The 543,616-nt window shown below is 36.6% G+C and overlaps 7 protein-coding genes, 1 long non-coding RNA gene and 1 pseudogene across 39 annotated transcripts in view; 3 read left to right on the top strand and 6 right to left on the bottom strand.

Annotated features, from left to right (window-relative positions):
• LIAS (lipoic acid synthetase) overlaps positions 1-4,470 on the bottom strand; it is a 24,481-nt gene extending 20,011 nt beyond the window's left edge. For 3 of the 7 annotated variants that reach the window (XR_011969556.1, XR_011969555.1, XM_072620527.1), the window contains exons 1-5: positions 4,243-4,469; positions 1,848-2,020; positions 1,352-1,445; positions 555-635; positions 1-89 (exon numbers count right to left, since the gene is read on the bottom strand). The exon at positions 1-89 is cut by the window's left edge and continues 68 nt beyond it. Coding sequence is in view for 5 of the 7 variants with exons in the window: in XM_072620527.1 (XP_072476628.1) it covers positions 1-89; positions 555-635; positions 1,352-1,445; positions 1,848-2,020; positions 4,243-4,287 (482 nt within the window). In the remaining 2 variants the exon portion in view is untranslated. Of the gene's footprint in view, positions 90-554; positions 636-1,351; positions 1,446-1,847; positions 2,021-4,242 lie in introns of all 7 variants that reach the window. The other 4 variants (XM_072620523.1, XM_072620526.1, XM_072620524.1 and 1 more) reach the window with 3 other exon arrangements.
• Positions 4,442-10,173, top strand: RPL9 (ribosomal protein L9). Of its 3 annotated transcripts, none has more exons than XM_072620529.1 (8): positions 4,442-4,631; positions 5,162-5,208; positions 5,500-5,615; positions 6,806-6,901; positions 7,313-7,445; positions 9,313-9,393; positions 9,742-9,858; positions 10,101-10,173. In XM_072620529.1, the coding sequence occupies exons 2-7, from the start codon at positions 5,163-5,165 to the stop codon at positions 9,846-9,848; spliced, it is 579 nt and encodes a 192-aa protein (XP_072476630.1). In that variant the 5' UTR covers positions 4,442-4,631; position 5,162; the 3' UTR covers positions 9,849-9,858; positions 10,101-10,173. The 3 variants fall into 3 exon arrangements, with proteins under 3 accessions (XP_072476630.1, XP_072476631.1, XP_072476632.1); XM_072620530.1 differs by having other exon boundaries at positions 4,615-4,934; XM_072620531.1 differs by lacking the exon at positions 4,442-4,631 and adding an exon at positions 4,639-4,756.
• Positions 10,174-17,080: 6,907 nt separating this feature from the next.
• On the bottom strand, positions 17,081-51,189 carry KLB (klotho beta). The gene is given in 6 exon segments (XM_072620519.1): positions 17,081-18,006; positions 20,902-22,045; positions 28,237-28,505; positions 31,447-31,954; positions 50,351-51,124; positions 51,127-51,189. Coding segments are annotated over 6 exon segments (3,153 nt in total). The 3' UTR covers positions 17,081-17,611.
• An 8,255-nt stretch (positions 51,190-59,444) lies between these two features.
• RFC1 (replication factor C subunit 1) lies at positions 59,445-156,475 on the top strand. Of its 9 annotated transcripts, XM_072620508.1 has the most exons (27): positions 59,911-60,047; positions 76,762-76,950; positions 78,277-78,405; positions 80,109-80,184; positions 80,281-80,381; positions 81,980-82,102; positions 107,174-107,409; positions 108,433-108,510; positions 111,043-111,120; positions 118,793-118,868; positions 120,878-121,179; positions 123,824-123,931; positions 127,821-128,000; positions 129,032-129,136; positions 132,113-132,509; positions 133,798-133,907; positions 135,808-135,922; positions 136,445-136,533; positions 137,055-137,192; positions 137,285-137,380; positions 137,514-137,612; positions 138,030-138,184; positions 138,295-138,412; positions 142,157-142,302; positions 147,227-147,440; positions 153,888-154,079; positions 155,852-156,475. In XM_072620508.1, the coding sequence occupies exons 6-27, from the start codon at positions 82,042-82,044 to the stop codon at positions 155,930-155,932; spliced, it is 3,174 nt and encodes a 1,057-aa protein (XP_072476609.1). In that variant the 5' UTR covers positions 59,911-60,047; positions 76,762-76,950; positions 78,277-78,405; positions 80,109-80,184; positions 80,281-80,381; positions 81,980-82,041; the 3' UTR covers positions 155,933-156,475. The 9 variants fall into 9 exon arrangements, 7 of the variants coding, with proteins under 7 accessions (XP_072476608.1, XP_072476607.1, XP_072476605.1 ...); XM_072620507.1 differs by lacking the exon at positions 80,281-80,381 and having other exon boundaries at positions 59,445-60,047; XR_011969551.1 differs by lacking the exons at positions 76,762-76,950; positions 80,281-80,381 and adding an exon at positions 154,140-154,222 and having other exon boundaries at positions 59,858-60,047; positions 153,888-154,053; positions 155,855-156,475.
• On the bottom strand, positions 63,339-64,294 carry LOC140511439 (G protein pathway suppressor 2 pseudogene; annotated as a pseudogene).
• On the bottom strand, positions 104,171-113,154 carry LOC140511440 (uncharacterized). 2 transcript variants are annotated; one of them, XR_011969554.1, is made up of 2 exons: positions 112,966-113,154; positions 104,171-112,149 (listed from the first exon to the last, which is right to left on the bottom strand). It is a non-coding gene; the product is annotated as an uncharacterized lncRNA (long non-coding RNA). The 2 variants fall into 2 exon arrangements; XR_011969553.1 differs by having other exon boundaries at positions 104,171-109,204.
• Positions 156,476-159,984: 3,509 nt separating the features above from the next.
• LOC140511435 (WD repeat-containing protein 19) lies at positions 159,985-248,522 on the bottom strand. 4 transcript variants are annotated; one of them, XM_072620500.1, is made up of 37 exons: positions 248,370-248,522; positions 246,598-246,689; positions 246,036-246,101; positions 238,884-239,009; positions 236,467-236,582; positions 234,415-234,530; positions 231,400-231,480; positions 229,616-229,728; positions 228,517-228,690; positions 226,030-226,100; positions 225,047-225,219; positions 224,844-224,958; positions 224,007-224,113; positions 222,126-222,248; positions 220,617-220,766; positions 215,337-215,484; positions 214,949-215,153; positions 213,593-213,752; positions 211,171-211,281; positions 209,663-209,772; positions 199,090-199,147; positions 197,902-198,048; positions 197,728-197,810; positions 197,027-197,110; positions 196,064-196,210; positions 194,741-194,865; positions 189,835-189,947; positions 179,935-180,003; positions 178,838-178,915; positions 173,652-173,748; positions 169,325-169,449; positions 165,269-165,350; positions 162,458-162,608; positions 161,878-162,001; positions 161,286-161,362; positions 160,821-160,942; positions 159,985-160,391 (listed from the first exon to the last, which is right to left on the bottom strand). In XM_072620500.1, exons 1-36 carry the CDS (start codon positions 248,373-248,375, stop codon positions 160,831-160,833), a joined length of 4,035 nt encoding a protein of 1,344 aa, XP_072476601.1. In that variant the 5' UTR covers positions 248,376-248,522; the 3' UTR covers positions 159,985-160,391; positions 160,821-160,830. The 4 variants fall into 4 exon arrangements, with proteins under 4 accessions (XP_072476601.1, XP_072476602.1, XP_072476603.1 ...); XM_072620501.1 differs by lacking the exon at positions 211,171-211,281; XM_072620502.1 differs by lacking the exons at positions 236,467-236,582; positions 238,884-239,009; positions 246,036-246,101; positions 246,598-246,689; positions 248,370-248,522 and adding an exon at positions 235,284-235,326.
• Positions 248,523-248,562: 40 nt separating this feature from the next.
• LOC140511434 (WD repeat-containing protein 19-like) lies at positions 248,563-412,612 on the top strand. Of its 7 annotated transcripts, none has more exons than XR_011969549.1 (38): positions 248,563-248,832; positions 256,549-256,640; positions 256,879-256,944; positions 257,986-258,111; positions 265,884-265,999; positions 266,397-266,512; positions 279,561-279,641; positions 281,606-281,718; positions 287,574-287,747; positions 288,527-288,597; positions 290,465-290,637; positions 290,720-290,834; positions 299,625-299,731; positions 301,956-302,078; positions 317,541-317,690; positions 317,800-317,947; positions 320,125-320,329; positions 326,759-326,918; positions 340,195-340,305; positions 340,739-340,848; positions 346,337-346,394; positions 347,847-347,993; positions 348,071-348,153; positions 348,805-348,888; positions 349,574-349,720; positions 353,519-353,643; positions 354,332-354,444; positions 359,557-359,625; positions 365,043-365,120; positions 370,794-370,890; positions 379,330-379,454; positions 384,375-384,456; positions 389,054-389,204; positions 395,236-395,359; positions 399,442-399,518; positions 404,465-404,588; positions 411,393-411,455; positions 412,261-412,612. XR_011969549.1 is itself a non-coding variant. In XM_072620495.1 (37 exons), the coding sequence occupies exons 1-36, from the start codon at positions 248,827-248,829 to the stop codon at positions 404,577-404,579; spliced, it is 4,038 nt and encodes a 1,345-aa protein (XP_072476596.1). In that variant the 5' UTR covers positions 248,563-248,826; the 3' UTR covers positions 404,580-404,588; positions 412,261-412,611. The 7 variants fall into 7 exon arrangements, 4 of the variants coding, with proteins under 4 accessions (XP_072476596.1, XP_072476598.1, XP_072476599.1 ...); XR_011969548.1 differs by lacking the exon at positions 411,393-411,455 and having other exon boundaries at positions 412,261-412,306; positions 412,416-412,611; XM_072620495.1 differs by lacking the exon at positions 411,393-411,455 and having other exon boundaries at positions 412,261-412,611.
• Positions 412,613-413,545: 933 nt separating this feature from the next.
• On the bottom strand, positions 413,546-540,653 carry KLHL5 (kelch like family member 5). Of its 6 annotated transcripts, XM_072620518.1 has the most exons (12): positions 529,959-530,033; positions 528,540-528,675; positions 464,904-465,086; positions 462,399-462,535; positions 460,425-460,621; positions 452,531-452,743; positions 443,450-443,636; positions 438,302-438,526; positions 436,596-436,758; positions 425,885-426,097; positions 420,964-421,135; positions 413,546-414,832 (listed from the first exon to the last, which is right to left on the bottom strand). In XM_072620518.1, exons 3-12 carry the CDS (start codon positions 465,044-465,046, stop codon positions 414,776-414,778), a joined length of 1,707 nt encoding a protein of 568 aa, XP_072476619.1. In that variant the 5' UTR covers positions 465,047-465,086; positions 528,540-528,675; positions 529,959-530,033; the 3' UTR covers positions 413,546-414,775. The 6 variants fall into 6 exon arrangements, with proteins under 6 accessions (XP_072476619.1, XP_072476617.1, XP_072476615.1 ...); XM_072620516.1 differs by lacking the exons at positions 528,540-528,675; positions 529,959-530,033 and adding an exon at positions 540,311-540,653; XM_072620514.1 differs by lacking the exon at positions 528,540-528,675 and having other exon boundaries at positions 529,959-535,445.
• Between the last annotated feature and the right edge of the window lie 2,963 nt (positions 540,654-543,616).

Here is a 543,616-nt window from a genome sequence, read left to right as displayed (position 1 = left end):
TAGGGCTCATTAGTATCCAATGGAGGTGGTTTTCTTGCAGTCTTAACAGAACAAAATCTGCAGCCTCTTGTACAAGTGTCCCCCATCAACTGGAAGTAAAATGTTATAATTTAAATGATCAAGTTAACTCAGTACCAAATTCATAAATATTTACTGAGTGCTTCTTTTTGCATTAGGTACAGTAGGACAAAGACATACAAGACATAGTCCCTATCCTTATGAACTTTAAAATCTACTTGGGGAAAATTAAAAATAAATATGCTAAAAACTAAACAATAAAAAACATAGAAGTTCAAGATAACAACGTAAATCACAAAATAGTATAATTGTAACATGAAAGGATAAACAGTAAATGCTATATAAATTTTACAATGAGAGAGCTTACCCTGAGCTAGATTACAGATAACATTATGAAAATTTTTCCTTAAATTCACCACAAAAATTAAAAACCTAAACAATGGCCACATTATTTTAGTCTGTATGGTTCTGTGGAGATCACAAAATGTGTTTTCCTTCTTAGACAAAAGACTTCAGGAGAACAAGACCGGGCTCACCATGATAGTGGCTGTAGCAGTGGCATATTCTCCCCCTCCCCAGCACTCCCCAATGTTGGGGCACCGTGCTTCTTCACATACCTATAATCAGAACATAACTGAACAGTAAACAATAACCTGAAATTATTAATCAAACATCTAATAACTATGAATTTTGATGTGACAATAATAATTCTACCAATAACCATTTTCCCAAGAGCAGAATAATCATTTCAGGCTCAAATTCCATTTTATTCCACCAAATGTGAAGCAATTATAACTCTAGATATATTCTTAATATTGAGTAGATAACGCTATGCAGGATTTATGGTAAAACATGACAAGACCTGCATAGGATGAGAATTGTGCAAATGATAAATGTGCAAATTGAATCTGTAGATGGGATAGAATAGAAGAAATACCCACATCAATGAAATCATGGATCCACTGAAGGATAGATCTGTTGGGACTCAGTTTTGAAGGGAAAAGGTTTTAAGTTTATTTCCATTCTACACAGTAAGACAAAATTTAAATTCCTAAAACCTAGGAAAAGCTGCTTGGCAAAAAAGATAGAGCACTGGCAGTGGAGTCAAGAAGACCTTAGGGAAAGCAAGCAAGTTTTCCATGGTGGAAAACTTATGGGAGGATATAGACAAGAGCTGCACAGGATAGGCAGGCAGGGGTGAGGTGGGATCTGCATCACTGGAGGAAGCAATAATATCAAGGAAATCACAGAACCAACAGTGTACTGGAATACTAGAGTACTGCTAAGGAAAATACTTCTCTAGGGGAAGCTAACAGTGATATTACATACTTACTGTATGGAGATTTAAGTTCCGTAAAGTATTTTTCAGCTTATTGTAATTTTTTCCAATAGGAATCTCTGTTTTTAGCCATGGTGGCAAGCTTAGCCTAAGTAAAGCCAAATAAAACTATTAGGAAATATAACTCTTAATAGACACCACTGCTATTAAAACTATTTTGCTGTTTTGTATTTCCAAGGTAAGAAAAAATTTCCTTCACCCTAGATCACCCCTTTTACACAGAGTGTTGACTAACCTCTAATAAAAGAAGAAAACCAGATAAGCAGAATCATATCTATTAAAAACTAATGTAGAAATCATATTTAAATAATCTGGCACTATTACCACTTCCAAGCGAGTCAGGCTGTTTCATGAGTTTATAATAAAAAGGGAAGGTTCCTATCTAGACGTAATAAAATTTATTTTTAAAATAAAACATTCAACATTCAAAACTGTTATCAAAGTATTATGGAATGTAAAGGACATTCAGATTGCTTGAAATTATAATTACCTCTCTCCTTTCTGACGTTTCAAATTTCCTTTATATTCAGCCCAAGTATTCTTGTCTGAAAGGTCACCAGATATAAAATCCTGAAGGCCTGGTCCCTTCTGTAAAAGCTCCTTCTTTTTGTCTGGCAAAGAACTTAATGTTTTGTACTGGCTACACAAATAGCTTCCAAGTACCTAGGAAGGGTTAATTGTGTTATTATCACACAAAGCAGCTCACTGAATTTATCTAATGGTAAAAGATCCCAGCAACAGATTACAGAAACTTAGAAAAACAAGAAAGTTATCTCTATTCTCTGGTAGTTTACAAACTAAGACATAAAAGCCCACACTGCCCATAAATAATAACTAAAACAGAGGCAAAATTGGTTATCACTTGGATCTCAACACCAATATTAAAGCATGCTACATGTTATGTTGCTGAACAGACATGTATTTATAAAAGTAAGTTTCAGCTACTTAGGAACATTTTGTTTGTCTCGCTGAAGTTCTTGTATCAATGCATATATTTGAAAGTAAAAAAAAAACTTCCACTTAAAAAAAAAAATTCCACAATCAGAATTTTTTTTGTTCAATCTCATTTGTCTAAATTGGTGAATCTCTATATTGCTTTTTTTTAAATAACTGCTCATTATTTAAGAAAAATCAATAAATTACCGCAAAAACACAAAATTTCAGAATTGGGAAGATCTCATTGGCCACCTTGTTCAACTTTTTCTGAAAAAAGATTCCTTCTCTTAAACAGATGCCTTCTTAAGATTCTGATATGCGTAAAATTGTTCTGAAAGTTATTAAATACTAACCACATCTAAATAAGGTATTTTTCTCCACTTCTATTTAATTACAAATCTGCATTTTATAAAATCAGAAACCTGATACTAAGACAGTTGGATAAGCTACTACACACACACAAGAACATCATTCTTGTATACCAACACATTATTCCGGTCTGCCATGGGATTATGTTTTGAGCATAGTAAATATTCACCAATAATCCTACCTGGGACACTAGCTGTATGAACACAGGCAAGTCATTTCATTCCTTTCACCATCAGCTTCTTTGTCTGCAAAATGCAGATACTTCTACCTACAGCACTCATCTCACAAGATTGTTTTAAGGATTTATCTATTCACACAAGAAGCATTTGTTAAATGACTACCACTTGCTAGACACTGTGCTTGGTATTAAGAATAAAGACAAAGATGAAGTACTCCCTGTTCTCCAAGAATTTACATTCTTTTTTTGGAGAAACAAAATGTATACAGAGAAGTCAACAAACTAAGTAGATCAGGAAAGGCCTCTTGTAGAAAGTAGCTATTGAGCTTTAAAGGAAGCTAGGGATACTGTGAGACACAACATGGAGGTTCTTAACCTGTGGCCCATAAACTTGGCTTTTAAAAAAATATTCTGATAATTATTTTAACATAATTGGTTTCCTTCGAATTTTATGTATTTTAAAATTATTATTCTGAGGAATCCATAGGCTTCACCAAACTGCCTAAGGGGTACATGAAACAAAAAAGACTAAGAACCACTGAAGTCAAGATAAGGATAGTGAATTCTAGACATAAGGGATAATAGGGACACAGGAGAGGGAATGTTACACATAAAGGACATACAGGTGAATTTTAGTGGAATGTACAGTATATGAAATGTGTTAATTAGCCTCACAAGGTACGTAAGAACCAGATTATAAAAAGCTTTAAATGCCAGAAGAGTTTGTATTTTATCCCAGAGACCATAGGAAACTACTGGAATTTCTTGAACAGGGGTGTAATAAGATCAGATTTGTGCTTTCAAATAAGATAATGTGCTTTCTAAAGGTCTTTACAAATCTCAAAGGTCTTTATAAATGTCAATTATTATTTATTGAAAAACACCTGCCCTATCTAACTCACTGGTTTTCCGGGGTCAATAAAAGGCCTTTCCCAATTCTTCTACTGGTTGGACGGATTTCCTTAATCACTGTGCATTAACTTTGTATGTATACTTTGTTTCTCTGTGAACAAGTTGTATCTCTTCCCGACCCCTCCAACCCGAACGCTACTTGCATCTTTTTTAGATTTGAGTCCCCAGGCTCTGGTAGAGTCCCTAGCACCTCGTCCTCAGACTGGATAAATGCAGACTGGTTGAATGAAAAAACGTATAGGGAAGCCCACAAGTGAGCATTTACTATGACTATGTGTGGTGTTTTTTCATCCTTTATAAATCTGTTCTCGTGGTTCCTGCACGTCTCTCACAAGCCCCCAGCTGAAGTCAAGGACGTGGCTTGGGGCTGGGTCGGGTGGACAGCGCAAGCCTGGAGGGTCAGGGTCAGCAGCGGGACGGGGAGGAGCGGGAAAGGTCAGCTTCCGACGGCACCCGCCCGCCCTGGCAGCCTCCGGGGTCCTTCACTCACCCGGGACCCAAGGATGCCGGAGACCCCGCCGCAGCGGAGAGCCATCCCGAGGAAGGAGACTGGCTCACAGGCCTGGCTGGCTCACAGGCCCGGCCGGCCGGCCCCAGGCTCCACTGGGTCTGTCACGCAGAGCAGGAAGTGACGAGGAGCAAGAAGTGTGCAGGCACGGCCAAAGGTCCGGTTGTCTCAGAAGAAATGCGTCATCAGGCACGGAGAGACGAGAAAGGCAGAGAACGCTGCTGGAGAGCTCGCGATATCACAGGACATCAGGGATTGGTTGCTCTATCCCTATCTATGGCGAACAGTTATGACGCAAGACGCAGATAGTCTACGTAGATACAAATACGTGATGACGGAAGACGTTCTCTCTTTGGCCCATTCAGCACCAGGTGAGTTGTTCTTGGTCTTGTGTGAGTTTTCTGCATCCAAGTCCATCGCTTCTGGGGAAACTGTTCTCGGGGTTCCTTGGCCCCATACCTACACCCTACTTCTTCCCCTGTACAGCAGCCATTGTGTGGGTCCGCCTGCCATTCGCTAACCGCTCTCACGTAGTCTTTCTGTCCACCCTCCCCTCCGCTGCCTGGGAGCTGTAGTTTGCCCGGCATTAACTTCCGGTCCGAGTTTCTCGGGGCCTTCGGGGAAAGCGGCTCCGAACTGGCGTCCTGAGCTGAGCGTCCTCCGCGGGGAGACAGGTGCTCGGGGCTGGGGGAGGAGGCCTGGGCCTTCCCGGGGAGAGCCAAGCCTCTGGTTGGGCCTGGCGCTGTCAGACATCCCTCCCTCCCCGAGACTAGCAGAGACCAGCGGCCTCTCCGGGACCTCGCGCGCCCGCTTTTTGCGTTCTCTTTCGGCGTCTTTTGCGGCGGGCTCACCTAGGCGCTGTCGGCATTGTTTTGGTTCATTTTGAATTTTTGTTTTTCAGAATGAAGACCATTCTCAGCAACCAGACCGTCGACATCCCTGAAAATGGTAGCTCTTTTTTAAAATTAATATTACTGTTTTAAGCCATAGTGAGGGTGTAAAGACATTTTAGCATATCTTTATGCGGCAAAAATTCAGGATCCTTTTTGTCATGACTGCATAGTTTGCCAAAGGAATAAGACTATCTGTAACCTGAAAAATTTACTTTCGGAAGTGTTGCACCAGTTGGATTTTTTTCGTGATTCTGTATGGTGTTTAGGAGAGGAACTTGTAGACTTATTGGCTTTTTTTCCTGTGTTCTCATTTTGAAATTGAAATTTGGAATTTTGTCTTTCCTAGTTGACATCTCCCTTAAGGGTCGGACAGTTATTGTGAAGGGGCCCAGAGGAATCCTCCGTAGGGATTTCAACCATATCAATGTTGAGCTCAGCCTCCTTGGAAAGAAGAAGAAAAGGGTAATGTGGTCATTAATATTGTTTCAAAAAAATCACCCGTCCCAGAAGAACATAGGCTGTCATAGAATGGGAACTGTTCTAAGGGTTCCATGTATATGGTACAATGGCTTTCATGTAGTAGTTCCTTGTTTGGTTTAGTTTCCCAAGATAACACTGTTACGTTGTGGTACTGACATTACAGCTTAAACCCCCATTCTCCTTTCTAACAGGTGAAGGCATTGAGGTCTAGAGGCTGGTTACATGGTCAACTGAGTAATCCAACTGTAGCACACCTCTTACCTTCAGAAAGTAGTTCTGAACATCAGGGCTTAAAGCTTCACTTATGCCACTTAGTTATTCCTTAAATATGATCGGTCACTAACCAGTTATTAAGCACATACTGTGTCTTAAGATGCTGCTCTTTCCTGGTCCTCCTGCCTTTCTAGTTGATCCTTCATCCTTTCTCATTTTGGGGTCAGCACCTGTGATGTTGTCACCATCTGCTTAACACCAGAAAAATGAAGCATTTGATTAAGTGCTTACTGTTAGGCCAGGTACAGCAAGTGCCCTCAGACAGTGTATGTTCTAATGAGGGAGACTTAATCTCAATGGGGGCTGGAACTGTTTTGTTTTTATTTGTATCTCCTTTGCGTTCAGTTTTAGTAATTAAGTTCTGAATGGAGGGCAGATTAGTTTATATGAAATAACTTAAATATGCATTAGAAAAGAGCTATAGAAGTTACTCTGTTTTCTCACCAAAATTTATGTATTCTAGTACTCAAGTGAAATAATGAACTTACTCATAGGGATTGTTTAAGCTTCCATATAGATTGTTCAAGGGTTTAATACCATATTTCTGTCTTACACATGTTTATTATTCCATCATAGGTAAAAGTTAATTTCTACCTTTATTCTTACTGCCACTGATAGTTTCCATGAAACTTAAAACCACTTCATTTCCTAGTCCAATTTTTCTTTGACCTCTGGCTTCTTAAAATTGCGGCACCATTGTTGGACCATGTTGTAGGCTTGACTGTAATATGTGCCATTAGGTGGTGAATTTTTTAGCTCCAGCAGTTCTGAAAGATTATCTGTAGTTGTAGAGGGATGGAAATAGAAATTGATGGGGAAAGTTTCCATGTCTTTTGAATTACAAAACCTAGATCATTTATCCCCTGGAAAAGGCCTTCTAAAGTCATTTTCTATTGCAGCTCCGAGTGGACAAGTGGTGGGGAAATCGAAAAGAACTTGCAACCGTGCGCACAATCTGTAGTCATGTACAAAACATGATCAAAGGTGTTACCCTGGTAAGAGAGATAAATAGGATTTTCTGGTTTCTGAGTATCTTTCCTGTACCTCACTGACTGACCAATTGCCTGCCTGTTTGCATTGTTGAGGGAAGGTCTGGCATACAGGTTAATGGTTTTTCCAAGTTTGGAACTCCATTTGTTGGCAAGTTTGTTAAAAAGAATTTCTGAAGGAATGATGCAGTTCCTTCATTGTTCCTTCAAGTCTGCATTCTGTCCTGAGCTATTAACGTTGCCTCCTGATTGATTTCCCTGCCTGCCTCCAGTATATCCCTTCTCCCAATTTATCCTCTACAGCCTCATGTTTCTGTGGTGGCAAAATGTAGTTTTAGCATTTACTGAAAATAAGTTTGAAAAGAACATGTCTATTTTGCCAAATTCAGTAGTTCTCAATTTGTTGATTTAATACAGGGTTTTCGTTACAAGATGAGGTCTGTGTATGCTCACTTCCCCATCAATGTTGTTATTCAAGAGAATGGCTCACTTGTTGAAATCAGAAATTTCTTGGGTGAAAAATATATCCGAAGAGTGCGCATGAGACCAGGTATGTACGTGCTTTCATGTAACCTAGATTCCCAGAAATTTTTGTTTTGACTAACAATTGTGTGTTTATATTTTCAAAGAGTTGTGTTACCATTTCGTCATGTCCCTTGAGGCTAATGAAGTTGGTGTAAGCTTACTAGCCTTTGTGAATGTAGGTTCTCCACTATTGGCATTTGCATTCTCTATTATAAAAACTATGTCCAAACAACTAGCTTCAAAGATACAATTTTTTGGCTGCTCTAAAAACCCATAGAGGTTTGTTACTCCCACCATTTGCTTATTTCTCAAACCCCAACCTCTCTTGACTTTAGCCCTGGTTACTGGGAGTTTTCCTTTATTCCATAAGAGTATTTCGTTGGAGGATTTTTCCATCTGTAGAATGCTGTAAACAACTGGGGTCTTAAGTTAGCCACTTTTAAGGAAATTAGATTATTTGATGCAGTTAGTTTATCACTTATTCAGTACTAATTCTGCAGGGTATAAAAATAACATGACTAGTAGTCAGGTCTGTTTTTCTGAAGTTGTGCTAGTTTGTGTTTTATGCAAATATGTGTCAAGCTATTAAAAGGAAACGGAGGAGTGTGTTTGTGTCGTGTCTCCCAGTGCATTGCACGAGAGTACTTAATAATTGAATGAATGATTGATTGGTCCAAGTCACTTTGTCTTTTGGGTTTTCTGTTTTCCTATCTGAGAGGATAAACTAAATGATATCTGGAATGTCTGGAATCTCCTATATGTTTGTGTTTGCAACCAATCACACTTTTTATGGTATTTTTAAGTATTTAAATGTTAAATAGAACTTTAAAAGGGTATTTTATTATATTGGAATGTTAAAGTGTTGAATTATTTTAGGTTCCAATCATGTAGGCATGGAACACTTTTCATACTGATTTTTGTGAGGTTGTATTTATTATAAATGGAATTTAATCTGTGATAGTCACAGAATGTGACATTTATTAAATACCTCTTATGTGCAGAGCTTGGTGCTGGTCCTTGAGATAAAGTTTCAGTGAGTCACAGTCATTAGTGTCGATAACAAATATTGTTATTGGAAAGAGTGCTAGACTTCGGTTCAAATCCCAGCTCTAACACTCAATAACTATAAGCTGGGACAAGTCATAACATACATAAATAAATCTAGAGTTGGAAAGGACCTTGGAGGCCATTAAATTCAGTTCCTCACTTTTGCAGATGAGAAAACAGGCCTGAAGAGGTTAAAGAATTTCCCAGGATCTCAAGTCACTGAGATCTTTTGAGTCTAGATGCAGATGTCTTTATTTAACCTCTCTTGTTTATAAGTTGAAAAATAATAGTGTTACCTTGTTATGTTATTGTATGAATCATAAAAGAGATTTAATGGACCAATTTAAATCAATTTAAAAGATGTGAAATCAGTGTTTTAGAATTGTGACGATCTAAAATGGGGTGGGGAGCCTGTGGCCTTCTAAATCACTTGGTTGTGGCCTTTTGACTGAGTCAGGTTTTACAGAACAAATCCTTTTAAGTTTGGATTTGATCAAAGAACTGCACCCAGAGGGCCACCGGTGGCTTTGAGGCCATAGGTTCCCCACCCTTGGTCTAACAGTTTTCATTGGGGGAAATCATTACCCAGTGACTATAATCAGGTAATGAGTTTCTCCAGAATTTGGTAAGACAAGTCTTTTCATGAGACTCCTTCATTCTCACATCTTTTCTAGCTTGGTATAGTAACTAACTACCTATGAAGTTTGTGGTTTACTGGTATGACTCCAGAAACCCCTCTGTTCCAGCCAAGTTAGGCAGTAAACATAGAAACAATAGACATGAACTATTATTTGTAATTAAGGATTATATAAACATACTCTTTTTAAAATCTTTTTTCATGTTAGGTGTTGCTTGTGCTGTTTCTCAAGCCCAAAAAGATGAGTTAATTCTTGAAGGAAATGATATTGAACTTGTTTCAAACTCAGGTTAGTATATTTATGGTTCTAAAATATATTTTGAAATTTTGATCTCTATCATGTAGATCATTGTATAAGGAGTACATCATTGATGTTCCATAAAATGCCAAAATAGTCATAATTTTTTAGGTCTCCCATAATTACAGTGAGCCATAGAAGGACAGCATGTCCGTGATGGTTTTATTTGCTATCCTCTGTGTTTCATCCCTTAGAAATTTTAATTGCTAACTCTTATGAAGAAGGGGTGGTTTTTCAGTTTTAGTCCAGGTTGGCTGTGTTGCACAAATGGATATATTGGATGCAATGTTAATTTGGCTAATACTCTTGAATTCTACTTTTTATCTTATGTTCTTAAAGCTGCCCTGATCCAACAAGCTACCACAGTCAAAAATAAAGATATCCGAAAATTTTTGGATGGCATCTATGTTTCTGAGAAAGGCACAGTGCAGCAAGCTGATGAATAAGTTGAGAAAGGTAAACTGTGTGATGGGCTTTCAGTGTGTGGAGATGACTTAGATAATGTATAAAGCATATTGAAAAAACCTTGAAGCACTGTATAAATACTGTTATTTCCATGACTGTATGTTGTATTATAAAGACAAGATTGGGACATTCTTTGTCATGGCTGCCTCAGTTTCCTTTGCTGATCTGCAAATGTTTCCCATGTGTATTGGTTTGTGTCAGTTCTATCTATAAGAATTTTTTTCTTTCTACAGATGCCGAAGGCTGTGTCCTGAGGAGTCAAGACTTATTCATATGTCAAAATAAAAATACTTTTTGTCATTTGGAGACTTTTCTCTTTTTTCCCCCAAATCCTTTGCCACTCCAAGAGATAGGATTTTATTTTAAAATATGTTTAACTGGGCCGGTGATACAAAGAATTAGGCAAGTGACCCTAGGTTCTCGAAGGCCAAGCCCCAGACTTGAAATATTGAGGTTCTTACTAAGACATCTTTGTTCCTGATTAGAGTAGAAAGGTAGTACTCTGATAACAATGATAATGAAAATAGTGTCTCTGAGAGAACACTACAGTATGAGATGGAGTGGAGGAATGTGGTGGGATAATTTGGGAAGAATATTACTCTAGGCAAAGGGATGAGCTAAGCATAAGCAAAGCGGGGTGAGGGGTGAGGACTGGAAGTGATAGGGTTGTCAGAAGATTTGAATGTCTGCCTAAAATGAATGTTTCTCAGTAAATCCATTAAGAGTGGAGACCAGAAATTTATATTCTGTGGCAGCTATGGAGGCATTGGTTGTGACACATGCAAAACTGATTTCTGTAAGGGTTGTTTCCCTACTTGGGGCCAATCATCCATTAACTCATCTCCACAGACAAAATTCTCTGCTGCTTTATAGCTAGATCTCTTAACTTTCCAGTCTTAAATCTTAATACTCTCCTGTGCCCTGCAATCCAGTGCTACAGAATAGTTGATGTTTATTGATGATTTCTTAAGAAAAGGGCATAGTTGGTCTGTTCTGTTATGGATGCCCACCTCTTTTGTAACTCCCAAGAGATGTATTTGTTAACATGCCCAGTGCAAAAGGGGTACCTTTGATCTCCATCAACCTGAACTGATCACATCCCAATTTGAAGATCTGTTCAATTGTTCATCCTTTGTTTTCAAAAGAGGACCAGTAAGATCACAGTGTTATTTTGATTTGCACATGAATTGGATTTAAGTAAGGCAGAGTGGTCAGCCTCACTCTCCCAGAGTCATCAAAGTCCAGTGGCCAAACTAAGTGCTTCTGCTGCCTTCACGGTTGTTGGAGCAAATTTGTTCTCATCTCCCCATTCTGCTGGAGGTCTTCACATGTCTGGGGTAGAAGTCTACTGCCTTAAGTCACCCAGTGGGTCTCTCAGTTACGCTCAATCTAGTTTGGCCCATCTACTGATTCATTTTTATTGGGGTGTAGCTGTTGCTTCTTGGAGCCACGTGAGATTTGGGTGAGGTGGACATCAAAAGCAGAGGAGCAGCCGTGAAGAGGGTTCAGCGAGTCTTCACACCAAAAGTGCTGGTTCTCCCTTAATACCCCAAAAATATAGTAGGTTTTAAGCACTTACTATGTATTGGACGCTGTGCTAAGAACTTTATAAATACTGTCTCGATAGTGGGACTTCTGATGTCTTGAAGAATCTCAGAGTTTTCACAAGGGTAGTAGCCCCTCGTTTAAGCAAAATATATTGTCCAGCTGTTTGGTGAAGTAAAACGTAAAGCTGGAGCCATGGATAAGCTGCTAGAAACAAACCCATGTATAAACCTAAACCGGCAGAACAGACACTCAGAATTTGGTGGGATAATTTGAGAAGAATGTGCTCATGGCCCACTGTACCGCTTTACTCACTGATGAGTAAAGGAGCCTGACTGCTTGGGTGTCAACTTTTGGAAGAAGGATGAACTGGTAAATCTGACCCTTGGAAAGATGTATAAAGTAATAGGCTGTCCCAAAAGTCTTAGTGAATTCTAAACTTCATTTCTGACGTACAAATGCTATAAACTTAGGAAAATATTTGAAAATTAAGTGTATTTTACCCTTATTTGATTTTGTGAATTTTGAATAATGTTTAGTTATGATAATCATAGTAAGGTGACATCCTGTCATGTGTTGTACAGTAATTTTTGATGACACCACCCTTGTTGGATTGGTAGAGAAGGCCCCGTTCCTTGGCCACCTCATTCATATCTATTAGCCTTTTTCTTGTGGGGTCACATCAGAACTCAGGAATGCATCAATGCCTCATTTTTTGATGATCCTAAACCTGGGATTGCACATAGAATCCTTTCAGTCACTGAGCAACAACTTGGAGAGTTTTTACAAAGTTTAAAAACTGGCTAGAGTGATATGTAGCACAAAGTGATGGTTATGTTGGATTTTAAAAACATTAAAAGTTTTTTGTAACATTAATTTTGTGTGGTATTTATGCTTTTGAAGTTATTAAAGCTTCACTACAATTCTTGGAACACCCCATGTAGTAAAAGCTTGAGAAAAACCTTAGGTTTGAGCTAGGTCTGACAACATAAATGGGTATAAAAGTAATATAAGAGTAACAAGGCAATTCTGTGTGCAAATCAAATTATTGTGTGAATAATTTTGTAGGCGAGGAATGTCAAAATGGTTTGAAACAGGATAATTATGTCAGCATTTTGAAAAAATACTGGTTTTCTCAAAATTATGGTATTCTCTACATGATAGGCAGATCTTTCTACAAAACGGGGTTGTAGATTAAATAGTAATTCATGTTCCTATAGTGCAGTAAAGCTTGCAAAGCTTCACAATTGTGTCAGTTAAATAGTACAAGCCCATTTTATAGAGTTGGAAACTGAGACTTTAAAGTTGAAACGACTCTCAGTCTCACACAGTTGAGAGTCAGGATTTATGACTAGGTGTCCTGGTTACAAGTCAACATCCAAAGCACCTACATGTGCTTGGACTGCTGGCCCAGGAAAATAAGCAATAAGGGAGGATCAATCTTTCAAATGCTGCATAAGCCTCATGATTCTGCCCCACACCTTTTACTTTGTGTTCCTCTGTGTGAAAAGGGAAAAAAGATTTTAGAGGTTAAAGAGTGATTGAGTCAAACCTAGTCAATGGACTGGGTATGAATAATGTACACAATTTATTTAGAATAAATTACACCAAAATTAAGCACATTTTATTGACAATGATGAACATGCCTCCCCCACAAGGTTTTTTAAACATTAATACTTTAATCTATACACAACACTTGTTGGTGCAAAATCGATACATGGTCAGTACTTTGCACAAAATGTAAACACAAGTTATTTGACTTCTTCAAAAGGATATGGTGTTGCATGTTTATAGCAAATAAGCATACAAAAATATCTTGGTATAAAGGCCATTTTTTCTCATCTGCAAAACAAGAGACCTGCTTGCGCTGAATGTCCTGAATTCCTTTTTCAGACCTTTAATATGGTCCTATGATGCTTCTCCATTTAATGCCTTCCTTTCAAATGCAGCATGGTGGCTGATCACAATCTTAAAACTTTTAATGGTTTTATCATCAACTGATATATTTTGATGGGTAACATTGATCACGACTTAAGTAGAAAGTTTTGAACCAAAGACTTGCAAGACAGTGACTGAAACTGGCAAGAATAAGTGGCTGAGTAAATATTGGTACCAAACAGAAAACAGGAAATAGATGCCTTGTTTTTCCATTCTCAACATAATAATAAGCTTTAAAATAGAAATTTTGAGAAGCAAAGTATATGTTCAAAAAAGTTATATCATGAACTTAAACAGACCCAAGATACGCTAAAAGCTGTGAAAATCTTTAAAATTACGTTAATTAAAGCTGAAAATATTAATTCTGAATCGTTGTGTTGCTTACTATTTGAATGTTCAGTACAATAGAAGCTCCTGGAGGGCAAGGGCTGTCTCACTTTTGGTATTTGTATCCCTAACCACTAGTATGGTTTACTAGCACAGTGGCACAGAATAGACTCCTAATAAATGCTTGTTGAATGATACTTCCTTTTTCATACCTGGCATGATAGGGCATGTTATTTGACAGCTTGGTATTTCTTATAGAAAATATACTTGAGATCTGGGCAGCTAGATGGTGCAGTGGATAGAGCAGTGCAGGAGTCAGGAGGACTTGAGTTCAAATCTCACCTCAGACACTTGACACTCACTAGCTGTGTGACCTTGGGCTAGTCACTTCACCCCAATTGCCTCATCCTGGGTTATCTCCAGTCATCCTGAAGAATATCTGGTCACTGGATTCAGATGGCTCAGGAGGAGAAGTGAGGCTGCACAGCCCTCCCTCACTCAAAACAAAGTTAAGTTCAAGTCATGTCATCATTTCTGATGGCATGGTCTTCTGTGGCAACAAAGGACGAACACACACATACTTGAGATCTAGGTAGGACTGTGTCTCAGTGGCATAAACCACCAGTTAAAAAGTGAAAACTATGTCAACTTCTGCTTACTTCTATATAGCTCCACAAAAAAAAAGGTACTCAGTAGGTATTTGCTGAGTGAATCTAAGCTCATTTTCATAAAAGTAGGAACTGTCTTATTATGTGTATTCCTCAGAAGGCCTTGCACATAGTTCCTTGGGCAAATATTACTTTCATTCTCTAGGTCTGTTTCCTTTTCTATAACATGAGGGAGTTAAATTAGACCTCTTGGGGTCCTTTTAGGTCTAAATCTAAAATCCTGTGAGATGATCTCTAAGGTCCCTTCCAGTCTTTACATCTTGTAATTTTGCATTAGGTACTCAATGTATATTTATTGAGCGAAAATTGATATCTTGCTGCCTGGAACACTGGATAGTACAGTAGAAAAGACAGGATTTGGAGTCAGAAGACATGAGTTCAAATCCTAATTCTATTACCTACCAATATCTCTGTTCTAAAAACATGGGAGTTAGCCTGGAAGATGTCTAAAGTTTTCTATGGCTTTAAATCTATAATTATGTCACTAATTTAAAAAAAAAAGAAAGAATAATTCTTTTTTTCTTAAACGGAGTTGACCAGTTGTTTTTAGCGCTGTTTAGGGTCTAGAGAGAAAATACAGAAAAGTAATGTATCTTTTATCTACTGAAGAGAAGTTAAGCAAAACATTCTGTATACATGAACGATCCATGACTCACTCTTAAGCAGCAGCTACAGGGAAATGAAACTTTTTAATAAATTTGATCAATCCTCTTTAAAAAGTTCTTTTTCATTCAATCAGCTCCTTGTATGAGTAGGTCAATGATTTTGATTATGTCGATAATACCTTATTTTGCATAATTAATGGGAATTTAAGTAAACATAATTGTATTCCAAAATTAATGTGTTTTTGAGGTCACTGGGAGAATAATTCATACAATTACTTGCCTTTACAAAACGATTTTCTGCCAAGAATTTTTAGACAAGTGAGCTGTCCTGTGCTTCAGTGCAGGGTTGTTGAACTTAGATGGGGAAGAAAATTACATATTTGTTTTCAATAACTTCTAAATGAAATTTAACGTTTTCTTCAATTATGAATGTAGGCAACAGATCACTGCAAAAGTACCTGTAACTTTGTCATTACTATAAATCACAGATATTTTCTTTATCCCATTGCATATGTTGGACATATATTAAAATATTGCTTACCCTCATCATTACTTCAAAATTTCTGGAGTTATTAGACTCTTTTACTTTTAAATGCTTTGTCTTGTTAATAATGCATTCATAAAGGATCACATGTATCACAAATTTATTTTTAATACTTTGATAATATTTCAATATAGTTGGTTTCCTTTGTAGTACTAGGTATTTTATTTCATGCATTAAAAACATTTTGTTTTGTTCACTAATATTATTTTATTTTGGGCATTTAAATTATTCTGAGGAATCCAAAGACTTCTACCTGACTGGTCAGTGACACAGCAAGGTTAAGAACTCCAGATCTAGCAAGTCTGTTAGCTACTGGTAGACAGAGCCAGTCTCTATAGAGAGCTGGTGTTTAATAAATGCTGCCTAAAACTAAGAGCTCACTATTTTTGTGGAAGAAACCATGGGAAGGCATAAAGTCAAGGAAGGTTTCTATTAATTTTGCCTCAGAGATTTAGAGAATATTATAATCTTTTGTCTTGGAGGAGACTTACTTTAGGAAGTTTCTTTTTGTTTTTTGTTTCTTTTCCAACAAAGCTCAAACATAGAACATGCCCAGTTTCAGTTCCTAGGAGGTGAGTTTTGAGGAAAGTCAGGATCTAGGTCAAACAGTGAGGTTTGAATCCAGATAATTTGCTAAACTCAGATTTTGCTTCTGGTGTCTATACATGGAGACAGGCCACATTTGAACATTGTATTAAAAGTAGTGTAAATCAGGGGAAAAGGGTCATTTAATAATTTGGTCTTATTTAGGACTGATCTAGATTTAAAAAAAAACATTTTACATTTGTATGGTATTTTTAATCTATGCTCATCACTCAACTTGAAAAGATTGGGAAGGCAGGGATTTTTATCAGCTTTTGTCAAAGGAAGAAATTAAGGCGCTTGTCTAAAGTTATACAGGAGTGGTGGGACCAGAACCCAGGTCTCCTTATTCCTAATCCCATGATCTCATATGTAACCAAAGATTCCATTACATGTTTTATGTTTTGTAATCAGCAATCACATAAATTTAATAATCAAAGGAGAGATTTTGTAAGATTCAGATAATTGACATTGTTGTCTTATGCTTTTTTTTCCCCCAGTGGGAAGGATGGTGGGAGGGAGTGTTCAGTTTTGGCCAAATTTTGGAAGAACCTCAGTAAACTGGAGTGCATCCAAAGGAAGGCAACTGAAACAGTGAAAGACCTTAAGATCCTACCATTTTAGGAATGGCTGAAGAAAATGAGGATGCTTTACCTAGAGAAGGCTGGGTAGACCAGATAGCTTTCTTGAAGTATTAGAAGGACTTTCAAGTGGAAGAGAATTGAAATTTGTTTTGTTTGTCCCTAGAAAACAGAACTAGAAACATTTCAGCTCAGCTTGATGTAAGGGAAGGCTACCTCACAATTAGAGCTATTCAAAAAGGGACTGGCCAGACGTATTCCTCTTTGCTTAAGGCTTTTCAAACAATGTATAGATAACCAATGGATTTCATTCAAGTAACAGGTTGGACCCCATACTTGAGGCCCCTTCCAATTATGAGAAGCTATGACTGTAAGATTTTAACCTGTAACTAGCTAGAAAACAGCCAGGTTCTGCCCATATTCTTTATTTCTTTTACTTATGTTCCTTTTCTTGTTTAGGAAAGTGTACTCTGACATAAAGAGAAAGTACCTTGTAGAAAATAACATTTATAAACAAATATGTTGCTGCCTTTCTGGTTTAAGGAAGAATGAAAATTCTTTGGTATAGAATTGAACCGAGAAGTCAATTTTGTGTTTTAAAGGTTCTATTTATATTGTAACCACCAACCCACATCGATGTAAGTGAAAATGCAGAGTGACCAAAAGGAACTTGTTAGAATTTACAAGATGCCTAGGTACATGGCAATTCTCACAGCTTAAAGTCTGCTTAAGTGGAAGATTTTATATTCAAATCTCACCACTCTAATTTGTTGACATCAACTCTTAAGGGAAAATTAATGTGGACCATTCTATAAATCCATGGTCATTCCCTTTGTTACAACCAATATCCCAGCATTTCTTCTTTCTAAACACATTTGTTTCCTGTAACCTACTTGGGAAAAGTGGAGTGAGCGTATTCATAGGCTTTTGAAGACTGATGGAAATAATACCAGGTTAGCTGAGGATACCCTTACGACCTCTCTTCAATGGAATCGCAATGTGTTGTTGTAAGTTCTTTGCCTTATAATATTTTTTTCTCTTCCTCTTGTGGAAAATAACTGTTAAAAGTAAGATCAAGGTGGAAAAGAGACAACAACCAAAGAATATCAATGGTTTCTTCTTCTCAAGATATAAGCAGAAAATGCACTGTTTGTCATGGTGACTCTCCTCACATTCAGAACTGGTATGCTCAGAAGGGAAGCCTCTCCTGTTGATCAAGTCGTTGTAAAACTGTATTGAGGACTTTGCTTGTAAATCAGATGTGAAGAATCCAAATCTGGGTTTGAATTTTTCTTCTGTCAATTTAAATGCATAATAGCCTTTTATCTTGATTTTATCAATTAGGTAAGCTGAAAAAGAAAGATTGGAATATGTGTTAGTAAACCATTCTGCTTTTTAAAAAATACATAGAACATGTAAACCTCTTCCATGGAGAATAAAAATTTCCTTGAGGACAGATTCTGTTTTCTGTTTCTATTTGTATCTCCAGCACCTAGCACATAAATGCTTGATGGATGATTAATTTATATGGATAGTAGATGTACTTTCCTTTAAACAAGCTATAGTCATAATCACCAAAGGACTCATCCAGTGTCCCTTTGACATAATAATAAGTGACATTCCTATAGCTCTGAGGTTTATAAAATGCTTTGGGATTTACAGTGCACTAGAAGGAATACTGTTTCTAGAGTTAAAGGACCATGGTGCATAGCCTTCCTCAGTTTCTTATCATCTCTGTGACTTTGGGCAAATCATTTAACCACCCTGGGCTTTTTTTTTTTATTGAAAAGGAGGGGGATTTAGACTAGATAGCTTCTGAGGTGCCTTCCTGCCCTAAATCTATTTATTCTGCTCCATAAAATCACAGAATATCAGGTTTGGGAGAGACCTCAGAGGTTATCTGGTCCAATTTGTACTTGAACAAATATCACTAAAATGTACTCACCTAGGCTCTGCTTAGGGACGTATAGTAATATGGAACTCACTATGTACGCTTTTAGATCATCCAGTCTACTTTTAGTCTGCTATACTGACTTGGACAGTTTTCCTTAATATGGTCTCTAGGCCTCTTGGTACCTTGGTTGCCCACCTCTGGAGGGACTCTAGTATGTCTGTGTCCTCTCTAAAATGTGGTGCTCAGAACCAAACACAAGATTCTAGATTTGGTCTGACAGGGCAGACCCCTTTTGCTGCACACTGTGCTTCCACAAATGTATCCTAGGTCCATTGACTTCTAAGACTATAATGTCACCTGTTGACTTATACAGAGTTTGCAATATACTAAAATTAGTTTTCCAATATAATACTCAGGGTTTAGGTCAAAAAGTTCCAATTTCCAGGTGATGATCATTCTTCACAAAGTGGAATCCCTAAACACCAGACATAGGGAATTGATTTTCCCCACAATTTTTCCTAGAACAATTTTTTCTTTTTTTCTCCTTTGCACTTATTACATTCTACTTTTTGTTAAACATACTCAATACATGTCATACCTGCCCTGTTAGACTATAAACTTCATTTATTAGGCATTTGTTAAATTACTATTGAATGCAAGGCATTGGGCTAGGCCATAGAAACACAAAGACAAAATGAAAAAATTGCCCCTCCTCCTTAAGGAGCTTATATTCTACTGAGGGACAAAGGATGTCACAGAAAAAAAACTTTTTATAACTTGAAGAAGAAAAGAGCACTAAAAACTGGTAGGAATTAGGAAAAGCTTCTTCTAGTATGTGGCACAAGAGCTAAAGGAAAATTGGAATTCTGAGGGTCAGAGTTGAGGGATGCATTCCAAGAACAAGGGAATGGATACCTTGGAGGTGGATGGTGGAATGTCAAAGATCACAGCAAACAGTTGAGGGTCAGGACCATGTTCTTTTCTGTTTTTGCATTCCTAGCACTCTCCTAGATCTCTTCTGCCCTTTATAGCTAAATTCTTGAGTCCTTAATAGATGCCTCCACTTTCTCTCCTCTAATCTCTTACTATCTGGCTTCTCACATCATCATTCCACTGAAACTGGTCTCTCAAGAGTTAACTTATTGTTTAATCGTTTCTTCAATTGTGCCCAACTCTTCATGACCCCTTTTGGGATTTTCTTGGTAAAGATACAGGAGTGGTTTGCCATTTCCTTCTCCAGCTCATTTTAACAGATGAGGAAACTGAGACAAATAAGGTTAAGTGACTTGCTATTACTTGTCTGAGGCCAGATTTGAACTCAGGGTGATGAGTCTTCCTGACTCCAGGCCCAGCACTCTATCCACTATGCCACTAAGCTCTTCTCAAGAGTTACCAGTGATTTCTTATTTGACAAATTCAATGGTCTTTTCTTGGGCAGCTTAGGTGGGGTGAGAGAGAGTGAAGAGTTCTCTCTTTTGTCATTTCCTCCAGTCATCTCCATCTCTCAGCTCCAGGCATCTTCTCTGGCTGTCCTCCATACCTGGAATGCTCTTCCCCATCAATCCCACCTACTGGCTTCTCTGGCTTCCTTTAAGCCCCGATTAAAATCTCATCTTCTCCAGGAAGCCTTTCCCAGTCCCTCTTAATTTCAGTGCCCTCCCTTTACTAATTATTTCCCATTTATCCTATATATAACATGTCTTTATGGATTTGTTGCCTCCACCATTAGACCGTGAGTTTCTTGAGGGCAGGACTATCTTTTGCCTCTTTTTGCACCCCTAGCACTCAGCACAATGCCTGGCACATAGTAGGTGCTTAAGGTTGATTGATTGAACTAAATTGAATTCTAGAATTTGCTTAAAATCCACATAGTTATGCAATATCTGACCTAGAAATTCTAACAGTCTTCAGTTATGGCATCATAGAGATGACTTTGGAGTGAAAAGAATTGGATTCAAGTTGTGGTTCTGCTACTGACTTTTTAATACAGCCTTGGGCCAGTTACTTATCCTCAATTTTCCTTATCTTTAAAATGGTGTAATACCACTTGAACTATTTACTCCATGAGGTTGTTTTGGGGATCAATTTAATGTAAATGACACATTTTATAAACCATGACATGCTCAGTGTAAAGATAAGTTGTTGATCTTTCTTGCTAAGTCATTTCTATTCTGGTGGGCCTAGGATTTCTTACAACTCTTCTGTTCCTCCCTACTCACTCTTTTAGACATTGCTGTCTAAGAATATATTTCTTAGATACTTCACTAAATACATCACTAAACTCAGAGTATTCTAGGCCCCTTGCACCCTTTCTGTCCTCCTCTCCTGGAAGATTACCTTATGGGATTACCTTTTAAAGATTCCTGGATGTATTTTTCTAAGTAGTATTTTCGGAGTTCATCATTTTCTAGGGACTGATCATCGATCCCATTGGATGTGATATAGACATCTGCATCACCATAATTTTTCTGGATCCAGTTGAGAATCTTTCGCTGTCCCCATGGCATCACTGCCTGGCGGGTAGGGGAGCTCAGGCAGGTGATGTCCTGCAGAAACTGGACATCTCGGTCAAAATCGTAGTGACTACCATTCTGCCGCTCATGGATGACAAATCTTGTGGTAAAGTGATTTAGGGCATAGAAGTCAGCTGACCCTTTGATAAGCCTCCTTTCCTCATCTGTGAAGTGTGGCAGCACAGAACTGGAAAGTCCCTCCTTGTTCTTGAAGGCAATGTACTCCTTCATTGTTTCTGGGTAGTCTCCTGTCTTGAAAATGGGTTCTGCAAACCATGAAATTTCAAACTGAAGAAATCGCTCTGCTGCTTTCAAGTGGGAGTCAGCAAAGGGATTGGCAGGTTCAGCCCAATCTGCATGCAGAGACAGAGAGATTGCCCCATTCTGAGAAGGTCTATACTGGCTATCATAGACGTGCCAGACCAGGGCATGGGCAATCAGTAAATTGTGAGCTGCCCTGTATGTATCATTGCTGCTGTTGTTATATATGTCGCTCAATCTGTTGGGTTCGTTGATAGTGATCCAGAGCTTTACCAAATCTCCAAGTTCCTGAAAACATAGATTTGCATAGTCCCGAAAGGCATGAACAGTTGATCGGTTTAGCCATCCTCCATTCTGGAGCAAAGGTGCAGGCAGACCCAAGTAAGCATGAGTAGGATAGTATAAGGTGACCATTGATGAAATGTTGAGTTTCATCACCTCACTGATCACACATCTGTAATATCTAAGAACTTGTCGGTTAACTCCAGACACATCTCCATTGGGCAGAATTAAGGACCAGTCCAGGGCAAACCTGTAGTGGGTAATTTTCATTTTTGCCAACAATTCAAGTTGTTTTTTGATGCTGACAAAATCTGTGCATTGAGCAGCTCTTGTTTTTATTGTCACCCCTTCTATTCGGTGTAGCAATCCATTGCCAGACACATTCCATGAGTATAAGTGAGGATCTTTGAACTGAGGTGACGAAGCTACTGATTCAGCCTGTGAAAGGCAAGAAACACATTCAAATGAGGCAAAGATGATCTTCTACAATCTAGAAGGAAAAGTCCATGACTTTACTTTTGTTTATAACTGAAACCTGAGAAGGAATATATGATGTTTATCTTGACCTATATTTTCAGGCTTTTCATCTCCATGAGATCAGTAGAAATAAATCTGTTTTTGACTTTTAAAAAAAATTTTTTTTCAATTAACAAAAGTCTTCAACCTTCACCCCCTCAACTGAAAAAGAAAAAGGAATAAAACCCTTATAACAAATATTCATAGTCAGAAAAACCAAATTCTTTTCCTGGACATATCCAAAAAAATGTATGTATTGATTTGCACTCTTTCTCTATCATTTCTCTATTAGGAAGTGTGTAGCATGATCCTTGACATTTCCTAGGGAAACCAGAAGATGAGAGCATGGAACCACTTCTGGATCCGATTTGGGAAACAAACTGCTGTTTCCACCAGAAATCAGAGTAGCTGTTCCTAGGCTATTATCTCCTCATTCTCAAATGTCTTTCTCAATTTTCACTTGCCTTATTTAATGTTGCTATGGCCCAGGCTAAGACACAATCAGGCATTTGGTTTCTTGTCCTGATTTAAAAGTTGTTAAAAAAAAATTTTAAAACAAACAACTAACTCTAGGAAGCTACCACAGAGGCCAAGAATTTGAAATTGAGGGGATGCCCATCAACTGGGGAATGACTGAACAAGTTGTGGTATATAAATGTAATGGAATACTGTTGTGCTATAAGAAATGATGAGCAGGCCAAGTTCAGAAAAATCTGGACATATATGAACTGATGCTGAGTGACATGAGCAGAAGCGAGAGAATACTACGTAATAACAGCCACATTGTGCTATGACTAACTTCGATAGACATATCTTCTCAGCAATGCAAGGATCCAAGACAACTCTAAAAGACTCATGATGGAAAATGCTGTCCACATCCAGAGAAAGAACAATGGAGCCTGAATGCAAATTGAAGTGTACTATTTGCTCTCTTTTTCTTTTCTTTTGTTTTCCCTTTCTCGTGGTTTCTCCCATTTATTCTAATTCTTTACAACATGAGTAATATGAAAATATGCTTAATAAGAATGTATATGTAGAGCCTTTATCGAATTGCATCTGTATTGGGGAGGGAGAAGGGAGATGGAGAAAATTTAAAACTCAAAAGCTTATGGAAATGAATGTTGAAAACTAAAATTAAATAATTTAAAGGGAAAAAAAGAAAGCTATTGATTAATCATAAAAGATTGGTGAAATTGGTTAATCATAAAAGATTCAATATTGTAAAGGGTGTGGAAATGCTTCCAGAGGCAAATATGGATACAGTGCTAACTTCAAGTCAGGAAGACCTGAGTTTAAATTCTGCCTCGAAGTCAAAATTCCAAATTCAGTTCAAAACCTGCTATGCTACCCTGAGCAAGTCAATTTAACCTCTTTTGGTTTGAGCTTCTCCATTTGTAAAATAGGGATAAATAATCATGCTTTTACAGGACTGTTGTGGGATCCACAAGAGATATTAATTGTGTAAAATACTTTGTAAACCTTAAAGCACAATAAAAATTTTAACTATTATTATGATTATGTAACACTAAGGGTGCATCTGTTTTATCTGAAAATGGGCTCTATAATGACAATATTGTATGTTAGAGCTGCCCTTCTTCACAGAGGAGCAGGACAATGGAGTTACACAATAACCAGTCAATTAGAAGGATTTCTGAGGCTCAGAGCTGTTTGACATACCAGTGATCCTTTGCAAGTGAGGGAGATGCCCAGAAAACACAGACAAATTACAGGGCAACCTTGAGCAGCAGCTACAGTATCAAGACCTTGCTTGGGACTTCCTAAACATCCTGGCTCATTGTGTCCACAGATGTACCTCTCCCCTTAATCTGGCTCTCCTCTCAAAGCCTTTAGGGGATTTATTATCTCCCCCCTTTTCCACTCTCCTTTGAGCAGCTGAGAATTCTCCCTCTCTGCTCTGCTTACACAGGCCCTTCTCAGACAATAAATGCTTTTATGATCTGGCATCAGACTGTTTCATTTAGGGTCTCTCCTTTTGAGCGTTGGGGTCTTCTTTTAATACTTGTGAAACAGTAAAATCTATATCTATATCTATATATAGTATTATGACAGTGCTTGAGACATCCTTCTCTCACTTAAGTCAGACTTAATTTAATCAGTCCTCCTTGAATAGAAGATTTAACCAGTTTCAGAGAGGAACCAGATTCCCTAAAACTGAAACAATCTTTTTATAGCTTCCACAGTAGTAGAAATGGTGGCTTAATTTGATTAGATAAGTATCTCTTTGTTCATCTTTGACCTGATTGAAAGGGTACTACTATACGGGGTATAATTGGTTGCTGGAATATATTTCTCCAGGTATCAGCATTAACATTACTATTGCTCTGTTTAAGTAAATCAGAACACGCTGAAGTTAAACTACTTACCTTGTTTTTTTTTTTTTACTTTGCTGCAGTCTTGTCTTTTGTTTTAGAGTTACTACAAAACAAGTGGAAATTGCTCGAGAGAGGTAGCATTCCATTTAGCAGGGAAAACTTTGGTGACTGCTCCTCTCTTAAGTAGGAATGTTTCTAGGTATAGGGATAAGAACTGAATTCATGATTTCATTGATCAAGGGAACTCTGAGTCAGCCACTTAAAGTCTTAGATTTGCCTAGGACTTTGAGGGGTCAAGCCACCTATGCCTCAGAGGTGGGACTAGATGGCAGGGCTTCCTGGCTCCAAAACACTTCTCTCTATTCATTAAGCCACTTTGCTTCTAACATTTGTATATTAAAATAAATTTTCTCTGACACATTTTGGCTAAAACACGGCACAGAGTTTTTCTTCCATAGGTAGTTGCCAGAGGTACAGCTCCAGAGATAGTGACAAAAGCCCCTTTTCAGCTCCTCCCCTTAAAGAAAAACAAAACTTCCCTGCCTCTTTATTCTCCCACCACAAATGGAAACGAGAAATTTTAAGTCACAAATCTACAATCAAGACACTGGCAGACCACCCTCATCACCTCTTAGACCTGAGTCATCAGACAAACAGTAAAACTTTTCCAGGTCTCAGTACACCATCAGCCCCTTGCCAGACTGAAAATTTCTTGTGTACAAAAGCTACCGTTTGTGCTCCCAGGTTTAAATCAACTAAAACCAACAGAAGGTGGCTTAGGAAAAACATTTCCCAAACTCAGTGCTAAATTAGGAAAAAATTCCTTATCTGCTGAAAAGCTTTTGCCCCTCTCCCATATGTGGAATTAAATGTACCTGGATTAAATGACAATTAACTTTTCAGTAAATATTTTCCACACACACACTTGACGTGTCATCTTCCATAGTCTAATTACAGAACTGTATGCCTGCCATCTGTCAAATAGTAATCTAGGACATTAAACTCCAAGAACATTGGTTATCCATGTATACATTAGCCTAAATTTGTGTGTACATAACTATTTAAGTAAATTTCTAGCCTGGATGATGGCCAGGTTCAATGCTGTTTGAAAGTTTATGTTATCAATATTGGAAACAGGTCACTAGAGATCATCTTACCCATCCTCCTGTATTCAGGCAGCACCACATTTGAACCATCCTGAAGAAAGAATGTTTACTTGACTTTTAGAAATCTTCAAAGATTATCCCTTGTCCTTTTGAGGAGATAGTAGTTGTACATAATGAAGGGATTTAGCACAAAATTAAAAAAGATGCATACCAATCCCAACTTTATCATCAAACCTGGCAAGGTCTGGATAAATGAGAGACGGATGTAGAAGACAGGCTATATTCATCTTCCTAAAACACTTTTCATTGTGTTTCTAGTTCAAACATCTTTAAGGACTCTTCAATATAAGATTAAGTCTCCTCAGACTATCACTGTGTGGCATACCCCACAACCTGACCCCAAACTACATTACAAGCTCATCTTCTATAACTTTCTTACATGAACCCTCTGTTCTAGTAAGACTGGCCTATTACTGTCTCTCAATCATTTTTGTCTTCATTTGTGCCATGACCTCTCCCTAGAATATTGTTTCCCCTTTAAATTCCCTTTAAACTTAAGATCGTATCTTACAATTTCCATGAAGTCTTCCCTAAGCTTCATGGCTTCCTAAACTTCCCTAACCTTTGAGCCTGAGTTATCTGATTCTCCTCCAATCTCCCCTATTATCCATACTTCTTAACTTCCCTTTTTCATATTGCCCATACAGCTCAGCCTTATTAATGCATTTTCCCTACGGGAACATCTTGTTCCCTTTCCTCAAAATTATAAATAAGTTACTTGAGTTCAGGGACCATGCTTCCTTATGTATCCCATGGAATTTAGGATACAGCCTTGTTTCTAATAACTAAATAGATATGCGACGGTGACATCTATAATGAAAAAACTTTGTTGGAGTAAGAGACACAATTATAAGATTATTGCTTATAGCTCCAGAGCTATAAGGGACGTTAGAGGCCATAATTTTACAGATGAAGTAATAGGTCCGGATAAGTTAAATGAATTGCCCAGGATCACATTGGTGTTAAGCATCAAAGTTTTTAGAGACTTCAAATGAACCAAATCATCTTTGATACTTAAGAAGAGTGGTATCAATTTCAAACAGAAATTGGGGCCAACAATTTGTACTAAAGGGTAGTATTTTGACTTAGTTTTAAAGTGTGCTAATTTCTATCTTATTGCAGTTTTACTTATTTTGTTAAATCTTTCCCAATTACATTTTCATTTGATTCAGTCCCCACTCAGGATCACATGTGATGCAGGGAGTTTAACACCTATGCTTTAGAAAACCCTGTTAGAGATTTAGGGACTGTGAAAGCAGCACTAGGTTTTCCACAGAGTAATTTTAGGCTGCCCACAGGGCAAGCATTCCTGAAGTTTTTCCTGAAAAGACTTCAGGTCAGTTTTCTGGGACAGAGTTGGCTTCTTTGGAAGGCCTGGAAAAGTGACTTCGTTTCCTGTCAATTTTTTAAATGATTCCTTTGCAAAACATGTGGACTATTAATTAGATGAACAAAACTGGCTTTTGGCATCTTCGGCAGCTAGATGGCGCAGTAGATACAGCACTGGGCCCGGAGTGAGGAAGACGTCTCTCTGACATCTCAGAAACATACTACTTGCGTGACCCCGGGCCAGTCATTTAACTTTGTTTGCCCCAGTTCCTCAACTGTAAAATGATCTGGAGAAGGAAATGGCAAACCATATTAGTATCTTTGGCAAGAAGAGTCACAAAGATAACTGGACATGACTTAAAAAAGCAGTTGAACAATAAGCTATAACTTAATTCCTCCAGATCTCTGTCTGCAAGTCTGTCTCTATTTTCCGTGTCTGTCTATCTGTCTCTCTTTTTATTTCTCCTCATCAGTAGGATGAAATCTTAGCTAACTGGCCTGAGATAGAATATAAACTCCCCTCCTCCTTCCACAAAATCAGCGCTGTGCTTTGTATGTGAAGACGGTGCTACTGATCTATGCACACTTGGGCATGTAGTTAGAGCTGTTTTTCCTCCAGAGCGGCTCTTAAACTGATGCAACCGCACACTGTCCCTAAGTCTTGCTTAAGATTTGTATGGGTGTTTTGTGTCTCTTAGCAGCTGTCTGACTACAGCTAAAATTGATGTCCATGAAGTAGGTAGAGCAAACAGGCCTATATGGACTTCTTAACTCATATAGCCCTGAGCCATCTGCTCATAATAAACCACCAAAGTGCCTTACTTGCAGTGGTACAGTTAGTGGCTTCTGTAGACAGCACTGAAGAGTGCTTTAGCCTTATACCTAGTGGCCTCTCCAAATCTGCATTTAAAAAGAGAATGAAGAAAATTATTCAGTCTGCCATCTAACCCCTTCAATTGTACATCAGCTATTGTTGCATATTATTTGTAACCGATATTTATATATCACTTTAATGTTTGCAAAGCACTTGCCATAACCTCATTAGATCCTCACAATTCTGTACCATCATTAAAGCAGATATCATCATCCCTATTTTAGATATGGGGAAGCTGTGTCTCAAAGTAATTATGTGCCATGCAGGAAAGATAAGAATATTTCAAGCCCAGACTCTATCCATTATACTGCACTGCCTAGTGAATTGATGCCTAGTTAATAACATTCTATAACACATCTACTGTTCATTCCACTTTGCAGTTAACCTGTCTCATTATCCATGGCAACTTACCTTTAGAACGGATTCAGTAATGCCCCAGGAAAAGTCACAGGGAAACTGACCCTGCACATCAGGAGTGGACTCTTTTAAGATGAATCCATTCTCTTCTATGATTTGTTTGTAGTAATGTGCAGAGGACTTGGGTTTTCTTTCCTTCTGTTTGCTACTGAAATCCACATAAAATAATCCCCGTCTGGTGGTATAAGCATCTTGCCATTCAAAGCCATCCAGCAGAGACCAAGCTGTGTAACCAAACACTCTTATTTCATCATACTTTATTGCTGTAGGGGAAAAAAGAAATTGGAATTGATGTGAGTGCCCTCAGATCAGTCAATAAACATGTGTTAAGGGACTACCATGTGCCAGGCACTGGGAGTGCAAAGAAAATCCCTCTCCTCCTCAAGGAGTTTACTCTCTAATGTGGGAAGCAATACAAACAACAAAATATATTTAGGATAAATTGGAGATAATCAGCAAGAGGGAAAGCTCAGCTTAAGTTGTCTAAGGTGTGAAAATTCATTAATAATACCCATTACGATGTCTGGGCAGTGCATGCTATGAAATTACCTAATTTTCAGAGCAATAATCACTCCCCCCAAAAAACGGCAATTCTTTTTATCCAAAACAGAAGTCACCAATCAGTGTATATTATCCTTAGAATATGGTTAAGGAAAAAAACCAACCAAACACTTTTGCAACTAAGAGTCTCAATTCCTTCCCTGTTGCTTGCAGCTGGAAACTTTCTCCTTCACCTGATCTTCTAGCCTTTTGTACTGCTCTTATGAGTTAAAAAAACATCATCTTCTTGATGACCCTGGTTTTCTTTGAGAAAGAGGGTCAAACAACAATTTGTGAGTAGTAGTGGCTACCCCACTGGGAACCCAACCAGCCACTTCCAGTTGGGCAGTACTGCCCCTTCCTTCCTTCCTCCCTCCCTCGCTCCCTCCCTTCCTTCCTTCCTTCCTTCCTTCCTTCCTTCCTCGCTTCCTTCCTTCCTTCCTTCCTTCCTTCCTTCCTTCCTTCCTTCCTTCCTTCCTTCCTTCCTTCCTTCCTTCCTTCCTTCCTTCCTCGCTTCCTTCCTTCCTTCCTTCCTCGCTTCCTTCCTTCCTTCCTTCCTTCCTTCCTTCCTTCCTTCCTTCCTTCCTTCCTTCCTTCCTTCCTTCCTTCCTTCCTTCCTTCCTTCCTCACCTTCTGTCCACATGGGGAATCCTACCCTTATGTATGGGTGCTGTGCTCAAAGAAATATAAATTTTGATTGCTGGAATCTTGCAAGAAATCTGGGGGTTTACAGATTAGATTTTTTTTTCTCTTCCCTACTTATTTATTCTATCTTAAAAAAAAAACCTCAAACAATTAACACCTTTGCCCCATGTAGTTTCATTTAAGATTTCTTAAAATATAGCACTGGAAAACCAATTTTAGAAAAAGAATCAAATGGAGCTACCTGACTATGCCTTAAACCCAAATCATTCTGGCTTTCATTGAGTGGCCAATAATGGATCCTAGCCCACACCTCATTGGTCATTGTTTGGATGTTGATGACTCAGAGTGAGTGTAAATAGCAATTGCTTCTGTTGTGGCTAGAAACACTGAAGGTCTTCCTTTCCCAAATGGATTTTTTTTTTCTGAGTAGGTAAAAGAAACCATTTTTTGCCTCATTTCTTACTTAGCCTTAATCACTGAATGAGTTTTCCCTCAGACAAACTGAGACATGGAAAGAATTTAGATTAAAAAGACCAATGCATCTAGGGCCATCTCCAGTTACCCTGATCTATGTCTTGTCACTGGGACCCAGATGGCTCTGGAGGAAAGAATGAGGTTTGTGACTTTGTACAGTCCTGTCTCATTTAAGTCCAATTAACTTGCAAGTCAAGACATTGCTTTTCTGATATCATCAATCCTTTTTTAGAATGAAGGACAAAAGATAAACAACAATGAGTTAAATATGTACTATTCTGTATTATTATATTAATGTATTGTTTTGTGTTATTCTATTATTACTTGCCTGAAAATCTTATTTCCCCTACTAGATTGGAAGCTCCTTGATGGCAGGGAATAGAGTATATTTTTATATTTATATTTTCCACAATTCCTAAGTCAGTGAATTGTTTATAGCAGATATTTAATAAATATTTGTTGAATCAGTGTGTTTTACCTATGAATTTAGGGGGTTTTTTCTTATATCTATATTTTCAAATATTTGCTCTTGACTAAAAATGTCTCCTTAAAAAAGCCAGTGTGATTTTATCAACAAACAGGCCATTATGACAAGGATGAGAAAGAAGGACAGTAGTATGACAGAAAAGTTTTTAACCTGGGTTTTAGTCCAAAAATCTCCTACTTGTAACCATGAGCAAGTCACTTAATTTCTGTGGGCCTCATTTGTAAAAGTAGGTGATTAGACTAGATAAGATCCCTTCCAACGCTAACATGTTATGATTCATCAATATTAATAACATCCAATTAATAATAAATAACAGTAATAATAATATTAATTATTAATAACAAAGAGTAAGAATGAAACATTATCCAGACTTATCATTTAACTGGCTTAAGGAACTCCTTTTACATGTATATACATAACACGTATACACACACATATAAGTAAGTTCTGTAACACTACAGAACAGTCTACTAAACATACTGTAAGTAGAAAATGTTAACTACTATCTTAAATATAACAACTCACATTTATATAGCCTATTAAAGTTTATGAAACTCTTTTCTAACTATTGTTATAGGTAAAGATACAGGTAATTTAGTGCAAGCATTATTATGCCCACTTAGCGGATGAAGAATCTGAGATACAAAGACCAAGTAATTTGCTCAGGAGTCACATAGCCAGTAAGTGATGGCGTTAGGATTCCAACTCAGGTCTTCTGATTTCCAAACGAGAGCTATTTCTACTAAGTCATGATGCCTGTTATTCAAAAATATTTTGTTAATTTGCAATAATGAAACAAAAAGTAGTAACATCTTGCCATCTTGGATGTTTCTGTAGCCTCAAATCAATTCAGCAAATATTTATTAATATTTGCTGCTGTGTAAGTCGTTGTCTAGGTGCTAGAGATATAGAAAGAAACATTTTATTCACAATATCATGAGGAAATTTAAATTTAAATTTTTCATAATATATCAAAATCAACTTCTCAACATCAGTCTTACTGTCAAAGTACCCATGATGTCAACATTTAAAAAATTTTAAGCTAATGTTCAACCAACCTTGAAGAACCTTATTAAGGAAATTCTTCATCATGTAGATTGCTGTTGTATCTTCTGTTTTCACATGATTGTCTGTGAACCAGCCATTCTCAGTTATGAGGATCTCTGGGTTGTTGTATTCCAGTTTAATCCACTTTAGTACTTCTCTTAAATTGAGTGATACATTTTGCCCCATTTTTGCCATGGTGCTTGGAGGTTTGAAATTATTGGGTCCAAAGGAAAATGCAAAGAAATCAGCTGTGCCCTTTACCTCAGTTTTATCAGCTTCAGAGAACTGAGGGAGAAGGGGAATTAAGTCCTTCATTACTTTTGGATAGTCCCCATCCCCATGGATAGGGTTGGCAAACCATCCCATCACAGAAGTCATGGATTGTTGGCACTTAAGGATGTCCAGATTATTTTCTGATTTGTTTGGTACAATCCAGTGGGATCCCAAGGTGATCGATAATAAACCTTTTTGATGTGGCCGAAAGTTTGTGTTGTAGTTATGCCAGACTTTGGCGTGAGCCTGATAAAAAGAAACTATTATTATTAACTCATCGTATCACTATGTTAATAAATTTGTGTATGGAATGTTCCTTTTTGGTTGTATTAGTGATTTGGAAGGGGGAAGGGATTATCATGTGGAATCTCACACAGTCAGGATCTTGCTACGTGGCAACAACCAACTGAAGTCTATTATCCCCTACAACCTCCCTGCCCCCACCTTCCTCAAAGCCAGAAGAGTGACAGTGAATCCTATTTAATGAATGAATTGCACAAGGATATTCTTACTGACTCCACTATCAATCAATAAACCTTTGTTTATTAAGTACCTACTGTGTGCCAACCACTGTGCTAAGCACTCTACATATCTTATATCATCTAATCCTCACAACAATTCTGCAGGTGCTATTATCATCCCCATTTCACTGTGGAGGAAACTGAAGCAGACGTGGTTAAGTGATTCGCCCAGGGTCACAGAGCTAGGAAGCATGTAAGATCAGACTTGACTTTAAGTCTTCCTGACTCCAGACCTGTCCCAGAAAAGTACATGAAAAATATGTATAAAATAAACACATAGTGATTTGGTGGTCAAGTACAAGGCAGTGGTAGGGAGGAGAATGGGAGGGGGCACAGTGGGGGATGTAATGTTAAGGGAATTTGAAGCTCTTCCCTGCCCCCACAGCTCGAGTCACATGAAGCCCACAGTGGGAGGAGCTTGCCAAATGGGTGGAGCTGAGAGAGAGAGAAGCAGAGCAGAGCAGAGCAGCTAGCATGAGTGAGAGAAGGAGGAATTTTGTCTAAGGGAGCTTGTTTGTGGGGAGGACAGGAGGGAAGGCTTGGGTATGGCTGTCCTCCTTGAGTTGATAATGTGTATAGATTTCTTTGTTATGACGATAGATTTGGCTTTTTGGTGTTTGAATAAATGTCTTGGTTTTTGTCTTTAAGGAAGAGAGTTTATATTTTGCAAATTTACCTGGAAATACACTTGCATATCCATAGCTGCCACTGTGGGTAACGCATTGGTACTACAGGGGAGGTGGAACTAACAGCAAGGGGAGATCAGGAAAGGTCTCTTGAAGGTGGCACTGAAGCAGAGCCTTGAAAGAAGATAGGGATTTCAAGGAGCAGGGATGAGGAAGGAGAGCATCTCAGGCACAGAGGGACAGCCAAAGGCACTTGAAGGAGAGATGGAATGAGATATCAAAGGAACAGCAAGAAGGCCACTATTCTCCTTTGTTCTTTGCTGTGCCTCCTTTCAAGGGTGCATCCCTGAGCGCTAAGGTTAGAGTCAGGGCTGGAAGTGGAATGGGAGGTTAGAAGAAAATTCTGGTCAGAAACAATAGAGTTAGGATTGGGATAATAATAGCCCTGTCTCTTATTCGTGAGGATTAAATGAAGAGAGGGAAAAGGGAATAAGCATTTATTAAATGCCTACTATGTGCCAACCATTGTGCTAAGCATTTCATAATTATTATTTTATTTGATCCTCTCAACAGTTTTGGCAGGTAGATACTCTTATTACTCATCTTTTACAGTTGAGGAAACTGAGGCAGATAGTGGTTAAGTGATTTGCCCAAGGTTACATAGCTAGTAAGCTAAGACTGGATTTGAATTCAGATCTTCCTGACTTTAGGCCCAGTGCTCTGTGCACTGTCGAGCCACCTAGCTGCTTCTATGAGGCAATACAATAAAGAGACAATAGTTGTAACATGCTTACTATGTAGTAATAATTAGTAAATTATTATTTCTTTCCTTTAATCATTCAAAGGGTATATTATTAATTGAACCCCTTCTGTAATACTAGCAGGATATAAGACAAAGTGAGTCATTTATAACAAAAATGTCAAACACTCTCAGGGGGGCTGGAACAAGAGGAAAATGTAATTGAGAAATATTTAAGGAGGTAAATAAAAATACAGTAGGACAGATGCAATGTTAATATGTGTTTTTCTAAGTCAATATGCAGGCAACAGAACCCTTAGGTATGATTTAGTGTCTCCTTTTTCTATTCGAGTTTGACCAAATTGATTGATAGCATCCTCTTTTGCCGTTAGGAATTGTAAAATATCGTTGGGAAGACAATATTCAAATTCACTAAAGAAATTAGGAAATAACGAGAGCTTTAACAACTGCAACCTTATTTGGACCTCTCAATTACCCTGTGAGTAGGTACTATTATTATCCTCCTCATTTTATAGTTGAGAAAACTGAGGCTAGGAGAGTTTCATCTATTTAGAGCTAGAAATGGCCTTTGAGGTCATCAGGTCTAACCCCTTGTTTTATAAATGAGGAAACTGAGGCCCAGAGGAGTTAAATGACTTGCCTAGATTTACATAGCGTCTGAGGCCGAATTTTAATACCGGGTTTCCTTAGTGTAGTTATAATACTATCAACTAAATGTTCTGATACAGCCTATAGTAAACCATTAAAATGAAAACAAAACAAAATAAGTATAGGCTAAATGGGCAGATAATGAATGGTGGTTTGGGGAGTGGAGAAGGGGATAGATCATCGCTGACTGAAATTATCATGTAAAGCTTCATGAAGGACACAGCTTACCATGTCATCCTACACAGAATTTGAGAACTTACGTAATACTTTAAAGCAGTTTATACGAAGAAGTATGCTGTTGTTGTTAGTATTATTATTACATGGTCTTGAATGTTAACCTTCCAGTGTGACGTCCTGAGATCGATCTACCTTTCTACCTACACACACACACACACACACACACACACACACACACACACACACACACACCAGAGAGAGACAGAGAGCCAGAAGCTCCTAGTAAGCCTCCTGAAAGCTAGAACTGATACTCTTGATGGAACTTTCCCTTTTCTATGTTTGGAATCACTATTGATGTTTGGGATTTTTAATAAGGATACAAGAAGAGAATGTCTGTCTTTATTTTATAAATCAGTATTTGCCTTCAGCAGACTTAGGTATTCATGACTGGTTTTAGCCATAGTAAAGATAACAATATATAGTGACCCAAACAATGAGATCTACTATCTCCAGGGCTGTGTTCCAAACTACTAAGATTACAAGGCAAGGCAGACAAGAGTTCTCAGACTGAAATCCAAACAGCATCATATTTAAAAATTAAGCTGGGTTATAGAACCTAGTATTGGACATTGCAAGGCTTCAGGTTTATTCCTTGTATAAGAAAGTTAGTTTTCCTCTGTTCCTAGATCATAGGCTCTAACCCTTAGCCCATTATATTAAAAATATTCTGTTACATACAAATGTGAGACAATGCAGATTCGTCCCTCACTCTTACTAGAGAAGGGGTTTAGACATTTATATGAATTCTCTTTTTAGCTAATGATGCTTCCTTCAGTGGGATACATAAAAGTTGATATATTAACAAAAGTTATGGTAAAATCTTGTTTCTATCAGGAACCATATACTGCTGAAAACACAGCAAGCAGTTGCTACTACAGTAGCTTCTCCAAGTCAGCTTTCTATGAAAATAACAGATACTGTATATACTGTTCACTTTGCAGGATGACCTTGATGTACTTTGGAGTTTTTCACCTTCTTTGTTATTTGAAGAGGCTATCACTGTATCTAAGGTCATCTTTACTTTGGATTGGAGAGAGCTTCTCTACTCACATACAAAGAAGGGGGATGGGTTGAAAGCACCATCATAGTTAGAAGTTTATAGTGTTTGTCAGATAACTAGGTGAAAGTATTGCTTAGAGATAGTGAGTTTGACAATTTATTTTAATCAAGCAGTAAAACCTATTTGCTGTTTCTAGTCCGTAGCTCATCAGGTGGTCTACTAGGAAAAGAAAATTGAGGGATATGGGGAAGTATGACTGTTCCATGAGCATTACACAACAGCTTTTTACGATTTTTTCCCCCCAAGGTTACCATTTCCCTTGTACAAGGCCATCTACCTTTGGAATGATTGATTTAAGTTAGCTTCAACCTTTGTTCCTTGGATTCACTAGCTTAAAGGGGAAGTTAGCAGGCTTTTTCTTTTTTTTTAAAGCTGGCCAAGGGAGAGACAGTGAGTTAATTTCTCATCCAGTTCTTTACTTTTCCAACATGGCAGCTCCCTTTGATGTTCACTGTATGCTTCATGACCAGATAAGTCTTATGGGAGATGAGAACAAATCAGTTAGCTAACCTAATTTTAAAATCAGAAGTGGAGAAAGGAGTGGACATCAGGAAGAAATCAGAATAATTGATTGAAAGGGAAGGGCTACACATGGCATGAACTTAACACTAATGAATATGTATAAATCCCACTTGGGCATATTTAATGAGATCCCAGCTCAGGCACCTTACTATCTGTGAGACCTTAGGCAAATCACTTCACCTCCCTAAAACTCAGTTTCCTCCTTTGTAACATGAGAAGGTTGAACTAGATGACTTCTAAGATCCCATGAAACTTTTAATTTATGATCTATGAACTCAAACTTTAAAATGTTTGAAGGTGCTCCCAAATCATTAGTTAAAAGTTGAATCTCTAAATCTGTTATTTTTTCCCATGCAGTATTTTCTTAAAAATAATTGCATTTAAAAGAGCATAATAATTAATATTTAACTTGTTTTGGAGGTTGGGTTAGTTCTGCAATTAAATACCAATTCCTAGAGGATCAGGAGTCTCTTATTTTCCCCATAGCATCTAGCACACTGCAGTGTATGACATAGGGTAGGGATAGGGACAGGACCTGTGATTTCACTGGTATAAGGAACTTCCTGGTAAGGAAACTCACTCTACCAATGCTGATCAGCACCTTCTCTGCAATTCAGTCTTAGATAGTTGCCTGGAGAGTACTAAGAGATTAAGTGACTTTCCCAGATATATCAGAGGACTCACAGGGCTTAATGTGTTGATTAATTGACTGATCGATTTGTTAAGTGAATAAGTGAGTGAACAAATGAATTTATACAGGAGATTCACTTTGATATAGTTTCATTCCTCTGACACTAATAAAGGAGACATAATGCTTAAAAACCAAAGTTGATGCTATAAGAGCAGTTTTGCTCTCTACTGTACTTCTAAACCTTTTTTTAAAATGAACTTAAGCAGTTTTTCAGGGAAAAATAAAGAACTTAATGTACATTAAACTCTAACTATTTACATCATTTCACCTTCTCTTCTGATCTTTGCGTGAATACATTTTTACAAAGCTGTAATAAACATGAGCCTACCATATCCTGCTCTGCCTTTCTTCCTTAACATCATTCTATATGCACATTTCTATGGAACAACATAGTCCAAGTCATTTTCTAATCCATTTTTAAGCCAGTGTCTCAAAACATCTCCAGAGCAGCCAAGTCTGGGTACAGACAGCTGGGTACACAACATTTGACATGTTGGACTCCTAAGATGGGGTGGCTTCCAGCTCCACATTTGGTTTTACACATTCTGCTGATCATTCCTTTTTATTGATTTTTCATGATGCCAGATGCTTTAGTAAATACATGCTAATTCATTCTTGTGAAACACTTTTAATGAATTTCCAGTACAATAAACTATATCTGGAATCAATGGCCAGCAAAATCAGTTACAACGTGATATTAACAGTTATCAAAGAGTAAGCCAAAACAATTTCATTTACTTTTGACATAATGGTGGTAGGGTTAATGTGAGCATGAAAACTTCAGCAATGTTTTGTTTCTTTTTTTCATCTTTGCCTTCACTGAAGTTTGTACATGGACAGGGGTGAGGAACCTGTGGCCTTGAAGCCCTATGTGGCCCTCTAGGTCCTCAAGTACAACCCTCTGACTGAATCCAAACTTCACAGAACAAATCCCCTAAATAATAGCATTTGTTCTTTAAAACCTGGACTCAGTTAAAAGACCAAGGCAGGGAGAAAAATTTGGAACTCAAACTCTTATAAAAGTGAGTGTTGAAAACTATCTTTACATGTAATTGGAAAAAAAATACTATTTGATGGGGCAGAAAAAACAAAAACAATTGTCCTGGCTTGTTATCTGAAAGCGTACTCATTATTACAGAATTCAAATGTCAGTTGTAAGATGACTAAGTTGAAAAAATGACTGAGTCAAAAATTAATTATGACAACAGAAGGAAAAAAATGGAAGAGTAGAAGATTGTTGGTAATTCAGTTAAATTAAGCACCTTTGGATTTCCTCACACATTAAAAAAAATCAGTATTAGTTGATGCTTTTACTGAAGTTCTCCCTTGCCTAAGAGAGAACATTTACATGCCAGATTTTCATGAGGTTTTAAGTTCTCTACCATTATTATGTTAGTGATTGTGACCTTAGTGGTCATTCTTCCATGCAAAATAGTCACAAGACTCTGAGCTTCAATCAGGCCAAATTGACCTAAATAGGTGACTTGAATGAAGTCTTTCATGACAGCAAAAAAATATACAAAAACTGTTAGCCAATTCCATGTTGTTGGAAGAATCATAGAATTTCAGAATTGGAAGGAACTTCAAATATAATCTTGTCTGCTCTTTATTTCCCACCCAAGCATGAATCATATCCCACCCAACATGGATAGCCTGCTGGCACTGTCATACTCCTTATCAGTCCTATATTTTCTCTTGCAGATAGGCATTGTGTTTAATTTATCTTTATATCTCTTTTAGTCCTTTAGTCTTTTAAATTTAAGAGAGTATTTTCTTTCTGTTCCTACTTGGTTTTTGACACAGTACTGAATAACTCAGTCTGTGATTCTGCTACTTTTCAAATAGTTATCTTATTGGCATTACCCACCCACCCATCTGCTTGGTCTCCAGGAGAAAAAGATCTATATCTGTCTGTGTGGCAATCAGAAGCATCTGGAAAGATTCCAGGAGACTCCAATGAAAGTTAGGACTGTTGGCAAAACCAAGTAGACTGGTGGTTAAAATACTGTTTTGGGAACTCTCCAAAACCAGAAATCATCTGAAACCACCAGGGAGTATTGCTGTACCTCACTATCTCTCTGTTGATGATGGTGGTCTAAGTAATCTTACATTATAAGAACAGGATCATTCTTTTGCTCCATACAGAGCTTAGCTCAACTCCAGTACCAATATTAGATAAATGGTTCTTGGTAATGTCTCTGTTATTAACAAGGCAGGATTTTTCATTTTTAATCAATTTTTACACACTTTTAGACCACACTACACTTAGTGTGTCCCACTTAGACACACTACAACTTGAACCACTGACATTTAAGCAATATGGGACCATTCATTCATATCTCTTTATCTTTTTCTTTCTGTCTGTTTCTTCTGTCCTATTCTCTCTTTCTCCCTTCTCTCTGTCTCCTCTCTCTGTCTCTTTCCCTCTGTGTTTCTGTCTCTTGACTTTACCAGGGTTGAATTGCTCATTTGTGGCAAAAATGGCACTAAAGCTTGACTCTTACAAATTCAGTGTACGAACTTTATATAGCTTCACCTGGATTTCACTTTGGCCTCTGTTGACTGAACAAGCAATGAAAAAAGTGCATAATTAATTGAAAGTGCAGAAGATGTAGAAAAGTTAAATAGAATGACAAAGTTGGATTTCAGTTTGGATGACAGCATACTTAGAAAATCACTGAGAGTTATGTTCTTGATTTTAAAATTTGGCATGCAAAGTGGTATTATTCCTTCTCCACCTCCCCCACTCCTTCAAAAGATGCAGTTCATGTTCTGCACTCATTTAAAGGGGGAAATCATCAACAATACTTTCAGTTCTGGGTAGCTATGTGGCACAGTGGAGAACTTGCCAAGCCTGGAGTCAGGAAGACTCATCTTTCTGTGTTCAAATCTGGCTTCAGATACTTCCTAGCTGTGTGACTCTTGGCAAGCCACTCAACCCTGTTTGCCTCCATTTCCTCATCTGTAAAATGAGCTGGAGAAGAAAATGGCAAACTATTCCAGTATTTTTGCCAAGAAAACCCGAAATGGATCACAGTGTCAGACATGACTGAAAATGACTGAACAACAGCTTTCAATTCTGCTGCTTTCTCAAGGAAATATATAGACCAGAATGGATAAAGTGAGGTAATCACTCTATATTTGCCCATTTGTTTCAGTCCCTTGGTATTGTTTGTTCTTCTGTACTCTTAGCCATTTTATTTGGATCATCAAAATTGGAGGTGATTTTTAATTTGTTTTTTTGCATTTTGAATAAACCTTAAAAGACAACCAAAGACCAAGTAAAATGTCTAAGCTTTCTGCCTGTGACCTTAATTGCTTTATTTTCCCATTTTCATCTGTTCTGCCTTCCAAGAATTTCACACATTTCAGAGGCAAGACCAAGGATCAAAGACAAAGTCTTTAGTCTCTATTTTATTCCACAGTCAACCATTTTTTGTCACCTCATAAAAGGCTTCATTGGCATTGCAAATAGAAAACTAAAGTACTTGATAAAATCAGCTCTGCTGGGTATGCTTGCTAAAGTATAGCATCCAATAAAATGAAAAAGAAATAAGCAATATTCTTCTAACCTTTTGTTTAAAGCTGTCATGTAAGGACTCTGATGGCCTGTTCATGACTTCATTGGTATGGGGTGCTTACGGTAAGGGGACTCTTTTACTATTACAAGTCAGCAACTATTTTGTGACTTACAGTGTTTGAGAGGTTCCTGGTGGGCTGAGGGGTTGCAGAACTTGAATCAGTGGTATGGTGGAAGCTGAGACAGGTTTTTGAAAGCCTGCTGTTAAATTTTTACTGTGAGTCTCAGAAATTGCTTCCCTCCTAATCTTGGTTGCTTTGGGTTTGTTTGTGCGAAAACTTTTCAATTTAATGTAATCAAAATTATCTGTTTTGTACTTCATAATGTTCTCTATCTCTTGTTTGGTCATATCTTTCTCCATTCTCTGTAAAGCTGACAAATACACTATTCCTTGCTCCCCTAATTTGTTTATAGTATCAGTTTTTATATCTAGATCATGTATCCATTTGGACTTTATTCTTGTGTACGGTGTCAGGCATTGGTCTATGCCCAATTTCCGCCACACTATTATCCAGTTTTCTCAGCAGTTTTTGTCAGACAGTGAGCTTTTATCCCAGCAGTCCTTGGGTTTATCAAACAGTACATTGCTATATGCATTGACTGCTGTGTCTTGAGTACCTAACTTATTCCACTGGTCTACCCTTCTGTTTCTTAGCCAGTACCAAGTGGTTTTGATGATTGCTGCTTTATAATACAATTTGAGATCTGGTAGGGCTAGGTCACCTTCCCTAGCATTTCTTTTCATCAATTCCCTTGATATTCTCGAACTCTTGTTCTTCCAGATGAATTTTGTTATTATTTTTACTAGCTTAGCCTTGGAAATTGGCAAAGCTACCCAACAGAGCTGATTTATTGTTTTGTTGATTGTCTAGATTTAAGAAAGTGATGGAGAAAATGTAGATTTAATGCAGATTAACTTTGCAAGTGTGTCCTGGATAACAAAACGGTGGCCATTAACATTTTACCAGCATACCCCTGACTTAAACACAGGTCTCCTTGGCTCCAAGGAAAACTTTCTAATAATATGCCATGATGCCTCTCCAAATACATGGATGCATATGAAATACCAAAACAATAGAGTCTACCCAAATATCAAGTGTAGCTTTCACTGAGTTGTGTTTTTCAGTCACTGGCTCAAATAATATTACCAGATTTGATTAATCTCTTTAATTTGGGGAATTCCATAATTAACATTTCTTTATTGAATTCTCCACTTGCAGGAAGTATGGGCCTGTGTGAAAAGTCCTGGATTTGGAGTGAGAGGTCCTAGCTTTAAGCCCTAGCTCTACTAGTTATCACTTGTGTATTGTAGGGTAAGTCATCTAATCTCTCTGGGTCTCAGTTTTTCCATCCATAAAAGGAAGGGGTTGACTGAGATGACCTCTGTGGTCCTCTCCAGCTCGATGAACTCTGTCAGGTCTTAGCATCCCACTGTTTTTCAACCAATGGTCTAAACATGAAGCTTTGTTAATGCTTAATTTTAATTTTATTATTAATTTTATTTATTTATAATTTTTTATTAATTTAATTTAAGAGTTTTAATTATTTTTCTTTGAACATAAATCATTTCCTAAGATTGAGTTTTCTTTTTTTATTGAATGATTAAAAGAATTCTCATACAAATATTAACATACTATTTTTCATCCATTCAAAACTTTACTGTGTAAGTCCCTTTAATAGATAGTACATTTTCCCTTATTTATTCATGACATTTTCTATCCAGTTGAGCCTGATTTTTTATGAACACTTATGAGAGTGTTCATATTGAATCAAGCTGTTTAAATAGGACAGCAATATCATTCACAGCATATTTATAATTACATTTATTTAAACTTTTGTTAATCATTCATCTAACTACAATTTTTTCTACTTAATGGATAGTTGGAAAGAGTAAATTTTGCCTTGCTAAAGGATTTATAACACTTTTTGTAGTCCAACTGTAGCCTATCAATTTCCTGCCTGAAATGTAAATATCTAAATGTAGAATTCTAATGATTGAAGCTATCTTTGGATCCTTTTATCCACACAGCAAAATTTAAGTCCATTTATGCACATTTGGCTAATAAGTCCATGGTTGTTCATTAGTTCATGCATTCAATAAATATTTATTGCTATAATACCAGTTCTTAACCTGTTGGTCATTAATTCCTGGTGATATATCTGTAAAGTCTCTCTTTTCCCTGGAGGCCTTTAAATCTTACGGTGATTGAGAGGCCTTTAAACCAAAAGTGAGGGGTAGGAAGAAAATTATCACATATATCTATGAAGCTCGATACCATACAGAATCATAGGTATACAGAAAAAATAAACATAAAGCACCATTAACATTGTTTATCGTTGCTCAGACAATCAATTTCTGCACAAAAAAAACTCCTGAAATTAAAAAAAAACTGAGAAGATCAATAATTTATGGGAGAGATGCAAGAAAAAAGGGGACAGAATTAGCAGAAATTCCAATCGCAAAAGTTGTATTGAGGCAGATTTCAGATTGATGTAAGGAAAATTTCCTAACAACTACAAAAGTGGCAGATGACTACCTCAGGAAGGTGTGGGTTCCCCTTTATTAGAGTCTAAGGGGAACCACTAGAGTACTACAATGGGGCTATTGCAGGGGACATTTCTGTTCAGAGGCAGGATAGATTAGGTATCCTTATTTAATCCCATTTGACTCTGAGATTCTCTAATTTTCTGATTCTAATAGGAAAAATCACCTAGAAGACAAAATGTTGTCTAGTGAAGTAAACATAATATTGCAAAAACAAACCAAAATAGAGCCAAAACCCCCAAAAAACCAAAAACCAAAGGATTACTAATTAATTTAATACTAGAATCAACTAATTGATACAATACAAAGATATTGCCAAAGCCTTTGGGTCCACATACATAATTTAGTATCCCATTAATGAGAACTTAAAATTGTTAACAAATAATTAAAAGTCATCATTAGGAAATTTTGTATGCTGGGACAAATACCACAAACTCCTCTCAGAGTAAGTGGTATGAATTCCACCCTTACTTCAGAAGGGGTTGGGTGATGGGATACAGCTATTAGTCCCTGCTGGAGGTAATACCACATAGATGATGGGTGTCTCATTCAGGCTCATCACTTAGTAATTATTTATTTTAACTAAGAATTCTTGCTAACTAAGCTGCTAAAGAATTGTAAATGCTCAACATATCCCTTAAATACAGCTCCCTAAGGAAAAATTCTGGTTGCATATGATCAACATCAGTGTAAGAAGACAGTCTTGATGATTAAGAAAGGTCCAGTTGCCAAACCTTTCCTTTTGTTTAATACCATTTTTGAACTATAATAATTGTCTGAATACTTTTAATTTTACATTTGCTGACAGATTTAGCATGATGCATACTTCTCCCTGCACTCCAGTTCATGTGCACTTTTTTGAGGGGGTAGAAAATAAGAAATTACCTTTCTACTCTGCTATTCACTGGTAACTGTCCCACATTGATAGGAAAGAAAGAAGGAAACAAGCATTTATCAGACTCCTACTATGTGTCAGGCACTTGAATATTATCTCACCCTGGGAGGTTGTTATTCCGATTTTACAATTGAGGAAATTGGAGCAATTATTATCTCATTTGATCCTTGCAACAACCCTGGGAGATATTATCTCCACTTTACAGATGAGGAGACTGAGGCAAACAGAATTTAAGTGACTTGATAAAAAGATAAGTAGAGCAGTATAAGTATAGATTTTGTACTTAGGTCTTACTACTTTTTATCTAGCTGCTTATGAGGCACACCCTGAGCCAATTATGTAGCTAACCATTTTTGTATACAATAACCCACAGTACATTAATCCTCCAATAATCCAGTAACATATAGAAAATCCATTGTGGATGAGGCAACTAAGTAACAGTAGATAGAGCTCTGAGCTTGAGGTTAGGAAGACCTGAGTTAAAATCCAGCCTCAGACACTTACTAGCTGCGTAACCCTAGACAAGTCACTTAAATTCTATTTGCCTCAATTCCTCATCTGTAAAGTGGAGATAATATCTTCCAGGGTTGTTGCCAAGGATCAAATAAGTTAATAAGTGTAAAGCGTAGCACAGTGCCAGTCACATAGCAAGCACTATATGAATGTTAGCTATCATCATTATTATTTTCTGACTTCATTTCCTTTGATTCTTTAAAATTAAAAAAAATTAACATGACAATTGTGGAGTTTTTTTCTTTATAACCAAGAGCTAGCTGGAGAATGAGCCTATAAATACTTTCATTTAAATGATCAGTACCTTGTTATGAATGTTAGAAAGCACTATGTAAGTACTCTCTACGTGAGTGTTTTTGTTCCTTTCAGGTTCCCCTGACTCCTAACATTAGGCTTCAATAATTTCTGATGTGTAGATGGTGTTATTTTGTAGCAATAAAACAACTGTTATTATAACACTAATGATATTTGTTCTCCTATTGGCAACATAATGAAATAAGTAGTGTACATGTTACTATGCTCATTTTACAGCAGAAAAAAACTGAGGCTTCATGAGCTTGAGTGATACTCTGATTCTCCTAAAACTATGTGGCTAATAAAGGGATTTGAATTTAAGACCCAAGATGTTTCCACTACATTTCTTGTGAAAGGCTCCTTGCTCCTTCATTGTTTATTGATAACTAACACAACATTCACCTTCAACTTATTTCTAATGACTAGCAGAAGGACCTGGAACATACCATCCTATATATTTTAATGTATTTCTGAAACACTGAAGCTATTACGATGTGGTAGCAAAAGGCAGTTGCAAATAAAGCTTAAATATGAATAATACTTGTAGTAACTTCACAGCTTTTTTTTTTGAGATTCTTACACTAAATTTTTGGTAATCCTACTACACCTTTAGGATGGCCACAGTATGAAAATATTAATTTTAATAATAAAATGATTATAGAAAGTAGTGTCTGTGGTTTGTTTTTTACATTTTGAAAAAAATGAAAAATACTTATACCAAGTTCAGTATATAACCTGTGCTGTGTGTATATACACGATTCAATTCAAGTACTTATTGAGTGCTTGTTTACTAGGCTAGGCCCTGGTCGGAATTCAAAAGAAGTATTGACACAATCCCTCAAAGAACTTACAATCTAATTGGAGGAGAGGCAAGAGGAATAAAGTCCATTCACAGACTAAAGAAAATGTAGACAGACACCTAATCTACTGATCACAAAGCTTTCTAAAAATTAACTGTAATTTACAAAGTGGACTTTATGACTAAACTATTAGTAAATTAGCCAGGCAAGGCCAAAAATGGGAGAAAATTTCCACCTTGAAATAAGTCAGTGCAAAGTATTTTAACCAAAAGGCTCAAGTGTATACAATAGTCTCTCTGACCACTTCCACAGTGTGGGCTTCTTAAACGGAAAAGTTCCTAGTTAAATAAATTAAGATCACAGTAGAAACTCATAGACCCATCAAAAAACTTTTGTAAGATTAGGAGAATTAACAATGATGCAATAAAAAGTAAAGGGGGAAATTGAGATTAGATATTCTGAAAATTCAAGCTTAGAATGCAACTCCTAAACAAGATTTCCATCATTCTAATGTTTTAAGAAGAGCACATGGCAAAATACTCCGAAATTCTCTGATTCTAATGAGAAATTTGCCCAAGGATCTGAAGTTTGGCAAATGAGTCTTCTGAGCTTCAGTTAGGTTATACTGAAACTTTAAAGAAGTTAATTAAAATAGCCAGTGTGGGCTCTACTACCTATTTTATTTAGTAGTCAAGTTATAGCAGTCTGGAATGATAACTCCTAAACTTTCACTATCCCCAGGAGAAAAAATTCTTCACATACAACAAACTATACCCTAACTTTGCTCTGCTTATTCTAAATCTGCCTCAAAATGAGGTGGACTTAATAGAATTTTTGTTAGTGGTATTTTTGATTTTTGAGATGTGACTTCATTATATGGTAACTAGCCCTGGGTAAAGAGTAATGTAGAGAATTCTCTTGAAGGTGTGATGTTGGATTTGAGCCTAATCTCAATGTTTTGGCCTTTAGGTCTGTCTGCTTTGGGGTAGTTCCTAATCAAGTCAATTAGTTACACAACCACTTTAACCTATCCTGTGTCTTTAAGACCAGGACTGGATTAGGGCTGTATTAAGAAATTATCCCAGTTAGGAAAGTGAAGATCACTCGGTGCTGAATTCTAATTCCATCTTTTTGAGATTTTCTTTGTTTCTCTAAATGACCTTGAAGTCATTATACCTTGAACTGTTGGTGGTGGTGGCCCCTCTATATTTGTTGCCTGTAGTGTCTGCCTGATTTCCTGGATTTGGTGAAGAAAAGTCTCTTTACCCTTTGGTTTACTTGAGACAAAGACTGGGTTTTTCATTAAAGGATTTCACCAGCAACCAAGGGGAAAGAAGAAGGAAATAATCATTGAACATTCAGTAACCTTCCTAGGTCACATTCTTAGGCAGTCAATAAGCATCTATTAGTGCTTATTGTGTGCCACAAATGACACTAAGCTCTGAAGTATTTACAAGCAGAAAGACAGTTCCAGACCTCAAGGAGTGTACATTTAAATGGAGGAAAACAACATATAAAAGGAAGCTGAAAAGGGGTTGGGGTGAAGAGGAAAAGATTCATATGCACAAAAATATTTATAGCAGCTTTTTTTTTGTGGTGACAGAGGACTGGAAATTAAGAAAGTACTCATCCACTGAGAAATAGTTGGACAAATTATGGCATCCAGATAATGTCAAGAGATCTAGAAGAAGCCCCCAGCCCATTGGATGGATTCCTGTGGAGAATTTAGAAGCAAGAGTCACATAGGACAAGATGTGGTTGGATTTTAGTTGGCACCGTTGGATGAAACACCCACATTGATTAAATCAACAATCCATCATTATCAAAGTATGGAACTGATGAGCTGACAGAATCTGGAAATCATATCTTAAAATATTCTAGCTATAGATGACTGGTACCAAGGAATAACTAATCCCCATCCCTTTCTGACCAGCATAAAGGCCTTTCCTGAGACACATGTAAAGAGACAGCCCAAGTTAGAACTAGTGGCAGTGAAGGCAGGGTCTATTATTCTAATAGCACAGGATTTTAGGAATATTAGGAAACAGAAATGTAGGATAGTCTGGGGTTTAGTTGTAAGTGCTATTCTCCTTCCATTGAAGCTCACTTCTTTTTTTTTAATCTATGATAGTTAGATCCTAATTAAAGTCCTTGGTTTTAATTAAATTTTCTTGAATTACAAATTCAGGCCACAAAATGGAGCACTAAGGAGGAAATCACCCATTCACCATGTGGAACTAAATTTTAATTTTTTTTCTGTTAAAAATCTAACATCCTACAATAAGTCCTCAGTTAAGGAGGCTGTGGGAAACTGAGACAACCCTGAGGCATTGCTATCATCTCCTTGGCATTTCTGGTTATAAGACCATTAGGCTTTTTCTCCATTTCTTTTAGGTATAGTCTATCACTAAGTAAGGCAACATGTTTCATGATATAATTTTGATTGACTCAGAAATTATAGTTCATAATCTTTAAATTACACTTGATTAAGTTTATTATTTAAAATTTTTAAAGAGATAAAAAGAATAATATAGGAGTCATGGTTGATATTAAAATAAATCCTTGAATTTAAAACTTTTATATAAAAGTTTCAAGGAACATTTCAGTATCTGGGTACTGGGTGGGAGTACACACACACACATGCACACACGCACACATACATAGAGACAGAGTGCACAGAGTGAATTGAAGAGGATGGGATCATATCTTAAAAAAAAAAAATGAAATCAAGCAGTGAGAGAGAAATATTGGGAGGAGAAAGGGAGAAATTGAATGGGGCAAATTATCTCTCATAAAAGAGGCAAGCAAAGACTTATTAGTGGAGGGATAAAGAGGGGAGGCGAGAGAAAATCATGAGGTCTACTCTCATCACATTCCACTAAAGGAAAGAACAAAATGCACACTCATTTTGATAGGAAAATCTATCTCACAATACAGGAGAGTGGGGGACAAGGGTACAAGCAGGGTGGGGGGGAGAATAGAGGGGAGGGCATGGGGAGGAGAATGCAATCCGAGGTCGACACTCATGGGGAGGGAAAGGATCATAACAGAATAGAAGTAATGGGGGACAGGATAGGATGGAGGGAAATATAGTTAGTCCTGTACAACACAACTAGTATGGAAATCATTTGCAAAACTACACAGATTTGGCCTATATTGAATTGCTTGTCCTCCAAAGGGAAGGGGTGGAGAGGGAGGGAGCTAAAGAAGTTGGAACTCAAAGTGTTAGGATCAACTGTAATGTTCTTACCACTAGGAAATAAGAAATACAGGTTAAGGGGTAAAGAAAGCTATCTGGCCCTACAGGACAAAAGAGAAGATGGAGACAAGGGCAGAGAGGGAGGATAGAAGAGAGAGCAGATTGGTCACAGGGGCAATTAGAATGCTTGGGTTTGGGGGGGGAGGGGATAAAAGGGGAAAAATTTGTAACCCAAAACTTTGTGAAAATAAATGTTAAAAGTTAAATTTAAAAAAAAAATAAAAGTTTCAAGGAAACAAATTTTAATATTAAGTTTAGAATATATTCTTTATAACACAAATGTCTATACTTAGCTATGAAAGGGTTAGCTTTTTCTGTTAACTTTATTCCCTTTTAAAATTTAATTTTGTTAAATCATAATATATTTACATGTAATCTGGTATATGAAATATAGAAGTATAAATAATAATCCTGTTTTATACAAAGCTGAGAAGGTGGTTGAAATTGTAACATAATCTACCATCTATATATATGGGTGTTAGTGTGACTAGAAATCAGAGTGTGCATGGATATTTTTATGTAATAATTAAAAAATATACAGAAAATATAATTAGTTACCAGATAGTTGTATATATTGAAAAATTATAAAGTAAATGATATTTTAATGTTCTTAAACATTTTATAACTTATGTAGTAGGCAATTTATAAATGCTTGACTATTATAAGAGAATTTTAATTACATCCATTACTAGATTATGTAATTTTATTTCTAATCCTTTTTTAACCCCAGTATCAAAATATTCCACATTGATGCCCACATAGTAATCTGATACAAAGCTTTAAATCTTTTTTTTCCTAGACATTGGTAATTTAAATGTGAAACTAAATTTTGGGGTTGTTTTTGCCACTGGAAATTTTGGAACCTCTTTTTTATGTCCTTATACAAACTTTTCATGTCTAATTATGTGATTATTCTATGAAAATAATAGCTACATTTCTGTATTTTTTAGCATTTTCTCATTAGTATTGTAATAATTAAAATGTTTTTTAAGATATGCTTTACTTTGCAAGATATTTAAAAACCCTCTCTGGATTTTGATGTTTTCATTGCTTTAAGATAATAATACTCTAATATAATCTTCCCTTATATCCTTCACAATTTTTACCTTTCTGACTTTAATTTGAATGCTTGAGTTAATGGGACTCAATTTTTTCTCCCACGTAACAAAAAGCAAGGCAAATTAGAAATGATATAGTTTCAATATATGCATTTGGAATTTTATACATTGTTGCAGCTAAGCATAACTAATCATAAAATAGAAGCCATAAACTGCAGATTTTTAAGCATTTTTATTCTAACAGAATTCTGAAGTAGTTGTTGGGCCTCTGGCCAGAAAGAATTATTTTCAGGAATAGAGTTTGTATAATCTTTGCAGTGATTCTCTAAATGAAGACAGACATTTAAACTACTATCATGTGTAACTATGTATATAGTTTTTTAAAAAGCATAACTCAAAATGACACATTTTGAACACACAAAATGAACTGTTAGTATTAAGAAATTGATAAACTACTATTGAAAAAGACTGGAAATAGACAATAGGTAATTTTAAAAATAGCAAAGGATGATGGCAGTAAAACAAATTTAAAATGCATCTTCTCCTAGTCTGTGCTCTTTTTTCTCTAGTTCCATTATACAATTACATTTTTAAAAATTCTCAAGCTCTAACATGAAACCAGCTGTACTGTACCTTGATCAGGTTGTGTCCCACAGCATAAACAGCTGCTAAGTTCCCTTTCTGTCCTGGTGCATGCATACCTGTACCATAGCCATGCCAAGCAACTAGATACGGGTTGTGTATTGTAATCCAGTATTTAACACGGTTCCCAAATGTCTGGAAACAGTAAGTTGCATAGTCGTTGAAAATATTTATTATGGTTTTATTTTTCCACCCCCCATATTTTTCTTGTAGTGCTAGAGGCAAGTCCCAGTGGTATAAGGTAACCACAGGCTCAATGTTTCTATGTATAAGAGAGTCAAGGAGAGTATTATAGTACTGGAGTCCTTTCTCATTGGCAGCTGCTATTATCCCATCTGGAAAGAGCCTTGGCCAGGAAATTGAAAACTGATAGAAAGAAACTCCCAAAAACTCTAGCGCAGACAAGTCTTTCCCCAGAAAAACATAACTGTCACTGGAATCATCTGTGTTGTTGACATCTTTAAGGTGGGTGCTGATGAATTGATCCCATATTGACGGTCCCTTACCATCTTTTTTCCAACTTCCTTCCACTTGAAATGCTCCAGTTCCTACACCCCAGAAAAAGTTTTTGGGGAAAGTGTCATATAGAAACATTTGAGTTTCATTCATAGGATTAAAATTACGATCTTTTTTCCATATAGATTGTCCTTCTCCTGGGAATCCAGTAGCAGCTCTTGTGAGGAAAAACGCCCAGAGGATGATAGAGCCTTTCAGTCCTTGGATGAACATTGTTTTCTTATAGTGTGTATTTTTACAGTCAGTTTTCTTTCATCGTTGCTGAAGAAAATCCATTCATTCCCTGGAGATCCTGCTGCACAGTCTGCCTTCATTTGCCACTAAGTGCTGGACTGTCTTATCAAAGCTTCAGCAAAAGCTTGTGATTGTAAAGGTCTGTCAATGATTAGCTTGAACTATGAGACCTAGGATGGGTTACATACAGCAATGTAATTTGAGGGAGGTAGCCTTCTTATAGTAACTAAGAAATCTAGTTATTCTTTTATTATGGGAGAATATTAAAATATGTAAATATAAAAATATCACCATTGATTTTTTGTATGTTTAATTTGAGGTTAGAGAAACAATGTATTGAGAATGCACACACAAAAAAATGTCACAGATATTTCCTGTTCAAGATTTCAAACTGACATGATCAAAATTTTTTTGACCAGTTTTGAAAAAAAGAACATACATTTTCCTATTTTACAGTTTTTTTTAGGTTCAGTGGTTTTATAATTTCATCTTTTAGGAAAATCACATTTTAATAAGAAATACAAATATTAACAAAAGTAATGTTGCACAATTTCTCAATATCTATTTATCAGCCAATATTTCATCACTAAATCATTTCTGTCTTTATATGGAAAAAATAAAGGAAATAGATAATTGTCAAGGAACTGCCAGCACAATAATTTACCTAGATAATAGGTGGATAAAAATGTAAAGTTATTTACTAGTTATGTATTTAGAAACATGATAGATGTGAAATGACTAGAAAGAAAAGAATAATTGCCTTCTAATGAATATGCCTGAAAATTCATCAAAATTGTCATAATTTATGAAAGATAGCTTTATCTAAGACAGTTGGGTAAAGGAAGAGAAGGGCAAAGATAGTATTAACTCTCAGTTCACTTGTTCTTCTCTAAATCAATCAACAAATGTTTATTGAGGACTTCTGTCTACAAGGGCATGTATTAAATAAATATAAGATTCTCTGCTTTTTAGAAGCTTATAGTATAGTCAAGGAGATAAAATGTTGACAAAGAAAAGAAAACTAAAGAATACAAGACAGTATATGAGAAGTGCAACATGAATGGTACCCACAATATTTGTAAGACAGCTGTGCCCAAAGTATTAATAATTATTTCTATAGCCATAGAATCATAGATACAAAACTAGAAGGAAACTTGGAAGTCATTCTAGTTCAAGCTCCCTCATTTTACACATGAGGAAATGGAGGCCCAGAGAGGTGGTGACTTGCCCAGTATCACACAAGTGGTAAGTGGTAGAATTGGGAGTCAAACTTATGTCCTTTGACTTTAGCTGCCATGTTCGTCTATAACACAATTCTGCCCTAGGATCTGTGTGTGTTCATCCTTCAATGCCAAAGAAGACTATGCCATCAGAGAAATGATGACATGACTTGCACTTTGTGTTTTTTTGAGTGAGGGAGGGCTGTGCAGGTCACCAGCCTCACTCCTCCTCCAGAGCCATCTTAATCCAGTGACCAGATATTCATCAGGATGACTGGAGATAACCCAGGATGAAGCAATTGGGGTTAAGTGACTTGTCCAAAGTCACGCAGCTAGTGAGTGTCAAGGCCCTGGGGCAGCTAGGTGGTGCAATGGATAGAGTACCACTGCAGGAGTCAGGAGGACCTGAGTTCAAATCTTGCCCTAGGATCTAAAAAGGTGAGAAATGCTATTATTTAGGTAGCACAGGAGCTAGAGTCAATCTTAGATGAATACTAACTGTGTGACCCTGGGCAAGTCACTTAATGCTCTCTAGAGGTCTCCGTTTCCTCAACTCTAAAATAGGGATAATAGCACCTACCTCTAAGGGCTGTTATTAAGGTTAAATGAAACAATATTTGTAAAGTCCTTAGCACAGTGCTTGGCACATAGTAGGAATGTAATAAATGGTCATTCCCTTCCTTCCATATCTTTTTCATATTCCTCTGCGGTAGAATATAGTGGTATCATTACCATTAAATAAGATAGAAAAACACTGGAGAGAAATTAGGCAAATCGCCAAATTTTATAAATTAAGTCAGTAGCAAAATAGGCAGAATTCAAAATTTCTTTGGCCTCATTCCATTGCTCACTGAATCACATTGTGTTTATAATAATGATCAATTCATCCAGTAATTCTATTAGCATCATTTGAATAAGCTGGACAACATTTTGCTCTACTAGAAATAATAATATTTAAATATTCTTTATATATGAGACCACGCAGGAGACTAAAATTGCTAGTCAGAAAAGTAGTTCTTAAAATTTGATAATAATTAGCTCAATTATTCAAATGAATTCAGTTTTTTGATTCCCTTCTTTCTTAACCTTTCTTGGACATTTTTATTGATTATTAGCACCACAACCGGAGAAAAGCTAAGGAGAAAAGATAAGTGTCAAGAACAGTAGTTCTTTTCAGCTAAGGTTTGTGGAGTCTCGCAAAGTCACATTGTAAAGTGAATGTTTTTTCTTCTAGACTATAATGCTAGAGGTGCCATGGATGGGGTTCTACTCTACTGAATGGTTTCATTTTGTTTTTTACTATGCTTAAAATTTTTTATTTGGGTTTGTGGAACCAAGGACCAAATTTTATAATGCAAGATTAGGAGGATTCACCTATACTGGCTTTGTAGCAAGACTAGCTCACCCTTCACGTGGTTCAACTTGTGGTTTAAATGGAAATAATAATAAATATTTTGCTTATTTTCTGTTTGTGATAATGAGCCCAATACTTTAACTGTACACCTGAAACAATGGCAACAGCAAACATTTATTAAGAGAGTACTGTGTGCAGGTACTGTGCTAAGTGCTTTAAATATTATCCCATTTCATCCTTACAACAACCCTGGGAGGTAGGTGCTATTATTACTTCCATTTTATGGATGAGAAAACTGAGGCAGATATGGGTTAAGTGACTTGCCCATAGTCACATAGCTAGCACATATCTGATGCTGAATTTGAACTGAGGTCTACCTGACCTGGGCTCTATTCACTGTGACACCTACTTAATTTAGATTATTTTGTTATATCTGTTTTAAACTTTGATCTTGTATTCATTAAAAAAACATTTAATTGAAACCTTTTTACATTGCTATTATTTCCTAATATCCCCTGGTTCCAAGAGAACCTTCCCACATGACAACAAAGTACAGTAGCACAGTTCTGTGAAACAAACTCACCTTCACTATGTCTGAGAGTATGACATTCCTCAAGTGTAATTCATTCTTTTTTTACTGAGGTATATTCAACTGTCAGTCCTCCACAATCAAGACCGGTCATTGCATTGCAGATCTGAGTTCTGCAGTGTCTGGCACATAGTAGGCACTTAGTAAATATTTATTGGTGTATTGATTCATTGACATTTTAATGGTTTTTTTTCTTTACATTACTTTGGTAATTCTCTATATTTTTTCTGGGTTCTATTTACTTTGTTTTGCATCAGTTCATACAAGTTTTCCCAAGTTCCTGTAAGTTCTTCATACTCATTATTTATTATGGCACAATACTGTTCCATTACATACATATACCACCATTTATTTAGCCAGTAGGGAGGCAGTAAGACACAATGTTTTGTAGTGACAGGACTCTAAGTCCTGGGTTTGCCAATTATTATTTGTGTGACCGTGGGCAAATCATGTAAGCTCTCTATGCCTCAGTTTCCTCATCTGTAAAGTGAGGGGGTTAGACTAGAGGATGCCAAAGATCTCTATCTCTGAATCTATGATCCTAAACTTTTTCTGAGTTGGGTTACTTCTTAAGCCTCTTTTTCAGTCTTAGGTAGCTAGGGGGCATAGTGAAGATGATGCTGATCCTGGAGTCAGAAAGACCTGACTTTGAATCCTGCCTCTGAGGCTTATGTGTTGTGTAACCTTGGACAAGTCATTTGACCTCTCTGTGCCTCAACTTCTTTACCTGTAAAATGAGGAGGTTGGACATAATGTCCCCTAAGGTCTCTTCTACTTCTATGTCTTGGATTATTTGGACCAGCCCTGTAGAACTCAAATAGAAATGGGGGCCACTAAACTATACATAATGTTCTTTGGAGGCAGCATAGTGGCTTAGAAAACCACATATGGCATTATCTATGTTTTATTGTATTTTTAGTTTATTTTATTAAACATTTTAATCTGGTTCAGGGAGAGGGAACACTCAGTAGTAGTTAACATAGGCTGCATGCATTCATGGATTAGATTATTTCATCTATATATGAACTGCCTTTTATAGATTGTAATAACTTTATTCAAACTTTGTAACTAGACAGAATTCACAGGATTTTTATGGAAACTTAGAATACTGCTTTACCAAATATGATTGAAGTGGAGAGAAAAGTTCTAGGTAGGATTCATTATAGTAACATTTTCAAATAATAGTGCAGTTATTCTTTTTTAAACAATTATTCCCTTTTTTAGCAGTGATTTTATTTTTAATTGATTTTTAAAATTCAGAATTTAACAAACACCAAATCAAATAAACATTTCCATATACAAAGTAGAAGAGGAAAGGAGGACTATAAATGATACCATGAGAATCTGTATAATGTATATACAACTTGCTTTTTTCTTCTATTCAGAATGTCAAAATCACAGAAAGGGAAGGCCCCTCAACAGCTCTATAGCCCAATCCATACACATAAAAAAATCCCAACTATAACATATTCAACAAATAGTCCTTCAGCCTTTGTTTGAAGACTTTCAAAGAAGGGTAACTTCTCTAGGAAGTCCAACTCACTTTAATTGTTGGGAAGTTTTCCCAAATATTGAGACTAAATTCACCTTTGTACTACTTTGACTCATTGTTCCTGGCTTTCCTCTCTACCCTCTGGGCTTTAGTCACTCTTCCACATGACAGCCTTTCAAATACTTCAAGGTAACAGTCATATTCCCTTGGAATCTTCTCTTCTCTTACCTAAACATACTCAGTTTCTTCCACTGAGCCTTGTATAGAATGCATTCAAGATGCTACAACATACTGGTTACCCTTCTCTGGAAATTATCCAGATTATCTTTGCTCTTACATTGTGGTGTCTAGAACTCAACCAGATGAGTTCTGAGAAGAGCAGAATGCGGCGGTACTATCATATCCCTATTCCTGAAAGTCACACCACTGTTGAGTCATATTGACCTTGTAGTACACTAAAATTCCTAGATCTTTTTTAAAGCACAATTTCTCTCCATTCATATACTTTATGAAGTGGATTTTTTATGCCCAAGTCCAAAATTTTACATTCATTCCTATTGGATTTCATCTTCTTAGATTCAATCCAAAGTTCTAGCCTTTCCAGATCCTTTGGGAAGCTGACTCTGTCATATACTGTAGTACCTATCTCTCCCATATTTATCTGAAAATTTGATGAAAATGCAATTTATACCTTTTCAAAAGTCATTGATAAAAATCTTGAAAAGTATAAGGTCAAGAGATGCCAAGGGTACTTCACTGTAGATCCCTTGCCACACTGCCATTTGAACAATTAAGTTATTCTTTGAGTCTGGTCATTCAACCAGTTTTGAAATCATCTGATTGTATTATCATCTAGTCCATATCCCTCTATCTTCTTCACAAGAATAGCACATGATACTTTATCAAAAGCTTTGTTAAAATTTAGCTAAACTATATCTATAGTTTTCGTTTCAGCTAATAATAGAGTAAGCTTATCAAAAAAGAAAATATAACTTCCAAAGCTTTCCTGCTAGTCTGTGTTTCCTTTTGTTCTCTTCTGCGTATTTTTAAAAAAGTGTCAATGACTCTCTTTTCTTTCCTATTTTTGGGGGTCAACCCTACTGCTACTCCTCTTTCCCTTGAAAATCTCTCCTCTTCCATTAAAAAAACCGTAACAAAAACACATATAATTAAGCTAAACATTGATTTTATCTGAAAATGTGTATGTATACAGTAAAAATATAGACAACATGTTTCATTCTTGAGTTCATCACCTTTTTGTTACAAGATCTAGCATGCTTCCTCATCAATCCTCTGGAATCATGTTTAGTCACTGTATTGAACCCAATTCTTAAGTCTTTCAAAATTGTTTTTCTTTTACAATGTTGTATAAACTTCAACAGGGTTATTCAAGTCTTTTCATTTTGTGACTCTCAATGGTATTGGTGACTCTCCAGGTCCTAATATAGTCTCTATAGTGCAGTCCTTTGCAGTAGATTTAAAAAACATGGAGAAAATCTTCTGCCTATGTAGTAGAAAGTTAGGTTACCTTGTTCATGTTCAAATGTTCACTGGAATTATTAAGAATCCATTCTCCACATATCTCCTGAAACTTGACCTGACCTCTAGTTTGAGAAACATTATACATATGTATCAAGACAGTAGAGAGGCAGCATTGTGTGATACAGAGGGGTCTACCTTTGGAGTCATGCAGAGCTGGCTTTGATAGCCCTTTGTTTCTTTACCATTGCAAGGCACTAAATCTTTCTACCCCAAACTGATCCTCCAAAACTGTAAATTAGGGATGAGTTACACATCTTCATTTGGTGGAGGAAGTTTCTGCATGGGGATGTCAATACACTGATGAAATCATGGGTTTGGAACAAAAAAACCCCACAAACCTTAAAAACATAACCAATGGAATATACCATCATTCAAGATTATGTACTTTTGGTTAAATCTTAGTGTTCCACATGTTTTTCATGTTATTAGTTACCTTCCAAGTAAAACCCACAGTTATATCTGGGAAAACTTTCTGTTTTTCATTTGTAAGAAGATGGAATACACATTCTTATGATATAAGAAGTCAACTATCAGGCAAGTTCATACATATCCAGATTACTCACACATAATCACATTAAGAAGATTATTTGGACATCAATTTGAATTAAGATAAATGATATACTTAGTACTTAATTTCCTAAATTACAATGCATGAACTCTAATAGTGATAGATTGTGACCTAATGATTCTTTTTATGCATAAATAGATTATACAGTTGCTGTTTATTGGTTTGGATCTGCAGTCACCACAAACACAGAAAATGACAAGCTGGCTAATCAACTTTTTCTATAAGGAAAATGCTCTAATAAACAGATAACATGCTAATATTCATCCAGAGGACAGGAAGTTACAATTATTGTTGCAGAATGAAAATTCCAAAATGAATACAAATTCTCAGTTGTTTCTGTTTTTTGAATTTTTAAATTCTGTAAATGTGACCTATTCTGAAAGGAAAGAGGACTTCAAGTGGTTGTAGATAAGTTTTATCTTTATTATACTGATACTTTCACTGAGGCAGAGGCATTTACACACAAAGAACTTACACTGCTCATTTCAGTTAATTTGACACTAAAACACTAATTGAACCACTTGTAAAGGGAAATCAGAGTTCAATATTTATCTGTTGTGTTCTAATCATTTGACAGTTATTTCAAAAGGGCAATGCTTTCCCTTTCTCTGCATATTTTATGGAAATAAGGGATTTTATTACTATTTATTGTTTATATTTCCTATTAAAGGCAAGGTTCTGCACCAATATTTTTATTTTCACAGATAAACGCATACTAATTGCACTGAGTTCTGGAACATAAAGTCTCTTCAATAAAATCTTGAATTACATGCATACAAACTGGTTGCAGTATTTAACCCAGGATCTATGTCTTAACATAGCATAAAAGACTCATCTCCATGAGTTCAAATTTTGCCTCCGACACTAGCTGTGGGACTGTGGACAATACACTTAATCCTGTTTGTCTCCGCTTCCTCCTCTGTAAAATGAGCTGGAGAAGGAACTGGAAAACCAGTCCAGTATCCTTGCCAAGAAAACCCCAAATAAGGTCAGAAAGAGCTGGACATGACTGAATGACAACAACATTCAGACTGCAGGTCCAGTGCTCTATCTATTAGGCACTGCTAACATACCCCTTCTATCTTAGGGTACATGCCTAGTAATGGAAACTCTGGGTCCAGGAGTAGGATAGCAATTTTTTTTTTTTTGCTTAATTCCAAATTGCTTTCCAAAATAATTATACCGATTCTAAGCATCATTAACAATGCTAGTGCCAGTTAGCGTCTGGGCATCTTCACCCTTTTCTTGGAACGTCTTTCCCCTCTTCTCCCCCTTTTGGTTTTCCTGGCTTCCTTCAAGTTATAGCTGAAGTTCTCGGGGTGCATCCGCTGGGGGCTTGCCAAGCCCTTTTCAGACACCTCCGCCATCTACCTGGTACTCAGCTCCCACCTGCGGAGGCCACACCCTGATAGAGGAGTCTGGGCAGAGAGGCTAAGCCAGGGGGAGGGGCACCACGCTGGGGAATTAGGGGGCGTCTAGCCCCAGCCTCGGGCACTGGGCGGATGAGCGCACTGGAAGGGGGGGAAGGCTGAGCACTCTGCCTCCCTTAAGTCCAACGAGGCCGCAGTCCAGGCCTCACCCACCCGACAGCGTGCTGGGAGGGGAGGACAGCCCAGGACTGCGGCCTTCCGCAGGCAGACTCCCCCGGCCTTCCGGCTGCTTCCTGCCCCGGGGATCTCCACTTTATTCCCTCCGCCTCTGGTTTGTGGTCCTGGGGCTTGCACGTGGTCTCCGCCTGGACTCCGAGCTCCCTTTCCTTGGTGGCCCCGGAGCTCAGCACGCTACCTGGCACACAGGAAACCCTTCATAAATGTTTGTTGCCAGAGACTCTCCTGGTACACTATACGTAGTTTGTACGTTCATAATTACTCGATTCATATATTTGAACGTAAGATCCCTGAGGGCAGGGCCCAAGACTGCTGCCTAGCCCCCCTCCGCCCCAGTGCGCTTGCGCGGAGTCCCGGGCTAGCCAAGAGTTAGAGGCCAGTCTCGCGAGCTCACCGCGAGCGTACGCAGCGCGCTCCTACGTCATCACGCGGCGCCGCCGTCCCAGCCCCTATTTCGCGGGAGAACTTGTTGGCGCGAATGTAGCCCGAACCTTGTTAAGGGTCTTCCGCCGCCGTTGGCCGCTCTGCCCCAGTGTCCCCCGCCGCCCGCTCTCCGGACAGTTATGGTGAGCAGTGGAGCTTCTGCCACCGCGCCTTCCTTCCCCTCCCCCGGCCGGCGGGCGGACTGGGGGCATTGGTGTGTGGGGCAGCGGGGACGGAGTCGGGGGAGCCCCAGGGCAGGGGGGTGATTCGTGAGGAGGGCAGGACCCCCGACCTTCCCTCCACCCCTGGCCGGGGCCCTTCTCCAGGGCCCCCACCCTTGGGCCGGAGGGGGAGGCGGGGAGCGGAATGGAATTTGGAGGCGCCCCCTCTTTGGGGCACAGGGCTGTTGCTGTTAGGCGGGAGTTTTGCGCCCCCCCCCAGGGTGGGGAGGGGGAGGAGGTTTTTTTTTCTTACGGGGCGGGGAGGAAGGATGGATTTTGTCCTTTGGATCCCAGCTTCTTGGGGGGGGGTCCCCTAAGCCTCCGCGTAGGCAGCTTGTTGCCCGGGGATAACGGGGCAGGCACTGCTCTCCGGCTCGGCTTCCTCCCCTGCAGAACGAGGACGTTCCCAACGTTAGTAGCACCCCCTCCCAGGTTTGTTCCGAGCATCTATTGAAATAACGTGTGCGGAGGGCTTGGCAGAACCCTCAACAGGGCCGCGGAAATGCTGACTCCTGACGCTTGTTGTTTCGTTCGTAGTACGGCCGTCATCGGTAACACGGTAACACCACTGACAAACCCAACAGCAGCTAGCGTTCCTTCCTGCCCTCCCTACTCAGTGCTGAGGACACAGGGAGGAGCCAGGAGACAGCAGGCAGCCCTGGGAGCTCCCTCGTGCCGCTTGGTGTTGGGCTTTTGTGGCTGGGCTGCTCGGGCCATCGTAGGAAAAATCAGTGTTGACATGATGTGTTCTTGGAAAAGTGGGTAGAAACTCAGTAGGTTGTGTTGTGGTTACCAGAAACAAAGTGGACGGCCGCGATCCCATCTCATTATCCAGGTTCGTGGTTGAGAGCTGGTAGCAGCGAAAGAGATGATTTTGACCGCTTTTAGAAAAAAGGGAAACTGAGGAATAGAGAAACTGGTTAGGTGTTTGCCCCAGTGGAGACCTAGTAAGTAGCAGAACTGGCATTGGAACTCAGGTCTTCCGGCTCTGAGTCCGGTTTTCCTTCCACTATACCCTCTTTGAAACTTGACATCATGCTTAAAAAAATTAACTCATAAATCTGTGTATACTATGTAGTGTATATAGTGTATAGATAGTATATAGTATAGATAGTATATTATACCATCTATGAATATACTATCTATACACTATATACTATGAAACTATGTTGTATATACTATACCATCTATGAAACAGTCACACGCTTGGCAAAAGAGGGTTGTCGCATGACTCCACTCAGACAGTAGTAGCTGTTAAAACATTTTAATTTAGAAAGTGAACTTATAAAACTCCCTGAAGTTAAAAAAAAACTATCTGATGCTGCCAGGTATTCCACAGCTCATTTTTCAACATGCCAATTTTTCTGAGGTAAAAGAATAATTTATATATAAACACTTTACTAGAATGAGAAGCTTTGTCCATTCCAATGCTTGGATTTCTTTTTGAAAAAAGAGTAAACTTAACTATTAAATGATCAGCACCACTTTTTTTTAAAAGTAAATTTTATTGCTACTTTTTTTGTATCCCCTATATTTCTTTTTTTTACTCAGTGCTCCTATTTATACAGTGCTCTAAGGTTTATAGACCCTTTTATATATGTTGTCTCATTTCAATAAGCAGTATTTATTAGGTCAATAATTTTGCCTGTTTATCTCTTGAATTCCCTTGTTTCTGCCGAATATCTTTTCATTTGTCTTTAGTGACATTATCTTAAAGTCCTGAAAGTGATAATGTTTCTTTAAGAGTGAAGAAAATCAGGTCCTCAGAAGGAGATACATCACTTTTGTTGTCTGCTGTATCTTTCTCCCCTTCTCCTTTCAAAGAGCGAAACACAGTACAGCAAAGTTAGCAGACATATGGAAAAAAAAGTATGGCATCATCTTCAGTGTTCCATTCTCCATAATCCCAAGCCTCTGGCACAGAGTGGGAAGGCAGGAGTCTTCTCATAACTATGTTTGGAGGTCGCTATTATCCTTTTCACAGATTTCAGTTAGTCAAGGAGCCCCGTGTGCTAGCTAGCTGCTGTGTTAAGTATGAAAATAGAAAGAAAGGCAAAATCACTTCCTGCCCTTGAGGTGGTCACATTTTTTTAAAAAAGTGGTTTTTTTTATCTTTTGCTTTTGCATCTTCTAGATTCTGTTACATTTATGTATCACAATTTGTTAGGTATTCCTCAGTTCATTGGCATCTGTTTTGTTTCCAGTTCTTTACTAAGACAAAGTGTTGCTATAAATTTTGATGTATATGGAATCTTTTTTGTCAGTGAGCAAGGGAGATCATATTCTAAAGTTTGTTATTTTTATTGTGTTTTATTATGTATTGTAAGCATTGTTTATTGCTTTTCTGATTCTATTTACTTCTCTTTGCATTAGTTTCTGCAAGTCTTCCCGTGCTTCTCTGTATTGATCATATTCACTATTTCTTACAGTATACCAATAGTTCATTACAGTCATATAATCATCACTATCTTTTGAAGTATACTTTCCCAAATGATATGCTTTATATTGCATTGTAGAATATATCATGGAAGATAATTTTGAGGGATGTTGTAGAGCCCAATGATGTTAGCAGTCTGATAGAAAAGATTAGCATACTGACATAAATTTGGGTTTAGTTTTCTTATTGAAGCTCTTTTCTTTTGATGCTCGTTTATTTGTTTTCTTATTGTTTGTACCTTTTTAAAAGGGAGATAATAGCAAATTGGTCTATTAAATAAGATTTTCAGTTGCATATGAATTTATCTCCTCTCTTACTCTGGTATTATCGGTGGAGTGATCTGTATTAGCAGTATATTTTTAAAATATATTTTTCATTTAAAAAAACCAGAAAGCTAGAAGAGAAAACCAACCTTAGAAACAGATTGGATTGTCTCCTGTATTTAATGTTTTGACTAAAATATGAATAAATATGAGAAATAGCCACATTTTAAAAATCAGAACATCTATTTTCTAAAATGCGTATGTAGTTGTAATTGTTCCTAGAAATGTGAGTAGTGCACAGTACTGAATTAGTCCAACATGAATCCTCAGAGAGAACTTTTTTAAAGGAATAAAATAGCATAAATTTAAGTGTGATCTCAGCGCATGAAATTATAGCATAATGCGGTCTGTGTAAGTGCAGCGTTGGGCAGCTTTTTATTTGCTGTTTTCATCAGACGTCTTATAACTGATGACAGTTTAACTTTCTTAGTTGGGAGACCAGGAGGACTGGGAGGCAGGACTGAGTAAAGTCACTTGTGATAAAAGCATTGATTCTGGCTGTGCTGAATAAAAGGGAGGCAGGGACCTGGTTAACTGGTGGCTGCTAAGCTTGACTTTCCTGATGGTTGCATCTGTACAGGAAACTGCGGTGTGGCTGAAAGCCCGGGGTTGGGTGCAGAGCCTGGGGGTCCATGGGGCGCAGAGAACACCAATCAGAGAAGCCAGATTGCTGGTTAGCATGCTCCAGCTGCTTTTGAAGGGACAGGGCATTGCCAGGTTGCAGGAACCCTGTTTGTGTGGGCTGGTCGTGGCCATGTACTGCATAGGACTGGGGCTGAGATTGGGACAGGTACTGAACAGCAGGAAGAGCTGAAGGGGCTCTGAGCTGTTGTCTGGGACTGTAGCCTGTCTGGGTAGGTCCATGGTGAGGTGGTGGCTGGGCTGCCCTGGAATTGCCCATGTTCTGAAGTTCCTGGAAAAGCTGTTGACCCCACAAAATGACGGGTTGTGAGCACTTGGGGGGCAAACATCTGCTTGGCTCTATCAGCAGACATAAAGGTTCCTAGTCTGCTGTGTCCTCCAGGACTGCCTTGCATACTAAGAAGATGTGTCCCTATGTGTACAGCCAGACTTTGTTGGTATGCTGCAGATGTGAGTGTTGTCAAATCACTTTGTTCCTTACGATGCCTTTTCTCCTCCTCATATAAAACTTTCTTAAGCTACAGAAAGAGCTGGTGCTTCTCCTCTTGTAGGGCCAGGAGCTTCTCTTGCAGTTTAAGGATCTGTTCTTTGATCTCTTCCATTTCCTTTTTCTTCCTCCTCTCCTGTTTCTCCTTCATTTTCTGTTCTATCATCTTGTATACCTCCTCTTCCTACTGTCCCTTCCTCTCCTGCTCCATCATTATGTGCTGATGCAATGCCCTAGCCATGGCATTAGAGAGCTTGAGGTGTTCCAGAAGGGCTGGCATGGTGTCTCGCAGGGTGCTGTCACACAAACTGGAGTACGGATCTTGAGACTCGATCACTGACGATTCAGTCCCAGAAATGAATCTGGTTACCCAGCAGAAATCTGGTTTGTTGGGGGATAAGCATTATCACAGAGGTGTAGCGGGGATCCCACCAGTGGAAGGGGAAACCTGAGAGCCCTCCCCACCACCCCAAAGAAATGAGGTGGGAAGACCAGGCTCCACTGCGGTCTGACAGCCAGGCAAGGCTGGGGGGGTGGGGGGAGGCTGAACTCCCCGTTGCTGTGAGGGAGCATAGACCCCCACCCCACCCTGGACTCAGACTCCATCTGTCCCAAGAGGGTGGGCTTTATAATTTATAGATCTTTGAAATGACCAGAAGTTACCTTACTGTCATACTTTGTGCAATTGCATAATTTAATACTAATATTTTAGGTACAGTTTTGCAATTTCTTTGGTTTTAAGGTAAAAGTTTATCATTTCGTTGTCTTGCTTGAGCTTTTACTTATTTATCCTTGTTTCTTGATTTTGTTAGCTATTTAAAAAATGAATGAGATATGTGATAGGTGCTTTTAAAAAAGAATCACAAAGTATGGCATGTTAGAAATTACTCCTAAGCTTATTTTGCATGAAAATGTTTTAAGTATAAATGAACATACTAATATAATTTGTTTACACTTCTCTTCCTTTGATAGGCAAGTATAACTTTAAAGTCTGCTTACCAGTAGTGGAGAAAGAACCATCACAGAGCAGCCTTATTGTTTGTAGATCTGTATGGTCAGAGCCCCAATTTATATGTTTGTATATATAAGCTAAAAGTCTTTATCATAAGACTTAGAAAAAAAGACTTTAGAGATCACACAGTTTTGGAGGATTCATTTTATAGTTGAGGAAAGAGACTCAAAGAGGTAGTAGCTTGCTAAAGATCACAAAGGGAATGAAGTGTAGAGCTTGAATTTGAACACATTCTCTTTTTCTGGCGTAATCCTTGTCCTTATACTTAGGGTCTTCAGCGTACAGGAGAAGATATCCAGATGGCAGTCCATGCATGATTAACTCAAGAGAAAAACTGGGCTTGAGATATATATTTAAGTCATCATCTTAAGCATGGCAACTGAATAAAACCTGATGAGAACTTTACATCAGTGTAAGAGTAAAGGTTCCTGTACTGAACCCTAAGGTATTGGAGAGGAGATGAATGATGATTCAGCACAGGAGATAGAGAAAGAGATTGAGACAAGTAGAAGAAGCAGGAGAGAGAACTGTCTTTGAAGTAGAGGTAAGAGAGAATGGAAAAACATATCAAAAGCTTCAAGAAAGGTCAAAAGAGAAAGCTGAGGAAAGGCCATAGGTAGTGGTGAAAGAACAATTTGAGTTGGAGGTAGTATTTAAGGCCAAATTGCCAGGAAATGGGTGATGAGGAAGTGGAGACAGGGAATGTAGAAGATTTTAGGAGTTTGGGAAAGAGAAATGTGGTATGAGCTTGAAGAGATGTAAAATGTGGGCTTTTAAAGGATGGGATAGCTGGGATGTTCGTAGGGAGAAACTAGTAAAAAGCTTCTGAAGGACATGCCAAGGAATGAAATTGAGAATACCAGTTGACTTTAGCAAGAACAGCTCTTTCATCCTCAGAGACAGGTATAAAAAAGAGGATGGGTAAAGAAGGGTTTTGAGGCATGAAATCATAGAGAAAATGAATTTTGAAGATATCCACTTAGAAGGAGATGGAGAAGAGGCCTCTGGGAAGAGATTTTGAATAGCTACTAAGTGGGAGTAGGAAAGACTCTCACAGAAGAATAAAAACCATAAATTGAGAAATAAATTTTACAAAGATGCATCATTGTTTGAACTCTAGCATTAGTGTACTGGCATGATTTGGCACATAATTGCATAAATTGCAATTTAGGCTGTCTAGAAGAGCTTTTTAGACTTTTAAAAAATGTATTGTTATATTACAAGAGGGAAATGGACAAGGATTCTTAAGTATGTTCAGGAGAATCTTAAATTTCAGACTTTCTCCTAGAGAGTGTATTGTTAAGCCTGACTTGTTTTAAATGAAATCGTCTGTCATATTTTTAAAAGTGGTCTGGATAATTTGGAACTATGTCCAAAGGACCATAAAATTGCATACCCTTTGATCCAGCAATATACTATTAGGTTCTGTACCCCAAAGAGGTTAAAAAAAGGGTAAAGGACAGATATATTTATAGCAGCTCTTTTTGTGAAGGCAAAAGAATTGGAAATTGAAGGGATGTCCATCAGTTAGAGAGTGACTGAACAAGTTGGGGTATATGATTGTAATGGAATACTGTTGTGCTACAAAAAATGATGAGCAGGCACAGTTAGGAAAAATCTGGAAAGACTTAGATGAACTGATGCAAAGTAAAGTGAGTAGAACCAGGAGAACATTGTACACAGTAGCAGCAATATTGTAGGATGATCATCTGTGAATGACTTTTCTATTCTGAGTAATACAGTGATTTGAGACAGTGTGAAAGGACTCGAGGGGAAAAATGCTTCTCCACCTTCAGAGAGGGAACTGATGGAGTCTGAGTACAGATCAAAGCATGCTTTTTTCCACTTTGTGGGTGTGTGCTCGCCTTCTCTTTTGCAGCATGACTAACATGTAAATTTGTTTTGCATGATTGCACATGTATAATCTATATCAGATTGCTTACTGTTTCAGTGAGGAAGGAAGGGAAGGAGAGAATTTGAGACTCAAAATTAAAAAAAAAAAGGAATGTTAAAAAATGTCTCCCACGTGTACAAAAATATTTATAGCAGCTGTCTTTGTGGTGGCCAAGAACTGGAAATTGAGGGGATTCCTGTCTTGGGGAATGGCTGAACAAGTTGTGGTATATGAATGTAATGGAATACTATTGTGTTTTAAGAAATGATGAACAGGAAGACTTCAGAGGGGCCTGGAAGGACCTGTATGAACTGATGCTGAGTGAAAGGAGCAAAACCAGGAGAACTTTGTACACAGCATCAACCACAGTGTGTGAGGAATTTTTCTGGTAGACTTAGCCTTTCACAGCAAAGCAGCGACCTAAAAAATTCCGAATGGACTCGAGGCAAAATGCTTCCACATCCAGAGAAAGAACTATGGAATTGGATTGCAGAATGAAGCAGACCATTTTCTCTTGTGTTATGTTTTGTTTTGTTTCTTTTCATGGTTTCTACCATTCATTTTAATTCTTTTATTCAACATGACTAAGGTGAAAACATATTTTAATAAGAATGTATGTGTAGAACCTATGTAAGATTGCATGCCGTTTCAGGGAGGGAGGGGGAAAAATCTAAGATATATGGAAATGATTGTAGAAAACTGAAAACAAATTAATAAAAGAAAAGAAAAAAATGTCTTTACGTGTAATTGGGGAAAAAATAATAAAATATTCCCTCTTCCCCCTTCCCCTCCTCCAAAAATAGTGACTTGAAGTTAGGTAGATAGAACAATGTTGTATAATGAAGCCAAGGTTGCAGTTGTAGTTCCTTTTAGGGGCTAGAGTCACTCAGAAAACTGGGTAGCACAGGAAGAATTTTGCTTTAAAAAAATTATTTGCTTTTACATGCATTTTATATTCTCTTTCTCTCACGACACCTCACCACCCACTTGATCAGCATTTTAAAAAACTCAGCAAAATAAAACCCTCATCCTAAATAGGAATGGTCCAAGTAAAACAAATTTCCACATTGTTCGTGCCCAAAAATGTATGCGTTTCAAGTTCATCCTCTCTGGCAAGGGTTGAGTGATGTGTTTCATCTTTGTTTTCTCAGCCTTGTTGTTTAGCATCGAATTGAGCAGATTTCTAAAGTCTTACAAAGTTGCTTAATCATTATAATGCTGTCATTTTATGATTTTATTCTCATAATTCTATTTACCTCTTTCTACCATCAGATCATGGTGGTTTCCCCAGGTTCCTCTGAAACTATCCATTTTATCATTTTTTTATGGCATTGTGATATTCTATTTCATTCGTATGCCTTAATTCATTTAGATACCCTCTTAGTTTCCAGTTTTTGTCTACCATGAAAAGAGCTGCTGTAAATTTTTTTTGTGTGCTGTATACACTTTTCCTCTTTCTTTGACTTTGGGATGTTGGCTTGGTAGAGCATGTTTGTTAACTTTTTGGTATAGTTCCATATTTCTTTTCAGAATGGCTGAGTCAGTTCACAGCTCTACCAATAATGGATTATTGTGCTTGTTTTCCCACAGCGTGTCCTGTATTTTTCATTTTCCTCTTGTCATCTTTGCCACTGTGATGTACATGAAGTAACACCTCAGAGTTGCTTATTGATAGCTTGGATTTCTTCCTTTGAAAACTACTTGGTTCATGTAAAATTAAACCTTGAATAGAATTTAAATATTGTCTAAAATTGTGGTAAAATTTTTTCCCTAAGATACTAATGTTTGCTGCATATTTCATTTATTTATTTATTTATTTTGAGCATAATTGCTACCTTTTTATTTTTTTATTTTTATTTTTTAATTAATTTATTTAGCTTTTAACATTCATTTTCACACAATTTTGGGTTCCAAATTTTCTCCGCATTTGTCCCCTCCCCCCACCCCAAAACACCGAGTATTCTAATTGCTCCTATTACCAGTCTGCCCTCTCTTTTGTCATCCCTCCCTTCCCTTGTCCCCATCTTTTCTTTTGTCCCGTAGGGCCAGATAACTTTCTATACCCCTTTATCTGTATTTCTTATTTCCTAGTAGCAAGAACAGTACTCGACAGTTGTTCCTAATACTTTGAGTTCCATCTTCTCTTCATCCCTCCCTCCCCACCCATTCCCTTTGGAAGGCAAGCAATTCAATATAGGCTATATCTGTGTAGTTTTGCAAATGACTTCCTTAATAGTTGTGTTGTGTAAGACTAACTATATTTCCCTCCATCCTATCCTGCCCCCCATTGCTTCTATTCTCTCTTTGGATCCTCTCCCTCCCCAAGAGTGTTGACTTCAAATTGCTCCCTCCTCCCATTGCCCTCCCTTCCATCATCCCCCCCACCCTGCTTGTCCCCTTCTCCCCCACTTTCCTGTATTGTAAGATAGGTTTTCATACCAAAATGAGTGTGCATTTTATTCCTTCCTTTAGTGGAATGTGATGAGAGTAAACTTCATGTTTTTCCCTCACCTCCCTTCATTTTCCCTCCACTAAAAAGTCTTTTATTTGCCTCTTTTATGAGAGATAATTTGCCCCATTCCAGTTCTCCCTTTCTCCTCCCAAAATATTTCTCTCTCACCATTTAATTTCATTTTTTTAAGATATGATCCCATCCTATTCAATTCACTCCGTGCTGTGTGTGTGTGTGTGTGTGTGTGTGTGTGTGTAATCCCACCCAGTACCCAGATACTGAAAAGTTTCAAGAGTTACAAATATTGGCTTTCCATGTAGGAATGTGAACAGTTCAACTTAAGTAAGTCCCTTATGACTTCTCTTTGCTGTTCACCTTTTCATGCTTCTCTTCATTCTTGTGTTTGAAAGTCAAATTTTCTTTTCAGCTCTGGTCTTTTCATCAAGAATGCTTGAAAGTCCCTAATTTCATTGAAAGACCATTTTTTCCCCTGAAGTATTATACTCAGTTTTGCTGGGTAGCTGATTCTTGGTTTTAGTCGTAGTTCCTTTGACTTCTGGAATATCCTATTCCATGCCCTTCGATCCCTTAATGTAGAAGCTGCTAGATCTTGTGTTATCCTGATTGTATTTCCACAATACTTGAATTGTTTCTTTCTAGCTGCTTGCAATATTTTCTCCTTGACCTGGGAACTCTGGAATTTGGCCACAATGTTCCTAAGAGTTTCTCTTTTTGGATCTCTTTCAGGCGGTGATCTGTGGATTCCTTGAATACTTATTTTGTCCTCTGGTTCTAGAATCTCAGGGCAGTTTTCCTTGATAATTTCATGAAAGATGATGTCTAGGCTCTTTTTTTGATCATGGCTTTCAGGTAGGCCCATAATTTTTAAATTGTCTCTCCTGGATCTACTTTCCAGGTCAGTTGTTTTTCCAATGAGATATTTCACATTATCTTCCATTTTTTCATTCTTTTGGTTTTGTTTTGTGATTTCTTGGTTTCTCATAAAGTCATTAGCCTCTCTGTGTTCCATTCTAATTTGGAAAGAACTATTTTCTTCAGTGAGCTTTTGAACCTCCTTTTCCATTTGGCTAATTCTGCTTTTGAAAGCATTCTTCTCCTCATTGGCTTTTTGAACCTCTTTTGCCAGTTGAGTTAGCCTATTTTTCAAGGTGTTATTTTCTTCAGCATTTCTTTGGGTCTCCTTTAGCAAGGTGTGGACCTGCTTTTCATGCTTTTCTTTCATCTCTCTCATTTCTCTTCCCAGTTTTTCCTCCACCTCTCTAACTTGATTTTCAAAATCCTTTTTGAGCTCTTCCATGGCCTGAGCCCGTGGTATATTTATTTTGGATGTGTGGGATACAGAAGCCTTGACTTCTGTGTCTTTCACTGATAGTAAGCATTGTTCTTCCTCATCTGAAAGGAAGGGAGGAAATATCTGTTCACCAAGAAAGTAACCTTCTATGGTCTTATTTTTTTTCCCTTTTCTGGGCATTTTCTCAGCCAGTGACTTGACTTCTGAGTTTTCTTTCCAGCCCCACCTGGCCTCCAGATCCGCCCAGCCAGTGCTTAGGGTCTGAGATTCAAATGCAGCTCCCCAGCCTCAGAGCTTTGGTGGGGGCAGGGCTGCTATTCAGTGTGAGATTAAGTTCAGGTGCTCAGGTGGAGGCAGGGCCACCACACAGGGCTCAGTTTCCTCAGGGGATTTATGCGGGAACCTTCAACAATGGATCCGGCTCCTGCCTGCTTTGGGAGCCCTTGTCCCCTGCTCCCCCCACTGCTGCCTCCCGAGGGGGCCTGAGCCACGAGGATACCCCACTCCCCTGTTGGCCACCCAAAAAGACTCTCTCACCGACCCCTCCCCCCCACCTGTGGGTGGAGGGACCCGTGCAGCTGCTGGAGATTCTGTCCCTAAAGCCCGCTGGGCTCTGTTCCGAGTCTGCTGTGCTACAGACATTTTGCATCAGGTTTTCAGGGCTCTCTGGAACAGAAATCTCCTCTGCTCCGTTGTTCTGTGGCTTCTGCTGCTCCAGAATTTGTTGGGAGTTCTTCTTTACAGATATTTTATGGGCTGTGGGTTCGGAGCTAGCATATGTGTGTCTTTCTACTCTGCCATCTTGGCTCCCGCATATTTTATTTATAGACACATAGAGTACTGGAAAAAAGCCAATAAAGAGGAAGAGGGCAAGAGAGGAGTGGGAGAGAATTGGAGTGTGAATATCCTGGCAAAAATAATAATTTAAATATTAAAGTATTTTTAATCCATCTCTGAAATAAATGTTTCTATTCAGAAAGAAAGGAAAAGGAAAGAAACAGAACTATCTGTTCATATCTGATCCTTTATGGAATGGGGAATGACTCTTATTCTTAAATTTGCTTCAGTGTCTTATTGGAAGTGAGACCTTTATTTTTAAATTTTTTTTCCACTTAATAATAGTATTTTATGTTTTCTGATTACATGTAAAGATAGTTTTCTGCATTCACTTTTATAAGATTTTGAGTTCCAAATTTTTTTTCCTCCCTCTCTTACTCCCCTTATCCCTCCCTAAGATGGCAAGCAATCTGATAACAGGCTCTACATATACAATCATATTAGACACATTTCCTCATTAGTCATATTATGAAAGAAGAATCAGAACAAAAGGGAAAAATCATGAGAATGAAAAAAACAAAAAAGAGAAAATAGTGTGCTTTGATCTGCATTCAGACTCCGTAGTTCTTTCCTCTAGCTGTGGATTGCATTTTCTATCTTGAGTCCTTTCAAATTATCTTAGAATCTAAGCTCTTAGATAACTGTATTGCTGAGAACAGCTAAGTCTATCAAAGTTGATCAGTGCACAGTGTTGCTTTACTGTGTACAATGTTCTGATTCTGTCCATTTCATTCAGCATCAGTTTGTGTAAGTTTTCCCAGATTTTTCTGAGATCTGCCTGCTTGTCATTTCTTAAAGCTCCTTCATGTACAACTTGTTCAGCCGTTCACCAGTTGATGGACATTCCCTCAATTTCCAGTTCTTTGCCATCACAAAAAGAGTGACTATAAATATTTTTGTACACATAGATTCTTTTTTACCTTTTTGTTTTTTATCTTGGAATGCTGACCTAGTAATGGTATTGTTTGGTCAAAGTGTATGCATGGTTTTATTGCCCTTTGGGAATAGTTCCAAGTCGATCTCCAGAAAGCCTGAATCAGTATACAACTTCACCAGTAGTACATTAATGTTTTCATTTTCCAACATCTCCTCCAGCATTTATTTTCATTTTCCTTTTCTGCCAGTCAGACAGCTGTGAGGTAGTATTTTAATTTGCGTTTCTCTCATCAGTAGTGATTTAGATAATTTCTTTAATATGACTATAGATAGCTTTGATTACTTTGTCTGAAAACTGCTTGTCATATCCTTTGGCCATTTATCCATTGAGAAATGGCTTTTATTTCTATAAATTTGAGTTGTCTATATATTTGAGGAATGAAGTTTATCAGAGAAATTTACTATAAAAATTTTTTTCACAGTAATGATTACCAGCTATCCTACTTCCTCTCTTTCCCCCTTTTTTTACCCTGTCCGTTCTCAAAAGTGTTTTGCTTCTGACTTTTTAAAAATTAATATATTTTTCAGTTTTCAATAATCACTTCCATAAGTGTTAAGTTGTCTCCCTCTCCCTCCCTACCTCCTTCCCTCCCCAAGACAGCATACAATTTTACATGGGTTCCACACATACATTCTTATTAAACACATTTTCTGACTTTTACCTCCCTGAAACTACACTCCCTTCTAACAGCTCTTCCTCTACTCCTTTCTCTTCTCTTCCTGCTTTCCTGTATGGTAACATAGATTTTTACATCCAACTGAGTATGTATATTATTCCATCTTTGAGTCAATTCTAATGAGAGATCAGGTTCACATGCTTCTGTCTTGTTCCTCTATTTCCCACTCCACTGTAAAATTTCTTTCAGGCCTCTCTTATGTTATATAATTTATCCCATCTTACCTCTTCCTTTCTCCTTCTGCCAGTGGGTTTTTCTTTCTCATCCCTTAATTTTATTTTTTTAGGTAATCATACCATCACATTCAACTCACACCTCTGCTTTCTGTCTATGTATATTCCTTCTAACCGCCTTAATAATGAGAAATTTTTGGGAGTTATAAATATCATTTTCCCATGTAGGGATATAAATGGTTTTAGCCTTATTGAATCCCTTATGATTTTTCTTTCCAGTTTACCTTTTAATGCTTCTTTTGCATCTTATATTTGAAAGTAAAATTTTCTATTCAGCTCTGGTTTAGTCATCCAGAATACTTGAAAGTACTTTATTTCATTGAATGTCCATTTTTTCCCCCAAAAGATTATACTGTTTTGTTGAGTAGGTGATTCTTGGGTGTAATCCTACTTCTTTTACTCCAGAATATCATATTCCAAGCCTTCCAATCCTTTAACGTAGAAGCTGTTAAATCTTATGTTTTCCCTGACACTGGCTCTGTGATATTTGAATCGTTTCTTTTTGGCTACTTGCAGTGTATTCTCCTTGATCTGGAATTTGACCACAATATTCCTGGGGATGTGTGGTTTCATTTTGGGATCTCTTTTAGGAGGTGATTGAGGATTCATTGAATTTCAGTTTTACAGTATGGTTCTAGAATATCAGGACAGTTTTCCTTGATAATTTCTTGAAAGATGATGTCTATGCTCCTTTTTTGATTATGACTTTCATCTTGTCTAATAATTTTTAAATTAACTCTTCTAGATCTGATTTCCAGGTCAGTTGTTTTTCCAATGAGGTATTTCATATTTTCTTTTTCCTTTCTTTTTTTTTTTTGGTTTTGTTTGATTATTTCTTGATGTCTCATAAAGTAATTAGCTTTCACTTGCCCAATTATAACTTTTAAGGAATTATTTTCTTTAGTGAGCTTTTGTACCTCCTTTTCCATTTGGCCAATTCTCCTTTATAAGGAGTTCTTCTCTTCAGTGGATTTTTGTACCTCTTTTGTCATTTGGCCTGTTCTGTTTTTTTAAGGTGTTGTTTTCTTCAGTATTTTTTTTTTATGCCTCCTTTACCAAGCTGTTGATCCTTTTTTTATGGTTTTCTTGCATCGTTCTTATTTCTCTTTCCAATTTTTCCTCTACCTCTAATGCTTGATTTTTAAAATCCTTTTTGAACTCTTTCATGGCCTGAGACCAATTCATGTTTTTCTTGGAGACTTTGAATGGAGGAATTTTGTTGACTTCTGGATGTGTTTTGATCTTCCTTATCATCATAGTAACTTTCTATGCTTAGAATCCTTTTCTGTTGTTTACTCATTTTCCAGCCTATTTCTTGGCTTTTCACTCTATGCTAAAGTAGGTCTTAGCTTCTTAAGTGGATGGGGTACTGTCTCAAGCTTTCAGTCTTTTTTTTTTTTTTTTTGATTTTGTTTTCGGAGTTAATGTTAGGGACCTGTAAGTTTTTGACTCTTCCAAGGTGGTGTGATCTAGGGAGAAGTGTGTTTACTACCCTTCTGTATTGTGCATTGATTTATGAGAGATCACAATCATTCTTTTCAATCCTGGGACTGTGATGAGGGTCCCTGCTACTCTGTTCTCTCAAGCCCTGTTGTGCTAGTGTTCCTTCTTGAATTGGGCTTAAGACCCAGAACTGCAACTCGGATCCAAGTATAGGCAGTGCAGCAGAGTTCTGCTCTTTGTGCCAGCAACAGGACCTCTATAAATATCCTCACCTGCTGTTGGCTCCCATTACTGTCTATGGGCTGAGAGGTCTGGAAACTGGCACTGCTGCTGCTGATTCAGGTGCTCCTGGTTTGCTGTGTCCCAGTCTGGGCTTGCGCTGGTCTGTGCTATACTACATTCCTCTCACCGTGGTGCAACAGACTGCTCACCTTTAAGGTTTTCTTGGCCTGAAAAATTGTTTCACCCTATCTTTTTGTGTGTTCTGCCACACAAAATTCTATAATTCGTTTAGAGTCATTATTGTTTTTTTTTTTTTTATAATTTTTCTTTATTCTTTTTGGTAAATTTTTAAATTTTAAACTTCAATACAAAATGAGAAAAGGAAAAAAAAGCATTGCCATGTACTCAGCAGACCATAAGAAAGGATTAAATATAAAACAAACTTCCATTTCAGAAAATCTATACAATAAATACATTTTTTTGCAAAGTTGCCCGGCTTTTCTTTACATCCTTGTTGGTTTTCTTTTGTTCTCTGCATATACCTTTTACATTAATTTTTTCCCCTTCCTTTCCCCCACCCTGAAGAATGCTGCAATTAAGCATGGATATACACTGACACATATCCATAGATATCTGTAAATATATATATACATATACACTTATACACACATATGTAAGACCATATTATGTTTATTTGGACATATTTTTTGTTTCTCTGAAGGTGGATAGCATCTTTCTTCATAAGATTAAATCTTTCCATATTTTTTGAAGTCAGCCAGCTTCATTTACTATATCACAGCAGTATACCAACCCAGTCACATCGTGTCTAAGAGATTGTATATGAAAGTTTCCCCTGCTCAATTTTCAGCGTTCCTTCTATTTTTGGCTATATAGATTTTATTTATATTTTACAGAAATGCTTATTCAATTAGTATATTTCCCCTCCCCCCAAAAGAGATGTGTTTTTTTATATTCTTAATGATTTCATTACCTACTTATTAAGATTTGTTCCCCTGTATTTTTGTTAAATCACTTTCTTAGGAGCCACATAAATGGAATAGAAATGTTTATTATATAGAGTAAACATACTTGTCTTAGCCTGTAAGTTGACTTTTCTCTCTTAAATGTTTACACCCAGTCAGGCAGTAGCTCTGAACAGGTGTAGGTAGATTCTCTTCCTTTAGAAGGAAAAATTGTGTAGGAAAAATGCAAGATTTTTAATAAATGTTGAGCTCAGTAACTTAATCAGCTTTTACTGTCACTAGCTGAATGAATGTCAGTGTCTTTGGCAGAGCCTTAGGGCTGTGTGGGGGATAAAAGAAAAATTGCAAAGAATAAGAAAAAGCAATAGGAGAGTCAAATAAGGGGAGGAGAGAAAAACAAGGAAGGATAAATAGAAGAGAATAAGTTAGTGATGGGGAGGTCCCAGCATGCCCCCGAGAGGTCTTTTCTTTGAATCAAATTCCACTTTTTTGCTATTATTCTATCTGGGTGTAAAGTTCAAATTATTTGTTTTTCTAAGGTAGATTGAACAATATACTGCTTTAAAAAAAATCCCAAAGGAAAAACCTAAGAGTCATCTACTGAATTTTGACAGTTTTATGACCTTTTATTTTGGTGATTGTTTTGTGGTTTATTACAAACAGCTAGCAGCTTTGCAGAGATAAGTTTCAGTCTTGCATGGTAACTCAAAAGTGAAACTGATATAAAATTCTCATTTCCTTCACAGCCACTGGAGTGAATAGTTGGTCACCTGAAAATCAGTCTTATGCAAAATATAGTCCAGATTGTTGTTCAACTTATCCATCACTCTCACTGTGACTTAAATATCTCAGTCCGACAGCTGAATTACACATGTGGCTGGTCAGCAATGTATTTCAGAGTTAATTAGGTTAACTTTTGGACTTATGTGTCTTGGGTGAGTAAGTACACTATCAGGGAAACTTTTAAATATATATCAGTATATTTTACTTGCCTGCTTCATTCAGTCATCTTTTGTGTCAAAGGATTGTTTTACCTGCTTAGTTTTGCTTCAGAAGTTGTGTTTAGAGCCATTGAGCTTTTGAATTTTGGAACAAATAAGAAAGTAGATTGGAAATTACTTGTAGAAGAAAATGGCTTATGGCACATGTACTAGAGATTTCAGTGAGGAAGCTATACTATAATGTGGAAGTAATAGAGAAATTAGGAAACTAAAATTTCAAAGGATAGAAAAGAAAAGAATTTGTTGGAGAGAAGCATGAGTATATTTATTGTAAATTATAGTACAAATAATTCCCCACAATGGCTTGTTAACTTCTTGAAACTAGTTACTGTTTTATCTGCATTTTGTGTTTCTCAGACACCTGAGGTCCTAGATGTAGAATTCTTTGGAGGAAACCAGGGACATTAAGTGACTTTTCCAAGGTTGTTGCAGAGCCAGTGCTTGAACTAGGTTACTTTGATACAGATTCTTTGAACTGCCTATTTAAACTTCGTACACTCTATGTGCTTTGTTATTTTTGTTGCTGTACAGTTCAGTTCAATGTAGGTCATGGATTTAGGTAGGAACTCAGTTTTAGTTAAGGATTGTGCATTGGCTATGGAATGCTTTAATTGGTAAATGGTAAGGGTGGGTAGCTAAGGTGGCGAAGTGGATAGAGCACTGACCTGGAATCAGGAGGACCTGAGTTCAAATGGGACCTCAGACACTTAACACTTGCTAGCTGTGTGACCCTGGGCAAGTCACTTAACCCCAATTGCCCCGAAAACAAACAAAAGAAATAAAAAAAGGAAATTTTTCTTTCAGGTTTTGGAAGATAGTTTGTAGGAAAAATATTTTCAAGACTTTAGATCACCGGTGTCCTAGATGTTTACTCTTAAGAGTAAACCATGTCCCTCAGCTTAATGTTTTTTGATTGTTTAGTTTTCTCCTCGTAGATGATTTTGCACAAGATATAATTGCTCAACAGATACTTCTTGGGTTAGTTGCATTATAATTGTGCTGTGACTAACAAGCATTTTATTTAGCTGTTTTTGCTAAATCCTGAGGATTAGCATAAATTTTAACTTCTGGGAATGGAATTTGTCTTAAATTTTTTACTGGTCATTTTTGACAAATAGAACCTAGGTAGTTATATAGCAACAGAATAGGCTAATGGGGTAAACACCATTTAAATATGTGTTTTTGTTGTATTTGAAATTGGCATATTGTGCACTTGAAGTCTGAGAGAATTATTTCATAAATGTATATTTAAAATTTCAGGATATCCGGAAATTCTTTGGGGTTGTTCCAAGTGGAAAGAAACTTGTTAATGAAGCAGTAAAAAAGAATGAGAATACAAAGACTGTTGAAGGAACTTCAAAAGTGAAAAAAGGAACAAAGGAGATCAAGGTCAGTTTTCCAAATAATGTTTTAAATTGTTATGTAAACAGAGATGCTAAACTAACTTCCCAAGTTTGGTTGATATTAATACTAGCTAACATTTTGGCACTACATTAAGTGCTTTGCAATTATTATCTCATTTTATCCTCACAGCAATCTTGTGAGGTGCTTTTATTATCTCTATTTTACAGATGAGGAAACTGAGGCAAACAGAACCACACAGCTATTGGTTTGACTGGATTTGAGCTCAGGTCTTCCTGACTACAGGTCCAGTGCTATATCCACTATGCCACCTAGACCACTTATAATATTTACTTAAAGTTCAAGAAGAGGCAGATTATTCTTTAATACTTATAATTAAAGCAGTCTACCATATTTCAAATTGATGTGGGCTTTTTTCAAACAAAAAATAATTAATGAATTTTCCCCAGATAAAACTATTTACCAAAACGAAAACCAAACTAAAAGAATTCAAATCCTCATAGTAGTTGAGTAAAAAATGATTGCAAGTAATTCTTTCTGTAACAAATAAATATGTACTTGAATTTCATCAAGATAGCCTTGATGTCCATATTTATTACGAATTTTGCTATTTATTTTTCTTGTTGAAATCAGTTTTTTTATTCTGTTGCTTCTACTTTAAAAAAAAATCTGTTATTTTGTATGTCTCTTTAAATTTCTTTGTGTTCTTTATGTTTTTCACTCTCTAGCTTGGTATGCTTTTGTTTATGACTTGCTGATGTTTAAGTGTATCACTTTTAGCTGTTAAGAGTATTGGTCACCTCGGCTAGAATTAGTTCTGGGCATTTTCTCCGGTTATTCTGCAATGCCTGGAATATTCTCCCATGCCTGGAATATTCTCCCTTATTATTTTTGCCTCCTGACTTGCTTCATGTCCCATTTAAACTTCCATCTCCTACAAAAAGCTTTTCACAACTCCTCTTAATTATAATTCTTTCCCTTAGTTTCTGTTTTTCCTGTATGTAGTTTATTTGTGCATGTTTGTTTGCTTGTTGTCTCCTCCCATTAGATCAAGAGGCCCTTGATGACTGGAATTGTCTTTTACCTCTTTTTGTATCCCTGTTGCTTAGCACAGAGTCTTAAGTCAAGGTGCTTAAATAGATGCTCATTGACTGACTAGTGCCCCTATTCATGACATAGAACTGTATCTTGATTTTAGGTATGTTCTTCTCTGACCTAGTAAGAGAGAAGATGAGAGGAGAGAGAAATCCCATTTTTATCTTTTTCTTGCTATATAGCTGTTATGTTTTTGTCAGGTTGTTAGGTAAAGTAGTACACTTTTTAGCATTTATGAATTAAAGTGATTGTTGGCTTTCTTTGTCTTTTTCTACACCCAATCAAAATGGTATCTTTTTGAATATTTAAATGCAACTTGAAAAAACTGGAGTAATTTTATAAAGTTATAGATAATCCTATCCTCAATAAATTAATCACATGAGTAAGCATTGCCTCCTGGAGGGCTTATGCTTTCTTACTTGATGCTTCTGCCCTTACTTTTTTTTGGGAGAGGGGGGTGTTTCAAGGAAGTACTTGACTTAGTCTGTAATTACTGCTACTATTGTAAGTTTCCCCTTGGCAATGTTTGGGAAAAAAAATTAAATAGTAATACAGCTATCTCTTTTCTAGCTCTGTCTCATCTCCCATTTAACCTTTTATAGCTACTAGCTTGGTTAATTGTATGTCACTTGTAGGTGAAAACTTCTTCCAAAGAAGATGATGTAAAACGAAAGCATGCAAACAAGAAAAAGAGAATTATCTATGATTCAGGTAATTATTTTGAGGAGCAATCAAGACTTTTAAAGTAGTTTGCATTCCTTGTCACATAAATTTAGTTATAAAAGTAATTTTTTTGCTTCTTTGAAGGATGCAGCATCCTCATCTTGAAATAAAAATAATTTGAGTCATGGTTTGCTAATGGAGGTAATGGAAATCACTGGCATTATCTTAGAAAAGATTTTTTTAAGGTAACACAACTTGGATTTTTGCTTACATATTTTATGTTACAATAACAGCAGAGCTCTTTGGTAGTAGTTTTACCTTTTCCCGCTGTGGGGAAGTGATGAACAATCTAGTGTGAGTAGTTAAAATTCAAGGGAGACCTAAAGATTTTATGGATCTTTAGGACTTTGATAGACATTCAAAAGGCACCATTCAGGCAATTAAGTATTTGTGTGATTTCATTGGGCCTAACATTGGTATGTGCTTTGGGTTTTAAAAGAATATGTAACAAGATATATTGTAATCCAAATGATAATGACAGGAGAAAGAAGAAAGTTCTAATCTAAACTGAACCCAGGAATACATTCACAATTGTGAGGATAAGAACTTGAACTAGTTTTGTAGCAGGGGTAAAGAATTGTGATACAGTAGGGAAAGGATTGGATTTTGAATCAGATTAGCTGAGTTTTTAATTTCATATCTGCTGCTTTTTATTTGTTTAACCTCATGCGTCAGTGTTTTCAATCTGTAAAATTATGGAGCTGGATTAAATGATTTTTAAGTTCCCTTCCATCTTCAAATCCTATAAAATCTATGTATTGACAAGGGTGAGGTATGGATTTGTGAGAGACTGCTAAGGTAAAATAGGTCATTTATTGGGAAATCAAAGGTCATCTTTGACTTTTCAAAGTATTTAGCTTGAATGACTGAGACAATAGTTATGTTAATTAATGTAGAGAAGTTACGAAGGAGAAAATGTGATAGATTTTTTTTTTTTTGGTTCAGTTGAATTTGAGTTTGTGGTGGGCATATAGTTTGAATTATCCAGGCACTAGAAATCTTCATCTGAATGATGAGGATGAAGATAAGATTTGATATCATTCATACAATAACTAGAATTTATATGATGCTCTAAGGTTTGTAAAGTGCTTTAGAAATACTGTTCTTACAGTAACCCTGAGAAGTAGGTGCTATTATTGTCCCCATTTTACAGGTGAAGAAACTGAAGCAGACTGAGGTTATGACTTCCCCAGTCAGGGGCATTCAACCAGTAATTAATTGATGCCAAATTTAAATTTGGGTCTTTCTAACTTAAGATCCAGCATTCTATCCAGATAAAGGTGATAGTTGAAGCAGTGGCAGGTGATAAGGTCCTCAAGGGACAGACTATATATGGCAAAAAGAAGATGGAGGACAGAGCCCTGGTGAAGAGTGGGGGGATGGGGAATTAGATTATCAGAGAAGACAGATGAAACTGAAGTGTCATGAAAGCCAAAGAAGTGAATGATATAAAGAAGTAAGGAATAATAGTGTCTGATGGTATAGAAATAGCAGAGAATAAGGATTGAGAAAAGGGCATGGGATTTGATGATCATTGAAGACTAGCAAACATTTCCATTATAGAAATTTTTTTTTTCAGGAAATGCTTTTAATAAAACTTTTATGCACTAAATACTTAAAAAACCTGTATATTCAATGATTCAAGATAATCCCAAAGGACTTGTGATGAATACAGACTTTTTTTTGAGTTTTCCACAAAATAATTGATATGGAAATATGTTTTAAATGATTTAACATGTTAAAAACTATATATTTAATAAATGTACTTTTATCTCAAATGCAGACTCAGAGCCAGAAGAGACAGTGCAGGTAAAAAATGCTCAAGACCAATCAGAGAAGTTGCCTATGTCTTCTAAGCCTCAGAAAATTCCAAGGCAGGATCCTGTTACATATGTTTCAGAAACAGGTAATGATGTTGACAGTATTTAATGATTCACAATAAATTCATTTGTGTTAGATGTTTGAGCTTCCTCATACTATAGAAATATAACACTTCAAATTTAAGGAGAAAGATTTTTGAAGACATACTTTGAGGCAGTTCATCACTCCCTCTATAGGCAAAGGTGCAGGAACTACCTTGCCAGTTAGCACAGTCTTTTTTCTTTGCCTTGAGATAGTTACCACAATTATAAGCAATGGCCCCTGACTGTTTTCTTTGATTATATAATCAAAGTTGTCCTATTATAGGAAGACTTTTAGTTTAAAAAATTATGTTTTTATATGCATTTTATATTCTATTCCTCCCACTACACCTCATCTTCCACTTGATCAACATTTTAAAAAACCCAACAAAATAAAACCTTCCTCATAAATAGGAATAGTCCAAGTAAAACAAATTTCCACGTTGTCCATGGCCAAAAATGTGTGCGTTTCAAGTTCATCCTCTCTGGCAAGGGTGAGTGATGTGTTTCATCTTTGTTTCCCCAGACTTGTTGTTTAGCATTGAATTGAGCAGATTTCTAAAGTCTTACAAAGTTGCTTAATCATTATAATGCTGTCATTTTATGTTTTTATTCTCATAATTCTGTTTACCTCATTCTGCCATCAGATCATGGTGATTTCCCCAAGTTCCTCTGAAACTATCCTTTTTATCATTTCTTATGTCACTGTGATATTCTATTTCATTCATGTGCCATATTTATTTAGATACCCTCTTAGTTTCCAGTTTTTGTGTACCATGAAAAGAGGTGCTATAAATTTTTTTGTGTGCTGTACACACTTTTCCTCTTTCTTTGACTCTTTGGGATGTTGGCCTGGTAGAGCATGTTTGTTAACTTTTTGGCATAGTTCCATATTTCTTTTCAGAATGACTCAGTCAGTTCTCAGCTCTAACAACAGTGGATTAATGTACTTGTTTTCCCACAGCATGTCCTGTATCTTTCATTTACCTCTTTTGTTATTTTTGCCAGTATGACATACATGAAGTGACACCTCAGAGTTGCTTATTGATAGCTTGGATTTCTTCCTTTGAAAACTACTTAGTTCATGTAAAATTAAATCTTGAATAGAATTTAAATATTGTCTAAAATTGTGGTAAATTTTTTTCCCTGAGATACTGATGTTTGTTGCACATTTTATTTATAGACACATAGAGTACTGGAAAAAAGCCAATAAAGAGGAAGAGGGCAAGAGAGGAGTGGGAGAGAATTGGAGTGTGAATGTCCTGGCAAAAATAATAGCTTAATTGTTAAAATATTTTTAATCCCCCTTAATAGTATTTTATTTTTTCCAATCATGTAAATATAGTTTTCAATATTCACTTTTATAAGATTTTTGAGTTCCAAATTATCTTTACTCCTTTTCTCCCTCCCCTCCTTTATTAGAGAGCTTGATGCAAGTTTTTTTTAAAAATTATTTCCCTTCTCTTCTAATTTTAGCAATATTAGATTTGTGCAAAAACTTTTAAAAATACTAATGTCTGTGAGACAGATGTGCAGTTTTTCCAGAGTTTTTGTAAAAAGCCTGTATTTACTCACTGTAACTGAGATTTTTGGGTTTATCAAACACAATACTACTATTGCTTGCAAGTTGCATGCATAATTGGTTCCACTGATTTACCCCTCTATTTTTGAACTAATACCAAAGTCTTTTAATTACTCTTTTGTATTACAGTTTGAGATTTGGCACTAATAAGACTCTCTTCTCATTTTTTTTTCATCATTATCCTTAAGGTTCCTGATTATTTGTTCCTCCATATAAATTTCATTATTATTTTTTTCTAACTCTAGAAAATATTTCTTAGTTGGGTAATGCACTGAATAGGTACATTAATTTAGGTAGTATTGTTTTTTTGATTGCATTGGCTTGACACACCCGTGACCAATTAATGCTTCTCCAATTATTTAGGTCTTCAAAGAGTGTTTTATAGTTGGATACATATAGTTTTAGGTGCTCTCTCGGTGAGACACTCCCAAATATTTTATAGCTACTATGATTATTTTGAATAGACATTTTTCCTAGGTTTTCCCGCTGGATTTTGTATATACCGATGATTTGTGTGGATTTATTGTACATGTTGCATCTTTGCTGTAACTATTATTTCAATTAATTTTTTAAATCATTCTAGCTTTTTCTCCACCACTATATCTGCAAAAAGTGATTATTTCATTATTGTCAATGCTTATTCACTCAATTTCTTTTCCTTTTCTTATTCTTTAAGACAGTTTTATAAGAGCTAGCATTTCTAGAGTTATGTTAAATAGTAGTAGTGATAATGGGCATCTTGGCTTCAGCTTTGATCTTACCAGAAAGACTCCTAATTCTTTTCTATTACTTACAATGTTTATTCTGGATTTTGTTAGCAATTGTTTATTATATTAAGGAAAAGTCTTTTCATCCTTATAATTTCAAGAATTTTTAGTAGAAATGAGTGTTGGATTTTGTCAAAAGCCTTTTCAGCATATATTCTGTAGTCATATGGTTTTTATTATCCGTATTATTAACTTTATATTTATCACCTTCTGTATGTTGAACCAACCAACCCTGCATTCCTGATATAAACCTGATTGGATCATATGAATGTTCCACAGGACTCTGTCCTGGGCCCTCTTTTTTTCTCCCTTTACGTTATTTAACTTGATCTCATCAATTTCCTTGAATTTAGTTATCAGTTCTATGCTGAGGAGTCTCAAAACTTCTTATCCAGTTCTGACTGCTCTGCTGACCTCCAGTCTCTAATCTCCCAACTGCCTTTTGAATATCTTGAACTGGATGTCCCGTAGACATATTAAATTCAATCTGTTCAAAACTGAGTTCATCTTTTGCCCGAACTTTCCCCATTCTAAACTTCTCTGTTCCTATCAAGGGCTTCACCATCTTCCCAGTCTCCCAGACTTTAAGCCTAGGTATCATCATCAACTCCTCACAATTTCTCATCCTCTATATCCAATCTATTACCAAAGGGTTCTCAATATTACCTTTATAACATCCCTCACGGATCATCCCTTCTTTCCTCTGATATTGCCACCAACGTAATGCAGGCCCTCATTACCACATTCTTGGACTGTTATAGTAGTCTACTGGTTGGTCTGCCTAATTGTAAGTCTTTCTACATTCCAGTTCATACTCTACTTGGCTGTTGTTTCTATTTTTTTTTATTTTATATTATTTTTTTAAATTTATTTATTTAACATTCATTTTAACAAAATTTTGGGTTCCAAATTTTCTCCCCTTTTATCCCCCCCCCCCCCAAACACCAAGCATTCTGATTGCCCCTATCACCAATCTGCCCTCTCTTCTATCATCCCTCTCTGCCCTTGTCTCCATCTTCTCTTTTGTCCTGTAGGGCCAGATAACTTTCTGTACCCCTTTACCTGTATTTCTTTTTTCCTAGTGGCAAGAACATTACTCAACAGTTGTTCCTAACACTTTGAGTTCGAACTTCTTTACCTCCCTCCCTCCCTACCCCTTCCCTTTGGAAGGCAAGCAATTCAATATAGGCCAAATCTGTGTAGTTTTGCAAATGACTTCCATAATAGTTGTGTTGTATAAGACTAACTATATTTCCCTCCATCCTATCCTGTCCCCCATTACTTCTATTCTCTTTTGATCCTGTCCCTCCCCATGAATGTCGACCTCAAATTGCTCCCTCCTTCCCATGCCCTCCTTTCCATCCCCCCCCCACCCTGCTTATCCCCTTATCGCCCACTTTCCTGTATTGTAAGATAGGTTTTGATACCAAAATGAGTGTGCATTTTATTCCTTCCTTTAGTGGAATGTGATGAGAGTAAACTTCATGTTTTTCTCTCACCTCCCCTCTTTATCCCTCCACTAATAAATCTTTTGCTTGCCTCTTTTATGAGAGATAATTTGCCCCATTCCATTTCTCCCTTTCTCCTCCCAATATATTTCTCTCTCACTGCTTGATTTCATTTTTTTAAGATACGATTCCATCCTCTTCAATTCACTCTGTGCACTCTGTCTCTGTGTGTGTGTGTGTGTGTGTGTGTGTGTGTGTGTGTGTGTGTGTGTGCGTGCATGTGTGCGTGTGTAATCCTACCCAGTACCCAGATACTGAAAAGTTTCAAGAGTTACAAATATTGTCTTTCCATGTAGGAATGTAAACAGTTCAACTTTAGTAAGTCCCTTATGACTTCTCTTTGCTGTTCACCTTTTCATGCTTCTCTTCATTCTTGTGTTTGAAAGTCAAATTTTCTTTTCAGCTCTGGTCTTTTCATCAAGAATGCTTGAAAGTCCTCTATTTCATTGAAAGACCAATTTTTCCCCTGAAGTATTATACTCAGTTTTGCTGGGTAGGTGATTCTTGGTTTTAGTCGTAGTTCCTTTGACTTCTGGAATATCCTATTCCATGCCCTTCGATCCCTTAATGTAGAAGCTGCTAGATCTTGTGTTATCCTGATTGTATTTCCACAGTACTTGAATTGTTTCTTTCTAGCTGCTTGCAATATTTTCTCCTTGACCAGGGAACTGTGGAATTTGGCCACAATGTTCCTAGGAGTTTCTCTTTTTGGATCTCTTTCAGGCGGTGTTCTGTGGATTCCTTGAATATTTATTTTGCCATCTGGTTCTAGAATCTCAGTGCTTGATAATTTCATGAAAGATGATGTCTAGGCTCTTTTTTTGATCATGGCTTTCAGGTAGTCCCATAATTTTTAAATTTTTAAATTGTCTCTCCTGGATCTATTTTCCAGGTCAGTTGTTTTTCCAATGAGATATTTCACATGATCTTCCATTTTTTCATTCTTTTGGTTTTGTTTTGTGATTTCTTGGTTTCTCATAAAGTCATTAGCCTCCAGGTGTTCCATTCTAATTTTGAAAGAACTATTTTCTTCAGTGAGCTTTTGAATCTCCTTTTCCATTTGGCTAATTCTGCTTTTGAAAACATTCTTCTCCTCATTGGCTTCTTGAACCTCTTTTGCCAATTGAGTTAGCCTATTTTTCAAGGTGTTATTTTCTTCAGCATTTTTTTGGGTCTCCTTTAGCAGGGAGCTGACCTGCTGTTCATGCTTTGACTGCATGTCTCTCATTTCTCTTCCCAGCTTTTCCTCCACCTCTCTAACTTGATTTTCAAAATTCTTTTTTGAGCTCTTCCATGGCCTGAGCCCATTGGGTGGGCTGGGATACAGAGGCCTTGACTTCTATGTCTTTGCCTGATGGTAAGCATTGTTCTTCCTCATCAGAAAGGAAGGGAGGAAATGCCTGTTCACCACGAAAGTAACCTTCTATAGTCTTATTTCTTTTCCCTTTTCTGGGCATTTTCCCAGCCAGTGACTTGACCTCTGAATATTCTCCTCACACTCACCTCGCCTCCTGATCCTCCCAGCCAGACCTTGGGGTCTGAGATTCAAATGCTGCTTCCCGGCCTCAGGGCTTTGGGTGGGGGCAGGGCTGCTATTCAGTGTGAGATTAAATTCAGATGCTCAGGTGGGGGCAGGGCCGCCTCTTGGGCTCAGTTCCCTCAGCGGGTTTATGCACAGATCTTCAACAATGGATCCAGGCTCCTGCCTGCTTGGGGAGCCACGGTTTGCCCGCTGCCTCCCGAGGGGGCCTGAGTTATGGGGGCACCCCGCTGCCCTCTCGACCTGCCAAAGAGACCCTCTCACCGACCCCTGTCACCTGTTGGTGGAGGGACCCGCAGGGCTGCTGGAGATTCCGTCTCTGAAGCCCGCTCGGATCTCCTCTCGGTGCCGCGGGCGCAGCAGGGCTGTGCTGGGCTCCTCGTCTGCGGTGCCCAGTCCGCAGCGCAAACCTTTGCGAGAGGTTTGCAGGTCCCTCTGGAACAGAAATCTCCTTCGCTCCACTGTTCTATGGCCTCTGTTGCACCAGAATTCGCCATGAGTTCCTTTTTACAGATGTTCTATGGGTTGTGGGTTCGGAGCTATGTGTATGTGCGTCTTTCTACTCCACCATCTTGGCTCCGCCCCCCCTGTTATTTCTTAAAATGCAGATTTGTCCAATTGTGTCACCCTCCTACCCAAATAAATCTGAAGCCTCTTTATCACTGCCAGGATCAAATATGAAATCCTTTGTTTGACTTTCAAAGCCTCCATAACTTGCCTTCACCTTCCTTCCTTTGCAGTCTTCTTACATTTTCCTTCCCCTCCTCAGCCCTTTGTACTCTGTGATCCAGTTATACTCGTTTCCTTGCCATCCTTGAAGAAGCAATTCCATCTCCTGATTCTAGGCATTTTTATTGACTGTCCCACATGCATGGAATGTTCTCCCTCCTCATTTCTACCTCCTGATTTCTCTGGCTTTCTTTAAGTTCCAGCAAAAATTCCACAGGAAATCTTTCCTGATCCTCCTTAATTTGAATGCTTTCTCTGTTTATTATTTCTAGTTTAATTTGTTTATAGCTTCTTTGTACATAGATTTTTTGCGTATTGCCTCCATCAGCTCATGAGCTCCTTGAGAGCAGAGCCTGTTAATTCTCTTTGTATCCTCTGTACTTATCACAACACTGTAATAAGGCACTTTTATTAACCAACTATAATATTTTTAACATGCTGTTGTGCCTCACTTCCTAATTTATATTTTAAAATTTTTGCATCAGTGTACATTGGTGATAGTAGTTTATAGTTTTCTTTCTTTGCTATGTTTCTCCCAGGTTCAGTTATCAAGACCATATTTCTATTTATAGAAAGTGAGTGGAAGGTTGTTTTTTTTTTTCTTTTTTTCCTTTCTGTATCTTTGCAAGCAGTTTATCTAGTACTGTATTTGGATTAATTGCTTCCTGTTCCTAGTCAGTAATTGCCAAAAATCTATCTCCTTTGAGTTTTCTAAAGACCTATTCAGGTCCTTAAATTTCTTGTTTATCTGTTCTTAAATTTGATTACATCTGAAAAGCATAAATTAGTATCTACCTTTATGATTGTATTCTCTATTTCTACACCTACTTGATTTAATTCTTCCTTCAGATATTCAGATGCTGTTGCTGTTTTGGTGTCTATATATTAAGCATTGTTAATGATTCTTGATTGATAGTACCTTTATGTGTAATGTAATGTCCTTGCATCTTTCTTTTTCTTATCTTTCAATTTATGGTAGCCTAATCTGAAATCATGGTGGCTACTCTTGGTTTTTTGAGTTTATCTGAAGCACTTTGCTCTAGCCTCCAACTTTAATTTTATGTGAATCTTTGTGATTCTTGTAAACAGCATTTTATTGGATTCTGTTTTCTAATCCATTCTGCTTTCCTTTTCCATTTTATAGATGAGTTCATCCCATTCACATTTAGGGTTATTATTTCTAAATGCATATTTCTCTCCTTCCTGTTATTTTGTTTTTTTCCCCTCTTTGCTATTTCCTACTCTTCACAAATAAGAAAGTAGTAGCAGAGTATTTGCTAAATGCATTTAATCCGCAAATGACCTATTTCTACCCAGTTGCAACTCTTCTTTTCCACTTGTCCTTTCCTTATCCCAAGTTTTTGCTTTCTTCCTTTTAATTACCTCTTTCTGTTTTTGTTTCCAACATTGTAATTTGTTTTGCTTATGATGCTTTACTTGACCTACCCTTCCTCTGGTCTACCCCAACTCCTCTCCTAAACTCTTTTGAATGTAATTTGTTTTTATGTGTGTGTATATTGTTTTCAGTCTTCTTCTTTCTGGTCCAGATGAAAGTAAGGTTCATGGGATGCCCATTTCTCCCACTTATTTCATAATAATATACTCTTCATTGTATGTACCTCTATTACGCCATAGTGATTTCCCTCTCCTGTCTTTTCCTCAGTGTAGTTACTTGTCTCTCTTACTTTTATCTTTTCTCAAGATCACCAAAACAGGACAAAGTTACCCATAGACTCACTATAATTTTTTGCTTTCTTTGTGACCCATAAAGATACTAGGGTTCTGAGAAGACATTTGTTATCCCCCTACTGACTTGTAGGCAGGTCATCCCCATATATTCCCTTCTGAGTAAACAAATATAGTGTAGCTTTTTGTGTTTTTCTTGCCATCTGTATTTTCATTTCAGAATATCTACTCAGTTCTTCCTTTTCACCAGGAATGATATTCCATTAAAAGTTCACTTTTGCTTCGTAGGATTATGTTTAGTTTTGTTGGATAGCTGCTCTCTTGTTTAAAGCTTTTGCCTTTTGTAATATTTTAAGCTTCACTCACCTTTTAAGTAACAGCTGCTAAGTCTTGTGTGAGCCTTACTGTGACCACCTGGTACTTGAACTCTTTCTTTTTGACTGCTTATAGTATTTTTTTTCCTAGGAGTTTTAATTTTGGAGTTTCAGGAGGTGACCAGTATATTCTTTTGTTTTCACTTTGCCTTCTGGTTCTAAGATTTTAGGGCAATTTTCACTTATAATTTCCTGAAATGTGGTAATTGGGTATTTATTTTTTGGTTCATGATTTTCATATTGTTTGATAATTCTTAGATTATTTCTCTTTGACCTGTTTTCCAGATCAGTTGTTTTAAATACAGTATTTAGTCCATCCCCTCCTCTGCAATATTTTGTTTGAAATAATTTTAATATTTCTTGTCTTTTGAATTATTTCTGATCCATTCTAATGTTCATGGCATTTAGTTCTTGGGAGAAGTTTTCCATCTTCTGCTCTCAGGTACTAATTCCATGTCTTTCTGTCATTTTTTCTTCCCTGGGTATTCCATTTTGTATCTCTTGTTTTTTCTGGGTATATCTGCAGTCTCTGTGTGTCTGGGCCTTTTTTTTTTAATTTCCAAAGCATTCTGGACTAGTGGGGTTGCTATCTTCCTCAGGGTTTACACCAGTTACCTCATGGTAGTTAGAATTTTCTTTGTTTCTTTGTTTTTCTCATCTCATCGGCCTCAGTATTATAGGTCAGAAGGTCTCTGTATCAAACTTCACAACTGAATGTTGTGTATAGGACTTGCCTGGTACAAACATGGTGGGTAAGTCTAGAGCCTTTCTTTCAGAATTCCAGGCTGCTTGGGTGCTAGGTTCTTCCTGGAGACTCTCTTCTTACCATTGGTCTCTGAGAGTACTTGGCTCCTACCATGTCTGGCCTTTTCCTAGGGCTTTTTTTCTTTTCTAGACTTGGACCACTGTTGCTGGACTTTGATGTATCTGAAACTCCTGCTTATGCTGGGTTCTTATAGCCATGGGCTTCATACTCCAGGCTAGTCTTTGCCTAGGGCCTTTCTTCTGCCACCTGGAGTTCTCTGGGCTTGCCCTGGGCTGTGCTTTCTATCTATCCTCACTTGTCTTGTTTCATAGTCTCTGCAAGGTTCCACAGATCTCTGTGGATCTCTGGAGTGAGTAGATCATTCTTATTTCTTCTTCAATTATACATTTCTAAGTCCTACTGGGGTGTGGGGGAAGGAGGTGTTCTGGGCTTCCCTAATATTAACTAGTTACATCTAGTGCTTTATAGTTTGCAAAATGCTTTATTTGTTCTATTTCAATTTATTGAAATCACTGTGATCTCAGTCCAGTGAAATAGGTGCTATTTTTAGCCCCATTCTACAGTAGAACTGAGGCCAGAGAAGTTAATTAATTTGCCAAGGGTCATATAGTGTATGTAGTAAGTAACCTAGCAAGCTGATATCTTCCTTCCTTTCTAGTTTTCATATGCAAGAAGTGAATGTTATGTTATTATTAAAATTGGCTTCTTTTTTTACAACTTTTCTTTTGGATATCATGGCATGATAATATCCAATATTTAAATTTTGCACCAACATAATTGAATTCTTGGCAATCTCTAGTAACATTCAAAATTTCATTATTAGTCATTTAATACTTTTGATTTTTATTAGAATCTATTTTTTTATATAGCCTTTATTTCCAATTATATCTCTCCCATTTTCTTACAAGGAGACCACCCCTTTTAACAACATGAAAATGAAAGAGCATAGAAGAAATAGTCCAACCAAGGAGCAGTACATCAGCAAAGACTGAAAGTGTATGCAGTGTTCCATACCCATACTCCCTACCTCTACAAATCTTATCCTCTGTATTCTTCATAGTCATCATTTCTTTTGATTCTGTGATACTTATTTCATGCATGTACCACATTTTGTTTGGCCAGTTCCATTTGATGGATGTTTACTTTGTTTCTATTTCTTTGCTTCAACAAAAAGTGCTATTAAGAATATTTCAGTGAATATGGAATTTGAAGGTCAAAAGACCTAGGTTTCATTCCTGGCTTTGTTAGTATTTATGTAACTTTATGCTGATTGCTTAATTTCCCAGGAGCTTGATTCCCTAATTTCTAAAATGAAATGGTGGGGTTAGGAAATCTCTAAGGTTCTTTCCTGCCCATGATTCTGTGATTTTTATTCTGTATACATGTAGGCCAAGCTGTTGATTAAAGATGAATTTAAAAATATTGTCTGAAATTTTTTTGGAATTGCCTGTAGATTTAATTTAGCTATGTTCCTTAACATTTACAGGAAAACTAGAAGTTGATTTCATTGTCCTTAGATTTAGTGATATTTAGATGTGTGTTAGTTTTCTTATATAGTGAAGTTTGTTATTTTAACTTGAAGATAAAATAAGCAGAATTGGTCCAGGAAGATGACTTAGCAGAACTAGAAAGACAGATGTGTTTTTTTTCAGGGTAGTATTTGAAAATTAAATGAAATAATTAAAAATTAGCATAGCAAAAGATATGGTAGAGTTGAACTTTAAGAATGATTTTTTATATGAAATTTTTTATTTTACTGTTAACTGGAAGAATATTTTTAGCTGTTTTGTTTCAGTTTCTGCTCAGTCACATTGGATTGGTGTGAGGTAATACAGTTCTAGATTTAGGTACACAAGTGGTATGATTGGTGACTGTTCTTGTAAGTGGGGGAGGAATAGGTCAACACAGTGAAGTGATAGGTATACCTAAAAGTGGTGTGATTGAGGTTTCCAGTGACACCTTAGAAACGTCAGTCAGGGTTACTAGTGAGTAGATAACTCTGGCCCTTAACTACAGTTCAGAGTTAACATTTTCTTTTGATTTTGTACACAGAGAAACCAGACAAATTTAGACTATGGTCACAGAATTTTCTTTAACATGGATCACAGGTTTAAACAAATTGTGGTCTAGAATTAGTATCTATTTCTGGGATGTTCAGTTTTTTCATTTGTTTTTGTTTTTTGCAGTGAATATTAAACTAGAATGTCTATTTTATTCCACAAATGCACATAGGAAGGTAAACATTGACTTTTTTTTTGGTTAGCAATAGTGAAGTATGATGAGGCATTACTTAAAAATTGTATAATGTAGATGTGAATTTTAGGCTTCTCTCTATTCGTTTGGACCGTGTTGATGTGTTTGGAGACCAGAAGACCTCTAGATTTGAAAGATGTAATAGGTAATAAAAATGGAATTCTCTGTTTGAAATTCACTGTAATTTTGATAGAAGTGAAAAAATCAGGTTTTTATGGTAATTTGATATTTTTAGTCAGAGATAAAATCATCAGGCTGTTTTTAAGAACTTCTTGTTTCTGCTTTTTTATTTCTTCTGACTCTTCATGTTAAAACTCACTGAATATCATTTAGCTTTTGCTTAGGTTCTTGCATTTGTCTGTTATTTATGTAACCTTAACTTGAACTTATACAAAGAAGCTATATTTGAGCAACTTATGGTTCTATTGGATATATGTTAAATGAGTGTTCCTTCCAGTGATAAGATCCCAATGCATCTATGGCCGTTCACATCTTTTTGCATCTCGTCCACAAGTGGTGTGTTTGTTCCACATGCTGGAGACCTTCCTCCAGATCTCCTGGTATTATGTGGATAGCAGTGGAGCACTCGGGCTGGCCATCGGTGTGTTCCTCACCGTTGCTACCGGGCTCACTCAAAGGAAACTAGATTTCGGAAATGGTGACCATGTGTTATTTATGCTTCTGTACGTGATATACCTTATAGATTTTGCCCATTAGGATTACTTTTTAACTTGGTAACAAGTATTTTTCATCATTCTCAATGTGATTAAACCATACTTCTATTTTATTAATGGATTTTCAAGTGCTTTAATGGCATTAATTTCCCAAGTTACAAGAACAGGAAAGGGCTGCTTATAAATATCTTTATTGCTAACCATTGACTGGTAAAATGTTCCAGTAGGTTGGTAGAAATCCAAATACTTGTTGTACTGGGTAAATGTATTTACTTTTTGCTGTTCAGTGAAGTGGGAAGAGACCTTGAGTTTTGTTTGGTGAAGATGACCTGTTGTTATACTATTTCGTCAGGGCTTGTGGTTTTAGCCCAACTGGTATGTTTTTTTCTTTCCTCATTGAGAATTTAATTGAGTACATAATTGTGTATGCAAGTTAATGGGCTTGAAGTTTATATTTTTCTCGAGTTCCTAAAATCAGCACTTTTTTAATGAAGGAAGTAGATATAACTCAAAAAAATACCATCATTTTGTTTTGAAGGCTCCTGTAACTTGAGTAACATGTGGGGGAAATGTAGCAAGAGATAGTGAGGGTACAAAGCCCTACTTCCTGCTATATAGAGCCCTTAATTTAAAGAGGTAATACTGTTCTGTATAAATTATATATCCTTGGTTCTTTGTAAGAAGGTGGAGCAAAAAAAACTTCCTAGAAGTGAGAGAAAATAATCTTTTATACAGGCACCTTGAAGGCAAGGACTATTGTCGTATGCTTCATTGTGTCACCCACAGAATGTGACCATGTCTTATACATAAAATCTACATTGAATAATTCAGTAATCAACTTTTGCTTGATTCTTGGTAATCAGGAGATGCTTTTATTTCGCTTCAGAAGTTCTTTTAAAGGAAAATTGTACTGTAAAATAATGTATGTGCATTTTAATTTTATTTTTCTAATTCCAAATTTAAAATAAAAAACATTTCTTTTGGCAGACTAGAACATAAAAGATTTTATGTGCAACTGTGACAAGTATGTTCAGCTTGCTTTTTAAAAAGAAACTTGTAATAAATGCAACATGTTACTTTCAAAGCTGTTTTGCTTTTCTATAACAATATTTATGTGACTTTTTGTAGGGTAGTATTTCTTGAGTTTTTTTTCAGTTTTTTAGAACAAATTGTTGCTTTGAGGTTATTAACCTATTTATTAAATTACATTTTTTAATTCACCAACTGAGATCTTTACGTGAAATTTGTAGCCTGTAAGTCTGTAGGAATTCTCTAGTTATTGGACTACACTAGAGTGCATGGGTAGTATTTGTCCACATTTCAGTGAATTTCTCAATTATCAGAAGGTGAAAAAAGAGATACCTTAAGTAAAGGTTTGTTTTTTTTTGTACTAAAAATTCACTGCTAGTCTAGCCCCCTCTCCTGAATCTATTTTTTTCTCATTAAGAAGCATCTCATTCTTCCTCCTAAAATGCATCTGTCCTTCTCTCTTGTTCTTGTACTACAAAAAATGATTAGAGCCCTAGTTAAGAATAGAGTAGACCCAAAAATCTCAACACCAGCTAAATTTGTTATGGTAAGCGGTGAAGGATAGGCCATGTAATTGATGTCTCACCAGCTGATTGACCTAAAAACGGCTATTTGATCTCCATGTAGGGCATATCAATTTGCAGCTTTTTTTAAATTGTGGGCTATTTTCTGTAGCCATATACACTTTTGTTTGTTTTTTTGGGGGTGACAAACCCCAGAAAAGAGGAGAGCATAGCAGGCAGTGTTCCCCAAGTGGGCTGGTAATGATGCCGATTCATTTCTGAGACCATCCTCAACTTTTATCAGTCACCAGCATCTTTCATCAGCATTTTTCCTTTGATTCTTAAGTGATTATAAAACTTTATGAAAATAAAAAGCCACTTCTTAATATTATTAATGAAGCCTGAACATGAGCTAATTTGATTTTTCTACTAATATTTAATATTTTTATTTTTCTTGAAATGATCTATTGTTAATTTCCCAACCATATGATTTAATGATAAAAATAACATAAAAACCATTATGAAGTTTGTATTACAAAGACTAGTGATTGGTTGGTTTTTCTTTTGATGTCATAATTCTCCTACCAAGAAATGAGAGGGAGGAAAGTGTCAAAGAAATAGAAGGAAACATCTCCTAAATACTCCAATGGGTAGGATTATTACCTTTTTGTAATGGAATAACCCTTAGGTACCTATATACAATGTTCATCTGGCACAGATAAACATAATTTGTGGATATTGTTGGAGGAAAAATGACTTTAATTTTATAAATGTTCAGCTTTTATGTTATTTTTTACAAATAAATTCAGCCATTACAGTGTAATATATCTAGAATCATTTTACGTATCTTCAAACAGTAACCATCCAGCAAGTATCCTTTTCTCTTTATCAGAAAATTTTTTTATATGTTCTTATTTATGTAGGTGTTATACGAAGCAAAATTATTTAAAGAAGTAGTTATTCTTCAGAGAATAGGGTTATATTAAGCTTTGTCTTTCTGATTTGTGGAGAACTAGAAAAGATTTTTGTGGTTCAATATCCTATGGAATAATTATTTTTTTTGGTAATATGTCTTTTAGGGAAGAAGGTGCCTTCCTATTGTCAGAAATTTTGTTACTAGAGGGAGAAATAATATAAGAAACATTATAAGACATCAGAAAAATGGAGTTAATGTTTGAAAATATAGATATCATTGAAACAATACTTTTATTGTTGAGACCAACATATTTTATGTACCCTTTTGTGTGAGAATGATTAGATTACTCTGTTGACCCTCCAGGCCACTTTAAATTCTTTTTTGTCTCCTGCCTGTGGTTTAAAATAGGAAGAAATTTCCAATAATACAGCAGTGGCCAGCTGTACATACCCTGGCATTGGAACGCTTGACCATCTCTCTGTGGTTCCCTTTAGGGAGAATTAATCCTACGGAATTGGAAAAGGGTGGTGCCTATGTGGTCATTTTCTTTTCTCTTTTTTCTCCTCCAGATAAAGCTTGTAATGTAATGTAATACCCAAATGTAATACCCAAATTGACTTTGTTCAGGCATAACAGGAATGTTCCTTAATTCTTTAGTATGGACTACTGCCCAATGACAAATCTCTTAACACATGCGCATGTAAGCATGTGTATATGTGTGTATGTGGGGGGAGGCAGGGAGAGAGGAGCAAGACCGAAAGAGAGAGAGAGAGATGGATAGGAAATAGGACTGATGATTTCATCAATTTATAACATTGTACCTTGTGGAAATTCCATTCCCCTTCTCTAAAGCAAATTGGCAATTTAATTTTAGAGTTGCCTAGGATACTCAGAGGTTAAGTGACTTACCTCAAGTTCACACAGCTAGAAGATGTCAGAGGCAGTACTTAGACTCAGGTTTAAGGCCTGGACTTCCCATCCAGTGTGTCATACTTTACCTGTCTTCTTTGGGTGGGTAAGGGACTAGACTCCCCTTGGGGAAAGTAATGTGTAAATCAGTCAGGAAGGACAGAGAACGATCAGGCTGGAGCCAGATTGTGAAGGGCTTTGAATGTTAGATGAGTGTATTTTAATCCTAGAGGCAGTAGGGAGCCACTAAAACTTCTTGAGGAGAGGAAAATGAAATGGTCAACTGTACTTTAACAGCATTAACCTGGCAGCTGTATGTAATACTGATTGAACAGAAAGAAGACAGACTTGAATCTGGGATGTTTATGGCAGGCTTTTGTAATAGTCTGGGGAGAGTCTGAACTAAGATGATGGCTATTTGATTAGAGAGAAGGGGAAGCGTGAAAAATGTTAAAGAAGTAGAATTGACGAGACATGAATGTGTGTGAGTGAGTGTGCGTTCCTTTGGCCCCAGTAATGGTATTACTAGTCTATATCCCACAGATCAACTTGTAGGAGTAACTTGGAAACAAAGAGAGTGCCTGTCATCTGGGGAATGGCTGGGCAAAGTGTGGTTTGTGACTGTATTGAAATACCGTAGAAGAAATGACGGAGACAATTTCAGGGAAACCTGCGAAGGGGGTCGCATGAACGGAGGGCAGGAGGAAGTGAACAGAATCGGTGAAACTCTGTTACCATAGTGTCAGAGTGATTAATGACACACGTTAGTGAGAGAGAGGAGTTGAGGATAATTTCTTGGATGTAAATAGGAGTGACTGTATGAAAGGGGATAGATACTCGTGATAGAAATAGCTAGAGAGTTTGGAAAAGGAATGAGCTGAAGAAGAGTGAATTTTCAGCTTTGTACATATTGAACCTGAGATGGCTATATGCATAATGGAGTTGAACTTGCTTGCTTTCTCTTCTTACTCATACCCTCTTCTATACGGTCTAGCAGTCAGCAGGTATGTATAAGACTTGGTTCCCATCACTGCTTAACCTCAAAGGCAAAATAAGAGCTAGGTTGAGGCATATAGATGAAGAAGAGGAAGGGTAACTTATGAAAGAAAAGCTTTAACAATCAGATTTTCTGTTGAATTTTTGTCTTGTTCAGAAAAATTACTTTTGTCCTTGTTACCTGATATTTGTAGATTATCAATTAACAATTTGGTTTCTTCATGTCACAGACTGCAGGAAAGGAAATCAGAGGAATATTAATGTGCTCAGAGATCCATTTGGGAAGGCAGAACTCAGCTGTATTCACCCCAGAATTAGATTTTCTCTCTTTGGTTTTGTAAATAGATTTTTATATAGACCTGCACATTATTTTCCTTGACTTTTATTTGTTATCCTTCTGTGACTACTCATAATTCAGAATGACAAAGCAATTTTCCTTTTGAAGCAATTACTCTGCTGTGTTGGATGATTCCAGTCTACTTTTTGTTTGTTGCTACCACATTTAAGGTGGTGTTACATATAAATAAAAATAAATGATTTTTATAAGGAGACAGATACCTGGGGGGAAATTTGGTCCTTTCAGTTGTCCCTGGTTTTCAACTAGGTTTTAGAAATCTGGGAAGACTTATTTATATTATTTTGTTAGAAATATCTTAGGACAGAACAGAGTTTGCCTTTGGCTTCTGACAATTTAGCCTTATTTGAAACAAAGAACAAACAAATACTCAGAATACTCCATCTCTTTATGTCCTTTAGGACATTTGTGTTTAGGACATTTGTGGCAGTATACATGAAGTGTTTATATATAATGTGTCTGTATATAATCTGCAGGGAGCTAGAGTAATGCAATGATTCTTATTTCTTATGCTGTTCTTCCACACTTTATCATAAAAGCAATATGTAACTTGCTTTTATCCCTGATTTGTTTCCAAGCCTTTGTAAGATTTTGTGCTAATGAAGCTCTAAGAAACCAATTCAGAAGGTACAGTAGGAGCTTAGGAGAGTGCCTGTCTAATGTTTTGATAATTTATAAAGGGATATTTACAGGATATTATTAGAATTTTCTAAGGTTCTATAAAATACTACATGTATGTATTATATTCACTTTAAGAAACTCTTAACTTAAGAGTCATTTGTTGTTGAACTCGTTTTGTTCAGGGTTATTTATTTATTGTATTTTATGTTAAAATAGAAAAGAATACCAAAATTAGACAATGAAAAAACCCTACTGATTTGTCTTTTTTTAAATAATAGGTAAAAATAATCAAATAGTTCTAAGAGAGCTAATGATAAGTTTATTTTGTCTTTAACAAAGAGTAAGATATCCTTTTATTAAATGTTTTGACTAATAAACTGAGATTCTGTATGTAGCTCATGAGAACTGAGTCAAATTTATAAGAACACAAGTTGTTCCTCAGTTGATAAATAGTCAAAAGGATAAGAACAGGCAGTTTTCATCGGAAGAAATTAGAGCTGTCTACAATCATATGAAAAAATTCTCTAAGTCATTATTGATTAGAGAAATGCAAATCAAAACAACCCTGAGGTACCGCATCACACCTATCAGATTTACTAACATGACAAAACAGGAAAATCACAAATTTTGAAGAAGATGTGGGAAAATTGGAACACTAATTCAGTGTTGATGGAGTTGTGAACTGATCTAACCATTCTGGAGATCACTTTGGAACTATGCTATAAAAATGTGCATGCCCTTTGACCCATCACTTCTAGGGCTGTGTCCCAAAGAGATCATAAAAATGGGTGAAGGACCCACATGTACAAAAATATTTATAGCAGCTCTTTTTGTGATGGTCAAGAACTGATAATAGAGGGTAATTGGGAAATGACTGAACAAGTTGTGGTGTATCAATGTAATGAAATACTATTGTACCATAAGAAGTGAGGAACAGGCAGACTTCAGAAAAACCTGAAAAGATGTATATGAACTGGTGCTGAGTGAAATGAGCAGAACCAGGAGAACACTGTACACAGTAATAGCCACCGTGTGCAATAACTGAACCCTGTCCCTCACCACTGCCTCTTAATTGGCCTCCCAGACTTCCTTAACCATACCACTGCTTGCTTCTGCCTGCTCTGAGGCAGGCCTCATAGAATACAGTACTACTTTGAACCATCTCTGGGGTGGGTTACCTGTGGCCTTCCAGATCCTTGGTTGTGGCCTTTTGACTGAGTCCAAGTTTTATGGAACTAATCCTTTTATTAAAGGAATTTGTTCTGTGAAGTTTGGTTTCAAAGGGACATAGAGGGCCATGTGGCCTGGAGGTCCCAGGTTCCCCACCCCTGAGCCATCTAATTACCTGTTTTCCTCAGTGGATCTTTTTGCATCCACTAATACCTTGCCTGAACTCATTTCTCAGTGGTTAGCATCCTTCTACTCCCTTGTACTCTTCTTATCCCAGTGGTTAATGAACCTTAGCAACTACTGAACAAACTGTGTTCCTCCTTCCTGTACATCCTAAGCCCCTCTCCCAAAACCTCATCCCGGATTTTCCTGTCCCTTCCATTGTACCTTTACCAACATTGACAGACTTCCTTTCATCCTCAACCTTTTCCTTTCTTGCTGCTTCTATTTTTGGAAACTCATAGGCTTCCTTATGACAGCATTGTTCCCCTGGGTCCCTTTTATGGTATTGACTACATTTCCTGACTCATTATTCACAGTGGAAGAGTTGGAATACTTGTTGCTTTCTATCTTCCAGCACTGCCATCAGTTACTCTGTAACTTTGCCTCTTTTGAGATTTATGCTCTTCAGATTTGTCATCCAGTCCAGATCCTGCTGACTGACTTTAAAAAAAATACAATTTTATTTTAAGTTCTGAATATTCTCCCATTTTGTCCAGCTTCCTCTTTCTCGTCCGTTGAACAAGGGAGAAAAAAAAATCAACCTTTTACAGATTTAGACAAAACATTCCCCTATTAGCTCTATGTCCATGGCTGTTGTCTTGACTGAGTGTCTCCAGGACGCCCTCTTTGCTTATTTGTTGAGTTGAGTGCTTGGTTCAGTTTTTCCTTCATCCCCATCCAACCCCTCATACTAGGTGATTTCAGTATACCCTTTATGTTTCCTCAATTACCCAAACTTCTCTGTTTCTTAATTTTTTTGGTTCCTATGACCTACTTCTCCATTCCTCTCCAGCCTCATCTGGAGATGGTCCTTAATCCTCTGGATCCTAAACTTTTTCTCTGTCTTCACTGTGACCTTGTTCTTTTTCCTCTGGTATTTTTCTTGCCACAACTCTGACCACAGCCCAGCCCTTTCCTGATCTGAACTCTTCGATGAACCAGCTCAACTCTGCACTATCCTCTGCTCACTTTTTGGAAATTTTATTTTCTGTCCTGAACTTACACACCAAATAAAGTAGAATATTTGTATATGTCCTGCAGAGTGGAGACAGAGAATTGCATGTGAAATGACGCTCCATTTCATGGCACTTTACAAAAATATATGTGATAGATCCCATGTTACTTTCAAAAGTACCTTTTGTTCCCTTCTGTTTCCTTCTTTCTCTCTCTCTCTTTTTTTTTTTGGACATCATTATTATTGATTTCCTCTACCTTTTTCCACCCTTCCGCCTTCCAAACTCTTTCTCATTAAAAACAGAAAAAAAAAAAGAAATATATGTCTCTACATCTTGAGTACATTTCCTCTGTTACATGATAGATCCACTCGAAATATGATTGGTCATTGCATTGATCAGAGCTCTAAAAGAATCTTTAAAAGTAGTGTTTGTCTTTACAATGTTCTTATTGTATAAATTAATTCTAACTTCACATTGAATCAATTCATTCAGTCTTCTGAGGTTTTATTGAACCTATCTCTTTTGCTGTTTCTTATAGCACAATAATATCTATAACTTTTATATACCAAAATTTGTTCAGCCATTTCCCAGTTTATGGGCACCTCTTTCATTTAGAGTTCTTTGCCACCAAACATAAAAAATAGCTGCTATACATGCTTTAGTACATATGAACCCCTTTTTCTTTCTTTGATCCGTTTGGGGTATTGGCCAAATAGTGGTATTATAGTCAAAAGATAACACAATTTAGTGACTTTTGAGTTATAATTCTAAATTGCTTTCCAGAATGGCTATACCAGTTTACAACTTTTCCATTAGTTTATTAATGTACCTTTTTTTCTTACATCCTCTCTAACATTTGTTATTTTCCTTTTTTTTTTGTTAATCATGCCAATTTGATTTATATGAGGTGAAACCTCATAGTTGCATTAATTTGAATTTCTCTTTTAATGATCTGGAACATTTTTTTTTTTATATGATAGCTTTTTTCCATATACTAGCTTGAATATCTTCCTTTGAGAACTGTCTGTTCATATCCTTTGGCCATCTGTCATTTGGAGAATGGTTCTATTTTTCTTTTAAATATAAATCTTAGCTTTAATTCATGATTTGTACATTTCCTTAAGATAATTTTTTCCTCCAGTTATTAAGCATTATAATAGTTTTTTAAGGTTTTCCCTTTCAATAACAGACTGTTACAGAAAAAATAACAAGTATTGAAAGAAAGTTTGATTTTGATGAACTGGAAAATGACGATCTCCAGGAACTCCTCGTTTTTGCATTCAAGAATTGACTGATGGTCTTCTTTATTTAGATCAACTATGAGTGTTTGAAGAAGCCAACAACGATGCTGATAAACAAACAGATAATATGCAACTAGAAGAGTTCACTTTCAAAGAATTTCAGCATACCTTTTGAGTACAAAAATTGTGAAGCAAAAGGTTATGGATGCTGATTTTAATGTCAGTCAAATGCTCTAAGATATGGAGTATGAAGATTTAAAGAAAGAGAAGACAGTTCAGTGCATGCTGATAAAGTAAACTTCAATAACAGCATATTTGTTAGATCATCAGTGTAGGCTTAATTTTGGGTATGACTTTCAGTAATTTAAAAAATTTTGCTGTTTTTAACTGCTCCATTATTTTGTAAAAGCCTTGAATCAGAAATATGTTTTCCTTATCTTTTGTTGTTATATTTATGTTAATACATAGATTAGAAACCATGTTTTTAAAAATTTCATTATATGTTTCTGTTGATCTGGAACCAAGTATTGTATTTTACATAACAATTATAACTATGAAGAGTGTGAAATCAAGCAAATTTAAGTAATGTAACTATTTAATGGGATTTATTATTTGCACTAATCAGGACCTAATTACTTTTCTCCCTTCCCCTGGGGGTGATAGGGTGGGAAGAAGAAAAACAATGCTCCCTGGTAGCATATAATTATAGTCAAGAAAAAGAAATGTAACATAACATAGATAGTAACCAATAATTTATTTCTTACTAGTCTGTTACCTCTCTTTCACATGGTTGGTAGCATTCGTCATCATAAATCCTCTGAAATAATGGCTGATCATTGTGTCAGAGTGCTTAAGTCTTTCAGAATTTTTTGTTTTTTCACAATATTGGTTTTAAAGTATAAATTATTCTTCTAGTTCAGCAGGCCCTTTTTCAGTCACAGGAAGGCTCCTGACTATGTATCCTGCTCTAGGCTAAATCCTATCCCTAGTGTCTGTAGACCTTTTTTCTCCCATTGCCAAATCAGGTTGTAAAAGTGACTCACTATGATTTTTTTTCCATGAATTTCCCAGTCAAGACTTAGTCTAATGCATTTTCTAGATCATTGTTCAATGGTTGTGGGGAAGAGTTTGGCTGTTCTGTTTCCTTCTACTCTATTTTATTGGTTGGTCCTGTTATAAATTTTAGAAAGTGACTGGTGATTCTTTCAGTCTTTACTTTTCCCTCTGGATCACTATAGTGTTTATTTATGCTTTCTTGAAATTTAATGTTCAGGTATTTTTCCTTCATTGTTTTTGGAGAGTTCAGTGATTCATCAATTAGCTTTTCTTTGCATGCTTTTCAGGTCAGTTGTTGAAAATGTCCATCATTTTCTTCTATTCCTTCATTCTTTTGATTTTGTTCTAATATTTATTGATGTCTTGTGGAGTCACTTATTTCTTTTTGGTCAAATCTATTTTCAGTTAGTCTGTTACTTGAGTAAGGTTTATCACTTTCTCTTTTCAGCTATTCTTATAGTTCTTTCCTTCGGAACTCATTTCATTTTTTAATCTTTTGCTTTATTTCTTTTGGTTATTAGTGTAATTCTTTGGAAAATCCATCTTTTCCCTTTGAATCTCTGCAGTTGTAACAGTTATTCTTTCCTTTAGGAAGATCTTTAGATCTACAATCATTTTTTATTCTTGTTGACTTTTCCTTTGATTTACTTGTTTCTTCAGTTTTAGTTTATTGATTGATTTCTTACTCATATTCACCACATATCAAATTTGTTTTCAAAATTTTCCATTTCTCCCTTTACAACACTTTTTGTATATGTATTTTTTTTCCTCTACCCACATAGCTGCCTCCATAATGTAGGTCTTTTTTACTTCTTGCCTGTATTATTACAGTTGCCTTCTAATTGTCCGTTCTGCCTCAAATCCCTTCCACATTCTTCTTCACACAGCTTACCAAATTGGCTTTTCTAAAGTATAGATCTTACTATGTTATCCCTCTGTTCAATAAACTCCAGAGGCTCCCTATTACCACCAGGATCAAGTATGAATTCCTCTTGTGAACATTTAAGGCTCTTCATAATCTGACTCCTTTTTTTTTTTTTTTACCAGTCTTAAACTTTACTCTCCTCCATGAACTCTATAATCCTACTACACTGGCTGACTTGTTATTCCTCACATAGGACACTCTTATCTTCTCTCTGTGTTCCTTTGAACTTTGTGTTCCTTCTCTAACTCTTGAAATGATCTCCCTTTTGATCTTTGCCTTTTAGCTTTACTGTTTTCCTTTAGGACTGCTTGTATCCTACCTTCTCCAAGAGGCCTTCCTGGTGCTGTTTAGAGCCTTCTTTGCCTTTAAAGTTGCCTACCTTCTATTCTGTATGTATCTTTTACATATTTTTTTGCAGGCTATCTCCTCTCTTAGAATGTAAGCCCTTTGAGGGTAGAGCCTATTTTTTGCCTATCATTGTAACCATTGTGCTAAGCACAGTTCCTGGCACATAGCGAACACTTAACGAATGCTAGTTGATTGATTGTTTACAGTTATAGGAGAGTCCTAAATCTGTTTTCCTGTTAATGTGATAGAAACAGGCAGTTTCAGAATTTTAATGTACTAATTTAAATGATGTGAAATAGTGTAAGTAAGTTAATTTCTAAGGTGTAACATTAGAGGTCCTATTTCACCAATTTTATTTAGTGGAGCCAAATAAGGCAATGTCCGTTTTTCATTTTGTCTTTGTATTTTTAGCGCTTATCAGAGTACTTTGAACATAGTATATAATAAATGCTTCTTGAATTAATTAAATATAATTGCTATTCTTACAGTCGTAATGAATAGTAAGTCTAGTTTGTGTGGTTATCATTAGAGTTCTGCTGATATTTTCAAAGTTGAGCGTGGATAATTTGTTTGATCAGCAGAGCAATATATAATTTAATTCATCACTATTACTGAGCCTCATTTGCTATTCAGTTGCTATATTTATGAAAAATCAGACCAGGATTTGACACAGTATAGAGTTGCATTTGCCAATTTTTCTTTATTTTGATATCTTTTTACTTAAGGATCATGTGGCTCTTGCTCCTCCTGTTAAAGATACTGAGGAGGGATGCTACTGTTTTTTGGTCTTTACAACAGCAGACCTACTTGTTCTCTAGGCTTTCAGCATTTCAGGTATAACCATCTCCCAGCAGTTGACTATTTCCTTCCTGATTTGCAGCCCACCAACTAGATTCTAATTCTCTAGTTGAAGCAGAGTTGAAGTAGACATTCTGGTTTTCAGGAAAATTATTCTCCCCTTTCATTATCCTTTTACTGTCAACTTTCTCAGGAGATAGTAGAACCATCCTTTCATGATGTTGAGGCTTGACTTCAGTATTATGCTAGGATGGCACTGAATCCTCTTGTTCTTCCAGAGAGTGGGCTTTGATCATGATTATGACTGCAAGAATGTTAAGATTTGATGACTTGAGAGTTAGTGAAAGGCTATGATGGGAGTTCCTAAAATTATAAAAGCAAGTCAACTGGTCCTCAGGAGGATTTGAACCTCTGAGTGTGGTCTCATTTACATTGTGGGTTAATCAGTTTTGCTAATCAGCTAGAGACAAACTGTCCCAGGCACTAGTGAACGTTGGAGAGAAATAAGAAGAGGAGTTAATTAAAGAGAGTAAATAATTATAAAGAATGTTGAACAACTATACACATATAGAGAGCTTATTGCTTTATGCAACTTGAAAGTAGGTTCATAGTGGCATAGCAGCAGAATTGTGTCCTGTTCAGTATTTTTAGCAGTGATTTGAAACCTTTTAGTGATTATACTTTCCTTTTAAATGGTCATGTCCTCACTTTAGTATTGTTTGCTATAATTTTCCAAGAAGAAAGATCGAAACAGTACACGTTTTTCTTTTTCTTTGTTTTAAAATATTTGTTTATTATGAAGTAGAAAATCATCAACAAACATGAGCACTTCTCTTTATACTAAAAAGGATGATTAAATATGCAACCATGAATCTAAATGTTGCATTTTAAAAATGTTATTTATAAAATTTAGCCTGGCATTAAGGAAGCATAACATTGCTACAAGTGGATAAAATTAGTGTTGGTAAGTGTGAGAAGAAGGCTAAATTTTTTGGTAGACTTAAGAAAAGTGAACTGACATAAAAAACTTGTGAATTTTTTGAGAACTTCTTTATACACCTTCTAGAGGCTATATTTTATATAACAAAAATTTATTTAGAATAATAATTGAATATTGAATATTCAAAAATAATTGAATATCTTCCATTTAAGATGAAGAGGATGAATTTACTTGTAAGAAGATATCCCTTAAACCAAAAGAAAATGGAATATCTTCAAGTAGTCATATTGGAGCATCAAATGGGAAGAAAAATATTGGAAAAAAAACTCAGATTAAGAATAAGCCTTTGTCACCAATAAAACTTACACCTACATCAGTGCTTGATTACTTTGGAACTGGAAGTGTTCAAAGATCAGAAAAGAAGCTAGTTGCAAGCAAAAGAAGAGAGGTGAGTATTTGCTGTTGTCTAGGTCAGGAATTTTCAAGATATTTACCTAATGGTTGTTATTAACAAGAGAAATTGGGATATTGTTAAGTGGACAAATTAATTTTTTGTTATATGGTGATTGTTTCTTTGACAATAGATTAAAAAAGATTAAGATAAATTAGTATGCCATAAATTCTTAGGTACAAATAAAAAATTATGAGGAAAAAAATTAAGATAAAATTTACTAGCAATATTTTTTCCAACTGATCTCTTTAGAAATAGGGTCAATTCTTGGTTTTCCATTTTGAGAATAATCTGTGGTAAATGTTCAGTTTCTGCCTGGCTTTCTTTTCAGTGCTGCTGGGCTGCTTCTTACCATCATTCAGTGTGTACTTAGATAATGCAAACTTGCATTCTTATTAGCCTAAGCCACACAAAATTGAAAAGTAAGTTTGCTGGCTAAGGATCATAAATATATGCCTTTTAATGGTTAAGTCATGCAAGCTTGTGGAGTACCACTCGTGCTTACACAATTCTTTTTCCATTTGGGGCTGTGGCCATCTACATTTTCCCATGTCTGAAACACCAGGATATAATCACTGTAGTGACATCAAGTTGTCCATAGTGGTATGTGATGTAAAATGTTAGACCAGTCATTTTGTCGGAATCTCCAGATTTGAAACAGATTTGAGTGACTTACCTGTAGGATACCTTTCTGTTAGGTATCTTAGTGTAGCTCACATTTACGTAGTGCTTTAAGGTTGCAAAGTGCTTTCTTACAAATCACCCCATGAAGTGTGATTTGTCTGATATCCCAAAGTCTAGTCCTGGCAGAGGCATAAGAATGAAAAAGCAGTAGGGACATGCAGTAACCATGTAATAATGATCATAACTTTCAGGTCTACTGTTTTACATAAGATCTCATCAATAATTGCCATGTTATTTCAGCTGTCATATTATAGAATGATTATTTTATGGAACATGTCTGATGAGACAGCCTGAGGACTGGATTAATATTAATGTTTGATTCTCTTTAAAATATAGCCTTCACAAAATACAAATGATTCCAGATTAGCTGATGAAACTATTGCTGAGCAACTGCAAATTGAAGAGAACTCAGAGGTATTGCTATTTTATTAAATTATTGCTATATCTTGATGTAGTTGTATGATAGATAGTAGATATTTAGATAAAGTGAAGTCAGAGCTGGTTTAATAACAATGCTCCACAGTTGTGATTAATGAACCGATGTCTCCTTGGCAGGGATGACTCTCATGTGTGGTCTTTGTCTTTGGCCCTGATACAGTAAACATTTTTACCAGTTAATTAGAGTAAGATCAGAAGAGGAGACTGGCTAGATGCATATGTGAAAAAGACTTGGACATTTTAGTGAACTGCAGGCGTGAAAGAAATCAGCAGATGATAGAGCAGTTAAAAAAAAAGCTGGTGTGATCTTAGGTTAGATAAGTGTTCATTCAACAAATATTTACTAAATGCTTACTGTATGCTAGTTGTGTCAGAGGTTCTTTATGAGCCTCCTGGACCATATTGTACATGATGTTTTCTTGGCAAAGATATTGGAATGGTTTGCCATTTCTTCCTCCAATGGATTAAGACAAACAGAAGTGGGCAGCTAGATGGTGCAGTGGATACAGCACCAGTGCAGGAGTCAGGAGGATCTGAGTTCAAATCTCACCTCAGACACTTGACACTCACTAGCTGTGTGACCTTGGGCAAGTCACTTCACCCCAATTGCCTCATCCTGGGTCATCTCCAGTCATCCTGATGAATATCTGGTTACTGGATTCAGATGGCTCTGGAGGAGAAAGAAGTGAGACTGGTGACCTGCACAGTCCTCCCTCACTCAAAACAAAGTCAAGTGCAAGTCATGTCATTAATTCTCTGAGGGCGTGGTCTTCTTCGGCAACGAAGGACAAATGCACTATATGGAAGGCTCTCTACTGAAGGTTAGTGTTAAAAAAATAATTAACAGTTTCTTTCCTTAAGGCAACAGTAGTAGCAACATGTACACAGATGTTAGGAATAGATGGATTCAAAAATGGTTAAATGATTCTATTCAGAGTGCTGATTAGTCATTCATTTTCAAGTTCTAGTAGCAGAGTAGTGATCTTTTCAGATATAATTTGGAATATTTGCTACTGAGGTCCGACTTTCTAGAGTTTGTGTTGTCTGAAGTCTGTTGTCCAGATAAAAGTGGCAGTAGTCTTGTTAGACCATGACACTTCAGTTAGATTGTAACTAGTATTATATTTACTTAGCATAGTGTTTTAAGAAGGACATTAAAAAGCTGGAGCAATTCCAGAAGTGGTAACCATGGTGGTGGAGAACTTTCAGTCAAAGGAACCAGGAACGTTTTAACTTAGTGAAGACCATTTAGGGACAAACTTGATAGCCATCTCCAAGAATATAAAGGGTTGTCATGGCTAACAGGGATTAACTTTTTTTTTTTAAGCTCCTTAGGGGGAAGTTTGGAGTACTAAGTTAAGGCAGATTTTCGTTTAGTATAAGAAAGCCAAATGAATGACTTCCAACGAAAATTGGTTTTCCATGCATAGAGAGTATAATATATATAGTAAATTTGCAAATGATAATGAGAAGTTTAGAACCAGTGGGTAGGAAGAGATAACCAGTGTCATGAAAACCATGAGAAGATATTGAGTATTCAGAAGGAGGGAGTGATTGCCAATGTGAAATGAAAATTCAGGAAGGATAAGGACCAGTCAGTTTCACCAAAGAAATTACCTTTTAGTGAGTGGTGGAGTTAGAAAATGGATTGCAAAAGCTGAGTGGGAGATGTCAAAATTGAGCCAGTGGATGTAGAGAACTTTTTTTTTTTTTAGGAATTTAGCTGTGAGAGGGAGGATAGATGACTGTCCATTTATCTATCTCTCAGGGTAACTTGAGCCTACGGTTATATCAAGTGAAAATTTTTTTAAGGATGGGGAAAACTGGGCATGTTTGAAGGTATCAGGGAAAGATACAATGTATAAAGAGATTGAAAATGAAGGAGATAGGCTGTAGGAGTGGGGAGCCTGCAGCCTTAAGGCTGCATGTGGCCTTCTAGGTCCTCAAGTGCAGCTTTTTGACTGATTCTCTTTTACAGAATAAATTCTTTTATTAAGGGGATTTTTTCTGTGAAGTTTGGATTCAGTCTGATGTGTTATTTGTAGTTATATCTACTTACAGTATAAATTAAGAAAATTTTTTATTACTAACTTTTTAGACTCACAGATTTATTTCCTTTATACTATTTCTTGTGCATTTTTTTCTGGTTGACATTCCTTGAAGATCTTACTTTAGGGCTTAAGATTTGTAAAAATAAAAACAAAATATTAAATGTTTACTTTAGAATGTTAAGGAAATATTTAATCAGATAATTCTTTCAGAAATATTTCCCATTTTTAATATACTCAATTTATATATCATGGCAAATTAAGAATATGCATTCTGACCTAGTTAATAAAACAGACCTAAGGATTGATGTCTACATTTGGTTAGAAGTGTTTATTTTTATCATTTTTGGGGAGAAAATGTCTTCTAGTTTTCTTAAGGAATAGTTTCTCAAGTATTTATGTAGTGTTTAGACTTTCATTAAAAACATACAATTAGTATTTTTGTTGGTTCTTTTGGTAGCTTGAGAGGCAGCTGCATGAGGATGAAGAGTTTGCCAGAACGTTGGCAATGTTGGATGAAGAACCCAAGAACAAAAAGGTAACTTAGCTTATGGGTTTGCATCTTATACTTCAAATAGAAAATAATTGGAAGAGTAAATGAATATAAGTTGTGGCTTCAAAATGTTTTATTTTATAGAAATGAAAAAGTCTTGTTCCATCACCTCATTGTGGCATAAAGGTGACTAGATTCTTAAAGGCTGTGCCAGTGGAGTGTGAGCTTTGGCCAGTTTTGTCTTTCTGGAAAAGTTTTGAGTAGGTTTTGGCAACAGACAATGACCACTTTCTGAGAGCCAGCCTCTCTAGATGTGAAGAGGCTCATTATCAGTAGGTTGGATTCTTGGTAATGAATTATTTGGTTATGGTTACTTGTGAAACAGGAAAATAAAAACTGGCCTTTAGACCTGTAGGGTCTCCTTCTGTAGAGACCATGGGACAGTGGTGAATAAAGGGACAAAAAACACTAAAGATCACATAGCTTTTAGGTGATGTATAAACATTGACTTAGCTTTTGGAAAATAGTTTAGAATCAAGAACCAGCCTAACTATCAAGAATACTTTCTTCACTGAGAGAGTTGGGAGTCATTGAGCATGACGATGGTCAAATAAGGATAGATAAGCATTGGATTTGTGATTTCACTGGTAAAGGGAACTCTAGGTAAAGACACTCCCGTTAATAATGCAGATCAACCAGTACTTTCTGTGCATTTGTGAAGCATTTCTTCCTGAGCAACATGCTGCACCTGCTGTCTCTTAATTTGGAATTTTGCTAAGGAGACTTGTATTTCAGGACCCAGCACCTCTCTCTGAAAAGAAATATGTGCAGAATGTTGCCTTTATTAGAAAATTTAAACCAAAACCAAACCACACCAATCAAAAACCAAAAATAATAATTAACACAAATGGTATAAACATTGCTCATTTGAAATAACCATGTCAAATGATTTTTTTTTTAAAGGAGAGCAAATAGTATGCTTCCACCTTTATTCAGACTCCCAAGTTCTTTCTCTGGATATGGATAGCATTTTCTGTTATGAGTCTTCTGGAGTTGTCTTAGACCTTTGCATTGCTGAGAAGAGTTAAATATGTCAGTCAGTCATATAGCTGTTACTGCGTATACTGTTCTCCTAATTCTGCTCGTTTCACTCAACATCAGTTCGTATATGTCTTTCCAAATTTTTCTGAAATCTGCCTGCTCATCATTTCTTATAGAACAATAGTATTCCATTCCATTCATATACCACATGTTCAGCCATTCCCCAGCTGACGGACATCACCTCAATTTCTGATTCTTTGCCACCACACAAAGAGCTGCTATGAAATATTTTTGTACATGTGGGTCCTTTTCCCATTTTCAAATGAAATTTTTTTAAGAAGTGTAATTGACTGTATTGATAGAAAATGACTGGTTGAGAGTAATTTCTGAATTGGTAGACTGTAAAAATACAGACTCTGAGTTTGTTAGCACAAAGTTCAAAATCAATACCAGATTAGAAGAAAGAATAAAAATGGGAAAGTTCCAGTTGAAGTAATTCCAACTTAAACTATTTAAATACACTGCTAATTCCAAGAAATTTATAGAAGAACATATAGATAGTTCTTGCTTTATGTAAATTCACATTATGCAGATTTGGTGTTATATAAAAAATTCTGAAAGAAATTGCCATTAAAAGAAAAAACAACACTTGTTAACTTTACTGTTCAGTACTGTGCTCTCTTTCTCTCTACTCTTGAACCTCAGCTTGGTGATCTATGGCTTCCCCCCCAAACCCCTGAAAAAAAAAAGCATTGGAAAAAAAACCCTTCAAGTGAAAGCAACTGTCACTGCCTCTGCCATATTGGAGGCTGGGCTAGAGACCTCCAGTTCAAAGAGAGGAGACCTTACCTCTCTGCTACATGTCTGGTCTTCTTGTGTCTGTCTTCTGTCCTGTCAGTGTTCAGTACCATGTGTCTTTCCCTGGCCTCTGTGTATCTTCTGTCCTCTCCAGTCTGTGACTATGTCCAGCCTCCATGCATCTCTTCCCCCTCCAATGTGTTCTTCCTTTCAAGTCTGATCAGACCCCATGTGACCATATGTTCCTTTTCCTGCCCTCACTTCTCTTTCCCTGGCCCCTTCGTGTCCTTGAACCTTGTGTAAATTTGCATTTCGTAAAAATTGTTTGCTTAGAATGAGAACTGTCTGTACTGACAAACTACCACCATTTACAAAAGAAGAAAGTTTAACCATTTAAAATATGTTGCTACAATGAGCCTATAAAATCTAAAGAACCTATGAATTGTGATGGCCAGTGAACACTTGATCTTCTTTCCCACCTGAGAGATGTCAGCCAAAAGCAATACCAGTTTAGAATATAAATTGATTTGTGTAAATTGTTAGGGAAAAGAATGGTAGATTGAGTAGTATTGCCTCAAAAAACAGTAAGAAGCTGTGGAGGGGAAAACAAATTTGTAGAAAGATTATTAAGAAACCCAACCAAATCAGATTATTCCAGTGATGTTGAAGCATGAAATATTGAATAGATTTGCAAATATTATTATAAGAAACTCTTATCCATTAATGTCAATGGCACTACAGCATTTGGAGTCTTAAATTTACAGTTTCCATTGTGCATGTTGAACATGAAAGTAGAAATTGCACCAAAGCTAAATGAGATGGAAAACGTAGGTGGATTGGACCAGGTATTCACAGAGAAAGTCTTTGTTAGACCATGCATAAATTTAAAGATCAATTCTTAAGATAGCGGAAGGGGACAATATGAAATGCATGGTGAGAGATCATAAATCTGATTATTATCCATAAATAGTGAGTAAGAAAATGTCATTTGATCTGTACTTTCTCACTTTTACCAAGTCTTTTTGAGAATTATTTACACATATATTAGAGTCATCCTTTATAAAAGTTTGAGAATAAAACAGGCATTTACTAACAAGATATCTGTAGCAGGCCACAACTTTATAGTCATGCAGCAGACTGAAAGGCATAAGGAGCAAAAGATCTCACTATATTTATTTTTTGTTCCCTCTAAAAATGTATTTGATTTAGTTAAGCACATACTAGCTTAAAGCCTCACCTCCAACAAGGTGTTTTCAATGCATATGTCATATGTAAGAGAAATAACTTTGTCTACTCACCATCTGATTATTAATATGAAGTGAGACGTAAAGAGGGAGTTGTCTGCTCAAGAAAGGCTTATTGCCCCTATCTTTGAGAACAGGATCCTCAACATAGAATCCAAATCAGCAGATGGTGAGGTCATCCAGGTATTTCTATTCATGGATGACATTTTGCTGCCTTCATTGAGCCCTAGAAAATTATAGTGTCTCTTAAGTCCCTTTTAAAAATTAAAGCCCCTTCCTCTAAAAATTCATTTATTTATTTTTAGATTACGACATTCATTTCCACAAAATTTTGAGTTAACAGTTTTTCTCCCCATCTCTCCTCCCCACCCCATAACACCTTGCATTCTGATTACCCCTTCCCTCAATGTGCCCTCCCTTCTGTCACACCCCACCCTTCCTTTATCCCCATCTTCTTTCTTTTCTTGTAGGACAAGATTGATTTTTATACCCCATTACCTGTAATTCTTATTTCCCAGTTATATGCAATAACAATTCTCAACATTCGTTTCTAATACTTTGAATTCCAACTTCTCTTCCTTCCTCCCTCCCTACCCATCCCCACTGATAAGGCAAGCCATTCAATACAGGCTATATATGTGTCATTTTGCAAAAGACTTCCATAATAATCATGTTGTGTAAGACCAACTATATTTCCCTCCATCCTACCCTGTCTCTCATTTGACCTTGTCCCTTCCCAAAAAAGTTTACTTCTAGTTACTCCCTTCATTTGCCCTCCCTTCTATCATCCCCCTCACCCCACTTGTCCCCTTCTCCCCTACTTTCCTGTAGTGTAAGATAGATTTCCATATCAAATTGAGTGAGCATGTTATTCCCTCCTTAAGCCATATGTGAAGAGGTAAGCTTCACTTTTTTCCTCTCACCTCCTCCCTTTTTTCCTCTATTGAAAAAGATTTTTCTTATCTCTTTCATGAGTGATAATTTGCCCCATTCTATTTCTTCCTTTCTCCTCCCAATATATCCCTCTCGCACCTATTAATTTTATATTTTTATAGATATCATCCCTTCTGATTCAGCTCAACCTGTGCTGTGTGTGTGTGTGTGTGTGTATGTATGTGTGTATAATCCCTCCACCTATTCAAATACTGAGAAAAGTCTCAAGAGTTACAAATATTATCTTTCCATATAGGAATGTAAACAGTTCAGCTTTAGAAAGTCCTTTATGATTTCTCTATCCTGTTTACCTTTTCATGTTTCTCTTGATTCTTGTGTTTGAAAGTCAAATTTTTTTTTTCAGCAAGAATGCTTGAAAGGCCCCTATTTCATTGAATGTCTGTTATTTCCCCTGAAGTATTATACTCAGTTTTTCTGGGTAGGTGATGCTTGGCTTTAATCCCAGTTCCTTTGACTTCTGGAACATCCTATTCCAAGCCCTTCAATCCCTTAATGTAGAAGCTGCCAGATGTTGTGTTTTCCTGATTGTATTTCCACAATACTCAAATTGTTTCTTTCTAGCTGCTTGCAATATTTTCTCCTTGACCTGGGAACTCTGGAATTTGTCCACAATATTCCTTGGAGTTTCTGTTTTGCGGTCTCTTTCAGGAGGTGATTGGTGGATTCTTTCAATATTTATTTTGCTCTCTGGTTCTATAATAACAGGGCAGTTGTCCTTGATAATTTCATGAAAGATAATGTCTAGTGTCTTTTTCTGATCATGGCTTTTAGGTAGTCCCATAATTTTTAATTTGTCTGTCCTTGATCTATTTTCCAGGTCAGTTGTTTTTCCAGTGAGATATTTCACATTATTGTCTATTTTTTATTCTTTTGGTTTTGTTTTGTAACTTCTTGGTTTATCATGTGGTCATTAGCATCCCTGAACTCCACTCTCATTTTGAAAGAACTATTTTCTTCAGTGAGTTTTTGAACCTCCTTTTCCATTTGGCTAATTCTGCTTTGTAAAGCTTTCTCCTTGTTGGCTTTTTGGACCCCTTTTTCCAATTGAGTTAGCCTATTTTTAAAGGTATTATTTTCTTTATCCTTTTTTTGGGTCTCCTTTATCTGTTGAAAAGCAAGCTGTTGACTTGCTTTTCAAGCTCTTCCATGGCCTGAGCCCATTGCATATTCATTTTGGAGGTACTGGATGCAGAAGCCTTGAGTTCCTCTGACAGTATTCATTGTTCTTCCTCATCCTAAAGGATGGAAGGAAATACCTGTTCACCAAGAAAGTAACCTTCTATGGTCTCATTTTTTTACCCTCTTTTGGACTTTTTCCCAGCCAGTTACTTGACTTCTGAATCCTTTGTCAAGAGGAGGGTCCTAGTATTCCTGCTCACCCCAGGACCATGCTAAGGACTGAGATTCAGATCAGCTGCTCAATTTTCCCAGGTGTTTTAAGCTGAGCTGCTCTCACAATGGAAACTGCTCCCCACTGCTGCTGCTGCAGCTGCTCCCTGGGGCCAGTGCTGGGGGAGACCCTGCTCACCTCTCGCCCAGCTGGGAATGCCCTCTCACTGACCTTTGAAACTTTCTTTGGTGCTTGTGGCTTGAGAGGTCTGAGACCCTCCCTGTTGAGGATTCTGCCCCAGAGGCCAGATCCTGTTCCTCCTGGTCCTGCGCCAGGGTTTGGCTCCGCTCTGCTCAGTGTCCCATGGGATAGAGCTTTCCTGTTGGCCTTCCGGGTTTCCTTTGGGTGGAGATCTCTTTCACTCTGTCATTCTGTGGCTTCTGCTGCTCTAGAATTTGTTGCATCATTTTTTTACAGGTATTTTATGGGCTGTGGGGGAAGAGCTAGAGTATATGTGTCTTTCTACTCTGTCATCTTGGCTTCGCCCCTCTCTTAAGTGAAATTCTTAACCACTAAGAATTTTTACCTAGCTATCTACCCACAAAAAAAATAATTGAATGAAGAATGACTATTATCCAGACTCTGATATGCAGTTGAATTTCAACTCATAAAGTGATTTTTTTTCATTGCATGTATCTCAGTCACTAGAAATGCACAGTGAGCTGGGCTCTTAAATAAACAGGAAGTGAGTGAGTTGGATTGCCTTGGGAAATTGAATAGTGTTTCTGAAGATCCTAAGCTTTTCTTTGAAGTAAATGTCCCTCCTTTTGCCATTAATATCCTTCCAGTGATATAGTCTGAGTGTGAGTCATGGGATACCACAGTTTATGTGATAGGTATGTAGTGATAGGTATATAGTGGGTGTGAGTTAGCTACAATAAGAGTTGCATAGAAGGAGCTTTGTAAAGGATATCATCAAAAAAATACTTAATTAGCTAAGGATGTAACCTGGTCATATAGAAAAGTAGTGGTTAGCCCCTGTACTCCACTCTTATCCATTTCATATTAGGAGATTTTGAGGAAGGTCCTCCACTCTTAGTTGAATTCCTTTTTAGAGGATTTATAGAAGAGTGTAGGGAAGCATTGTGCAGGAGGGAAAGATGTGGGTCTGTACAATTGTAGGGTGTGTGTTGAGGACATTGATGTACCAGCTTTATATTGTAAAAACTGAACAGTACATAGAAATATTAGTCATGTATCTTGTCGTATATGTGTTAGGAGTAAGTGTAATGCCTTTGAAAAAATCTCTTTCTACATTAATGCTCTTTCCAGTAAGAAATAGGAATCTTTTCTCAGTGACAACATGCCCCGCCTAGTTTTGATCCTGCCTAGCATTTTCTTGATGGTAGTCCTCATAACTCCTATGGAAAGAAGCTATTATTTTTATTATTACTACTACTGCTACTGTCATTATTAAGTCTTTTGTGGAAGTATTTTAGAAATGTTTTTTGTTTTTAGAAAGTTGATGCAACTAAAGTCAAAGCTCTTCCACATAAAATTTTTGAGAAATCTAATATTTAAAAAATTATATAGTATTTGGGAAATTTCATCAGCATCTACTAAGAGAGATTTCTCAGGTAAAGTTTGGGAACTTTACTCTAAAAATTCTTGCTAAATTTTGCCATGCTAATTAATAACTCAATAATTAATATCTCAGTAGCATGAATGTTCTTTAATATCCTTTCTGAAAGGATATAATAAGAGCTTTATGCACAATACTGTCAGGGAGAACAAATTTCAGTTTTGATTACATTCTAATCATATAATTACAGCAAATTCTTTATTCCCCTAAGGTCTCAAGCCTTAGAATTCTATGTGAGATGCATAAAGTAGTTAATATTCTTTTATCTAAAAGATCAGTCCATTGTGCTATATAAAGCCCAAACTTATTTCTGATGAATCAGGAATTTTATTAGAATAATTTTCAATATTTGATCATTTTAGTTGAGCATCTTTTAAAGGTAACTACCTTGAGAAATCTAGTTTTTTTGTTTTTTGAAAGGGTGGTGCATTTTTTGAAGAAGTGCTTCTGTTTAGATCTTGACTTAGAGTTCAAGGGTGGTGTCTTTATTTAAGTTATTTTTTATTTTGTTTCTGCTTGCATCATAAAATGCCTTGAGATTTTTGATCAAGTAACTGCGAGGGAAATCCGAGACCTGTTGATATACAGAATAAGATAATTTTTCAAAAGTACTTGCAGATTTATTTGGTGGTAATATGTTTTTTAAAGTGCTAAAAATATTAGCTTCTTAGTTTGCATGTGCATTTTACTCTTTGTGCATTTGCTTAGGCCCGAAGAAATTCAGAAGAGAGAGAGACATTTTCATCTGACCGAATTAATTCAAGCAAATCAGAAAAGCATAAAGGTAATAATATTAGGAGAAAAAGGAAACTGACAAACTTGTCTTATGGAAGAAAAAAATAGCATATTGTTTAAAAAATCTCATTAAGAAACTATCTTGTGCTTTTTGTATTGAATCATTTCTTAGATTTATTAGAGTGGTGTGTACTTTGGTGATTGATATCAGAGATGACTTGGAAGCTTCTAGCTTGGTCCATATGTTGTTAGCATATTAGTAATAAGAAAATTCCTGAATACAATAAAGACTTTTAATATATGAAGAGTTTAACATAGAATTTATATATCATTTTAACCCAGAATACTTAGGTTGATATTCTACCATTTAAAACATGTGGCTTTGACTAAATCACTTTTCCATTTTTGGACTGAAGTATGTTCATCTGTAAAATTAGGAGATTAGGCTAGATAAACTTCCAAGATCTTTTCAGAGCCTGTGATTTTATGATCCTTTTAATGTTACCTAAAATTATTTCATAATGTACATAATCTGAAGCAGTCCTGTGAATTGTCCTCAGATTGATTCATAGAAACAGGAATCAGATGCTAGACCATATATTTCATTTAATTCAAATTGTATAATTAATTCTCTTTCCATCTACCTATGCCATTTCATAGAATCAGACATAAGTGTTTGGAAGGGCCCTTAGGGGTGATTGAATCCAACCATATCACCTGAGGCTCACTTACACCAAACCACATCCAAATTAGTGGCCTCTCCAGAATTTCAAAAGTTGTTGGGCATTGAACCCCAGCATTCTTTCTTTTACATCTTATGTCTCTAAGAATTTTGGTTTCTAATATATTTTACCGTCAATTATTTTGATGTGACAAAGTGATTGTGTTGGTAAGATAATCTAAAAAACCATGTATTATCTACTTTGAGGCCTCATTTTTTTACTTTTTCTCCTAATAGAGAATTTCAGATTAGCCTTGCTAGATGACAGTGATGCATGGAATATCTGTTCAAGCTTGGAACCCAGATCTCTAGATAAAAATCTTCTTGAGCTTTTTCCTGTAGTGAGCTGGATTCATTAAAAGTATAGAGTAAAAAGTAGCTTTGGTGTAAATTCAGAGCTGTCAGACTTGAGATTGACAGCACTCCTAAATGGCTCAAACCAGATTCACATGTCATTGGGAAATGTTTAATTAAATAAATAAAACTAGAGTACAATTTAGATAGTGTGAATTTATGGTTTTCTAAGTCAGGATGCCACCTGCAGGAGTTTGTTTTTGAGTTTTCTTCTAAGTGTAGTGATAGGTGGTTGGTCTCAGAATCAGGAAGATTTGAATTCAGGTCTCACTAGTCACTGTGTTACTTTAGGCAAGTCATTTAACCAAAATGTCTCAGGCAGTTCCCTAAGCGTATAAGTTGTGGAATAGGTGCTAATATGCATTGGTAGAGGGAGCTTCCTTGTCAAGGAGTTCTTGTACCAATGAAACCTTAGGTCTGACACCACAGTATCAGCATCCCAGTTTTAAAAATCATGCCATTGGAGAGTCTTCTTTTTTGTTAACAAATACAAGAATGAAAAGTGATGTACTATTAGATAACTGTGTATAACTTTTGGGAAACTATATTTTGGTGCGGTTGAATATTTGTTGGTAAGTATCTGTTATGCCAAAACAAATGTATCAATTTAAATTAAGAAAAGAAATATTGTTGATCTAGTTAAGTAAGGAAAAATGTGAATCTAATATATGTATTATATATAATCGTGTTATTTATTGTTATTTAAATTGTGTATAGAAAAACCTGTACATTTGAAGAGCCTTGTAAATTTTGTGAAGTCCTGGTACAGTGAAATTCATTAGGGTTAGCTAATTAATTAAACACAGCAAAAGATATGAGTCTTTGTTCACGTGGATGTTTGGGATTTGATTTCAGAAGCAGTGGGAGTTGCTCAAAGTAGTAGCTTAACAATGAGAGTTTGAACATGAAGCTATTGAATGTTGGAGACCATTGTCCAGAATAGTTCCTTCAAGTCTGCAATTTTTTTTGCTCTTTTTTTTCAGTAAAAACATCAGATTTTTCACATGAAAGCAAGAATTACAATTTGAACAAGCAAACCAAAAGTGAAGATTCAAGAGGTTCTCTGTCACATTCAAAGTCATCCCCTCATAAAGTACCTGACAAAATAGAAGAAGAGCCCTCTGCGTTGAAAGTGAGCTCTAAGCTGGCACTCCTGAAAAAAAGGGAGGAGAGTAGTTTCCAGAAGAGGAAATCTGCAGAGTCGGGAAAAAAAGAAAATGAAGTTGTAGTAAAAGAAGAGAGAAAATCTCCTAAGAAAAACAAAATCTCTCCATCCAAAACAGAGGTGGGAAGTTTGAAAAAGTTGGCATGATTGTTACGGAGTTTTGAATACTTTGTGTTTTATTCCAAGAGTAGTTTTTAATGAACTTTTCTATCTACAGAGATGGAAGCCTAAATAACAAGCAAATTTCAAATTAATACATCATTCTTAAAATATTTCCCAAATTTGGTGACAGCAATACTACTTTTTATGTACAATATCAAGATACCAAAAATTTCCTAAGGAAAATCTGTTAGAGTTAGTGGAGTATAATGATATGAACACTGGACCCAGGAGTGTAGTTCCATGAGTACCTTTTTGATTTTGGACAGTTGTTATCTAGCTCTCAGTGTTCTTATTGGTCATTGAAGGGACTTCATTATTTAATCTTTAGAGACTTTTTGGACATAAGGAATTCTAAGAATATGTGAGTAATACAACTATCCTGTGAATTTTTATTTTTGTATTTGGGAATCATATAGTATCTTTGAATCTACATTGTCAAACCACCTTATTTTTAGGAAGAAAAAAGAATTCTTCATTCATTCATGCTTCATCATTTGAAATTGAAATAAAAATATTTGCTACTTGAAAATTCTCACCATTATAATTTTTAGTTTAAAAACTGAAATGATATTTTTAAAGTGCTTCTAGTTCTAGCAGTTGCTAAGTATGTTAGAATAAAAATTAACTTTTTTATAAGATTATTTTTCATTTATCTGGTGCAGCCTGGGCTACTTCTCCAGGAAAGCTAAACTACTTGGAGTAGAGGCATGTCTGTTCTTAAGAATGTTGGAGTGTCTATACCATGACCCTTATTTTTCTGAATGTTTTCATAGTTGCATAGCTTTGATTCTTAGAGCTTCAAGACCTAGATACAGAAATAGTGATGTAGTTATTTTATAGTCTTAAAAGTTCAACTCTGTTATAGATTAAATATTTTATTTATGATTTATATCTCACATATTTCCATAAAGGCTTTGGTGATGACTAGAAATAAAAATACAGGAGATCATTTGAGGAGGGAGGGACATGGGATTAAATATAGATCACCTCTGTTATGATTTAAATGTGATTTATGGGCTTGGAAACTGAATGATGATTAGAGCATTTGTTCTAGTGGAATATGTCATTTTGTGGTGAATGGATCACATGGTACCAGGAGCACCTCTCTTCTTTCTTCTGCCACCTTCTTGTTGGCTGTTAATCCTCCTTTTAACCTCAGAGAATATTTATTTTCTAGGGTGAGCTTGCACCTTGTTAGGTCCAGCTTTAAGAATGTGATGTTTCTCTAAGTTAGAGGTTTTTAATGTTCAAGGACCAAATATAAGATGAATATAGATTTATAATTTTGGTTAAATGTAGAGGTCTTTGCTTTTTAAAATGTGCCAGGCCCTTTGAATTCTTAAGGTTTTATATTTTCTTTTAAATTTATTAACTCTGTGTTTAGCAAATAAGTTTCTGTGACCAAGTTCATTCATATCAAGTATAATTTATTAGACACCTATTATATGCAAAGCACTATGCCTAGTGTTGGAGGAGATAATAGTAATAATATTATATCCTTGGTCCATATGTTTATGGATCTTACACTCTGTAGAGGGGTGGGAGTATGATATGTAAACCGATATATAACTGTACATATATATATAATTGTAGCACTTATAATGCAGGATAAAGAAGTTGAAATAGAGGAGTACTATGCAAGGTTTGAGGAAGGAAAGATCCTTCAGAAAGGAGTTGTCCATAGAATCATGACAGGCTGCAGAGAGGTCCAGAAGAGTAAGGACTAAAAAAAGGCCATTGTAATGGGCAGTTAGGAGGTCGTTGGTGATTTTGAGAAAGTGTTTTATTAGAATGTCTGAGACAGAAGTCAGGTTGCAGCAGGTAAGGTACGATAAAAGTGGACTCGTAGTATATAGGCAGGGGTAAAAGCAAAGTACGGATACTTCTGGCAAACTGAACTGCTTAGCATCTCCTGATGATGCCCAGGCTTCCCTGCCTCTGACTTTATTCCCTTGTCCTCTATGCTTAGAAATTTCCACCCCTCCTCCATTTTCCAATCTCTTAAAAGTCTCCTAATTCAGCTCTGAGGGCATTTTCTGAATATATATATTTTTTAGTTTTCAACATTTATCTTTTTATAAGATCTTGATTTCCAAATTTTTCCCCTCCCCTTCCCATCTCCAAGACAGCAAGCAATCTGATATAGATTATACATGTGCAATCATATTAAATGTATTTCTCCACCCTAATTCTTTAATGTATAATTCCAAGTCACTTCTTCCATGAGGCAAGCCTTCTCTGATTCTTTAGTTAGGAGTAAATCTCTCTCTATTTATGCCTGCTATTTTTTTGACTTTCATGGCATCCCACTAACTTTGTCTTTTTACCTTTCTGACTAAACCTTTTCTTTTTCTTTTTTTGACCCCACTTACTTCCAAACCCTTGAGGGCCCCCAAGATTCTGCCCCTCAGCCCTCCTCTCGTTGTTTGCTCTAGGCCTGTCTCATCCACTTTTAAAACTTCAGCCTCTTTACAGGTGACTCCTAGATTTATACCTGTATTTCTGTTCTCTTTTGAGCTTCCATACTGAACAAATTAAAACATGAACATGAGCATTTCCTTCTAATTGGTTTTTCCTTTTTTTTCCTATTGCAATCCCAAAGTCTGTAAGTCCTGATGATACTGAAAAGAAACGCACTAATTACCAGGCTTATAGAAGCTACCTGAATCGAGAGGGTCCCAAAGCTCTAGGCTCAAAGGAGATTCCAAAAGTAAGTAACAGTGTGGTTGTAAATAAAATATGTCCTTTATATCTGTGTACTTGTTCAATTAAATAGAATAAGAATTTATTAGAATTATGTGCAAGGTATATGTATATTACTTGAACATGTATATAACATATACAGTGATTAGTTATAAGTTTAGATTTTTTTCTAATTCCTTTTTCTACTGAAAATGTAATGATTGTTGGATTTTTTTTTTTTTTTACATTAGAAATGTGTCTTAATCTTTAGTAGAGGCTCATCCAGTTACTTTGAATTAATTAAATGAACTTTAAAAAATCTCAGAGCTTTCCATAGTGGAAAGTTTATTAGCGATCATCTTTTCTAGAGGGTTCTTAATTTTGGTTTCGTGAACTTGTTTTTAAAAGATATTTAGGTAACTGTTTCAGTATAATTGTTTTCCTTTGTAATTATGTGTATTTTATGCCTTTAAAAAACATTATTCTGAGAAAGGGTGTGTATAGCGCCAATATGATTTTCACAGTACCTAGGGTCAGCAGTTCTGAATCTTGAAATACAACAGACTCTCCACATGGAAGACAGAACCAAAACATTTATTCAGACACCAGAAAGCTGAATCCATCATAGTAACAAAGACATCTATACACAATAATAATGCAGGGAGCAACACCAGCCCCAAGCCTTTCCTCTGTTAGACTTCCCTCAAACCAGCTACCTTAAACAAATCACAAGCTCTCTCACTTATGCTAGCCGGCTACCTTTCCCAGCTCTGATTGCTCTCTGACTAACTTCCTCTCAGCTCTGCCCTAGCTCTATCCCTTCCTGCTCCATGTGACTTAGACTCATGTGACTCAGGCTTCCATGTGACTTAAGCAGGTCCCATGGACCTATTAATGGGTGGGAAAGATCTTCCCATTAAGAAGCAAAATTACATTAACAATAAACAAAAATACATTGTCAGTACAGTCTATAGGACTTACCAAATTGCAAAAGGGGGCCATGACACAAAAAGGTTAAGAGCCTGTTATTCAGTTGAACGTGTACCTTAGCTGGAATCTCTTCTATAACATCACTGACAAGTGGTCATCCAGTCCCTACTTGAATATCTCTTATGATTGGGAACTCACTATCTCTTGAAACATCCCATTCAGCTTTTGAATATTTGTGCTTTTTAAGAAGTTTTTCCTTACTCTGAACTGGAATATGGCCCTTTGCAACTTTTGTACTATCTCTCTGGAGTCAAAAAGGATAAGTCTGATCTCTTTTCCTTACAGCTGCCCTTATAACACCTATCGTGTTCCCCTATAAGTCTTCTCTGGACTAAATATTCCCAGATCCTTTAGTTGATGCTTGGATAGCATGGTTTCTAGGCTCTTCACCATTCAGGTCATTCTGAACCATTCAGGTTCAAAACTCATTTTATTTTGTTAACATCCATCCTAAAATATTGTACCCAGAATTGATCATGTTATTTCAGTTACTTCATCAGGGCTAGAATATAATAATGTAACCTCCTTCTTTCTGGATATTATTTCTTTGTCAGTGGAGTCTAAATTGCCTTTTATTTTTTTGTCATATTATTGTCTTTGTCATATTGACTTGTGGTGAACTTGCAGCCCATTAAAACTTAAAGATCTTTTTTCCTACCCACATACATACATGTTGTATACATGTATATACATGTTGTATAGTCATACATCTTCCATTCTGCACTTGAGCAGTTTTGAACTTAAATGTAGGACTTAATCCCTGTTAAATTTAATCTCCAGCCAAAATTCTGGCTTATCTAGACTTCTTATGATTTTTGGCTTTCTTTAGATGTATTTGCTAACTCTTTCAGTTTTGGATTAATTGTAAATTTAATGTGTTCTGTCCATGCTTTCATTTAAACCTATTAAGGATGGGCTTACCCCTGTTTATGTTCATTGTTTGGATACAATGAGGTATTTGCAGATCATTGAACAGTTAATAAAAGGTGATTTACTTTGCTATAATACATCAAGGACATACAACAAGCATATGGTGACACTTTGTTTTTCCACATGCACACACTCATATGAAAACATGTCTTTATGATGACTTGTGGTATTAAAAAAATCAACAAAGTTAGAGGGTCCTTGACTCCATGTTTTTATGCTCTTTGATTACCTGGAGCTCTGTGTCAAGTGAGGCAGGGGCCAATCAAATTCCAGGGATGGCTTTGTTATCTTTCAGGAAAAACTTCCCTGTTTTGTCAAATGAGGGAAGCTAGATAAAATGGGTAAAACAGATTCCTGTGTGTATACCATTAGGTTGATTATTAATCCACAACACCCCATTTAGTCTACTAGCATATCATTAAGACAGACTATGAAATTCTTTGGTTTGATTTAAGTATATTAGTCCATAGTATCCCCTTGATCTGACAGGTAACTGTTACAAAGGTAATGAAGTTAGTCTGATGTGACCTGTTCTTGATAAACTATGCTGGGTCTTGGTGATCACTGCTTTTCTTCTTATATCAGTCAGCTGACATTTATTAAGTGCCTGCTGTGTGCCAGGTACAGTGCTAGGGACTAAGTATATTAAGACAAAAATGAAATGGTCCTTGCTCTCAAAGAGCTTACGTTTTTCTAATGGAAATATATTATAAACACATAAATATATTATGCAAAATAATTACTAGATAGTTTTTTTTAGGAGTAGTGGAGGAAGGCACTAGTAGCTGGAAGGAGTGAGGGGAAATTAGGAAAGGCCTCATTTAGAAATTGACCTGATCTTTGAAGCATACTCACTGCAAACCATACCCTTTAATATTACTTTATAGAATTTACTAAATCTTTGAAATTTAAGACATTTTTCCTTCTACCCATTACCATTTTTCCTGTTGTTCATGGTTAAAAATGTTGGTAGCTCTCGGCAATCACAGTTCTGGGATATAACTTGAATACACTGAGACATCCAGATACTCTTAGCCCTCTCTTTATCTTGGAATTCCACTGTTTATTTGAATATCTTTTCTCAGATATCTTTTTTATTCAAATGTCTTTTTCATTTGGATGCTCATTCTCCTTGGATAAAACCAGAATCTTTATAAGAATTGAGTAATTCTATCTTTATTACATTATTGGCTATTGTTTTGCTTACTTTAACAGTCACTGCTTTCCTTTCCTGTTTTTCCTTTTCCTTCTACCATGTGTTTTCTTGAGCCTTCATTGGGAGTCATATCTGATAATTGAGTTTTTATCTCTCCTGATCTAATTTTCATTGGACTGTGTCACTTTTACTTAGTCTTTAGTTACCTACCCTTGATTCTCTTTTCTGCATTTTAAAAAATCTAAATTGGTCCATGAGTTCCCCTTTATCTATTGGAATAGTATGTGTCTCTGCTCTCTAGAGTTTGATTCTTGAGAAACCTTGTCTTGTTTGGGCCAATTTCTCCTATTTATACCATTTTAGGCTTTGAGATGTTTCTTTTCTCTGATACTTGAAATTTGTTCTCCCTAAGTCTAGGATATGTGTTAGACTATACTTTGCCCACTGTATGTTGGCCTTATCTTTTTACTCATATTTATAAGATGAAGTACTTACTCCCTCTCAAAGTTCCCATTATTTCCCTTTCTAAAATTTCCTTTTAAATTTCCTTTTTAAAATTTAAAATTCACCATTTCTTTTTTAATAGGGTGGATATTTGAATTGAAATGCTGAATTTTATACTACTATTAATTTTTTAATGTTACCCAGTATAAAAAATAAGTAGTTTTATGTTTGTTTGAAGCAAATTTCTATCATGCTATCTATGCAGGGCTTCAAATTAACAAAATTAACATCTTGTGATTGATAGTGCCTAAGTATTTCTTTAGAATGCTAACATAAAGTAAAAAAATTTTAAAAAAGAATGCTCACATAGTTCCTTTCTGAACATTTTGTTTTTCAGGGAGCTGAAAATTGCCTGGAAGGCTTAATATTTGTAATTACGGGAGTCCTGGAATCTATTGAAAGAGATGATGCCAAGTCTCTAATTGAACGGTATGGAGGGAAAGTAACTGGAAATGTCAGCAAAAAAACAAGTTACCTTGTTATGGGACGTGATAGTGGGCAATCTAAAAGTGATAAGGTATGTATAGCTCTGTTTCGTGTAAAATGAAGGAGAGCATAGTTGGTAGTTTCTGTGTGCCACAGTTTCTATTAATATCACTTTTTCCCTTATAGAGAACTTATTTGGTCCATCTTTTCCAGCTGACTTCCTACACAATTTTTTTTTAACCTCATCTGGTTAATTCTTATTTACTTGGTGGAGTTAGATTATCTTTTTATTTTGAGAATTGTCATAGATCTTAAAGTTTTCATCTAGCCAGAAGTGTTCCTCTCTGTGGAAATGTGGACTTCCATTTTTATTATTTATTTAAAGTACAACTCTTGTAAATTTTTAAATTATAGCTGATTTACCTGTCTGCATCAGTAGAAGGAATTTTCCCTATGGAAGTGCTGCATGCCAGTGACATCATAGGTACAGACCTATGGCAAACCATTCACCCCTTTGCCTTCCCCAAAAAAGTCCGTAAAAAAGAAGTGACTGGCCACAGAGAGGCAGAGCGCAAGAGAAGTATTTTATCTAGCCTTTAGTTATTTTGCCCTTCTCTTTTGGGGTACAAATGGAAAGTATCCCTTAGAAGGTGGCCCTCTGAGTACTACTGACAATTAGAACTTACATTTGTATAGTGTTTTAGAGTATTCCAAGTGAGTTATATACATGACTTCCTTTGATCCTCAGTGTAGCCCTGTGAGGTAGTAGAAGTGTTGTGCACCCCGCTTTGCAGATGAGGAGACTCAGGCTCAGAGAGATGAAGGCCTTTTCCTAGTACTTACGTAGCGCTTGACTGTTGGAGTCAGGTCTCAAGCCAAATTCAATGCATTCCCAATACCTTGCCCTAAGTCTTCCTTGTAAAGGAAGGGTTCTGTGTTCTGTCTGCTTTATGACTATGTGACTTTTGCATTTGTGTTTTCTCTAGTTATGCTCATCTGAGTATTTGTGTATGTGTGGACTGTGTTATAAACTTTCTATTTTATAATTAGGCTCTAGAATAATATTTACAGAAACCAATGACAAAGATGTAAGTTTTTCTTTTTTGATTTTTAATTCTTTAGGCTTTGGCTTTGGGAACAAAAATTATTGATGAAGATGGCCTGTTGGATCTCATAAGGACCTTGCCTGGCAAGAAGTCCAAATACGAAATAGCATTTGAAGCTGAGGTTAGTATGCAGTGACCTGTTACTCCTTTCAAGTTAATTTTTCCTATTTTCACATACAGGAAGTTCTTGGACTATCACATACTACTTTATAATAATTATAACTGCTGTTTCCACCAAAAAGTAGTCACACCTTATTTCCTGTAAGGTTTCCTTTAGCTTTTGGGTGTGATTTGGCAGGATGTCTGATTATTTTTTCAGCCCTTTTAAGCTACATCTGAGAACAAAGGAGGAAGTTATATCTGGTCACCATTTATTTTTCATTTTCTTGGGTGAACTGTATGCAAAGCTTCTTGAACAGAAGCTTCTTCATACTTAAATCATAGTATCACAGATCTAGAAGGAGCCTTCCAAGTCATCTGATTCAACCCTGTCATTTTACGGAATTGAAAATGGAGGCCCAGACAAGTGAAATGACTTGCCCAGTAAAAACGCTAATCAGCTTGGGAGTCATAAGATCTGAGTTTCTCTTTACAATATCATTTTGCCTCTTAGATTTATCCCTGTTGGACTGTAAGCTTTTTGAAGACCTGGTCTCATTTATATCCCCAGCAGCTAGCACTGTGTGTTTCACATCATAGCCACTTAATAAAAGACAGTTCTTGCTTTACATAAGTTGGCATCAATCAAGTCCCTGTCCTGGGCTCAGGCTCCAGTTTCTGGCTGCAGGCGATGGCAGCAGTGTCTTGCAAGTGCAGTCCCACCAGGGTCCTTGCTACAGTCATTGAAGCTGCTCTGCAGAGCTGTGGAGGAGGAGAGAGCTGCTGAATAGTTCACTTAGGTTAAGGGGGAACAGACTGTATTATGAATGAAGCTATGAAAATTAAATGGTGGATAAAGATTATAGCTCAGCAGTGGTAGGATAATTTGTAGCTCTTTGGTTCTGCCTTAATGCTACCATTCAATTTTCTTTTCTTAAAATGTCCCAATCATCCTGTTCAAAGAGCCTATCCAAACTCCCAAACCACCCACCAGAACCAAATAGACACATTCAAAGCTTCTGGAACTTGAAGAAAGAAAGGAAGAGGGACGTGAAGGCTTTTTGCTCCTACTTCCTTGTTTTTGCTCATGTCATTTCCCTCACCTAGCACTGAGTCATCTTTTTTTTATTATTTGTTTTCACTTTTCAACAATCATTCCATAATTTTAGATTTTCTCTCCCTCCCTCCCTAAGATGGCATGCAGTCTTATATGGGTTCTACACATATATTCTTATTAAATACCTTTTCACCTCAGTCATGTTGTGTAGAAGAATTAAAACGAATGGGAGAAACAATGAGAAAAAACAAAACAGCATAAAAGAAAATTGTCTGCTTCATTCTCTGTTCTAATTCTGTAGTTCTTTCTCTGAATGTGGATGGCATTTTGCCTCTAGAGTCCTTTGAAAATGTTTTAGGTCCTTGCATTACTGTGAAGGGCTAAGTCTACCAGAAACAGTTCTCGCACACTGTGGCTGTTACTGTGTATAATGTTCTCCTAGTTCTGTTCATTTCATTCAGCATTTCAGTTCATATAAGTCTTTCCAGGTTTTTCTGAAGTCTGAATCATCTTTTTAATTTAGCTATTTGTCCCTCTCTCCCTGCTGACACCCCACCCCCCACCCCCCCAATTAAAAACACATGTTTACGTGTTTAAGTATTAAAATTTGAAGCTCAGCTTGTTTTTTTCCATGAGGTTTTGACAAATGATTTCAGGCTATAGTGGTCTCTCATCAAAAATCTTATATGGCACTTGAACATCCCTGTCTCACAACTGGGACCCCTAAAACAGGTATTCCAGGTTTAAGATACTGTGTATCGACTCAAAACTAGCTCATAAGCCTCCACCAATGTATTACATTTCTCGTGTCAGCCAGATGTACTTTAATTCAAAGTGAAGGGATTAGTGGAATAGCATAGTAAAAGAAAAGTTGAAATTGAATGTAAGCCTAAGCCTGGAGTATACTCTCCCTAAAATAAACATACCATCAGTGGTGAACCTAGGCATATGTAAGGATCATGCATGAAGGACACACTCTCAAGGAGTACTTGTGGCCAAGGTCCAGATGAAAGAGCAGCTCAGCCTCTGATGCTCTAGGACTACAAATATATCATGTTTCTCCCACTGAGCACCTCTTAGATGTTGTGTCTTTGCTGGGTGTGATGTTAGGTCCTGCTAGTCTCATGGTCCCTACTGAGCATGTAGTCTAAGGGGATTTCTTTGCTGGTATCAGACCATTTGGGAGGTTAGGTTCTGTTGTAACTTCTGGGTGATACGCTCTTCTGGCCACTGCTCTCTGTTAAAATTTCTGAGATTTATCTTTTCCCGTGCTTCAGTGTAAGCTTGATTGTGCTTGGGTATGGTGTCTAAACCTCCTCCTTATAATGGTGAGTTTACAGCTAACAAAAGATGAGCAGAGTACCCCCATGCTTAGAAAGTCAAGACCTAAGTTATAAAATTATTTTTGTCTAGAATTTAGTTCTTCCCCGATCTTGTTTTTCCATTTACCCTCCTACCCCAAATCTATTTTTTTCCCCAGTACTTAGATTTGTGAGAATTGGCTTATGAGACAGGGATAAGTAGTGGCAAAGTGGTTGGGCCCATGTTTTCTGTTAGTAGTTAGTCATCTTTAAAGCATTAAATATTCTCATCCCACCCAGATCAAATCTCAGAAAAACTGGAAATAGAACACAACACATTTTTCAGAGTGGATATATATATAAGTGTGAGATTCTGCCATCCTTGCTTTTCAAATTTGAGATTACTTAATTTGCTCTAACTTGAAAGAGAATTATGTGTTTTTGCTTTTATATGTACCATTTGTACCATTTAATAAAAGATTTTCTCTAATTTTGAAAATGTTTTCACTAGCAACAAAAATCTTCCTTTAAAGACAGTAATGAATTGAATACTTTACTTTTGCAAGTATAAATTGAAGGATAGGGATTCTGTCTGCTTTGTCATGTTCCTTCTAGAAATTTTATCTTTTCCAATTTTAAGGTAAAGAAGGAAAAATCAAAACTGGAGAAGACACCACAAAAATCTGATCAGGGAAAAAGAAAAACTAGCCCAAATAAGAAGGACTCTGAATCTAAAAAGAACAAATTAAGTCCCAAAAAAGACAGTTCCAGGAAATCAGTCAAAACAGAAATCAGTGAATTTCAAAAAGGCCTGGACTTCAAGCAAGTGGATGGGGAGAAGAAAGATGTCTTAAGCCCAGAGAAATATGCTACTGACCAAAGCAAAGACAAACCTGAGAGTTTGCTTTGGGTGGATAAATATAAGCCCACCTCTCTTAAGACCATAATTGGACAGCAAGGTGACCAGAGTTGTGCTAATAAACTCTTACGATGGCTCCGCAACTGGCACAAGAACACGTCTGAAGATAAGAAACATGGTGATTATAGAGCTTAACTTGATATGTGTGTTGACAGATTTCCTCATGTGTTTGTAGTTAATGTTTCTTCATCAGCACTCTGGGGATCATAGGATTTAGAATTGAAAAGGACTTTAAAGATTATCTCTTTCAACCCCTCTCCCCTCTTTTACAGGTAGGGATACTGAGGCCCAGAGCTCTTCTGTGACTTGCCTAAGGTCATTCAGGTAGTAAAGAGCAGAGCCTGAATTCTGACCCAGGTTCTTGGATGTTCCCTGCGCCCCAGAAAAATCCCACCTTGTCCCCACCCTCTCCTTTCCCTGCTATTTCCCCTGGTGATCTTTGTACTGCACTGCTAAATTACCTTTCTACACTGCAGGAAAAAATGAAATTCCAGGAGAATGTCACAATAGACTTCATTTCACACAGACTTTGAATTGCTGTCAGTGGCCATTATTACAGTTTTTAAAGGGACTCTGAAAATTTACTATGTTTTTTCCCCCTAAGTGCTCTCAAATAAAAGAAAGAAGCCAATGTTTTGGTTGGAGCCAGGTGCTTTACTTTTGAAAATGGAAAGCTGTGTAATTTTAATCAGTAGTATGGTATTGAACTGAGAGTATGGGAATCTTTAGATCATAAATGTCAATATTTTCTTCATCTTTAAGAGTAGAGCGCAGTCTTTCTGGAGAGATTTTTGAATACTCCTTAGTGGGAATGTTGGTACTCACTCTGACGTTGTTCTTCTTTATGTGCAGTAAGAATTATAGTGAATTAGTTCCAAGGATGAAAAATTTCTTTGTGCTATCAGGGTAGTCAAAAGAATTTGAATCAAGGGATGAGATAATCTTTTGTAGTTCAGTAATATATAGTTAGTGTGACACAACATTAGATTTAGATTGTTCCATGTATGTTCTACTTTTTTTCTTATTAATTTAGCTCAAATCCTGTTTTGAAGGTTGGAAAAATTATCATTATAATAATGTTATCTGGAGAAGGCTTAAAAATGTTAAGGCCTTGAAAGAACTAATTGTCAAATTTATTACCTTTCTCTACATAGGGCAACGTTCATCTAAACCCTGAAAACTGCTTTTCATGTATGTTATTAATTATTCATTGCTTTTAGTCTACTTCTATTGTGTGATCATAGGGAAGATAACTTGTTGCCTTGAACATAAAGGGATCTCTGAGTCATTGTTTCACCACTACCATTTATTACCACTCCCTGACTCTGGCCTTATGCACATTTTCTCTTAGCAGCCACATGTGTCTGTTTGGATAACACTATGGTGGTATTTTTTTCCCCTGACAGTTAGAGTTGGTAAATTCGGAGGCAAAGATGATGGCTCCGGTTTTAAAGCAGCGCTGCTCTCAGGCCCTCCAGGGATTGGCAAAACAACCACAGCTTCCCTCGTTTGTGAGGTACGTTACAGTGCGCTTGGAGCGGTTGGGTAAATTTTAGGCTAAACCAGCTATATATGTGGTTTTTTAAAAAAAATCACTAGGCCTCTGGGATTTACTTTGACTGTGTGCTTATTTCCTTGTTGTTACACTTTCTTTCCGTTAGCCATGCCTATCATACCACTAGGGTAAGCAGCATAAGAGTTGCCCTGCTGCAAAAATGTTGAGTTCACACTTATGTACATCTTGCACAACAAACTGACAAAAAACCATTATTCAGAAATAGAAAAGTGAAGAAACTGATCATAGGCCCATTGCCTGATTTTCCATTATGAAACTGGTTTCTTTTTTCCTCCTGAAAACACAGACTAGTATGGAAAACCATTTTTTTCCCCATATTGATTTGACAAAGATAAAACCTTGCACCCCAGAACTGTAAAAACATCATATGTGTCTTTCTGTGCTGATTCTCTTCACCTTTATTTTCACTTCCATAAGATTTTGAGTTCTAAATTGTCTCCTCATCCCCAAGATGATGTGCAGTCTGATACAGGCTATACATATACATTCATATTAGACATTTTTACATTAGTCATGGGAGAAACCACAAGAAAGAAGAAATAAACAAGCAAATGGCATGCTTTGATTTGCGTTCAGATTCCGTAGTTCTCTTTTCTAGATGTGGATAGCGTTTTCTATCATGATACTTTTATTTTCAGTGGCAGCTAGGTGGTGCGGTGACCAGAGCACCAGTGCAGGAGTCAAGAGGACCTGAGTTCAAATCTCACCTCAGACACTTGACACTCACTAGCTGTGTGACCTTGGGCAAGTCACTTAATCCCAATTGCCTCATCCTGGGTCATCTCTGGTCATCCTGATGAATATCTGGTCACTGGATTCAGTTGGCTCTGGAGGAGAAGTGAGGCTGGTGACCTGCACAGCCCTCCCTCACTCAAAACAAAGTCAGGTGCAAGTCATGTCATCATTTCTCTGATGTCATGGTCTTCTTCAGCAACGAAGGATGAACACACACTTTTATTTTTAGTAATTGAATTGTTAAAGCTGATAAAAGCTTTTAAAGAATTTTAGAAGTTGGCAAAGATGTATCAGGGAGATACCATAACTTTACAATTTTTTGAGTGAAGAAAATTTATTTTTTACTTAACTGGGAATAATTTTGTAATTATTGTGCATAGGTAGTTTATTTGATAAAGGCTAGAAATACTTTTCACTTGTGCTATTTTAGATAAAATGATTGTTCTTGTACCTGTGCATAGTGAGGTTAGCATGCTTAATTCTTAGGTGTTTTATGAGCCACATTCAATAAAGCTAGTCAGATGCACTCTTTATGTTTTCACTGTCAAATCTGCTGAAATTTCAGGGTCTTCTACTGTTCTTTTAATTTAAAAACAAAGACTTGAAATACTAAGGTATTATAGTCTTCCTAGGAGGCATGTTTTTAAAAACTTTTTTTTTTTTTTTTTTTTTTTTTTACTATTTGAAAGATTGGTGATTTTACCAGGGTTTTTCACACTCCTTCCATTTAGGCACATTCCAGCCCATCCACAGGCCTCATTAGACATCTTTGCTGAGTTGGCTTTGACCCCATATAATCACTTACTGAGCAGATAACTGGATTTAGGGCAGGCCTGTCTGAGTTTAGGTAGGCTGCTGTTCACATAACATCCAGCGTGTTACTAGGCCTTTCCAGCGCTACTGGAATTGTATTTGAAAACCTACTCCGATGCTAGAGTGAGACATCAGTACACATTTAGTGTGTACTATCATGTGAAGGATAAGTGTTAATTATATGAGGGTAATCTAAAACTAGAAGTTTTAGAAACATAATCTTTTCTATCCTTTGTATGTCACATTTTTTATTTAGTTTTGTGATTATGGTGGTTTCTTGTATTTTTATTAGGAATTGGGGTATAGTTATGTGGAACTGAATGCAAGTGATACACGGAATAAAAGTAGTTTGAAAGAAATTGTTGCTGAGTCACTGAGTAACACCAGCATCAAAGACTTCTGTTCAGGTATGTGCCTCTTGGCCTTGTTTTTAATAGGCATTTAAAGACCGGATGTTAGAAGCTTGGGATGAATAGTGAAAAGGAAATACCAATTCAAGAAAAAAGAAGCAATTGTATGAAACAGTGATCAGTGTTCAGACATAAATAGAACAAAAGATGTGATCTCTGTACACCTGAGACCTTTTTCTTCTTATTTGCTATTCTGATTGAGGTGTGAAAGGTCTGTTTTTTGCAAATGGAAAAATGGAAGTGGTAGGCTGAGAAACCTTCTATGTAGTTGAAAGAGATCTTGGGAATAGTATCACAACAGGAACAAAGAAAAAGAGATATAACAGAAATCATAATACTCAAACTGGGGCTTAAACATACATGGTAAGGATCGTAGAGTTCATTATATTCAGTTGAAACCTTGTAACTTCCACTAGTAATGAGTAATTTGTTAAAAGTTTTTCAGTAACTAGATTTTATTGTCTTTTGTATATTTTGTATATTTCTACAATTTTGTCATTTGTTTTCACTATGGATCAGGTGCAGCTCCTTCAGGAGGCACTAAACATGCTCTGATCATGGATGAAGTAGATGGAATGGCAGGCACTGAAGACAGGGGAGGAATCCAGGTGATAGAGTTCTTACATGTTTTCAGCCTGTTCATTTAAACATATATGTTTAAAGAGCAGGTTGTTGTCTTTTCTCTTCCATTTTTTACGGCTAAGGGCAGCTAGATGGCACAATGGATAGAGTGCCAGGCCTGCAGTCAGGAAGACTCATCTTCCTGAGTTCAAATCTGGCCTCAGGCACTTGCCAGCAGTGTGACCCTGGGCAAGTCATTTAATCATGTTTGCCTCAGTTCCTCATCTTTAAAATGAACTGGAGAAGGAAATGACAAACCATTCCATTCACTTTGCCAAGAAAACCCTAAATCGGGTCACACAGGGTTGCACAGGACTGAAAACAACTGAACAAAATAAAGTTTCTCTGCTCACCTGTGAGTGTTGTAATGATTAAATTTTTTAATTTAAATATAAGAAAATTGTGAATTTGGACTTTTTTTTTTTAGTGTAAAAACATGGCTTTTTTTTTTCTTTTTGCAACTGTGATTCTTCTGTGATGATTTTGATGTTGCATATTTGCTTTTCAGGAACTAATTGGCCTGATCAAACAGACAAAGATACCCATTATTTGTATGTGTAATGATCGAAATCATCCAAAAATACGTTCCTTAGTACATTATTGCTTTGATCTTCGGTTTCAAAGACCTCGGATTGAGCAGATTAAGGTACAGAAAGTTTCTTTTTCAAGTATTTGATTAGTTAACTTTATTTTTGTTGTTACCTTTTTGAGATTTTTTTTTTTATATATTATTTTCAGGGTGCTATGATGTCTGTTGCTTTTAAAGAGGGTTTAAAGATTCCTCCTCCAGCTATGAATGAAATTATTCTGGGAGCAAATCATGATATTCGACAGGTATGTTTTATTTTTATGCTTAAGTATTTGTAATGTAATGCTATTGGTAATTTGCTCAATTGTGGCCTTTTTATTGCTCTTTTAGGGTGTGTTCTCCCTTTTGCCAGTTACTTGCCTTGTTTGTGAATTTTAGGTTTTGCATAATCTTAGCATGTGGTGTGCAGAAAGGAAAGCCCTAACCTATGACCAAGCTAAAGCTGATTCCAGCAGGGCCAAAAAAGACATCAAACTGGTAAGAGAAACTTATATTTCTTAGCTATTCTTTGACTTGGCAGTATTTCTCTCTACTAATTTAATAGTAGAAATAATGGAAGAAGTTTAATGGTCATGTTCATTTGATGGAGGGAAGCTAGGAAAACGGTGACAATATTGATCGTAAAGAAGCTACCAGAGAGTTTCAGAATCATAGTACAATTTTTAAGGACTAAAGATTAAATGTGGTAAATTATTGAGTTGGCATGAATTTTGAAGTATCCTATTCTAGGGTCTTTTTTACATATACTTAGTCTGATACATGATTTGCATGGGGCCCAGAGTGATCTATCATAGGTGATTTAGATTCTTACTATTTTTACAGTTTATTTCACTTCATTATCAGTTAAAATGAATTGGTCTGTGATAAAATTGTAATCGTATTCATGTGTTATAGGGTCCATTTGAGGTTGCCCGGAAAGTATTTGCTGCTGGGGAAGAGACTGCTCATATGTCACTTGTGGACAAATCTGACCTCTTCTTCCACGATTACTCCATAGCACCTCTTTTTGTCCAGGAAAACTACTTACATGTAAAACCTGCTGCTGCAGGGTCAGTATTTCAAAGGAATGGGAAAGGTGGAATCGGTTGCACACAGTGCCTGTGAAGGGCCTCCCTCTCCGGGGTCATCCATAGTAATGAAAGTTTATTCTTCCCTGCAGAGGAGACATGAAAAAGCACTTGGTGCTTCTGAGCAGAGCGGCAGATAGTATGTGTGATGGCGACCTCGTGGACAGGCACATCCGGAGTAAGCAGAGCTGGGGCCTTCTTCCGGTACAGGTAGGGGCTGTATTCAGCAGAGATGTAGGTGCTGCAGGTGCTGAGGGTGTTGGGGAAGCTTTGTGAGTCCTGTAGGGTGTTTTTGTCTAGGACATGGTTTGCCATAAACTAAAGCACTTGGTTTTCACTGGTTCCTTAATAAAAGGATTTGTTCTGTGAAGTTTGGATTCTGTCACAGGGCCAGACTTGAGGATTTAGAGGACCAGATGTGGCTTTGAGGCCGCAGGTTTCCCACCTTTGTACCAGACCATCTTCCAAAAAGGGTTTTGAACCTTTTTATTGTTTGAAACTGTTCTGAGCATAGATGAAAGGAATGGTTCAGAATAGGTTCTGATTACTGAATTGCCTGCCTTCTCAGTGGGGGTGGGTGGAGAGGGAAGAAGGGAGAGAATTTGGAACTCTCAAGTTTTAAAAATGTTAAAAAATTGTTTTTACATGCAACTGAGAAATAATATATATACAGACAGTGGAGTATAGAAATCTGTCTTGTCCTTCAAGAAAGTGAAGGGGGGAAGGAGATGGGGGGATGATAAAGGGGAGAGCAGACTGGTGGAAGGGGTAATCAGAATGCATGCCATCTTGGGGTGGGGGGGAGGGGAAAGATGGGGAGAAAATTTGGAACTAAAATAAATTTAAATCTTAAAAAAAAGAATAGGTTCTGATTGTGACTTAGATATGAATAAAAGGTTTCTTTTAGCCTATTGCCTTGAGAACACATCTGATTAGATTCTCAGCTTCTTGGAATCAAGGAATTAATAAGCCAGATATCTTTTCCTTAACTTTTTCTGATAGTGCCATAGTTGTAAATAGTCTCTTCTTTTAGAATTGTAATACTGTTTTTAAGATAGGTACATAGGAAGATTTTGAGAGGATTCCCACCACCCACTTCTTTTGCCATTTAAAATAACAGGTTTGAAAAAATGATTTTAGTGTATTTTAAGTTGATCTCGTCACTAGACAAGTGGTCATTCAGTGGTGATTTTCTCTTTTTTTTTGGACTCTAGCAACTTATCTTGGGATATAGGGCTCCTCTTCTAGTTTTTCACAGGTCTAATCATTCTCCTGCTGTATTATTTATGAAGTTGTTAATTTTAGTGAGTAAACCCCAGAAAATTAAAATAAACCCAGGCCTAAAAAATGACCATCTCATGAAAATGTATAAAGGCTCAAATCTGTGAATGGAATACCCACATGAGCAATAGTACAGGTTTTTTTTAAAGTGTGAAGTTTAAGTATTCTGGTTCGTTATTTTACTTAAAGCAAGGGGTTACCAACTTTTTTTAGGAATGAAATACTTAGTTTCTGACTTGTGGTAGTTGTGTTATTGAGATCTGGAATAAAAAAACCACACATGATCACATTCAACCAACCATACACACATGACTAATGAGAAATTTCATTTGGGCATAGTTAATAAGCTCCTCTTTCCAAATGAAAGTATTTTTAGAGGGGATTTCAGGGTCATGAGTTTAGATTTTTTTTTTTTTTTTACTGTGGTGAAGCTTTTGCTGTCCATCCATTGGGAAATGGCTGAACAAGTGAGGGTACTTGAATTTGATGGACTAGAAATAACTGATTTAAAAAAAAATATGAAGGGGATGGTTTCACAGAAACCTGGGAATGCTTTTATGATCTGATAGAAAGTATGGTGAGCAGAACAACTTATATAATAAGAAAAAATATTGTTTAAAAAAAAACCAGCCCTCTAACTGACATTTGTGTGTACCAGGAGCCATTGCCAGTAGATGAGTGCTAAAGGGTAGGAGATTTTTCTAAGTCTTGACAACCATAAGTGACATATGCAAACACGTTCCAAAGCATTGATAATAAGAGGAGTCATAGTAAGACAATTTTTTTCATTTCTTGTCATGCTCTCAAAATAGGTGAAAAAGGACGTCCTCAACATTTGATCTTTTAAATTTTGAAATTCACAAACATTAAATGAAATGAGTATTTTATGTATACCATGAAACAGAAACATGAAACAACTTCTAATATATATAGCTTGATTTTCCTTTTGAGTAAAGAATTCAATATGATACTTAAAAAAATAAAGACATTGCATTCTTTTTACAGATAAGGAAACTAAGGTCTAGGTAACTAAATGACTTGTTTTGGGTAGGAGTTGGCAAAGTCAAAATTCTGTATTTCTAATATTAATACTCTTTCCACTCTACTATGTTACCTTTTAGTTCAACCTATTAGTCACATACATCATAAAATGAATCACTTGTATCATTGTGATACCTTCCTCTTAGCTAAAAGGGCTCCATTAAAGAAATAGGAGATTGGGTTGCATTAGGGGAGGGCAGATATGTGTTGGGTATCCCAGTGGGATAGCTTTGGCTAACATTAGGATACTGGGCATTCACGATTATAGGAGGGGACGTAAAGAGATAAGAACATACCAAAAAGAAGCCTTGTACCATTTAGCGTGGCACGGGTAGTGGCCGTTGGCCCAATGCCAGTGGATATGAATGTCCTTATTGTCTTTAGTTATTAATGACAATAATAGCAGTAACTTGACATTTATAAAGCACATAAATCTGTATTAGTACATACATTTTCAGATTTGAGTCTCACAACTCCTTGTCTCCTTTTCGTAGATAAGTGTACTGAGGCTCGGAGAATATAAGTAAATTATTCTTGGTGACATTAAAGACTACTGGAGGTGGCATTTGAACTTTTTTCTCTTGACTCTGAGTTCTCTGAGAGCATAGTGAAGTGGATGGATCACTAGATTTCAAGTTGGGAAGACCGTGATTTGAATTTTGTCTAAGATATTTACCAGCTCTGTACCCTGGGCAAGTCATTTGACCTCTGTAGGGCTCAGTTTCCTCATGTGTTTTTAGAGGATCAGTCTTAATGTTCTTTAAAAGCCCTTCCAGCTCAAAAATCTATGATCTTACAATCTTAACTGAGATTAACCCAGGTTCCATGTTCAAGGAGAAAAACATTATTACATCTTCATTTTATTATAATTGGTTTTCTTTGTAACCTTAAATATTCTTATTTTATGACTTTTGAAACATGATTCTTAGAAGGGCTCTATGGACTTCACTAGACTGACAAAGGGGTCCATAACACAACAGAGGTTAAGAACCTTTGCTATAATCTTTCCTCATTCTGTTGAACAGCTGATGTCTTATCTTTAGGTTTAATGTGGTCTGACTACAGTGTTTTTTCTTAACTAATAAGTAAATGCTAAAGTAATGAAAAAGGCTTTGTAACATAAAAGATAATACCTTGATATTCCTCATCAGAAATGGTTTGTTAAAGGTCTGTTTACATCAGATGTAATACTTATTCTAATAAATATTAATCTATTCTCTATGAATTTATAATCTGTGATAAACTTTTAATTATCTGGTTTGCATTACTCAGTGCAAGTTATGAATAAGACTAATTTTAACAAACCACAATTAAGAAAGTACATTGGCTACCAAAGAAATCCCATCAGACATCTCAAATCCAAACCTCTTGTTTAGATTACCTTTGCCAATACTTTTCTCTGTTAGGGTTCATGATTCAGTAGACTTTGTGTCTCTTCAAATAGTAGAAAGTTAGTTATCTTTTGGGATTGAATTCCAGCGTTTGTTTTTCTGTTTTATATTGTAGATATCAGTTTAGCAAATTAGATTCTGTGAAGGGAAATAAATTCTTATTTTTTCACTATCATACATAAGTATAGCACATTTGGAATTTTGTTTAATCTGAACTAATTTTTTTTGCTTGACTTTCCAGGCCATTTACTCTAGTGTTCTTCCTGGAGAGTTGATGAGAGGTTACATGACTCAGTTTCCTTCTTTTCCAAGTTGGTTGGGTAAATTCTCATCTACAGGCAAACATGATCGCATTGTTCAAGAATTAGCATTACACATGAGTCTTCAGTAAGTATAATCATTCTGCTTTGGAGTTTTATTGCTGTAGAATGTTTGCCCTTTTATTGGACAGCATGGCATGATGTAACAGATACTAACCTAGAATGCAAAAGAACTGAATTTTTAGCCATTAACCTAAAGTATGACTTTGGCAATTCCTCTAACCTTTCTCAGCTTCAGTTAAATTTTTTGTAATATGGAAATGATAGTACCTACCCTTATTACATTTTGGAGTTGTGAGGATGTTGGAGTTGGGGGTTGGATAAAATGAGCATTTAAGGGAGAGTTCAAAGCAGTATGTGAGTCTGAGATACTGTTACGGATACTGTAGTGCTATTTAGCTTAGGCATTTATTCAATAAGTACTGATAAAAGTGATACCAGTAAATACTTATTCTGTGTGAAAGGCACAGTGCTCGGTATTATAAGAGATAGAACATGAATAGAACATTACTATCTTTGCAGGGGAGGTGTAAGATGTTTGTATCTGTACATACATACTCTCTGTTTTGTATGCGTATGCACATCCTATTCAGCTAAGTACCTGAGGCCTGTGCAAGCAAGGCTTCAGAGACATTTAATTTATTAGCAAGAATTAGTAATAATGTCTTAGGTTCCTATGGTACTTTATAAATTTTTTTTTCCTTAGTATAGTTTTTTAAAGTTAATTTATTTTGAGTTTTCAACATGATGTGAATGTTGTTAAGTTTGAAATAAGTTTTAAATTTTGTCCCCCTCCTTCTCCTCCCCCTTCCCCAAGATGGCATGCAATCTGATACAGGGTCTACATATACGTTCCTATTAAACATTTTCACATTAGTCATATTGTATAGAAGAATTAGAACAAATGGGAGGAACCACGAGAATGAAAACCAAAGCTAAAAAATAAAATAGTCTGCTTCACTCTGCATTCAGATTCCATAGTTCTTTCTCTAAATGTGGATGGCATTTTCCATCCTGAGTCCTTTGGAATTGTTTTAGGTCCTAACATTGCTGAAAAGGTCTAAGTCTATCAACATCAGTCGTCAAACGCTGTGACTGTTACTGTGTATGATGTTCTCCTAGCCCTGCTCGCTTCACTCAGCATCAGTTCATATAAGTCTTTCCAGGTTTTTCTGAAGTCCACTTGTTCATCATTTGTTATAGCACAGTAGTATTCTATCACATTTATATGCCACAACTTGTTAAGCCATTCTCCACTTGATGGGCTTCCCCTCAATTTCCAGTTTTTGGCCATCACCAAAAAAGCTGATACAAATATTTTTTGTACATGTGGGTCCTTTTCCCATTTTTATGATCTCTTTGGGATATAGCCCTCGAAGCAGTATTCCTGGGTCAAGGGTTTAATTTTTAACATGCTTGAATTTGTCTTACTGTCTTATAGAAAATTCTTTTAGCTGTTTTTAGGAGGACATTAGCTATAGGATAAGTACTCAAATGACTGGAAATGAGTATTTCAAGAGAATGAGCACAATGAAGGCATTAGTATATATCTTTTCATTAAGAATAAAGGTGTGTGTGTGGGTGTGTGTGGGTGTGTGTCTATGCTTTGAAACCCAGACTTCTTTCTGACTTCTCGTTAAACTTGATTTGAAATTATCACTTCATCAGTATTCACTTTGCCTTGTTACAGGAAATCCAATTTTCCACTTTTTTTTTCCAAGAAGAAACTTTGGCTCTCTAATTTCCCTTACCTTTTTCCATGTCAACTTCTTTCTTTCTTTTTCACATCCTGGATAGTCTGTTCTTCCCTCTGTTTATACTTTTCCTGAGCTCAACTAAAGTGCTTTAGCCCTACACCTTCATTGGATTCACCATCTCAGTTCTATCATCTTGCTACTCAGTATTGGATTTCTCATTTTTGCTCCTTATTTGCATCACTTTTTTGGACTTTTTCATATTTTCCCCCTCCCTCTTTGTCCATACCCTCCTTTATTACTTTCCCTACTTCTCCAAAAAAAAAAAAAATGCTGCATTTAAGAGCTCCTTTTTAACATATATCTTCCTCTTTCCACTTACAAGCTACCACCTTAGCAATGTCCTTTTTAATTGGTCTCCTTGCCTCAAGCCTCTCCCTTCCCAATTCTATCTTCTACTCAGCTGCTAAAATGACTTTCCCAAAGTTCCAGGCTGGTCATGGACCTTTCCAGCCCTCTGCCTGCATTCCTCTCTTCTGCGCATGAACATACTCTCTTCAGGGGCTGCCCACCAAATATGAAAGTCCTGTCACTTAAGACCCTTTGCAGCCTGACCCCTTCTCTACGTGCTCTACAAACAAGGTACATTGACTTTCTCTCTTTTCCTCACATGCAGCACTCCATATCCTAACTCTGTGCTTTTTATTGGTGGTTCCTCAAATCTAAATAAAATACTTTACCTCCTTACTGCCACCTCTTGGCTTCCATGGCTTCCTTCAAGATTCAGTTCAATTTCCAACTTCTTAAGGAGGCCTTTTCTAGTTGGGCTCAAACCTGCCCTCACCTTCACCTAATCCCAGCTTGTGCCTTCCCTCTGAGGTTGCTTTCCTTCATCCCCTACTTGTATTTTTGACACATTGTCTTCTGTATTAGAACATGAAGTTCTTGAGAACAGAGACTCCTTTTTTGCTTTCTTTGTATCTTCAATGCTTTGACACATTGCTTGAGACCTGGTAAGTGCTTAATAAATGCGTGTTGATTGATTTCTCAGTTCTGGTACTTTCTCCCTGTCCCATTTCTCTTTTAGAGAATCCTTCTATGTCCCCATTTCCCCATACCCAACCTAATTCTATTTAGGTTACTGCAACCCTTCCGTTAGTTCACAGTAAACATTGATGTATCATTATCAGTCCTTCTTGGCTTCTGAATAAAAGAACAAAAGCTGTGTGTTCTTGGGCAAGTCATTCAGTTCTCTTGTTCTCAGTTTCTTCATCTGTGAAATAAAAGGGCTAGACAGGATGATAGCTGTGGCTCCAAATTTCCATGATGCTGCCATTCTTTAACAAAAATTGTTTTATTCATGTTTCTGTTTTTTTACATTATTATAGTTTCCCAGCTGTCCCATAGAAAAACAGTGTTTTTGAGATAATAAAAAAATCAGAGGCAAAAAAATCATCATAACTGATTAGTATATCAAAAAAGTCTGAAAGTGCACGCAATGTGCAACGTTTGTGTATCTCCCAGTTGGACAAAGGAATAGGAATACCTTCACCTTTGTCTTCTTTTGGGCCTTTCATGTTCATAATTTTGCAACATTTACTTCATTTTTTTTGTTCTTTCTATTTACATTGTTTTGGTCATTGTGTCCATTGTTTTCTTGGCTCTGTTTATTTCACTCTCCCTCAGTTTATGTAGCTTTTTCCATGTTTCTTTCGTTAGTGATTTGGAGCATTCTTTAAAGAGTAATGTAAATCAGTACAACCCTTAAGTTTCATCTCCCACCTTGGCAAGTTGGCAAAGATGACAAACATATGGGAACTGCCCGTGTTGGAGGGTTGTGGGAAGATAGGCAGTTCTTCCTTTGAACATGATGCAGGGAAGAAAATTTAAAAATTTGGAAGAGAAGAGTGCTTACCTTGGATGAATGCATGGGGATGGAAAATATTAATCTTATAAGTATGTTGTGACTTAATAAAATCAGAATTGCCTTCACATATTAATATGGACAAACCATTAATATGAACAGTATGAAAGATTAAACCAAGAGAGGAAACAGGTGTAAAATAGAGGTTTTGATTAGACATGAAAAAGAGCTGTTTGGCTAACTGTGTAATAAAATTCGCTATCAGAGGCACAGAATCTTCATCTTTACTGGATAATTTATATGTTCACCTACTTTACAGCTGGAGTCCTTGGCTGTCTACTACATTAAGCACCCTTGCAGTTTTATTCTGTGAAACCTCTCCAAATTCAGAATGTTGTATTGTAGTCTGACAAAAAGCTATCTTTGAGATCTTTTTATTATCTCCTAGAATAGAACCCTTCACACAGTAAGTACTTAGTAAAGGTTCGTTGAATTAGGAGGATGGATGGATGAAAAATCATAAAAACATTAATGTCAAACTTATAATTGCGTAATTTGGGCTAGAGCTAGAAGTGGAGAAAATTAATTAGGATGTAAAGACATTTAAAATAATATTCTCTCATTTTCCTATATTCTGGAAGGAAAGGGTTGTTGGAGGAAAGGAGAGAGAGCATGACAAAGACTTGATGAGAAGACTTGATTCCGGTCACATAATGTTTTCAAGGCCATGGTAGCTTTCCAGGTTTTAACAGATAAATGCTAATTTGATTGCTTTCCCTGCTGCTGTCCTCCAGCCAATTCAAGTATTTTGTGTCTGTTCAGAGATATCTTCTGCAGTCCTGCTTCCCAGCCTAAAAATTTTAGAGCTGTAGTCCCATAAGGGCTTTGTATCTGGTGATTCCCCCATTCCACTTATCCCCCACTCAAAGTCAGAAACCAAGAAATGTCAGATATTTATTATAGAAATGGCAGCTGGAAAAGAGAATTATAGGTGATAGCTCTGATTTTTATATTTTTGGGACTTGGAAGGTGAATATTCTTGGCTATAGTAGGTGCTATAAGATACTGAAATATAATCCCCTTTTTGAAATTTAGAAATCTCCTGTTGCTGCCATGTCCTTGAGAGTGGAATAGTGGTAGGAGCCAAAGCTGTTCCTTGAGCTTCTCTCTTTGTTTAAACAAAAAAGCTTTCTGGTCCCATGACTGTTTGTAAACAATCGTTCTCATGACTAGTTGGAGCCAGAAACTTGGAATCTTTTTTGTAACACAAAGCTTCTTTACATAAACACAACCTAAGGTTGATACGAAATAAAAATTTGTTTTGAGTTGAATAAACCACTGGTTAGTCCAGTTGATCATTTAAAACTTATGTTGGTGATTTTATAAAATATGTTTTATGTTTTACTCAATATGTTTTCTTTCTTTTGGTAAAGAACTCACGCTAGCAAAAGGACTGTGAATCTGGATTACGTTTCACACCTGCGGGATGCACTTGTTCTCCCTCTGACATTACACGGGACAGAAGGTGTGCAGAATGTGGTTGGACTCATGGATACGTATCATCTCATGAGAGAAGACTTTGAAAATATCATGGAAATAAGCACTTGGGGAGGCAAACCGAGTTCCTTTTCTAAATTGGATCCCAAGGTAAAATTCACAACTACTCACACTTCTGTTAAATGTATTTTCACTTATCACATAAGTACATAAACAAAATTAAACATTTAGCAATATTTCGGAATATCTCTACCTCCTTCATTATTGATCCCAGCTGCCAAAGGAGGAAATAATGCTGATTAACTGCACTTACGGTCATACTAGCAATGTGGTGTGATGGAAAGAGCATTGAATTAAAAAACAAAAACAGAAAAAACTTGAAAGAAAATTTTATTAATGTGTTGTGTTTTTACTTTACCATTGTTTCTTGATGGAGCTCCCCCTGCCCTATAAAACCCTTCCTTGCACAAAAGCAGAACACTTGAGCAAAACTCAAGGACTTAACTCTTTTTCTAGTTTCTGTCTCATTTGGCAGCTGTCGTTCAGACTCTTGTTCTCTACTCAGAGAGGGGGGAAAGGTGTTTTATCATATGTTCTCTGTAACCAGTACTGGTCATCAGATTTAATAAATGTTCAACTATAGTGATATTTTCATTTCATTATCAATGTAATTGTTCACTTGATTCTGCTTTCTTTACTATGCATTAGTTCATACAGGTTTTTTTATATTTTGTAAAATTCCTAATTTCTTATTTCATTATATTTATATGTTGCAGTTTGTTGAGTTGTTTGCCAATCAGTAACCACCCACTGTTTTCAATTTTTTGATACCACAAATACATTTTGTTAGGAATATCTTGGTATATATGAGACCTTTCTGTCTTTGACTTTTGTGAAATATATAGACCGTAGGGAGATTCTGAAGAGTACTGAATGTGAAGTTAGATTACTAGCTTTTTACAGTGTGTCATCTTAAACAAATTTCTTAACCTCTTTGGTCTTTTATTTCCTTGTCTGTAAAATGCACAAAGTGAATTACATAATCTTTCTAGTCTCTTGTAGATTCCATATTTTTCCTCAGTTATACCCTTGCTGTTGCACAGCATTCTCATTATTCATCTGTAATTAACTTTCTATCATATTTCTCACAGTTCTTCTGAATGTTCCCATTTCTTCTCAGACTCCAACTCTTTCACTCAGTCTCATCTCTCTAAGCACGTGACCTTACTTCCTTTTTTACAAAGAAGATGTAGATTTTTCCTGAGCTCTTCTGAAAAGTATAGCCCTTCCTCTAAGTACCCTTGTTCCCGGTCCTTCCTTCTGTGTTCTCATTCACCTCATTCCATCAGCTTTCTCCTGCCTTTCTCATAATAGTCATTCTTTCCCTCTGAAAGGCCTTATTTTTTTCAACCTGCATACCTGTTTAGATTTACTGTATTCTTAAAACAGACACAAAAATGTCCCAGAAGCCTCCCATTAACCTTGTCAGTTCTTTATATTATAGCTTCATCTTTTTATTTTCTTTTACCACCAGATTTTAAGATAATAGATATGCGTGGAGAAATATAGAATAGTCTATACTTGCTGTTTCTCCTCACCACTGCTGAAGGTACTTTATCCAGTTACTTATGAATTGCAGAATTGATTTTTATTTTCTTCCTTATTGACCACTCTTTTTTCTTTGTCCACTCCTCATCCTCCCATTGCTTACAGATGGATGTCTTCCAGGGTACTGTCTTTAGACTTTCCTTTGTCACTCCCCTTTGGTGAGCCCATCTCATTACTTCAGTTTCCACTTTTATGCAGATTAACCCAGAACATCTATCCTTTGGTCACAGAGGCCCCAGTCTTTCTCCAGGGCTCCAGTTGCAACCTGTCTTTTTTTCTCCACCTAGTGCCTCAAACTCAACATGTCTCAAATTGAATTGAAAAAAACAAAAACAAAACAACAAAAAAACTTGTCCCTGCCACCCCCCTCCTGTGTTTTTCTTGGTGTTACCAGCATTTATCCAGCATTGTACCAGGTACAGTTAAGCTGTTGCGCACTTGTCAGTTATATCATGTAGTATCTCTCAAATCTCTCTTACCATTCCTTCCTCCCCTTTCCCTACTTAGACCATTAGACTGGTCTCCTTGCCTCCTGGAATTCTTCTACCCAAACCATTTTCCAAACTACTGCGCCACTGATATTCCTGATGTACCACGTTCATCACGTCATTCTTGCCTCAGACAAGTCACTTAATGTCTCTGTGCCTCTGTTTCCTTATCTGTAAAATGGGAGTGATAATAACACTTACCTTATAGGATTGTTGTGAGAATTCACTGAGTTAACATGTAGAACATTTTGTATACCTTCAAAGTTCTATATAATTGACAGCTATTATGTTATCATTATATACCTTCCACTCAATCCTTCAGTGGCTTGCCTTTGCCTACCAGTTTCTAGACTTCCATTTTTGCTTCTTCAGCCAGACTGTTTCATCTCCCTATCAGATGTCCTTGGGCATTCCTCTGTCAAGTACTACTGCTCTGAGGCAGGCATTCCAGGACGCTTCACTCCTAACCAAAAGGTTGGATCTTGAAGGAGAGCTGTGAACAAACTAATCACCAGTATCCCTCAGTGAATCTCTGTCCATCCTTTTTTTTTTTTTTAACTATGCCTCAACTTTCTACTCAGTGGTTAGCATACAACCCCCTCTATCCCCAGTCATACTCTTTATACCCCAGTAATTCTTAACCTTTTGCTACTGAAGTGTAAACCCCATCCCCTACTGCCCACTTTCTCCATCTTATTCCCTGTTAGCCCTGCTATCATAACATCACACTCCACATTCTCCCTCACCCTTTTCTGCTGTGCTGCTTGGAATCCTTACTCATTAATTAACTAATTTCCTATCATTCTGAACCTTTCCTTCTATTTCCTGGCACTCAGAGACTTGATACCTTTGATGATTCTGCATCCCTGTCCACCCATTCCAGTACTAGTTATACCACTCCTCACTGGTTGCAGCTAGAACACTCCTTGCTTCCATATCTGCCCTCTCTACCACTATCATTCAGTCATGTGTCCTCCTTTGATGAAAATCCACATTCATCACTCAGTCTGGACGTTGGTGGTAGTTATCTAGTGACCCCAAGACAAGTCTTCATCCTTACTCTGAAGTTCAGTGCTTGGCACTCTTTTTCTCTGTTCCAGTCAGTAACACTTATTAAGTACCTAGTATGTGCCAAGCACTTCGGTAAATTGCTGGGAATAATAAAAGTAATAAACAGTCCCTGTTCAGGGGAGGCAACCCCACCTCCTGCCCTCATGCATATTAGTGCTGTCTCAAATATCAGTTCCTAAATCTACTATTGCCGTGAATTACTCCTTAGCTTCATATCCATTAATACCCCAGAGATAGTCCTAACTTTGATCTGATCATGATCATTCATCAATCTCTGTGACTTCTGACTCCCTAACCTTCCTCTTTGTCTTTACCATGATCTCTGTTCTTTTCACCCTACATTCTTTGTGAGCCACCATCTCTGTACTGACTCTCCTCTCCTCCCTTCCTCTGCTCAGCCCTTTGGTAAACCCTTGTTCCTTTGCCCTGTGGCCAGTCATACCTTGGCTGACTTCAACCCTGGATTACATCCACAGTCCATCTCCTTCCAAGTATTCATGGGCTGGAGAAAATTATGAAACTGCCAGTTTCTGTTACATAGTCTCAGCCAGGCCTACATTGAGGGTATTCCTTCTGTGCCTCCCTAACAGATTCCTTCTTCCACTCGCTACAGTAGCTATTCTAAGCATTTTTAACTCTCCTACTCTGCCCTGTCCTGTAGAGGTCCCACTGAAGACTTCACCTCATATTTGACCAAAAAGTTAAAAGTCATTTGCTTAGATCTCCTTTTTCCTCCTTCCTCCTCATCTCACATCATTCAGACATCTTCCCCACTGTTTCCTCTTTCACTCCTTTCTCTTAAGAAGAGGTCATCCTTGCCAAGGCAAGATCCTCTGCATGGGCGCTTAATCCCATCCCCCTCATCTTGTGTACTGGATTGTTCCCATTCTCATCCCTGCTTGGTAAGCTTCAGTCTCTCCTTATGTGCCAGTTTCTTTCCTTCTGCCTACAAACATGCCTCTGCTTCTCCTGTCCTTAACAGACTTGCTCTGACTCTCCTCTTTGGCAGTTAGCCTGTTTCTTTTGTCTCCTTCACAGCCAAACTACTTGAGAAAGCTGTTGACACGGACTGCCTCCTCTTCCTCTTCTCACTTCTAAGTGCAATCTGGCTTCTGACCTAGTCATTCAACTCAAACTGCTCCCTCCAGTGTTATCAATGATCTCTTAATTGCCAAATCAACTGACTTTCCCAATACTTACTCTTCTTGATCTCTCATAACCTTTGACACCGTCAGTCCTCCTCTTCTGGATACTGTCTCCTCTCTAGGTTTTTAAGACATTACTCTTTTCTGGTTTTCTTCCTCTACCTGTTTGATCTCTCCTCATTTTCTTTTGTTGTATCTTCATCCAAATCATTCATTTTGAGTGGTCCTTCAAGCCTGTCCTCTGTCCTTTTCTCCTTCTGTAACATCTTGCTTGGCGATCTGATCACCTCACACAAGAAAGTTTATCATCTCTATGTGTATGCTTTCCAGATCTGGATATCTTAGTATCTCTCTTATATTCTAGTCCCACATTATTAGCTGCCTTCTGGAACCAGATTTTGCCTAGCATCTCAAACTAAATATGTCTGAAATAGAACTCATATCTTTATCCCTCAAACTCACTCCTCTTCCCAACTTTCCTAGTACTGTGGAGGAGACCATCATCCTCTGAAACTGAGGTTCATAACCTCAGTGTCATCTTCATTTCTTTACTTCATATATTGTCAGATCTTAACATTACTACCTTCAGATCTCTCAACATAGACTTTGATGAAGGTCCTCGTCACCTCTGTCCTTGGTTACTGCGTTATCCTCCTCTTTGGTGTCTGCCTCAGTTCTCTCTCTGTTCCAATCCACTCAGCTTGGAAGGTGGTTTTCCTAAAGAACAGGACTGAGCTCCCCTTCCTTACACAGGAAACTCTAGTGGCTCCCTGTTCCCTTCAGGATCAGGTAGAAAGTCTCTGCTTTTTAAAGCCCTTCGCATACTGACCCCTTTCTGCCTTTCCAGTTTTCTTATACTTTACTTTCCTCTCCTTCTCCCAACATCTATTAGCTGCACTGACTTGCTGTTCCTCACACATGACAGTCTTCTTTTGATTTGATGTCTTTTCTCTGTTTCTCATTCCTGGAATGCTCAACCTCTTTGCCTCTGCCTCCCAACTTCCCTGGCTTCCTGCAAGACTTGGCTCAAATCCTGCCTTCTTTAGGAGATCTTTCCAAGTCCTGTCAACTGCTTATTTCTTTCTTCTGTTACTACCTCACATCTGGGGTGAATAGGGTATTCAGGGAGGATTGGTCCTGTGATGGTTAGGCCCTATAACTTCATTTTGATTTTTCTGAAGAACTCCAGATTATTAATAGCTATATGAAAAAACATGCTCCAAATCACAGAGTAAAGTAAAGCTACCCTGAGATTTCACGGAACTCAGACTCATCAGATTGGCAAAGTTTTGACAAAAACAAGTCAATGACAGATGCTGAATAGGCTGTTAGGTAATGTGATATATTAATGCACCGGTGGTGGTGCTGTGAACTGATCCAGTCATTCTGGAAAGCAATTTGTAACTATCCTGAAAATGTCATTAAACTCTGTGTGCCCTTTGATAAAGTAATACCACTACTAAGTGTATAAAGAACCATAGAAAAAAGGAGTAATAGGACCTATGCGTACAAGATATATGAGCTCTTTTTATAGGGGAAATGGAAACTATAAAGGGACACTTATTAATTGGGGAATGGCAGAACAAGTGATCTATGAATATGGTGGAATAATACTATGGTGCTATAAGAAATGATGAAGGGGATAATTTCAGAGAAGCTAAGGAATTTGTATATGAACTGTTACAGAACAGAGTGAACAAAATCAGGAAAACAATTTCTGTAATGACAATAACATCATAAAGACAACTTTGAAAAATTTCAGAATTGTTATCAATACATTGACCAACACATTTCAGGACAACATATGACAGAGAAGTGATTAAGGGGCAGGTTGAGACATTTTCAACCTGGCCAACATGGGAATTTGCTTTGCTTAACTATGCCTGTTCGTTACAAAGATTTTGTTTTTCTTTTTCAACGAGGGGAGGGCTAGAGAGGTGGGAAGGAGAGAAAGTAGACTTTTTGTTAATTGAAGAAAAAAAACCCAACCCTGTACATTTAAAAACTTATAATAGACCATTCAGTGTATTTATTAAAAATGACTTGCAGGCCAGCTAGGCAGAACAGTGGATAAAGCACTAGCCCAGGACTCAGGAGGATCTGAATTCAAAATGTACTTCAGATACTTACCATGTGGCCCTGGGCAAGTCACTTAACCTCAGTTGTCCTCCCTCTTCCCCCTCAAAAAAGGGACTTAGCGGGCTGCTGTGCCTTGAGGTCACAAAGAAATATTTGAGACTCATGTTTTTTTGTGGTTTTTTTTTCCCCTTTATGCTTCCATATAGGTTAAGGCAGCCTTTACACGAGGCTACAATAAAGAGGTGCATCTCACACCATATTCACTTCAGGTAACAAAGACATCTAAACATAGTGGAGGACCATCACTGAGTTCAGACTACAGTGACGAATTAAATGAAGATGAATCCCAATCTGATGAAAAGGACCAAGATGGTATTGAAACTGATGCTATGATCAAGGTATTTTAATTTTTGATAAAATAATTATATGCTATAGAACTTGTGATTTCTTTGGTGTAGGATGCCCCTGATGAAGAACTTATCTACAGATCTGCAGATCATTATGGCCTGGGGTACTAAGAAGTCCTCTTTATCACACAGAGGTAGGGCATGAACCCAGGTCTTGATTTTTGAGTCAGCCCTCTCTGTAGTCATCACAGAATTCTGCCTCTCAGCCTGTAATATCCAGCCCCCTCTCCCAGTAGGTAGACGGAGCACAGTGTCCTAAGTGCTTGGAGATACAAATAGCTATTAGGCAGAAGAGCAACATTCTCCTCTTGGCAGTTCTTGCTTCTTTTTTCCTGTTAAGTAAAGGAAGATAATTTTTGGATCTTTTGTTCCTTTTTAGTGTGTTTATGAGAGGGACATGTGATAGTGCATGGGGCAAGGGCTCCACTGACCAGGACCTACCTAGGAAGTGGCAACAGGGCCTTACCACTTGACTCGTGGTGGGGGAGGTGCCCTATACTTTGCAAATTTAAGATTTAAAAAATTTTTTGGAAATGTTTTGTAATTTTCATATATACTGCCTCCTTTTCCCCCATTTGAACCTCAACAGAAAAAAAACCCTAGAGGAATAAACCCCCCCCAGCATTAACATGCCTAATCTAGTAAAGCAAATCCCCTATTGACCATGCTCCCAAATAAAGATAATGATTAAAAGACTGGGAAAGCAAGTTGCTCATGTTCATGCAGACAGAGCAAGAGTCTGGAGGTGGGATTTAGGTTCCAAGTCCAGCATACCGTATGTTGGTCAGCCCTTCATTCTCGCTCTGCCTTCAGGATCCCCCATTCTGAAATGACTTGTTAACCATACCCTACCTGCTAGTCTTCATTTCTTTTCTTGTGCCTCATTCTTAAAACACCTTTTTCATCTTCTTGGTCTGTTACCTTGCTCCAGCCTTCCCTTCCTATTCCTGAACTTAGAATGACTTAGCCAGGTCAAGTACAAATGTATTATTCTCTGTTCTTAACTCCCTTTGGTCTTTTATCCTTTCACTGTTATTAACATTTCTAGAATTAATTTAAATAATGGGTATGGGGGGGAGAGGGCATCCTTGACTTCACAGATAGTGATAGCTCTTGACTTTAGATATAGATGCAGGTATATGATGAGGCAGCTAGAGGTGGCACAGTGGAGAGAATGTTAGACTTAAGAGTCAGAAGACCTAAGTTCAAATACAGCTGCAGGCACTTACTGGCTCTGTGACACTGGACAAATCACTTAACTTCCCTCAACCTCACTTTCCTCAATTAGAAAATGAGAATGATTATATTTGCATTTATCTTTCCTACTTGTGAGAATCGTATGATCTCAGAGGTCATGTGCTTTACAGACCTTCAAGCTCTATATAAACGCTAGCTATATGCTTCTGATTATATTCAAGACAGGACCATTCACATCTTTGTTTCTGAGAATTTTTAATGTATATGAATCTTATAGTTTGGTAAAGGCCTTTTTTTGCTTCTGTTAAAATGATCATGTGGATTCTGTTGTTTATAAAATTATGCTAATTGTTTTCTTAATGTTGTACCATCTATGAATCCAACTTGGTCACAGTGAATTATTTTTAGGAGTCTATTTGCATGGCTTTAAAATTTTTACATTTCTGTAACTGCTCAGAAAATTGATTAGATTTGATTTACCCTGATAATAAGCTTGATTTACAAATTAGAAATTGACTCTCTAAGTCTGATGTGGTAATGCTTATGTACATTTTCTTTTTTCTCAGCAGAAAAGGACAAAGTCTTCAAAGCCAGAAAAAGATACAGAGAACAAAAAAACAAAGGGGAAAAATTCAAAGAAAACATAAGTAAATTGAGTTATCCTCACACTGACCACTCTGTAATAACTGGTGATGATTGGAGCTTCTGGACAAAGCCTTGCGTTGATCAGAACTGGGGTGTGACAGTAATGTTACTGTGTGGTGGTCCATCTCATTATTCAGAGAGATGTGGCAAAACTAGAAGGGTCTGACCAGTCGGCTCGAAATGCTCCTCTTGTAGAGGGTAGTTTGACTGCTTGTTCCTCCACTTTTCAGTGGCAATGTCATTACATCATTGTGCTTCAAAGCTACCGTGTAAAATTCTTACGAGATGTAGGCTTTGGGGTAAGATTTTAGTAGTCAAATATTAACATGTCTAGGTTCATCAGTAACATAGTAACTTTGGAATGGAATGTATTCTAATAGCCTTCATAGGGCCAAGATCTTTTTTTTAAAATTAGTTACTATTATGTGGTGAAATTTTGTAAATAGAACATAATGAAAAAACCACTACCCATTATGTGGGTATTTCTTTTGTATATTGTCAAATATGTCATAAAAATCTGCAATAAAATTACTTTTACATGATAATTTAAAAATCCATTTGTTTCTTGGCTTATAGTTATATTAAGATAGCAATGTTTTAGTATATATTTGATATTCTATTTTGTCTGTAACTTGAAAAAAGTTGAAAATAATGTTTAGTGACATTTATTATGTAAGACATAAGTTTTGTTGGAGTCTCTTCCATGAATGGAATTATGATGCTATATGTTATAAGGTTAGTCAGAAAATGCCAACATTTCTTTACTGTCCTTTTATGAAGGTTTTGATCCTGTCTGACCTTGTAAGATTGGAATATGTATTTATCACATACATATTTAATGGTTATAAGTTTTTATGCACATTCATTTTTAGGTCTTGTTTCCTGTTAAGATTGTAATCTTCAGGACAGGAACTTTTTTGTTTTAATATAGAGTTTTGATATGCTGCTTTTCCTCTCTGATCATACTCTAAACATTTAAACTGCCATCCAAATGGTGTGTCTCTTCCTCTGTTCCATATATCTGTATCTCTAGCTAACCACTATGGTGACATTATCTTTTGAGTGAGTCCAAAGAATAGAACTTAATTCTTTTTGGCCCTCTGGTAATGAGCAGCCTTGTCTTTATCCCTCACCCTGTTGAATCAGCATATTATTCTCCCATAGAGAGAATATTCTCTCTACTGACTGATTATACTTTTTCCATGACTTACCAGGTGTTTATTAAGTTGCTCTGGCTGAAATTTCTTTGTTTTGCAGCCAACATGGTGATAGAAGTCTCAGAACTAGGCTGGTACTCAGATGACAGACATCATCAGGCCCTTATTCAGCTTTTCCAGCTTAAGTAGAACTTCCCCGAGCTTGTTGTCCTTTATGACAATTGGTCTAACCTTTGAAAACAGGGTTACCTCCATGCCACAGTGAGCCATTGGAGTGTATGACAACATCACTGCTGCAAATTACATGTTATGAAATGATTCAGCAATATGAGTCATTTATTTATGATTACTGGTGTTTCGTATCAGGGTTAGAAAGGCTATTGAGCCCAATTAGAAGCTGATTATAAACTGAGGACGTGAATGTAAGGCATGGTCATGTTTTGTATACCTTTGGTCTTCTCTTTTCCCCCCGCAGAAAGGAAAAATCTTCAAAGCCTTCAAACTCAGGAAAAAATATGGAGAACAGTCACCTAAATTGAAATGTCCCTTCCTGCTAACTATTCTTTAATCACTGTACTGATGAGTTATACTTCTCAGACCTGATGGTATGCTTCCCCTTAGAGGCTAGAGAATACAAATAAAGATAAATTTCAAATACCTAATCATCAATTTAATTTTAAAGATATAATTTTCAAGATATAAAAATATCAAAATGTAAATGTTTACAGAACCATAATATAGGAGACAGAATTGAGGAAAAAAAACTTACAAAGTACACCAAGGATAATAAAGAAAATGTGAGAACCATAATATAGGAGACAGAATTGAGGAAAAAAAACTTACAAAGTACACCAAGGATAATAAAGAAAATGTGAGAAGGGCCCTTGAGATGTCATCTTCGTTACTGTTTCCAGGAAAGATTGTCCGAAAGCCTCTTGAGAAACATTTCAGTTACCTGGGAACATGATCGAGCTTCTAATATCTGTTACATCTGAATCCTTAAGTTTTCCACCACATAATTGTGGTGGAAAGAAAAAAGAAAGCAAATGCTATATATGATAGGAAATAAAACTAAACACTTAACAGCCATAATATTATATGTCCTTGCTTCCATTTCTTTCATCTCAGTTGGAGAATGACTATGGTACTATTCTGGTCGCTCAGTGCAAACAACCTGAAGCATGATCCATGTGGAATAGACATTCTACTAGCTGAATCTTTTGTATTCAGGAAAGGGCCAGGTAATATAGGTAGGAAGTCAAAAAGGTACAAATAATTGGTAAAAAGATAGTAGTGAGTAGGATAGGGCTGACCATAAAACTTATTTTTATTAAGAAAGCCAAACATTTCTTGGGGTAACTGCTTCTTGAATAAGGAGGCTTCAAAAAAGTATGATTTTATTTTCTTTAAAAAATAAGAAAAACACTAGTCTGACTATCATTCCTAACTTGTGATAATTCAGTTTGGGCTAGATTCAATTCCTCTAAATTACTTAGGAAGAAAGTATTACTAAACAAGTTAATGTAAAAAAGAGTTTGCAGGGGTTGAGGGAGGACAGATGAGCATGAATCTTCCTCTCCCTCACTTGTTGACAAAAAATGGCCAGTCTCAAAAAAAAAAATCTAGCCTCTCTTTGAAGACCTCCAGTCATGAGAAATTAAGAAATGTAGGACCAAGGAAAGTCACACAATTAGGAAAATATGATATGTATATTTTTGTAGTTGAAATTATTCCTATGAGACAAAACAGGCATATTTCTAACTTGATTTAATGCCACCTAATACATGTAGAATGTTGAGTGTTTAGTTCAGGGACTCTTAACCTTTTTTTGTGTCAGACCCCTCTGGCTGACTGGGAAGCCCATGAAACCTTTCTCAGAATGTTTTTAAATTCATAAAATAAAATACATACACTTACAAAAGAAACCAATTTTATGGAAATACAGTTCATAAGTCATAAAAAGGAAAAAAAGTCCATGGTTCCCATGTTAAGAACCTTTGGCTTAGTTTCTACATTACTTGCTGATAGTAGAATTGGGTTGCTCTATATAAATACCAGCTATACATTCTTCAGCAGTTACTGAACCTTTAACAATAGCATCATTTCCAGGAGTTCTTTGAAGCTGCCAGCCCTAAGGAGTGCATGGGTACTTGTACAAGCCATTTAATTCAGTCAAGTTGTATCTTTCAAGGACCTACTATGTGCAAAGCACTGGGAATAGACATAAAAGAAAATGAAAGTCACTACGCTTGATTGCTTACATTCTACAGATGTTTTCATTTTTTAAATAAGCATGCCATAAAACCATCATCTTAAGCACTAAATACTTCAGAGTTGTAAACAGTTTTAAGGTCGCTTTCATTCAGAATATTTTACCACTCTTCAGGGCCAATCTACAAATCACAAAAGTCAATTTCAATTCAATAAACACTGAAGACCCTACTCTGTGGGTACCATGCCGGGCACCTGCAATATCTCAGTCTTTCAGAATACTTTTTTTTCTTCAAGCCTTCATGTGGCCACTACTATTATGATGTGTTCTTTGACTGTCTCAGGGCTCCCTTCTCAAGTTATCTTTGTGTTTCATGTATGCCCTCAAGAGAATATATGCTCCTTGAAGTCTGGAAGCATGTTTTGTCTTCCTGTCCCCCCACTGTTTAGCACAATGCCTTGCACTTAGCAGGGGCTTAATCAGTGCTTACTGAACTGAATTCATGATCATGAGAGGCAGCAGTGCTGAACTTGGAGTCTGGAGAAATGTGGGTTCAAATCCCACTTCTGAGACTTATAGTTACATGGCCATAGGTAAACCTAACCTTTGGGCCTTAGTGCCCTCATTTGTAAAGTGGGAAAATATGTACTGCTTACCTTATCAGGATCAAATGAATATATAAATATTAAGGTGCTACACAAATGTCAGGTTTATTATTTTTTTTATAAATCCAGTGCTTAAGCACAGTGCTTTACATATATAGCAGGGGCTTAATAAACATTTGTTGAATTAAAGTGATAAAATGAAGAGACTGGTTATCTTGGATGGTTCACAAACTGACTAATGGCAATTCAAAATAAAGAATTCCAAAAACATTTTGAATAATGGCATTACTACTAAAGAGGATAGTCTCTCAAGATGACCATTTTGAAGAACAATTCTCACTGCGAAAGCTGTTGAAAAAAATCTATCATTCTATATAGTTATCACACATCTTCCACCTGAATACTCTTCAGACTTTTCCCATAGTAAGTGTTTCTCTGTTATCTTGGGGCTGTGTGTACTTGATGACTAATTCGGCCATTTGAGTACCTGAAAGTAAAAAAACAAACAAACTGTGCTATATTAAATGGATGAACTTTAACTTCTATTTTAAAAAATTACTAGCAAATTTAAAATATAAATTGAATATTGGATAAAAACGAGTATTGGAAAGGAAAAGAGGGGAACCTTTAGTAAGTCAAAATTTTTGTCATAAAATCTTCCAATTGAGTCAATTTAAATAGTTAAAACATGTCTGTCTTATTACCTGGATAACTTTGAGAATGATTTACACCAACACTGAGATTAGGCCTCCTGTTCCACTTTGGATCCATCCACTGCCCATGATACAAAAAGTGTAACATCCACCTTTCATACAGTTCTGGTGAAGTGCATTCTATTAATATAAATATTTGATGTTTGTGCTCTAAATTATGGCCCTGAACTCTTAGAAAGGAGAACCAGTACTGTGGCATTTACCTGGGTGTATTCATTGCTCCACTTCTTCTCTGGGGTATGGGGCAAAATCTGTTATTTTTTGAAGCTGATCACTGGTTAACCTTTCTGAACACATAGGACATGTGTTTTCTGTAGTCAGCATGCTGAATGGAGGGAAATCAGGGTAGATTAGATCTGTATTATTTTTGGATCTTTTACATTGGGGTGAAAATAACTCATTTTGTGGTTTATGTATCTCTTGGCATCCATTGTTTTTCATTATTTACTAAGGAGGTTAAGAAATGGAAATATTATCATGTTTGTTATATTTTATAAACACAGCTCTTCTTTGAAAAATGTTCTCAAAATGCATGGAAGATTGTTTCGGTTTTTGGGGTCTTAAGGAAAGTAAATATAAGCAGTAGCTTCTACCTATCAATTCACACCCCCAGGATTCGTGATTGATTCAGTTAAAAGCAAATTAAGAGCTACATGCTTTTTACTTACCTCTTAAATTCGGAGTATAAAGCAGGAAAGTCACAATGTGGACATACAGTCCAGTCATCTTTTAACATATGCCGACCCTGGATCCAGTACAATTAAGAGAGAAATTAGCATTTTAAAAAATTAAAGTTTTTTTTTCTTAGTATTCACTATTTAGCATTACTAGAAGCAAGACTCTTTATTCACATTATTGCCAAATAAGTAGCACTGAAGGGATTAAGACAAGTTATTTGTATAGTTCAGTGACAGGAGGGTTTTTTTATTCGGTTGTGTTTTTTTTGCAGGTACAAAAATTCTTAACTAAGTTTATCCTCAATTCATAAAATATTTTTATCTTCCTTGAGACAAAACTTATGGTGTTCTTATGATTTAAAAATAATTGGATATTTTAAGCATTTTTAATAGTGAGTCTTAATATAGTTTATTTATTAAAGATAGCAACAGCCAAGGAGCTACAGGTTAAATGGGAATACTACAGAAAATATAGAAAATAATAAAAAGGATTATTTCAGAAGGCAAAGAGAAATTCTTAACATTTAAAAACATTCAAATAGATCATAAATACAAAGAATGTAATATTTTGAATGAAACTTACAGTGGCAATGCAATATGGAATATTATTTTTGCATCCAGGGCAAAGTAGTTCAGACTCAGGGAGCAGGAATTCACAAAATGGACATGGTGTTGAAGCCTCTTCTATTTCTGATGTGTCAGGTCTCCTGTGAGGAAGAATCATACATCATTTACAAAGGCATGCCCCTATTTATTCTGAAATTAGAATAGCAGAACCAAGGCACCAGTATGCATATAACCTCAGCTTTGAGATCATAGATACTGGAGTTGAGAATTACGCACCATTTCTGTTTATTTTTCTCATACAAAACAAATGACATTTTGTAGTTTGGTTTTTCTTTTTAGGACACTGGATAATAGTGGGCTCCTTCTATTAGTAAGAATATATCACATCTGCCTCTGAGGCTACTCCTTTATAAATTATGAGAGGGTCTAGAAATTGCCCATTTGGTGCTCACTGGTGTAACACATTCTTATTCTGAGAGTGGCTCACTAATCAAAGAACAAAGTTTCTGTCATTCATTTCTTTCCATTTATTAATGATCCTGCTATATTTTAAAACTGATTTTTGATATACAAATCCACTAACATACACCACTCACCTCACCATTGCTTCAATTTTCTTTTTATATTTAATATCTATTTTATTGCGATACTCGGGTCTCATCAACATAGCAGCAAAACTGAAAGCAGAGTTTTTCAGGCCTGCTCTGTGACACTCTATCACTGTAGAAGTCAAGATAGGTACAATATCTGTAACACAAATAGCAGAGAAAAATAGTAACATATCACTGACAATGTAAAAACAGGCCAGACTTTCTAAATATAGGGAAAGACTAATCAATAAACATTCTCACAATGGATAATGGTCAAAAGAAATGAATAATTCTTAAAAGACACATAAATTGTTCGTAATCACATGAATCACACAAACCAATGAGTAGCTAGAAGGGGGATCCTATTGATACTCTATTAACCTAAAACCCCTCATTTATATAGAGTCTGAGAGAAGTAAAGTTTGCAGAGGTAGGCCTATCTAAGATAGAACTATCCAAGTCAGGGGTGGGGAACCATGGTGTTGAGACTATGTGGCCTTCTAGGTCCTCAAGGGTGGCCCTTTGACTGACTCCAAACTTTGATTTGGTCTGTGAAGTTTGGAGTCAGTTAAATGGTCACACTTGAAGACCTAGAGGGCCACATGTGGCCTTGAGGCAAGAGGCTCACCTCTGGCTAAATTTACACGGATCATCTAACAACTTATAAAAATCATAGAAATACAAATTAAAATAACTCCAAGGTTACACTTAGAGGAATGCAATTCAGTATTGGCAGGGCTTTATAAAACATACTATCAAGTTATTGGTGGAGCTGTGAATTAGTACAGTATGATATATTGGAGGGCAATCTGCAAAAATCCAATCCGCATTATAAAAGTGATTATACCCTTTGGTTCTATTATTATAAGAATGTTATTAAAAGGGGGAAAAAATCTTCCAAGTCATAACTTTTATTTGTAATAGTAAATTATTTCTTGTAAATCAAAGATGTCAAAGAAGTGCCTGCAAAACTAAGTGCAGTCAAATCAGATTAAAATATAATTTGGAAATATTTAGCAATAAAAATACAATAGAACACAATGTTAAAATATGGTTTTCAAAGTCAATATGTGCATGTCAGGAACCTTATTTTTGGTTTAGTGGCCCTGTTTTTATTTGACACTCTAGAAAAGTTTTAGTTCCTTGTGAATTGTAGATGTATAAATATACACACACATATACATATATATTTATATACACACATGTAAAACACATGTAATATTTACATATACATTTTTAAATCAGAAATGTTTACTATAAAGATTCCCCAATCCTCCCAATCCCTATTTTGGATACTTTTTTTAATTGTGCAAAGTTCCTTTTAATATAATCAAATTCATTATTTTAGTTCCATCAATTTCTTCCCTTTCCCTCCATAGATATAACTTTTCTTCTTCCAACCTGTATAAACATAGAATTTGGCAAATGGCTGAATAAACTGGTGTATTCATATAATGGTATATGATATGTCCTAAAAATGACGAATACAAAGAAATACAGAAAGACATTAGAGATGTAGGATCAAGAATTAGAAATGTATATTCACTGGCTACAGTTATATTCAAAAAGAATGACATAAACCAAATTAAGTACACAAATAGGGAAGAGATCACAAGTGACTTCAGATCAAATGTATTTTGTTGAAGCTTATTTTTAAAACCAAAATGCAAACCATTATGATTTAATTTGCTTATGATTTAATTTGCTTATGATTTAATTTGCAATTTCATTTCTCATTCTATTTGACTGTCAGCATTTCCTGAGATTATCATCTAATAAAAAAGTTATTTTGAAAAATAAACATATCAGCATGATATGATTTCACCTATCAAAACTAATCCAATTTTACAGACTACAACAAGTCAGGGTGAAGTTAAAGGCTTTTTACAAGGGAATGGGGGAGGCTGTCAACCATCCTGTTCTTTAATCATAACATTCCCTTTGAGATCAGGTGAAGTAGGTTTATGTGATGACCAGAGATGAGAAAATGGCACTGAAATGCTAATGACATGCCATCTGTTTCTGTTATCTCTTTTATCCCTGTTCTTTAATTCCTCTGGACTGTACCCTTTCCACTGCTGGGCTCATCCTGGAACTTCCCCCAGAGCTTGGGCCTTCTTGTCCTGGAACAGCCTACTACCACAGCCCACTTATTGTGGGCTAGCCCTCTACAAGGCCCACTCCCCTTCTCCTTTTTGTAGAAGGGCCCAGGCTTGTCTGCTTCCATTTTCCTTCATGCCCAGTTCCTGAATTTTTCTGAACTTCAAAACCAAGCCCCCACTGAGTACCTTTACCTCCTCCATTCCCTAAACCCCTTTCAGCTTCCTTTTGTGTGCTGTCTTCCTTGTTGGAAACATTAAGAAAACTCCTTGAGAGCAGAGACTGTCATTCCTTTTGTTTGTACTTGTATCCTGCTGGACTTCTTATTACAGTGTCAGGCCCAGAGTCAGCACTTAATAACACCCCTTTCCTTTTTTTTCTCCCTCCTTTAATCCCCTCCTTCCTTCCTTCCTATCACATACACAGCTTTAAAAAAAATTGTTTCTAGAAAGATCCGATTTCTGTATTTATTTTTAACTTGAGTATATGTAGTTTTGATCTATTATGCTATTAAAAAAAACCCAAACAAGTTCAAGGGATTTGTTAACTTTTCGCAACTGAAGATGACAGTAAAGTCCTAGTGCCTCTTAGGTACAAGAGCAATGAAAACTGACACTTGAACAGATCTTGTGATGGGGCTGTCAAGTATATCTTGATTAGGTTTATCACAGATTATTTTCATAAGTGAAAAAGGAGGTCTTTGTAGACAGCACTTACGTGATGGGAATTTGCTAATGTTGTTGGCCACACGAATAAGCATTCGTGCTCCTTTCATGTGATCTCCGCTTTTGACATGAACCTGAAAGAAATGATACGATTTACTCTATGGTAGACACCGATATGTGTGTGTGTGTGTGTGTGTGTGTGTGTGTGTGTGTGTGTGTGTATACATCTCTACACCCACACCCCTCTGGATGAGTGGTCATGAGGCAAGCACACCACAATAACTACCAGAACTCCATTACTGATTCCCATTCTCCAGGAGATAACCACTATTACCTGGAAAACACAAAGACGTGATTTCACGAGAGCAGCGACAGTGCCTCACGTGGGCATCACAGCTTTCAGAGTGAGTGCATTCCCACTCTTCTCTGCCGACCCTCACTGTGACCCCGAGTGCTAGGCAGGGTGGGTGTTAGAGGTGAGAACAACGCAAGGAGAGAGGTCTGATGTTACTGCTATCACTAGCACTTGCTGAGGTTTGAGTCAGCTAGACTAAGGTGATAGAAAGGTATGCCTGTTTCAAAGGAATAGGTTTCCTAAAAGGGACACTAGGATAATACTATATATTAAAAAGGGATGCCTTGTGTGAGGAAATCCATGCTGAAATTTCACAGATGGATGAAAAGGAGTGATGCTGCAGCTGGAGTATAATGCAGACCACCCAGCCACACGGAGGAAACAGACTGAGTTCTGGAAGCAGAGGGAGGATGTAGTTATGCTAATGGATTTTACCTATTTAGCCATCTATTGGAACTTTCTACTAAAACGGGAGCAGCGGATAAGGTTCTTTTAGAACTTGCAGATATCATCGTTAAGCCACCGTAAGTGATCTCTGAGAAACCATGTAGAATGGGAAAAGTGCAACAGATAGGAAACAGCTCAGCTTTTGAAAAGGCCAGTGAGGCAGGATTTTCAAACTATAGGGCAGGGAGCTTCAATTCTTGGCAAAATATGAGAACATATTATTAAAAATATGGTTTGTGAACACTTAGAAAGGAAAACTGTGACCACTACAAACCAGCATAAGTTCATTAGGAACTTATTATTCCAGGGACAGAGGCAGGATGAGTGAAAGCAGTAGTCATTCAATCGTTATCTCAGACAGAGCAAAAGCTATCCTAATGAAAAGAGAGAAACAGGGAAACTACATTCTGCCAAAAGGTACCATCAGCAGTGGATTAACATCAATATTAAATCAGCACCAAATGTCATAGCATTTAAATTTTGAAAAGAAAAGATGAATGAGTGAGAAGAAAGAGAGAGCAAAACTATGCTACTGGGAGGACCACAATTTAACCCTCTTAGACTGAGATAAATTAATCAAAAAATAAACAAGAAAGAAGTTAAAGCCCCAAATAGAATTTTAGAAAAGATAGATATAGTAGATCTCTAGACAATAATGAATGGTAATAGAAATAAATATACCTATTTCTCAGCAGTGCATTGTACTTCCATAACTAATTATTATTAGGGCATAAAAACCTCACAAAAATGCAGAAAAACAGAAATATTAAATGCACCTTTTTGCCAACAATAATGTAATAAATATTACATTCAATAAAGGGTCTTTGAAGTAAAGATTAAAAATTAATTGGAAACTAAATAATAATCCTACAGAATGTATGGGTCAAACAAGACCTCATAGAAACAACAAATAATTTCATTAAAGATAATCACAAGAATGAGACCACGTTAAAAAAAAACTGTGGGATAAAGCAGCACTGAGGGGAAAATGTATCTTTAAACTTATAAATAAGAGGGAAAAAGGAAGATCTATTGGATTAATTTAAAAGCTAGAAAACTAAGAAATTAAGAACCACCAATAAAACAGCAAAGCAAAAATCCTGAAAATCAGAGATTAATAAAATTGAAAGTAAAAAACCTGTTGAATTAATAAATAAAACTAGGAGCTGTTTAAAAAAAACAAATAAACTAGATTAGCCATTAGGAAATTTAAATCTTTTTCTTAATTACATGTAAAAACAATTTTTAACATTCATTTTAATAAATTTTGGGTTCAAAACTCTCTCCCTCCTTCCTTCCCTTTTTTGTCCTTGAGAAGGCAACAAATTAATTACTGAATTTGATTTAAAAAAAGAAAGTCAAATTACCAGTAGCTAGGGATGAGAGAAGAATTCAGTCAAATGAGATAGGTTCAAAGGAGGTAAAACGGACAACCTGATTATATAAAATTAAAACGGTTTTACATAAATGCATAATTTTGATTACATAAAATTTAAGTTTTTTCCATAAATAAAACCAATGTGGCAAAAATTAGAAGAAAAGCAGGAAATTGGGTAGAAAATCCTTGCAGCAAGTTTCTCTGATAAAGATTTCATTTCTAAGATTATCATGAAACTGAATCAAATGTAAAGAATAAGAGCTATTCCCTAATTGATAGATTGTCAAAGTACATAAATAGTTTGCAGAGAAAGAAATCCAAGCTATTAATAGCCATATGAAAAAATGCTCTAAATCACTAATATAGAAATGCAAACTAAAACAACTCTTGAAGTGTCACCTGACACCCATGGTATTGGCTAAAACAATTAAAAAAAATAAAATGACAAAAGTTAGAGGGGCTGTGGAAAAACAAATAGACTAATGCACTGTTGACAGAGCTGTGTACTGGTCCAGCCATTCTGGAGAACAATTTGAAATTATGCCCAACAAGCTATTAAATTGGACATACACTTTGATCTAGCAGTACCTAATGGCATTAGGTCTCCACGCTAAAGAGATCAAAGAAAGAAGAGTCAATGAAAGAATGAACATTTACCATGTTTTACGTGCTCAGCTCTGGGGATACAAAAAGAGGCCAAACGCAGTCCCTGCCTTCAAGGAACTGATCATCTAATAGAGGAGACAGCATGGAAACACATATATACAAGGAAAACTAAATACTGGATAATAGGAAGTAATCAACAGGGGGAAGGCATTTGAATTAAGAAGGGTTGGGGAAGGCTCCAGTAAAAAATGGGATTTTATTTGACCCTTAAAAGCAAGCAGGTCAGCAGTTGGAATGTAGGCGGGAGAGCATCCCAGGCATGGAGGACAGCCAAAGAAACTGCCAAGGGCCAAGAGATTTGAGCATCTTGTTTGTGGAACAGTCAAGAGGCCAGTGTCACTGGACTGAAGAGCACGTATGGGGCACGAGATGTAAGAAAGCTAGATAGGCATAAGGAGGCTAGGAGATGAAGAGTTATAAATGTTAGAGCATTTTGTATTTGATCCTGGAGGCAATAGGAAGCCACTGGAGTTTGTTGACTATTAGGAGTGAAATGATAAGGCTGTACTTTAGGAAAATTACTTTAGTGGCTGAATGGAGGATGGATTGGAGTAGAGAGAGACTTGAGGCAGGCAGACCCACCAGCAGGTATGAGATGAGGAGGGCCTGCATTAGAGTGGTGGCAGTATCAGAGGAGAGAAAAGGGGTGTACTCGAGAGATGGGTAGTAAGAAAGCTATAAAAGGACTGGAGGCGACAAGAGGGCATGAGAGCTGTCTCCAAGTATCTGAGGTTGTCCTATAGAAGACAGAGAAGACTCATTCTGCTTGGCATCAGCGCAGTGGGTGGTAGTCTCTGAGGGGCAGATTTAGTTTTGATAAAAGGAAAGACTTCCTAACAAGTAGAGCTATTTTGAAAGTAGAATGGGCTGCTCTGGGAAAGAACAAGTTTCCTATCACTGGAAAACTTGAAGGGGAACTTGAATGACCTCCTGCTAAGAACGTTATAGAAGCAGTATTTGCTCAGGTATGGATTGGACCAGATTCTATATTAATTCAGCAAGGAGATGATCTCTGAGGTGCCTTTAAACTGAGATTTTTATTATCTTATTCTGTGCCATGGATGAGGAAGCTAAATGTCTTAGATGTTAATGGACTTGTCTAAGATCACACAGGTAGTTAGTGAGTCTAGAACCTGGCCATTGTGGCTCTGATCGCAGTGTGCTTTCCACTAAATTATCCTTCATCATTGGTGGGAAACGAGAGTGATTGTGCGCAAATGTGGTCTTAAATATTCGTCTCATTCAATACGTTTATACGGTACCTTCACTAACACATAGCTGTGCAGAATCATAAGATTGGTAGCCATCTCAGAAGGAATTTTGATTTTCTGGGTTTTCAATTCTGCGTACATACTGAAGAGAACGTCGTGTGCATTTCGATAGTTTCCTTGGAAAAAAGTAAAGAATACAAGACAACAAATTTATAAAGAATGGAATCTAAAAATTGGGGGGGAGGGGAACAGGTGTTTTTTCATTTTACAAATGAATTAATTATTTATATGTTCTCATTGTGCTAAACGTTTTAGGTGACGATCAAATAGACATGTTATGGTCTTTCCCTCTATGCATACCCTAAATGAAATAATACCACCAAACAATACAATACAATTAACTGTAAGAGAGTGGAGAGGAGGGAGGAAAGGAGCATTTATGTGGCACCTATAGTATGCTGCAAACTGTGCTAAGTGCTTTAATCTCATTTAACCCTGGGAGGTAGATGCTGCTATTTCCCCATTTTACGGTTAAGGAAACTGAGGCAAACAGAGGTTTTAATTGACTTGTCCAGGGTCACACAGACAGTAAGGGTCTGAGGAAGAATTTGAATTCTATAATACAATTGTCAATAGTAGAACAGACAGTAAGCATTATGAATTTGTTCAAAGGAACTATTCCTTTGGGTTGGGGTACTAAGGAAAGACTTGACAGAAGGGTTTGGAATTGCGTTGAGCCTTGAAGAATGGGTATGAGCTGGGCAGTTAGAGAGGAGGAGGGAGGGCTATCCGGGTACGTGAAATGTTAACTATCAAATAAATGCTCCTAGGAATAATTAAAACATTTTCTATGATGCTAAATTGATTTAATCTTTGAAATCTAGAAAAAAACTTGTAGAATGATAAAGTTGGGAGATGTTGAGCTGGGCAAACTTACAGCAGAAACTGTGGCACATTTTCCCTGGTGGGAACAGGGGAGGGAAGGCTGGTCTGTTTGGAGAAAGCAATCTTTTATCTTTAAAAAGCTCCACTTTTTTTTTTTCGGTAGGGGCAGTTCTGTTTTTAGGGATCTTAGATCATGAATGAGGCATAATCTAATTGGCATTGTTGTTCACTTAGCTGTAGGATGTACAGTAAGACATCTTGTACCTTCAGAGGTAGGAAAAGTAGTATTCACCAATCCTCTTTGGAGGATAAAAAAATGAAGACTAGGTAGTGAGGTTCTTTCTTGTGCTGATTCCGGTGTACAGGGAATTTTGCATCCTAAGAGTTTATCTTATCCGAAACCACAAAAGGGCAAAGGAAAATAAATGGAAATGACTGGCTTCTTTGCAGCTTCCACCCAGTGCTCTGGGTTCTGCCCTTTGGGATCAAGCAGAACAAGCCTAAATCCCCTTATAAGGATAGCCCTTCCAACACTTAAAAATAGACCCTCTGTGTCCCTTCAATGTCTTCTATTCTCCAAGCTGGACATCTCCAGTTCATTTAAGCAATCCATGAATAGTTTCATTATCTTGGCTGTCCTTTCCTAAAATGTGGGGCCTAGAACTGAATACAACATTCTAAAAAAAATTCTGACCTGGGTGGACTCAGCCTGTATTACACAAATGCCCATTTTTTTCCCTCAGGTTCCAAGGAAGGGGCTCCACAATTGAGTCTTAGGTTGTTATTTCTCTAAGAAAGGCAAACTCTTTGTAGAAAACTGTAATTTTCTTACTACATGACCACAGGAAAGTTCTTCTGGCATGCTCAGATCACTTCTACTCTCTCCCCCTTCCAATCAAACTGGTCTTCTTGCTGTTCCTTGCACATGGCTCCATCTACTACCTTTGTGCCTTTTCCTAGGCTCTCCTTCCCTCTCCATGCCTGGAATTTACTGTCTCCTCATCTCTGCCTCTTAGAATCTCTAGCTCTCTTCAAGCATTATCTCCTACATGAGGCCTTTCTGCTATTGCACATGCTAGTACCTTCCTTGCACTCCAACTTTGTATTTGGAATTTGTTTCCTCTGATAGAATATAAGCTGCTGCTTCTTCTTCCTTTTCTTCTTCCTTGTCCCGCCTCCTCAATTTCCTATATGGACGGGTTCAGGCAATCTGCTGGCCCCTGGCTCCCAAGGCCTCACTACGATGATGCTTAACTTAGATTAGTCTAACCCACTGAAGCTCAGAACCCTCACGTTCAAGAGATCCATCAGTCTCAGCCTACCCTTGAGGGCAAGGACTATTTAACTTTTGGTTTTGTATCCTCAGTCCCTAGCACAATGCCTGGCACATAGCACTTCATAAATGCTTGCTTAATTGATTGTTTGCCATCAAATTAGAGTCTGTGATGCTTAGTTTAATTGTATAGCCTCAGCTAAGCTTTTTTATCCCATGTATTACAAACACTCATCTCACATATACAGTCTCCAACCCATACTTCCTGTTTGGACAGGTAGGCAAGGTAATCGGTCACTCGGGAAGATATCCCAGTAAGGCAGGCTACAAGCTCCTTTCTGATAGGCCAAACTTAAATCTTAAGGTTTTCCAGAAATGAATTAAAGTCACCACCAAGATGTGTGCCCTGTCATCTTTGGAGAGACATTTTATATTCTGTTCACCTACCCAGGGAAAGTGTAAGTCAGAATACAGCAAAATTAAGTAAAGAGAGAACAGCTCTAAGACTTGGGCTCAACTACCTTTCTTATTAATTTGGTGATCTCAGAAAAGTCACCTCACCACTCTGTGCTCTGGTTTCTTCTGAAAAACAAGGGAGTTTATCTAAATGACCCTTACATTCCTTTCCACGCCTAAATCTTACGGCCAGAGGACAAAATCACTGTCCATCCAACAGCCATTTCTGGCATCAGTCCAAGAGACTAACTCAGCAGGCTGACCTCCAGCTGTATGTCACAGTCTGCATTTTTCCTCAACTCTAATATGGCTGGTTAGAACAGTCTCTCTCATATTTTTACGGATTTCACAGAAGAGGTTTCCTGCCTTAAGGGTCCCACATTCCGTACAGCCACTGAAGACAAACTGTGAGAGGGGTGAAGTGGGAGAGTATTGAAGGGGGGGTGATGTAGCTGTTGTTGGAGAGAATCCCCAAACTGACTAGTAGAAGTTGCATACAATCCCTCTTCTTATCCTCTGCTTTGCTGATCACTAACACCTAGGATTCAAGCCAAAACCCCTTGGGAGTTTTACTCCAGTGCCCTTTACTTTGGATATCAGTTGAGCTGGACCAGAAATAGGTTCCTAGTTGGTCTCCCCCTGTCTCCCACAGATACCATATCGATATGCCTAAAACAGATTTGACCATTTTCCCTCCCCCATAGACAGACCATCAGCAGTTTTCTATCATCTCTTGGGAAAACACAGTCTCCTCAGCCTGGCATTTAAAGCCTTCCAAATCTACCTCTTGCTTATCTTTCTAGTTTTATTTCATACTACTCCTCTTTACCCACTGATAATTATAAACTTTATATTGTTCGACGCCAAACTATAATGATAAGACTCCCACATGGAGTCACTTCGGCTTAGTGGTCCTAATGCCCATAGAGACACATGAACAAAGCATACTGTCCATTTTTCCACTGTTCACTCTTTATCAGGCAGACAATGTTGCAGTTCTTTGACTGGATACACTTTTGAGCTGTTGCCTTAATTAATGTTAGATCTTCCCACCAGTTTGTGGAACTGATAAAATCTCTCCCTACCTGAACTTTACCCAGGCCTGGCATTGATAAGGAATTCTACCACATCTGGGTCCAATTAGGAATGCCCTCTCCCACATCTGGCACCAACTACCTGTTCTCACCCATGCCCATTCTTAGGGCACAGAATCTTGCCACCTGATTCTCAGCTTTGAGTGTACATGGGTACATTGGCATCCTTCCAAACGTTAAAAGAACCAGGGAAAGATGTTTCATTTGTTAAGGGTTATTTCCTATGGTGGATATATAGAAAGTGAGGGTTAAGAATTTCACAGGATGAGTGTAGCTATAATGTTAAAATTATAAAGCTATCACAATATTAAAGTTGTGAATTAATATAATGCAAAGGAATAAACAAGTATAAGGAGATAATTTCCAAATCCCAGTAATTTCAAATCTTATAAAAATCTAAGTAGGCTACAAATCTTAAATAAATGATTCAAATTCAAACTGAAATGAGTTTTGTGTTATTTGCATGTTACTCCTCAACCTTACCATGTAAACAGAGAGATGACTATGGAGAAAGGGATTGTTCAATAACACATGAAACGAGATTGTCTTGTGCCTGGAAAGAGGCCTACTTTGAACATACTTCTCGCAATCTAATATGCAATTCTTACTGAGGTATAAAATTAAAATGATGTTACATCAGTAAAAACAGTTTGAACCCTGAGGCACTCACCTGCAGATTGTTCTTCTCTGGCAATGATAATAGCCGTCCTAGCAGCTTCTCTGTATTGTTTTAGAGCCATGTATAAGCGGAACAGATACTTGGCATCCTTGATTAGAATCACACAATAGAAGCTATAACTGGAGAAAATGTCACTTCCTTTACAGATAATTAGCTAAAAGCAAAATAGCTAGAGATCAAATGAAAATGTTGCAATTCAGCTGGAATAACATCTATTGACAAATAGCTGAGAATCTGTATTGATTACAGTTAATTTGTCAAATGTTTTAGAAACAATATCCCAGCTAGTATATATCTATGCTTTCAGAAGTGTATCGTTTTATATTATACTTATCTTTGCAAATAGTTTAAAATTAATTGATCCTGTGAAAATTACATTTCACATGTAAAATTTATTATTCATTCTTCATCCATTTATATTTATATCCTTCTAGTATTACATTTATATTCTCTATCCATTATGCTGCATAAGAAATGATGAGCAGGATTATTTCAGAAAAACCTGGGAAGACTTTATTGCCAGAGACTTAGATCAAGGCAATAATCCAAGATAATTCCAAAGCACCCATGATGAAAACTGCTATCTACCTCCAGAGAGAGAGAACTGATGAACTCTGAATGCAGACTGAAGCACACTTTTTTGGATTTTATTTTTTTATTTTGCAACACGGCTAATACGGAAAAATGTTTTGCATGACCTCACATGTATAATTGATATTCAATTGCCTTCTTAAGGAAGGGGTAAGGATGGGAGGGAGAGAATTTGAAACTCAAAATTAAAATTTTTTACATGTAATTGGTAAATATTTAACAAATAAAATGATTACAAACTATATAATAAATTCAACATGTCACTTTCAAAATTGTTGTGCTTCTTCCTGAGCTGCTTTTTTTTCTCTACCTTCTCTTTATGGGGGTCACTCATGCCGGCCTCCCACGCTCCTCACATTCTCCAAACCCAATTAAAATAAGAAAAAAAAAACACCTTTTATTCTTAAAGCAAATAAAATAAAAACACTCATAAATCCAAGGTGTCTTCTGCACCCTGAGTCATTTTACGTCCTCTAGAGACATGACGGGGCAAGCTCCGATCAGAATTCTTGCCTTCCAGAGATCTGTACAAATTGTTCTCTTGCTTCTTCCTTTCACTTTGCATTAGTTCACACAAGATTTCCTAGGATTTTCTGAAAACCTTTCCTTCTTCATTTCTCACATATTTCATTCCAGTCTTTACCACAATTTGCTCAGCCATTCCCCCTTACTTTTCAGCTTTGCTTTTCATTTTGTTCCCTCTCATCCCTTCAGCACCTACCTTCCAAAGGCGGAGTTTATTTGGCTAGAAACTATTCCCTCCCCACTTGGTTGGTAAGTATTAATTCTCCCTCCCCATAACCCTCCATCCTCTCGTTTCCCAATTGTGCTGGATATACCTCGACGCAAAACCGTCTGGGTGTATACGCATATGTTTAACCCTCCTTTTGTCCATGTCAGATAAAAGTGAAGTTATTCTCAGCTTGTGTCACCTGGGTTTCTGCATTGAGCTTCACCTCTGGAATATGTCTATGCTAAGAACTTCGGTACATTTCAGCCACTATACCTCCCACCCCCATCTTTGAAGTTCAGAATGCTGACTCTTCAAGGCCTTCTATGGCCTCAGGACAGAGTGCTACAGTTCTCAGGTGCTAGGGCAGGGTGGAACCTGCAGCCTTGAGGCCACATGTAGTCTTCTAGATCCTTACATGTGGTCTTTTGACTGAATCCAAATTTTACAGAACAAGGCCACAAGTAGCCTCAAGGCTACAGGTTTCCCACCCCCGGCCTAGGGCATCCCAGTCTGAATGATATCATGCCTAGACTGATCACTGCCATTCCTGGTTGCTTACAAAGTACACACTGTGGAATTCTGAACTCGACTTTCTTTTTTTAAAAAATTTTATATATATATATATGTATATATATATATACATATATATATACATGTATGTATATGTATACACACACACACACATATATATAATTTTATTTTTTCCCAATTAGGTTAAAACAATTTTTAACATTTTAAAAAAGTTTTGAGTTCCAAATTCTATCCCTCCCTCCTTTCCTCCCCTCCCTACTCCTTGAGACAGGAAGCAATCAGATGTGCAATCATGTAAAACATTTGCACATTAGTCATTTTGTATAAGAAGACTCGAATAGAAAAAAGAATGAAAGAAAGTGAAAAATAGTATGCTTCAGTCTGTAATTCAGACAATATCAGTTCTTTCTCTGGAGGTGGACAGTATACTTCATCATTTGTTGCTTGGGATTGTCTTGGATCATTGTATTGCTAAGATTAGCTAAGTCATTCCCAGTTCTTTGTGGTACAATATTGCTGGTACTATATGCAATATTCGCTTGGTTTTACTCACTTCACTTTGCATCAGTTCATGTAAGTCTTTCCAGGTTTTTCTGAAATCATCTTGTCAGTTCTTATAGCAGAATAGTATTCCATAAAAATTATAGATCACAACTTGTTTAGCCATTCCCCAATTGATGGACATCCCTTCAGTTTCCAATTCTTAACCACCACAAAAACAGCTGCTATAAATATTTTTGTACAAATAAATCCTTTTACCCTTTTTTTTTTTATGTTTTGGGGATGCAGACCTAGCAGCGGTAAGCACAGTTTTATAGCCCTTTCGGTATAGTTCCAAATTGCTCTCCAACGTGGTTAGATCAGTTCATAACTCAACCATTAGTGCATTAGTGTCCCAATTTTCCCACATCCCTTCCATCCCTTGGACTTTCATGTAGGAGGTTCCCTACTCTTGCTGCTTCCAGATGTAGAATAATTCAGGCTACAGATATTTCTTTTCTTTTTTTTTTTTTGAGTACCAACAGTCAAGCTAAAGTTTATTGACAGTCTAAGAACTGTGGTTCTTAACACCTCTGCCTTCTTTTCCTTTTTCTTTCTCCCTGTCTTCCAACTCCATGCTAGAAGAGGCCAACATCTGACACACATATATGTGAAACTGTAAAATATAAAGTTCCATATATCAGTTCTTTCTCTGGAGGTGGATAACATTTTCTTTCATAGGTCCTTTCGAGCTGATTTGAATATTCGTATGACTTAGAATAGTTTCATCATCCACATTTTCACTTTGAGCAATATTACTGTTCATGTCTACAATGTTCTCTTAGTTCGCTTGTTTCACTATTCATTATTTCATTCAGGTCTTTCTATGTTTTCCTAAAATCAACCTGCTCATCATTTTTTATAGCACAGGCATTTCTGACCCATCTTCAGTCACACTGACACTATTACAGCTCATTCACCTGGCTTTCCTATTCCTCATGGCTTTCCAATTTTTTTTTTTACTGTAGTTTGAAATGAATGAAATCACAATAGCTTTCTCATTGGATTTCTTGACCATTATTTGGTCTAATGCTATTTTAAGATTTTTGCTGAAATAGTGATGTGAGAGCTGGGCTAACTGCCATCTTAACACAAATTTTCAATTTTTTCTGTTTTTATTTTGTTTTTCTTTTCTTAAATTCTGAATTTAAAAAATATCAAATAAAATTAGCATTTTGAAATTCATTGTAAAACAGAAGGAATAACTTTTATATAAAACCAAGAATATCTACTAATTTGGGTTTGACTTTATAAGCATATAAAAATTCAGTATGTAACTTCAAAGTTGTCCTGTTTGTCTGTCTGTGAGACCTTCTGGCCTTCCTTCTGTTCTCTTCTCAGTTTGGAGAGAAGGGGAATCCTAATCCTAGTCCCTCTCTCTTACTGAATTATTTCTTAAAGTCTTCTTTGTTTAGCCAGTTTCTTGTACTTGGGCAGATGGTGGTCCACCAAGGCACTGTAGTTCATGTCCAATGGTTTCGTGATACACTCATGCACCAGCTCTTAAGGCTGTCTATCTTAGCTGGTGTCTGAGTCTGGGCCTCTGCTGTGATCTCTCTCCACCCAGCACAGAAGGAATTATGCCATGGATTGTCTTCATGGCTATAATCTGCTAATGTTTTCAATGGGAGCTACAAAGGTTTGTACCTTTTAGGCCATCCTTAACTTCTCTTCTCCCTCAACCCTCCTATCCAATCATTTGTCAAGTGGTGTTATTCTGACACCTACAACATCTTTCACATCCATCCTTTTCTCTTGATTCAAACAGTCTGTAGCCTAGTTTAGGCACTCATCACTTCTCACCTGGATGACTGAAATAGCTATTTAACAAGTCTTCTTCCCTCTAGTATCTCCCCTCTCCAATCCATCATGCATATGTGCCAGATTGATATTACTCAAACATAGATCTGACCACGTCACCCTTTACACAAAAATTTTCAAAGGCTCCCCTTACTACTTTTATGATAAAATACAAACTCTTTAGTATGACATTCAAATCACTTCAAATTTATTATCCAGTTACCTTTCTATTCTTATTTCCATATTATTCTCCTTCACTCACTCTCTGCTGTAGTCAAACTGGCCTGCTAGTCATTTCCTGCATACAACATTCCATCTTCTGTCTCTGTGCCTTGCTCGTTGTCCCCATGTCTGGAATGCTCATCCTCCTAATTTCTGCCTCCCTAAATCTGTAACTTGGGTGCTGTCTTTTACATGATACCTTCTCTTATCCTCTAAGTAATGGGATTTCTTTTCATAGAAATAACTATTTTTTTTTACATATACTTGGGAATATGTTGTACTCCTTCAATAGAATGTAATTCTTGAGATCAGGTGATTGTTGTTGTACCCAGAACCCTGTACAATAACTTGTAGATAGCGGATACTTCATAAATAAATTTGTTGAATAACTCAGTACTTTTCCTTAATAATATGTGTATTTATACTTTATGCTCTTTCTGGAATGTTTCACTATGAATTCTCAGTGAAGGAACAGAATATATCCTTGCCAGACAGTATTCTGAATTTAAAATAACATATGCTTTTAGCATAATTAGCCTAATATTTTCTGATATTTTTTCAATAGGATTACCCTTTGAGCCAACCATCTCAGTATTATCTAGAAGGAGATTTCAATGTATATCATAAATTACAGTATCTATTCTAAATTACAATTTAACAAAAATTCTTCCAAAAGCTAAAGCACAGAAAGAATAATGAAATAAAATCTCATAATAAGCAAGATTTTTAAAAAGTTCAGTAAAACAAATGATTGTAATACCTTAGGCATACCATCACTCTCACCCAGGAGAAAGTCTATTAACTGATTAGTTAAAACTTCATCCTTAGCGTGCCCAATCTATTAAATAAAATCAAAGAAAAATATAAATCTCTTTTAGTACATTATCATATAAAGTATGCAGAAAAGTATATTAAGATATCTTCATTATTACATATTTCATATCTCCAAGTAGCAGACATAAAGTATTTGAAAAAATCTTATTTAGAATAATTGACTCTATATAGACCATACAGTCCTAGAAGTTATGGAATATTAGGGTTGGAAAGGAAATTAGACATCATCTAGTCCAATTTTCAGTTAAGAAAAATGGTGCTCAGAAGGGTCTAAAGGATTTGCTCATGACCACACAAGGAGTTAGCAAACTTCATGGTAAAGTGTGAACTAGCAGTCAGCTCTTATGACTTCCCGACCAATGTTCTTCCCCACTTCCCCCTACCACACAGCCTCTTCTCCTTGAGGACAGCACCCAGGAGCTCTCCTTCCACACATAACACTCAGCCTATAGTGTGGCATTCTCTCAAACACTCTGCTTGAATACACTGTGATGTATAACAAATGCTAAAATGCAGGTTCAAAACCTTTGAATTTTCCTAGAAATGGATAAAAAGATTAAATGACTAATTATAATATGGCTAATTATATGTTAAATGGTAATTATAATATATAATGCCAAATATTAAAATACCAATAGATTCTATCTTAAAACTGTCTTACTAGGTCAGACCTTGACAGATTTGGGAAAATTTTGACAAACTTTAGATCTCATGTGAAAAAATTTGATATTCTTCATTAACTTGAAGAAGGATTTGAGTGGGGTAGTGGATACAAAGCTGGTCTCAGAGTCCAGAAGACCTTGATTAAAAAGTCCCACCTTTCATACAAACTGGTTGTGTGACCCAAGGCAAGTAACTTCAACTCTCAGTGTCCCAGGCAACTCTCTAAGACTATAGATGGCAGAGTGCTGATAGACATTGGGAGAGAAATTTCCTCACCAAGAATTTCCTACATCAGTGAAATCTGAGGTCTAGTATAGCCCACATGCCCTGAAGAACATTAGCTTGAAAAAAGTTACTTACTGTTTCAATTGCCATTTCTATTGCCATATTATCTTCTGAGTTTGGGCATTTCAAGAAATGTTTAAGCGCCTGAAAGAAAAGGAGATTGACAAGGGTGACCTTCCAAGCCAGTAACTAAATGTTAATATGTAATAGCAATAGCAAAAATACATCTTTAGTTAGTTTTATTATTGTTTAAAGTTAAAGGTATAATCAATTCGTTTTAGAAAATGTGTGGAAATTTCAGCTACAAATTAATAAACTAAATTTTTAAATCTAAAAACAAGATTAATTTTGCTCCTTTACTAGTCAAGTTAAAATCATTAGTATATTATTTAAAACATGAAACAATGATTCTTTTTAATTTAATTTTTTAAATTAATAAACAATTATTTTCTTTCTCCATCTCACTCACACCCCTTTGGGAAAAAAAAGAAAACTAAATACATCTATGCACAAACACACACACACACATAACATGGTTCATTTAATCTCCTTGTCAGAAGGTAAACAACATCATCAGTTTCTTGGAATCATATTTGGCCACTACATTAATCAAAATCTTAAGTCTTTCAATGTTGTTTGTATAAATTGTATTACTAATTTTGTTTACTTTGCATCAATCATATGAGACTTTCCCGATTTTTCTGGTACCATCTCTTTTGTCATTTCTTATGGTACAACATTATTCCATTAAATTCATACACCATATTTTGTCAGCCATTTCCCAATTAATGGGAACCCTCTTAGTTTTCACTTCTTTGCCTATAGATGTACTACTATATTTTAGCATATATGGATCCTTTTCCACTTTCTTGGATCTCATAGGAGTAAAGTAACTTTGGAAGCATAGTTCCAAACTGAGAAGCAATACTTTGAAAAACATTACCAAGGATTTGCAGCTTCATGGCATTTTGTATTTTCCTTCCTTTTAAAAAATACTCTGTACAGACATGCACAAGAAGAAAGGAGGATTTCCATACATATAGCAAAATACAAAAAGAAGATTGTATATGAAACCATGAATCTCCATGTCATGCAGCTTTTAAAAATATGCATATATATATAATAAATTCCACAAATTACTTTCAAAATGTCCTGCTTGTCTTTACTTCCTTCAGTTCTATTTTGTGCATTTAAAAAAATATTTCAATAACTATCTCTCTGCATTATACTACTGATACCCTCTTCCTCCAATTAAAAATGGGGGGGGAAAACCCCTTCTGTCAAATAAGCTTAGCTGAGCAAAATGAACCCTCATTTGGCCATGTTAAAAAAAAAAGTGTCTCTTTCTGAAGTTTGTTTCCATCATCTGTCAGGAGGTGGATAACGTGTTTCATCATGGCTTCTTTGGAGAAATGATTGGTCATTGCTTTGAAAATAGTTGTCATTCAAAGTTATTTTTCTTTACAATATTGTCCTTACATAAATTATTCACATGGTTCTTCTTAGTTCCCTCTGTATCAGTTCATACCACTTAGACTTTTCTGAAATCATCTCTTTTATCATATGTTATAGCCTAATAATATTCCATTATACTTATATAACAGTTGGTTAGTCTAGTTCCCAATGATGGGACATACTGTGGCGCACCCCTGCCCAGTTTACTTTTTTCTCCTTTTGGGACCAAATCTCCAAAGCTGAAATTTATTTTGCTTATAAAAACTCCCTCTCGGTTACTTTCCTCCTTCTTCACCTTGCCCCTTTCCAATTTGAGATACTCTGTTTGTTAAATCTTCCTGTGTCATTTCAAATAAAAGTGAAGTTACTCTAATGCTCATTCTCCCTAGACTTTCTTCCATGTTTGTGTACTCTTTTCACGTACATCAATTATAATAAATAGCAAGTTCCAACTTTTTCTTCCTCTTTGATACACTAGCATATTTCTTTTAACTTCCCTTCTCTTTCTTCTTTTAAAACCCTCAGATGATAACCAATCTACCCTGAAAGGACATCTCTTTTACTTACTTAACTCCATGAGGACCCCTTGAAGTCATTAAGGTTCTTACAGGAAAAATACATATACAATAACAATATTGTAAAGACAAAATACTTTGAAAGATTTAGGAACTCTGATCAACACACAATAACTAACCACAATTCCAGGAGACTCATGAAACATGCTGCCACCTCCAGAGAGAAATGATGGACGCAAAGTACAGACAATGACATGTTCTTTTGTTTGCTTTGATGTTGGAGGAATTGGTTTTGCTTGATTATACAGGTTTATGATGGCTTTTTCCTTTCTCAGTTGGGGGGAGGAGATGAGGGATAAGAAAGTAAAATAAAATTGAATTAAAAAAAGAAGACATTGAAGTTCTGAAATGGGAGTTGTCCTCCCATTAATAGAAAGTTAGTACTCATCATCATCATCATCATAGATAGCCTCTTCCAGTTGTTCAAATAGACTCCTTTCTAGGTTTCTCTTGATTCTTCTGTTATGTTTCATAGTTACTACTCAGCTCTGGGCTTGTTATCAGAAGAGCTTGAAAATTCTCTAATTTCTTAAAGGTCAATTATTTTTCTCCATAGGCTTATACTCAACTTTGCATGGTAAGTATTCTTGGCTGTAAGCTTATTTCTTTGGCCTTCTGGAATATTGTATTCGAAGATTTCCTTTTGTTTATGGTAGAAGGTCTGGGGGTTAGGGCCTCTTTCCACCACCTCCTCTGCCCTGTACTTGTGGTTCCTTAGTACTTGAACTAGCTCTTTCTAGATGCTTTTCTGGATGTATTTTTTTCTTTGATATTGGAGCTCTGGATTTTGGCTATGATATTTCTGGGACTTTACCTTTTGGGGTTTCTTTGTATTTTCACTTTGCCCTCTAGTTCTAATAGATCTGTGCAGTTTTCACTTAATTTCTTGAAGTTGTCCAGGATTTTTTAAAATCTTAATTTTCATGGAGCCCAGTGATTCTTAAATTATCTCTTCTTGGACCGTTTTCTAGGTCAGTTATTTCTGATATTAGGTACGTTATATTTTCCTTTTATTTTTTTCAATATTTTATTTTGTTCTAATAGTTCTTGTCTCATGGAATCACTGAATTCTGTTTGGTCTATGCTAGTTTTTAGGGAGTTTTTTTACTTGAATGAGACTTATCAATTTCTTTTCTAAGCTATTCTTTGCCCTTCTCTTTTCTCTAGATCTTTCATTTTCTTCATCTCCTGCTTCATTCCTTTTAGATATTCATATAGTCCTACAGGAAAATCAAGTTGTTACTATCTCCTTTTGAGAGATCTCTGGATCTACAATAATTTTTTGCACCCATTGGTATGTTTGTTTTACTTCTCAAACTGGAGCTTTGTGTGAGGGCCAGACCCTACCCCTGCCCTTGCCCCAGTCGAGCTTTTAGGTGGGAGTAGTTAGCTCTGCTAGGTATCCCCTTAGTTCTGCTATATTTCTTCTCTGATCTCTGCATCTGGGAGTTAGGTCCCTTCATATCTTGGATATTCAGACCTCTGCATCTTCAGGCACCTCTATAGCATGTTAGGATGGAGTGTGAGGAACCTCAGAGCTTCTGGGTGCCTGGGCTGTAATGGTCTGAGCACCGCTATAGCATACTGGTCCCTTCTACTCCTTGGGGCCTTCAAAGGTTTCAGAACGCCCTGGGGTTTTCTCATGGGAGTTCTTCACACTGCTGTCTTCAGATCCAGAACTCAGGTCATGCAAAGAAGCTACAAGTTTCCTTTTGGGGCTAGTGCTGGTTTTGCTAAGGGCCCCACTTTCTTACTGTCTGAGGGTTTTGGGATGATTTTTTGTTGCTGTTCTGGGGGTGGAAGAAATAATTTACTGAAGCTTCTCATTGGATTTCTTGATCATTCTTGGTCTGGTCTGAATTTCAAGTTTTTGTTGTAGTAGGAGTGTGGGAGCCAGCTGGTGTGCCTCTGTTTAGGAAACCATCTTCACATTTTACATTTTTCTCAGTGAACACACAGAATAAATAGTTTCTAAAAATGTCCCAGTCACAACTGGTGCCTACAACATAATAGATGCTTAATATTTTCCAAGAAGGAAGTAACTTGGAAAATGGAGAATCTAATTAATATGCTGAAGATTTATGTTTCTTCTGACTTTTGATGCTAAAGGATGTTAAAATGTTTCCTCATTTTGAAAGGCATAATCCATAATTGTGTTGTTTCAATTATTCTACAAAACTTACTCAGCAGTTACTTCTAGGCACATGGTACTTAAGAATAATAGGAGATCCAAGGAAGTATCACACTGTTCCTCTTCTCAAGGAGTCTAGAGTCTAACTGAAGAAATGCACTCTTTGACAATAAAGTAATAAAACTATTTTAGAAATCTAGAATGATCATTTCATCACTTTAAAGTTTAAAGTTCCACTTATGAAAAGTTACATTATAGTTTAAAGCAGTATATAACTTCAGCAAATTGTACTTATTTATAACAAATACTATAGCACTTCAGAGAATTAGGTAGAATTTGATTGGTAGGATTTTTAGAGAAAGGAATGAGGAAGGCCTATCAGTTGCAGGGGACAGAATAAGGAAAGAATGAGATGTGGTTATGAGATAGTGAGTTGGAAACTTTGGTAGTAGCAGAGGGTTCACTGTCAGCAAATAGTATAATATTAGATTCTCACTCTTCCAAACCTTTTCCCCCCTCTTTAAGTTGTGAATCCTAGCAGATGACAGATGACCTTAACTGTTGATTTACTAAGATTTGTCATCTGCCATACATTCTCTGAATTCCTTTCTTATGCTTTTATCTTCTCAATGCCCTCACCCATCATTTCCTTCCATCCCAAGAAGCACAGGTACCTTTCCTCCTTGCTCAAGTTAACTAATTTATCTATATTCTCAATCCCATTCCCTTCCATTTTCTTTATGATTATTCTCCATCAATCTTAACTGATCTCCAGCATCTTTAATCTTTTTTTCTCTACTGGGTCCCTCCACTCAATCTACAAACATATTCAAGTCTCCCTTACCCTTAAAAAAAATCCCTTCCCTTGACTCTTACCTTCAAGCTGTCAAGTTTTCTCCCTTTTTCACTACCAAACTACTACAAAGAATATTATTCCCTTACTAGTTACACTTTCTCATCAACCATTCATTCTGCAAATTCCTGCAGTTCATCTTCTGTTCCCAGAACACTACTGAAAGAGTTCTCTTCCAAAGACCTTGTTAACTAAATCTAATCATTTTTTTCTGTCCTTATCTTCCTTGACCTCTCTGAAGCATCTGACACAATAGACCCTTTCTTCTCTTGGCTTCTGTAACATTTTTATGGTTCTCTCCCAACTCTCTGGTCACTCATACTCCCCTGGGTCCCTTAAATAGAAGTGTTTCCTAAAGTTCTGGCCCTGGGTTCTCTTCTATACTCTTTCTACACTCTTATCTCTCAGTAATTTCCCTAATGTTAGGTCAAAGAATTGGGATGTCATTTTGAAGGCAAAAAAACATTACTCAAGTTTCCTGAACAATATCAAAGAAACTCAGCATTAGAAAGGAGCTCAGGGCAACCTGGTCCAATGCATTCCTGAACAAAAATCCCCACTATAACATAACTGAAAAGCCATTGCCTGAAGACTATCAGTGGAGTCTTCACTATCTCTCAAGAAAGCTCATTCTACTTTTGTATAACTCTGATTGTTAGGATGTTTTTTACTTATGCTGAGCCAAGATTTGCTCTTTTCAAATGTCCAGGGGGCAGAGCCAAGATGGTGGAGTAGAAAGACGCACATACTCTAGCTCTTCCCCCACAGCCCATAAAATACCTGTAATAAATGACTCTCAACAAATTCTGAACAGCAGAAGCCACAGAACAACAGAGTGAAGAGGTCTCCAGCCAAAGGTAACCTGGAAGGCCAACAGGAAAGATCTATCCCACAGGATGCTGAGCGGAGCAGAGCCCAGCCCTAGCTGCGCAGCACTGGGAGGAACAGGACCAAGGATTCTGGGGCAGAATCCTCAACAGGGAGGGTCTCAGACCCCTCAAGCCACAAGTGCCAAAGAAAGCTTCAAAGGTCAGTGAGAGGGCTTTCCCAGCTGGGTGTGAGAGGAGCAGGGTTCCCCCTAGCACTGGCCCCAGGTAGTAGTGGCAGGAGTGATGGTGGCAGCTGCAGTGTCCATCTGTGAAGCACTCAGCCTAAAGACCCTGGGAGAATTGAACAGCTGATCTGAATCTCAGCCCTGAGCATGGTCCTGGAGTGAGCAGGAGCACTAGGACCCTCCTCTTGACAAAGGATTCAGAAGGCTGGGAAAATGCCCCAAAAAGGGAAAAAAAAATAAGACCATGAAGGTTACTTTCTTGGTAAACGCTTATTTCCTTTCATCCTTTAGGATGAGGAAGAACAATGCATAACTGTCAGAGGAACTCAAGGCTTCTGCATCCAGTACCTCCAAAATGAATATATAATGGGGCTCAGGCCATGGAACAGCTTGAAAAATGAATCAACAGCTTGCTAAAGGAGCCCCAGTAAAATGCTGAGGAAAATAACACCTTTAAAAATGGCTAACTCAATTGGAAAAAGAGGTCCAAAAAGCCAATGAGGAGAAAAAGGCTTTAGAAAGCAGAATTAGCCTAACGCAAAAGGAGGTTCAAAAGCTCACTGAAGAAAATAGTTCTTTAAAAATGAGAGTGGAGTTCAGGGAAGCTAATGACTGTATGATAAACCAAGTAGTTACAAAACAAAACCAAAGGAATAAAAAAATATAATATAATGTGAAATATCTCATTGGAAAAACAACTGACCTGGAAAATAGATCCAGGAGAGACAATTTAAAAATTATGGGACTACCTGAAAGCCATGATCAAAAAAAGAGCCTAGACATCATCTTTCATGAAATTATCAAGGAAAACTGCCCTGATATTCTAGAACCAGAGAGCAAAATAAATATTGAAAGAATCCATGGATCACCTCCTGAAAGAGACCCCAAAAGAGAAACTCCGAGGAATATTGTGCCCAAATTTCAGAGTTCCCAGGTCAAGGAGAAAATATTGCAAGCAGCTAGAAAGAAACAATTCAAATACTGTGGAAATACAATCAGGATAACACAGGATCTGGCAGCTTCAACATTAGGGGACTGAAGGGTTTGGAACAGGATGTTCCAGAAGTCAAAGGAACTGGGATTAAAACCAAGAATCATCTACCCAGCAAAACTGAGTATAATAATTCAAGGGAATAAATGGTCATTCAGTGATATACAGGGCTTTTAAGCATTCATGATGAAAAGACCAGTACTGAAGAGAAAATCTGACTTTCAAAGACAATCAAAAGAAGCAAGAAAAGGTAAACAGCAAAGAGAAATCATAAAGGACTTTCTAAAGCTGAACTATTTACATTCCTATATGGAAAGAAAACATTTATAACTCTTGAGACTTTTCTCAATATTTGGATAGGTGGAGGGATTACACACACACACACACACACACACACACACACAGAAAGAGAGCACAGGTTGAGTTGAATCAGAAGGGATGATATGTATAAAAAAATAAAATTAAGGGGTGAGAGAAGAATATATTGGGAGGAGAAAGGGAGAAATGGAATGGGGCAAATTATCATTCATGAAAGAGATAAGAAAAATGCTTTTCAATGGAGAAGAAAAGGGAGGAGGTAAGAGGGGAAAAGTGAAGCTTACTCTCTTCACATATGGCTTAAGGAGGGAATAACATGCACACTCAATTTGGTATGAAAAATCTATCTTACACCACAGGAAAATAGGTGACAAGGGGATGAATGAGGTGAGGGGGATGACAGAAAGGGGGAAAATGGGAGAAGGGAATAATTAGAAGTAAAAACTTTTGGGGAGGGACAAGGTCAAATGAGAGAATACAATAAAGGGGGGACAGGGTAGGATGGAGGGAAATATAGTTAGTCTTATACAACATGACTATTATGGAAATCTTTTGCAAAATGACACATATACAGCCTGTATTGAATTGCTTGCCTTCTCAGTGGGGATGAGTGGGGAGGGAGGGAGAGAAGTTGGAATTCAAAGTATTAGAAACGAATGTTGAGAATTGTTATTGCATATAACTGGGAAATAAGAAATACAGGTAATGGGGTATAGAAATCTATCTTGCCCTTCAAGAAAAGAGAGAAGATGGGGATAAGGGAAGGGTGAGGTGTGATAGAAGGAAGGGTACATTGAGGGAAGGGGTAATCAGAATGGTGTTATGGGGTGGGGGGAGGGAAGAGATGGGGAGAAAAATTGGAACTCAAAATTTTGTGGAAATGAATGTTGAAATCTAAAAATAAATAAATAAATTTTAAAAACAACAAAAAAACCCCCAACAAATGTCCATCCTTAGCTTCCATTTCTGCCCTCTGAGGCTAAACAGAACAAATCTAATCTTTCTTCCATGTGACAGCCCTTTCAAATACTTGGGATAACTATTATGTCCTTCCTAGGTCTTTTTCTCCAATATAAATATTTCCAGTTCCTTCAGCTGATCTTTATTTGCTAAGATCTCAAGGCTGTTCAATCTCTGATTTATCAATATTCTTCTTAAAATTGTGGTATCAATTATTTGGATAAAAGATGACTCTCTGGAAGTTCCCCTTCCAGAGGGAAGCAATATTACGAGAAATACAGGCAATGTAAAAACAAAAGATATAAATAAAAATTATTTAAAAACAAAGAAGCAAAAAATGTACTAATTGGGCCCAAATGTGATCTAACAAGGGCAGAATTCAGTAGGACTCTTTCCTGCCTAGTCCTGGAGTCTTTGTCTCTCTTCATGAAACCCAGATGTCTAACAATTTTACCAGGAATCAAAGTTCAGTTCACTTTCAGCTTTTACCAATTTTATTCCAATCCTTTTTTTTCCTAAATTTGGATATATGTCTACAGTACCTCTCCAAGTCTCCAGTTTTTCAAAGATTCCTGACAGTTTTTTTGGGAATTCCATCTGCTATTTCTTGAAGTACTCTAGGATGTATGATTACATGATTTCTCCCCTAAGATAATGAAAGCACCTAAGGGTAGAGACTATTTAATTTCTGTCACTTATTCATGGCACCTAGCACAAAGCTTAGCACACAGTCAGTGTGCTAAGCTTATTGACTTTAGAGGAAGTTACATGTATCAGGCAAGTCAACTTCAACTACCACCTGAAACCTAAACAGAGATAGCCCCCAACCCCATGCTGAAAATCCCAGCAAATAGCAGAAGCCCCCATATCACTGGCTTTGCTTGGAGCTCAGCAAGCCAAGCTATCACCCATTCAGTCAGTCCTTGCAAGGAAATAACCTGGCAACTGCTTCTCTAGGTGCTACAGACCCTGCTTCCTTAGCAGCCACAGCTACTGAGAACCCATAGAAGACAATCCTTGCCACCAATGTCTTTGGCACTACCACATGGATGAACATCGGAAATGGCTATGGCTTTATCAGTGAAAATGGCATCCAAGAAAATGCATTAGCATGTGCTTTGCTGATGTCCCCTATGGGGCATTTCCAAGTTGCCACTTGCCCTGGACACTTTCCCTATATATAGTGTCTTCTCCCCATATCAGAATATGAGGTTCTGGAGATCAGGGGCTGTTGAGCTTTCTTATTTGTATCCTTTGCACCTAGCACTGCTCCTTGTACATAGTTAAATGCTTAACAAATGCTCTTCTGCTCATTCATGAAAATGATGTTTTAGCAAGATTGTTGGCAATGATATACATTCAGTACAGTGAACAGTAAGGAAACTGTGATAAGGTTGTATTCACTGAGACAAGAGGCAATAAGAGTGGCAGAACTATGGAACAGAAAAGGGAATGATCTGACAGACATTAGAAAAAATCTTAATAGTGACTGGACAAAGAATTGATCAAAGAGGACTGAAGTTTTGACTCTGAGTCTGGGACAGTGAAAGTAATATTCATTTTTTCCTTGGAATCCTCAGTTTTTCCCTTTAGCCACTTCTATGAATTCTGGTGGTATTCTCCTTTGCAAATACTAACCCGTGCATATTGGCCACATAAGAAGAAGAATTTTCCTGCTTGAAGATGCTTCTTTTCCCCTTCAAAGTATACTGCAATGCTCTGATAGTCTTCATTAGTAGTGTCTGTAGAACCTATAGCACAAGTTCATCGAGTAAAACATGCTTAAGTTAATATTTAGTAAAGTTTTGATAAATAATTTGCATAGTATTTAAAAATTAAAACATCATACATATATATTACAACTTTTAGTTTTGTAAAGTGGGCCATGTATCAACTTTGCTATCAGTACATTCTCTCTTTCACTTTTCTAGTAATTTCTTTATTCTGTGTAAAGTGATAAACAAGGAGGGGAGGAATTATGAAAATTATGAGAGAATCTGGCTTAATTAACTGCCAGTCTCATTGATTTTTATGAATCTAAAAAAATTATTCTTATTTACAGATTTAAGAGTTTATAGGAATCAGCAAATTCAACAACTGAGACCTAACTTTTCCCTTTCTTTCAGCAGTTCCTTGAGTAATCATAAGAATGGGAAGGAAATGTAGACAACTTGTAAGAGGCAAAATTCCATATATATATATATATATATATGCACAAATGTATGTACGTACATATACATATACTTATATACACACATATATACATGTGCAGATACATATACATATACTTATATACACACATATAATATACTTGCATACACACACATATATACATACATATACATATATGTATATATTTGGTATATATACATACATATACATATATATGTATATATTTGGTATATAATGAGATCCCTGGCTTGATAATCAGGAACTTTGCTACTATGTGAACTTGAGCATCACTTAATTGGGCCTCAGTTTTCTAATTTCTAAAATGAATGTTTGCAGAGCCCTGTTAAGCTGTCCAGTTCTTTTCTTTTCATATTTCAGGCTTGGGTCTTAAGTACCTTTGGACCAGGTAACAAAGGTTCAAGTAGATTCTACAGCTCTAGCTCACAGTCTGAATCTAGAGAGATGTCATAGTTTTGAGCACTCAGGATAAATGAGGGAGATATAGATAGGTGAGAGGGTATTAAGTGAATATTATATAGCTCTTTCCTTTGCCTAGAAGGATTATTTTTTTTTAATTTTCTTTGTCTGATCTGATAACAGCAAAGCACATTTTGCTTAAAGGGATGTTCTGCTGGAAGCAGTGGCTGCTGTTTCAATAAAGCATAAACTATTATGCCTGGCGGAAGAATTAATTTCTTCTCAAAATGTGTGTAAGAAGGAACAAGTTGGGAGTATAAGAATCTTACTTTTTAAAAATTAAAGGACTACAATAACTTATACATTATACTTGATGTACTTTCTATTCAGTTAATAGAATACCCCATAATCTTCTCTAATGGATACTGATGCATGTTTAGAGTACATCTGTGTCCTTAATTGATACAGATTCCCCACACAGAGACACTAAGGAGCCTGCTTTTGGAAGAATCGTGATGACATGAAATGGAAGGGCTTTAGACAGATTATGGATTATGCAGCTACATTCTGTAACTGGATCAATATGCTAACCATGTGGTTAGGTGAATCCATTTTCTCCTAGCTGTATGGACAGAACTTAGGGTGAGGTCAGCTCAGAACATGCCATTCCTTACCTGGCTGCCCCCTTCGGGAATGCACTGAGTTCTTCACTACGCACTAGGAAGCTATTATTGGGAAAACCTCATCTTGGGAGATCTCATCAGTCTCAGCACTCCTCCTCATCACTGCCCTCCCCCTCTCTGACTGGAGGGTAGAGCCATGAACTTCAAAATCCCCAATTAAGGAGGGAGCTCAGCTCTGAATATCTCATTTCTCACCTGGTACTACTTTAGGACTTTGCTTACTCTTTCATGATTCCCAGTCATATACTCTGCCTGCCCACCTCCTACCAACTTGCTTTTCAGCTTCTTTTTGTGTGCTTTCTTCCCTCATTAGATTGTAAGCTCTTTGAATCCTTGAAGACAGGGATTGCTTTTTCCGCCATATTTGTATCCATAAGTGCCTGGCATATAAAAGGAGCTAAATAAATATGCATTGACTGGTTGACTGAATCAGTCTCAGTCTAGTCTCTTTGGCTATTTTCTCTCTGACTATGCTCATATCATAGTTAGACTCCACTCAGTGCATCTGGTGAGAGACAGTGTTATAAAGGGCAAGTGCTTGGGGCCATCTCCATTTAAGTCCACATGGCCCTTAAAATATGGGTTTTGGTCCTTGACCTCTGCATTTTTTCTTTTTTGTTCTAGGTGAAGGGGGTAGCACCTCCAATCTTGTGAGTTTTGAAGGATCAGAAGTATGCTCTGGAATCCTGGCAGTCCAGAGTATGGATCTGCATCCAGTGCAGCACTGATGCTTCAAGGAGCAAGAAGTGATCTTCAGGACCTGGCCCAGCAGTAGCTGAGACAAGGACTCATCCAGCAGTGATACTACCTTTGGAAATGGATTTGGTAGGACAAATGCTATGCAGAAACTGGGTTAGGATTCAATCTACTCACCCCAGAGACTGAGGTGGTGTAGGGGTGAGCATGCCCCCAAGGTACTGGGGAAATGTTATACTTGTTCCTTCTTGCTTTATCTTTGGAAGCAAATATTCCTTTGTAAAACTGAAATGATTTTAAGTGGTCAAATGGAGCTGGGATGTCATACAGTCACTAAATAAGCATTTATTAAGCATCTTCTATATGTAAGGAAACTGTGCTAAGCACTACTAGGTTTACTAAGAAAGGCAAAAGACCCCTTATTCTCAAGGAACTCAGAATTTAATGGAAAAGAAAACAAGCAAACACATATGTACAAATAAGCTACATACAGGATAAATAGGAAATAATTAATGGGGGAAGGCATTAGAATTAAGAGGAACTGGGAAAGACTCCTATAGAAGATAGGATTTTTTTTGGGATGTGAAGGAAGCCAGGGAAGACAGGAGAAAGAGATGGGGAGTAAGGGCATTCAAAGTATAGGGACAGTCAGAGCAAGTGCCTGGAGTCAAGAAATGGAGTGTTTTGTTTGCGGAAAATCAAGGAGGCTGGTGTCATTGAATGGAAAAACATGTCTATGTATGGGGTAGGATAAGGTATAAGAAGCTGCATTAGTCAAGCACGTTAATACACTCTGAGCATTTGCCTATCTTTATTACACTTCATTATTTTTCTGAAAAACAAATTACAAATAGTAAACTTATAGAAGGCAAGGGAATCTGGAATTAAAGTTTTTTTACTCTTATTTTAGTTTTTTTAAAAGAATTACATGTTTTTGATACTCTATAGCTATCTCAATAAGATTAAATCACAATGATACAAAGTTTACTTGATGACTTCTCTTTGTAACCAGAATATGTAGTTTTTTCCCTAACCCCTGCTATTCCTTGCTCCTTTTCCATTTTCTCATCTGTCTCCAACCATACCCCTTTCATTTCCTACCTTATATTTGGTTTCTTCTTTCTGACTTTATCCTCAGTCTTCCTCAGGATTGTACTTTTGTTTTTAACTATTGGGCACCTATCTCTCTGCAATCTAGGCACTTAGGGAAAGATATTAAATTAGATTAATTCAAAATAAAGGAATGTTTTCTGATTTTTTCTTGATTGCCACTTGAATGGTGAGAGGATTAAGAAGATAATTCAGGGTTTTATGACTTTCTCCCTGAACAGGGATCATAATTCATAGATCTAGAGGCCAAGCATTAGTAATTCAACAGTCTAGATACCAATCAAACATTCTGATTCCAGGACTGAAGACTGAAGGTTATAATATGAAAACACTGCATGGAAATAGGAAGTTTTAACAACAGCTCATGAGATAAATAAATGAGTCTTGTCTTATTAAAATATGAAGGTCATAAATTTGTTCACAATTTGTTGGTCATTTCAGTTGTGTCCAACTGTTTGTGACCCCCATTTGGGGTGTTCTTGGCAAAGATACTGGAGTGGTTTGCCATTTCCTTTTCCAGCTCATTTTCCAGATGAGGGAACTGAGGCAAACAGGGTTAAGTGACTTGCCCAGGGTCACATAGCTAGTACGTGTCTGAAGCCACATTTGAACTCAGAAAGATGAGTTTTCCTGACTCCACACTTGGCATGCTATACACTGCACCACCTAGTCATGAAATGACATGAAAGTCATAACAGGTAATTTAATGCACTATTAGATACAGTGCAAGGACATTGTCTAGGTATTAGAGATTTACAGTGTGTTTATGAATACAAAACAAAAACAACACAAAAAACCAACTTCATTACCCCCCAAAAAACCCAAACAAAAATCTGTTTCTATTTTTTTCCCATTTAACCCCATTGCTAGCTACCACAAATATTTTGTCACAAAAAGGCTTCCTGAACATTAATTGATGGCTCATGATGTTAAGATGAAAATTTAAGGATTTCAACAATTTCTAAGTCTACCGAGTAGATAAAGAATTTGCAATTAAGTATTTTGAGAATAAGAAGTCTCTTTTTGATTCTTCCCAAATCATAGTGATATAGCTTGATAACAGACTAATTTCTACTTATATACCAATCATCACCAATATAAGCTACAGATCACCACAATATGACTATTCCATTTGCTGATTTATTAATATTCTTCAAATTTAAAAAAGAAGTGGCACACTAAAAACAACACATTTCCTTCACCACTCAGGAGCTCTACTATGTCACTGTTAAATACCAGTCAGGTAAATCTTGGCCTACATCCAATGGGGCTAAATAACTGAAATAATAGATTGAATTATAAAGTGGCCTCATCTATAAGGTCTTATTGATGAGTATGAAACTAGCATTATAGTATAGCATATAGGAGATCAAATGCACAATTTAAAAAGACCTATTTGATCAATGAAACTTTCAATATCTAGTTTTTATTTTTAAAAAAATTAGAAGTACACCCATGATGCTTACCAATGATATCTGCATAGATCTCCATTTGATTATGCTGCTGGGCTAGGGTAAAAGCCTCATGATTACATTTGGACATAACAAGAAACTGGATAGCAGAACCATAGTCACCCAACTGAAGAAAGAATCTAGAATAAAATAATTTGCTATAAATTAGGTTACAGTATATATTAAAACATAATCTCTGATTTAATTAAAAAAAAAACACAACAAAAATCCTTTTGAGCCCTCAGTGTGATCAACTCTTTACACAAATTATGTAAAACTGTATTAGTATAAGGGAGGGGTGGGTGTAGGCCTAGGGTGATATCACAGAATGCAGTCTGGAGGGTGAAGTTTTTATGAGTTAATAAGGCTTATGCCCCTATGATTATTCCCCTCCCCCCCTTTTTTTTACAGATCCACAACAAGAGAATAACAGAATGGGACAAGCACACCAATTAGCCATGATCCTAGGGGCTTTAAAAATATCTAAGCTCGAGAGAAATTTCATTCTTTAAGAAAGAGTGGAAGAGCCTAATAGCCTAGAGTTGCTTGTGGAGGAGGCCCTTGAGGGGGTTTGTGAAAGGGTCAAGTTTTTTGGTCCCTTGCATTAGAAAAACAATTCTTCTAAAAGCACTAATATCTTAGAAATGTCCCTCCCCTTAGCTCACCTCGAAAAACAAAAAACAAAAACAAAACTAACAAAAACATTTCAACATTTTAATCCAAGAGGAAAACCAACATTCACAGGAAGATGTTTTCTCCAAGTCCTGGAAAACAGAATCAAATAGGTTAAATCTAATTCTTGGAATTACTTGGAATCCCTATCAAAAGGCTTTCTGAAAAGGTTATGATCACGGGATCATGGATTCAAGCTAGAATAGACCTCAGAAGGTACTAAGCCCAATTTTCTCCTTTTACAGATGAGGAAACTAACTTGTCCAAGTTACCTAGGTCCTCTAACTCAAAATTCAGTGCTCTTAAATGACGTGACTTGAGAAGAGATGTTAAAGGACTGAGGCCCATCTGGATGAATGTTTTAATGCTACAAAAGGTTATAAGAGGACAAACAAAATAATATTCTGTGGGGTATCTGGCCAGGAAAATGAATATAAGCTAGGAGAGGGGTGACTCTTGAATAGAAAGAGCTTCCAAAATAGAAGAAATACTGAACTCTATCTAACTGAGAATCAGCTTCAAAGTTAGGATGTTAGGAAAATGACATTAGAGCTAAAAAAAGAAAGCAAAGCCAGGTGAGTGTGGAATTTATTTTTTCTAAGCAAGAATAAGAAGTAATGACCTGACATGAAGAGAAAACCTAGGAGGTTAGCTGAAATAGTTTACCTGGCTACCATTTTGGCTCCATCAAGAGACTGGGTTTCTCTGACAATTCGAACAGCTCTTTCAGGATTATTAAGGTGATCCAAGTAGATACGGATTACGCTGTTCCACTGTTTTGCATTTTCATAAGCAAGAACAGCTTCTTTATATCTGTAAGAAATAAATGACCACTGCATAAGCACTATATAACTTTATAACACTGTAAAACTTTCTTAATTTCAAAAAATCAAATTCTATTGATGCTAAATTCTGTCTTTATGTCATAGTCATTTCAACACCTCATAAAGCAACTGAACTTTCCCTTAAGATAAAGAAACACAATTAAACAAAACATCCAATACAGTGACCACATCTGAAAATAGATAACAGTATTCTGTGCTAGCAGCACTCCTCTCTGTCATGAGGTAGAAGGTGTGTTTCATTATCTGTTATCTGCGATGTTTGCTGGTTTTCAAGGTCTCAGAGTATGATTTCCTTTTAAAGCCCTTTAGTGACCTTTCTGTTCCCTTTTGTTCATACTGTATTTTATTCTTTTGGTTCTAATTATTTTGTTCTGCATCAGTTCATGCAAATCTTGCATTTCTCTGAATTCATGTTAATTACTTGTTAGTGCACAATTATATTCCCTTATATTCATAAACCAGAGTTTGCTTGGCTACTCTTCAGTGATGGGCACCTACTTTGTTTCCAATTCTTGGTGTTTTCAACATTTTTAAAGCATTTTGAGTATGAAGAGTATGATTATGGATATGGCTCTTCTTTTCTGTCTCCCTTTTAGTTCATATATTGACAGTTAACTTTAAAACTAATCTTCAATTTTTTAAAATTAAATTTCTATTTATTTAATATCTTTATTTTTATTTTTAATTTTATAATAAATTTATATATATAATTTATTATTAATAAATAAAAATGCCTATTTAATTAAAATTTAAATTATTTACACAATCTAGAAAGTATGCAAACCTTCCATCTGCTTCTTTAGCTTTGGCATACTGTAGATGGATCTTAGGAGAAGAAACATTAGGTAGAAGCTCACCAACTTTTGCCCTAGAAAAATGGCACAATAAAAATTAATTATTCATTCATTCAAATTAAAAATTAACTTATTACCACCAATTCTTGATATAATTTTTAAAAAATGACCATGATTTTTCAAAATCTCAACTGCTGATCATATCATGGAGTCAATGACTGTTTTTTTCTTTTCTTCATGGTAAGTAGTTGAGAGTAGAAAGAGAAAACAGGCTTTATTAATCTTTTCTGGATATTTACAAACATCTCATTTAGGATTTACCCATACCAACCACCACCTTCAGAGACTCCAATTTTCAACATAAGATACTTCGATTCAGTCAAACTTTATCTAAGGTACAAAATGCAGAGAAAAATGTAAAGGAAAATGGGGCATGAGTAAGGAATTCCTGCATGAGGATAGTAGGAAGACTAGATGCCTGGTTCCATATGGAGATGCTGGTAGAACATCAAGGTTGGCAGAGCAACTTGAAAATCATATGGGTAAAGGCAGAGAAATATATGGTACTTCTACTACATATACTATAGTACTATATACAGTGACTAGTATTATAATAAGTACTGTAGTACTTATTATGGAGCAGAGGTGAGTTAAAAATATATTTCTAAATACTATATTGATAAATCCTTACCAGTTTTTACAGCGAATGTAAACAGATGCTGCTTTGTCATAGTACTGCCCTTTTTCATACAGTTGGGCTGCTTCTGAGAATTGCTGTAATAGGAGAGGATTAACATTTTGACCTTTATGAAGAACAGGACTGATTTATTTTCTTCAAGTGAATATTTATATAAATGAAGAATACCTTCATATTTTCCAGAATAGCTCCACAATCCCTTTTCAGGAGACGACTTGGATGTCTGATGGCTTGGTTAACCCCTCGTCGAATATCCCCCATTCTAATAGACATTTGAGCCACTCCAGCTAGACAGGCCTCATCATGTTCTAGGTGCTAGAATTGAAAAACAAATACTTAAACCACTCCCTTAACAAAAGGTTATTGAAAGAAAAATGATGAAAACTCACCAGTCCCAAGCTGGAGCAATGATATTGCTATTACTAATTGAATCTTTTGAACAATGTTTGGAGAAGATGCTGAAAAGACATTTATTTATTGTTTTGTTTCACATCTGCCAATTATCGGAGTACCAATTATTTTCCTTCTTCAGAAAACTGATTTTTAAAGTTTGTTTTTATAAATTTTTAATTTAGATTTGTCAGTCTTATCTATGATACAGTGTTACATTTTATGTAAAATTCTGGACAAAAAGCACATGGGCCATGAGAAAGTATATTAATAAGAGAATAATGATTTGTCTATTAATGAGATTTCTTTTTCCTTTATAGACACTTATAAATGGCTAAGCCCAACAAGCAGTTACTAAACACTTATTATATATGATATACTCTGATGGGTACTGGGGATACAAAGACAGAATGATAAACAGATATATAATTTGATGAAAAGGAGAAAATAAGGAAAAACTTTCCACAGGGGATAGAATATGAAATGAGTTTTGAGGGAAGTTAAGGATCCTAAGGCAGAAGAACAGGAGATACTTTGTGTGAAGGAAGAGAGATAAGAGAAGGAGGATTGTGTTCTGCAAACATGAAGCAGTTCAGGATGGTTAGAATACTGACTCCAGAATGGAGAGTGATGGTGCAGCAAGCCTGGAAAAGCTGGCTGAAGCCAGATCATGAAGGTCTTCACAGGCTAAGCTGAGGGGTTTGTTATTTTATACTGGAGGTAATATTGAGTCACAGAATTTTCTTGACTGATCAGGGAGGACCTGTTCAGATCTTTGCTTCAGGAAGATCACCTTGGCAGGTGTGTGGAGTACATGGATTGAAGACAGGAGGGGAAAGCAGGGAGGAAACCATGAACAAGCTGCTTCAATAAGTCAGGCAAGAAGGGATGAGGGCCTACATGAGGGTGGTGGCCATGGGAGTGGAGAGAAGAATTTGTAGTTCTCTGGCCTTTATTCAAGGTTACCTTATTATCACCTGTTATTCCTTTCTCATAATGAGCCAAAGCATTTACATAATCACCCCTAAAAGAAAAAAATCATAGTATATTTTAGTAAAGAATATTATGTCCACATATCTTACATTAAATTCTTTATTCCCAGAATCTTCCCAGAATATATATCAACACATCAAGGCTCTTTGATTTTGTCTGTGTGGGAATTCCCTCCAATAATACAGCTCAAAAACAGGTTCAGGAATAACTTCTAAGAAACAAACAAGTAATATTTGTTTGAATATTATTAGTATTAACTAATATTTATTTGCAGAATGAAGTTAAGTTAATGAACACACTCCCTCTCTTAAGAATAAAGTGACTATTTGAGACAGATTAATTTGCTTTCCTTCAACTCAGTGTAGTTGCATTTTAGCACGTGTTTGTTCCCTTTGTACTCAGTACTATAGTGGATACAAATTACTGTTGGGAATACAAAATAAATAGAATACATGGTCAAATCTCAAGCTGCTTAAACTCAGTAAAGATAGAATCAATCAGGGGTGTAGTCAAGATTGTGGAGTAGAAAAAGAAGTCCAGCAAGTTTCTTCCAAAACTCCACCAAAGAGATCTAGACAATGCACCAGATCAAATCCTGATGGGGAAATTCATGAAATTATCACAGTAAGTCACTTTTCCAGCCCAAGTGAGCATAAAGAATCAGAGAGGTCTGTGGACATGTGGGAAGAGATTTGAAGTCACAGGGAGAGGCGGAGTACCAGATCAAGAGGAGATTCCACATTTGTACTGGGGCACTGAGCTGGGAACAGATGCCATCTGGCAATTTTGTTGCCCACTACTCATTTCTGGGTGTGTTCCAGCTTCCTGAAGAGAAGTTCTGGGGTGCACACAGTGATGAGGTAAGATCACAAGGACAGAGCAGGATCTCAGTTCCAGGGTTCTGCTTCATCTGATGCCTGCAGAGGAACAACAGGGGCAGGAATCCTGGACCAAATGAAAGCCTAAAGTTCTGTCCCTTTGAACCAGCAGAGCTTCCCAATTGGCTGATAGGGACTGAGTTTAGCAGTAGTCTACCAATGCTTAGCCACAATCCTAGATCGAGAACTTGCAGAGTTCAGACAAGGGGGCAGCAATCAGTGTTTGCTGTGGATCAGACCACTTTGGGAGCACTGGAAAAGCTTGCAGGTTCCAGTCTGAGCTGTCCCTGAGATACTAGGATAGCACAGCATCCAATATTCCAGCAAGAGGATTAGCCTAGACTTTCTCTCTATTAATGCACAGAGGTGCCTTAATATGAAGTCCAAATTTAGGAAGTAGGTGAGAAGACTGAGCAAACAAACAAGCAAAAAAGAACCCTATCATAAAAAGTTATTATCATTATTACTATTACAGAGACAATCAAGACAAAACCCCAAAACTCTAAAACATCTACAAACAATGCCTCAAAGGAAAACATAGTTGGGGTACAAATTCAATTAGAATTTCTAGAAGAGAAGCAACAAAAGTTTAAAAAATTTATAAATGAGATAAGAAAATAAGAAAAAAATAGGAAAATTGGTAAGAATTATGGAAGGAATAATTGGAAAGGGAATTAACAGGTTGGCACAAGAGATATAAAGTCTTATGCAAGCAACAAACTGACTAAAAATTAGAATGGACCAAACAGAAGCCAATTACTCCATGAGACAATAAGAAATATTTAAAGTTAAGAGAAAGAAAGAAAGAGAAAGAAGAAAACCTAAGGTATTTCATAGCAAAAACAACTGACTTAGAAAACAGAACAAAGGGCGGAGCCAAGATGGCGGAGTAGAAAGACACACAAAGGCAGGCTCTCCCCACACAGCCCATAAAATACCGGTAGAGAGGGACTCTCAACAAATTTTGGAGCAGCAGAAGTGTAGAACAACAGAGTGGAGGAGATTTCTAGCCCAGGGTGATCTGAAAGGCCCACGGGAAATGTCTGTTGCACTGGACACAGAGAGGAGCCCAGCCCAGCATTGGCTGTGTGGCACGACTTGCAAACAGCCCTAGGGGAGGGAGGGGGTGGAATCTCCAGTTGGGGAATCCCCAGTCTCAGCAGCGGGTCCGGGTCCGCAGATCCCTCAACCGACACCAAAGGTCAGTGACGGGTTTTTTTCAGCTGGCCTGAAAGGGAGAAGGGCCTTCCCACAGCTCCGGCCTCAGGCAGTGGCCAGCAGAGGCCACGTTAGGCAGCAGCAGTTCCCATCTCAGCCCCTACAGCAGTCATATCCATTGTTGGATCATAAAACCCCTGGGGGCACTGAGGAGCTGAATATTACCTCAGCCCTGTGTAGAGGCCATGAGGGAGCTGGTCTTTGTCTCTCACTGAATGGTGGCCCTGCCCTCACAGCTTGACTGAATACCAGTCCCCCAGTGCTGGCTTGGTGGAACTGGAGGTCAGGTGGTTGTGGAGAGGTAACTGCTAAGATTCTGGGCACAAAAATCTCTTTATGCTCCCAGACCAGTGTACAGGTTTGATTGTGCCACCTTGGAGGAACTGAGATTTTACAGATTCCCAGAGTATACCCTACTCTTGACAAAGGATCCCAAAGTCAAGAAAACAGAACAAGGAGAAAACAAATTAAGAATCACTGGACTAACTCAATGCCATGACCAAAAAAAGAATCTGGACATCATATGTAAAGAAATCTTAAAAGAAAACTGCAGATCCCTTAGAACCAAGAGGACAAAGTTGAGATAGAAAGAATCTACTGATTACCTCCTGAAAAAGGTAATCAAATGAAAATTGAATGAAAACTCTCAGGAATATGATGGACAAAATCCATAGATTGCAGCTTGGAATACAATATTTCAAAAGGCAGAGGATATAAGCTTACAGTCAAGAAGAATTTTTTCTACAAAACTGAGTAGGATGCTATAGGGGAAAAATGGATTTTAATGAAAGAGAGAAGGGTTCAGTAAACTAAAACATAAAAACCATTTTTAGTTCATGAAGTAAGATAGCAGTAAGAAGAGTAGCGACTTGGCCCATGGGCATTAGTTTGCTGACTTTTTAAAAAAAATTCTTTTAAAAATGTAATTTAATTGAATATTATTCTGAGCTTAATGAATAAAATAAGCATTTCTATTACATAGAAGAATAGAAAAAAATGACTGCACATGAAACTGCAAATCTATCTTGTGCTAAAATAGAGGACTTCTAAGCATGCTTAATGAAAAGGTCAGAGCTGAACAGAAAGTCTGAAGTTCACAAACAGGAATCAGGAGAAACATAATATGGTACATATGAGCAAACGATTATAAGGGATTAAACAAAGATAAACTGTTTACATTCTTACATGGGGAGATGATACATCTATCTCCTTAGAACTCTATCACCAAATAAAGAGTCTAATTAGAAGGGACAGAAGGCTAGGAATAGTTCTGTGATATCTTGATGATCTCAAGAGAAGAATATAAGGAGAGGGGAAGAGGAAAATTCTGGAGTGGAGGTTAGGGAAAATTATCTCACCTAATTAGGGTGCACAAGGAGACATCTATACAAAAAAGGAGAAGGGAGTAGGGGAAGAGGCTAATACCTGAACCTCACCTTCATTTGAACTGGCCTAAGAAGGGAAGAATACACAGATCAGAATACAGAAATACATTTCACTCAACAGGGAAATAGTAGGGAAAGGGGAGAAGAGAGGAGAGAGAGGATTAAGGGAAGGATTAGTCCTAAGCAAAACAAATTCTAAGGATGTATAAAAATATTTATAGCTCTTTTTGAAGTGACAAAGAATGGGAATCTGAAGGGACGCTCATAAACTGCGAAATGGTTGAACAAGTCTAGTTATATGAACATGATGGAATACTACTATGCTGTAAGAAGTGATGGGTTCAGAGAAACCCAGGAAGAATGTACGAACTGATGTAGAGTGAAGTCAGTAGAACAAGAACAACAATAACAACCACATTGCAAGGAAAAACAATTTTGAAAGACTTAAAATCCATGGCCAATGTAATGACCAGTCATGACTTCTGAAGACTAATGATGACATAATGCTGCTGCCTCCTGACAAAAAATGATTGACTTAAGGTGCCAAATGAGACCTAGTTTTTTTTGGTCATTGCCAATGTGTGAAAGTTGTTTTGCTTGACTATACCTATTCGTAATGGGTTTTGTTTTTCTTTTGTTCTCAGCTGGGTGGGTAGGTGAGGGTGGGGGTCGCGTATGAGAGAAGAAGGTAGATTTTTGCTGATGTTTTTCTTGTTCAAGATTCCTATCAATGGTACTTCAAACAGTCTTGCAGTAAGGGCATATCTGAAGGCAAGGAAAGGGGAACTATGCCAATATGGATATTTACTCATCTTAGATATTAGACTAATGGTAAGTTAATAAAAATGGCTTCTGACAGACTTGTGCCTAAAATGAAGAGTATATACAGTATTATGGTTTTTCTTGGACATCCTCCAGTATCCCACTCTAGGTCTACCTGCTCCTTCCACTTCGTTCTCCGTTGTGCTTCCACTGTTCCATGATGAACAAACTTGCTGGTGGGGTCTAGCTGTCTCTTTCATCCCTCATCCAGTTGCCAAAGTGATTTTCATAAAGTGTAGATCTGACCATGTCATCCCCACTACTCAACAAACTTCAGTGTCTCCCTATTACTTCCAGGATCAAACAGAAAATCCTTTTGGCCTTTTACACCTTTCACAAGCTGGCCCCTTCTTACCTTTCCAGTCTTTCCCTCCATGTACTCTACAATCTAGCCATAATACCTTTCTTGTTGTTCCTCACATGTAACATGGCCATCTCTTGACTTCCTTTTTTCCTGCTGTCCCTCATGCCTAAAACATTCCTTCTCACCTGTGCCTGCTGGTTTCACTGGATCCCTTCAAGATTCACTTGAAAATCCACCTTCTCTAAGAGCCCTTTTCCATATTGCCATGCTCCTCCCTCACCTACATGCTCTTTCCCTCTGAAATTCCCTTACATATACAATGTATGTATCATGTATGTACAATTTTTTGAATGCAGTCTTCCCTATGATAATGTGAGATCTTTGATCTGTGTTTTTTACTTTCCTGTATCCTCATCAACTGGTAAAGTGTCTATTGGCAGTGAGTGATGTAAAACTGGGGCTTAGACATTGATTAGGACAATAGGAACCATCTGTATGGAGATGATAATTGAATTTATGGGAGTTTGCAACAGTAATTTAAATGGAAAGATCTTTCTCATTAATTAATAGGCTCATATGATCTGCTTAAATCACCTGGAAGCCTAAGTCACAGGTGGTAGGAGGAGCTTTCTGAAGAGGCGGAATAGGAAGGGTAGAGTGGAACTGGGAAGAAGTGAGTGGGGTCAGGTCTGAGGGGATAGAACACAGGCCAACTGACACAGGCCCAACTGATACATTGTGACAGTTGATAGTGAGAAGGCCCTGGATGAGGAAGGGGAGGTTTGAGACAGACACATTGTGACAGTTGGTAGTGAGAAAGCCCTGGCTGAGGGAGGGGAAATTTGAGAATGGCTTTGCCCCTTGCTGTGACCATGTTTATTAACTTTTTGGTCACCATAACGGATTTTGCTTTCTGGTTCTGGGATTTGGCTTTCTGGTGTTTAAATAAATGTTTTTCTTCTGCCTTCTATATGGAGAGTCTTTTATATTTTGTAACTGAAAACTATGTTGGCATATTCATAGTCACCACCAGTGCTGTGAATATTGGCATGGCAATACATTTGGTGTCACTAACAGGATCGCGCAGTAAAAAAAATCTCTATTTGGCGGCAGAAATGATTTAGAGTAAGACATTAATATCCTAGGATGGGAGAACTTGCTGTATTCCTCACTAGGAAATAAGTGGGCTAAAAACACTGGACCCTGTGAAAACTGGGAAGAGAAGTTACAGGAGGGGGGACCTGGAGATTTGGAAAGGTGTTTGTAAGGAATACCAATAAGACCAGAGAAGGAGTTGGCAGATGTAAGTATGAGAGGCTGGATTTTACTAACGGCAAGAGAGATGAGCTGCTTAAGGAAAAAATTCAGATGAAAAAAGAGTACAAGAACAGTCTAGGGGGAGGACTCAGGCAGAAGGAAAGGCTGTTCATTTAGCTCAGAAGAAGCTGCAGGCCAACAAAAGATATACACATCTGACCTTTGTACAGTTCCAGCCTAGTTGCCACAGTGACAAAGGAAGTGAAATAATTTTAGAGAAAAAAGTTTCTCAATTAGAAGAATGCTCAATAGTGAGGTGGAAACAGAAGAAACAAGGAGGTAACTCAGTGTTTAGGGAAATAATTGAGTATTTTACTCAGCAGGAGGTCACAGAAATTTTGAGTCAGTTCACCCAAAAGATGGGAGAATCATTAATATCTTGAATGATGAGAATCAGAAATGACAGAGCTGGAGGAATAGCTGTTGGTCCCACAGATTGCCTGAAATTTATAGTTATTATTCAGAATCCTTTTGTGCAGCAAACTTTTAGAGATTATAATATGCAAGGAGGTAACAATACAACTAATCTGTTAGCTTTGGCTGCAAAAGGCTGCAATAGGCAGTATCCTACTAACTCAATGTGGCCTAGTGGAGACAGACCTGGTATTCACTTAGGGACTTTCACTAAGAAAGTTAAAGGAGGAAGTAGTGAAGACTGCCATAATGACTAGAAATGCAGATGCATACTATGATACTCCCTTTGCAGTTTACTATAGGAATATAATAGTGAAGATAGCTCCTCCTACTTACAAGCATTTAATTTTGACTCTAATAATTGGGGAAATAGGGCACCCTCTTTCAGAGGCGCTGAACAAGATCTCACAGGTGACTTAGGAGACTGGGGAAAAGACAACATTGCTAGAGAGAGAAGAGTAAATAGCCAGCGGATTCAAAATCAGAATAAATCGACAAGGAGAGAATTGTTTACTGCTCTGTTGAGATCAGGGGTAGACTTTAGAAACATAGATGGTATTCCAATTAATGAACTATACAGAGTGTACTGAGAAAAGGGACTTGTTACTAGACGAAATAGAGAAGTAAGAACTGCCCCTACAGATCCTGCTGAACCTTTGTATCCAAGTTTGTCGCACCTTCAGGGAGAATAGGAAGTTGGCCAAACCCCAGCTCAGATTAGGATTAGCAGCTTGAGGAATACATGCATTAGCTGGAGTGATAGATTCTAGTTATGAAGGAGAAATTATTGTAACATTCCAAAATTTAGGTGATGGACTCATACAGTTTTGTAAAAATGATAGAACAGCTCAGGTGATTCTTATTCCTTATGAAACAAGACCACTTATGAAAACTTACCCTCCTTCTGAAATAACTAACAGAGGAACTAAAGGATTGGGTTCTACTGACAGAAAAAAATCAGGAGCTAAAGCATGGGTAAAACAGAAGCCAGATGACGTTCCAAAGGCTGCGGAAATTATAGCACATGGGAAAGATAATACCGTAACTGTTGTTTATTCAGGAGAGGATGAGTACCAAATTGTACCCTTAACTCATATATTCTACCATAGATGAGGCTGTGATAATGGGTTTATGGGCTCTAGAACCACAGCTGATGGGGGGGCGGAGCCAAGATGGCGGAGTAGAAAGACGCACATACACATAGCTCCGAACCCACAACCCACAGAACGGCTAGAGGGGACCAACTCACGGTGAATTCTGCACCCAGAGGCCACGGAATATTGGAGCGAGGGAGATTTCTGTTCCGGAGAGACCTGCAAACCTCTCGCGGGGGGTCCTTCGCGCTGCGGACTGGGCGCCGGGACTGGGAGCAGAGGGCAGCCCTGCAGCGGCCGCAACACCATGGGGAAAAGATCTGAGCGGGCTATGGGGACAGGATCTCCAGCGGCCACGCAGGTCCCTCCACCCACGGAGGGACCTGCAAACCTCTTGCAAAAGGTCCATCGTGCTGCAGACGCGGAGCCCAGCCCAGACCTGCGGCGGCCGCGGCTCCGAGAGGTACAGATCCGAGCAGGCTTCAGGGACGGGATCTCCAGTGGCGGCACAAGCCCCTCCACCCACAGGTGACGGGGGTCGGTGAGAGAGTCTCTTTGGCGGGTCGAGAGGGGAGTGGGGTGCCCCCATGGCTCGGGCCCCCCGGGAGATAGAAGCTGAGAGGAGACTGCAGACAGGGGCTCCCCAAGCGGGCAGGAGCCTGGATCCATTGTGGAAAGTCTGTACATAAACCCCCTGAGGGAACTGAGCCTGAGAGGTGGCCCTGCCCCGACCTGACCACCTGAACTTAATTCTCACACTGAATAGCAGCCCTGCCCCCGCCAAAAGCCCTAAGGCTGGAAGCAGCATTTGAATCTCAGTCCCCAAATGCTGGCTGGGAGGACCAGGAGGCGAGGTGGGTGTGAGGAGAATATTCAGACGTCAAGTCACTGGCTGGGGAGAATGCCCAGAAAAGGGAAAAGAAATAAAACTATTGAAGGCTACTTTCTTGGAGAGCAGACATTTCCTCCCTTCCTTTCTGATGAGGAAGAACAATGCTTACCATCACGCAAAGACATAGAAATCAAGGATTCTGTGTCCCAGCCCACCCAATGGGCTCAGGCCATGGAAGAGCTCAAAAAGAATTTTGAAAATCAAGTTAGAGAGGTGGAGGGAAAACTGGGAAGAGAAATGAGAGGGATGAAAGAGAAGCATGAAAAGCAGATCAGCTCCCTGCTAAAGGAGAACCAAAAAAATGTTGAAGAAATTAACACCTTGAAAACTAGCCTAACTCAATTGGCAAAAGAGGTTCAAAAAGCCAATGAGGAGAAGAATGCTTTCAAAAGCAGAATTAGCCAAATGGAAAAGGAGATTCAAAAGCTCACTGAAGAAAATAGTTCTTTCAAAACTAGAATGGCACAGATGGACGCTAAGGACTTTGTGAGAAAGACAGATATCACAGAACATAGTGAGAAGATTGGAAAAATGGAAGATAATGTGAAATATCTTATTGGAAAAACAACTGACCTGGAAAATAGATTCAGGAGAGACAATGTAAAAATTCTGGGACTACCTGAAAACCATGATCAAAAGAAGAGCCTAGACATCATCTTCCATGAAATTATCAAGGAAAACTGCCCTGAGATTCTAGAACCAGAGGGCAAAATAGAACCACAGCTGACCCTATATCTATCCTGCTTCTAGTTTTTGTTTCCTTGTTTTTTGGATTTCCATCTGTTAAACTTGTTTGCTAGATTTGTTTCCTACAGGCTTAGTACCCTCCACCTGCAAATGCCTGATCGTTTAAGCTGGATGTCACTTCCTATCCATGACAATGATGTGTCATCTCTGGACCTGAAGTTGACCAAACTCCAGATACCAGCTAAAGAAATGATCTGTTAAATGGGAACTCTTGGGGCAGGGACAGCTCTGTGTCCAATCTCATCACGAAGCACTTGTGGAACAAGAGACCTTTGTCCCTTACCCCAAGATTTTGGGCCCCATTTGTTGAGGGGGCATGATGGGGTACTTGTAATACCAGGTGCCCCACCAACCTATGTAATGAATAAGAAAGATCTTGGAGCCAAATGCAATAGTAATTTAAATGGAAATTTAATTAATAGGCCCATCTGATCTGCTTAAATCACCTGGAAGTCTAAGTCACAGGTGGTAGGAGAAGCTTGCTGAAGAGGCAGAACAGGAAGGGTGGAGCGGAACTGGGAAGAAGTGAGTGTGGTCAGGTCAGACGGAAAAGAACACAGGCCAACTGACAAAGGCCAACTGATACAATGTGACAGTTGATAGTGAGAAGGCCCTGGCTGAGGGAGGGGTGGTTTGAGGATGGCTTTGCCCCCTGCTGTGACCATATTTATTAACTTCTTGGTCACCATGAAGGATTTTGCTTTCTGGTTCTGGGATTTGGCTTTCTGGTGCTTAAATAAATGTTTTTCTTCTGCCTTCTATATGGAGAGTCTTTTATATTTTGCAATTGAGAACTACGTTGGCATATTCATAATCACCACCATTGTTGTAAATATTGCCTTGGCGATACAGAGCTGCTGAAATCAAGTGAGACAGGATAGGGAGGAAGAAGAAGTAAAGATAGAAGGCATAGGAGTAAGAAGAGAAGAAGTGGAGAGAGTGAGTATAGATGGCTTTCTCAAGAAGGTTAGCTGAGAAAGGAAGGAAAGATGTAGGACGATAGCTGGTAGGGAGGGTCATATCAATTGAGGGTTTTTTAGGGATGGAGGAGACAAGGGTATGTTGTAAGGCAGCAGGAAGGGCCTAGTAGATAGGGAAAGTGAGAGAGCAGGAAGGATAGAGGCGGCAATATTTTGGAGAATACAGAGTGATGAGAACAAGGGGTGTATATTCAGGGGTCTGCCTTGGCAAGAAGAAGGGTCATGTCTTCTTGTGAGATATAGGTAAAGGACACGATTTTGCTTGGCTTATCCAATTTGAGATCATACATGGTAATTTTAAATTTTAAATTTTAAATCCAAGGTTGTTTAAAATGGAAGGCAACATACACAATCATTTGTCTATACTTTTTCTGAATGTAGTACATACCTGGCAATAATTATTTAGAAATATTTAAAAATAACCCTTCTTTAGAAAAGAATACTTTCTACTATTACTAGTAATTTTTAAACGGACATATAAAGCAGATAACATACGTGAACTCAAGCTGAATAGCATACTCCTTTGATATGAAGGGGATTTGTTCTGGGGCCAGACGTTTAGCGAGCTGCAGTGCACTATCCCAATGTTGTAAATCTCGTCTCATCTGTGATGAAAAGAAATGCCTTATATTTGACATAAGGAAAATTCACATGCAAAAAGTCAGATCATCATAAATGCTATTTAATACAACAGTATCTACAAAAATGGGCTAAAATCAATATTTAGGTGGGAAAATAACCACAGGAATTTGAAGGTATACACAAATCACAGTAAATCATAGTATTTAAAAAGCATAAAAATAAAATGGATGATATTGGTAGAATTAAAACAGCACTGGTCTTTCTCCTGGCCTTTAAGATCAGTTTCCTGTGTCCTATACTTAATTACAAGAACATAAATGACCACTTATGAAAATGATTTGAGGTCCTGCATCCTATCCAAAATTAAAGGAACACTCATTCTAAATCACTCTTCAGAATTCTGACATAGTCTAGAGGGATCATGGGAGAGTAGAAACAATATGTGATTTGGAGTCAGGGGACATAACAGTGTGAATATGAGGAAGTTTCCTCATCTGTAAAATGAAGGGGTTGGATTTCTAAGGTCCAACCCTATAAATGAATTCTTTTCCCAGATCCAAGAATGCTATTATTGTACACATTTGGGCAGGGAAGAAAGAGGATTACTTCTTTCTCATCACTTATGTGTGCTCCAGAAATTGACCCAGTTGCAAAAGCAGACATATTCCTACATCAGTGAGTCCTAGTTTTAATTGTGAAGTTCTGAGGACATCTTCAATTATGTCAAAGGATGCTGTATAAAAGACCAAAGAATTCCCTGAAGAAAATAAATCTGATCTCAAATTAGTTTGAAATTTCAATGGATTTATGATCTCACTGGTATGGGTACTTCCTCTGTAATACAAAATGCCACATTTTTATACATTATCTTTGAGTTCACACTAATTTTTAAAAAAGTATGTATAATATACATGTTAATATATGTACATTTTTTCAAAATAAAATTAATCTCAAGAAAGGTAAAGTGTATAGGGACAGCACCCTATGTCAGTGAAAGGAATCATCATCATATACATATGTGCATATATATTCATAAAACATATTTTATATCCATGTATATATAGACCACCTAGGAAGGTAAAGGGGGAAATGAAGCTTCAAATAAACTGCATATTGCAATACCAAATATATAGTCAATATTGTTTTACATCTTTTAAGCCTCCTTTCCACACAGATATGTTAAATACATTACTGTGTAGGATTTATGAGGAAAAATGAACAAGAGTTGCATAGGATGCGAAGCAATGGCGGGGTTACATTTGTATCATTGGAGAGTGTGGCCATAGTGATGCCATCAGACTCACCAAAGAAATATCAAAATATTAGCTAAATGTTAACTGTGTCCCAAGATTTTAAAAACATAAAATATTTTAAACAAATAAAAAGAGTCAACACAAGAATTTGGGCAATTAAATGGATACCTCCAGTGCAGCAGAGGGATAGATAGATGACAAATAAAGATCCTGAGCCAGACTGAAATCATTTGTAAACATGGCAAGATGTCCTGCTAAAAGGTTATGGTCTTCTATTCCCTAAAAACAGAAGTATTTTCAAATTACAAATGTTACATGGGTTTAATTTACTAAAAGACTATGCTGAGATGGATGTGATGTTTCCAGGAATTCATATACGTAGAAATTAGGGAAGCCTTGGGCAAAGGGATGAGATTTACATTTCCTTGAAAATATTTTGATATGAAGAATGAATGAGTCAGAGCATAATAGACTTGGTGTGTTAAACTCTTATCTTCATTTGCTGCTAATTTGACCATAAAAGACTGACACTCTCTTGATATTTTGGGAACATACGATCTCCACCTCTGGTGCTAGATCACTTGTTGGCACTAACACAATGCTGTGAAGGTCGAACCATTACTGCATGCTCAATAGTGAGGTAGAAACAGGAGAATCCTAGTGTCATGCCCAGGAAATTAGATTCAGTTTACCTTAGACTAAACCCTTCCATAGCCAAAATCTCTAATGAAACCGAGTGAGCCTCGTATCACACAGCCTTTGGGAAGGAGAGGGAAAGTACTCTTAACTTAGGGGTTATCTGACTGTGATTTGATGAATCATCACACTGCCCTGGCAAGTTCCCATGTTGCACCCTCACTATTACAGCCTCTTTAAAGAAATTCTCTTTCGCTATCAATTCATAGATTCATAAAGGATTATGGATCTATGAGAGTCCTTAAAGTTAACTGAGTATATTTATTTGGCAGGAATGCTTTATATGCCATCCCTAAAGAATGTCTTGGCTTTCAAAGCTTACCAGTGATGGAGAATTCACTACTTCATGACACCAACCACTTCATTTTGGACAGTTCTATTTGTTCGGAAATGCATCCTTTTATTGAGCTAAAATTTCCCTCCTAGTAATTTCCACTCTATTCTCAGTTCTACTACCTAGAGTTACCCAGTCAACTAATAATTCTTGCTTAAGAAATTCAAGTATTTATAGCCAGCTATCACTTCTCCATAGCTTTTCTTCCCCACTTTAAACATTCCTAGTACATGATTGTTCTCAGGACTGTAACAGTAAGCACCCCAACATTCACAGGGGGGCCTGTTAGCACAGGTTCTTAGATCTGCATTCATAAAAGGAAAGGCAACTTTTGAGGGGGTTAACAATCATTTTAATCAAGCACATGTATTATTCCTTTAACCAAACACATATATATCATTCACCTACTTCAGGGGAGTCAGCACTCTGAACTTCAAAGAAAATACAGAGAAATTATAAGTCAACAGATGTGACTTCTTCTGCCTGACCATAATTCAACAGACACGTATAGCTATCTGACCACTGTTACCAGAGAGGGAAGCACTGACATCTGGGTTTTCAAAGCTGGGGGGCTCCTTAGTGGCTTCCCAGAGTGCTCATCTGGCACCCAAACCTACTTACAAAAACTTAGCCCCAAAGTAAAACTTCACCCTTGGAGTATTTATACACTTTTCAGAACTAGAGGGCATGACCCTCTGATCCAGTGCCTTAATAGAAAAAACAAAAGGTACTTGGGACCCTCCTACAAAACAACTCCCTTAAAACTTCCCACAATGGGCAGGCCCATTAATGGATGGAAAAGATCTTTAATCACTTTATTCAATCAGAGGCACTTTTAGTAAAACAAAAACAGCAAAAGATCCTAATTTGATTGCCATCACAAGGACACACCCCAGTTTCTGCATAATTTAAAATATGGTACTTGAGATTGAGTGCAATACACTCCATGTATATAGTCTAATTAGCGCAGAGTAAAGGGGATTATTAGATTCCCTTGTGCTTGATATAATACTTCCATTTATGTGGCTATGATGGCATTTTTAATTGAATTTTTTTCTAAAAAATAACACTACTGAAGTGAGTATGATTACATTAACATTTTGTATAGTCACATCATATGCTTGAGTCATATTGAGTTTGTAGCCAAGTGGATTACTCAGTCTTTCTGACGTGAATTGCTAGTAAATTACATATTTTATTCCTGTTAAAATCCATCTTGTTTGAATTGGGGAAAATCAAACATTGTTAGGAAAGGAACAGACCATATCTAAATATATAGTCAAACTTGTCAATAAAGAGATTTCTGGACTGTTTTTATTGAAGAGCTTAAGAATTTAAAAATTAATCTGGACAAATTAAATAATCCAAATATGAAAAGGTACAATAATATGACCCAAATTGAGAAACTGAAAAAAAAAACCAAACACATCTTTTGAAGGAACAGAATGTTATTTTCCCCTCCAAATACACAGTAATAGAAAAAGGAAACATAAAGATAAACATTAAAATTCTTTGAGCTTAGATCCTGAGCTATCTTCTCTTCATAAAAGTGTATTTCACCTTTACTTGCTCCAGAGACATCACCATTCCAACATTTCCAACTCTTCGGTAAACTCGGACTGCAAACTCCACCTCCATATGATGGAGGCAGGCTCTGGCAAGTTCATTCCAAGTATCTTGATCGTTGAGGATTTTGCACAATTCCCATGCATCAGAAAATCTACAATAAAAAGTCAAACTGACTTAAAATTATGTCATTGATCTAGAGTCCAAGGACATCAAGTGGTTTATGGACAGATTTCAAGGGATCAGTACTTGAATGGGGGGAAAATACATCTTATTTTTATTAATCTTTAACTGAAATTTAGTATTTCCTTAAATTAAGAACGTAGTTAATAAACATTATTTTTAGGAGCCCATAATTTTCACCAGACTATCAAAGGGACACACATGGCACAAAAAAGGTTAAGAACTCCCATCAAATATGATAAAAAATGGCTTCTAAAGTACAGTATCTATGTTTTTCAAGTTCCTTTTTATCTGTGATATTCTTTTTGGAGCTTGCTCTGACAACATAAACCATTTTCTTTTTAAAATAATGTTTCTTTGTAGCTTCTTCAGATATTTCCTTATGATCTTATTTTTCCCCTGAAAAAGATCTAATGCTTTATGAGGTAATCAAATAAAAAATTATATTCACACCATTACAATTAATTTTATTTTTATACTTTTAATAATGCTTCAGAAACAGATAGGAATGGACATTCCTATATCATTCTAAGAAAATGAGCACTATGCCTAATGAATTATGTTGACATCTAATTAGTAAACATATTTAGGAATTTTTGTTTTTCACTTGTTTCAGTTATGTCTGACTCTCTGAGACCCCATTTGAGGTTTTCTTGGTAATGATGCTAGAGTGGTTTGTCATTTTCTTCTCCAGTTTATTTTAAAGATAAGGAAACTGAAGCAAACAAAGTTAAGTGACTTGCCCAGGTCACATAGCCAGCAAGTGTCTAAGGCCAAATTTGAACTCAGGAAGATGAGTCTCCCTGATGCCAGAACTGGCACTCTTTCCTCATTGCTGCCTAGCTGCCCAATATGTAGGAATCTCAATATATCAATGTATATTTTGACAAAAATTAATGGTACTGGTCAAATTTCTTTATAGTGACACTGAAGGACTGTCTGAATTTTTTGTTGGGTTAGAATTTTGCCATATCAGATACAGTTATACCATAAGCTGGTCACTGGATTGGCCATAGATATTTATTTTCTGTAGTCATATTAAAAATTTTAAATTGTTATCCTGGAAATCATAACAACCAGAATGGGATTTGATTTACATCACAGCAAAAGCAAACAAAAAGTTCCAAAAATTTGTGTGCACATACATTTATTTATTTAAAATCCTACCTTTTTAGCATTAACGCCTGTGTCAGCATTTGTTTCAGCTCATTGGGCTCCGGATCTTTTAAATTGCCAAGGAAGTTATGGGTGTTTAGGTAGATGTTGTTGGTTTTTCCACTCTCTGTCTGGCACGTTAATTCTCCATTATATAACAGCAATGGTTTATGAGAAAATGGAACTTTGGTACCACCTGCCAAAATTACCTTGGAACCTGGATTAAAGAAACATTATTTTAAAAAAAGTTATTTTTTCCCTTACTTGTAATATTTTAAGAACACATCCAACAAAGCCAACAGCAAATGTCAGCATAAATAAAATAAAGAAAATATTTTGTTTTTATTTAGCTGCCAAAAGAAATTCTATTAATCAAAAGCACAAAAAGATAATTAAGTACCTTGTATAGTATCCTTATGAAAAACAAATGTGTACACTTTGTCATCATCATAAGCAATAAATACACCTTTATCCAGAGGCCAGTTTTCCCAAAGAACACCTTTAATAGTTGGAGAGAAATTTGGAATTTCATAGGTGATATCATTAACCTACAAAAAAAGAAAAGCTTTATTAAATTAGCTCACATACTTAAATCATTATCGCTAAGCTTGGAAGAAGGGTTTTTACAACTCCATCTCAATAGTGTTCCCCTAAACCCATATTCAGCTTAAAACACCATGGAAATAGAGGAAAAGTTTATTTTCATATGCTTGTTTAACACTTCTGTGTTGGTATATAATACATGAAAGTATTTATCTAGATAAAACCAATAACTAGGTAACTGGGGGGAAAGTACTATGAGATGTACACAAATGAAGCTTCATACTGAAGATAATAACTCTAGGCCAGGAATGACAATTTTGTAACTTAAATGTAAATCTTCTCCTAAGGAAAAAAAAAGAAATGATGTGAATTAACTTGATTTAAATCAATGTTAGTAGCATGTTTATTTCAAAAACTGTTTGATAATGCATTCTAGTATAATATATCTTTTTATGAACATAAGATTAAAAAAGCAAATCAATATTGTCCCTTAGGATAAAGCAGAAAAAAGGACTTTAGACCATCCTGAGTGTGTGTATGCAGAAACAACATCTTCCTCCATCTCATTCTCTTGTGTGCTTTTAAATATAACAAAACTTGTGACAAGGCACACTGGGGGCTACTCTGCTGGCAGAAGAATGAATAAAACAACAGAATGGATGCTCTATCAACTGATATTCCCAACAGTGCAGAGGGGAGATGAATTCTCCCTCATCTAAGGCAATAGAGAAAGCCATCATTAGCTGCTTTCCACCTGCATAATGGGAAGAAGCAGACTGAATAAGTACAAATTGGAAAGAATAAAGGAAAGTAAATGGAATGCCTATACGCAGCAGCAGCCTGAAGAGTTAAAAGTTCTTATTCATGCAAGAGAAACAGTTTCCTTTAAGTAGGCCATATGACAACAAACTGTGAAGACTGAGTGTACATGAATTGTTATTATGTAACAAAACAAAATCTGTGACAAATTTAATGCGACATATTTTATGATATGCAGAATGGTTATATGTGCTCCATGGCAATTAAGCACAAATGGTAAGCATAAGTGACTCTAATTACAACACTTTTATATCAATCAGCTGAGAAAGTAGGTCAATACAGAGCAGAAAGCACTGGACTGGGAGTCAGAAGACCTGGGTATTGATCTAGATTCTTCCATTAATTCCCTGCTTGATCTTGGGCAACTCATTTCACTTTTTAGAATCTGTTTTCCTCATCTGTGAAAAGAGGATGCTTGTCTACATGACCTCTTAGGACCCTTCCAGCTCTTACATTTTATTATTCTCCCTTAAGATTTCTAGGGTCAGCTAGAAGGGGAAAAGGAAAATGAAACTGCCCATTACTCTTATGAAGTCATCTGGCTCTGCAGTGTAGGCAGTTAGACATTCACACTCCTCTAGCTGGGCTGCTTTCCCACAACATACGTTGGGATTCAAGAGAGGTCTGAGGCAAATTGGATCAAGGTGGGGAAGTAGCCTTGAGGAGGCAGTGGGGTACAGAGAAAAAAGTAATGAATATGGAGTAAGAGGACCTGTTCAAATCCTAGCTTACTGCAACTCACTATCTGTATGGCCCTCTTGGCTCATCCTCCACCTCTTGAGTTCAGTATCTTCATTTGTAAAATGAGGACATCAGACCTGGTGACCTTCTATAGGGTCTCTTCCAGGTCTAAATCCATGATAATCCTAGGATGCTCTTCTATGTGGTGGGAATTGTTGTTTTTTTCTTGGGAATGAAGATCAGGCCTCTTGGACTTGAGCCTCTACCCACAAGGTTAGTAGAAGAAGAACACACAGCAGTAGTTGACAACAGAGGGGTTCAGAGTCCCCAAACTCTCTTTGTTTTCCTCTCTCAACATTGGGATTATATAGGGAAAGAGGGCTCAGAGTAACTTCTGGGTCTCCCTAAGCTCCCCAATAGGAAGCCGTGCAGCTTGCTGATTACTTACCCACCATGACATCATCCAATCTGTATAGGACAGATTGGAATGGTGAAAAGCATAAGGCAGGGAAGCCGTGAAGAAGGCTACTCCAATAATCCCATGAGAGGCGATGAGAGACTGAACTAAGTTGATAGCTTTGTGAGTAGAGATAAGAGCTCAAATACAAGAGGTGGTGAAGAAGTAAAAACATCAAGACTAGGCAATAACATGGATATGTGGAGTGAGAGGCTGAGAAGGCCAGGATAATGCTGAGGTTATGAGCTTGGTAGAAAGTTGAGATGGTGATGTTTCTGACAAAGATAGATAAGTTTGGTAGAGGTGAGTATTGCAGAAAAATGAGAGTAAGTTCAGTTTTGGACATGTAGAGTTTAAGATGTCTCCCAGACATAATTTTGAAATGTCTAATAGGCAATTGGTGTAGGACTAAACTTCAGGAAACAGACTAGGGCTGGACAGATAGATCTGCGTCACCTGCACGAAGAGGATAATTCAACCGATGAGAGTTGCTAAGTTTACTGAGAATGTATATGCATGTTTGTCCTTCGTTGCCGAAGAAGACCATGCCATCAGAGAAATGATGACATGACTTGCAGTTGACTTTGTTTTGAGTGAGGGAGGGCTGTGCAGGTCACCAGCCTCATTTCTCCTCCAGAGCCATCTGAATCCAGTGACCAGGTATTCCTCAGGATGACTGGAGATGACCCAGGATGAGGCAGTTGGGGTGAAGTGACTTGTCCAAAGTCACACAGCTACTGCGTGCCAAGTGTCTGAGGTGTCCCTTACTGAGCATGGGGAGAAAGAAGAAGGCCTAGGGCAGAATTTACATTGATGGGGTTTGATATGAATGATGAGTCAGCTAAGGAGAGTAAGTTGTGGTAAGTCAAGGAGAAGAACTAGGAGGAAGTAGTGCCACAAAAACCCAGAGAAGAGAGTATCCAGGAGGAGAGTGTGGTTACCAATGTCAAGTGCAGCAAAGAGGTTGAGAAGGATGAGGGCTGATTTGTCAATTAAGAGAGTAGTTTCAGTTGAGTGATGAGTCAGAAACCAGACTGGAAAAGGACTGAGGAGAGGAGAGATGGAGATAGAGAGTACTGACAGCTTTTTCAAGACCAAGAAAAAAATAGCTCTGCTAACTTATATACTCACTTAAGGAGATGCTAGGGCCTAGTGAAGGTTTTTTTTTTTCTTTTTAGGATGGGGAGATTTTGGCATAATTAAGGCAGTAGGGAAGCTGAAGGAGAGAGACAGAGAGATAGAGAGTGTCAGAAGGAAGAGAGAGAGGTAATGACTGAGAATGCAGTCTTGTTAGAAAAGACAGGAATGGATGGAATCAAGTGCACATGTAGAGGAGCTGGCCTTGGCAAAGAAGAGAGTTACCAGGGGAAATAGAAGAGAGTGAAAAGTTGATGTCAAGAGATTTTGAGATGAATAGAATGAGAGAAGAATGAGCTCATATTGAATGCTTCACTTTTCTCAGAGAGTAAGAGGCAAGGACCTCAGATGAAAGGGGAAGATGGTTGTCAGCTTTTGCATGGAGTGAAACAGAGAAGGAAACCGAGGCTCAGTGGTGCTAACTGACTTGCCCAAATCCCATAGATAGTAAATGACAGGAGGGAGAGATGGTAGGCAAGAGAGCTGCCTCATGTACAGTGTGTGGAGTAGCACAAGGAATTCTTTTAATAAATGTCCATATTTTTAAGGTCAGGAAATTCTGCTCTCAATTAATTAAGTCCCATGTTACAGGGAAGTATCTGATGGACATTAATACATGGGATACAATTGGAAACCACAGAGAAGGACAATTCTCAAACCAGGCTTCAAGGCACAAATACTTGTTTGGGCTCTCACTAGAGCCCAAATGCATTGCAAGTTCACTATGAGTTTTACATGGGGTACTTTGGGAAACCTGATGAAAAGGCAAGCCTGAAAGGGGCACTACAAGTGGTACCTTTGGATAGCTAGAGGGTGGCATGAAAGCACTCAATTCTTGAAGACCAGGAGAATAACCAAAGAAGAGGAGAGCCCCAGGTACAGGATGGGGATTTAGGATCACTCTGCATGATGCAAGCAAGGCTTCCATTTAAATCTTCTTAAGTCTTTTCTCCTCCTCACGCACCACAAAGTCAGTTAGCTTCAATGAGCTCTCTTTCCTGTGAAGCATAATGAAGCCTGGGGCAAGTTTCTCAGGACTGGATCCCAAATAGCTTTGCCCAGCCAACATAAAGTATAGAAAGACTGATTTGTGTCCCATGATCCTTAGCAGGACCCAGAAAAACATATTTAAGTACTTGAACATTCAAAATTAATGAAAAATCATAGGTACTACATATACTGTAATCACATTTACTTCAAAAACTTTAAGGACCGATACTTTTTTTTTTTATCAGGGTAGACATGTCTACAACTCAAGCATATTACAACCCTTCCAAAACAGATGGGAATTAACTATGACTGAACAAATTCACTATTCGTTGGTAAAACTTATGTTGATGAGTGTAATTCACACACTTTAAGTTTCTTTTTAAAAAATAAAAGTTTAAAAGGCATTTAAAAATCTTTAAAATAATACAGGATTTTAAAATCTGGCCAATTTTTAATTATTCAATAAATAAACAGTAATTGACAAATATTTAATGCCTGCTATGTTCAAGGACTGATGCTAGGCAATGAGGGGGATGTAAATGAGACACAGTGTCTACCTTCAAGAAACTTAAAATTTTGTTGGAAAAATGTGACCTAAACATGAAAAAATAACTTAAAAGGACAGGCACCTCAAAAGTCTGGTATGCATAGTAAGCACTTATTTTTCATTAACAATTATTTTGGGGGGGGAGGTAATTGGGGTTAAGTGACTTGCTCAGGGTCACATAGTAAGTGTCCAATGTCTGATGCTGTATTTGAACTCAGGTTCTCCTGACTCCAGGGCCAGTGTTCTGTCCACTGGGCCACCTAGCTGCTCCCTAACAAATGTTTAAAGATCAAAAGCCTATGAAAAATTATAAACAATGTTTTCTGAAATATGAAAATGCCACAAAATATAGAACCATTATTATAGCCCACCTACAAACATAATAGTATTTTAAAATCCTAAAGCTTTTGCATTGTTTTAAAAGACAATTTATACATTCATTTTTTTCTTTATTAAATTTTAAGAACTTAAAGAAAAGCATGATTGAAATTACTTTCTGAACTTACAGGACAGTAGACAAATCCTTCACTTTTTTCATCAATGAAAACCAATTTGGTTCCATTAGGGTCAGGAAAAATTTTTTTCACACTGACAGGATGTCGATATTCATTCACATACTGCCAGTCTTCAATAAAGAAATACCGAATAACGCCAGTCTAAAACAATTACAGTCATGAAAATGTTATGAGATACTTTCTGTTTTTAAAACAAATATTTCATATTTTTAAAGAAATATTTAAATCAAAATTGAAGTTACCCACTTATGGTAAACATAAAAGGTAGATCAAAATTCTGTGTTAACTGTGAACGTATTTGTGATTCAATACTTTGCTAATTATGACATTTTAAATTATATTTTTGGCATTATCACATTTTAAGTCCTCTTAGAGGAAACTTGAATCATTTGACATTTATTTCTATATCAATGATCTTAGGCATGTATCTTAGATCTTAACATTTAACAAGATTTTAAAATATGAAAACAGGCAGAAAAATTTTTGAGATTACAAGAGTTGGTCAACTATGAGATCATCATAAATGTGATTTATTAACAAAGCACAGTCACTATCTTTGTTCTGAAAATTCATAGCACCATCAATTTATGTGATAACTGTATATAAATGGGAGGAACACTAATGGAATTGATGACAATTATGCAGTTAAATAGCAAATGACCTATTTTCTTATAAATATTGTAACTTTCTCTACTTAGACTTCTTCTGAGAATCAAATAGAGATAAAATGTGGAAATGCTTTGAAAAAAATTAAAAGTACTTTAAATAAATAAGGTATCATGACTGTGTGGCTCACACTATTTTTCATATGAAAAAGGTAAGACTGATACCAAAAATAGTCATCATGAAAACATTCTCAACATGCACTAAGAAACTGAAATAAAGGAAAGATACCAATTAGGAGGCAATCTTGTAAGGGGGAAAATGTTCAAAACATTTTTCCTGCCATTTTTCCATAGAAAGGAATTCTTATGACTTAATAATGAACTTAACTTCTCTTGTATTTATGGCATTTTAACATTTTTCCTCATTTTTTTGAATATCATATTTTCTAGTCTTTTCCAAGAATTAAAAAAAAAATGTATTCTGTTAATTGTTTTAATTATATTTAATTTGGTGTCCTGATACATTTGAGAACATTTAATTACTACAGACCTTCTTAAATTATTAGGATCAAGAGAATACGCTTTAAGTACAAAGTGATCCTTTACATTTTATTAATTTTCAATTTGTAAATTCAATATAGTAAAGTCCACATCAGTTTCGGATATGCAAAGATTATGTTTTCACGCCATAAGGAAACTACAAAAAACAAGCAAATATGTTTAAACACATTAAGAATATTATCTCCGTGTATGTAAGTTCATTTAAATTCAATGTCAAAAATAGGCAGGGAGCCATAACCAAGACCAAAAGATAATACAATACTTCAATTAACTAGAATTAGAAATTTTCTACGTGTTATAACCAAAAGAAGTAAAAAGAAACAAAAATACATACATCTGTACCGTAAATCAGGAAATCTCCAGTTAAAGCATGGCATAAAATTCGGCATTTGTCATCTACCTCTGGAAAAAGTCGAGTCTCACGTTCTTCTTCAGCATCCAAAATTTCACTTTCTATCTAAAATGTTAATAACAGCAGTTTATAATCTTATCAGTCGGTGGATTAGACATTTTAATTTTTTTCTTCTGCCTCAACCAAGTCACTTAGCTAGTAGCTCTGTGGTCCAACTAAGTTGTCTAAAGAGATTGATATGGATGAACGAGGAAATTGTTAACTAATTTGGATTCCAAAAAGCCATGAACAGAAGATGGAATCAATACAAAAGCATGGCACAGTCCTGTAAGAAAAGGATCAGAGGCACTAGAGCCGAGAATGAGGAAAGCTAGGTAATACAAAAGTTTTTTTAAAGCCATGATGTGGAGAAAAGGAAGAACAAAGAAGGAACAGAACCACTGCTTTTGATTGGTGAGATGTAGACAACTGAAAACTTGAGAGAAGCAGACATGCTCATTTCTTACTTTGCCTCTATTTCCTTTGCAAAGAGGAAGAACCACAGAACTAGAAAGGACACATCAAAAATGGTTAAGAGGAAACTAAGATCCAAAATAAGTACACTGATAGTGAGAGAGGATCTGGCTGCCCTTTATAAGTTTAAGTCATCTGGCCCAGATCAATCAATCAATCAATCAATCAAATGATAAGTCAGCAAGCCTTGGTTAAGGTTCTATCACGTGCCCAACACTACATTAGACAGTAGGGATAAAAGACTAAAATTGCCCTCAACAAGTGTACAGTGTATTGGGAAGACAATCCAAACACTGTTCTTGTTCATTTCAGTTGGGCCTGATTCTGCATGATCTCATGTGGGGTTTTCTTGGCAAAATTACCAAAGTGGTTTGTCATGTCCTTCTCTGGCTCATTCCACAGATGAGGAAACTGAAGCAAACAGGAGTAAATGACTTGCTCTGGGTCACACAGCTGAGTAAACGTTTGAGGACAGATTTGAACTAAGGAAGATGAGTCAGCCTGATCCCAGGTCCAGCACTCCATACACCACCTAGCTGCCCCACATACATATATTCACATAATAGCTTAAAATTGTACAGACTTCTCTGTGTGTGTGTATACACACATATATGTATACACATATGCACACACACAAACATATACAAAATACAAAGGGTGGGGGACAAAAGGGTGGTATAAGGAGAAGGTAAAGTCTCATGCAGGTAATACCTGAGCTAAACTTTGAAGGAAACAAGGGATTTTAACAGGTAGAGGTGAGAAGGGAATGAGTTCCAGGCTTGGGGATAAAGGTACATACACAAGAGATGGGGTGACCCATGTGAGCTGCAGCAAGAAGACCAGCTTGGCTGGACCAGAGAGTGACTGGGAGTGATGTATAATCACGTTGAAGGCCTTTAAATGTCAAAATGAGAGGAGACTATACTTTTCATGATAGGGCATAGACCATCCCCCTCAACCAAGGTGGGGCAGCTCCTAGTCTTCCAGGTTTGCCTCATGCACTGAGCAGTTAAATCACTCGACTAGAGTTCAAACAGCTGGTATATGTCAGAGGCCAGATCTGAATTTGTCTTCCTGGCTTTAGGGCCAGCCTTGTTCCTTTAGGCTGTGCTGCCTCTTGTATTTTACACTAGCAGTAAAAAGGAGCTGTAGGAGTCTACTGTGTATTATTGGGTGAGACACATCACTTGTTTGGGCCTCAGTTTCCTCTTGTATAAAATCAGAGGGCTGGACCTTTAAGGTCCCTTCTGGCTCTAAAAGGATTCTTTACCATTAGGCCTTAGTCTATTCATCTTCTGCTTCTGTTTATCTCAACTCTGTAGGTCTTTGGTTGTACCAAATAAAACTCACCATATGTAATTGTATTTTGCCTTCAAAAAGTACAGCTGCATAGTCAGAATGCAGGCACATACTAGCTACTGTTCCCAGATACTCAACATCTTTTAATTTTTTCACAACTGTAGAAAATAAGAAAACATTAAAAAACAGGTGATGAATTTCATACAAGTTTTGAAAAAAATTTTCAAACTAATTAATTAATGAATTAAAATTTAAATTAAGACATTATCAACATTTAAAAACTTTTAAAACCTTGAAATTTTCTTCTAGTTTTTTTTTCAGGAAATTTTAGTTGCTACACGAATTTGCAGTGATCATGTCCATGGAAGTTCACACAAGGCACAAACATAAATTTTCATATATAAACACTAGAACAGCTTAGTGAAAACTTAATGCCATTTTCTACTTGAGTAGAATAATACTCTGTCATGCTCTATGACTGACTGATGACATATAATCTCTTGTGGAGAAGAGTGTGAATGAATAGGTTATCATTTTTTTCTGATGTCAAATCCCAATATTTGAAGAAAAAAAGTCAAAAGAGCACTTGAAGCCAAGAACAAAGCTGTTCTAGGAATTATGAAAATTAGATATATGATGTTTAAAATCTTTTAAGCTAAGAAACAGTACACATGACAATTGATGTGTATTGTCATAAAGCTATAAAAGAAAAAAGAAAAAGCTTCATATGCTTATTGATAAACTAAGTGCCCATGAAGCTCAAATCTTTTTCATCTTCGAGCCAACTTTCAACGATCAGTATACAATGCTTTATTAGATAATACCAAAACATTTATCAGAGGTGATAGACATAAAGAGTTAAAATAGCAAAACCAGATTTAGACTTACCATCCTCTCCAAGTGCATAGAACCAAGCTCGATTGTTCATTCCCACAGCCAGATGATAAAGACCTATAGCTAAGAAGTTGGGCTCCACTTCAACAGTAACTGTGATGGGTAGCTCCTATAAGAAAAGCAGTCACTGTAAATAAGCTGCTATAAGTACTCTGAGTTTGTCTATAATTAAAATTAAAATAACATATTGGTCATACTCCTTCAACAGGGTTGGCTACTGTCACTTCAAGGAGAGAGGTGAGATATGCAATCCGTGTGCTGCAGTTGTCCCCAAGAACAGGAAGTTTGGTCAGGAAAACATGGAGTGAGCCTCTTTGAGTAGACACTGCCAGCAACTGGCCATCATCTGTCCAAGATAGACTACCCAACCCTGAAATGATTTTTTTCAAAAGTGAACTATAATTAAATAATGAACAAAAAGTTCTAGAAATTATATTTATTTCAGAGTTTCAGATGGGAAAAGGTAAATTTAAAAACATTTTCTTTAATAATATGAATAAATTTCTTTTTTACTTAGCCTATGATGGTTATTTTCTGCATAGAGATTGTACCAGTTAGTGCAATATATATATATATATATATATATATATATATATATATATATATATATATATATATAATATATAGAATGATTCAATATCCAACCAAAGTGGAAAGCACATTTTTGCATTTGGAAGCACAGAACACAGATCATAGATTTAGAGTTGGAAGGGACCTTTGAGAAGCCATCCAGTTCAAACTCTGCATTTTATGGATGACAAACTGAACCGAAGAGACATTAAATGATTTACTCAGGGTTACGTGGCTAATGTCTGAGGCAAGATTTGAACTAAGGATATGAACAATCTAGCACTTATCCACTATCACCTGGCTGCCAAATGAACTATAAAAAAATCCATTGTAAATATTTTAAACACGCGGACTCCTTCAGTTCAATTTAAGTAGCACTAATTAACTAATACAAATACAAATCAATTCATACAAGTAAAGAAAATTCAAATAATAATAATCAAATTCAAAATAAATACAAGTAATGCAAATTCAGCAACTAGAGAAAGGCATAGGATATTATATCTCAAGCTTCCTGTAATAATAGAAATATTAAAATAATAAATACCATAACATTATCTGGTAAGTAAATGCATTCAGTGTTAATCTGGCTCAGAAATTCATAGAATACCTTTATTTTCATCATCCAGGTTTATTATAGCATACATGTCTTTTAGTTCTGAGAGGTCATGGATTTTAATGCTGAAAAACAAAATAAAAATCATTAGTTTTATCTAATATTTCAAAAATGGAAAATTAACAAATAGAGCTTGATCTCAGGAAACAAAATGAGTCACTAAAATACAAAAAGGATACTACTATCATATTTCCAAACATAGATTCAGTCTAAGTAAATATGGTTAGATTTGGCATGATAAATTAGTATGGACAATGACAAGAAGTGAGATCTTTAAAAGACCAGCCCCATGTTCTATGGGGTTATTTTAGTAAACCACTTCTTTCCAATCTGTCCAGTTAGGTCAAGTTCTTTAAACTCATAATCTCAATGAACTTCAACATTCATTCCTTGAAATGTCTTTGTTACTAATACTATCACTATTACTAAGACCCATAAAATTAAGCTGCATCTCCTAACAAAATATAATTGATTCCCAGTCATTTTGGATGCTAATTTATTTATTATTAAAATACTGGATTTATTCCCTGGGAATAAGTTTCTAACATTTTGAAATGTGTTTCATTTCATGCACTAAATAGGATTCTAGTGTTCCAAAAATTAATATACTTCTAAAAAGTAAATGTAACCAATGTAAAGGTAAATGTACCAATTTTATTCCTTATCCACCCACATAATCATGACCATTGTGTACATCAGCACTTGTTTTAGCAGATTTGATTAGGACATGGCCAGAAGGTCAGAGGCAAGCCACTTTTCCCCTGTTCCACAATTGAAGACTATGCCTCTATGTCCAACCACCAATCTTACAGATCTAGCTAACAATAAGAACCAGAAGCAATTATCATTTTACTGGAAATATAACTTAAGAAATATGTGTCACTGCCAGTTGATAGTAGACACATACTCCATGTACAAATAATACATAAGATTTTAAAGAACTTGAAATACTATGATTCTACAATTTTATGACATCAACATATAACGTACTAGGTACTGTTAATTCATAACAATTCCAAAAGAGACTTTATCACAAGATTTAATGTAAAAACCTAACCAAATGTATTTTAGGTCAATATTCAGCATTTTCATCACTCCATAGTCTTATTAAAAAGGTGTGCTGCTAAACTGCAACTCAAATGTCTATACTCTGGAATTTCTGTTTCAAATGTCCTGATAACCAAAGATAAAAAACAAATCAAAAGGCAAATTCAATGAAGAAATGAAAGTTTCAGGGATCTTCCAATCACAAAATATGTAAAATGTATGGGAAGAGTATCTAAGAAAGTGGTAATAATAACAACTCGCACAATAGTGCTTTGTACAATACCTGGCACATAATAGGTGCATAATAAACGTTTACTGAATTGAAATGAATATTTATGAAACTTTTCTCACACTAACCTTGTGGGATAAGTGACTCCTGAAGAGTGATAGACTTATGGTGCCAAATTAGACATACATTTTTGGACATGACCAATATAGTAATGTTTTGTTTGACTGTGCATATTTGTTATAAAGGTTTTGTTTTTTTCTTTTTTTGTTTTTGATTTAATTTGGGTGGGTGAAGTAAGAGGATGAGGTGGGTAGTGATAGATTTATCAAAAAAAAAATGAAGGTCTGAAGGAAGTATAGACAAGCATGCCAGATTTGAAACTTACATGTTGAATTTAATATGTAGTTGCAAGAAAAGGCAAGATGTATGTAGTATTGTCATGGGTTTCATATATAATCCCCTCTTTCAGTTTTATTTTGCAAAGTGAGATGCTCATTTTATTTGCTGTTTATTAAATTCAGAATTTCAGAATTTTTTAAGAGCAAACTGAAGAGTAATAATTCAAATAAAGCTCTCAACTCTACCACCAGAGTGCCTCTGAACAGTAAAAGCAACCATTCTTGGGTGCTAGGGTTAACATAATCAGATATTCCTTTCACTAATTCAGCCCCTCCTTCTATGTTACATATTTGCTTTGACACTGTTTTTGTCCCAGTTATTCAAGTTTGAGAGTTCAGTTGTTATTTACTCTTCCTTCCTTTAGGCCAGTAAATGGTCAATCTAAATGGAAAGTTTTGGTAATCAACCTAACTGGAACTATTTTTTTGTATCAGGGAAAAAGAGGTAGCAGAGCTATGTAACTTGGAGTTGTATAGGGTAGTGGTGAGGAAGTGGTCTGTAATGTGAAGTCTGGAGAGTGGGTAAATTAGTCTTGGATAAAGTAAATGCCTATTTCTCTCTCACCATATGCCATACCAGTTTCTAGTTTAAGATCAATACCCCAGAATGATTTTCTTGTTCCTTGGATACAGAGCACTGAGGAAGAAAGATGAAGAATCAGGCAGATTTGACTGACTACAAATTCATCTTGTACAATTTCAAACAGAAATTTCAGAATTTTAATCTAGCTTGTTCCTGCTAGATTAAAAAAATTATCTTGCTTATTCCTTTGTTGTGTTTTCTACAGATTTAAATATATAACTTACTGGTTGTCCCCACATGTAGCAGCTTTGTTAAGTGACTGTGAAATCGCAATACTACTTAAGTTATCCTTGTGGTTCCGAGCCTGAAAGATCTCTTGACCAATTTCTCGAATATGAGTCGAAATGACAACGAAAATTCCCCGTGAGAAACCAATCATTATATAGCCGTCTCCGTACCTGTAAGCAACACAAATGGCAATGTAACAAAAAGACAGTGAGTCAATTTGTCAAATTAACGGCAACTGTAGCTAAATTTTTTGACAATATGGGGACTAGCATTATCATTGGTAAACCAGTAAATGCCTTTTAAACAGATAATTATAGAATCAGTCAATCGCAAAGCATAAAACGACCTCCTGTGTGTAAGCACTCTGTATGGTATTAGGGATACAAAGACAAAACGTAACAGTCCCTACCCTCCATCATCTTGCACTTGAGTGAGGGAAGACAACATGTACATCTAAAAAGCATCAACAAAAATTATATAAGGCAGTGTGGGGGGAGCATCTGGGGAAGAATCAAGAAAAGCTTCATGTAGAAGGTTGAGCTTGAGCTTTGAAGGAAACTAGGACTTCTACAAAGGAGAAGTGAAGAAGACTTGCATTCCAGGCACAGCAGACTGTAAGTGCAAAGGAACGGAGATGGAAGGTGGGATATAGCGTGTGAGAAAGAGCAAGAAGGCCAGTGTGGTTGAAGTGTAGAGAATGAGAAGAAGAGTTAAGTATAAGGCTAGGAAGATTCATTTTAGCTAATTTTGTGAAAGCATTAGAAGTCAAACAGATGAGTTTGTATTTGAACCTAAAGGCAATGGGGAGCCACTGGAGTGTGCCACGTAGGAGAATGACATGGTCAGACATATTCTTAAAGAAAATCATTTTAGCAGCTCTATGGAAGATAAATTAGAATCAAGAGAGACTTGAAAGTATTTTTTAAAATGCTGTTTCCTTTACTATTTAAAATATTTTATAATCCTGAAAATATTAATCTTACAGAAGAATATATGTATGAAAATGAATGAAAACATATAAATTAAACTGAAATGCTATCACCAATTTAGAAAAAAACATGAACTTCTCCTTTTCTTTAAAACTTTTGTACTTACCAACTGTAACAAACAATGCTGCCATAGCGCTGCTGAAATTCTAGATCAATTGGGCTATCTGGATCATTCAAATTGAAAAGGAATAAAGTTTTCTTGCCAACCACCACACTTATCTACCAACAAAATACAAAACAGATTGAAATAGAAGGCACAGTGTTTCATGAAAAAGATGAATTCCACTTATATGGTAGAATCTAGTATCCTCCACCAGCATTTTGTTGTAACACCTCTCTGTGGTACAGAGGTGACCTTGACTCCTGAAGGGTACGCCAGAAGAAGAGTAGCTCTGGCAGATCATGCCAGGTTGAAAAGGCACAGAGAGTGGTCCCAGGAATGGATCACTTGGTGCATCAGTTGTCCATGACCCAGTCTAGCTAAGGTCAAGTTGGCTTTACAATGAGTTGTCCATGACCCAGTCTAGCTAAGGTCAAGTTGGCTTTACAATGGTACATTTTTCATTAGCAATTGGCAATTTGCAGACTGTCCAATCAAGTCATTGAGGAGTTGTGATTGACTTTGGAAGCAATACCTACATTGACAAAATTGTATATCTGTGAAGAATGTAAACAGGAAAATAGTTGGTGACTTTGCACAGCCCTCCCTCACTTAAATCTAATTCACTTGCATATCATGCCATCAATTCCCTGATGTCATGGTCCTCTTCAAGAATGAGGGACAAACAAACAATAACAACGACAAAGAGGAATATGATTTCTGTGTACTAAATCCTACAAGTAGTCATGTAAGATATTAAAAGATATTAGTGCAAAATGTATTGCACTAATGTACTTTGGTAATTTGGAAACACTTCGATCATATCTAAGATATTTTATTATACATACCAAAGTCAACCTTCTGGAACGTTTTTTAAGTGAATGATGTCACTAAAGTACTACGATGTAGATAATTATATCTCACCCTTAATGGTTCTCCCATTCTCAGGAACAAGTGGGATTTTTGCTCTTACTACAGCTATCTATAGAAGTAGACCAGGGCAGATATAGCAAGTTTACACTAAGGGGGTAGCTAGGTAGTGCAGTGAATAGAGGATTGGCCCTGGAGTCAGGAGGACCTGAGTTCAAATCTGATTTCAAACACTGACTAGTAGTATGACACTGGCAAGTCACTTTAGCCCTATTGTCTCCTCCCAAGCCCCTCAAAACGAAAATTCATGCTAAAACAGAATGGCTCTAAATGATCTGGCCTGGCTTTCTTAGTAGTTGTTCAGAAGATGTCATCTATTTTCACTACAGGTTAGTAGCAGTTTGTGGTACTACAAAAAATCTCGGCTGGAATTTGTGTAATAGGTACCTCTGGTACTTCCTGAATGCCTGGGATTTGTTTTTGTGGATTTTGTATTCTTTTACTATGCTGAAGCCATTAACTGTTTTAATTAGTTTACGTTCGCTGATTTTCTGGGATTTCATCATATCTATAAATAAGGATAATTTTGTTTCCTCTTTGTTGATGTTATGCCTTTAATTTCCTTTGGTTATTATCACTAGTATTTCAGGAACTATTAAATGATAGAGACAAGATAGGACATCCTTGCCTTATTCTGTATTTATTAGGAAAGTTTTTTTTTAACATTTCTCCATTGCAAATAATACTAGATTTTGATTTTAAATATCTACTTTTTATCATATTGAAGGGCCTTTCCACACCCATCATTTTTAGGGTTTTTTTTTAAGTATTTTTTTTTTTAGCACAAATGGGTGCTGTATTTTTCAACTCTACAGAAGCACCAAGATGACTTGAATATAGACTTGATTCTGAATTCTTACTGTGCTTTCAGAAGCAGAGTTTCTGTCATCAGTCTTCATTGTTGAAAACTGCATATCACTAGGCTCTGATCGAACTGGAGTCTATAAAATAAGAAATAAAAACAATTTATGACTGGCGATCAAATCCAACGTGGATGTATTTCATTTCTGTATATGGACATGGTTATTTATCTCTGCTCTGGTCTGTCTATCTGATTAGTGTTCCCCTCTGCCCCGATCTCAATAATTCTCATCTCCAGGATATTGCATACTTTGTATCCTGTGCTTAGAATACCTTTTTTTTTCATTTCTAACTCCCATTTCTGCCTTCAAGATCAGGCTCAATTTATTTTTTTCAATGACTTGAAGACATACAAGGTCTTAGATATTAGATATAGAAATATAGATAGAAACTAGATATACTTATCTAATTTGTGGCTGATGCAAAACTAGAGGGCTCAAAATCTCAATAGGCAGGAAAAATAGGCTATAATTAATAAGCTATAATTTAATGGAAACAAATATAAAATCCTGCACTTAAATTTTTTAAAAATCACTTGCACCAATTAACACGGAAAAGACTTGGGACTTTTAGAAGACATAAACTCAAAAGTTTGCTACAGCTGCTAAAGAGCTAAAATTATTTAGACTGCATTAAAAGAATGATATTTTCAAATAAAGAAAAGTAACAATTCCTGTGTACTCTGTAAAGGTTAGACTACATTTAGAGCATTATGTTCAGTTCTGGGTGGCACAGTTTAAAAGGAACAGGTATCCAGACAACAGCTAGCAAAATGCTGAGGGGTATAGAATCCTAAAGTTTGGGACCTTGAAGACAGGCCCATTTTTCATTTTTGTCTTGCTCCTCAGTACCTAGCATAGTGCCTTGCATATACATTGTGGGCATTCAATAAATACCTATTGAATTGAGTGAAAGTTTCTCATTAGATTTCATGTACAAGACAGAGACACAGCATAATAAGGTAGAATCATAAGCCCAAAGAATAATACCGATCTCAATCTGCAGGGAGGGCTCTAATGAATGTCACAGAACTTTATTCCTAGCCCTGTTCTGTTAAAAAAAAATATTTATTGAATAACTTGAATGAAAATACAGATATATGGCAGGCTTATTAAATTTGAAAGAAAGATGAGAGACAGCTAACTTTTGGAAGAGTTGGGAAGCCCACCACTAGGAAGGTCCTTCAGGAGGACATAGATCAATTAAACAACACTTTTGTGGTTACAAATCCACCTAATTCCGTTATCATTTAACCCATATTTCTTCATTTTTTTCTACATGGATATCATGACAAACTTTGTCAAATGCCTTGCTATTTCAAGGAATTCCTCTGATCATAATACCAAAAAAGAAAATTTTATGAGTTTGGAAAGACTTGTTCTTAGTGAATTCAAGTTAGTGTCTAGTGATGCCTGATTTGACTTTTATGTGCTGAGAAAACATTCTTTTGATAGTCCATTCTAATAAGTTTCTAGAAATGGATGTTATCCTTACTGCTTTGCAATTTATGGAATTCTTTTTAAAAAAAATTATGATATCTCTCTTAAGTCTAGCATTTGAGTTCCATGATTTGTCAAAGTTTACTAACAATAATTCTACAATCATATCTATGAATGCTTTCAGTACCTTCAGAAGGTACAATTCATCAGGGCCAGGAAAAGTGAACTCAGCTAAAGTAGCTAAGTGTTCTCTTAACATTTCCTTTTGTATTTTGTGTTTTAATCTGACTCTTAACCATGTTTGTTTTACTCTATCTAGTTTGAAGATAATTTTCCTTATAAAGTGTTTGTTGATTTAATGGTTTCATGGAGAAAGAATTAGCTTCAGAGTTCGAAGACCTGGGCATAAATGCTGTTTATGACATATTCTAGCTATACATGACTGTGGGCAAGTCACTTAACCTTTCTCTCTCTCTTAAAAAAATTATTTATTTACTTATTTTAAAATTATTATTATTTTTTTTTACATTTTGAGTTTCAAATTCTCTCCTCCTCAGCTTCTTCCTCACTCATTGACAAGCAAGCAATATATCAATCATGCCTGAGAAGTCATGCAAAACATACTTCCACATTAGTCATGTTGTCAAAAAAGCAAGAAAAATAAAGAAAATGATTAAAGTCTGCTCTAGTATACACTCAGAGTTCATCACTTCTTTCTCTGGAAGTGAAAATATTTTTCATCATGGGTCCTTTGGAATTGTCTTAGATCACTGTATTGAGTAGAATAGCTAAGTCTTTCACAGTTGATTGTCCTTACAGTATTGCTGCCACAATACTGTACAGCGTTGTACAGTGTATCACTGTACAGGGGTACAGTGTTCTCCTGGTTTTGCTCACTTCATTTTGCATCAGTTCATATATCACTTAATCACTCAATGGTCTAGGTAATTCTAAGAAGCAGAAAAGATATGTATCTACATAAATAAAGGGAATTTCTTCATTTGGGAGTTCCCTACATCCACAAAATCATGGGTCCACTTTTTATTGCTCTATCTAAAGTGAATTCTTGATTACTGAATGGTGATTAACTCTTTTAATTCTGAAGGTTTTTTTAGTTTTTGTTTCCCATTACATATTATCATCCATTGAATCTAATCAAATTAATGGATTTTAATGGATGTGAGATATCAGAAAAATGAAATACATCATGGTGCTAAATATGACCTCCCAATATCATGGAATATAAATTATTACGAGAGGTTAGAAAATCTGCATGTACATGTACAAGTTTATCTTAAAATCTAAATCCGTTGTCAGGATATAACAATAAAGAAGGTAATCTTCTTCAAATGTTGCTGAGACAAAGTAAGAGGGGAAGAATATTTGAATTAGTACCCAAAACCCCATTCTAACAAATAAAATATTTTTGATATTTTCAATATGCATTTATCAGCAAATAAATTTAATATTTATATTCTGCCACAGAGTAGAACAACTTTGGTTCACAGGAAGAATGTAAAATTTTATATATTGGTTATATGGACTGTTTTTAATGATGGGAAAAATTTACATTACCTGTCTTATGGTATCACCTTCCTGATTACTAACTGTTATCATTTTATCTTCACTTCCCAGTGCCAGTAGATTTTCTGAACTCCAACAACCACATGTGATCTTCTTAGTATGTTTACCTGAAAAACAAGCAGTCAGCATAGAAACATATTTTTTTCAATGAAACACAACCAAAATTCCTAATGGCAATGAATTCTGAAATCTTAAGCAGAATACTGAAAAGTGGATTAACAGAGAAGAAACTAAGACATTTTTATGAAACTGGTGTGCTGCCATTCTTGTTACGGAACTTAATAGCAACATTTTCAAATAAAGCTTATCATCAACATTTAATACTTTTCAATCACAAGTTACTGAGAAAAGTAACTCTTTCTGAAGTCTGACAATTATATAAGCCAGTGCTAATATTTATTATATGGATATGAAGTCTAACTCTAATATCAAAATAATATTCAATTTTGATCACATTTCCCTAGTATACTGTTATATGAATTTATTTCCAAGAGAAATAAATCCTGTAGCTAAATTCACTACAATGCAGATCCACAGAAGATGTCAATGCAAGTTCCTTGAGAACAAGGAACATACATATTACTACCTCTGTAACTGCTGCTGTTGCCTAGATTGATGCTGTGTATCTTAACGATCAAGCTAGGGATAGAGACTAGTCCTGTGATTTCTTTCATTGGTATAGGAAGCTCCAAGATGAAGAAAAGGCTCTTCCAATGCAGATCTTATAGTCATAGAGATGCCTAATGCACTGAGAGTTTATGGAACTTAGCCTAGGTAAAATAGACAGTATGTGTCAAGCTGATTTTGGATCCAAGTCTTTGTGGTTTTGAGGCCAGCTTTTACTGGTCACTTTTACTTACTTCCTCCAAACTCTTTTTGCTCTGCTGGTCTACTGCTCTTAATGAATACCTGTTCATGTAAAAGAAATACATGATACCTGCATAAATGAACAGCTGCCCTGTGATAAACCAAAAAACAACAAATACTGACAGTCCTTGGTTTATATGCAACCCACAAATATAAAATAACAGTTGTCCCCATCCCTCCTCATTAATCTCTTGGAATTCCAAAATAGATGCCAGTGGTGTGATTAAAAAAAGAAGGAAAAAATCATAACCATTTAAAATATCTCTATAGTTAGAAGTAAAATCAAAAGTTTCCACTGCAGATTCCATTACAGATCAAGAAAAATATGGAAGTTTTTAGACCATAAGCCACACTTAGCTTATATAATTCTAGATCCTGAGAAAACTATCCTTTCTCCATTTTCCAAATGGATTATCCTGGAGCTTAAAGCTCAGGATGGTGATGGTGGGTTAAAATGGGACAGGAAGGGCACAAAATGGAGGTCTGGAACTTTTCCGTTTACTCAGATGGATACCAAATATGGATGAATAACCCAAATGAATAACCCAGGTGACTGGGGTGGAGGGTTAGTGTTTCTTTTGGTTACAGTTGAGATGAAGATAGGATTATGAGACCTGTTTTTGTCTGCAGGTGCTATTTAATTTATCAATAAGCACTTACTAAGCACCTACTATGTGTCAGGTACTGTGCAGAAGATATAAGACAAAAAAACCCCCCCAAAACCCAGTTCTTGCCCCTCAAGCAGTTTCTATGCTAGCAGAGGAGACAAAAGGTACATGTATCAGTAGCTGCAAAGTAAATACAAAGGAATTTGAGGTGGAGGGAATGTAGTTCAGGAGATCAAGAAAGGTTTTATGTAGGTGGTACTTGGGCAGAATTTTAAAGATAACTAGGATTCTTGAGGGTTGATATAAGGGGGGGAGTGTATTCTAGGTATGGGGCACAGCCATCACAAAGGCATGGAATCAGGAGACCTGAGTATTGTATAAAAAATAGCACAAACGCCAGCTGGGCTGGACCACTGAGCACACGCATCCCATGCCTTTTGCTGGCCTCAGGTCTGGAGGGCTACTTTCACTAGTCATACACTGTGCGATACAACTTTTTGGAAAAGTAAAATCTACAATGCCACAGAATGCTCTGCCAAGATTTAATATATTTCCAGTTACAACTTACCAAGGATAGGGATCTTTCTAGAAGTCTGACGATTATATATAAGCAAATTTCCCTTAACAGTTCCAGCAGCTAAGAATGCTCCATATTTTGACCAGAGAAGAAAAGACATTTGATCCCTGCAATATTTAAACATAACTATAAAGGATATTCTTAGTAATAATTTGTAAATAAGTTAAAATTATTTCACGAGGAATTTTAATCATCTGATTCAGAAGGATGATTACCAAATTGTATCTTATTCCTTCAGGATAAGAGAATCATAAATTCGAAAAATATAGTAGAAAAACAGATAATTGACCTGAGGTTCAGTTAGCAATGAAAAAGACTGTACAGGTAAATACACTATTCTGATTATATTGCAAATAATTAGAAGTAGGAAGAGAAAGTACATGATTTATAAAATATATTCATAATTTTAAGCTTTAATTGGAAGCATATACATTATATCCATTTGTATACATGTATTTTCTTTTTCTAAATGGTAGCAAGAGTTTTGATTTAATCTGTCACTTCATTTACAAAAATATCAAATAAATTATTATATTAGTTTAGATGTAGGTTTTATTTTCTTCAAATCTGGCTCATATAAAATATGAATAAAATTTGTAATTAATTAATAAAAGCTGTATTTTTGGTGCATATCTTTAAATCTTTTCTTTTCAAAGAGATTTCATTGTAAGGGTGGGGTCAATTTTGAAGGGGCAGCTGCTATTTAGACCAATATAGTAATAGTTTTAAGAAATATCTGTTCTTGTTGGTTTGAAAGTAATACCAAGATACGACCTATGCTTTGACATGAGTTATGATTAAAGATGTAGTGTAAGTGGAATGACTGAAAAGCAAATGTGTGTTTGGCACAGTCAGTTTTTTTATATAGCATTAATAATCTAGGGGAGATTATCTATGTTCTCAGCCTCTCTTCTTTCTTTTTTCTCTTAATGATCATCCATTTAATTTTTAAAAAATACTTTCATCCAAGAAGAAGAAAGTCAGTTTTCCTTCTCATTTATAGTTCTTTTAAAAGTTTAACTTGTAAAGACAAGATAGAAATAGATTAAATAAGGTAAAAATACATGAACAACATTATGTTTTTGCTATATATATGTGTGTGTGCGTGTGTATATATTTGTGGAGGTGCCTATGTTGAATCCAGTAATTGAAGGGCTGTGTAGAACTCTGAACTTAGAATCAAAAGACCTGAGTTCAAATCTTGGCTTTGTTAATTTCTACTCATGTGACCTTTGTCAAGTCATTTGCCCCCCTTTAAGTCTCAGGGTCCTGATCTGTAAAATGACAAAGCTAGATCAGATGGCCACTGAGGTCCCTTCCAGTTCTAAGTCCCATGATATAACCCCAGAAATGTCCAAGAAGAGACATGAAGGCATGGGAATACACAGACTAGAGAAAAGAAGACTAAGGTGAGACATGAGAGCTATCCTCAGATATCTGAAAGGCTATTATGAAGAACAGTAAATCGACTTGAGGTGGAATAGAAACAAACCCAGACAGAAGTTACAAAGAGGCAGATTTTGGTTCCACATAAGAAACAACTTTTTTTTGATGTAAAGAGATGTACATCAGTGAAGGAGGTACTAATAGGATTTAGTGAGCTTTCCTTTTCTCAAAGTCATAAGATTAGAGATGGAAGATAGCCTGCACATCCAATTCTCACATCTATGGAAGTGAAAGCTGTGACCCAAGAGATGTTAGCTGACTTGTGTAGGTCATACAGACAGCAGACAGCTATCCTGAAATTCAAACACAGGTCCTTTGACTCTAAATCCATGGTTATTTAGATTTTGCTACAATGCTTCCCAGACACTCAAACAAAGTATGTATAGAGCTATCAGAGATGATATACATTGTCCTGTTATGTATTTCCTATACACTAGAAAGGTATTCCTGAATTTATTAGGAAGTTGGATTATATTTCCTCTAAGGTAACTTTCAACTCAGAGTCCAGATTTCAGTTCAATTTCACTTACTAAGTAAATCAGATGTAATACAGTGATTAATACAGAATACTCATATTCTCAAATTCCAAAAAGAATAGAATTGGGAGAACAATTCACTTAATTTTTAAAATGTTATTCAACATTTACTTGTTTTTACAAAATATTAGACTGGGAATACTTTATCTCAATTCTTGTAGAGCTAGTACTATCAGGGTTTCAGTTTTTTATTGGTTTTGCATTGTTTTTATCAACAATGACAAAAGAACAGCATCTGCCAGAAAAATGATCTGATTATAAGAATATATCTTACTTTTTAAAAAGTACATTAAAAAATAAAAAATTAGAGAAAACATAGCCAATTTCCACATATCATGTATTTATAATAATGATATTATCAAAATTAAAACCAGAATAATTATAAACCTTTAAGTAAAGTTCTTAAGTATAAAAAGTTATCCTTACCTCAAGCCACTGTCCAACTGGCTGATTTTATTTGTATTGGCATCCCACAAATAAATGGAACTAGATTTCTCAGAAATCACTGCTAGGGTATCTCCTTCTTTATCCCAATCCATAGCAACACAGTTGCTTTTTAAAAAAGAAAACAAAAGATTAACCATAAACACAACAAGAGAATGATAATAAATTGTCTGTAAAGTTTTGATCCCAAAGCCCATTTGTTTGTGGGTATCCAACCTGGAGAATGAGTTATTTTGCAAGGATAAAACTTTTTTTTAGGAGAAAAAAAGCTGCAATGTAATTATTCCAGTATGAGAGAGTAGAGTTCAATTTTATTTCTAACAAGTTAAATAAACATTTAACAAGTTAAATAAAGATTTTCTTTTAAGTGCTGGGAATACAAAGGCAAAACAAGACAGTTATTGTCCTCAAGGAATTTCCACTCATTGCTTGTATAATCAGAATTTAGCTGTAGAGTTTGCTTCACTTTTATGGTTTGTAATTATTCTATTAATGTTTAACTAATTACAATATCTTTCTATTTCTTATATGATTCTTCAGCTGTCATTTTAAGATTTTCTTTTTTAAAGAATACATTAACATATATGTGTGTATGTGTACATATGTGTGTGTATACATATATTTGTATGTAAGTATTGGTTAACATCTTAAAGGAACCCTGCATATTTAAATTTAAAAAATGCAACTTACTTTACACTGTTAAAATTTGTGTTATGATTATATCCTTAAAATAACCCTCAGGAATTTGGGGAAACCATATACCAAGTCATTGATCTACACTGGATTAATCAACAGGCTTTTAAACACTCTACTATAAGGCAGTGTCCTAAGGGCTGGTAATAAAAAAAAAAAACACTTAATCCTTGTCCTCAAGGAGCTTACATTTTAATTAGTGAGACAATATGTACATAAACAAATACATACAAAATAAAGTTACATATACAAACATACCACATATATTTTGTAAGGAGAGTACCAGAAGTTGGGAGAGGATCAGGAAAGATGAAATAAAAAAGTAAAATTTCAGCAGTTTTAAAGGATACAAAGGATTCTAAGAGTCCTCAATTTTCTCATCTGTAAAATGAAGAGGCTGGACTAGATGACCTCTCAGATATCTTCTACCACTAAAACTAGGATCCTATGACCAACCATTCCTGTTCTGGTTACATTCTCTTCCTTTCTCAAACACAACCTTTTAGGTCACCAGTTTGACTGTATATGATTCTCCGCTCTCTAATATCTTACACCCTTGCCCTACTGCTGCTCAGGCATTGTCAGTTCCAACCCTGGATAACTGTTGTCATCAGTTTCCTCCAATCATCCCCATAGAATGCTGAATAAAACTGGAAGTTGTGTGACTGAGCTGGGTCCACTTCTACATTCATGTTAACTAGCCTCATTCAAGTCAGTCTATCTTTTCATACTTCCCCAACTGATTTTCTCTTCTTCTCTCTACCCCATTAGCTGTCCCACGCCTCTTCTCTCCTTGGGCTACCGCACAGCACCCCTTGGGTAAAGATCACATTTCATAATTCTATTGAAAAATTAGAGGGCATTCCCTTCTTCCCTTCCCATCTCTCAATCCCTTAATATCATCTCTCACTATCTCCTTCTTTGGTCCATACTCTGAAGATGAGGGAACCTATCTCCCTGTCAAGATCAATCCTTTTACTTGTACCCTTGATCCTGTCCCCTCTTATTTTCTCCAGCAGATGGTCTCCATGATCATCATCCTTCCTTTTGTAATCTTCAGTCTCTTGCTGTCTACTGATTCCTTCCATGTTGCCAACAAACATGGTTAAGACTCCCTCACTCTTAAAACCCCTCACTAGACCCTGCCTTGCCCAAGCTTCTGTCCTTTGTCTTTCTCCACCAGACTTCTTAAAAAAGCTATCTAAACTTATCACCTATACTTCCTCTCCTCTTACTCAGGTATAAAACCCTTTCCAATCTGGCTTCTAACCTTGTTCAACTGAAAATGTTGTTCTAAAGTTGCCAAGGATCTGTTCATTGTAAAAGTGAATGGGTTTCTCTCACTCCTGAGCATTGGACATTGCTGAAATACTCTCTCCTAGCGGATGTTTTTTCTTTTCTGAGTTTTTGTGAGTGCTCTCTTAGCTCTGATAGCTGGCCATTCTCCTTTGATGGATCATCATTCATGTCATGCTTCCTAAATGTAGGTATATCCCAAAAGATGTCCTGAGGTCTCTTTTCTCTTGATAAAAAGGAGGCATTTTACTTCCTTACTTGGCAACTTTATCAGCTCTCATGGATTTATTTATCACCTCTCTGCATGACTCCCAGATCTATATATGTTGACACTATATCTTGAGACCTATTCATCCTCTCAAAATCCCCAGCTTCCTTCCAAACTCAGCTCCTGTGTCATCCACTAGAAAGTGTCATCTCCTTCTTGACATGACCAGTGCCTTTTCCCTCAAGTTGCATATATTTTGATTTTACTTATGCATGTACTTTGTTTCCCTCCAATAGTACATTCCTGAATACAGGGACTGCTTCATTTTTGTCTTTATCTTCAGTGCCTAACACACAGGACACCTTGAATTTTTTTTATAGTTTTATTTATTTTTAGATTACGACATTCATTTCCACAAAATTTTGAGTTCCAATTTTTCTCCCCACCTCTCCCCTCCCCCCACCCCACAACACCTTGCATTCTGATTACCCCTTCCCTCAATGTACCCTCCCTTCTATCACACCTCACCCTTACCTTATCCCCATCTTCTCTCTTTTCTTGTAGGGCAAGATAGATTTCTATACCCCATTATCTGTATTTCTTATTTCCCAGGTATATGTAATAACAATTCTCAATATTTGTTTCTGCTACTTTGAATTCCAACTTCTCTCTCTTTCTCCCTCCCTACCCATCCCCACTGAGAAGGCAAGCCATTCAGTACAGGACACAATATATGTGTCCTTTTGCAAAAGACTTCCATAAGAGTTATGTTGTGTAAGACTAACTATATTTCCCTTCATCCTACTGTCCCCCCTTTATTCTATTCTCTCATTTGACCTTGTCCCTTCCCCAAAGTGTTTACTTCTAATTACTCCCTTTTCCCATTTGCCCTCCTTTCTATCATCCCCCTTACCCCACTTTCACCTTCTCTTCTACTTTCCTGTAGTGTAAGATAGATTTTCATACCAAATTGAGTGAGCATGTTATTCCCTCTTAAAGCCACATGTGAAGACAGTAAGCTTCACTTTTCCCCTCTCATCTCCTCCCTTTTCTCCTCCATTGAACAAGATTTTTCTTATCTCTTTCATGAGTGATAATTTGCCCCATTCCATTTCTCCATTTCTCCTCCCAATCCTTAATTTTATTTTTTATAGATATCATCCCTTCTGATTCAACTCAGCCTGTTTTTTCTGTCTATATGTGTTTTCTGTCTATGTGTGTGTGTGTGTGTGTGTATGTGTATGTGTGTATAATCCCTCCACCTACCCAAATACTGAGAAAAGTCTCAAGAGTTACAAATCTTATCTTTCCATGTAGGAATGTAAACAGTTCAGCTTTAGAAAGTCCTTTATGATTTCTCTTTCCTGTTTACCTTTTCATGCTTCTCTTGACTCTTGTGTTGGAAAGTCAAATTTTCTATTCAGCTCTGGTCTTTTCATCAAGAATGCTTAAAAGTCCTCTGTATCATTGAATGTCCATTATTTCCCCTGAAGTATTATACTCAGTTTTGCTGCGTAGGTGATTCTTGGTTTTAATCCCAGTTCCTTTGACTTCTGGAACATCCTATTCCAAGCCCTTCAATCCCTTAATGTAGAAGCTGCCAGGTCCTGTGTTACCCTGATTGCATTTCCACAATACTCCAATTGTTTCTTTCTAGCTGCTTGCAATATTTTCTCCTTGACCTGGGAACTCTGAAATTTGGGCACAATATTCCTAGGAGTTTCTCTTTTTGGGTCTTTTTCAGGAGGTGATCCATGGATTCTTTCAGTATTTATTTTGCCCTCTGGTTCTAGAATAACAGGATAGTTTTCCTTGATAATTTCATGAAAGATAATGTCTAGGCTCTTTTTTGATCATGGTTTTCAGGCAGTCTCATAATTTTTAAATTGTCTCTCCTCGATCTATTTTCTATGTCAGTTGTTTTTCCAACGAGATGTTTCACATTATCTTTTATTTTTTCAATCTTTTGGTTTTGTTTTGTAACTACTTGGTTTATGGTATAGTCATGAGCTTCCCTGACCTCCGCCTCTCATTTTTAAAGAACTATTTTCTTCAGTGAGCTTTTGAACCTCCTTTTACATTTGGCTGATTCTGCTTTTTAAAGGGTTCTTCTCCTCATTGGCTTTTTGGACCTCTTTTTCCAATTGAGTTAGCCTATTTTTAAAGGTGTTATTTTCTTCAGCATTTTTTTGGGTCCCCTTTAGCAAGCTGTTGATTCATTTTTCAAGCTCTTACATGGCCTTAGCCCACTGCATATTCATTTTGGAGGTACTGGATGCAGAAGTCTCGACTTCCTCTGACAGTATACATTGTTCTTCCTCATCCTAAAGGATAAAAGGAAATATCTATTCACCAAGAAAGTAGCCTTCTATGGTCTTATTTTTTTTCCCTTTTTTGGGCATTTTCTGTCAGTTACTTGACTTCTGAATCCTTTGTCAAGAGGAGGGTCCTAGTGCTCCTGCTCACTCCAGGACCATGCTCAGGGCTGAGATTCAGATCCGTTGCTCAATTCCCCCAGGAACTTTGGGGGGGGGGGCAGGGCCGCCACTCAGGTCTGAGGTTCAGATCAGCTGCTCAATTCCCCCAGGGGTTTTAGGCTGAGTGCTTCACAAATGGATGCACCCTGCTGCTGCCACTCCTGCTACTGCAGGGGCTACTGCCATCACCACCTGGGATCAGTGCTAGTGGGGACCGTGGTCCCCTCTCAACCTGTTGGGAAAGCCCTCTTACTGACCTTTGAAGCTTTCTTTGGCACTTGTGGGTTGAGGGTTGACCCTCCCTGCTGGGAATTCTGCCCCAGGGGCCTGTTCAGGTTCTGTTCCTCCCGGTGCCCCTAGGCCAGGGATGGGCTCCATTCCAGTCAGTGTCCTGTGAGATAGACCTTTCTTGTCAGCCTTCCAGGTTACCTTTGACTGGAAATCTCTTTCACTCTGTTGTTCTGTGGCTTCTGCTGCTCTAGAATTTGTTGAGAGTCATTTTTTACAGGTATTTTATGGGCTGTGTGGAAAGGGCTAGCATATGTGCATCTTTCTACTCCGCCATCTTCGACACCTTGAATTCTTGTTGAACAGATGAATTATTACATAGGGAAGTGTGACAATAAAGAAGAGTGGTTGGTGTGTGATTTTTGGAACTGGGCTTATTACTTTATACTCTCATTTATTATTTCTCCATCTTTATGAATACCCACTGAAATGGATCTTTGATCTTATTGATTTCAAAGTTCCCTCCACTGATGCAGATTTCAGCCCATCTCTACCTGCCCATTTTGAATGAGTTGTCTTTGTCCTCCCATAGGGCTGCCATAGTGGGGCTACAATGTGTTAGAGGCCTTCCTTGAGTCTCCTGACCTCTTAAGCACATTAGGGGAGCACCCTGACTGTCCATTTATCATTCTTCACCTTTTCTTCCAATTGTACAATTTCTTGGTGTCATTATTTTACTCCAGTTTTTCTTCTGAGTGCCTCATTGATGGCCTGCTTACATCCACTATCTGCTTCTTTATTGTCCTCTGAGACATATCGATTTTTAGTTCTTTGGAGACTGAAGTATTTTATGTCTTTTTGCCTAATACTCTTCAGTATTAACAGTAACATTGATAGAATCTTGTTATTAAAAAGACAGACTTTCATGGGAAGTTTGGGTTCATTAAAGAAACTTTATAATTGCTCCATGGCAATCCAGCTTGCTCTCTTCCTCAAGTTAGTTGTTTGTATCTACTTATATACACATGTAGTAGGGGAGCCAACTGAAGCAATGGGTCACCTTAAGGGAGAGACAGGAATCAACAAGTACCAGGCAAATCAAACTATCTTTACAACTTTGATCATCATTTCCTCTTGGACCCTGATGGAGACAACTCAGGATCCTGAACCCAAGAGCCTTTGAAATAACAATGCTTTCAGTCCAGTGCCCACAGCCATGATCCTAGGAAGTTACTCCTGTGGAGATGCAGGTTGGTAAGTGCTACAGCCTCATCCACTGAAGATCCAGAAAAGAAAGTTCTTGCACCAAAGTGTTTGGCATAGTCAAATATCTCAATTTAGAAAAATGATAGGATTTTGTCAGTGGAAATGACATTAAAGAAGAGGAATTAAGATCTCCTGTGCTGCTTTACCTTAAGTATTATGAGACCTTACCATGTGACTTGAAGCTGAAACCTTCCATATGTGTGGTCTCCTTCATTAGAATGTGAGCTTCCTGAGACCAGACAGTTTAACTTTTCTATTTATATCCTCAGGACTTCTCACAACGTTTTTGCATGTAGTAAACATTTAATAAACGCTTCATTCGTTCATTCTATAAGTAATATGTACGTCATTTATTCTGTAGGTTGACTATTCAAATGTATGTTTTTATTTGGGCAATAGATGACCTTCATCCATTCAGTCTTTCTGGATGTTTATGTCAAGTTCCTTTAGGCAACCACAGATTTATTCCTGGAGGACTCTCATGTTGCAATAAGCAAAATGGTGTTCACAAACTTCATTATCTGGTGGACCTCACTATTCACAAGGAAGCCCTCTTCAACCTCGACTCTGTGCCAACACATTTGGCAAGTATATATCTCCCTGCCTTATGTCTTGCTTAATGTTTATAATTAGAGGGTTGCTGAACACTTAGTCCTGTTCTATCTTTCAAGGAATTTTAAATAATTTTTATGTATGGATGGGACACACTTTGTTGAAAAATGTTTTTCTCTACTATTTTAAATGCTTTTTCATAATCACACACTCACATACACAACAACTTTACTTAGTCATATTTATAAATTTAATTTTTTATTTACAGTTAATAAATACTTTAATCACTTCTGAAATAATCATGAAATAGCAGGTAAAAGATATAAAATTCTATTTAATTGTAAGAAAACATTCAATAGTAAGTATATTTAAAAAAAGCTAAAAAAAAACTTTTGGATCTCTTTTTGTACTTACCCAGGCAAATTAATTTCACTTCTTTTTTGACCATGACGATCAAAGATTTTTACAGTATGATCAGCTCTAAAATAATATTAAAACACAAAAATATGAGATGTTTAAAAATCGGACAGTTCCTTCCCTCAAGGAGCTCACATTCTATTGTAGGATACAATATATGTGCATTTAAATAAATAAAAAACATATACAAAATAATACTAAAGAATTTCAAGAGGGAAGAGTAGTAGAATAGCCGGAAAGGCCTTGTGTAGTAGGTGGTACTGTGCTTTGAAAGAAAGCAAGGATTCTAGGAGACAAAAATGACAGAGTGCCTTCCAGACATGAGAGATAATTTAGGAAAGGCATGGGAACAGGAGATGAGATATTGTGTACTTAGAAGAGCTGCTAGTCCAGTTTGAATGGAAAAGTGTGAAAGAAGGGGAGTAATATAAAAAACTGGAAAAACAGAAGGGAGTCAGATCACAGAAGGTTTTATATTGCAGACTGAAGAGTTTAATGCATGACATCGTAGAACTGTTTAAATCTTATGGATACAATCAACAATACTATGTTTTCTTACCCTGTCACAGCTAGGTAGTTTCCTAATGTCTTCTGCCAGGTGAACTGTAGTGGAGTACCCAGCCAAGACCTTTCTAATAGAGTAAAAACTTTCTGGAAAAAAATAAAACAACAAAAGTTTAGTTTCAGATGAACAGAGCCCATTTAAAAAAATATTAAATCAATATGATGACAATAGTGGAAAACAAGCACTGTAACCTCAATAATAAAACCACTCACATCAAGAAGAATTTAGTATAAGACAGGCATACTTTAAACTTCCTACAAAGAAGCTTAGGTACTGAAGGATGAAAGAACTTTGTTATAAGGCACTCACTTTAAGTTGGATATATGGTATTTACCTCCCAAATATCAATATAAGCGAGACTTTGTAACATATTGAAATGTATTAAAAAGTTTTGAAATGCTTAAGATTTTGAGGATTTAAATAAATTTAAACTCTTGCTTGACATCCTTAATTTTAACATTATAATGTTTATGTTTTGAATTAAAATTATGTTTAAAATTTCAACTATGAAGTTAACTAAACTTGTGTGATAATTCTTCTAAAAATCCACTTTTCCCCTTTTCTTCAGTTATATTATCTTCATTATATACCAGTCTGCAAATTCTTCATTTGTCCCTTTTGCACTTAACTATTTGTCAAAGGCTCATTTCTTCCTCTTTCACACATTTTGAAACAAAGCAGGAATACAGGAGGTTTGGAGGCACTGCCTTACTAGATGTGTAAGTTTACTTCAGTACCAGGGAGTTATCTCAATGTCTAAGCATAATGGACAAATGCCAACCTTATCATGTGCAAAAGCAGGTATAAAAGCCTCAGCCTAGTAAATATGATTTCACATAGATCTGGCAACATATTGTATTCTTTCAAAGATCACAACTGAACATTATAACCGATGGAGAAAGATGAGGAGGAAATTTGTTGTTACTCTGTTACAACTTGTAACAATTTATCACTGTGCAGCCGGATGATATTCTTTCACAGCTGTGCATTAGTGGTAGAGATGAGGGTGATGGGATTAGCATTACCTTAAATTTACAGGCCGGATACTGAATCCAATTCTTTTGATACCCCATCAGTTTATCCTCACTTCAAGATACTTATTAACGAGTTCTCTTTTTACTCAAGGATACTCTATGATACTCTGACTGGTCTTTAAACATTTCTGGTGTTGGGAGGGTTGAGCTAACGCACAACTCACTAGGCTTTCAGGACAATAATTCACTTGTGTATGCTCATCAATCAAATGAAGGGGACTGGATTCCACGACCTCCAAGGTTCTTTCGCCTAGTGCTGACGTTTCAGCATTTAGGAGCATAGAAAGATAGTAGGAAGCTGGAAGGTGGTTGGAGTGGAAAGGAACTTTAATGAAGTCCTGCCCTCTCGCTGGACAGATAGAGGAAACTGAGGCCCAGTGGAGTAAAGGGACTGGTTCAGAGGCACATAGGCAGTCAGTGGCACAGCCCGGTCTCGAAACCAAGTCCTGGAGGTCCAGGCTCTTCTTTCCCTTTCATTCTTCAGGCCCTGCTTTCAATTTTGGAGAGTACTAGAGACAGAGGCCTGCAATCAGGAACGGGGGAGTACTCCTCTTCCCTTTAGGTCACTTAAGCCCTGCTTGTCACCCTCTGCTCCCCCCTTTCCCGTCCCCCCCGGCGAGGTGCGGTGGAGGACACAGCCTCCTCACCCGAAAGGGCAGCTGGGAGGGGGAAGGGGTGAGGAAAGACGGGACGCCTCGGTCTGCCTCCCCCGGGCATGCTCGAGGTATTTACCTTCATTTCTAGGCTCCTGCCGCCTTCCAAGCGAGCCACTGCGCAGAAGCAGATCTTCTCCTGCGGGGCGGCGGCCGCGTTCCCCGTCACCCAGGAGATTCTTCAGGCTCAGCCAACCCGCGTCGACCAGAGGGGAGGAGGCGGGGCTTCTCGGACGCGAGAGCGGGAGTTTCCGCGAGATTTTGCGCAGTCAAGACGAGGGACGTATGAGGGAGAGGAAAGACTGACGCAGACGCCTTCCTCCCTTGGGGGCGGGGAAATGGGACTTTATGGCACGTGAGTGAAGGAAGCCTCGCTATAGGACGGGCGCGAGCCTGACGAGCCTGACTGGATTCATTGGCTCCTGTCACGCTCCGGAGCGGCGGGTAGCGCGAGCCCGGGGACTGCGCTTGCGCAGTGCTTCGAGTTCACTGAGCAAGTGGGCATCGCTGCCGTCTTCGGAGGCTTCTCTGACAACATGAAGGTGCTGAGTGACCGTTGAACGGAGGCGGGACGGGGCACGCCATTCCCGCGGCCCCTCTCCCGGAGCCCAGCCCTGCGGAGGCAGGCTCCGCTCCTGGCCCGCCCGCCCCTCTTCCCTTGCAGCCCCTGCTCGGGAGGGTCGTCGTTTTTCCCACCTTACGGCCCTCTAAGGGCCCTCCAGAACTTGGGTCTTCTTCCACGTTGATCCCACTGGGCCCATTTCACATTTTCTCCCAGTCACAGTGTTTGATGTTTATCAAAGATAAGTTGGTGAAATACAGCCAGTGCCTACCCCTTCCTCAACACCTCCTCCTTTAGCAACCCTTGGCTAGCTACGGATGGACTACGTAGTGTTGACTCTGCAGGATCTTATTTTGGATTTTTTTTGGCAAAGATGCAGCAGTGGTTTGCCATTGCCTTCTGTGCTCATTTTACAGATGAGGAAACTGAGGCAAACAGGGTTAAGTGACTTGACCAGGGTCACCCGGCTAGTACCTTTCTGAGGCCGGAATTTAACTTAGGAAAATGATTCTTCTGATTCCAAGGCCCTGCTGTATTCACTGCACCACCTACCTGCCTCATAATAGTAAATAACTAATATCAGTAATAGCAGAGAGCCCCCGTACAGCTTTTTGAGGTTTGTAGACATCTCACCTTATCCTCACAACAGCCTTAGGTGGTACGTGCTGTTATTATCCGTCTTTTACAGAAAAGGAGGCTCAGGGTCACGCAGCTGATTTTCTTCATTGCATTTCTACAAGTTTCTGAAGAATAGTTTTCCTTACCTTTCTCTTAGAGTCATCCTGCAAAGAAGAATTTGAATTTTGGTTTTCCTGGCAACAGATAACATCTTTCTATCTTCTGCGGCCCTTGGCTGCCTTGCTAAGACCCTAGTAGGAGGACTAGCCCACACAATTTATTCCTAAGGATGATGTTTCTGTCCAGTAAAATAATTTCACTTCATTTAACAGTCATTTCTTCTGTAAACAGATTAGGCTTTTGGGGGGTTGTGCATGGGAGAGGATAGGAAATGTGTTTTAGATGTTCATGGAGGCAATATGGAATTTGAGAGGCGAGAGTTAGGGGATATTTGGGAGATGTTCATAGAAGAGGTGACTTGAAACTATGGATGAGCCAAAAGTGTAGAGAGAGAACAGTATTTTCTGTGTTGAAAACTAGTCTGTGTGTTCCTCCTTGGTTGCTGAAGACCATGCCATCTCAGAAATAATGACCTTGCACTTGACTTTGTTTGACTAGTCTAGAAAAGTTTAGAGAGGCTTATTTCCCAAATAGTCCCAAAATGGTAAATATTTTGGACAAAGTAAATCCCAAATACCATTTGCCAAATTATAGAGGAGTGGTGAACTTTTCTCAGTGGAATGAGAATGGTTAACTCAATCCTGAATCCACTCTTTCATTTCTCTGTTGTCATGAATTGTCTTTTTTGCTATTTCTCTTCTTTTACTTTCTATCTTTAACTAGCTACAATATACCTATGTATATATGCATAGACTGTTACAATTATTAGAGAGTGTTGTATTATATTATCCAGCAAAATACAGATTTTGAAATATTTGAGATATCCATGCATTTATTGAGGGATGATATTTTGGTGTTGAGTTGATTCCACTTTTGGAATTGTTGAGTTTGAGGTAACTATATTTTGTAAATACTAAGCTCAAGTATGGATCTTTGGGATATATTGCCAAAATTAAAGTTTCAGCTTGTGTTTTGGGAAGGTCAATGTCAGGGGAGAGTACAGTCGAAATTCCTTTTGGCCCTTTTGAAGAACCTGACCCCACCTTCAGAGAAGACTTTTATAGTGTTAGATATTAAAAGGAAACCTAGGACAAGACTCACGAAAATAACTCCATTCTAAGAGCCTATGGGCTAAGGAATTCAGTCTAAGTCCAAATATCAGATTCTGAGGAATATTCTCCTGTCTCCCAGTATTACTTTATATTTGCTATATGTCATACCCTTAGGGCTTGCTCCTTGAAGCCAAAGACTTTAATTTTTTAATCTGTATATCCTCAAGATTTAGCATAATATCTTTTATGTGGTGGATATTTTATCATTGGATCATAGTTTTAGAGCTGAAATGGCCCTTTGAGTTCTTCTGGTTCAACTTCCCTATTTTATAAATGAGGAAACAAATTCAGAGAGTGATATACCCAGGGGTGTATTTTTTTTATAGTGCAGTACCAGTATATCACATGAAATAATTAGCAGTAGTAGGAAGCCTTTTTTCCCCCCAGAGAAATAGCTACTGGATGTCACATAGGAAAAAAAAAGGCACACAAAATAAAAAGCAAATTTTCTTTGTTTTGTAGAGAAATACTACACAATGTTCATTAACTTTACATTATTTAAGTTATTATAACTTAAAACTCTTTAATGATTGTAACAAAGCACACATGTATATTTTGACTAGTTTCGGGCAGAAAGAAATAAAAGAAATAAGGGAAGAGAAACAGAGATATGCACACAGTTCATGACAACAGAGAAAGGGGAATGTTAGAGAGTAAATAGATTCAGAATTTAGTAGACAGTTTAAAAGAAATAAAACCCTTTTCAAAACTGTGGTGAAAGTAGTAAACTTTGCTTTTCCGAAATTACCACCTGGAAAATATACCATAGATAATAAATCTAGTTCTGTATGACGGTTTTAGAAGGTCTATGGTACTGTCTAAGATACTGGGACATTTTTTCTACAGTCCTTTTGTTTTATTGGGACCTTTTGTTTTTATAGCATTTACTTCCTATCTCATTAAATCTTCCTTTGTAACAAAGAAAAAGTTAAATAAAACCATCTGAAGCAGTAACTGTACCTAATAGTGCATGCCATATTCCTTATCTTCATTCCTCAATTCTTTACTAGTAGGAGAAAGGTATGTTTCATCATCTTTTCTCTGAGCTGAAAATTGGTCATTGAAATTAATCAGGCCTTAGTTCTTGAGTTAATCTTGGGACCTTGCTTTTTTAGCCTTGACCTCAGTTATTGATGTAGTAAGCTGATATATGGTATTGTGTTTGAGTGAAGCAAGTTCATATACAGCTGTGGCTGTTTTTAAAAACATAAAATATTAGAGCTTGAAGGGGCCTTAGAAGTCATATAGTCTAACTTTTTGTAGATGAATAGATAGGCCAAGTGATTTGCTTAAAGTCACGTACATAGGGAATAATACAGGCAGGCTAGAAATCATGTTTCCAATACTGTTCCACTATACCATGCATCAGTAGTTCCTTGTACTTCATTAATTATGCTGACTAGCAAGGTTATTGCAAAATGTTCCTTTCAAAACACAAAGCTTCTTTTATAATTGTCTTTCTGTAATCAATTTTGCCCATTTACATTTTATGGAAAACTGTCTTTAACCTTCATTTTTAGCATATATATATATGTATATATATACATATATATACACATACGTACGTGTATATATATGTATTTCTATATTATCTCTTTTCCATTAGCTTATTTTCTGGAGGAGTAATATTCTATATCTTGTTGCTGTGCTTCTCTAAGATATTTATGGCATCTATATTTTCATTTTATCTTTTTTCAACATCACAAGCCACCTCCAAACCAAATATGGCACAAAACAACTGATAAACATTGTAGTGTTACGTGTGTGTATCTGCATATAGAACATATATGTATTTTCCCTTTGGTAAAGGAAAATATAGTACACCTAGCAGTATATTTTAAACTAAGGAAGCTTTAGAATTTAGAATTTTAGAATTTGAACTTGAAGCTTGAATTCTCAAATCATAAACTAGCCAGATTTTAGAAGTCTTCTGAATAATAAACTGCCAAAATTATTATGGTATAAACTTAAGCTTTCAATTAGTGTGACTTTTAAGCATATTTGTAAGAAACAATTTGGAAACTTATAATAAAAATTAATAATAAAATCACCTTAGTAATATATATATTGATATTTTTTTCTTAGGAAGAATAAGATAAACTAACATGAACTTCCATTCTTCTTATCATTTCTCTATAAAAAACAGCTATAAGGGGAACGAAATTGTAATATAAAGTGTGTCTATATGTTTATATATGTAAACTAGATTTTATCATGCAAAATCTTCTGGACACAGTTGACTAATTATTTTCTTCTAACTTGTAAGAAATAATCCTGTTTTACGTTTCTTAGCTACTTGGCAGGCCCCATATCCTAATTTAGAGATTTAGGTATGTTTGTCCTTTGTTGCTGAAGAAGACTATGCCATCAGAGAAATGATGATATGACTTGCATTTGACTTTGTTTTTGAGTGAGTGAGGGCTGTGCACTTCTCCTTCAGAGCCATCTGAATCTAGTGACCAGATGTTCATCAGGATGACTGGAGATGACCCAGCATGAGGCAATTGGGGTTAAGTGACTTGCCCAAGGTCACATAGCTAGTGAGTGTCAAGTGTCTGAGGTGAGATTTGAACTCAGGTCCTCCTGATTTCTGCACCGGTGCTCTATCCTCTGCACCACCTAGCTGCCCAGAGACTTAGTGGCATGATCAAGGTATGATCCAGAAATGGAAAAAAAGACCTAGCATAATTAATGACTTTCAGTTGTGAATTTCCAATATTGCTTCAATACTTGGATTTCCATGGATGAAAATAGATAACCCACTGAATTATGGATTAGTAAAATTTCCTCACGACCTTTTTAGTAAATGTCAAATATTTGCAAGGATATCACACTGATGAGAATTTAGACTTGTTTTACTTGACACCGGAGGGCAGAACTAGGAGCAGCAGGTAGAAGTTGCAAATCTTTAATGATTTAAAGAAATCTGACTTCCTTTAGAGCCACTGTTCCAAATAGGACACACAGACCCCAAAGGAGTCCATTGATAGATTTTAGGGAATCCATGAACTTGTACAGGGAAAAAAAATGCATATATAGTTTCACTTAACTTCTAACTAAAATTTAGCGTTTCTTTCAGTTATGAATGTAGGCAACAAACTACAGTAGTTTTGGTGGTATCTGTGATTTTGTCACCAATAGAAGTCAAATTTTCTCTTTAAAAATATCACTTTTAGCATTCTTTTTTAAAAATTGGGTTTTAAATTCTCTCCCTTTCACCCTCTCTCACCCACTGAGAAGGCAAGCAATATCTATACGTGTGAAATCATATAAAACATTTCGATATTAGCCATATGGCAAAAATGTAAGAAAAATAAAAGTGAGAAAACTGTACTTGAATTTGTACTGAAAATTCAGTTCTTTATCTGGAGGCAAACAGCATTTTCCATTATGAGTCCTTTGGAATTTTCTTGTTTCATTGTATTGATCAGAGTACTTAAGTCTTTCACAGTTGGTCATCATTACAATATTGCTGTTACTGTGTACAATGATCTGGTTCTGCTCACTTCCCTTTGTATCAGTTCATATGGTTATTTTTCTGAAATCATTCCCCTCATCATTTCTTATAGCACAATAATACTCCATTATAATCATATTTTCATTTTACGTTATGATTGCTAAAGATATCTCATATTATTTATATAATATTTATGTTCATCCCTACTTAGAAATTATTGTAGTTGTTACCTGCCTTCTTACCTATATACACTTATTTGACTTTACTGGATTGTCAAAGGGGTACATGATTCTATAGCTAGCTAAGAAAACTGTCTTGGATGGGCTTCCCTTCATAAAAAAAACCTTTGAGTGAAGTTTAGATGATCATTTTTAGCTTGTGTGTGTGGCTAAGATAGATGGCTTCTGAGGCTTGTTCCTATGCTTAGATTCTGTAATGTGTGTAATTATAATTATCATTAGTATTGTTAGTGTAAGTGCTACCAAACAGTTGTTGTCTTTCTGTGCTAAAGTAATAGTATAGTCATAAATAATTTGTCAGATTATAGATAGAAAATAATTGCAATGTAATATCCAATTATAGTATTTATTTTTTCTGGATTGATGTAATACCTATCCTGTATGTTCCCTGATAGATCCCTCAGATTTATTTTTAAAGTAGAATGAACAGAGACACTTGTATACCTAGAAGGTTTCCTGCATTTTGAGTTTGGTCAGTCAGCATTTTGAGATGTTATCAAGTTCCAGCCTCTTCAAATTCTTCTTTTCATACATGAGTCATTAGCAGTAGCAGTACTGCTGTATATAAATGTGTGACTAGATTTCACTCTTCTTTTTCAGTGTAAGAATAATACAATTTATGAAATTTTGCAATCCATAATATATTTGTAATATTGTTGACATTGTACAGGATCCATACCTTTCCTTTTGCCCTGTTATTAAGTAGGTCATTATCATAGTTGGTATTAATACCTAGAGGGTGTTTTACACTATTTAGAATATATACAGAACACTTTAAATTGAAGGTATTGTGACTTGTCATATATTACAATCTATTCGTTATGTGTAAAATGCCACAGCAGCATCTTCTTTTAACATTTTTATGACTTTAAAAAATTTTGTCCTATTTTTCTTTTCATTTTTCTTGGTAGGCTTATGGAACATTTGAGGAAACTTTGTATTTTAATTAATTTACTTTGGGATAATTTGCACAAGGAGAGTTTTGAATAAGGAGAGGTTATTAGCTTATGGGAGATAGGTAGCTGTTTTAAGCATCTGGCATAGCTTGGAAGAACGAAATAAATTTCCAGAGGCAAAAAGAGTCTATGAGTAAGTTAGCTTGACAAAAATGGTTAGTGTGGGTAGGCAGATATGAAGGGTTGTGAAATGATTAGAATTATAATTGAACATTCAATAAGATAAGTAATTTTAATGACAAGGTATTCCTGTCAGAGTTATGAACTGACCAAAGAGGTGTAAAGGCAAGCACTTCATAATCTACACATGAGAGAGTAAAACGGTGAATTGACTGAGCATATACACTTCCTATCTTACAGAGTGTCTAATGCATAACTGCCATCCCTTACATGTATGCTGATTGAGATTTTCTTTCTATTTATTTTGATATTTTGTTTCTATTTGTCAACTAAGAGTTCATAAAAACAAAAAAGGAGATGTGAAAGGGGGAAATGGAGAATTGAATTAATTTTAAATGTTGATATATTGCTTATTCAAAACTTATTTTTGGCACATTCAAATGTTTTAGATGTTTTATTATTGTTGCAGTACAGTTTTTAGTACAGTTCAATTCCATACTTCTTTAGCAATTTGAGACATGTAAGAGTCAATTCTGCCACTTGGCTAGCTGTCTGGCTTTGACAAACCCTTTTACCTTTTCAAAATATCAGTTTCCTCATATAAAATATGCAAAGTAACATCTATCCTAATTATCTTGTAAGGTTGTATAAAATATACATAATAATACCTGTCCTGTTTATCTTGTAAGGCTGTTGTAGAAGTGCCAGTGTAAATTTAGTCATTCATAATTTTGGTTTCAAATTTTCTAGATAATGGAAGGCCAAGGAATGTAATTGGGCTATTTGATAAAAACAAACAAACAAACAAACCTAATATTAGTTTTAACTCTTCTGTATTCTGAATTCCTTTTTATTATCAATATTTATTCTAGGCAGGTATATACAGTATTATTTACAACCAATGAAAAATCTGACAAAAACAAATAAGGTGTCAGGAAATCAGTCTTTTGGTTGGAAGCATGTAGTGCCACATGGCCTACATCTATCTAGTCTGGTGCACTTGTGATCTTTTAATATCACTGAGTTTTTATACTATTAAGAGATAATTTGTAATTTTATTTTTTTCTCCCCCAGCAAGTGTTTATTCTCTTAGAAAAGTCTTTGCTTGGTGCTCCTATACAGTTCAAATGGCAGAAAGCCCAAGGAAATTACATTGCAGTTACAGGGTAAGATAGCGAGCATATTAAAAATTAAAGTCTGTGTCATGTTTTGTTTGATATTTATGTATATATCATCAAGTAATGAATGTAAAAGTAGTTCAAAAGATATTTTACTTTAGTAGTAATTATAAGTGAAGCATAGGTTGACTGGAAACTTTGGAAAGTTCAGTCAGCATGTTACTAACAAAAAAAATTTAAATCATATACCATTTTATATTTTAAAAATCTAATATTGCATTTCTAGAGCTGATCATACAGTAAAAATCTTTGATCGCCATGGTCTAAAGAAAAATGAAATTAGTCTTCAAGGGTAAGTATAAAGATAGAATCAGAATTAATTTTCATAAAATGTATAAATATGGAATACATAAAAAGAAGACACATTATCATTTGGTTTAGCAGGAAGAATTCTGAATTTGAAAATCATAGCCCTGACATTCACTAATTTTGTGACTCATGGTTGTTACTTTATCTCTCTGGGCTTCATTTTGAGAGACTGTATGATGTAACAAGGGTGTTATTTTATATTTCCCTAATATATCAGCCCCCATAGATGCTCTTTCAAACCTTCCTTTCCCTCTTGAAACTTGTCTCTCTTTTTTTCCTGAACTCTCCTACCTTGCTTGCCCAGCTGAGGACCTTAACTTTGTGACTGAGAAAATTGAAGCCATTTTTAAAATCTCAAAACCTTGATACCATCTTATACTGTCTCCTTTCTCCCCTCCCCCCAGTTTCTGAAAGAGGTGGCCCTTCTTATGAAGGCTAGCCCTTCTAAATGTGTCCTTGATCCCACAACACATTGGGTTCTCTAACATTCTCATTCTCTTGAAGTGCTTTGTAAATGTTAGCTGTTATGAGTATGAGAAAATACATTTCAGGTTACAATTCACAAAAATGAGATGTTTATTTTTCCACCGAAAACAATTTTTGCTTTTTTTTTTGTCTGAAAATATGAGAACATACTAATTGAGGCTTCTTATCTTGACCTGATCTCTTAATTGAAATTTTCCATTGGTTTCTACTGAATAAAGTAGAATAGGGGTCATTGTCCAAGTTGTAAAATTGAAGCCAACTTTAAACAAAACCTTGAACCTTTTGGGATAGAAGTACAGGAAACTTGGCTTAACTTCAGCTAAAGTAACAGGTTGCAAGTAGAAGGGAGTAAGAGAGAGAAGAAAAAGGTAATGTAAACTAGATCAGGTTAAAGATTGACTTTCTATGAACTCTTAGTCCCTAGCATACTGGAGTATACTATGATAAATTATAACAAAACAACAATGGCATTTTGTTTTCTAAGTTTCTTGAAAGTTTTAAAAAATTCTAAATATATCCACATCTCTAATTTTTAAAGCCCCTGTGTTGCTATGGATTGGGATGTAGATGGAGACACATTAGCAATAATTGCTGAAAAATCTACTTGCATCTATTTGTGGGATGCCAATACAAATAAAACTAGTCAGTTGGATAGTGGCATGAGGTAAGAAAAATATTCTTTAATTTAAAAAGGGAATGTTTTAAAATTGTATTTGTTCACAGGCATCCTTTATCATGTGGTATTGTTTCAGGAAATTATAAGATCATAGAACTTTGGTGTTGGAAGGTACTTTAGAATCATCTATCTTATACCCTCTACATTTCCAGAATATCAGAGTTGGAAAAGATCTCAGAAACCATATAATTCAACTGATACTGGAACCCAGAGTAGTTAAGTGAACTGCCCAAGGTCCCAGAGCTACTTAATGGCAGAACTGGAACTAGAATCCTGATTTCCAGACTCTTAATCCTGACTCCATTAGATTTATTAGTTATTATTTATGTAAAAGTCTTCATAGTGCAAGGTATTTCTCTTCTTTGACTTAACTATGGTGTCTGTTATACTATTATACTATATCTATACTGTTCTATCTGCCAACAAAGTTGCACTTTGTTACAGTGTATGGTTACAGTGCAACAGTGGTATGGTAAAGTTTTTTTTAGTGAATGAGACCCATAATAGCATACCTTGAGCCTAGGGTACCTTTTCTAAAGACCCCACATACAAGAAAGAGGTACCTCAGATGCTATGTTGGGGCTCACGAACTGTGGTTTTGAGTGGACACAGTTGTTGAGTATGCTGTATAAACCTGGCATTGCTTGCTTGAAGGTATCCATGTGTGACTGGATGTCCCGAGAAGCTACCTATTAAAGTCATTAAGTATGTTAGATACATGTAAATTGACATGAAAGGGGCCAAGATGTCTTTTAAATGCTGAGACATGGATTGAGTAAGTCCAGACGAGAGAGATAGAAAAGAAATAGTAGCTGTGTTCTCATTCTGTTCTTGTTTAAAGGAATGGCACTTAAAGACCTGCTTTGGGTTTCAGCTGTTAATAGTTACATTTTGACAGAAATTGTTTAAGAATCCATTGGTTATGTACTGCTGTCAGTCATAAAATCAACAACACAGAGATAACGGAAAACCTCTGGTTTACTATGCTCAGAGTGTAGGCATCACTGAACAAAAAATCTGAACCCTTTGCCATCATTTTTAAGTTACATTATGTAGGTTTCCATTATATAAACAGGATGGGTTCAGTGGAATTTCAAAGAGTATGTTGAGGAATTTAATGATTTATAAATCAAAGAACAAATTTCAGAAGGGGAAGATCTTTATAAGGTAAATAAGAAACTAGCCAGTTAACTCTAGACCTGTAGTAAATACCTCAAGCTCTATTTTGCAGACTCTAGCTAACTAGAAGACATTCTCATCTATAAGTAAGCGGTGGTAAGAAACTTAAGTCAGAAATTCTCTTCTCACACTGTGATGAGATACCCAGAATTCCCTAGAGTTGTGGCAAGTTTCCTTAGCTACTCTCCATGAATAATTGATAAATACCTTTTCTATTGTATTGGTGAGGTAGTGATTAATTGGCAGCTTAAATGATTGTTCCTTGGGAGACACATGAAGTGGTAGAAATCATTTGGGAATGGACACAAATAATGCCTAGTATGTAACTCCTGTTATTTTATTAAATGTCTTTGCTTTGAATTTGTATTCATCTACTTTGATTTGGTAAAGGGAGCATTGGTAATAGCTTGTGAGTTCTGGATTTATTTAGTTGATTAATCCAGCAGTACTTTGGACCTAAGTGTAGCTGGGAAAGGGGCCACTGGGTACTTTAGATAGTAAGAAGTAGAATAAAAAGTTTTGAAAACTCTTTTTAATCCAGTTTGCCTTTTTTAAAAAAAATTAATATCTGAAATCATTAAAATTCATTGAATGATTAAGAAGGGCAATGGGGGTAAGATGATGGGAATAAGCAATAGTAGAGCATGAGCCATGACCAATCTTGGTTCTAGAAAACGGAAATTTAAAGAAAATTATATCTTATAGGGTATAGATATCTGTAAAGATGTTTATGAAAGAGGTAAAGGAACTGTAGGAGTAGAATGTGCTATAAGCAATTATATGTCATTGTTTTAACAGTTTTACTTAATTTATGTAATTTGTTTTTTATTCAGTGGTCCGTCAGTCAGGAAATAAATAATTATTAAGTGCCTTCTATGTGCCTGACACTGTGCCAAGCACTGGATGGGAAGGAAATAGGTTGGAACATGATTATGCTGAAAAAAAAATACATCAATAAAATTTTTAAAAGAGAAAGGCCTATATTGAGCATTCTGAGGTAGGGAGAATCCACGAGTCATAAAGGGGTATCCTAGGCTGAATGGGTGAATAAGGTATGGAGTTTTAGCTATAATGTGTTATATGGAAGGTGAGTCTGGTTGTATTCAGTGCAATTCAAATCAATAAACATTAAGTATCTGCTAAGTGCAAAACTTTATGCTAGGCTCTGGGGATACAAAGACACAAACAAAGCAGTTTCTGCCTTTTAGCTTATATTTTGTTGGCAGATATAAACAGTATAAACAAGAATAGTACAAGAAAAATTGAGGGGACAGAGGCCATAACTGGGTGGAACCAGGGACATAAAAAGTTTTACCTCTTCTGAGCCTTGAAGGACAAGAAAGATTCTGAAAGGTAGGTGATAGATGATAAGGACGTTAATTTTAGGAGTAGGTCCATACTGGAGGAAACACAATTTTGAGGGAATTAAGGAATAAATTGTCAAGGCATATGAAAGAAAGAAACTAAGGCATATAAAAAAATCTCATCCTTTAATATTACCCCAAAAGGTGACTGAACAAACATCAGTAGCTACTTAGTCACATGATTACTTTTTCATCTATACAAAAATTTTTATGAGTATAATTTATACATATTTTATTTTAAAAAATTTAACATTTTATTTTCTCCCAATTACACTTAAATCAGTTTTTAGCATTTTTCTTTTCATTTAAAAAGAGATTTGTTTTAATTTACACTTCTTTAATTGATGATGATTTAGAGCATTTTTTTTATATTACTATAGATAGCTTTGATTACTTTGTCTGAAACTGCCCACTACTATCCTTTGATCATTTTTTAATTGGGGAGTGGCTCTTATTTTTCTAAATTTGACTCAGTTCTCTCAATTTGAGAAATGAGGTCTTTTATTAAGAGGAACTTGCTGTAAATTTCCCCCCAAAATTATGATTGCTAACTTTATTTCCCTCCATCCTATTTTTCTCCTGTTTATCCTATTGTCTTTCTCCTTTCACCCTGTGCATCTTCAAAAGTGTTTTGCTTCTGTACCATCTCCTCCAAACCCCCCTTCTTTTATACCTTTCCCATCCTACTTTCCTATAGAGTAAGATAGACTTCTATACCCAACTTAGTGCGTAAGTTATTCCCTTTCAGCCAGTTCCAATGAGGGTAAGGTTCATGCCCTTCTCACTGCCTCCCCCATCTTCCCTTCTTTTGTAAAGCTCTTTTGTGCCTCTTTTATGTGAGATAATTTACCCAGTTCTTCCTTTCTCTTGACCCTTCTCCCAGTGCAGTCTTCTTTCTCACCCATTAATTTTATTTTTTAAGATAATAATTTTTAAAAGTAAAACCATTCTTAGTTGGTAATCAGTACAAAAAACAGGCAGGAGGCAGGATTTGACCTATGGATAGTAGATTGCCCACACCTGTCATAGAGTATCTTGAACAGACACAGAAATTGATATAAACTCAGAATTGAATAGAAGAATAGGGGATTACCATAGGAAAATTAGACATTGCTTTTAATGACCTTAAGTTTCTCTTTAAAATAAAACCTCATCTTTTTTTTTTTTTTTAAGGTATAATATACTTCTCTCTTGGCTTCTAGCTATTGAACACTAGTGTTCTAGTAATATAGTCTACAATAAATGGATATTGAGGAATATCTAAAGGACAAGAGTAGTATGTGGTGGGCCTGAGGCTACAATGTATTATAAATAAAATATTTATGTAAGAGAATTAGTATGAAGAAATGTATAATAAAAAAGTCACCTGGTCATCGTGATTAAAGGATTCCTGATGTTTAGCCCATATACTCCATTGGTATTCTTGCAATACCAAGAGAGCATGAGGAAGGTCTTTAGCATGTTGAATGAACTCCTATGACAAATTTGTGGGAGAACATGGATGGGCATCACATAGATGATGGACTATGTTCTACACTGTTGGAAAAAATACCATTGTCAGTGAGATCACAGTATTTTTTAGAGTATTGAGGTAAGGCAACAATTTAACCAAGAAAAATGCAAAGCTAATGTAAGTGAATTGGCCTGGATGAATGAATTGAGGTGCGTTCTGGATACTTTGGAGAAATTATGGAGAATGGAATAGACTCATGGAGATGGGTGAATAGTATAGTTGTGTATATTTGTGTTTTTTAATTAAAATACTTTTAGACCAATGAATTATATGTTAAACTTTGGTAAAATTTAATGTAGGTTATTAAACACAGGATTTGCTAGTCTTAAGTAAAAAAAAAATGTTAACTATTAAGAGCCAGCATAGGTTCACTAAAAGAATGTCATACCAAACTAATGACTTCTGCTTTTTTGACAGTTTTTATTCTTGTTTAGTCATTTTAGTCATGTCTAACTCTTGATAACCCCATTTGGCATTTTCTTGGCAGTTACTGGAGTGGTTTGCTATTTGTCTAGCTTACCTTTACAGATGGTGAAACTGAGGCAAACAGAGTTAAGTGACTTGCTCAGGGCTGCACAGCTAGTAAGTGTCTGAGGCTGGATTTGACCTCAGGTCTTCCTTGCTCCAGACCTAGCACTTTGTCCACTGCACTACCTAGTTGCTGTATGCTTGTAAATTAGGTGATGCATTGCATTTGAATATAAGAATGTATCATAACTGTTAGACATTTCAATTATTCAGTTGATCTTTGATCCTGTTGATGTGTACACTCTCCATAGCTTTGCAAATCTCAGTCCTCCCAATGCCTTCACATTCTGTAAAACTCTTAGCTCTGTGTTTTTCTGTCTTCCTTTAAATCCCCAGTAGGGAGATGGCAAATACACTGAGGATTTTGCTCTAGATGTTTTGATTTTATGCAGTGCTAGCGCAGCATGTAGGCAAATTCATCTGCCATCCCTCAGTTTCACTGTAAGACAGATTCAGTTCAGTTCTACATCTTCTTGATATTTTTGATTAAAATTTTTTTCTTTGCATCATAGATCCAGAAGTAGAAAGCTCATCTAGTCTAAACCTCCCATTTTACAGATGAGTTAGATGAACTTCAGAATGGTGGTGACTTGCTTAAGGTCACGCACATAGTAAGTGATAGATCTGAGATTTGAACCCAGGTCCTCTGACACCAAATTCAACCCCCTTTTGCTTTGCTTTGCCTCCATTTTATTGATTTTTAACACTGCTATGTCCCAAGATCCTTTCTCTTCCAATAGCCCTTTATTCATAACAAGGACAATTAAACAAGATAAACCAATCAATGAATAATTGAAGTCCTCCACAATGATTGCCTTGCTATTATTTATAAGCGTTTCCTTAGTACTTAGGAGTTATGCCGTTTGGTACACATACAGTTAACGTTATTGCTTCGTTATCTGTCGGCTTTTTAAAGCATAATGTAGTTTCCATGTTTGTCTTTCAAAGATTCTGCCCAGCTCACTTTTTCTCAGTAGGAATGATTGGAAGTTATCAATTCTGTTAAGAAATATTTTTCACCTGCTTAGCTTATAGGATGTTAATTTTGAGTACAAGCTATTTTCCTTTGCCTTTTGTTATATTATATTCAAATATTTTTCTTTTCTTATAATGAGACTGTCAGGGATATTTTTTTCAAGATTGAACCGTTTTCTGAGAGAGGTTGAGAGACATGTAAGAATTTACCAGGAGCTAGTCTTTTATGATGCATATAGGGAGAGTCAACCGGATGAATCTTTCTAAGTAAGTTTTACTCAGACTTTTTATTCGCTTACAAAAAGAAAGGAAATGCAAAGAAAGGAGACACTAATATCTGAATGTAGTATCCTGGGATTATGAACTTCCTGCAACTATTTTTTCCCCTCTTCCTTTATTGGCAAGGTCAAGCATAAGAGTACAGTTTGGATAATGGAATTTACATTTGCTAAGGGGATTATTTATTTCCTCATATCTACCTTTAGAGTAACCGAGTTTGCTTATGTTAAAGTTACTCAGTTCCTTAGACTTCTTTATAGCTTACTTCACAATTCTGGTTGGAATTCTTCGTATATGATTTGATCTCTCTCTTCCTGGTGATTGATCCATATTTGTTGCAATGGGGAAATGGACTATGCATGTTAATATGTAATTTTTAAAACAAAAACTATTTAATAACCCCCAGGTAAAGCAGCCCATAAGATACTAGAAAACAATCTACAAAAGATAAAAGCATTATCTAAGGAAATTTCCTGGGGTCTCAGGAACTTTCTGGGAGCATCCTAGAGCTGTCTTTATAGAATCTTTGTCCAGAAGGCCCACAGTTGGGTCATATATCATTCTACCTGAGAGCAAAATTAAATCAAATTACTTAAGGTCTGCTCCATGATATTTTGCTTCAGTATAGCTCCACTAGGTAGTATGGGTAAGGGGATGTGTGTGTGTGTATGTGGGAGGGGTTAATTCATGCTGCAAGTGGGCAAATCCATCTGTCTATTTCCACTAGCAAATGACTCAGTTGTATGACTGTAATTAATCAGTTGTTTATTAAGTGCCTGCTATGTATCAGGCACTGTGCTAAGCACTGGGGATACAAAAAGAAACAAAAGACAGTTCTGCCCCTTAGGAGCTCACAATCTAACAGGTGATTACTAGCTATAGACAGGATAAATAAAAAATAATTAACAGAGGGAAAGTATTGGAATTAAGAAGGATTAAGGAAGCCTTGTGGAAAGTAGTTTAATTGAGATGTGAAGGATATCAGAGAAGCCAGGAGGTAATGGAGGGAGAACATTCCAGGCCTGGGAGATTGCCTGAGAAAAAATGTCTGGAGGCAGAGGTGGAGTATCTATGAACTGTAAGAGGTTTGGAAAAGTAGGAGGGACTAGGTTATAAAGGGCTTTGAATGCCAAATAGAACATTTTGTATTTGATCATGGAGGCAATATGCTAAGATTTGTTCTAGTATATGCTATCATTAGATAAAACATGTTTGTTGCTGTCTCAGATCAATAGTAAGATTGCCCTTGAATCTTGTGTAGAGCAGCTCCTGTTTGGTGGTTACTTGCTAATTGTGGTTCAAAGGCTGCTGAGAAAACTGGCCGTTCTGTTATGTGACAGGCCTAGTATAAATAAAGCTATGCCCAGAAATAAATAAAGCCAAACCTATGTCTAGTTTCAGTAGAAGACACTAAAGTAGAGAAAGGTTGTCAGTGGGGAAAAAGAAGAAAAAGAAAGAAATGAGAAATGGTTGCAAGTTAGTGATCCAGTGGATAAAACGTTGGACCTGGAGTCAGGAAAGCTGGAATTTAAGTCCAGTTTCAGAAATTAACTGTGTGACCCTAGGCAAGCTTTCTGCTTCAGTTTCCTCATCTGTAAAATGGGGATAATAATGTCCTAGGGTTGTTGTGAGGAGAAAATGAAATAAAGTGCTTTGGAAACCATAAAAACGTATTATTAATATTAGCTGATATTAGTATTGTTGTTATTATTGTTACTTAAGACCTTTTAGTTCACAACTCTAGGTAATTTCTTGCTTGAGGGGCTTTGGTACCAATCTACTAATTGCTTATCTAAGGCAGTGAAACAAGACCTACTGAATATAAATCCTTTCCCAGGCTGGAACTGAGCATGTGGTGAGTAGTTGAGGCAAATGGACAATTTGCCAGAGTAGAAAGTTTTCATAAATTTTTTAAATTCCAGGGATCAGATGTCCTTACTGCTCTGGTCCAAAGTTGGAGCCTTACTTGCTATTGGAACAGTTAAAGGAAACTTATTCATATATAACCATCAGACTTCTCGCAAAATTCCTGTACTGGGTATGTAATGTCAGAATATTGATTTTCTTAAATGTAGATTTAATAACAATTTAAAAATTAACCAAAAGCAAAAAAAAAAAAACACACAAAACACTCATCCATGTGTACTCTTCTGTAGTAGCAATATTGTCTGTAGTGTTATGAAGTTTTTTATCTGGTCTTTAATACTTTAATAGATAAATCATCAAATTATAACAATAATTAGATAAATATTTTAATAAATTAATAGTTCTACTTACTGAACATTTAGACCTCACTCTAGTACTCCCCATAAGAAAAAGGAATTTTGAATCCTGTTTAAGGAATAAAAGTGCTAAAATGCAAAAAGACATAAGGTAATCTGTCATAGATCCTAAGGGAAGTACTGTAACATAGTTAATATTAATTTATTTTTCAGGTAAACACACTAAACGAATAACGTGTGGATGTTGGAGTTCTGAAAACTTACTGGCACTAGGCAGTGAAGATAAAATTGTAACATTTAGCAATCAGGAGGGTGATACGTTAAAACAGGTAAAAAGTAGCACCTGCATCAAGTTTTTAGTTTCTATTTTGGTATTCTTAAAGTCATTAACAACCTCATGGTTATTATTATTTTTTATAAAATACCATCCTGCTGTGCACTTGATATTAAACACAGTGGACCTACTCTTCTATTTTTTTTTTTTTTTTTTACTTTTCACTGCTAGATTTCTAGATCAAACAGTCTATACCTACTTTTTTCATTTTCTTGCCATCCTTTCTCCCTTTAACTTAAAGTGATCTGGCTTCCACTTTAGCCTCTCTCTCCCTTTCACTCTATTGGAAGTACATTCTTTAAAGTCACCTAATTGCCAAACCTCACAGACTTTTATTATTTGTCATTTATCTCCTTGATCTTATCTGATACATTCAAATTCAAATATGAAAGAATAGGACTTGGTTCACTGTCATTTGTATACTAAATAAATTTCTTTTCTTCTTCAACTCCTGTGTTCCTTTACCCAGCCAACTAGCATGGGCCATGGAAGTATCCCCCTACATGGTTATCAGTCAAAAGTGTCACCCTGAGACTCAATAGCCACAACCATTCACATCTTTTTTATGTGAAACTCTGGGACCAAAGGCATTCAGATAATTTTTACAAACTACTCCAGGTCCATAGCTACTCAATTCACTCTTAATTAGTGTATGGAAAATAGCTGACCAAAATCAGGGTCAAGGAGTAATTTTATTGCTAGTAACTATTAAAGGGTGTATTCAGATATCCAGGTATATAATTTATTAGAAACCCTTTTGAAATAAAGTCTTCCTGACTTCTAAAGCCCCAAATTTTCTCTATATTTTTCTTCAGAATATCATTCTTGAGACCTAATCTATCTTTTCCTTGTGGAATTTTAGGCTCCAGGAATCTGTCATTTCCCTCAACCTTTTGAAATATGCTGTCCTTATATCCTGGATACTAGTCAGACTGTAACCATTTTTCCTCTTCTTCATCACAAATTTTGAAATGGAATGACCACTTCCTTCCAAGCTTCCTGTCATTTGAATATCAGAAACCAGTCACTTCTTGTTGAAGATAAGATCTGGAAATAGGTGTTTCATTCTTTAATCCTCTATCTTTTAAGATTAAAATCATTGTTGGAGAAAGTAAATTACAAGCTATTCTTAGAGCAGAAAGTTCTAACATGTTTAGAAAAATTGAAATCTTCCATCACATTGACATCAGACCTCTGTACCAGATTTGTAAACTATTTTCCAAACTCTGTATCTACTGTCTCTTTCTACCCAGGTAGCCTATTATAGACTCCAATTACAATGTTAGTTCTGGTACTGACTACTAATATTTTGCTCAAATTCTTTCAACTGTTTTTTCCCCTTTTCCCTGAATATACAGTGCTACTGGGGGTGAGCAAAGATGGCAGAGTAGCAGGAAGAAATACTGTGAACTTCTCTCCCCCAAACAACTTATCTAAAAAGATTTATAAAAGGTACTAAACTGATTCTTTATTGGGAAATTAAAAAAAAATCGTAGTAATTTTTCTAGTCCAGCCTGTGCTCCTGGGCAAGACAAGGTCTCAGGTCAAGGATAGGGGCGTTGAAACTTGTGTTGAGTGCAAGAACAGTCATCTTTGATCCTTCCAGGTCACAGATCCAGAGGTTGACTGAAGAGGGGACCTGCATCTAGGAGTGGAGTTCAGAATTATATGCAGCCAAGAGCCCTGGCCAATATACTAAATGAGTAATGGATTACCACAAAGTCAAAAACAAAAACAAATAATAGCTGTGTGACTCAGACCTCAGAAGCAGAATAGGATCTCAGTTTGAGACTAAAGACTAAAGAAGGCTGAAGAGGAATAATTAGGGCAGGAATCCCAGACCAAAGGGGAGCCTGCTGGCTGATAGAGGCTGAGTCGAGCTGAGTCTAATGAAACTCCAGATGGGGCAGCCCTACAGGCCTGTTGCTCAGACTCAGATGCAGATGAGAAACTTGTAAAGCTCTGACTATGGGGTCAGTGACTAGACTTTGTTCTGAATCAGACTACTTGGGGAGTACTAAAAACCTATAGGTCCCCAGTGTGAGCTCTTCCTGAGATCCTGAAATAATATAACGTTCAGTATCCTAAGAAAGTGTAAGTAGGACCAGCACTTCCAGCAGAACCATTTACTACAGGAGTGCATAGAACTCAGCCCTAACAAAAGAATAATTGTACCATAAAAAATCTATTATGGTGACAGAGGCTTTAAAAGACAAGCTCAGAAGAGAATGACTCTACAAGGAAAGTCTCAATGAAAAACACAGCTTGGGAACAAATTCAACTAGAATTTCTAGAAGAGATGAGATAAGTTTTTAAACGTATTAAACTTTTTTTTTTTATCAGTGGAATAAATGGGCTAGAGGAAAAAACTGGAAAAGAAATGAGAACCATGGAAGAAAAGAATTGGAAAGAGAATTAATAATTGGTACAAGAGATACAAAGCTTTGCTAAAGCAACAAACTCCTTGAAAATTAGAATGGGCCAAGCAGTGTCTTCATGAAAACTAATGACTTCGTGAGACAACTGGAACTATTGAAAAAAAGTCAAAAGACTGAAAAGGATGTAGGGTATCTCATATGACCTGGAAAACATATTAAGGAGAGACAGTTTAAGAATCATTGAGCTACCTGAAAGTTATTGCTAAATACAGAATCTAGACATTATATTTCAAGAGATTATAATGTAATCCCAGTCCCAGAGCCCGATGGTATGGGACTCTCTTCTCATTGGTGGAGATGAATGCCCCACTTTTCATGAGGTGTGGGGTGGGGTTGGTGAGTGAGAGTACTTCTTTATCTTTAGTCTTTTTCAAGTTCTCTTTAAGCTTTGAGTTGCTTCAGGCCCTGCAGTCACTTTAGATGCTTCTGGCTTCCATCTTTGAGAGGGAAAATGGGTGAAGCCAACCTCACTTCGGGTTGCTAAAGGAAAATACTCTGGGAAGACATCAGAGGAGCTGGCAGTCTTCATCAAGTCTGTGTCCTCAGCTTGCTCACTAAAGACTTCAGGGAACGTCCTCTTGAGTGAGAGAGATATGGGACTTGTTTGGTTGAGCTGAATTACCTTGTTCTTGATAGGTGAAACTTCTTTACTCTGTATTGTTTAGTGTATATTTTCCTATGAATACCTTCTCTGATTTGTTTTTCTATTTGGCTAAATAGATTTATTTGCTATTTGATATGTGTCTTAATTGTGGAAATGGTATTTAGTGGAAGAGGGTCAAGCCTTGGATATAAAACTCAAGGTCCTGTTTCACTCCAGTAATGATACAGTGATCAGAAGTTAGATTGAACCTGATCACATCCTCTGGACTAATACCATTTAAAGGAGCAGATAGATATAAATTATAGACTGATAACCCCTTTCTCTGAAGAAAGCAGAGTAGCAGCTTTTGGCTCTGACTTAGTGCTGCTTCTCCTGACAAGAATTGAATTGAACAAGAACTGAACAACAATTGAAGCCTCCATTGGAGAAGGATGAGAGAAGAGGCTAGAGATACCTATTCTACTTTCCTTTGAACCACACAACACCCCCATTCTACACGAGGGGGACAGCCTCACAACTTGTGGATCTCTCTACACATCAAATTGCCAAGATCTCTTAGAACCAGAAGACAAAGTGACAATAGGAAGAAATTACTGATCACCTGAAAAAAAAGAAAACTCCCAGGAGCATTATGGCCAGAATTCAGAGTTTCCAGATCAAAGGAAAAATACTGCAACCAGCCAGAAAGAAAGAATTCATGTAACAAGGAGCCGCAATCAGATCATATATGATTTAGCAGCCACCACTATAAAAGAGAAGAGATATAATATTTCATATAATATTTCAGAAGGCAAAGGATATAGGCTTATAATTAAGAATAACTCGTCCAACAAAACTGAAAACAGTCTTCCGGGTGGGGAAGTGGTATGGGTGTGGAAATGGATCTCTAATGAAATAGAGGAGTTCCAAAAATTTATGATGAAAACACCAGAATTGCATAGGAACTAGGAGCTTTGAAGTATAAACATAGGAATGACGAAAAATATAAAAAGGTAAACATGAATGAGTATTGATCAAGGTCTAAACAAGAATAAACTGCTTATATTCAAATACCAGATGATACATGTATCTCCTGTGAACTCAATTATCAGGGGCCATAGAAGAAGACTACTTAGATAGAAGGTCTGGGAGTAGTTCTATCTCAGTGATCTTGAAGAATAGAAAATTAGGGGAAGAGGTCTACATTATTTGGGGGGGGGGAGAAGAAAAGGGAAGGTTAGGGAAGATCATTTTACATGATTGAGGTGAGCAAGTAGAAGTTGGCAAGGAGGAAGGGATGTGGGGGAAGCAGCTGACGCTTGAACCTCACTCATTTGAACTATTCAAAGGAGCAAAAAATACACAGATGCAGTTTGGTGCAGAAATCTATTTTACTCAACAGGGCAACAGTAGGGGAAGGAGACAAGAGGAAATAAGAAGGGAGAATAGACTATGGGATGGACTACTTTTAAGCAAAACAATCTACTAAGGAGGAGCTTATAAATTGGGTAATGGCTGATCAAATTACAGTATATAATTGTGTTGTAATACTATTGTAACAAATGATGAAAGCAGTGGTTTCAGAGAAACTTGGAAAGACTTATATGAAATGGTAGAGTAAAGTGAAGTGAACAGGAGAGCAATTTATATAATGACAATAAGGTAAAGTGAAAAATCTCTAAAAGACTTAGGAACTCTGATCAACATAATGACTATCCATGATTCTAGAGGAGTAATGATGAAACTGCTCACTTCCTGATAGAAAGGTGAAGGACTAAGTGTGGAAGGAGACTTTAAAAAAAAAATATGACCAGGGTGGAAATAGATTTTGCTTGACTTTACATGTTTGTAACAAGGGTTTTGTTTTTCTTTCTTTCTTACTGGAGAGGGGGTGGTGGTGAGTTGGAGGGAAGCGAGGTAGGTTTCTGGTGATTGAAAAAATAAAATTTAAAAGTAAGTATTGTGACCATTCACCGCTACCTCGTCTTTTAGCTATCTTGTTTGTCTTGCTTATTACATTCATGCATATATGGAACATAGACATCCCACTGTCTCAGTGATATCTATGAGGTAAAATGTCTCCTTACATTAGGAGATCTAGTTGTCCTGGCTTTGCATATATGTATGTATGACATTTGAGGTCATGAATTTTTGTGGCTAGATCATTTCTGGGATTTTGTTTCCTATGAATTTTTGGGTATCTCTACTGTTAATATACTTAAATTGTAGCTATTCTGTTATCTAATTTGGTGGATCGACCCAAGCAGTTTTCTCCTGTACTCTTTTCTGTTTTAAACCTCTTTTCTCCTCAACATAATTAGCATGCAAATGAAATTGATTTGTAAGATTTCTGGCATAGTCAGCAAGTGTTTATTAAGCTCTTCATTGTATAAAGGGATGCAACATTGTAGACATACACTAAAAATATAATACAAAGTAAATATAAGGTAATTTTGGAGGAGAAACAGTAACAGCAAGTCTGGCTGTACTAGTGGGTATATGAAGAGGAGCATTGTGTTTGTCCATTCTCAAAGAGGACCATAATATCTGTGTAATAAACCTGGAAAGAAAGGGTAGAGTCAGCTTTTTAAAGGTACTGCATTTGTGTTTTACTGCAGAGACAATAGGAAGCCACTGAAGTTTTGTGTACAGGAGAATGTTTTGTCAGAGAATTTCCCAAGACTTTTCAAAACAAATGACTATTAACCACTTCTGATGATTCAAATAACAAATGATACTGCTAAAATTAAATCTAGGAAGTATTAGGTAATGCAATAGTAATTGAACTCATTATCTTTTCCCCCAAAACCCTTCCTTCTTCCTAACTTCCCTATTATTATTAAGGATATCACCATCCTAGTCAACCAAACTGGAAGCCTAGGTATCATCTTTGACTTCTCTGATTCTCTCATCTCTCTCCCTCTTGCCCTCCCACCCCACAAAATCTGGTCAGTTGATCCAGTCTTCTTGTTTCTTCATTCATAATGTTTTTCCTATATGCCCCCTTTCTGTCTGACACTGCCACCACTTTGGTGAGGCCCTGGTCACCTCATGCCTGAATTTCTGCTGAGTCTCCCAGCTATAAGTCTCACCTTGTTCCAGACCATACTTCACTCAGATGCTGAAGTGATCTTGCTTTTTAAAGCCCAAGTCTGGCTATGTCAGTTCTCCCACTTGAACTTCACTAGCTCCATATAACCTTCTGATCAAATATAAAATTCTGTTTGGCATTCAAACCCCTTCCCACATTTTCAATTTTCTTACTCCTTTCTTCATACTGGCCTCCTTGCTACTGCTCAGACACAACAATCCATCTCCTGAATAGCATTTTCATTGGCTATTCCCCCATGCCTGGAATACTTTCCCTCATTATCTCTGCTTCTTTGTTTTTCTGCCTTCAAATTTTAGCTAAAATCTCACCTTCTTCAAGGGACTCTTTGTAGTTTTTAATTTTGGTGCCTTCTCTTTGAGATTACTCCTAGTCTGTCCTTATATATCTTGTTTATAACATTGATTTTAAAAAAAAAATTTAAGTTCCAGCCTCTCCCCCACATAGGGAGAAGGCAACCAATATGATAACAATTATACATATGGCACCATGGAAAACATTTCCATTTTAGCTATGTTGAAAAAAGCAAAACAAAAAAAAAAGCACAACCTCCAGTCTTCCAAAAAACAAAACCCAGCCCAAGAAAAATAAAATGAAAAAGTATGCTCTAATCTGTACTGAGAAAACAATTCTCTCTCTCTGGAGATGGAAAGCATTTTTCATCATGAGTCCTTTGGAATTAGATCATTATATTGGAGTACCTAAGCCTTTTATAGTTGTTCATCTTTACAATAATATTGTTACTATGTACAATGTTCTGGTTCTGCTCACTTCACTTTGCATCAGTTCATATGAATCTTAGGTTTTTCTGAAAGCAACCACTTTGTCATTTCTTATAGCAAATAGTATTACATCACAATCATATACTACAGCTTGTTCAGCCTTTCCCCAGTTGATGGTTATCCCCTCAATTTCCATTCTTTGTCATCACAAATAATTTCCATATGTATTTTTGTATACATATATATGTATGTATGTATGTATGTATGTGTCTGCTCTTGTTTTCCTTGTTCTGTTATCTCTTTGGAATACAGACCTAGTAGTGGTATTGTTAGATCAAAGGGTATGCATGGTTTTATATCTCTTTGGGCATAGTTCCAGATTGTTCTCTAGAATGGTTGAATCGGTTAACAATTCTACCAGCAGTGCATTAGTGTCACATTTTACTTCTAGCATTTATCCCTTTCCTTTTTTGTCAAGTTAGCCAATCTGATAAGTGTGAGATGGTATCTCAGACCTGTTTTAATTTGCATTTCTATAATCCATAGTAATTGAGAGCATTTTTTCACATGACTATAGATAGTTTTAATTTCTTCTGAAAACTGCCTGTTCATATGCTTTGACCATTTATCAATCGAGAAATGGCTTCTGCTTTTTTAAAAAAAATTTCATTGGAGGGGGGCGGAGCCAAGATGGCGGAGTAGAAAGATACACATACGCTAGCTCCGAACCCACAGCCCATAGAATATCTGTAAAAAAGAACTCCCAACAAACTCTGGAGCAGCAGAAGCCACAGAACAACAGAGCAGACGATATTTCTGTTCCAGAGGGACCTGAAAACCTCTTGCAAAAGGTCCGTTGCACCCCAGACCCAGAGCTGAGCCCAGCCCTGCCTTGGCTGTGGCACCGAGAGAAGTGGATCTGAGCAGGCTTCAGGGACAGAATCTCCAGTGGCCACGTGGGTCCTTCCACCCATGGGCCCCAAAGGTTGGTGAGAGGGTCTTCTCAGCTTGCTGAGAGGGGAGTGGGGTGTCCTCATAACTCAGGCCCCCTCAGGAGGCAGCAGTGGAGGCGGGAGCAGACCAGGGCTCCCCAAGCAGGCAGGACCCCGGATCCATTGTTGAAGGTCTCTGCATAAACCCCGTGAGGGAACTGAGCCCGTGACGCGGCCCTGCCCCCACCCAAGCAGCTGAACTTAATCTCACACTGAATAGCAGCTCTGCCGCTGCTAAAAGCTCTGAGGCTGGGAAGAAGCATTTGAATCTCAGACCCCAAGTGCTGGCTGGGCAGATCTGGAGGCGAGGTGGGGGTGGAGAGGACACTCAGAAGTCAAGTCACTGGCTGGGAAAATGCCTAGAAAAGGGAAAAAAAATAAGACTATAGAAGGTTACTTTCTTGGTGAACAGGCATTCCCTCCCTTCCTTTCTGATGAGGAAGAACAATGCTTACCATCAGGGAAAGACACAGAAGTCAAGGCTTCTGTATCCCAGCCCACTCAATGGGCTCAGGCCATGGAAGAGCTCAAAAAGGATTTTGAAAATCAAGTTAGAGAGGCGAAGGAAAAACTGGGAAGAGAAATGAGTGACATGCAAGCAAAGAATGAAAAACAAGTAAACACCCTGCTAAAGGAGACCCCCCAAAATGCTGAAGAAAATAACACCTTGAAAAATAGGCTAACTCAATTGGCAAAAGAGGTTCAAAAAGCCAATGAGGAGAAGAATGCTTTCAAAAGCAGAATTAGCCAAATGGAAAAGGAGATTCAAAAGCTCACTGAAGAAAATAGTTCTTTCAAAATTAGAATGGAACAGATGGAGGCTAATGACTTTATGAGAAACCAAGAAATCACAAAAGAATGAAAAAATGGAAGACAATGTGAAATATCTCATTGGAAAAACAACTGACCTGGAGAATAGATCCAAGAGAGACAATTTAAAAATTATGGGCCTACCTGAAAGCCAGGATCAAAAAAAGAGCCTAGACATCATCTTTCATGAAATTATCAAGGAAAACTGCCCTGAGATTCTAGAACCAGAGGGCAAAATAAGTATTCAAGGAATCCATAGATCACCGCCTGAAAGAGATCCAAAAAGAGAAACTCTTAGGAACATTGTGGCCAAATTCCAGAGTTCCCAGGTCAAGGAGAAAATATTGCAAGCAGCTAGAAAGAAACAATTCAAGTATTGTGGAAATACAATCAGGATAACACAAGATCTAGCAGCTTCTACATTAAGGGATCGAAGGGCATGGAATAGGATATTCCAGAAGTCAAAGGAACTAGGACTAAAACCAAGAATCACCAACCCAGCAAAACTGAGTATAATACTTCAGGGGAAAAAATGGTCTTTCAATGAAATTAGGGACTTTCAAGCATTCTTGATGAAAAGACCAGAGCTGAAAAGAAAATTTGACTTTCAAACACAAGAATGAAGAGAAGCATGAAAAAGTAAATAGCAAAGAGAAGTCATAAGGGACTTTACTAAAGTTGAACTGTTTATATTCCTACATGGAAAGACAATATTTGTAACTCTTGAAACTATTCAGTATCTGGGTACTGGGTGGGGTTACACACACACACACATGCACATGCACATGCACACACACATAGAGACAGAGTGCACAGAGTGAATTGAAGAGGATGGGATCATATCTTAAAAAAATGAAATCAAGCAGTGAGAGAGAAATATGTTGGGAGGAGAAAGGGAGAAATCGAATGGGGCAAATCATCTCTCATAAAAGAGGCAAGCAAAAGACTTATTAGTAGAGGGATAAAGAGGGGAAGTGAGAGAAAAACATGAAGTTTACTCTCATCACATTCCACTAAAGGAAGGAATAAAATGCACACTCATTTTGGTATGAAAACCTATTTTACAATACAGGAAAGTGGGGGATAAGGGGATAAGCAGGGTGGGGGGGATGATGGAAGGGAGGGCATGGGGAGGAGGGAGCAATTTGAGGTCAACACTCATAGGGAGGGACAGGATCAAAAGAGAGATCAGAAGTAATGGGGGACAGGATAGGATGGAGGGAAATATAGTTAGTCCTATACAACACAACTAGTATGGAAATCATTTGCAAAACTACACAGATTTGGCCTATATTGAATTGCTTGTCTTCCAAGGGGAAGGGGTGGAGAGGGAGGGAGCTAAAGAAGTTGGAACTCAAAGTGTTAGGATCAAATGTAATGTTCTTACCACTGGGAAATAAGAAATACAGGTTAAGGGGTTAAGAAAGCTATCTGGACCTACAGGACAAAAGAGAAGATGGAGACAAGGGCAGGGAGGGAGGATAGAGGAGAGAGCAGATTGGTCACAGGGGCAACTAGAATGCTTGGGTTTGGGGGGGGGGGATAAAAGGGGAGAAAATTTGTAACCCAAAATTTTGTGAAAATAAATGTTGAAAGTTAAATAAAAAAAAAAAGAAATTAAAAATGCACAGAAGAAAAAAAATAAAAGAGGCAAGCAAAAGACTTATTAGTAGAGGGATAAAGAGGGGAAGTGAGAGAAAAACATGAAGTTTACTCTCATCACATTCCACTAAAGGAAGGAATAAAATGCACACTCATTTTGGTATGAAAACCTATCTTACAATACAGGAAAGTGGGGGATAAGGGGATAAGCAGGGTGGGGGGGATGATGGAAGGGAGGGCATGGGGAGGAGGGAGCAATTTGAGGTCAACACTCATAGGGAGGGACAGGATCAAAAGAGAGATCAGAAGTAATGGGGGACAGGATAGGATGGAGGGAAATATAATTAGTTCTTACACAACACTACTATTATGGAAGTCATTTGCAAAACTACACAGATCTGGCCTATATTGAATTGCTTGCCTTCCAAAGGGAAGGGGTGGGGAGGGAGGTAGGAAGAGAAGTTGGAACTCAAAGTTTTAGGAACAACTGTCGAGTACTGTTCTTGCCACTAGGAAATAAGAAATACAGGTAAAGGGGTATAGGATGGAGACAAGGGTAGAGAGGGATGATAGAAGAGAGGGCAGATTGGCAGACAGGGGCAATTAGAACGCTCGGTGTTTTGGGGTGGGGGGAGGGGATATAAGGGGAGAAAATTTGGAACCCAAAATTTTGTGAATGTGAATGTTAAAAGTTAAATAAATAAAGAAAAAAAATAAAATAAATTTAAAAATAAAATAAAATAAAATTGACCAAAAAAAAAAAAAAAGAATTCTTCACTTACCCACCCACCCTCCACTTATTTTTTAATTGTCAGATGTGTTTACTATGCCTGCTGGTTTGGCTTAAATGCTTTTCTTTGTTACAAGAGAGGATTCAGTGAAGGGAAGGAAGACAAGGGCAAGTGACTGTGGTATAAAATAAAGGTTATCATTAAAAAGAATGAACTTGGCAAGTTAGACTCTTCTGCTGAATCTAACATAAAATTTAATTGGGATAAATTTAAGTCTTTCACTCTAAAACATACTGTCTGTCAGAATTTTTATCATGTCATTTGCCAAATGCCAGGGAACATGAAATAATCAGTTGATCAGTAAATTGGTAAGCCTTTATTCACCCTGGACTTGACCCTGGGTATAGAGGGACAAAAGATGAAACTCTCTGATTTCAAGGAGATTCTAGTAGGGAAGACAACATGTAAAATAGGAAAATAAAAGTGCATGAAATAAACACAAGGTTAACTAAATTCAGGACAATTAGAGAGGAAAGGCACTAGCAGTTAGAAAGATCAGGACTTTATGTAAAAGTGGCACTTGAGGTACATCTTGAAAATGGTGAGGAATTTTGTGTGGCAGAGAAAAGGAAGAAATGTATCTACCATATGGAATCCATACCCAGACCCTGGTCATTTTCATGCTGCCTTTCTTGTGCACTTGAGCCTCTATTTCAAACCCATCTGAGTAGTCTACCTTCTGCACTAGCATACTGGGCTTCTGATTGGTGAACACTGACAATAGGCAGTCAGGATGTAGAACCACCAGGGTATTCCTTCCTTTTCCATCTTCATGCCATAACATCCCATAAGTAATCAATCAAAACAATCCCTTTTGATTACCACTCTCCTATATATGTTGTCTTTCTTTATTAGAATATAAGCTCCTTAAGGAAAGGGACTTGCTTGTATGTGTATCCCTAGTGCTTAGAACAGTACCTGGCATGGAGGATGGCCAGTTATCTGAGGGATTAATACGTGGAGATGAGAGAATGTTGTCTGTTAGGAACAGGAAGTTCAATTTGGCTGGACTATAGAGTGTGGAAAGGGGAGTGATGATAATAAGGTTGAAATGCTTAATAAGGTTGAAATGCTTAATGAGAGTTGTGGCTAGGACTTTAAAAGTCAAACAGTTTTTATTTTATCCTAAGAGCTATAGGGAGCTACTGGAGTTTCTTGAAAGGGGCGTGATATGGTCAGATCCATTAAAGAAAACCACTTTGGCAGCTTTGTGGTGGAGGTATTGAAGTGAGGACAGGTATCAGGGAGAAAGGGACAGATTTATCAGATTCTCCTGGAGAGAGAAACATGATTTGGCAATTGATGAGATATGTGGAAAATGAAGAACTGAGGATAGTTCAGAGGTTGTGATCCTTTGTGACTAAAAGGATTCTAGTACCTTTGACAAAAATGGGAACTTTCTTTAGAACTTCTACATAGCTTTCCCTGCCTTTTCTTCTACATGTTTCTAACCAAATTGATTTACAAACTGTCCCCCCAAGTACAGCCTGTACTTTTCCACTTACATGTTTCTGATATCTATTTTTCCCTGCTCAGAATTCTCTTCTTTTCTGCCTACTAAATCCTACCTACCTTTGAGTATTCAGCTCACGTATTTTTCATTCCATGCAATCTTCCCTGTCCACTCCAAATAACTTTTTGTTGCTTTTCAAGTTCTTTTGAACTTAGTATCTCTGGGTCTGATAAGTAATCTTTTATTTCCTTTTGTATATATCTCTTCAATTTTATTGTATTATTATCTAAATAATAATTTATAATAAATGAATGAATTATCTAAATATTAAATTCTATTGTTATTGTTGACTTTTAATGTGTTTAGGACTCCTCAACTAGATTTAATCTCTTTGATAGGCAAAGGTCTTGTCTCTTCTTATTTCTTGTTATCTTCTATAGGATCTTCAGTATAGTAGTAACAATAAATAATTGGTTTAACTTTAAAGTTTGAAATGTATTATTCAAGACATTTGAAAAGATGATTGTGCATTTTTCCCTCTAGGTTATTTTGAAAACAGATCTTAGTGATATGCAGTTTTCAGTGATAAGGAGTGAAAACAGAGCAATAACTACTGAAAATACTGTAAGAACTCAGTTTGAAACTAAGATTCCCTTATATTGTTGCCTTTGTGTGTGTGGATATTATCAGAACCCTGCCTGAACATGTCTTACCTTCCCTATTGGGTTGTAAACTCCATGAGACCAAGGGCTGCGTGTTAGACATCTTTCTGTCCCTGATAGCACCTGGCATAGTAATTTTCATATAGGGATACTGAGAAGTCAAAGAGAATTTTAAATCTGGAAGGTAACTTAAAAGTAATTCTGTTGAACCTTCATTTGAAAAGTGAGGAAACTGAGTATTGTGGAAATTGATAATTTACCCAAGTTCATACATGAAGTTAGTGGCAAAACTTAGAATAGGGTCCAGGTCCCCTGACTCTCAGGCTCTTTTCCTTATATGATAAAGCCTTCTATATGAGCATTAAATGTAATTTATTTCAGGAAAGAGTATATAGGAGAGGGATGAGGAGATACTTTTATCTATTTTCTGGCCTATTTCTGCCGTTACACACCATATTCATCTTGGTGAAACCTTTTGCAAGGACAGGATAGTTACACATTCTTAGCTTTTATGAACATTGAAGTACTGCTTACATTTTCAAATTATATGTACATAAATGTAATATTTTCAATAATAATTGATAATAATCTTTGAAAATTATGAAAGTAAAAATGCCGCAATAAGAGTTTACACTAATGCCTCATCATAGCATAGAAGAGATCCTAGGTTTTCAAAAGTTATTCCATTGAGGGACAAGCTGGAAAGACCTTGAGTAAGGGACTGATGAAGGACTTTTTATCTGAGAACCAGAGTTATCTGAGTTCATAAAAATTCATTATCAGACAGTTAGCCATTTGTTTTTTGGTTTGCACAACTGCTCCATTTGTTAGATGTTGAGGATCTGTGGAGGAATTATGATCTATGAAGTACTTATACTTAAAAACTCAAAGCTCTTATAAATTATTGAAATATTGACATGTTTTGGCATTAAAAATATCTTGGGCATTGTAGCAGTTCACCTCCTTCTAGGTGCTTTTCTCATAATGACTCTGTGAAAGCCATGCAAACATATTGCCTCAGTTTTACAGATAAAGAAATTGAGGTTAAGAGAGATGAGGTTATCTGCCCAAGAGCCAGGCCTAGGACACAGAGATTGTGATACTAAGTCCGACATGCTTTCTCCTGTATCACACTGGCTTTCCCTAATGTCTCAGTTGGCCAAGTGAATCCTTGATTTCACTATAGTGATTATTACCTCCAACAATGAAGACTACAACCTAGCCGTCCCCTGTATGGCTCCTGTTTACATCCTCCCAAAATGTAACGCCAGGAGTCCTACCAGTGTGCTGGCAATGTGGTGGGGAGATGGAGCCTTCATGTCCCTTGAGGAGACGAGTGAAGCATATTGCTGTCTGTGGGTCATCCTTCACTCTTGCCTTCTTCCTGATTGGGACCCTCTCATTTGCTTGTACTTTTCTTTGAGAATATCCCTTACTGCAGTTCCAGTCTATAATCCTGGCTTACAACATGTTGAAGCCTACTTAAACCTAGCAAGTGCCTCTCCATTATTCTTGAATGTATGGTTAGCAGGCATACAGCAGCACTGGTAGAATATAGGTATTAAAAAGATGAGTTGGTTTAGGGAAGAGTTTAGTCATGAAAAGAACTTTGCTTGCTATTGACAATTAGTAAGATACAGTGAAAGGTAGTGTAATGCAGTGAATAGAGAACCAGTCTCAGAGTCAGGAATCCTTGACTTCTTATGCCCTCTCTCACTTTACTGCATGTGTGTCACCTAATTGCTTAGCACAACGTGCAATTAGCTAAGATTCTTAGTCTTTGCTTGAGCTCCCATAGTGCGTTATTTTTATAGTGGTTTTTTGTCTTATGATTATTGAGCCCCTATTAATTTTGTATACTGCAAGTTATTGTTTAATTTTATTAGGTTTTGTAATTTAGGTTGCTAATTCTTTGTCCATTGACAGTTAAGTGTGGTGGTTGGCAAGAAAAATTTGTTTCTCTTTAATGTGAATTGTCCAGAAAATCCAATTGATCTGGGATTCCAACAGCACTACGGCATCATTGTTTGCTATCGTTGGTAAGTCATTGCCATCTTCATGATAATACTGACTTTTTAAGCATTTTGATTATTTCTTCAGCTGGAATCATAGGTTCTAGTTTTGCCTCTATTTTTTTTTTTGCTAAGTTATAATGTCTTTTATTGATGATGAACTTATTATTCTCTACCAAATTCCCTACTTACATTTTGATCTATCAGTGGCTCTGTGATCTCAGTAGTTCTACAGCTGTATAGATTGCAGTCTTCTCATGTGTGACTATATGCCCATACAAATCCTTCACACAGAGTATTTCTAGATCTCTGATATTTCACAGCTGATTCCTCATTCTCTCTACATAACCAGCTTGCCCCTTCCAGTCATACATCCATCTGATGACATCCTTTATGTCACTTCTCTTGTGCATAACCTCATTCATAATATCTTGTAGACTATTGTCCACAAGTAGTATCTGGTAGATATATGTCCTGGTGAATCAGTTTTATGGACTCTCCATTCAACTACATTTGTAGTCTGGACAATAGACATTTTTTTTTTTCTGTGTGGATAGTTAGACCTAATTCTTTTCAGGGATTATGCAATTAGCATAATCCCCAAACAGAAACATCTGCCTGACCTTATCTTCAATAGGGAATATCTGTTCAATTTAAGATTGTCTTGAACAATCTTATTTACAATGGGAAACACCTTTGCCAAGTATATACCTCAGTGTTTTCTGTCTCACTTAATAGTAATAATTATAGAGTCATCAAACAAAGCTCTCTCAAGGAATCCTTTATTATTTTGGTGTTGATAGCAGACACTTTGTGGGAGGAGGGTCTTGAAGGTAATGTTTTGGATTATGAAATCAGATGTTATTGTCAACAAGCACAGTGTAATCTTTTATACTCTACCCTATTCAATCAACTGTGTGACTAAAGATATGTTCTTTTGGAGAATTTTGCTTACGAAAGCCTGCCTATTCAATTCTCATACCTTTATATCATTGGCACGAGTTAAAAAAAAAAATCAATATTTCAGTTTGCTCTTACCACCAAGGGGTGAAAAGATGCTATTGTTTATTTGGAAATTTTAAGAAAATGACCAAGTCTCCATCTTCTGTAACCATTCATCAACCTTTTATATCTATCCTGAGACCAGAGTCTCAGTTATAGGGGAGAGTAATAAAACAATAGGACTCCCCCTTTATTACCATCAAGATGGCTTCAGCCATGGCTTATTGGAAAATCTGAGAAAATCAGCCATTCTGTGCTAGCAAACTACCTATTTTTCTTCCTCCACCTCTTCTGTGGTTCAGAGCAGTGAGTCATTTAGGTGAAAACTCCTTCTCTTGCCACCACATGCAATTCATCCCCATCTACCTTGGTCCCTGCCCCTTGAGAGAGCCTTTATCTTGCTCTGCTCTTCCCTCTCACAGCCTTTTCTGGAACCTATGTTCTTTCATTAATAAACTTCATTTCATATTAGTTCTCCTCCTTTCACAATTTTATAAGTGAATAAAAAATTATTAAACATAAACTATGTTCCAAATACTGTATCATGTGTTGGGAATTTAGATACAGAAGTGATATAGTCCCTGACCTCAATGAGTTTACATTCTGATATGAAGGGAGTGGTGCCCAGGGAAGGCAGTTTTCATCTGGGGAACTAAAGAAATAGTGACCAGGAGTACTGAATTGATTAGTATTTCATAGCAAGGAATGGAAAGTGGGGGAGGATTGGGTTATGTACATTGGGACAGGACAACTCAAATCAAGTTAACTAGCATTTATTAAGGGCCTACTGCTCTGGGTACTGTGCTAAGCCCTGGGAATAAAATGAAAGGCAAAAACAAAACCAAAAGGTACCAAACCAAACCAAGGAGCTCAGAGTCTAATGGGGGAGGCAACATGCAAACAAGATATATACAGGATAAATTGGGGCTAGTCTCATATGGAAAGCACTAAGATTAAGAAGGGCTGAAAAAGGGTCGATGGTAAGAAACCCAGAATGAATGACTGGATGGAATATGAAGCATAGTCTAGAACTGGCTATGTATAGTGAGATTGACTTTGCATTTACTCACTTCCCATTCAGGACTGCTTAGCTTATCCTTACACTCATGGAAACCTGGCTACCCTCCGTGTGTCCCTGTCTTTTTTCTTCCATACTGGTTGTACATTTACTTATGTCCTCCAACAAATGGCCAAAAGGAAGACTAAACCTACATTCGGTTCCTCATGCCAACTTTCAGATTCACCCTTTGAATTTATTACTCCACAGCTTCTCTGTTGAGATTCATTCCATTCATCTCTATTATCTTACCCGGTTCTCTACTGCCATTGCCTCCTGACTGCTATTGCCTACTAGACATCAGTCCTTTCTCCCCTAAGGAATTAAATGCCTCTGTGTACCAACCCCTGCTCAAGTTCCTGGGGACTTGAATATGTATGTTGATATCCTTTCAGACATTCTGGCTTCCCAGTGCATCAGATTCCTCAGTCCTGTCACCTCCAGCTTCACTCCATTTCAACCACATGTCATACTTTGATTATGAAAGGACATAGAGGTAGGCTATATAATACTGAGTTTAGGAACTAAAATGTAGATCATTCTATCTAGAATCTATTGTATTTTCATAAGCTGTTCCCTATGACTTGGAGTACTCTCATTTTTTTACTGTCTCACACTTAAGTTTCCTAGCTTCTTTCAAGATTCAACTCAGGTGTCTCTCTCCTTTAGAAATTTTTTCTTGATTGTCCCAGTTTTGATTTGCCCCTGAAATTACTTTATATTTTTTTATCTGTGTCCATCAGTAGAGTGCAAGCTTTTGAGAACAAGAACTGTTTTGTTCTTGTCTTTGTATCCCTACAACTCAGTACAGAGTCTTGTACATAGTAGACTCTTAATAGTTAAAGACTTGTTTATTTGTATGAATTTACTTAATTGAAGATATCCTTGATGCTTGCATATTCTCATTTTATGGAAATGCACAATTACCCATGTAAGGTGGTAGTTGAAAATATTACAAAATACCAACCTTTGAGGGTTTTAATAAGATGTCTAAGGTTCTGTTGCCCCCAAACCATTAGTGTCCTGCTCTCAGATGTACAGTAAGGAGAAAGCTCACCCCTTTGTAGTGTTAAAATCATGTAACCTTCCTGCCCCTAATTCCCATGTATCCACTGCGTAGTTCAGCTGTTCTTCCCATGTTTGTTTCCTTATGTAGCCTTTGTGGGCCCTGTGATGTCACATCTAAATGTGGTGACTCCTCTGTCATTTATAGAAAAAAAGATTTTGTTATTTAAAACCTTCCACAATCTGTACCCAGCCCACCTTTCCAGTCTTATTGTACATTATTCCTCTTCTTGCATCTTATAGTCCAACCAAACTAACCTTCTTACTGTCACATGACTTTTCATCTAGTTTACGTGTCTTTGCATAAGGTGTCTCCCATGCCTAGAATGTTCTTGCTTACTTATATTATTTATAAAGATGTCCTAGTTTCCTTCAAAACTCATGTCACCTTCTACATGAGGCCTTTCCTAGTTGCTAATGCCTCATCCTCCCATAAAATCATCTTGTTTCTGTTTTGCCTACATGTTCTATGTACTTATGCATATATTGTCATCCTCAATGTGTGTTAATTCCTTGAGGACAGGGACGATTTAATTTTTGTCTTTGCATCTACAGCAGCCTTCCTAACACAATTCTTGAAACACAGGACGTGCTTAATACATTTTTTGATTTATTATAGAAATCTTTACAATATAAAAAAATATTTGTTGGCCAGTTTTGTCCATAACTGCCCTTACGATGTTTTGACTTAGTTGGGGGTTTTATCAAGCTTTTTATAACCATGTTTGTCTGCTATTTCTGTTGATTACATCAGGCAATATTGCTTAGTCTTCCACTGTCCTTCAATCTTTAAAATGAGTTTTTATTAAACCAGTATTGTTCCTGACTGCCATATCTCTTCATTTGGCAAGGAGATCATGTTTTCTGGCTGAGGCAGTTTCTAGGCTTTGTGGAAGTGATATATATATATATATATATATATATATATATATATATATATATATATATATATATATATATATATAATCTTATGAACATCTTAGTGATTGATTTATATCCTTAGTTAAACATTCTTAGGAAAAGTGACAATCTGTGTCAATGTCAGTTCTTTTAACACTTGCAGTATCAATTTATTTAAATAGGTCAGGTTGGAGTTGACTCAGTTGTATGCCATATCTTCTCATTTATTATTTTCTTCTAGTTTATTAATGATTTTTCTCTTTTTCTAAAAATTGAGTGGTTTGGCTGTATATAGATGGTTGACTCAGAAATCACTTGCTGCCCTTGGAGAAATTCTACATCCCGAGGCCCTACTCTGTCGATTGGTGGACTGAATGACACTATTTCATAAAGGGCCTCAGTTATGACTTTGCTAATGTCTTCTCTTCCTCCTCTCTAATCATTTTGCCCCCAAACTCTTCCATCTCCTGAGTCCAACTCCCCTTTATATGCTGTCTTCCCTTTTAGAATGTAAGTTCCCCAAAGGTAAGGACTGTCTTTCTTGTTTATGTATCCTCAGTGCTTAGAATAGTTCCTAGCACACAGTAGGCATATTAAAGACTAATCATTTCCTGTCAAAATAGAATACATTTCATTTAGGGGGATGATTTTATTTGGGCTTTATCATGTTCTGCATCTCTCAACTCTCTTCTTGAAGAAAATATTTTTGAAATATAAAAGTGAAACTTCTGTATTGGCTATAAACCTCTTTACCTCTGTTGCTTTAGTTATGAAAAATATTTTGTAATATTTGTACATATATGTATGTGTAAACATACATATCTATATTCCATCTTATGCCCAGTTTTGCTTTGAAGTTACAGAATATTAAAATATATTATTTCAATGGTCTTATTAAGTTTTTAAAAGAATTTCTCTGTAGCCCCATCCTCTGTGTCAGCTGTTGATGTGTAAGTGGCAATTATTATTTTTAAAAAAATAAGATTAAAAGATTTTAAAGAATCAGTGGGTAGAGGTTCAGTCTAGGAATCAGGAAGACCTTGGTTCAGATCCTGCCTCTGCCATGTACTGTGATGATGGGCAAGTCACTCAGCCTCTCAGTGCCCCAAGCATTCTCTGTGATTCTTAAGGAGGTAAGATGGTGTAAAAGAACATACACTGGCTCTGGAGCTTAATCTTCGCTCTGACATTGCTACCTGTGTAACCTTAGGTTAAACATTAACTATGCCATCAAATCATCTGCAAATAGAGACATTTAATCCCTTCTTTAGGAAGGTATATTCCTTTAATTTGCTTTTTCCCTTTGTATCAGATAATTTCTTTACCCTAGTCTTGAATGCTTTTATTTATAGTCAAAATCTCTAATTTCAGAATCATTCCTTATTCTTTGCTCATGTCATGTTGATTAAATTCCTAACTCCTGTCAGTTCTTCAGCCATACTTCATCTTTTTCATGCCTTCCTTTTCATTCTTGTAGCCACTAGCCAGGAACCTAACTATTTCATTTAGTATGTACAGCAAAGTGCTACTGAGTCACTTGAGACAACATGGAAATATTGTAACCTTGTCAGGTAGTATGAATTATTTTATACTGTATGTTAAACATCACTTAGGGTTTTACTTGTAATAGAATTAAAAAGAAAATTTAATCTTAGCTTTATCCATAGGCTTTATAGCTAGGGGCCTAATTTTATAAGAAATTTAATGATAACCACTAGAAAAATAATAGAATTGTTGATGCTCTTGTATAGTATTGCTCTTGCATTTTAAAGCTAAGCAAAAAAAAACAAAACCCCGACAAAACCAATCCTTCACATTTGCCTTTGTGTTGCATACTTAATATTCATTTTTACTTCAGGTATGGTGATGGCTATATCATGATTGGTTTTTCATATGGATATATTGTGGTTCTCTCAACACATTTTCAAGAAATTGGTCAAGAGGTCTTTCAAACCCGTGACCATAAAGATAACTTAACCAACATTGCAATATCCCAGGTACTAAATAAAGCTGCAACATGTGGAGACAGCTGGTAGGTAGCAGTCAGATTACTTTAATTATACTAAAATTGTGTATGTTTTTATATTAAATACTATATTTGGACTTACCAAAAGTTCACTGTTAAGTCACTTAAATAATTTTCCTAGTCAAACCAGACTTGTCATAATTATTGCTACACATTCATTTAAGATTTAAAAAAATCTCAGAAAGAGGGATTTACTGTCTCTCCTAACTTTCCCAAGGACCTTGACTATGAAGTTTGAAAAAGACAAAAGTAAATAATCATTCTGGATAATTAAAATAAAAAGAAAAATACTTTCTCTTTTGTTTAATTGCTATTTTGGGAACTTATCTGGATAATTTTACACTAAATCTACCTCATTTTGTCTTTGTTTATGTTATATTTAGAAAGTTTGGCATTTTCTGTGATACTTTAATTCACAGTGAAATATAGCTTTTGCTTTTATATATCTTTTAGAAATCTCATTTTAATAATTTATCAGTTTTTTAGACTGACAACATCACTTGTGATGTTAATATTTAAATCTAAATAATTGATAAAGGACCCTTTTCTTGATTTTTATTTTCCTGTCAGTCTATCTATTTGTCTTCTTCTTATCTTCTTCTATTTAGTTGATCACTTGAAGTGGTAATAATTAAAGTTCCTTTATATTATTAGTATGAAAGATCTGTGATTTGGTGAGTTTTGGTGCAGATCAAAATTCTTGCATGAACTGTGACAAACCAGAAGGTGAACAACCTTCTGGTAAATGGGATTGAGTAAAATTAATATCCATTTATTTTTTTCAGTATTAAAATCCATGATTTATCAGAACTGAAGGAAATGTATGCCATAATAAATCTGGATGATGAAAATAAAGGTATAGTGACAGCTCAAGCTTATTAGTTTTTATAAGTTGAAAAATTGTAGCTCAAAGCACATTGGAAGGAAAACACCTAGGAAAAGAACATTTACTCACCTAAATCAACTTATCTCCATTTTCTTTTGTTTTCCCTAGTAGTTTACATTAGTTCACATTAGGAAGTTATTAGACTAAAGAAAAATACTAGCCTCTCTTCTTTGATTTGAAAATATTCGTAGTATGGCTCCTATTTTTCATCTGATTTTCCATTTCATATAGTACCTTGCTTCACTTTTGGGAAGGAATGGTTTTGGGCCTTTTGGGGCAATTTCCTTTTGAACAAAATTGATTCATAATCACATTATTTAACCACTGATTTTTAACATTATTGCATTTCCAGGTCACATTGCATATGCTTCCTTAAATAATTTTTATAATAAATGCAAAGAACTTTGCAGTAGAGTTATTTTTATTGCATCTTGCAAGGGCTTGAACTTACTTTAAAAAATAGTCTTTATATTTGGCAATTTTTTTCCCGACCTATATTTATTTTAGGATATGAAGTTAATTCTATGAAATGTTAGCTTTATCTTCCTCTTTGTATCAGAATAACTCAGTTTTGGATTGTCTTTAGTGTTCCAACTAAGTTATTCCTGAGTAAAGAGAATAAATGATGAGAATACCAGGGAATTTACTTATGCTTTAATTTCAGATGTTGCTATGGTAGGGAAAAGCCTATCTTTTTCTATTAGAATATTTACCAGATAACAAAAATCATTACTTATGTTCTGGACTCTGACAAACTCCACTGGAAGGAGAACATAATTTTTTGGGGGGCAAGATTGATCATTGTGTTCAAATAGTTGTCATGCAATAGAGATTAAATTTATTTTGTTTAATTCTAAGAGACAGATTAGGATTGGTGCTTCATAATTTACTGAGGGACAAAGAAAAAAATTCCCAACGAAAAGAATGGCTAAAAGTGGATTAAACTGGCATGCAAATGAAGATAATGTTTTCAGGTAGAGCTGGGGATTTTATAAAGGAGAGGTATGAAGTACAAATAGAAACAAGGCCACTAAAGTGTACATAAGGGTCACTGCAGATAGTATATTGACTTAGAAAACCACATTATCTGTGTTACATTATATTTTTGTTTATTTTGTTAAATATTTCTTAATTATATTTTAATCTGGTTCCTGTTCACTGAGACAGTGCACAGAGTGTTTGCAAACTCTGTATTAGAGAACATTCATGTTTTAGATAGGGGATAACTGCTGTATTAAAAGCACCATGTAATCATTAAATTCAGACACATTTTAAGTACCCCCTTTTTTTACCTTATCTTTTTATATTTTTCTAATTATTTGAAAAATATTAAGATGAACTGAATCTTGTATTACTTCTATTTTTTTTGCCATGTTAATTTGAATGAGTGTTGTTTACTGACATTAGGAAATGACTTTTTCATTTTTTATTGCAGGACAAGTAAAAATACACTTTATGAAATGTTCAACCACTGTCTCAAGTCTTATTTATTGAATAAGTATTATTACAGTGAATGTATTATGAATGATGAATGAATGCCTTTTAGATGTTTTGTGCCTGGCTTCCATTTCTTATGTTTTATCATCTAATTCACTTATACATACTGTTAACAGGAATATTAGGACAGAAGTTTTTAAAAGGGAGTCATGGAAATGTTAGAAATCATCTAGTCTAGTTTAACCTTATGATTGTAAAATCAGATGAACAATCTGAGGCTAAATTAAAAATGAACATATATAGTTGCAAAATGATTACTTTTTAGTTATTTTGAATATTTTCTTCTGAAGAAAAATTTATTTTTGTTTTTGTTTTTCGAAAAATTTTTTTGATATCTTAGGTTTAGGTTGTATGGCTTGGACAGATGATGGACAATTGCTGGCAGTGGCTACACAAAGAGGCTCACTCCATGTTTTCCTGACAAAACTTCCAGTGCTTGGAGACACTTTTAGTACCCGAATTGCTTACCTTACCTCTCTCCTTGAAGTAACTGTAGCCAACCCTGTTGAAGGGGTATGAAAACTGTATGCTATTTTAATTTTATTAAAAATGATTCAACAGAAGTTCTAATAAATAAGACTAATTATTTTTATAGGAGCTACCAGTCACTGTTTCTGTTGAAGTGGAACCTACCTTTATTGCAGTAGGTCTTTTTCATTTGGCTGTTGGGATGAACAACAGAGCCTGGTTTTATGCACTCGGAGACATAGGTAAATATAAAGTTGGTTCTGCCTCTTTAATTTGATAACTTTTTGGTCATTTAATAAGAATGATCTTATGACATGTGTGTGACTGTCATCTTTAAGGAGCTAAGGTTAATTTTTTATTTACTGTGTTTTTTATTTGGCAACATTGCTGTAACAAGTAAAATTTTTCTAGCCTTTGATTCATCTAAGATTAGTTAATATTTATGCAGATTTAATTCTGCCAACCTTAGTAACAAAATCAAGTGTTAAATAGGCAACTGAATAGAAAACTCTAGAACATCCTGTGAAGTCAAGAAGTGTGGACATATACTGCCTATGCCATTACTCTTTTTAAGAACTAATGAATGCAATCCATTCCTTTTGAGGCCATGGGAAAGAGAGCTGTGTGCCCAAGGTGCTGCATGTTATGGGCACAGAGGACAGAAGAATCTCTAGAATCACAGAACCTCAGTGTTGGAAGAGAACTTGAGGACGTCTCGTCCAGCCTATATGAGAACAACAATCCTTTTGAAAATTTAACCTTAGCTGATAAATGGTTATTTAACTTTCCCTTGGAAACTCTTAAGTGAAGAGGAAGCTACCAGGTCCTGAGGGAGACTCTTTCACTTTTGGACAAATCTTATTATTAGGCAGTTTTTCTTACATTGGTTTGTAATGACTCTCTTGAAATTCTATTCCCTGCTCCTAGTTCTGCTCTCTGGAGGTAAGCAGAACTTAAGACCTTCGTTTACATGATAACCTTCATAATACATGAAGATGGCTATCATGTACCTGATAAGTCTTCTCAAAAATGAAAGCTTATATTTCCTGTGTGTAGTATTCATATGGTATAACGTCCAGTCCCCTCACCATCCTAGTGACCTTCTTCTGTATATGCTTCAATCTTCATAAAAGGTGGTGGCCAGAACTGAGCATAGTACTCTAGATATAGCCAGACTAGGGAAGAGTATCCCAGGACTGTTACCTCCTTTATTCTGGACCTATGCTTCCCTTAGTAAAGTCTATGATTGGACTAGCTTTTTGGATTGCCATATTTCACTTATTGACTTATTTTGAATTTGCAGTCTACCCCAAGCTCCCAGATATTTTTCATTGCCAGTGTAATAACTGTACTCCAAAATGAAATGATTTGTCTGGCATAACTTATTTTTTTAAAATTAATTTATTTTTAGTTCTCAGCATTCACTTTTATAAGATTTTGAATTCTAAATTTTTCCCCTTTCTGTCTCCCTCCCCAAGACAGCCTGCAGTCTGATATAGGATATACATATGCAATCATATTAAACATATTTCCACATTAGTCATGTTGTAAAGAAGAATCAGAACAAAAGGGGAAATCCACAAGAAAGAAAGAAAAACAAAAAAAGAGAAAATAATAGTATGCTTAGATCTGCATTCAGACTTCATAGTTCTTTCTCTGGATGTGGATCGCATTTTCCATCGTGAGTCTTTTGTAATTGTCTTAGATCATTGCATTGCTAACAAGAGCTAAATCTATCAAAATTGGTCATCATACAATGTTGCTGTTATTATGTACAATTTTTTTTCTGCTTCTGCTCACTTCACTCAGCAGCAGTTCATGTAAGTCTTTAAAGGTTTTTCTGACATCTATCTGGCATAACTTATTCTTAATGAAGCCATGCTAGTTATTAACGATTCCTACTTGCTCAGTTGTTTCAGTCATGTCTCTTTGTGATTCCATTTGGGATTATCTTGGCAAAGTTACTAGGTGCTTTGCCATTTCCTTCTCCAGTTCATTTTATAGAAGAGGAAACTGAGCACACAGGGTTAAATGACTTGCCTAGGGTCACACAGCTAGTAAGTGTCTGAGACTGGATTTTAGCTCAAGTCTTCCTGACTCCAGGCCTGGCACTTTATCCATTATGTTACCTAGCTACTTACTTTTAAGTGCTTGTGAAACATCACTTCTTGGTCATCTGTGTACCATGCTGCCTTCACTTTGACCATCATCCTAATCTCCATCAACCAGAATCTTAGACTGTGCCTTTTAGATGTTGAACTTATTGGGGGAGGGCATTTGCCTATGACCAGACCTCTGTGCCACTTCCTGGCCATTTTGATATCACCTTGCCCATTCCTTTCCCTTTACAGCTCTCCTTTATGTGTTACTTTTCTCCATTAGAATGTTTCTGAAGAGGACCAATGACATGGGTGATGTCTTCACTTGCTCATGAATTGGATTTAATTGAGGCAGAGTTGTCCCCAGTTGTCAGTCTCACTCTCTCTTCCAGAGTCTTCAGAGTCCAGAAACAAGATGAAAGTCAGGATGACTGGCCATGGTCTGAGATACAGTGGATGACCTTGGCATCATTGATGTCTAATCAAGCTTTAAGTACTCTAAGTGCTCCACAGTGCCTGCTTTAGCATGGCCTTTGGAACAAATTGTTCTCATCTGCTGGTACCTTTAGGGGAGGTCTTCACATTCTTGGGATAGATATCTCCTCCTCAGCTCACTAATGAATTTGAGGCCTGTTGGTTACACTTAATCCAATTTAGCCCATCTGCTGAGATGGTTTTACTGGAGTATGGCCACTATGCACGCTACAGCTTCTTGGTGCTGTGGGTGACAGACGGACACCAAAGGTGGATCAGCAGCCCGCAAAAGGGCCTTTGGAAAGCCCTCACACCAGTGGTACTCCCTGAATACTCCATGATCTCTTTAATCACAGGGACTGTCTTGCATGGTTATATACATTGTTAAGTGTATGTTCCTTTCCAATTTTATTTTATATGTTGCCTTTCCTTCTAAAGCTCCTTGAGAGTTGGGACCATCTTATTTTCCTATTTTCAGTCCCCAGTGCTTAGCACAGTGCCTGGCACAAAGTAAATCTTTCGTACATGCTGTAATCTCCCCTAGAGGTCATTAAAACAATTTACTGGTGACCATTTTGGTCTGGAACAGAAACTGAGGAAATTAAATCTTTGAGTTTTTATGGGGAAATACTGTGAAATATTTAACTGAAAGGGATCCTTTTCATTTCCAGGTTTTGGGGATCAGTTAGTCTTGTCAAGTTACTAGGAAAGGTCATATTCTAATACTTTCAGCACTGCCAGAATTATTGCCCAGAGCAGGTCTGTGTTGCATGCCTCCAGATTCTAAGCCAGAACATCCTCTCCAGTATCAGGGTTATGGAGATATTTGTAGTGCAGTTGAGGAACAGAAGTTGTTCCATGTAGGTTTTAAACTTTTGCTGTTAAGTTAGCCTTAGAAGCCAAAATTTCTGGATGGATCTACTATTGACGAGGATAGGAAAGGCACCTCTAGGTGACTTTTCTTTTTCTTTTTTAAAATTTATTTTTAGTTTTAAACATTCATTTCCACAAGATTTTGAGTTCCAAATTTTCTCCCCATCTCTCCCCTCCCCCCACATAAGACACCATGCATTCTGATTACCCCTTCCCCTAATCTGCCCTCTTTTCTATCACATTCCTCCCTTCCCTTATTCCTACCTTCTCTCTTTTCTTGTAGGGCGAGATAGATTTCTATACCCAATTACCTGTATTTCTTATTTTCCAGTTACATGCAAAACAGTTCTCAACATTCGTTCTTAAATCTTTGAGTTCCAACTTATCTCCCTTCCTCCCTCCCCATTCATTCCCACTATGAAGGTAAGCAGTTCAGTATAGGCTATACGTGTGTAGTTATGCAAAAGACTTCCATAACAGATTGTGAAAGACTAACTATATTCCCCTCCATCCTATCCTGTCCCCTATTTATTCTATTCTCTCTTTTGTCTTGATCCCTCCCCAAAAGTGTTTACTTCTAATTACTCCCTTTTCCCATTTGCCCTCCCTTCTATCATCCCCCCCACAGCCCATTTATCTACTTTTCCCCTACTTTCCTGTAGTGTAAGATAGATTTTCATACCACATTGAGTGTGTATGTTATTCCTTCCTTAAGCCAAATGTGATTGAGAGTAAGCTTCACTTTTTGCCTCTCACTTCTTCCCTTTTCATCTCCATTGAAAAAGCTTTTTCTTGCCTCTTTTATGAGACATAATTTGTCCCATTCCGTTCTTCCCTTTCTTCTCCCAATATATTCCTCTTTCACTCCTTAATTTTATTTTTTAGATTTCATCCCTTCCTATTCCACTCATCCTGTGTCTTCTGTCTATATGTATATAATCCCTTCAACTACTCAAATACTGAGAAAAGTCTCAAGAGTTACAAATATGATCTCCATGTAGGAATGTAAACAGTTCAACTTTAGTAAGTCCATTAAGATTTCTCTTTCCTGTTTACCTTTTTATGCTTCTCTTGATTCTGAAAGTCAGATTCTCCTGACTGTATTTCCACAATACACGAATTGTTTCTAGCTGCTTGCAATATTTTCTCCTTGACCAGGAAACTTTGGAATTTGGCTACAATATTCCTAGGAGTTTCTCTTTTTGGGTCTCTTGCAGGAGGTGATTGGTGGATTCTTTCAATATTTATTTTATGCTATGGTTCTAGAATATCAGGGCAGTTTTCCTTGATAATTTCATGAAAGATGATGTCTAAGCTCTTTTTTTGATCATGGCTTTCAGGTAGTCCCATAATTTTTAAATTATCTCTCCTGGATCCATTTTCCAGGTCAGTTGTTTTTCCAATGAGATATTTCACATTATCTTCAATTTTTTCATTCTTTTGGCTTTGTTTTGTAATTTCTTGGTTTCTCATAAAGTTATTAGCTTCCATCTGCTCCATTCTAATTTTTAAAGAACTATTTTGAAATTCCTTTTCCGTTTGGCTATTTCTGCTTTTTAAAGCATTTTCCTCCTCATTAGCTTTTTTTGTACCTCTTTTGCCATTTGGGTTAGTCTATTTTTAAAGGTGTTATTTCCTTCCGCATTTTTTTGGGGTCTCCTTTAGCAAGCTGTTGACTCACTTTTCATGATTGTCTTGCATCGCTCTCATTTTTCTTCCCAATTTTTCCTCTACCTCTCTTACTTGATTTTCAAAATCTCTTTTGAGCTCTTCCATGGCCTGAGACCATTGCAGATTTATTTTGGAGGTTTTGGATGAAGAAGCCTTGACTTTGATATCTTCCTCTAATGGTATATGCTTTGTTCTTCCTGACCTGAAAAGATGGAGAAAAATACTTGTTCACCAAGAAAGTAGTCTTCTATAGTCTTATTTTCTTCCCCTTTTTTGGGCATTTTCCAAGCCAGTTACTTGACTTTTGAGTCCTTTTTCAAGTGAAGGATATACTCTAGGGACCTGTAAGTTTTCAGTTCCTCCAAGGTGGCACAATCAAGGGAGAGGAGTTTACTCCTCTTCCTGGCCTGCACTCTGGTCTGGGAGCAACCACAAACTTTTTCTGCCCAGGATCTGTGAATAGGGTTCCCTCTCCACAACCTCCTCTAGCTCCACCAGCCAGTGCTCCTCCTCACCCTGGGACCACCACTCATGACTGAGATTCAGATCAGCAGCTCAATTCCCCCAGGGTCTTTAGGATGAGGGCTCAAAAAATGGGTGCTGCTGCTGCCTGGAACTGGGGCTAGGTCAGAACCCTGCTGCCTTCTCACCCAAGTGAAAGAGCTTTCCCACTGACCTTTGAAGCTGTCTCTGGCATTTATGGGTTGAAGAATCTGGGAACTGAGGCTAATACCTGGGATTCTGTGCCCTGAAGCCTGCTCTGGTCCTATGCCTGCCTTGCCATGTGGCCAAAGCTGGGCTGTGCTTCATGGGCTGCACTCTGCTCTGAGCCTGGTGCAGTAGACCTTTCCTGTTGGCCTTCCAGTCTGCCTTGGGTTGGAAATCTCTTTCACTCTATCATTTTGTGGCTTCTGTTGCTCTAGAATTTGTTTAGAATCATTTTTGCAGGTATTTTATGGGCTTTGAGGGGAGAGCTACAGCAGGTCTGTCCTACTCTGCCATCTTGGCTCTGATGTAGGAGACTTTTCTAAAGAAAACTGAAGGAGAGCATTTATCTGGTTCTCTCTTTCAACTACTATTTTGTGAAAAAGAAGACTACAGAATTGTGACTTTGAGTAAGAAAGTCTTATCAAACTATTATTTTGTTGTCATTCTTGGTATTATGCTTTCTATGTAGACTTCTCTGCCTTGAAACCCTGGTTTCCATATATTTCAGTCCCTTAAACTGATATTCTTGAGGAATTCTGATTCCTGGCCTTTGGTTTATATTTCACTTGAATCCTGATTTTGACTATACTCCTTTTCCTAGAGTGGGTTTTTCCTCTGGTCCATTAATCGCCTTAATTACTAGCAGAGGTCAGCTTCCTTGAAGAGGTTATAACAAATCAGACAGTATTCCCTGGACATAAGGAATCTGCCTATATCTTGTAAGAGCTAGTAGTTCCAAGGCATAGGTTGCTGGCTTCATTGGTGTTTTTATGCACACTCCTCAGTGCTTTTTTTGTACTATATAGTGTGCCAGTTTGTACTTGCATAGTTCAAGGCTATTCCCACCAGGGCCTCTCTGCTTCTGCCTCAGTCCAGGCACAGCATGTTCCAGGGATCCCTGCGCCTAGCTTCTGTCTCTGGACCATATCGCCCCAACTCTGTGGCATCTCATCCTCCCCCAGCCTTACATGGGGAGGGGTCACTGCAGCCTGGGCTCTGGGCACAACACAGTTCCAGGTCCTCCATCCTTCCAGTACAGTCTAGGGAGGGGCTATTCTGACTTGGGCTCTTTCTAGCAGAGCCTCCTTCATGCTGCTGTGGCTCTAGCCATGACCTTGACTCTGAGAAATTTAAAAGAAACTTCTTTTCTGGCTTGTTTCTTATCTCTATAGGAGTGTTAACTCTTTCACACACTCTGGGGAACTTCTGTTCCCCCTTCTCAAAGGACTGTGCCTCTGAGGCAGTCTCCAGCAATTCTGGGAGATTTAAGAGGGACTTTTCCCATGCACCTTTTCCCTTCACTATAACACATCCAAAGTCTTATTCCAGCTTATCAGATAACTTTGCTTCTTGAGCGGAGGCAATCAGAAACTCCCATAACTGGGCTCCCACTGACAGTAACTTGTCAGTATTTTTTCTCACAATAGTTAACTTTAACCAAACTACAACACAACAAACTGAATCACCCATTTGGGTCCCCCACCTACCAAAGTCAGGTTTTCCTCCCACAGCCACTTTTCCAGCCTTTCTCTTCAGGAGTGCTAGTGGGACAGGGAGAAGGAAAGGGGGGTTATCTCCTCAGGGCTCTGCTCTGGGCATCTGAGAAATTACTCTTGATGCTTCTTGGCTTCTGCTGGTCCTTGTGTGACTCCTTTCATGTTGCTAGTGTCTGTTCTATGGTCACTGCCTCTGCTTTTGTTCCTGGGTCCAGGTCTCTCTGGGCTAGTTGGAGGTCTCTTTGGGCTAGTCCAGGATACTGCTGCATCTGCTAAAAACACTGACTCTCCCACTCCTTTGGGGCTAAGTCAGTGTGGGTCTCCCACAGAATTTCTACAACTCCCCCAGCCTTTCTAGATCCCTTCTTATCAAGGGTACCCATAATTTTCAGCAAAACTTTTTCAAAGCCTCTAGCAGTAAGGGGCACATTCTCCCACTCCTGGGAGTGGGGTCCATACTCCATCCTCCCATCCCTTGGGAGGTCTCCATAGAACCATAGCTACAAAAAATAACACAATAACTGGGAAACATTGGACAACTATCCCAGTCCCACTAAACCCCATACTTTCCTGTTGTCTGTGCAAATCCTGTTCAAGACGCCAGGTGTAAGACAGATAAAGCAGAGCACACTTGAGGGCTGCTAGCACAGGTTCACTCTTGATTTGTTCAGACAGGAAAGACACTAAAAAGGGGTTAGTAATCTTTATTCTAGTTTAGTTTTATCAGAAGAGGTTGCTGATAGTGAGAGTACAAACTCCTACAGCATTCCCTAGTCACCCTTCTCACAAGAGCCGATGAGCAGGGCAGGCAACTACCTCTATGTCTCGATGGGGTCAGTCAAGACAGGCACAACTTGTGCTTCCCCTAAATCCCCAAGTCTCAGTGGGAGTCAGTTGAGGCAAATACTCATTCCCCCCAAGCCTTGACGGGGGCCTATCAAGGTACACATAGCATTCCAGCTTGTGCTTTCAACCCTGAAGTTCCCCCCAAGCCTCAATGGGGGCCAGTTGAGGCACACACAGCATTTGTGCATTCAACCCTAAGGGCTCCCCATTCACTGTCTAGTGACCACCTGTTTTATAGGCCGACAGACAAAGAAGGCATATTGCCAGCGATAGCCTCACAAGTTTACATCACCTCATCCCTTATATCTCACTGCACAGCTGCAGTGGATGTTTATGTTATTTACCACTATATAACTATGCGCAAGCATGGTGGAGATGTTTTGAACCATGACTGTGGGAACTCATATCTAGTACCTGGGAGCCAAAGATTGTTATGGATATGGATCCTGGAAAATAATTACCAAAATTCAATTTATACAAACTAAAATCCACCTTACTTACACTAAAATTCACCTTACATACACAGAGAAACTTGCAAAGATTTTTCCTATTATTTATTTCCCTTCTAATTTTAACTAAATTAGATTGTTTGTGAAAGCTTTTAAATTTTAGGTGATCAGAATTATTCATTGTATCTTCTGTGATTCTCCTGTTGCTCCAGTATTCTTGAACTCTTTCCCTACCCATACATCTTGCCACCCACTTAAACAATAAAATCACCAAGTGGGCAACCAAAAAATGACCTTGCTAGTTATGTGTTACTATACCTGGAAAAATCAATTTCATTATTTTAGAATGTTGAATTATATAATCCTTAGTATATAGATGAGGTAAAACTTAAAATATTAAATTGTTTTTCCTGTAGGTGTAAAAAAACTGAAAGATATGGAATATCTGGGGACTGTTGTCAGTATGAGTCTTAATTCTGACTATGCTGCTGTGCTCTTTGAGGGAAGAGTTCAGTTACATATGGTAAGGATACACTATATTTGTGCTCAGATTATAGATCCTTTGAAATGGCTTGTGCAAATCTTGTGTTTTGCCAATGGAACCTGCTAAACAAGCTGACATTCTATTGTGCTGACCCCTAGTCCCAGCCATTTGGTCTTACTTCCTTAGGTGCAAACAGTTTACCTAAATACTTCCTCCCAAACATTCACTGTCATTCTATTTGAGGCTAACTCTCTTGTCTCTTGTGATACAGTTCACTAATTATAGAGCTCATTCTACTGTTCTCTTTAGACACCTGAATCTATTGTTCCCCAACTTGCTTCCATTCTCAGAATTTTTAACCAATACACTCTTTGCTGTTTTCTGAGGCAATCACATTACATGCAACCACTAAAGAACTGGCCCAGTGCTATTTATTTTCTGGTTTAGCCAAAGCAATTTTTATCACTTGTGACTACAAAAAAAGAACAAGAATACAGATACTTACTAATAACCTGTCATGGGACTTAGCTTGTGCAAACAGGCATGGAGACAGGAAATAGAAGATGATGTATGGGAAACAGTGAGAGAATCAATTTGACTGGAATTTAGAGAAGTAAAGGAAAATAATATGCAATAAACCTGGAGATATAGGCTAGAGTGTATTATGAAGGACTTTAAAGTCTTAATTGAGCAGGTTGTATTTTATCCTGGAGGCAAAAGGGAGTCCGCTGGAGCTTCTTGAATGGGGCAGTGAGAGTGCTTTAGGAATATCAATTTTGGCAGCCATGTGGAAGATGGATTGGAGCGGGGTGAACTTGGAGGCCCAATTAGTTGACTTCTTCAATAGTTCAAAGGATGAAGTGATGAGGACTAGAAAATAGTGTAGTGACCTTATGAGTGGGAAGAGGAAATGGAGTTAAGAGATGTTGTGGAAGTAGAATTGATAAGACTTGGTAATAAACCACTGATCTGAAGGGTGTGAATGAGAAGGAATGGTTGATGATGATTCTGAAGTTGTGAAGCTAGAGGACTGGAAGGATGGTGGTATTCTCACAGAAATAGTGACATTAAAAAAGGGGGTCGTTTTGGAGGAAGATAATGACATCTGTTTTGAACATGTTGCATTAGAGGTGGGTATGGAAGTAGAGCTCAGAATAGCGAAGTAAAGTTGCAAATATAGTTGTGGGGAGTTATAGAGATGCTGGATGAACCCATGGGAACTGATGGGATCACTGAGAAAGAGTTTGTAAGGAAAAGAAAAGGCCTAGGATAGAGCCCTTGTATATATTTGCATATATAACATGAGATGTGGATGATGATTTCACAAAGGAGACTGAGAAGGAGCAGCCAGACAGGTGACAGGAGGAGAAGGGGAAAATACCTTTCTCTACTACTTAATTTCTTTTCCCTTAGCTTCATAAACATCATAATCTTATAACTGTCCTCCTGACTCTATTTGTGATCTTTTTATGTTTCCTTCACTCTTAACATAGTCAATCCTCAAGAGTCTTTCCACACATAGAGCAAGTCCTACTTTTTGCACTGATGATCAAGATAATTTTGAGGAAGAATGTGCAGTAACTTATCTATTGAAACTCTTCTTTTGTCTTTCTGGTATTAAGAGTATGGAATAATGATCAATTTGTTTATTGCTTAAATAATCTTAAACATTATTACTGATGTGCAGTACAGTATGCAGTATCTTAATTTGCACTCTTTTTGACATTATGATCCGTGTCAAAAGAAAAAATCTTATTTTTTGTACTTAATGTTTCACCATCTATAATATTTCTAATTTCATGACTTTTGAGATTATTTGAGTTCCCAGCATCACAAGTGTGGGTCCACATATTAGTTTGAGACCAATTAGTAGAGTAATTGAGAGCAGTCAATAGGAAGGAAAGAATCCTCTTGAGGGGAAAATGAAGGCATGATTAAAGAAAAAAAACACACAAACTTAAATTCCAAGCCTAGATTGAGTCCAAAGGATGGTAGAATACTGAATCCAAAGGGTGAGATGGGAGCCTGAGGTTACATTAAAGGATTAGAAAAATCTGTGGAATGAATTTGTAACATGCCAGAGTGAAAGAATTAAACAGAGTAGTGATAAACCTGAACAAGTTAAGTTTTCATTTAGCGACTTGCTAAATGTTGGCAACATGCTAGTCATATCCTTTCATAGATCTACAACACTGGTATTATTGTGGGACCCTGAGAATTGATTTACTATATCGTTGTATTGGTATTTCATTTCATATTTTAGATAGAAAGTGAAATTTTGGATGCTCAAGAAGAAAGAGAAACCCGTCTTTTCCCAGCAACAGTGGATGAATACAGAATTTTGTGTCACACATTAACTGGTGATTTTCTGATCTATGGTACTGATGTATGTATGTCATTTTCATTTGTTATCCAATTCATTATGTAGGAGTTGCCAATTTTTATTCTTTTTACTTCTTGAAACCTACAAAAAACCCAAGAGAAAAATTTATCATAAGAAATCATCTAATCTTTTGCCCTAGAGATGGTTAAGAATGTTAGCAAAAAACCTAATAAACCCCCAAACCAACCATCTTACTTGGATTATTTGTTTATTTAGTGGTTTATTTTTCCCCAGTTACATGTAAAAACAATTTTAATATTCATTTTTAAAACTTTGAGTTACAAATTTTCTCCCTTCTTCCCTCCCCAAACCCCTCATTGAGAAGGCAAGGAATTCAATGTAGGCTGTACATGTATAGTCATGCAAAACACTTCCATAATAGTCATGTTGTGAAAGCCTAACTCTGTTACCCTCCATTCTATTTCCCTTGCCTCCATTTATTCTCATCTTTCTCTCCTTTCACCCTGTCCCTTCTCAAAAGTATTTTGCTTCTGACTACCCCTCCCCCAATCTGCCCTACCTTCTATCATCCCCCCCATTCCCTTCCCCCTGTTTTCCTGTAGGGTAAGATAGATTTCTCTACCTGGTTGTGTATGTTATTCCTTCTTTGAGTCAATTCCGATAAAAGTAAGGTTCATTCACCTTCCCTCTTTTCCCCTCCACTGTAAAAGCTTTTTCTTGCCTCTTTTATGTGAGATAATTTACCCCTTTCTACCTCTCCCTTTCTCTTTCTTCTAGTACATTCCTCTCTCACCCCTTAATTTTATTTTTTAGATATCGTCCATTCATATTTAATTCCCACCTATGCCCTTTGTCTCTATATGCCTCTAACTATCCTAATAATCAGAAAGGTCTTATGAGTTACAAATATCATCTTTCCATGTAGGAATGTAAACAGTTTAACTTTAATAAGTCCTTTATGATTTCTCTTTCCCGTTTACCTTTTTATACTTCTCTTGAGTCTTGTATTTGAAAATAAAAATTTCTATTTAGCTCTGATCTTTTCTCAAGAATGCTTGAAATTCCCCTATCTCATTGAATGTTCATTTTTGCCCTTATGGATTATATTCAGTTTTGCTGGGTAAGTGATTCTTGGTTGTAATTCTAGTTCCTTGCCCCCTGGAATATCATATTCCAAGCTCTCTGATTCTTTAATGTAGGAACTGCTAAATCTTTTGTTATCCTGATTATGTTTCCCATGATACTTGAATTGTTTCTTTCTGGTTGCTTGCAGTATTTTCTCCTTGACCTATGAACTCTGGAATTTGACTGCAATATTCCTGATAGTTTCATTTTGGATTCTTGTTCAGGAGGTGATCAATGGATTCTTTCAATTCCTGTTTTATCCTCTGGTTCTAGAATATCAGGGCAGTTTTCCCAGATAATTTCTTAAAAGGTGGTGTCTAGGCTCTGTTTTGATCATGGCTTTCAGGTAGTCCAAAAAATTTTAAATGATCTCTTCTGGATCTATTTTCCAGGTCAGTTGTTTTTCCAATGAGATATTTCACATTGTCTTCTATACTTTTCATTATTTTGGTTTTGTTTTATGGTTTCTTGATTTCTCATAAAGTCATTAGCTTCCATTTGCTTCATTCTAATTTTTAAGGAATTATTTTCTTCTGTAAGCTTTTTGACCCCCTTTTCCATTTGGCCAATTCTGCTTTTTAAAACATTCTTCTCTTCACTGGCTTTTGGGACCTTTTTTACCATTTGACCTAGTCTGTTTTTTAAGGTATTATTTTCTTCAGTATTTTTTATGTGTCTTTTACCAAGTTATTGACTCATTTTTCATAATTTTCTTGTATCACTCTCATTTCTCTAACCAATTTTTCCTCTCTTACTTGATTTTCAAAGTCCTTTTGGAGCTCTCCTATGGCCTGAGACCAATTCATATTTTTTTCTTAGAGGCTTTGGATGTAGGAGCTTTGGCTTTGTTGCTTTCTTCTGAGTGTGTTTTTTAATATTCTTTGTCTCCAAGGTAAGCTTCCAAATTCAGAGTATTTTTCCATTGTTTTCTCATTTTCCCAGTCTATTTCTTGACTTTTTATTTCTCTGCTATGTTAGGGCTCCATTTCCATGGTGGAAGGTGTACTATCCCAAGCTTCAAGGGTTTTATGCAGCTATTTTCAGGGATGCTTCTAGGGACTTGTAAATTTTCAGTTCTTTCAAGGTGGTATGATCTGAGAAGAGGTATTTATTTCTCTCCTGGCCTGTGCTCCTGTTTGTGAGCAACCACAAGCATGCTATTCTGCCCTGAAACTGTGACGAGGGTCCCCCCTTCCCTGTGACTACAAGCTGTGCTCTGCTAGTGCTCCTCCTCATCCTGAGATTGCCACCCAGGACTGGGACCTGGATCCTAGTCTGGGCAAAGCAACAGAATCCTGCCTCTATGCTAGTAAAAAGACCCCTGTAATCTCCTTCTGATCAATTGCTTGATCCCTTTACTGTCTGTGGTCTAAGAGATCCAGAAGCAATTGCTACCTCTGCTGATTCAGTCACTCCTATAGCCTGCTCCTGGTTTCCTGGGGCCTGGGTTGTGCTGGCACGGCCTGTGTTTGACAGTGCTCCACTCTTACCCAAGTGTAACCTTCCTTGGCATTTGTGGGCTGAGAGGTCTAGAAACCACCACTGCTATCAGCAGTTCAAATGCCCTGAGGCCTGCTCCTGGTTTGATGGGGCTCTGTCTACCTCAGCATGGGCTGTGCGAGACTGCACTCTTCTCTCACCCTGGTGCAGTAGACTTTTCCTGTCAACCTTCCAGGTTGTCTTATGCTAGAAATTTGTTTAACTCTGCCTTTTTGTGGGTTTTGCTGCTCTAGAATTTGTTTATTGTCATTTTTAAAGGTATTTGGAGGGGCTGGGGGAGAGGTCAGGGGAGTTCCTGCCTTTACTCTGCCATCTTGGCTTCACCCATCTTACTTGGATTATTTATGTGTTCCATGTGAAGAATTAGATTACTTGGTCTCTTGAAATCTCTTTATTTTTAAAGGGCTTTAAAACTTATTTTTCTTACTCAACACTTCCATGTAATCATTTTTTAATTTGAAAGGTACAATTTGTTGGAAATTGGGCTAACTGGGTGTTTCAGATCACTGTTGTACTGTTTGGTATGTTGGAACAGTAACAATGAACCATTGCCATTAATTCTAAGAATATTATTCATCAATTAAACTGTATCAGACCTTTTAAATGGAAGTGGGACATTGTTTACAATGCATATGTCTTCATACTGAAAATAAAGAGGGGAAAACTTTTGAATAAGAATTGAACTAAATCAAATCAAAATTCATTTGAACAAATCTTGATTTGTTCATTGTTTTGTTCAGTTTGTTCATTCATTCATCAGTCAGCAAGCATTGATTCCTGCAATAGCAAAGGTTCAGTTCTAGCTTCTGAGTTGTACAAAGATAAATAACCCACATTTCCTAACACCAATTGTTGAGTTGATTAATTTCCGCGGCTGTGCACAGATGCACAAAGTATAGATAACTAGAATGATTAGTTATCCTAAGTCAAGGAGGAAGATTTTATTGTTCAGTCACTTTTCAGTTGAGTCTGATGCTTCATGCCCCCATTTGGGGTTTTCTTGGCAAAGATACTGGAGTGGTTTGCTATTACCTTGTCCAGCTCACTTTATAGATGAAGAAACTGAGGCAGATTTAAGTGACTTGCCCAGTATCACAAATAAGTGTCTGAGGCTAGACTTGAAATCAGGAAGATGAGTCTTCCTTACCCTAGGCCCAGTACTCTATCCACTGCACTGCCTAACTGCTAGGTAAATTTTAGCTCAGGCATATTTGTCATTAAGAATTGATGGAATGGGACCCATAAATAAAAGGAGTTCAAAAGATACAAGATAGATAAAGGGAGTAATGGTAGAAAATCATTGCGTATTAAGAAGATAAAAACCACACACAAGAGTTGAAGGCTAAAGGAACTGTAAGAGTATTGTCATTGGAGTATACCGCAGACCACCTGGATGTAAAGAAGAAACCGATGAGGAACTGGGAAACATTGCAAACCTAGTACAGCAACATGATATTTAAATGATGGCACTGCAATTATCCATCATCTGTTGGAGCTCTCTCTCTCTCTGTTTCTCTGTCTGTCTCTGTCTCTCTCAAAAGCAGAACAACTAGCATTTTCTTAACTTGCCTCGATAGTTTAATCAGTTAAAAGGTAGAGGAATGAGAAAAATTTTCTCCTTAGATAATCTGATTAGAGTTCAAATGTAGTAGCTCCAGTCTCATTTATGAAAAAAAGATCTTATTATAGAAATTTTTAAATATGTTGTGCTTTTTTTTTTTATGGTTAGTAGTCCTAATAGATTCATCATTAAATACTCTTGAGATGACTTTGCTTTTGTTGGTTCACTCACCATCCTCCCAATAAATCTTCCCACCAACCCTTGCATTACTTTTTTTTAAAATGATGTGATAATGTTTATATTATTTTACCATCCCCCCATGAGGTTTTTAAAAAAGTTTTATGATGCCTTTTTTATATCACAACTATTCTCTGATATACTCTTCTACACTGAATTCTCCCTTGTTAACTTGGAAAAAGTTATATTAACCAGCCAGCGCTGTGGTTTGGTCTGACAGTTTTATACAAAATTCTACATTCATAGCCCTTCACCTCTGTTGAGAAGAAATATCTTTCATTATCTGTTCTCTGGGGCCAATATTGATTATTACAATTAATTGGAATTTACTTGCCTTTCCATAGTGTTTGTACTTATAATTACTATGTTTATTGTCTTCTTGGCACTGCTTACCTGACTGCATCAGTTCATACAGCCCATACTTTTTTTGAGTTCCTCTTTTGCATCATTTCCATGGCACTATGTGATAGATTATTATGATTTATAATACAGTTCAGTCAGATATTCCTTAATAGTGGAGCAAACTTTGCTTGCAATTTTTGATGCTATAAAAATGCTACCATAGATATTTTTGTATACCGGAGGCATTTCTTTCTGTATTTGACTTCTTTGAAATAAATACCTAGTAGTGATATTAGTAGGTCAAGAGTATAAACAGGTTAGTGACTTACCTTTCATCATTGTACTTTTTAAAAACTATTAACTTACTGACTTTCTCACAGCCTCTCCAGTACTGAATATTTTTATCAGTTTGATCATTGTGCAATAAAGGCTCAGTTTTGTTTTAATTTCTCTTATTATTAATTTGAAGGATACTTACATATTTCTATACATATTCTGAACATATTCATATAACATATTTTGGTAGTTTGCAGTTCTTTTGGTCAAGAGATCTTGATTTTGGAATATGTGTTTATGTCTCTGTAAGATTTTACAAATGTATTTATATTCTACAAGTGTTATTCTTGGTTGCCATATAGTTTTCCTTGGCAAGGAGACAAGTGCTCATTGGTTGAGACTACAGACTAGACTCTTTTTTTCTTTTCATTGTATCATTTGATTCATATCAATTAGTAAATGGTGATAATTCAAGCTAATCATGAGAATTTTGAGTAAGGTGAGCCTGCAGTTCTCTGTAATGCAATCTATTTCTTTGACTCTTAAGAAGAAATTGAATCATTTCACCTTTTAAAAATTCTTTTATGCATTTGCCATTTTTTTTGTGGGTGCATCAACAGATTCCTTTGTTTCTGGGTATAAGTGCAAGGATTAGAAAGGCGATCAGGTTCTCCTGTCTCTTCCTCAAGATTTAGCAGAAAATGTATAGTTATGTGATAAGTGCCATTAAAAGGTGAAAACAAAACAACACACAAATCACTTATGTTCCAATAAAATTTATTGAAAGATATGAATTATTGAAGAAAATGAATCTTATAGCTGTCTAGATCTTGTATTAATGGTGATTAAAGGGAGCATGAAAGCTTCTAGACCCATTTAGATATTGTTTGCATTTTGGGACTATTACTCTGTCAACATTCTTTGTTCTAATATTAGCACCAGTATCTATGTGAGGGTTGTTTGATGAGTCTTTGACAGCAATGTAATTTGAGACTGAATTGTTCTTATAAAGAAAAAGCTCTGCTTCTGACTTGCTTCTCAGTGAGACGCTGATTCTCCAGTGTTCTTGAAAATTTAAGAACTCCAATAGACCAGAATACATATGCCTGGCTTTTCCATGCTCATGCTTTGAGATAACTCAGTTATAGTACATATTTAAGATTCTCAGAAACCTCAGATGTAGGAGCTTGTTGCCAGGGGAAAACCTGTAATAGGCTAGTTCTTCAAATTAAACTAAGTATTATATACAGTGAATGTCCTTGGGAGGTAGCAGCCACCTCAGGACAGACAGCTGGTTCATCTTGGATACCAGTAAATATCCTGAGAATGATTGAGACAGAAACTACTTGGGGGGAGAGAGAGAAAGGAGAAAGCCTTTTGAAAAAGTTATACAGGGAAAAAAAGCTTGTGGAATTTTTGGCACACTAATTTATGAGGCTACAAGCAGCTACACTTCAAATAAAATGATTAACTCTTAAATATAAGCAAAAAAATTAAATTAAACTGTGCTTAATACAAAAGTTTATTCTGCTTAGGAAAGGATCTACCAAAATGGGGGTTATATTTATAGTTTCAGCAAATGATAACAATTGCCCCTTCTAAGCGCAATCTTTCATCTATCTATGCCAGGAGCCTACAGGAAGAGTAGTGGCAATGCCATCCAAGGAAATTTACTAGTCTCTTCTCCCCACAAGAGAGACTTTCATTCTTGCCAGGAGGAGAAGCAGAAGGTTGGGGTTGGAGGCCTCTCTGATACCCTCAGAGAGAAGGGGTACTCAACTAGAGTGATATGTATCTATTCCCTTAAATATCATTAGTCCAGGGCATGCGATTTAATCTGCTTTCTGATGTTTGTCATTTTTAAGGAGGGAAGGAGGATCCCACACTGTATATCTAAATACCAATTTCGCAATGAACACACATAAAGATTAGTAAAGAAAGCCCATTTATCTGAATTGGTAGCAAAACAGAAATCAAAGAAGGTAAACATAGGAGGATGTATACACCAGACAATAGAGTGAAAGAACTTTCCCTTTGGAAGGGGAGATAACTCATTTCAGCCAAAAGAGAGAATACTTGATCTCACCCAAAGGGAAATTCCCCAAAGACTCTAGTGTAGCAAGCTGAAGATAGTGACATGATAAAGACTGCCAGCTCCTTTCATATCTTTCTGTAGTCTTTTCCTTCACCAATCTGAAGTAGGGTTGATTTGATCCATCTTCCTCCTCAAAGGTAGAAGCCAGAAGCACCCAAAGCAATTTGAAGCTTGAAGAAGACCTGAAGCTGGGGGTGGAGGGTGGGAGGTGGAGCCAAGATGACAGAGTAGAAGCAGAGACTTGCTAGAGCTCTTTCTGCAAGTCCAACCAAATACCTGTAAAAAATGTCTCTAAACAAATTCTGGAGCTGCAGAACTCATGGAATGACAGTGAAGCAAATCTCCAGCCCAAGACAGCCCGAAAGGTCAACAGAAAGTGTCTATCTCACTGTGCTGAAAGTAGAGCACAGTCCAGTGTGGGCCAGCACAGAGAGAACCAGAGCAGTCCATGGGGGGACTGAATCTCTGGCATCTGTGGCAGTTTCCAGATTACACTACCCCAAAACTCCGAGGACAAATTGGAAGGTCAGTAGAAAAACCTATGGGACCTGTGTGAGAGAGTAAAGTGGTCTGGCCCCAGCCCCAGGGTAGTAGACGAGGCAGAGGAGTGCAGCAGCTGCAGGGGCAGGAGACTGTTTCTGGAGCTCTAGGCCCACAGATTGTGGGGGGATTGAGTGGCTGACAGTACAACCCCCCAAACCCCACTGGAAGCAGAGAACCTTAACAGCTCAGAAGTCAAGTAAATTACTGGAGAAATGAACGAAAACTGGAAAAAGAATTTATAGAATCTTATTTTGGGAATAAGGAAGATCAAAATACACAAATGGAAAAAGACAAAAAAAAAAATCAAAATTCCTATATCCAAAGCCTCCAAGAAAAATATGAATTGATCTCAGGCCATAAAAAAGTTCAAAAAAAGAGAAGTAGAGCAAAAATTGGGAAGAGAAATGAGAGTGATGCAAGAAAATCATGAAAAATGAGTTAACAGCTTGCTAAAGGAGAGCCCCCAAAATTGCTGAAGAACACAATACCTTAAAAATAGACTAACCCAAATGCTAAAGAGATCCAAAAAACCAATGAGTTGAAGAATGTCTTAAAAAACAAAATTGGCCAGGTGGAAAAGGAGATCCAAAAGCTCACTGAAGAAAATAATTCCTTAAAGATTAGAATGGAGCAGATGGAAGGTAATGACTTTATGAAAAATCAAGAAATTATAAAACAAAACCAAAGGAAGAAGACCTGAAGCTAGAGGAATCCCAAAGAAGACTGAAGAAACTGTTGATCTTCCCAATCATCAACTTCACTCTGCCCCACATATAAAATAGGGTATCCATCTCCACTCTTGAGGAAATAGTCCCATACCAATGGATTTTGACGTTATTGCCAGATTGCCAAATGGATCACATCTGTATTGAGTGAGGCACAGAAAGTGTTAATTGAAGAGGAGTGTAAATGACTTATTATTGATTTGATGATTATTGAATAAACTACCCCAAAGTGCTATCATTTTTGTATTGACTTTGTTGACTACTTTTAATGCCAAGCCTTAGCTTCACTTCTACACCTATGGCTTTTAAAAATCTTAATGGAAAGAAACCATTTAAAGCAATCATCACTCATTTAATATCAACATTAATTCACATTTTTGGACATATAAAATTGACCATAATAGATATGGAAGTTACCTGAGCAAAAATTCTTATAATATTAAGGAAATACAGGGCCCATCAACCTAGGGTACTATAGAAAGATTGACATCAAAAAGGAAGAAGGGGATTGACAAACATTCTCAGAGGATATGATAAATAGATTAAAAACTCTTGAAACAAGCAGGTATTACTTCAGCCAGAAACAGTAAAGGCGTACAATAGATAATTGCTATTGGACTCATCAAATGTAACCAAATGTGATTTACCTTCAGATAGAGCCTATGGAATGGCTTAGATACACCAGTAGAATCAAAAGGCCCATCATGGGTGACATAAATATGAAATAAGCCAACAATATATTGTCAAAGAAATATTTTTTAAATGACTGGGTCATGCAAGAGAGTAACTTTCTATTTGTTTATAGAAAGGTGGAGGTAGAGATCTATGATGACTATTTAGTAACAAGATACCTCTATCAAAAATTATAGAAGGATTTTCTATAAGAATATCCTTAAGGTTTAAAGTTGCCTTCTACTTCCCACTCTAGCTCCCTTTTTTCATTTAACTTCCCCTGTTTGAAAGTATGCTTCTTGAGGACTGGAACTGTCCTGCTTGTTTTTGTATTCTTAGCATTTGGCACAGTGCCCAGCACATAGTGAATATTTAATAAATGCTTTGTAATTTAATTTATTTAAGAAACCCACACTTTGTGACTGATACATATTATGCAAGGAAACAGTAGAAACTGTAACACAGCATTGTAGGTTGCAAAAAAATTTTTCTACTCAACATTTAGCAAGATACAACCTGGTAGCTAAAATTATATATAAGAAGCTCAGTATTCTTCAGAAGCTAGGAGACACCAAATTATGTCATGTCACAAATACAGATATCAAAATAGCTCTAAGAATTCAACAAATAAACTGTTAGAACAAAGCCTTCCTTTCTCAGACTATCACCATTAGCTCAGATGATCACACACTAAAAAGAATAACCACAGTAATAGAAAAACACTGAAGGATTTGATTTTTTCCCCCTTAACATTAAATGCAAAAGTGTGCATAGAATTTAAAGAAATCAGCTAAAGGATTTAGGGAAAATGTTTGTAATAAATATAAAACCCAGGTCACATTGAATTTTTCATTTGAAAGTAACTTTATTCCCAATTGCTGATTGTGTAGAAAAAATATACAGTTTGCAATATCTTCTTTGTCCAGCCAATACAATGTAGAACTTTATCCTAAGGAATTACTGTATGTAAAAATGCCTTATGTGGCAATATGCTCTACATTTCCTCAAGCGTTGACCCTGAAAGGAAAAATATATTAGAGATGATCCAGTTCCCCCTCCCCCCCGAGTGTTCTTTCCTATTCTCATACTGAAATGGCCATAAATATACTTCTCTTTCATTTGTAGTGTATCTTGCCTGTTGTCACTGTTGATCTCTGTTTTACATGATATATGGAAAGTTTCAAGATGAGGTTTTGAGGCAATTAAAAAAAGGTTTTCCCCCTTTAGCACAATATTCCTTTGAAAATATGATTTTAATGTGCTAAAGGAAAAGTGAATTCCCTGATTGTTCTGTTTAGAGATTAGGTAATTGATAACAATAGCAAATTAGAAATAAGTTCTTATTTCAGTTTTAAATTTTTATTGTATAAAATATTTAAATAATAAATTATTGTTATTAGAATTCTTAGTATTTTAATTTATAGGAATGTCTTTTTAAATTTTATTTTTAAAATCTGAACTTAACACCAAAAAATTAGTATTTCCATTTAGAAAATACAAAAGAAAAGGAAAACTATATGTGAAAATATGAATCTTGATTACATATAGCTAGAGTTAAAAAATACGTAATAAATTCAACATGCTGCCTTCTTTTAAAAAAAATTTAGTTGATATCTTTTGTTCATACATTGCCAGAATTTGTCCTATTATCTTTCTTATCTTCCCTAGATAGTTTTCCCTTGTGACAAATATCTTTAAAAAATGATGAAGAAAAATGTTAACAAAACTGATCAATACATTGAAAAACACTGAAAATGTACGTAAAGTTCCATATTTATGAACCTCTTCCCATCTCTTTGAAGAAGTGGGGTTGGGGTATTATCTTATATCTCTAACTTGGATCCTTGCTTGTTTTTAATTTTTTGCATTCTTAAATAAAATTCACTTTTAATTGTTTTGTGGTTCTTTCCATTTACATTTTGTAGTTATGTATTCAACATATTACTTTCACAATTGTTTTACTTGTTTGTGTGTTCTTAATTCCAATTATCTTAGCATTTAACAAAATGACTGAATAAGCCTCTTTTCTTCTTTTTTTGCAGCTATACTTTTCCTTGTGCCCCAAATGAAAAAAATAAAAATACAGTTCTTGTACAAATAAATACAGTGAATCAAAACAAATCCACATATTTCCCGTCTCCAAAATATATCTAATTCTGTACCTTGAGTCCTTAACCCTTCTTCCAGGAAGTGAATAGTTTTCCCATCCTATGTCCTCTGGAATTGTGGTCAGTAATTACTTTGATCAGAGTTCTTAGGTGTTTCAGTTACTTTTATTTACAGTGCTATTGTTAACTGTATAAAGTATTTCTTGTTTCTACTCACTTCATTATGCATTGGTTCATGCAAGTCTCAGGTTTCTCAGAAATCAACCCTTTCATTATTTCTTATGATTCAGTAATATTCCATTACATTCACATATCTTTTTAATTTGGCCACTCCTCAAATGATAGACACTCCCTTTCTTTCTAGTTCTTTGCTATCACCACAACAAAAATCTCTTATAAATATTTTAATACATATGAATCCTTTACTCTTTCTTTGATCCCTGTGAAAGTGTAGGCATAATGGTAGTATAGCTGAATTAAAAGTTACAAACAATTTAGTGGCTTTTGGAGTGTGGTTCCAAATTGCTTTCCAAAATGACTAAACCAGTTTACATCTGTGCCTGCCAAGTGACAGCCCCCTAACATTTGTCATTTTCTTTTCTGGCTGTCTTTGCCAATCTGATAGATATGAGGATAGAACCTGAAAATTCTTTTAATTTGCATTAAATTTATAGGAATTTCATTTCATTTGTTCCCAAAGGATGTTTAAAGTAAATTTATGCTGATTTTTACTTCACCTGGGTCATTTTATTCATTCACCTCATATTTATGCCTTATTCAAAAGAATAAAGCATCAACAAGGTTTTCACCCCTTTGCTCCATCAGTCATCCTTTTTCTTTTCTGCAGCCTCAGTCTCTCTCCTGTTTTTTCTATAAACAGGTTCAAATCTATTTTCTCCTGAAGAAAAACCCAAAACTATATTGTCATTGCCTCAAGTAGTCACCCCATCTTTTTTTTCTTGTTTTTGCTGACAAATTTCTTGAGTATACTTTTTCCTCATGCTACTTTCCCATCTACTTTTTTGTTATTTCTGTTTCCATGTCTCAACTGAAACCACTGTGTCAAAGGTCAAAAGTAACTTTTTGTGTCAGATGAAATTTTCCCAGATTTCATCATCCTCAATCTTTCTGTTTTCTGCTGATACTGTTAACCATTTCCTTCTTTTTTTTTTTTTAAAGCCAAAGAAAATAAAGTTTATTAAGGATTCACCCAATTGGGTTGCCTCTTAAGGAGCCTAAGTATTTGTAACGCTTGTATTCACAAGCGGGCCAGACACAATCCCAGCTAGACAGAGTCTGAGCTGGATTGCATCTGAGCACCTTCATGGAGGCAAGGTGGGACTTAAATACAGAAAAGAGTATAGGAGGGATCTGGGGGTGGGGTGGGGGGGGTCTGGTAGTCCAGGGTGACGGGAGGAGGGGTTTAGGAAGGGTCTTGAGAAGAAGTCCAAGGAGGGTCAAAGACTGGAAACACCTGGAGGCTATCAGGAGATAGACAATGGAGGGTTTGGGTGAGAAGCAGGTAGGGCAATCAAGGGATAACAGACAATGATCAAAGATTTGTGTATGAAAGGCCAGATTCTGTGAGGAGATACAGGAAGAGATCAATTTGAGTATGAAAAGTCAGATTCTGTGAGGAGAAGCAAAGAGAGCTCAATTTGAGTATGAAAAGCCAGGTTTAGTGAGGAAATTCCAGGGGAGCTCAAGGAAGTTCCCAGAGTCTGAACCTCATCATTCCCCCCTCAAACAGATTGAACCCAAATTCTTTTGGGGTAAGGGGCGAAGGTCTCAGTTTCTGAAACTTCTTCCTGCTGGCAAGGGGCGTAGAGCTGTCCCTGCCTCGATGGGTCCCGTTCAAGGGGTCAGACTTCAGAATCTGGGTGGTGCCAGGTCCAGTGGGCTGGAGCCATTTCCTTCTTTAAAAAGTTTTTCATATTATCTTTACTCATAAAGTTTGTCACAAAAAGGGATTAAACTTCTTCTCCTTGACCCCTGAATGCAGAATTGGGGGTCATGGGTGGAAGTTGTAGGAAGACAACTTTAGGTTCAATGTAAGGAGAAACTTCCCAACAACTAGAGCTGTTCAGAAGTGGAAAGAGCTGCCCTGGAAGATGTAAAGCTCCCCTTTTTTTTAGGTTTTCAAAGAGATGCTAAATGACCAAGCAGTTATTCAGCAGCAAGAATTTATTAAACAATTACAAAATGCCAGACACTGTGCACTTGGTAGAGATATTGCAAAGGAGATTCCTGTTCAAGTTAGACTTGTCTTCATCTCAGATTCTGCGACTGACTCTTCTGTTGGTTTCTAAGATAATTACATTATTCCAGTCCTTGAAGGAGGAAATGGCAAACCAACTCTGCTATCTTTGCCAAGAACCCCCAAATTGGGTCATGAAGAGTCAGACGTAACTAAAAAATAACCGAGCAACAAATTCATATATCAATCTGATCATTCTTTTTTGTTGGTTCCTCTTTCTTCCTCAAAGCCCCCTAAATCTAAGTTCTGAAGATTTTGTTCTAAGCCCTCATTTCTTTCTATACTTTCTCCCTTGGAAATTCCATTTATTCTCACAACCAGGTAAATGTATCTGAAATTTGTGTGCTAGTCCTGAACTCATACTTAGCTCCAATCTCACATTTCCAACAGACAACTCTATCTTGAATGTCCCACTGAGATCTAAAATTCAGCATATCTGAAAGTGGATTCTATCCTTCTCCCCTCAAACTCCCAGTCTGTCTTTCTGATTTTCCTATACCATTAAGGGTACTGTGATTAATCTGGTCACCCAGGCTTAAATTTTAATAGTCCTCTTTGATTCCTCCTTCTTTCTTATCCTATACATATGTTTTGTTGTCAAGTACTGTAGATTCTATTTCTGAAATGTTTTTCAAATTGATTTCCTTTTTCCTTTTAAAATTATGTTTACTTACATTTTCTTTTTTATTATGAACTTAATGATCATCAGTGAATACATATTTCAATATGTAAAGGACAAACACATTTGTATAAAAAATGTGAACTGTTACATAAATCCATTTTAAGAAATGCAGGGTGTCCCTAAAGTCTTAGTGCACTTTAAAGCTTTGATAACCCATATAATTTAGCAAAGTAATAATAAAACTGCTCTATGTCTTATTTTATAATTCATAAAAATAAATTTGTGTATTTAGAATGTCTATTGATGCTTTTGTGCTTACTAATTTTCAACCCAATTTTTGTGATTTTGTGAAAACTTTATCTTCTTCTGGTTTCCAAGATATAATATCCTGCTTCCTCTATCTCTGTTCTTTCATTTTTTCCTGATTCTAATTAATCCACCACTCCCTCATTTCTACCAAGTAATAGCCCTCACTTATAAAAAAATAAAAAGTCCAACAAAACTTATCAAAATATTAGCTATATGTGATGATGCCTATCTCATTTTCCATCTGTAGTTCATTACCTCTCTGTTAGGAAGTATATGTTTTATCATTAGTTTTTGAATGGTCTTTGATTAGAATTCTGAGGTCTGCCAAAATTGTTTTCTTCTATATTATTGTTATCTTTGGGTAAGTTGTTCTCCGGGTTCTGCTCATTTCATTCCGCACCAGTTAGTTACTTTCATTACCACTGCTACCATCAAAATGTAGGTCCTCAGTGCCTGTTGCCCCAGCTACTTTAACACTTACTAATTAGTCTTCGACTTCAATCTCTCCTCCTTGCATTCTGTCCTTTCACTGCTGCTTTATTAAATCTTACTGAAGAACAGTTCTAAACATATCACCTGGATAAGTCAATTAACCTTTTTGGATGTCAATTTCTTCCATAAAATGAAGGGACTGAATTGGAATACAGCAGAGTATGATGAAAGGAATCCTAGAGTTAAAGGACCTGGGTTTGAATTCCAGTTGTGCTACTCCTGTGCCACCTCTCTGAGGGTCAATTTTTTCATGTCCAAAATACGTAGAGTTGGATTTGATGATTTCTAGGATTCCTTCCAGCTATTAATCTATGTTCAACCAAAGTCATGTAAGCAGCAAGTTGCCAAGCTGGAATTTGAACTCAGATATTATGGTCTCAAATATAGCACTCATTTTATCTTGCTATTGGATTGTAAACTTTTTGAGTGTAAGGACTGTTTCCATCACTGTACTCCCATCACATATAGCATAGTACTTTGTGGATAATAGATATTCAGTAACAATTTATCAAATCAAAGGGGAAAATGTAACCAAAATAAATATATTTGCAGAATGTATGTTGATAAGTGGTAGATATTATTTTTTTGAATTATTGTTTTGTGTTAAAATTAAGAAATGATATGTTTTGTTTTTTATTAGGCTGGTGTAATTCATTATTTTTACATCGAAGACTGGCAACACGTGAATGAATATCGTCATACTGTCAGCATTAGAAAGATTTTTCCAGATCCAAATGGGACCAGGTTGGCATTCATTGATGATAAAAGCGATGGCTTTTTGTATTGCCCTGTAAGTCCTGATAAAAATAAATATGGATACTATTTGGAAGTTGCAAAAGATAATTATACATGAATCCTTTTGTATATAGAATATTTTAAATACATATGTTTCATTCTAGGTAATTGATGCAGTGTATGAAATTCCAAATTTTCCACCAACCATCAAGTGTATTCTTTGGGAAAATTGGTCAATGGATAAAGGTGTATTTGTGGCTTATGATGATGATAAAGTATATACTTATGTCTTTCACAAGGACACTATTCAAGGTATTATAATTTCTTTTTTATTAAAATACTCAATGCCATGTATTCAAACACATTTATTTTTTCTTTCTTAAAAATTAAATTTGTTTTTGTTGCATTTTAAATTCTAACCTGCCTCCCTTCCTCCCCACCCTATACTAGAGAAGGAAGTTTTTCCTTTTAATTATGAATTTAGAATCATAAGCAAGCACAAATATTTCATTACAGAAAGAACAAATATAATTGTGTATGGAACTGTGAACTTCTGTTATGAAGAGTTTATTTTAAATATATATATATACATATATATATATAGTTTAACAAAGTAGTAAAAAAATTAGACTTTTTGACCCTTACTGAGCTTCTTTTTGTTTTATTTATTTTAAAAATATTTTATTAATAGTCTTTCTTATTTTCTTTTCAATTTTTATCACTTCTCAGCTCCCCTTACTCTCTCATAAATAGATGCCTTCCCTTGTAATAAATAAGAGTGGTCAAATAAAGCAAATCTATCCTTCAGCCATATCTTTATGTCTGGTTTTGTTACCTCTGGTTAGTCACCTCTTTGCCAGGAAGCTGAAGGGTATGCTTTATCATCAATCTTCTGAAGTCATGACTGGTTACTATGTTTATCAATTCAAAAACCTTTCATTGCTTTCCTTTATGTTACTGTGGTTTTCATGTAAGTTGTTTTTCCTTTCTGCTTATTTTAATCTGTATTATCAGTTCAAATGAATCTTCCTAGGTCTTTCAGAATTCTTAATATCTGTCATTTCTTACAGTACAATAATAATCCCTTCCATTAGTTTACCAGTTTCTTTAGTTATTCACTATTTGATGGGTACCTACGTTCTTTTCACTTCTTTAGTACAACAAAAATGGTGCTGTGAATATTTATATACATTTGGATCTTTCTGGGTGGGAATCTGACTGGTGTTTCTGGTACAGTTTAGTGATTTTATGGGCATATTTCCAAATTATCAGAATGTTTGAAACAATTTAAGTTATAAAAGACTACATTTATGTGCTTGTCCTTCCTTCCATAACTCTTCCAATATTTGTCACCCTTTGTCATCTTTGTCAATTCAGTGAATGTGAGGTAGAACCTCAGGGTTGTTTTAATTTGCATTTCTCTTTTTATTAGTGATTTGGAGCATCTTTCATATAGTTATGGATGGATTGCATTTCTTTTTTTGGAAAAAAAAAGCCTGTTTATTTCTTTTAACCACTTAACCATTGTGAAATGGCTCCGTTTACACATATTTATGATAAAGCTGGATGTTATTGCTATAAGGTTTTGTCATTGCATTTGTATGTTATAGAACATGATGTTTCAGTGTCAGTTTAGTCTGCATTTTCCTTCTGAAACATTAATCCTCAGGCCCTTGATCACTCACTGAATTTATAGTAAACACTTCCAGTTATATCTAATACTTGGATCAGAATTTCAAATTAAACTTGATAAATTAAAACTTTTATTCATTGTATTGAGCAAGTGTTCACTGAATGACATTCAAATTAAGAAAAAACGACATGTTTATATTAAGGACTGATGAGTAATTTGAGTTAAAGTATAATTTTAAGTAAAATTAAAATCTGAATGACCAAAATTGTTCTTTTATCTTTCTGTCAGAAGATATCAGTCAAATATTTTAATTCACTGGGGGTTCATTATAATTCTATCTACCTGATCAATGATGTGTGCCATCATCATAGATAAGATTTCCTTGTAACAAGGTCCTTTTGATATTTCCATAACTAAACTCATTTGATGACATTTAAGATCAACATATATTTTTACCAAATATTCTTTTGTAGAGAATAGATATTCTTTAGGTATCAATCATTTTTTTCATTACATTTGCTAAATATGAATTTGAATGATGTAAAAGGGAGAAGGTAAAGGCTTATCTAGAGAGAAGTGGCCCAATCAGTGACCTTCCATTTAGTAGGTACCTACTATATTCCTCTTAAATTTTCTTAACTATACATAGAGTTCATCAGGAAATGAACTAAAAATATGTGTAAAGAGGAGGGATGATGGGAGTTAAATTTCTCAGGATTTAAAGATTCGACATTTCCACAGATATTCTCACTGATTATACTGACACATATGCTAGTATATTTTATGTTTTATCAGTCACTGGGGAAGAATTAGATATAATAGCTTCTAAAAATAATTTTCTGATTTTATAATGTAGGGTCCAAGGTAATTTTGGCAGGAGGCACAAAAGTTCCCTTTTCCCATAAGCCATTGCTCTTGTATAATGGAGAATTAACCTGTCAGACACAGAGTGGAAAAATAAACAATATCTGTCTTAGCACCCATAGCTTTCTCAACAATTTTACAGACTCAAAAAGTAATGAGCTGAGACACATACTGCTGCAAACTTTAATGCTAAAAAGGTAAGTCTCGTTTTATATGAGAATAATCATCTAAGTTTGTTGTCTGATATGATATTATTACCTGGTATTATGTATATTATTGATCTATGAATAGACCAGAAAATAATTGTAACAAATTATCCTAAGTCCTTCAAAGTTTGAGGTACTCCTTAAGTTCTAATATCTAACATATGGATGACTAGTCGTTTACTCTTCTTTTCCCCTTGCCTAGCTATCTTGAAGCCACTCCATATGTTCCACAAAATCATAGAATTTGAGAGTTGGAAAGTGCTTTACAGATTATCTGGCCCAACCTGTACTTGAACAAAAATTCTCTTTATAAAATATTCGTGTGCTTATATAGCCTTTACTTGAAGATCTCTAGTGAAGGGAAAATCACTAACTCCCAAGGCTGACCATTTCACTTTTGGATAGTTCCAATGGTTAGTTTTTCTCATTTAAAACTCTTGACAACTGGCCCCCTCCTTCCTTTCCAGTATTTTTATACTTCACTCTCCCAGTAAGACTGACATTCTGGTTTTTCCATCTCCCAAATCTAGGCATTTTCATTGACTGTCCCCATGCCCGGAAATCTCTCCCTCCTTCTCTCTGCCTCCTGCCTTCCTTGGCTTAAAGTCCCCAGTTTAACTCTGAGCTCCTTGGGAGCAGGATCTCTCTTCTTCCTTTCTTTGTATTCCCAGTTCTTAGCATGTTACCTGGCACATAGTAGAATATATATGTTTATTGGCTGATTAACTCTATTTTTTTTTTTAAGAATGCCATCTCTCTCTGGGGGGGACATTCTTGGGTCATTAGATTAGAATTATGATTAGCTCAGAATAACTCAGTCTTCATTCCACTGGGAAACCCTGTTTCTTTCCTGAATGAGGCACATTTCAATGAGTCATCATACAATAATGGTGTCTATCATCCAAGCAAATAGATATGTAATACTTAACTATATATAATGATTTAAAAATATATATGTACATATAGGTAGAATAAATATAAGAATAAAATGAATAGCATATTTGAATCTTATAGTTGCATACCTATAGGTTTTCCCAGGCTCTGGCTGCCCGTAACTCAGAAATTTCAGAAAGATACAGTTCAGGAATCTAGACCTAAATGGGTTAAACCTACAATATATTGCTATCTTCAGTCTAAGCGAGAGTTTTCCCTAAAGCTGCTCTACTGATTGCTTTCCAGGGCACCAATGTCCGGATTTTGTGTAGGATGGAAAATTGGGAGCTGAGGTTGGCTTTCAATGCCTTTTCGTTTTCTAATCATGTTTCTATCTTTGATGTCAACCTCTGTCTCTGATCTCTTATTGTTTCCTGGTTTAATTGCTCATTGACTGGAATTTATAGGACTCTGATCACTTCATTGCCTGTTTCTGGCTAATAGAATAGTGAGGTATAGTCTAGGACAGGAACAGATGTGGAGCAAGACTCTTACCATCCCAATCACTATATTGCTTCTTTTTCCCTCTGGTCCTTTGGTTGACTAGACTGTTTTTGTGTGTTCAGGTTTTCCAGTGATCAGTAATTATGGCATTTCCCTCTTGATCTTCCCTAATCATAGTTGGATTTGGTAACTTCTTTCTTCTTTCCCATCATATTGTCACGACAAGATGAGTGGGGCAGAGTCAGGTTATTATATTTATAAGGTAGATGCCTTACCTGTTAGGGAAACTTTTGAAACCGTTATTGGAACACTTGAATTAGCACTGGGGAAGTCTTACTTCAAAACTTGGTTAACGAGTACATCCAAGCATTTAAGTGTTGACAGATACAAGGATGGACAGTTTTTTGAAAAGGGGAGTTGGGAAGAGAAGAGGGGTAAAGTAGCCCTTCCTGTCCAGCTCTAGGTGTTTGTTTTTGGTGAGAAGTTAGTAGCCTGGTTAACTGGTTCTCTTTGGGGAAATCAAATAAACTTTGTTGTTGTGCTTAAGTGATAGAGATGTATAAATGTATGATGTGATCCTACTTTAGGGAGAAGAGAGGTGCAGCTAGTGATGGTAAAATTGATAGGATGTCCAAGGAAGGTGAAAAAAAAAAACTACTTACCTCTCCACTTAAAGAATAGGGCATCCTCTAGGAGAAACACTGAAGTGACTTGTTCCTGTACCCACTGCAGTTGAGTAACTGCACTATTTCTGAATGGGTTACTTTTTTATCCAGCTATCTGTACAACAAGGGATGGGACTGGAAGAAATTTAAAACAGATATTTCAGTTTCTTGTCTTCTCTGCTACTTGAGGGATTAGAGTGGGAACTAAATGAATGTTGTGGTGTTTATTGCACATGGACAGTTTTCCAATGTTAATATATGTATGTATTCTTATTCCATTAAATGCTTTCTAAAGTTATAAACTTAACAGAAGAGATCTGATGAAGCACAAACAAGAAGATAGGAAGGAAAGAGAGTAACTATTAGGGAGAGTATTAGCCCAGGGATTTCATTGATAGACACAAATAAAATACATATTGATGTCAGAATCCAGAATATGTCTAATATATTAGTGATTGAATCACAATTAGCAGTGCTCCTTTGTGGTAGCTTCAAGTGGAACTAGCTTTAATTTTTCATTCCTGTGTGCTAGTACCATGCTTTTGTACTGAATTGTGAAACTTACAGGAAACTATTTAAATTTGACATTCTTGGTTTGAGAAGTGTAAAATTCTCAAGGCATTCTCTTCCTGTTCAGGACTTTTCCATAAAAGTTAACTTTTATTTTCTTTAGTGATCACATTGGGAAAGACAGGGGCTGCTTAATTTATTGATTTGCAATTAACCACTTAGTTATAAATTGGAGGTGGAGAGGAAATCTGGTGTATTGTGTTCAATTCTGTGTACCACATTTTAGGAAGAACTAAAGTTGTAAGGGAGACCAGGTTGGTGAGGGGGACTGGAGAGACTATATGAGATGAGAATCTGATAAAGTAACCAGATATTTAGATTAAAAATGAAGATTTAGGGAAACATCTGTATAGGAATCTTTATTATTATAGCAGAGGTGTGCTCCCTTTCTTCCATTTTTGCATCACTGTCAAAGGTAGCTTTGCCCTTTCTTCCTCCCTCAGAGATTTTAGGAGAGGTTTGGGGAAGCCTGAGTTATTATTGGCATGTTCTCTTTACATATCACTGAAGGAGGGGAAAAATGCAAAGGGAAAGAGAGCTCCAGTGGCCATTCTGGTGTCCCAAAAACTCTCTTCTAGCTCTGTAATTCTGTTGACTTCTAAAGTGATGTGTAACTTCACCTTGAAACCTGCTTCAGGCTTTCCAAAAGACTCTGCCTTCTTCATCTTTTTCTTATTAAACCTTCCCCCCCCCCCCAATACTGTAATTGAAATTAAGTTTTAAGACTTTCTTATTGTTTTTCTTAATTACTAATATCACAGATGGTGCCATAGTACACAAAGCACTGGACCTCTAGTCAAGATGACAAGAGTTCAAATCCAGATTCAAACACTTACTAGCTGTGTGACATTGGGCAAGTCACTTAACTTCTGTCTGCCTCAGTTTCTTCGCATGCTAAATGGAAATGATAATAATACCTACCTTCCAGGGTTGTTATGAGGATTAAATGAGATAATAGTTGAAAAGTGGTTAGCAGAGTACCTGTCACATAGTACATGCTTCTTAAATGCTTATTCCCTTCTCTTCCTTTTCTCCCTCCCTCTCACTCATTTTCATTGCAAATATACAATATGTAGCTACATTATGGATTTGAAAGGCTTTTGGTGGGTTAGCCAGAGAGCCTAATCATCCATTTATAATATTATCTCAGTGAGGTTAGTCTTAGGTACAAGTAAACTTTTGGAATTTTTGTAAGTTGAGGACTTCCTCTTTATTGTAAACAGATTTCACTATGAATATAGTGAATGAAGTAGTTTTTCTAGGAACTTACATTCTGCCATGAAGACAAGATCATTTTGGTAGGAAAGGCCCTAGCAATGGGGGGAAGGGGAAATGAGGAAAGACTTCATGTATAAGTGGCTATTTGAGCTTAGTTCAAAGGAGACCTCATATCTTAGAAGTGGAGATGAAATGAAAATGCATTCCAGGATGGGGGACAGTGCAAAGACACATATATGAGACAGAGTATATCACATGTGAGGAAGAGTAAGTAGGGTAGTCTGGCTGGCCTAGATAGTTTGGGAAGGGAGTAAAGGCTAGAAAAGTAGGACAGAACCAGGCTGTGAAGAATTTTAGAAGGCAAACAGTCTATATTTGATCCTAAAGGCAATAGGAATTCATTGAAGTTTGTTAAATTGGCAGTGACTTGGTAAGGTCAGAGCTTTAGGAAAATCACTTTAGCAGTGTCATGGAGGATGGATTGGAGTTAGGAGAGACTTTAGTAAGGGAGATCAAATAGCAGGGTATTTTAAATAGCCTACCTAGAGGTGAAGAGGGTCTGAAATAGGGTGGTATTTGTGTGAGTAGAGAGAAAAATAATGTTTGCAAAAGAGATTTTAGAGTTGTAGAAATGACAAGATTTACCAAGTGATTGTATAAGTGGGTTGAATGAGAGTGAAGAGGGGAGAATAACGCCAGAGTTGTGAATTTGGGTGATGGGTGACTAAAAGGATGGTGACTTCTGATTCCCATAACCTAAAGAGAGAAATTTGAAATAGGGGTAGTAGAACTTTGAAGAGACTAGGACTGGATATGTAGTTCTGGGCATCATTAGCATAGAGATGATAATTAAATCCATTGGTGCTGATGAGGTTACCAAATGAGAAAGTGTACAGATAAAGGAGGGCCAAGGATAGAACTTTGGGGATATACCCATAATTCGTTATGGAGTGGTTAGGTAAAGAGAAGCACTAAGAAGAAGCAGTGTCACACAAAGAAATTACAGAGAAGTGAGAGTGCTACAGAGGAGAAGGTGACCAGTGGCATCAGATACTTTAGAAAGATTGAGAAGAATGACGATGGAGAAAAGACTGCTGATGTAATGTTGGGGAGAACTGTTTCAGTTGTGTAATGAAGTCAGAAGGCATTGTTACATAAAATTGGGAAGTGGGTAAGAGAAGTGAAAGAAACAAAGGTCAGAAACTTATTCTAAGAGCTTACTTTTGAAAGGATGGAGAAGCATAAGACTATAGCTTGAGGGAGTGGTAGGGTCCAATGAAGATAATCTCCCCCTCCCAATCAAATGTCTGTTTATTTTTGGTAAATAGTATTTCATTTTTTCCAATTACATGTAAAGATAGTTCTCTCCATTCACTTTTTATAAGATTTTGAGTTTCAAATTATTCTCCCTTCCTGCTTTTCATCCCTACTCCCAGACAATAAGCAATCTGATAGAGGTTATACATGTGCAATCATGTAAACTTATTTCCACATTAGTTATACTGTGAAAGAAGAAACAGAACAAAAAGAAAAAGCCACAAAAAAGAGGAAATAGTCTGCTTCAATCAGCATTCAGACTTCCTAGTTCTTTCTATGGATGTGGATAGCATTTTCCATTGTGAATCTTTTGGAATTGTCTTGGATCATGGTATTGTTGAGAAGAGTTAAGTCAGTCATAGTTGATTATCACATGGTATTGTATTACTGTGTACAATGTTGTCCTGATTTTGCTCTCTTCATTTAGCATCAGTTCATATAAGTCTTTCTAGGTTTTTCTGAAATCTGCCTGCTCATCGTTTCTTACAGCACAGTAGTATTCCATTAAATTTATACACTGCAGCTTGTTCAGCCATTCTCCAGTTGATGGGCATTCCTTCAATTTCCAAAACTTTGTCACCACAAAAAGAATTGCTATAAATATTTTTATACATTTAAGTCCTTTTCCCTTTTTTATAATGTCTTTAGGGTATAGAGCTAGTAGTGGCATTGCTGGATCAAAGGGTATGCACAGTTTGATTGCCATTTGGGCATAGTTCCAAATTGCTCTCCAGAATGGTTGGATCAGTTCACAACTCCATTGCATTAGTGTCCCAATTTTCCCACTCCTTTTCTAACACTTGTAATTTTCCCTTTCTGCAATATCAGCCAATCTTATAGGTGTGACGTAGTCCCTCAGAGTTGTTTTTAATATGCATTTTTCTAATCAATAGTGATTTAGAGTATTTTTCATTTGACTATAGATAGCTTTAATTTTTAAGGTTATTTTTAAAGATAGGGAAGGACTGGATATGTTTGAAGTGGTAGGGGAAGGACTTTTAGAGAGGGAGAGTTAGAAATTAAGGAGAAAATGATGAGTGTAGGCTATGATCTGACAAAGGAATTTCAGAGTTTTTGATTGTGAAAATGGAAAACTTGTGCATTTTGGTGAAATCAAGGGTATGACCATTCCTTTGTGTCACAGTTGGAGTGGAAGAGTAGGGAGCTGAAGAGATTGAAGAATTCAGATATTATTAAGAAATTCAAGGGAATATCAGCATGTATACTGCAGTCCCCTAATGTAACTGGACAAATAAATTTCTTCCTACTATAGGTTCTCTGAAGCATGGGAAGTATGCAAACTTCTGAATGAAACATCTGCTTGGAATGAATTGGGCAGTGCCTGTCTGCATCACATGGAAGTAGAATTTGCCACACGTGTGTATCGTACAATTAGAAATGTTGGGATGGTGATGTCTTTGGAGCAAATAAAAGTAAGTTATTGCAATTTATATATGTTGTGTGAGAATATGGGAAAATGTCGTTTAGTATGATCATATTGTTATTAATTAAACACAGAGACAGCCTTACAAACAGGAAGCATGAGGAACTGCTATGTGATATGATTTGAATGGTCCTGAAAGGATAGCCTGTCCACTTACATTTTCTTAACTGACCTGAAATGTCTGAAATTTCTCTTCTGGGGGTCATTTCTTAAGGGAATTCTTGAAAATGTATAATTTAATTGGGTTAAAATATGTTTTAGTGGAGAGAATATTGGATTAGCTGTTAGAAAACCTTGGGTCCAGCGTGTGACCTTGCAAAAGTCACAGTCACTCTCAATGTGAATACTTGCATCTATAAAATAGTGGGTTTAGATTCGATGATCTTTAAGTTCCAGTTCTAACATTTTATCATCTATGTTATTAGATTATCTCAGAGGGACATATATCAATTAGCCAATATAGTAAAACAGATTAATTTATCTGATTTAAATTCATTACCATTTAACAGAGAAGAGGGCCTGGAGGGATTAACATTGTAGAAAAGGTACATTTTAATTAGGGAAAATGAAAAAGGAAGGGTTGAGAGAATGCCATAAGAAAAGCCTTCACTGAAGTGGGGAACTATGAGTAACTTAGAGAAGGTATGAGGGAATAGAGAATGTCACGGGGAAAGGTGTTACTGGAATGATTTGCCACTTCCTTCTCCAGCCTATTTTACAGATGAGGAAACTGAAGCAAACAGAGTTAAATGACTTGCCCAGCTAGTCGGTCCCAGAGGTCAGATTTTAACTCAGGAAGTTGAGTCTTCCTGAACCTGAGATTGGCACTCTACCTATTGTGCCTCCTAGCTGCCCTTGTGCCTTATGTGCTTGGTGCGTAGTAGAAGCTTAATAAATGCTTTTTAATTGATTTCCAGTGTTTTGGTACTACAAAAGTGCTACTATTAATGTTTTAGCATTGTTAGTGTGGGACGCTTGCTTCATATCCTTGGATAAAATCCTGTAAGACCAAGACTCCTGAGTTATGTTGTTGGCACAATCCTCTAGAACTGTCTGGAAAGGTGACATAGGATTGTAAATGAGAAGACTGGACAAAGCTCATGACTATTGTAATTTAAAAATCTGATGTTTCTTAATTATTTCAATTAAATTATTCATAACTTGCTACTATCCTCTTTTACTTGTGGCTCATATGACTAAAGTTTTGAAGGAAGGATGGCACTGAGGAATCTTGAACTCAGTACAGTTTCTTAACAACAACAAGATTTGGCTGCTGATTAGATATGTGACATGAGTGAGGGTGAGGCTAACACTGAACCTATATAATTGAATATAAAGATGATAAGGAAATTTAGAAGAGGGATACATTTTTGGGGATAGAATTCCAGCTGAGTCATTTAAAATCCTAAAAGATGATGCTGTTAAAGTGCTGCACTCTACATGCCAGCAAATTTGAAAAGCTTAGCAGTGGCCACAGGATTGGAGATCAGTTTACATCCCAATCCTAAAGAAGGGCAATGCTGAGGAATGTTGAAATTACCAAACAGTTCTACTCATTTCCATGCCAGCAAGGTTAAGATTCTGCAAGCTAGGCTTTAGCAATATGTGAACTGAGAATTACTAGAAGAGCAGGCTGGTTTTTGAGGAGGCAGAGGAACTAGAGACCAAATTGTCAAGATTATAGAGAAAGCAAGGAAGTTCCAGAAAAAAAAAACAACCAAAACTACTGATTCATTGACTACACTAAAACCTTTGACTGTGTGAATCACAATAAAATGTGGCAAATCTTTAGAGATGGGAGTACCAGATCATCTTTGTTTGTATTCATCCTTTGTTGCCAAAGAAGACCATGCCGCAAAGAAATGATGACATGACTTGCACTTGATTTTGTTTTGAGTGAGGGAGGTCACCAACCTCACTTCTCCTCCAGAGCCATCTGAATCTAGTGACTAGATATTCATTAGGATGACTGGAGATGACCCAGGATGCACTGGGAGACCTTGGGCCCTTTAGGCTAAGGTATTTGCAGGTACTCACTTAGGGTGAGGCAATGCCCATTCATTGAATAGACGTGTTTCAGAGGTCATGGCCCCTTTAATGAGGTCAAGAAAAAGAAAGATATCAGGCTGGGTGGGAAACAGCAGCAGTTACTATGGATAATCACTCTAAAGCTAGGAGGGTCCAGAGGAGCCCTTAGGCAGGGGCCCATTGGTGTCCCAGTTTCAGAGTGCAGTAGGTTTAAGGTTTTGGGAGAGGACAGGACAGGACAAGGAAAAGAAAAGGAAAGGAAAGGGAAAAGAAAAGGAAAGGAAAGAGAAAGAAAAGGAAAGGAGCCAGTAAATCCCAAGTCAACTGGGCATCTTTTGGCCATCCAAATTTACCTTCCTTTGGAGAGGAGAAGGAAGGTGAGGGGGAGACAGACAGGAGAGGAGGAGTTGAGTCACCCAGCTAGCTGGGTCCCCATTCAGCCAGCTGCATCTACTCACAGGATTGTGTTTTGTCCTTCATTGCCAAAGAAGACCATGCCATCAGAGAAATGATGACATGACTTGTACTTGACTTTGTTTTGAGTGAGCCATCTGAATCCAGTGATCAGATATTCATCAGGATGACTGGAGATGACCCAGGACGCACTGGGAGAGGTTGGGCCCTTTAGGCCAAGGTCTTTGCAGGCACTCACTTAGGGTGAGGCAACACCCATTCACTGAATAGGCCTGTTTAAGAAGTAGCCAGTTTGCCTCCTGAAGAACCTGTATGTGGGCCAACAAGTAACAATTAGAACTGAACATGGAATGATGAGTGGTTTAAGACTGGAAAAGAAATATGAAAAGGCACTTTGTTGTCACTTTATTTATTTGACTTATGTGTTGAGTACAGCATGTGAAATTCCAGGCTGGATGAATCAAAAGCCAGAATTAGGACTGATGGGAGAAATATCAACAATCTTAGATTTGCAGATGATACCACTCTCATGGCAGAAAGTGAAGAGGAATTAAGAAGACTCTTGATGAAGGTGAAAGAGGAAAGTGTAGAAAAACTGATTTGTAGCTGAACGTAAAAAAACCCCCAACAAAACTAGCATCATGACAACTGGTTCCATAACTTCCTGGCAAATGGAGAACAAATGGAAGCAGTGTCAGATTTTATCAGGCTCAAAAATCACTGCTGATGGTTACTGCATCAATGAATTTAAAAGATTCTAACTTCTTGGAAGGAAGGGTAGGGCAGATCTGGAGAGCACACTTAAAAACAGAGATATCACCTTGCCAGTGAAGGTCCGGTCCATATAGTTGAAGCTATAGTTTTTCCAGGAGCAGAGCATGGTTGTGAGAGTTGGAGCGTAAGGAAAGCGAAGCACTGCAGAAGTCACACTTTTAAATTGTGGTGTTGGAGAAGACTTTTGAGAGTCTTTTGGACAGCAAGGATATCAAATCAGTCAATATTTAAAGAAATTAATTCAGGCTATTAACTGGAAGGTCAAACACTGAAGCTGAAACTTAAATACTTTGGTCATATAATGAGAAGACAGGACTCATTGGAAAAGATTCTGATGTTGGGAAAGATTGAAGGTAGAAGGAAAAGGAGATGGATGGGAGAGGATGAGATGGATGGATTGGGTCACAGAAACAATAAATGTGCACTTGGACAGACTGTGAGGAATAGTGGAGGATAGAAGGGACTGGGGTACTGTGGTCATTGGAGTCACAAAGAGTTAGACATGACTGAATGACTGAACACCACCAAGTTTTGGGGAAAAAAATGAGTTTTGTTTTGTACATGTTGTTTGAGGTGCATATGGGATATCCAATTGGAAGTGTCCAACAGGCAGTTCTAATCCCTGTCCTGCTATTAGTGCTTTTCCCCCTTAAATTACATTGCAGTTACTTATCTGTATAAATATATTACTCCCCTAAATTATTTTAAGACTTGGATTGTTTAGTTTTTTCCCCTTTATTCCCAGAGCCTCTCACAGTACTTTGCATTAAATAAATATTTGTTGAATTAAATTGAATTGACTCCATGCTCTTAGTGCAATTAGGCAATTCTCAGGCTTACAATAAAAATGGAATATAACAAATTATGTAATGACATGTCACATGGTACTATATGTTCTACAAATATACATGAAACCACAAAGTCCTACAGTTTTATTATTTATGGGATCATAGGTTAAGAGATCGAAGATAACTTTGAGGTCATCTAGTTCAGATTCCTTATTTTATAGATGAGAAAATAAGAACCAGAGAGCTTATAGAATTTGCCCAAGGCCACACAGTTAGTACATGGCAGAATCAGAATTTGAATGTAGGACCTTTGACTCCATATCCAATACTCTTGTCACCGTACCATGATGTCTCTTAAAGATTGCACACTTTTTACACTAAATCTACTTTCCAAAGTGGAGCCAAGATGATAGAGAAAAAGCAGGGCGTTGCCTGAGCTTTCTACAATTTCCCTCACAACAACTTTAAATCAAGCCTTAAAATGAATTCTGTAGCAACAAAATCCACAAAATGTCAGGGTAAAACAGTTTTCCAGCTCAAAGATAACTTAGAAAGACTATATAGGAAAAGTATGTCTCACTTGGGTAAAAGGGGACTGCTGTCTAGTACAGGTTGTGTCCAGGCAAACCAGCAGGAGGCTCTTAGCCCAGCACAGATCAGCAACCAAAACCCTGTGGTCCCTGCTTAGCAGGCTAGCAACACAGAGGGCCACCTATGAGTCCTGAAGCTCCAGTGCAGCAGGTGAGTCACCAGCCCTGGAGTCCTCCTTCTCCTGGCACAAGAGAACCACTAACCCTCAAGACTCTAGCATAGCAAGCCAGTGACTAGACCCCTGGCCTCTAGTGGACAAGCTTGGACAAGTACTTCCTCTGCTCCAGGAATAAAGTTCAACTTTAAAAGTCATGAAATAGGCTGCAAAATGAGCAAAAAACAAAAAAAGCCTTTACCATAGAAAGCTACTATGTGACAAGGAAGATCAAAACACAAGCTCAGAATAGGACAATAGTGTCAAAATGCCTGCATGTGAAACCTCAAAGAGAAATATTAATTGGTCTCAGGCCCAAAAATCTGCCTGGAAGAGACCAAAAAGGATTTTAAAAATCATATAGGGAAGGCAGAAGAAATATTGAGCAAAGATATGGTAGTTATAAGAGAATCATGAAAAAAACTTACAAACTTGCTAAAGGAAGCCCCCCAAATGGAAAAAGATATGAAAAAATTCACCAAGGAAAACAACTCCTTAAGAAGTGAAATTGACCTAAGGGAAAAGGAGGTAAAAAAACTCACTGAAGAAAATAATTCCTTAAATTGGGCCAGTGGAAGTTAATGATTCTATGAGACATCAAAAATCAATTAAAAAAAAAAATCAAAAGAATGAAAAAATAGAATAGAAAAAATAGAAGAAAATGTAAACTATCTCATTGGAAAAAAAACTGACTTAGAAAATAGATCCAGGAGACATAATTGAAGAATTATTGGACTACTTGAGGGCCATGTTCAAAAAAAAGGCCTAGACAGCATCTTTTAAGAAATTATCAAGGAAAACTTCCCTAATATCCTAATATTTACCTGAGGGTAAAATAGAAATTGAAATAATTCACCAAGCATCTCCTGAAAGAGATCCCAAAGTGAAAACTCCTAGGCATATTATAGCTAAATTCCAGAACTCTCAGGTCAAGGAGAAAATATTGCAAGTTGCTAGAAAGAAACAATTCAAATACTGAGGAGAGACAGCCAGGATTATATAGGACTTAGCATCATCTACATTTTAAAGGATCTGAGGGCTTGTAGATTTCAGAAGGAAAAAGCACTTGGATTATAATCAAGAATAAATTACCTAGTAAAACTGAGCATAATCTTCCAAGGGGAAAAATGAAAATTCAATGAAATAGAGAACTTTCAAATATTCCTGATGAAAAGATCAATGCTGAACAGAAAATTCAGTTTTCAAATACAAGACTCAAAGGAAGCATAAAAAGGTAAACAAGAAAGAAAAAAAAACCATAGAAGTTATTCAGTAAGGTTAAACTGTTTACATCCCTACATGGGAAGATAATACTTGCAACTCTTAAGAATTGTATCTCTAAAAATAAGCAAAAAGGATTGTATCTCTATTAGGGCAGTTAGAAGAAGTACATATAAACAGAGGGTACAGTATTTTTTGACTTTGATAAGATAATAGAAAAATATTAAGTGGTGAGAAAGAGGATTGCACTGGGAGAGGAAGAATAGAGTGAATTATATCATGTGAAGAGGCACAATGACCTATTATACTGGAGGAAAAGAAGGGTGGGGTGTGAGCATTGTTTGAACCTTCCTCTCATCAGATTTGGCTCACAGAGGAAATAACATACATACTCAGTTAGGTCTAGAAATCGATCTTACACTCTGGGGAAGTAGGAGGAGATGGGAGGACAAGAAAACTTGTTGGGTGACTGATAGAAGATAGAACAGATTAAGGGAGGTGATCAGAAACAAAACAATATTGAGGAGGAACAGGGTGAAAGGAGAGAAAAGTATAAATGGGGGAAAAATAAGATGGAAGGAAATACACACTTAATAATCATAACTGTGAATATTAATGGGATGAATTCACCCATAAAATGGAAACACACAGCAGAGTGATTTAGAAAACAGACTCTGATAATACATTGTTTACAAGAAATACGTTTGAGGTAGAGAGACACATTTTGAATAAAAGTAAAAGGCCAAAGCAAAATATGTTATGCTTCAGCTGAAGTGAAAAAACAAGCAAGGGTGGCAATCATGATGTCAGACCAAGTAAAAGTAAAAACAAATCTAATTAAAAGAGACAAGGAAAGATACCACAGTTTGCTAAAAAGTACCATAAACAATGAAGTAATACCAGTGCTAAGCATGTATTCATCCTTTGTTGCCAGAGAAGACCATTCCATCAGAGAAATGATGATATGACTTACACTTGACTTTGTTTTGAGTGAGGGAGGGCTGTGTAGGTCACCAGCCTCACTTCTCCTCCAGAGCCATCTGAATCCAATGGCCAGATATTCATCAGGATGACTGGAGATGACCCAGGATGAGGCAATTGGGGTTAAGTGACTTGCCCAAGGTCCCACAGCTAGTGAGTGTCAAATGTCTGAGGTGAGATTTGAACTCAGGTCCTCCTGACTCCTGCACTGGTGCTCTATCCACTGCACCACCTAGCATATGTGCACCAAATGATATAACACCCCAATTTCTAAAGGAGAAGTTAAATGAGTGACTGGAAAACTGTCTCAGTGGGGGACCTCAGCTTTCCCTTCTCAAAACTAGATAAATAGAACCACAAAATAAACAAGAAAGAAGTTAAGGAGGTGAACAGAATTTTAGAATAGTTGTATATAATAGACCTCAGGAGAAAATTAAATGGGGATAGAAAGGAATATAGCTTTCTGGTCAGTGGTATATGGCACCCACACCATGGGCACCACATACCATGTATTAAGGCATTAAAAAAATCTTACAATCAAATGCAGAAAGGCAGATATATTAAATACATCATTTCCAGATTATGATGCCATAAAAATTACATTTAATAAAAGAGCCTGGAAAAATAGATTAAAATCAATTGGAAACTAAATAATCTAATCCTAATGAACGAGTGGGTCAAAGAACAAATCATAGAAACAATAAATAATTTCATCAAAGAAAATGACAAAATTTATAAGATGCATCCAGAGCACTACTTAGGGTAAATTTATTATCTTTAAATGCTTACATCAGTAAAATAGAGAACAAGAAGATCAGTGTATTAGACATGTAATTAAAATAGTTAGAAAAAGAAACAAATTAAAAATCCCCAGTTAAATACCAAATTCGAAATTCTGAAAACCAAAGGAGAGATTAATAAAATTGAAATTAGGAAAACTATTGAATTAATAAACATAACTAACAGCTGGTTTTATGAAAAAGCAATAAAATAGATAAACTGTTGGTTAATTTGATTTAGAAAAAGAAGAAAACCAAATTACCAGTTTCAAAACTGCAAAGAATGGATTCACCACCAATAAGGAGGAAATTAAAACAATAATTAGGAGCAATTTTGCCCAATTGTATGCCAGTAAATCTGACAATCTAAATGAAATGGATGAATATTTGCAAAAATATAAAATGCCCAGATTAACAAAAGAGGAAACAAAGTACTTAAGTAACCTCATTTTAGAAAAAGAAATTGAAAAAGCCATCAGTGAACTCCCTAAGAAAAGATCCTCAAGGCCAGATGGATTTTAGTGAATTCTACCAAACATTAAAAAAACTTATTAATTGATTAAATTTTTTTTTTTAGTTTTCAGCATTTACTTTTATAAGATTTTGAGTTCCAAATTTTTTTCCCTCCTTCCTCTCCCCTCCCCAAGATGGCATGCAATCTGATGTAGGCTATACATGTACAATTATATTAAGCCTGTTTTCACATTAGTCATATTATAAAAGAAGAATCAGAACAAAAGGGAAAAACCACAGTAAAGAAAAAACAAAATGAAACAAAAAAAGGTTGAAAATAGTATGCTAGATCTGCATTCAGAGTATGTAATTCTTTCTTTGGATGTAGATAGCATTTTCCATCATGAGCCTTTCGGAGTTGTCTTAGAATCTTGCATTGCTGAGAAGAGTCAAGTCTATCAAAGTTAGTCATTGTGCAGTGTGACTGTTACTGTGTATACTGTTTTCCTGGTTTTGCTCCCCTCACTCTGCATCAGGTCATGTAAGTCTCTCCAGGTTTTTCTGAAATCTGCCAGCTCATCATTTCTTTAAAAAACCCCCCACTTATTTTCAATTTTCAACACTCATTCCACAAAATTTCAAATTTCAAATTTTCTCCCCATTTCCTCCCTCCCCTAACCCCAGACCAGCATATATTCTGATTACCCTTTCCTCTAATCTGCCCTCCCTTCTATCACTGCCTCCCATCCCCTTCCCTTCTATTTTTCTGTAGGGCAAGATAGATTTCTATACCCCATTGCCCATATATCTCATTTCCTAGTTGCATATAAAAACAATTTTTAACGTTCAGTTTTAAAGGTTTGAGCTCTTTCTCTTTTCTTATAGCACAATAGTATTCCATTAAGTTCATGTACCGCAACTTGGTCAGCTGTTACCCAGTTGATGGGCATCCCTTCAATTTCTAATTCTTGGCCACCACAAAAAGAGCTGCTATAAATATTTTTGTGCATGTGGATCCCTTTCTCATTTTTATGATCTCTTTGGGATACAATCTAGAAGTGGTATTGCTGGGTCAAAGAGTATGCACAGTTTTATAGCCCTTTGGGCATAGTTCCAAATCACTCTCCAGAATGGTTGGATTAGTTCACCACTCCACCAACAATGCTTTAGTGTTCCAAGGAACAATTACAGTAGAACCTTGGTTTATAAATTAAATTCATTCCAACATTCTGTTTGTCATGTGATTTGTTCGTATCGCAAAGTGAATTTTTCCATAGGAAATAACATAAAGTCAGATGATTGGTACCATCACCAAAAATATTCATATAAAAATAATTATTTATAATTTTAAGTAAATTTTTAGTCCCTAATGTGCCTGAAATACAATAACAATGATTAGTATACAGTATAAACTGAAAATAAAATAGATTAACCTGTACTTTACCTTTGAGAAGAGTTGCAGCTGGTGTGAGGGAGATGAGAGGGAGGAGGAAGAGAAGGAAGGGTTATTGCTTGGAAAGAGAATCTCCTTTTATGAGAACATCAGGGATTTCAACATTGGGAGTGTTCTCTCTTATGCTACTTTCACTAAAAGTAAGACTAACACTACTGCCTTCACTTATTTTTCGTTTTTTAGAATCACTTTAATGTTTTTGACTCACAGATTTTGATTCTTTACATTCCCTTCTGACTAGGAATCTATCTAAAAACACTTGTTTTTGACATTTTTTCAGTGTCACAGAAATGTGACATTGTGTTATCGTTAAAAATATTCATGGCTCTCATTGCTACAGCCTTATTTGGGTGATGTTTTTCAATACAATTTTGCACTTTTCCCCACATCTGATAAACCTCCCTAATCTACCTTGATGTGAGGGATTCCTCCAACCTGTCAACCTCCTCCTCAGATGAGATATCCTCTACAACCTCATGCTGTTGTTCCTCATGCAGATCCATCAGTTCATTCGTCATCAGCTCCTAGTTATGTTCCTCCACCAGCTCTTTGTTTTCATTTATGATATCACCTGCTAACTGCTTCTCCATCCACATGAGAAGCAACTTTTCAATATTTTCTAGAACACGTGGCCGTTACTTTGATATTCTCATGACCCCTGTTGCTGCATCTACTGCCTTTATTTCATCCTTCTTCAAAATGATGCAGATTGTAGATGCAGACCAACTATAAAACCACAAGCACACACACCATGCTCATCCTTCTCGGTGATTTCTTTTTTCATTTCCAATGTAATGGTCTCCTTCTTCTTTGCACCTTCCTTTTTAATTTTCTTCTTCATTGTGGCCATTGTTACAAATATTGTAGATCATAGTTACTACTGTGAATTTTACACAGTACATTCATACTGTGAGTTTTTGTTCATCCTGAAAGACAGATTTTGCGAAATACGTAAACCAAGTTTCTACTGTAATTCTAATATATAAACTATTTGAGAAAATAAGGGAAAAAGGAATCCTACCAAATTCCTTTTATGAAACAGATGTAGATACCTAAACTAGGGAAGGGAGAGCCAAAACAAAGAAAACTATAGACCAATTTCCTTAATAAATTTAGATGCAAAACTTTTGAATAAAATACTGTCAAGGAGATTGCAGAAATATATTACCAGGATCATACACTAAGAGCAGGTGGGATTTGTATCAGAACTGCAGGTTAGTTCAACTCGAAGGATAATTGGCCATATCAATAACAAAACCAACAAAAATAATATGATTATCTCAATAGATGCACAAAGTGTTTTTTGCCAAAATACAGCACCCATTCCTGTTAAAAACACTGGAGACCATAGGCATAAATGGAGCTTTCCTTTAAATGATAAATGGTATCTTATCTCAAACCATCAGCAAGCATTATATGCAATGAGGATAAGCTACACTTATCATTATCATCACTATTATTCAATGTTGTACTAGAAATGCTAGCTTTAGTAATAAGACGAAAAAAATTGAAGAAATTAGGACAGGCAATGAGGGTAAACTTAGAAAATCTTAAAGAATCAACTAAAACACTACTTGAAATAATTAACAACTTTGGCAAAGTTGCAGGTTATAAAACAAACATTCGTGTATCATCAGCATTTGTATTTTTACCAAAAAAGTCCAGCAGGATGAGATAGAGAAATTCCATTTAAAATAACTGCGGACAGTGTAAAATACTTTGGGGGTCTACCTACCCAAACAAACCTAGGGACTATATGAATACAGTAACGAAACACTTTTGACATAAATAAAGTAAAATTTAAGCAATTGGAAAAATATCAGTTGCCTATGGATAGGCCAAACCAATATAATAAAAGTGACAATTCTACCTAAGTTAATTTACCTATTCAGTGCTGTATCAATCAAACTACCAAAGATCATTTTGTAGAGCTAGAAAAAAAAACCAAACAAAATTAATCTGGAAGAACAAAAAGGCAAGAATATCAATGGAACTAATGAAAAATGTGCGAAGGAAAGTGGCCTAGCCAAACCAGATCGAACATTTTGTTATAAAGTGGCTGTCATCAAAATTATCTGGTACTGACTAAGAAATAGAGTGGTAGATCAGTGGAGTAGATTAGGTACATAAAACACAATAATAAGTGACCCATAGTAATTGAATGTTTGATAAATGCAAAGATCCCAGCTTTTGGGATAAGAACTCACTATTTTACAAAAACTGCTGGGAAAACTGGAAAACAGTATCACAGAAACTAGATATATACCAACATCTCACACTGCATATGTTGAAATGGGGACATGATTTAGATTTAAAGGGTGATACTATAAGCAAACTAGGCAAGCCAGGAATAGTTTACCTGTCAGATTTATGGAGAAGAGAAGAATTTATGATCAAATAAGAGAGAGAGAGAGCATTAAGAGATGTAAAATGTATAATTTTGATTGTATAATTTTAAAAAGTTTTTCTGCAGATGAAACCACTGCGACCAAGATTAGAAGGAAAACAGAAAGATAGGAAACAAATTTTTATAGCAAGTGTCTCTGGTGAAGTCCTTATTTCTCAAATACATTGAGAAATGAGCTAAATTTATAAGAATACAAGTGATTCCCCAATTGATAAATGGTCAAAGGATATGAACAGGCAGTTTTCAGATGAACAAATCAAAGCTATCTATCTATAGTCATATGAAAAAATGCTCTAAATCACTATTGATTAGAGAAGTACAAATTAAAACAATTCTGAGGTAGCACCTCACACCTATCAGTTTGGCTGGTATGACAGAAAAGGAAAATAATAAGTGCTGGAGAAAGTGTGGGAAAATTGGGACACACTAATGTACACACTAATGTAGTTGATGGAGTTATGAACTCCATTTGGAGAACAATTTGGAGCTATGCCCGAAGGGTGATCAAACTGTGCATACTCTTTGAACCAACAATATCACTACTAAATCTAGAGATTTAAAAAGTAAAAGGACCTTAATATACAAAAATATGTACAGCGGCTCTTTTTTTGGTGGCCAAGACTTGGAAATTGGGGGGATACCCATCAATTGGAGGATGGCTAAACAAGTTGTGGTATATGTTTGTACTGGAATATTATTGTGCTATAAGAAATAATGAGCAGACTGATTTCAGAAAAATCGGAAAAGACTTACAAGAATTGATGCAAAATAAAATTAGCAGAACCAAGAGAACACTGTACATAGTAATAGCAACATTATTCAATGATAAAGTGTGATTGACTTAGCTTAAGGATCTAAAACAGTTCCATATAACTCATGATAGAAAATGCTATCCACATCCAGAGAAAGAACTGATGGAGTCTGAATGCCGATGGAAGCATACTATTTTCACTTTAAAATTTTTTTCGTGTTTTTTTCTTTTGTTCTGTTTCTTCTTTCACAACATGACTAATATAGAAATGTGTTTTACATGACTGCATGTGTATAACCTATATCAAATTGCTTACAACCTAGGGAGGGAGGAAATATGAAATTCAAAATTTTATAAAAAATTTTATATTAAAAATTGTCTTTACATGTACTTGGAAAAAATAACAATACTATTAAAATTAAAAATGTAAATCTACTTTCCAGTACAACTAACATTTATTTCTATTTACAGGGAATAGAGGATCACAACTTGTTAGCAGGACATCTTGCCATGTTTGCTAGTGATTTCAATTTGGCACAAGATCTGTATCTGGCATCTAGCTGTCCTGCTGCAGCCCTTGAAGTATCTATTTATTCTCTTATTCAGTTATTATTAATTGATAATTAAGGGGATTTCCATGAATTTAAGTATGATGTTAGAAAATAACCTTTTCTTCTTATAAAAATTCATTAATCTTCTAGACTATTTCTTCTATTGTTGTACCTAAAGTTACTCTGTAGATCTATCTAAATGATGGGATGAGAAGTAAATCATCCTAAATTCTGCCAATGTGGCATGTGATATTTTACCAATATGATTCAAGGAAGATTATTTTCCTTAAATTTTACTTCCTTACTTTTTCCCTGTATTTTTTGTTTTGTTTTTCTTTTCTGAGGTATTGTTTTAGAATCTGTATTATTCATGGTATATTTTGCTTGCTTAAAGTTTTCCCTTTGTTATGCTTTTTTGTTTATTGAATTTAAATTTTGATAATAAATATTTCTTTGGATAACAGATGAGGCGAGATTTGCAGCATTGGGACAATGCACTTCAACTAGCCAAATGTTTGGCCCCAGACCAGATTTCATTCATATCAAAGGAGTATGCTATTCAGTTGGAATTTACGTATGTTCTATTTTATTAAAGCAGTAATATAAAAAACATTTAAAAAGTAATATTGTCAGATTTACCTGAATATTGATAGAGAATAATAGTTATATTAATATGCTTACAAGGATACTAATTTTTATATTGAAGAAACATAGAGGAAAATTCCACTATATCCAACTTGAAAACAGGTTTCAAACATTTGTTTTTAAGTTGGTTGCTTGAATTCCATCCCCATAAAAGCAACTTTACTAATTTAAGTTAGTTTCCAAGTCAGCGTAGTAAAGTCTATTTAATTTATTACTTAACTGTCTTACTCCAGGGTTTTACCAAGAAAGGCAGAAACACTGTTCATCCCCCAAGGAATACATATTCTAATGGGGAGAAATAGCATACAAACAACTATGTGCATATAAAACTATAAATAAAGACAATAAAGGAGAGGTAACCTCAGAGGAAAGACAGTAGTACAGGGACCTGGGAAAGGTCTCTTTTAGAATAAGACTTGAGCTGAATCTTTAAAAAAAAATTGTTTTTTTATTTTAAATATTCATTTAAAATTTTTTTATTTCCAAATTCTCTCTCACCCACCCCTCCCCAAATCACTGAAAAGACAGACAAGCAATGTGATATCAGTTATACTTGTGAAATTATTTCCATATTAGCCATGTTGCAAAAGAAAAGCGAGAAAAATAAAAGTGAAAAAATTATGCTTCAATCTGCACTCAGAGTTCATTACTTCTTTCTTGGGAGATGGATAATGTTTTTCATCATGAGTCCTTTGGAATTGTGTGGGACACTGTATTGATCAGTGTAGCCAAGTCTTTCGCAGATGATCATCATTACAATATTGTACTATATATTGTACAATATATTCCTGGTTCTGCTCAGGTTTACTTTGCATCATAAATATTCTCAGGTTTTTCTGAAACTATCCCCCACATCATTTCTTATAGCATAATAGTACTTCAACATAATCATATATTACAACATCCCTATACATTTGAGAAATGAGGCCCTTAACAGAGAAACTGGTTTTCTCTCCAGTTTCCTATTTTCTTTCTAATCTTTGGCAGCATTGGTTTCCTTCTTGCAAAACTCTTAAAATTTAATGTAGTCAAAATTGTCCCATTTTACTTCCCATGATCCTTTCTATCTCTGGTTTGGTCATAACAAAAGTTTATAACTCTTATCCATAGATCTGACAGCATTTTCCATGCTCCCCTAATTTGCTTATACTATCACTCTTTATGTCTAAATCATGTAGCATTTTGACCTTATCTTGGTATATGGTACGAGATATTACTCTATGTCTAGTTTCTGCCAAACTGCTTTCCAAGCAATTTTTGTGAAATAGTGAGTTCTTGCTCAAAAACCTTGGATCTTTGGGTTTATCAAATACTAGATTACTAAGCACATTTATTACTGTGTATTGTGTACCTAATGTATTCCACTGATCTACTACTCTGTTTCTTAGCCAGTACCAGATTGTTTTGATGACTGCTAATTTTAATTTGCTGCTAGACTACCTTCCTTCACATTTTTTCATTGTTTTCTTAGATATTCTTGACCGTTTGTTCTTCTAGATGAATTTTATTATTTTTTTCTAGAAATAAGAAAAATAATTCTTTGGTATTTTAATTTGTAAGTCACTGAATAAGTAAATTAATTTAATTAGAATTGTCATTTTTATTATGTTGGCTCAGACTACTCATGAGCAATTAATATTTCTCCTTTTCTTTAAATCTATTGTTAGATTTGTGAATTTGTATTGTAAAAGGGAATTTGGTAGGACTCCTTCTTTGTCTTTTTCTCATTTAATTTATGTAGTATTGGATTTATTCTTTCAATGTTTGTTAGAATTCATTAAGATCCATCTGGTTCTGGGGATTTTTTCTTAGGTAACTCATTCATAGCTTCAGTTTTTTTTTTCTAAGATAGGATTATTTAAGAATTCCATTTCCTCTTCTGTTAATCCAGACAATTTATATTTTTGTAAATATTCAGTCATTTTACTTAGATTATCAGGTTTGTTGACTTATAATTGGACAAAATAACTCCAAATAACTGAGCAAATTTCCTCTTCATTGGTGACGAATTTGCCTGTTTTATTTTTGGTGCTGGCAATTTGGTTTTCATCTTTATTTTTTTAATCAAATTGATTAATGGTTTATCTATTTTATTGTTTTTTCCATATAACTAGCTCCTAGTTTTATTTGGTTCAATGGTTTTTTTTTTTTACTTTCAGTTTTATTAATCTCTCCTTTAATTTTCAGGATTTTTATTTTTAATTGCCTTTTTGTTTTTACTTCCTGGTTTTTTTTAATTGGTATGACCAATTCATTGGTCTGATCTTTTTCTTTTTTATTGATACTAACCATTTTGAGAAAGAAAATTTCTCCTAAGTGCTACTTTGGCTATATTCCCTCCATTTTGGTATCTTTTCTCTTTGTTCTCATTATATTTAATGAAATTATTGATTGTTCTATCATTTGTTCTTTGATCTCCACATTCTTTAGGATTGGATTATGTAGTTTCCAATTAATTTTTAACCTGTGGTTCTAACGCTCTTTGTTGAGTTTTATTTTTATTGCACTATGTTCTGGAAAGGGTGCATTTCAGATTTCTGCTTTTCTGCATTTGTTTGTGAAGTTTTTGTACCAATTACCTGGTTGGTTTTTCTGAAGGTGCCATGTGTAGATGAGAAAAAGATATACTCTTTTCTGTTTCTATTCCATTTTTCTCCAGAGGTCTATCATATCTAGCTTTTCTAATATTCTATTAATCTTCTTAACTCCTTATTTATTTTATAGTTAGATTTATCTAGTTTTGAGAGGAGTAAATTGAGGTCCCCCACTAGTATTCTTTTGCTATTTCCTTCTATAACTCATTTAACTTTTCCTTTAAGAATCTGGATGCTCTCCCATTTGGTACATATGTGTTTAGTATCGATGTTATTTCATTGCCTATAGTACCTTTCAGCAAAATGTAGTTGTCCTGATTATCTCTTTTAATTATGTTTATTTTTACTTTGGCTTTGTCTGAGATCATGATTGTTCCTGCTGTCCCTTTTACCCCACCTGAAGCACAATAGACTCTATTTGAGGCTCTTATTTTAACTCTGTGTTGTTATATTTAAAGTCTGTTTCTTCTCAATGACATATTTGGATTTTGATTTCTAATCCATTCTGCTATCCACTTCTGTTTTATGGGTGAGTAAACAGCCTATTCTCATTCACAATTATGATTACTAATTGTGTTCCTCTGTCCTATTTTTTTATTATATTTATCCTCTCTCTATCCTGTCTCTCCTTAAGTCTCTTTTTTGCTTCTTACCATTACCTTCCTTAATTTTCCCTCTCTCTTATTGCTGTCTGCCTTCTCTTATGCTCTTCCTTCCTACCTCCCTGTTGGTAGATTTCTATACCCCACTGAGTATGTATGTATATTCTTTCCTCTTGGAATCAATTCTGATGAGAGTGAGGTTCAAGCATTGCCTACCATGATCCTCACATTGTCTCCTCCATTATAGGAGCTCTTCTTTTTATGCCTCTTTTATGTGAGATAATTTTCCTTATTCTTCCTCTCTTTTCCTCCTCTTACTGGTGCTTACCCCTTCATATTTTTGGGATCATCCCATCATAATTGACTCATACCTGTGCATTTTATCGATGTAGACTCCTTCTAATTTCCCTAATAATGACAAACTTCTTGGGAGTTATATATATATTCTCTTCCCATATAGAAATGTAAATAGTTTAACCTTATTAAGTGCTTTTGATTTCTTTTTCAATTTTATCTTTTTATGCTTCTATAGAGTCTTGTGTTTGAATGTCAGATTTTCTTTTCAGCTGTGGTCTTTTCATCAAGAATGCCTGAAATTCCTCTATTTCATTAAAGTTCATCACCCCCAGGATTATTCTTATTTTGCTAGGTAGGTTATCCTTGATTGTAATTTTAACTCCCTTTCCTTTTGGAATATCATATTCCAAGTCCTCTGTTTCTTTAATGTGGAAGCTCATAAATTTTGTGTGATTCTGACTGTGGCATATGAATGGTTTCTTTCTATCTGCTTGCAATATTTTGATCTGGGAGTTCTGGAATTTGGGTATAATATTCCTGGGAGTTTTCATTTTGGGATCTTTTTCAGGAGGTTATAGGTAGATTCTTTCAATTTCTATTTTATCTTTATCAGGGCAATTTTCTTGAATAATTTCTTGAAATATAATATCTAGATTCTTTTTTGATCATGGCCTTCAGGTATTCCAATAATTCTTAAATTATCTCTCCTTAATCTGTTTTCTGGGTCAGTTGTTTTTCCAATGAGATATTTCACATTTTTTCTATTTTTTAAATTATTTTGATTTTGTTTTATTATTTCTTGATGTCTCATGGAGTCATTAGCTTCCATTTATCCAATTCTAACTTTTAAGGAATTATTTTCTTTAGTTAGCTTTTGTACCTCTCTTTCCATTGGCCAATTCTACTTTTGTGTGTCATTTACCATTAAGGCAATTCATTTTTTAACTTATTTTCTTCAATATTTACTTTTGTGCCTCTTTTACCAAGCTGTTCATTCTTTTTTCATAATTTTCTTGCATTACTCTGATTTCCTAATTTTTCTATCTATGCATTCTATAGTTTTGAGTTATTTCTCACCTTAATTGGAAGTAAGAAAGTAGCTTTAGTAACTTCCAAAGGTAACTTCTCTGTTCAGATGGCGGTAGAACAGAAATTAGATAATATTAGGAGGTATTGATCAGAAGTAATATATATTTGCATATGATCTGCATTGTTGTTTAATTTTTAAATTATTGTAACCTTTATATCAGAGAGTTTTGTGATAGGAAGTCCTGCTTACCTTTTGGGGAATTTCTCCCTGTTTTGGCTTATAGTAGGCTTCCACTCCAGGAAGTCTGGAAAAATATATGCTTGATACTTAAAATATTGAAAACAACTTCCTAACTTTAAATCTAGTATTCACAATATTAGAGAAGAAAATATTTTTAGAAGGAGGAAAACAAAACATTCCTTTCCATAAACATCCATTAATCCCAAAGATATACATAAATCCCCAGAGCCTCTTATAAGTCGTAAATATAAGAGCTTCTCTGTCAAATGTTTTTTCCCTAAGTCCTACTAATCGGGAAAGGAAGTTTTTTTCTCTCTTCTTTATCTATCATTACTTATGACTTCCACTTTTGTGAGGATGAGTCTTTAAGGACCTCTTATTTTTCAGTGGCATCTCTCCAGTGGAAAATGAAGTCAAAACCTTCACTGCCCTCTTCTCTACTTCTAGTTCTTCCCTCTTTTTCCTTTTCAGCGAAGCCAGTTATCCTTTTCTACCCATTGCCATGCAATTAATTCAATAAACACTTATTGTTATTGCTAACTTAAGATGCCATTTCCTCTCCCCAGTCACTCAGATGGAAAAAGGAAAGAAGGGGAAAATCTCTCAGTACCTGCTATTAACTTTATATTAGTAAATATATCTAATTTTCTTTAGGGGTGATTATGTAAATGCTTTGGCTCACTATGAGAAGGGAATCACTGGAAACAATAAGGTAAGACTTAAGGTTGATTGTAAGATTCAGTTTAATCTCAGAGGTTTACTGAAATTCATAAAAGCAAGGATTTGCATATATACTATTTGGCAGAACTGACTTTGGATATAAATATGGTTCTACCAATGAAATGGAGTCAGATTAATCATTTTCCAAAGATGATTAAGAGAGAACTTTCAAAAATGACTAAGAGAGACAAAGATGAATATTAGTTTGCTTAGCTCCTGCTTCCAAGGTCTAATTCCTAGTCAAACTCTCACTTGTATGTAAATTTTAATTCCTATTTTACTCAAGGCTCAATTTGATCATTTCATAGTTCCTGCTCCACTACAGCAATCTTTCAGTTGTTCAATGATTATTTCTGAATGATGTCTATGTTTTAACATCTCCTTTGCCATTCCTGGCAAAAGAGACAAAAGAATCTAGCTATCATTTCTAGCCTGTTCAGCCTGCTTTTGAAGTCCTGTTCCCATTCTACAACTGACAAAATCTCATAGAATTATAGAGGAACTTGAAGGGATCTTACAGGTCATTGACTACAAATCCTTTATCTCATAGCTGAGGAAACTTAAACCCACTGAAGTTAAGTGAGACCACACAGTTAGTGGTAAATTTAAGGCTAGAACCTGGGTTTTTGATGCCCCTTTCGGGTTTTTTTTTCCCCTCTCTCAATACTACCTCAAATGCCTACTCAGGCATTTCCATGAACATGCTCAACCCCTTACCTGTGTAAAAATTAGAAGTCTGGTCAGTTTTTACTACTACCATTTCTCCAAACTCACCATCAAAATTGACTTCAGGGAACATTTTTTTTCCTTGATTGTACCTCTCTCTCTCATGTGCCTTTCCTCTCACAGTTTTCCTCTCTCTGATTTCTTTCCCAAAATAAAATACTGCTTCATTTGTTTATTCAATGTATATTTATAGAAATTCTCTATAATATGCAAAGTACATGGACACTTTTATCTATGTATTTGCATGATTTTTTGTATATGTACACAATTGGCAAACCATTAATTTTAGAAACTTGCAGTGGTCCAAACTAAATTGAATTGAGGACTGGATTTGGTTGAGGCTCACTTTGGTTTCCTGCCCATGTAGGTAAAAGTCTAGAGGCTAGTATATTCTGAATAACAAAAGGAATGCTGTGGGAAGGCTTTCAAAACTCACCAGCCACTTTAGAATCAACATATTTTCAAACTATTATGGGAAAATATTTTTAGATTTTTGCTAAATTCTGTGTTCAAATAGGAAAATAAATATAATTCCAGGTGAATTATTCTTGGGAAAAAAGTATTTTTATATAACTAATTAAAAGTTTTATACAAAATTAAAATATTATAAAATTATTTGTCCTCCTTTAAAAATGTTTGTTCCTCTATTTCCATGAACTTTTAAAAATCATTTTTTTGGTAAAAAAAATAAAAGATATTTTTCTCACTGAAATTTAAGTATCAAGAACATGATGAAGCCTGTCAAGCTGGAGTAGCTCAAATGTCCATTCGCATGGGAGATATTCGTCGAGGGGTTAATCAAGCTATTAAACATCCTAGTAGACTGCTGAAAAAGGACTGTGGAGCAATTCTAGAGAGCATGAAGGTATTCTTTGAAAGTTATATAATTAAATGACTTAACTAATGGATTTCTTCATTACAAATAACTTTCTTTTATTACAGCAATTTTCAGAAGCCGCTCAGTTATATGAAAAAGGACAATATTATGATAAAGCAGCATCTGTGTATATCCGGTGTAAAAACTGGTAAGAATTTGATGTGACTATATGTAGTGCAAGATTGTTTATAAAAAAATAATAAAACAATTCAGAGCAAAAGTGTTCTTTCAGTGTGAGGGGGATGGAGTGTGACAAATGATCATAATTAGAAATAAGCACAGAGATGAGAGGTAAGGAAATGAAAATATAATAAAATTATAAAACCATTAAGACTAAACCAAAAGACTAAAAGACTAAAAGTTTTTCCACCACAATGTTCGTATCTCTTTAATTAGCTCAAGTATTTCTTGATATCCCTTCTATTTCTTTATAATATCTTTGGGTTCATGGACTTCAGAACTACTACTGTATTATGAAGGAGAGTCTCCTGTTTTATTTTAGTAAAGGTATTCTGCTGAACTTAGCTGCTGAAGAGGCAAACTCACTAAGCAGTGAAACACAGATAGTATGAAAAATAGCATCAGGGCCAGGTAACAACTTTAACGATATTTCTCCTGGATTCTTAAATCACATAAGTGACAAAAAAAGATTTACAAAATTTTTCTAAGAACTTTATTGCTGTTATATATGTTTTGAAATTTTAGAAAATTACATAATAGTTTGTGGGTGAAGGATATAAAAATATAACAGCAAAATTTATTTCAGGTATATGACAATTTATTGATTCCTGTTTTCTAGGGCAAAAGTTGGTGAGTTACTTCCACATGTGTCTTCTCCAAAGGTTCACCTCCAGTATGCCAAATCTAAGGAAGCAGATGGAAGGTAAGTTTCATTTCAGAAAACAAATATTTTATTTTTACAAAATATCAAGAAAGATATAAAATAAATGTTATTTAAAGAAAATTCAGTTTTCATGGAGATATAAATATCTACCTTTCTGCTAATGAGTTTATTTAAATAGCATCTTAAAAAAGCTTGTGACAACAATTAAAAGTACTATTTAGATTTTACATTATTTGCATGAATAGCTAGCTCTAGGCTTAAGTTATAGGCATTCACTTTGAAAATCCCTTAGTTTAGTTAACACTTTGAATATTCCTTAATATGAGATTTGATTCCTTTTGAACTACATATGTGGATCCCCACTAAAAAGTTCTGAAGTGCCATGCAGTGATTTGGGGATGTCGCTTCCAGTGGCCATGCCTTCTCTTCAGGCAGACAGTGGCAGTGATGTGACTTCTAAAGTCCTGGCCTGCTCACGTCTGTTAAGAGTTTGCCACCAGGAGAACAGGGGAAAGCACAACGAATGAGCGGGGTGAAGACTGGGGAAAGAAGAGGTAAATGGAAAAAGGAGGGTTAAAAACTAAGAAGAATGAAGAAAATGAGAAAATTAGAACAGTAGTGTTGGAAAGAAAAGTAAAAAGATCACATTTGTGATTATAGACCTCTAGTTCTTAAAAAGAATATTCAAAATGTGAAATTTAAGACATGCCATTATTTATTTCAGATATAAGGAAGCTGTTGTGGCTTATAAAAATGCCAAGCAATGGGATAATGTAATACGTATATATTTGGACCACCTTGGTAATCCTGAAAAAGCTGTTAGTGTTGTCAGGGAAACCCAGTCTCTTGAGGGAGCCAAAATGGTAGCCAGGTAATATTATATATTAGTCATATTATATTAGTCATATTATAACTTCTTGGGGTAAGAATATTTGCTACTAAAAGGACCTGACTTGCACAGGAGTAAGATGGGCCATATGTTCATGATCTCATGGTACCATTCTCTCAGTTCAGGTTCATAACTTCAGAGTCATCTTTGACTCTTTTCTTTCTACCCACATACGTTGTTTCAAAGTTGTATCTAGTTCTGTCCAAAATTTTACCAATTAGTCAGGTCTGATTTCAGCCCAGGTCTTATTGACTCCAAGTCTACCCATTCATGCCTATATCTTCAACTTTGTCACTCAGAAACCTTATCTTCTTTCAGGACTCAGCATAAGAACCATTTTTTCCTTCTTGAATCCTTTCCTGATTTCCTTAGTTATCAATACTCTCTTCTTCCTCAAAAATTCCTAGAACTTTCTCACTTTTCCTTTGGCCCTTTAAGTACCCAGAAATACTTGTATTTCAGTAGAATGTGAGCTTCTTAGGGGCTGGGACTGTTTTGTTTTTGCTCTCCTAACTCCAGCACCTAGAATAGTGACTTGCATATGATAAGGTCTTTGAATTGAAGTATATTAAAAAACAATACCTTTAGTACAGCAACATATCTGATGAGATTGCTGTGAGGATAGACTTTAATGAAATAGAGACATTTCAAGCATACTTGATCAAAATACCACAGCTTCAGAAAACTTGACATTCATACACAAGACTCAAGAGAAACATAAAAAGGCAAAATGAAAAAGAAATCAAAGGCCCTTAATAAGTTTAAACTATTTACTTTCCTATGATGGGATGACCTAAAAAAAAAAATAAAGGGATAAGAATCATGGGGAGGAGGAGGAAGAGAGAGGAAGAATGGGGGAAATTATCTCCCATAAAAAAAGGCATACAAGGAAGAGCTCTTATAATGGAGGAAAAAATGGGAGAATCATGGTAGTCGTTGCTTGAAGATAGTGAGGATGTCAGCTATTTGATGTCCATATAGAAAACTATTCTCCATTAAAAATATGATCTCACCAAATAAAGTCAAAGCAAGGTGTTATTATCTCCATAGTACAGATGAGAAGTAGACTGAAGTGATTTTACCAGTTGTAAATTTCCTTGGATACAAACAACTTATGAGAGAATTAGTCATTATTGAAGAAACTGCCTAAAGCACCATAATATTTATGCTATTTGTCAACCTAAAAATAATAAGATTTTATATGATTCGAACCTTTCTTTCATTAGATTTAATTCAGAAATGGAAGAATATACATACATACTCAGCTGGGTATAGAAATCTACCAACAGGGAAGTAGGAGGGAAGAGAATGAGAGAAGGAGGGGAGGTAATGAAAAGGAGGGAAAGTTAAGGGTGTAGTGGTGAGAAGCAAAACAGACTTTTGAGGAGAGACAGAGTAAAGAGAGAGAAGGATAAACAGAAAAAAATGGGAAAGAGGAAAATACATAATTAGTAATCATAATTGTGAATGTGAATGGGATGAACTCACCCATAAAAAAAAGTGGATAGCAGAATGAATTAGAAACCAGAATCCAAGTATGTCATTTAGAAGAAATGGATTTCAAACATAAAGACACAGAGTTAAAATAAGGGGCTAAAACAGAATCTATTGTGTTTCAGGTGAGATAAAAAGGACAGGAGGAGCAATCATGATCTCAGACAAAGAAAGCAAAAATAGACCATAATTAAAAGAGATAATCAGGACAACTGCATTTTGCTGAAAGATATTATAGGCAATAAAATAATATCAATACTAAACACATCTGCACCAAATGGGAGAGCATCCAGATTCTTAAAGGAAAAGTTAAATGAGTTATAGAGAGAAACAGAGAGTGAAAGAATACTAGTGGGGGACCTCAATTTACTCCACTCAAAACTAGACAAAGCTAACTACAAAATAAGGAGTTAAGAAGATTAATAGAATTTTAGAGAAGTTAGATATGATACACCTCTGGAGAAAATGGAATGGAAACAGAAAGGAGTATAGAGTTTAAAAGGGCACTTTCTTTTATCTAATTTCTTCATGACTTTTGTATATTAAAATGTGGCTGATACTGTCTAAGGTTTTATATCTGTAAGATATTAAGTAGAATATAGGGAATATAGTTGTGGATGGCAATGCCTCAGTGGTGAAAACTACTTTTTTACAGAGTGGAAAATGGATACATTGAGTTATATTTAAAGATATTTTCAAGGGAAAGTTTGTATTTGAGTCAAGATAGTATAATTAAATGGAATGTAATACTACTGGATGTCAGTAAGATAGAAATGTCATGCAGTCAGACTGTTTCTTGTCTGTTGCTTTCAGCCATTTTTGCAGATTTTGAAAAGAAGAAGTCTCAGAAAATGGGGAGATAGAGGTAACTTATATAGAAAGATTTAGAAATGCGGAATGAGGTAAGGAAAAGGGAAGAAATAGGAAATGTCTGAGGAAATAACAAAATCAGATTTTTTTCCTGGATCCCTTACTTTTATTTTTTTAAATGTTTGATCATAGTCCTCCTGAACTAGATGTTTTGCTCGTCTCACCTGTCGCACTCTTACTCTTAGATCTTTTCCTCTGTTTTGGAAAATTACACTTCAAAGGAGCCGTGATTTCATCCATATGTGGTCTTGTCCCCACTTGTATAGATCATGAGCTCACCCATAAATTTTCCTGTGTGATTCTTTTCCACAATCTTTCATAATATCTCTATGAAGGATTTATGCACCATGATAGATATCCTTCTTTAGGTCTTTTAAAAAAAAGGTTTGTTAGTACAGCACTAAGGCTATTCTTCTGCTACCAAATGACTGGTCTGCCTCCTTTTTCCTGTCATGCTATGTTCTATACTTCTTGCATCCTGGGATATCTTTTCATTACTTTTTGGATTTTCCACAGTTTTGCTTTTCTGGAGAACAGTCATTTGCAGAATTCATGTCTGCATGATTTGCAGACATATAGGTTTAGCAGTCTAATCCTGGTCTTAAAAACATGGGGTTTTGTATTAGAAAACATCCTGGGATCTTTGAAGACACTGCACAATTTTGCCACTCTCCTATTCAGTTCTGAGCCCACCTCATTTTTCTACCAAAGTGTAGGTACTGAAGGACAAACTCAGTGTGTCACATATCTAGCTACCAGTTTATAATTAAGGAAATAGTCGATTTTCATTTCCTTGGGTTTTCTGGTGTGGGTTACTAAGGTGATCTCTTTTGAGTATTGGGATCACATTTAGTGAAGTCTTGAAAAGTAAGATGAAAAAGTTATTTTGGAAGTTTATTTTCTGAGTTCTTAAGTTTCTTAAATTTGTCACTAGCAAGACATTTTTATCTCCTTAAAGCTATTCTAATGTAACTCCAGAGGCTTCAAGGAATAATCAGTTTACCTTACTTATGATCTTATTCTTTTTCTTTCACATCTTCCATGAAGGAATTGTTTTAACTCCAGGTGTATTCCTTGAATGAAAAAAGATAGGGAATTAAACATTAGCTTGGGGAGACCATCAGATATCATATTATTATAAATGATTTTCATTGTAGCTGTTCTGTAATTGAGTATCTGGATATAATTATCATCTACCATTGAGAGTATTTAATATATGTAATATTGACAGTTAAATTTACTCAGAGAGTTGCTTCCTGTACCTATTGTTTCTTATGTGTCAGAGGAAGACAAGAAGGTTGCGCTATGAAGAGTAATGACAGGGGAGGGTTCTGGAACCTGGACAACATGCTTTCAGTCAAATGTGCTACGTTTTTATTAATTTTTTTATGTCATGTACATCTTTATTTGAATTAGATTCTTCCTCCAGCTGGGTGACTATGGTTCTGCTATCCAATTTCTGGTTATGTCCAAGTGTAATAATGAAGCTTTCACACTGGCCCAGCAGCATAATCAGATGGAACTTTATGCTGATATTATTGGTAAATATTGTAAAATTTTCATGGGACTATTTTAATTTAAATGTCACTTTGTAAGTGCTTTGAGTACAAAGACATTTCTCCTTTCTGTTCTTTTTGTTTTCTTTTCTCTTACCATGATTCCCTCTGTAATTATCGATGATTTCTTCCCTCTTCTTTATTTAAAGTGAACCCAGTTCCCTTAGGCAGGGCAGGGAAATATGATATGAAGGAGGGAAATGTAGTATTCTAATTTTTTTACATCAACGTAGCTTCTTAATACTCCCTGGGAGACTTAGACTACAATTCTGACTTGTGTAGACCACTTATTTCCTTACCACATTATATGGCTGAAGCTATCACTTACACCAGGAATGGGGAAGCTGTGGCCTTGAGCCACATGTGGCTGTCTAGGTCCTTGGGTGTGGCCCTTTATGGAATCCATACTTCACAGAGCAAATCCACTTAATAAATGCATTTGTTCTATAACATACTTGGACTCAATCAAAAGGCTGCACACAAGGACCTAGAAGGCCACAAGTGGCTTTGAGGCCACAGGTTCCCCACCCCTGACTTGGATCATTCTCTGCTGCCAATAGGACTAAAGCCATTCAGACTGAAAGATATTGGAGGTGGGCAAGAAGAGTTGGTGGTGTCAACACACTCCTGGGATGGAAGATGTAGAAATGACATTTAGCCTTTCTGATTGTAGGTTCTGAGGACACCACTAATGAAGACTATCAGAGCATTGCTTTATATTTTGAAGGAGAAAAGAAACATTTTTCAGCTGGAAAGTTCTTTTTGCTATGTGGCCAGTATGCACGGGTCAGTCTTTTTCTTTTCTTAATCCCCCCCTGCTTAATGGAATTTTATTTTGAATTTACATTCACTTTTATATCACTGAGAAGAGCTCAGTCTATCAAAGTTGGTCTGCAGACTAGAGAGACTTCACATTGACAGGAACTGATGCCGAGTGAAGTGAGCAGAAGCAGGAGAACACTGTACGTAGTAACCGCAACACTCATTTACTTGCTACTTTTCCTTACATCTTTCTGCGCATTGCTTTGGTGATCCCTTAGCTGGCTTCTCCCCAAATGTTAAAAAGTCAATTAATGTTATTCCTAGAAAGTCTCTTTAGTCTGCTGTTCCCCTCACCCCCTGCCGTTTGAGATCACTAAGCTGTCTGCCTCCTTTGTCCCCCTTAGCTACTTGACCTAGGCCCTCAGACCTTATTTTTGTAGAGTACCAGAAGTCCAGAGAAGACACTCTTCACACTCAGTTTCCCATTCCCTTTTGGTTCAGCTTACTCATTATTCTCCTCACTGTTACTCTCCTTTCTTGTCCTACCATTCTTCCATTGCACCTTGTCCAGGAATCCCTAGTCTATTTTTTTATACTGAACTTCAGAAATAAAACAATTATTTCCATTTATTTTTGATCATTGCCATGTGAAATTTAAAATTCTTTAAACTTTAAAGCTTATGTTTGGTCATACTATTCTTACTTTCTACTTGGTGTGCTAAACATTATTGGGGTCAACATAGATCCCTGGGACTTTTTTTTCTTTTTAAGTTCATATTGAGCTATTGACATGAAATGAAATTGTAATATATTCAACACTTCAATAACTCATTTATTTTAGTTTAATTAAATTAAGCAAGTTTTTATTAAGCACTTCTTTTTAAAGGCCCTTCTCATTGGAGTAAGCAATTACTTTGAAGACAAAGGCTTAAGGAGGAGAGGCACAGTGGGCATAGAAAGTTATCATCATGGTTTTATCCATATCAAAGAGTTGGACCAGAAATATGGATAGAGTCAATTTCAGGAGGAAGGCAGTGGGCCATGTTGAAATAAGTATGACTGAGTTATGGAGCCATTTTAACAAACATTGGTCTTGGCTATTCTGAAAGTTAAATAGGTGCAGAGTGTTGTATTATCAAATAGATGACCAACTTGTTAGGCAATTTGGTTGGATGATTTACAGACCAGTGAGATGGTTCAGGCTGAGAAAAGGTTAAACTCTATTTTCCTGCCATTTTACCCAGAGGCAGATCAATCAATGTTGGCATGTAGACATGTACACCTCTTTAGAGTGGTGTTGCAAGTAGGGTAAGAATATATTCTAAAATTCTGTCATTCAGGTGCTTTTTAACTAGGACTAAGGTTGGTAGGAGGTTAAAAGCCACACAACAGTTGTGTGAATTGTGATGCTGAGGCTACAAATGTGCTTCATATCACCCTCAACTTAAAAACCAATTTTTCCTTGATCCTATTAATATCTCAAGCCATTATCCTGTTTCTTTTTTCCTTTTCACTGCCCCATTTCTGAAAAAGAAGTCTATAAGATATCTATTTTATTTCCTCATTACCTGCTAAATGTTTAATCACTTGCTTCATCAGAATTGAATTTTCTTCTGAATTCCTGACCCTTGAGAAGTTTGCTGGACAGTGGTATAATAGGTTGAATGAGGTGTGGGAAGACTGGTTATGAAGCTGAAACACTGAATGAGGCAGGTGGTTATAAAAGGAAAGAATGAGAATGAGGCTCAGAGAGGGTTAAATAGCTTGTCCTTAGTGGTGGGATCTGAACGTAGGTCTTTACTGACTCACAAACTTTTCTAATGCTTATAGTGCACTACCTTCTTCTCTCTGTTATTCAGAATCCCTAGTTGAGATATTTCAGAAGTAGGACCAAAATCTAACAACTGATTAGATTCCTAAAAGACCTTTCTCTCATTGGTGAATTCTTTAGGAACCTCCATTTTGAGAAAAGTTCTTTTGACACCATGCACCTACTTGAGCATCTCCCTCCATTTTCTTTTCAGTTCCCCATTTATGTGTTATCTTCCCCCATTAGAATGTAAAATCCTTCAGGGCTCTCTTTTGGCTTTTATTTGTATGTCTGGCACTTAGCACAATGCCTGGCACCTAGTAAATTTTATTAAGTATGTTCATTGACTAATTGACTGACTATTGGGAGTAAGGTTGAGGGAAAAGTCAGGCAGCAAAGTTAACACTGAATTTTCAAGCAGGAGTAAATAGTGGTGCCATTGATAAGAGTAGAGAAATACAAAAGATACAAATTTTGGGGTTCAGTTTTGTCCATATTAAGTTAAAGTGCCGTTGGAACACTCAAGTAGAGTTGTCTTATAGCGAGCTCAGGGCTGGAATCTTAGATTTGGGAATTATCAATGTAGTAGTGATAGCTGAAGCCATGGGAGTAGATGACATTTCAAAAGATAAGAATATATAGTGAAAACAATAGCAGATCAAAGTCAGAACCTTAAGGAACACAAATGTGTCAGTGTAGTAGGGGAATTAGGGAAAGGAGTACTTGGTAAAGGCACCAGATTAATGATTAGAGAGATAGGAGTTTTAGTAAAGAAGCTAAGGGAAGGAGGAGATAGCCAACAAGGTCAGTTGCTGCCTAAAAAAGTCTAGGGGAATTAATACCAAGAATAGAGCAATTAGTAGATCACTGTACTAGTAGATTTGGCAATCATTGGACCACTGGTGATCTCTGACTGAGCAGTGATAGTAAAGTGCTTTGGATAGAGTCTGTGATGTGAGGGATTGAAGAGAGGGAATAAAGTAGATATATTAGGGTTTTCAAAAGGTTTGTCAGCAAAGAGAGGGAAGGAAAGAGGAAAGAAATTTTAATTCAGGGGCTTAAGTCTTCTCTGCTCTGCTTTCAGGAAGCAGAATATGTAGAATGATGTAGCTTGTGTCTTGCTACCATGTGATTCCAACAGTGACTTTGGTTGTTAGACTAACAAAGTAGAGATGAAGGCTAGAAAAAGCAAGGCATAAATTTTTGGGGGATTAGGGTGAGCATGTTTACATGTGAATGAGAGTCAGTGAGGAGGGGGAGATTGAAAATGCCTTAGAAGAAGAGGCATATTGCATGAGGGAGGTGCTTGAGGAGAGGGAATATGGTTAGAGCACGGGTTCAATTCAGCAAGCATTGATTAATATTTACTGTACTTACTGTGTATCAGGAATTCTGTGAGGTCCTGGACTACTAAACCAAAAACAGCTTCTACCTTCAGGGGCTTATATTGGAGAGGGGAACAGTAGGTAGAGGGTAAATAACTACAACATATAATCAAAGTAAAATCAGCAAATTTTTTTTTTGGGGGGGAGGATTTCTAATAATCTAATAATCAGATGAAATGAGGAAAGGCCCACCAAGTCTTGAATGTACTAGGGATTCCAAGAGATGGAGGTGAAAAGGAAGAGCCTTCCAGATAGCTGGAGCACTGTGCAGAGGCATGGAGTGTTGGATATGGAGAATGATAAGTCGTTTAGTTTGGCTAAAATATAGAAAGCATAAAGAGCAGTTATAATAAAAAAGTTTGAAAAGATTGGTTGAGACAAGAATGTGAAGGACTTTAAATGCTCAACAGAGAAGTTATATTTTGTACTAGAGGCAGTAGAGAGCCACTGAAGTTTCTTGTATCGAGGTAATAATGTATTCAAACCTCTATGTTAGGAAAATAAATCTAGCTTATGTGGAGGATATATTGGAAAGGAAAATAAGAACCCAAATAACAAACCATTATCTCTTCACTAAGAGAGCTGGGCTGTTGGTAATTCTCCTAGAGGGATTAGTTTTATGCATCAGACAAAAAAGATAACTCATTATTCCTAATGTGCTTCATAATTTCCTACTTCAGTGACTTTGTTCATTTCATTTCCTCTGCTTGAAATGTTTTCTTCTTATAGCTTTTGCCATTGAAATCTCATCCTTTCTCCAAGATAAAGTTCAAATGCCATTAAATTTCTGAGAAATCCCAACTGGATGTAATCTCTTTCCCATGTCTGAACATTCATAATACTTTGTCCCTTTCTTGTAGCATTTATGACATCATTCGTTTTTATTAGTGTTTGATTTATGCACTTCTTTCATCTCTACCCTCATTCCCCTACTCCACATTATAAACTCTTTGAGGACAGGATCTTTGTCACACTCATTATTATATCTGCTCATACACAGCCTCCCTCACCCTCTAATACCTAAAACAATATTTTGCACATAGTAAGTTCTCAGTAAATATTTATTGAATTAAATTAAATGTAAAGTTTTAAACTGTGTTTAAAACTAACCTCAGTGAGACTATCCCAGATTAACCCCTTATATCTCCTTGTCATTATGAAGTCCCACTTCTCTCATCTCTCTCTCTCTCTGTATATATCTATATCTATACACACACATACATATATATATTATACATATTCCCTTCCCTTCATTCATTGTAGAGCTGAGAGACTATAACTGTGAAATATTCCAAATTTATCGTTGCTTGATATGCTGATTATTATTTACTGAATTTATTTTTTCTTTTTAATCTACTACAAATGATAACATTGTGGTAGGAGAAAGGGAAGGGATATATTTAGAATTAAAAGCTACATAAGATAAAAGGCATCAAAAAATAAGAAATTTTTTAAAAAAGAAAAAGGAAATTGATGAGTAAAATATGACTATAATAAATAGCATTAAATACTTACTCATAGAGAAACTGTGAAGGTCTGACTAGTCCTTACTAATCCTTCCAAATCATGAGTAATATTAACAATAAACTGATTGAACCCAGTGTCAGACATGTCTGGGCTACGGTGGAAGTAGAAAATTCACTTTGAGCATGGGTAGACAACATCGATAAAGAAAATTTCTTAAAGTAAGAAATTAGCAATTGGAAGTGAATTGTAGATACTGTGATTTAATCAAAGTCTATAAACTAAATTTATGTTAGAAATTTTTTTGACTTTCATCACTGCTATGATAGTTTATTACTTAAAATAATATCTGTTAATAAAATATTTTTTTTACTTTATTCACATCTATTGGGCTATACTATTGTGGTATAATTAATATAGATCTAGTTCTTTATACTATTTGCTAATTTTATTTATGTATTTATTACTATATTACAGGCCTTAAAACATTTCCTGAAATGTTTGAACACAGAAGATAACATGGCCATAGAAATGGCAATTGATACTGTAAGAAATGTAGATAGTTAGACAGGATTAAGGGGAAAAAACATTATCACTCTATTTTGAGTAATCCCATACTTAGTTAAAGGAATTTATCATGTTATTGCAGTATTTATATTTCTATGAATCACAAGAGCTGAATGGAATATGTGTATGAGGCATGGAGTAAGGCTAACCTTACATATGTGAAAGATCATCAAATGTTTTCCTTGTGATAATTTTCTTTATCAATTAATGAATAAGTATTTACTAAGTCATTACTATGTGTCAGAGACTGCATTAAACAAGGAGAATACAAATGAAAAAGTGAAATAATTCTTGCCTTCCATTCTAATGGGTAGAAGCAACTTGTGCATATATAAGAATATACTAAATAAATGCAAAGTGTGTTTTGGGGAGGGAGAGTATTCTAGTATCTGAAAATAGCAGGAAGGACATCCTATAGAAGGTGGTCATGGAGCTGAGTTGAAGGGAAAATGCCTTTGAAGGATAAGAGCCAGCCAATGCAAAGGGAGGGAGACAAGAGATGGAGTAGTGTATGGAACAGGAAGTAGGCCAGTAGAGTTGGATCATAGAGTTTAGGGAGGGAAGAAATGTATAAGAAAACTAGAATAATGCAAAAAGGTCAGCTTGTAAAGACATTTAAATGTTAAGCAGAAAAGTTTATACTGATAATAGAAGTAATAGAAAACCACATGGTCAGACTTGGGCTTTAGGAGACTCATTTTAACAGCTGGAAGGTGGAGAGACTTGAGGTAGGGAGAGCAATTGTGATTACGATAGTTAGGAGACAGATAATTAAGCCCTGAACCAAAGTGATGGCTGTCTGAGTAGAAGAAGTCATCTACGCCAGAGAACTTTTAGAGGGTGAATAAAAGTGAGAAAAGAGGATGATGTCTGTTAACCTTGGTGCCTAGAAGGACCTCAGGAGGGCCACTGATTCTTTTCTTGCTTAGCTTGTTGAGTTGACGCCATGGCTGGAGGTGTTGCTGCTGCTTACCTCTTGAAGTCCAAACTTGTTTCTCTCATCATGTGCCCTATAAACTCTGTATATTTTTAAGAACACCCAACTTTATCTCTAGTCTACCTTCTGGTTCAAAGATCTGGATAATCCCAAACTGCTCTTAAAGTTGAGAAGAAATGTTTGTTCCTCTGAACATATGACCTGGTTACTTTGCTGACCTACAGTTAAAGCAACAGCCTCAGCCTTGAAACATGTCTTACCCTAGGGAGACATTGTATCTAAGCACAGGAGACATCTACCTAGCACGGAGTAATTGTTTCTCTTTTACCCAGGAATCCTGAGAGTCTTCCCCTCCCAGTTTGATTTTTTTTTTTTTTTGATTAAAGGGGCCAGCCCTTGAGTAACTTAAAGAAGCCTATTCATTGAATGGGTGTATCTCACTCAAAGTAAGATTGTGGTAAGACCTAAGGCTGAAAGGGCCAGGGTCTCTCATTGCCTCCTGAGCCATTTCCAGTCATCCTGATGAATATCAGGCCACTGGGCCCAGATGGCTCAGGAGAAGAAAGTGAGGTTGGTGACCTTGCACAGTCCTCCCTCACTCAAATCAAAGTCAACTGCAAGTCATGTTATCATCTTGATGTCATGGTCCTCTTTGAGAATGAAAGACAACCACAACCTTGTACAGATTTAGGTGGTTCAGAATAACCATGTGCTTACTATAATCTCTAGCAGCTGACAGAGTGACTATTTGTTTGGATAATCCTATTTTCCAGATAGCCACAGGATTAGAGCCCACCTCCTGCTCACCACTGGATCTGCTTAAGCCTTGATGCTAGTCTAGTAGGGAAGCCGGAATACTTAGTGCATCCATAGCTAAAGCCTAGCACTGCTCAGGTGAAGCTAACTACCCACAAGAAGGAATCTAATTGCACCCTAGTAAAACTGGTCATAAGTTGTGGGAAGAAGGAATAGATCCAATCTGTTAAGCATATCTCTTTTAAGGATTTTATCCTGATTTCTTTGATGTTTCCCATTGGGGAATCAGCTACAGAGAGATTTCATCGTTGCATAACCAGGGATACATAATTTTCTATTTTAGTCACATTAAAAGGGAAAGAGAGCAGACTCCACTTTGGGCCTCTAACTGATTTAGCTGTTGTTGTAAGAGTAAATCCTCTATAAGCTTACCATGTGATTGAATTCCAATAGCAAACAAAACAAAGCAAAAGACCCCTCCATGTCATCATTAACAATTTTTCTGATGTCTTCAACTGTTTAAAGCTGTTTATACTTCTGAAAAACCCCAAGTTCTTTGGTGATATAACCCATTCACTGTCTGACTCCCCACAGGATAGTATTTCTGGTGGGATAGTAGTGAGGTAGGTTCAAGGTGCAAACTCCTTAAGCACTCAGTGCTGGATCCTAGATGGTCAAAAGACCTCTTCCTCATCCCTTGAAGAGGCCTTCTCATATATTTCTAAGAGAGCTATAGTCACAGGCACCAAAGTCCCATATCTGCTTGCCCAGTCACTCTTCCTGTACTGAAATGAACCACCAAATCATCATGACTCATTCTTGCTAATTCCAGATATTCTGGACTAAGCCTAGATAAGGACAGAATAGTGATTCAGGTTCAGAATTAGAATGCAGTGCAATACTGCCAGGCAATAAAATGCAACAAAAGCAGCAACTTAGAATAAGATTAAAAACAAAGATACAATTCCTAATGGCTAATTTAGATAAAACATTATTCCCTTCCATCTCTGAATTTATCATTGCAACAATACTAGAACAGAAAGCCATCCCTGAAGAGCAGTGACAATTCCTATACATTTCTACATCACCAAAGACATGTCTTAGGTGGCACAGAAGCCAAACCAATGATGTAAGCCTTGTTCCCACAGATCGATCAGATCCTGAGGGTGGCCTCCTTGTCCCTTTAGTGTCAGCTCCTATCACGCCCAATGATGAATAAGCAAAGAACAAGGAGCAGCCAGTCCATAAGTCAGCCACCATAGGACAGCGGCCCAGAAGTCCAGAGCATGGTTTTACCAGGGTCAGATGCCGAAGAGAGGGCTGGAAGGAGGAGAACTGGTAAAGGTCCATTAGATCTGGCAATTATGAAATCACTGGGAACTTTGAAAAGGATAATTTCACTTCAGGGATGAGTTTGGAAGCCAGATTGCATAGGATTTAGATTTGAGGAGGAGGAAAGGAAGCAGATGCTCCCAAAATAGATAGCTTTCTCAAGGAGGTTAGCTACCAGAAAAGAGGCATAAGATGAGAGTTCCTGGAGAAAGGATCTAGTGACAATTTATAGATGTGGGGAGATTATGATATCTTTACAGATAACAGAGGAAGCACCTACAGATAAGGAGAGCTTTAAGACTGGGGAGAGAAAGCTAGAGGGATGGGAAGAAGGGTCACCATAGCAGAGGGCTGACATCACCTATGGGTGCCATCATAGTCTCTATGTAGATTATTCATGTAGCTGTACAACCACCTGCAAGAGGGAACTGGGTGGGCCAGTGGATAGAGCCTGGACCTGGGATCAGGAACACCTGAGTTTAAATCTTCAGACATTTACTAGCTGTGTGATCTTGGGCAAGTTACTTAACCTTTGTTTGCCTTGGTTTCCTCCACTGTAAAATGGGGACAGTACCAGCACCTGTCTTTCAAGGTTGTTGTGAGGATCAAATGAGCTGATATTTGGAAAAATGCTTAGCAGAGTAACAGGCGCATAGTAGACACTATTTAAATGCTTATTTCCTTCTACCCTTCCATCTGAGACCTACTGCCTGTTGGGTATTTGTTACTTGATGTCCCATAGGTATCTCAAACTCAGTGTGTCCAAAATGGAATTCAGTATCTTTTCCTCCAAACCTCTTCCTTGTCCCAAACTTACCTATTTCTGGTGAAGCTGTCTCTATCCTTATGGACAATTTCATAAATGTGTCACTATCCTCAGCTCATTTGTGTATCCAAATTAGTTGCCAGATATTGCTAAAAGTTATTTTCCTTAAGTGCAGATCTAACCATGTGATTCCACTATTCAACTCCTGTGGCTTCCTTTTATTTTTAGTGTAAAATATAAATTCCTCTATTTATCTAAAACCCTTCAAGGTTCTGATAGACAGACTCTAAACTATCCAGCCTAATTGGACATTGCTGCCTCTTCCACTGTCTGTTATGGAGCCAAATTACATTTCTCTCTGTATTTCGCAGGATATCCATAATGTGGGTGGTCCTATAGTTATCTGCCATGGTCAGACGACATTTGAAATATAATATTTTGTTTTGTATGCAACATTTTAGGAAGGATATTGAAAAAACTAGACTAAGTTCAAAGAAGACAGTGATCAAGTTGGTCAAAGGACTAAAACCCGTGCCATCAAGATCATCCTGAAGGAGCCCCAGCCTAGAGAAGAGACGAGAAGATGGTGGCTTCTTTCAAATATTTGAAGGGCTGCCACATAGGAGACTGATTTAGATTGTTTTACTTAGCCCAGAACTAAGAGCAATGAAAACTGCAATGATGATGATTTATGCCCATTTTTAAGAGAAAATTTCTATTTAGAGATGTCCAAAAGCTGAATGGACTACCTCACAAGGCAGTATGCTCACTCTCATTGGAGGCCTCCAAGCCTATCCAAGAGCCTATCTTGATGGATTCTGTAGAAAGATTAAGATTTTCTGTTTGGATAGAGTTGACCTCTAAGGTATCAGTCAACTTCTAAGATTTTGTGATTTATTTTTAATTTTAAAGGAAAAAACTTAATGTTTAACTTTTTTGGCTTGCAAAGCTATAATGAAGTGACAAATTAAACATTTTTTCCCTCTGCTCCTCCCTTGCCTTTATTTCTGGCATCTCTTTATGGAAACCTAAAGAAGAGTACTATTCATTATCACAAACTTTCATTTTTAATAAAAGAAAATTATATGTAATTCCCCTCCCACTACTAAATCCTTACATGACATGATCAAGTCACTCAAACTGAGGGACCTAAATCACATATACTTATCCATTATTGACTTATATTGCACTTGGCCATCGGTCATTCTTTGTGCCTTATCTTTCTAGAAAAACAATATGAAGGGAAGTTAGATTGCCATGACCATAAATTCTGACACTGAATTCTTTTGGGTTTGGCACAAAGACATTAATAGCTATGGAGGTGCTAGATTCATGATTTGTAGCTAGAAGTTTACAAAATTAGCTTCTACTGCCTCAGCTGCTTTCCTTCAACCTTAGATAATTCCTTCCACTGAGCAGGTTCACAGAGAAGGAAAGTGTAGCCATGACAAACTCAGGGAAGCACGAAGACCTTTTGATACCTACTTTTAGTGATGATGTCTAGACTGAGTTCTCTTTAATAGAGCTACATTTATATTTGAATAATAAGCTAAAAGGATTTTTAGAAAAATATTAAAAGAAATTGATTTTGTTTTCCTTTAATAGGTTGGACAGGCAAATGATGAATCACTGACCAATCAACTCATAGATCATCTCATGGGTGAAAGTGATGGCATGCCCAAGGTATTAAAGTTATCATACCTGTGTTCTTTTCAGAAATATTCTGTTGTTATCACATGCTTTCCCATAAGTTTTCTCCAAATGAATTCTACTTAAGGCTCATTATCACCTACTAAAAATTGTAAGACCGTCCTAATTCAGACTAATATGGGATGAAGGTAAAAAGTAATTTGAGTTGGTGAAAAGTTTGAATTACAAAGTTTTAAAAGAAAAAACAGTTTAATTAAAGTCTGAACATGTTGAAAACTTGTCAGTTTTTAAATATTTAAGTACAGAAGTTGAATTTTTTAAAAAGAAGTACTACTGCTCAGATGTAGCATTTGTTCATGAGGTGGGGAGAGTGCAGGTTAGAACTTCTATAAAATCTTACCTGGTTATCTTCCTAATGTATCAGAAACTAAGACTGGAGCAAAGTAGGGGAGGTAGAGTGACAGTAAAGTTGGTACTAGAGTGGTGTTTGAGATATAGTTTCATATGATCAAGGTACTGTGCAAGGAATTAGAGTATCTAAAAACAGATAAAATGGCATTGTAAGGTAAAAGAGGTAATATTATATTACACACATAATATTATAGAGAAAATAAAAAGCAAAAAAACCCCACACCACCAGAGAGAGAGATGGCATTGATAAATATGTTCCTCCACTGCAGAATCATTGTATTAAATATCTTTTTGTCCCAGGGAACCATGCATATAGGAGACTTTCCACAGTTGTTTTTCATTAATGTATGAAATTGGCTAGTATTTTGAGATAGAAAGCATATAATGATTAGTCATATACGGGTTTATAATCTCTGTTCAGATTTTGTTCTATATGCAAAGTATCACAAGTTTTAAAATCAAATTAATGAAGTTTCTTCCCATGTATTTACTTCTTTTTGCTTTGTATATTGATATGTTCATTGAAGAAGGGCACGTGTGACTATTTTAAGTCCAAGAGGTCATAAGATTTAGAGCTGGAAGGGTCCTGAGAAGTCATCTAATCCCACTCCTTTAACTTCTATCCAAAAAGCCCGGAAAGATCAAATGAATTGCAATAGATTTGGGCCTCAAACCTAAATCCTCTGATTTGAAATACAGCACTCTTTCTATTGCACCGTAATACCTACATACAATATAGTTTCATATTTTTCTTTAGTGGTTTTAAAATTCAAACAACTACCAGATTATTAGAAATTGAATTACTAGATGTGGTACATTATTCTGGTAGTGATTAGTTAAATTTCTTCTTATAGTTGATATAAAATCAACTGGATACTCTCTTTTAAATGTTTGAAATTGTTGGGCATGATTTACCTTTGTCCACACAGTAGTAATTTTACATTTGTAATGGGATTCAAAATAATATATATACAATTATAATTGTACTAAACTTGTGGGAACTGGGAAAGACCTCCTGCATAACATGGGATTTGAACTGAGATATGAAAGCATATAGGGAAACTAAGTGGTGATGGTGAGGAAGGAGATGGAGGACAGCAAAGAGATGATATACGTCATGTCTTATGAGGATAAGTGTGCTAAGTATGTTCCTCCAGTGCAGAATCAGTATATTAAATATCTTTTTGTCCCAAAGTATCATTCATATAAGACATTTTCCACAAATATTTTTCATAAATGGATGAAATTGGCTAGTGTTTTGAGACAGAAAGAACATAATTATTAGTCACATAAGGATTTATAATCTCTGTTGTTCTACTTCTAAAGTATCACAAGTTTTGAAGTCAAATTAATGAAATTTTTTCCCTGTAATTATTCCCATGTAATTACCTCTTTTTGCTTTGTATATTGATATGTCGGTTGGAAAAGGGTATATCTAGTAGGCCAGTATAGCTGGATTTTAGAGTATGTGAAGGTGAATAATATTTAAGAAGACTAGGAAGGCAAGAAGGGGCCAAATGCCAAACAGAGGACTCCATGTTTGAACCTGGAGGTAATGTGGAGTCGCTGGAATTTATGAAGTACAGGAGCAGAGTATGTGCACTTGTGAACTAGGAACATCACTTTGGTAGCTAAGCGGTGAATGTACAGGAGTGGAGAGAGACTTGAGGGAGAGCAATTATTCCAAGAGTCCACACAAGAGACTGAGTTGGTGGCTGGGATGTGTGTTCTATGTTATCATTTACACCTCTTACCAGCAAACACTACTCGTCACGGCTTAATTGTTTTGTTGATTGTCTAGACTTAAGAAAGTGATCTAAAAATGTTTGTAAAGTAGATTAAACTTAAAAGTATATAGGACGCATTTCTCACCTTCTTCTTTCCTCCCAAGAAGATTCTTAACCATTTACCTACACACTTCTAAGAGAAGGAGACACACACACACACACACACACACACACACACACACATATTGATGCTAAGGCTTCAAGGCTGGGTGAATTGAGGGTGGTAGTGGCCTCAACAGTAAGTTTGGGAGGAAAACAAATTTTCTTTTGGATTTACTGAGTTTCAGATGTGTATGGACCTTCCAATTTGAGACATCCGAGAGAAAGTTGGTAATGTGAGACTAGAGCTCAGATAAAAGCTTAAGGAGAGGAATGTGAACGAAAGCATAGTTCCAAGTTATTCTCCAGAATGGTTGCACTAGTTCACAACTCCACCAACAGCGTATTAGTATTCCTATTTTCCCACATCCTTCTAGGATCTGTCCTTTTCCTTTTTCTATCTTGTTAGCCAATCTGATAGGGATGAGGTGGTACCAACACAGTTGTTTTAATTTGCATTTCTCTACTCAGTAGTGACTTTGAGCATTTTTTTCATATGACTATAGGCAGCTTTAATTTCTTCTGAAAACTACCTATTCATATTCTTTGACCATTTATCAATTGGGGAATGTCCCTTATTTTTATTAATTTGACTCGGTTCCCTATATATCTGAGAAATGAGACCTTTATGAGAGAAACACGCTATAAATCCTCCCTCCCCATTCCCAGTTTCTACCTTTCCTTCTAATTTGTACAAAACCTTCTTAATGTAGTGTAATGAAAATTATCCATTTTACTTCTCTCTCTTGTGTGGTCATAAACTCCTCCCTTATCCGTAAATCTGACAGATAAATTTTTCAGTGCTCCCCTAATTTTCTTATGATATCACCCTCTATTTCTAAATCATGTACCTACATTGATCTTATTTTGGTATATGCTCTGAGATGTTGGTCTGTACCTGGTTTTTGTCAAACTGCTTTTGAGTTTTCCCAGCAGTTTTTGTCAAATCATGGTCCCAAAGCTTAAACTATTGGATTTATCAAATAACAGATTACTATGGTCATTTACTACTGTGTATTGTGTCCTAATCTGTCTCACTGATCCATCACTCTATTTCTTAATATTGGATTGTTTTGATAATTATCATTTTGCATATAGTTTGAAATCTGAGTCTCAGCCCCCTTCTTTCACATTTTTTCCCATTGATTCTCTTGATATTTTTGACCTTTTCTTTTTCCATATGAATTTTGTTATTTTTTCTAGACCTATAAAATAATTTATGGAAGTTTGACTGGTATGCCACTGAATAAATAAATTTATATAGATAGCATTGTCATTTTTATTATATTGACTTGGCTTACCCATTAAAAATGAATGTTTCTCCAGTTGTTTAAATCAGTCTTTATATGTGTGAAAACTGTTTTGTAATTGTGTTCATATAGTTTCTGGGTTTGTCTTGGCAGATAGACTTCCAAGTATTTTATGTTATCTGTAGTTATTTTAAATGAAATTTCTCTTTCTATCTCTTCTTGCTGGTTTTGTTGCTAGTATATAGAAATGCTAATGATTTATGTGGGTTTATTTTATAACCTGCAACTTTGCTGAAGTTAATTGTCCTAACTAGTTTTTTAGTTGATTCTGTAATGTTCTTTAAGTATACCACTATCATATCATCTGCAAAGAATGATAGTTTGGTTTCCTCCTTGCCTATTCTATTCCTTTAATTTTTTCTTCTTTAATTACTTTAGCTAGCATTTCTAGTACAATAGTGGTGATAATGGGCATCCTTGCTTCAACCCTGATTTTATTAGGAAGTCTTCTAGTTTATCCCCACTACAGATAATGCTTGCTCTTTGTTTTAGATAAATATTACTTATGAAAGGCTCCTTTTCTTCCTTTACTTTCTAGTGTTTTTCATTGCAATGGGTATTACATTTTATCAAAAGATTTTTTTCATCTATTGAAACACTCCTGATTTTTTTTTCATTTTTCATTATTGATAGGGTCAACTATGCTTATAATTTTCAAATACTGAGCCTTCATTCTTGGTATAACTCCCACCAAGTCATAGTGTATGATCTTTGTGATGGATTGCCATAATCTCCTTGCTAGTATTTTATTTAAATTTTTTATACCAATTAATTCCAATGCTAGCATCCGTAGTATTGGAATTAATTGTTATCTATTTGGTAGTACTCACTTATAAATGCATCTAGTCCTGGGGATTTTTTCTTAGGAAGCACATTCATGGCTTGTTCAATTTATTACTCTAAGATAAGGTTATTTAAGTACAGTTATCCCTTACACATCATGATTTTCTGCCATCTTGGCCTGCCCAAGGGGCTAAGATGAGGGCCAGAACATGGAAGCGGTGATAAAGGAAAATTAGTTAATTTTTGATCAGATATTCCAGAGGTACAATGGAGCAGTGTGTGTGTGTGTGTGTGTGTGTGTGTGTGTGTGTGTGTGTGTGTGTGTGTGTGTGAAGATCTGGAAGAGGACTTTGGGGAAGTTTGATTTGAGGTAGATAAGAGAAAGGGAGGGAGCAGTTGTGAATGAGGAAGTGCACTTAGGCATCAACTTGTCCATTCCAGGATCATTAATATAAGCGAGGTGGGACAATGTTAACCTTGGAAGAATAAATCCAAGAAGAGTATCAGTGTCCAAGATTGTTCATTCACAGGGACATGTGATTATATTCTTAAGGTCCCAAACACATGGAAAGTGGTGATATATTCTTCCTGTAGTAAAAGTCATCCAAATTTCAAGAAAAACACACCCATATACTATAGGATCAGAATTTCTGGAACAAAGTGTAGGATGGGAAGGGTGATATTAATGAGATGGGTGAGGACATTGCCAGGATTAATGCTAGGGGTAGAGGAGTGAGCCAATTTTAATGTGAAAAGGATGTTACCACTGGGGCTCCCTATTAATTCCACTAGTCCTGCCACTGTAGATCCTGTCCTGAACCACACCTAGGGGAGGCAGAGACTGTACTTTTCTCTGGGGATAGCTAGCAGAAAGGAAAGAGAAAAAAGAAGGGAAGAGAAGTCCTAATCAGCAAGCAGTTGGGGGTGGGAATGTGGCGACCAGTTATTGTGGTAGTTGGCAGGTGGAATAACTGTGGCTATCCTTTATTCTGCATAGTTGTTTGTATGTGAAGGACATATTCCTGCAGTATGAATGCAGTTTTGTAAAAAACAATTCCAAATGCACATTTTTTATCAAGGGGTCAGATCACATGTGATACAGTTACAAAGCTTTGTAACTGGCATTGAATGTGTTCTGTACTATATGGTATCTACCTTTTGACATATATAAAAATATATAGCATTGCCAACATAATGTCAATATGTTTTGTTACACATTCAATATATATAAATATACATTCATATTTATATATTGTACAAATATATAATTACATAATATAATATTAATATAATTAAATATATATATTTAATTTAAGGATGCCAAATATCTCTTCCGACTGTACATGGCATTGAAGCAATACAGAGAAGCTGCCCAGACTGCCATAATAATTGCCAGAGAGGAGCAATCTGCTGGTAAGTACCTTTATTATCATTGTACCCAATTCTTCCTTTTTGACTATGCCTGAAGGCAAAAGATTTATTTATTTATTTTTCTCTGCTATTCTGTTCAAATCATAGTTTATGCCTAATTTAAACACATTTTGACAAGAGGTTACATTGGAACACTTCCTGAGGATCTAGGAAGTGTGCTTTGTCTCTTTGGGAGGATCATGTGAGATCTGACCCCTTGATAAACAGTGTGCATGACCAGAGGTTCCTGGTTACGAGGAGCCAGTCCAGGTCATGGATGAAATCACACAGGATGGAAGGACTAGGATGTGTCCTTGTGGAGGAAGTATTCATATCTATGAAATAATAATAGATTCATGGAAATATTATAATTTAAGTATTTAAAAGCAAATTCATTAAAGCTTAGGACAACCATTATTTTGAATCCTGTGACAAATGAAACAACACCATAGCAACAAAGATAAACTGCATCCAGAGATTTAAAGAATTTAACCACATATCAATTGTGAGAAGAAATTTAGTTGGTCAATATCAGAACAATACACCATATATAATTCAATTTCTAATAAAGGAGTTAAATTTTAAAAGGATAAAAGAACAAAATAAAACTACAGCATGGAGTCAGTATTAGGTAGTAGTTACCAAAAGTTTTGTCAAGCATACTTTCACAGCAAAGAGCCAGAGCACATGTTCCTCCTCACAGAGCTAAAGTTCCTGTGCTTAGCTCCATGAGAAGTACTCCCATCCAATGATCATGTCTGATTTTAGCCTTGAGATCCCTTTTAGCCACTCTTGATTTTTTTGTATTCACCTGAAACATAATGTATTCTATTCCAGGCCCTCACTTTAACTTTGTGTGAAGATTTATATTCCAAGTATGTTTCTTGTCACTAACATGTTGCTGGATTCGTTCTGATGCCCTTTTTATATTATCAGATGTGTTTTTCCACACACACTTTTATGTTTTTTTTCTGTGCCCATCACATTTTTTGTTTTATTAATAAAAAAAAGGTCTTGGCAAAAGAAGGGAATTATCATTTAATTATCTATATGTAGTGAGTACCTCCTATCTCACTGTCCCAGAGCCAGGCTAATACATCCTACCCTCACTCTTCCAGAGAGTGACCCAGGGAAGTTGGGATGTCTTTATTGGCATGGACTTGAGACCCTACTTACTTTGTCCCTGTCATTATTAGCTATAAGTGACTAGTATCCCAATTCCATTTAACCATGAAATATCAATGAACATTTTTTTTTTTTTTTGCAAGGCAGTCAGGGTTAAGTGACTTCCCCAGAGTCACACAGTAAGAGTCAAGTATCTGAGGCCAGATTGGAACTCCTGAGTCCAGGGCTGGTGCTCTATCCACTGTACCACTTAGCTATCCCCATCAATTAACTTTTATAGAAACTCCAGCAGAAACAAAATACAAACATTTCCCCAATAACTCTGGGAAGAATAGGTTTAACTTAGCTCACTTCCTACATTGCCTGTGTAGTTACCCAGTTGCTGCTTGGCTAGAGTCTTGAAGGTCACTATTGAAGGTCACTCCTTGCTCCTGTGGTCACTGATGTTGCACTGGCTACAAGCCTGAACTTTGGAATGCTAGGATGTTAAGATGCCCTCTGGCCTTTTGAAATCACAAGGTCATAGACTCCACTCCTATCTCTAATTTCCATTAGTGAAGGAATTTCTGAGCTCCCCTAAGAGGGTTAGGTGAACTCAGAAGTGAATGAAGTTGACAGGGTATTTTAAATGCCTCTGGAGCTGGTCAAAGAGGCTCCTCTTCACTTTGTGGTTAGCTATTCAGAACCAATTACAGTATATTTACATATGTTCTCTCTCTGTGTGTGTGTGCGTGTGTGGTGTGTGTTCGTCCTTCATTGCCGAAGAAGACCATGCCATCAGAGAAATGATGACATGACTTGTACTTGACTTTGTTCTGAGTGAGGGAGGGCTGTGCAGGTCACCAGCCTCACTTCTCCTCCAGAGTCATCTAAATCCAGTGACCACATATTCATCAGGATGACTGGAGATGACCCAGGATGAGGCAGTTGGGGTTAAGTGACTTGCCCAAGGTCACACAGCTAGTGAGGGTCAAGTGTGTGAGATGAGATTTGAACTCAGGTTGGGGACTTACATACATCTTTGAGACTAATGCCTGCTCTGTAAAGGGTCTCTATTCTGCTTTCTTCCTCTTATTAGTTTTTTCTGTAATATGTGAAGCTGCAGGTGTTGGTATCCTGGAGGTGGGATGCCAAGCATGCATTTTCCCAGGTTTTTTTTGGCAGAACAATGAGCCAAGAATAATGACATATGCTCTATAGACTCTTCAAAGCACTCCCATTTTCCATCCTCTTAAGACTCCCAGAAGCAGAAGGTGAGTTCCCCAACGTCTTCTCATGGGGAGATACCAATAGTAGCACTTTTTGCCTATGCCATAGCCCCATTACATATAATTGAAGTCATCTGATCTCACTCATTTGCCCTCCCTCTTTTCACTCAGCCCAGACTCAAGTCTTAATTTGTCTTATCTTTGAATTTCTTCTTTTATAATCTGTTCCCTCTTATGACTATTCCTTCCCCAATTGTACAATTTTTCTTAGATTATATCTCTTTCTTCTTTCTGTATCTGCCTATTTCCTTATTACTTTTAATGTAAGGTTAATTTTAAAAGTAAGAGTCATGAAATGCCTGCTGTCTTCTACTATCCCTACCTCCATATTTATATGTTCTTCTTCTGATGTGTCACAGTTACATGAAATAATTCTTCCCTCTTCCTCATGTCTTTCCTAGTATTTTTCTTTTCCTCTCCCTTTTCTTTACTCCTTTAAATTAAACAAAACAGTCCAAAATCCTGCCCAGGTACTGAGTTTGTCGTCTTTGCTTCTTTAAGGATAATAGGGTTTTGATGAAACAATGATCTCTTTTCCACCTATTGGCATATAAATGTTTTATCATCTTTCAGCCCCTTCAATGAGCTCAGCTGTACTTACCCTTCTAGATTTCTCTTGGTGCTTATGTTTACATTTCAGAGATTCTACCCAGCTTCTGTGTTCTCAACAGGAATGTTTGAAATTTATCTGTTCTACTAAAAGTACATTTTTCTCCTATAGAATGATACTGAAATTTGCAGGATAAGTTATTTTTGTTTGAAAGCGTTTTTTTCTTTCAGCTCTTGATATATCATATTCCAAGATTTTAATTTATTTATATTGTTGCTGCTAAGTCTTGTATGATCCTGTACATGGTCCTTTGTATTTGATCTTTTTCTTTCTGTCTGCTTACAGTATTTTTCTTTTAAATTAAAAATTCTGATTTTTGGCTAGGACAGTTCAGAAAGCATCCATTTAGGGTTTCTTTCAGGATGTTATTGGTGGATTCTTTTTAATTTTTCCTTTTCCCTTTGATTCTTAATCTTTTTTGTGTTATAAACCTCTTGGTGGTCTGGTGAAGCCTGTGGACCTCTTCTCAGAATGCACAAATGCACAAACCAGTTAATATTTAGTTTACTTTAACAGTAACGTTTAACAATGCACAAAACAGTTAAACATTTAAATGTATAAGACAAAATAAATAGGATTACAAAGGAACCAATTATATTAAAATATAGGTATCAAAATATTAGTCTCCCCACAGGGACCCTGCCATCCTCTGACTGGAGAATGGAAGCTTTTCTTCCCAGAATCTCCATTTGAGGAGGGAACCCAGGTCATTCACCTCTTTATTTCCCCCCCTTGCTGCACTCCTCTGGACTTCTCCATCATTCCTTCCTTTTTGTATGTTATCTTCCATATTAGTTTGACAGCCTCTTGAGGGTAATGACTGTTTTTTGACTGTCTTTGTATCCTTAGTGATTAGTGCAGTACCTGGCACATAGTAGGTGCTTAATAAGTGTCTATTGACTAAATAATCCCATGATGTTTTTATTAAGTCTTGAGCAAAAAAACATAAGATCAGAGGAGTATAGCTTATATTTTCTTTATTCCTGTTGAAGGCAAGAGATGAAGAAGAGAAAACTGTTTTGAGGAAAGAACATGTAACCAATAAGATGTTTTCTAATAATAAGATCTAGATTTCTAGACCACCATTTACAAACAGGAATGACACTCTCTTGAGAGCAGATGGAGTATACCTAATAAATGCTGACAAAGATGTGTTTATTGAATATCTTGAAAACTGAACAAAAAGGGCTTAAACTAGAAAAAGAATGGATGGAGAAAACTATCTATATTCACCATTCTTAACACGATATTCACAGTGCCTTTGGTAACCATGAATATGCTGGTGCAATTCTGAATCTTGAAATACAGCAGACTCTCCACATGGAAGACAGAACCAAAACATTTATTCAGACACCAGAAAGCCAAATCCATCATAGTAACAAAAATGTATATGCAGAGGGCAATACCATACCCAAGCCTTCCCCATACTAGGGGACTTACAATATTCTAGGTGAGAGGTGATTAAGGGGCTGAACTATGGTAACAGCTGTGTGAGTAGGAGAAGGGGCTGAATGCAAAAGATAGTGGTGGACACTGTAGAGATTGAAATTGCAAGATTTGGCAACTGATTGGATATGTGGGGTGAGGGAGAGTGAGGATTCAGAGATAATAGCACAATTAAAAACCTGGGAGACTTGAAGGAATGTATTTTTAATGGTATATCTTTCCCATTCATTCATTGACCCATGTGACTTGAGTCTCATAGAGCCTGTGGTGGGAGGAGCACGCTGAATGGGTGGAGCAGGAGGAGGCGGAGCTGGAGCAGAGCTGAGGAAGTTAGTCAGACTAGTTGGATCTGGCAGAGAGAGAGAAAGCAGGCAGCTGGCTGTGGGTGAGAGAAGGGCATTTTGCTTGAAGATATTAGTTTATGGGAAGGCCTGACAATGTGTATAGACTTCTTGGTTACTATGATGGATTTCTTTGTTTCTATATTGGATTTGGCTTTCTGGTATCTGAATAAATGTTTTTCTTCTGTCTTTTGTATGGAGAGTCTGTTATACTTTGCAATTTAGAACTACGCCAGCATATTCATAGTCACCATTGGTGCTGTGAATATTGTCTTGGCGATACAGTTGGTGATGACTTCATCAAAAACAGAGGAAGTTTGGAAGGAGGATTTTTTGGAGAAAGATACTGAATTCTGCTTTGGACATGTTGAATTTAAATTTGGAAAATGAGAAATGTACAACAGCATAGGAGAAGATCAAATTTACCAGTTTTCTTGATTTTTAAAAAATGAAACAAAACAGTTTATAATCTATACCAACAGAAGAAGCATAACCTAATGGATGGAGAGCTGACCTTAAAGCTACAAAGACTTGGGTTCTGGACCTTCTGACATATACTGGCTCTGAGACTGAGAAAATTACTTAACTTTTTAATACCCAAGGCATCTTTCTGAAACTATTAAGTTTCAGAAGTGGTGTTGATCTGTGTTGGCAGAGAAACTTCCTTACCAGGAGCTCCCTACACAAATGAAATCATGGACAGAATAAGCAAAACAAAACAAAATTTAAAAATGAAGCCAGTGAGTTTGAATTTGATTCCTTGGGTATTCTAAAATAGATTGTGAATGAGATGGTCAGAGAACACATAGAAAAGGAAGCTGATTACAACAAACCAGCATGGCTTCATCAAGACCAGCTGGTCACATCAGAATAACCTTATTTACTTTTTTGGGACAGAGTTATAAAACTAATAGAACAGGGAGACTGGAGATGGAATTTATCTGTATTTTAGCATAGGGAAATTCAAGTTTTTGATGGTTAAAATGCACTACCAAAGTACTCAGTCTCTGTGTGTGTGTGTGCATGTATGTATACATATATATTATATATAATCAATAAAGGGATCTACTTAAGTTGGTAGAAATCTATTCTGGCTCAAATTCATTTGCAACTGAGTGAAAAAGAATCTTGGAAGTTTGCAAGCTGTTGAACTCTAAGTTAGATATCTGTAATAGAAGACTTTGATCTCTGGTCAAAATGAAAAATGTAATCTTAGCCCAGAGACGTTGCCTGGTTTTTATTTCCTGAATGTGGTGGCTTTAAGTAAAGAGTTGCCCTTATCAGAGAGAGATTCTAAAGACCATTCTTGTTCTTGAGAGTTCAGAATTTTCTTGCCAGACTTTTCCATGGGTGCTAGTGTTCTCATTACCATGCCTGCTAATGATTATCTTACATCTCACCTTCCTTTTTCAGCTAAGCTCCTTGAAAAAAATCATTTATACTGTATCTTTGCTTTCTGCTTTTTCCTTCTCTTCTAAACATTTTGTGTCTAACATCTAACATCATCATTCAATTGGAACTGCCCTCTCCAAAGTTATTAACAGTCTCTTAGTTGCCAAATATGATGACTTTTTCTCAGTCCTCATTATTTTTGATGTCTGAAGCTTTTGACAATATTGATCATCCTCTTCTCTTGAACAAGTTTTCATCTGAGGGTTTTCATCACATTGTTCTATCATGATTCTCCTACCTATTTAACCTTTCCTTGTTGTTCTCCTTTGCTAGTTTTTCATCTACGTCATGCCTAATAACTGTGGCTGTCCCTTATGACTCAGTCCTGAGCCCTGTTCTCTTTATACTCTGTCAGTGGTCTGATGTGTTGAGTTATCTCTGTGCAGATGATTCCTGGATCGATTGATCTGTCTATCTATCTATCTATCTATCTATCTATCTATCTATCTATCTATCTATCTATCTATCTATCATCAATCTCTAATCCCCTTAGTAGTCCTGCATCACCTGATGTGCTGTAGGTATCTCAAATATGTCTACAGTAGAATTCATTCCTGCCCCCTCGTCCCTACTCTCACCTCTTCCAGATCTCCATTACTGTAGAGGGTACCACCAACCTCCCAATAACCAGGTTTGATTCCTCACTCTTATTTCTCCATTCATCCATCTGTAAACCCAGTATAGAGCTTCATCCTTTCTGGTCTGGACTACTGCAATAACCTTCTAAGTACTTTCTAAGATTCTAAAGTGATATTCCTAAATTATAGATCTACCCATGTAACCCCTTTCTATTAAAAAAAAAAAACCCAATGGCTCCGTTACCTCTAGGGTAAAACAAGAAGTCCTCTCTTTCTCATTTAAAACTCTTCATAACCTGGTCCCTTTCTGTCTTGTCTTCTCATACTCTATAGTCCTCCATATGCTGTATCTATCTTGTATGTGTCTATCTACTTACATGTTATCTCCTCTGTTAGAATGTATGCAAAAAATCTTTAGTTGAGTGCCTTTAGTTGAGATCTGTGATTGGCCCTAAACTATTTAACATTTTCTTCAGTGAACTGGATGAAGCCTCACATTGGCAGGCCCATCAAATCTGCAGATGCTAGAAGCTGGGAGAGAGAGCTAACAGACTGGATAAACAGAGTCAAGGTCCTAAAAGATCTTGATAGGCCAGAGTACTGGGCTAAATCTAACAAGATGAAATTTAATAGGGGAAAAAGTAAAAGTTTTACCTTGGGGTTCAAGTAAAATAAATTCTAACATATAAGATGAAGAAGGTATGGTTAAATAAGTTAGTCTTCAAAAAAAATTTAGTTTTCAGGGGAGGGAAAGCTCAGACTTTATGGTGAAATGTGGCAGCCCAAAAAGTCAGTTTGATATTGGGCTACATATTAAGAGAAGTGTAGCTTCCAGTTATAGGGTACTTTTGCTACACTCTGCCCTGGTCAGACCACATATGGAGAACTGTATTCAGTTGTGGGAACCACAGATTTGGGAGGATACTGGTAAGCTGGAGAGGATGACTAGGATAGTAAAGAACTTTAAGTCCAGACTATTTCAGTGTGGGTTGGAGGCACTAGGAACGTTTAGCATGGTGAAGAGAAGACACAGGAAAGAAGGGGATGTGACAGATGGGTTTAAGGCATTCGTTTGGGAAAAAGCATTCGACATTCTACGTGATCCCAACAGGGATTGGAAGCGGCAAAGGAAAATTTAGGTTTGGTTTTAGGAAAAGTTTGCTAACAATCACAGCGATCCAAAACTGGAATGGGCTGTTTTAGGAAATGGTGGCATCCTTCCTTTGTTGGAGATGTCCAAGCAGACCACTGGGTATGGTGTAATGGGATCCCTTTCTGTTCTAGGTTGGACTATCAAACTTCTGAGAGCTTTTCCAATTCTAGATTTGGTGACTCACTTTCCTATTTAATTTTTTTGTGAAAATATTATAATATAGAAATTAATTATTAAATCTTAATGAGTTAGACACACTTGTTTTACTAAGTATAACATTAAGAGATGAGATTTTATTGGTCACATGTTTTACAGAGGACACTTCATTTTTATTCAAAATTGAAGAAATTTTACATTTAGCTGTACATATTATACTGATTTTCTTGAATGTTTATAAAGTCCTAGGTCTGAACTTTACATTTTACCATTTTTAACATTATAAATACATATAATGCAAACTATTTTCCAGGAAATTATCGAAATGCCCATGACGTTCTCTTCAGTATGTACGCAGAACTGAGAAATCAGAAAATTAAAATTCCATCTGAGATGGCCACAAACCTTATGATTCTGCACAGTTATATTTTAGTGAAGGTAATTTAATTAGACATTTGTGACTTGCATATTTTAGTAAGACATAAACATGAAATGTCTGAGATATCCATAACTGAATTGTATTTGTATATTTATGCCCAGCCATTAAAAATTTGTTCAACTTGTTGCATAATATATATACCTTAAATGTATTTTGTGCTTCCCTTATAGGCTTGCCATGTATTATATTTATTAATGTATAAACTTATCATCTTGAAAGCAACAGGGTCCGTATCTTTTGATATTCTGCAGTGCCTTCACAGTGCAAACTAATATGTATTCCAGTGAATGTAGCCTGGAGCCCTCTTCACGTGATCCTGAACCTGGGTTCATTGTTCTCTTTGGTACTTTATTCTAAAACATAGCTCATAAGCCTCCATTTGATGTTTCCCTTTTACCAGACCAAAAGTATTTAATTACACAGACTGACAAGGAAAACATCTACCCCAAGCATAGAGGGGCAAACAATCTCAAAGATTCTCATGTCTCTAATGAGAGAAATAGCTCATTACCCTGACAGCTCACACTAGCAGGGTTGTATCTTGGATGGAGCAAACTTTTGCCTCCAAATACGTCACTCGTTGCTTCCCTGAGGAGGTGGCAGTGACAACTTCTGGGTTGTTTTGCTGCTACTACCATCTGCAGTTTCTCCATTCAGTTGTTGTTGCTGGGCAACTTCTTTCTCATGGAATGTTTTCTGCTCTTTTGTGATCCAGCTTGGAGCCTCACGGCTATTTCAGCTGCAAACTCATATGATAATAGCATCATAGAGTGAGAGCCGGCAGGGATTTCACAGGGCATCTAGTTCAGTCCCTTCATTTTATATACGAGGAAACTGAGGTCCAAGGACATTAAATGACTTGTTTGAAGTAATACAGTTAATATTAAAAAATGAGATTTGAACCCCAAACCTCTCATTCCAGAGGCAATTCTCCCCCCCCCCCCCCCCACAACTGTAACTTGGTAGCAAAGAATTACTTGGCAAGCTTCTTTTTTTTTTTTTAAATTACTTCCCTCTCTATGGGAATTCTCCCACGTTTCTTTATATATTTGTGTTGAGGTGGCATAAATTTCTTTCATTTTTCACCATGCTTTTGGTTAATATTGCAGGTTTATTCAGATTATCCTGAAATTTAGTTACACTGAAGGGATGAAGTAGAACTAATGACTTGTCCTGTATTCCTGCAACTATGTTCAAATCACTGTTCCTATATAAATCCATTATTACCATCCATTAATACTTATTTAATACCCACTGAAAACATATGTTAAATGGAAATGTGACTTTTTAGAAAAACAAAAAAGAGTTTGATTATCTGCCACACTGATTACTAAGCAGACTCATCTGATACACCATCTCCAAAGTAGCTTTTTCTTTGAGAGTATATAATGAGTAGGTAGGCAGCAGAATTTCTCTGGGATGAAAACAGGTTGCTATTGAAAGTACTCATCTGACTCTGAGAGTGTCTTCAAGGAAATTTTAATCACTTAGATCCCTGTTAGTCAATGGTTTCAGAAGTTGTAGTTTAACTAGATGCCATCTAAGATCCCTTCCAACTCTAAATCTTTGATTCTGTTGACAATTCATTCTCCATTCAAATAAGTGAAAAGGGGAAGGTGTTTTAGTAGAATTTTTTTCTTTTCCATGGTTCAAATTCATCTATTGTAAAATGTGGAGGCAAATTGTTAAAAAATGTTTATTTATTTTAATTTTCAAGAATCATTTCCACAAAATTTTGAGTTCCAAATTTTCTCCCCATCTCTCCCCTCCCCCACCCCATAACGCCTTGTATTCTGATTACCTCTTCCCTCAATGTGCTTTCCCTTCTATCACACCCCACCCTTCCTTTATCCCCATCTTCTCTCTTTTCTTGTAGGGCAAGATAGATTTCTATACCCATTACTGTTTGGCCTAGAGGCCGATGAGCTACCCGAGTCTGCTTACCTTCCGTGCAGGTCTTCGGTGGCCAACTGGATAAACTTATTGAGAGAAGAGACTTTCCAGAGTCAAACAAGGGTTAGGCTTTATTCAGGGTCTTAGTTATGTATCCATATGCAGGGCGAATTCTTCCCCAGGAGAGAGGAATCCTCCTCCTCCCAAGGGGCAAGGATCATACAGCAAGAGGATGGGAGCGGAAGAGGGGAGGGACCCTCTTCCCTCCAAGGGCCCTTCAGCAAGAAGAGAGCCTTCAGGCTTTCCTGTCCCTACTTAAGCTCTCCCACCACATAGTTTGCACATGAATACCTTTCGTGCTTTCAGCCCCTAGCTAATTAACAACAGGTGTGCTCAGACCACGGACCAATGTCAAGGGTGGGATGCTCTCCCCAGCAAGTTTCCCACTGAGAAGAGGTAGAAATACACAAGATAGCCCGTGCTTCACGCCTCAATCCCCAGCTGTTCCCTGGGGGGCCTCGTGAGAACTCTGAGGTTTAGAAGTCCTCACTTTTACCTGCCCGAGACTGTCCACGTGAAAACTGAGCTTACACCCCCAACACATTACCTGTATTTCTTATTTCCCAGTTGTATGCAAAAACAATTTTCAACATTTGTTTCTAATACTTTGAATTCCAACTTCTCTCCCTTCCTCCCATCCCCACTGAGAAGGCAAGCAATTCAATGTAGGCTATATATGTGTAGTTTTGCAAAAGACTTCCATAATAGTCATGTTATATTAGACTAACTATATTTTGCTCAATTTTACCCTGTCCCCCATTTATTCTGTTCTCTCACTTGACCTTTTCCCTCCCCAAAAGTGTTTGCTTCTAATTACTCCCTTCTCCCATTTGCCCTCCCTTTTATCATCCCCCTCACCTCACTTCTCCCCTTCTCCCCTACTTTCCTGTAATGTAAGATAGATTTTCATACCAAATTGAGTAAGCATGTTATTCCCTCCTTAAGCCATATGTGAAGAGAGTAAGCTTCACTTTTCCCTTCTCACCTCCTCCCTTTTCTCCTTCATTGAAGAAGATTTTTCTTACCTCTGAGTGATAATTTTCCCCATTCCATTTCTCCCTTTCTCCTCCCATTGTATTCCTCTTTCACCCCTTAATTTTGTTTTTTATAGATATCATCCCTTCTTATTCCACTCAACCTGTGCTCTCTGTCTCTCTCTCTCTCTCTCTCTCTCTCTATATATATATGTATAGTGTGTATATATGTGTGTGTGTATGTATGTGTATAATGTGTATAATCCCTCCAACTACCCAAATACTGAGAAAAATCTCAAGAATTACAAATATTATCTTTTCAGGTAGGAATGTAAACAGTTCAACTTTAGAAAGTCCCTTATGATTTCTCTTTCCTGTTTACCTTTTCATGCTTCTCTTGATTCTTGTGTTTGAAAGTCAAATTTTCTATTCATTTCTAGTCTTTTCATCAAGAATGCTTGAAAGTCCTCTATTTCATTGAATGACCATTTTTTGCCCCGAAGTATTATACTCCATTTTTCTGGGTAGGTGATTCTTGGTTTTAATCCCAGTTCCTTTGACTTCTGGAATATCCTATTCTAAGCCCTTTGATCCCTTAATGTAGAAGCTGCCAGATTCTGTGTTATCCTGATTGTATTTCCACAGTATTTGAATTCTTTCTAGCTGCTTGTAATATTTTCTCCTTGACCCGGGAACTCTGAAATTTGGCTACAATATTCCTAGAAGTTTCTCTTTTTGGGTCTCTTTCAGGAGGTGATCCATGGATTCTTTCAATATTTATTTTGCCCTCTGGTTCTAGAATATTAGGGAAGTTTTCCTTGATAATTTCATGAAAGATGATGTTTAGGCTTGAAGGCAAAATTAAAAAGAATATGAATTGCCTCTGTTTAAAAACTGAGAACTTGTCTCTATTATGTCACATATTTTTTGAAACATGGAAAACTTAATGCATAAAAAAATTACTCCAGTGTACTCCAGAAGGAATCCAAATCCTCAGAGTAAGCCCGATAAATTCAACCTCAGAATAATCCTAGTACTTGATATTTCATTAGCTTAGGAATGAGCTAAGGGCAGTTCAGTTCCATTCCATACACAGCCTTGTCACCTGAGGGGCACTGTGTGAGGTGCTGGGAAAGATAAAAAGATAATTAAGACATAGTCCTTACCCTTATCAAATTTACAATCTAGTAGGATAGATACAAAACTATAAAATGTGACATAAAACAATTTTGCATGAGAGAAATACATATTGCTTTTTTAAGAAGGAAGGGTCATTTTGTACTGGGCAGGATAGGGAAAGCTTTATAGAGTAGGTAACATTTGATCTGATTCTTGATGGCAGATAAGAGTTTCCATAGATGGAAGTGGTTGCTTGGAGTTAGTGGAATAAGCTTCTAAGCATAGGGAAGAGCATGAGCAAAAGACATCCATGGGAGATGTATCAGATCTTCAGGCTTACTTGGACACTGACCCTACACTTACAGTCATCTGTGAACTTCTAATCATGAAGTCAGATTAAAATGGAATTATCTGTTAATTGGCTTATGGAGCAGGATTATATTGTTTGACGTTTTCTCTTGCCCCTTTAACTATTTTTGTGACTCTTCTGTGAAACTTTTATAGTTTCTTTATCTTATTCAATTTGGGGAATTAGGGACTCAAATAATACTCTAGAAAGGGCCTGAATGGTTCATAATATATTGGTAGAATCACCCCATAATTGATCATAAAATCTTTAATAGAGGAGAGTCTTTGTACAAAATCATGGCTGATTTAATTGTGCTGAAAGTATTCTTGATTATCTACTCCTGAATAATGATTGCATGAAACTATATTCCCAAATCTGTTGCCACTCAGTATTCTTATAAATAGAATATTAAATTTTTCTCTGTATGTTTTAGGCACTTATATGTGTCAATAAAAACTTTTAAAATATATTCATATATATGGTAACTGTCTAAATGACTAGAACATTTCACATTGTTTTTTCAGATTCATGTTAAACGTGGAGATCACTTAAAGGGAGCACGTATGCTTATTCGTGTCTCTAATAACATCAGCAAATTCCCATCACGTAAGTGCCAAGCATATTTTCTTTTTTGCCAGACATCATTCTGTGTGTGTATGTGTGTATGTGTGTGTGGTGAAAATTATCTAGTCATTCCTTTGTTCAACATTTGACTGCCTTTTACACATAATATATTATTCTAAGTACTGGGTGTGGGTGGGGTAAGGGAAGATACAAAAGAAGACTCCAACCCTCAAGGAGTAGAAAATCAGTAGGGAAGTAAAACATGCACAATATAAAGTCATATGAATGATACATATAAAGCATCAATTTTCAGAGGAGGTAGAGATCATTCAGTAGAGGGATGTTCAGAGAAGGTTTTAAGGAACAGGATAAGGAGTATTTCAATAAGAAATCCTAAAATAGACTATTGTAGGTAAAGAGAATAACATGAATAAAATTGGTAAAATTAGAAAATGTGGATGTAAGGAAAGTGTATGGAATTTTCTAAGAGCAGTAGATCATTTTGGATGGAACGTACTGTTTGTGTGAAGATGGTGAGTAATAAAGTTGGACAAGGTATTGGGGTCAAGTTGTAGAACTCTCTAAGTGTCAGGTTAAAGTGATTGGACCTTGTTTGGTAAGTAATGGAAGAATTTTTAGCAAGAAATGACGAATCAAAAAGTACTTTAGAAAGAGAAATCTGTCTGTGGTATGCATGATTAATTGGAAGGGGGGAAAGAGGATGTTGAATTAGTCCAGGTATGGAAAAGGAAGAGATAAATGTGAGAGAGATTATGTTTCCCTGTTACCACTCTCTTTCACCCACCCCTTTTCTCCATCCATTTATCTGTAATACTGATGCTAGGCTACTCTTTATAATGTACAGATTTGATAGTATTACTGTATTGTTAAAAAAAATTTTTTTTAGCACCCTTACCTCATCTCCCCATGTCACCCACATCAGTAACATATAATACTATCCTAAAATTCAAGATCCTTTACAATTTGCCTCCTTTCCAGGTTTTTAACTTTATCAACACAATTCCCTTTCACATAGCTACACTCCAGTCAAATTGTACGATTCGCTGTTCATGAACCATCCCAAGCTTTCATGATTCAGTAGTTCTGCCCCTGCTATTCTCTGAGCCTTTCCTCACCATCTCCACCTCCTGAAATCTTACCTGTCTTTCAATTCTTTTGCTAGATTATCTGATTCTTTGTCTTTGCTTTTGTTGTTCAGTCATTCAGTTGTGTCTGACTCTTGGTGACGCCACGGACCATAACATGCCAAGTTCTTTATCTTCTATTATCTCTCAAAGTCTTTCCAAGTTCATGTTCATTGTTTCCATGATGCTACCTATCCATCTCATCCTGTGCCATCTCCTTTTGCTTTTGCCTTCAATTTTTCCCAACACCAGGATCTTTTCCGATGAGTCCTATCTTCTAATTATGTAGCCAAAATATTTAAGCTTCAGCTTCAGTATTTGACCTTCCAGTGAATAGCCTGAATTAAATTCTTTAAGTGTTGATTGACTTGTTCTCCTTGCTGTCCAAAGGGACTCTCAAAAATCTTCTCCAGCAACATAATTCAAAAGTGTCAATTCTGCAGTACTCAGCTTTCCTTATATCCCAACTCTCATAGCCACACATTGCTACTAGAAAATCATAGCTTTGACTTTATGGACTTTGGTGATGTCCCTGATTTTTAATATGCTGTCCAGATTTGCTTTCCTTCCAAGGAATGTTTTTTAATTTCATTGATGCAGTCATCGTCTTTGAGCCCAAGGATATAAAGTCTGACACTGCTTCTATTTCTTTCCCCTCTGTTTGCCAGTTGCCAAGATCCTAGTTTTTTTTTCTTATGTTAAGCTTCAAATCAGTTTTTACACTCTCCTCTTTCACCCTTATTAAGAGGCTTTTTAATTCCTTTTTACTTTCTGTCATCAGAGTGGTATCATCCTTATAGCTAAGATTGTTGTATTTTTCCTAGCATCCTTAATTCTGGTTTTTGATTCATCCAGCCTGGCATTTCACCTTATGTACTCACTCTGCACTTAAGTTAAATAAATAATATGACAACATCCAGCCTTGTCGTGCTCCTTTCCCAATCTTAAACCAATCTATATTTGGTTCTAACTATTGCTTGTTGGGCCACATCCAGTTTCCTTAGGAGACAAGTAGGATGTTCTGGTATACCCATCTCTTTGAGGACTTGCCACCTCCATCAAAAATGGCCTCTCCCTCTTTGGAACTCTTAATTGTTTATATTTTAATGCAAATATATTTTAGTATACTATTTGTATCTTTATCTTAACACCCCTAGGAGAGTCAGGATGACTTTGGTTCAAATTCTGTCTTATATACTAGCTCTGTGACTCTGTGTCTCTTAATCCTACTGTGTCACAGTTACCTCATTTATAAAATGAGGGCATTGGAGTTCATGGCATTTGAAGTCACTTCTAGTTTTAAATCTATGATCCTAAGACTGTAAGCTCCTTAAGGGTAGGGATTTCATTGCTTTATTTGTTTTAATATCTTTCTCAGAAGCCAGCATAGTGGTTTATATATTGTAAGAATTTAATAAGTGTTTATCGAATTTGAATTTGTTAAAAATTTAATCACAAGATTTGGCAACTGGTAAATACTGCGATAATGGAGAAGATAGAATCAATGATGACAAATCCAGTTTTTTAGCCTTGGTCTAGGAGAATGGTAATTACTCAATAGTAACCGTTTTTCTTTTACTCAGGAACACTGAGGGTCTTCCCCTCCCAGTTTGATTTTTTTTTTTTTTTTGGATTAAAGGGGTCATTCCTTGAGCAACTACTTAAAGAAGCCTATTCATTGAATGGGTGTGTCTCACTCAAAGTGAGAATGTGATTAGACTTCAGTCTGAAAGGACCAGGGTCTCCCGTTGCATCCTGGGGTCATCTCCAGTAGTCCTGATGAATATCAGACCATTGGACCCAGATGTCTCAGGAGAAGAAAGTGAGGTGGGTGACCTTGCACAGTCCTCCCTCCCCCAAATCAAAGCCAAGTGCAAGTCATGTCATCATCTTGATGTCATGGTCCTCTTTGAGAACGAAGGACAAACACAAGGAGAATGGTAGTATGATTGACAGATGGTGAATTTAGTTTTAAATACATTACATTTAAGGTATTAGTGGGATATTTGTAGAGCCTTTGAGAGCAGGAATGATGTAGTACTTTAGCACAATGCTGTGCACATAATAGGCACTAAATAAATGTTGAACAAATAAATAAGATCAACAAAATGTTTAATAGACAACTGATGTGGGTTAATGGTTAGTGTGTAGAAAAGTAAGAATAGATCTATTAGGACAGATTATGGTGAAATGTCCTCAATGATTATGCCCTCTATGGTAGGTGTCCCTCAGGGTTCTGTTCTGAGCCTCTTCTCTTCTTTTCTTCCTCTGTACTACTTCCTCTGGTGATTTCATTAGTTCCCATGGATTTATTTGCCATTTCTATGCTGATGATTCTCAGATCTACCTTTCCTGTCCCAGCCTCCAATCTTGCTTCTCTTACTGCTTTTCAAACATCTCAAACTAGATATCCAGAAGACATCTTAAACTCAGTAAGTCCAAAACACAACTCATTATCTTTCCTCCTGAACCATTCTCCTCTCCTACCTTCCCTTATACTGTAGAGGGCAACACCACCCTCCCAGTCTCACAGCCTAGGAGTCATCCTGGATTCCTCACTATTTCTCACCCCACCCCATTTTCAAGGCCTGTAGACTTTACCCTTATAACATCTTCCATATTTACATACACCCTCTCACCCTTCTACCATCTAACACAGCCACCGCTCTAATACAGAACCTTATCATCTTATGCCTAGATTTATGCAATAGCCTGCTGGTGGATCAATCAATTTGCCTCAACTCTTTCTTCCTACCTCAATCCATCTTTTATTCAGTTATTGAAGTGATTTTCTTAAAGCACAGGTATGACCATGTTATTCCACCAGTTCCCTCAGTAAACTCTAGTTGGATCCCTGTTGCTTCCAGGATTAGCATTCAAAGCCCTTCATAAAAGGGCTAGGTAGCCCCCTCCTACCTTTTCAGTTTCCTTATACCTTGCTCCCTGCCACATACTTTTGGATTCAGTGACACTGGCCTCCTGGCTGACTGTTCCATGAAAGAGATACTCTATTTCTTGACTCTGGGTGTTTTTAATGCCTATCCCCCACATCTGAAATGCTGTCGCTTCACTCCAGTACGGAGACCTCCTTTCCTTCCTCAACTAAAATCCCACCTTCTATAGGAAGCCTTCTCTAACTCTTCTTAATTCCAGTACCTACCGTCTGCTAATGAATCTTGCATATAGCTTGCTTTGTATACATTTGTTTGCCTGGAGTCTCCTCCATAATTTGTAAGCTCCTTGAAGGCAGGGACTTGTCTTTTGCCTCTTTTTTTATGCCCAAGACACAGTGCCTAGCACATAGTAGGTACTTAATAAATGTTTATGCTAAAGAAGATCTCAAAAAATTGTTTCAAGTAGTCATTATAATAAGAACACATAGTGAGATGTTTATATGCTTTATAGCTTACTTCACTTAGCTAAACCTAGTTCTTTTATTTTTAATGTTATGAAATAAGGAAACATAATTTTTCTGCTTTTTACTTGCATTGCAGATATTGTGCCAATTCTGACTTCAACAGTAATTGAATGTCACAGAGCAGGTTTGAAAAATTCAGCTTTCAGTTTTGCAGCCATGTTGATGAGGCCTGAATATCGCAATAAAATAGATATGAAATACAGAAAAAAGATAGAAGCAATGGTCAGGTGAATTTTTTCCTGGTTAATCTTCATTATATAAGTATTATAGATAGAAATATATAAATATATGCACCGGGAGAGAGACATAGTATAATACAAAGAATACTGTAGTAGAGAGTCAAGAGGTCTGGGTTTTTAATCTTGGCTTTTCCCCCCTTCCCCAATTAATTGGGTGATCTTAACCAACTAAGGTTTCAATTTTCTCATTTGAAAAATGACAGGATTGGGCTCAATGATTTCTAGTATCTCTTCCAGCTCTAAAATTCTAGGATATTGTTGTTGAATTTAATGGCTATAGGGTAAATTGCCTCTCACAGTGACTCTGAACTAGTTTTTGGGGAAAAGGTTGAATTGTTTTTGACATATTGAATTAGTATTAGAATTATATATGAGATATCCTGCTTGAAATGTCTGGCAGGCAAGTGGATGTATGGAACTGGAATTTGTTTTTTAAAATTTTTTTATTTTTTAAGCTTATTTGTTTTTACTTTTCAACATTCACTTCTGAAAGTTTTAAATTTTCTCCCCCTTTCTCCCTTCTCTTCCCTCTCCCCAAGATGGCATGCAATATGACATAGGTTCTACATATACATTCCCATTAAACATATTTTTGCATTAGTCATGTGGTAGAGAAGAATCAGAACAAACAGGAGGAAGCATGAGAAAGAAAACACAACAAAACAAAACAAAACAAAAAATAGTTGGCTTCTCTCTTCGTTGAGACTCTATAGTTCTTTCTTAGGATGTGGACGGCATTTTCCATCATGAGTCCTTTGGAATTGTTTTAGGACCTTGCATTGCTGAGAAGAGCTAAGTCTATTCAACTCAGTCATCCCACACTGTAGCTGTTACTGTGTACAACGTTCTCCTGGTTCTGCTAACTTCACTCAGCATCAGTTCATAGAAGTCTTTCCAGGTTTTTCTGAAGTTCACTGGTTCATCTTGTCAGCACAATAGTCTTCCATTACATTTATATACCACAACTAGTTCAGCCAATTGATTCCCCAATTGATGGGTATCCCTCCAGTTTTCAGCTCTTGGCCACCACAAAAAGAGCTGCTATAAGTATTTTTGTACATGTGGGTCCTTTTCCCATTTTTATGATCTCTTTGGGATACGGCCCTAGAAGTGGTATTGCTGGGTCAAAGGGTATGCACTCTTCCATATCTTCTCCAACATTTATCATTTTCCTGTTTTGTCATGTTAATCAATCTGATAGGTGTGATACGGTACCTCAGATTTGTTTTGATTTGCATCTCTCTAATCAGTAGTGATTTAGAACATTTTTTCATATGACTACAGATAGCTTTAATTTCTTCCTCTGAAAATTGCCTATTCATATCCTATAACCTTTTATCAAATTGCGGAATGACTTGTATTCTTGTACATTTGACTCAGTTCTCTATATATTTTAGAAAGGAGGCCTTTATCAGAGACACTGGTTGTAAAAATTCTTTCCCAGTTTTCTGCTTCCCTCCTAATCTTGATTGCATTGACTTTGTTTATGTAAAAAATTTTCAATTTAGCGTAATCAAAATTATCCACTTATGCATTATGCTTTTCATAGTGTTCTCTATCTCTTATTTGGTAATAAATTCCTCCATTCTCCATAAATTTGACAGGTAAACTATTCCTTGCTCCCCTAATTTGTTTAAAGTATCAGTCTTTATATCTAAACTGTGTACCCATTTGGATTTTGTTTTGGTATATGGTGTCAGATGTTGGTCTATGCCCAGTTTCCACCACACTATTAATGGAACTGGAATTTGGAAGATAGATGAAGTCTGGAAATAAAATTTGAGCATCCTAGAGGTGATGATTATAGTTTTAGGAATGAGTGAGTTAACTGAAGGAAAGTTTGCATGAATAAATGAAAATATAGAAGTGGGGTAAAGTTTGATGGAACAAAATCAAAAGATGGTGATATGAGTGTAATTCAAGTGGTCCAAGTCAAAGAGTGATACACATCAAAGAGACTGACTTTGAAATTAAAGTGCACAGGGCAGCTAGGTGGTACAGTGGATAGAGTGCTGACCCTGGAGTCAGGAGGATCTGAGTTCAAATCTAGCCTCAGACATTTACTATCTGTGTGACCCTCTGCAAGTCACTTAACTCCTATTGTGTCCTTACCCCCAAAAAGAAAGAAATAAATGCATCAGGATAATATAAAAATCAGAGGTCTTCCACAGCTAAGGAAATAATATAGAAAATTTGGAAAAACAGGGAAAAGTTATAATCCACAGGATGTTGAAAGAAACCACAAGTTTAATTCCAATTGCAAGAAAAAAGTGATTAAATTTCAGTATTTTAATTTCAAACAATAAATATTGGTGTTAGCCATGAGAAAGCCCTTCACATACCAATGAAATAAGTTTCGATTTCTTGAGACATTTAGGCTAATGTAGGGGAAACAGGACAATTAATTAAACCAATTAATGAAGCCATTGTTAAAAAAAAAAATTGTATTAAAAACTGGTTCTCTCCTCTATACACTCAAACAGTTCCTGGGAAAATAAGCACAAGTAGTTGCTTCAAAGTGTCCCCCCTCCCCCAAGTTTACTCCTGTGTGTGAACTTGATAGATAAGCTGCTCCATCTGACCAAGATGTCTCAGCTGCCGGGTCAGTGTGGGCTAAGACAATCTTAGGTCACTCCAGAGGGCAGGCTTCTGGCTACAACAGACTGGGCTATAGACTCTGGTTGGTGGATGACAACTGGGACCATTCCATCTTTAGTTCTCATTTACCTAAGATCAGGAAAGAATAAATACAACAGAGACAGAGGTCAGGGAGTATCTGGCAGCTGAGTGAGAGAGCAAGAGGTTTACAGTGGTTCTCATCATGCTCGCCACTGGAGTAGAGAGAATTCATCCATTCCAACTTCTTGTATGCCATCAATCAAAAGAGACAAAAGACAGTCTTTGTCCTCAAGGATCTTGCAAATTCAATGGGTGGAGAAAATGTACAAACAAAATTAATTTATATACAGGATGAATAGTTAATAAATAACTGAGTGAAGGCACTCAAATGAAGAGGGAATGTGGAAAGTGTTTAATAAAAGAAGAGATTTTAGTTGGGACTTAATGGGAGATGACAAAGTCTTGCACTAGACTGCTGGCAGTGTCAGAGGAGAAAAAGTGTGTATTCAAAGTGTACGCAAAGGTGACACTGACAGGCCTTGGCAGCAGATTGGATATGGAAGAAGCTTGACTTGACCCCTTGCAGTCTAGCCTCAGGGGATGGAAGGCACAAGGAGATTGAGCTATGGCTCCTCTTCTCACCTGAGGGACCTGGCAAGGAGACATTAGTAGGATGAGCTTACTTGTTGTGTCATCTTGGCTGAACACTTTAACATTCTGTGATTCACTTTTCTCATCTGTAAAATGAGATGAAATGTAAATATAAAATAATAGCACCTACCTCCCACGGTTTGCTTACCAACAGCAGCAACTACCAATCAACTGTACCAACAGAAAGACATACTCACTTGTAGTTCAGCAGCCAATTTAAAGAATTTTTTCCTAGCCAATCAGTAAGCAGACAGGAAAGAGAAGATACCTGTACATATTCAGAACTGGGATGGAAAGAGTCACCATTACTCATTTTGGGAAGCAAATTCACAAAGTCTCCACAGAGATACATAGCAGACAGAACACAGTTGTGCATGCGTTAGGCACTGATCCATCCCTGAACAGTCATTACTTCTCTAATTTCTATTATAGTAAAAAGTAATAGTTTAGAAAATTAAAACAACAAAATCATTAGCATTTATATATAGCTATAACAAAAACCATGAAGTAATAATAGGGAAAAATATTCAAAATAGCTATAAAATGTATAAATATTTGGGAATTTATGTACCAAAAACACACATTGAATTCACATAAGTTTAACTATAAAATATTCTTTTAGAAAGACAAATAATGAGAGATTCATTCATGTTTGGTTCGTGTTTGAATCAGCCATCTAACACAATACAAATGATGATACTAAAATTAATTTATAGATTTAGTGTGTGTTAATCAATATACCAAGGAATTATTACATATAACAAAATAATAACAAAATTCTTTTGAAGGAGTTAAAGAACTTAAAGGAAATAATTTTTAAAAGTCCTGCTTCTAACGCATCCTGTTCATGTCACCTTAGTCAAGTTGCTTAATCTTTCACTGCCCCAGTCAATTCTCTAAGACCATAAATTGCAGAATAATTATTGATTTGTATTGATAGTGTATTGTCACTGAAAGTTCCTTGTGCTGATGAAATCATATGCCTGGACCAAAAAATACAAAATAAAAAATTAGCAGCAATGAAGCATTTCTAGTTTTATCAATTGTAAACAGTATAATGCAGTAGTCACCAAAAATATTTGGTATTGGTTAAAAAATTGTAAAATAGATTAGTAAAACTGAAGCAAATGAACATAATAGTTTAGTATTTGATAAATCTAAGAACAAAAATAACTTGGTAAAGTTTTCCTTATTGAACAAAGACTTTTAGCTCATTTGGAAAACAATTTGACACAAGATAGATTTAGATTAGCACAAAATAATTTTCAAATGGATAAATGACCTAAATCTCAAAGGTCAAGTCACCCAAATAGTAATTATAAGGAGTTATCTTTCAGAAGTATGGCTAAGAGGAAAATTCATAACCAAAAAGGAATAGGGGAAATAAAAAAGACAAAATAGACAATTTGAATTAAATAAAATCAAAATACTTTTTCATAAACTAAATCAGTGCCTCTAAGCATGGTATGTTGGAAAGAAGGCAAGATTTTAAGTCAGCAGACCTGGGTTCAAATCTCAGGTCTAGATCTTAGTACTTGTATATGGCTTGGGCAAATACTTAAATCTATTTCAGGTCTGCTTCCTTATCCATACAATGAGGGATTAGATGAGTTCTTAAGTCTGTTTCAGTTCTAATGCTATTACCTGTGATCTGATGATCCAAGAATAAGAGATGTTGAGTTGGAAACACATTTACATCAAACTTCTCTGATAAAAGCCTAATATACAAGATATATAGGGAGTTGATACAAATATATAAAATCACAAACCATTCCCCAATAAATAAATGGTCAGAGGATATGAACAAACACATTCTGAAGAGGAAATGCAAATTATCAACAATCATGTGAAAAAATGCTCTAATTCATTAATAAAAAGAAAAATATAAATTCAAACAACTCTGAAGTAAGATGTGAGATAATAACGCTCAAACCATTAAACATTATAAAATTGATTAGTAAGCTGAAGCAAATGTGCATTGAATTGGCAAAGATGATGAAGGACAGAAATAGTCAATGTTTTGTGGGACTGTGGGACATCAGACACAGAAATATGCTTTTGAAAGAGCTATAAACGGGTTATTGGTTCGAAAAATAATTTGGAATTATGTAAGAAAAGGTATTAAATTTCATATTCTTTAACCCAAGGGATTTTACTACTAGAATATACCTCAAAGAGGTATGTCAGAAGATCACGAGGACCTGGGGGATTATGCAAAGCTAGAAAAAAGCATTAAGATAGCCAATCATGGTATCTGTATTGGGTAAGGAGACGACTGACACTAGAAGGAAGTTGGAGAGACTTAGATGAATTTGGAATGGTCTGGAAGAATGGGGATCTTTTTGAAGACAAAATCAGGGTCTGATTGGTTGAATGGACTAAAAGAGATAGAAGGAAGTTTAATTAGAAAGGAGAATTTCATATTTTACTTCTATTAATGCAAATAATTTAAAAATCCTACAATATTTTTCTATAAAGTTATTTAAAAACTTTTTATAGCAGCCCTTTGGATGAGTTATGATATGCAATGGGAAAGCACAGAAGATAGGTTGTAACTTGTACAACCTAAATTTACAACAAAAAAATCAGAACTGGAAGTAATATCTAAACTCACATGTAATTTCCATAGTTATCTTTAAGGAGGTGTTACTGTTCTTAAAAAGATACAGTCTTATTACTTATACCAAATTTTAGGAGAGATGAGGTATCTATTTAATTTTGAAACTATCCTTTTAATTTTTTAAAATAGAAGACCAGATACATCAGAGACAGAAGAGACAACAACACCATGCCCATTTTGTGAATTCCTTCTCCCTGAGTGTGAACTACTTTGTCCAGGATGTAAAAATAATCTCCCATACTGCATTGCAACTGTAAGCTTCTTGGAAACATATTTTACACAGGAAAATGACTGATAATTTAGAAATTTTTTTTCTATTAGGTTCTTTCCTTTTAATTTTCATTTTTAGTATTTTATAGGACTATCATTGTCTTTTCATAAGAACAGTCAAAATATAAGCTGTCAACACTATTCTAGCTTTAAGTAGTTATATTTAAGTCATTTTAAAAACCACTAGATCAATGCTAAATATTTTAAAAAGAAATGGGCATGGATTTTTAAAACTCAGATAATTCTGTCCAAATTCAGATCAGCGTAATTCTCAGTTAAAATAAATAACTCACATAGTATATTCAAGTTTATAAAGTACCACCTTTACAACCACTCTGCAACTTAGATAATAGAAGTGTTAATATTACCATTTACAAATGAGGAAATTGAGGTGCAAGTTCACGTCCATGATCATGAAATTAGTGAGTATCAGAAGTGAGCTCCCACACAGGCCTTCACTGAGTCTAAGGTTAGCACTCTCTCCATTGCAGTCCACCATTTGTTAAACTGAGGAGCATTTAGCAGTTCCTCAAAGTGTAGAGGATTTAGCTGATGTATGGATTATACTCAACAATCCAACCAATACTTACTAAACAGCTACTATGTGTTGGGCATCATATTAGGTGTTTAGAACATAAAGATGAAAAACATTGCAATGGATTTTTGGCAGGAAGCTTATTTCCTTGGTGAAGAAAGCAAAATAAATGATTCAGATCCTCTCTCAAGAAGTGTAAAGATGGTGAGCCTCTAATATGGCTGGATTTTTGGAACAGAAGATCACTGTGGGAAAGTTGGTCCTAAGAGCCACCAACAAGAATAAAGGAACCCTGAGAATTTCAATCCAACAAGTATGAAGAGCAAGAAAAATTTTGCAGTGAATTGTACAAGGCACCTGATGTTTGTCTTTCTACCACAGTAAAATAACTGATATTTTACTTAAATTAAACTGATTTCAATTTACTTCAATTAAAGTTAGCTTAAATTCAGGTGAGCTTCTCTCCTAGAAAAAGATTAAAAGTGCTTGAGTGCACTTTGAGTTACTAAGAATTACATGTCTTAAAAAATTAGAATTGATGTTTTGAAGTAAAAACAAAGAGGAAGGAGGAGGCAGACAGTAATCCTGTCTGGCAAAAGTTTTCCTCAGCTGTTAGGGTCATTCTCCCTAAGGTTATCCCCCATTTACCAAATAGGGTCTCATTCACACATTTTCTCTCCCATTCTAATATAAGCACTTTGAGGGTAAGGACTATTTTTGCTTTTTGTTTGTATCCCCAGAACTTAACAGAGCTTGGCCTGCAGCAGAGGCCTCATAAATGTTTGTTTGTTGATTGATTGAGAACAGATAAAGGAGAGTAGAATAGAGTGGTACTGTGTATACTCTAATGTACAATTGTGGTGAGCCAATATGTCTAGTCTGGTGATATGTTATCCTTGAAAATTATTACATCAATCAAAGGAAAACATTTGAAATTTAACCTAGATATCTATTTGATCACATCTTTCAGATGGTTAAGAAAAATGAAAATGACAAAAATTTTAGATCTTGTAGTTTAATTTGAAGATGTCACCACTGAGATGAAGCTATCAGTGTCAAGTCCTAGATAATGATGGTAATAAATACTATTAGTAGTAACAATAATACTTAGCATTTATATAGCATGTTAAGATTTAGAAAGCACTTTGCACCTGTTAATTCGTTTGATCTTCACCATTACCTTATGAGTTAGGCACGCTTGTTATCCCCATTTTTTAGATAAGTTACACAGCTTATAAGTTGCTGAAGTAGTATTCTGAAGAAGGCTTTCTCACTCTTAAGTCTAACATTCCATCCACTGCACTACCTGGCAGCCCACATGAAGACAGAATTGAAAACCATTCTTCACCCAAACTTATCATTGACCCTGATGCGAGTTGGGATAAGAGCTTGAAGAAGGTATAACAGAAGAAACAAAACAAGAAAATGGAAACATTCACATGGATGTAGAGAGAAATAAAGGAAAAATTTCATGTGGAAAAGATGAATTATAAATTATTCTTACTATTAGAAACCCACATATCCAAGAAAATATGAATCAAAGTGTTCTGTTTGAGAAGGGTTGGGATTTTTGTTTTGTTCCCGTCCCAAAGAAAATGTTAGAATCATGGGTGACTGGAAGAATCATGTTTCATTTTTAGGTGAATTTTTAAACATTCCTTATGAAATATAAATTTATACTATTTATTCAGTGAAAATATTGTCATGTGTGCAAAAGTTTTTAAAAAACAAACTCAATTCCTCTCCTACTCCAAAAGCTTACCATGCCACAGCCTAGCCTTCATTAGTTAATACCGTCACTTCTAGGTTGGCTACTTGGGGTCCTATTATCCTTCAGGCCCCAAAAGATATGCAGTAGCTACTTAGTTGGGAGCTTCAATTATAATAAATTGATGGCAACTACCATTACCACTAAATTTCATTATAATTAAAATTAATCAAGTCCTTCCCTCCCCCCACCATGGTTGTACACTAAAATAAAGTACAATAAAATAGATTTAAAATCTCTGTAAAGCTTATTGTAGTGATACCAATTTTTTAAATTTTATTTTGGATAGTGGGAACAAAATTAAGCTCATAAACAATATAATGCTTTTCTCTACGAAGCTTTTACATACTTAGAACTCGGAATATACAAGTTTTCACTTTGGGATAGTTCTACTTGTTAATAAGTTACATTGAGTCAAAAATCTACCTTTATATATTTTCCAACCATTGTGTCAATTTTATGTGAATGGAATCAAACAGAACATATCTAATCTTACATATACAAAGCTTGAATAATAAAAGTCTATTTCACTTTATACAATAAATGTTTTCTTCTTCTTATCATTCCTAACTAAACGTTGTACATAAAATAAGTTGAGATGTATTTTTTTCTTAGCTTTTCCAGAGGAATATTTACTTATTTACCCCAAAATGCCTCAGAAGCACATTCTCATCTCTAGCACCTTAGTCTATGAGAAGGGTCAGATCAAACCTAACAGTTTCTACCCAACATTGATCCCACAAAGTTCACGTCCAATGCGGTACACTGACTGGATGAGCTCATGTTTCAGTTACCTTTGGAATGGGTCCCCAGGACCTTTATGTTACTCTGGATGGCTGAAAAGCCTAGCTTGGACTCTGCTTTTTGACCTCCTGGTGACTTATTCTCTTTTGCTTTTGAGGCAAAGCTCACAAAGTCATAGCCATCAGCAGTATCCTTCGTCTAAAGCAGAAATGAACAAATACTGAGGCAAAGAGCCGAGGCTCATGTTTATGGGTCATATGTGTGAGCCTTAGGCTTTCTTCTCTCACCAGAGTGCAGTCAGGCAGTAAAGAGTAAGAACAAAAAGGCATGCACTATGGAGTGACCTGTTTGTGAAGAAGAGTTTAGATTTATTCCCCTGTCACTCCATAGGGCTTGACAAGAACCACAGGGAGAATTTTCAGGGAAGCAGACTTTAAACTCAGTGCAATGATGTCCTTAAAATTAGAGCTGATCAATAGTAGAATGGCTTCTCATAGGAACCATGAAATGCCTCTCATCATCGGAGACCAATATAGAAGGGTAGGAAGTTAGACCTCTAAGACTGATTTCCTCTCTAACTTCATTTCTATAACACACTCTCACTCTTTAAACGAATCATCTGAGTAATCATTTTGCAAAAAAAGAAATCAGTTATTTATTAGTTTTATCTATCTTTGTAAATCTATATTTTATTTATCAATTAGATATTGTTTGTCAAATAGTTCAGTAAATACAACAGATAATTTACTTAGTACAAAAAACATGATGATCTATTTTATTTTAAGCATTTTAATCCATGAGGTATTGTTTTACTTATCTAATGTTTAATTCTAAAGTGGGGAATTACACCTTTACAGTATTTTACAATTACAATACTTTTTAAAAATTGAAAGATGTAACGTAATGAAACTTGACCATAGGTCATGGCAAAGGATTTTTTGAATTGTTAGACTATATGAAATGTAGGAAATATCCAATCAATATTTAAATAATTTTTCTGTAAAACTTTTATTTAAAGGGTAGACATATGATAAAGGACGATTGGACCGTGTGCCCTTACTGTGACTTTCCTGCTTTATATTCAGAGATGAGAATGTAAGTTTGAGTTGTTTTAATTCTAACTCTTTAAAACCTCCCAAATGTCACACTTTCTCATTTCAAGCTATAGAAAGCTCTATGCCCTCTTTTTGTTTCTCTTATCTAACTGCTTTTGTGCAGTTTTCCAGGATGATTTATGATTTGACATCTTAATTAGTCTTATACCTTGCAATTTCTACTTATTACTATACTTTTTGAGCTTTTTTTTTATCCAAAGAAATTTTTTACACAAAATTAAAATTTTTGTTAGCTCTTCTAAGGTGTAATATCCTAATAGTTGGCAGAGGAAAGAAATTTCTCCCTTGCTTTTCTTGAGGGACTTTTTATTTTAAAATTTTTATGGCTCATTAAAAATATGAAAAATGCTGTGAAAACCTATCTTTAATGTACAAACACAAAGTCTTATACTTTATTATGGATACCATGGAGAAGATTTATGATTAATCAGTCAGCCAATACAGAAGAATTGCACTATTGTATACTACTGTGGAGGAGCTAGGTGGCTCATTGGATGGAGCACTCGGTCTTTAGTCAAGAAGACCTGAGTTCAAATCTGTCCTCAGATACTTACTAGTTGTGTAACCCTCAGACAGTCATTTAACCTCTATTTGCCTTAATCTACTAGAGAGGGAAATGGCAAACAATTCTAGTATCCTTGCCAAGAACACAGTGGACAGTGTGGTTGATACAAAGACTGCTGTGTATAAGAGGCTGAGCTAGGCTTGGTGTAGGATACAAAGGACACAGTTCTTGCCCTTGACAGGCATGCTAGTTTTCCTTTTGAGATAGCAACATTGAGGGAAAGATGCATCTACCAGCAAAGAGAAAATCCTTTTTGATGCACATCGGGTTACTATAGCAACAGGTATATGTCCTTTTCTGCTGAGTGCATCAGCCTCAAGGGAATGGGTTGCTTAGGCAACTAATGTATATTTTCTCCACTTACTGCAAGCAGCATAACAGCCAGGTGATTGGTGAGGAAATAATTTTGGCAATATTTCTCATCAGAATTTTTAAGAGGATGGATTACCATAAAAACCAGAAATTAATAAAATGGAGGGTTCTTTTTGCAATTAGTAATAACATTACAATGAACCAAACTCATTGTTCCATGTACATAAAAACAGTAAGTATTGCTTTACATGTATATGGAACATGTTGCTACAGTAGGCACTATGGAAATTTAGTGAGCATGGAAAAAAATCCCTGTTGTTTACTTAAAACTTTAATGGGTAAGCCTGACAAAAAGGTAGTGCTTTCTAAAACATATATTTAAGTGCAAACATTTACTTTAATGAAACTGAACTCAGTGATATGGAGACTCCCTCCAATAATGCAGGTTGCTACCTATCTATACCTTCTCACACTGTATGGTTCTCGAACCTGGTGGTGGTGGGGGGAATGATGATTTCTGCAGAGGGCAGGGAAGTGCTCTAGACGCTGTTCTGGGAGCCTTCCTTCTGGACCTTGTATGGATTCCAGTTTGCCACAAGGACTCTGCAGGTGCATCTTTTGTCTCTTGCTCTTGACAGATGACTGCCTCAGCTGCTTTTCCAGGTGTCTAACTCCTAATATTACTCTTGCATGAATGGCACATATTAATAATAAACTGTAGCTGACTTAGGCCTACCATGGTCCGCTGCATTACTCTTTGAGTACAGTCAACAACTTTCATTCTTTGAAGACTATAGTACATATATGTAACATAATGATTTGCAGCCATTCAGCATCACTGAAAAAGTGATGTTATTAAAAATATAGTCTCTCATTTCAGAATGAAGCTTGGGGATTATTAAAAAAACATTATACAGTTTCTTAGAGATATACATTCCTCTTCCTATTCAATTATGGTCCAGTTTCCTCGTTGAAGTTTCTGTCCAAGATACATGTATTAGTGGGCAAGATCTATGGTTTGTCCATCCAATTACATATCATAATCTAGACAATGAACGATCTTCATTCATGTGGTTTTTTTTTCCTTTGAGGATAGTTAAAGTGAACCCTTTTCAGTGATTATGGGTCTCATTTAGGTGACTCTATATTCTTACAGTGATTGATGTACTCAGCATAGTATCATCTACAAACATCTAGTGAAGAACTTCACTAGATATAGGGAGTTCTTCAACTTGGACTCCAAATTGCACTTTTCCCATGATAGTGGCAAAGACCTCTGTGGAATATACATCTCTCTATTTTATGCCTTGCTTGGTGTTAATAATCAGAGAGTAATTAAACTGTTTTCTGTTCGTTAAAAAATGTGATCTTTTTTTTTCTGTGATATTATCTGATGCCCATTAAGTACACTGGCTCCAAATCCTCTTCTCAAAAGAAAATATTAATGAAATACAGATAAGACCCTTGGTCTCTCCTTCCTTATTCACTGAATATTAAAGTATTTGAAGTATATGTTGATTTAATTTAGAGAGTCATAAGAGGTTCATCCTCCTCATCCTCTGCTACAGCTAATGATGTGTAAGCTTCAGTTATTTTCACTATAGCCTTTTTTCTAATCTTATTGTGAGCACTATAATAAGAGATGACCACTATCTTGTGAAATGATATATCTTGTTGACTTGATACACATTTAAACCAACTCTACCAACTCCTTTATTTTCCTTTCCAAGGAGAAAGCTATGACCCATTCTTTCATTGAAGGGAACTTCCTTTTATCTCCTTATTTTACTTATAGTGAAAATGTTAATATTGATATGATTCACTTCCAACAGAAACTTGCATATCACCAGCTAAGCTAAGGTCTGTAGACATGCTAAAAAACATTCTGTGATTCTTGGTACCTTCTGTTCCCTTGTGCATCACTCTCACCATTGTCACATAAGTGAAAGGAGTTTGCAAAGTACTGGGGACCATTCTGCATTTTTTTTTGTGGATTGCCATAATGAAAGAATTAGTCACATGCTTGGAGCCTTTCCAGCATAGTACAAGCTGCCAAAGCTTGAGGGCAGGGTTTATGTTTTTGCCTTTCTTTACATATTTATCTTTTTGTGCACCATGCAGCATAGCACCTGGCATGTAGTAAAGCTTGATAAATGCTTATTGACTGTTGACTGACTTTTGTTAGCATAGTCTTGAGAACTGAGATTCATCTCTGCAACATGATGAGGCATCACAAGAACATTTGTGAAGAAATGCTGTAGATGTATTGGTGGTGGAGGGAGTTCCCACTGTGGGAAATCTCACTGTGCTAAAATCATTGATCTGGACAGAGTAGGGAGAGAGTGAGTGGAAGGTGATTACACATCTCAGGCAAGAAGCGGTAGATTATATACCTTTAATGAGTCCAACAGTTGCTGATTCTTCCTTTCAATAATTATTCTTTTCAATGAAGATGGCCCAGTGACTCTTTATATTACTTACTTATTATATCATCCGTAATGATTATGTGCCTTACACAGTTTAAAAATAAACACGTTTATTGAATTAAATCAAACTAATATTTGGTGATGACTTGTCTTTAATTTAAAAAAGACCAAACTGTCTTACTAACAATTCCTCTGAGAATAAAGTTCCTTTTAACAAAATCTGCCTTGAGGAGAAGCAAATTTGAACAAGTTCCAGTTCTCTTAGTTCTGGGTCAGTGACAGTGACAGTAGGGGCAGAAACAGAAGAGGCAATGGTGTTACCCCAAGGACAGGCTTTTCATGGGTATACCTAGGAACAGGAAGGTCTACACCCCAAAGATTCACATGAGTCCAGTCATCTCTGAGTGAGGTGTCAACTGGACCATGTTGTATGTCAGAGAATTATCCCCAGAGATGAAGTAACACCAGGCAAGACAAGACTCTATTGTTTCCCTCATTTGAAGGGAATGGAAAGGATGCATAAGTGATGGTGTCCTACAGGAGGGGAGGGAGTCCACATCCTGAAATGTATTCTTTGCTTCTTGTTCTTGTTCAGTAGTTTTTCAGTTTCCAACTCTTCATGACGGGTTTTCTTGGCAAAGATACTGGAGTGGTTCGTCATTTCTTTACAGATGAGGAAACTGAGGCAAATGGGGTTGTGACTTGCCCGGGGTCACCCAGCTAATAAGTATCTAAGGCTAGATTTGAACTCAGGAAGAGGAGTCTTTTGTGATTCCAGGCCCAGCGCTCTTTTCCACTGTACCATCGAGCTGTAAAGCGTCTGATCAAGAAGTGAAAATTGTTGCAGTACGTCTTCTCCATTAGCAGTTATCCTTATTCTGAAACTTATGAACAGTTCCTTTTATTATTTTCTGACTGAGAGATATCTGGTAGCAAATCATGCCCCAAATCCTTGTTGGTGGAGTTTGTCAACATAAAGAAACAGTTGGACTAATAGAAGATAAGATGAAATTATTTTTTTAAAAAGTAAAAATTTTAACTTCCTAATATTTTTAAAGAAAAAAAGGAAAACGAAACAAAACATAGGAAAATAATGCCAAATAGGTAAGCCTCAACACTATATACTTTCATCTTTTTTTTAAGAATGAAAAGGTAAAGGAAATTTTTTTAAAATGAAACCATCAAATGATGCAGCATACTTCATGTCTTGCTTTCAGGAGAGAAGTTTCCAACTGTACATAAAATATTTGGCAGTTTAAGAGTGATGCCCTAGGGGCTGTTTTACATCAATGGCTTAGCTAATATAGGCTGAGCATGGAGACAGCCAGGAATTTAAGGGACTTTTCAGAGTTAAAACTACATATGGAGTGGGAATCAGAAGAGTGATAGGCAAAAGGAAACCTACCCCTTTTTCTTTTTCCAATTAGGAGGAATGGTTCTAATGAATAATGAAGTGAGCTCTACACCCAATCAGAAGTGAGAGCTAAAAGTTCTAATGCTAGATAGGGGAAATTCTCTTGGGAATGGTACTTGGTGGTAAGTTATAGTTAATGCTTTATACTTTTCTAGCAAAACCAAATGTTAACATACAACTTGTCTCTAAATTTTTTTTTTAAAAACTAGAATGCTGCATACAGAAAGCACTTGTCCTATGTGTTCAGAAACATTGAACACTGCTAATATTAAAAAAATTGCTGACTGTACATCTTATCTCAAGCCAGAAGCAGGGGATCATTAATGGTTTCAGGTAAATGCTATGGCAAATATTTTATCAATCATGATAAAAAGTAATTTTAAAAGTTCCAGGAATGTATTTTATATTTTAAAAGTTGTTCATTTCATGTCAGGCATATTATCTAGCTGTGCAGGTAACTGTGGGGTAATAAGTTATCCTTTCTATGGATATAACACTGTATGGAAATTTAGAGAGTATGGTAAAATAAATCTCTACTTCTATATGAGCTTAAAATCTAACAGGAGAGATAGCAAAACATTTAGTGCTAACAGAGACAAAGATTTAGACTGAAGTATATATATTGTTATACATATTGTAAAATATGCACAGGAAAAAATGGGATAGAGGGCTATAAATAATATTTAATGGTCCAAGATACTTATATGTCAATGTGTCAGATATAGGTAATGAATTTAATGGAATAGTTTAATAGGTTAAAAGTTCACATGATAAGACTACTAGAATAGAACAGTAAAAGTTATACTTTCTCCAAAAGGGATAAAAACGATAGGTCACTATACTAGCACTGTACACATATTTATACACAATAATACTATGTCGTCCCATGTATCAGTCAGTTAGTAAACTCATGATTGTGCCAGGCACTTTGCTAAGTTCTGTGGATACGAAAAGAGGTAAAAGACAGACCCTGCCCTTAAGATTCATAATCTAACGGAGGAGACAACAAAGAAATAAATATATACAAACAAACTATATACAGAAAAAAAGGAAATAATTAAAAAAGGGAAGGCATTAGACTAAGAGGAGTTGAGAAACGCTTTCTGTAGAAGATGGGATTTTCTGTAGTAGCTGGGAAACCAGGAGGCAGAGATGAGGAGGAAGAGTATTCGAAGCCTGGGGGACAGCCTGAGAAAATACAGAGAACTAAGAGACCGACTGTCTTGTTCCAGAAATAGCAAGGAGGCCACTGTCATTGGATCAAAGAGTATATGATGGGGGAGTAGGGTGTGTGTATGTGTGTGTGTATGTGTGTGTGTGTGTGTGTGTGTGTGTGTGTGTGTGTCTCAAATGGATTGGAGTAAGGAAAAATTTGAGGCAGGCACATCCACCAGCAGGATAACTGTAATAATCCAGGTGACAGTTGATGAGGGCCTGTACTAGGGTGGTGGTAGTATCAGTGGAGACAGTGGGCATACTTGAGAGATGTTGCAAAGGTGAAATTGACAGGCCTTTGCCAACAAGCTGAGATTTAAGGATGAACTATGGTGAGGAGGTGAGGATGACACCTGGGCTGTGAGACTAAGGAACTGGGAGGACTGCCTTCAACAATAATAGGAAAATGGGACAGGGAGAGGGCTTAAGGGAAAGGTAGTGAGTTGGACATGTTGAATTTAAGGTATCTATTGGACATCCATTTTGAGATGTCTGAGAGGCAGTTGGACATGTGAGACTGGAGATCAGCAAAGAGGTTAGGACAGGATAGGTAGATTTGAGAATTGTCATAAAGATGGTAGAATAGAAAGGTAATTAAATCCATGGAAGCTGTGAAGTTCATCAAATGAAATAGTAGAGAGGGAGAAGAGACAGAGTTCCTGGAGATACTGATGGTTAGAGGGCATGATCTGGAGGAGGATCCAGCAAAGGAAACAAGAGGATCAGTCAGATAGGTTAAGAGGAAAACCAGGAGAGTGGGGTCCCAGAAAACTTAGAAGAGAATGTCAAGGAGAAGAGAGTGATCAGCAGTGTCAAACACTGCAGAGATGTTAAGGTGAATGAAGACAGAAAAGGCCCCTTTTTGACAACCAAGAGATAATTAGTAACTTTGGAGAGAGAAGTGTCGGTGGAATGATAAGGTTGGAAGCCAGATTGTAAGGGGTTAAGAAAAGGACAGAAGTGGAGGCACTTATTGTACAGGGCCTTTTAGAGGAGTTTAGCTACAAAGGGTAGAAGAGATATAGCATGATGGTTAGCAGGGATCAAGTGAGAATTTTTTCAGAATAGGGGAGACATAGGTATGTTTGTAGGCAGTAAGGAATGAGCCAGGAAACAGGAAGAGATTGAAAATAAATGAAAGTGGGGTTGATGGGCAGGGGAGGGATGGCAGGATGGAATGGGACCACTTTAATAAAGAAGGGTTAGCTTTGTTATGGAGTAAGGCCACTTCATCATGAGACAGGGATGAAGGAAGAGAGTGGCAGAAGACAACTGAGTGATAGGAGATGAGGAAGAGGGAAGAAGAGGGAGTTCATGGTGAATGACCTAATTTCTTCCTGTAAAATATGAGAAAAAGTTCTCAGCTGAGAGGGAGGGGGGTAGGAGGAGTCATGGGAAGTTTGAGGAGAGATGAAAAGGTCTGGAAGAAGAAGAGGATAGTGAGTTGATAATGAAGTTATAGTAGGACTGGTTAGCAGCAGTGAGGGACCAGTTGAGGTTGTGTGACATAAATTGGTAGTGGACCTAGTCAGAACAGTTTGTAATTTTCTCCATCTTCATTCAGCAGCACATGTGTAGCTGTGAAGGCAAAAAATGGTGACAGTGATCCAAGGCTGAGGCTTGGATTATATAATCTGAGATATGATAAGGGGGCTATGGAATCAACAGAGAATTGAATTGGTTTACTAAGGAGTTAAGATAGGGAAAAGAGGAGAGAGTGGCTAGTGATAGGAGTTGACCTGATAGAAAATTGAGGGGTCAAGGGGATTGGAGCTCATGGTACAGGATGAAGAGTAGGGTTATGTAAAGGTAGGCAGAAGGAGAGGTGATTATGGTCAGATAAAGGGATTTCAGAATTCTTGAACATCTGTAAGTGATTGCAAGATGCAGGGCATGATCCAGGGCTACAGGGGTGGGGAACTTGTGGCCTCAAGGCCACGTGTGGCCCTCTAGGCCCTCAAGTGTGGTCCTTTGACTGAATCCAGACTTCACAGAACAAATCCCCTTAATAAATGGATTTGTTCTGTAAAACTTGGACCTAGTCAAAGGACCGTACCCAAGGACCCAGGAGGTCACAGGTTCCCCAGCCCAGGGCTAGAATGTAGCAGCTTTTAGATAGAATGTAGCAGCTTTTAGATAGGGAAAAAGGTGGCTTTAAGGCCTATGTAGGAAGCATCCTTTTATGTCCAAGTTTAAGGGTGTAGCATGGACCAAGGCTTTGATTAGTGATTAGTTGAGGCTAACATCATGAGGTGAGTGAGTTGGAGGACTATATGAGGAAAGTCCCTGGCTAGGCCCAAGCTTACTATATGGTATAAGATTAAAGAAGCAGATTTTAGAGGGCTACACAGTTGATGAAACTGTAACTGAGCTAAAATCAAGACCCAGACTAAGAAAAAGAAAGATAGATTGGCGGAAGGAGGTACAGAAAGTGGCATATATGCTGTGATTGGTGTTGAGGACCAAGATTAAACTGTAAGAAGCTTTGAACTGACTGTTTTTTATTCTTTACTGTGCCTTTCTTCCTAACTTTTCCTTCTTGTATAAATCCTCTGTAGTACTTCACAGTAAAACTTCTAATTCACTCACAAAGATTGCTTTGCTGTTGTCAGGGAGTCAGGTAGAGGGATAGGGTGGTGGAAAAATATTTAGAACCAGTATGCTCTAGGAGGAGTTCAGGCAGCTTTAAACTTAAAGGCACCAAAAAATCCTAGAATTATGGGCTGCAGAAACACTCCATGCCACCACAGAAAGCACTGAAAAAAAAAACCCTGTAGCTGTGATTGCTAAGTCAGTCAGTAACCTTTGAAGAGTTATTGTGAATAAGAGACTTGTCTCTGGGTTGGAGACAGCAAGGAACGTATCAATTTTGAAAAAAGGAGAGGTAGGTTGTTCAGACTATTAGCTGGTAATGTTGATGTTTTTCTCCTGGTAAAATTCTAGAACAGATTAGGAAAATTTCTTATGATCAACTTAGAGGTGACCACCAAGAACTAGCTTGTTCATTCAGAGAACAGGTTATGCCAGACTAACCTCATTTCTTTCGTTTTTTAAGAAAAAAATCTATGTATTAGACAGGAAGATCAGAGAAATGCCACTGTCTTAATGTATCTTGATTTCAGAAAACAAAGGAAGCTAGTTGGATTGGAAACGGTTGACCTCTTGAATAGAAAGTCTTGATATATGGATCTATTGTCAACCTGGAGAGGGAGGTCTTTAGTGGATCATCATTTGCCCTTATCTCTGTTTTGCTTAACATTTTTATCAATAATTTGAATAAAAAGCATAGACAGGCTAATTATTAAATTAACGTATCAGAATTTTTGCTTAAAAAATTCTTGACAGACTACCAGTGGTGGGGTGACATTAGTAATATCATAGAATCAGAATTTCAGATTTGGGAGGGGCTTCAGAAATCATCTAATTGAGCCCAAGCCTAGAAAATTAACCCATTTACAATAATATATCTGAGAAGAAGTCACCCAGTCTTTGCTTAACAAGCTCACCTGAGAATGAACATACTAACCTTTGAAGCAACCTAAACCACTTTTGGATATTTCTAATTGTTAGAGAGTTTTTCTTGATAGCAACCTCAAATTTGCTTCTTTGCAATTTAGAAAACAGCAATCACATCACTCCCCAAGTGTTTCAGGCTAACCATCCCCAGTTGTTTTTTTTTTCAGTCAGTCCTCATATGACATGATTTGTGGCCTTTTACTAGCCTGTTTGTTTTCTTTTGGGCATCCTCCAGTTTATCTTTTCTAAAATGTGGTGCCTAGAACTGAATGTGGTCTGATCAAGGAATAATATAGTAAGATTATCATCTTCCCACTTTTGGAGGCTGTGCTTCTCTTAATGTATCCTCTGACTTGTACTGATTTGCTCTCTTGGTTGCCATGTTACACTGACAACTCATAGTCAGTTTGTAGTCTAGTAAAACCCCAGAGCTTTAGAAGTACTCCTATCTAACCATCCCTTCCCCATCTTTTACTAGTGAAGGTAACTTCTGAACCTAGGTATGAGACTTTACATTTATTTCTATCAAATTTCATTATATCAGATGTTGCTTCATCAAAGAATCTGAAATTAGGATTATACCTCTGGGCCTCCTAATCCAGATCATTCATGAAAGGATCTAGCCTGTTATGAGCTTTGTAATACTGTCATCCAGTATACTTTGATACTCATGTTTTTCATGTCTTTATGCAAGTAATTTTTTAAATTAACTGTGTAGGACCAAGCATAGGCCCTTGGATCACTCCACTTGAGACTTCATTTCAAGTTTACATTTAATCAGTAATGATTTTCTTTGGATTCAGTCATTTAACTAGTTCTGAATTCATTCATGTAGCATATTTTGAATGATAACATACTCATAAAGTGGTGTAACGGATATCATTGAGGAAATATATGATTAGAAAAGGAAGTGGGCCTATTAAGCAAGTACATAAGGATAATAAATGAATGGCCTCCCAAAGTGTAAGGGAAGCTCATAGTAGCTTCCATTATATTGGGTACATCTTGTGTAAAAGATCTTCGGTGAAACATAGAAAAGCAATGAAATGACAGATTCATTGAAACATTAAAGAAGTCATGTGGCAGAGGTAGGCTTTTTCACCTTGGCCTCACAGGCAGAATCGTAATGGAGTTAAATTGCAAGAAGAGAAAGATATTAAACTTCCTAACAATTATAGCTATGTAAAAGGGGGCTTCCTTGGGACATAATGAATTCCCTTTCACTAGAGTTCTTCAGGTGATGGCTAGATTGTCATCGGTTAAAGGGTTCCTCTATGAGCATTGGCTAGAATAGGTGATTTCTGAATTTCCTTCTGAGATCCTGTGACATTCTGCTTATTTCAGACCACATCTGGAATCTTGTGTTTTGTTTGGGGTATAACAAATCAATATTTAACAAATTGGAGCACTTCCATATGACAGTGAGAATGGTGAGAAAATCTGAAACCACACAACATGAGCACGTGGTTAAGAAACATGAGATATTTAGATTGTAGAATTAAAGATTTGGGGGAAAATTTGTAGCTGTCTTTCAGCTATTTAAAGGATACTTGTATGGAAAATTCTTTATGGATCTAGAAGAAATAATCAGGACCAGTGGGGTAGAAGTGAGAAGAAAACGGATTTTGGTCTACTATAAATCAGTTGATTGCAACATATATTCATTAAGGTGGCCCAGTGGATACAGTACTAGGTCTGGGGTAAGGAAGAGCTGAATTCAAATTTGGCCTCAGACATTTATTATGAGCTGTAAGATCTTGGGCAAGTCACCTCATCTCTTTTTGCCTAAGTTTCTTCATCTGTAAAATAATAGCACCTACCTCTTAGGGTTGTTGTGAGGATCCAGTAAAATAATAATTGTAAAGCACTTAGCACACTGCCTGGCTAGCACATAATATGTGCCATATAAACATCAGCTATTATTATCACCTTTATTATTTATTATAACAGTATAATTTCCTCACCATTCGAGATATCTCAAAATGTAATGGATTACTTTGTTAGGTAATTAATTTTTTTTACTATAAGTTATCAGGCAGGAGTTGAATGACTCCTCATGGAGCTGGCAGAGAGCTTAGACTAAATGATCTCTAAAGTCCCTTCCAATACTAATTCAGTGACCTAAAAAAAAATAAGAACTTAACACGTAAAGTAATACAAACACTTCATTTAAGGTGAACATTAAAAATGTCTACACCTTATATGAAGTGATATTTACATATAAATTTTATAATATAAGGTATAGAAATGTTATGGCATTTAACACTGGAAATACATTGCTTTCTGCTGATCTACGTCAGTCTCCTTCTTCAAAACCCAGATAACAGTTTCCTTTCTCCAGGAAGCCTTTCTTTATTAATCCTGCCATGACAAGGCTTTTATTCTGTATTTATTTCCTTACCACAGCCATTTGAAGAGTTAGCAAGTGTTCTGGTTTGGCTAGTGTATGTTGGAGGGAATTAATATGAGGTAAGAAAGGAGAAAATAATAGCACTTTGAAATCCATTTAGTTCATCCAGTATGCTTAATGTGTTTTCATCACTTTATACAGAAATGGCAGCTTATTATCTTTAAATTTTAAAGTATTTTTAAAAGTTCCTTACCTATGCCCATGTAGTATTTACTATACTGACACAATCTTGTAAAGTATGTCAAATGTAAAAATATATCAAGTTAATATGATTGAAGTTTTTTCTTTAAAGAAAATATCTACCCTTTATATCTGTTCTAGCCTGAACTGTAAACGGCCTAAACTAGAAATTCAGATTTATGAGAGTCCACCATAATATGGATGATACTATTATTACTAGAGGTGACTTTTCAAAAAGATTTTGAAGTTATATTCTAGTCTTATTAGTTAATAATCTTTTCATATTAAAGAATAGATTACCAAGATCTAGAGAAATTTTAAAAGTGACCATGAATATAAATTTTTCATGCAGACTAGGCTAAGGGGAATCTGTTATCTGACATTTTTACTTATACATTTTGATAAACTAAAGCTACTTAGGATTCCCCTTTAGAATACTGCAACAAATAAAACTTTTCCTTCTTTTATAGCTAATGTTAGGTGTCAGAATATAAGGTTGTGCTAAATGTAGGTTATATCAGGCTTTTATAGTAAGTATCTAATTGTTTTAGAAGTGGACTGTACTGTATTTTGATCCATTCAACCACAGTCAAATCCATGCAATGGTAAACCATACTCTAATAATGCTCTATTGTGTTTTCTTTGATAATCCAAGAATTAACAAATTTTTTTTTTAATTTTCAGACCATTCAACCCAGCTTAATGACATTAAGGCAACCTCCTTAATTGGGTACGTTCTACTTAGAGAGAAAATGAAGTTTATTAATAATAACTTTTTATTTTTTCAAACTTAAGCTGTTGTTAATTGCTGGAATAACATTTGTATGGTTTATTTGTAGATGAAGAATGCTTTTGATGAAATACTTTGGCACTGTTTACCTAAAACACAAGTTATAAATGGATAGGCACAGCATTTGTTATGAATGTGTAATATTTTCTTATGTTTACTATTTTTAAATCAAACTGCACTAATATTTAAACCAAAAAATATTTAAGTATAAATAAATTTCTTGAATTGACTAAATGGACCAAGAGTAGTCTGGAATTTTTTGAAAACTTTCAAGTTTTTTGCCAGATATTTTTATATCCTATTAAAATTATACCGTAACTCAAACAAAAGATTTTTTTTTCATAGATTGAGCCTACAGATGATTGAATGACTATCAGCCCTCCTGGCTGCTGCTTATTAATCTAAAGTACAGTAAGCAGTTGGGAATGAGAAGAGAGTCAGCAATGGCGGGAAGAGGTCAACAGCTGATGTTTATACGGTGCTTTAAGCTTTTTAAAGCATGTTACGTACAGTATCTCATCTGACCTTCACACCTGCTGTGAGAATGAAGTGCTCCATGTATCAGTTATCCCTGTTTTACAGATGGGGAAATCAAAGGGAAGTGAGTTTTGTAACATCACGTGAACATTTGAGGTAGGATTCAAAGTCAGCTCTTCCTGATTCCATGATTCCTGCTCTGAAATTCATGAAACTTCTGATTGGGGGAGGGAGTTGATGATCACGTATTATGATACTCTTTAGGAGAGTGGCTACTACATATAGATGTGCTGAAGAACCTCAATGCTAGGCAGTAAAATGGAGAGATGACTTATTTAATTGACGAAATTTTGCAGAAAGATCTTTAAAGAAAAGAACTCTTTTTGATTAGGTCTCAAAACCATGAATTAACATACTTTTTCTAAGCTTTACTTTGGAACCCCAGAGGGAGGTATAGAGTTGATAGAACTTTTCATTGGCATTACATATCAAAGATTTCTGATGTAATCAGAAGAGCTTTCTTTCAAATCACAGATTCTAATAATTCCTTTAGCAACTGTAGGAAGGTAATGATAGGACTATGTTCTGATTTTTAAAACACAAGTTATAAATATTCCCTGTGCCCTAATATTTTTTGCTCCTTTTCTTCTCCCTACATATATTCAGAACAGAGACAAACAAGAAAGCACATTAACCATAAAATTGTATTTAAAAAGTTTTTTTTGTTTATATTCAATATTGATCATTACATTAAGAGATGAAACTTTATCACAAACATCACAAAATGTTTCTGCTCTTTTTTGGTAAACAATAAATAATTTACAGCGAGCATTAACATTCATATATGTACTTTACAAATATACAAATACTGTAGGTATCAGGCACCTCAAAAACATTTCTCAACCAGGTATCAAACCTAATTCTTTCAAATTATCTATTATAGTGAAGCACAATAATGAGTTATATATACTGTGCAGAACATAAACAAGGCACAAGAAGGAAATACAAATATAAGAAAACATACATAAAATAACAAAGTAATATAATATAAAAAAAAATCAAAAAACAGTTCTGTAATAAGGTGAAAAACCCTCCCCCACACCCTAGTTGGGGCTATTGCCTTATGACTAGATACTTGTCATGTGTAGGAGTAATATTATAGGAAATATGTGTTTTTTTCCCCAAATAAGATTTATACTTCTTAAATTACTACAAAATCATGATTCAGTTGCATTTTGAAAACATAATACGTAACTCCTGTTTAACTAGATTTAGTGAAATGTCTAAATATTCCCCCCAAAGCCCACCATATTATATTTTATTGGGTTCTCTTACTTTATACATTTTTTATTTGCTAAGTGGAATAAATGAACTCTTTTTTAATAAAGTTCACATCTAGTACATATATAATAAAGCTCTTTCCAAAAATATTAATTAGAATATTGTTTAGCATAAGATGCTACTGAGGCTTTGGTTAAATAAAAAAGTTTCTGAACCTCAGATATGGTGAAAAAGTACACCAAGGATGCATATGTATATATTCAATTACAAGGCAGAGGCATTTAGGGGTCTTTTAGTTGGTGCATTTGCATTATGAAAAACAAAACAAAACTTAAATAATGGTTTATTCCAGCTATGAATAAATAAATTTCTTGATTGACATTTGTTTCTGTGTGGAAGAGTTAACTGATAATCATATTTCATATTAGTCTACCTGTAGTAGTTTATCAAGAAAATGATGGAATCTTATTTTTTAAAAGGTGCTTAAAATTTGTTTATTTATCCCTCCCCCTTTTCATCTTCAATTTCACATCAGATACTTTATACCTGACAGAAGACATGCTGCACTTGAAATTTCCTTAAAATTCAATCCATTTGTCTTAGAATTTTGTAAAGAAGTAGGATATCTTCATGTATAAAATAATTATTAGGTTAGAGTTTTACAGTCACAACACATGCCCCAGCTCTTCCTAGGCACAATGGTGCAACCTAAAACAAAAAGAAACAACATGACAGCTATATCTTCATTTGAGCTTTGTGAGGAAGAATGTCAACAACGTTATGTTTCTATAAACAGGTAGTCAGCTAGCATTTATTAAGTACCTAATACATTCTAAATACTATGTTAAGCTCTGGGGATGCAAAGAAAAGCAAAAAATAGTCCCTGCTTAAGGAGCTCACAGTCTAATGGGTTAGCATTAGACTGTGTATTACACAACTATTCTATACCTTTTGCTGAAAGGTAGTTTTTTTTTTTGAGTAGAGATTTTTTAATATAATGTTCTTTATGTACAACTGGCCATTACGACACTGTGCATATTTTAGCTTAAGTGATTTATACTACAGGGACACGCTAGAAAGTGAAGGGCTAAATGAAATTTTATTTATAGTTTATGTTTAAAAATGACCAAATATTGGCCACCTAATAGCAACTGCTCATTTAGATACAGATGTATAATAACTGGACATACAAAAATGCAGGAGTGCATCTTGTGCTTGCCACCTCCTAGAATACCTGAACTTTAGGACACATGATCAATCAACAAGACTTGATTTACATTATCTTCTTTGTGCTGAGGACTGCCTCAGCCACGGTCTTAAGAAGAATATAACAAGATGGAATATAAACCTATATCTTTTCACAGAGTCTAGAGATACCACAGTATAGTATAAAGAATACTGGCTCTGCAGTTCAAGGATTTAGAGGTTCAAATCATACTCTTAAGTGACTACCCAAACTCACACAGGTAGCCTCAAACTGGGTTTCAGTTTTCTCTTCTGCAAATGAGGAGGGAGGACTGAGAATCATTCCAGATTTAAATCTATGATCCTAAAACCTTTTGGTGGATTTAAATGAATTAACTTTTTCAAAGTTGTTTTAATTTGAAACAATAGGTTTACTGTAAATAGGTTCCATATGGGGATTAAATTTCTACCTATCAATAAATCATCTGCCTGTCAAATGGAAAAATTATCAAATTTTCATCCCTCAACTCCATATCCCGAGACTCTGCCCTCAGCATCAAACAAGGCACTGTGGGAAGTAGGTAGCATAGGACATAATGTGGGCAACAGTAATTTTTTTTAAGGCTGCTTTGAGCAGAGTGGACTGGAGAGGAAGAAGGTAAAATTGTTTTCTCTGTACTGTCTTTAGCTCCCTAAGATGGATGCCTAACCATATTTCAAAAAAGTTAAGTTTTTAATTCAGGAAATATCTCCTTTACCTTTCCCTAAAACATGTTGGTGAGCACACAACGCAGCAGTACACAAAATGTACTACTGTATTTTTGTATATATAATTATTATACATTAATATCTAAACACATAATTGTTATTAGATTGACAATATTAGGGAACACTTGATCTTTTTTTTAACATAAGCTACAAATAAAGTGTATTTTGGCCCTCTGCGTACCAGGATGTCTCTGCAGTATGTATTACTTATGCTGAAATACGGGGACAATTATTGAAATGTAAATAAATATTTCAGTGGAGAGCTTTTAACCCAGTCATGTAGTTTAGTCTCGTTGCTTCTGATTGTATGCCTCTGAGCAATCAAAAAAGAATTAAACTGTATGTAACTGCCACAATTCAAGGGTTGCCTTAAATGTCTACAATCAACAAATATTCAGCTTTTCTTCAAACGTCCAGCTCAATACTTAATTGTCTTCACGTTTCTGAATAGTAAAGCTTGTCATGGCAACTATTGGGAAAATTTAGTCCATAGAATTTATTTGACACAATGTCATCTTATGCTTTGTATATCGGAGCTGATGGGGGAGAGGAGTGATTTTAAGAAATATCATATTTTAGTGTATTCACATACACATGCCATAAAAAGAATGAAACAATAATCAACCACATGACCTCGATATTGTAGCCACTAGCCTCCTCTCTTTTCTTTCACCACAAAATCTCTATACCATTGACTGTCTTTCCTGGCCACTTACCCATTTAACTTCTTTCTCCTCTGGGGGCCCTCTCCAATCATTCTGAACTATAATCTTGCCTCTTGGACCTGATGGCTCCCAAGGAGAAAGCGAGGCTGGTGATCTTGCACTCACTTAAATCCAATTCACTTGTAAATATGGCATCATCTCCCTGATGCCATGGGCCTCTTTGAGAACAAAGGACAAACACCACACCAACAATCCTTCCACTTTACTTAAAATACACAAGTTTGAATCATGACATCTGGTGGCTCCTTTTTCGCAGTTGTGGCATGCGATCTTCTCAAGTGCCTCCGAATCTACAAGAAACTCTTTATTGTCGATAGCACTGAACTATTCCACTTTCTTTTCCTCAGTTCTGATACCCTTTTCTCCTTACATGGCTCTTCTTCCTTTCACCTCGAAATGCAGGGGCATTGTTCCCCATGTGTAATCAGCCCAAGCTTGGAATCAAGATCTGGGATTCAAATACTGGCTCTCATACAACTTGTATGACTTTGGTAAGTAATACTCTTTGATCTTGTTTCCTCTTCTATAAAATGCATACAATACTACTTTGTACTATCTCCTTCACAGGTTTGTGTGTAAACTGTAAAGTGTTATGTAAAATTAAGTTGTCACCATTATTATAATTTTCATTATCTCCTTCCTCTCATCCTTTTTTTCAAACAGAAATAGTACAAAGACAAGTTGCTTTTCTCCAATTATTATTCTTTTATATTTAATGCTCTATAGACATGCTGCACAGGTTGCACAAAAGAGCTCCTTTTTGCATATGAAGTATATGAATAAAAATATTAAGATAATAAGCTCATCTTCTGGTGGCTCACAAGCATTTTCAAAGTACCTCAGCCTGTTCTCACAGGATTTCTTCTCTTATATTTCTGTATTTTCAAAGCTTTCTGTTCCATGAAGACTGGAGATCAGATATTCATAAAATTCTTAGTTTTTTTTTTTTTTTAACAGATCAATGCTATTTTGGAGAACAGTTCAGTCTGTAGAAATAGTATGGTTCTAGAACAGTTTACTGGCTGAAATTTTCAGGATTTTTTGAGTTCTGTATTTGTAATACAGGAATTGTAATACAGGGAATTCTCATTTGCCAGTCTGTGAAATATCCTGAGTTTCAGATGTATTCTAGTCACCAGACCGAATCTTTTTAGGCATTGAGTAGGTGCTAAATTTTTATAGTCTTTACTGATGTAAACAGTTGTACCATTTCTTCCATAGTTTATGTTGGTCATTTTATGTGGGCTCTGAAGATAAATCTTTTGTAATATTTATTGGCAGTAAAACATGGTCCTGAATTGCTATCATAAAGCTCTCTTTTTGCAAATAAATCCACCACTCATCTATTTCTTCAGTATTGCATTGTCAACATATTGTTGGCTGAATTTATATGAATGTTAACCATAAAGGGCCTTTTGATTCCATTACTGGAACTTAGTTCTATTTGAGGTAAATTAACTTTCAATTGTATTTGACAAATCCAGTGGTATGTACCTTTTATCAGCCTTACTATTGTTCAGTAGGGGCAGCTAGGAGGTGCAGTGGATAGAGTACCAATGCAGGAGTCAGGAGGACCTGAGTTCAAATCTCATCTCAGACACTTGACACTCACTAGCTGTGTGACCTTGGGCAAGTCACTTAACCCCAATTGCTTCATCCTGGGTCATCTCCAGTCACTGGATTCAGATGGCTCTGGAGGAGAAGTGAGGCTGGTGACCTGCACAGCCCTCCCTCACTCAAAACAAAGTCAAGTGCAAGTCATGTCATTATTTCTCTGATGGCATGGTCTTCTCCAGCAATGAAGGACGAACGCACACACACTATTGCTTAGTGAACTGATGTCTGCTTGTTTTTGAGGTAGGTTTTTGAGTTGTTTAATAGACATTCTTAAGAGCACATATTAATCTTTTTTTCTACAGAATTAAATCTTTTGATATCTATCTTCAGGTGATGGGCCTCAGATTTTGTTAATATTGTAAGAGTTTTTGTTAGGATAATTTCCAAACTTGTTACTGTATATTTCATAGTCCCAAAGTATAAACTAACTGTTATTTTGTAGTTGTTAGTTGCTTTGAATATGTTCTTCCTATTCAGCTTTAATTTTTGAATACCAGTAATTCTGCTAACATACTCAGCTATAATCTTCTCTTTGATATGTTTATCTTGATGTGTCTTTCTTGGAGGAGACAAAAATATTTCAGTAAGACTTCTAGATTCAAGCTTGAAGCACTCTGTTTTTATCTCTCCTTGGCATTTGTTAAAAAAAGTTTTACACTTATCTAGTCTGAATGATATTTTTCTGTTATTAGAGGAAGATTCCAGAAGTGGAAGGAGCATTTTAATGTGTTTTTTAGGGGGAACCAATTTTCTTTTAATACTGGTACTTAATGAAAGTATTCATGTCTTCAGACACTTTAGTGGTCAGCACATTTGTACTTAAAAATTTCCAGCGGGTGGGAAGAGAACAGAATAAGGAGCAAAAATAAGAGGGGAACAGAGAAGATGGAAAAGAAAATATGGGAGGGAATTTTGTCCATTTACTGCTCCACCTAGCCTTCTTCCTTTTTATAAATCCAAGAATTCCAGACACCTTCTTCGACTGCTATTGTCACAAACCTTCCCAGGCCTACCTACTCCTAATTCTAGCAATCGATTCCATGACCATATTCCTTCATCTCCCCCTCCTGATCTCCACCTTCACCCCTTGATTCAGGTGGGGAAGGTGAGAAAGAAGGAAGTTCCTTTATCTCACCATAGAGAGATGCATGAAGGAGGGGAGATGTGCTGCTGAAATCCCAAGTAATAACTCTGAACAAACTCTCCCAGAGCAGCTTTGTGACAAATAATGATTAAGTTTTCTAAGTATTATTTGTACTATGTTTCAAGTACTTTACAGTTTGATAAGGTTTTTTGAACTGGCAAATGACTATTTTATATAACATTGTTTCTCTGCGAAGATATAATCAGAATTCCAATCAAAGGTTTACATAAATTCCTTCAGCCACTATAAAGAACAATTTACTTCCTGGATTATTAACTTAGATTTAATGTGGAACCTTGAATTTTAAATTAAACTCAAAAAGCAAAGTACAAATGAATTTCAGCCAATGTGGACCAATGTGTTTGTCGTTTAGTAATGTGGATTAATGTGATGTATTGGATTTGCAGTTGGAGTTTGACTTCTATCCCTGCTGCATTTTCTATCTCTGTGATCTTAGGAAAGTCACTTGATCTCTTGAAATCTGTTTCCACATATAGGAAATGAGGGGACTGCAGAAAATGACTCTGCAGAGTTCTCACCAGCTATAATTCCTTTGAAAAGAATTTTTTTCTTTAAAGTACTTATTTAGTATTTTATTTCTCCCCATTTATGTGTAACAACAATTTTCAACACTGGTTTTTAAAATTCTGAGTTCTAAATTCTCTTCTTCCCTCCCCCACCACCCTCAATGACAAGGCAAGCAATTTGATATTGGTTACTGTAGTCATATAAAACATATTTCCATATTAGTCATGTTGTAAAAGAAAACAGACCCTCCCCCCCAAAAAAATCCCCCAGAAAAATAAAGTAAAAAGTATGCTTCTATCTGTGTTCAGACTCCATCCGTTCTTTCTCTGGGGATGGACAGCATTTTTCATCATAAGTCCTTCAGAGTAGTCTTGGATCATTACATTGCTGAGAAGAGCTAAGTCATTCACAGCTGCTCATCTTATAATGTTGCTATTACTGTGTACAATGTTATCCTCATTCTACTCATTTCACTTTGCATCAGCTTATGTAAGTCTTTGCAGGTTTTTCTGAGAGTATCCTGCTCATCATTTCTTAAAAGCTCAATAGTATTGCATCACAATCATATACCACAACTTGTTCAGTCATTCCCCAATTGATGGGCATCCCCTCAATTTCCAGTTCTCTGCTACCAGAAAAGACTAGCTTTAATTCCTAACAAGTCTATGATTCAAATAAAGGTGACTGTGTATGTATGTGTGTATATATACATATGTGTGTGTATGTGTGTGTGTATATATATACACATATATGTGTATATATATTAATATATAATTTATAAATCTAATTCCAATACTATGTGAAGATGAGAAATTATGAATCATTTTAATAAAAATATAACTAGGATCAAATAAAGAAATTAAATAGCATACCTGTGTCCATTCGTTTGTTTGGGGATCATAGGCCTCCACTGTGTTAAGGTAAGTTTGTCCATCATATCCTCCAACTGCATACAATTTATCACCAAGTAAACATACTCCAACTGCATCTCTACTAATGCTCATAGATGCAACTGCAGTCCACATATCAGTTTTAGGATCATATCTGAAAAAAATTGTAACACTAGTTCTCTTATGACATCCCCCAAATGTCAAATGTAAAAATAGGATCTCACAAAATTATTGGAAATCTAAGAATTTGAGGATCTTCTTTTGAAGATTAAAAATTTTTTAAAAATGTATTGCTATCCTGTTGTCCTCAGAGTATTTTTAATTAATATAAGAGAAACTAAACTGCATGCAGTATTCCTGGCATAAACAAACCCTGGTTTTACAACCCTGGTAGAATAATGTTTTCTATTTCATTTTTGATACTCTCCTAATGACCTCAACACATTATTGGTGGCTTGGCTTTCTTGTCTACAGTATTTCATTAGACCCATTATAATAACAATCTCAGAACTCATTACCTTTTAATTATAGTCCAGATTCATTTTGCTTAATACATGATCATGAAACTAAGAGATAACGCCTGCAAATCTACACATCTCATTATGCATGTCCAAGCCAAGACAATAAGTATTTTTAAGTGTCTGCTATGTACGGTTAGGCTTCTATATAATTTATTTTTAAAATGTTAACTAAGACTGATCTGAGCACCTATTCCCTGAATGTATCCATTTTTAATAGTTCTTCATGTAGGCTAGCACCCAATATATCCCTTGCCCTTTGTTTACTGTATCAAAGAGAATTCCTTGTTCATAAAAAAGTAGTCCTCCTAGTTTTTTTGGCAACTTAATTTAGTGTGAAGATAAATTTTAGCCATTAGTTATTCCTAGCATTTGTCCATAAGATTACTTACATGCTCAGAGATAGAAGCAAAGTTTTTTCTTCTTTATGGAATCATATTTTTTTCTCTGGAGTATGTAAAACTCCCTTGAATACTCAATGCTTTTATTCTCTATTATGATTGCTTAGGCCGAGGGTCTCTTCTGGAACCCTTCTTGTGAGATGGTTCTACACTGACGATGTGGAGGCCTCTGGCATAGTGGATGGTTCAACAGGTTACACAGTTTGGCTAACAGTTATGTGTTTATGCAATTTCATGTTTGAGTTCCTTTAAAACTCCTAGATGCCACCTGATCCAGGTGATTTGGGAATGGGAATTTCTCTTAATAAGACCAAAGGACATAATTCATTGATTCTTTGTTAGTTCTCTTTTGATGCCAGTTATTAAGCAATCTCACTCTTTGACTGGCTGTCTTTGAAATATTAAAATAATCTTTTATGATTGATTTTGCAGTATCCTATAATGTACTTCCTGAATGACATTTTGGATGACCTAATTTCTAGCTTACTTCTGGGGCTTCCTTTCACTTGATTGGGCAAATTTACATTTAAAAAATACTGCTTTTACCATATATTCCTTCATTCCTCACTGCTCCCCGCTGCCCCCCCCTGCCATGTGCTAGATCTCAATACCAGACTCTTTTCATTTGTAGCACACTTTTTTTTTCAGGATTTCCTATAAAATATTTTTAAATGTCTTCATCTTTCTTGTAAATAAAAGTTAGGTTGTAAATTAGGTTAGGTTGAGAATATAATAAAAATAAAAATTCTAGCTAAATTAATCTACTTATCCTGTGCAATACCAATCAGACTATCAAAATTTATTTTATAGATCTAGAAAAAAATAATGAAATCCATCTGGAAGAATAAAAGGTCAAAAACATGAAGGTGATCAATGAAAAAAAATGTGAAGGGAGGCAGCCCAGCAGTACCAGACTTCAAACTATATATTACAAAGTGGTAATCATCAAAACAATCTCTTACTCACTAAGGAATACAGCGATCAATATAATAAATTGGATACACAATACACAATAATAAATGGCCACAGTAATCTAGTGTTTTATAGATCCAAACATTCAAAGAAGGCACCCTGCCAGTCTCTTTCTATGATGCAAATATGTTTTTAATAACTAAACCAAGGAGAGACAAAGCAGAGAAAGAAAAGACCAAGATCTCTAAAGAACAATGATGAAAATATTTAAAATAACATATTAACAAGTTGACTACACAATAGTATATTAGAAAGATCATGCCCAGGTTCAATTTATATTAGTAATACTGGGGTTGGTTCTGGATAAGGAAGATGATAAAATATATTGAAACATGTTAATAATATAAATAATAAAAACTATGATTTTATCAGATGCTAAAAATCGTTTCTTTTAAAAACTCTAGAAATCATAAGACTAAATGGATTTTTCCTTAATATAGTAAATAGTTTTTCTTAATCTAAATCTAAGAGGAAACACATGTAACAGAGAAAGTTAAGAGAAGTTTCCAATAAAATCAGAAAGAAAAGGATACCCATTATCATTATCACCACTTTATATGCTACTTGAAATGCTAGTGGTAACAACCAGACAAGAAAAACAAATTGAGGGAATGAGCAGAGGCAAAGAGAAATAAAAATGAATTACTTCTGAATACAATATAATAGTGTTAATTAGAGAACTTCAGTCAGCTAAAATTAATTGAAACAGTTCTATTTAATGTATTATTTGCTTTAACAAATATTTAATTAGTTAATTAAATATTTAACAAATAGTAAGTTACAAAATATAAAACAAATCTACATAAATCATCAGCATTATTATATGTAACCCACAAAACCTAGTAAAAAAGAGTTAAAAAGAGAAATGTCATTAAAAATAACTATGAAAGTGATAAAATATTCGTGAATGTATTTTCTAATATTCACCCAAACTCTATATAAATTCAACTTTATAAAAATTCTTTGCAGAAATAAAGACTTAAATAATTGGTGAAACATTAATTGCTCATGGGTAGGTCAAGCAAATAATAATAAAAATGATAACACTACATATTCACTGTTGTATCAGCCAAACTCCTAAAAGAATATTTTATGGATCTAGAAAAAAAATAACCACGTCACATGGCGGAACAAAAAGTCAAAAATTTCAGAAGTAACAATGAAAAAAGTGGGAAGGAATGGAGTCTACCAATCAGTTCCAATCTGGCGTCAGATGCTTAGTAGCTGTGTGACTCTGGCCAAGTCACTTAACCTCTGTTGGCTTATCTATGAAATGGGGATGATGACAGCACTAATCTTGCAGGGCTGTTGTGAGAATGGACCAAATGTGAAGTGTGAAGTGCTTAGCATGTACCCTGACACACAGTAAGCACTTTATAAATTTTAGTTATTATTATTATTAGAGCTCACATTGAAGTATAAAAGAGTAATGCTTCAAATGATTTGGTACTAGTTTTTAATTTCACTTTAAAAAAGTGAAGTCAATCAGTTGAAAAGATTAAGTATATAATATATAAAAGCAAACAAATACAGTAGTATAGAGTTTGATGAAACAAGACACTATTACTGGGGGTAGGACTTGTTCTTTGACAAAAACTGCTCAGAAAACTGTACAGGAGGTTTAACAGAAATTGAGTTTAGACCAACACCTCACACCATACACAAAAGATAAGCTCCAAAGATAAGCTCATACTTCTAGCAAACAGAATTCAAATACTGAGGTGCTAAAGTCAGGAATGAGCAGCTACCAGTATAAAGGAAGCAGAGCTTTGAATACAATATTCTAAAAGGCAAAAGATATAGGTTTGCAATGGAGACTAACTTACCTAGCAAATCTGAATATAATCCTACGGAATGAAAAAATGAAATTCTGATGAAATAGGCTACTTCTAAATATTCCTGAAGTGCAGAGCTGATTAGGAACTTTCAAATAGAAACAGAGAAATCAAGAGACATTTAAAAAGGTAAAACAATCAACTCAAAGGGACTAAACAAAGCAAAGTGTTTACATCCTGGGTAATGATACAAATACCTCCTCTCAGAACCTTAATTTCATTAGGGGTCATAGAAGGAGTTAAATAAGATGGGGTGGGAATGGTTTTGTTATATTTTGTTGAACTTAAAAGAACAAAGAAAAGGGAAGGTCAATGAATACAAATAGGAAAGATGGAGGAATTAATCTCATATAATTGGGCTGTACAAGGAGAAGACTATACAAAAGAGGTAGGGGTAGGGGAGACTGGCAATACTGGAATCTCATTTTCATCTGAACTAATTAAATAAAGGGAGAGAGAAGACACACCTTTAGTGGGGTGCAGAAATACATTTTATTCAATAGGGAAGTAGAAGGAAAATCAAATGGGGCAGGGAATAAGAGGGAGATCAGATTCAGGGAAGGAATGACCCTTTAAGCAAAAATACCTCTAACCTCAGGGTAGATCTCTAAGAGGCGTTTGAAAGGAAAGAAAGGGTCAACCAATACCATCTTCAGATCAACTGCCACCAGTGGGTTCCTGAAATAGAAGTGCTCCCTTGACCACCATCCCTGTATATAGCCCAGCCTCTATAGCCACTGTCCAAGGAAGTAATTCCTATGGAGATACAACCTGGCAACTGTTTCTGCAGGTGCTATAGTCACTGTCTCCTTAGCAAGCCATAGTTATTGATGACCCACAAAAGAAAGCTCTTTTTGACCAAAGTTCATGGCACTGTTAAATGGCTCAATATTAGAACCATGGTTTCATTAGTAGCAATGTACACTGTATCCTAAGGAGCCTTTCTATTTGACTTGCTGCAGAAACCTCCTCCTCGGGGTATATTTCCCCATTGGAATGTGAACTTCTTGTGAACAGAGACCATCTTGCTTGCTTGTTATCTGTATCCTCAGCATGTAGCATGATAATTAGTATACAGTGACTCCTTAATAAATGCTTTTTCATTCCTTCCTTCCTTCCAAACAACAAACAAGCCAGAGTTTCAAATAACTTTAGTGCTACAACTTGTGGATGCTACCTTTCAACACAGTCTGACAGTCTGGAAGTTAAGTTGGATGCTGGTGCATCATGTCCTCCAATAGCGTACAATAATCCATTCCAGGTGGTTACTCCTACGCCACCTCTTCTTTTTGACATTTGTGCACAAAGTGTCCATTTATTAGTATGCGGATCAAAGCATTCTACAGATTTGAGACAAGAACTTCCGTCACGACCCCCAACTGCATACAGTCTGTAAAGAGAGCAAATGAAATAGCAAATAAGATATGCCCCACCATACTTAAGACAAAGAGGTACTGAAAATGACAGTAAAGTCAAGCTAAAGGTAACTAAAAAGTTAAATATCTTAGAAGTATAGAACAATTTAAGCTGAAAAAACAGCAGACTAAATTAACTGAATTTCAACTGTTATGAAGTAGATTCTCCTCTTTCAAAGTCAAAAAGTCCAATGGAGTACATGGTTACACAAACTGTATTTGTGAAGCCCCTGGTATTTTCTGAGGAAAATGACCAATCTTCATCTCTTTTTGGAACATCTGAAAATGTGACAGAGCCTAAAGCTTGCTTATATACAACAGGAGTAATTGGGGGGAAACGCAAAGAGAAAGAAAAGCCTTAAATGATTTTTTTTTTTAAAGACAGAACAATGAAATAATGTTAATTCTAAACAAAGTCATTAAGCACTAAGGAATGACACAGGTCTAATCCCTCAGAGTGCAAAGGAATGACAATCTCACAAGTTTTGTTGAATGTCAAAGGGACTTTCCACATAATAAATTGGTTTACAATCCCACAATCCAACACTATAGGAAACAAAACAAAACAACCCCCCCAAACCAATTCCCACCTTGTTAAGAGATTTCTGTTCTTTCCCCCAAAATGGACTCTGGGAGATGGAAGATGAGGAGCCAGCAGGTTACAGTACAGGTTTCCCAGATAATAAGGGAGAGATGTTCAGTGGCACTGCAGCCAATATTGTTGAGAGCCATGTTTTACTATTTTTAAAAATTTTAATATTCTTTTCAATTACTTTATTCATTCTTGTTGATTTTCCTGGGATGCTGGGAGCCCAATGTTTGGGGGAATGTTTTTTTGGGGTGTCTGAAGATGACTTAGTTACAGGAATTAATAGAATCTGGGGAATAGAGATGCCAGTCTAAGGTTTTCTTTTGAAATTTAAATAAACATTCTTTAGTTTTCTGTGCAAATGAATGAACCACCATAAACTTCTATAGATTGTTGTTTGACCCAGGAGCCTACAGGGTTTAAGCAGATAGGCTAGGGGTAGCGATGTTTCTCTATATATGGAAAAGAACATTGAGAGACAAGAGTCCAAATCCTAGAAGTAAAAAAGCTACAAGCTTTGTGGAGAGCTGATTCTAGGAACAAGAGATCCAAAGACTGAGCCTAGCTCCATTTACATTTTTCGTTTAACACAGAGGTGACCTTAAAAGTTTTAAAAATCAGTTTGAATGATGTTTTTTTGTTTTTATATTACCGTTATTTGTGGATGTTCACGTATACACCCTCTTTCCAATTTCTGTCCCATTTTGGGGAATTGAGCCAAGCTTTACCTTTACAAGATAGAATAGTTAAGAAAAAACTGATGAAGTGACTTTGTCTAAAACACATATGCAACTTAAATTATGTATTAGCAGTCCCCCACCTCTCTGCCAACAAGAGGAGTCATATACTTCGTTATCCGCTTTCTGGGGCCACACTGTACTCAAGAGTTTTCTATAGTAATTTTAAAATTTATATTGTGATAGTTAAGTCATATATTTTGTTTGATTCTGCTAATTTAATTCTGCATCAGTTCATAGGAATCTTTAAGATAGGTTTTGCCTTTAAGATACCTTGTAACTTTCTCCTTTTGTTATTTTAAATCTCCAGTATGGTTTCCTTTAGTTGGTTACTAGGAGTAAAAAGGTCTCAGAAAACATTAAGATGAATTACGTGCTTATTTCTGAGACAGAAAGGTAAAAAGAACAATTGGAGACCCACATCTTTGTACATAAAGAATTCTAGGCAAGAGCAAGTGAGAAAAAGGGTAATGGCAGTAATACCAAGAGTGCAAGTAGCAAGGTTTACCACTGGCGGGATGATCTATGATATCACATGTCCCCTGACTGTTACTCTGCAGGTACTGAACATATATAGGCTCATATTTAAGATCTGCAACATGTTTTCCTCACAATAATTACAAGATAGATTGTACAAGAATTATTATTCCCACTTTACAGATGAATAAACAGGCTCAGAGACCTTAAGGGATTTGTCCAAGGTCACAAAGTTTAAAAGTATGAAAGGCAGGATAGGAACTTGGATCTCCTGACTTCCAGATCCAGTATTCTTTTTCTATACCCTATTTCTGCTTAAGATAAGCTTTTCACATAAGTTATAACTTCTACTCCTAACCACATAGCCTGCTTTTATACCTCAAAAGTGAATGGAAAAAAAAAAACCAAAGGAAAAAAGGAAAAAATCTAACATGACTTGAGTCTTTCCCAAATTGCCTCACCTATTATTTCTCACAGAGAGACAGGGTCCTCTTCTTGCACCTTCAGTGAAGTAATAATTCTAGAAATCAATGTTACTCTTTATTCAAAAAAGCACCAGAAGGAGTACCTATTGCTCTCCATCCTCGTTTCTGTATATCACATAAAGCTAGTGTGAATCTTGACCAGGTTCCTTCTAAGTTCCTAAGTTTTAACTAAAACATTTTAACCCAGCATCTGTCTAGGTCTACTAATACAACTGTGTGAACTATGTGTAGCCAAGTTCTATTACCTGCTGTTGCAAGCCTGGTTTTCCAGAAAACAAACTTTACATACTGAGGAATGAAAGATTCACAGCTGGGGAAACTGTAGCATAACATAGAGGCTTCTATGGTATTACGTTTTTTTTCTTGGAGCAGAGATAATTCATGCCCTCTTTCAAATGTGTAGTCAAACCTACATCCAGTAAAAGTGGATCCCTTATTAATATTTTTGAATTTATTATTTCTATTTGCATTGCTCTTTATTTTTGAAAGTTAATCTAAATTTTGAGTGGTAAATATTTCTTTTTATTTAGATAAAAATGAATAGTTTTGACTAGAAAGAAAAAAATCATTGTACTTCATTGTGTGTGGGTATATACACATATGTATAAACACACATACTTGTGTGTGTGTTTGTGTGAGTGTGAAATAGCTCTGGGGACAGGTTTCAGAATTACTGGTGATCCAGAAGACAGACTGCAGGGTGATGATTTATTATACTATTAGTATTTGGTATTAGTATTAGTACTGTTTATTTTTCCTTCAAAGTAGTCCCACTACTTACTGCTAATTCTGGTGAGGTTTTTAATATATGGGACAAATGGAAATGGGTGGGGTAGATGATTTTCAGCGTCATCTTCCCATCCAGAGTTACAATGAGACAACAGTTTCAGGACAGAGCTTTAGAGAAATGCAATGCCATTTTTATAACCAGCATTTTTTCAGTTATGTTATGACATTGAGATTCTGAAGTACTTTACCAAATTAATGGACATGAAGAAAAGTTAGCATGATTCTCTTGGAACCAAGTGGAATTTAACTGTGTGCAACATTTTTTATATAAATATCAAAACATAAAATACTTATCAAGCTTGTAAATTCCCCAAGTTGTGCTCATATATTTTAGGGATTTCTACAATTAATTTTGAAAAGTTTTGTGGAAATGTCCTTTTGGGAAGAAAAGGGTATAATTTAATGAATAGATCTGCTTTCTGCAATACAAATAAGAGTTCTCATACATCATGAAGTCAGTGCTGACTTACTCCATATGTAACTAATCTGAAATAAAAACTACCAACAAGTGAGAAAATGGAGGTGTTTCTAACCCTCAGCACAGTGGGGGTGGCGCCCTCTGGTGGTCTTGCCTCCAGTGGTAGCTGATAAAAGTATCATGCACTTCAGTCTAATTACTGGAGAAAGAAAAGAGAAAGAACATGAAAACTGTTCCCCTAGTTAGAGAAAGAACAGAAACAGAACAAGTGAAGAAGCTTTACTTGAAAAGGGAAATATCAAAAGAAGAAAGCCAATGTATAGCTTATAAAATCATGCAGTATCTGTTTGTGAAGTAGGATGAGTAAAAAGAATAGGACTACATCTTACTAACTGCTAAGCATATAATAAATTGACTAATTGGGGGAAGCTTTGGGTAAATTAGCACAAGACTGGATTATAATAAAATATCTGTAAAGAAATGCAGTTACAGCAACATTCTAGCTTTGATTTTATAACCTGATCAGATTATTAGTAACTGACATACTAACCATCAGCTGAAATGAGGCCAACTTCTTATATTAAAATACGTTGTTTGAATATAAACTGGAACTTCTACAGTACTTGAACAATTTTTTTCTCTTAAATAAGAAATGCTGCCTTTCTATCTTATTGACTGTTTAACTAACACAGCCTAAAAAAGATAACTTTTTTCAAAAGTAAACCAGTCCAGTTTGTAGCTAAATCATCCAAGTTCTGGATAGACATCAGATTCAAATCAATTGAGCAAACATTTATTGAAGACCATTAGAATGAGTTCTTTGGGACAGGAAACATATTGAGGTTTTTTTCCCCTTTTTTTATGTCCCCAGGATTTGGCACAGTGCCTGGAAAATACTAAGCACTTAATAAATAAATGCTTCTTAACTGACTGATGTGTCCCTATACTATATGCTAGAACTATATACTATAGCTAGTCCCTAGCTATAGTGCTAGGTTCTACTGAGACAAAAAACAAAAAGGTCCCGGCCCTCAGGGAGCTTATAGATATTCCCCTGTTGGAAGGCTGTCCACGTGGTAGAGAGTTCACAGAAAATAAATACAAAACAAATGCAAAGTAATTGGGGGGAGGGATTAGGAAAGCCCAAACAAAGAAACTGATGCTGTAGGTAGGATAGAGTAGATGAAGTGAAATTCTTACTGCTGGCTGTCTTTGATTTTGAAGAGGACTCAAGACGTGACAGAGTGATATCTGTGTGTGTGAACTGGATTTAAGTGAGGCAGAGTCGCACAAAGACATTGGACTCCTCTCTTCCTGAGTCACTGAAGTCCAATGGCAAGGCAAAAGTCAAGAAAGTGGCAATGGCTCCCGGATGACCTTGGTATTTTTGATGCCTCACCAAACTCTAAGCCCTTCAGCCTCTTTTGTGGCTACTGGAACAAATTGCTCTCATTGGTCCATTCCACCTGGCAAAGCCTTCACGTGCTTGGAGTAGACATCCCCTGAACTTATCTACAGCTCTGAAGACTGTTGGTTACCTTCAACCACTGGGATGTGGCCACACCCTACAAGTGTGGCTTCTAGAAGCCACAGGTGAATGTTGAGTGAATCAGGTGGATCCCAAAGGTGAACAAGCATCCCTGAAAAGGACTTAGCATGCCCTCATATCAGAGCTACTAGTCCTTGTGAACACACCATTCACCCCTGTATGAAGCTAGAATTCAGGAAGCAGAAATGAGGAGGGAGATTATTTTATGCTTGGGAGACAGTCTATGCAAGAGCAAACAAGACAGAGATGTGGGGGGTACTGAGAGTGCTTTGGAAAGATCATAAGATAATTTGGCTAGACCTCTGAGTTATGAGGAGGAAGAGATATAAAAAAAAATTGGCAAAGACAGGTTGAGCCAGGTTATAAAGGATCAAGACAATTTGAACATTCATTTAAAACAATTATGAACTGTAAATTTTCACTCTCCTTCACACTCGCCTCCCCCCACCTCGTCAAGATAGTAATCAATTTGATATTATACATATTATGAAGGATTTAAAATACCAAAAAAAAAGGAGTTTGCATTTTTATCTTAGAAGCAAAAGAGAGCCAGCTAAAGCTTCTTGAGAAGGACCATGACATCCATGGTCATAACTACTTTTTAGGAATATCAGTTTGGTGACCAATTAGGATGCTATTGTAGCAGTTCATGTGAGAGGAGATCAAAGTTGGAACTAGTGTAGCCATGTGAGAGAAGGGGACAGGTGTGTGGTGTGAAGACCTGACAATATTGGGAGACTAATTGGCTTTGGGATTTGATGGAAAGGAAAGAAACAAGGATGATCCAAAGTTATGAACTTATGTGACTGAAGGATAGAGGTACACTTGACAAAGAAGAAAGGTAGGAAGAACTTGGGTTTTGAAGGAAAAACCATGAGTTCTATTTTGGATATGTGGAGTTTGAGATGCATATGGAACATCTAAATATGTCTAAAAGGCAGACAAGCTCAGAAAGAGATAGGGAGCTAGATAGATTTGGGAGTCTGTATATCTTATTGGAACTGTTTTTTGCTGTGTTTTCTGATTTCCTAGAACAGTATTTTAGATGGTTTAGTTTTTGATTAAATGGTTATCCCAATTTAATACTTGGTATATACAAGTATTATACTTTGCATATATATATATATAATATTTTGTAATTTTAAAAGACTTTTTGCACATACTATCATGTCTTAATCACCAATCTATTTTGTGAAATAGGTTAAATGGAAACTACTGTCATTCCCATTTTAACAGTTTTATTGTTCTGCCAGGAGATTTTACATATTTTTGCAAGAAGATTCACCTTTAATCCTTGCAACAATCTTGTGACACGGGTAAAATGAATATCATTATCCCCAATTTACAGATGAAGAAATTGAAATAAGCCTGACATGACAAAATCACAATTTAATGTTATGATTTTTGTCCATAGTCCAGAAACCAAGTATTTTGTTTCCTAATACACTGACTTTTCTAAAATATACTCTTTTGCCTCATCTTTGTAATTATACAACAATATAATGAACATTAATATACTTATTCTTTATAAATGTTTAGCACAGTGCCTGGCACACAGCAGGTGCTTAATAAATGTTTATTAACTGACAGTAGTAGCATAATAACCAATTCTAAACTAAACAAATTATCATATAATATACATAATATAGAAACTGAAAAATGTATAGGAAAGTGTGCTATATTTGTATATTAATCTTTGTTTCTGTTATCCTTTGTTCAGAGATTCTGCTAATCTTTAATATTGGGCTGTTTCTCTTTTTTTCAATTATTTGCTGATATAATATTCTGAAGAAATTTAGGACACAGAGTATTAGATGGAATCAGTAATTAGAGACGAAGAATAATTGTGGCATTATTGGCTTTGGAGTACCTGTATAATAATTAAATTCCAGGCTACAACATGGGATCTGTCTTTGAGAAACAGGATTTTTCTTTTGAGAATCAGTATTTTGGGAGATATCACTGGCATGAACAAGTTTTATACTGGGCTGACAGTGCAGTGTTTCATTAGAGGCAGCTACTGAAGAATCAATGCTGTTGAATGTAGTTTGAATAATTAAAAGGCTAATTAAAATATCAATTCCCAAAATATGGCGGAGAACAAGAATTATGACAAACTATTGCATTCCAGATAAGAAAATAGAAAGAGGTAGCCTACAAAGCAACAATTAGATATTGAAATAAAATATTTTTGAAAAGGTATGTAACTCTTGAATTTACAAAAGTATAAGAATGTATTCCTGCCTGTTATCACTGCAGTTCATCAAAAGGTTTTGAAGAATTTAAGTTTATGATTGATTGATTGATTGATTTAAGCACAGTAGGATGGGAAAATCAATCAACCTCACCCTCATACTATATTAGGAAATGGAGGCAGGAGGAAAGAAGATAGGAATAACTGGTCCAGACCTCAATTCATACAGAGGAAATCCATTCTAGAGATGACATGAGCAATGAGCAATCTATTTTTAAGACACCTGGAAGATGCTCATCCAAGGCCATCCCTGGATTCTATCACCTCTAGATCCCTACAGGTGCTGTCTTAGGCCTCCTCATCTCCCTTTAAACTACTTCCATTAAACACCATCTATATATGCTGATGAGTCTCAAATCTACCCAGAGTATCCTATTCTCTCCTATAAAATCTTCATAAAGAATGCTATAAACAGATAAAAAAAGCATTTGACTTAATAGAGCCAAATGCACCTGAAATACTCTCGTCCTTTATCTCCCATGCATATGCTACAATCATACAAGATATCTCGATAGCTATAACTACAAAAAGAGAACTTTGCTGAATAGTCTTATGATCACCAACGTTAAGCAAGGCAAAAACAGGGAGCTATGTGCTCAGAGTTGTTGGATAATTATCATGGAGTACGCAGGGCAGTCCCAAATGGATCTCTTACAGGATGTCCTCCAGATATGATTTGTGGATGACACAGTGGTGATAAAATCAAGCCTCAGAACTGTATAAAGTCTCCTTAGTGATATAGAGATGAATCTAAAAATCCATACAAGAAAGCCAAATGAATGAAGAATGCCTATTATCCAGATTATGATACACAGTTGAGTAAGTAGCCTGTTCATAACAGTGAACAGATTAGAGACCATTTCCAGATGATTTAAAACCTTTTCAGCATTGGAACTCTTGCTGTGGGGCCGTACTGGTTTGATTAGTGTCTCACCTGACCTCAGACATATTTCACTCTTTTCTTTAACTATCTTGTCTGCAGGTCTTGTGCTGCTGAGCACAAAACCCCTTTTGTACCCCACTTTCCCAAAGTCTAGAAACATAACCAAATAAATACTGCCAATTTCTGTCAGCGCATGTGTCAGTGATTCCGTTCACCATCTACTCTCCTTAGCTACCATTCCTATACGTATGATGCACACATGTGCACACTTTACATACACTATATGCATATGGCATGTGTTACATCCCCTTATTGGAATGTAAGCTCTTTGAAGGGAGGCACTGCCTTCACACATGTAGCTCCAGCACTTTTAGCACAGCGCTCATTCAATGCTTTACTCATTCACACACTCAAAATTGTAGGTGACCTAAAGCGCAGTGGAGAAATTCAACGTAAGCACAAGGTAGGCTTCAGCTTATTGCCAGTTATGATCTGCACCAAAAAAGGGTGTCCATGAAAGACACCACCCAAGAATGTGTAAAAAGGAAAAGAGTTGCTGATATAAACCAGAACAAAACATAACATTTTGACAACTTGACTGTTGCATTTTTACCCTGCAATATTGTGGAGCACAGAAGAAAGCTTCTAGCGTATTTGGTAGGTGGGAACAAAAACTGACTATAATTAGCAGACCTGGGTTTAAATCCCACCTCTGCTGCAACCTAACTTTGTGCAAATCACTTTGCCTCCTGAAACCTCAATTTTTTCAACTGTAAAATAAGGAAACTGGGCTAAATGACCTCTGAAGTTCCTTCCAGTGCTAAACCTGTGATCCTATGATCGTTGGGATTTATACAGACAGAAATACTGTGGAACACTGGAAGGCTGACATTTGTGCTGTTGAAAAGAAAGAACTAGCACTGATGAAATATCCAATCCAGTGAAAACACTGAAGAAGAACGTATTTCTTTTGTCTCTATTACTGGGGTTTGTTGCCATTTTTGTATCATGGACCCCTTTGGCAGTCCAATAAAGTCTATGGACCCCTTCTCAGACAAACATATTTAAATGAATAAAATATATAGGATTGGTTAATCAACAAACATTCAGTGGGGACACAAAGAAAAACAAAAGATAGTCCCACTCTCAAAGAGCTAACAATTCAATGGGGGGAGACAATATACAAACAACTACATGCAAAGAAGATACATGTAGGATAAATTGGAAATAATCAACAGAGCTGACACTAGCATTAATGTGATCTGGATCTGCCACTTGATGGTTGTGTGACACAGGGCAAGTCAGAACCTCTTCTCCAATGAGTAGACTGCACATTGTTTCCAAATTAAAGCTTGGATATTTTTTCCTAACGTAAAGTTTAGTAAAAAGTTAAGTAATAATAGTGTTATAGTAATATAGCAATAAAAATAAAAATACATTTCATTTCTTCCTACTTCCTAATAATTCTGTAAAAGGAAAGACATATAAACAATAGTCAATGATTATTTGTGTTAATGGGAAAAAATGATAGTTTTGACAATTGAAATCCACAGATAACCCAAAATCCTCATTAACTTTCATGAGTTCCTATTTGAAAGAAATAGACTCACTGGTGTTTTTAACTTTCTAGTGGAGAAAGAAAAGGAGTGTAGTGATTGTCTTATAATTAATAACCTACTGGGTTTCATCTTATGAAAAATAAAGCACTAAAAAATCACAGATAATATAGTCAACCCCTGACTAATGAATAGAAAAGAAGACTTTATCTTTATGCAAATTCCACCACCAGTCCTTTCCTAAGGAAAAGAAATCATTGAACCAGCAGAGAAAAGGAGGAAGAGAAACCGGGGGGGGGGGGGAGCAGAAGGAATATAAATTAGTTAATTCACTGAGATATTTTAGTATTAAAAATAAAATTTTTAAGAGTAGAAACAACTAGTTATTTAAATACTGTTTAATGATGGATTGTAATAAATATTTAAAAAGATTTTCTTTACCCTGAGTAACTAGAAATTTGTAATCTAAGTATTTAAATGAAGAATGTTTTATTTTCTTGAATTTCAATCTTCAAACTAGACTTAAAATTGGAGTTAACATTTTGATATTTAATACTATGGCTAAGAATCCATACCATCTGAAAAGTTTTGGCACTTCACTTTACAAGTAATTCCTGCTTATGAATTAATTATTCATATAAATACTTGGATTTGAATTTAACTGTAAAATTTGATCCGGATTCCCAATCTTCCCTTCTCCCCTGCCTCATCCATTTAAATATTAATATTTCCTTACTTTCCACTTAATACTGCCACACCAACTGTGCTCCTGGGTGTGGACATACTAGCCACAAAATTCCACTGACGAGCCTGAGGGTCCCATCGCTCCACTGTATTTAGGTAGCTCCAGCCGTCATGCCCACCTACAGCATACATAGGACCTTCCAATACAGCAACACCTGCAAAGAGGGGGAAAAATGATTTACAAATTTCTTCTGGAGCTCAGAACACTCACTTAAATTTAAACTCTTAAGTCCAATGACATCCTAAAATTCTTGTTAACAATATGGTTATCTAGTGATCAATTATAATTTCTATATGGACGCAAAAACAGTGGCAATAGTAGTTATGATATTAACAACAACAAAATCAGTCAATTTGGGGATGGTAAATGGTGCCATACATATGATAACTGTTTCATTCCATTTTAAAAATAAAGTTTCACTGATCTTTTCTTTGCATGACTATCACTGTCCACCCTGCCCAAGCGCTGATTCCACTCTCTTCCAGTGTACCATAGTAACAAAAAACCATGATGAAGTAAGACAAATCAACACATTGGTTATACATAAAAATATATGTCTCTGTCTACCCCTCCAGTTCATCCCCCCTTCTGCTAAAAGGTAGAGAAAAACTTTATTTCTTCTTCAAGGACAGGAAATCAGGAATAAATTTACCTAGTACAATTCAGATAGGTATCTCTAGGCTGGATCTCTCTACAGCTTTCATTACTGCTTACTACAGTTTGGATAAAATGTGTATCAGGTGTAGAATAGCATGAACCAACATGTCAGACAACTTGTAAACATCTCCAGTGACTACAAAAAGAAGAGGAAGACTTTGGACTTGTATACAAACACCAGAGGCACTGTAGCCATACTGCATTTCTACCCTCTTTTGGTTTTTCCCCTGCACTCATACGATTCCTTTCATCACATTCTTACCATACTGGCCAAACACAGGCTAGTTTGATTGAGCATACAATGGCCCCATTCCTATTAAGTTGCCCTAAACACCCTGCCAGAAGTGCCATTGTAAAGAACTCTCTCCTGTTTCATTACTTCAGCCTGATAAAAAAATGTAAAAATTGTGGACTCTTGAAGTCTCAAAAGGCTTTGAGTACAGGTCTAGTAATGGGCTACATACCTATCACTAAGCTAAATTCTGTGAGGCTCATTATGGTCATAAGAGATTTTCTGACAATTTTCTTACCACCATTTACTTAAGATGAGCAGGTCACGTAATTAACTAGAGTCTGCAAAATCAACCTAATCAGCGACAAGTCTGATGTGGTTAACTGGCTAGTTTCCTATTTTACCTGACACAAATCTTCTGCCATCTATTCTTTGGACTGTAAATCATTATTTTTCTTTATTTACTCTTTGAAATTCCCTTGTACCCATTTTGCTTATGAAACCAAAACCTATATAATGCTGTTGAAGCTGATGTTCTGGGTTCCCTGATTTTTGTATACAGTGATGCCTACGCTCTGAGTGTAATAAGCCAGGTTTCCCCTATTTCTGTGTTGTTGATTTTTATGATTGGCAGCAGCACCCATCAACAGGTCCTAAGATAATTTTTATCACAGGTATCAAATGATTGGCCAACAGATGTTGAATTTGAAATCATCAAACCATCTACTAAATTGTGTAGGATGCTTACCCAAAATGACTCTTTAGGTATGAAACAAATTTTTATAATATAATTGTTGGTTATTCTTACCAAGGCCATGCCGGTGTGTGGACATAGGTGGCATCACACTCCAAGTTTTTGTTTTGGGATTATAACACTCTACAGTGTTCAAGGTCTTTAGTCCATCTCTACCACCAACAACATACAGCTTGTCATCCAATACTGCAACACCAAACTGCAGTCTCCGCCCATTCATATTAGCTACTGGAGTCCACATGTTTGTACGGAGATCATATTTTTCAATACTTGTTGCTCCTTAATTAACATATATTAAAATTACATTTAATTATGTTTCATCATAATTGTTGCTTTTAATTGAGCTATTCATATATAGAAATAATATTTATTTAGCATTAACTGGACATATTTAAGATATTTTATTAAAATATTTAAGATCTTTTAGGGCACTTTCAATATTCACATGCATATCCATTTATAATATGTACAATATCATATACATTATAAAAATAGAAAACTGTGACAATATTAGAAAATGAACAAAAACTCTAGTTCCTAACAGAAAACATATGAGAAGATTTGGGTCATCCAAAATAAATTTTCTGAAATTCTTTCCTCTACTTTAAAATTCAAGTGTGATGATAACAGACCACAAACTCCCTGACATTCAAAGGGGCTGTATGACTTTTTAAAGGCATCGCCTAAGTAATGTAATTCCTCACATTTCTCTACTCTATGGAATTTTTGTTTTATTTTTGGTCAGGTCCAAATAAACTATGATTACTATAACTTACCACATAGTGACTGATTTGTGGGTGCTACAGTACAACCTTTCTTTAAAAAGAACATATCTGCTATTTGGGACTTCTGTAAATACAAATACCATCCTCTTAGGATATAAATAGATACCAATTACTAGAGGATGCATAAATGCACGTACATTTCTATATAACTTTATTAACAATCAAGATACTCTTTCATCTAATATTACAATCCTTGGATATTAGAAACTTATGATATCCTGGTCTTCCCTCTCTATGCCTTTCTACCCAAACAACAAGAACTTCCATCAAAGGGACTTTGTCCTTAAACTAGAGATAACAGTCAAAGGCCATTTTCCTGGTAATGGCCAAGCAATTTAAAGATGAAAGTCACTGGGAATACTATCGTCATGCCATCCTTTATCATCCTGCACACCTAAGTAGTTTTCATTGCTTCTCACCATTTCTTGCTTTATAGTCCTAAACCAGTCAAAAATGTATTCCTTGTCTTCAAAATTATGACTTCATAGATAAACGTATCTTGGGCCAGAAAGGCCCCCTAGGATCTCAGAACAGACATTGGCATCACCCTATTAATGAACCTTCACAGCAGCACATGCTCCTCATCCTATTTAACCAATTACAATGATTGAATATCCTAAAGTCTAGCTTCTCCATAAATTAATTAATGTCTTAGACCTCCTAGAGAAGACATTGTTTTCCTGAACAAAAATGGAAAGTGGGGAAGACATCGTTAGAGTTGTCCTTCCCTTATGCTCCCCACCTGCCCTGCCACCCCACGAAGTGCTTCGTTTTACCCTGGAGCAATGAGTCCTTCCAAGATCTCAATCAGCTCTGAATATCCTTCGTAAATCTGCTCTAGCCAGAATGGTCAGTGCTCACAGTCCTTGAAAACCATCATTTCTACTTATGTGGCTTCTCTTACCCAGAACGCCTCTCCACTCTCTGTTCTTCAAATTCTACTTCTCCTGTAGGGCTCAGCCTAAATCTGATATCCTCTCTGAAGCCTTCCCTAGCAGCGCAGAGATACTGTTAGTTTACTTTTCAGTGACGATATAGAAAGAGCTTCGGACTGAGAGTGTGCTGGTCCCAGCTCAGCCACTGTAGGTGCTGTCAAACATCCATACCTTTATCTCTTCCAGCTATGTCACTGTATCACTCGTTCAAATATTTGAATGAATGAATGAGTGAACACACATTACACATATGTGCTGTATTCTATGGTGGATACAAAGACTTATGAGAAAGGGTTCCTTTCCTCAAAGAGCTTATAGTTTAATTGTGGACACTAAATATGAAGTAGTAATACAAAACAATGATTCAAGAGATGTCATAAGACAGTGTATGATTAAAGGCTAAAAGAGAGAGTTCACAGGAAGAAAAACTTGTTGTGTTCTAAAGTGATCAGGCCAAGGCCTCCTGGAGGTGGTGAAACTTTATTTCAATCAAATCCAATCCAGCACAGCAAGCATTTATTAAGCAAGATACAAAAATAAATAAGATCCTGCTCTAATGGAACTAACAATCAAACAAGAAGCCAAGACACAAATAATTTCAAATGCAAAACAGATCATGATCTAATTCTGGTCTATAATGATTATAATTAAGTGAAAGAGAGTAGCAACAAAGTACCCAGATTTGGTCACTTAAAGGATGAATAACACTTCCATTGGTGGAAAGGGGAAAGGAGACATTGAGGAAAGTAAGGTTGTTTTTAATCAGCTAATCAACCAACATTGGCCCTACTCTGAGCATAAGGTGGTTCAAAATACAAAGAACAGACCAATTTGACTGGAGTGGATTCCTGTAACAGAACGGTGCCATGAATAAAAACACTGGCCCTAGAGTCAGGAGAACCTGAGTTCAGATTCAGCCTCAGACACTTACTAGCTGTGTGACCCTGGACAAGTCACTTAACCTCAACTGCCTCCCAAAAAAGTATATATGGGTTAGGGTTATATAACTTTGAAATTCAAGCTAAAAATTTCAGGTAAGGAGAATCAAGTTTTTTTCTTTTGCTTATTTATTTTTAGTTTTCAACCTTCATTTCCACAAGATTTTGAGTTCCAGATTTTCTCCCTATCTCTCCTCTTCCCCTACCCTTATATGGCATGCATTCTAATTACCTCTTTCCCCAGTCTGCCCTTCCTTTTATCACCTCCCCCTTACTTATCCCTTTACCCCTTATTTTTTTGTAGAGCAATATAGACATCTATACCCCACTGCCTATATTAATTTCCAGTTGCATGTAAAAACAATTTATAATATTTGTTTTTAAAACTTTGCATTCCAAATTCTTTTTTCTTCCTTTTCCACCCACCCTCATTGAGAAGGCAAGCCATTCAATATAGGTTATACATGTGTAGTTATGCAAAACACTTCCATAATAGTCATGTTGTGAAAGACTAACTATATTTCCCTCCATCCTATCCCTCCCCTCACTTATTTATTTTCAACTTTGACCCTGTTCCTTTTGAAAATGGTTTGCTTCTGACTACCCCCTTCCCAGTCTGCCCTCCCTTCTATCATCTCTCCACCCTTATCGCCTTTCCTCTTAATTTCCTGTAGGGTAAGATATTCAATTGAGTACCCAATCCTCTACCAGTGACTAGATACAAGGTTCACTCTAAGTAGGAAAGTTCTAACCCCTTCCTTTCTGGTTCTGTGTAGTCCTTTTTCAATCAAAACTCTAGAACTGCAAAGTCAAGTGAAATTTTGCCACTCATTTGGAGAAATCAAAGCATTTCAGTGGTAATTCTTAAGAACAGCAGCAACTGGGCCATGTTCAGGGGGAAAGTTGGAAACCATCTATTAGAACCTGCAGTCATAAGCCTTGAACACTCAGTAGCCCCAGACATGGCCTCTGAAGGTTGATCTGTAATAATCTGGAAAGAGTCCGATTAGTAATAGTGGCAGCAGTTGTGTAGTTTTACTGAATAGTCTTAGTTGCTGAAGACATAACTTTCAGCATACATACTAAATAAAACTGGGTTTGCTCCAACTAGGAAACAATCATGTTTTTCCAATATGCCCAAATCAACCTGGCAAATATATTTGTGGGGAAAGGGAAGGAGAAAAATAAAAGCTGGAACACACAATAATTTTCTAGATCACCAAAAAACCCCTTGTTAAAGTGTTTCAGGTTCCTTACTTTCCTTGGTAATGTCACAGTTAATAACTGAAACCTTATAGTTGTATTCCCAGATCTGCTGTACTTGATATAAATAAGCACATCTGACAACTAAAACCTTTCTCTTGATTCAATACTATGCGCTTGAAGGAAAGGGTAAAAATCTCTGTTCCTTCAGTGTTTATCTAATTCCCCTACTTCCAAATTAACATCTTTCAGGCAGAGCTTTTGATACGATGAGGAACTGCATCAGTTCCAAGGAGGTGGAGCTGAGGGAACACAAGGATGAATAGAAGACTTAATCTGACAGGGATGCTGGGATTCTGGAGTTGTGACTTTGACCTTTCTTGTTTCTCTTTTGCCTAAAGAAGGAATGAGAGTTCTCTTTTCCTCTCCTCTCACTTCTGTTAATGGATAAGATGGGTGGCCTCTGGGCTACATTCATGACTTTCTCACTTTCAAGCAACTGTGAGGGAGCAGCGGTCTGACTTTTATAGCCTCGTCCCTCATTTCTCTGCCTCTATCCCAGAATCTGAGAAGTCAACAGGCTTTGGAGTTCCACTGGTTCTTAGTATAGGTAATAAGAGACAATAATAGTTAGGATTTGCCCCATTTTATCCTCACAACAAACCTCAGAGGTGGATGCTATTACTATCTTCATTTTACAAATGAGAGTTGGTAAGTGTCTGAGGCTACATTTGAACTCAGGTCTTCCTGACTCCTGGTCCAGTGCTCTACTCACTGAGTCCTGCCCATGCCCCCAGGATCAACTGTAATCCTCGTTATAGGAATAACTGTGTGCCTATATATGTTATACAGAAAATATGCATGTTGCTGATCTGATGATTCTCTTAATAGTCCATATTCTTGGTGGTTCAATTAATACTGTATTGGTATGTTTCTCTGATAAATATCTCTTTCCTTCTGGAGCAAGACTGTGCAGTTCTTATGGTGGTTCAGTTTTGTAGGTCTGTTAAGTCTAAGGCTAAAAAAATTCATAGTAGTACTGGCAATAGATATGGAGGTAGAGAAGACGCAATTCTTCATAATGTTTATGATAATATTTCCTCGCTTTGCTTAGCTCCCTAACACCTTTGCATTTTATATTTTGATCTCTGGAGAGCCTACAATGAACATTTTCCCATTCAGATTTTCACATCTCTTTATTAGTTAAGCATTATTATGTAAGTAGTGGGCTAAGGGAAGGAGGCTCAGATTTATTGACAAAGCAATTATCAATCATAAGCTAATACCAAATAAACATTTGTTTTTTTGTTCTACAAAATGAAGGAGTCTTCTTCATAATACCTTTAGTTGAATCCATTCCTCCAACTGCAAATAATGTGCCAACAGTTGACTTTCTAGGTTTTGTGCGAGGACTTTGTAACATGGGTCGTCTCTCTGGCAACAAATGGTATTTCATAGCTTCCATAATAAGCTTCTGACATTCAATGTCATCCCGAAAGAGTGCATTATTTTCCATGTCAGCAAGGAACTAAAAAAAGGAGTATGCCAAATGATAAGCCAATAAAAATAAATATATAATTGACAGAAGATACTATGCTCTATTTTAAAACGTACAAGGGTCAAACAAACATTTTGTAAAATGAAATAAGGCTCAAATACACAACTGCAAAATTCACAATTTAAATCTTTTTAGAAAAGTTATAACTGAGGAAGGTATTAACAATGGAAATCTGATTTGAGTAGAATGGTATTTAACAGATTCTGGTCAAATATTCCTTCCTTAATACTTTTTTCCCTCCATCAAAAAAAAAAAGATAGGAGGAGAACATTCGGTTTCACTATTCAAAAGCTCCAAGGAAAAGCCTCTGAATATTCTCAGTAAGTGCTAACCTAGCATAATCATTGCAGATTTTATGCCAAAACTTGCAAAAAAGTGGGGTGTGATTGTTATATGAAACCTTTAAAAATTTTGCCAATATTACCTAAAATTATTTATTAAGCTGTCTTTGAAAATTGTGCTGGTATTACTTAAAATCATTTATTGTTAAACTGTGCAAGATTAGGATGCACAGAATACTTGTGAATATACATTAAAACTGAACACGGACAATGTGCCTGAGCTGAGAATTCTAGGCTTGCAGCTCACAGTGTGCAAGAGACAAATGCACATCCATATGCCACTGGTGACCACATTGCCGCTCTGTTGGCCTTTTAAGCAATGTCATGAGCAGAATTATACCATGCTTCGATTATGGGATGAAAGGTTATAAACCAACTTTTTGGACTTAAAAAAAACACACGGTGCAATGATGATGTGGTGAAATACAATAAAATGTCACCTACGGATTTCTTAAAGGGGTGAAGGGTTGAAAATTCCAAATGTTAAATATTCTAAGAAATAAAAAAACTCCTTCATACATATTTATATGAATTCTTAATTTTAAAGGTCTTATTTGAATCGGATAAGATGGCTACTTAAGTCCCTTTTAACTCAAACTCTGTCATTATGTGATACAAGCTGCAGTTTAATGCAATTCAATAAAATGTCAAGAATGGAGCTCATGGGGTCTCATAGGTAACAGTCTAAAGGAACTTAGGGAGCTGTGCTGCAAGAAATGCTCCCAGTATGAAGACTCTAAAGGTGAGTGCTAATGCAACGCAATTCTGCCAAGAGAGAAAAGCTCCATCGAAATCAAGGGAGTGCAGAGGATACTGAGGAAGGACTCATCAACAGAATCAAAATCTCTAGGAATGGTCCAGAAGAAGCTGCATAAGGAGTGAGGAAAGGCCATTGGACTTGTCAGTTAAGAGTTCATCTGGAACTGGAGAATCTCATTTTGGTGTATGCTGGGTTCAGAGGCTACATTGAAAAGCATCCAGAAGTTAGCTGCAAGGAAGTGTGGACTCTTTTCTAAGAAGCTGGCAGTGACAGGGGAAACACAAGAGAAGATGATAGTTTGAGGGCACAACATTTCACTATAAGTGGGTTTTTTAAAGATGAAAATGAACAATTGTGGAGGTGTGAAAATGACTTTAAACAAGAAATAATTTTTATATGATTTCATTTTATGATAGCAATAGTTATACTGACTCAGAATTTCTAACCAGATGAACTGAGACCTTGAAGACCAGGTGAAATCAGATTGAACTTTAATTAGTTCTTGGTCAGCTGAATGTGGGATTTTTGTATTCTACGTATGGGTTTCATTGTTCTTAATTCTGTGGTTTTTAAAAATGGATATAACTCCAAGGAAACAGGCAAAACTTGAAGCTATTAAAGAACACACACACACACACACACACACACACACACACACACACAGAGGGGGAGAGGGAGAGAGAGAGGGAGAGGAGAGAGAGAGAGAGAGAGAGAGAGAGAGAGAGAGAGAGAGAGAGAGAGAGAGAGAGAGAGAGAGAGAGAGAGAGAGAGTTTGTTACAGACTCCTTTGACAGCTTAGTGATGCCTACGGACTCCTTATCAAAATAATGGTTTTTTTAAAATTTACAATTGAAGGAAATCCTAAATTTTAGTTAAAGGTTGCTGAAAATTAGGTTGTCATTTTTTTCTCAATCAAATTCAGAGATCTCCTAGAATTTATCGACAGACCTTATATGAAGGGAAATAATGGTACATAGATGCCAGGTTAAGAATATTTAGCCTTTCCCTTTCTCCTGGTTCTTTCCCTAAATGATTCACTAGACATTACCTTCATTCCCTATCCTTCCTTTTTCCTTATAAACCTATCTACATGTGCTGCCTTCACTTCCTCTCTTCTTACAACACAAACCTTGGCAATCTGGCTATTTGTCCAAGGTACATTTATATTCAAAGGGATAAAAGTGTGGTTTTATGATGAAGAATTAATGTATTTCAAGATTTTATGAACTTAATGCCAAACTGTTTTGTAGACTGTAGAAAAGGAAGGATATATTGCGCATGAAAAGGTTTTTTTTTTTTAAGGTTGTAAGACTCATGGGTCAATAAATTTAACTATTGTACCTTCTCCAAGTGAATTCACATACATACCACTGTGGCAGACCATAAGAGGATTGAATATGAAGTTGAATATGAAAAAAGGAATGACTGAAGGGGCAACCTGCTGCAGAATATAGCTGGAGATGGGATCAAGATCAAAACCAGAGGGATTTTCCTTTGGAAAGTAGAGTGACCATCTTTTCCTTGGAGACTGAAGCAAAGGAAATAAGGATGGATGAAATTATAGAGAAGTTTTGAGGAATGAAGTATAAAAGATGAGAGAATTCATCTGATAAATGGCCTCTATTTTCTAAGTTGGAAGTGAAGTTACCTGCAGAGAGAAAGTAAATGCGATGGCATTAGGGGCTGGAGGACTGGAGTTTTCAGGGAATGTAAACACAGATCTTACTGGCATAGTGCTGGGGAATAAAAGGAGATCCAGTCAGGAAGATCAGAAGAACAGCCCTTAAGGGCCTGACTGATATCAGATAACATGAATCTATCTGTAGGAGATTCAGTACAACAGAGTGACACCCTCGAATAGGAATAGTGTTCAGCAGCTTCTTGGGAATGGAAGCAGAGAAAGTATATGATGGAAGTAACCTGGGGCTGAGGATTTATAGGGCATAAAAGAAAGAAATTCAAGGGAGCCAGAAAGACAAGTGGAAATCAAAGTGTCTATTGAACTACTTAACTGAAGGGTCAAGACTGAAAGGAATGGAATTCATGGAAACATGGTAAACCATATCTATGCTTAGGCATGAAATAGTGACTTCGGAGGTATCATGCCCATGTATGGCTGTCTCCATAAATACTTCCCACAATTAGTCCCTGATGACCTTAGGTGACAACTGCTTTTTTTGCATAAGCTCCAATTACCAATCTGTTGATTTTAATTCAGATTCCCTTTTGATTCCTCAATATCCTTTACCTTCTTTCAACTTTCTTGGATAATTTTTTTCATCCTGTCAAAGAACCCTTCCTGCTAAGTATGAAGAGGATTTAACTACCATATCTATACTGATGATTCTCAAATCCACCTGTTCTGACCCAACCTCTTTTCTAACCTGTAATCTCATACCTCTAACTGCCTTTCAGACATCTCAAACTGATGTCCAGCAGACATCTTAAACTGAACATGTTCAAAATCAAATTCATTATCTTTCCTCCTTAGCTTCTCCCCCTCCTAGCTTCCCTTTTAGTTTAGAGGACAACACCTTCCTCCTGGTCCCTTAGGCCCACAACCTAGGAGTCATCCTGGACTCCTCTCTATTTTTCCCTCTTCATATCCAGGCTATCTAAGGCCTTCTGATTTCACCTTTGTAACATCTTGAATATGCTATCCTCTTTAGATATTGCGACCACTCTAGAGCAGGCCCTTATCACCCCTTGCCTCCATTATTACAGTAGCACACTTGTGGGTCTGCCTGCCTTAGGACTCTTCCCACTCCAATCCATCCTCCAGCTAGCAAACTAATTTTCCTAAAGCACAGGTTCTACCATGTCACTCTCCTATGTAGTGAACTCCAGTGGCTCCCAATCACTTCCAGGATCAAATACCGTATTCTCTGTTTGGCATTCAACCTATCCTCCTTCCATACTTCCAGTCTCTTTATACTTTCCTCCCTACTCCTCTTTGATCCAGAGATACTGGCAAACAAGACTCTCCACCTCTTGATTTCATTATACTGCCTGAAAAGATACAAAATAATTGTGCAGTTCACAGCAGTGATAAAAGGAATGGAGATCATGATTGTAATTTCATTGCTGAACTCTGAGATCATAAAATTCCTTCTACTATATCACCCTATAAAGTTGCCTAAAGTATTGACAGGTCAGGCCATACAGTCTGGATGTCTGAGCTGGACTTGAATCTTGTCTTCCTGGCTTCTAGGCTAGCCCTACATCCAGTATGCCACACTGCTTCGAGTGATCACATTTAGTCGTAATTTGGTAATACAGAAGAGCTATGCAAGTCTTCCAACAGTAAGTGAAAGAAATGGTACATGGAGTTTAGAAAATGAGCACAGTATGTCAAAGGCTAATTGCCAAATCCTACTGTGTGTGTGTGTGTGTGTGTGTGTGTGTGTGTGTGTGTGTGTTTGTTCTTTGCTGCTGAAGACCATGCCATCAGAGAAATGATGACATGACTTGCACTTGACTTTTGTCTTTTTTTTGAGTGAGGGAGGGCTGTTCAGGTCACCAGCCTCACTTCTCCTCCAGAGCCATTTGAATCCAGTGACCAGATATTCATTAGGATGACTGGAGATGACCCAGGATGAGGCAATTGGGGTTAAGTGAAGTGACTTGCCCAAAGTCATACACCTGGTGAATGTCAAGTGTCTGAGGTGAGTTTTGAACTCAGGTCCTCCTGACTCCTGCACTGGTGCTCTATCCACTGCACCTAGCTGCCAAATCCTACTATCAAATACCTGAACATACATTTTGAGCTTAGTCATTTCATGATATTTTCTATTCATGTGAAAGATTGTTATGACCATTAAAAGTATTAATTAAATTAAATTTATTGAGATTAATGTCCATGTTCATCACATTAGGTTTGGTAAATGTAAATAATGTGGTTTGCTTAAAAAAAAATAAAACTAGGAAAAATAGTAAGAGGAAATTGCCATGAGCCATAACAATGGTTATAATTTGAGATACATTACGTGGGCCTGAGTTAGTTCTCTTGAAACCAATTCTCTTAAGGTCAGCTGGAGAAACACCAAAAGAAATTTGCCAACACATACCAAAATACAGCAAATACACCAAAATATATACTTCCTAGCCTATAGGCAATGCCTCTAAAATTTGTTTATATAAAAAAATTCATAAATCAAATTTAAAAATCAGGAATGAAACAGAAAAGACAGAAACCAATGTTTTATATTATAGTAAAATTATTAAATATTTATAAAACAAAGCTACAAAAGACATACTTTTGCCCATATTCAAATACTACTTGAATCAGTCCTTTTCTGTAACTTTATGGGTTATAAAAGAATGGCAAATTATAAAAAAGAAAAACACCTTGATAGCAGAAGCTAAATACTTAATTTATTCCCATCTTCTAGTAAAACCAGAGATACAGTTCTATTATATGTATAACTCTCTAATTTTTATCCCCAGTGCCTGCATTTGATATCTAATGTGGAGAGTCAGAATGTTCTACTAGTACCCTTGCAATGGCAAGAGAATCAAGGAAGAAAAAACAACCAAAAAAACCCAACAAACAAATTGAGGAAGGTCTCAGCATGTTGGGTGGATTCTCTGTGGTGAAGTTATTAAAAGACATGAGTTAAGAGTTACACAGGTTGAAACCCAATGCAACCAAAATCTGGAGGGATGTAGTAAATTGGGAACGAATTTTTACAGCTAAGCTCGGGGATAAAGGCCTCATTTCTAGAATATATAGAGAACTGACCCATATGTATAATCATACAAGTCATTCCCCAATTGATAAATGGTCAAAGGATATGAACAGGCAATTTTCAGAAGAAGAAATTAAAGCTATCTATAATCATATGAAAAAATGCTCTAAATCACTATTGGTTAGAGAGATGCAAATCAAAACAACTCTGAGGTACCACATCACACCTATAAGATTGGCAAACATGACAGAACAAGAAAATGATAAATGCTGGAGAGGATGTGGGAGAGTTGGAACACTATTTCATTGTTGGTGGAGCTGCGAGCGCATCCAACCATTCTGGAGAGCAATTTGGAACTATGCCCAAAGGGCTACAAAAATGTGCATACCCTTTGACCCAGCAATATCCCTACTAGGACTATATCCCCAAGAGATCATAAAAATGGGAAAGGGTCCCACATGTACAAAAATATTTATAGCAGCACTCTATGTAGTTGCCAAAAACTGGAAGTCAAGCGGATGTCCATCAATTGGGGAATGGCTGAATAAATTATGGTATATGAATGTAATGGAGTACTATTGTGCCATAAGAAATGATGAACAAGAAGACTTCAGAGAGGCCTGGAAGGACTTATATGACCTGATGCTGAGTGAAAGGAGCAGAACCAGGAGAACTTTATGCACAGCAACGACCACAGTGTGTGAGAGTTTTTTCTGGTAGACTTAGATTTTTGTAATAACACAAGAACTTCTTACAAAAAAAAAAAAATCCCAATGGTGGTTCTCAAGGCAAAATGCCTTCCACACTCAGAGAGAGAAATATGGAAGTCACTCACATAATGTAACAGATCATGTTTGTGTATGTGTATGTGTTTGTGTATCATGTTCTGATTTGTTATACGATTTCTTTCATTTATCTTAGTCTGACTACATAGCATGACTATAGTGAAAATATACTCAATAGGAAAGTATATGTAGAATCTATACAGAATTGTATGCAGTCGTGGGGAGGGAGTGGGGGGTAGGTGGGGGGGATAAAATCGCAATTGTATGGCAGTGATTGTTAAACATTAAAAAATAAAAAAAAATGCAAAAAAAAAAAAAGAGTTACACAGGTTGGGCAGGCATGGAATGCATTGCTTTCTGTTTTGTTGGAAGGAACTTCTAAATCAATGAAATCAAAGACTGATTTGAGTATTGAGTTAAATGAGTTACAGACAGAAAAAGGTTTACAAAATATCTAGTCATGGTGGCTAAAATTAAACATACCCAAACTCTTCTCCTGAAATATGTTCCTTACTTCACTATTTTTTTTCACTAGTACTACCACTCATCCAGTCTCTGATATATGAAAACTTGGTATTATTTTTGAATTCTTCCTTCTCCTTCACCTTTTATATTCATGTTGTTACCAAATTCTGTGGATTTCAACTCAAGTATTTTTCTCATTTCTATTTCTACTGCCACTGTACAAGAAGAGATTTTCTTTGCTATCCCTCTTTCCAATTCCCTTTACTCTCTACTAACCTCTTAAAACGTCACTCTTAAGCAAGGATTCTTATGGTTTTGTGTAATGGGTCCTTTTGGGCAGTCTGGAGAAGTCTATGGATTCATTCTTAGAATAATTTGTTAAATATATAAAACAAAATACATATCACAATGGGAAAAATTTGTAGAAATGCAATTATTAAAATATTTTTTAAAAATCACAGACCTCATGAATCATTTCCCATAAAGAATCATAGATTTAGTGATGGCATGGACTCTATAGACCATAAAGCTCAATCCCCTCCTTTTACAGATGAGGAAACTAGGGCTCAGAAAGGTTAAATGACTTGCCCAAAGTCATTCAGGTAGCAAGTGGAAGAGGTGGGATTAGAATCTAGGTTGTCTGACTCCAGAGCCAATACTTTTTTTTCCCCTTCCCCCCATCCCTGCTACCTTTCCAAAATCACCAAGTAACTTAGAACAAACCTAGATTTATCTAAGTACTTTATGGAGCTATGGAATTCTAGTTAAAGACATGCAGCATGGGCTTGCAGTGGCCATGGAGTATCCAAATACCTGTCCTGTGTACCTTGTTACATTTCATATTTCCCAACCCCATGATTTTTGACAGTATCATTCCTCCTCTGATCTGCTCCTACCAACTTGTTGACATTCATATCAGAATCCAGTTAGGATATTAAGATTTGATTTTCAATCCTACAAGAAAGATAAAAAATCAATCCCTTCTAAGTAGCAGGAATAGCACACAGAAATAGTCTCTTTGTTCCCTGTCCTCAGATTTTTTATAAAGAAACTCAAGAAATAAATGACTTTAAAATACAGAATTGTAAATTCGCAGTCAGGATAGACTAAAAGAACAGGATCTTACCATAAGATTCTTCCCAAAATGCATCACTGCAATTAGTCTCTATTAAGCAAAAATGTAATTAAGTTTCCCCACAAATAGTAGGAACAATGAATAACAGCCTTTTATATAATGCAAATTAGTAAACACTGCTAACACCTTATAAAAAGTACAAAAAATATAATCTGGAGGTTACAGGCATTGACCTTACTGAGCTTCTAGAAAAGTTTAGGGTTACTAAAATGTTAGCTTAAATTAATTTGGGGCAACAATTTTGTATTTTTTTGCCTCATAATTTGGAGTAGAAAAAATATAGTGTACCAAAAGTCTTAGTATATTTCTAAGCTGTTAAAGCTACTAAAGCTTAAAACTGCTCTAAGACTTTGGGGATATCCTGTAAATGAGGAAATATAAAAATTTAATTCCTATTCACAGCATAAACCTGATCAGAGTATCCAATTCTTATTGTTGGAATTGGTGGAACAGAGTCAAGTAATGTAGCTAATGGTCTAATTTTATAAAAGTCAGGCTCCTGTTATCTTGTTTTTGCTTCTTAATTCTACCATCTATTCACCACATTCATTTAACACTGAGTTCTATACAAATAAGAATCTCACCTGTTAGGACAGGCAGTTAAATCAGTATAGGCTAGTAGGTGCTAATATAATTAACAAAACAGGTATTTAATGTCTGCTGAAGTTATAAAACATTTTTAATGCTTACCTGTGGAGCAAGAAGAGGTAGCCTAATGTAAGCCAAAAGTTTACTTAGGTCTTTTCGCCTCTGCTCTAAATCATGACGGACCCAGGTAAGCAGTGCATTTAGTATTGTCTCTTCATTAGGTATATTCATATCATCACTTGCCAAGAGCTTTGCAATTTCACTAGCTGGTAATAATACAAATTCTTGGTTTCTAATGACTTCCATGAAATGCTCCTGAAGATAAAAAAAAAAAGATGAATAATATAGACTTAAAAATATTCTTCCTGATACTGCAGCTTATTTAATAGAAACCAGAAGTTTCTATTGTTTCTGTACTTGCAGAAATACCAAAGCATAATTTATCCTTTAAGCCTTTCATAAAATAAATGATTGCATACAAGAAAATATAGTGAAAATAATAGACAATCAAATTTTATTGCTTTACAAGTAAGCTTAAATATAGACTAGGTTGATATATTTAGTAATTGGGCAGCAACATGTAGGCACCACTCTACCACAGGAAGGAGGTGACCCACTAGAACTTATGGAGAAAGATGTGAACACTTTGCATTTACTTCCTTTCCTCAAAAGCTGGAATATTTTTGAGACTGATTCTTTTGAATTTGGGTCTTTCCAAACTCTTATTTTTATCAATAACTATAATATAATTTACATATAGAACTTGTTGCATCTGTCAGATGTGCAGCCCTTAGCAGAGTGGCTGGAACAAACAGACATTTAAGAAATGTTTATTGACTGAAGTACAGCTGACCCAAAAGATGGTTCTGGAATGGGGGTCTGTATTTCCAAGTGGAGGGAAGGTAAGAAAAAGTTGGATCTCAGATTAGAACCAAGTCACTAGGGTTATCCTATGTGTGTTCATCCTTCCTTGCCCGAAGAAGACCATGCCATCAGAGAAATACTGACATGACTTGCACTTGACTTTGTTTGGAGTGAGAGAGGGCTGTGCAGGTCACCAGCCTCACTTCTCCAGAGCCATCTGAATCCGGTGACCAGATATTGATCAGGATGACTGGAGATGACCCAGGATGAGGCAATTGGGGTTAAGTGACTTGCCCAAGGTCCCACAGCTAGTGAATGTCAAGTGTCTGAGGTGAGATTTGAACTCAGGTCCTCCTGACTCTTGCATTGGTTCTCCAGTACCACTGTACCACCTAGCTGCCCCAGGGTTGTCCTATACCTTACAATAAGATATATAAATGCCCTTAAGTCTGAAGAGTAGCTTTCTCTGAACCATTTAATAAACTATGTCTGAGAAAAATAAATTACATTTTCACTGTGCAAAGGTACTAGTCTTAATACACCAACTAATATGTAATTACTATGATCCTTTCATTTTGTTAAAAAAAACCCCTAACAATTTAAAGTCTATTTTTCTTCTAATTCCCTTATAGTCAGTCCATTTATCCTGTCTCAACATACAATTTTACTGAAAAGATCAGTTCTTTGTACATAGTATTGTAGATATTTAATAAATGTTTGTTGAATGGAAAATGTCAGCTTATTTAGATCACAGTTGTAGATAAAGAATATAAATAATCTGCCCTCTGAACTAGATTTCAGGTTAATGTCAACTATGTATTTGAGCTGTCTCTACATATGTATTATTAGTATCTGTCTACAGCTTGTTGAAGTAATAATCCAAAATATTTCTGTGGATCTGGTATTTCTTTTAGTTATAGTCTATTTGTCTACTGATCAATTGATACCCATCTATGTATACAGATATGCAGATGAGTATTTTTTTCACCACTGACTACTATGGGGGCATCAGACAAACTGAAATATTTTTAATTATTATACTAAACCAGGATGACTACAAAATTATGTAAATAGTTTATATCCACAACCATATGTGTATATGCACATAAACATATACTCAACCTTTTAAGAATAAAAAAAGCACAAGCAAATATACTATTTGAAAAAATCAGATTTTGAATCACATTCAAATTTATGCATTTTAATTAATTTTAAATGTTTAATATTGACCAAAATGTACCATTACAAACTAATTTGAGAATTTTTTTTAAAAAAGGATACAAAGCATGAAAATAGCATTTAGAATATTATCTAAGAACATCCTATTTCAAGAGAAAATATTGAAGCATGGCTCCCTTATATTAACAATATGGAATTAATGGTAATGACTTAAAAGTCACCATAGAAAAAGAAAAGGACTTTGATTTTATAAAGAGATGGCAGCAAGAGGCTAATAATTTTTTTTTGCCAGTTAAATAAAAGAGAGAAAATTTCATCCTTAGTTTTCTACCCAAAAGCATACTTAAATTATAGCTAGGCTTTTAAAATAACATTCAATAACTTTATAATAACATGATCTACTGTTTTATGAACATTGTAATTTTATGCTCTTTTGTGTATTACTATGTAAGGAAATTTTATTAGTTCTACCTTATGTAGCCTAACAATCTGAAGAATTGGTTAATCTCATACCTCAACATTTTAGGACACTAAGATTTCATTTGGGGCAGCTAGCTGGTACAGTGGGTAGAAGCATTAAGTCAGGAGTTCAAATCTGGCTTCAGACACTTGCTAGCTCTGTGACCCTGGCCAAGTCACTTAATTCTGTTTGTCTCAGTTCCTCATCTGTAAAATGAGTTGCAGAAGGAACTGGCAAACCACTTTGGTATCTCTGTCAAGAAAACCCCAAAAGGTGTCATGAAGAGCTGGATGTGACTGAAATGACTGAACCACAAAAAAGATTTCATTAGTGCCGGCCCTCTCTCCGCCAATGCAATTAGCAATCCTGTCTGTGAACTGGTGTGGCTGAAAAACTCATTGCCCAGTGGCCAACTTGGTAACAGAGCCTCTCTAACCTTAAATACATTTTCAGATAGGAGATACGGTATATTCCTAATCAACTACTTGAAGCTTTTCTGACTCAGTAGCACAGCCTTTCAGAACTCAGGAGCATTCCTGTGCCACAATGAGATACTGGAGTATGACTTTGGTGAGGGCAATGTGTCATTAAAATTTTAGAGCCAGAACCAACTTTTTAAGAATATGGAGTATAATCCTTTCATTTGAGGAGAGGTTAAATGACTTTTCTGAAAGCCAGTTAGTAGCAAAGGTAGGAAAAGAATCCAGAGATCTCCTGACTCCCAGCTCACATGACAAAAGAATGCATTATCATCTCAACAGCCATTATTGCATGACCCAAGCACATCTTGAGTATCACTTTCATATCTGAATTGACAGGAAATGCCATCGATGCTTTATTCCTATTTGTTTTAATTCTACTCTACAGAACAAGTAACTAGAATGTTATAAAATGCTTGATAATGTATTTCTTAAAAAAAGAAATTTAAGTAGCTTTTAAGCAACAGAAATTACTTAGGGAGGTACTTTAATTGAAGATTCGATTTGGCTATATATACACATTTTTATGTAGTTTCCATAGTAACATTTAAAATCAAAGGATCTGCCTCTGAATTACTCATTATTACTAGAATTCAATTTCATGTGTCTGTTGGAACTAAATAATACCAAAAGATGGCCTTGGGAAAAACCATCTACCACAACTAAGTAGTTATGAAAATAGCTTTTAAAAATCTAACTAATTTAAATTTCATTCATGTCAAAGCACTAACTCTCTCTAAAGTAAATAATCATTGACCTAAATGCACACAAATATGATCCTATAAACAGAAATAGAAATAGATGTTTTGTCTGTTACCCAATCAAACTGATTATAAAGGGAAAAGACAACAACTTACCATCTACAGGGATTTAAAATCTTAAAAAGTGAAAAAGGCAGAGGGAAGGGTGGTGGTAGTAAAAGAAATCTTCCAAAACAATTTATTTAAAACAAGTTTAACTACTATTGTGCCAATTTTTAAAATGTTGGTATAATGACACAATTTCTGGTTTCTAAATTGAGGCTCTGAGACTCATGATTGTTCTTTATTTCATGGTCAACTCAGCTTAGTATCAGAAAATCTCTGTTAAACATGGGAGAAATAACTTAGAAGTATGAAGAGGAGCGGAGCCAAGATGGCAGCGCAGAAAGACATACATACTTTAACTCTTCCCCCACAGCCCATAAAATACCTGTAAAGAAAGACTCTCAACAATTCTAGAGCAGCGGAAGCCACAGAAAGACAGAGTGGAGGAGATTTCTAGCCCAGGGTGATCTGGAAGGCCAATGGGAAAGGCCTGTTGCATGGGACATGGAGCGGAGCCCAGCCTAGCCTTGGCCACACAACTCTGGGAAGAGCAGGACTGGAGCAGGCTTCAGGGACGAACTCCCCAGAAGCAGCAGCATTCACAGATCCCTCAACCCACAGGCACCAAAGGTCAGTGAGAGGGCTTTTTCAGCCTGAGCTAGAAGGGAGCAGAGTCCACCCATGGGCCTCGCTAAAGGCGGTGGCAGAGGCTGGGCAGCAGAGGCTACAATATTTATAAAAATTGTAAGTAGGAAAAAAGAAACCTTTCCAATGATTACAAAAACACAACTACTGGGAGAAGAAAGTGAACTTATCTTAAGGGTTTCATTCCTCCCCTATATTGATGTAGCATTAATGTGACATTCACAGTGCCTACAGCAGCCATGAATATCCCAGCACAATTCTGAATCATGAAATACAACAGACTCTCCACGTAGAAGGCAGAACTAAAACATTTATTCAGACACCAGAAAGCCAAATTCATCATAGTAACCAAGAAGTCAATATACATCAGCACTGCACGGGACAAAAGCATTTCCAAGTCTTCCCTCTACTTTGTGGGACTTTCTCACAAACAAATAAACACTCAGGAGCCTAGCTGTCTGCTTCCAGCTGTCCTCAGCTATGACTAGCCTGACCAACTTCCTCCCGGCTCTGTTCCACCCTTCCTCTTCCACCCATTCAGTAAGCTCCTCCCACCACATGTGATTTAGGCTTCCATGTGATTTAAGCAGGTCACATGGGCCTATTAATGAATGGGAAAGATTTTCCCATTTAAATTACCATTGCAACTGATCACCTGAAAAGTTGTACTCTTATTTTTCCAACATATACATGAATATATATATATGTACACACACACACACATACACACATCTCTCTCTCTGTCTCTCTCTGTCTCTCTCTCTGTCTCTCTCTCTCTCTCTGTCTCTCTCTCTCTCTCTGTCTCTCTCTCTCTCTCTCTCTCTCTCTCTCTCTATATATATATATATATATATATATATATATATATATCTCATTTTCCATTCCACTTGGGGCATAGCTCTCAAGACTCTACTATCTGAATTATCTTCTATCCCATGGACACTCATTACTATAGTTACATGTGTTGTTAATATATAATCTACTTCTCTTCCACCCTTTGTCTCAATAGCCATGGGAGTATATTCTAAAAATCACAGGTATACTGCTGTACTGTTAATGTATTTTTTTGAATACTTTGAAGATCTCTTCTATCCATGAATAGGCCCATGTGACCTGCTTAAATCACATGGAAGCCTAAGTCACATATGGTGGGAGGAGCTTGCTGAACATGTGGAACAAGAATGGGTGGACCTGGAGCAGAGCTGAGAGGAACTAGTAAGATCAGACTAGTAAGAGGTGGGAAAGAGAGAGTAGGCAACTAGCCTGAGTGGTAGAGCTTGTTTGTCATTTTGTTTAAGGGAGCCAGTTTGTGGGAAGCCTAACAGATGGAAAGCTTGGGAACAGCGTCACCCCCTGCATTGTTATTGTGTATGGATTTTTGTTCCTATGATGGATTCGGCTTTCTGGTGTTTGAATAAATATTTTGGTTTTGTCTTTCACGTGGAGAGTGTTGTATTTCGTGATTCAGAATTACACCAGCATATTCACAATTGCTGTAGGCACTGTGAATATTCCATTGGTGCTATAGCTACAGAATGAAAAATATTAATGGAAGTACTGCTTTCTGATCAAGAGAGCAGAAAACTATTGACTTTACTGATGGTTCTGTAATGTTGTTCTGTTTTCTTAGTCAATATTAACAGCACTGTGCTAAGTGCTAGATATCTAAGGACAAAAATTCTTTGTCCTCAAGAAGCTTATTTTCCACAGAGATATAACATAGAAACACATAAGCAGATGTAAAATAAATACAAGGTAATTTTGGTGAGGAAATATTATTGGCTAGAAGGATCAGGAAAGGTTGTATGGCAATATGGGGGTTGAGTGGCTGAGTGGTAGTTGGGCTACATTTTAAGGAAACTAGGATTTTAAAAGACAGAAGTAAAGAAGAGTGCAATTTAAGTATGGGGGATCAGCTTATCCAAAGGTAAAGATAGAGGCAGAGGTGTCCTGCAGCTTGCTAGTACTGGTTCACAAGCCAATTGTTAAATTTTCAGTATAAGCATTTATACTTCAGAAACTGGCAAATGCTATAAATCGGTTTGATTTATTGTTTTTACTGATTGTCTGGGCTCAAGTGATGGATAAAATGTTAATAATGCAGATTAAATTTAAAAGTGTGTTGTGGGTACATTCTTTTCCCCAGAGAACCGGTTATTAAATATTTTCTGGCACACCCCTGGAGACAGGAAATGGAATGTTGTATGTGGGGGACAGTATGAAGGCCTGTATGGCTAGACCAAAAAGTGTGTAAAAGGGAGTGATGGAAAGGTAGACTAGAGTCAGGTTGTGGGAGGCTTTATATGTCAAACAGAAGTTTGTAGGCAACAGGGAGTTTGAGCAGGGAAATGACCTTGTCAGGCTATGCCTCAGGACTATTACTTTTGAATACATTAATATGTCATAATGAAAATAACACTTTAAACTATGTGGGCCAATTGTGAAATAATAGAAAAAAGTAGATGAGATAGGCTGTAACAGTAAGATATGTTACTGTAAGGAATATAGTAGACTCTCCAATCAGCTAAATCAGGAAGCTTAAAAAATCCTGGTTAACCTGCCAGAATAAGATTAGCAGTAATGGTCCATCAGGGAGTTTGAATATTATCTATCTTAAGTTTCCATTTGTATTCCCCTAGCATGTATCAGCACTAGTATTAAACCTTCACCCACACTCTAGGTCCAAGCTTCATTGGCCCTACCCCCGTACCTGGGCCTGCTTTATCCTCTAAATACCCATCTCACTCACATTCCTCACAATAGGTGCCTAACTCCATCAAGGACCAGCCTCTGTACCTCCAATTTCCCTCACTGTGTATCTTTCCTAAACAAAGCTTGCTTATTGTTCTTTCTGTCTGCTCCCTTCTCACACTGCAGTTTGGGTTTATGGGCGTCTTGAATCTCCTAGTCCCACCAGTTCTCTTCTTAGAAGCAAGAGTCAGCATCTAAGGCTGTGTCTAGTGATTCGTAGCTACACCTAACTTCCAAGTCTTTAGCTAAGGACTGAATGTGGAACTATATGCCTTGACAGCAAGATCTCCCTACTTCACTCTGAATGCAGCACTGTGACTAGGGGTTCTGCCCCAACCTCATAACCTCAGGTTTTTCTTCCTGACAAAAATAGATGGCAGATAAGGAAGCTCGCTGTCATTCCTTATATAGGAATTTCGTATTCCAAACCAACCCCAGCCTGGGTGAAGACAATTAGATAAGGGGAGATAGTCTATGACACAAGAACTTCATTCTTGGTAACTACCTTTCCTTATCAGATGTATTTCTTTCTTTTCCTAGTTTCTCTTTATGTTTATTTCTTTGTCTATCATTTTTCTCTCTTCTAATCTTTTTCTTGTTTCTTTCCTATTTCTTTGTTGCCCACTGCTTTAAAGTCTATTAATAACACCTAGAGGTATTTATTCACAGGCATTGTTACTCCTGATGGTGGAACTTGGAGAAAAGGAAATTACTGTTACTTGGTGTTAACTATAATTATTAACATTTCATTTGTTTTAGACTAACAAGTCATTCCTAGAGACATAATTTCATATATTCCAATAAAAACATACCATAGTATAATTGTGAGCCACTTTGTGCAAATCCGTACAACCCTGTGCATCAGCAAAAGAACGAATTCCAAGGCAGTTGGATGGATGAAGTTGTTTCATTAAGAACCTGCAACATGCTTCTACAACCTGAGAGAGTTGAAGAAGGCAAGCTGTAGATAACAGGCACTCAATATTATCTTCCTTTAATTCAAGACGACCTTAATAGTGAAAAGAAATCCAGATAATTGTGAAACTTTATTAATTGCATTTAAGCTTTAAAAAAATGAAAAACCTGAAGCTATCTACAATATTTCTAATAAGAGCTCTTATCTTCTCTCTGGTCTCATATATTTTAACGCATTCTAAAAGTAAATAAAATACTAAACAAAAAGAAGAATAATTCTAGCTCTGTTGAATCAGAAGGATCCATGGATGTTCCATTTCTCACAAATATTTAATTTTGTAATGACACTCATAATGTGACTAGTTTGTGATTTTTAAAAATATTTATGATACTAAAAAGTAAACCAGAAAAGGTAAAAAAAGAGTAATTATTTTATATAAATAAAGTAAGAGAGGAAGAACTGACACAGAGGAATTAGATGGGGTAGGAGGGCTAGTAGTTCTGGAAACCTACTCTCATTGGAAATGGGTTAAAGAAGGAACAATACATACATACATACGTATAGACATAACAGTCTTCTACTTTCAGAAAGAAATAAAAGGCTAAGGGATTAGGGAGGGGGAGAGGAAAAGGGAGGGATTTCAGGGTTGGGGAGAGAGAGTAAGGGAGGGATCTTTGGTGGTGGGGGCAAGTCAAGTAATAGGAGGGGGTAAGGTAGTATGTAGAGAAGTCAAGAGGGATAGGAAATAAGAGATACACAGAAACATAAAATAAAGATCAGGAGTAGAATTTATTAGGGAAAAAAAGCAGGGGTAGTAATCATGATCTCAAACAAAGTTAAAGCTAAAAAGATTTAATCAAAAGAAAAAAAGGGAAACTACACTATATGTCAGCCATATTAATCAGTATTATTTTAGATTATTAAAAATAAGGTTGGAATATTGCTGTGGTATAGGAAACGATGGGTTGGTGGACTTAGAAAAATATGAAGATTTGGACTTGTGAAGGAAGAGGTTATCCATCCTCACAGAAACAGGACAAACAAGTTTAGTAAAGTCTTACGTAGATGCACAGGAATGTATATATCTATATATGAGAATGATTATAGATATCTAAGTATATGCATAAGAACATAAATGTATGTATGTGTATATGTATGTATATATGTTTGTGTGTATATATGTATGTGTATGTGCGGATCTACATATATAGACACACATACACATACACATAAAAAAATCTGTTTTATTGTGGCCTTCTCAGGACAGGGGAGGAAGGAAGGAAAAAAGAACAAAATAAAAAGTGCACAACAGAGAACAAAAGAAAATTTACAAGGAAGCAAAGAAAAGATGGACAGCTTGGAACACAACGCGTAGCATTTATTATATAGGCTTTCTTGAAATGGAAATTTATTGCTGCATATTTTGAATCCTCTTTTATGTTCTGCTTTTTTCTTTTCTGATTTTGTGTTTAAGTTTTAGTATTTAAGTTTATAATATGTTTTTTTTTATTTTCTTATTGTATATTCAAGTTTTAGTATTTAAGTTTAAAATAAATTAATAAAAATTTTTAAAAAGTTCATGAAACACAAAGTATACTAAAAAAAAAATATATCCTCCATTAAAAGTACATAGTGTTTTTTTTTAAAATTGCACTATCAACTAGAGGTCTTTACGGTCCCTTACTGTAGTAGATGGAGTATGATAGGGTCAATGCCAATGTGGTAACAATAGCTGAAATAAAAAACTGTCACATTCCATGGAATCCTCCTGATGTAAGGCATGACAAATATAGTGGAGTACACTTTTTACTCAGTAGTACAAATGAAATGAAGATAAATTTCTGTTAATTATTTCATAAAAATTCAGTACCTGTATATGCATACTGAACCAAAGCCCAAAGCGAATTCGGCTCCACACCTTCCATTTTGATTTCTTCTTGCCTTGCTTCCCTTACATCATTAGTAAACATGGCAGCAAAATAATCAGAGACAGCAGAGAGTACCAGTCTGAGGATACATTAGGAGAAAAGAGAAATCAGTGACCTTTTCCAGGCTAATTCCCATTACTAAATACTTCCTTCTAGTTAAAAAAATCCTTTGAAATTACACTACTGGGGGGATTCATTTCAAATTTAACAACTGCTTCATGCTCCACTTTCCCCTTTTGAATTATAAATTAACATTACTGACACTCCATTTTCTGTTGAGGTAAATGATTTATCCTTTCAGTGTGTAAATCTATCTGTAATAACCAGAAGGGAAAAAATACCACAAAGACAATTAAATCAGCTGCAATATCAACTGAAACTAGGAAACAACCTTGGGATATTTTAAAATGACAAAAAAAATCTACAGTTTTGTTATGAATGTGCTTTAGAAATTCATTGTTAGAAGTAGTAAACAAAGGGTAGAACATTTTAGGGTAGGGTTAGCAGATCAGCTTAAAATATTCTTTGTTTTAAAGAGCTTAGAAACACTTCTAGCATTTTACTTTTTTATTATTTGTATTTTTCCATCACATGCATACGTCATGTAAGGTGGCTGTAACACTGTTAAGATAATATAAACAAAGCTCATCAGTAAAACTGTGAAGACCCTTTCTTAATAATATCTAGATGATTATCTCTTTTTAATGCTATCCCTAAGCGCTGAAAAGCCCCTTTTAATATTATTTTGACTATTTTCACAAAATCATTTAATTACATTATGTAGAGTATAGAATATAACAATTAAAAATCTAACATTTAAAATGAAAATTTCCTACTTTTCTACACTCAGTTATAATATTAGAGTTTTTGAAGGCACTAATAATTAGGAGGCCTGGATTCTAGTTCCGTAACTTGTGTGATATTAGATAATAAACCTCAGTTAAGTTTTAGGTTCCTCCCTTGTAAAAGGAAAGAACTAGACTTGATGACTTTCAACACTCCTTGAAGTATAAAGTCTCTTCACTTCAGTGGCTCAGCAATTTTATTATATTATTTTGAAATAAATTATATAAGGATGACTTCATATGCTCAATTCCTTGGATAATCTACTTTTTCTTAAAATTTCTTAAAATTCCAATTATAGTTCTTCATCATTTCAAAGTTTCAACTTATTTCTGAAACACAGATACCTGATGAAAGGAATATGTTATCATCTGATAACAACTGGGAAAATGCGGTGTATATTGTCAGCTATTCTAAAGATCCTCTGACTCTCATGATCTACACCTTCACTCTACCTCAGCCACATACAGCAATGGTGATCCCCTTGATCTCACCATCACCCTCAAGTGCTCCACATTTATAATCCAGAACTCTCAAAGTCCCATATCTGACTATAATCTTCTGTCCCTCTGGATATACCTATTCCATCCTTCTAAAACTCATTCTCTGTCCATATAACAACCTCTAGTTACTATACCTCTCCCTGTTTTCCCAGGTCATCATCCATCTGCTGGGCTTACTTTCTTGCCTTCAGAAGCTTGACTATTTAGACAACTAGTTCAGCTTTGATCCTTCATTATTCTATTACCACTCATTTCTTTCCAGACCATAACCCCAGATCTTTCCCATCTCTTAGTTGTATCTCCCCAAGTCAATTGTAAGTTTCTTGAGGAAAGTAACCATATTTCCAATAAATACTTGTTGACTTATTCATTAAACTGGCAGTTACTCTTATCAAATATCATTCTTAAAAATGTACCATTACTTCAATTTTGGAGCACATGAAAATCCTTTAGGATCATAAAGTAGTGGTGATTAGTTTTGAAGTATTTAATAGACTTTTGGGATCATAGCAATGATTAACCATGAAATTGAAATTGCCAAAAGGAAAATGACATTCATGAAATTATTAATCATTAAGCATCACTGCCATGTCTCCTCTATTCCTCACTCAAAAAAAGGACAGCTCATCAGTTTCAATGGATTCTTGCTGACATCAAATGGCCTGCTTTTTACTAGCACATCAAACTGAAGCTGGTTCTAAGCTTCATATTCTACAAGCTTAGACCTATAAGGGTTCCTTACCACTGAACACTCATTGATTTTGAGGACTTAGAGATATACTGGGGTACAAGATTTGATTAAAGGAGCAGAAACACTGAGTGATACCACTGCTTTAAGGTGAATACCTTAAAGTTTAAAATGGTGTTATCTAGGGTATATCTATGTGCAACAATTTAACAGTTTAACACTTACTTTCATGAATTTTTTTCATAGAAAATGCAATATAACTAGGTAAAGTCATATATAATTTTCTATTAAGATTTTACAATGAATTTGGAGACTACTGACAGTTGTCACATGGTTTTTAAGTGCATATTTAAAATAGATGTATGAATAAAAATATTTTCTAAAAAAAGTAGTTAATTTTTAAAAAATTGTACCTGTGAGCTGGAATCCTTCGATCACCAGCAACTAAAACCACATCACATAATTGTTTGTGTCTCAAATAGTTTTCCATCTTTTTAAAAGTTTGTTCAGCATGGTTAAGGGCCTGAAAAAATTCATCTGATGAACACGGCTCCATGTTATGGCAAGATGACAATGTCTGACTGCTGTTAGAAGTCCTGAAAAAAATACAGAATACAAGTGGTTTGAAATATTACAATCATATCCCTGTAAAAGCAAGCACCCCAACAGACACAGAAGGGCCTGCTGTACAAGTTCTTTGATCTGCTTTTCTAAAAGGACAACAACTTTAGAGGGGTCAACAATCACTTTAATCAAGCACATGTATCATTCACTTAGTTCAGGGGAAAACGTAAACACCCCGAACTTCAGAGAAAATACAGAGAAATCAGAATCCACAGATAGGGCTTCCAGTTTCCTGACCATTAGCAGTACATACATCACAGACAGATCCAACTGTCTGAACACTACAGGCATAGTTACGAAAGAAGCACCAATATCTGGGGTTTCAAAGTCAGGGGGCTCATTAGAAGCTGCCCAGAGTCTTGTCTGGCCAAACAAACACTTCCAAAGAGTAAGCCCCAAAAGTTAAACCTCACCTCAGAGTATTTATACACTTTTCAGAGTCATAAGGCATCAGAACCCTTGAGAACCTGTGCCTCATTAACAAAAGGCGTGGGCCTTCCTACAAATCTCCCCTAATCAACTCCCCTTAATGGGCAGGTCCATTAATGGGTGGGGAAGATCTTTAATCTCATTAGCATTACAATCCCCACCCACAAAAAATGATGAAGTATATTGAAATTAAAAAATAGTATGAAATAATCCATATTCCTGGCCATCTCCTCACTATACTTGCTTACATTTAATACATCATCCTCATCTCCGTAACTTTCCTCATTTTCAGGTAGGATACTTCTGATAAGTGAGCTTTTGTCTTACTTTGCCCAGAACTACTCTACTTTCAAGATGTCTCCAAAAAATGCTGCCTATACTTTGAACACTGAAACTTTGGACTTGGCTCCTGGATCCTTTGGATCTGATAGGTGAATTTTCACCTTAATTTCCTCAGAACCAGGCCTCAGAACCTGGTCATCTCCACATGTGTGAATATTCCCTTTCCAACATGCACTACCTCCCCAAACTTCAGTTATCATTGCACTTATCATCATTTGAGACTGCTTCATTCTTACATCTGTATACCTGTTTTCATTTGCACTATAGCCATCTAAATATTAATAACTCTAAAACAACTATAGACGTAAAAGGGGTCACCAAGTCCGTTCATTTGTCTCAGAATAGGAAGACAATTAAATTAATTCAGAAAAATAAAATAGGCTGACCCTAAATTATAAGAATTGCTTTGTCCCAAAAGTTCATTTGTAAATCCATTATATGGAACTCAGAATGAATACAACAGAAACAATGATATAAGTGGTATTTAAATTCCCAGGTCATAAAACTCCATTTAATTTATAATCCACAATTTCCATTATATATAAAATAAAAAAGGCCAGAAGTACAAATTTCTGGCCATAATTTGTAACACACAACACAATGTAATAGCCACTCTTAATTTTTGTGTTTCTTACAAATTGGAGGGTGTCAAGAGTTTAGTTAAAGGCTTGTTCATTTAACAAACATTTATTGTTTGTGTACCCAGAATTATGCTTGCTAAACCATGGCAAAAGTTTCTGTTAGTCTTCAAAGTCACCTAAAACCCTAAAGAGCAAAGTATTTTATTAGCATGTTCAGAGTAAGAATTGTGTACAAAGGAAGAGATGCTAAATGTCATATAAGCCAAAATATTTCCAGAAGTCACTAAAATACTGAGGAAAAAATATAATTGGAATAAACTAAATCAGAAGTTTTCCAAAGTTTTTTTTTTTAAATTATTTTTTAATGTTTAACAATCACTGCCATACAATTGAGATTTTATCCCCCCCACACCTACCCTCCACTACCCCCCTCCCTCCCCATGACTGCATACAATTCTGTATAGGTTCTACATATACTTTCCTATTGAGTATATTTTCACTATAGTCATGCTATGTAGTCAGACTAAAATAAATGAAAGAAATCATATAACAAATCAAAACATGATACACAAACACATACACATACACAAACATGATCTGCTACATTTTGCGAATGACTTCCATATTTCTTTCTCTGAGTGTGGAAGGCATTTTGCCTTGAGAACCACCATTGGGATTTTTTTTTTTTTTAATAAGAAGTTCTTGCGTTATTACAAAATTCCAAGTCTACCAGAAAAAACTCTCGCACACTGTGGTCGTTGCTGTGCACAAAGTTCTCCTGGTTCTGCTCCTTTCACTCAGCATCAGGTCATATAAGTCCTTCCAGGCCTCTCTGAAGTCTTCTTGTTCATCATTTCTTATGGCACAATAGTACTCCATTACATTCATATATCATAATTTATTCAGCCATTCCCCAATTGATGGACATCCGCTTGACTTCCAGTTTTTGGCAACTACATAGAGTGCTGCTATAAATATTTTTGTACATGTGGGACCCTTTCCCATTTTTATGATCTCTTGGGGATATAGTCCTAGTAGGGATATTGCTGGGTCAAAGGGTATGCACATTTTTGTAGCCCTTTGGGCATAGTTCCAAATTGCTCTCCAGAATGGTTGGATGCGCTCGCAGCTCCACCAACAATGAATTAGTGTTCCAACTCTCCCACATCCTCTCCAGCATTTATCATTTTCTTGTTCTGTCATGTTTGCCAATCTTATAGGTGTGACCAAAGTTTTTTTTTGAATAGTTTAATAAAGTTGATTAATATTAGTTACATAAGCCAGCATTTACCAAGAATGGTTTCAAAACTCCAAGTTAAACTATAATTAAAAATAGTCACTTTCTGTTACCATTCAACCCATTTTTTTGTATTAAATAAGTTTTTATAAATAACTTTTAAGTAGGAAATTATCCAAATCAGTGACTTGGATAAAGGTATTAATTATAAGCTCACTGAATTTGAAGATGATACAAAGGAGAGGAAGCTAAAGCATTGGATGATACAACCAGGATTCAAAATTCTTGATAAGCTAGAACACTGGGCTGAATCAAATAAGATGACAATGATTTGGGATTTTTTTTAAAAAAAATTATTTATTTAAGTTTTCAACATTCATTTCCACAAAATTCTGAGTTCCAAATTTTCTCCCCATTTCTGCCTCCCCCACCCCAAAACACCAAACATTCTAATTGCCCCTATCACCAATCTGCCCTCCCTTCTAACATCCCTCCCTTCCCTTATCCCCATCTGCTCTTTTGTCCTGTAGGGCAAGATAAATTTCTATACCCCATTACCTGTAGTTCTTATTTCCTAGCTGTATGCAAGAACAATACTCAACAATTGTTCCTAAAACTTTGAGTTCCAACTTCTCTTCATCCCTCCCTCCCCACCCAGCCCCATTGGGAAGGCAAGCAATTCAATATAGGCCATATCTGTGTAGTTTTGCAAATGACTTCCATAATAGTTGTGTTGTGTAAGACTAACTATATTTCCCTCCATCCTATCCTGCCCCCCATTGCTTCTATTCTCTCTTTTGACCTTGTCCCTCCCCAAGAGTGTTGACTTCTAATTGCTCCCTCCTCCTATTGACCTCCCTTCCATCATCCCCCCCACCCTGCTTATCCCCTTCTCCCCCACTTTCCTGTATTGTAAGATAGGTTTTCATACCAAAATGAGTGTGCATTTTATTCCTTCCTTTAGTCGAATGTGATGAGAATAAGCTTCATGTTTTTTCTCTCATCTCCCCGCTTTTTCCCTCCACTGAAAAGTCTTTTACTTGCCTCTTTTATGAGACATAATTTGCCCCATTCCATTTCTCCCTTTCTCCTCCCAATATATTCCTCTCTCATACCTTAATTTCATTTTTTGAAGATATGATCCCATCCTATTCAACTCACCTTGTGCTGTGTGTGTGTGTGTGTGTGTGTGTGTGTGTGTGTGTGTAATCCCACCAATTACCCAGATACTGAAAAAAGTTTCAAGAGTTACAAATATTGTCTTTCCATGTAGGAATGTAAATAGTTCAACTTTAGTAAGTCCCTTATGATTTCTCTTTGCTGTTTACCTTCTCATGCTTCTCTTGATTCTTGTGTTTGAAAGTCAAATTTTCTTTTCAGCTCTGGTCTTTTCATCAAGAATGCTTGAAAGTCCTCTATTTCATTGAAAGACTATTTTTTCCCCTGAAATATTATATACTCAGTTTTGTTGGGTATGCAATTCTTGATTTTAGTCCTACTTCCTTTGACTTCTGCAATATCATATTCTATGCCCTTTTATCCCTTAATGTAGAAGCTGCTAGATCTTGTGTAATCATGATTGTATTTCCACAATACTCAAATTGTTTCTTTCTAGCTGCTTGCAATATTTTCTCCTTGACCTGGGAACTCTGGAATTTGGCTACAATGTTCCTAGGAGTTTCTCTTTTTGGATCTCTTTCAGGAGGTGATTGGTGGATTCTTTCAACATTTACTTTGCCCCCTGATTCCAGAATATCAGGGCAATTTTCCTTGATAATTTCATGAAAGATGAGGTCTAGGCTCTTTTTTTGAACATGGCTTTCAGGTAGTCCCATAATTTTTAAATTGTCTCTCCTGGATCTATTTTCCAGGTCAGTTATTTTTCCAATAAGGTATTTCACATTATCTTCCATTTTTTCATTCTTTTGGTTTTGTTTTGTGATTTCTTGGTTTCTCATAAAGTCATTAGCCTCCATCTGTTCCATTCTAATTTTGAAAGAACTATTTTCTTCAGTGAGCTTTTGGATCTCCTTTTCCATTTGGCTAATTCTGCTTTTTAAAAAATTCATGTCCTCATTGGCTTTTTGAACCTCTTTTGCCAACTGAGTTAGCCTATTTTTAAAGGTGTTATTTTCTTCAGCATTTTTTGGGGTCTCCTTTAGCAAAGTGTTGACCTGCTTTTCATGATTTTCTTACATCTCTCTTCCCAGTTTTTCCTCCACCTCTCTTACTTGATTTTCAAAATCCTTTTAGAACTCTTCCGTGGCTTGAGACCACTGAATATTTATTTTGGATGTTTGGGATACAGAAGTCTTGACTTTTATGTCTTTCCCTGATGGTAAGAATTGTTCTTCCTCATCAGAAAGGATGGGAGAAGATATCTGTTCACCAAGAAAATAACTTTCTATAGTCTTATTCCCCCCCCCCCCCCTTTTTTGGGCATTTTCCCAACCAGTTACTTGACTTTTGGGTCTTTTGTCAAGAGTAGGGTATACTCTGGGGGTCTATAAGATCTCAGTTCCTCCAAGGTGGTACAATCAAGTGTGTACACTGGTCTGGGAGCAAGCAGAAATTTTTGTGCCCAGAATCTGAGTAATAGAGTTTTGTCTTCACAACCACCTTGCCTCCAGTTGAGCCAAGTCAGCACTGCGGGTTGAGATTCAGATAAGCTGCAGGGGCAGGGCTGCCATTCAGTGTGAGATAAAGATCAGCTGCTCAAATCCCTCAGAGGTATTAGGTGGGGGCAGGGTCTCTACATAGGGCTGAGGTAAGAATCAGCTGCTCAGTGCCCCCAGGGGTTTTACAATTCAACAATGGATGAGGGCTGCTGTAGGGGCTGCTGTGGAAGCTACTACAGCACACCCAATGGGACCTCTTCGGGGCCGCAGCCTGAGGCTGGAGCTATGGGAAGGCCCTTCTCCCTTCTCAGTCAGCTGAAAAAACCCTCTCACTGACCTTTGGCGCCTGTGGGTTGAGGGATCTGTGAACCATTGCTACTGTGACTGGGGATTCTGCCTCCAAGGCCTGTTCATGTTCTCCTCCCAGAATCACGCCTTGAGGCCAAGGCTGGGCTGGGCTAGGCTCTGCATCCCATGTGACAGATTTCCCATCAGCCTTTCAGGTCACCCTGGGCTGGAAATCTCCTCCATTCTGTTGTTCCGTGGCTTCTGCTGCTCTAGAATTTGTTGAGAGTATTTCTTTACAGGTATTTTATGGGCTGTGAGGAAAAAGCTAGGATATATGCCTCTTTCTACTCTGCCATCTTGGCATCGCCTCCCCCCCATTTGGGATTATTAATGTAAAACTTTATACTAGGATACAAAACATCAATTTCAAAACTATAAAACAGGAGAGGTATGCTTAGGTAGCAAGCAGGTTTTCCGAAAAAAAAAAAAGGTCCAGTGGTTTTGGTGGGCTTTAACTTCAATGTACTTAGCAGTGCAGTGGAGCAAAAAAGCTAATTTGGTTCTGGGCTGCATTACGAGAAGAGAGCTTGCAGGAATAAGGCAATGAGAGTTATCAAGAGGCAATCACAGCGTCATGAAACTTATGTGGAAACTAGGTTCATCACAAGAGAAATGAGCGGCATGTGGAACCCAGGGAGTTCACAGTTCTTACAGAAATTTGCATATATAGAAACAGACTACAAAAAAGGAGAAAACAGGAAGGGGTGTGGCATGGGAGGGGAAGGCTTCAGTAACCTTTCCCAAAGGGGACGAGCAAGGCAATGGTAGGAGCCACATTCTTTTCTTTTGGGAACTTCTGGACTATGAAGACAGAAGAGTCTGCTTATCTGCAAAGGCTCATACGAGCATGTTCCCCAGCCTGGCACAGACAGGCTTGCCTCCCAAGGACACACAGGCAATCCAGCTTGGGGTGCGAACAAATTATGTCAGCTAGAGGCTTAGTCCTTGATGCATTCAGGGCCTCCTTAACGCTCTGGGTCCAGTGTTTCTGGAAAATATGGCAACTCAATAAGAGAAGTTCAGGGGATCCCTTAATAGCCCTTAACGTAGTTCCTCTGTACTGTGTCCTAGTTAGACCTCATGTGGGAATCACAAATTAAGAAGGACATTGATAAGCTGGAAAGTGTGCAGAGGAGGGCAACCAGAATGATAAAAGATATTGAATCCGTGTCATATGAGGATCATTTGAAGGACTTAAATATATTTAGGATGGAAAAGACAAGATGCAAGGGAAATAGGATAGCTATCTTCAAGTGTCTAAAGGGCTGTCATGTGAAAGAGAAATTACACTTGTTCTGTTTGTCTCAAAGGGCAGAACCAGGAAAAATGTGTAAAGTTGCAAAGAGGAAGATTTAACTTTAATATCAGGAAACATTTCTTAACAACAAGTGCTATCCAAAAATGCAATGGGATGCTTTTAGATGTTGTGGGTTCCTCCTTCTTGGAGTATTTAAGCATAGCTGGATGACCACTTGTCAGTGATTCCTCTTAGGTGCAGGTTATTAGATAGCCAATGATACCTCTTCCAAACCTCAAAATTTGTGCTTCTATGAACTGTGAATCTTGGCTCTCTACCACCTGTGTGACCTTGGGTAAGAACCTCTTTAGGTCTCTTTACTCAATTATAAAGGAAGAATATGGGACTAGATGACCTCTAAAGTTCCTTCTAGCTCTAAATCTATGAGTATATGAACGTGTCAGTAAAACAACCAAAAAAACAGAGGGTTTGTACAATCAAACTATGAATAAATAAGAACTTTCTAAAGCAAATATAATCAGAGGCATCTTGATCAAATTACACTCATGAGAAAAGCATCCTGATTATCAATTATTTTTGTTGTTAATAGTTACGATTAATTTAGAAATAATTTATTATTTTTAGCAAAGATAATTTTTGAGATTTTAATACATACTGAATAACCTCACAATACAAAATTAAAACATGTAATTGGTAAATATATTTCATTTATGGTAATTATGAAACAGCAACTACCTATATATGTAACATAGAAAAGTAATTTGGGCTTCTATTATTATAATATTTAATAAAATGATAACTGAGGTATTTTATGGTCTAGGTTAAAAGGCCTAGACATAACTCATAAGACCTTTCTCATTACTAGGGTAGTTAGAAGCAATATATAGATAGACAGATAGATAGACAGAGGGCACAGGGTGAGCTGAAAAGGAAGGGATGATATCTAAAAAATAAAATTAAGGGGTGAAAGAGGAATATACTGGGAGAAAAAAAGAGAGGTAGAACTGGGTAAATTATCTCACATAAAAGAGGCAAGAAAAAGCTTTTACAGGGGAGGGGAAGGGAGGGAGGTGAGAGGGAATGAGTGAACTTTAACTCTCATCAGAATTGGCTTAAAGAGGGAATAACATACACAGTTGGGTATAGAAATCTATTTCACCCTACAGGAAAATAAGGGGGAAGGAGATGAGAAAAGGGGGGTGATAGAAGGGAGGGCAGATTGGGGGAGAGGGTAATTAGGAGCAAACATTTTTGAGGAGGGACAGGTGAAAGAAGAGAACAGAATAAATGGGGGAGTGAGATAGGATGGAATGAAAAGTAGTTTTTTCACAACATGACTATTATGGAAGTATTTCACATGACTACACATGCTTGCCTTTGGTGGGGAGGGAGGAAGGGAGAGAATTTGGAACTCAAAGTTTTAAAAACAAATGCTAAAATTTTTTTTACATGTAACTGTGAAATAAGATACACAGACAATGGGTTATAGAAATTTATCTTACCCTACAGGAAAATAGAAGGGGAAGGACGTAAGAGATAGGGGGAAGTGCTAGAAGGGAGCACATATTGAGGGAAGCGTAGTCAGAAGCAAAACACTTTTGAGGAGGGACAGGGTGAAAGGAAAGAGAGAGAATAGAATAAGTAGGAGGAAGGGGAATAGGATGGAGAGAAATACGTTAGCAGTAGTAACTGAAAAAAATTCTGAAGCAAGTTTCCAACTGGGCAATGCTATTCCTCCTCTCTTTTCTTCCTTCCTCTCCCTCTGTCCATACTTTTACCTGTAGGTACTCTGCCCAAAGGAATGTAAATTTTGATCACTGAAACCTTACAAGGAATCCTAGGGTTTACGGGCTACATTTTCCCCTTAAGGATCACGCCTTAAACACACATCACTCTGGCTCTCATTGATTGGTCAACAACAGTCCCAGTCCAAGCCCCACCTAGAGATTACTGTATGGACACTGATGACTTGGAGGGAATGTCTATAACAACTGTTTCTGTTTTTGGACAGAAATCCTGAGGATCTTTCCCTCCCAGATTGATTTTTTTTTTTTGACTAGGTAGAAGAGGCCATTCTTTGACTCATTCCTTACCTGACCTTAGTCACTGAGTGGGTTGCCTCAGTCAAACTGAAACCTGGTACAGACTTTGTTTAAAAAGGTCAAGGTCTCCCACTGCATCTGGGCATCACTTTCCTGATACCATGCTCCTCTTCAAGAACAAAAGACAAACAGCAACACAGGATGTGGTGACAAATGAACCAATATTTCAAATACTTCTATTTGTTTTCAAGGTAGAAGCAGCTTCAAAAAATCAAGCTTCAAATGTTATCATTTACTAAGCAAACAATTAGTTAATTAAGCTTTCTCCTACTTATCTCACCAGCATAATCTATGTTCACGATCATGCCTATATATCAGAATAGAGCTGTGCTCCTGTGGCTTTCTGGAATTGTCTATTTCTTCTTGGCTTTCATCTACATCAATTTTTTTGTTCCTTTGTTAATATAATCCTACTTTTAGCTTCACAACCTTATCTTTGCCTTTGGCTTTTTAAATGCATCTCTCCAAACTCCGGATCCAGTAATAACTAATAATAATAATAACAGCTAACATTTATTTAGCACTTATTATGTGCTAGGTACTATACTAAAGTGCTTTACAATTATTACCTCATTTGATCCTCACAACACCCCTAGCAGGTAGGTGCTATTCTTATCTCCATTTTACATGAATAAACTGAGGCAAACAGAGGTTAAGTGACTTGCCCAAGGTCACACAGTGAGTGTCTGAGACGAGATTTGAACTCAGGTCTTTCTCATTCCAGGCCCAGTGCTCTATTCATGACACCACACGTTGCCCCAGTAGCCATTCTCCATTGCTCCAAATGAAAGAGAAAGGGACCTCAGGCTATTGCACTGTATCAGTCTAAAGGTGACAATATTAATTCTCAGAAGAATATGGAGCTTATTAGGCAGGCCTAAGAAATGAGATAGCTTTCCTGGCTCCCCCACTGTCCTTCAGATATATTATCACTGTATTGGACTATCCAAACACCTATATATTTTCATTAATGTAAACCATAAATTCATTACATATCCATAAAACCAAAATAGATATAATGGATGGTTTTAAATTGGTGTGGACTAGACATGATACATCTTCCTCAAGAGATCACATACTGGAATGGTAATATCTGATCACATACTGGAATGGTAATATCTATTTAAGAAGATTCCCCAAACCATTCAAAATACTGCTGAAATATCTATTTATATAGTCAATAGTAGGTCTTAGGGTTGAGAATATGAAAATGACGGAAAAGAGGCAGTGAAAGTAGCATATATTCCCACTTTTTCCAGGAGCTGAAAAAAAAAAAACCAGATGCTAAAACTAAGGACCTTATGTCCTGGTCTTGACCAGTTCAACATTTTTAAATCAATAATAACTATTACTAAAATAACAATCATAAAATATTTAAAAGGCTATCCTGTAGACATAATATTTGTTTAAAAAGTGCTGAGTACAATATCTGGTACATAATAGATACTATATAAATGCTTATTCCTTTTCTTCCTATCAAGGAGAATAAATGTTCTTTTGTCCCTCCCAGGGGACAGAATTTCAACTAATGAGTGGAAGTTACCGAGAAACAGATTTTGGCTGCAACTAATAAGGAACTTTCTACCTAGAGTTGTCCAAAAATGAAATGGTTTATCTCCTGAGGTAGACTAATCCCTATTCCTGGAAGCATACAAGTAGGAGATAGGTATTTTAAAAGAGATTCTTTTATTTATTTGAGGTTGGAGTGGCTGATCTTTAAATTAACATTCAACTCTAAGGCTCTGTGACTCTGAGAAAAACAGTTCATTGCTATATGAATGAATAAATAAGGTCTGGAAGATGCAAATTAAAGTGAGTTAATTCATTATTGGACATCCATCTTTTCCCCTCACCTGCTTTTGTGATTAAGCTTCTGGCTGGGTTGCATCTGGAGCTCCACTGCTCTGAAGGATGTAGTATTCCATTTTGTCCTACATTTTGCACTGGGTACAGAATAGTCTTGGTTATTAAGTTTTCCTTTCCATTATATTTGAAAATATTTTTCCTGGTCACTTGCAGAATTTATCTTCTTCTCAATGGCATTATTAAATTTAACCACTATGAGTTTTGGAGTTTGTGGTCTTGGACATTTTTCTAGAAGGACATGTCAATCCTTTGATTGGCATTTTGTTTTCTGTGTTCAGAAGTCCTGGACAGTTTTCTTGCATTATTTCTTGCATTTATAGTGTTCAGATTTTTTGACTTGGCATGTTCTTCTGGGAGACCCCTAAACATTAAGCTTGTCTCTATGCATCCTAACTTTCATATTTGCCTGTGATTTCTTTTAACGTTATTGCTTTTTGCTTCTCTTCTATCATCCTCACCCTCGAACTTATCTTTAATCTCTTCTTGGTTGTTGGCTCTTTCTTTACTTCCTCAAAAAAATTCACTTGATCCTTCCATCCCTGCTAACCATCATCCTATGTTTCTTCTGCCCTTTGTGACTACATTCCTTGAGAAAGTCATCTACAATAGGTGCCTCCACTTCCTCTCCTCTCACTCTCTTACTTTCTACAATTAAACTTCCAACGTCATTATTCAACTGAAACTGCTCTCTCCAAAGTTACCAAAGATCTTTTATTTAGCAAATCCAACGGCCTTTTCTCAATTTTTATTCTTCTTGACCTCTTTGCAGTCTGTGACATCATTCACCCACTTCTCCTTGAATCTCCTCTCTAGGTTTTCAGGCTCTCCTACCACTTATCTAACATACTCCTTTTCAGTCTCCTTTGCTAAACCATTACCCAGATAGTGACCTCGAATTGTAGGTGTCCTAAAGAATTCTGTCCTGGGTCCTCTTCTTTTATACTTTTATACTACTCTATTTGGTAATTTCACCAATTAATTAATTATTATCTCAAATGTTGATTTTTACATCTACCACTCCTGTCCTAACTTTACTCTGGGGTCTCCAGTCTAGCATCTAAAACTGGACATCCAGTAGACATCTTAAATTCAACATGTCCAAAAGTGAATTCATTTTCTTTTCCTCTAAATTCTCCCCTATCTCCTAACTTCTTCATCACTGGAGAAAGTAACGCCATCCTCCCAGCCCCTCAGGCTCATAAAGTAGGTGTCATCCTCAGCTCCTTACTATCTCACCCATATCGAATCTGTTGCCAAGGCCTATAAAATTCTTGAACAGACCCATTTCTCTCCTTTGACATTGCTACCACTCTGGTACAACCCCTCATCATCTCACACCTGGACTATTGCAATAGCCTACTGATTAGTTTACCTGTCACAAGTCCCCCCACAGTCTATCCATCCTCCCTTCAGCCATGAAGTGATTTTCTGAAAGCACAGATTCTATCATGTCACCAGTCTACTTAATAAACTTCAGTGGCTTACTGTCACTTCTAGGATCAAATATAAAATAAAATTTGACATTCAAAGCCCTTTAGAACCCAGCCCTCACTTTTCCAGTCTTCTTACAACTTACACCCCTCCCATGCACTCTTCAATCCAGTGACACGTCTCCTTGCTGTTCCTCACAGACATTTTCTCTGGGTGTGTTCCATGCCTGGAATGTTTTCCTTACTCATCCTTGCCTCTTGGCTTCCCTGGCTTCCTTCAAGTTGCAGCCTTCAAAATCTCTCCTTCTACAGGAAGCTATTTCCAGTCCTTCTTAATTCTAGTTGCTTCCGTTAATTATTTGCTATTTTTCCTGCATGGAGCTTGTTTGTATGTGTTTGCCTGCTTGTTGTCTTCTCTCTTAGATTGTGAGCTCCTTGAGGGCAGATGCTATCTTTTGCCTTTCTTTTTATCTCCAGTACTTAGCACAGTGCCTGGCACACGGAAGGCACTTAATAAATGCTTACTGACTGATTCTTCTTCCAGATTGTTCTTCATGTCAGAGTATTTGCATTCCCAACCAATAACACTCTCAGTAGGCTGCAGTACATTACAAACAAGGAATTACACAGAAGAAAGGCTAAAAAGGATTTCATCAAAGGCATACATGACTGCAAGAAATAGAGACCAAGAATGCAGGAAGCATGAAGTGACACCGATGGGCACACAGCATGTGCAGGCATGCCGTGTTTGACTGTGCTTTGCTTTATTGTACTTTGCAGATGTTGCAATTCTGTGTTGAGCCAAGTCTATTGGTGTCAATTCCCCAAGAGCATGTACTCACATTATGTCTCTGTATTGCACTCTGGTGATCCTTGCAATATTTCAAACTCTTTCCTTACTACTGTATTTGTTATGGTGGTCTGTGATCAGGGGTCTTTGATGTTCCTCTTGTAATTGTTTTGGCATATGCCACAGGCCATACCTATGTAAGATAGCTTTGTGTTCTGACTGCTCTGTCACCTGGCCAGTCCCCCAGCTCTCTCCCTATTCCTTGAGAAACAACAATATTAAAATTATGCCAATTAATACCCCTATAATGGCTTCTTAATTGCTCTGATGTAGCAAGCTTCATTGCTCTCTTATTTTAAGAACACCACTCTGGGGCAAGACCCCCCACCAACAAAGAGACTCTGACTTGCTGAAGGCTCAGACAATGGTTAACAGTTTTTAGCAATATTTTTAAATTAAGGTTTATAATTTTTTTTGTTAGACATAATAATATTGCACACTCAGTAGACTATAGTATGGTATAAACATAACTTTTATATGAACCAAAAAATTCATACGACTCACTTTACTATGATATTCACTTCATTGCAGTGGTCTGGAACCAAACCCATAATGTCTCCAAAGTATGCCTATACTCCTTTGATATCCGTGAAATCTGGGAAGATTTGGGTGGACCCTCACAGCACTTTTATGGAAGGCTACAGATAAGAGTTATATAAGACAGATAAGCCTGGCTGAGTTGTAATCTACTTCACCAGAGGGAATATTCACACGAATGAGATCATGGATCAGCAGGAATATTGGAGCACAACTATAAGTTATTGGATCACAGAAGTCCAATAGAGAATAAAGATTTGTCTCTTTAGCAATCCAAAATTCGATTTTCTTCAAAGCAGGAATCTAATTCTTAAGGTAATACAATAAGACTATACATTTATTTAGATCCCTAGGATGAAGCTGGGTCTCACCTGGAAGGGAGTAAGAATTGCACTGCCTATTTATGGGCTACAGTGAATTTTTTTGTTTTATATTCTATGGCCTGAAATTAGGATTTGTATCTTGTATGCTAACTTGTATCCTAATAAAGACACTGAGGACCCTTTTACCTAAACAGTAGAGACACCTAGACATGAGCAATATGATGAAGTTGTTATAAGGAACAATGGATAGAAACAAAATGAACTAAATTAAGAAAGAGATCTCCAATTCTTGGAGATGCCCCCAAGACTGAACTTCGAGTTCAGTCTCATGTTGGGCCATGAGTCACACACAAAAACACACACTCACAAACATATCCCTGGTATCAGAATAAGTTTCAGGCCAGAATCTTCCTATAGCTAGCATGCAACTGAAAAATATATCATTATTCCTCAAGTAGTTGAGAAAAAACATGATGCAAAGAAAAGAAGATGAGATATAGAATCCGAACATCTTATTGATTGTGTGCCTTTTATGAACTCGAATTCTCAAATGGATCTATGATTTCATCTATGTAGATATTCCTTCCAGTATTGCAGATTATAACCCAACCAGGTCCACCCATCCTGTGTGATTCTTATCAATGTCTTCAGATAGATTTATCTCAGCAAAAAGGGGGAGGAAGGGCCAGATGTCCACTTAAAATGCTAAGGGCTCTTTCCTCTTCCTCATTTTCTCTTTATATCTCAAGGCTAGCATGTGCACTAGCCTTGAACATAGCAGGAATTTAATTTTTGTTAAACTGAATTGAATTCTGTGACCTTGGGCAAGTCAATTAAGCTTTTCTGAGCTAAGGCTTTCTCATCTCTAAGAAAGTATAATGCCTGCCCTATCTACCTCACAGTAAGCTTGTGAGGATCAAATACATAATATATGTGAAAATACTCTATAAACTGTAAGTAACTACATAGAAGTATCATCACTAGCATTAGTGGTGGCTGTTTTTTGGTTTTCTTTGAAATACCTCACTTAGGTATAGAATTATTATGTACTCCCCACTCCCTCATTCCTAATTGCTTAGGACAGTTGCCCTAAGCTCCAGGCATTAAGTAAATGATATTTCTTAGAACACAAATGTCTAAATAATAAATGCTCAAGATACTACTATATCTGAAAAAAATAATTTCAATTCATAGTGCTCTCAAACAAAAATTTATTGTAGAAAGTTATTTATCTTTACAGATATTATGTATGAAGGTAAATTCTTCTAAAAGCATGTATAAAAATTGCATTGAACATCAGCTAAAGATGTGTGTATTCTTTTACATTAACAGTGACAGAGTGTGGGTTTGTGTATAGTAGAGAGGCAACCCCCAGGAGAGTGATTAACCAATTAAATAATTAAAGGAAAAAGAGGATACCATGAAAAACCCTTTTCTCTTGAAAAAGGATGAGAGGATTATTTACTGCAGAAAGTAGTCTCTCTTCTCTGAAAGCCAGAGTACTGTGCTTCTGTCTATATTATGATAGTAAGACAGGACAGGCCTGGACAGGACAGGACAGGCCAGGAAAGGAAAGAAAAGGAAAGGAAAGGAAAGGAAAGGAAAGGAAAGGAAAGGAAAGGAAAGGAAAGGAAAGGAAAGGAAAGGAGAGGAAAGGAATGGAGCCAGTAAAACCCAAGTCGACTGGGCAGCTTTTGGTCATCCAAATTTACCTTCCTTTAGAGAGGAGAAGGAAGGGGAGGGGGAAGCAGACAGGAGAGGAGATGAGTTACCCAGCTAGCTGGGTCCCCATTCAGCCAGGTGCATCTACTCACAGGATTGTGTTTGTCCTTCATTGCTGAAGAAGACCATGCCATCAGAGAAGTAATGACATGACCTGTACTTGACTTTGAGTGAGGGAGGGCTGTGCAAGTCACCAGCCTCACTTCTCTTCCTGAGCCATCTGAATCTAGTGACTTGATATTCCTCAAGATGACTGGAGATGACCCAGGATGCAGTGGGAGATCTTGGACCCTTTAGGCCAAGGTCTTTGCAGGTACTCACTTAGGGTGAGGTCCTGACCTGTCCTATGCTGTCCTAAAACCTACTGCACTCTGAAACTGGGACTCCACTGCCCAGCTTTAGAGTGATTATCAGTAGTAACTGTTGCTGGTTCCCACCCAGCCTGATGTCTTTCTTTTTCTTGACCTCATTAAAGGGGCCATGCTGTGGCTCATTTTTAAACAGGCTTGTTCAATGAATGGGTGTTGCCTTACCCTAAGTGAGTATCTGCAAAGACCTTAGCCTAAAAGGCCCAAGGTCTCCCAGTGCATCCTGGGTCATCTTCAGTCATCCTGATGAATTTCTGGTCACTGGATTCAAATGCCTCTGGAGAAGAAGTGAGGCTGGTGACCTGCACAGCCCTCCCTCTCTCAAAACAAAGTCAAGTGCAAGTCATGTCATCATTTCTCTGATGGCATGGTCTTCTTCGACAACAAAAGACAAACACAATTATGATAGTACATTCTACTTAGCACCAGAGTGATTTGTGACATATACATACATTTTTAAAAAATATATTTATATCCACACATAGTGTGTGTGCATGCATGTGGATGTGCAAGAGTGTATGTGTGCGTATCTTATTTAGACATATAGGTGGTACAGTTGATAGCATTCCAGGCCCAAAGTCAGGAAGACCCAAGTTCAAATCCAGCCTCAACTCACATTAGCTGTGTAACGCAAAGCAAGTTATTTAATCTCTGTTTGTGTCAGTTTCCTCGTATATAAAATGTGGATAATAATAGTACCTCCCTCTCAGGGCTGTTATGAGGATTAAATGAGATGACATTTTTAAAGTCCTTAGCCTAGTGCCTGGCATATAATAAGTGCCATATAAATGTTAACTATTATTATTATTATCATAACTATTATTAATTAGCTTTTTGAGGGTAGGAACTGTGTCTTTTTCTTCCTTGTGCTAGCATAACACCCCACAAATATTTATTATATGAGGTGTTTTAAACATATATAAAAAAAGAAAAATTACGAGAAGCCAAATGACCTTTTCTAAGTCTAAGACTTACATGTACAACTTATTTTCTTTTGGAATGCAGAAATATGAATAAGATTTTAAAAATTCACTGTAGAAGAAATAACAAACCATGAAGAAGAACAGACTGTTTAACTGACCAACCAAAAAATGGTCAAACAAACAATTCTCAAAAAAAAAAAAAAAGAATTTGCAAACTATTAACAATCTCATGAAAGGTTGTTCCAAAACACTAATAAGAGAAATATAAACTGAGCCACTCCTGAAAGCTTCACCTTACAATCAGCAAATTAATTAAAATTATGAGGATGGAAATAGTCAATGTTGGAAGGATGGTGGGAAGATAGGTACACTATTAACTGTTGGTGAGGTTATGAACTGATTTAAATTATATAAGAAAACAACTTGAAATAATAAGAAAAAAGTGATCAAAACATCTATTCCCTTTAACCCAGAGATTTCATTAGTAGTAATATACCCCCAACAAGGCCTAGAGAAAAAGGTCTAGCATAAGCTAAAATATATATAGTAGCACTTTTTTTGCAATAGAAAAGAAATGGAAACAAAGTGATAGACATTGATTGTGGTTATACAAATTGTGGTACATGAATATAACTGAATATTATTTTTCCAGAAGAAACAATTAATCTGAAGATTTCAGAAAAATATGAGAAGACTTGCATGAAATGCTATGAAGTGGAATAAGCAGATATAGGAAAACAATAAACATAATGGCTAAGAAATTGTAAGCAAAAAGAAAATTAAAAATGTATAATGATAATAACTACTGTTGGTCCCAAAGAAAAGATATAGAAATGTATTTCCCTCTTTTTCTTGGAGAAGTTGAAGCTTTAGGTATGCAGTATTATATATTATTTCAAATATGATTAATTATTGAATTAGTTTTATTTACTCTTTTTTTTTTTTTTTACAAAGGAAGACTCACAGGACAGGGAAGAAGAGATATCTGGAAAAGAGTGAGAAAAAAACCCAAAAGGTATGAACGAAACTTTAAAAAAAATAAACTGGCTATGACTCAAAGTAAAGAGAGCCATTTCAATTTTCTTATTTTATTTTTGAGAAATTATGTTCAAACTGTCCCTCAGTATTTTTTTAATAAAAGTAAACAGAATTCTTCCTGCCTGTGTTTCACTTATTCCATACATATTTACTTAATCCTCATTTCTAAAAAAAAATACATTTTCCCTAGATTTTTACATGATTCTCTTTTTAAATGATTCCTTTTCTTTGTTGCTCTATTTTCTTCACAAATCTAAATGTCTGGCTTATACTTTAAAATATTCACCAACCTCTCAGAGAGAGGTGATTATATTTATATCACTCTAAGAATATCCTATTAAGATGACTTTTCATTATGTAGCATTACAGTAGAAGTTAACTGGGTGTCATATTAACTATGGCAACTATTTTTTGGGGAAGAGAGGTAAATCATTGTATCTATTCAAATATATGTATGTATGAAACACATACTTAATCCTCCTCAAAAAGAAGTTACATGTCAAAAAAAATTTTCTAGCTACAATGAGAAATATAATTCCTTGGTTTACAAAACATTGGCTTGAAATTCTAAAAAAAATTTTTTTCATCACATCTTAATGGCATACTTTATTTTCTAAACAGAGAAATATCATTTAATTTTGGAAAAAAAAAGATAAACTATGAATACTACCCTTTCATTAAATAAATTATTCTATATAACATACCAAGTTTCCAACAGTAATACAAAATACTGAAACCACATTAACTCAATTGCTATCTCTAAATTATTAGTAGCACTTTAACCTTACAGATAAATGTTTTTTTTAACATTAAGTAACTGAATTCATTTAAGAAAACCTAAAATTAAAATATGCTGTCTATCTATGCAAAATACAATGCCCTTTTCTCTTTTAAGTTCAAGAGACTTAAAAGTACAATCACAATTCAGCTGTATATGTAACCATCAGCACATACAAACATGCTGCAGATATCCACATTCTATCTTTACAGTAAAGAGATGCAAAAAAAAGCCACATAGTTTATTTTCTACCACTTCCTTAGCATTCCTTTTGTAATGAAGTCAATATATTCTAGACAAGTTTTTTGAAAATCCAAAAAGGAATTTTTGAATCAAGATGCATCAGGGATATATTTTAACCTTTTAGTTCATTACATAATGAAGTGCAGTGGCTTTTATGGATGACTTTAAGATAAACATTTCGAAGGCACAACCAAGATCTGAGAGAGCAAATGAAAGCCACAGTAAGACCCTGAACCCCGTCTCTTCTCTCTTCCTTCCTCTTTCATTTTCCTGTTAACTCCTTTTTGGTTCCTTTTCCCCCTTTCTTGTTTCCTTTCCAACATCTGACAACAGCTACCTTCCTAATATTCCCTTAAATACACCTAAAAGAATATATTACATTCTACTCAATAAATAGCTGCAAATTGCATTGAAAATAAATGTACCATGAATTAGTAGCTGTCATCTTGGAAAGAGACATGTTACTATATACTGTATCATCTCAATGGAGCTACACATAGGACAAAGAGAGCTTTACAGAATGAAAATGTTATTGAGAATTATAATCCTAATAAAAATGACATCTCTAACCTTTCATTTTCATAGAAATAAAAAACTGATCATATGGTTTCCTTATGATTGTAGAATAACAGGATGGTTCAAACCTAAAGCATCTATATATAAAAATGCTGCTATAAAATTCAAGGCATTGACAAATCTATGTTAATTATGGACATGAGTTATATGGAATACATAAAGATGTTTCAAAACATGCATGCTGTACATACAAATCATTTAATAAATGAATATACTCTCTGCTTCCTTTATAATTTTATAGGGAAATACAAATGTTAATGCCATATTCATTTGTCCCACCAAAAAACTATGTTTTTGTCAATATAGTATTTCTGCTTTTTTCTATAAACATATATATGAAATAGTAAATACTAAAGTATTTTAAAACACTAGCAAACAAATACCAACTTCTAACATAAGAAAATAATCATTAACCTGCATGAACTGGTGTCAGATTCATTTTCTTCTTCACTAGTTCCATCATCTACTTCTGGTCTATCAAGCCAGTGTGCACCTTCACAATCTTCAGCTGTAAACTCAAATGCAGGGACTTCAGAGGTAGATGCCATTGGCCAAGAAGGTGAATTCTGAAAATCTAGTTGGCTGGACCTTCGGTAACCAATTGAAGCCAATGGTAACTGTAGGCTACATGGATCTAAAAACTTTCTATCACCATTTGTTCCGGTTTGTCCTCGATTCCAGAAATCTCCCTGCTGGCTGTCAATGGTAGAATTGGGAGATGATGCCTGATGGCCAAACCATCTCCATCTGATTTTTAAAATCTGCTTCACATCAAACTCTTTACGGGAACCAGACATCCTCAGAAAAAGCAAGTGATCGTCTAGGCAACAGGACAAGAAGCACTGCACATAAAAGAAGATTTGTGCATCCAACCAAGACAAGAAAAGCACATGCTCTGCTGTCTACTGCAAGCAAATCTGGAGGAAAACAAATTTCATTCACATATGAATTTGAGTTCACTTTCATAACACTATGTCAGGCTACAAAGAACAAAGGATAATGAAAAAAAAGAGAAAGAGAGAAGGTAGGGCAGTCCCAGTCAGTCAAAGAAAACTCTTCTTAGCCTATATAGAAATAGCCAGAGAATTTTCTATTACTCTCCTTTTCAGTACTGACCATTAGCTTCCACAAACACTGACAGCATTCATTAAAGTCCTTTCAAATGCAGAACACCAGCTCCCTTTCTTAAACCACAGAGACAGAGAGCACAATTCCTATGATGTATCTCAATCTCTACAGCTTACTCTGTTAACTCTTTTATTGCTGACACAGGAAATTTATTTGCCAGTAATTTCCTTTACACTGACAAATATCTTATATAGAGATAAAGTATTTCCAAATACTTTCAGGCAATAAGTTTTAAAGCTGGCAGGTATCTTGGAGATCTAGTCTAATGCCTTTACTTTACAGACAAAGAAACTGAGGCCCATAAAGGTTGTGACTTGTTTTGTTTTTTTTTTTAAAATCATCATCATTATCAACAACGACAATAACAATCAGCATTTATTAAGCATGAAATATGTGCCAGGCACTGTGCTAAGCACTGGAGATACAAAGCAACGCAAAAACACAGTTCCTTTCCCCACAAGAAGCTTACCTTCTAAAGGGGGAAAACAATACGCAAACATTTATGTCCATACAAGACATAGAATGTAAACAGAAGGTAACTAAAAGGAAGGCAGTAGCAAAGGGGGTAAAGAGTGAGGAGTGGGGACTAGGAGGGGGTGATGGAACTGGAAAAGGCTTCCCATGAAAGCTGGAATTTGAGCTGAGTCTTAAAAAAATCAGAGAAGGCAGGAAGCAGAGCATTCCAAAGCATGAGACAGCCAATGAAAAGACACTGAATTAGGAGGTAGAGTGTCATGTACCAAGACTGCTAGTGTCTCTGTATCTTTGGTTAACTGAAGCGGGGTTTAGGCATAAGAAAACAGGAAAGGTATGAAGAAGCTTGGTGATAAAAGACTTTAAAAGCCAAATCCAGATTATTTTATATCATATGAATCAATGTATAAAGTGCTGGGCCTGAAGTTGGGAACACTCATCTTCCTGAGTTCAAATCCAGCCTCAGACATTTACTAGCTGTGTGACCTTGGTAAATCACTTAACTCTATTTGCCTCAGTTTCCTCATCTGTAAAATGATCTAGAGGGGAAAATGGCAAACTGCTCTAAGAAGACCCTAAAAGGGATCACAGAGAGTTGGATACAACTGAAATGACTGAACAACAACAGGTAACAGAGAGCTAGTGGAATTTATTGATTTTGTGTGTGTGTGTGTTTCAGTGAAAGACATGGTGAGACTTGCACTCATGTGTGAGATGAGAAGGCCCTACGGGGGTAGGGGGGAGGGAGATGGAGGTGAATATAAAAGATGTTGGGAAGGTAGAGACAACACTTGGCAACAGATTAGATATGTGGAATGAGTGAGGGTGAGGAGTCCAGAATGACACCAAGTTGGGAGCTTAGTTAAGATGGTGGTCTTGATTGTAACATGAAAGTTCTGAACAGAAGAGGGTTTGGAAGGGAAAGATAATGAATTCTGTTTTGAACATCCTGAATTTGAGAGGCGTATGGAAAGTTGAGATATCCAAAAAGCAGTTGGTGATATAGGACTGGAGCTCAGGAGAAAGAATAGAGCTGGATATATAAATCTGTGAATCATCTGCATAGAGATGAAAAATGCATCATGGGAGCTGATGAGATCAACAAGTCCTTTAAGCAAAGAGGAAGCCATGATGTCCTGAAACAACCCAGTTTATTTTTAAAATAGCTTTATTTTTTAGGAAGTTTGCTCTTATGTGAAAGTAGAAACAATGCAATTCTCATGGGAGGAGGGGCTGTTCCATCTTAAAATTCATGGCAGTGAAGAACAGGAAATCCAGGGCATATATTGGTGGGATGCCCCTTGTACAGTTCCCCCGTTTCATATTGGTTAACCTGAGAAATTTGCCTTCTATTAGTCCTCCCTCACTCAAATACCTCCCTCACTCAAATCAAAGTCAACTGCAAGTCATATCATCATCTTGATGTCATGGTCCTCTTCAAGAATGAAGGACAAACACAACTGTGAGTTAGTAACAGCTCCTCTCTTGTCCTGTCCTGTTCTGTCCTCTCCTCTCCTCCAGTGTTCAACCCAGGGGAAGGTATAATCCATGGCCAAAAGCTGCTTTTTTCCTTTGGATTTACTGGTTACATTTCTTGCTCAAAGATCAAGTCTTTTAATTGGTTTACTCAATTTACTCTGGAGCTCATAGACTGGACAAGGCCCCACCCACCTGGCACAGAGTGAATGTAATAACTAAATAGCAATTGTTTCTCCTTTACCCAAGAACCCTGAGGGTCTTCCCCTCTCAATTTGATTTTTTTTGAATTAAAGGGGCCATTCCTTGAGTAACTTAAAGAAGCCTATTCATTGAATGGGTGTATCTCACTCAAGGTAAGAATGTGATAAAACCTTAGCCTGAAAGGGCCAGGATCTCACATTGCATCCTGGTCCATCTCCAGTCTTCCTGATGAATATCAGGCCACTGGATCCAGATGGCTCAGGAGAATAAAGTGGGGTTGGTGACCTTGCACAGCCTTCCCTCCCTCAAATCAAAGACATGGAAGTCATGTCATCATCTTGATGTCATAGCCCTCTTTGAGAACTAAGGACAAACACAATCAAAACCATACTTGTGTCATAAAAGGAATCTGGTATTATTAATTCACCTATTTTTTTCAAACAGTTTACATAACATTGGAATTAATTACTCCTTAAATGTTTCGTAGAATTCACTTTTAAATCCATCTGGTCCTAGGGATTTTTTCTTATGAAGCTCATTTATGGCTTGTTCCATTTCGTTTTCTAAGATAGTGTTGTTTTTTCTATTTCTTCTGTGAATCTGGTCAATTTATATTTTTGTAATATTCATCCATTTCACTTAGATTGTCAGATTTACTGGCATATAATTGGGTTACCTCATTTTGCATCAGTTTATGTCTTACTATGCTTTTTTTGTATCTGTCATGTAATTCATTATAGCTTAATCATCTTTCATTGCACTTACATACACCCCTTAACTATTTTCTAATCGGTAGTTCTCTGGTACTAAAAATATTTTAGTCCCTATGTGATCTTTCTTTTTCTTTAATCAATTACCTCCTTGGGATGTGCCCATACTCCCCCAATGTCTTCTACATTGGCAATGATGACAAAAAATGGAACTAGTCAATCTGCTGAGTGTGAGGTAAAACCTCAGAGTTGTTTTGATTTGCATCTCTCTTATTATTAGTGACTTAGAACAAACTTTCACACAGCTGTTAGTAGTTGTTTTCATATGGTTGCAATTCTTTTGAGAATTGATTTTCATATCCTTTGATTACTTTCCCACTAATGGGTAAATGGTTTTTGTTCTTATGTATTGCTGATAGTTGCCTATATAAAGACACATACAGAAACACCTCAGACCCTTGTCAGAGATAGTTGAATGAAAGATTTTTTCCCCAGTTGATTATTTCCTCTTTTAGCCTATTTCCATTATTTTTTTCATGCAAAACCGTTTCAATTTAATGAAATAAAAATGATCTATTTTATCTTTCATGGCCACCTCTGTTACTTGCTTAGTTAAGAACTAACATTCAAGCTACAATTGTGAAAGATAGCTGATTTTGGCACCCTCTATTTTAAGAAACTGTATGACCTTTAAAACTTAGGTCATAGATCTATTTTGAGCTTATTGTGGTCTATGGTGTAAAATTTTTGTTGAAATCTAATTTCTGCCAAACTGTTTTTCATAGTATTGTGCTGTAAGAAATGATGAAGGGGATGATTTCTGAAAAAAGACAGGGAGATTTATATTAACTGATGCAGAGTGAAGTGAGCAGAAGCAAGAGAACACTGTACATAGTTGACAAAAATATTGTAAAGATGTGAAACTGTGATTTAGTAACCCCGCTCGATACAATGATCCACTACAACTCCCAAGAACTGATGATAAAAATACTATCCACCTCCAGACAGAGAATTGATGGTTTCAATGCAGACTGAAACATATATTTTTCTTTGTATTTTCTTACTTTATTCCCCAGAATATGGCTAATGTGGACATTTTTTCTAATATTTGAAATTTCACACTGAGTTCATTAATTTTTTTCATTAATGTATGCTCTCAGGGATAAAATGTTTCAACTGAGGATAGTCGTTAGCTATATTCACCCTAAATTTGGTATATTGTCTATTCATTATTTTTCACATAATTATTGATCTAGGATTTTTTAAATCTACTTATTATTCATGATGCCAGTATTAAGTCTCCATTTGGATCTGAACTTTTTGCTTATGTTTTCTGTACTAATTACTATTTTTTATTATCAATAAAGTAAATAAGTAAAGGATGTGCTTAGTACTTCTGCTTTTCTAGCTTTCTTTGTAATTCCTCTTTTTGTGATGCTTCAAAATACATATATTCTTTTATGTTTGCATTTAGATGATGCCATAAGTCTTTCATCTCTAAATTTTAGAGCTGTATTGGTGTTTTTTCCCCAGTTCAGAATCTTTCAGTTCTTGTAGTGTGCCAGGAGAATAGATGAATATGTTCTGATAATCACTGAAGTCTTGGGTGGGTGGTGCTAACTTAAGGTAGTACCCCAATCAAAAAGTAACATGTTTTAAGACTGTCTGATTTCTCCTCTACTACTTTTATTTAACTAGACATGGCTGGGCAGAATCAATAACTGGTACTTCTTGTGGGATAAAGAGGAAGGCAGGGATGATTGGGCAGTCATTCCAACAGTGATGATCCCATAATAGGCCCCTGTACAAACCTCTGACTTAATTTGTTCTCCTCTAGGAGGCACAAAGAGGCTGGTGTTTGTAGGAAGGTGGACTGAATAAGTACTTTAAGTCTTTTAAGCCTGTGTTAATTCATAAACATTTTATTGTGCTGGGTTTCTGTCTTCTTTCTCTTGTGTATTTTCAACAGGCAATCATGTCATGAGACTTATTTGAAAACTGGGTTTGTTACAAGAGAAATGAACGTGCATCTGAAACCCAATGAGTTCATAGTTCTTAAAGGAGGAGAAAACAGGAAGGAGCATGGAATGGGAGGGGAAAAGGTTCAGTAACACCTCCCAAAGAGAAGCAGCAAGGCAATGGCAAAAGTCATATTCTTTTCCCTTGAGAACTGCTAGACTATGAAGATAAGAAGGTCTGCTTATCTGCAAAGGACCCCAGTTGCACAAGCATTTTCCCCAGACTGGCACTAGACTGGCTGGCACCTATTTTGCCTCCCAAAGAAACACAGAGAATCCAGCTTAGGGTGCAAACAACAAATTAAGCCGGTTTGGGGGAAGGGGGCTTTGTCTTTGACACATTCAGGGCCTCCTGAATGCTCTTAGTCCAGTGTTCCTGGAAAATATGACAACTGAAAAAAAAACTTCAGGTGATCTCTTATCAGCATCCAACCATTCTACCTGGTGCAGAGTTACTTTTGGAGTGGGGGTAGAGAGGTTAGAGGCAAATGTTGTTTGGAGAAACCATCTTAGTTTTAGGCTTGCTGATCATGTGACCCTCTCTCTCTCCTTTCTATGGTCACAATAAAGTTCTGTTATCATTCCTTATCTTGTTTCAGTAGTGACCCTGATTTTTTTGAAAGTTGTATTGATGGAATACAAACTCTCACAGATCACACTGAGATGGAAAGCATTGGAGTACAAGTCTGGTCACAGGCTATAAGATGTCTAAAGATTAATTATGCAATACTAATCCCCTACCCCTGAATTTCCTCAGGTTGCCCCCTGGAACTCAGTCTACAGAGTTACAATGCCCTGTTCCTACTAGAACTCTTATGCTCATCTCATTCTCTCCCTTACTCTTTCACTCCACCAAAGGAGACCGGGATAATTCAAGTGTGATCCCAATGATACCCATGCAGGCTAGAATTAGTAGTGAGAGGTAGAAAAGGAGGGAAGAATTCTGAAAAACTTGGAGCTTTTGGAGACTCAGGGTTCTTGAAAAATGGTAAAAGGGAAAAGGTTATAAAATCAAGAACAGTTTAAAAGATCTGGTCTCTGATCAACCTATGTTGTGGAGTAGCTCTGCTGTCCCCAATATCTCTCCCACAACACCTGAAAATCTTCAATTAACTTTGTTGTGCCAAATGAAACTTCACCAATGAGAGATTCATTTGAATAAAGGACTTGTTTTTTAAAAGTGCTAGTAGTACCCCTGAGAGAATTAAAAGGACAATTCTCACACCTTAGTATAAATTAATTACAGTCAATCCTCAACATTCATGCATTTAACTTTTTCATTTTCAAGCACTTCTGTGATTTTATCAGTAACCTCATTTTCACTTTTGTACTGGCACCTGCACACATTTGCATGGCTATGGGCAGCAGAGAAAAAAGTTCAAGGTGCAACGAGCACAAGGTTGTGAAGCAGCTAGTGTTCTGCTAGGTCTTTCACCTGTCTTGTTCACCTTACCCTTCTGAGGAGCTTGCTGTGCATCCATGGCCTATTATCACTGTTTTGCCTTTAAAACTCAAGTTTTGCATTGTAATTATGCCCCCAACACACAGCGCAAGTGCTTTGGGCTCTAAGTCCAAGTATGCAACATCAGTGATGTGGCTTAGTGAAAAAATAAAAGTGTTTTGTAAACTTCATGGTGGGTTTGATGTTAATGAATCAATGATTTGTTATATCTGCAAAAAGGAGGAAAGTATTTATGGTACTTTAGATTCCATGTGTTATAAAGAGTGAATGTTGCCTGAAATCAATGTTTTTTTAACTGAAATATTACCACAATGGGTCACAATTCTAGGCAATTACTAGTGAGAAAGAATGTTTTCCATGTTATCAATTTTAGTTTGTATACTGCATTTTAGGAGTTATTTCACAGTTACAGTGCTAAGTGCATGTTATGAGAATTAATGTTTTGTTATAAATAATTTTATGCAAAAAAAGTGTATTTTCAGCGATCTCTAGTGAAAGATTAATTTTTGGTGGTCCCAGGAATCTAACTCCCCATTTCCCATAGTTTCAATGTATTAACATTTGCATTTTTTTACTTTTGTGCCATTTTTGAGGAATGTTACCCCAGCAGAAGTTGAAGATTGACTGTAGACTGTTTTTTCCCTAAAACCTAGCTGAGGAAACGGGAGTCTTTGGAGAGCTAAACACTTTCAGAAAAAAGAAAAGTCTGGGTGAGGCAATTCTGCTGCACAGTAGATAGATGACCAGCCTAGAGTCAGGAAGACCTGGATTCTAATCTGGCTTCAAACACTTACTAGCTGTATGACTCTGGGCAAGTCACTTAACTCCTGCCTGCCTCAGTTTCCTCAATTGTAAAATAAAGATAACAATAATAGCTACCTCCCAGGATTACTATGAGAATTAAATGAGGTATTTGTAATGCCTTAGCACAGTATCTAATACATAAATACTCAATAAGAGTTTGTTTTCTTCCTTGTGATGAAGGGATTAGAGAGGCATAAAGAGTAGCATAAAGTTAATAGCTAACATTGATGTAGGGCTAAAAAGCATTTGCACATTCACCATCCTATTCAATCTTCCCTATAATAACTGGAGATAGGTAGTACAAGAATTGGGCAGCTACGTGGCACAGCAGATAGAGTGCCAGAACTCAAGTCAGAAAGATTCATCTTCATATGTTCAAATCCAATCTCAGACATTTATTAGCTGTGTGACCTTGGGCAAATCACTTAACTCTATTTGTCTCAATTCCCTCATCTGTAAAATGGGTTGGAGAAGGAAATGGCAAACCACTCCAGTATCTTTGACAAGTAAACCCCACATAGGATCATGAAGAATAAGACAGGACTGAAATGGCTGAACAACTACAACAAATACACAGGTATTATCATCCTGACTTAAATAAGGATCAAAGAGGTTAAGTGAATTATAATGGTCATACTAAGCAGAGAAAGAACTCAAACCAAATACTCTGACTTCAAGTATTCTGGCGGTGAGGTAGAAAAGAGCACCAAGAGCTAAGAAAGAAGAGTAACCAAAAGATTTATGAATGCCAAGGATAAACCATGTCAGCTTCAAATTTTTGTCTAGGATCTGTCATGAGCCTAGAAAAGTGAAAGAAAACTCATTTGTTTTTCTTTCTACATCATGCAATCTGTCATTCCCAGTAGCTCCAACTGAAATTAGTATATGTTATTAATAATGCACTTTAGAATTTCAGTCAATGTGAACGAAGAATTTCAAACATTTTGACGAAGATATTTTGGGGTAATGGGATTTTCTGAGTGTCCCTTAAATTATACCATATAGGTAAATGGCCTAGTTTTTCCATACTTAAGGGTGACTCTGATCCCAATCTAGCTAATGAGGGAGTTTTCTTTAAGCAAAGAATTATGAAGTAAAAAATCTCAGGAAAGTTCACATTAAAGATTAAAATGCTAGCACTTTAGGTTGTGAACTCCTAAAATATTTTTAGAATAGCTTCTTATAACAGTAGTTTTATTAAGAGGTCTGGGACCCATAATCTAGTTCATATATGAAAATGACAGCAAAACCAACAATATTACAGAACTCTAGAAGGTTGTTAGAATGTCCCTTTAATATCTAGGAAAAAAGAACAAGGCTCTGGTTTTTTTAAAAAATATTACTTATATATAATATAAAGCAAGACTGTCCTGAGAATATGGCCAGCATAGTCACTGAGTAAGTGTAGAAATGGAAGGACTAAGTCCTTGAACTTAAAAAAATTATACAAAGATTTTCATAACCTAAAATTTTCTTTCAGATGAATACTGAAAATGTCTTCTGTCTTTGGATAGAGGGTTAAGAAGGTTTAGATGAAACTTAGGACTTGGATATTAGGCTGATCTTACTGACTGGTCAAAGACAAGAGTGATAAATGTAGTGTATTTGAAGTATAAATCCTCATACCAAAAAATAATTCCTGTTCTTACCAGATTCCACAGTGCTTGAAATTCCACCCTAAAAGATTCATTCCTTTGTATTAATGCACTCGCTACTTTTTCTAGGAGGTCCTCATTAAAACAAAATAAGTATATGATGAAAACCACCTACATCTGAAGAGGCTTATCTTCCCTGGCCCTGTTACCTCAGTTTTAAATGGGGAGGAGGAGAGAATTGGACTTGATGGCTTCCTAAGCTCCTTTTAGTCCTAGATTTATGATCACATGATCTGTGATCTCAAGCCATTAATGTCTTGATTCTCTTTACCTTATTCAAACAAACTCAAGCAAAACCCTTTGAAAATGAGCTTTCACATGTACATAAATACTTATAGCAGCTCTTTTTGTAGTGGCAAAAAACTAAAAATGAAGATGGTGCCCACAAATATGATGGAATTTTGATTGTACCATAAGAAATGATGAAAAGGACAATTTCAGAGAAACCTGGAAAGACATGTATGAATTGATGTAAAGGGAAAGGGAGCAAAACTAGAACAATTTACACAGGTATGACACTGAAGAGACAAACAACTTTGGAAGACTTAAGAACTTTGGTCAATGCTAACTACCTCCTGACAGAAGTGATATTTTACTTTACTATTCACATGTATTACAATGATGTTTATTTTTCTTATTTTTTCTTCAATTAGGTGAGGAAGTAGGAGAAAAAACAAATGCTTGATAATTGAAAAAAGCAAGAAAAAATTACATTTCAAAAAGATAAAAGAAAATAGGTTCTCCAGTGTTAGTGACTATAGTATATGAAAAATATTGGTGAGAATATTGGAATTTTTAAGGAAATCCTGGGTAATTTGCAAATCAGTACGGAAAGTCTGCCACTTGAGAGCCAAAAGGTGATCATTTTTAATAATGTATTAGAAAAAAAGCATTAAAAGTACAAAGTCAACAGAGATCTGATTGCAAATATACGTATGTTCAACCTCTTTTTATCAAGGTTCTTCTTTTTTTCTTAGCTTTCTCTATTTGTAAACTGGATAGATACTCTGAGTCATTCTCTGTGCTTATTTTCTTTTTCTAGCACACATTCAGAGATTACTTCATGAAACCAGTAATCTCTACCCCCGTGGAACACCAATTCTTCTACCTTGCACTAATCCTGAAACCAAAAGGCTGTAAGTATAACTTTTAGGAAAGGACATTGTATGTTTCCAGTCTTTATGACTAAAAAGGTGAGGTGGATGATACTTTAAAACCATACCTTTTCTTACATTTTAATAACTATTTAATGGCTATTCTATGATTCTACTTCACAGTTTTATCATATGGTTTATCCTTCTAATACATGACTACAATCTTAGTGGAAAGAGAAGACCCAGGAAGTTCCCTAATCAATTTGATGAGCTGAGTTTGCCTTTATTCTGATACTTTGATTGTCCGTACCTCTTGCTAAGAAGTGAAATATATACTCATTTGTACCTGATTCAGAAGACAAAAGGCAATTCCTAAGAGTCCATGCTTGGGACTATCCCCAAGATGATCTGAAGACTTGGACTCTTAGGAGAATGGACTTTTTTTGGAGGGAGGGGATAGGGAGGAGTTCTCTGTGCTCGCAGCAAAAAAGAGCCTGTAGAGATCGCTCACAGGGGCCTTTTCCTTTATGTTTTTTTTCTAGGGTACAGGAAGTAGCAGTGAAGATTTAGGCTAGTGCTTGGAAAATAGTAACAGTCAATGGAACTTTACCTGAAGCTTCCATATTCAGAGGCATACAATATTTCTCTAAATTTTCTTTCAGTTAGAAAATAAAAGGGTAAAGTATTACTTTCAAAATAATATCATAAGAAGATTTTTATGTATTAACAAAACCCTTCAATTATTTTGTCAACATTAGAAAAATCATGTTCCATAATTTTGGTAGTTATTTTAAGAATTATGATCTCAAATTTTACAATTTTATCATTCTAATGTTTAATCATTTATGCAATACCTGAATATAGCATATTTTTAAAAAACAACACTTCTGTCCAACTCACATAAAATTATATACTTCTTTTCTTTTTCTTTAAATAACCTTTCTGTCCTTCAAGTGGGCCTAAGGGACAAGAGCTCAGCTGCTCCTTAGAACATAATTAATATATAATTTAAGTGTCAATTAGAAATGAAAATATTGAAATGTAATTAAGGGACACACAAGCAATTCTTGCTTCAAATCTGCTGAAGAGCTGGATTGTGATGGATTAGAATTATTATACTGTAGAGGATTATAATTCAAGTATTAAAATGTCAAAGTTCATACTAATTTACTTTAATCATTAAAATTTTGCCATTATTAGACAATCCAGAATTGTGATTAATATTTTCATTTAAACCTAGCATAATTTAAGTCAGGTAGATTTATCATCAATACTTACAACGCATTTGCACAAGAATGAGAATAACTCATATTTATAAAATGTTTTAAAGTTTATAAAGTACAAATATACAGTAGTAGCAGCTAACATTTATATAGACTTTAAAGGTTTGTGAAGTACTTTACACACATTAGCATATTTTTTAATACTATAATAATCCTTATGGATAAGTTTGCTAATGTTCTTAACACATTTTTACATAAGAAAAACCTATGGCTTCATGAGATCATAGATTCAGAACTGGAAAGAATGTTAAAAGGTCTTGTTGTCCAACCTCATCATTTTGCAAGTGAAGAAACAGGACCAGAGAGTTTACCTTTATAGCGACTTGCTGAAGTCACATGTAGGAAATAGAAGACCAAGATCTGAACTTATGTTCAACTTCAAACCCATTGTACTTTCTGTTGTACCATGCTGCTGCTATCTTATTTCATTTAGAAAGGCAAGAAAACAAGAATTAATAGAACTTTTTCCAGGGTTACATGGTAAAACAGAAGTCAAAGCCAGGTCTTTTGGGTCCAAATTCAGTGTCCTTTCCATTACAACATAATCTTGGTTATTTGGTTTTATTAGTGGTCTATTATAATTCCCACCCATAACAAAATGGGGATATGTTTAACGTAGTGTAGTGTAATGTTAATAGAGTAGGAAGATCTCCCCTGCCCCATTAATAAGCCTAACACACACACACACACAATGAGAGAGAGAGAGAGAGAGAGAGAGAGAGAGAGAGAGAGAGAAGGAGGGAGGGAGGGAGGGAGAGACGGAGAGACGGAGAGACAGAGAGAGAACCAGCAGAGAGTGAGAACAGGCAGAGCAGAGAGAAAGAAGCAAGCTGTGAGTGGGAGTAGTTGGTCCAAGGAGCAGAGAGAGAAAAAAGCAAGCTGTGAGTGGGTGAAGAAAGGAATTTGTCTGGGGAACTTGTTTTTGTGGGGAGGCTTGACAGAAAGAAGGTTTAAGATGTTGGCGCTCTCTGGATTAGTGATAAGTACCCTGTTAAATCGTACCTCCTGGAATTCTAATGATGTCCCAAATAAATATTTTGGTTTTGCCTCTGAGGAAGAGAATTTATTATATTTTGTGAATTTACCCTGGAAATACACATGCATATTCATAGTGGGCTGCTATGGGTATCATACTGGCATTACATGTTGTGGAAAGGGACCTGGAATAGGAGGTAGAAGATCTGGGTTTAAATCTTAGTGCTGCCACTGAATAGCTAGATAACCTGGAGAAATCACTTTGCCTCTCTTACTTCAGTTTCCTAATCAATATGATGGAGTTGGGAAAAAAATATCTCTAAAGTCTTTTTTAGCTTTAGGATTCTATAAGAATCTATAAGATTATGAGTAAAGAACAAACATAAAAATGCTTTATCATCATCAAGTATTTGTTGATATCCATTGTATATACAACATTGTGCTAGGCAATCACATGGTGGTCAGAAGAAGCAATACAAAGATATTCTCAAGAACTCTGGATTTGACTGTGCAACATGGGAGACACTGGCACAGGACTGCTCAGCATGGCATGCCCACATCAGAAAAGGTGCTGTGCTTTATGAGCAAAGCAGAATTGAGACAGCACAAAGTAAATGGAGGATGTGCAAATTTGGAGTATCCACTCAAATATTCACCTAGACTATCTGTGCCCTACCTGTGGTAGAACATTCCAAGCTCGTATTGGTCTGAACAGCCACAGTCAGACACACTGAAAATTCACTTTATCATGGTGATGTCATTTTGGTCCTCTTCAAAAACAAAGAACAGCAAGCAATCAACCAACAACCAAGTAAAAAGGAAACAAAGAATTACAGTCCACATACCCAAGGGCTTATAGGTTATTTAGAAATATAGTATAAAAATCAAAATAGTTATGTATTAAGGGCCAAGTGAGTTGTATACACAGTAACTACTAAGGTAATTTAGAGAAAATAAAGTGAAAAAGCCTGCTTGTTCCTATCTCATTTTTTTCACAATTATATCCTACACATATGCATATAATAGTTTAACTGATAATCAATTTATGAAATTGTTAAATCAGGGAAGGCATGCCCAGTTCTTTGGGTACTGGATGGAAAAGATCATGATTGGCAGCAGGCAATAGGGTAGCAATCACACTTAATAGCCACAGTGGGTATAAAGGTGAACCTCAAAGTAACTACAAAGACAAACAATAAAAATATGGGATACAGAGGCAGATGATTGGCTTGAGGTGGGACAGGGTGATAGGGATGGCGAAGGAAGGCAGTATGAGGATGGGGAGGAGGAGAGGCAGAGAATATTCCTCATATAACCATGGATTAGAGACAAAATGGAATAGAAATAGAATAGAAAAGGACTCAGGGGACAAGAGTTTGAGGTCTCATTTTGATAGCATTTCTCTGGAAAACCAACTAACTCCTTCCTGTGCCACCTTAGTTGATTAACATATCCAAATTATCTCAAAGTTATCAGTAAAATTTCTAAGTCATTATCCCAAAGCTATAAGCACCTTTTTGATGTTCTGTGGGTCTAGAACTGTGGAGATCACAGGACCAGAATCTTGACAAGCAGTGCCTAGATGGTTTCCCTTGCTTTGGTACATATTACCAGGATGTGAACATTGGTTAATATATGGTACAATTTGTAAATGATGCTCCTTTCATCTTTGGGATGGTTTGTACATGACTTCTAGGTTCCCCTCTGCACTCTTATTTCCTGCTAAAACTTAATTACTTACTAGAAGGGTAAGGGATGACCAGAGGACCAGAATAAGATACAATTTTTAAAGTTAATGAATTTATTTTTAGTTTTTTCAAAATTTTCTCCCCCTCTCTCCCCTCCTCCCACCCCAATATGGCATGCATTCTAATTACTCCTTTTCCCAGTCTGCCTTAACTTTTATCTCTCTCCTCCCCATCCCTTTTCCCTTACTTTCTTGTAGTGCAAGATAGATTTCTATGCCTCACTGCCTATATATCTAATTTCCCAGTTGCATGTAAAAATAATTTTTAACATCCTATCCTGCCCCCTACTAAATCTATTTTCAACTTTGACCCTGTCCCTTTTCAAAAGTGTTTGCTTCTGACTACCCCCTTCCCCAATCTGCCCTCCCTTCTAACCTCACCCCACCCTTAACTCCTTCCTCCTTACTTTCTTGCAGGGTAAGACACCCAATTGGCGTGTATGTTATCCTTCCTTAAGCCATATCCATTGAAAGCAAGGTTCACTCATTCTCTCTCACCTCCCCCCCTTATTGTGAAAACTTTTCTTGTCTCTTTTATGTAAGAAAATTTATCTCATTCTATCTCCTCCCTTTCTCCTTCTCCCAATGTACTCCCTTTCACCCCTTAAATTTTTTAGATAGCATCCTTCATATTCAATTCACCCTGTGCTATCTGTCTGTATCTATCTATCTATCTATCTATCTATCTATCTATCTATCTATCTATCTATCTATCTATCTATCTATCTATCTACTTACCTACTTACCTATCTACCTATCTACCTATCTACCTATCTACCTATCTACCTACCTATCTATCTATCTATCTATCTATCTATCTATCTATCTATCTATCTATCTATCTATCCTTCCTCCAACAACCCTAATACTGAGAAAAGTCTCATGAGTTACAAATATCATCTTTCCATGTAGGAATGTAAACAGTTCAACTTTAATAAGTCCCTTGTGATTTGTCTTCCCTACTTACCTTTTCATGCTTCTCTTGATTCTTATATCTGAAAGTCAGATTTTCTATTCAGCCCTGGTGTTTTCATCAAGAATGCTTGAAAGACCATTTTTTTCCCTTGAAGTATTATACTCAGTTTTGCTGGGTAGGTGATTCTTGGTTTTAATCCCAGTTCCTTTGACTTCTGGAATATCCTATTCCAAGCCCTTCGATCCCTTAATGTAGAAGCTGCTAGATCTTGTGTTATCCTGATTGTATTTCCACAATATTGGAGTTGTTTCTTTCTGGTTGCTTGCAATATTTTCTCCCTGACCTGGGAACTCTGAAATTTGGCTACAATATTCCTAGGAGTTTTCCTTTTGTGATGTTTTTCAGGAGGTGATCACTAGATTTTTTCAATTTCTATTTTACCCTTTGGTTCTAGAATATCAGGATAGTTTTCTTTGATAATTTCTTGAAAGATGATGTCTAGGTTCTTGTTTTCATCATAGCTTTCAGGTAGTCCAATAATTTTTAAATGATCTTTCCTGGATCTATTTTCCAGGTCAGTGGTTTTTCCAATGAGATATTTCACATTGTTTTCTATTTTTTCACTCTTTGGGCTCTGTTTTATAATTTCTTGATTTCTCATAAAGGCATTAGCTTCCATTTGCTCCATTCTAATTTTTTTTGACTGAATGACAGTGTTTTTAATAGAAATTAAGAATTTCAATTTGTTACAACTCTTCCAAATTGTCTGTTAGCTATTTGCTCTTTTATAAAAGTTTTTTTTTAAAAATTTATTTATTTTTACTATATTCATTTTATTTATTTTTAATGCTCTACAATCACTAACATAAAATGTAGATTTTTCCCCCCCATATGGCCCTACCATCCCCCTCCCTCTCCAAGATGGCATACAATTCTATATAGGACCTACATATACGTTCCTGTTGAATACATTTTCATTATAGTTATGCTGTGTAGAAGAACTAAAATAAATGGGAGAAATCATATAACAAACCAAAACATAATACACACACACACACACACACACACACACACACACACACACACACACACACACAATGATCTGCTACATTCTGCAGATGAATTCCATAGTTCTTTCTCTGAATGTGGAAGGCATTTTGCCTTAGAAGACCACTGGGAATTTTTTTTTAATGTCCTTGCATTGCTATGAAGATCCAAGTCTACCAGAAAAACTCTCACACACTGTGGTCATTGCTGTGCACAAAGTTCTCCTGGTTCCACTCCTTTCGCTTAGCATCAGATCATATAAGTCTTTCCAGGCCTCTGTCTTCTTGTTCATCATTTCTTATGGCACAATAGTATTCCATTACATTCACATACCATAATTTATTCAGCCATTCCCCAACTGATGCTCCATTTTAATTTTGAAGGAATTATTTTCTTCAGTGAGCTTTTGGACCAACTTTGCCATTTGACCAATCCTGCTTTTTAAGGCATTCTTCTCTTTATTAGCTTTTTGGACCTCTTTTGCCATTTGGGTTAGTCTATTTTTTAAAGCATTATTTTCTTCAGTATTTTTTGGAGGTTTCCTTTAGCAAGCTGTTGACTCATTTTTCATGATTTTCTTGCATCACTTTCATTTCTCTTCCCAGTTTTTCCTCTACTTCTCTTACCTGACTTTCAAAATCCCTTTTGAGTTCTTCCATGGTCTGTGACCAATTCATATTTTTTCGGGAGGCTTTGGATGTAGGAGCTTTGCCTTTGTTGTCTTCCGATTGTATGTTTGGATCTTCTTTGTCACCAAAGTAAGAATCTACAGTCTGACTTTTTTCTCCTCTGTTTGCTCATCTTCTCAGCCAAATATTGACTTTCTAACTCTTTATTAAGGTAGGACTCAGCTTCCAGGAGGGGTGGGGCTGGGGCTGGGGGTAGGTGTACTGTCCCAGGCTTCAGGGGCTTTGTATCAGCTGCTCGATCCCCCACTGTCAGTGGGCCCAGAACTCCAGAAGCTGCTGTATTGATGCTGCTTCCTCTTCCACCCAAAACAGGGCTGGAACCCAGCAGGACCACACCCCTTCCCCCACTCAGGTCTGACAGTGTTTTCTCACTGACCTTCCAGGTTGTCTTTGGCATTTCTGGGTTGAGAAGTCTGGAAACTGGCCTGGGTGCCAGTGATTCAGTCCCTTGAGGCCTGTGCTGGAGCAGCTCACACCACTATGCTCTGCTCCCAGCCTAGTGTGACAAAAGGCTTTCTGTCAACCTTCCAGGCTATCCTGGGCTAGAGACTTGCCTCATTCCACCACTTTGTATGTTTTACAGCTCCAAAAATTGTTTAGAGTCATTTTTTATAGGTTATTTGTAGAGGTTTGGTGAAAGAGTTCAAGCAGGTCCCTGTTTTTAGTTTGGCTTCAGCCCCACAAGATACAATTTTAACACAATAGTTTTGCACTTTATGATTTTATGGAGCTGAAAACAGTCTAGATATATGAGGTAGTAGTTGCTGTCAGATATTAGGAGACACCCTGTGCTGAGGCCCAAAAAGCAGGTTGTACCCTGAGCTTGGCATATTAACAATCCTTTGCATTCACCCTCTGGATGACCTCAGCTACAGCAAAATCCCAGAACTGTTTCTGGTCATGAAACCCTGCTATGAATCAAACTTGTCACATTATTGCTGATACCTCTCATTGTCAGGGCTAGACCTCACTGAATAGCCATAGGTATAAGTACTGAGATCTTCCCCACACTGCCTCGGGCTGCCACATTCCACTAGGGAAGGGGCTCTGGCATGTGGTCCTTTCTTCCAAGCTGTTCTCTCACTTTGAAATTAAACTTCTGTTTAATTCCTGACTCTCCTGTCTCTACCTTGCTTTGTGTGGCTCTAACCACCCACAGGTTGGAGGCTGCTTCCAGTCCAATTGACATTGCTAATATTATCTCAGCAGAGTTTCTTAGAATAATAGTACTGTTTGTGATTTTCCCCATATTTTAAGTTTCTTCTCTGTTATATTTACTAAAGTTAAGCTGTGTTTCTTTAAATTATATATCAGGTATTACGCTAAGGGTTGAGAATACAAAGAAAGGCAAAAATACAGTCCCTGCCCTCCAGAAACTTATGATTTAATGGGGGAGATAACATGTAAACACATATATGTATATATAAGATATATACAGAGAAGATGGAAGGAAAATATGAGAGGGGGAAAGTATTAGCAGCTGGGAGGAGCAGGAAAGGCCTTCTGGGATAAGTGGGATCTGAGCTGAATAATGAATGAAACCAGGGAAATCAAAAGGGTAAAGTAAGGGGATAGAGTATTCTAGGTAGGGGCAGCTACCAGTCCAAAGGCACAGAGTAGGGAGATGGAGGGATATATACAAAGAACTAAAATTAATTAGGTCAGTGCTGCTGGAAAGTAAAGTTGTGGAAGAGAGTATGATAAGACAAGAAAGGTAGGAATGGGCAGAGTTATAAAGAGATTTAAATGCCAAAGAGTTTATATTTGATCTTTGAAGTACTGGAGACCCATAGAAACTCCCTCAGCAAAGGAGTGACAGAATCACACATACCTTTTAGAAAAATCACCTTAGCAGCTGAGAGAAAGATGGACCAGAACGAGCAAAGATAGGAAGCCAGGAGACCAGTTAAAAAGCCATCATGATAATTCAGAAACAAGTGATGATAGGGGCCTGAAGGAGCAGCAGCTTTCTTGAGTGTAGACAAGAGAGATATGAAACAAATCTTATGAAGGGAATAATAATGACAAGATATGGTGACAGATTGGATGAGCATGGGGTGAATGAGAGGGAGGAGTCTGGGATGACATTGAGGTTGAAAGCCCGGGTAACTGGAAAAATAATAGTGCCTTGACAGTAATAAGTAAGTTCAGAAGACAGAAGGTTTTTAGGAAAAGATGTTTCAGACAAATTGAATTTGAGATGCCTATCATACATTTCCAGGCATGTAACAGGTAACTAGTTTTGTGGGATTGGAGTTGAGAGAGACTAGGGCTGTAAATACATATCTGGAAATCATCTGCACAGTGAATATGACTGCACTCAGGAGAACTGATAGGATCTCAAAGGGATAGTTTAGGGAGAAAAAATTGCAGGCCCAGGACAGAGCATTGAGGGAATGAATACCTGGTTAGCAGGCCCAACATGGATGAAGATCCAACAAAGGAGACAGAAAAGGAGCAGCTAGAAACATAGGAGAACCAGGAGAGAATAGTGTCATGAAAACCTAGAGTAAAGAATATTGAGGAATCTATTAATGGCACCAAACGCTCTATTTAAGTAGAATGAGAAGTGACAAAAGGTCATTAAATATGATAATGAAGAGATCCTTAGTAACTCTGAAGAAAGTAGTTTCAATTTAATGATGAAACCAGAAGGTAGACTGCAGAGGTCTAAAACTCTGAGGAGAGGAAATAGTGGTACCAGGTGTGAATGGCCTACTTCAGGAATTCAGTTACAAAGAGAAGAGATATATGATGACGGCTAATAGGGATATTAGGTTCTAATAAGGGTATTTAAGGATGGAGGAGACATAAATCTGCTTATAGGGAGCAAAGAATAAGCCAGAATATAGGGAGAGAAAGTGAAAACGATATTGGGTACAATCTGCTGGAGAACCAGATGATGATAGGACTGAAGGTGCATGTGGAGAGACTACTTTTGGTAAGGAAAAGGGAAACTTCTTCATCTGAGACAGAAATAAAGAAGAGAGTGGGAGATATCTGAATGATGCAAGATGAAGAGGCATGAATAAGGGAAAGCTCTTGGCCAATGTCCTCAATTTTTCTAGTGAAATATGAGTTAAGGTTTTCAGCTGGGGACAGGGATAGGATTAGAGGCTTAAGGAGAAATGAGTTGTGGGACAGCCACTGTAGGGAGTGGGAAAGCAAGTCAATTAGGAAGGAAAACAATGTCTGCTTTGTTGCAGTGAGGGCCCACTTTGAGATTAGATAGAAAATTTAGAGTGAACCCAAACAGCATGGTTTTGCAATTTACACCAGGTCCAGTAGGCATTATATGAATAGAAGTCAAGGAAGGAGGTAGTGGGTATAACGCAGCTTTGGAAATTTTCAAGTTGTAATCAATGATAAAATGAAGGGGAAAGGAATTCAAGTAAAGAAAATAATGTAGAGTTTAACTGATTCACTAAGAGTCTCAGATAGGGAAAGGAAAGGACAGTACAGGAGGGATTGCCAGGGAAAGAAGTGAAAGGAAAAGAAAATGGAAGTCACATCGAGGATGAAAAGTAGGGTTAGTGATCATAAAACATTGGGAAAGATGGAATGACAAAAAACTACAATCAGGTAAAGGAGTTTTGGAGTTCAAGAACATGAAAGTGGAGTGCTTGTTAGTGATAGCAAGATCATGTATGTAGCTGAGATAAAGTAAAAGATTTAGAATCCTGGGGTAATGTAAATTAAATAGACTGAAGAATATGGAAGTCAGAGTATTTAAAGAAGCATCAAATATGTAAGCTGAAGTCCCCTAGTATGAGGACATGAAATAAGAGGAAAAGACTGGGTCAGATCCTGAATTTTTGAGGAAAGAAGAATGTCCTGGAGAATGACATTCACAAGGATCTGAAAGTCCTGAGTCAAAGGAGGAGAGATTGCTTAGTGAATTAGAGAATCTGAAGGTAGCAATGGAGAGTAAGGAGTATTTTACTCTCTCACCAAAGTCAGGGAGTATGAGGAAAACAGCAGCCAGTCCTGGAAAGACTGGTGAGGGAAGAAGTGGAGAGGTACAGAGGATGGAAGAAATATGAAGAAAGGATAAATTTTAAGATATGGAATTTTGTTCACTATAGAGCAGGCATTCCAGAGTTTACAGCAGACTGAGTAGATGGATCAGGACTAAGACTTTTTAAAGTTAGGGATGAAGTGGATACACCTGAGTGCCCAGTAAGATGGAAATGGAGAAGACGGTTTGTACATTTAGAGCCAGGGATGTAATATCCTTGGGTTTAGAGAAAGAATGAGGACTAGGCTGTGCTAAACACTGAAGAGTATGAAGTATCAGTGGTTGGAGAGAGGTCTTTTAAGGGGGGCATAAAACTCTATGTTTACATACAATTTTATTTTGAACTTAAAGCAATCCATACACATAACAGAGTACAAAAAAAGGATTATATATGAAGCCTTGGAATTTCATTTCATACTGCTTGATTTTTTAAAGTTATATAATAAAATTTGGCACATTATTTTCAATACCCAGATGTCTATGCTTCCTTCTCTTCTTTTACATGCAATTTAAAAAAATTTCAATACACACTTTTTGACATAAGTATTACTGCTTCTCAGTCTTCTGCTCTACTTACTCCCCACCTCTATCCATACAGTGAGGACTTTAGAAGTGCCAGGAAGCAGCAGCACGAAGCTAGTTATTAGCTTGGCACCAAACAGAGTTACATGGCCTCAACACCCTTTCCTGTGTAGTGTTATGCCTTGTACAAGAATGGCTTTGTGGTGCTCAAAGATCTACCTCAAGATAGCTAAGATGGCCACTTCCAAAAGATGGGAAGCATGGCCATGCTAAGTTTCATCTGGCTGGTGCTGATATCTTTACTCCAAAGATATATGACACTATCTGTCCTTCAACCAACAATATGGATGTGCCCAATACCGACTGAAATATCTTCCAGTTGACTGGGATCCAGAATGGGTTTCATTGCTCCAGGGCAATGGGAAGGTAGGGGAGGATCTGTGTTTGCCTGAGGGTAATCTTGACAAGGAAGGTAAACAGAAGTATAATTGTGAAAAAGAAATCCTGAAAATGGTGTTGTCAACCATGACAGAATATTCAGCTGTGACACTCAAAGACATGGCACAGTAATTGCCCCCAGGATAGTGGTGGCAAGGGCAGCCATCCAGCAACTGAAGAGGCCTACTCCATCCTCTCAAGACTGACCAGGCTTTGACTCCACACTGGTTGGATGCCTGCTTTATTTATCTGAAGTTTTATTTTGTTTCCCCTCTCTCAGTCTAGGGAGTTCCTTCCCATTCACCCAATCCTTTGTGTTTCCCAACTCTTCCATGAGGTAGGGGCAGGGCTTTGGTAAAATTGTTCTCTTCTTCTCTACTTCATACTGTTGCCACAGTGGTAGAGAGAGGATGAGGTCTCCCTGGGATTTAGCTTTTTCTTTTTAAGTCTAAAAAAGAAAGTACTGGATTCTGGCAAAAATCTTCTACCCCCAGACCTATCCTGTCTAGCCTCTGACTCTCCATACTTAGTACCACTCCTTCATCTCCTCTAACAGGGGACCAGACCCCTACCCCATCAACTACATGTCATTCCCCAAATCTATGAAGTGGGAGAAAGGACAAGAGGGAGGAGCTCTACTGTCCTCCTCAGCGTGTGGGAGGGCCCCTAACACCTATGGACCTTAGTTCTCCTTGCAGTTTTCTAGTGACACCTTTGTTAAAAATTGCCTAAGAAGACCATGCAATCAGAGAAATGACATGGCTCCATCCCCTGGCTACTTCTTGAACAGGCCTATTCAATGAATGTGTATTACTTCACCCCAAGTGAATAACTGAACAGACCTCAGCCTAAAGGGGCCAAGGTCTCCCAATGCATTCTGGGTCATCTCCAGTCACCCTGATGAATATCTGGTCACTGGATTCAGATGGCTCTGGAGAAGTGAGGCTGGTGTCCTTGCACAGCCCTCCCTCACTATTAAAATTAAATTTGAATAAGACTACAAGTTTAGTATAAAGAACAAAATGAAGGAAATGGATGAGTATCTACAAAATAAAAGATACTGAAATTAACACAATAAAAACAGATTTTTAACCTCATTTCAAAAGAAGAAAATCGTTAAGTTAGAAGAGATTTATGAAAGAAAAAAACATTTAAGCAAGCAAACAAACCAAAACACTGGGCCAAATGAATTTACAAATGACTTCTCTTAAATATTTAAAGAGCAATTAATATTCTAAAAATTGTTTTATGAGACAAGTATAGTCCTAATACTCAAACCAGGGAAAGAGAAAACAGAAAAAAACTCTAGTTTCACTAGTGAATATTGATGCAAATTTTAAAATAAAATCCTGGCAAAACTATAGCAAATAAATACAAAAAAATAATTAGCCATAACCAAATTAGATTCATTCCAGAAATGCAAGGATGGTTCAGTTTTAGGAAAACAATCAACACACGCATAATTATATCAAAAAATACAAAAAAAGCCACTGATAAAATATAACACTTGTTCAGTTTGCTACTTCCTTCTCCAGTGAGTTAAGGCAGACAGGGCTAAGTGACATGCTCTGGGTTACATAGCTAGTAATGTCTGAAGCTGTATTGGAATTCAGGTCTTCCTGACTCTAGGCCCACGAGTCTATCCCCGAGTCATCTACCTGCTTCTTGTGACAGAGTACTATTTCGCTATAAGAAATGATGAGGGGGAGGGTTTCAGAAAATCATGGCAAGACCTACATGAACTGATGCAAAATGAAGTGAGAAATGTGCACAGTAGCACAATGTTGTAATGATGATTAACTGTGAAAGTTGGCTATTCTGATGATGCAACAATCCAAGACAATTCTAAAGGACTCATGATGAAAAAAATGCTATCTAGCTCTAGAAAGAGAATTGCTAAAACTGTGAAAGCCAACTGAAGTATAATTTTCTTTATTTTATTTGCTTTTTTTGCAATATGGCTAATACAGAAATATAGATTCTATAATGTAGAATTGATATACTGTTTGCCTTCTCAGTGGGTGAGGAAGGGGTGGGAGAATCTAGAACTGAAAATTTTAAAAGAATGTTAAAAATAAATAATTAATTTAAATTTTAAAAGATAACTACAAAATTCATAAAATATCTGGGGTGAATATACCAAGACATATATTTTAGGTATGTAAGTACCACTATAAAATGTTCTTCACAGAAATAATGCCAGTTAATTGGAGAGAGTTAATGATCAAGGGTGGTCTAAAAAAATACAATGAAAATGATATTATTACCTAACTTAATTTACACACTTAGTGCTGCTCAATCAAATAACAGAGAGGGCACTTTATAGTACTAGATAAAATAATAATGAAACTCATTTGAAGGAACAAAACCCTAAAATCTCAAGGGAAATAATGAGGAAAAACTATAAGGAAGGCATAATATTATCAAACATCAAACTACCATATAAAGTAAATATGTATATACAATTTATTTTCTATTGACTAAAAAGGCAAAAACTAGAATAATTAGTAATGCTAGATGAATAAAAGGGATTGAAAATAATACACTGGTATTTAATAAACCCAAGAACGCAAACAACTAAGGGATGATTCCTTATTTGAAAAGAGCTGAATGGAAAACTTAAAATCAGTTTGTAGAATGCTGTTTTAGACCAGACTCTTATAACACCTGCCATGATAAGCTCCAAATAGATATTCAACTTGAAAATGCAAGTTCACATGATGTAAAAAAATTTAAAGAAGTACATTTCATAAATATGACTGGAGAAGAGAGAGATCATAAAATATAAAACTATTTTTATTACAAAATTTAAAAAGTATTTACATGAACAAATCAGTGCAGCTAGAATAAGGGGAAACAAATAATGGTGATAGTAAAATCTTTGCAATAATTATTACTGATAAAACTCTGGTATCAAGGACATACAGGAAATTCACACAAATATGCAATATCAAGAGCTAGTCCCAGCAGTTAAGTGGTCAAAGGATATGAGCAATTTTCAAAAGAATAGCAAACACTCACATGAAATTATGTTTTAAGTAACTAATAGTAAGAAATCGAAAATGAAAACAATTCTGAAGTTTACCTCAAACCCATCAAACTGGCAAGTAACAAAAAATTGAAATAATCAACGTTGGAGCAATAGACCCATTAACAGGGCAGAATGTTGCATAAATGGGCAGATGTGGTCATCACAGTGGATCTGTGGTTGCTGTTTTTGCTTAACCCTTTTATTTATTATAAAGAAGAATTCAGTGAGAAGGGGGTAAAAGCAGGTAATGTCCCACAATGACTATGATTCATGAACAAAAGGAAGCAACATTAATTTGAAAAAAATGGTAATAATCAGAGCCAAATATATTTTTTCCATTTTTTTTGTCATTACCTTGTTTTATAGTTTGAGGTTGAAGCTAGTTTAATTGCACTAAATGTTCTTGAAAATTCTGGACCTCAAACTTCTTATTTGTGAAATTGCAGGATTATACTAAATTATCTATAAAATGCCTTCTATTCTATAATTCTAAGAGTCTATATTCATCACAATCTTCTGGATCAAAGGTGGGGCAAGTGCAGCTTCGAGGCTATATGTAGCCATACTAGCTCCTCAGGTGCAGCCTTTTGACTGAATCCAAACTTCACAGAACAAATTCCCTTAGTAAAAGGATTTGTTCTGTAAAACTTGGACTCAGTCAAAAGGCCATAACCAAGAACCTAAAAGGCCACATGTGGCTTCAAAGTTGCAAGTTTCCCACCCCTGTTCTAGATTATGAGGAGCAAAGGTGTGGTATCCTCATCTTAATCAAAGCATCCCTCATAATATCTATCTACAAACCATGCATAAATTCTAGGAAATAATAATTATTTGTGGAATTAATTATATCTTCTATTTCCACCATTTCTTTCCTCAGAGATAAAATGCTTGTAAGAATTGTTCTATTTTTGCTCAGTAATCTAAGAAGTCCCATTATAAAATACATTCCTTAATACATATAAAACTAAGGAATTTATAACGCTATGGAAACTGACCTACATATTCTTTGTAATAGTAATCACATCTAAGTGATATTTTTTGGTGATCAAGTACTTTACATATATTATCATATTTGATCTTCAGCTCTGTAAGGAATTTAAAATATCATCATGGAGCCAGACTGTTGAACAGAATTCTCATTACAGGTAGAAAGACATTAACACTTAGCAAATAATTTAAGAGGTAAATATTTCCCAGTTAATTGTTTCTCTTTTAATTTTATCTGTATTGGGTTTATGAAAATAGCTTTTAATTTTCTGTAATCAAATTTATCCAGTTTATCTTCAATGACCCTCTCTATTCCTTGTCTGGTCATAAACTTTTCTTCCATGTATAGATCTAATAGGTAATTTTTTGATATTTTATTAATTTATGCAATTACCTTTTATATTTCAGTCATGTTTGTATTTGGAGTTTATCTTAGTAATAGTATGAGGTGTTGGAATAATTCTAATTTCATCCATACTGCTGTCCAATTTTCCCAGCAGTTTTTGTTAAGTAGTAAGTTCTTATTCTAGTAGCTGGAATGTTAGTGTTTAGTGAAAATTAGGTTCTTCTCTATGTCATATATGTAATTTGTTACACTGATTAATCTATTTTTTAACAAGTATCAAACAGCTTTGAGAATTACAGCTTTATATTATAGTTTAATATCTGACACTACTGTGAGGCCCCCTTCATTTCCATTTTCTTTGAGATACTAGACCTTGCCCCTGTTCTGAGTTTTTTTATTATTTTTTTCTAGTTCTGTAAAGAAATCATTTAATTGGTATGATATTGCATATATATGCTTATTTAGGCAGTATTGTCATTTTTATTAAATTGACTTATCCTACTAATGAGCAATTAATGTTTTTTTAATTACTTAGGTCTGTTTTTATTTCCATAAATAATGGTTTGTAGTTATATTTATATAGTTCTTATGTTTATCTTGGTAAGTAAACTCCAAAGAATTTTATATAATCTATAGTTATTTTAACAAAATTTCTTTCTAGCTCTTTCTGCTGGGTTTTATTGATATAAAAATGTTAATGATTTGTATGAATTTAGTATATACCCTGCAAGTTTAAGTTATTGTTTTAAATAATTTTTATAGGATTTAGGGTTAAGTATACCATCTCCAAAAGGTGATAATATTGCTTATCTATGTTTATTGCCTCAATTTATTTTCATATCTTATTGTTATAGCCAGCATTTCTTCATTTTAAACAATATTTTATTTTAATCAACCAACACTCCCCTTCTCACCCTCCACCAATTGAGAACACAAAAACAAAACCCATAACAAACACGTTGTTATTCCAGTTGTGTATGACTGTCTGTGACCCCATCTGGGGTTTTCTTGGCAAGAGAACTGGAGTTGTTTACCATTTCCTTCTCCAGTTCATTTTACGGAACTGAGGTAGACAGGATTGAGTGACTCGCCCAGGGTCACACAGCTAGCTAAGTGTCTGAGGCTACATTTGAACTCATGCAGATGGGTCTTTCTGATTCCAAGCCCAGTGCTCTATCCACTACACCGCTGAACCTTCCAAGACAAACAGTCAAAATAAATTCCTACACTGGCCACATCCAAAAAATATTTTTTGTTTTATTTGGTGTCCTGAGTCCTTTACTCCTATCATGAGGTGGGTAGCATGTTTCATGTTTAGTTCTCCAGCTGGTCATTACGTTGTTAAAAGTCCAATATAATACAATTCCACCATATTTATATATCACAGCTTGTTCATCTGTTCTTCAGTTTGAAGGCATCCTCCTCAAGATTTCCATACTTTGCCACCTCAAAGACCTATGCTTTTGTGATTCCTCATTTTGCTTAGGACTAATCCCTCCCTTAAACAATCCTCCCTCAAATTCCCCTTCTTTCCTCTCCTCTTTTCCTCATTTCCATGTTGAGTGAAATGTATGTATTTTGTGTGTCGTTTTGATCAGTTCAGTTGAGTAAGGTTTAAGTGTCAGCTGCTACCTCTTTCCTTCTTCCTTGTTTATTTAGATGTTCATTTGTACACCCTGATTATGTGAGATAATTTTCCCTAACCTTCCTTTCCCTTTCCCCCTACACTCTCCCAGTATTCCTCTCTCTCTTTCTTTTCATAAAATTGTGCATTCAGGTAGACCAATGATTCTTACATTTTTTTTTCTCCTTGATCTATCTTCCAGGACAGTTATTTTTGCTATGACTTAACTTAGTTTAGTTTTTCTTTTTTCAGTCTTTGAATTTGTTTTAAATATTTTTTGTTGGCTCAAAGACTCATTGGCTTCTCTTTAGTCCATTTTAATTTTCCTTGCTTAGACAAGGGTTTCTATCTTATGCCAACCTGTTAATTCCCATAACAATTCTTTCTTCCATAGTTCTCATTTCTTTTCTATTTTCTCCCCTTAAGTGCTCTCATTCCACTTAGAGAAACATTAACTCTTAAAAAATAAAACAAACTAAAACCTCTTGCTTCATCTCTTCCAAGAATTCTAGGTGAGTTTGTGTCCAAGCTGTATTATTTTTCTGAGGCATTGCTTGTAGAGGTTTTGATGTCCTGAGCATACCTGCTACCCAGGAACAACAATGGGCAACAGTGCTGACAGTTCAAATCTGTTCCTGTTGCAGTACCCTCGTCTCTAATCCCTTGTCCTGGTTTACAGCCTTTCACTGGGAACTGGAGTGCTCAGAACATGGCAGTGTTTCTATGCAAGCCCTATTACTAGAGTCCAAAGATCTTCCTGTATGTCTCCCTATGTTGAGCTAGGCAGGAAAAAGGACTCACTGTGGCTTTTCTGGATTTCCCTATCAGTATTTGGTCTGGTACATTCTCCAGATTTGTTTTGAGGCAGTTATGGATAGGAGCCAACCGCCCCAATATTTCTAGCACTATATCAAATGGAAGTGGTAAAAATGGACAGCCTTGTTTCACCCCTGATTTTACTGGATATGATTCTAAGTTTATCTCCATTACATATAAGAGAAGCTTAGATATATACTATTTCTCATTTTAAGGAAAGGATAATTTATTCATATGCTTTCTAGTGATGGTGATTTTTTACAGGAATGGATATTATATTTTGTCAAAAGTTTTTTGCATCTATTGAAATAATCATGATTTTGTTAATTGCTATTGATATGGTTAAGTTTATACTTTTCCTTATATTAAGCCAATCCTGCATTCCCAGTATAAATCCAACCTGGCTATAGTATATAGTCTTTGTAATGTTATTTTGGCCTCTTTGCTCACATTTAAAATTTTTTCTATCAATGTTCATTAAAGACATTGATCTACAGTTTTCTTTTTGTGCTTTAGTTGTCTCTGATTTATATATCATGACCATATTTGTATCGCAGAAGTAAATTGGCAGGGTCCCTTCTTTTACTATCTTCACAAACAGTTTGTGTAATATTGAAAGTAATTATTCTTTAAATGCTTGATATAATTCATTTCTGAATAATATATCTAGTTCCGGAACTTTTTTTTCCTTTGAAAGTTCATTTAGAACTCACTCAATTTTTTTCTTATGAAACGAGGTGTTTAAATTCTCTACTTCTTGTTCTGTTAATCTTGGTATTTTGTATTTTTGTAAATATTCATTTATTTCATTTAAATTGTCCATTTTATTGGCACATATTTGGGTAAAAGTTTCTGATAAAACCTTTCTTCTTATTGTTATGAACTCATGTTTTATTTGGGACACTTGTCATTTGGCTTTTCTTTTTCTTTGATATTTTATTGGCTTAAAAAACACCTAGTTCCTTGTTTTATTAAATGAAAGGGGTGGGTTTGTTTGTTTTCAATTTAATTAATCTCTTCCTTGATTTTCAGGATTTCTTTTTTTAGTGTTTATTTGAGTTTTTGTGATTTTTTGGTTGTTTAGTGTTTTTAGTTGCCTTCCCAATTCACTGATCTTTTGTTAATAAAACTGGAGATATAAATTTTCCACTTAGGACGACTCCTTTGGTTACATCCCCAAAATTCTGGTACATTGTCACATTGTTGTCATTATCTTTAATGGAAATTATCTATTGTTTCTATGAGATAATACTTAGAAAGCACTTGGAACACAGCTGACATTATGTAAATGTTATCATTATTGTTATTAGTTCTTTGACTTTATAGCTTCTTTAGGATTAAGCTATTTAGTTTTTAGTTGATTTTAATACTTTTTTTCAGAGGCCATTAAAAGAAATTTCCCTAAAAATGTTCTTCTTCAATAACAACTAAAAAGCTAGCAATTAAGTAAGAGAGAAAATTATCCACATACTGATGATTTTCAGTTTCCTTGCCCTATAAATGTCAGATTTTGGAAACTTGTAGCTAGAGTCTGAGATATAAGTGCACTTTGGAAAATTATTGAACATACCATGGTATCTGAATAAATTAGAATACTATTTACTACCTGAAAGCCATGATCAAAAAAGAAAGAGCCTAGACATCATCTTTCAAGAAATTATGAAAGAGAACTGCCCTGATATTCTAGAACCAGAAGGTAAAATAAAATTGAAAGAATCCACCAATCACCTCCTGAAAGAGATCCCAAAAGGAAAACTCCTAGAAATATTGTAGCCAAATTCCAGAGCTCCCAGGTCAAGGAGAAAATATTGAAAGCAACTAGAAAGAAACAATTCAAATATTGTGGAAATACAATCAAGATAACACAAGATCTAGCAGCTTCTACATTAAGGGATCAAAGGACTTGGAACAGAGTATCTCAGAAGTCAAAGGAACTATGATTAAAACCAAGAATCACCTACCCAGCAAAACTGAGTATAATACTTCAGGGAAAAAATGGTCATTCAATGAAATAGAGGACTTTCAAGCATTCTTGGTGAAAAGACCAGAGTTGAATAGAAAATTTGATTTTCAAACACAAGAGTCAAGAGAAGCATGAAAAGGTAAACAGGAAAGAAAAATCAGAAGGGACTTACTAAAGTTGAACTGTTTACATTCCTAAATGGAAAGATAATATTTATAACTCTTGAGACTTTTCTCAGAAGTAGGGTAGTTGGAGGGATTATATTCATATAAACAGAGGGCACAGGGTGAGTTGAATAGGAAGGAATGATATCTTAAAAAATAAAATTAAGAGGTGAGAGAGGAATGTATTGGGAGGAGAAAGGAAAAAATAGAATGGGGTAAATTATTTCTCACATAAAAGAGGCAAGTAAAAGCTTTTTCAATGGAAGGGAAGAGAGAGGAAGTGAGAGGGAAAAAGTGAACCTTACTCTCATTACATTGGGCTTAAGGAGGGAATAACATGCATACTCAATTTGGTATGAAATTTTATCTTACACTACAGGAAAGTAGGGAAGAAGGGGATAAGTGGGGGGTGGGGGGATGATAGAAAGGAGGGCATTTGGAGGAGGGTGTAATTAGAAGTTAATACTTTTGAGGAGGGATAGGGTCAAAAGACAGAATAGAATAAATGGGGGGCAGGATAGGATGGAGGGAAATACAGTTAGTCTTCTACAACATGACTTTTATGGCAGTCTTTTGCATAACTACACATGCATAACATATATCGAATTGCTTGCCTTCTCAGTGGGGATGGGTGGGAAGGGAGGAAGGGAGAGAAGTTGAAACTCAAAAGTTTTTAAAACAAATGTTAAAAATTGTTTTTACATGCAACTTGGAAATAAGGTATACTGGCAATGAGTTACAGAAATCTATCTTGTCCTCCAAGAAAATAAAGGGGATGGGAGAAGAGAAGAGAGAGGTGTGATAGAAGGGAGGGGAGATTGGGGGAAGGGGCAATCAGAATGCATGCTGTCTTGGAGTGGGCAAGGGGGAGAGATGGGAAGAAAATTTGGAACTCAAAATCTTGTGAAAATAAATGTTGAAAACTAAAAATAAACAAATTAGAAAAAAAAAAGAAATTGGGGACATTTGTATAGATTAGCATATGCCAGAAAATGCACAAGAGTGAATGAACTCTGCTGGGAGTGAAATGAGATCTCATATCAAATTGAGAAGCACCAAGCTCACCCAAGGGGAAAACCTCTGAAGTTTCTCTGGAGGCAAGCTGGAAATCAGGGGCATGTTGAAGCTTTATCTACAGGTCTACATCTTCTGAAGTGTCTCTTTCTCCCTCCCTCCAACTCTGTATCTCCCAGTATATGTATCTCTATCTCTCAGTATGTACTCTCTGTATCTCTCAGAATGTGTGGAACAACAAATATCTCTCCTTTTGCATATGTAGCAGTATGAACAAAAACTCCAGGTATGGGTTACACAGGGGATTGGGAGGGAAGGTACTGGGCACCAAGATGGGACTGAGACCAGGTGTCTCCTTATAACCCTTTTGTCCAGTGATTAGGGGACCTTGGGAAATGAATATTGAGAATATTTCTGTTAATTTCCTGCTAGTCACTTGCTTTTTTATTTTAAATAAATGGTCCTTTTTCATTCACCACAAAAAAAAAGTGATAAAGAAAATGTTAATAATGCAGGTTGAACATAACGTATTGTAGATACATTGTTCCCTGCCCCCCCCCCCAGAACCAGCTGTTAAACATTTACTAGTAAAACACTGCCTAGACACTATGTCAGTAAATGATAAGTGAAAACTGTGTAGGTTTATTATAATCAGAATGCAAATTATAGAAAGATTTCACAAATCATGCCCTGAAAGAAACCCCCAAAGGAAAAATCCAAGGAACATCATAGAAAAAATTCAGAGTTCCTACCAAAGGGAAAAATACTGCAAATACCCAGAAAGAAGGAGTTTAAGTACCACCAATTCACGATCAGGAACATACAAGGTAGTATTACTACAAATAAGAGGAGACCTTGAAATACAATACTCTAAAAAGCAAAAGAAATAGGGGTATAACCAAGAATAATTTACTCTGCAAAGCTGAATATAATTTTACAGGAGAAATGAACCTTTAATAGGATAAAGGACTTTCAACAATCATTATAAGGAAAAGACCAAAGATGAACAGGGATTTGAAATTCACAATACAAGTGTCTTAGAGAAACTTAGAAATGTAAGTTTATTTGAGCAAATGAAAAGAGATCTATGATAACACAGTTCTAAGATTATAAAAGGGGGAGAAAAAAACAAGTATGCCTTTAAAACTTTAATGTCTTTAAAGGGTATTGAGGGAATTATTAAATAAGTAAAACAGTGGCTCTAGAGTTAAATTGGTTCTGCTCTAAGATTTGAAGAGGAGAAAGAGACATCAGGGTAAAAGAAATAGGCTACTATAGGAAGGAAAAGAGTGAACTTTTTATTTTTCATAATTGAAATGTGTGAGAAGAGAGTACTAACATGGAAGAAGAGGTAAAGGGAACAGGCACCAGATACATCTCACTTTTATCTGAAACAAAGGAGGGTGGAACATGAACACACACACTTTAGTGTAGAAATATACCAAAGTCAACCAGAAAGTAAGCAGGGGATAGTGAGGATGTTATGGGTTAACCAGAGGAGAATAATACTGGGATGGGAATAGTTACAAGCAAAACAAACTTCCTGATCCTGAAAGGAAGAATTTAAAGGGACCATGGGGAGGAAGAGAAAAGACTAAATAGTTGGAGAATGGCCGAACAAACTATGAATGTTATGGAATATTATTAGGTCATAGGAAACAATGAAAGAGACACTTTCCAAGAATCCTGGGTGATATGAATAGACAGAGAAACGAACAGAACCAAAAGAGCAAGGACAATGATACTGAACAACTCTGATCAGTGCAACGACTATACATGCCTTTAGAGTACCTGTGATTGAAGCATGTTTCCTTCCTCCTGATGAGAGGTGATCAACAAAATTCTTTCTCTCTTTTTAAACATAGGGTTCTTGTGGGGAGAAGAGGTTTACAGAAGTGATGTCAAAAAAGAAAGGCTCTGTAACATTTTCAAAATGCATAGGAAAACAGAAAGAAGCACAGACAAAAAACAGTTTTGAGAATAATGTAGAATTTTTTTTTAAAGGGCTATGGAGATAGTTTCACATAGAATCATCTTTTTGTGTTCTGTTATGAAAACACTCTTTTTAGGGGCATGCTAAAGTTCAAAATATTTTTTTAAAAAGCTTCCAATTATCCCCTTGCTATAGAAAAGTTTATTACTGTTCAGTCAAACAATAAATATTTCTTCAGGGACTGTAACATATAAAGTACTATGTTACATGACATAGGAGTGGGGTTGGGAGTAGGCAGGTTATGAAAAAAATATAAAACATCACCACCTTCAAGGAGCTTACAAATTATTCAAATAAGGGTTATGGGACTCAGAGGAAGGAGAAATCTCTCAGCAGAAAAGGTCAGGGAAGGAAGCATGGATGAGGTGAAATTTGAACTGGGCCTTTAAATATATGCAGGATTCAAATGGGAAAATGGGAAAGAATAAAGTAATTCAGGCTCAGTGACCATTTTGAACAAGGTATTAAAATAGGTAAGCTGGAGAATTTGGAACAGTGAGTTAAACTGGTATCACTTTGGCTGGAAGTAACAATTCTCTCAGACAACTAGGATCATAAGGCCAAATATTTAGTAGGCAGGAATTCAGACATCATCTAGTTCAATCTCCTCATTTTACAAATAAGGAACAGTCTCAGAGAGGTTAAGTGACTTGTCCAAGTTTAGGTACTAGCACAGTCAGGATTCACATCCATGTTGTCTGATTCCAAATCCAAAACTCTTTCAAGTGAACCAAACAGTAGAATGTAAGACTATACACTAACAGGCACAGTTTCTATTACCCAGCAGGTTGAGAAATAAGTTTTTGTTTTATTTTTATTCCTGAGGACCTTTCCTGATCTTTTTATATATCTTATGGTTCCTTGGATCACAAAATTGGAGACAAAAGTTAATGCAGCCAATGGGAAACCATTAAAGGTTTTTGAATAGGGAAAGACTAGGATGGAATTTTGGCAAGTTTAATCTGTTAACAGTATGTTAAATCTAAAAGTTATAACTGGAGAGGGAGAGAGAAATGGGAGAGTGGGGAAGTGAAACACAATTCTGGCAATCAGGACTATTTTTTGAATATTGTTAACTTCTTGAAGTGATCATCATGTAGGGAAACTGCCACATTCTTCCACAAAAAGGGTTGGTGCCAAAGATGTCAGTGTACATGCTGGTTGGACTAGTGGTTGAATCTGGTTTTTATCATGTTAATGTATTGTATACATGCATTTTGTGAATTTTGATATTACTAATTAACCATGAGAAAATAACTTCTAGGTCTGTTACTAATTTGTTCTTATTTCATTACTAATTGTGAGCTATTTATAATGGATTATATAATTATAGTATGCTACAGTTTCACTAACACATATTTTTTCTTGATTTGGTTTAGTTACATCTGTAAAATTGTATTTCAGCCTCACCAACTCTTATTAGATGATCATAATCAAATATTTGGTATTAGTTCAGCAATAACTTGTTTAAATAGTAAATTCTATGAACCCTCCATCTATTCTCTTTACCATTTTTCATCACTGTTAAGAGAATTCTTGTCTTTATTATCGTTTAAGGTTTATTAAATACACAAAAAGTATTAGGCTCCACAACAAACAAATAAGAATATTATTCTTAAGGCTATTATTGGCAGAAAATAAGATAAATGTGTCTGGTAACAGAAACAGAATGAACAAAAAATTCTTTATATCACATTTGGCTTTATCCTAAATGACACATAATTGTGGCACTTCATTTTTTTCTCTGTCCCCATACAGAACCATCAAAACACTTAATTTCTACTGTCATCATGTTTTAAATAAACAATTTTGGCATAATTTTCTCTATGCATATTGGAGATATTACTAGTAAATTTTGCTAATCTGATGAACAAATTTTATATGTCATTTTCTAGCCTATGACAAAATCTACAATAACACTTCATTTACTATCACACTTCCAGCAAACTAACCATGTTGAATACAGGTATAAACACAGAAGTAAGTGTTTTCAAAAATATTTTTAGTGGTAAGGAAAATATTTGTCATAATATCTATGCACTTTTCTCCATAGGAGAAAAGCATAGCTGTCCTTGGGTCAGAATCAACTTGCTTTGTATAATCTTTAAAACTGATATTAGTGATTTGACAAATTCATTTACTTAGTTTCCAATGCTAACTTTTGATTGTTTCTAAGTTACAGACTTTAGAGTAGATATAGTGAAGGGATGGCAATAAAAAGTGACAGCTTAACAACAAGTAGGCAGAAGAAATAGCAACCAGTAAAGTATAAACAGTATAGGGCTGCTTAGTACAAAACCCACTAGTTATTTAAGGGTACTACAATATAATTCCACAATAAAATAATTTTTTTTAACAATTATAACAAAGTAATTATGAAAAATTAAATTATAATCATTATACTCTGCTTACCAAAGCAGAGAAACACATAATTTTAGATATTTTCATTAAAACTTTTAAAAATTATAAGCTCAGTAAAGTTTATGGTAAACTTTAGTTCTCTAGAAACTCTACTCATCATCAAAACACTTTGATGTTGAATAATGTTAAACAAGCAATGTTGATAATAAGCAACATTAAGTGCCAAGGAAAAATTTTTAAATAAAAGCCAAAAACACATAAAACAAGGGTTGAGATTTACAACTCTTTTTTTCTGTTTCTGATTTTATCACATCTATTATATGACTTAATACTTTAACTTTCTTTAAGAATTTTTAAGGGGGCGGAGCCAAGATGGGGGGCGGAGCCAAGATAGCTGAGTAGAAAGACACACATAAGCTAGCTCGAAACCCACAGCCCATAAAAATATCTGTAAAAAAGAACTCCCAACAAATTCTGGAGCAGCATAAGCCACAGAACAACGAAGCAGACAAGATTTCTGTTCCAGAGAGCTCTGAAAACAGACACCAAAGGTCTGTCGCGCTGCGGACCCGGAGCTGAGCCCAGCCCTGCCTTGGCCATGTGGCGCCGAGAGGAGCGGATCCGAGCAGGCTTCAGGGACAGAATCTCTGGCAGCCGCACAGGTCCCTCCACCCACGGGCCCCAAAGGTTGGTGAGAGGGTCGAGAGGGGAGTGGGGTGCCCCCATAACTCAGGCCCCCTCAGGAGGCAGCAGCAGAGGTGGGAGCAGACCAGAGCTCCCCAAGCAGGCAGGAGCCAGGATCCATTGTTGAAGGTCTCTGCATAAACCCCCTGAGGGAACTCAGCCAGTGAGGCGGCCCTGCCCCCACCTGAGCACCTGAACTTGATCTCACACTGAATAGCAGCCCCGCCCCTGCCCAAAGCCCTGAGGCTGAGAAGCAGCATTTGAATCTCAGACCCCAAGCATTGGCTGGGCAGATCTGGAGGCGAAGTGGGTGTGAAGAGAATATTCAGAAGCCAAGTCACTGGCTGGGAAAATGCCTAGAAAAGGGGAAAAAAATAAGACTATAGAAGGTTACTTTCTTGGTGGACAGGTATTTCCTCCCTTCCTTTCTGATGAGGAAGAGCAATGCTTACCATCAGGGAAAGACACAGAAGTCAAGGCTTCTGTATCCCACACATCCAAAATAAATATACCATGGGCTCAGGCCATGGAAGAGATCAAAAAGGATTTTGAAAATCAAGTTAGAGAGGTGGAGGAAAAACTGGGAAGAGAAATGAGAGACATGCAAGCAAAGCATGAAAAACAAGTAAACACCCTGCTAAAGGAGACCCAAAAAAATGCTGAAGAAAATAACATCTTGAAAAAAAAGAATTTTTAAAAGTTTGAGGACAGAGACAAGATGTCAGAGTAAAAGCAGGGATTTGCTTGAGCTCTCTCCCAAAACCCACCAAATACCTACAAAAGATGACTCTAAACAAATTCTGGAGCTGCAGAACTCACAGCTGTGTGTGAAGCAAATCTCCAGGCTAAGACTGCCTGGGAGGTTGACAGGAAGCATCTATGGAGCAGGGCTGGGAGCAGAGCGAAGCGTAGCCATGCCAGCACATATGGGCCCTGAGAAGGTCTCGGGGGGACTGAATGACTGACAGCCGTGGCAGTTTCCAGACTTCTTGACCCCAGAATACTAAGGACAACTTGGAAGGTCAGTGGAAAAAACCTGCTGGACATGTGCAAGAGAGTATCACAGTGCGGCCCCAGACCTGGGGCAGTGGAGGGGGTGGAGTAGCAGAGGCAGAGGCAGCATCTGTTTCTGGAGCTTCTGGCCAACAGATTGTGGGGAGAACAAGTGGCTGACAGTAATCCCCCACCTCAACCCCAATGGAAGCAGAGAACTATCTTGACAAAGAAATCAAAAGTCAAGTAATGGCTGGGGAAATGAGCAAAAATCGGAACAAAAACCAGACTACAGAATCTTACTTTGGTGACAAGGAAGATCAAAACATACAACCAGAAGAAAACAACAAAGTCAAAACTCCTACTTCCAAAGAAAAATATGAATTGGTTTCAGGCCATGGAAGAGCTCAAAAGGGATTTTGAAAATCAAGTAAGAGAAGTAGAGGAAAAATTGGGAAGAGAAATCAGAGTGATGCAAGAAAATCATGAAAAATGAGTCAACTGCTTACTAAAGAGGACCCAAAGAAATGCTGAAGAAAATAACACCTTAAAAATAGACTAACCCAAAGAGCAAAAGAGATACAAAAAGCCAATGAGAAGAATGTCTTAAAAAGTGGAATGAGCCAAGTGGAAAAGGTCCAAAAGCTTACTGAAGAAAATAATTCCTTCAAAATCAGAATGGAGCAAATGGAAGTTAATGACTTTATGAAAAATCAAGAAATTATAAAACAAAATCAAAAGAATGAAAAATCTCATTGGAAAACCAACTGACCTGGAAAATAGATCCAGGAGAGATCATTTAAAAATTACTGGACTACTTGAAAGCCATGATCAAAATAAGAACTTAGACATCATCTTTCAAGAGATTATATAGGAAAACTGCCCTGTTATTTTGGAATACCCTCTGGAAAACCAGAGGGTAAAATAGAAATTGAAAGAATTCACCAATTGCCTCTGGAAAGAGATACTAAAATAAAAACTCCTAGGAATATTGTAGCCAAATTCCAGAGTCCCCAGGTCAAGGAAAAAATATTGAAAGCAGCCAGAAAGAAACAATGCAAATATGGTGGAAACACAATCAGGATAACACAAGATTTAGCAGTTTCTACATTAAGGGATCAGAGGGCTTGGAATATGATATTCCAGAGGTAAAAGGAGCTAGGATTAAAACCAAGAATCATCTACCTACCAAGAATGAGTACAGTATTTCAGAAGAAAAAAATGGTCATTCAATGAAATAGAGGACTTTCAAGAATTCTTGATGAAAAGACCAGAGTTGAATAAAAAACCTAACCTTCAAATACCAGAAGCAAGGGAAGCATGAAAACTTACAGGAAAGAGAAATCATAAGGGACTTACTAAAACCGAACTGTTTACATTCCTATATAGAAAGATAATATTTGTAACCCTGGAGAGTATTCTCAGTATTAGGGCAGTTGGTGGGATTATAGTACAGACAGAGGGCACAAGGTGAGTTGAATAACAAGGGATGATATCTAAAAAAAATAAAATTAAGGGGTGAGAGAGGAATATATTGAGAGAAGGAGAAAGGGAGAAATAGAATGGGGTAAATTAGTTCTCACGTAAAAGAGCAAGAAAAATAAGAAATAAGACATACAGGCAATGGGGTATAGAAATCTATCTTGCCGTACAAGAAAATAGAGGGGAAGAGGATAAGAAAAGGGGGGGGGGTGTGATAGAAGGGAGGGCATATTAGGGGAAAGGGTTCAGAATGCATGTTGTCTTGGGTGGGGGAAGGGGAGAGATGGGGAGAAAATTTGGAACCCCAAATCATTTATTTATTTATGTTTGTTTATTTGTTTATCTGTTCTATAAGCACTATAAAAAAATTTAGATTTTTACTCCCCACCTACCCCACACCACCCCCCTCCCTCCCCAAGACACCGTACAATTCTAGTTAGGATCTACATACACTTTCCTATTGAATACATTTTCACTATCATCATGCTGTGTAAACAAACTAAGATAAATGGAAGAAATCATACAACAAATCAAAACATAATACACACACACACACATATAAAAACATGATCTGCTACATTCTGCAAATGAATTCCATAGTTCTTTCTCTGAGTATGAAAGGCATTTTGCCTGAGAAAACCACTGGGAATTATTTTTTTTTAAGTTTTTTAAGTATTACGAAGTTCCAAGTCTACCAGAAAAAGCTCTCGCACTCTGTGGTCGTTGCTGTGCACAAAGTTCTCCTGGTTCTGCTCCTTTCACTCGCATCAGATCATACAAGTCCTTCCAGGCCTCTCTGAAGTCTTCTTGTTCATCATTTCTTATGGTGCAATAGTACTCCATTACATTCATATACCACAACTTATTCAGCCATTCCCCAATTTATGGGCATCCCTTTGATTTCCAGTTTTTGGCAACTACAAAGAGTGCTGCTATAAATATTTTTGTACATGTGGGAGCCTTTCCCATTTTTATGATCTCTTGGGGATACAGTCCTAGTAGCGACATTGCAGGGTCAAAGGGTATGCACATTTTTGTAGCCCTTTGGGCATAGTGGAAATCAAAATCTTGTGGAAGTGAATGTTGAAAACTAAAAATTAATTGATTAATTAATTAGAAAAAAAGAATTTTTAAATTTTGATACCAATTAGAGATCGAGGTGAATAATATGAGCAAACCTAGACAACTCCTAATACCATAAAGAATATCCTGGTTTGAGAAATGCCCAAGAGGTAAACTCTAAAGAAGATAGTGATCCTACAACAAGTCCAGGTAAGCCTTAGAGAAAAAAAATGCCCTGAAACCTCAGAAAAGATGGTAGAAAACCTCACTAAATAACTGAATGCCCTGAAAATCAGAATGGACCAGACAGAAAATGACTCAACAAGATGTATTTGTTTAACTGAAAGAGAATATGTAAGAATTGTTTACATGTTATTTGGGGGGTGGGGAATGTGAAACATTAGCAGACTGAGAAAGAAGTCAGGGATTGAGGCAAAGTGTGGAGCCTTGTTCCAGTCCCTCCAACTAGAATAGAATGGCATACACCCTAGAGGAGACAAGCCAAACAGTGTTTACGTAATCTATCCAAGAGTGACAGAGGGAATTGGCCTTAGTACAAAGAAATCAGAATTTGGGGACTATAAATGAGAAAAGGGATGGGGGGAACACAATCAAGAAACACAATTAAGAAATATTATGGGTTAAGAAAAGCCCAAGAGGTAAACCGAAAAGAAGAGAATAATAAAATTGTAAGTACAGTCTCAGAGAAAAAAAATGGCTGGGACACAGGAACTACAAGATTGGCTGAAAGAAATGAAGCAAGAATGAAACAAATATTAAAGAAATTTCATTTCTGGAGGAAGAATGGAAAGAGAACTAATAACTTTGTAGGTAGAAATTGAAAGAATTCACCAATTGTCTCTGGAAAGAGATACTAAAACTCCTAGGGAAAAAAAGGTAGAAAATCTTCTAAGTAGCAGAATTCCTGAAGAACTGGGCAAAAAGAACTCAGTTACTCCATGAGACAATAAGAAATATTAGAGCAAAATCAGAAGGTTAAAAAAATAAAAGATAATGTGAGGTATGATTATCAAAGCAACTGACCTTAAAACCAGTTGAGGAGAAATAATTCAAAAATCAGGATCCTTGACTTTAAGAAATCATAAATGAAAACTGCTCAGATCTACTAGAACCAGAGATTAAAAAGAAAAATTGATATACCAATCACCTCCTGAGAGAAATCTCAAACTGAGCAATCTCAAATCTTATTGACAAAATCTAGAGCTTACAAGTCAAATAATTTAGAAAGTTAAATATATAGCCAAACAGTTTAACAAGGAACCAGCAAAGAAGAACTAAAGTCAGGATCACACAAGACTAGGCTGCACCACTTTAAAGAAAAAGAAAATCTTGGAATATAAGATGCAAAAAAGCTAAAAATAAAGACTTATAACCCCCTAAAAACCTGAATATAATCCTACTTGGGAAGGAAATGTATCCTTACTAAAAGACTTTCAAGCATTTCTGATGACAAGGCCAGAGATGAATCAAAACTTTAAAATGTGAACACATTAGTCAAGAGAAAACTAGAAAGGAAACCACATTTGAATAAATGGAGACAAATGATGATAAATTGTTTATTTTCTTAATACGGGAGAAAAGCCAAATATCTCTTCATAATCCTACAGTATCAAAAGGGTCACAGAGAGAGTTAAATAAGACAAATATGGAGGCTGGGTTGGTTTTGTTCTGTTCTGTTCTAAGAGAATACATCACAGGTCAGAGATAATACAAAGGCTGTTTGTATTATTTTTCCAGCATCTCTCAAATATGCCCCCTTCTCTCATCTGACACTGTTGCCACTCTGGTATAGGCCCTCATCACCTCACCGCTGGACTATTGCAAGAGCCTGCTGGTGGGGTTTCTTGCCTCAAATCTCTCCCCACTCCAATCCATCCTCCCTTCAGCCACTAAAGTGATTTTCCTAAAGTACAGGTTTGATTATGTCATCTACACACCTCTCCCCACACACCATACATATGTATACACATACACACATGCACACACTCTTATTCTTGCTGTGTCTCTCCCTTTCAGCGGCTATTGCCTCTAGGATCAAAGATTAAGTTTTCTGCTTGGCATTCAAAACCTTTCATAACCTAGCCTAACCTCTTCTGACATTGTATGCAAAATTCTATACTCAGTCCTCTACCTCTCTGATGACCTAAGTAAAGTATGTTTCATCATCTGTTGTCTGGGACCAAACTTGGTTCATTTAACTTGAGTTCAGCTGACTTTTAGTATCATATGACGTTCATTGTACTTTTTATTTTTAAGTGTTTATTTTAAAACTTGCCCATTAAATTTTAACTGCAGTGCTTAAATGATACTATAGTTCAAAGTCAGCATGAAATGTTACATTTTCTCACAATTCCCCAGGATAGCTACCTTCTCCTTATGAACTAAAAATCTTAGCTGTAATTAATGGATGATGCCTTCATTTTTAGAGATGATATTTTCAGGTGGAAAATAAAATAATTCAGAGAAAAATAAATTCAGAAAAAAATAAAAATTCTTAGAAAACATGCCCCCATCGTCTATATGAAAGATCAAAAAATAAAGGAGCAAGTAAGTCATTTCTGCCCTCTCAGTTATCTACTTCTCCCTCTTTTAGAGCGTTTGTATTCCTGCATTATCTATACTTTTCTCAAAATTTAAAGCAATAATACCACTAACCTCCTCAAAGTAAAATCCACTGTTCATACCATGAGGAGTGGGAAGACCATGGCAAATTAGGGGAATACCAACTGGGATGATGGTTGTACAGCAGAGACTTCATGTATCCTGAAACCATTATGGCAGCTGTGAAGACCTGGGAAGAACACTGAAATGCTAGTGAACTGGATTCTGACAAGACCATTAATTATGCTAGCACTCCAATTTTTATGATACCTGAGTCAGAGAAAAGACAGGGCAGCACAAGGTTACAGGCTGGTCCTGTTAGAAACCTTCATAATAATCAGCATGATACAGAAGACAGAGGAATAAGTAGTACTACTTTGTGTTCTGGCATCACAATCAATCAATTAACAAACATGCATTTAGTAATCACCTACACTACAGCAAATCATAAATACTAATCACCTGCTGGAAATGAAATGCTTCAGTGCAGGTACTTAAAAGGGGAAAACTGGAATTGAAGACATGAGTATTTTCATTATGTGTCAATATTTTATCATAACAAAACTTGGAAAATCTCATATTACAGGTAACTTTTGATCAAAGGTACCTTTAACTCCAAGTCACTTTGAAGATCAATCATGAAAGGATAATCACAAAAAATAACTTCATCCCTAGATTAGATAATATAAGAAATGAAACTAAATTACCAAAATCTAAAATATTCACTTAATGCAAACTTGAGAAATTATGCCTAATAAGAGAAAGTTATTTTATCCACCTACATGAAATAATAATAGCAGGGAGTGGTTTGTCCCTGGACCATTTCTATTTAAACTCCACTGAAAAATGATGAGAAAAATGAGATTATAGTTATGATGACAATGATAACATTTTCATCATCTGAGTAAATAAAACTCTACTTTGCTTACAAAGTCTATAAGTAACAGATTTATTTCATTACACTAAGACATCACTCTTACAGGTATAATATTACATTTTTTAAAATGTCTTAATATTTAGCTATCATTTGCTTTCTATTCTCCGAACCATTTGGTCATCATATGATATGATGTATGGGAAAGAAAGCTAAACTTGTTCAGCAAAGACCAGAGTTTAAATACTGTTTCTGTTGCATACTAGCTTTGGGTAGTTCTCTTGAAATCAGTCACCTTTCTAAGAGTACAAATTTGCAGGACAGGTGCCGACATCCACTGGTAAAAGAATTTAATTGGGAGTTCCCTACAACAGGTCTGGTACAGAAATAAAGGCAATAATAATTATAATAAAGGCTGGGACTTATATAGTACTTTAAAAATTGCAAAAGACTTGATCGACATTATTCCATTTGATCTTGACAAAAATGAAGTCGTGTTCTGAGCCTGACTCAGGCCAGTCTCCTCATAGTTTAGTTTCAGTATCAGAACAAAATGAGATACTTGTAAGTCAATCAACAGTTAACCAAAAGGGATTTACTTAGCCATAACAGGAGAAGGATATCCAACAAGAATAGGCATTGAGAACACCTTGAGTTGAGTCAGCTGAGTGAAGCTGTCTTACCTATGGTGCCCATTGTGACCTAACAGCCAAGAATCAGAAGGCCCCTGGAGTTCCCCATTCATATCTGCCATGAACACCCTGTTCTGTCATTCAATAACAGGATAATTAGAAGGTCTTTTAAATAAGCTATTCCTGGCAGAGCCAGTGCCCAATCATTGATTTCTGAGGAAAATGACCCTCTAGCTAAGCACAAAATTAGCCCTAATTGTCTATTTGTACCCTGACAGTATCTCCTCTAGTCTTTGAGTACTCTGTGTCTGTCCCTGATGTTACTCAGGAAATATAGCACCAGACCTGTATATCACTGCGGGAAATATCTGGAACCATCCAATATTGAGCAGGAATGAAAGACAGCAAGAGAATGGTGGCTATTAATAAGGATCCAGAGGCCCCAATTTCCAAGTGGCAGACTTGGGAATTGTTGCAGATTTATTTAAGGTAGCTCCTGAAATGACTGAGATGTTGAAGAAGAAATGATGAAGCTCCTAAAGATAATGTTTTAAGATGGGAAATTACCCCAAATCGCAGAATTCATCACCATTGCAGATGTCATGTGGAAAGATTGGACAACTGATTTCAGACGATTTTTTTTTTAAATTCTAAAAGGTGCCAGAATGTCTCTTATGAGAAGACTTTTATCTTCCTAACTTAATTCTGGGTTCCAAACATCATCATTTTTAATGTTTTCTAATTCGATAATAAAACCAATAACAAAGTACTGACAATCTTTTTTAAAAAATCAACAAGTTAAACTTAACAGGAAAAACAAACAAACCACAACAGACTTGTATGCTTGTCAAAGTGGTTATGACCTAGTGCTTTGGTGAGAGCAGTGCTCTTTCTATGACAAAGAACCAATGTTAAGGGATAGCAGAATAAGAGCTGAGTTCCAAAACCTTAGAGAAAAGGATAGCTGAAGATAATGAGCAGTATAATACTTCATAAGTCATCAAGAAATAATGAAGTTTATAAAAGGTTTGGTGTGAGACCCAATTCAGTCAGATCAACCCAAGAACATTTAAAGATAAAACTTGAACAAGAATAGAAAAGAGACAGAAAACTGAATTTACATCACCAATAACACTGCAACCATCAACATATTTGGACTCAAGTATCAGTCGTGTGTGTGTGTGTGTGTGTGTGTGTGTGTGTGTGTGTGTGTGTGTGTGTGTAGAAGTGAAAACTGTGGAGCTAAAAAAGAATAAAAGTTAGGAAGGATACTTCGATCAGACCAGCTACAAGTTGAACCAATTCATGTTAGAGCTGACATAACTTTGAAAGCATCAAGGGATCAAATCTAAAGATATGTGAAAGAAGAGAAGATACCAAAGGATTTGAAAAAAATCCAGTGTGGTATTAGTACCCCCCAAAGGCAATTGGAACATAAATAACTACTGACCCACATGTCTGCTTTCTCACTTCTCCAAAAATTTTCATGAGAATGGGTTTACACACAAATCTAGAGTGTCTCTGAAGCAAATGTGGGAAGAGAAAATGTAGTTTTTCTGCAAATGATTATTATAACAGATTATTATAATCAGAGTTACACAGCTGAAGAAAGCTATACAAGATAACAAACCCCACCACGTTTATTGATCATAAAGAAAAAAATTTGCTCAATACAGTAAAGTTCAAGTTTAAAGGCTCTCCTCTGACAAAGTGTCTCCTTTACACAATATTGGTGCTGTCCTCGACTCCTCACTTTTCCTCAAACAACCCACCTAATCAGCTGCAAAATCTCAGTCATTCCTACTTTCACATGTCTTACATCAGCTCTCTGTTCACCCAGCTACTACTCTAGTTTGAGCTCTCACCAATCTCAGATAAACTACTACAGTAGACTCCTAAGTGGTTTCCCTGCCTCAAGTTTTTCATCCTGTCCAGTCCATCTTGCATGCAGCTTCTAAAATGATTTTCCTGATGTACTGGACCATTGGTGTCAAATTCAAATAGATATGGGACCACTAAACCATATAGAAGGATTCCTGTGGGACCAGATTGACTCAGAAAACTACAAATAAACATTATCTATGTTTTATTGTATTCTTATTTATTTTTTAAAGTATTTCCCAAGTACAATTTATAACAGCACTAGGGAGTGTTGTAGGCTACATGGAGTCTGTGGCCTGGGAGAGGAGGAACAGGATGAAGGGTACTTCACAGGATTAGAGGATGTCACTCCCCTACCTAAGAAATTTCAATGATTCTATTGCCTCTAAGATCACAGTCCTCTTTTAAAGTCTTTCGAAATGTGACTAAGACTTATATTTCCAACCTTATGCTATTTTACTCCCCTCCCTTTACTCCACAGGTCCAGTCAGACTGTCCATCTTGCTATTTCTACATTCCACCTTCCATCTCCATACCTTTGCACTGGCTGTTCTCCATAACTGGAATGCATTCCCTTTTTACTTCTGCCTCTTAGAAGTCCTTTGTTTCCTTCCATATTTTGCTCAAGAGCTTTCTTCAACATGACGTTTTTCCTGATTCTAGCAGTCAGTGCCTACCATATGAAAAAGTTACTTTGTATTCATCTATTTTGTACATATTTATTATGTACCTCTCTCAATGGAAAGTAAGTTTCTTGAAGGCTGTTTCATTTTTGTCTTTGTTCCACTGTGCCTCAGGCACTTAAAAATACTGGAAGATCAATTTATAAGGTGAAACAGATCGAATAACGGAAATAATGCTGTTCAACAATTATCTTATCGGTATCATGTAAGGTATACAAGGAGCTATGTGCTTTCCAAATGTATTTCTCATTGTTACAGTGATTAGCTGGAACAGAGTATACCTGTAAGAAAGATCCTATAGATGTGCCTGCTTGCAAATGACACTGAAGCTATTTCATTAATCCCCAGAATACTCCAAAATCTCCTTAATGAAACCCACAACCATTTAAGACTTCAGTCTGAAAAATCTGAACAGGAAAAAGCAAATGAATTGCTGGGCACAGAGGTTTGTGACTATAATCCCTGCTATTTGGTGGACAGTTTGAGTTTGGAGCTGCAGTGAGGCTAAAGATAATAAGGTGTTGTGAGGTGGAGCCAAGATGGCAGAGTAAAAGCAGGGATTTCCCTGAGCTCTCCCACAAAGCCCTTTAAATACTGGTAAAAAATGACTCTAAACAAATTCAAGAGCAATAGAACCCACAAAATGACAGAGTGAAAAAAATCCCCAGCCCAAGACAACCTGGAAAGTTGACAGGATCTGCTGCACAGGCAGGGAGCAGAGTGCAGACCTACATGGGCCACACCTGCACAGATGAGCAGGAGCAGGCCCAAGGGGAATGAATAATTGTCAGCTGTGGCAGTTTCCAGACTTCTTAACTCACAAAAGTCAAAAATGTCAGTGGGAAAACTCTGTGGGACCTGGATGAAAGAGGAGCACATAATCTGGCCAGGTCCAACCCCAGGGTGCAGGGGAGGGGACCCAAGACTGGGGGCAGCAGCAGTGGTGGTGGAAGCAGCAGCAGCTGCTGCTGCTTCCAGAGCTCTGGGACCACAGACCATGGGGTATCGAGTGGCTGATACAAAATCCCTGAAGCCTGGGACAGTACACCAATCCCCAGTTAGAAAGTCAAATGTTTGGCTGGGAAAATGAGTAAACATCATAAAATAACTCAGACTACAGATTCTTATTTTCGTAACAAGGAATATCAGGGTAACCAGAGGAGGACAGTAGAATCAAAGCTCCTACATCAAAAACCTCCAAGAGAAATATGAATTGGTCACAAAGGACCTCAAAAAGGATTTTGAAAATCAAGTAAGAGAAGTAGAGGAAAAATTGGGAAGAGAAATCAGAGTGATGAAAGAAAAATCACTAAAAACAAGTCAATAGCTTGCTAAAGGAGACCCACAAAAATACTGAAGAAAATAATACCTTAAAAAATAGACTAACCCAAACGGCAAAAGAAGTCCAAAAAGCCAATGAGGAGAAGAATGTCTTTAAAAAAAAGAATTAGCCAAATGGAAAAGGAGGTCCAAAAGCTCACTGAAGAAAATAATTCCTTCAAAATTAGAGTGGAGCAAATGTAAGCTAATGACTTTATGAGAAATCAAGAAATTATAAAACAGAACCAAAAGAATGAAAAAATAGAAGACGATGTTAAATATCTCATTGGAAAAACCACTGACCTGGAAAACTGATCCAGGAGAAATCATTTAAAAATTATTGGACTACCTGAAAGCCATGATAAAAAAAACAACCCTAGACATCATCTTTCAAGAAATTATCAAGGAAAACTGCCCTGATATTCTAAAACCAGAGGGTAAAATAGAAATTGAAAGAATCTACCAATTGCCTCTGGAAAGAACTACTAAAAGAAAAACTCCTGGGAATACTGTAGCCAAATTCCAGAGATCCCAGGTCAAGGCGAAAATATTACAAGCAGCCAGAAAGAAACAATTCAAGTACTGTGGAAACACAATCAGGATAACACAAGATCTGGCAGCTTCTACATTAAGGGATCAAAGGGCTTGGAATATGATATCCCAGAGGTCAGAGGAGCTAGGATTAAAACCAAGAATCACCTACTCAGCAAAACTGAGTACCATACTCTTGGGGGGAAAATGGAATTTCAGTGAAAGAGAGAACTTTCAAGCATTCTTGATGAAAATACCAGAGCTGAACAGAAAATCTGACTTTCAGATATAGGAATCAAGAGAAGCATGAAAAGGTAAACAGGAAAGAGAAATCATAATGTTGAGGTTTAAACCCAGGTACACCAAAAACTGTTGAGGTTTCATGATATGTTGTGGTGAAACTGTCTCAAAGAATTCAGAGTCAGACCACCTCTACAAATATAGGCATTTATTGAGATTGACACCTCTCATGAAGCAGGCTAAGTTCCAAGAGGAACCAGCAACTTCACAGAAAACAAGATAGATTTTTATAGGGTAAAGATGCAATTACATAACAGAAATTTACATAGAATATAGTAATATGATTAATATTAAAAAGTCAGAAGGAGTTTGTTAAGGGATTAGGTAATGGAGGAGGGGGCCCCTTTTATGGTTTGGTGGTTAAACATTCTGGTCACACTGCCCTCCAATTGGCTAACTATTGTGGTCTTGTCTGGTCAAGACAGACAGGTATTGTGGTCTTATCTTGGGCTAGATGGATGATGTGATTGTTATTAACTACAAGAACACAGCTGTTTCTGTGGGAATGGGTCTTGGGAGGGTTCATGGCTGGGGAGAGACAGTGGCTGGGTTCCCACGCCTGCTGTTTCTGTGAGAACTATGAATTTCATGGACACACCTGTTGTTCTAATGAGCCGTGAGGCATGTATGAAGAAGTTAGGACATTGGTGGAGGGGGTGCCAGTGGAGGGGAGGGCTAGGTTGGTACAGTGGGTCTGTAATGAAGTTAGACTATTGGGACTAGGGGCAGCTCATTTAGTACTCCATCAATAAGAGACTTACTAAAGTTGAACTGTTTGCATTCCTACATGGAAAGATAACATTTGTAACTCATGAGACCTTTCTCAGTATTAGGATAGTTGGAGGAAATTAGATAGATAGATTATATATATATATATATATATATATATATATATATATATATATATATATATATATATATATATATATATATATATATAAATATATATATATATAAATAGAGAGAGAGAGAGAGAGAGAGAGAGAGAGAGAGAGAGAGAGAGAGAGAGAGAGAGAGAGAGATAGCTGGATGGATGGCACAGGGAGAGTTGAATATGAAGGGATGATATTTAAAAAATAAAATTAAGGGGTGAGAGAGAATATATTGGGAGGGGAAAGGGAGAGATAGAATGGGGTAAATTATCTCACATAAAAGAGGCAAGAGAAAGATTTCCCAATGAAGGAGGGAGGTAAGAAGGAATGAGTGAACCTAATTACCATCAGATTTGACATAAGGAAGGAATACCATACAAACTCATTTGGGTATCTTACCCTACAGGAAAGTAAGGGAGAAGGGGATAAGGGTGGGGGGGTGACAGAAAGAAGGGCAGACTTGGGAAAGGGGTAGTCAGAAGCAAACATTATAGAAAAGAGACAGGGTCAAAGGAGAAAATAGAATAATTGGGGGGCAGGACAGGATGGAGGAAAATATAGTCTTTCACAACATGACTCTTATGAAGACGTTTTGCATAACTACACATGTATAACCTATAATGAATTGCTTGCCTTCTCAATGGAGGTGGGTGGGAAGGGAAGAAGGGAGAGAATTTGGAACTCAAAGTTTTAAAAACAAAAGTTAAAAATAGTTTTAACATACAACTGGGAAATAAGATGTACAGGCAATGGGGTATAGGAATCTATCTTGCCCTTAAAGGGTAAAGGGATAAGGAGGAGGAGATGATAAAAGGGAGGGCAGACTAGGGGAAAGGGTAATCAGAGTGGGGAGGTAGGGGAAACGTGGGGAAAAAATTTGGAACTCAAAATCTTGTGGAAATGAATGTTGAAAACTAAAAATAAATCAATAAATTTAAATCTTTAAAAAGAAGATAATAAAGCGTTCACCCTTGGGAGCTATGGGCCACCAAGCTGCCTAAGGAGGAATGAACTGGCCCAGGTGAGGAAGAAGGGAAGGAAGGAAGTTGGAAGGGTATGAACAGTATGTATATGCAATTGGATGATCAATGGTAAATATATCTTGAATAGGAGCTGCAGATTGGCAATGAGCTAGACCCCTGAACAGATTATAACAAAGAGAGTGAGTACTGGACTACATTTCGGCAACTGTGCAATGCTTTCAATGATCCCAGGTTGCTCACTAATACAAAAAACATTTTTAAAACACCACTCATAGCTTTCTGGTTATGGTTATAAATTGGGGAACAATTCAAAACAATAAAAATTGTGGGTACCCAAAAGGTAATGAAGAGACATGGAATAATTGTAAACAGGTGCAGCATATAAGAACAATAACATCCACTAGAAGTGGCATTAAAAAATATATGATTTGTAAAGAATTAAGGTTGGTCATATAGCAAGAGCAAAGGATAACAGATGGAAAGCCTGAATGAATTTTGTACTGGCAACCACAGAATGTCAGAAATGCAAGAAAAAAGTCTTTAGCATATTGAGAGGAACCCCTATGGAAGATGTGGATAAAAGTCTCAATGGATGAGGTGTAGATAGATAAGTTATAATTTACACTGTTGGTGAAAGTACCCATATCAATGAAATCATAGATTCACTGAAGTTTCTAAAGTACTTTATGAAATGAATAAACTTAAAAAAAAAAAAAGAGGGGAATGAGCTCCTTGAAAATTAATGCTTGAAAGCAATCAAGCAGATAATTCTTTTGTGAGCTTATCTATTAAATGGCTGAAAAAGAGAAGCGTTGCCATCCTTGCTTGGTACTAGCTTAAAATTATATTATTCTTCTGCTTCTTTTTGTATCTCTACTGCTTACCACAGTGCCTGGCACATAGTAGGCACTTAATAAATGTTTATTTACTGACTATCTCCAAGTACGTCTCCAAAAGCTTTAGCTAAGATGATATCATTTTGGTGATATCTTGAATCTGCAGATATCATTTACAAAACAATCTTTAATAGTTGAAATTCCCCCTATAGTAAATATATTCCCTACTCCTGTAAAAGTGACTCTTCAAGAATCCCTCCAAAAGGCACCTTTAACTTTATCAGAACCTCCTTCCTCTCCTCTGTAAGCTCTTCTGAATGTAAAAGTGATCTGGAATATTTAAAAGGGTTTTTCTCAGAATATAATACAAATTCTGCTGTTTGATTCAACAAACACTCATTGGAAAAAAAAATGCCATAGTTCTTGCTTTCAAAGAGCTCGCAATTTACTGTGTTTGGGGAGTTCAGGGGGGAGGATATAAGACATACAAATAAATGTATCGGGAATATGTCAGACTATGAGGAAGTGCATGAGACAAACAGTATTCTGAGAAATTTGGAGGGAAGGATCACTTCTGGATAGAGAGATCAGGGAAGTTTTTATAGAGGAGACTCTCTGTGCTAGGTCTTAAACTATTTCAATAGGCATATATATGTGTATGTATATGTATGTATACATATATGTAATATAGATAGATAGATGTGTAGGGGTGTTATTAAGAGTAGGGAAGGGTCACTTCATAGGTGTAGGACTTTGTATATACAAATACACTGAGGTGGAGAAGACATGCCAAGATTAGTGAACAAATAGGTGATCCAGTTTGCTATAGTATACAGAGTGTTAAGGGAAGTATCACAAAATAAAGATGAGCAGAAAGATTGGATAAGCTTGTGATGGTAGCCATCCGTGTATAGTAGTGACACAGAAAGCCATAAGAGTTGATGTGACCACCAAGGCAGAGTACAGAGAAGGCTAAGGACAAAGTCTTAGGAAGACAATTACAAGTTACTTTAAAAAAACATATTTAGAGTAATAATTCAAAAGTATGTAAATCAGTTATACCAATGTTTTTTTTAAGTGTGACTTTAGTAGGGAAGTAGGAAGTGAGGAGGAGAAAAGTGAGTAAGCTGTCAAGGTAATCTAGACACTAAACTCCCCTCTCTGTATCCATTGAAATGGGTTGCCAAGTAAGTATAGTTTCAAAGAGTGCTAAGGGGGGTGGTGAGTCCCTGCACAGTCTCTGCATTTTTTTTAAAGGAAGGACAGGTAAAATGGTCCAGGGAAATGGGGAGACTAAAAAATTGGTACTTGAAAACCAATGATATCAAACTTTAAATATATATACAGATATATGTATATATGTGTATATAGACATAACTCTCAAAGTCTTCTGGTTAGCAACCATGTCCTGTTTTAAATTTTAAAAAAGTCAAACTGCAACAGTATACATATAAATACATCAAGTTACTTGTTTTTCTCCCCCACTTTTAAAAATACATTGTTAATGTTCCCTAAAAACACACAACCTAATTGTAGCAATTTGTCTACTGCAAGTATATCTAAAACAAAAGTGAAATTCATCTGGTCAAAAGTACTCCACATAATTAGTTTTCTAAATCACTTCACCCAATTAATGTGTATTTCAAAAACATGCTTTTTGCTATCATCCTTAGCAAAGATCTATACAAGAAATAAAGAGAAATACTGTTGTTTGCCCAATCTTTTAAATCCGATTCTGTAAAAACCTAATTAATTTAGACCCCACTGATTCATTTGTGCTAAATGGGATTGGTGAAATCTATTTAGCAAACCCTCTTCCTATTAGGGGGTGAGGATGGGGCAAAAAGAAATCGAAAGGATGAACAGTTTTTAATGAACCTAAAACAATACTTTACTTTTTTACATACAAAACTGATATAATAATTAAAAATTGCTCAAATATGTATTAAAGCAATCCCGTTAGGCGCTACTAGTCAAGGTGTAAGCCTAACTCTGAAATACGTGAACTTACTAAACAGTCTGTAATTCTGACTTTCACTACTTCAAAGTCCTTGTCCCTAAGTCCAGCTTTACTATTTTTAAAATATAAAACACAAATATCTTAAGATACCTTGTATCCTTGCAGCATCCCATAGGTGCCTCTAATCAAGAACTAATTCTGTATTTGATTTTCTCCCAGTTGTCAAATAACTTAGAACAAAGTTATTCATCTGTTTAACCAAAAGTACCTAGCAGCTGCATGAAATAAAAATAGTAGTGGCACAAGAATAGCTAACAACTTCCCTTTGCATTTTTCACCCCAAAATTATGCATTGAAACTTTCTTGAATACATTTTAAGTATGCTGCAAGGATACAAGGTATCTTAAGAATAATTTTTTGGGAGGGGAAGGAAGTTGTTAAAAAAAAAAGTTTCAAACTAGTGAAAAGGAAAAAAGACTTCAGATGTGCGCACAGGTGTCAGCTCTTTTTAAACACAGTGCCTGGTATAGATAGGGGAGATGCTTAACCAGTTCTGGTTGCCTCGCCTGCAGCCTGTGGATCGGGAAGAAACCGGGCAAGGGGGCAGCTCTTGGGCTGCGGAGGACGAGCCAGGGGCTCCCCTGCCCCGCGCCGGACCTCGGCCCTCCCCTCCCGCGCGGGACCGTCCGACTTTCCAGAGCCCCGAGCCCCGTCCCGCGGAGGGATGCTGCGGACACCGCCTTCTCCCCCACCGCTCGGGGAGCCCCCGGCCTCGGGAGGGGGCGGGCGGAGAAGCTGACGGGGTCTCCCGCCCGGGTCGCCCACGTGGGGTCCTTTCCCCGCTGGGGGCGCCCCTGCCCCGGCCTCATCCCCGCCCAGCCCGGGTCCGAACGCTGTCCCGGGGGCAGCTGCTGCAGCCGCCGCTGCCCCCGACGGGAGGCGGTCACACTTACCCCAAGTCCTGCTTCCGAGGCAGCAGGGGGTACCCGAGGGGGAGGGGGGGCAGAGAAGGGAGGCGGGGGCGGAGTTAGACAGCGGGATGCCGCTCAGCCTGTCCTCGGCCCCCCCCACACCTGGCCCGGGAGGGGAGGGTCCGGGGGCTGGCTCCTCCACAGCTCCTTCCTCTCCAGGAAGCCTAAGCCCCCGGGGTGGGGGACAGCGGCGCCGCCGCGGCCCCCCCTCCCTCTCCCTGGCCGGAGGACCGCGCCGAGACCCGAGACCCGGGAGGGAACGCTATCTGGCTCGGAGGAGGGAGGGGGAGGGGCGAGGAATTCGGTCCCGGCAGGATGGGCCCCTCCCCCCAACCCCCCACCCAGACCCGGCCCCTCCCCCACCTCGGCCCCTCCCCCCTCGCCATGGCGCTCCGGTGGGGCGGGGCTGAGGGCTCGGCGCGAGGCCGGTGGTAGAGCGCGCGGGCGGCGTTTTGTTTACCCGTCAGGCCAACCGCCGGGGAAGGCGGCTTGGGGGTGGCCTGGAAGGGGCGGGGGGAGCAGAGTTCCAGGGGAGGGCGGGGAAGAAGGGGACGTCACGTCCGAGGCCCCGCCCCTCCCGACCGGGCTCCCACGTCTCCCCTCCCCCAAACACGTTGGGGCATTCCTGAGGGGGAGGGGCTGAGGAAGGAGAGGACTGTAGGGTGCCGGTGACGGCAGGCTTCGAGATCGCTCGTCCACCCGCGCACCCACAGTTACACCGAGAGGAAAACCGAGGCCCGGGGAGGGCGAGGGACTGCTCCAAGGTCGCCCAGGAGGCCCGCCCGGTCCTGGAACTCGGAGCCCAGCTGTGCCCAGCTGTGCCCCGCCGGCCCTCCCCTTCCCCTCCCCCCCCAGCCCCAGCCATCCATTCCCACGGATGTCACCGAACAATAGCCCCTCTGTCCCAACTTCTGTGGCCTCTTGAATTTATAATTCAGCTAAGTTCAGTTCTGATGAAGCAGCTGCTGAGTTGCAGAGCTCTCCGCTGAGTTCTAGAGTAGACGGTGGTGGAACCCATCTCTGGTCTAGCAGCAGCTTGGTCCGGGTCATGATTGGCTTTAGGAGAGTGGTCTGAAAGGCAAGGAAAGGGCCGGACAGAGACAAGCCCAAAGTGACCTTGCCCTCCGTATTCTTTCTGCGCTCTCTCAGGGGCATCTAGCACCGCGCAGGGCTTTTGGCACCGTTATGGTCAGTGTCTTAAACGCTCACCTTGCATGTTTCATTGGGAAATGCAGGCTCCTGTGCGCATAACTGGAGGCAAGTTGCACCAGATGATCAATAAATCCCTTCCAGCTCTACTATGCTACTTTACTGCTATGCTATCTATAGAATGGAGAGGTTGGACTAAAACTCTTGCAGAAAAAAAAGGTCAGCCCCACATGTTGGAAATACCAATGAACCAGAAGTCAAAAGAACTGAGTTTTAGATTGCTTCTCCTACCAACTAGTTGTGTGAACTTAGGCAAGTCTTCTCATCATTTCAAGCTCCATTTCTTCATTTGTAAAATGATGGAGTTGTCCTAGATGATCTCTAAGAGCCTTTCCAATTCTACGATTCTATGATACTGGCCCACGTGTGATTCAATGTGTCTTAAATACAAAACCCCCAATGCAGTCATGCTATCCTTGTGTGGTGTGAAAGACACTATTATGCATTTGTCTTTTTTGGTCACACTTTATACACTCAGATGATTGCTTCACTTGCATCATTAAACACAAAGGACGGAAGTAAAAGATCACAGCCTTATTTGTGAAGTTGATACTACTTTTCAGCCTTATTACTATACTACTCTTCAGTCTCTGTGTCCGTATGTATATGGGAGTAATCTCTGTACTCAGAAGGATCAGGAATTTCATTGATAGGAATTCTCTCCAGCAATGCAGATTGCATCCCATTCACTCTTCCCTCTCCTGTGTGATAGATTCTTGACCATATTCTTCCATAAGTACTCCACAGATGGTCCACCCAGTGAGTCCACTATGTATCTTTCCATTGTCTTATGTTATTCACAACTTTTAATTCGTTAAGAATTATAGTACTCCAAGATTTGTAGCTGAAGAGTGCTGCCAGGAGAACATTTGTTTTGAAAAGATTGCTCTTTGTGCTCCCTTTCCCAAGTTCAATTTATCTTGTTAAATAGATTCTTTCTTCTGGACCATTCTGGACCCAATTCATTACCTATATGTAGTTTTCATCCAGGTATTTCTATAGTGCTAATGTACTAACTCATTGGACAGGCTATCTAACAACATATATTATGTAGTCTGGACAGTTGGTATTTTCATCCATTTAGTTTTCCTACAAGAAGGCTGATTTCTTCTCATTGATTTCTTCATTCTCCTCATTGAAGAGGCCCTGTGGTGCTCTGGGAATTGATGAAGTGTGGAATAGTGGAAAAAACACTGGCCGTGGAATAAAATATTCCATATTCAAATTCTACCTCCAATAACTTACCTCTGTGACATGATACCTTGGACACCTTACCTTCTTTAGACCTCAACTTATTCATATGTTGAAAATAAGGGGACTGGACTAGGCATTTGAGGCCCCCTCCAGGTCTGGATTTTTGTGCTTAATAAATAAATAAATAGATAGATAGATAGATAAATAAATAAATGCACCTTTTGAAACTAAATGGCTACAGGGAAGCTTGATCTTAGAACATGTCCTTGTGATTCCTTATTGGAGGAGAATACTCTTGTTTTTCTGTAGTCAACATAGGATAAACAGCAGGAGTCTGTAATCCCATCACCTTTCAGTCAAATGTATAAATGCAAAGATCTGGTCTGCTATCTTGTCAAAAATTCTTCATGAAAGTTTGTTTTTTCCCCTTTCATATTTTCATCACGGATACCCTTCAAAAAGGACACTGATAAAAGCAAAAGAGTCTGACAAAAGTAGTTTGCCTCAGAATATGACACAAAATTACATAAAATATTTATACTTTAATATTCCAAGGATGTATGATTTTTTTGGTCTGCTCCCCTTTGTAATAGGGGCTTGCTTTGCATGTGCCCAGACCTAACATGGAGGCACCCTGCTTCTGGGAGGAAACATCTTCCAGATGTTCTCCTACTCTGTAGGTGGGAATAGCTTCTTTTGATTGTCTGTGTAGCTGGAACAGGCTGCATATTTTAAATTGCCAGATTGAGACAGTTTCGCTCTCTTTCATACATGTTCTTTCCTACTGTGACCAGAGAGGGTCACAAAATTGACCCCCAGCATGGGTGCCATGAACTGAACTGAGAAGATACCTTCCCACCCCTCTCCTTTTAGACCTTTTCGCTT

Source organism: Notamacropus eugenii, chromosome 6, assembly GCF_028372415.1.
Source record: "Notamacropus eugenii isolate mMacEug1 chromosome 6, mMacEug1.pri_v2, whole genome shotgun sequence".
Lineage (NCBI taxonomy): Eukaryota > Metazoa > Chordata > Mammalia > Diprotodontia > Macropodidae > Notamacropus > Notamacropus eugenii.
This window is presented reverse-complemented; position numbering and strand designations above follow the sequence as displayed.

What these genes read in the sequence shown, in the direction of transcription:
- RPL9 (XM_072620529.1), top strand. Translation starts at nt 5,163, where the DNA reads ATGAAGACCATTCTCAGCAACCAGACCGTCGACATCCCTGAAAATG. An exon ending in CGTCGACATCCCTGAAAATG is followed by an intron (nt 5,209 to 5,499) that starts GTAGCTCTTTTT and finishes TGTCTTTCCTAG; the next exon opens with TTGACATCTCCCTTAAGGGT. An exon ending in TGAACTTGTTTCAAACTCAG is followed by an intron (nt 9,394 to 9,741) that starts GTTAGTATATTT and finishes ATGTTCTTAAAG; the next exon opens with CTGCCCTGATCCAACAAGCT.
- RFC1 (XM_072620504.1), top strand. An exon ending in AAATAGCATTTGAAGCTGAG is followed by an intron (nt 129,137 to 132,112) that starts GTTAGTATGCAG and finishes TCCAATTTTAAG; the next exon opens with GTAAAGAAGGAAAAATCAAA. An exon ending in CCAAAAAAGACATCAAACTG is followed by an intron (nt 137,613 to 138,029) that starts GTAAGAGAAACT and finishes CATGTGTTATAG; the next exon opens with GGTCCATTTGAGGTTGCCCG.
- LOC140511435 (XM_072620500.1), bottom strand. An exon ending in ACTCTGCTTCTGAAAGCACA is followed by an intron (nt 229,729 to 231,399) that starts GTAAGAATTCAG and finishes TTTTGTTGGTAG; the next exon opens with ATAAGTGTGGTGGTTGGCAA. An exon ending in TCATAAGGATACTATACAAG is followed by an intron (nt 215,154 to 215,336) that starts GTACTTAATTAT and finishes TCTTTAATCCAG; the next exon opens with GTTCCAAGGTAATTTTGGCA.
- LOC140511434 (XM_072620495.1), top strand. An exon ending in TTCTGATCTATGGTACTGAT is followed by an intron (nt 302,079 to 317,540) that starts GTATGTATGTCA and finishes GTTTTTTATTAG; the next exon opens with GCTGGTGTAATTCATTATTT. An exon ending in TGTCTTTGGAGCAAATAAAA is followed by an intron (nt 326,919 to 340,194) that starts GTAAGTTATTGC and finishes TTCTATTTACAG; the next exon opens with GGAATAGAGGATCACAACTT.
- KLHL5 (XM_072620512.1), bottom strand. Translation starts at nt 485,480, where the DNA reads ATGTCTGGTTCCCGTAAAGAGTTTGATGTGAAGCAGATTTTAAAAATC. An exon ending in TCTGACACCAGTTCATGCAG is followed by an intron (nt 465,087 to 485,097) that starts GTTAATGATTAT and finishes TATTTTTTTCAG; the next exon opens with GACTTCTAACAGCAGTCAGA. An exon ending in AAACAAACGAATGGACACAG is followed by an intron (nt 414,833 to 420,963) that starts GTATGCTATTTA and finishes TTTTTGTTTTAG; the next exon opens with GTTGCACCATTGTGCCTAGG.